Consider the following 487,307-nt stretch of genomic DNA (forward strand, 5'->3'; position numbering starts at 1 on the left):
AATGTGTGTATATGTAAATACAGTTTAGCAAAAATTAATTTTCTGACTAAAGTATTGACATTCTTTAAAATGTATAACACATTGTTCTCTTTTGTCGTCAGGGGAGAACTGTGCACTGGCTTTTTAATCTGAACTTTAGCTAACAAGGGATAGCTGAGGGGTATTCAATGTTCTTACTGTTTATTCTTTTGCCAAATATAGCTACTTTCCACATTCATCTCTTTGATTATTTCCACAGTTCATTGCTTTAAACCTGGCCAGCATGACCCAGACAGATCACAACCTGTGACAGCTGAAATTTTAAACCAGGGTATATTTAAACTAGGCAAGAAACGTTGGCCAAAAAAATAAAAAAGTCATATGTGAGTCAGGTTTCCATGGCCACAAAAGTACTGTCAGAGCCAACATTTGGAGCCAGACACAATCACAGAAAAATCAAGTTTCTATCAGCAAATTCATATGATTCATATGATAAGCACTGAATCATTTTATTAAAAATACAAAAATGACAAAAAAAAACATACTAAAAAAAGTTGAAATGCACCCAAATAAAAAGTTACGGTAAATGTACATTATTGTTCAAGGACTGCAGATGTATATTTAAAGGTACAACAGTTGTGTTCCCTAAAGTTACATTAAATTCTCTTCTCCAAAAGGAGAGATTAATATTTGTAATTGTTCATTATAAAACTGTGTAAAATAAAAAAAGTCCTGGACATCAAAAGGAGTATACGAAGTCAACAAGTTTTAAATCCACAATAATAATAAAATAAATTACAGTTATGTTCACTAATAAGAGATACATAATATTAACCCTTGAGGCGACACAGAATGTATCACCACAGTTTTTCTGACAGTGTTGGTTCATGTACTCTATATAGACTTAATGTCACTGTCCATTTATATTCATGCTTTTATGCTAACCATCAACTGTATGTCTTATGATAAACGTATTCTCAAATGGCAAAGAGAGAATGATGTGTAATATTTTTTCTGCAATTGTCTTCTGTGCGATTTTAGTTTGGAGTTTGTTTAAATCACTGACCTCTATAAGGACACTGCCTTTGAGCACATTCTGCCTCTTAAGCCCAATGGGAAATGTAGTAGTTTATCAAGGTTGTTGGTTGTAATTAATTATTTTACACAGCTTCTCAGTGATGAAACTCATGCATCTGGACTGCATTAAAAGTACTACAGGAAGAATAAGTTTCCCAACACTACAGGCAGCACCTTGGAGGGATTCAAGGTGTGAGCTTTCCCACTGCCTGCCAGCATTTGGAGCTTAGTAAACAGGTTCTTTGTACACTGTCACGGGGCCCAGTGTGTCCAGAGCTTGTTGCTAGCATGCCAAAACTGACAGGATGTTGCTTACACTGCCATGGTGATACCGCCATCAATCATGATGTAGTTTGATTTACCCTCACAGGTTAGTGCTGGCAGGCAACAAGGACTTTTGGAGCTTTTAACTACAATTAAACTTCATTACACTATAAATATATATTGATTATGACAGGACTAAATGCTCATATTCAAGATGAACATACATTTTTATATACTTAAAAATGAGTGCACAGTGTCTTTTATTACTTTTCTGAACTATTTTGTTTGCAAATCTTCTCAAGTTCATTATTGTTTGGCTACTTCTTGAGTTACTGATTCAATGTTACTGGCCTACGTTCATTTCAGTTCCACTTCTATAGTATTCCACTTCCAATATTTGGTTGATTGAAACAAGCAAGTGGAGTGGGTGACTTATTTTTTAGCACAGCAGACAGTAAATTTGGTAGACAGCTATGCAGGTAAGTAGACATAATACCTAATGTAAATATGTTCATTCAACAAAGGTGTTTGCAGATATTTTTATATGATGGCTATGAATTATTGTAGCTAGGTTTTTGACTGGATCAGTAGATATGAATGCACTTGTAAATAAAGCTAGCTAAAATATATATGAGCTTAGCTTCACACCGCTTAATAGTATATAGATATTTATCCGTAAGCGCGATCTATAAATAGCTTTATTATGCTTTGCAGAGCTATACATATTCATTAGCTTAGCTCCGTTTCTAGGTAACCTGGTTTGTAAGCAACACTTTTTTCATATTATTCGCCATAATGTCAGACATGGCTCCACAAATGGCTTTCTCTCAGCTTGCTCAGGTGTGGGATAAGTCTAGATGTTCTTCTGAGTTTATGGCAGCAGTGGGAAATTTAATCTTGACTCACTCTGACTACTTGTTTTGTCCGAGGACAGAGAGGACATGGTAAGTCTGGAATATAATGTGTGCACATAAATTGGGTATGATTTTGTAAATGTCTTTATCTTGAGTTCCCAGCAAATATAAAATTGTCAAAGTCCTGTCTACTTTCTTGCAACTTTGCTATAGCATTATCAAAATAACATTGCTGTTAAAAGTTTTATTTGTTGTATTCAAAGTATGCCATAGACTGACAACTGACAAACTATGACAACTTACTGACTACATAAATCTAAGTATGAATACATTCATTGCCTATAATAATTTATCCAGTTCAGGATTACGGTGGGTCCGTAGCCTACCCGGAATTATTGGGTGCATGACAGGGCGCCAGTCCATCAAGGGGCAACACACTTATGTATTCACTCACACCTTTTGAGTAGCCAATCAACCTACAAATGTGTGTTTTTGACCATGGGAGGAAACCGGATCACTCAGAAGAAACCCACACGGACACTAGGGAAACACACCAAACTCCTCACAGACCTACCATTCATTCATCATTCATTGTCTTTAACCGCTTATCCAATTCAGGGTTGCGGTGGGTCTGGAGTCTACCCGGAATCTCTGGGTGCAAGGCAGGAGCACACCCTGGAAGGGGCGCCAGCCCTTCACAGGGCAACACACACTCACACCTACGGACACTTTTGAGTCACTAATCCATCTACCAACATGCATTTTTGGACCGTGGGAGGAAACCCACGCAGACACGGGGAGAACACACCAAACTCCTCACAGACAGTCACCCGGAGTGGGACATGAACCCACCGACTGCAACACTACCTGCTACACCACCGTGCCGCCACAGACCTACCAGTAATAATTGTATTTATTTTATTAAAAGCATATGTTGCTGTGCAATGAAAAGCATGTATCTCCATTTGTTTTAGTTCACTACATCATTTGAACACAGCAGGGGTCCTTCATATTTTGTGAAAATGTCACAATGAATGGATTGATAGAAATGCGCCAATATTAAGTGGACTGAAATCTTTTACATTGACTTCCACAGGAAGTTATGTATTTTTTTTGTCTTCTCCTCTAAAGTTGCAGTTTTAGAGATAAATTTTTCAGTGGACAGCAACAATAAATTAATTTTGTTATTTATATTAATAGTCAGCAGCAGGTAGTGTCACAGTCACACAGCTCCAGGGACCTGGAGGTTGTGGGTTCAAGTCCCTCTCCGGGTGACTGTCTGTGAGGAGTTGGTGTGTTCTCCCCGTGTCCGCATGGGTTTCCTCCGGGTGCTCCGGTTTCCTCCCACAGTCCAAAAACACACGTTGGTAGGTGGATTGGTGACCCAAAAGTGTCCGTAGGTGTGAGTGTGTGAGAGAATGTATGTGTGAAGGACTGGCGCCGTCTCCAGGGTGTATTCCCACCTTGTGCCCAATGATTCCAGGTAGGCTCTGGACCCACTGCGACCCTGAACTGGCTAAGCGGTTACAGAAAATGAATGAATGAATATTAATAGTCCTATATCAAAGACTATTATCGATCTATATATCTTTCCCCCATTTTATTTTAGAACAATGGCACAATTATTCAATGTATTCAAATCCAGAGTGGAGACCAGAGCAATGGATTACATGTGTAAGTATTCTTTTTTATTGCAATTATGGTTTGTTTTATGCAAGAAGCAATGTTATGCAAGGTACACAGAAGCTCAGTTTTAACTCTGTTGTCTCCAGATCCCCCCAGTTTTGGGGATCTGCACATAATTTGAGCATGCAATGAAAACATGTGTTTTTCATAATATGTCCCCTTTAATTTGAGTTTGAGGATATATGATCAAGTTAAATATAATATATTTGGGGAAGTAATATTTCTGATTAATATATGTTCAGAAATAGAAATTCCAGCTATTGTGTTCAAGACCTCCGGGCATTATCTTCAACAAACATTTAACTGTGTTTTGTTGGAACACTCCTGACCCATTTCTGGCACAGCGTTGTCATGACTGAAGACATCAAATTAAGTTCATAGAACTTGTTTACTTAAATCTTCTTTTACAGGAACAGCTGTCAGATATGTTTAAGCTTGGCTTAGAGAGTATTGGAAGCAGTGACCTTAAGGTTTGCTTATGGCATTATGTCAGTTTAAATTGTGTTTAATTCAGTGTATAGGTTGCCCAATGTTTACAGCACAGGATTTAGCAAGGCAGGGGGACATCCAACAACAATGGTATATTTGTTTTGTATGTATCCTTTTTTACTTTGTACTCTGTGTCATATGCTACAGGTTGTGGGTGCCTTTACAGTTCAGTTTTTTTTTTTTTGCTTGTTTGTTTTGTTTTATTTTCTATTTTTAGAATGAGTGTAGTTGTGTGATAACAATAATAATAATAATAAAAACGACTATAAATTATGGGTTGTATAACTTGAGTTCAATCATTCATTCATTGTCTGTAACCACTTATTCAGTTCAGGGTCGCGGTGTCTCCAGAGCCTATCCGAAATCATATGGCGCAAGACAGGTACACACCCTGGAGGGTGCGGCAGTCCTTCACAGGGCAACACACACTTATAGACACTTTTGAGTCGCCAATCCACCTACCAACGTGTGTTTTTGGACTGTGGGAGGAAACCGGAGAACATGGAGGAAACCCATGCAGACACGGGGAGAACACACCAAACTCCTCACAGACAGTCACCCCACAGCCTCCAGGTCCCTGGAGTTGTGTGATTGCGACACTATCTGCTGCACCACCATGCCGCCCTATAACTTTAGTGTTTGTACTATATTTTTCCTTAATGGACATGAGCCAAATGAAAGACTTTTCCTGAACAAACAGTAAATTTGCTACAATCCAGACATCAAGTTTTATTTGGAAAATGCTGATGTGGGGAATAACACCCACACACACACACACACACATATGTATTTGCTGACTGATTCTATGCACTTTTCTTTTGTGAGATCAGATAACACGAAGGGGATGGAGAGAAAAAGGTGCCGAGAGTTCCAGTTAGAGCTCCAGGTAGGTAAAAGCTGCATAGGATTGGGTGAAAGTATCACAGTGGTGCGACTGGTAGTTATATTATTTTAGACCAGTTAAATGCTGTTAATATATGTATATATATATATATATATCCTAAACCTTTAACCTATGGCTGGGTTACATATGTTACTTTGCCCAACTGTTGCCTTGTCCTTGTTGCTGAACAGCACCTAGATGAACATCCAGTGAAAATAATATCATTCAAATAATGTAATTGTGTTCGTGCGCCATCTAGTGCACAAAAGCGGTAGCACTAACGAGGCCTTGTCCCAAGACTGGTTCCAAGCCCTAAAGGTCCTTGACAAAGAAAAAGAGAGAATGTCAACTGGACATGTTTAGTTCGTTGACATTTATCAGTCCAGTAGTGACACAGATGGCTTTAAAAACTCTAGCAGCCCTGCTTTGTCTGATCCAATCTTAACAGCGCAACACACACTGTCACTGGTCACATCTATGGTCAGTGGAGATGATGGACAATTTATGAAGGATTTTTATGAAGCACAATGGGTGTAGATAAAAGGTAGGTGTTCCTAATCCAGTGATGTTTCAGTGTAGTTCTGAACATCTCTGAGTTGAGGGGGAAAAAAAAAACCCTCATGAGAGCATGTGTCAAATCAAAACGTATGACCTGTAAATCTCACTCTAAAAAAGCAATGCAGAATATGTTCATTTGTCATCCATAAAGTCATCTGTTCTTAATAGCCTTTAAATTTACAATTTATTTTAAACCTGTTTTTTATTATTTATTTATTTTTTACTTATTTTTTTCACACACTAATAGTGACTTCTATTTGCGACCCATTCTTTGTTTTGCTTCCATCCTTCAACAGTTTCCAATCCAAATTAAAGTAATTATTGGATATTGAATAGCGATATATTACACAAGAAAATATACTATGGATTTCTCAAGTCAGATGAAAATAGGAAAGACCTCGTAACTGTTTACACATCCTAGACTGAATACTCCAGCCAAAGTTATGGCATCTGTGTTAAAGTCCCAATCTGGTCATTAATTAAACCCTTCATCAGAAAGACATACTTAAATAAAATTTTGAAGAAAGAACACACACCTGGAACACTGCAGTTTCAATGCAGAATTGTTCAGCCAGTTGATTAGCATACAAAAGCACCACACCGTCATGTTAACAAGTTTAAAAACATGATTTCCACTGTAGGGGCGTGGTAGTTAACATTTATCACATATGGTCACTGTGTTTCTAACACGGCCACAAGAGGGAGGCATTCAATTGACCATGTCATAATGTGGCTTCATACAGTGCAGAACATGTTATGTAACTACATCAAACAGATAAACTAAACTTAAGCTGATCCTAGAACCTAGAATCCAGTCCCTAATGGTATAAATCTGGGTTTGTAAACGTTGGTATTACGGGGACAATGCGCATGCGCAGTGGTCAATTAAGAGTTGCCCCTCTCTGAAGTTCAGCTCACTCTCACCCCTCTACAGTCAACTACAGAAGCATGAAGGACACACGGGGAAATGGAGAGGATTTGAAGAGGCGAGCCGGTTAAAATAAAGGGATTTGTACCGATTCAGACGGATTTACAGCTTCTTTCAGTCGAGAAAAAGAGCGGTAAGTCATTTCCTGTGACTGAAAAGGGCTAAAAGGACTCATGAAGTTGTAATAAACTCTGGTATAACGGCAACAAAACAACTTTTCAGTGTTTGGGACAACTAAAGTCATTCATTTAGCTGCATAGAAATTGAAGTAATGGACATATAGCTAGCTGTAATATTATTTATGTATGGAATAACGCTGTAATTTTCAACATTTTTTTTCAGTCGACCCCTTAACCTTGCTCTGGGGGATATTTCACAAAATTGGCAAGATGATTTAACTTAAGCCCAGAATAAAGCAACTTCCATTTGAGTAATTATAGATTTGAGCTTTGTTGCTGAAAATATCCAGTTAACAAATCCTGCTCTCTGAAATTCCCCACACCTGTCCGTCGTTAGTCGTAAACCGCTGTTTCAGGCGGAGTCTGTTTATCTATCGCTAAGTTTGTTGGCGTTTAGCAGCGCTACGCTCGTCCAGTCCCGCAAACGTCTCTATATTTATACGAGCGCGGGCTTTAACTGTGTAATGTACAGTTTGCCTAAACTATCGTTTAAGCCGTGTCATCCACAACAACTCGTTCATATTTCAGTTAAAAAAAATCAGAGAATATAAAGTTATGTCAGTGTGGATATTTGCTCGAAGACGTAGCGATAATATGCGTGAAATAACCCCTCATTGCCAAGGTTGAGTATTTACACTTTAAAACTGCAGTGTCCCATAGTGATGTGTCGGTCGCGAACGAACCGGTTCAAAGAGCCGGCTCTTGTAAGTGAACGATGAGAGCCGGTTCCAGTCTAAGACCGAGCCATTTTTTTTCTAAGGCTTGTCATTCAACCAATCAGAGAACAACAAGCAAGTTCCAACCCTCCAACCCTCCGAGCTGAGACACTTGGTTTTCCTGAATGCCAATCTGCCTTCCAAAAAATAGTTGAAGAAAATCTTAAATCAGTTAAATATTTGTTTACAGTTGTGGTTGTTTTAATCACTACCGTTGAATGCTGCTGTTTTGCACTTTGCAGAGTATTTGTTTATTTTATTACCCAGAAATGGATGATTATTTAATTTAATAATGTATTTTGTAATACCTACCTTTTGGGTTCCATTGGCTGTATTTCAGAGTTTACAAGTGATTTTTATTAAGGTGTTTAAATAAAAATCCAGTTATTTATACAATTGAATGTGTGAGTGCAATCAGTGAGTTATTACAAGACAGCCATAAATTGGCCATTGGAACACTATTTATTATTTTTAATATTGAACAATAATATTTTGCGCATATAGTCATGTAAAATGTAGGTAATATTGTTCTGTACCAGTGGAAATAAGTGGTAAAACAAAGAGCCATTTAGGAGCCGAAAGAGCCGGCTCTTTATGAAGAGCCGAGCCAAAAGAGCCGGCTCCCCAAAAAGAGCCGAAATTCCCATCACTAGTGTCCCAAAGACTGTCCCAGACCTGCAAATTCAGCCTGCCAAGTTTTCTGACGTCATAAATTAGGATGCAATCTCTAACTTGTGCTTTTAAGCTTTAAGCATACTTTTGGGGTTAAGTGAATAAGCAGGTGTGGCTTAATTGTATATTCATATATTTAAGTAAACTGAATGAAAGCAAAACTGCCAGAGTAGTATTTAACTATTTAAAACGTTAGAGGATATATTTTGGGGCTAAACATCTAAACATGCATTTGGATGAAAAGAGAGAGGTTTTTAGTGGTTCAGTTTCTTTTGTTGTTATGTTTGATACTGATGTAGACTGATGGTCATTTACCAAGTTTAGGCTTATAGACAGAGTAGTATCACTTCAGTCATTCAAGAGCCCATATATTTTAATACATTTTTAGAACGTTCAAAGTACCATGCTATTAATTTGGACACTACTTAATCACGTTTTCCTAATTTGCAAAATTTTGCTTATAACTCTAAACTGAAAACTACTAAATCCACTTTCAAAAAAGGATATAAATGTTAAAAAATATCCTGAGATTGTTAAAAACACAGAATTGTTAAATTTCTTGTTGAGAATTATAAGGACTAAATTATACTAAACCAGAATCATGCTTCTGTTGTTGTTTGCAGAGTTTGTATCTATTTATCTATGTGTCTGTGGGACAAACAAATCAAATTGATCATGAGAACACTTGGGTCCATTAGAGCTAGCTTGAGGTTTAAGTAGGCCACAACATGGGCAAACAAGCCTCAATTTATAGGTAACAAGTTTTCCATCTTCAGCCTTTGAAGAAGTGAATAAAGGTTTTCCCTTCTAAACTTTTCATATTTTCATGTCATACACAATGTATTTAAGTCATCAGAAACTTTCCGCAAAATTCTAAGGGGAAATTAAATCTCCCAAGTCCACATGCATTGGTTATAGTGCCCTCCAGCAACATTTTTTTTTTTTTTTTTAATGAAGATTCAGATGCTTACATTGAAGTTTGTTTTGGTGTCCCACCGTGCATGAGAAAGAACTTCTATTTTTCATCTCACATTCCTTATCCAAAAGGAACAAAGTTCACATGACTTGGAGATTCACTCCCTAGACAGTGCAGTCAATGAAGCTCACTGTTGTTCCCAGATATGAGGCTAATTTGCCAGTCTCCAGCGCAACAGAGCAGCATGTTAGCCTTATGAGCAGTGATTGCATGTTTCACATAAATAGCTTGAGCAGTGCTTGAAGATGAATCAAGTTAATATCAGAATCACAATTTGAAGGGGAATTTGCAATGTTGTTATTGAGAAAATTGTGACCTAATTACACTGCGTTTGTGTTTTTTTTTTTTTTTTTTTTTTTTTTGTTTTTTTTTTAATCACAATTTAAGGAGGGCACTAAAACGAAAGGTGTGTTGTTATAAAAAGACACATATAGATTAAATGATGGCAGAAGAAATAAACATATCACTGGGGGGGGGGGGGGCAGTAACTTGAAAACATTAAATCCAGTAAAACAATAGGATTTAATTTATTCACTTAATCCACATAAACAAACCTGGTTCAGGGAAATATAGGAACATGAAAATCAAACATAAAAACAAACTGGGACACGGACAGTGACCAACAGAAGAACAAACCACAAGGCTCTCAACATTTAAACACTAGAATATAATATGAAGCACATATGAGTTAAGTTTCTAGTCAATGACAGAACATGACCCCTTGTGATAAGTTAGATCAGAAACAAGAATACCCCCACAACTTTGTACACGGTCGACAAAACAGCTAAAAATAGAGATTTTTTTTCTTGCCTCCAACAGCATAGGGGTGTCTCCTGAATGCACTTTGTAAATCAGGAATGAAGGGAAATACGGATGCCAGTGACACTGAGTTACTGTAACCTAGTGTCATTTTCTGTCACATCCTCCAAATACTTCTGAGAGTTCAGTATAGCCCATACTAAGATGTTCTGTAACAGAATATTTTGTGGCTTAACTGTTAGCATCTTGACCAATCTTTCATGTTACAAACAGGTGATCTGTGTTTATTGTGATTGTTTTCATCATTAATTAATATTGGCCTTTTAAGAGTGTTTTCTAATATGTTAACATGAATATGAAAAGTCAAACACAGTCATTGCAGATTATTTCTGCCTCATCTTGTGAATGGGTGTATATGGTTTGTCATTTATGAATTGTGTAGAATCACATGTAAAGTGCAGTCAGACAAAAGACCATTGTAAGACCTATACAGTGACTTGCATTTTAATGTTCATGGCACACTTGGCATAGCAAATGAAGAGTGTAGTACAACCATAATAGGAAATACAGAGATGTGAACAGTGACTTGAATATCTTGGTTGGCCAGATTTGGCCAGTCTTGTCCCATTTGACCACTGTGTCTGTTCAGGCTCATCAGTCTTCTAAGATGTTTGTTGTTCTTCTGCTGGTCTTCTGGGAAAGGATGTATGCAGCTTGTTCTTTCTACATGTGACTGGAGAACAAAGGAGAGGCTGTGCTCTGTGTTGTGTTGGGTGCAGTCTGAAGTGTGTCTGTGTTGAGGTGGATGTTTCATGCCATTTGCTTTCTCATGTTTCTCAGCTACCACCTTTGAACTGGAGTGTGTTTCCAAAATGATGAAGGCAAGCTGCTTTTAGGTGCCCACATTTTGAACAGTTTGTTTAACCTCCTATGAAAAACATGAAACAAAATGGCAGGCTTAGAGTAGGCTACACTTTTGTGTGTGTTTTTAAAGTACAAGAGCATGTTGAGTTTGTTACAGTTTGCCTGCTCAGCTTCTTTTTTGCACTAAGCCACATGTCCACATTTTTTGAAATATTGATTCTGGTGTTAGATCTTCAGAGGTCTTCTTTACAGAAACATCATGTAAAATTTTGAAATTTAAAGTTGTGGTGATTTACTGACCTTTAATAGGGAGAATAGAGCCTCTGTCATTGCTATCATGAGACCAATCCACTATGTAGTATTTGTAGAATGTGAAGAAAAGTGTCTTTTTTTATTATTATTATTATTATTGTTTGGTTGGTTGGTTTTATTTGAATTGTATTTTGTGTAATGTTTAATTCAGTATTCAAACATTCTCCCCATTCTCCCACCCTTTTTAATGGTAAATGCTGTATAGGATTAAAAATGACAATTATTTTATAAAAAGAAAGATAAGTTAAGTTTTTATACACATAGGTTAATACCTATGTTATGCTAGCATTGAAATCACCAACTAAAATTCAAACATTGTGTATGATATTGTTTTCAAGAACAGAATAAAATTTTGAAACTGTTTCATTTTTAAGGTTATTTTATTGTTGAGTAAAATGACAATTGTCATTCCCCTGCGCTTTTGTAATTATGGTAATGTTTGTTATGTAGACACACCAAAAAAAAAGTACATTTTATTTTAACATGCTAATTTAAAAGTAACTCTTCCTTGGGCTTTGTATCTTTTTTTTTTTTGTGCATTTCCTTTTCTCAGTATTTCCCCCTTGTAATTTCTGTGAAACCACAAGATCAACACATCCAGACACCGTGGCAGCTGGAATTCCAAACTAGGAATCTCCCATACAGTGCTGATGATTAGCGGAGATGGAAACTCAAGTTTGGGCTATTTCCGTACAGTAGATCATGTGTGGCACAGCTGCAGCTTTGTGTAACGTATAGATCAGGAACGTGCACGTATGGGCTGCATATGTATGTGTAAATTTGGAATGAGATGCAGGCTGTGTAATGGCAGGGGCAGTGGATTGTTTTCCTTTTAAAACCACTCTCCCTCCCCCTCTATCTCCACATCTGGCCAACGTCAGTCTATGTAAATAAACTGAAATGACTTCTACCTTTGTGCTCTAGGCACTGAGCCAAATGTGGCAGCTCATCCATTTCTCTTTGAGTTAGAAATCCTTTGAGGAGGTGCTGCGGTATTGTTATTTTACTTCTATTGAGTTTAAAATGAATGGATTTTTGGAGTGGAATAAAAAAACGAAGGCTGGGTCATTGAGGACTGAGTGCTATCTATGTTTAGATAAAGTGCAGGGGCCTAATGGTGGAGTATGTGTGATTGTAAGGTATGTGAGCAGGAGTACATCTGGAGGAGGTTTTCAAGAATCTCAGGGGGAGGGGGGAACTCTTACTATTAGCAGAGCAGGTCAAATGGGTCATGGAGTAACTGGTGCATGGTACTGACCTCAGTCAGGCTGATCACATCTGTGTGGAAATCCGTCTGCAATGTCAAATCCTGGGTCTTTTAAATTGTGAAACTACAGTGGCCTTTAACATGGAACCAAAAGATTAAATGAGAATCAGAATTTGAGAATGGAATATTCAATTAAAACAAGAAAAAAATAAGGTTGGGGGGGGGTGTCTGGTTTTCCTGCAAAACCACTTTTTTTATCAGCATTTTCAATCCTGCTGTGACAGTTGGTTCTACTGTTGTTGATGGGCATTTTGTTTTTAAACTGCTGTATTCCTGAATTTTTTAAAGCTGCAGCATGGTTTTGTGTATTGTGTTTTTTAAGTTGCTAATAGTAAATCATTTTTGTGGTTTCTCCCTGTAGTAGAATCTGATGAATTTCAAGACAGAAGCTTTCTGTCTTGATCCAGCCACTTGAATTCTTTCTTTCTTTTGCCTTCCCTTTCTGATTAGTAATGTTTAGTCATCAATATCTGGTTCCTTTGTCTGTCGCTGGCAGTTAAGTCATAGTTTAATAACCCAGCCATCGTTTAACATAATACTTAGTCTTGATAATATCAATAAAATATGGTTAAATGTCACATTTTAGTTTTTTGGGACTCTAAACAGGTTCTGGGTTTTGAGTGAGGCTTAAAAGAAGTTATTTTGCTTAGGGTGGTGGTTATCCAACTGATCTTTAGTGCCCCATCATGCTCTGCATTTCATGGCCAGAATGTGAAATATTGTGACCATAGGCACAGGGCAGTAATCAGTGTTGCTTCTCACCTTTTAACCGCTTTATCACTGATTCAGTAATGTATTTTTGATATATTGAAATGTGCATAAATGTAATACTAGATTTCTGTCCCTTTCGTGCAGCTCCCCCCTCACACACACACCCTCTGGAAAGGTGCTTGTAGGAATGTGATTAATGTCCTGCACTTTCATCACTGGAAAGTTTTGTTCAAGTCTTTGTTGAGAGCCAGAAATCACTCAACACACTTGGGAAGCTTTTCTTTCTTTTGAATAATTTTCCATCCTAGTTTTTCTTGGCCAGCCAAAAGGCTTCTTGGACAGCTGAAAAGTTACTAATAGCATTCCACTGTCCCATTTCAGAGTATCCTACAGCATGAATGCCTTAAATAACAAAGTTGAATAGGTATCTCATTGAACTTTCAGATAAAAAATAAATAAATAAAATAAGTAGAGTAAAATGGCACTGCTCTAAACCACTCCCTGCTAGGCGTTTTCATTCGACTTGATGTTGTCAAAACAGAATGAGGCTACTCAGTTTCAAAAATGTGCTTGTACTAGTTGGAAAAAAGTGCCAAGTTCAGGGTTTCCCTCAAGGATGTGCTGCTGCAGGCAGCTGACCAAATAAAACTTGGCCCCAGGGAACGTGAGAAATGAAGGCAAGCCACAGTGTTTGGTGCAGGAGGGCTCTCCACCCAAACCAGCTTTTCAGCAGGTAGTTTTTAGCCTAGATGTTGAGCAACAGGGCACAGATTATAAATGCCAGTTATATTTATTTAGTGAGATGTGTTATTAGTGCTTTTTTAATGTGCAGTGTATAGAGGTCATATTTGGACCACCCAGTATGTTGAATGGTTTTTCTTGGGGTCGAACTGCCAAAATAGACCCAGCCAGGGCTTTGTTAGTGAATTCTAATTTTCAAATTTTATTATAAATCTTTTCAATATTTTTTTTTACTGTCATTAGAGCTTTTGTGATTCTGTAGGGCAAATTTTGCTTTCAAACTTTTTTTACACTCATTGTACCGTACTAGTTTTCCACAATTAATTTTAAAATACATTTTTGGACGGCAGTTTCATTTTATCCTTCTTATAATTTAAAGACTCTCAAACACTTTACTGATGGATCATTATTTTTTTAGTGTTCCCACCATCACTGCTATGATTACATCAGTATACCTAAGCCTAACAACGGTCTTGTGTAGTGGTATGGCAACTTTTTATTTATAATAGTTCGACCAGAGGCAGATGCATGGATCCCCCGTGAGTCTTGGTCCTGTGTCTTTTATTACTGGATTTCTGTAGACTTTCTTTGCAACAGCACAAGGTTTATAAAGTACTGTATAAATACATTTGATTTGATGTTGAGGTCTGCTCTTGGGTGGCCAGTTTATTTATCAGATAGCTGTAGCAGCTCTCAAGAGTGAAGAGTAAAGCATGAGTTGTTTCTATGTTATAGTACATTGTAAATTACTAGGCACTCTTGGTAATCTGCAGTGAAGTCTAGTTTTCTCTATATATTGGGTAAGCTCCTGTTTTTACTCTTAATTTTCCTTGACTGATTGTACCTGCTAATGGACATTTTATAAATGATAAAATGTCGCCTGCACAGTACAGTGTGTTTTGTATTTTAATTTATAAACAAATGCATGGAAATGTCTATAATAAATGATTTATTGTAAGATAGACAAGTATAAGAATACAATATCTGCATTTTTTTTTTGTTTTTTTAATGAATTATATAATCATTTGAGTACTTGAGAAAGCTCCTAACGTACTCTAGTCTCTTAGATACTGTCTGTTGATCAGTGGAGTCGCATGAGTGGCTGTATTTTGGAGAGAAAATGAAGCGTGTCACAGTGCTTGCCCCCAGCATTTGCTGGGGAGCAGACACACAAAGCACTGTGTGTTAGATGTTGAGATTGTCTTTAGCTTTCCCGCTCAGTCTGTGAAGTCAAATGCTTTAATTCAGAACCTTCTACCTTTAGCATTTCAGTGCATAATTGAGGCCATGAAGAATGCCGGAAGTGACATTCACCAATGCTCTCTGCATGACCCGCACCATTGTAATCAGTTTTCACAGTAAAGCCTGGCATTGAATTTCATCAACAGTGAAGAAGAGGGGTGGCGGTGGACTGTGCAGGCAGACCGTGTTATTGCCATTTTAAAAATTATGTTAGAAAACCAATAAATACAAACACTGAACCTCTTCGGATTGTGTGATGTGTTTAATAACAAATTTGTTATTTTTGCACACCAATTCTTTTTGGTTTCCAAACTTCTTAAACAAGAATATTCTTAAACAAGAATATTTCTTCAAAAATCACAAGAAAATGCATTGTAGTCTTATGTCTAAGGCTAGCATATAGGGAAGGATTTATAGAGGGGATGCTATAAGACTGGTCTAGTAACTTTTTTTTGTTAACCATTTTAAATGCTTTATGAACTGGAAAATATAAACAGAAATAGTCCTGATTATAATTTAAGTATTGTGAATGTCTTCAGATATTGTCACTTTGCCATATCACACACCCCTGCCTTAAAATAAAAACAAACAACCAAAAAAATTGGCTTTGAATGAATAGTGGGAATTCTTAAAATAGCATTATAGCTTATCAGGCTTAATTCAGCTAGTCATAATGGGTTCCTCTTTTACTTCAAAAATGAGCAAACCCAGTTAGCAAACAAATCCCTCATCTCTTGCCACAAGTCTAAAGCCACATTGGCAATGTATTTGATTGCTGTTGCATTATCTCGAAATTGATTTCTTACATACTTGTTTTTCTTTTTATGAGTGAGCTGTATTTATGCAGCTTGTGTCCCACAGTGCAGGTTTAGAATAATAATTACAGGATGTTTGGATATCTGATCCGTCAGACTGGGTTAGGAAGCAGCAGGCTTCCGTGGAGTAACAAGCCTGTGGGGTTAGGAGGCCAGGAATCCCACCTCCAAGTTTTTTTTTTTGTTTTTTTTTTTGGGAGGTCTGAATTCCAATCATTCCAGCAAACAGGCAGGACTGTCCTGGGAGAGGAGTCCCATTCCACAGACGAGTCCTATCTCATTTTGTGATGTGTGATTGAAGTTCCTCAGTTTAGGTCAAATGTTAAGTTTTTGGAGGAGCAGAAATATTTGGTTGGTTTATTATTTGTTGTCGTTTACTCCTTCTCATATTAATGGACCATGTTAGGACATCTGTGATGTAGCACAAAATATATAATCCAGAGAGTATGATATATATTTTTAGTTAAAAAAAAAAAAGCCTAATAACTAAATCAGAAAAATATTTTTATTATGTCTGGAATACTCCACACATTCATGATGTAATCTCTACTCAGTGCTAATGTCTTTGCCATACGCAGGTTTCAAGATGATGTCTGACGCCAGTGAGATGTTGGCTGCAGCCTTGGAGCAGATGGATGGAATCATTGCAGGTAGGTTATACTGCTAAAGTAATAACAAAGACATTGTTACAGTTTTTACTGTCATAAATACACTATACCCTTATTAGTGAATTCTTCTGTTTAAACTGCACTCATTGTGTATACATAGATTTAATTTGTGCACAAACAGCTTGGAAAATATTTGTAGAAATGCATGGAATTAAGTAGGTTGCTCTGGGGAATTTAGTTGTTCATGAATTTATGCTCAGAGGCAAGCATAGTGCATCGAGAGTCATGTAAAGATCTGGTATTGGAATGTGGAGCAGTGGAACTGCAGTGTATGGAATTATGAGACCTTGGGATAAGTTGGAGTGTACCTTCCTTCCTTTGCTCTTATTCAGAGTAGGCTTTAGATATTGGATAATGGCTGTGGGGATTTGATTGCATTCAGCCACTAGATAATTAGTGAGGTCAGGTAATGCTGCTGGATGGTTAGTTTTTAATCAATCCAACTTATCCCAAATGTATTGAATGGAGTTCTGTCATTCCAAAGAACACCATTTTACTTCTCCATCCCCCCCTTGCTGAGTGGCCTTTATATTGCTCTAATCTGACCACTTTAGACTTGTAGTTTAATAGCTGGTGTACCGATTACTTCCAAGGCCTCGGGTGAATAAAACCAAGCACCTAACCATGCGGACTGCTTCTACAAATATTTTTGCGAAAGAACGGTTAGCTCTAAAGCTCTCTGTGAATTCCAGTGTGTTACTGATATAGGATGCCACCTGTGCAACCAGTCCAGTTGTGAAGTTTCCTCACTACTAAATATTCCACAGTCAACTGCCAGTGGCATTATACCAAAATTGGAAGTGATTGGGAACAACAGCAACTCGGCCAGGAAGTGGTAGGCCATGTACTATAACAGTGCACTGTCAGTGGTGTGCAGAGGTCACCAAGTGTGCAAAGGAAGTCGCCAACTTTCTGCAGAGTCAATCAACTTCAGACCTCCAAACTTCATGTGGACTTCAGATTAGTTCAAGAACAGTGCGTAGAGAGCCTCATGGAATGGGTGTCCACGACTGAGCCGCTGCATCTAAGCCTTACAACACCAAGTGCAATTCAAAGTGTTGCATGCAGTGGTGAAAAACACACTGCCACTGGACCCTAGAGCAATGAATACGTGTTCTCTGGAGTGATGAATCATGATTCTTGCAGTCCATTGTGAGTTTGATGGGGGAATTATGGTGTGGCGTTGTTTTTCAGGAGCTGGATACTTAGTTCCAGTAAAAGGAACTTAATACTTCAGCATAAGAAGAGATTTTGCACAATTTCATGTGCAACTGCACAATTTCAAACAATTTTACACAATTTCAACTTTGTGGGAACAGTTTGGGGATGACCCCTACTTGTTTGAACATGTCTGCGCATCAGTGCACAAAGCAGCATCCATAATGACATGGATGAGCGAATTTGGTGTGGAAGAACTTGACTGGCCGGCACTTAGTCCTTACCTCAACCCTATAGAAAACCTTTGGGATGAATTAGAGCGGAAATTGCAGGCCAGGCCTACTCCTTCAATATCAATGTCCGACTTCACAAATGCACTTCTGGAAGAATTGTCAAAAATTCCCATTAACACACTCCTCTCTTAAACCATATGGATTAAGAATGGGATGTCACTCAATTTCATGTGTGTGATACTTTTGGCAATATAGTATGTCCATTAAGAATTATTGATATGAATTTTATCATGACAGACCATTCGGGGATTTGAATAAAAGTAATTGATTAGAGTACAAAGTATTGTAGTGTTATGCAAAGTAAACATTCTTCATCCAGCTGTCTCACTGAGTACTTCGTGTGCTGTAAAGAACAGCTTCAGATCAGAGGAAAGCCTTTCAAATCACATCTCGCTTCGAAGGCAACTGAGACGACACACTCCCCCCAGTGGTTTCGTATGAAAGACTACTTGCCCAGGTTTTATGGTCGACTCTGAGACATTATGTAGATTTTTCCACTGGCTCAGCACTGAAGGAGTATAATGCTTATTCGCTCTGCCTCCACAATACTGTCCATCTCTGGGAACATCACTGAGAATGCAGCAAGATTTAAAAAAAAAAGTAGTATTTGCTGCATGAGTTAGAGCTTTGCAGAGCTTATGCTTTTCCACTGACTCCTGTAATTGCAGAGCTGAATGTGCCAATGTGTAAATCATCTGACCTTAATGGCCATAGTGGTCATAGAAGTGCTCCGTCCTGCTTTTTGGAATATTGGCTTGATTTGTGTCAGCATCTACTTCTATGTCTTTTTAAAACTAATATATATATATATATATATATATATATATATAAGCAATTGTCAATCAATAAAAGTAGCAAAAAAATAGCCATGGATGAAGGTAACCTGACATATTTATTGGTAATGTGCTCCAGGTATATGACTGACACACACACACAAAGTATTTTCCACTGCTAGTTTGTTTGTTTGTTTACATTTAATAGTTCATATTAGAGTATGAATTCTAATATATGGTATTAGAGTATTGTGAATGTGTCTGTGTTGCCCTGTGAAGGACTGGCGTCCCCTCCAGGGTGTATTCCCGCCTTGCGCCCAATGATTCCAGGTAGGCTCTGGACCCCCCGCGACCCTAAATTGGATAAGCGGTTACAGATAATGGATGGATGGATGGTATTAGAGTATTTTAGTTTTATGTACTTTTACTGGGGTTTCTATGGTTGTATGAAATTCACATTACATGCCGAGTTGTAGGTTTTGTTTCTAAATTTCTATTGAAGTTGTACCTGTTTTTGTTTAACCTGCTAGGCTCAAAGGCCATGGATTTCTCCAATGGGCTGTTTGGCTGTCAGTCACCGACTTCTCCGTTCCTGGGAAGCCTGAGGGCCTTGCACCTGCTCGAAGACCTTCGGGGGGCACTGGACCTGATGGACACAGAGGAGCGTGACAGTCTACGCAGCCAAATGCCAGAAACCACTGCTGTGGCATTAGTGGACTGGCTGCAGGGCAGGCTAGTGAGTGTCAGCAAGAGTTTTAATCTGTGTCAAACCTAAACTGAAGGGTATAGTGTTTCACATGGTCATAGTCATACATCAAGCAAATTGTTATTATCCTGAAGGAAACATTAAAGATAGCCTAAACAGCTTGGTTAATTTAATTTCAGTAATAAAGCTGACAGTTTGGTGTAAGGGCTCTGTATGGTATTAAGTCTGCCTCTCCTTTTGGTGTGACACATACTTTACTACAACTTGGTCTGTCCATAGCTGCCACATATTAAGGAGAGAATACCTTACAGAGACCAATAACAGCAATACAGAAAATAGAGAAACCTTTTACAGCAAATATCTTTCTCTTTACCAGATGTTTACTTTTTTTTGGAAATTTTAAGGTTTTTGTATCGCAGTTTCTATTCCCAAACCCTTTAAGTGTTAGTGTTAATCAAATACAGTCTGATTAACACAGCCACATGCATGTTCATTTAAGTTTCCCCTGAACTGTCTTTTGCTGCTATGGTACATGTAAATAGTGATTTTTTGGGAGGAATTATGTTTAGTTATCTTAGCTATATATCTTATATTGTAGCAATTATATTGCATATGGTACCATCACATTTGCAGTGTATCCACTGGAAACCACTGTGTGGTTAACCACATGTGCTTAACACAAAGGATTTACGTTTTTGTATGCCCTTTACATTCACTAGTTGCTATTTATATTGTGTCAGTTTAAAATATTAGAGTTTGTGATTGTTCTTCAGATTTACACATAAACACACATTCAGAAAGCTCTTATACTTTAAGGCATGAGCTCCAAAGTCCCTCAAGGTGTTCTGTGGTATGTGGCACCATGACGTTAAAAGCAGATTCTTTAAGCTCTATGAGGTGGGGCCTCCATCCATCTTTGTCAGCAATTTGTGCTATAGTAGCTCTTCTGTGGGGTGGGACAAGCGGGGCTTCCTTTGACCAGTTTTGCTAGGTACAAACCATGGCATATGGGAACACACTACAAAACCTTTATGTTAAACATGCTTAAACCAAAACAATACGACATGTCGACTTGCTCTTGTCAAAGTTGTTCAGACCCTTGTTGCTTCCAACACCTCACCTTCAAGAACTAACTATACAGATGCTGCCTAATATGTCCCACCACTTGACAGGTGGCATTAACTTCACCTGTCAGTGATTTTAATCTTGTGGCCGATCAAATGAACACCTTCACAGTTCTATTGTTGGGGTGAAATGCTTGCATGTATAAAATGGTCTTGCTCCTTCACAGGGCTAACCCTAACACAATTTTTTAGAAGCCTACAAGAACATCAGACTACTTGTACAAGGTTTACAGGTTTACCCTCTTAGCTTCCAATTTCTTTTACATTTGCAGTTTCTGCACACTCTGTTCCTCTTTTGCCCTTTTGGCTAATCTAGTCCCTGATTACTCAGACCCAGACAGAAAATGTTGGTTTAGAACTTGTAATTCTAAGTGTATGTTATGGTGTGTTGTATTTTTTAAATTAGAATGTTCACTGTTTACACGTCTGTCATGACTTGCACAAAACATCACAGATTTTACTTCAGAGATCAGCCTTATATTTTTATTTTTATTTTTAATTTAGTTGTTTATTTATTTCTAAATTATCCATTGTTTGTAAGCTTGCAGCATTTACAGTTTTCTTTATCTTTCTGCACTTGAGAAAGATGGAAGTCTTTTATATATATTCAGCTGGTTTCCCAGACAAGGATTAAGATCAATCCTGGACTATGTCCCCTCTTCAGTGGAAAATCACAATTCAAAATGATATTTAGTCCAGGACTAGGCTTAAACCCTGCCTGGGAAACCACCTGTAATTTTTCCTAATAATTTCAATTTGATAACTTGGTATGGCAAAAACGTTAGTATGTTAAGACATCATCTTAATATTGCATCAAAAGCTTTTTGGAATTTTTTCTTAAGTAATCTAAATGCTGTACTTTTTAAGCATGTATGATAATGACTGTGCTCAAATCTTGACATGTTTTCTAAATGTGATCACCGTTGTCCATTTGCTGAGCATTCAATCATTTTGACCCATGTTTAGACTTAAACAATGTCTGGGCTGCTTTCAGTGCATTTGTTGACACATAGCATAATTTGAGTTCAGTGTATTTTTGGAAAAACATTCTCTTAGTCTCATGCTGCATGTGGTAAAGAATTATGGTCTTATTAAGGAATGTGTGTCTTGGCCTGCTCCATCCACTTTCAAGCATAATTTGATTTAGGTCAGGAACACTTTTACACATCCTGACCTGTGTGTGACCTGGCAGCGATGCTGCTGTAGCCAAACCAGTGCTGATGTGTCAGTTAACTGTTAAATATTGGAGGGATGGCGGGGGTGCATCACTTTCATGTGGCTAAAAACAACTTGACAGTCTTTTCCTTTTGCATCGCATTGGAATACTGCATTCTATCACACAGCCAGCTTTAAATCTTACTACTTTCCAGAAGAGCTTAGAATATACACTCGTTTTCCTGAGGTACCTATTCTTTTATTGCTTGCATTCCTGATGCTTCATATAATGGCAACATCAGCATATAAATTTCAACATGACATATAAACTAGGAATGCATGTACAGTACCAGTAAAAAGTTTGGATGAGTCATTGTTGAAATTGGGCTATTAACTGTATTGAACAGTGTACCAACCGAATTTATGGTCTCAAACACATTAAGAAGGTGAGTAGTTCTACAAATTAACTCTTGACCACAGCTGTTCACTGAAAACCATTCCAGGTGACGACCTCATGAAGCTGATTGAGAGAAAGCCAAGAGTGTGCAAAGCTGTCATCAAAGCAAAAGATGGCTACTTTGAAGAATTTAGGGTATAAAACATATTCTGATTTGTTTAACACCTTTTTTTGTTTACTACATAATTCCATATGTGTTCCTTCATAGATTTAACTTCTTCCATATTCATTTACAATTTAGAAAATAATAAAATACAAAGAAAATGAGAAGATGGGTCCAAACCTTTGAATGATAAGTGTACATTCACAATGTGTGGAAAAAAGCCCAAAACAAAGGAGACCCTCCTTAAGGGGGCGTGTCCAAACATTTGATTGGTACTTTGTGACACCTTATACCTGACAAAATTGCTTATAAATAGTTATACATGCACAACACTTTATAATATGTGCTTGTGTTTATTAGACAAGATAGGTCCCAGAGCACATTTGTAAACCAGAATCTTATGACTTGTAAAATGTGGTGGTGTTATGAACTAATTTTAAATTCTGATGTTATGAAGTCAAATGCTCATAATACTTGGCATCGTTCATTGTATCTATAAGCATGATGAATACATGCTTTATAGGAAAAGTTTTTGTCACTTTTTATTTTAACTTTGCATTTGACTGGTTGCTTGCCTTGATAAAGTACTGCATGTTTGTAACTAGATTAAGGTCATTCCTCCATTAATTTTCCAACATAACTGGAAATTTAAATCTGTGGTTTTTTTTTTGTATAAATTTTTTCCTTGTGGGGGGGAAAAATGAAAAGATTGACTCTGTATTCTGCTCATTTGTTTGGAAGGCCTTGTGACTCCACGTTCTGAGGCATGTGATTTCTCTCTCAGCCTTGTTTTAACTTGCCTGTTTGTGGGGGGTTGGACCTCAATGTTTACCACTGACTATTGAAAACTAAAGATGAAGACAGTGGAGAGTTAATCACATTTGCATGGACATTTATGGCATTTAGCAAACATTATGCAAAGCAGGTTCTAAATGTTTGTTATTAATAAAAGTGGCTGTGTGGTACATAAGTAAGCAATTAGCTTATGCCAAAATGAATTGGTTATTCTCAGAGTAATTGCCATTGCCATCTCAGAGTAATTGACATTTTGTTTGCTTGTACTGTTAAAACATCTGATTATTTTGTGTATTAATGAACCATAGATTTATGGTTGCCAGGACCATTTTTTTTCTCTCCTGTGGGTTGTCAAAGTGTAACTTTCCATCTAAGGACAATTCTACACATTTTCTTCTAGCTTAAGTGTCCTTATGGTATTACCATATATTACTGAAGTTCCATTTTTGAATTTTATGTCTGCTTCTATTCAGTATATAGCACAGATTGCAATTATAAGGAGCACTCTAGCTGTCACTATCACTTTTTCCTCTTGTTCCTCTTATCCGAAATGTCTCTTCCAAAAGTGCAATTACTGTGCTGTCAGTTCAGTGGACTGTAAAATTGCTTTGTTTGTGTTTCTAGACCAATGGCCACGGATCTGCAGCAGGGGATTTGGTGTATCAGGAGCGTCTCTCTCGGCTAGAGAGTGACAAGGAATGTCTAGTGCTTCAGGTGAGTTTTGGATAATGGTGTGATGGGTTCATTTGATTAGCTGTCTGCAGATGAAGTGTTATTTTTCACACTGTGTTATGGTTCCCTGCATTGGCTCACATTTATTTCAGGTTACAGCACCAAAATTAATGTCCAATTTTATTTATTTTTTTCCTCCTTGCAGGTGAGTGTTCTGACAGACCAGGTGGAAGTCCAGGGAGAAAAGATAAGAGACCTAGATATGTGTCTTGAGGAACACAGAATGAAGCTTAATGCTACTGAAGAGTTACTACAGCAGGTGTGTATGCCATTACCTATAGCGCTTCCTTCATTAATACTCTTCGATACAGTACATTTACAATATGTTTATTAGAAATGTTCAACTTGAATACATCTTAAATAATTAGATAAAAGTAAATACTAAGTGTGTGAAATAAAACAAATGTCTCCTAAATTTTGTGAACTGTGAATGCTTCGCTAGAATACTTTCAGTCTAAAGGCATTCAGTTACCAAACTTGTGCAGGATCCATTTCCTCATTTGAAAAGGACTATTTTAAATTGGTGGGGTATTTCCATGTGAAATACATATTGGAATGTAAAAATGAATTTAATTGGAAATAATTCGCCATGTTAGCGGTAAAATGTAATATTGCCTTTTTTCCCCAAATTTAAAAATCTTGCACTAAAATATGCAGAATAGTTGTTCAGTGTAGGAGTATAACTTTGATAAATCAAGTTAAACTTGGTTAATGGCTGCTTGTTTAATACATTTTATGAACATATTTTAAACTGAACAGTTTAATTTTTAAGGCAATTTTTTTAATGAGCACATCCAGTGAATAACCATGAACATTTACAATGTTTAGTAGTAATGTTTACTTGTCCACTCTTAGCAGTGGAGAGCAATTTCTCTGTGTGAAAATGTTTCATATGTTGCAATTAAGAAAAAAGAAGAAAATCTTTTATGGCTGATTTATTTTTAAAAAAGGGCATCAGACAATGTAACTTCATGCTCAAGAGATTATTACAAAAACATTCACATGTGGTGGTTCTTTGCAAAGGCTCAGTTATGTAAACATTAACACCTCAGGAAGGTATGTTCAGTATATTGTTTCATTGTGTTATGTAGGAGTTGCTCAGTAGGAGTGCATTAGAGACCCAGAAGCTGGAGCTGTTGACTGAGGTATCCAGTCTTAAACTGAAGCTTGCGACAGTAGACGGCGAGAACAGGGAAAGTGAGGTAAAATGCTTTTTCACAACATGAAGTCTTTAGATATTATAATCTATCAACATGAAATTACACTTCTGTCCATGTGAAACAACTATGGTTACAGTAATTTCTTTGCCAATTAATTATACATTAAATATTCACTTTTTTGAATAAATTAAGGGGTATCTCACAATTATTACTTAGAAATGTAAAATAATACAATAACACTTTTAAGGCTTCATGAACCCTACAAAAGCCATTCTCAACAGCTGATGTAAGCCTGCATATCCATTTGTAAATACTTATTACAATAAGCACTTTCTAGGGAGAAGTGGATTAAAGCAAACCTGTCAGTTTATGTACGCTAGCTTGAAGTCATGTGTTATGAAGTCTTTATCAATATGTCGACCTACTGCAAAGTGTTACATTATGCATTACAAAAATATAATTGTTCCACAGTTTATATGTCAAATTACCTGTGTGTGTGTGTGTGTGTGTGTGTGTAATAAATCAAACCATTTATGAACTAATTAGACACTGGGTAGTTTGCCATCCAGCAGTATAAACCGTAAATTCCAACCTCTAAAGCTATTTACAGGATATAAAAAGCTTAGCTTTCACTATATACATTAAAAAAACACAGCTGGGCAGCATGCTGCTGTTTCTGTGGTGGCATGTGTAGCCACTTAAGCCCATAACTCAATCCAAGCAAGGGTAAGAGCAAAACGTTGAGCTCTTGAGCCATTTCCTGTCATAAAGCCATTTCACTCACCAAGACTGCAAATACACTAGCACAATTCAGCCTTCTGTTGTTCATTCAGATGAGGGGACATTTGGGGATTTCAGCTCAAGAGTGTGGATTTCAGAAAGCATAAATCCACCGAGAACTGGAGGGATGGTGTCAGTGTTCAAATCCCAGACACAGGCAAATGTGGATTTCATTTTAGCCACACTAAAGAAACCATTATGCTGAGAGATCTTCCAGCATTTCATCTTTAAGTGTTCTTAGAATAAGTCTCTCAGAGCTCATAAGTGCACTTAAATACTGATGTGTAAAGCTGTGCTTTTCTGCGTGTTAAGCATCAGGATACACTGTTTAAAATAAAGATCGGAAGGTAAGGAAGTTTTTTAATTTTTTTGCCCCCCTTTTATTGCAGGGTCTCTATGAAGAGCTAAATGAAATGCGTCTCAGGATGACTACTGTGGAGGCTGAGAAACTCCAGCAGGAAAGGAGCTTGAAATCAACCAAAGTAAGGTCCTTGGTGGACTTGTGCCAGTATACACAATACATACGCACACACGGGCACCATTTTTAATGAGTACTTCATAAAATTTTATAGTATGTGTTACAAATATCTCATATATTCAGAATGCCAGTGTTTCAAGAGAAAATTATATAAATCTTTGTAAAAATGTTTCCAGTAGTTTTGAACCCTATCCCTTTAAGTTTCGATGACAACATTAATAAAAACAAATCAGAGAAAATTAAATTTAAAAAGGCATTTGTTTAGTCAGTAAGCATTCATTTGCTCAGAAAAAAAAAAATCTGATATTATAATTACAAGTGACATTAATACCATAAATATCTATTTTTATGTACATTACTCTTCAGCTGTTTCCACATGTCTCCTAAAGGACATTTATTAATAATTGTAATTAACTATTAATCCTGCATCTGCTGATGGAATTTACCAAATAAATGTGTTAAATGGGGATCTGGAAGAGAAATCTGGAATTTGTTCTTTTAACATATTTTAAAGTTCACTGAATTTTATTAGCTATTAATACAATTTTGTTTAATGGCTTGGTTATGTACATTAGTAAATCGACTACTAAATACCGAATAGGCTTTAAAGCTTATCCTCTCCTTGCATTTTTATTACAGCCCCATTTGTATTTTTTTTAATTTTTTTTATTTATTTATTTTTTATTTTTTTTTATTTATTTATTTTTTTAATCTGAAGGGTTATTCTTGTATACCTTCAAAATTCTGTCTTTGAAAAGATTTTTTTATTCATTAATTAGCTGTTAAAGATGAATGAGTCATGTATTTAAGCAGAGACTTGATGTGAAATAGACTTCATCAATTTGACCAAAATTGTGTCGTCTCATGGGTGATGTCATCTCGAACACTCTCAAACTCATTTACTCAGAGGCATCTATGATTATTCAAGATGTATCAGTACAAATTAAACATACTTGGTGATTAGTTGGATACCATGTTTGCATATTGCAGCTTTGTTTGGTAATATAATTTCAAAAGCCAATATTGTGTAAGTGTTTTTTATTTTTTTTGCCACTCTGTGTGACCCTAATCTATCACTGCTTGCAATGATATGTGTGTATTTGTTTTTTTTTTTTTTAAACTCACTATCTGCTTTCTGGTTCTTGTGCTTCTTTCTTACATCTCTCTTTCATCACAGCCTCTGTATTCTGGTGACTGTAAACACTGGACCTCCACTCTTCAGACTCTCGCTCTGTGAAATGAGGTGTAGCAGTGTCTATTAGTTCTGGTATTTCTGGGCTTCACCTTTTTCTCTTTTGTATTTCATCAGTCTGTACACCACTTTTTGACTTTAAATACTTGCATACGTTTTCTGCTCCTTCTTATCTTCATCTCCTACTTCATCTCCTTTCTTCCAGTAATGTGATTTATTTAACATTTAAGAAGTTGTCCTTCTAAAACCTAATTTGCTCAGGCACATTCTAAGCTCCCGTACAAATGCTATTTGATTTTGATCTAATTGTTTGTTTTTTTCTTGTCTCTCCGTCTAAGGATTAAGTTAAATGTTCGCATACATTTAAACAATGTCTGTATTAATGAGAGCTCTTACTATTAATTTGTTGTTGAATAACATTTGATCATTTCATTGCTGGGCTATAAGAATTTTTCTTTGCATTTGGTATATATTTGCGTAACAAAAATGGCCTTTTATGGTAATGCACTATAGGTTACTGCATGGGAAATGACTGAGTTTTTAATTTTGATTTACTTTTAGGCTATTTGTCTAGTTCCATTTTCACTGAGCACAATCATGTCATACAGGCATGACTGAGTAATTTTACTGTTGCTTTTAAATTTTATTTATCTTTCATCATTCAACTTTTTATTGATTAGGAAGAGCTAATGTTGGTACAGAAGCAGCTTGATGAGACAGAGCGGGAGCTGCGGAGAGTAAAGGAGAAGCCTGACGTCATGACCGCAGATAGAACACAGAGCAGAGGTACGCTAACATTTGTAGCCTAAATAATATTTGCATTTTCTTTTTTAAAAGACAACTCAAAATTTAGTCAAGTGTGGTAACTGGTTATTTAGCCTGATTTACAGAAATCTTTGCTTAAGTATACTTAACTAACTCCATAAAAATGGTTACGAATAGTTCAATTGAAATCACAATTTTGATGATGCTAATTGACCTCTAGGGCGATACAGTGGCACAGTCACACAGCTCCAGGGCCCTGGAGGCTGTGGATTCAAGTCCTGCTCCAGTGTCTGTGAAGAATTTAGTGTGTTCTCCCTGTGTTCGTGTGGGTTTCCTCCGGGTGCCCTGTTTTCCTCCCATGGTCCAAAATCACACGTTGGCAGGTGAATTGGCAACTCAAGTGTCCGTAGGTGTGAGTGAAGGTGTGTTGCCCTGTAAAGGACTGGCGCCCCCTCTGGGGTGTTTTCCTGCCTTGCGCCCAGTGATTCTGGGTAGGCTCTGGACCCACCGCGACCCTGAACTGGATAAGTGGTTACAGATAATGGATGAATAATTGACCTCTAATTTATATACTCACATACTCAATATTCATATTTAATGAGTGATTAAATGTTTAGTGAAACATTTAGCACAAACAAATGTTTGGCTCTTGCTGCATGAGCACATTGTGCAGAGCTACAGTTTAAGTAGATGTCAATGAACGCAAAACCTTATCAGCCAAGCATACATATCCTGCGTGTCCAGACAAGAACTGTAAAGCTTGTCAGATTTTTGCACTGCAGACATCATTACTTTGCTCAGAGTAATAAGTAAAAATGCATAAATAAAGTGAATTATGTTATGTGACAAGACCAACACATTGTTTCTGAGACTTTAAACCTAAAGCTAATGTGTCACAACTGATTTGTGAAATGATAAATGGAATGTAGATGATTGGGTGTAGAGCCTCATGATTAAATTGAATGGTTTACCCCACAGTTATATTGGGACTGATAATATTTTGTATCTTTTTAAAGCTGTAAGTCATGCATATTTCTTTAATTTTAGTTATGTAATCAGTGTGTAACCTGCTGCTTCAACAGATGTGGATGTCCGGAGAATGAAGCAGGCTATGGAGTCTTTAATGGTGGCTAATGAGGAGAAGGTGATTTGTCAGTTAATTGTGAACAATGTAATTAAGTTATTTATAACTTTGTTAATGCCTCACTGAAATAATTTGGACTTAGGATTTATATGTAAATATAAATTGTTGTACACTTTTAATAAAATCTTGGTAAAGAGGGATAATGAATGATTATGTATTTTATATTTTCTTTAGGATCAAAAGATTGAAGAGTTACAGCAGTTGCTCTTACACTACAGGAAAGTTCAAGACATGATGTCAGCACAGGGACCGAAAGGTTAGAGCTTTAACACAGGTTTTGTTTTTAAAACTTCTTAAAATAAGGCCTTTTTCCTTTTGCAACATGTACAGTACTGTACAAGAGTTTTAGACACCTGAGAAAATTGGATTTATAAAGATTTATCTGAGCAGTATCTCAATATTACAGTAAAACAAAACATTATTACGGTAGGTGGTGATATTCTGTATGTTAATATGTTGGTTTAGCTCTTTCCTCATCTTTCCAGTATTTGAGGTTAACATCCAATCCCAAGTTATGCAGAAGTTAATAAATAAGTCATTATGTTCAAGCAAGAATGTGTTTGATTTTAACAAATCCTTACGATCAAGGAGAAAATATGGAAAAACCTTTATTTATAAATGTATTTGTTTTTGTTTTGTTTTTAAACTAGCTCTATTTTTGTATTGTTTTTGAATATATTTTTATTGTATATTATTTCAAACAAGCACCATGCTTAATGAGAATACAGATAATAATGATCTTAGTTCAGACACTTCCTGTGGCAGTGTACATGTCATAGTTCTGACGTCATGTGATTCTATAGTCTGTGTTGTCAGATGTAAACAGTTTTTTTTTTATTCAATGAATTTGGAAAAATGGCATTAATATTACCACTGCTATCTTGTCCTGTGGTTAATACAAAAATGCTGCCTGAAGTGACTGTTTTTTTTTTTTTTTTTTTTTTTTTTTTTTTTTTTAAAGTAAATAGTTCCCTTAATGCAGGGGTGATTTTTGACAATTTACATTTACTTTGACATTTCACTGCATTGTTGTTTCTTTATAACAAGGACTAGGCCAAGTTGATTATTTATGTTATTATTTTATTTTGATTTTTTTAATTCTAGAGTATATTTTATAAAGCAGGATTTGGCACCACATATGTGCATTGGTCACTACAATTTGTGCATGTGCACTGAGCAATAGGTCTTGCCTGAAACCTTGAGGTCCAGTCATAAGGCAGGATAAAGCACAATTCCCGACTCATAGACTGTTTTCATGAAATACCTAATGGAATGGATTTTCTGTTTAACGTCTAGTGTCTGGACATAATGTAATGGGGGAAATTAAAATGAACGAGAAATCTATTTTAATTATGCCTACATTTTTCTCATAACAACCAGTGGCTTTGTCCAGGCTCACTTGTGTTCCTGTGCTCCCCTCTCAGACAGAGCTAAGGAAGAGGAAAACAGGGTGGGTCTGTGTGAAGGGTCAGCTGTAGTCTCCACCATTACGGTTACTGAGAGTGTTTCCCTGGGAGGCGCAGAGGAGACTGATGAGGTACAACCTCCACACAAATGCTGCTGTATACACAGGATGTTCTTCTGACTTCCTTTAGGACATTACTGTCCAGCTCCTTTTGTCTTAGTTTCTTGGGAGTTTTTCATTGTTTTAAACTGGCATTAAAGTCAAATGGACTTTAGCTGAACAACAGCAGTGTTTAGTTGTCACTTATTTCCTTATGGATGTGCTCTATCCTTATTTCTGGCACTGCTGATACACATAAGTGCCCATATCATGAATTAGGACAGGCAGAACAGGGGTAAAAGACTATAATCGTAAAATGGCCATAAAAATTGAGGCAAATGTTTAATTCTAAAATGATTTTTTTCCCCTATTTTGCCAAATACACACTGGGTACTTTTTTTTTTCCCCTTCTGAAATATTTGACATTTTTAAAGAACAGTTTAGACAGCGCCCTGTGTATATTCAGCAATTTATTCCCCCTTCCCCCAAATGAATGCATTTTCTCTCATTCTCTTTCTTTCAGCCTCAACTGATTCCATGTGCTGAGCTTATCTCAGAGTTTGACATCCACAGCACATCAGAATCCTCCAGAACAGACCTAGGCCATTCACCCAGGTCTGATATTTAAATTATTTATTTATACTTCTCCTTTAAATGTTGTGTTTGAATTTACACCTAGGAGAGTCTGGCTTTTATACTGATTACACACAATGCAAATACTGAGCTGAATGAGGGTTCTTTTTTAACAACCCATTCTGATTCAAGCACATGAAATGATGTTTACCATTTTCCCTGATTACAGTGCCTCTGAAGATCTTGGTTTAGAAAACTCTTCACCTCTTGCAGGAAGAAAGGAGGTACTGACTCGAAATATACCTTTCCCTTTGAATGTGATTAGAATATAGGAGCTTTATTTTGTAAAATAAATGTAAGCCTTGAGCACCCCCTAATGCTTAAAGCTATAGTTACAAGTAAATATTTATTGTCACCAGATTGTTTGGACGTCTCACCAACTACAACCATGCTACTAGCTCTGGAATTTTCAAGAGCTTTATAAATTCCTCAATACTAATGTTTACTAATTTCAACGCTAGTAAAATGTTAAGTATGGTTGTCTTCTGTAAAACCATTGTTGGAGAATATTATTAAAATTAAAGTATGAACAGTCCCCCCCAATTCCTCTCTCTGCAGACATGACCCTTTTTGTGCGGGAACTCTTCTGTGGTTTTATTTGCTAATCTGGAGGAGAATTCCGAGTAGAAGGATATAGTACACAAAGTTAGGGTTGTTCACTAAGAATATTCTTCTCCCATTCAGCAGTGCTATCTTTACCTGGTCTGAGAGATCTTAATTTGTATCCACTCTGGAGTATTTCACACAACGTTCCCCTGGGTAACTGGAGCTTTGTAAGGACGGCCCTATAGTAAAAAAAAATAAAAACAAGTTTATTTCTTATGGAAGTTTAGTTTATTTTGATACAAACAAGCATTCTGGACTACATTTCTGTTAATATTCCCCAAATCAGGAAAAAATGCTGACTTTGAGTGTAATCACTGATGTAGAAACTAATTAATACAAACAGTTTTAATACAATACTATCTCTTACTTTTGCAGTTTTTAAAGTTCCTCTCACATATGATGTGCATCATCATAAGAGGTTTTCCTGGACTTATAAGTGGAAAATATCACTAAAGACCTCCCCCTGGGCCCATGTAGAGTGGTACTAAGCATATTTACAACAGATGTAGTAATGGGCACATTTTATTTTTGGGAGTTAGCCTTTCTAACATATGTTTTGTGTCTGGTTAATGATATCTTTTTGTTTTCCAGGGTGAAGCTGAGGATGGAGATGGTAAAAAGAGCTCTCCGTTTGCCTCCCCCACTCAGGCCAGCCTTGGGGAAGGTGATAGTTTCGGCACCAAAAAAACTCGTTCCTCATTTGGACGTGGCTTTTTTAAGATCCGAAGTGGAAAGAGAACATCCAGCGCTCCAAACCTTGGTGAGTTGCCACTCATTCTGTGGGATTGCACTTGGTGTCTGTGTGGTTCATGTTCAGCTTTGTGATTCTGTTCGTCCTTATTTTGAATGATGTATGTGACAGAATAGGAAGTGAATGTAGTTTCTATAGCATGGGTATACACTGCAATAAAGGTTGTCTTGGCAAGTAATAAGATACAAAATTATCTTAATTTTAATTTGTGTATCTAATAATACATTTATAATGATTCATAATAATCATAAGATTACCTTACTACCAGCATAAGAATAAATGTATAAAGTGAAATTATCTCTTTATATTTGCAGAGAATTTCAGTCATTTTTAGACAATCAGAACATAGATCATTTCTTGAGTTGTGGGATCAAACCCCACCTCGGATCACTGCATGGAGTTTAGTGTGTTCTCCCCATGTATGTGTGGGTTTCCTCCAGGTGTTCATAGTTCTCTCACAGTCCTGTGACTCACAAGCTGGTAGGTGGATTGGCTGTTTCACTGTGTCCGTAGGAGTGTGGGAGAAAATTAATATATTAGACACATTACTAAAAAAAAGTTAGCCATATTTAGAATATAGCAAAATCCTTATTTTTCTTACAACAATCTCAAAATAGAAAATATTTGGTATGTCATTTAATTTGCCAAGACCTTATATTTTGCAGTGTATTTCCGTGTATGTCTGTGTCTGTCCTGGTTGTGTGTTTACTTCATGTGTATATCTTGTTTCCTTTGTGATGTAAAGACCGCAGCCGGAGTGCGAGCTCACCCATGTTAGGTACAGTACATTGTATAGCTTGCCTGCAGATCTGGGCCATGGTCCAGTTTGCTTTCAGTGGTTTAGTAATTACAGGAATATTCTAGCTTTTTTATTTTTCCTCTCCCAAAATAATGTCTATCTGCTACATCATAACATTCAGTACATCAAACAGTAACAAAACCAACAAAGGAATTCTCTGACTCGCTTGTTATGAATATCATTCGACTTATGGTTGAACTTGAATAAACATTAAAAATTTGAGAAATTGGCCTACCAGTGTTTTTCATTCATTCTCTCTAACCTCTTCATCCTGATCTAAGTTGAGAGACTATCCAGAATCATTGGACGCAAGACAGGGACACAACCTCGACATGTTACCAGTCCATCACAGGGCACCACAAACTCGCCATTCAGTCACAGAGTTGGGTATGTTGCATAGCGAATCAATCCACAATGTGTTTCATTAGTTGAGAGGAAATTGGAGCCCCGCAGGGAGAACACACCAAACTCCTCACAGTCAGTAACCCAGAGGTTCTTGGTTCAGTACCTGAGATCCTGAAGCTGTGTGGTAGCGACAGTTTTTATTTATATATAGTTTTAAGCTTTATATTCTTAAATATCAGGGGAAACACAAAAAATGTTGATCACCCTCAACACAATAATTACACTGGTTTACTGCTTTAACAGAATTATTATTTTATAACTTTTTGGGATAATTTTTTATGAAACCACCTATCACTTCCATAGCATGATTATTGACTTCATGTACTTCATGTATTGCTATTTTTGTCCATATTTATTGTATGTAACAGATGCAGCAGATAGAAATTAAGAGGAAATATTTATGGAATATTCCTAGAAGAAAAGAACCTATAGTGACAATAACCAATTTTTTTTCCCTATCCTTCCACCCCTTTTTTCTTCCATTCCTGGCTGAATCTGACCCCATCTGCAAAGATGTCAATGAGTAAATTGCATAGATGGGAAATGAGTTTAGGACCCATTTCATCTTAAACCAGAGAGATGAAATGTTGAGAACTGTGTGTTTTAAACATTTAATGATACAATGACATTAAATGATACAGCGTTTTCTTTTTGCATGTTTATATTAGGGTTATATGGGGTCTTGACCTTTCAAAGACTCTTAAATCATTTTTGTGCTTTATCTGCTTCACACTTTTCATATTCCTCCACTTTTTTTAAATCTTGCAGAATATAAATTCACACACTGCATTGATGTTGGTTTTTAAAATGGGGTACTCGGTTAAAGAATGTTAATGCTTTTGTTTTTTGTTTTTTTTACTAAACTAATAAATGAGTCAAGGAAATCTGCAATATTTTGCAGTTCTGTAAGTTTCGGTAAACTTATTATTTTTTTTTTTTTATCTGTCTACTTCACTTGTATTTAAAAGTTAATTAATGTGGACAACAATTTTGAAAACCCCATTAATATTTGTGATATTATTTCATAGTGCACCCATTGTGAAAACAGATTTAAAGTTGTGCCAACACAGTCTATGATCTTCATAGTATAAAAAGAATTGGGTCACACAGTGACATGTTCAGCTGTAACAGTGTTCACCATGTTCAAGTGCCCAGTGTCCGCTAGAGGGGTATAAATCTGGCCAGTACGAGGCCATTCAGGTGTATTGGGATGGGTTTGAGTGGCTGTTCTGATCAAAACTAATTAGCATATTTAGCAGTTTACTTCACTAATGTTCCCCATAACTGATTTTCACAGCAATTGTTCAAATTCAGAAATGTCTATAGTAATCAACTCTATAGATACAGCATTTCAAGAGTAGGCTAATGAACACTGGAGTATTCCTTTTAAATTAATGATTCAATGCAGAGGTAATATGTCTATCAAGCAGTCCTGCCTTAATTCAGCCTCTGTTGTGTTTCTTTTCCTATCCCAGTTGGCCCATGTAGACAGCATTTCCACAGACATTAACCACTATGTACAAATGCTAAGAATCGGCTTGTTTCAGTTGTTGGCATTTATTTTCCAATTGAGGTATTCTCCAAAGCTGTGAACTTTCACTCATATATTTCTATAAAAGAAACAATGTGCATTGGTTATTTGAATTCACTCTTTAAAGGCAAGTGCACATGAACCATGTTATGGATTGTACAAACAATAACTTAAATTCTGATGTTAGCACGTGTGTTATTTATCTGAGCCTTGAACATTGTATTCAGTTGGGTGCTACATAGTCATGTCAATGTATGGCAAGTTGATCTCATGATCAGAGCAGGCCTCGTTGGGAGCTGGGATTGGACCAAAACATGACCAGATGGCTGAATTAGTTGTGGATCCTATTTGCTTTGCATGAATGATTTTAGAGGAGTAAACGTATTTGTGGATATTTGGTAATGTAGCCTTAAGTAGCCATGAAGCTCATTTTGTGATACTTTAGCAGCTGAGGCTGAGCGGAAAAGGACTGAGCACCTGGACTTGGCTGGAGCTCCGTCTCCCAAAACAAAGGAGGGGGATACGTTCTCACCAGAGGGCAAGAAGAAAGTGAAGGGCATCCGCAAGTTTTTGGGAATGTAAGCTGCTTTCACGGGCTCTGCTTATTTCTTAAAGTTTTTTTTTTTTTTTTTCCTATATTTTAAAACATCAAAGGCCCTTTTTGATGAATGCAAACTTCATGCTAAATAACTGAACAATATTTTAAAAATTTAATTTTGTATTTATTTTACATTAATGGATGCAACATTTTTGTGCATTTAATATTTATACTTTCTTTTAGGATGAGGAGGAGTCAGTCCACCTCTTATAACTTGGATGATGTTCCTGAGTCTGAGTTCCGAAGGGGTGGAGTTAGAGCCACTGCTGGACCAAGACTGGGTTGGTCATGTGACTTGCAGCGTGGGAACAACAAGTAAGTGTATCTGGAGAATTTTGTTCTTTATTTATAGAATTTGTCTGTGCCAAATGCCTACTTTCTGGTCTAAAGAAATGTATTCAGGCTGATTTGATGTGAAATAATACATTGTAGGGAAACTTGGGCAGGATATTTTTATCGAAATCATATGTATGTAGTTATGTATGTGCTAGCTGATGTCTGAGACCTTTTTTTTTTAATGATGGTTTTAAGAGACTTTGGCCTTTTGGTTAACTAATTTCATAGTTTTTTTTTGTGTTTATAGATAATTTCTAGTGCAACAAAAATATTTTGTCAAAGGAAACTTTGAATAAAATAACTATATTAAACACTTGTTGCTTGTTGATCATTTTGACTTAAATAAAATGGCTGCATTCATAGACATCAGAAACACTGATTCATATCATGATCTACATTTGATCATTACAATGATCTGTTTGACATATTACTATGAATGAATTATAGAGAAATTTTCTTCTATGACTTATATTTTAAATGACCTTTCATGTGTAAAACCGTGAAAGCTTAAACAGTTCAGTGTTTTTGCATTTATACTTTCTCTGTCTTTCTCTTTCACTCTGTGCAGTGAGCAGGACACTCCATTTGGACGCTGGAATAAGGAGCAGGTTTGTGCATGGCTGCAGGAGCAGGGTTTGGGGCTCTATCTCAATCAGGCGCAGCAGTGGTTACGCTCAGGACAGACACTGCTCAATGCCTCGCAACACGACTTGGAAAAGGTTGGAATTCAAATCCCAGTTTTCCAAACTATTCTATTAGAGTAGTATGTATTCGTAAATGAGGGGATTATTTTCTGTTCAAGATTTAAGGCCTTTGTGTGTGCCCTATAGGAGCTGGGCATCAGGCATCCTCTCCACAGAAAGAAACTGCAGCTGGCTCTTCAGGCTCTAGGCTCGGAGGATGACAATGCCAGGGGCAAACTGGACTGTAACTGGGTTACTCGTGAGTAATGATCACTGAATATAATGATGCTGATAATTAATGGGTACAAAGACTGGTTTTCTATACCATCATTATGCTTTCATTAATTAAGTGAATTACTGCGAAACAGTTTCATAGATTTACAAATTTACTCTTTGTTTTTAAATCTTCTCTAAGAAAGCAGTGTCTTTAATGCACACTAAAACACTCATGGGGAAATACATTAAGAATCAACAAGTTTACAATGTATATGAGAAAATTCAACAATGGAAATAAGAGTGAAAATGAATCATTAAAAAGAGTAGCAGACAGTAATAACAGCAATAATTAGAATTACTTTTTGACCTTTTATCATGCCTCTCTGCTGTGTAGCCCTACATATTTTCGCAAATTAAAGTTAAGTCTCCTATGAATAATTCCAATCATCGGGGCATGTTTGAGCAGTTGTAAAGCAAGGAAGGGTTTTTTTCCATTATTTATTTTAATTAAAACTAATTTTCCACATGCCAGAGTGGCTGGATGACATTGGGCTGCCTCAATACAAATCCCAGTTTGAAGATGGTCGAGTTGATGGACGTATGCTTCACTATATGACTGTGGTAGGTATTTTTTTTCCTTTAAATAACGTCTCCAGCCGGAATTCACCTAAAATATTATGGCATTTGCGCCTTCGCTGTAGTGTGCTTCTCTCTGTACAGGATGATTTGCTGGGTCTCAAGGTTGCCAGTGTCCTTCACCATCTCAGCATCAAGAGAGCAATTCAAGTGCTGAGGATCAACCACTATGAGCCCAACTGCCTCCGTCGGCGGCCTTCCAACGAGGTGCCTGTCCCTCTGGCGCGCACAGCACATTTCATGTAGGAATTTTTTTACCTCCCAAGGCTTTGTTTTTATTGAGGGTTAAGGTTGTCTCTTCTGTGTTTACAGAACAATATTTCACCAGCTGAAGTGTGTGAGTGGACCAATCACAGAGTGATGGAGTGGCTGCGCTCTGTAGATTTGGCAGAGTATGCACCCAACCTCAGAGGAAGTGGAGTGCACGGCGGCCTAATGGTAGGAACATTATAGAGGACAAAAGGAAGTGCATTCAGACTTAATTTATCCTATGTGCTTACTCTCTATAAAAATCTCAAAATTGAAATAGAGTAAACCTCACATGCAGAGGTGGCAGTATTCATTCTTCTTTTTTTTTCCCCTCCCCCTCCCTCTCTATCAGGTTTTGGAGCCTCGGTTCAATGTGGAAACTATGGCTCTCCTCTTAAACATCCCACCAAACAAAACTCTACTGAGGCGTCACCTGGCAACCCACTTTCACCTGTTGATTGGTGCGGAAGCACAGAGACTGAAGCAGGAGTGTTTGGAGAACCCTGACTACACACTGCTCACTGCCACAGCTAAAGTAAAGGTAAAAAAAAATGAAAAGTAACTTCTCAAAATCAGCTTGAGCAGAATACATGAATATCAACTCAAACTACTTAGGTACTGTGGAACATCTTAGTACACTCAGCATCTATCCCCAATGGAACTAAAGTATTGTTAGATTCTGTTCTTGTTTCTCTTGGTACTTTTGCTCCTGGGCTCCCCCTACAGTTGCAGAGTGCACTGCCCTCATATCAAGGAGGAATGTGGAGGACTGGTTTCCTACCCTTTTCCAAAAGTTACATAGTGCAGTTTCTGCAGTGCTGAACACAGCAGCAACAAAATAAATCCTATTCTCCCTTTTACCCAGCAGTGAAGCGTCACATTGATCCTGAAGCTGTAATTAAGTGAAAATACTACCTAGTGTTGCTTTAAAATAAAATGCTAAAGCTCCATTGCTGAGACACTGAAAAAGCAATTAAATTGAATTATATAAAAAGTAGAAATATGCTTTGAAAATATTCAGAGAAGTAAAAATCACTACATTTTGTTAAAGGTTTTCTTGAGTAAATCTTAATTTGCAGCAGAAGTGCAGGAGAAGTACAGGATTATCACTTGTACTATTCAGATTTCAAACAAAGTGAAGCTCTTGGCTCTGTTTGTACTTTGAGTAGTTCCAAAATTAATGTGTGGATGTAATTGGGAGGAAAAACAAGCTGTAATTACATAGAATTAAACTCCTAATAGAGGAGAGGCCTCCTACATCAGGAACTGGAAAAGTGGTGGTTTCTTTCTGGCTTGATTTTTGGACTTGGGAATATATATATATATATATATATATTTTTTTTTTTTTTTTTTTTTTTTTCTATCTCTAATAACCATAATCTCCATGTCCTCGTGCCTTAGCCGAGGCGTCCATCATTTGGTGGTTTCGGGACGTTGCGGAGGAAGCGGCAAGCTGACAGCGAGGAGTATGTGTGCCCCATGGATGTGCAGATGCCCCAGAGCAGCAGCTTCCACAGAGGCCTGCGCATGTATGAGGATGAACTGGACCAGCTGGAGCAGGTGCTAAAGCTTCTTTCTGCTGAACACAAACTCAAAGTTTGCCTGACATTAATAACATATGAGCTTTTATACAACGGCAGTTTTCACACTTGCCATTAAAATGGAATCTTCATTAATCATTTTGAGTTATCAAAGCACAGTGAATATGATCACATCTATTAAGCATGCTGTGTGTTTAGAACCCTATAGTTAGACAGTGACATTGTGCCTTTTATATCATCTGATTTCTCCCTCATTTTTCATGCTAAGATGAAAGTCTGAGGTCTTTCTATAAAGTTCAGTGGATTTGCTATGACTCTTCACATGAATTGTTCTTTTGGAATTAATGGCTGTATTGAAGTGTGATGGTTATACTGAATGTCACTTTGCAAATGTTATCTCTCAAAATGCTGCTCTTTCTCTTTGTAGATGGATGACTCTGAGGGCACCGTGAGACAAATAGGAGCTTTCTCTGAGGGGATCAATAACCTGACTGTAAGATGCCATGCTGAATGCACACAATTTCAAACTGATTGGTGTTAAATGGTTCATATATTAGATGTAGCATTTTTTTTTCTTTTCTAAAGAGGATTCAAAATATGAGAATGAGGAGGGGTTTTATTTATTTTTATTTTTTTTTAAACCAGCAGCTTGAGTTGAAAATACCAGTTTTAATACTCATCTGTTTTTCTAAATTACATAAAGATAGGTTGCAAGTGCTTTTTCAAGTCTTCCAGAAATAAACGTTCAGTAGGAGCCTTGTTTGTTGGCTTGTTTTGCTATGGATGCAGAGCAGTTGCCACAGCACAAGACAAAGCTTTCATTTAATGTTGTAACAGACAGGCCTTACACAAGCATATCTTGACCACTGAATAACTTGCAGCTGTTTGACCAAATTTAACTTTCAAACTATCAAAAGGGGAATGGAACTGTTAACAGAGCATACGTTGTTTTTTATGTTTTAAAGTAGCAAACAGTATTTATAAAATCTTTTGTTACTACATTTCCCTATAATTTTTTCCTTAGCGCCCCCCACCCCTTCTAATGATTCTTGTTTAAATTTTGAAACGGGTATTATGGCCAAAGACTCTGTTACTAGTAAAACACTAATCTATGTAAATTAAGCAGCAGGGTGGCATAATAGTGATGATATTTACACAAGTTCAGGGTATTTACAATGCCTCTGATCAATCTGTCCACAATTTAATAAACACACCAAAAAAAAAAAGGTGCTATCTCGAAACCAGTCGAATTTGATTCAAGGTTTTTAGACTACAAATAGATCTCCAAAGGTTGAAAAGCACAAACCGAGATGAGGATTTTGTTCTGTTTCGCTCCGTAGGTGGGTAATATTGACTTATTTTTGCTGTGGTAATTAAGGTGGAACTGCATGAAAGAAAACACAGACCAAAAGTTCTGCTAAGCTAAATTTAAAAAACAAGCTTCTGTGGTAATTAAAACTGAATTTTTCAGTCACGTAAACATTTTCCTCACACATACTGTTCCACCTTAAGACACGGAGCTTCTAAACATGAACAAACAAGAGAACAGCAGTTCCACACAAGCGTCAAAAAGTTGCTTTTAAGGTGTTCGTCCCTTTCAGCCACTGAGGTTTATGCTGTTCAGTGCACACCTATTATTGGTTTTAAGCCATGGAATTGGTTGCATTGGTTGCAAAATTGTGAACAATTAATTTATAAAAATATGAATGTCTCCTGTCTGTAGGTATTCTCACAGTTTGCTGGGGGTTTTTTTCCTTTGTATTTTCAGAGCATGCTAAAAGATGAACTATTCGTGGAGATATCTACTTGCTCACCCAACGGCAGTGCTGCGGATAATGAGTCCAGCGCATGAGGAGTTGGCCACATTTTGGGCAGGTTAATCAAACATTCTGAAACTGGCTTCACTGCCAAGTACTGTGATATTATATCGTCAGATAGTGAGTGTGCTATGTAAATATGTTGGCACCTTCATTAAAAATCCAGTCAGTGTTGATTTTGTAATTTTATAATACAGACACATCCTCTACCAGGAAATTATTTGTGCACATTTAAATTCACACTTATTTTGTGCATTTACAATATTGAGGGGGGAAAAAATAACACTCACAAAGAAAATATTGTACACTGAAATGCAGTTTTCCCCTGAATGTGTTCATTTTTGCTTTGGAAAAAAAAAGAAAAAAAAAACCTGTGGTGCTATGTAACTTTATAATGCCAATATGTCAACAATTACCAAAAATGTCACAGTAATAGTATTATTTATTTGCCTGTTACCATCAGCACTATGAAGTGTTTCAGTATTTATTAGGGATGTTTCCAAACTAAAACCAAAGACTGCAAACAATAACCAAAGACTTATTTTTGATCATGTTGTAGCAAGTCATTTCCCTTTTGTACACTTTTACTGTAAATTTTGACTCCTGCATATAGTTGCATGTGTTAACGTCTGTAATAAATTAGGACACTTGGTACATGGCAAGTTTTTTGGGAGGATGAATATTCTTATTGGAAACATTTAGCTTGCAAATCAGTGATGGTTATTGCTTGACTATAGTAGTAAATGCCCCTGTACTCACTTTATGAATTTATAAAATCAATAAAATTGTGTGAATGTTCTTAATCAGTAGTGTTTTTGGGGGGTTTTCTACTCTGACCCGTAGTGAAACGCAGCTCATAGCAAAACAATTAAGAAAACAAATGTTATAGTAATTAAACAATCAGGTAGGGTAAGGTTTAAGAGACTACTATTTAAATCACCAGTTACCAGGTTTAAAACTGGTCTATTATTGGACAAATTCAATAGACTAGTGATAAAGCAATTAGTCAATTGTTCAACCGCCAGTATGAATTTTTATTTTATGATAATGAATTAAACAACTGAGGGACAATATTGAGAAAGTTTATACATTTCTTTCTACCTTAAAACTGTAGTAGGGGCTCTAATGTCATTTTCACGGTAACAGCTTCTTGACAACTAAATATGGTGATAACACCAAACTAGGCATTTCCAAAAACACAGTATATAATAATGCTGTATACTCCTTCACAGATCCAGCAGGATCCAGATGCAGTCAAGTCAAAAAAATAAATAAAAAACAATCGCCCTCCAGAAGCACCCTGTTTTCTCTTGACAAGTGAATTAAGTTTCTCAATAGAAACTAGAATTGACCCTGAAACACATTAGGGGGGGAAATGATCAAATCATATTTATATTTTTATTTGATGAACTTAAAGCAGTGCACAATGAAACAATACAGAATATCACTTCATGCTTGGCATGTGATGCCTTTTAAAGCTTAAATGTTAAAGCTTTTCACTCAAAGGACTGATTGCTGCAGTCTTTAGTTTTAAACTAAACATATGGCCCATGGGATACATCATAAAAAAAGTGTCCTGGAATGGCTTGACAGTTTCCTGTGCATCCGCATACCAATACATTTTATTATTATTTTTAATCCCACTGTGGAATAGGAATGCCGTGTCATGAGGTGGTAAGGCACTAACAGATGGACAAATTTGTTGAGTGAGTAAATGCTGGATAAAACCAAACTAAGTGCATTTCAGTTATAATCTACAAACACTTCCAAATAAATATCAGAACACAAAGCACATTACTTATAATTCAACTCAGCCACCAATTGGGGTGGGGGGTGGTAAATGCAATACATTAAAAAAAAAAAACCTGCGTATAAAGCTGATGTTGCATTGGCAAGAATGTCAGCTTAACTGTAAATAAAATGTTTTTGTAACGTGTCAACACAATATATTTTCACCCACTACACCAAGTGAACTCGCCTCTCTTTTACCCTTGGTTCAGAGGTTTCTTGATTGCTTATACAGTTAGGTGGCAGCGCTATCATGACAGTGGACAAACAGATATTATCACCACAGCCTCTTAAGGGGGTTGCAGAATTCATGCATTTTCTAAAAAATGAAGCGTCTGCTGAGAGAGTGGCCCACTTTGTCCAGGTTGGGGTTGCAAGCGAACTGGATCATGGGAGGGGGTCCACACATGAGGATTAGCGTGTCGTCGCCAGGGAGAGGAAGATGATCCCGCACCATTTGCTCATTGATGAATCCCTGGCTGAATTCCCAATCTGTCATATGCAGATCAATTACAAAATCAGTAATGTGGGTAAATTAGCACTGAACTGTTGTTTAATAATTGGCTATTAAGTGTTTGATGGTAATTGGTAAAGCTATTAAAAGGATCAGTAATTCTTACCACTTAAATAGCAACAAAATATTTCTGTAAAAAGCAACTCATATTTGAAGATTCAAATAGTTTAATGATCCATGAATTAACCAGTTTTTGATGAAGAGTGGGACCCAAACAGAGTTAGATACAGAATCTTTTAAATAGCAAAGTATATTTTAAAGTTTAGCAAAGTGTCTGACAATTTAAGTGTAGTTAAAATTGTTGCCCAAGAGAACCCTGCAAACTCCTTTACCTTCACCACAATTGCTGCATTTATGAAATCTGAATGGTAAAATATTTTGACAACCACTGGTGCAATTTACATGAAAGCTTTATCATGTAGCAGAAATAGCATGAGTGTTTTTCCTTGTTAATCTTTAACAATGAAAGCTTAAATCAGAAGATGGTGTGTATTGTGTAGATATATGGGCTTGAAATATATAAATAAGAAAAGTCTAAACACCTCCCCCACACACTTTTTAGGATGTTTTTGCACAGATGTTCAGCATCACAAGAATTCAAGTGAAAGAAAACCTTGACCCGAATGTTCTACTTACCGTCAGGGACTTTGTCAAGGGTGTACCACAGTTTGAAACGGTCTGAATGATTGGCCTGTATTTCCTCCAGCTCTGGGCGCAGAAGAATGTCTTTTTCTGACTGTTTGAGAGTTGGCAGGAGAAATAGTTTACTAGGAATGATTATAGGGTTAAATTCAGCAGCTGTATATTTCAATGTGGTCATAAATTCTGTCTACAGATATCAAAACATTTTCACTCTGTACTGATATGAAATTCTAAAACACAAAGCCATTGGCTTACCTGGTTAGCAAAAAGCAAGTAACAGATTGTCTGGTCTTTTGGATCCTTCATTATTGCACGAATGATCTGCAGCATGGGTGTAATTCCTGAAGAGGGTAAAGATGTTACCACAATGCACAGAATGCCATTGAGACAGGACATGCCATTCTAATGATAGATACAATATTTTTAACATAAAATATAAAGTGTGCTATGTAGAACAACAAAAGTATGCCATGCTACTTTTCTAGATCCAAAGCATAAAAAAACAACGAACAAAAATAGTATATAAATTACCTGTCCCTCCTGCAATCATACCAACATGTTTTGCCGTCTTAATCACCGGCGGTAACTTTTTCTCGGGTTTGATGGCGAAAACTCCTGGGAAGTGATATAAAACATTAAATTTTAAGTGACTCCATAGTTCTCTGGAGGGTTTCCCCATTCAGGCATTAAGCCTAATTCTGGCTATGCAGAATTTCTCAGTTATCAAGATAACTTAGGCCTCAAGTCAAATGCAAGAACTGAGGGACATTCCTACTTCACAATGCATACATCGGGGATTAAATTACCTGCCTAATAAATCCTAAAAAATGTTGTGGCTGATAATTGTGATAAAGTGGTTACCAGAAGGCATAAATAAAAACCGGCTAAATGTGAAATCCTGCTTTGTGAGGTTACAAAGTATTCTGTGGACTAAATTGAGACAGTGCCCAGAAAGGCAAAGGAAAGATATTTTGATTTGAGTAACTATTCACCTTTGCCCTGATACACCAGCAGACCACTTGGCCCTCTGAAGTCAATTGTGTCACCAATTCTTAGACTGTCCAAGTACTGAGACATCTTGCCACCCTCTGGGAACTTTGGATGGGTATTTTTGTAGTATATCTTTTCATAGGAAGAAAAAAAGCAAGAATGAGAAATTACAAAAAGAAAAATATACACACACACACACGCAGTCAAGCCTTGAGTGAATCAACTTACAAATTGTCAGAGATATGAAAATGTGATACGAATATGAAAAAGAGAGTCTTAAAACTGTTGTTTTTGGGGGTCTGGAACAGATTAATAGCATTTCAGTTCATTTAAAGTGGGAAATTTTATTTGATATGAAGTTGGGACACTGTAAAACATAAAAACAAAATAGGATGATTTGCAAATCTTTTTCAACCTATATTCAATTGAATACACTACAAAAACAAGATATTTACTGTTCAAACTGACAGACTTTTTTTTTTATTATTTATTTATTTATTTTTTGCAAAAATTCACTCATTTTGAATTTGAGGCCTGCAACACGTTCCAAGATTTGGGACAGGGGCATGTTTACCACTGTGTTACATCACCTTTCCTTTTAACAACACTCAGCATTTGGGAACTGAGGACACTAATTGTTGAAGCTTTGTAGGTGGAATTCTTTCCCATTCTTGCATGATGTACAACTTCAGTTGCTCAACAGTCCGGGGTCTCCGTTGTCGTATTTTGCACTTCATAACACGCCACACATTTTCAAATGGTATACAGGTCTGTAGTACCTGCACTCTTTTACTACGAAGCCACACTGTTGTAACACGTGAACATTGTCTTGCTGAAATAAACAGGGACGTCCCTGAAAAAGATGTTGCTTGGATGGTGCTCCAAAACCTGTATGTACCTTTCCGCATTAATGCTGCCTTCACAGATGTACAAGTTACCCATGCCATGGACACTAACACACCCCCAAACAATTGGAGATGCTAGCTTTTGAACTTTGCTGATAACAATCCAGACAGTCCTTTTCCTCTTTGGCCCAGAGGACACGACGTCCATGATTTCCAAAAACAATTTGAAATACAGACTTGTCAGACCACAGGACACTTTTCCTCTTTGCATCAGTCCATCTCAGATGAGCTCGACCCAGAGAAGCCGGCTGCGTTTCTGGGTGTTGTTGATATATTGCTTTCACTTTGCATGGTAGAGTTTTAACTTGCACTTGTAGATGGAGCAATGAACTGTGTTCACTGACAATGGTTTTCTGAAGTGTTCCTGAGACCATGTGGTAATATCCGTTACAGAATGATGTCAGTTTTTAATGCAGTGCCGCCTGAGGGATCGACAGTCACAGGCATTTAGTGTTGATTTTTGGTCTTGCCGCTTATTTGCAGAGATGTCTCCAGATTCTCTGAATCTTTTGATGATATTATGGACTGTAGATGATGAATCACCATATTCTGTTTTTATTTATGTTTTACACAACATCCCAACTGGGGTTGTACAAGCAAATTGAGTTATGAGCTTGGTCACAGAGCAAAGTAAACTCGTAAGTCAAGGTATTACACTCATATATATATATATTGATTACATGAGGTAAATTTGACAATTGTCTCAAACCTGCTTCACTAATATTTAGTTCAGGAAATCATGAGTCAGGTCCACTTCATTTTAAAAGCATTCCAATATCCAAGCTAATAAACTATAAAAACAGATGCCTATGTGAGGAATGGAATATTAGTACTAGTTTCTGATTGTGCCACTGACTTTAGGATGATAACGGATGAACATGTATCCTGTTGCCACTTAAGAAATGCCTACCTTCACTACCAGATCCACAAAGCCCTTATCATCATCACTGGACACTGGAGTATAGGGCCTCACCACTAGGTTACCGTCTATTTTAGCAGACAGGTAAATGTGTTGACCTGCAACAATATAACAAAAAAAGATAAATAGATGTAGTCATATGGACTAAAATAAAAATAACACCAGGGCAACTGTCAACTTAAAAAAATAAATAGATATCCAACTTACCCACCGGAAGCCCCAAAACATGATCTGGCTTCAGGGCAAAGCGGAATTTCCTAGTATCATGGCTAATAATCTAAATATAAAAATAAAAGGAGAACTTTTACAAATATTGGTCTCTACAAAAATATAAATTAAAGAAAAAAAAAACATTTCTCTTCACAACAGAACATACCCACCTCTTTATCTACTAGGCGCAGAGCATACTTGACATTGGGATCCTCAAGGGTTATGGCAGGGGGTCTTTTGAAGCCAAAAAGTCTCCTGATTAGGTCAATGATTCCATAAATGGAATCCCAGACGAACTGCAGACATTAGAAACAAATAGAGGGTATTTGAAAGATCAGATTCACAAACTCAACACATTTCCTTTTGAGTCTGTGTTCAGAATGCTGTGTAGTCCAAGACAAGGTTTAATGCCTTACCCAGTAATCTTATCCCTTGTAAATAAAAAAATATTAGGTTGTTTGTTCCTTTTGCTTATGTAACATAATTTCTTTTTCTGAGACATTGCTGTGAGGAATTGATTGCATTCAGTCATATAAACATTAATAAGTTCACAAAATGATGTTCTCCAGAGAACACATATCCACTGCTCCACAACTTAATACTGGGAAGGACGTGTAAATATAGCTAGTTGTTCGTTGTCCAAAACATGTTGAGAACTTACCAGGTGACTTTTCAAGTTTTAGGTGTAACATTAGTAATGATAAAAACAAACATACCTGGCAGGTACTTCTGTGTTATTCATGGATTTTAAGTTTTTTTTATGGGCTTAGACTACATGTATAGATTCTTATATGTATGTAAGGACTTGTATATATGTCGTTATGATGAACAGAGCTGTGTTTTAGGGGTTTAATCCATGACCATAGGGAGTTTTAAAATAGTTGAATTTTTGGGGATATTTCTAGCAGCAAGGAAAACAGCTGAATATTGGAGCTACAAAACATCATCAAATTGTCATTTCCTGCACTTAAGCCGTTTTCAAAATAGCTGCTTAAATCTGACGTTAATGGCAGATATTGATACTCAAAGTAAATTACATGAATGTGGCCTCGAGGGTTGGAAATCTATGTTCTGGTTACTGTACAAATGCCACCTGTAGGTGAACTAAACTTAAAACAACAACATGGCTAAGAACGAAAGCTGTAGCTACATTTTTTACTTCTGCTGCTAACGCCCTTACTTTAGCTAAACAAATAACATTTATGTGTCAATAATATACCCGAGGGTACATGTTTACTCGGTAACGATGTGTAACTAAAGGTTAATAAGTTAAATGACAGAATAGAACGTTATTGAGCCCTGTCGTTGGGTACAATAAAGTATTGACTTTATTTTAATCTCAAACTCATAACACGGGCTCTATTTCTCCCGATTCTTACTCGAATGAAACGTTCCACCTTAAAACGTGCAGCTGCTACTTTGCAGAGCCTTAGAAGAAACCAGAAAGTAACAGGCAGTTGCAGAACTTAAGGTGGGAAAGAAAAGTTAATCAGGTCACTGGAAAATAAAACACAGCATGACATCAAACTTATAAGATAAACATACTACCTTTAAAACGGTGGCCATCCTCTTGCCTGAGCGATATGAGCTATTTGCAGTCGAAGACTCAGCTGTGTTTCTGAGTTTATTTGGTGACTAACAGCTCTTGGCACTATGTACTACATAAAACTTTCCAGACCAACCCATCCACTGGCAGAGTTGGAGCTTAGCAAGCTAACGTTTCCTGGTTCATTAGCTAGTATTAGACGAGGAGCCGATTCCTAAAATGAATCTATATGGTTAATGAACAGAGAATCAATTCAACATTTTTAACTATTACGGGCCGAGGATCTGCATTTTTTAAAACAAATACGGTATATAGAGTATATATACATTTTGTTGTTTGGAAACCCAGTCAAATTCAGATATATTTAGAACTGAGACTAATGCCTGAGATTAAATCATAGTTCCGACTCCATAGATTCCAATCTCTTTGAATCAGACTTATGCCATGCGATTCGTGAACAATTGATATTCTTTTGAATCGTTTCTTAAAATGAACCGTCTAACCGATTCAAAAGGCAGTGGAATTGAATGCATCTACATAATGTCTATAAACAATCAATTTATGAGTTCGCAGCACCCGAAAATAAATCGATTGGACGTTCAATTAACAGCAACCACAGGCTGCAAAAAACTGTTTAAAAGAATCGGTTCTATGAAATGAATCGAAGGTGCAGACCCACGCCATCTGCTGGTTGAATATATAAAATTTTTTTAATTGTCATTGCACCAAAACGAAATAAAATTTACAGCTTCTTTACTAGATACTATGATAATTAGAAATACAATAATAAATACAATTGATTATAATACCTACATGTGTAAATACAGCAGTTAGTTATAGTTTTATAAAATATCTGGCAGTAAACAGTGAGGTAGAATGGGCATAGTAGCAGCATAATAATATGGAATGTAGCTACAATCTAAACTAATCGAACACAGGGATGAATATATTAATCCCTGAGAACTGAAGATGAGATCATCGAAGTTGCCAGGTGCATTGAACAATGCTCTGAAAAAGTCAGTTGAGGCAGTCAGAGCCCTCAGTGAAAAATAAACATTGCTGTGTTCTTCACTAGTGCAGTAGTGTTAGTGGACCATGTGAGATCCTCTGAGATGTGAATGCCCTGGAGTCTGGAGTTGGGCACTCTGTCCACTCTGAGCACCAGCTCACCAGGTTTTGCTCACCCTTTCGGTACACTGATTCAAAATAGCCAAAGATCTTCAACCTTGTAAATGGTGTTGATTTTGAAAGCAGGAACAATCCCGTCAGATACACTCTCTGATAACTAAATAAAAACTGTAATTAATGAAACATTTATTTTGAAACTATACAAGTGCAGTAGCTTACACAGGTAAAGTGTCTTATCAATTATGCTCATGTTAATGAAGTTATTAAAAAAGCACAACTTCAAGGTATTTATATGTTGCAAATCTGAATATTTTATTAAAAATTAACAGGTCTCAGATATTGTCATACACACAGATTGGGTTTGACATTATATAAGTTCTGAATTGACTGTGTTTCATTTAGCATTCTCCAACTGAATCAATCAACTGAGTAAACGGTGTATCAGTGTAAAGGCATCATCTTCAGGTGTTCTCCACTGTGTAACTCTGGTTCAGCTAGGTTATAAAAGCATATTTTACACCACTGGGTTTATTTAGCTTACCCCAAACATTTTAAACGTTTAATAACAATGTATAAACGTCTCTGACAGTTGGTTCAGTTAATGTTGTGGGAGGTTTTAATGATAACATCACAACGTGCCCAATCTGAAGACTCAAATCCTCAAGCTTGCTGCCCCCTTTATCAGAATTCAGATGAGTACATCTGGAAAAAAATGAGGAAAAAAATGTTTACAAAACATTTATCCATTTATATTACTGTGGACTCCCTTACATTTGAGCATTGTAGAAGCACTGTAATATAGATACATTCAAGATCATTTCAAAAGGATTTCCGATAGAAAAAGATTAGCCTATTAGAGCAGCAGTTGTGTTTTAGAGGCCTCATGACATTTACACAGAGGTGTGTATAAGTTTCTATGTAATGAATGACAGACACATTACAATATTTCCTGAATGTTAGTCCCATACTTTGTTTGTTTAAGTAATATGTTAGAAAACCTACCTTGTACACCACGTTCATAAAGCCCTTAACATAAATTACGGATAGTGGGATGTAGACTCCCATCTTCCTTTGGCAAGTGACCTATATGTAAAACATTATATAATATTAATATAAATCATACAAACTATATATTATTGTTATTATCTTTGTAGTTATTTTATAAAATCACATCAATACAATTCTGAACCAAATACAACCTGAGAACTGTGACCCAGTAGAAAATGTGAGTGTGGGAAAAGGTCTCTTTAAACTGGAAAAGAAAAAAAAGATTGAAATATTACTTCACAGACCACTTAATGCAGTTAATATCAGTTTACTGGTAGAAGTGGTACATTAGTTTAGTGTAATGAGGGTGTCACTGGATATTCAGTGGAATAGTTGACTTTCAAATAACATGTCATTTTTAGATCTTAGTCATATGAGTGTTATACTATATTTATTTATTAATAAAATACTTGCAGATTGTCTATGTGTCACAGTGAATTATGTACAACTAGTTTTGGTTAAGTCTTTTATATATTCATTTTTACCCACACATGACCTGTAAAAGTATCAATACGTTTAAATAAAGGTTTAAACCTATGATAGAGGTTTACCAATTTATTGATAACAATTTTTAAAAAGAGTACATTGTACCCAGTAAACAATTAGCCGTTGATTCAACGTTGAAATAACGTAATGGCTGCCGTCTAACCAACGTTCTCTTAAGGTTGAAAATGAAAGTTGAAAAGACGTCCAAACACAGACATTGAAAAGACGACTATTAGACGTATTTTAGACGTCCATTGACGTTATTAATTGGTCCCGAAATAAATTACTTGTATAAAACGCGTTTTGGACGTCCACTGACGTTATCGATTGGTCATCACTTAACTAACTTATTAAGATGGATTTTGGACGTCCATTGACTTTTAAAATATGTCCTTGACGGACAGACTACTTTTAGACCTATTTTGAACGTCCAGGGACGTTCCTTGTTTAATGCGTAGGGTTGTCTGCAGGTCCCCTATGTGCACATTTAGGCTGCTAAACATAAACATCTGTTAAAGTTGAAGATGTGTTAATGTAAGTTATTTACTTTCACTTGTACTGTTTATTTATTTATTTATTACTTTATTAGCAGATATCAATTCACCACCACACGCCTAATCTCCTAAATATTTCACGTTTAAAAACAATATCCACACTTTACTAACGGTCCCTTACCTCTCTATTGAATTGAATCCAGCTATTTTACTCACATGCGCTCGCGACGAGGAAACGTCTGGTACACTTTGATAACAAATCTGTGATTGTAACATTTTCTCTGTTTTATTACGATATAGAATTTGTTATTTTAAAAAGTTCAGGATGCAGTCTGGGAGCAAAAAGAGGGGGTAAACCCTGAGTTAAACTTAACTTGACAAATGTTCATGTTTCCAAATTGACACCACAGATTACTTCACCTTGTGAAAAGCCGTCCAAACGCACAGAGATCGGTTTGAGCAACTACTACTTCATCTGTTCAACTCCCATTATTTAAGTTACATAATTAATCACTGCTTACAATTCTCTAGTGGGGAAACTAAACGTGTTTAACCGGAACACAGTTACACCGTTAATCAGTTTCATCATCTTAGATTATAAAAGTTACTGTAAAACTCATACATACCCCAACAACATAAGCCATCCTTACAACGTAGTGGTTCTTTCACTGACGTTCACTGACTGTGAAAACGACCCAAACAGCACTAATATTGCAACTTCACGGAAAATGAAATCTGGACCAATCATATCGAAACTGAATCACATAATTTCACTTTCGCTTTTTCCACAAAGAGAGAGAGAGAGAGAGAGAGAGAGAGAGAGAGAGAGAGAGAGAGAGAGAGAGAGAGAGAATATATCGGTCCAATAGCCTAAAAAGTCTGTCACACCACTGACTGTAGACCACTGCTGGTCCACCATCGGACCACTCAGATTACTTCCTGTACAAGATGTAACTCATTATTAATCTCCTTAAACAGATATTAAAATTCACAGAGACTTTTATTCTGGAAAACAAACTAATACAAATATTTCCAACAACTATGAGAGATATAATAATGAGTATAAGCCTGATATAAAATGATTATGCTGAAAATGTTGACACTGCTGGAATAAAATTATTTTCTAATCTTATTTATGAAGAATAACAGGATAAAAAAGGATAAAAGAAGCTAATGAAGGAAAAAAATGTAAATGGGACTGTGAATGGAAAAGTGCCAAAATGTGGCATTTTGTCTAAAATTCTGTTTAATCACCAGTGGTCCGCCCAGAAAACGCTGTGCACACTAGTGGACCTCCAACTTTGCCCTCAGTGGGTCTACAGTGGTCCGCCATCTCCTCGCTCTCAGGGGAGAGATATGACTCGCGTGGGGAAGCTTCTGCAGTCAGGGTGTTTTTTCCCTTCCATGCAGAGACTGAAGTATATATACATTTTGTTTTTGGAAAATCAGTCAAATTCAAATATCTTTAGAATTGAGACTTATATCTGAGATTAAATTGTAGTTTCGACTCCATAGATTCCCATCTCTTTGAATCAGACTTATGCCATACGATTCGTGAACAATACATTTTCTTTTTAATCTTTTCTTCAAGTGAACGGGTCTAACCGATCCAAAAGGCAGTCGAATTGAATGCATCTACATAATGTCAATAAACAATCAATTCATGAGTTCGCAGCACTCAAAATTAAATCGACTGGACGTTCAATTAACCACAGGCAGCAACAAACTGTTTAAAAGAATCGGCTCTATGAAATGAATCGAATGTCTCTGCTGAGGATCCGCTCCTATCCGACACGCCCACCAGTGTCACAGAAGGTGCAGACCCAACGCCACCTGCTGGTTGAATACATAAAATGTTTTTAATTGTCATTGGGCCAAGACGAAATAAAATATAAAGCTTCTTTACTAGATGCTGTAATAATTAGAAATACAATTGATTATAAACATACATGTGTAAAAACAGCAGTTAGTTATACAAACCGGATTCCAAAAAAGTTGGGACACTAAACAAATTGTGAATAAAAACTGAATGCAATGATGTGGAGATGGCAAATGTCAATATGTTATTCATAATAGAACATAGATGACAGATCAAAAGTTTAATCTGAGTAAATGTAACATTTTAAAGGAAAAATATGTTTATTCAAAATTTCACAGTGTCAACAAATCCCAAAAAAGTTGGGACAAGTAGCAATAAGTGGCTGGAAAAAGGAAACTGAGCATATAACAAAGAGCTGGAAGACCAATTAACACTAATTAGGTCAATTGACAACATGACTGGGTGTAAAAAGAGCTTCTCAGAGTGTCAGTGTCTCTCTGAAGCCAAGATGGTAAGAGGATCACCAATTCCTATTTCTAAACTTGAGAAACTGGTCTCCTCTGTCCCCAGACGTCTGTTGAGTGTTGTAAGAAGAAGGGGGGATGCCACACAGTGGTAAAAAATGCCGTTGTTCCAACTTTTTTGGGATTTGTTGATGCCATGAAATTTTGAATCAACATATTTTTCCTTTAAAATGTTACATTTACTCAGATTAAACTTTTGATCTGTCATCTATGTTCTATTCTGAATAAAATATTTACATTTGCCATCTCCACATCATTGCATTCAGTTTTTATTCACAATTTGTTTGGAGTCCCAACTTTTTTGGAATCCGGTTTGTAGTTTTATAAAATTTCTCGCAGCAACTGAAGTAGAATGTGCATAGTAGCAGCATAAAAGTATGGAATATACACACAGTCTAAACTAATCAAACACAGGGATGAATATATTAATCCCTGAGAACTGAACATGAGATCATAGAAGTTGCCAGGTGCATTGAACAATGCTCTGAAAAAGTCAGTTGAGGCAGTCAGAGCCCTCAGTGAAAAATAAACATTGCTGTGTTCTTCTCTAGTGCAGTAGTGTTAGTGGACCATGTGAGATCCTCTGAGATGTGAATGCCCTGGAGTCTGGAGTTGGGCACTCTGTCCACTCTGAGCACCAGCTCACCAGGTTTTGCTCACCCTTTCGGTACACTGATTCAAAATAGCCAAAGATCTTCAACCTTGTAAATGGTGTTGATTTTGAAAGCAGGAACAATCCCGTCAGATACACTCTCTGATAACTAAATAAAAACTGTAATTAATGAAACATTTATTTTGAAACTATACAAGTGCAGTAGCTTACACAGGTAAAGTGTCTTATCAATTATGCTCATGTTAATGAAGTTATTAAAAAAGCACAACTTCAAGGTATTTATATGTTGCAAATCTGAATATTTTATTAAAAATTAACAGGTCTCAGATATTGTCATACACACAGATTGGGTTTGACATTATATAAGTTCTGAATTGACTGTGTTTCATTTAGCATTCTCCAACTGAATCAATCAACTGAGTAAACGGTGTATCAGTGTAAAGGCATCATCTTCAGGTGTTCTCCACTGTGTAACTCTGGTTCAGCTAGGTTATAAAAGCATATTTTACACCACTGGGTTTATTTAGCTTACCCCAAACATTTTAAACGTTTAATAACAATGTATAAACGTCTCTGACAGTTGGTTCAGTTAATGTTGTGGGAGGTTTTAATGATAACATCACAACGTGCCCAATCTGAAGACTCAAATCCTCAAGCTTGCTGCCCCCTTTATCAGAATTCAGATGAGTACATCTGGAAAAAAATGAGGAAAAAAATGTTTACAAAACATTTATCCATTTATATTACTGTGGACTCCCTTACATTTGAGCATTGTAGAAGCACTGTAATATAGATACATTCAAGATCATTTCAAAAGGATTTCCGATAGAAAAAGATTAGCCTATTAGAGCAGCAGTTGTGTTTTAGAGGCCTCATGACATTTACACAGAGGTGTGTATAAGTTTCTATGTAATGAATGACAGACACATTACAATATTTCCTGAATGTTAGTCCCATACTTTGTTTGTTTAAGTAATATGTTAGAAAACCTACCTTGTACACCACGTTCATAAAGCCCTTAACATAAATTACGGATAGTGGGATGTAGACTCCCATCTTCCTTTGGCAAGTGACCTATATGTAAAACATTATATAATATTAATATAAATCATACAAACTATATATTATTGTTATTATCTTTGTAGTTATTTTATAAAATCACATCAATACAATTCTGAACCAAATACAACCTGAGAACTGTGACCCAGTAGAAAATGTGAGTGTGGGAAAAGCTCTCTTTAATCTGGAAAAGAAATAAATATTCAAATATTACTTGAAAGACCACTTATTGCAAATATCAGTTTACTGGTAGAAGCGGTACATTAGTGTCATGAGGGTGTCACTGGATATTAAGTGGAATTTTGCTCACAACTCCAACCCTCCCGAAATTCCCTAAAGTACATTTAGTATATCCTGGTAAAAACCGAAAATGAACTACAAATACTGTGTTACACAAAAATGTCAGATCGTTTGTCATTGCGAAGCATTATTAATCAAAATAGCGGGGTTCACTACAGCAGGCACCCGACGGCACGGGAAGGTCTGGGTACACTTTAAGAAACTTGAATCATTTACAGAAGTAAGGAGCATGTTCGTGAACCCTGCAGAAAAACACAGATGATGTGAAAATTAGTCACTTGTTTAAGTTCTAAGTTTAAATTCTAAGACATGTTTGTTGTTTTAAGCTTATTTCACCTCCTACAGGTGGCATTTGTACAGTAAACAGAACATAGACTTCCCCTGAGGCCACATTCATGTAATTTACATTGAGTATCAATATCTGCCTTTAACGTCAAATTTAAGCAGTTTCAAATTCACATGACGTAAAAGATCAATTTCATTGTAGTGTGTGTGGAATTATCTTATTATGTTTATGATAGGCCCTGTGAAGGACTGGCGCCCCCTACAGGGTGTGTTCCCACCTTGCACTCAGTGATTCTGGGTAGGCTCCGGACCCACAGCGACCCTGAACTGGATAAGGGTTACAGATAATGAATGGATGTCTTATTTTAAGAGCATTACGTGCTATAATTTATCATTCTTTTCTAAATATGCTTTGTATTTGATCTGATTTTAAAGTATTTTGGTGAACAATTTTGTGGTTTCTGTTCTTTTTTTTCTTTTTTTTTTAAGTAAAATTATTATAAACTTGAAATAATTCCTCTGTGTTAGATAGTTATTTTTAGCAGTCTACATGTGCATGTAAAGGACCTGCAGACCACCCTACAACATATTCTAGTTTAAACATTGTAACCAACATTACTTGTTGTCATGTTTTTAAGCCTTTATTAATATGTACTGATACTTCTACTAAGTTTTGTTATAAAAGAACAGACTTACAAGTAAACGAGTTTAGTTTAAACTAAGATGTGCCTTAGTTTTTTTTTCATTCATTCATTCATTCGTTCATTCATTCATTCATTCATTCATTCATTCATTCTCTGTAAGCGCTTATCCAGTTCAGGGTTGCGGCGTGTCCAGAGCCTACCTGGAATCATTGGGTGCAAGGCTGATATACACCCTGGAGGGTGCACCAGTCTTTCACAGGGCAACACAGACACAGTGACTCACACTTACGGACACCTTTGAGTGAAACCGGAGCAGCTTATTTTTAATTTCTTTTATAATAATAATTTGTTTTGGTGGTGCATCATGTGACGTACAGATCTAAAATCACTTTTATTGTACAGAGACCTTCCTTCATTCACCTACAATGTCCCTAGCCTCAGGATGGTGGACATGTACTTTCGCCAAGAACTATGATGCCAGCCAATTAATATTTTCTAAACTAACACAACACCACTGAACAGCTTTCTGCACCCGAGAACACAAACTGCACAGATCTGTCACATCACCTAACAGACACCCATTCTAACTAACACTCTATAGAGTAATGAAGGGAGAAGTGAGGCCATTCAACTCATGCAGAAAATAACTCACATCTTTACTCCAAACTTCATGAGAGTTTTTGCAAACATTTCTAAAAGAATTTTGGCATTTGTATATTTGAAAAGTATTTGTCATTCTCCATCAACTTAAATAATACATAATATTGTGAAAAGACATATGAGGAACCATCATGCTACTGTCATAAATATTGCCACAGCAGCTCGGGAGTATTTTGGAAAAATGTTGCACGAGGAAAAGGTCATATATCAATTCTATGCAGACACATTGGGGCCAAGACCATCTCAGTGGAAACGTGGACAATTGCATATAAAATTAATTCACATTCATCTAAGGCAAATCTGACAAAAGTAAAGGTTGTATATGTGTATCGTGGATGCTACTTTGTACACCATGAGAGATTTTAACTCTATGTTTTGAAGACTATTTACACTAGCAATTCATTTACAATAAAAATTAATTAAACGAAATTAAGCATATCTTAGCAAACTAAAGCTAGTAGTTGACTTTCAAATAACATGTCATTTTAGATCTTAGTCATATGAGTCATCATCATCATCATCATTTTCTTCTCCGCTTCTCCATTTCAGGGTCGCGGTGGTAGTCATATGAGTGTTATACTATATTTATTTATTAATAAAGTAGTTGCAGATTGTCTATGTGTCACAGTGAAATTATGTACAACTAGTTTTGGTTAAGTCTTTTATATATTCATTTTTACCCACACATGACTTGTAAAAGTATCAGTACATTTAAATAAAGGTTTAAACACATGATAGAAGTTTACCAATTTATTGGTAACAATTTTTAAAATGAGTACATTGTAGGGTTGTCTGCAGGTCCCCTATGTGCAAATTCAGGCTGCTAAACATAAACATCTGTTAACGTTGAAGATTTGTTGAAGTTGGTTTCATATTCGCATATTCAGATTTCTTTCTTCAATAGCTCTCAAACGGTGCATGCAAATGACTTAATACTTGCAAAGTATTGTTTTTGGGATGCAAGACAAGCAACTACAACTCAGTTTATGTCAGAAATGTTTGCCATTTAAAAAACACGAAATATATTGTTTTCTATGGGCTGCCGCCATCTCCGCGAGAGCTAAGGGACCGTTTACAAACTACACTACACAGTAAAAACGAAGGTGACGAACCTCACACATGATGTATGCTACATCTCCTACCTTGATAAATTTAACCATTACTGGCCCGTGGTGATACATTTTTCATTATACATTTCAATAGATTTTGAACCTTTGATGATATTGTTTTTAAACAAATTGTATGTGATCAAGTGCCACCCACATGACGTACTACACCTGTTATTTTGGTAAATTTAACCCTTACTGGCCTGTGGTGATACATTTTTCATTATAAATTTCAATAGCTTTTGAACCTTTGATGATATGGTTTCAAAACAAACTGTATTTGATCAAGTGCCACCCACATGATGTACTACACCTGTTATTTTGGTAAATTTAACTATTTCTGGCCCGTGGTGATACATTTTTCATTACAAATTTCAATAGATTTTGAACCTTTGATGATATTGTTTCAAAACAAGTTGTATTTGATCAAGTGCCACCCACATGACGTACTACACTTGTTATTTTGGTAAATTTAACTATTTCTGGCCCGTGGTGATACATTTTTCATTACAAATTTCAATAGCTTTTGAACCTTTTATGATATTGTTTCAAAACAAGTTGTATTTGATAAAATGCCACCCACATGACATACTACACCTGTTATTTTGGTAAATTTAACCCTTACTGGCCCGTGGTGATACATTTTTCATTATAAATTTCAATAGCTTTTGAACCTTTGATGATATGGTTTCTAAACAAATTGTATTTGATCAAGTGCAACCCACATGACATACTACACCTGTTATTTTGGTAAATTTAACCATTACTGGCCCGTGGTGATACATTTTTCATTATAAATTTCAATAGCTTTTGAACCTTTGATGATATGGTTTCAAAACAAATTTTATTTGATCAAGTGCCACCCACATGACATACTACACGTCTTATTTTGGCAAATTTAACTATTTCTGGCCCGTGGTGATACATTTATCATTACAAATTTCAATAGCTTTTGAACCTTTTATGAAATTGTTTCAAAACAAGTTGTATTTGATAAAGTGCAACCCACATGACATACTACACCTTTTATTTTGGTCAATTTAACCATTGCTGGGCAGTGGTGATGGGTTTTTGAAAATAAATTTCAATAGCTTTTGAACCTTTTATGATATTGTTTCTAAACAAGTTTTATTTGAACAAGTGCCACCCACATGACATACTACACCTCTTATTTTGGTCAATTTAACAATTAATGGCCCATGATGATGCATTTTTGAGAATACATTTCAATAGCTTTTGAATGTTTATTGAAATTGCTCAGAAAGAACATGTAGCTGTTTGAATGAAGTAATGGTGGGGTAGGCAATAATTTGAGCAGCTTTTTTAACAGGTTTTAAAATATTTTTATTGACCAACTGTCAATATTTTGCAGAATGTAAGTATATACACACAAAACAACAGCAATAGTTATAATCCAAAAAAATTACTTTCAATGTAAAAATTAAGTTGTCTGACTCATGAGAGACATAACTTTTGCCAGAGGTGTACATACAGTAGGTGTATGCAAAATGTTGGTGTTTCCACAGGATTCATTTAAAGAAAGCTGGAGCAGACATTCCCAGAAACAGAGACTGTTTGTCTGTAAAGGGCCATTGTGGATCTAGGACATTGTCCAAGACAAGTAGCAACACATCTCATGTTATGCATTACATAAGGTAGTCTCTGTTTCTCTGTTTGACAATTTTACATTCTAGGAACATTGTCTTTGATTTGTTCTGATTATGTGCAACATAAAAACATTTGCTTAACATTCAATTATGGTTGTGGAAACTCTGCTTTGGAAATGTTCCCTGAAAGTGAAAAAAAGTCAATTTTTCTTGATATTTCAAGATTCATCTTTCCCCTGAATGCTACCTTAACATGATAGTTCTCTTTTTCTTCCTTATTCACTAATTGCAAGTTAGTAGAATGTATACACTATAACATCTATTGTGCACTGCAGTGGAGCATTTATTTTGTTGTGTTGGTTTTTTTTACACCTTGTGTCAGATAAGAGGAACAGTCACCAGTGCAGTGTCAGAAGTTGAAATTTTATTTCAAATAATGTTCCTATTAACATTCCATTATTTTTTCTCAGTATAGTTATGTGAATCCCCTTAACAGGCCTCAAACATTCCCATTTGTAAAAAAAATAAAAAAACCTTTCTCCAAATCACTCAGATTTGCTATGGTGGTTTATTTCAATAATGAAACTAAGCAGCTATGATAAAAATATACTGAGGCAAAATCAGTGTAAGCTTAATGAATTTTAAAATGTTTATTATTATCATCAACATCAAAAAACAAAACTTTTTAGGGGGTCTCCGTATGCTCCACCTGCAAAGTAAACAAACATATTTATTAAGTATTTCTTTGTATATATCAGTTCATATAAAGCATTGTTCCAATCTACCCAAGCCAATTGGTGCAACTAAAACACAGCATTCTTGAAGTTATGTTGAGCTGCTGGGTAAGAGTTTGTGAAGGTGTAACTGTTAAGCTGTACTTGTGGGAGAGGAAACAAATATCTACAGGTTTGCAACTCCTTAAGTGGTTTTCTCTGTGACTTCAAATTACTGATACACATGTGTGACTATTTTCTACAACTACAAATCTCACTGTCACAGGTGCCCAGGGGTTTTGCACAAAATAAACCTCCATAAGTGTTGGGGGGTTGTGGGTGCCTGCCACAGCTACTGAAAAAAATTCTAGAGGAAAAACTGAAATTGTTTTGTACATTTGTGTTTTTCATATTTTGTATACACAGTTATAAATACTTTATGAATAATATATATGAAAAGACACTGGCCCTTAAGAATTTGATATGATCCAGATTGGCCCCCTTTGAAAAAAGTTTGGACACCCCTTCCTTGGAATATGACATGTTTCTTTAAACAAATAAAAAGAAAAAAAAGCCTATTGATGACCAATTATGTGACTTACCCTTGTTCCCCTGTTCGGTGCATATTTTAAGGTGTCCCCAATACACTCTTCAAAGACCTCAGATGCCCCCTTGGGGTGCATGACCCGGCAAGCCTTTAAAACACAAAAAACTAATTGTACAAAGCTGTGCTTTTCATAGAACCTTCTCTATTTTTCATTGTTTTGCTACCAATGTATATGTACTTGTGCCATCATACATGTTGCAGCTATGAAGCACTATGTTTTGTACAAATTGTTTATTACTATCAGGAATATTATTATTATTATTATTATTATTATCACATTCTGTCTTTTAAGTTCTAAGTTACATAAGTGTTCCTCAAATATATCTGTGCCTTTATATGTACTTAATAAAGAGAACTAGAATGTTCACTCTTCTCTGTTAAGTTATCCTACTTAAAACAAATAAAAACACAAAACAAGTTAAATGACAAAGTTGAGTGGTTTTGCTTTGTGCAAAAGAATGTTCTTAGCCTGCAGTGTGAAGACAGCTGGGAAAAATACATGTTCAATCTCAAAAGCCTTCCTATTCCCTATGTGTTTTCCACTGTATGAAAATGTTTACATTTATATAAATGTTTATATTCAAGCATAGCTGCACATACCTGGCTCAACGATGTGAGAGATTAATAGATTTATATGGTTATTTTAATCATTATAAAATAAATTACTTAATTTTTCACCAAAATAAGCCTTGTAATGTGTAAAGAATAAATATCTGTACTTTTGTAAGTTGTTTTGAAATCATTAGGTCCAACGACGCGGGAGAATAATAGATTTATATGGTTATTTTAATCATTATAAAATAAAGGACTGAATTTTTCACCAAAACAAGCCTTGTAATGTGTAAAGAATAAATATCTGTATTGTTTTGTGTTGGTCTGACACCATTAGGTCCAATAATGTGATAGATTAATAGATTTATATGGTTACTTTAATCATTATAAAATAAATTACTTAATTTTTCACCAAAACAAGCCTTGTAATGTGTAAAGAATAAATATCTGTACTTTTCTAAATTGTTTTGATATCATTTGGTCCCATAACTTTTAATATTTATTTGGTTATTGAATTCATTCAAACAAACATTCAAACAAACAATCAAATAATAATAATAATAATAATAATAATAATAATAATAATAATTTTCCACCAAAATTAGCCTTAATATGTAAGGAATAAAACTGTGTACATTTGCAAGTTGATGTGACATCATTAGGTACAATAAGGAAAGATTAAAATTTGGATATTAACATTAAACACTATACATCTATTCTAGTAATTGTTCGACGGTCCCGAAAAAAAAAGCGGAATTCCGAATGTCAAACGAATGTCGAATATGAAACCAACTTTACCACAGTTCAGGAGATATCCGCACATGAGGAATAGACATGTTAAACTTTCTATTTGGCAAATATGATATAAACCGATCTAAGGCAGTCTCACCATTTGATGTAACCTATAAATATATCATGATCAACAGTGTTAAAAAATTGAATTAATATCCTATAATTCCACATTAAACAAATCTCCAGCATCCAGCAAAAACAAAACAAAACAAAAAAACAAGATTCCGAGATTTTTTCCGGAATTCTGACTTTAATCTCGGAATCTTGTTTTTTTTTGTTTGTTTGTTTTTTTAACGCTGTGGCCCTAAAACTCCGTCGTATGATCATGCCTTAAACGTCCATTAACCAGGTTGTTCAACATTAACCAAGAAATTAGAATTATAATTGAAGAAAAATAAAATAATCTTAGATCATTCATACTTGCATTTATTAAATGTTTAAAACAGAGATAGCAGTGATGAAATACTAAGACAGAAGCAGTCATTATTATGAGAAATTCGTTGATGTCACGGGACTGGAAGGGACCTCCCCACCGAAGATCAAAGATACATATTGAAGTGCTCTGAAGACGAACTGCATGAGAAACGACTTAAAAACTCTGCCTCTTTTCCTACAGTGGGCGGCGCCGAATACAGGATTAACAGGTGAAGTTTACTCCACTGGGGTTAGGCTATTACTGAACTTAGTTCTAAGGAAATCTGAATCCACGCGAAAGAGAACTTGTGAGAATGGCTAAAAGGTGAGAGGTTTACCGAGACTCAAATCTATTTCATTCACTAATAAGTACCTGGGGGTTGTTTATATTCTAGACTGTTCTCTTGGTTGGGATAAATACACAAGTGTCTTCTACTTCCGTGTGCACTCGTGAAACACAAATACAACGTTACAAAATAGTCACTGTAAACAGTTCATCCGTCTAAACTGAAACCTACGACTTTCAGGCAAAGCGTTGTGCAACATTCTGCTTAAAGAGGAACGCTGAGTCTGAATTAACTGAACTATCATGAGGTTTATTCGTGTTTCTCTGATAAGAGGAAGTTCCTGCAGGGCGCGGTGTTTTTTAGCGTGTTCGGAGAACAAAACAAAAACAGGCGGTTTGCACTGCATCACACACACACACACACACACACACACACACACATATATATATATATATAATGTGTATATATGTGTGTGTGTGTGTGTGTGTGTGTGTCATACATTGTCTTTAAAAGGAGATTATAGCAAGTTTATTAAGTTCATATGTTAATGGTTATTCATTTATTAATATTCTAGGATGCCTTTAGTATATTTAATGGTGACCTATTTATTATGTTTACTGTGGTGTTTAACCTTACAATTAAACTGGACAGTTTTGGCTACGGAATGAGCAAAATGTGCAGTCTGTATGCTACATCAATTTAACATAAAAGTGAGGGTAACATACACACACACACACATATATGAAAATATAGACATACATTTTTAATATCTCATGCTTCATGCTTATAGATTACGGTTCTCTTAAGCCCCGAAGCAGTAGTAGGAAACTGTCTAAAGAGAGCAGTTAAGGGGGTGTCTTTGTGTAACTAAGACGTCTTCAGTGCTAGGATAATGAACATCTTGTGACACTTTAAAATTTATTTCATTCCATTTGTCATTGCAAATACTTATTCGAAATAGATCAACCAGCTCTGTGTGTGTGACGTTGAACACATATCATCAGCAGAGGCACCTGAAAGTAGATGATTTCACTAATTAGATCGGGGAGATTAATACATTTGTACATATTGTGTGTTTAGTATCTGTACTTTGTTCTAGTGTCTCAATATAGGTTCATTTGAACTTTTTCCCTACTTCAGTTAACTTGCATATGCATCATATGCTAAAGATCTAATGTTAAAGCAGGATTCCACAGATTCTGTTTACAAAATTTTACATTAGTTTTATTAATAACATTTATGCCTAAACAAATTTTACATTACCTTAAGGGACAGAATAGTACATGCAGGTGTTTTTAAATAGTCACCAAAGAAAATAAATGTGTATGTTATGGTTATTAGTGATTTTATGAATGTTGAATGTTAAATAAAAAGACCCTTCCTTTGCCACCCCTGGTTCCTATCAACAATACTGTAATAAATTAATATAAATGTATTTGTCTAAATAAGATGCCCCATTTTACGTTATGCTACACTGTACACTTTGACATCTAATGACTGTAGATTATTGGAATACCAATAGTATTTCCATTTAATCAGTGCATGTCTTAAGCAACACTAGATAATGCCAAAATAATGTTGTAAATCTCTTGTTTGTTTATTGATTCCAACCATATCTAATGGTTAGTTCTGTTTGAATCATTGCAGTGCTGCAGTTGATCAGGAGCTGTCAGCAATCCTGAATGAATTGTGGAAGCTGGATGTGAACCGCTTGAAGCCTGGCACAGACTATATTATTAATCTACAGGTAAAGTTAAGGAGAGGGCATATAGGTTTGGAACATTTTAAATGTATCTCAGCTGAAACTCCACACAGATAGGTCTTAAACCCAAGATCCCAGCGATGGGAGGCGAACTTGCTAACGACCAAGCCATTTGTCAAAATGTCCCAATCAGTGTCAGAATGCAAGCTACAACATATTCCTTGATAAATACATCATTTGTTTTATTATTATTATTTTGTGGTAATGTTATCTGATATGAACTGAACATGTCACTGAGAAGTGTCATAATTTAATATATTTTTTCAGGACAAAGCTGATTATGTGGCCAAAGGCAGTAACAGTGCCAAAGACAAAGCAAACACTCCTCTATTCTCTTATGTCAATGAAGAAAAGCTCAGAAGTATTGAGACTTTTGCACGTAAGTGTTGTATACCTCCATACAATGAAATGCAGCACAGACTAGGGCTGTTGCAATCACTACAGTACAATGCTAATATTGTGCTATTGACCAGCCAACCGCAAGGAAAGGCACAAAACTTGCAAGGCTTTCATGGTTTATATTTTAGTGCGTGTGTAATTAACGTTAAACAATAATAAAAAATAGTACGAGTAAAAAGAGTAAATTTTCCCAACTGTTGGCATTTTAACTGCTGCTGCTGAATGGCTGGGTGGTAGTCTTTGTGTTATTAACTGGACACTGGCAGCAAACCTAGTAACAAAAGCAAATGCAACTTTGCCAGTTTGGTAGCATTTCAGCTTTCAACCAAATTTAAAGGGGGAGCAAGCTAATTTAGACAAGGCAATATACAAATTCTGTGACAGACAGGTGAAACGAGGAAATGCGAGTTTGAGATCACATTTCACTACCATCCAGCTATCGAAACCCAACCGCCTCCACCAGCACCAAGTTATGGAACAGCCTATAAGGAACAGTTCAGGCCGATTCCAGGTGACAGTATGGAGTGTAGTACTATAATCAGAATAAATTAATTAATTTGGGGTGGTAATAGCACATGACTCAGTGTTGAGCCCCTTTTAAACATTGCACTGAAAATGTTTCAGTGCAACACTCTAGTTTATACAAAATAAAAAAGGGCTTTGTGGTCTTTGAATAAACTGTTTAAGGGGGTCTTCCACATTCTTAAAAATAGGTTTACTACAGAATCACTAACACATCAAGGGAAGACTATTAAGCATTTACTGTCCATTTCAAAATAAATTTGTTTTGCTGTTTTATTTGAATAGTTATGCATTTTAAGTGTGTGTTCCACTGTCATTTACCAGGCTTCATAAACCTCCTGGACAACTATGAGATGTCCACAGGTGTGGCTGAGACTGTGACAAGGGATGAGCTAGAGGAGAATGACCTGTTCCTTGATGCCCTCCTTAAGACAGAGGTCATGAAGGTACCCATGCAGATAGTGGTGTTTATGTTCTTGTGTTTCTTTCTGATTTTGGTTTAGAAGCCTCTCTGATATTTAGATTCTGCATTAGTTTGTTTAAAAATGAGTAAAATGGTTAACACCATCCTTTTCTCTTTCAGCGTGCTCACAAGTATTTAGTCAGTAAAGGCCAAGCTAAATCAGACATCGCTCAGTTTAAAAAACAGCTGTTTGACATCTGGTTCAAGCTGTATCACAGAGGCAAAAGTGGAGGGTAAGTCCACACAGTATACAATTTAGTGAAACAAATACAGGGAGGTGTGGAGGTGTAAAATGTAGTGTCGCTGTCACACAGCTCAAGGGTCCAGGGGTTGTGGGTTCAAGCCTGGCTCTGGATGACTGTCTGTGAGAAGTTTGGTGTGTTTTCCCCATGTCTGCATGGGTTTCCTCCGGGTGCTCTGGTTTGGATTGGCTACTCAAGTGTCCTTATGTGTGACTGTGTTTTGATGTTTTGGCGCCCAGTGATGAATTGGTGCCCTGTTGTGGATGTGTTCCTGCTTTGCGCCGAGTGACTCCGGGTAGGCTCCTGACACACTGCGACCCTAAACTGGATAAGCGGTTACAGAGAGTGAATCCATGAAACAATTGCTTTATTTTGTTGGTCTGCAAATTAGCATTGACAAATTGAACAAAATAACATGAATACTGGAAGTGTTGTTAAATATTAGTTTCAGAAATATCATAAGCAGCTGATGCAAACTTTCTTGGGTATAATAGAATCAAGGAAGATGTAGTTAATAACACTACAGGTTAAGAACTAACAATTTTAGAATGACACTTCAATGGAAATAGATAGGTCTTCTGGTGCTACTGCTGTATGTTCCCTTCTTATCTTAAGTAACTCTGTACCAGTGGCCAACAGGTCAGGTATTGATTAAATGATCAAAAAAGCTCTTAAGTGGGTACTGTTTACTTTGTACTTACTAGTAGTACATTTACACTTTTCATTTATTTATTTAACCAACGTTTTTCTTAAAGGTACAATAGTGGTTTTAAAGTTCAGTTGTGTTCCCTAAAGGTACATTACTTTCTCTTCTCCAGAAGTGGAGGTGAATATGTGTATTGAGTGTTTTAATTAAAGAATTGTGTAAAAAAAAAAATCATATACAAGTCCTGGAGATAAATGGGGTTTTTGGGGAAAAAAAAATAGTCTTTACTGTACAAATCTACAATATGGTACAGTTATGTTCCCTAACTAAACATACTGGATATTGAGGGTATTACCACAGTGACAATTTTCTGAGAGTGTACAATGTCATCTATTTGTGATTACGTTTCTCTTTTGGATTTCTCCCCCAATATAGAGAAGACTCATGTGGATTTGAGCATGTGTTTGTCGGTGAGGCCAAGTATGGTAAAGAGCTCATGGGACTTCACAACTGGGTCCAGTTTTACCTGCAGGAGAAACTGAACTTTGTGGACTATAAGGGCTACAAGTCTTCAGACAAAGACAAGGTAATAGACAGCAGTGCTAACCATATCATTTGGACTAGGCCTTTAGCCCTCATCCTGTCATGTCTGTTTTCCTGGCCATGTGCTCTCTCAGCACATGGCTCTGTTTGTTGTTGCCCTAGTCCCGCCTTTGTTCCGCCTCCTCGTCTGTGTCTCATTTGTTACCCTGCCCCCTTGTTATCTGTCTCAGGTGCGTCTCAACTGTGTTTAGTATTTAAGTCCCCTTGTATCACTTCCTCCTGTCGGACATTTCACCTTTGTTTTGCTCTTTCCAAGTCAAGTCATGTCGTTTCGTCTTGTGTTGTTACCTTCCTAGTCAAGTCATTTCATTTACTTTCCCAGTCGTGTTGTTTCTTCCTTTTTCCTTGTCATGTCGTGTTGTTTCCTTCCTTCTCCGTGTCAAGTCGTGTTGTTTCCTAGTCGTTTCGTTTTGGTTTCCTATTCATGTCGTGTTGTTTCTTTGTTTTGTTATATTAAAGTCATTGTGTTCTAGCAAGCGTCCGCCTCTGTCAGTCCGCCCCCGTGATACATGACAATTTGCTCTGTTTTGTATGTCTTTGAATGTGTTCTATGTATTAACTATTGTAAGCATCTTTGAGTTCTTGAAAAAATCTATATAAACATAATCTGTTATTATTATTGTTATATAATGAGTGTAATTGAAAAGTTTTAGCTTAATTGCACATAATTAAAAGCATAGAATCTATGCAAGAGCGAATGAAGAATGTATAGTCATTTAATAGGCTGCTAATATCTAATTCTGTCATTGTGTTTGATATCTTCAGCCAACTCCGAATGACCATGTTGTGAATCTGCAGTTCAGCTGGAAAGGTCTGGTGAAGCCGCTAGGTAGCTCCTTCATTGGGGTCAGCCCTGAGTTTGAGGTGGCACTCTTCACCATCATCTTCCTCATGAGTAATGAACAGATTACCAAGGCTGTGGTGAAGGTGGATAAGTTCATGCTGGAGATTGTGGTGTGCCGCCATGGACTCGCCATTGGAACGTCCTACCCCAAAATGCTCAGCAGAAGCTAGAAGGATCTGTAAATCCATAAAGGTCATGATTAGCAAAAAAAGGGAATTATATTTCTCAGTGGAGCTGTTAAAAAAATCATTTTAACTAGCATTATTTTAATATCTCCTAGGTACGGGATTTTAATGTTCAAAAACAGGTCAAAATACGTCTGGTGTTTACATGGCAATTACAGACATTTACTGCTGTAGCTTGTTGTGTTCCTATTGGAACTCAGCTGTGCATAACTCTACTGCTGTCTTGTTAAATATGCTACTAATATAATTTGATATAAAAATTAATTTTCAGGTTAAGGTACATGTATAAAATTATTACACTATTACAAAAATGCAATGTAACCTTCAGTAAATGCCTTTGCAAGTAACTTGCTGACAACAATTTGTTTTTATTTTGTTCCAAGAAGTATTGTTGCTACTAGGTCATTCCTGTTTTCATTAATGTAATGTAACCTGACAAGTATTGCTTTAAGAATCATGTCCATTCACATTTCATTTGAGCAAACAAAGAAATAAATAAACGAACTTTACAGCAATGGCTTTCTTGTCAGTTCATTTCCTGAGTCACCTATTATCTCATAAATGTTATGCGGTCTTTCCTTTGAGTAAAATCCAAATGAGTACTTTATAACCCACACTTGTTGAGTCTGAGAAATTCCCAGGTGCAGTGAGAAAATGTGACACAGTGACACTTGTCCACAGGTTTCATAGCTTCAAAGCTGATGATTAATTTCTGAAGTCCACTTTAGTAGTTATGGTATTGCCTACATACATTTGCTGCCTGATTAAACCTTGTATCTCTCAAAATATTAATTGGTTCATTCACTTAAAATAGACAAAAATGGAGATACATGTTTTAACTGAACAGAGACGATATGCTGAGCAAATTAGATTTTTATTTCAATTATTTTTCTGAAGTTATTCTCATAGTAACAGCACACTGACATGACCATTTCAGTAGCACTTTTGTATGTGGGTAATAATATTGTAACATTTCTGGTGACAAGTTACCCATAAACTAAATGTCAGTTCCCTAGATTCCACAAAAATATCCCTTATCGGAATAACTTTGTGTATGTACATATATTTTAAACATTAATTTATGATCACTTTGAGTTACCAATTTTATCAATATCTCCATCACAGACTCAGAAAATAATCAGACTGCACACTGTGGTTCTTGTAAAAATCTAATGTGCACTATTTTCCCTAATGCAAATTAAATCAGATTTAAGCATTCTCAAATAAACGTCTGCCTGTGTCAGTGTTTTACCTATATTGCCCTTTATTAAATTGTATTATACTATAACATTCTGTACCATATTAATCTTGCATACTGTCTTGCATTGCTTAAAAATATTGGGGTAGGCTAAATATTAGCATGTACCCCAGTTATATCAAAAAATATTTATACTCCAAATACAACAAATTAAATTCACACACAAGGCAAATATTCATTGAAGTGTTTGGTTTAGTATTTTAACAATATTGATATATTTTATATACATACTCCCATGAAGTGAAAAGTCATTTTTTTTGTAGTCCCTGGCTGAATTATTATTATTGTACTCCACATAGCAAGGTTTTTAAAAAATGCCCATGATCATTTTTTTATCCAAAAAACTAAGTTCCAGAAAAATTACTATTTTTATTCAAGAAGAAGAATCACTGGTGAAAATGATTAATTGCATAAGTAAGCTCAACAAATAAACTGAAATTGTGCACTGATTGTGAATTATGAGCTAAATTATTTTTTTTTGCACACATGTAAAACACAATTGTATGGCTTTGCATATGACTGAATTTGTAATTCAAAAAAGAGAGATTGCCTGTCTTTTCTATTTATATCTTTATATTAGTAGTTCTATTTTGTCCCACTGTCAATTTGTGTGTGTGTGGTATTGTTATTTAATATAAACCAAACTAGTCATTGAGAGATAACAAAGACAAGATGCTGCAACACAGTGGTAAGCATGCTCCTGTCCTAATTTTTTTGGAAAATGTTGCTGACATTAAAATAAAAATGGACAAATATTTTTCATTAAACAATAGCATTTCTCAGTTTCAGCTTTTGAATTGTTGTCTTTGTACTATTTTAAATTAAATATAGAATTTATATGATTTGCACATCACTGCATTTTTATTTTTTGAATTTACATTTTGAACAGTGTCCCAACTTTTATTCAAATTAGGTTTGTACTTTGTATTTAAAAGAATTATATATTGGCCTGTTTAGGCTTCAATATGTTTCCGCATTACAGCAAGGACTCATGCATTTAAGCAAGTTTGTTGACAGGACCAAGAACACTAACGAGGTCATGGGACTTCACCTGGATTCAGTTTTTTTCAGAGGAGAAGCTGAACTTTATAAGGGCAATGAAGTTGGGGGAAAAAGACAAGGTACTTTATAAAAAGCCATTAATTATTAACATTGAGAAAGGAGAGCCTTACTTTTTATGGTTTGTATGGGCAGGGATAAATTGTGATGCACGGTTTATACTATAACTCACTAGAGAAACAGTTGACATATATATGATTTTATTATGTGTAATAGTTGTGGCTGCTGGTCAGATGGCGTGACAATGAAAAAAATTCAAGAGAGGAGCACTTCTTCATAATTTTAATGTTGTTCATTTGTGAGTTATAGCACATTTAAAAGCTCAATCAATCATTTTACCAAAGGTAATTGACTTCTTTTGTCAGTTACTGAATCCACTCTTTTATTTAATGACTGATTTTTCTCATTTAGTTCTCTGTGTAACTGCAAATGCAGTTGTACCTAGACTGATAATACAGGGTCAATGTACACATTCTAAATCCATTCATTCATTCATTCATTGTCTGTACCTGCTTATTCAGTTCAGGGTCACGGTGAGTCTGGAGCCTACCCGGAATCACTGGGTGCAGGGCGGGAACACACCCTGGAACACACTCACACCTATGGAAACTTCAGAGTCACCAATCCACCAACCAACATGTGTTTTTGGACTGTGGGAGGAGACCGGAGCCCCGAGAAGAAACCCACACGGACACAGGGGAGAACACACCACACACAGACAGTCAGCCAGAGCAGGACTTGAACCCACAATTTTCAGGTTGCGCCATTGTGCCGCCCCACATTTTAAATTGCAATTTGCTGTTGACTTCTCAGTCTAGATTTGAGTTTTTATCCCTGAATTAATCAAAATTTTATTACTGAATTATCAAAATACTAATCAGAATAATAGTAAATGGAAATCTGAGGATCCTACCAAAATTCTTAGATTCTTTCAAAAAGTCATGGTCAAACACAGCAATTTTAAACATTTAAACATGAATTTAGGCAAAAATAGCCTGCAGAATGTGAGATGCATCTTTTTATTAGAGTAAGGTGTTGGTTAAAGCATTTTTAAAAAGTGGTCCAAGCTTGCACATATCAACATTCAATTAGAAACAAGCTGTCGTATACACTGAGTCAACACTGTGTCTGTGCAGGCACTCCTCACATTCCACCGTAAATATATGTGAAATACATAACTGAAATGTGTAGTGGATAAAATCACTTTTGCTGTAAATCATTCATTTACTGTGACTTCAGAAAGTAATATAAACACAAATAAACCACAACACATAATGAGTCCATTACAGTATAATATACAGTGAAACAAAAGGAAGGAAATGAGAGATAACAATGATGTTTAACTATCTGAGGTTGGTAAATGAATAGAATTCCCATTTAAATCCAGTCCCAGGATCAGAGGGATTTTCTAAACATATGGCGAGTTCCTTCAGGGATAGACATGATTGACAATGCACAATGGTACTTACAGCAGTCTATGCCCATTCATTTTAAATATATGTAGTGTTGCATTCCAATGTACTCTATACTGTGTTCATGAGATTATTGTATAGAACAGTTGATGTATAATGAAAAATTATATTTAAAAAAACTGTAATGAAGGTTGCATTGATTAAAAGATTGTGATACAGAGCCCCATAAGATGTTGAAGTACAAATATATATATCAGACTTGTTTTTCTACCTTCTTAGGGGCTCTGTACACTTATCACACTTGTATCACCAGTAGCATACATCATGGAAAAGAAGGCCATTTTAGAACATGGTCTGTATTGGGTTTCGGAACATAACTTAACATTACCCTTCATATTTGCTTCCCCCTTTACTTCCAATTTTTCCGGGTGGCCTTGTTGGTTTTGGAGTATCTCTGGTGATCACTGACACGGTTGTGCAGGACATTGATGTCATACTTCTGCCTCTTCAGTTTCTCTCCAAGGTCAAACTTCTCAGAGTGAAGCTCGTAAAGCCACTGCCAAAGGTCCCGAGCCTTCTCCGTCAGCTTTTCCTGGTTCAGGTGGTCGATGTTGAGGGGCTTGCGACGCTCCATCAGGATCTTGGTCTTCTTTTCGCGCTCTGTCATCTTCTTGCCCTTTTTCTGGTCCACCTTTTGCAGGTACCCTCCATAGGACTTGTTGTTGAGGAGCTTCTTCTTCTTGGCGTCCTCCTCAGCCCTCAGCTTGGCTGCCTCTTCCTCTCGACGTGCTCTTTCCTCTGCAAGTCGTGACTGTCGCTCCCTCTCCTGCTCGGCACGGATCCTCTGTTGTTCGGCGCGGTCAGCACGACGACGCTCGATACGCGTTTTCAGGGCAACAAGGTCATCCTCCTCTTTCTGCCGGTTGGTGAAGTGCAGCTGGATGAGGCTCTGCAGCTCGTTGTAGTCCTTCTCCACACGCTTGCGATGGAGGTCGTCAAAGTCCACCTTCTCGCCGTCAGGCAGCTTGGGAGGCGCCATATTCGGAACATACAACTTGGGCTTGGGCTTGAAATCTTCCGCTTCTTCAGTTTCTTTTTTCTCAATCTCCTCTTCCTCCTCCTCCTCCTCTTGAGGAGCATCCTCTACATCCTCCTCTTCCTCTTCCACCTCTTCCTCTTCATACTCCTCTATGATCTCCTCATTGTCTGACATGGTGCTGCTGATGGAGCTGTGGCTGGTCTTTGAGAAAGAGATGGAATACTTCTCTGGCTACTTCCCCACTCGCAGCCCACTTGGAGATCTGGAGACTGCTAGTTGTGGAAGCTGTGGGCTTTTATAATGTCCACTTAGACCATGTGACTGACCACTGATGTGTGAAATTGCTCAGTCTTTGGACTGTGGAGGGAGGCTTTTGGACAGATGCACCAAGATCTATTTTCTTCCCTGGGCCTTTTTCAGTGCCTCTAGGATCTAGACCCAGACCCTGACCCCCCTGGTGCTCCCATCCCCCAGTATCTTTGTAGGGATTCCAAGAGTGCCTTATTTCAGGCGCAGAAAACAGATGCACACCCTTGTGCTAAGACAGAGGTTAAATCTTGCTTATTATTGGTCACTATCTAATTGTGAGATGCAAAGCTCATCCAGAGTCAGTAAGTAGTTCCTTCACTTCTAATGGCATGTGGATTAACACATTGAAAATATAACCACAGTTAAATATAAAACGACAGGAACCACACCAGAAAATTGGGATCATTTTAGAAGGCCATTATTAATATTCTTGTTTGCTATGCTATTTCATGTAATTACACAACTCATTGATCAGTTACATTGTTGTATAATATTCAGATTCAATTCTGCTTATTATTGTTTAATTTGAATTTGAATTCTGATTTCAATGGCAAAAATGTAGAATGGTTTTTCAACATTGTACACACAGCAACAATAACAACAATGAAGACGAAATATGTTGTCTTCTATTTACAAACGCAAATGTGACATAGATTTTTTAAAATGAACACATTAAATAGAATTTCTCTTAGTGTTTTAATGAGCTATGGAGGCTCTAAATGTCTAAGACCACTAGATTTTATATATATATATATATATATATATATATATATATATATATATATATAAACTCAACACATCACACTGCACAACTCAGCATATTTGGAAGTGAACATTAACTACCCAATTATATTATGTTTTCTAATATATGCCTACATATTGTTCTAATATTGTGTTGTATATAATAGTGTTGGGGAGAAAAAGGGCCACACAGAGAGTGAGAGAGACCAATTAGGTCCTAATCGACAAGGGTCCCTAGATGACTGAGGCATTAAAGGGGACAGAACTTGCAATTCCCTGATGACAGAGCCACTGCTGGGACAGTTGCAGGGCACCACTCATGTGAGTCCATAGTTCTACATTTAAATGACAACAGTCCAAGTTTTTCAGTGTGTTCTCAATTGTATCTAGGGTGTATAATGCTGCATACTACTGTATCCACTGATAATGATTCCAACTGAATCTGATCTACAGTAGCCGGGCTTCATAAACCAACCTCGGTAGTGCTATAGGAAAAAATCTTGTCTCCTGTATGTAAAGACAGGCTTGTGTAATGTTTTCCACAACCTGGGGACCACAGTTAAAACATTCCTGTCATCTGAGACAGCACTCTATAAAAGAACAGAATGCACAACATGAACAGAGAACCCAATAGCTACACAACCCTCAAGATGCTGGATGCTTCTTCAAGTTGTTCTGGCAAATGGGAGAGAGAGAGAGAGAGAGAGAGAGAGAGAGAGAGAGAGAGAGAGAGAGAGAGAGAGAGAGACCAAGAGACTGAGAGACTCAGTGACAAAGACAAGCAGGTGTGCCACTTGATATCCAACCAATTCTTGGCTGTGTCCTAAAAATTCCTGCTAGGCTTTCAGCTGTGTCTACCAGCAAGAACTTTCTAAAACACGCAATTGTTCTCTGGAAAAAAAAAACGTGCTGTTAAACAATAAGCAGTGCTACTGTGGCAAAGGTTTTCATTGCAATAATTGCTGTTAATTTATTCGATAAATATTTGTTTGAAATATTGTAGTAACTGGAATGTATTTCTGTAAATTTCAGAAGATACAAAATTTTATAAAAACATAATAAAAAACACAGTTCGCAAAATATTGTGCTGTAATATAAATATTGATAATGTGTTTAAGTTGAAATACATTAGAAATAATAAAAAGAGAAAATATAATTAATTAGATTAGTGTGTGTTTGACAGCAGTGTGAATATATGTGAGAGCGTCAGTGAATCAGTAGTTTGGCTTTGGGGTGAAGCATATATACAGGCAGATGAATGTGCCTCTGATGGTGTGAATATAAGAGAGAATCAGTGAATTGGTAGGATGGTATTGTGGGTGGAGGTATAACTACAGTTAATATAAAGTAAAGTTGGGTCAGTTGTTGAGGTGTCCTGGATCTTAACTCCTGAGAGGTAATTACAGTGTAATAAAGTGAAATAAAAGTGCACTGTGACTTTTAATGATACAAAATTACAATAACAACTGTAAACTTGTGATAAGTCAGTGCTTTGCTGCCAAACATTTTGCAAATGACCAATAAGAATCAGCTTTATTAATCCCCTTATGGAAATAGCTTCTTTGCATTTAACCCATTCGTGGTAGGAAACGTGGAAACACACTAGTGAGCAATTCTTCACACACACTAGGGGCAGTGAACACACACACAACAGGAGGAGCAGGCTACCAACCAACTTGGCACCAGGGGTGGGGGGCAGTTTGGGGGTTAGGTGCTGTGCTGAAAGGCACTTCACATGTCTTTTTTATACCGGTCCTGGGAACTGATCCAGCGACCCTCTGGTCTCAAGTTGGCTACACTAACCTTAAGGCCTTGGCGGCCCAGAGACTTTATTTAAAGCTTTATTGTAGTGCATGATGCAACTCTGATTTGGTTTTATTCATATCAAGTATATAATCATAAGGGAAAACCTGGGCCTTTTTTGGATCAGTTTACACTCTATGGTGAAAAATCATCAGAACAAATCATAACAAATCTTGGAACTGGTAAACCCTGAGCACAAAGCTAATATCAAGCCAGACATAAGTCTGTGGATGTTTACATTTGATATTTAAAAGCAAAGGTTGAGTTGCTGTTTAACGAGCTTGCAGAAAGGCCAGATGTAGAGTGAGGACAGCTCAGTGGTCCCTGAGATCCATGGGAGGAATGTATTTGTGTGGATGAAGAGATTTTGGAGGTTAGCGTTAGCGTAGCTTACGTCATACCCAGATGATTGACCTTTTAGAACACACAGCTTATAATACTGTGTATCTGGTATGAGGATAAGCAATTAACATGAGTGTACTTATATAACAATCTGCAATTAACATTTTAAAGCAGTCCTGACAGTCTCACACATGTGCCAGTGAGAACTGATTTTAATGATATTTAGAGACAATAGGTATGGAATCCAAATTGCTGTGCATATATTTGTAGCAATTTTTGATATAATGTGCAAGTTTGCAAAGAATAAGAGGTTACATCTAATTCAAACAAAGGTAGTATAATTCAAAATATAGTATAAGGATGTCTTGTAGGTGTAAAGACCCTGTATGTTTGTTATGTGTCTATTATGTGTCTTAGAACAAATCCCTTCAAATAAAATACATTTTGCACTCATACACAAATAACCTCTTCTTATCTTGTGTGCTACCCTCAGACTCTCTGTGTGCTGGTTGTAATTTGTGAGTGGCAGGTGGTGGTTGTATTTAAATCCGGCCTCTGATTGGACCCAAACAGCAAGGGACAGCTGCATCTATCAATAGGAACACAGGGTCCCTGCTGAATGACAAGAGCCAAAATTAACCAGTCTGAGCTTCAGTGCTCAGACCTCACTAAATATCAACCTGTAAATCAGTAAAAATACAGTTCCATACACCACTGTTTATGACCATAACCCAAAATAGAGGCGAATACTTTTCACCACAATTAGAGGGTGCTTACCCAGCTTTATTACCTCATTGCTAGGCCTGTCACATTAGCCATTTTTTGATGGTCGATATATTGTCCTAGAAATAATTGCAATAAATTATATTATTGTCATTTAAAAAACAATTAATATCACACATGTAATGAAAATATAATACAATTACAACCATTTAAAGAGTGATAAACTTTTAGCTAAAATATAGTTATTAATAACATTGGAAGAGGAATATAAATATGTTTATATAGCCAAAATAAATAAACAAAATAACAGTAAACACAATGGTTATTATTGGGGTCAACAAAAATTATTATATATGTCAACAAAAATTATTATAAATTATTATATATGTCCATACATTTTTTGATAAATTGATAATGTAATTACTGTGACAGGCTTAATTATAACAAATGAACATTCATTCACTCATACATTGTCTGTAACCGGCTATCCAGTTCAGGGTTGCGGTGGGTCCGGAGCATACCCAGAATCACTGGGTGCAAGGTAGGAATACACCCTAGAGGGGGCGCAAGTCCTTTGCAGGGCAACACACACTCGCACTTGTTGAGTCACCCAATCCACCTACCAATGGGTGTTTTTGGAAGGTGGGAGGAAACCCGAGCACCCGGATAAAACCCCTGAGCACACGGGGAGAATACACCAAACTTCTCACTGACTGTGACATTTCCTGCTGTGCCACCATGCTGCCCTGCAAATGAACATATCACATATAAAACAATTCATTTGGTAGCTAAACATTCTGGCTTTGGGAAACACATTTCAAACAAACGTAATTCTTGAAAGTGTTTTGAAAATATAGCAACAACATATATGTAAATAAGAGAGTTTTTACAGACATTAGCAAGCTGTTGGACTTGGACATTTGAAAGAGCTCAACCCTATAAAGGGATGTAAAATTATCAAACAACTGCTTCATAAAGGCATTTTTGGGGGCAGGTTCTCAAGCCAAAAAAAGGGCAAAAAAGTAAAATAATAAAAAACCACAGTAGGAAATTTTGATTTACACAATTATTAAAAGTCATGTATGTATGAATGTTTTAAGCTGGATTGTTTTTAAAGGAAACTTTGGGCTAACAGCCACGTATTGTTTTTAGCGCCATTATAATGTTAAGTGTTGTGGTTAATTTTGCACTTAACAACATCAGGGACATTGTCATTACCTTTCTGTTTGATGCTGCAGGTCAGAGGAGAAATGTGTAGCAGCGGTTTGTCCTGGTGCTCAGCACTGCATGAGTGCTAACTGGAGGAGTAAGGGGAGGGACAGAATTCTCACAAGAACTCAAATAAATGTCAGTCAGTTATCAAAACATTTTTGGGGGGAATTGATGACAGAGACGGAAATTTGTAGAAAAAGCATTTTCGTTCACTGACTGCTTCCTAGTGTTGTAATGCGCACGTGTGAGTAGGAACTGTTAGTTCAGCCATATTTCACACAGAGAACTTAAGGTGGCACTACTACACCATCTGTTGTTAGTTCAGCCATATTTCACATTCCAGTTCATGAACTAGGTTTGGAACCATTCTGCAAGTCTCCACCGACATAAAGTGGTTCGCGAACCAGAAAAATCTGTTCCCAGCTGGAACCAATAATTGTAGGTTCTTCAGCAAATAACAATAGGTTCTTCGGCAGTTTGTGTGTGTTTCTGGGGCTGTGTTTGGCGCAAGACCCTGTGCATTAACCTGTTACATTGAATAAAAAGGTCATAGTTGTTCTTAAAATCAACAAAATGTTCTTGGTCTTTACTGGTAGATCATCTAGTATTTATTTTTAAATAAAATGCACAAGAAAAACCCTGATGTCTGTGTTATATATTATGAACAAATCTTAGTGTTCCTTTTTTCATTTCTGCATTTATTAGTCCTGCCCTCCATATTTTCTCTACAACACACTCACATAATAAAAACCACATGTAAACAAAGACATTGAAGCACCAAAGCTTCTCCAGAACTTCCAATGACCTTTCAGGGTAAGTATTTTGGGCTTTTATGTGTTTGAAATGCCAGAAACACCTCTGTGACAATGGCTATATCGCTAATGGTGGTCCAGCAAAACTAGTTTCTCTTTGCTCTTGTTTTTAAATATTAATGAATGAACAAAAAATTTGGGCTCTAGCAGAAAGGGCCCTTTTCTCATCCAGGGCAAAAGGGGAGGTGCTTGAGCACCAGTAGGGTGCATCTAGTTAATTTTATAAGTCATTTACATATTTCTGATCATTACTGACAGCTTTCTCTCCAGTGCCAGGCTACTGTCCTCAATTGTTTAGCACCAAATTGCAATAATCAATAGTCCCTGTTACAAGCAGTACATTTCCATTTAAGGATGCAGTGTGATATGTACAAGCTAAAACATGGTGATTTTAATTCCAACTAATGAATGCCACAACAAAATACTTTTATTTAATAAATGTGCTTTATTGCAGGCTATTAGAACATAATATTCAACAAAATAAAATAATGATGTGTTGTTCAGGATGGATTCTGCATTCTGAAAAACATACCAAATTAGCAGCTTAATACACTCATAATCACAGTGTTTTGCTCGTTTACTTCATGTCCTTTAATGCCTATTTTACATTCTTGTGTCCAGTTTCATCATATTCCTTTGTTTCTTTTCAATGCAAGTAATGGCTTAGCTCCAACAGAGAAATTAGGGATGTAACGTTGTACCACCCTACTAGTCCTAGAAAACACTGGATTTCCTTCATGTTCTTTGTGACAGGAAAATCACTGACAGATTGCAATTTATCTGGATTGGAGTGGATTCCATCCCCAGAGACTACATATCCCAGAAAATGGAGTGTATTTTACATTAGGCTGCACTTTTTTAAGCCCTGCTGAGCTTGTGAACTAACCAATGCTAAGAGGCGCGCATGGTGTTGCGCCAAATACAGTCCCAGAAACACACCCAAATGGAGTGTGTTCCTATCTTATTTCCTATTATTCAGCCAGGGTTCGCGCTGAAGAACCTACAGACTTAATTTACATCATTTTATAGTGAGATTTTAGGTAGTGTCATAGTCACACAGCTCCAGGGATCTGGAGGTTGTGGGTTCAAGTCCCGCTCCGGGTGACTGTCTGTGAGGAGTTTGATGTGTTCTCCCCATGTCCGCGTGGGTTTCCTCCAGGTACGTAGGTTTCCTCCCATGGTCCAAAAACACATGTTGGTAGATGGATTGGTGACTCAAAGTGTAAACAGGTGTGAGTGAATATGTGAGTGTATGTCACCCTGAGAAGGACTGGCGCCCTCTCCAGGGTGTGTTCCCGCCTTGCGCCCTGTGATTCTGGGTAGGCTCCGGGCCCATCCTGAACTGGATAAGCAGTTTCAGACAACGAATGAATGAATGAATTAGAAGATAGAATCTTTTTGTAGCTTTTTTGTCATGTATAGACATAAGAAAATACTGTGTTATTTATATAGTCTCTTCAGGTCTAGGATTTTCCTGAATGTTTCTGGGATGTCTTGGCTGATAGAATTCATCATCAACTTCAGCTTCTCTTCTAAATTCTTCATCACTTTGAACGTGACGTAAGCAATGCTGCACCTCACGCTCATTTCTTTCTTCTCTATTGATGTTTCTCAGTGACTGAACTGTAAGAGAGACACAAAAGGAGAAATTATTTTAATAACAAAACATCTTTTCAAGTTATGTAAATGTTACAAGATTATGTGCCAGTCGTAATGACATTTCTGTAACAAGTTGTAAAGGACTAAACATGTACCTAACACTACCAACATAGTAACTTTACAGGAGAAGGAAGAAAAAAACATGAATTTAAATGGATGTTAATGTAAAAAAATTGATTCCAAGTTACCTTTGGAGTATTTATATTGGTTCATTAATTATTAATTTTGACACAATGTAAAGGACAGATGTTGTATTCAAACGATGTAGTAAAGTAAAGAAACACAAAAAATGAGATATTGATAATATATTTCTTACCTCTTTTACAAATGTAAATTTCAATAACCAGCATAATAATTAATAAAATAGCAGGAATTATATAAATATATAATTTAATTTCATGTGATCCATTCTTTTCTGATTGCATTTGGTCCAATGTTAGGCCATCTAAAATAAAATAAAAAAAATCAGTCAGTTACCTGAGTTTGTTAAATTTACTGACAATGTCTGTTTAAGACCTACTAAAGACCTACTAAAAAAAAAAAGCACATGTAATTTGCTATTATGGCTAGATGAAGTTTTGACTTTTTAAATAAAATATTAATGATATACACTGTAATTATATTGCAATTTAATGCATTTTTTTATTCATTCATTATCTGTAACCACTTATCCAGTTCAGGGTCGCAGTGGGTCCAGAGCCTACACAGGGCAACGCAGACACACACACCTAAGGACACTTTTGAGTCACCAATCCAATGTGTGTTTTTGGACTGTGGGAGGAAACCGGAGCACCCGGTGGAAACCCACGCAGAAGAGAACACACCAACTCCTCACAGACAGTCACCCGGAGCAGGAAACAAACCCACAACCTCCAGGCCCCTGGAGCTGTGTGAATGCGACACTACCTGCTGCGCCACTGTGCCGCCCTGCCATTTTTTAGTAAGATTTAAATTCTTACTCCATCCAGTAGAAATGTGAAGATTATTTGTGTCCACTGCACAATGGTAGCGGTCAGGCTCTTTGATGCTGGTCTCAGTCTGAAGTCTAATTTGAAGTGAACCATCCATATTTGGAGCTGGACCAGACACGTTAACATTTTCTTTTAATACCATTCTGTCCAAAGTCAGCTGAACACGAACTCCTTCTAAGTATTTATGACTGACATAACATCGCAGAGATACTGTGTCTTTATCTTGTAAAGTCTTGCCAAATATAAAAATATTTGGACCTGTAAAGAAATAGTATTTGAAAGAACAAGTATTAGCAAAGAATATAATCAGAGCCATTATAACTGATTCATGCTGTTTACATTTCTGGAAGAAAATAATTATTAATGACCATAAAATATTTAAGACAGACTCACTCATGTTTTGTTGCAGATAGTCAGCTTTTTTCTTCATCAGCTTTAGCAGAGTTTGTTTACACTGATATAACTCAAAGTCTTTCAAAGACGGAATCATTGATGTCATCTGGTTCCAGTCTGATTGGACTGTTCTCGCCAGTGAAGTGTCAGATTTTCACTTCAGATTGTTTACATTCAAAGTTAAAAAGTCGTCACCATCTACACCCCATCTGTCACTGATAGTCACTGCTGAACCATCTGTAGTGCAGCTTCTCTCTCTCTGGATTACACCTACATTATATAACAAAATAAAATTATCCTTTGCTTCTACAGCTATTCCCAATTTAATCCACTCCACTATCCACAGATGCCACAGTTTAATTCCAAATAACACCTGTTTTGCAGGCCCGGATTATCCCATTGGTTTTATGGGCACATGCCCAAGGGCCCAGGCTACTTGGGGGCCCACGCAAGCAATTTCACAAAATATGAAAATGTTCCGTTTAATGTTACATGGCCAATTTGCAAACAAGCATGTGTTAATTAAGTAATAATACTAGAGAGGGAGTGCTATAACGTGAGACATCGGCACTTGTGTGTTCTGGTCAAAGGCACGAGGCCAAAGATCAGTACAACAGTGCCAATATTTCACGTTATAGCACAAACCTCGAGTGTATTATTGCAATTATACCATAGTTTGTTATAACCGTTTATCATTAGGTTTTAAGATAAAGAAACAGTAAAAAAATATTTTTTTTCAAACTTCAGTGAGGTAAATAGTTCCATTCAATCACACATTCCTTTTTGCTCTTTTGAACAAACTCTGGATCTTTAACTTTTGCGATGGACCTGTCATGGATTTCTGAACTTTGGTTCTCTTCAGGAGCCGCTCTGTGTTCATACAAGATTTGTTAAGAATCAAGGCTGCATTATTCAGAGCTGCTCTCTGTCTAAATCAGGACTGAAGCAGACATAAATGCATCATGTCAATATAATGTCATGGTTTAGCCATTGTTTACAGCGGATTCAGATCATAGTGATAGGTATCATACATTACACAAGTTCTTTCTTTTTATGTTAAAAGTGAGTAAAAGTTTTATGTTAAAAGTGAGTATTTTATTGGGTTCCAGAGCCATGCTGCTGAGCTGGTGAAGTATGGGAGGTACACACCTGTCACATTTGTTGCATATTGCATTTGAAAATGAAAAGCTAAATACATATTTCATTTTCCTTTTGACTCTTTTTATCCAGTTCATAAAGAAAAAACAAAGCCAAAGTGTTGTTTGAATTTGCTTTCTCATTTAAAATTTGACCATGAAATTCCAGGATAGCTTTGAAAATGAAAGGACAAAAAGCTTTTTTAATTTTAATTTAAATTTTGTCAGTGCTGACACATGCATGAGTGAAAAATGAAATTGCAAATTAAGTCATGTCTGAGAGAAAGTAGAAAGCCTTGCGATCTCAATTAACATGGAATATTCCACAAAAATACCCGCATCACTAAAAACAGCTACTTGGTGGCCAACTACATATCTGTGCCCATGGGCCAATAATTTGATGATCCGGGTCTGCTGTTTTGTGGTGGCTCTGTTAAAGTCCTGACCATTGAACAACAAATTGAAAAGGGACTAAAAATGTATGATAAGCAACAGATGGACTACAGTCTGTAATTGTAGAATTACATAATGTATCTCTATGACAAAATGGACAATGAAAACAAGGGGGTCATGTTTGGACAGGTGTATACTGTGATTACAAATATATTCTACATAGCAGTCACTGTTAGCTTGGATGTTTTTACCCCAATCTTTTTTAACCAATTTAGTCATTGCATATTGCACACTGTAAGCACTCATCATGCTACCAAGCCAGGATGCAGAAGATGAGCACATGCTTCCTTTGAGATGTGAAACCGGCTCAGCATCAGTGGACAGAAGAATGTGTTTGGAGCAACATGCACCCATTGGAACTGGCTTATAGATTACTCACTCACATATGTTTAGTAAATGAACCACAAGGGGTGCTAATATTTACATACTCCATCACGTTTAGGAACCACACCAAATGAGGGTGATATTCTGAGCTTTGTCTTAGAGACATTGTGTCCTTTATGTTACTAGGTCCCAATTTACATTTGCATTTCGTTCTCCTTATTGATCAGGTATAATATTGATTTCTGCTTTATCTACTGCTAGGTCTACTGTGAACAATAGTGTAAATGAAGGCAGCGCAGAAAGACTGCAAGAAGTAGAGTGTAAACATTTTATGTGTAAGAAATTATAAATGATTTAGCTATTTAACAGATAAACCGATGATCTTACAGTTGGTTTTGTTGGTGGCCTGCTGCAACCCCTCCTTAAGGGTTTTATGGAAATAATATTCCGCCTCACAAAACCAGTCTTTGTTCTTCCACTCTTCAGCAGTAAAAGCCTGATTAATCCAGTCGTGTCTGGTATGTTTTCTGAATATGGGGCTTTTACAATGAGAGATGCTGAGGCCGTCAAACACCATTGTGATTTCAAACTCTGGATTACCACCAAATGCTGGATGCATTGTGTACAAATACTGCAGACAATGCTGATCTGTAAACAAACAAACAGCTTATTTTAATCAAGATCATAATATGTAAGAAACTAAATAAATAATTATCAGGTGTTATATACACTAATATACACAGAAAATTGAATGTAATTATGAAAGAACACTAGTTCTACTGGTGTCAAACTTTCTTTTACCACCATCTTACTACTCCTTTTCACAAAACAGTACGATGCTGCTACCTTTATTATTACTACAGGAATTTGTTTAATTTTTTTATGTTAATAATGATGTCTTATAAGGGATATTATTTCCTTAGTTTTTTTTTTTTTTTTAAAGCACTAGGTAGATAAAGCTGTCTGTTACAACATGTTTTAAATAAAAATAATAATAAAAAATACTAGAATCTCAGAAACATTTAATTGATTAAAAGATAACTGATTAATTACACCCCCGTGTCTGCGTGGGTTTCCTCCAGGTGCTCCGGTTTCCTCAGTGCATGTGTGTGTGTGTGTGTGTGTGAGAGAGAGAGAGGGAGAGAGAGAGAGAGAGAGAGAGAGAGAGAGAGAGAGAGAGAGAGAGAGAGAGAGAGAGAGAGAGAGAGAGAGAGAGAGTGTAAATTTGAACTAGTAAATTAAAGAACTTTTGAGTGAGAGATCATATGGAATTCATTCGTCACTTTTCTTGCCTGTTTCATGAATAAACTGAAACACAGAACGCAACCAAAACTGACAACAGTATTACTATGGGAACAAAGCCAGGACTATATCTCTTTGCAAAATCAACTGCTGTTTCAAATGCACTTTGTGAAATTGTTTAAACAAAGGCTTCCTTTTATTTAAAAAAAATTCTGCTGTGTGGATGAATGGTACATGACTATTAAAACTCAGAAGGAGCTTAGAAAACATACTGGTAAATACCAACCTATGTTTTTTTTTATTTTATTTGTGTGTGTGCACAGCATTGATATCAGCTTTCCATGAAATAATCACAGTCCAGATCAAATGCAGTTTACTCACAGCCCACAACTACTGCATTACATTATTTAAAAAAAACTGTATTAATTGAAAATGCAAACCTGATGCTGCTCTGTATAAAATGTTTTACAGATTTGATTCTTTAACTAAAGCGAAAACAGTAATCCATTTGATTACAATTTAAAACTTACCTGCTCTGACCATGTTCACTAAACAGCAGACAACACCCAGGATGAAGCTCATTGTAGAGATCTATATGTAAATACCCATGTTACATTATCAATATAATACATTAAAGAGGAGAAAACACAAACACAAACCAGTACAGCCTCGGTAAAACTGGAGTCTGTACTGTCTGACTGTCAGACTGGTTTGGTCACATTATTCACAGTTGTCACATGGTTAAGTAAATAAGGTAAACTAAACACCCAGTAAACCCAACAGTAAGTTTTGTATTATTAATGTTATTAAAGCAAATACAAGTTACCAGGACCAAAGAATGTTCATCTGGATTCATTTACATCTTTATGGTAATGTTACTGTAAAGTACTGCTATAATATTATAGTTATATTATTAACTAAATAAACATACAGTTACAGACACTCTAAGGACTGCTGCCATGTCACAAATTCCCCGTCAAAACTGAAAGTCTGCTGGGAGTGCATCAACATTTGCTTCAAACTTTTTTTACACCTTTATTTTCAGGGTGTAGCAGCAAAGTTTGCTTTAACTGTCATAAGATCAGTTTTTAAATGCAAATGTAAGCTACTCTGTTTTCTTTAGATGTCATGATAAACACAGTGACACATTATCAGAACTTTGTGAACTGTAAGGAAAGAGGGATCTGTTTAATCTTACCTAAATACATTACTGCTACAATTGCTTTATAAAAATAAATTACACTTATATATTTATAATTAAAGCCAAAACATAAATTCCTAAACACTTGCTTGTAGTTTTCAGTGTTTTGTAAACAAGGCCAAGGAATGTTCAGCTGGAATCATCTTCATCCTAATGGTAATATCATTGTAAATTACTGCTATAATATGTTAACTAAATAAACATAAAGTTACAGACATTCTAAGGACTGCTGCCGTGTCACAAATTCCCCTTCGAATTTGAAAGCCTTCTGGAAGTGCACTTGTTTTATGCTTTTGATACTCGGGCATGTTGTGACCATGAACTTCTGCTGTAGATGGTCCAGAAAGATAAGAGATCTGAGAGAAAACTAGAATTAAAGAGAGAGAGGGACAGACAGAAGCAAGCAGAGTGAGAGAGGCCTCATTACAATGAATTGATCAGAAAAGCATCCTGTAATGGAGCAGGAAAAGGAAAAATGCAGTTTAATTTTACACATATATCTCCTCCTTAAAGCTAGCATGCATGTTGTACTGCTTCCTGTACACAAACAAACAGATACACAAGGAAACCAAGGTTGGTGAATGGGTCAAAATAACAAAGAAATTAGGATCACCAACAGCTTTAAACTTAAGAAAACTTTAAACTCAACACTAAGTAAGCTTTTACAAGTTGAAGCAAATGCAGAGAATGTCAACTGAAGATTTTGCCTAAGTTCACACACACACACACACACACCTATGGACACTTTTGAGTCACCAATCCACCAATTTTTTGGACTGTGGGAGGAAACCAGAGCACTCAGAAGAACAGAGAAAACTGGGATATTGGGTTCAATAGTCCAATCTAGGTGGAGTTTCCATGTTCTCCCTGTGTCTGCGCGGGTTTCCTCCCTCAGTCCAAACATGGAGGTTTTGTGAATTGGCGTTGCTAATAATGGTCCTGGTGTATGCCCAGATATGGATATCACCAGATATCCTGGGTAAAACCCTAGTGCCCTATGCAGTCCCCCAGGTGGACGATCGAGAGTACGCTGTGCACCTTTGGCTGCCGCTTCTTGCCAGTCTGTGTAGGATTTAATGTTGATTGTAGATTGTAAAGTGTCCTTGGGTTTCTAGAAAGGCGCTAGAAAGTGTAACATTAAATAAATAAATAAAACACTCCAAACTCCTCACAAACAGTCACCCAGACCAGGACTTAAATCCACAAGCTCCAGATCCCTGGAGCTGTGTGACTGCAACACTACCTGCTGCACCACCATGCTGTCTGCTGCCTAAATTAATTAGCCATTTAAAATTTTGTGTAAAACATGAAAATGATTTGCTTGTTTTGTTTATAAAAATTACTAAAAATAGAAATGTAGACATCAGTGTATTAAACAGTGCATTAATGACAGTTAGTGTAGTTTTGGAATGGGATATTTTACATTTTATGTAACATATTCTGAATGTGGAAAAATGGAAAATCTTTGACTAATAGAAAAACAGCATATTTAGATTGAAAATGCTGTCTTCCACCTAAGCTCCTCTTGTAAAGAATGTGATGTCAGTTGTGTCTGAATACAGTCCATTTTCAAATACTATTCTAGCTCTAACTACGATGATCTCAGTGGAAATGAGAATGAATGGAGTTCTGTGACCTTCCTCTACAAACTAGATCACATTGTCTGAGATGGTTGTTGATTACTCACCAACAAAATTCCTTTAACCCTAGGAACTGGTCACAGAGTGAGCTGTCATGGCTCTTGCTGCTAAACCTGTTCATATAATGTAAGAAAACTGGTCACCCTGTCTTAGGAGAGATAAACTTGTTTGGACCATTTGCCATGACAATAATGCCTGCTGAGTGCAGCAAGGTAAACCAGTGACATTTGGGTCCATGGTATAATTTCTTACAGTACCCAGTATATAATATGTGTTGACGTTAAATTGATTTTGTTACTCAGAACCAACAGAAGAATGTTTCTGGAAAATCAAAATTCATTTATTTATTCATTGTCTGTAACCAATTATCCAGTTCAGGGTCTTAATGTGTCCAGGGCCTACCTGGAATCATTGGGCGCAAGGCAGGAACACATGCTGGAGAGGGCGCCAGTCCTTCACAGGGTGACACACAGTCACACATTCACTCACACACCTACGGAACTACGAGTCACCGAAACTCAAAATTGTACTGTTAAAATATTAGATTTTAATAAATAAATTTGGGATTTGATAACCACCCATGAGCCCAATCCCAAACTGTCAAAAGCACCCCATGTCAGACCAGTTCATTATTTATAATAATTTCACAACTGTGCAATGAAATTTGACCCCTGCATTTAACCCATCAGTGGCACTGAACACACACTCACTAGTGATATGTCCTTGACTACAAATTTCACCTTGTTTTTGACCACACACACAGATTCTTACCTTCATTGGCTCATGTAACATTTTAAAATGTCCAACTTCTTTCTGTGCACTGAATAATACCAAGAAAAAACAAAACAAGAACAAGCAGTGTACATTTATACTTTATTTATTAAACAAGCACAACATGAGTGGACAAGAAGCACAAAGTGATGCATAACACCTCAATTTATTGTACAATGATGACAACTACGTCAGCAGAAGGTGAGGGAGGAACGATGAGCAGATGGAGAAACATCAAAGAGACTCCAGAGTGATAAAAAAGGAGGAATAGAAAACAGCCATGTGAGACACATGAGAAGAAAGTGCGAGAGAAGGAGAAAACCAGAATTAAAGCAAGTGAGGGGAAGCAGACAGAGAAAAGCCTCACCATTTACTGAATGGACAGACTACAACTGCTCTTTAATGTTAACATTTGCCAAAAAAAAAAATAATTATTACAGTCAATCCACAATGATTATTTATATCAAAAATATATCAATGGGTCTATGACTACATGAAATAAAGCACATACAATATCAAATATGTACAGTTTGTATGTGAGTATTCAACAAATTCTTATATACAGAAAGATTTCTGTCCCAGGAGAAGTCCTAACACTTTACACTTGCTCAAATTTGACAGAATGTTGTGGCAGAGGACCGCGTTTTTTGCAAGGTTTGTTAGGATGCTGGTATCAGCTGGGGTGTCAAAGTGATTACATTGTACAGTCTGATTATTTAAAAATGTGGATGTGCTTACAGAGAGGATCCATGCACTGTTTTATATTAGCCACAACCCTCCAGAGAAAAAACAAAACAAAATACAAACTGAAACATTAATGTGTGTGTGTGTGTAAAGGGTGAACTACGGTTGCTCCAGGTAGACACTCCCACATTTGAGAACTTCAGCCTGTTTAGGTTTTTGAAACACACAACATAAACAAATTACACAAATATACATAGTTTCTCTCAGTAATCATTTAAGAAGCTGGAGGCAAAGACGATTGTTGAGGATAAAGCCTTACAAAGTAGAGCAATCAGTAATTATTTTTTGGTGCACATTATTGTGAAAAAGTTATAGGCACCTGAGAGCATGAGCTTTAAAAAGCTATTTATCTGAGCAATAAGAGGTGTTTATTTTATTACTATGGCTTTGCTATTGATTGAACAAATCCATATGATATCTGGTGAATATCTGGAAACAAATTTTGTTCTTCACACTCACAACTTATTGACCACTTTTTAGAAATCTAAATCCATTTACTTTAACTGTATTTATGCGAATTTATGATTTATATATTATTTATAATCGTATACAACCACCACGTGTATTGTTAAATTGTTTAACATAATAATAATAATGATAAAAATAATAGTAATAACAATAAGAACAGTTATCATTTTAGGTGCCTAAGACTTCAGCACAATACTATTATTAGTGGAATTCATTACAGTTTAAATTCATGTAAACACATCACACTTGCTCTTGATTTAATAAGAATTGTGTTCCGTAGTCTCTTAAAGAAAAGGTTTAATTAAAATACACTCTGTTAATATAAATTCCTGTATATAGATTATCAGTATCAGTCCTCAACTGTACATTATATGCACATATGTGAGGTGCCTCAAACAAGCTGCCTGCATGGACGTGTAAATATATTACAGTGCCAGGCGTGGGAAGCACTATAAATTCAGAGAGCTGTCTTTCCAAGTATCTAATCATTCTGGGGTGAAACTCATAGATAATGATCCCTGTGTTGGAGAAGGGAGAGACACAGCCTCACCTGCACAGACCTGACGACATGTGCATTCAGAAAACAGCTCTAAGTTTCACATATTAGTCCTAAATATACTATTCCTTAATAAATGCTTTTAACAGTTGCTTATCAGTTTTTTTTTCTTTCCCCTCTAGGCATAACCCGTAACAAAAGGCAGTGATAGTGACAGGTTTCTAAATGTATGTTTACTGTGACTGGCTTTGTTTTCTAAATTATTTACTGAAGATCTACTGGGATTTCTCTTGTACTTCCTGTTGAACAATGCCACAGATATAAAGTAATGAGTGTTGAGATTATTATTATTATTATTATTATTATTAGTAGTAGTAGTAGTAGTAGTAGTAGTAAATAATATCAATGACGTTTTGGAATGACTAACACTAGCAAGAACAAAGAGGTCTTTATGATTCTAAAGCAAAATCATGATGATGATAAATTTATATAGATGAAAACTGAACTAGAACCTGCTTAAGGACTGCACTGCCTCTGTACTTTAGAGCTTGTGCTGGGACCAGACTCTTCACTGTGTCGTTTCCCAGAGATCTGAGTGGTGCTGGAGTGGAGCCCTCGCCCTGTGAAACACAAGAAAAGACACTTTGGATGTTTCTGATTTAGACTGATACCTTTCCCTTCATTCAGAGTTTAAAAAAAAAAACATGCACAAGTTTTGCCATTTCACACAGGAAGGCCAATGCCCTACAAAAATAAATATTACATTCAGTGTAAAGAAAAGTTATAAAACATGTAACCTTTCTTTCTTTCTTTCTTTGATACTGCTAACCACCGACTAAAAAATGCCGGTCATTTCAGTTCTTCACTCGTTTCATCTGTTGGACTGAAGTTGAGCAGGACCCACTTACATCCAACACAAACCAAAGCTGAGCTCAAGTGACTTTCAGTTACCAGATCAGTAATTATTACATTTTAGCCATTTACTGTAAAATTACAGGGAGTTGGTGTTATTTCTGTGGCTTTTTAATATTGCCTTGACTGGCGGTAAACCTGGAATACCCATACAATCATGATAAGCTAGCTAGAATGAGGTATTAATGCTGTGTCCACAATCACCAACATTGAATCACCATCTTTAAATTGTCTAAACCAAAACTCACAGGTACGTTTGGATACGATTGTCGCAACATTAATTCATTCATTGTCTGTAAGCGCTTCTCCGGTTCTTGATCCAAGGCTGGTCAATACGGCCAAAATCTGTATCACAATATATTTCTTAATTTTGGTCGATACAATATAATTCCTATATTGATACTGACAGTATAAAATCCATTGAAAAACATACAAAACATGACATCACCATCAAACTTAAACCTATTGGCCTTGTCAATATTAATATCATAAAACTAAATTTTAAATTAGTGCTAAACCCACCACAGTGCCCTGTAATGAACATCAGTCAGTGAAAGATAAGTTATAAATAATGTATATTGAGAAACTGAAAATGTGTTCAAAAATCCTAATGCTATTGAAACATTTAATTTTGCGATATATATTGATATTGAATTATTGTCCAGCTCCAGTGACTGGCGGTTTTTACCTTGCTGAAGCACAGAGCCAGAAATCTGCTGAGCTTCCTGTCTGTAGCACACCACTCCGCTACTGCTGCCTGAAAATCCTGCACACAAACCTGTTCCATCAGGACATGCAGAGAATTCCGATCACAACTACAGAATGAGCTTACAAATAAGATAAACTAGTTTAATAGTTTGCTAGTTTAATTTTGATCAAACATGTTTACATGTGCTGCTAATCTACACTAATAGTTAATATTAGCACTGGTAAGTAGCATTACTGGTGTTATTTTTGTGCATATTATGATCCAACACTCAGTTTCCTGTTTTTTACCAAACTTAATTCCTTGGTTGCATGTTTTGCTAACCAGATTCTTTTTCTAAGAAACGGCAAGACCTTAGTATATCCTGTTTAACTTGTTACTACTTGGAGAGTAGTATGCATGACTGGTTAGAGGAAACCATTCCTTTTACTTTACTTTATCTAGAAGTTTCAGTGAGAGTTAACATCGAACACATTTTGAATTGAAAAAACTGCAGCTTGCAGCTCCCAGCTCAGACAATAAAACACCTCCATATTTCAGCTTTAACAATGTTGTAAGAGATAAATGTGTGGATTAAGCAAGGAAAGAGGGGAGTGGGACATGCCGTGGGAACATCTCCCTGCAGTTTAGTGTGTGTGAGAGAGTAAGACTCCATATTCATACTCAACAATAGTGAGGCTGTGTTAGAAAAATCACCTAATAGAACCACTAATACATAACTACACTTTGTAAAATAAGTGAAATTTGCGTTTTTAAAACAATTACGCGTTCAAAACTCCACATTAATCACATTACTGTTTTTTTTTTATTTGGTAAACAAGAAAAATCATAATGTACTGTAATTTAAGTCTGTGTTTATGTACTTGTGTGAATACCTTGTTTCTGTGGTGTGCTGCTGGGTTGTGTGTCTCCTTGGTGGTAAACCATTATTCCACTGTGCCACTCCGCTTGAGGTTTGGTAGGTGTTTTATACCCTACAATTATGACAGGAAAGCATCATCACAACATAGTTCTTATCTGAAAACTAAACATACCTTATTGTAAGCTGTGCCTTAAGTGTCTGGAGTGACCTTTGATGTAATATTGTAATATCAGTTCTCCAACCATATTCATGACCCCCTCTTACAGGTTATTGCATGTAGTTTGTTTATTTAAGAGGCATTTGGCCATTTAAACATTAAATGTACAAGCAATATGGCTAGACTCCATGTTACTGGCTCCTGTAAGCATATATTTTACCATCAGCCACATTTTTGAGTGAACAATTCCTTAAAGATGACTCCTGAGACTGCGAGATATTACCTGAGGATGCAGCAGCCTCCTGGGTGGTCTCTGCGGATGAGAGACCCATCATACCAGTTGAGTTCTCCCCATTTCCGTTAGGGTTGGATGGCACCGATGCCAGCAGACCTGCAGAGTCAGGTCTCAGATTCAGCAAAATGTCTCAAAGATCATCTCAAAATTATGAGATATCTTAATAGATTAACAAAATAATGAGTAATGGATAATAATGACATTTCTCAATATATTGACTTTGTATCTCAAAATAATAATATAGCAAATTACATATTAATGAAAAAAACAAATATAACTGGCATGTCTGACTTACCCAGGCCACGATAACAGGACAGCTGCTGGTAGATCTGTTTCATGCGTTCAATGTTGAGGCGGCTTGCCTCTGCATGGTGCACCATAGGCTTGGGGTAGTGCACACCGATCACGCACTTGGCTGCTTTCTGCACACTTTCTGGGGCGTTCCAGGGGTCATAGATATACTTGGCAGGAAATCCCCTCAGGACAGGTAAATATCGCCTACAACACAAGATATGTGCGTTTGGTCACTTAGTCAATCCCAGCCTTAAATAATATCATTTAGGGAGATGTAAAAATAACAGTGCATTCATATTGTTCAATTCAGACATATTGGTAGTGCTGACAAGTTCAGAAACGAATTCTCGGTAGCACGTTCCAAGGATGACATTGTGATGATTTTTAACTGATGACTTGGTGAAAATCTTAAAGAAGATCTCTGAATATGCTCAATTAACACATTGCCACCTCCATTTTGGTTATAAATGATAACTTAAATATTATGGCTATATAGAGCTGTGGATTGGCTGAAATATGACCATGATCTGCAGTTGCAGCCCTGGTGGCTGGAGGTGACATAGCAGTTGGGATCTTCAGAATATATAATCTGAGAGAAGCACTTGGACCAATAAATTGTTTGTTGTCCTTGCAGTAATTATTCTGAAGCCTGAAACATGCCTCTAAATTTCAAAACCACCACAAGCACAATGGCCAGAGGAATTATGAGTGTTTCAACAATTTAAGGCATTAATGTTATCCAAAACAATTAAATAACAGTGGTCCAAATAATGAAAGTCAGTCTTTAACCATTTCATTAAAGATTTATATATTTGTTCTAATATAAATGCAAGGCATTTGCAGATGTAGTTCTAGAATCACAAAAGTGGGCAACCTTGCTTTAAGCTGTAATTCATCCGACTCAAATGGGACTATTTCCCATTCCCAGGAAAGTGGAAACTGGTGCAGCACACAGCAATTAAACCCACCGTATGTAGTCGCCGTTGGGGTCTGTACGACGTCCAAAGCCCACTGGGCAATAGCAGTGGAAGAACTGCTGGAAGAAGGAGCTGCAGGAGAGCCACATCCAGCTGCCTGCATTTACACTCCAGTCAGCGTCCAGTAACAGCTCCTCAAACACCTACAATCACAATAATGGGTTTATTAAAGTAATGGTTTATTGTGGCCATGTAATGGAGCTGCAGAGAGACCTATTGGGGAAAATAAGTTACTACTATAAGTCTCTAATCCATTAATGCTTTTACTATCAGTATAAAAGCACTGGAGAAAATGACAGACTGGCTCTAATAAGGTCTACAGTGTTTACCTTCATGCCTTCCTCCCAGCTGATCCACAGGTCTCCTCTGGTGAGGAAGCAGGCCACTGCATGCCTGGCAAGATGATGGATCCAGCCCTCCTGCCTCAGCTGAGTCATGATGGCATCGATCCAGGGAAAGCCCGTCCTGCCTTCGGCCCATTTGGCGAGCGCCTCAGGGTTGCGGTCCCAGGGGATCTGCACACAGATGGGGTTGCCCTCCATCTTGTCAAAGCGTGGGTTGTTGGTGGCAGCGGTGTAGAAGAACTCTCGCCACAGCAGCTGGCCATAAAGAGACAGAGGAGGAGAGCTATTCTTCTTCACCTGAGAGATGAGTGATGCGTGATGAGAAAAGCAGGACAGATTACAAGACAGGACAGAATGTGCAATACTAGTCAAAACAGAAAGCAATGATTCAAAAGGTCTGTTAAATTATGTAAAAAAAACTGCACTGAGCATTCCAGCCTAATATTTTTCTGTTTATTATGCCATACGTTCACAATACTTAACCTGTTGGATTATTCTCATGTGAATTTATGTCAGAGTAGGGAGCTATATCCTATCTTCATTCAGACATGACCATTGCTGGAAGATCAATTTAATAAACTAGCTGCTTATTTCACAATGCCTCTAATATAAAAGTGTCGCAGTCACACAGCTCCAGGGGCCTGGAGGTTGTGGGTTCGATTCCCGCTCCGGGTGACTGTCTGTGAGGAGTTGGTGTGTTCTCCCTGTGTGCGCGTGGGTTTCCTCCGGGTGTTCCGGTTTCCTCCCACAGTCCAAAAACACACGTTGGTAGGTGGATTGGCGACTCGAAAGTGTGAGTGTGTGAGTGAATGTGTCTGTGTTGCCCTGTGAAGGACTGGCGCCCCCTCCAGGGTGTATTCCTGCCTTGCGCCCAATGATTCCAGGTAGGCTCTGGACCCAACGCGACCCTGAATAGGATAAGCGGTTACAGATAATGAATGAATGAATGAATGTCTTTGTATGGTGTTTGTTTCAATACAGATCACTGTGGATTTACAGAAGTTACTCATTTTTTAAAATGCATGTCAGAGTAAAATTCCAACTTCTTGGAATGAGGTTTGTCATTTTCCAGCTAAAGTTTTGCCCTTGAATTCTTGTTTGATTAATGCTGCATAAGTCCTATGGGCACCAAAATGTGTCATATTTATAAATCTTGATTTGAAGGTATATTTTAGTGTATAAAAAGTTATGTGAGTAACTTTGGGGTCTTGGTTTATTAATTTAGCCTTCATTTTGTATTTTTCATTCTGTCAGAGCAGCTTGTATAAGTTTATGTGCATCTTTTGGCATTTTTTTGCACTGTCCTCAGAATCACAATGTAACATACAATACGTTTGGTTTTAAACACCATGGCTTCCCTTCCACACTGTAAAAATTCATTAAGCTTTAAATACGATAGTATTAATAGTGTTAAGTGTGTGATGAGTGGGACATATGTGCTAAAATCTGTACCTTCCTGTACAGGTCTGTGAGTTTGAAGTAGAAGAGTCGACACGAGAGGCAGCCGAACCTCAGGTATGGGCTGAGACCTGTGGGACTAGCCAACAGGGAGTTGGCATTCATTCTGGGCCGTTCAAAGTTGGCCACCCAGGCCTGGAAAGCAAAGTTTAGGATTAGTGACAGGAACACATGACTCTTTTACCCAGCACATTTGGGTGGTTTCCTCTCTTTGGGTGGTTTCATCTCATTCAATTAATATTTTACTTATTAGATTTCCAGGGTGTGTTAAATCAGACTTAGTGGGTGTTTTAGAAGTAATACAGTTCTAGACACCAGCCCTCCAGGGCCAGATTGGAATTGTCTTCTTTTTTGACTGTTCAATGCTATCAGATAGAACACACACACACACACACACACACACACACACACACACACACACACACACACACACACACACACACACACACACACACACACACACACACACACACACACACACACTCTGGAAATTAGAATTAAATGACTTACTCATTCAAAACACAGACTTACAATATTTTAAAATATTGATGATATATTCTAACAAGTAACAAAGAACAAACAATATATTATATATATATATTATATATATATATATATATATATATATATATATAGATTCACTTCCACTATGTACAAATTCCATTTGCTATTTTAGAAGCTGGTTTACTGCATCCAACAATGAATGGTAGCACTTGAAAATCTTAAAATCCTAATTTCACAGTAAGGTAATAGTTACACATCTAGACATGGCTTTAAGTTGAAGGAAGATACCCAAGTTTCTTAAAGGTTTGGTAGCCCCTACATGTGTCAGTTCAGGTTGAAAGGTTTAATGAGTTAAGCTTTCTGACCTTTCTTTCGAGATGCCTCTCGAGACGTGTGAGAGCCTCTGTCTCTCCTCCGGGCCACACAGCTGACGACAGCCCCTCTGTGTCGAAACCTACAAACACACACGACCAACATGCACTTACACATACTTGTCATGTAGCACCAAAAGTCCAAGTTGTTCTATACATGCAGAAGTACATCTTTGAAAAATTAAGGCAAAATAAAACATCTTTTATTTGAGCAGAAGCTGACAAAAAAATGTACTGAGAAAATATTAACTAAAAGGTCATGTAACTCTGCGCTGCAGTTGTTTGGTTTATAAAATCTTGAATTGTGTTAGTGAATACAATTCAAGCACCTGGACAAAGACTAAATGAGATGAGAATAATGAGTACGAAAATGATGATGCATCATTCTGGGGCATCTGGCAGAAACTATGTGGTTCAGACGCTTTTGTACACTTCAGAATTAATTGACAGCTGGGGTTGCATTGATATTTTCATACATGTGCCAGCTCTTCTTTGCAGTGGCAAAGCCTGAGTTGCATATAATATCTTATGCTGATGTACTTCTTCTGAAATAAAAAGTATTAATAAATATTGTGTGCCCTTTTGCAGCAGGTGCAGTTCTACTCATTCATACCATTTCAAGAGGATTTGATGGCATTTAATCAGAAGAGCACAAGTGAGGTCAGGTACTCGTATAGAATAATTAGCGTTACATATGGCATTAAATTTCACCCCAAAAGGTACTGGATAACACTCTATAGTTTCGCTGTACATTTACAGAAAATTAAGCAACAGGTTCCCATTAGACTAAATGAAATATCTACCAATACATTGTGATGATTTCTATTTGATGATTTGGTGAAAATTACTTTAATAAGATTCAGAAAGCTAGTTAAAGGAGAGCTCTGAATATGCTCAATTAAAATGTCTACCAATATCCTGCAAGATTACAAAAACGTAGGACGAATGTAGACCATAGATATGGTTTGTGGAATTCAAACGTGCAAAACTCACCGAGCTCCTCCAGGGATGGCACCCCGAACTTCTCGTCATGGTCATCAGACAGTGGTGTAATGCAGGAGCCCATGACTTCTGCTGTGATGGCCTCAGCTGGGGTCTCCACTGCCTCCATTCGGCTGATCAGCGTCTGGAAACGCTTGTACGTGAGTGGAGACTGACCACCATTGAGCTCTATGATCCTGAGATGAAACAGAATGAGGAACAAAGAGATGTGAGAGAAAGTGAGAGAATAAGGAAATGGCAAGCTGCATTCATATTTACATGTATGTGTATGTGCGCAAACAAAAGTCTTGGATGTATTTGGAAGTGAAAACAGCATTCTTTACAAGAAACAAATTTTAATGTAGTTTTTTTTGGGTCATTTTTAACATATTACAAAAACACTAGATTAAATTTGTGTCCTATGGTTTGGAAAGGACCCACCCAATTCATTTTATTTTCCCCCAATATAGTAAAATTATTCACTGATCTTCTAAGTGTAAAAATGGCACGTGAATTTGGATGTCCAATATTTCCAAATAGGTTTATATATTCACTAAGGAAGGAAGGGATGACAAAAAAAAAAAAAGGCAGCACATGTTCTGTAATCTTTTGGTAAGGCAATAAAAAAAATTTGAAGTGTGCATACTTGTCCAGATCGTAGAGCGTGTGGGAGATGCGTACTGTCACCTCCACCCCCGCCTCACTGGCCAACTTCTTAATGGCCGCATCTCTCTCTTTCCCAAATGGCTCTGAGTCATACTCGTAAGACAAACGTGTGATATTCCACTCCTAAGTGCGGTTAAAAAAAATGTGCTCATTGTCAATAGAGAAAATTATACAGTGAATTTCAGTAAGCATAAAAAAAGATGTTATTTTCAATAAACAAGACAAAATAAATTATGTTCAGTAAACCAAATAGTGCTATTCCTGTTTTTCTCCTTTTACCCATGTGTATCCCTAAAAACATCTATTAACAAATACGTCATAGTGGACTGTACTGGAACAAATTAAGATGCACAGTGCCATTTTACATGGAGCCCTGCCAGTGTTCATCCCACACTGTAGCTCTGTAAAGCCAAAAATAGAAGCAGATATGTTTTTTAGGCCATGTGGTACATCCAAAGTACCTTAGATAACACAGCATATGAAAAGATAGCACTGGGACCTTTGCGCTAATCTTTGAAGCTGCTTAAAACAATGTCACAATAAAAAAAACTGCTGTGCAAAAAAAGAATAAAAGAAATATCAGGAAAATACAACTTGACTAAAATACAGCAAAGCGACGGTGTCTATAACAATATTATGTATGATGAATATGATGGCATGAGTTATTAGTGAATACTGATTCCAGTCTAGTGAACTGCACATTAAAGATGTAGAAAGTCATTCTTACAACCAAACAGAAAATAGAAGAATATTCATAAAGTGATTATTCATAAAGTGATTTTATATAAACCTATGTGCAAAGAAACAAACATTCTGTAGTACATGAAGGACCCAGTGTACAGTCCATAGAGCAAGTCCCTCACATGGAGAACGACATATTAAAATAGGTTTAGTACAGAATCTCTAATACATTCACTCCACTATGTTTCATTTGCATGTGATACAGCATTTTATTTGCATTTCTACTTATGCTGAGTACCTTGAAGAGCCTTGGGAAGACATCGGTGGGCTGGCCCCGAATTACAAACAAGCGAGAGTTGAGTTTGCGGAGACTGGCGTCCAAGTCCTCCAGACACTGAAGTAAGAACCTGTAGAACACAAAATAATGTGTGAAACTCAAAAATGTGAACTCTGAAATAGCCAGCAGTAAAGGTACTGTGGTTAACTTCATTTAAAGGGTGTGATCTTTAGTGCTGTAAATATACAACGCACAAGAATCAGCTTGGTTTCATTAAAGTAATTGCTCTTAATTGCATGATGAATCTTAACAGCACACAGCAGTGTTGTAACTTAATTTGGGCAACACAACGGTACATACTGCTGTGTTTATTGCACTCAGGAGTGCCATTAGCTGAGAATGCCAGCCTTTACATAAAAGGTGATTTTATAGCAGATAAATGGTGCTCCCTGCTGACTTGCCTCAGTGAAAAGCAATTCAGCAAGTAACTGATCTTGGAACAGCAAGTATGTTTTTTCTTATAAACCCATTTATTAGGAACTATTAAAGAACAAAACTGATCTCAGATCAGGAGCTTGGAGAATTAAACTCAGTAGACACAGCTCCAATTTCATCTGCTGAAGGGCAGTGTGGAATGAGAGAGGATTCATGGTGAAAATGAAACTGTGCTAAGAAGTTTCATTTCTTTCATTTATTCTGTAACCATTTGTATTCCATTTGTGTTGGGTCCAGAGCTGACCCAGATTTATTGGTAGCAAAGTAGAAACACACCTTGGATAGAGCACCAGTCCATCACAGGGCACCATACACTCACACAGTCACTCAGAAACTCACGCATATGGATAATTTTGAATAACCAATACATCTGCCAGGTTTTGGACTGTGGGAGGAAACCCACATACACTGGAAGAACACAAATTCCTCACATTTTCAGTGAGGAAGTTGACAGTGTTTCAAGTTGCTCAGAACGCTTGAGCTGTGTGACACTGACTCTACCTGTTGCGCCACTATGATGCCCAGGTGAAAATGTGAACAACAAAAATAAAACTACACTTAAAAATTAAACACTAACTAAAAGTTTTCAATAAAAACAAACTAAATTACACACACTGTAACAATGAAAATTAATCCAGCAGGGTTTGGGTTATATTTCCAATTTTATCAGCCCACTCTTCATGTAAGATGACAGTCTGGGCTAAAGATCCACTGCGAACTTTGGCAAACATCACGGCTGACCTCTAATCACACTTTAATCATCAGTTTCTTCATTAGTTTTGAGTCTTGCTCTCTGAAACATGCCTTGAAATAAACAGGCAATGAGCCAAAAAAAGAAGCTGAAAGGAACAGATGGTGCCACACTATGGAATACTAAATATCCTCAACAGTGATAGGCTCTCTCCAGAATTTTCTAGTCTTTTTCCCTTAATCCTAAATTAACTCAAGTAGTATTGCAGACCATATATTATTCAGTTATAACATAAGGCCTTGTGACAATTATGTGTCTCATCTAAAAGGCAAGCTTCAATAAAAAGTGTTTATTTTTTAAGACTTGATGCGTTTCTTAATTTTAACACACTATCCCGCATCTTCAAAGAGACTGTGATTTCTTCAGTCCAGAGATGGCAACAAAACATGAATGAGTTTGGAGGTTCACATAAGTTTGGTAAGGCCCCTTACCGAAATGCTGTGCCTTGGTGAAATACTAATTCTAATGGGTTTCTGTATAAATATTCATATACCCACAACAGAGCTTTGTTCCAAATGATATCAAGTGACATAAGTGACATGTTTTATGATCATTGTACAAATGTACAATGAAATGTGACTTTAGCATTTAACTGAGCTGTGGCAGTGAACACACACAACCAAAGCAGTGCGCAGCCATCCTCTGCACCCAAGTAGCATTTGGGGGTGAGGTGTCTTGCTCAAGAGCACTTGGATGTTTGCTTTGCTTCAGGGATTGAGCTGGTATAAGGCCCGGCCCTCTAACCATTAGGCCACAGCTATCAATACATGAAGCTCTATCATTATCCCAGTGTTTCTGCACAACAATTATAATCTCATTAATATAATCTCATGTAATCACAGGCTAGTGCATTGTTAAGTACTGTTCAGCACCGCAAAACAACACATGCACACACACACATAAAGAAATGGACAGAGTAAAGTATATTATTACTCCTGTTGCCCACATTAAAAACAGGATATTTTCAGAATAGTGAGTTGTCCACAGGAATAGAACCCACAGAGTGGTCTCCTTTGCTGTTGCCAGGTAACAGGTGAAGTAGTAGACTGTAGTATGCTGCTAATAATAAAATGGGCACACTGCTATAGTTTGAAAAGATGGGAGAAGAGGCTAAACTACTGAACTGAAAATAAAGGTTTGCGTGATATCATTGCGTGCAATCATCAAACAGTACATTACATAGAGAAGCAAAGTACAACCAACAATCACTTGACCTACTATTGAATAGAAAGGCTGCTAATACATGTGCCCAGAAAAACAAGAATTTCCAGTTAACATTGGACACGAGACCTAAAACAATGCTAGTACTTGTATAATATCATTACTTAATGAGTAACCATGACATTACCTAACAATCTATATGCTTATTACTGCCTTAAATATTATGAATTGCAACCCTCATTGTATAATGTTACCAGATGTATCAAAGTTGCAGATTTTATTAGTAGGTGCACTAATTAATATATGATCTTAGAACAAAGGAGACTGGTAGAGTAAGCATCACACTGAACACTCTCTCTCCCTGTTAATTTGATCTTAACACTAAGTTGTTTTTAGGAAACTATGCCCTGGATGGTACTACTGATGAAATCCTTATGTTAACATTATATCACTCAACATATCTAGCAATTTATTCCGATCTGCTTTGGCAGGAAATGGTGTTAACTGCATGTATCCCCAGCAAATTCAAACTTGAAGATATACAGCTCTTTCCTAAACACATCAGAGATGTTATAAAATGCCATTTACTGTTTCAGACCATATTTGGATCACTGTTCTGAAACTGATCAGCGACAAATTTCAGAACCACTAGATTAATTACGCTTATATTCACAACTAAACTGTGTATTATTGCCTTTACAACCAATGACAGTGATTCACACTGAACAGAATTTAATATAGACTGTTGAATAGATGAAGGAAGAGCAAATTTTTTATTGTGTTTGGCAGCTTTACCTTCAGGGCATCATCTGTGAGATTCATCTTGCTTCTCATCACTTTGCAGCTCTCACTTACTCTAGTACATAAAATTCTGGACTTTCAAATGTACAGTAATGTTCGAACAGTGTTCTAGCCTTCTCCTTGGCAAGGTCAATGTGTTAAGTTATTAAGATGAGACTTTTATAAAGACCTTAAGTACGAGATTATTTTTTGTGACTGACTGACTCTGATACTTCTACAAAACAATACATTTTTGGCATAGGACATTTTTTTTTTGAGACACAATATTATTATTATTATCTATTCCTTTTCCTGAAACAATTATGGATATAAAACATGAAATTTGTTCACAACTCTTCTGTAAGCACATCATCCTGATTAGGACTGGTGTGGTTCCTGAGACATAACATTATGACCACCTCCTTGTTTCTACACTCACTGTCCATTCTCTCATCACCACAGACCACAGAGGAGCAATCTGTGGTGCTGTTTGTGTGGGTCAGTGGACACAGGACCCTGTTGGCATGATATTTTTGGTTGGTGGACTCTCACTGAGGGCTTTAAAAACTCCAGCAGCACTGCTGTGTCTGATCCACTCTACACCAGCACAACAAACACTAACACAGTGGAGATGGTCAGGACATTTGTGGAAGTCCTGACCATTGAAGAGCAAGGTGAAATGGGAATAAGAAAGTATGCAGAGTATACCGTCTGTATGGTAAGATCTGTATGATTAGTGGAGCTGAGAGAATGAAAAGTGAGAGCAGAAACAATGAGGTGGGCATAATGTTATGGCTGACTGGCATGTGTGATATATATAGTTTTATATCACGGTATAAAAGCTGCATAAATCTTCCTTTATTTTTTTTTTTCTGAAAAAAAAAGTGAGCTCATTTAGGTCAGATACAAATAAGCCAACGCTGACCCTCCAGATACAATGTACATCATACACATCTTGCCCTAGAAAATATCCTATCAGTGGTCACCCAACTTCGGGTCTACGTGGAGGTAAATAGGTCACTAGAGGAACAAGTTAGTCATCTCAAAGTTACCATTACAACTCCCCCTTTTGACATGCTGACCCACTTCTATGCATCATACAATTGGGAGCAACTATATTTGATCATAACGATGGATGTGATAAGAGACTCCTTATCACAGGACTTCAGCTACCCCTCTGTGTACACCATCACATGATTTGGGTTAAAAAGTCTAAAAATATAAAGGGAAATATGTGGGTTACAAAGAAATGAGGAAATGTCAGAGCAAATCAAGTTGCTGAGCTATGAATTAGAACCACTTTCTGAAAAAAAATCCATAAGCAAATGGCCTCAGGGAAGTTAAAGTGGAGTTATACAGTGAAAATTCATTTGAATTCCCTGCCTCAAGTTACTGATGGCAGTAACATAAAATATGTAAAAAAATGAGTAACTGAAGATAATCAATTTACAATATATAATAAATACAATATCATAAACCAATGCCTCCACCAAGGAATATAGATCATTTAAAGTTTGCTGTTGGTGCAAAACACCGTATGTTACTGAAAGACATTAAGTCAGCCATTAAACTTATATCACATACTAATTAATATAATAGTTAGTATCCAAAGATTATAATATCAACTGCAATAGCTGTGGCTTCTAAATCTTAAATACTGATAACAGCAGAGGAGACATTTAGAAAGAACAAGAAAAAAAGAAAATAGAAACAGCATGTAATTCAGTTACTTGCAATAAATCAATACTTAAGTTCCAAGAATTAGTGAGAGGACCTAGAAAAATGACTGCTTCAGAGCGAACTTGTCAGAACTGCTGTAAAGAACCCTAACCGTCTGTGCTTTTATCATTCTGCTGGTAACCACAAAGTAACAGAAACGAGGTGGAGACATCAGAATATTCAACAGTCAAAACAGACACATCTATAGGCTACTACATGATGAGAGTACTATCAAAATGTAATATATCAGCTGGCCAACCTAAAGGCACAAAACTGATGGAAAAATAATGGAAATTATGTTCTATGACTAAAAATGTGGAAGTGAACACAACACATTATTTTGTCAAAATTTTCTACACACTACTCATCCAGACTTTATTCCAGAATCAAATGTATCAATGCAGTAACAGCCTCTACTCTCATCAGCTTTAGACCAGACACTGGAACACTGGTGTGAGGATTTGTTTACATGAAAATCCATTCATCCAATTTCTCCTTGTTCAAAGCCCAAAGCTTTGTACTTCTTTGGCCTATGGTTGGCATTGAGCATGATGACCTTAGGCTTGTATGCACCTGCACCAGAGCATCCCATTGTATTGAAAACCCTCTTCGGTTGACATTATGCAAGCTTTGTGCACACAGCTGAATGTGTGTGGGTCAGCAATGGACCTGGGTGTCTACAAACATTTGGACATACTGTGCACATCATTAGACTTAATGCCAAGATAAATATTGCTCAGATTTTAAAAATAAAACCATATCAATATCAACATAAAAGTTCCATTGCCTATTTAATTAAGATTGAAATATACTTAGACAAAAATTAACCAACGTACAGGACAAGACCCGATGTAAATGGAGTATGCACAAATGGAGGCTTCCAAGAAATCCAAAACAGTCTTTTATGTAAACATGTGGCACTCTATGATCTGTCAGATGTAGATGACCGTGTTGAACACTACTAATACCGTAAAAGTAGTACAAGCCCATAATGGGATAGTCACAGTGAAATAACTACCAAACAAACTCTTAAGTGCTACAATAAATGAAATACAGAGAAATCATAGTTGGTAAGTTCATAAAATCTAAGAAATCTTGTTTCACCAATAAACAGACCACGCATTATTCATCCTGGTCCCTGTGTCTAATTTAAAAAGGGCCCATATTATGGAAAAGAATTTACTCTTTATAACATTAAAAGTCCAAACACTGAAACAAAGCTGCACCTGCAACTGTCCTGTGATGTCACAAACCCCAGTGCATTTAGAAACATGAACAAACAGCCTAAAACAGCTTAGCTCCTCTCAGGACGCTCCTCTCAATTCAGCATAAACTATAAGCTCACTTTAGAAGTCCCCCGTGTTGAATTACCTCTCATATATATACACACATCTTTGTCCAACTGGACTCAAGGCTTTAACCCACTCTGGGTTCCACAACCAGATTTAGATCAGACAATGAAAGGGTAAAATCACACAATCGGGGAAATATGTTTTTTTTTTGGACTATTATTTCTATAGATTTCTATTGTTTGGTTAAAAAGTCCCATAATGGAGAATTTCACCCATTTATCATCATTTGTGTGATTTCCTTTGAGATGTCTACAATGCAAAAATAGCAATTTTACTGGCATACAGCATGCAGTCACATGTAGTCTGAAATGTTATTGCAAAACTGTAAAACAGTGAACGATCAGAACTGCTTTCTTTAATTATTATTCTTACAACATCCAACATACGCCACTCAATAACGAAGGTTTTTCAACAAAATTAAATGAACAAATAAATAAGACAGAATTGTATCCAGGAACTACCTAAAAACATTTCTAAACATTTCTTATTCAGCTTTCTGTAATGTACCTTGTCCCATGAGAATGTTTTTGAAATACACTGAGTACAGAGAACACTCCGGACGTCTGGTTCCTATCACTGCCACTCTGACTTTTAGAAAGTAAACATTTAGAAGGTTTCACTTTGTTCTTACTTTGATTTGTTAAAAGCATAATTTAAAAATATAGGTGAAAAGGAACCTTAGTCTATTAAAGTTTATATTTTGCCATACGTTTTGATCATTATTATATATATATTTTTAAAAAATCAGAATTTGCCTCAGTCGTGTTCAGAGACAATAAAAAACAAAAAAAAAACTGTTTAAGGGCCCAGGATAAAATCAGTATTTTGTTGGTCAATGAGAACACTGTATATATGTTTTTATATACGTTTTAATTATAAATAAATTAAATTGTAGTAAGATTAGTAGGGCCCTGTCAGTTAGGACCCTATATTAATGAGTATAAAGACCCTGTGCATGTTGATAAATAAGAATCTTGTACATATGTTAATCAGCAACGTCCCTGTGTATGTGTGTTTGTCAGTAAGGATCCTGTATATGTTTGTGAGTTAGAGGCTGTCTAACCTCCACCTGTTGATCCCCACGTTGGACGAGCCTGCGAACCAGGGGTCGAGGATGTAGACGCAGCGCACAGTGTCCGCTCCCTGGATGGACTCTCTGAGGGAAGGATTGTCGTGGAGCCTCAAGCCCTTCCTGAACCAGTGGATCGTATTCACGACCATTACTTCACTGGACACGGTGCTTTAAGGAGGTAATGCTGCTGCTCTGGAGCCGCTGAAGAGACCTCGTGTACAACCACAACACGCTCTGCTTAGAAGGTGATTCGAAGAGGACAAAAGTCCCTTTAAATGGGTTTAAAGTCAATAATATATCAGTCTTATGATCTGGCAGGTAGTTAAGGGTGTAGAAAGTGGGTAATGTGTGGTAAAACAAAATTATCCTTGCTCTAACAAAACGCTTTCCATCATGTCAAGGGATGTAAACAGTGCCCAGATTTGAACCATTGGGCCGCGGGAACGCTAAGCACTCACGCCTGGAGACGAACAACCGACGGGCTTTAGGACCGGGCTCTCACCGGCGTTTTCCTTCCCCTGTTGTATAACTTGTTATTTGAATGGCGAATAAACAGATAAAAGAACCACACGTCGGCGTGAGCAAATATATCGTCAATAATTGGTTATACTGAGATAATCCACAAGTCTCCAGAAAGTTATGGTGTAAATTTAGCGCAAGGATTCCCTCCGCGCTGTCGTGGCCGCGCGCACACACGATCCAGAACGATCGCGATTATGTAAATATTTCCAGTCGTTAAAAATTACGTTCCCGAACGTCAAAGCTCACAACAAGCAGCTGCCGCGCAGAGATAATGCTCATTTCTCAAACTCCAGCCCGTGTAGTCGTGTCTTCAACTCTTCGTTACTCCACTTCGAATAATATTTTTCCCACGATGACTCTCCCGTGGTCTTTCGGCCATATAACTCCCTCACAGCGCAGAGAAGGAACCGATTCTCCATGTCAATCCATTCGGGACTCAAGAATCGACTCTAAAGTCAATTCCATACTGTGACACAGTTTACAAATATGTATTCATAATTATGTTTACAAAAATACATATTTGTTACATTAAATGTATCTTTCATTGACCATTTTTGGTGGAACAATTTAAGTGTTTAAAGACATTGTCTTGCTGCATGATTGTCGTTTCAGGACCATTAGTTTTGAAATTATCCCTTATAAATAAATGCATAATATTATGATTTAAATTATTTAATTGAGCTATCTTTGTCTATTTTGAGGCTTTTCATATAGGTCATATTTGTGCAGAAATATGTAAACTTTTTAAAGGGTTCGCTACCTTATAAACACCGCTGTATGCCAAGATACTACAGTTTGGAATCGACTCCTATTGATTCCCGTTTCTTGGACTGAATCAGAGTTGATTCGTGTTTCAGCGCCACTCACTCACGCTTTCATTGGCACTGGCCCCGCCCACAGCACTACGCGCATGTGACGGATCTGCCCTGATTGGCTGCTGCTCGCCGTGACGCAACAGACTCCGAGTCACGTTCTTCAAGTGTGATTACTAGCAGTATTGAACTTTTTGATTTTAAACGTCTACAACTCTTCACAGAAACCTCTAAACTGTCACTATACATCAAAACACGAAAAGACGGACATTGACGGAAGATTTTCGATCACGTTCCCAAACTTATACGACATTTACAGTGACGCTCTTCCTCTTTCGACGATGATTGGTTGGAGTTAAAGTCCCCGGATCTGCACGTGATGTCAGGCATGAGAAGAGCGGCTTGAGGCGGACTGTTGTCATTAGCTCTGTTTAGAGGAGAGTGGCGCTGTGGTAAAACAGTACAAATATGAGCCCGGCTTTCTGTAAATGAACTGAAATGAAGTAGATTTGGGGGAAACAAACAAACCCAAAAGACAATGTTTGCCAATTTCATGAGAATGAATAAGCTTTTTCTGCGTATTTACAAAAACACTTTAATGTCAACATAGCTCTCCGGAATCTCACAAATAACGAGTGGTTTTTATTAGTACAGATTTCCCAATCTGAAGATCAGTAATAAACGAATAATGAAACATGAAATTACAGAGGAATTACTCAAGTCTGTTGTTTAAAAAAAAGTGGGATTAGGAAAAAGTAGGTTTGAGGAAACAAAGGAGGAAAATAAAATTAAGGGCAATGGATTGTAGTCTAACAACGGGCTAAACCGTAGCAGGCAGAAAAGCAGCAAGTTAGTCTAAACATTTGCAATAAACAGCAAAAACACAGGTTATGTAATAAGGACTTGTGCCACTTTAATATGTGTAATGTGGGGATTTCTAAGGACCATTTCCTCATAAGATCAGTAATGTGTGGTGAGCTCCTAATAGGCTAGTCAAAGATATGCTTTAAGCCTGTACCTTTTCATTTTTAATTTTATCTATCTATCTATCTATCTATCTATCTATCTATCTATCTATCTATCTATCTATCTATCTATCTATCCATCCATCCATCCATCCATCCATCCATCCATCCATCTATCTGTTTACAAAAGCGAGATCAACTTGTCCTTGTTAGTTTCTTGGCACATGTTTTACATAAAAACCAGAACATGTTTCTCCATAGTTATAAAACACAACACACACACACACACACAGAGAGAGAGAGAGAGAGAGAGAGAGAGAGAGTCACAGACATGACAAACATTTTCCTTGGCACCAAACTTAATTTTTTTCTGTGATGTTGACTAAATCTAAACCTATGAGAAAAATTACCCATTACATAATGTGTGTAACTATCTGCATGGGTGCGCCATAGTCACCACAACCCTTTACGAAAATAACGGACAACACTTGGAGTACTGATGTAGGCCACTAGGGGGAAGTGTACTCACACTAAACCAACACGTCACCACTCCAGTGACCAAAAGCAGCTTCCAAATCTTTGTACATTAGTCATCTCACTAGTCTTTCACTACAGTGCATTTGAATAAAGAGCATTAAAATTAATCCAGGAGTAGGCCAGGAAACCAAACCTTGGTGTTTTAAGTTTTAGCAGCACTTTGGCTTGAAAGCTGGATTAGGCAGTGATACAATGGGTGGCTGGAGTCTTAGACAAATGCACAATGCAAACCATATGAGCTAATACATGATGCAGAAGACAAAACAAGAAACAGTCATGTCTATGTGAAATGTATCATAAAATTAATTGTTATTTACCTTTTTATGTAAATAGCTCAATATTATATTTAATGTAACAGCAGATGGAAGAATTTCAGACTTAAGGTTTTGTTGGATATTTCAAGTTGTTTCTTCCTTTAGCCATCATTAAGCTCTGGACTTGAGATATCTGGTAAAATGTCTGCATTGTTAGACACCATCTAATGTTTGATAATGTACCAAGGTTTTAAACAGAAATGGATAAACATTCATTTTTTTAAAGCATCACCTTTTATTGCAGCAGTGTTGCAAAATGTTCCTGATGGGTCAATGATGGCCAGGCCATTACAGAGCCAGGTCAGCTCCCAGTGGCTGTTGACTGTGTGGGCAGCAGAGAGTGAGAAAGAGAGAATATATTACAATTGCTGCATTGTTGTTTGTAGAACCCTATAGAATAAATGGAGACCACCATTCAGTTCAGCAAATACTGAGACTCGGAAATCTACAAGATACTTGCCCACTCTATTTTCAGTGCATGACAATGAGTGTGATGAAAACACAAGGAAAGACTCTGATTCTTGGACATTACACATTGCAGCAGATAACAGCTAGGCTATAGGGCAGATGAACTTCAGAGCAGGGATGTTTTATCCATTTGGTGACATAATCCTGATTACCACAAGCAAATAAGGAGAATTAGTTTTCTTTATATAAGCATTAAATTTGGTCTAATATTTGTTTTTTTTATACTATACTTAAATTCGTTATCAGGTCATCAATTAATCCCCTAAAAACCCTTCTCTGTTTGTCAAAGGTCATATTCAGAAGATATTGCCAAGACAAGAATCTCCTTAGCAGCTTAGATGTAACTCTACACTTCTGCCTTCATTCAGTACGTGCAGATCAGTGATTATGCAATTACTCCATGCCTCTGTCTCCAGCTCAGTGTAACCGCTTGTCCTCTTCAGGGTCCTGGTGGATCCGAAGCCTACCCAGAATCACTGGGCACAAGGCAGAAACACACCCTGGAGGGGGCGTCTGTCCTTCACAGGGCAACACACACTCACACATTCACTCACACACTCATACCTACCAATACTAATTACGAACGTGTGTTTTTGGACTGTGGGAGCAAACCAGAGCACCCGGAGGAAACCCACTCGGACACTGGGAGAACACACCAAACTCCACACACAGCTTTTTGCACTTTAGACCTTTGTTCCCTCACAAGACCTGGAGACTCAGAATGCACTCAGCCCTTTTTCGAGAGGAAGTTTTTAAATGATATGGGCCCTTTAATGATAGCTCATAGGTATATGGATATACGAGCAGGTGGTCAAGCGTGGGCCTGCCTGCATATAATAGATTTACATAACACTCCCTTGACTGCTCATTTATAGCCATTGCTCCATTATGTAACTTAAATGTGGTTTATTATAATGTCTGGAGTGTTGATTAGCAAGATGCATCAGTACATTTTCATAATGTTTCCTTCACTGACTGGAATGTGGACGGCTCAGCCAAGCCTACATGCTTCAGGATATTTTAATGTATCTAGGCAACCGGCGGTCAAGCAAGAGCAAGCTGCAGAAAGTCAATTAAAATGCAAAAGTTGAGTCGCTGAGTTTGCCACTGATCTTCATGGTCTTCAAACACACTGACACACTCTTTACAACAAAGCCCAATGAAATAGTAGATCACACAGAGGAAGAGCAATCGAAATGAGGTTTTCACCATGTAGCCACCATCCACTCAGTTAATTGAAGCATTTCATTAGATGCAGCTGAAGGTTACAACCTCACATTCTTGCTTGTGTTGGGATGCAAGTGCTAATACACTCTACCGCATAAGTAATAATGAAATAAGGAAAAGGTCACATCATAATATCCAAACAACAACAATAATATTGTCCACAGTGTTCACTTGCATGTTTGATTCCATAAAAATGAACATCACCAATATGATCTAGGGCTGTTAATTTGGTCATTTGTAAATTTGTTTGCAATCACTGGTGTAATTTCATTTATATTTTATTAATTTAGTGTACTGCAGTTTGTGGGTTTGATTGTCTGTGAGGAGTGTGGTGTGTTCTCCCTGTGTCTGCGTGGGTTTCCTCCGGGTGACTGTCTGTGAGGAGTGTGGTGTGTTCTCCCTGTGTCTGCGTGGGTTTCCTCCGGGTGACTGTCTGTGAGGAGTTGGTGTGTTCTCCCTGTGTCTGCGTGGGTTTCCTCCGGGTGACTGTCTGTGAGGAGTGTGGTGTGTTCTCCCTGTGTCTGCGTGGGTTTCCTCCGGGTGACTGTCTGTGAGGAGTTTGGTGTGTTCTCCCTGTGTCTGCGTGGGTTTCCTCTGGGTGACTCAACTGCAAAATATGACAGAACAGACAGTGGCTACTTACCATAACGGTTGAGAGCAGCACAGTGGAGCAACAGTAGTGTCACTGTAACAGCTGCAGGGTCCTGGGGTTGTGGGTGCAATCCCCACCTCAGATCACTGTCTTTGAGGGGTTTGGTGTGTTCTCTCCATGTCTGCGGAGGTTTACTCCAGGTGCTCTGTTTTCTTCCCACACTCCAAAAACACATGCTGGTATGTCAATAGATGTGAGTGTGTGAGTGATGGGGTGAGTTTGTGATGCCCTGTGATGACCCTATATGAGGGGTATATTTGCATTGCATCCAGTAATTACGGGTAGGCTCAGGACCCACCGCAACATAGTACTGGAAAACACTGAATTAGCAGTAATGCTAATTACGGCTAATTTTATTGAATACTATTTAATTACTTTTAAATCTAAGATTTAATATGGACTACTTAGACGTATTACCATACCGTTCATTATTTTTTATATTTTTAAGCATTTTCTTGCTGTAGTTTGTTTATCGTCAGTAATAGTTCTAACAAGTATTTTTTGGATGTTGCTGTTTGGACAGTGATGATATTTTATTATATATAATTTAAATAGGAGCACAGTGAACTGTAGCATGTCCTTTTTTATTAGTATCACAGCACTGCATATAGACTATACTGTTGTCTGTTGTAATTTATCAGAACAGCTTTCCTTAATCTTAATTGATCTTAACTGCTCGAACAGTTTTGCAGTTTTCACTAATGAATAAATTCTCTCCCTCCCACTCTATCTCTCTCTCTCTCTCTCTCTCTCTCTCTCTCTCTCTTTCCCTCCATCTCTCTCTTTCTCTTTCTCTCTCTCTCTCTCTCTCTCTCTCTCTTTCTCTCTCTCTCTCTCTCTTTTTCTCTCTCTCTTTCTCTCTCTCTCTTTCTCTCTCTCTCTCTCTCTCTCTCTCTCTCTCTCTCTCTCTCTCTCTCTCTCTCTCTCAACCCCACAATTCCTTCCTCTCTTTATATCACATCTCTCTATCTCTCTTACTTTCTTTTGTTTTTTTAAAATAAATTCAAATTCATATTTAAAATAATTATACATTTTCAGCTCAGGAAAGTGATCCCTGTGTTGGTATCACGGTCTGGGTTTGTTGTGTTCTCTGTGTGTCTGCATGGGTCTCCTCTGGGTTCTCTGGACTCTTTTCACAGTCCAAGCACACATTGTCCACAGGTGTGGATGTGTGAGTGACTGGGTGAGTGTGTCACCCCCCCCCCCTCCCCTCAACACAGACAGTGCAACTGAAACCAAGGATTATTTCAGAGAAAGGATGCTGAGTTGTTTATGAAGTCATGTTTATATTGTATCTCCAAACTAGTAACTTTATAGGAGAAAGACACAATCTTATAAAGTTTTGATTGAATTCAATGTTAAAAATATTTTGGTCCAATTTCGGTGCACTTCTACATTGTGGGGGTACCCTCAATGGTGTATATATCTTAATTAGGGAAAGCAATTGTACTTTATTCTAATTGTAGATTTTAGAGTTGTGTACATTCTATTCGCTCCATTTCACCCCCAGGAATTATATGTTGCTTAATTTTTACACAGTTCTAGAATGAAATGTTACAAATATTCACATTTTCTTCTGGAGGAGAGAATGTAATGTATCTTTAGGGAACACAACTGGACTTTAACATCACTGTTGTACCTTTAATGTATCTCCCGCATACCTTTTTTTTCTTATAGTGTATTGGTCCATTCATCACAATGTTTTCACACAATGTGAAGGACAGCTGCTGTGTTCAGATCAACACAAAGTGTTTTTCTTTGGACAGCCACAATGTTTCATTTCCTGTCAAAACAGTCAAAATTGTTATTCATTTTTCATGAAATAAAATAAGGGAGATTTTATATAAGCTATAAACTTACCTGTCTACCAAGTCTCGGTGTCCTGTTTTCACTGTCCATTTATTGCCCAGTTTCACCCTTCCCTGTGCCCCCCCACATCCATTGGTGTTTATAGCAGTGGAACTGTGTTCATCTGAGTGATGGAGCACAATCTCCTTTAGATTGCACTGGAGTGCTGCTTGTGATCCAGCACTAATCTTTAAACTTGACCTCATGACCTAACAACGTTGTGACTGGATGCAATCACAAATTCACAGAAATGGTCTGACAGCTAATGCTTTCCCAGAAGAATAGCAAAAGGAGAATTTTATATACATTTGGTTATAGAAAATGTCATGTGACTGTAGATATTAAAAAGTTAAAACGTGCCTTAATGTCCATACGGCTAATAAACATACTGTGAAGGATATAATGATGACGATGAGGATCGCAGTTCTAGTGATTTTTACTGCACCGTCGATTCTCAATAAGGTCCATAGGGGGCGCCAGAATAACGCTTTTCTCTCAAAACAGTTGCTTCATCATTTCACAGAAGAGATTAAATAAGTGTGAGTTTTGCACATTGACTGTAAGTTACGACAATTACTGCCGTTATTACGGTTAAACAGAACGGAAATGAATAAGGCAGAACTACAAATTGAAATCAATCTGTGATAATGGCTTTTGCGTAATCTGTGATTAGTAGCCTGAAGCGAAGGTGCTTTACTGTAATGTAATGTGCTTTAATGAGTGTAATGTTTCACAAGATTTATACAGATGAACACATTCTCTCTCACACACACTGAAATACACGTAGTCTTCTTGAAGGAAACCGACCTGCATCCTCTATGTGATCCAATATATTCTCAGTGTTGGAACAAAAGTCTCTCCATTTTTGATGTCTTTATGATACAGTTTGAAAACAGCAGCTGCTGAACACAGTGTGTTAAAATGCCATAATGAATGGGAACAGAGATGGTCTGGAAACCAGTGTTTTTCCCTATTTGAATAGTATATTCCCTATTCAAGTTAAAGGATTTTTCTCATTCTGTCCGTGAATACCCATTCTGGAAAGACCAGTTTTTGATGCAACAGCATGGATATGAATATGAAAATCAATCTGATCTCCCAGCTGCAATGCGTTTCTTCTTCATCGTGATGTGGGAGGCCCATGCATAACCCATGCAGGTGTAGAAGATGGCAATGGTAGACTGAAGTACAGAGAGCAGCACACAGCCTCCAGACATAAGATAATCTCTGTGACAACTGAAAGGGTATAAAAAAAAGATTCAGAAATTATTGCAATAAAAAAAGACGTAAAAAACACAAGCTTAAATTGCCTCCCACATACATAGTAACTTTCATTAAAACAATACTAAACTAGATGCTAACGCTACTGTAGGGCAGTGTTCTTGAGACAACAAAACAGTTTCATGATCTTTGTTGCTTTAGAAGAACTTCATATCTCCAAAATGGCCAGTTTTCAGGAGGTGGAAACAACATGGTTCACATTCTGAAAGTTAAAGTGAAAAAATGTTTAGTGTCGATTAAAGGAAAACTATGTAGTATTTTTACCTTAAAATTCTTGCTTTAAAATTATTGTGACACTCCACTGATCTGTAATATGGAGAACAGGGCCTTTGTCGTTACTATTTTGGGCTCAGCACTGCAGAAACTGCACTGTGTAACTTTTAGAGGAGGGTAGGAAACCAACTCTATTCACTCTCCACTGGGCAGTGCTGTAAAAGTGAACTTCACTCCCAGGGGCAAAAATACCAAATCTTACCTTTTGCTCCTTTAAATTTTCATACCCCACACTGTAAAAAAATGTCTGTGAAAAAACTGTAAAACCATGACAGTAAATGACTGTAAACTCTAAAAAGGTTGAAAACAGTTTCTGTAACAGTGAAATACCGTAAATACTTTTATCAGCCAAAATACAAATTTTTACATCTCTTTACTGTAAAATATACAGTATTTCACTGTTAAACACACAAACCATTAGGGGGCGGTACAAGTGTCCAAGGACTGGGAGGAGCTGAGACTCAGTAGGGAGCTCCCAGCATACTTTGCTTCTCCATATTTTCTGTGATTTTCAGAGTTTCTTTGTTTTTTTTCTGTCTTTAAGACTTACTGATTTTGGGTTGCAGTGGGGTGATCACTGTGTGTGTTTGTGTTTCTGTGGATATTATGTCGAGACGTGTGTTGGTCAGGAAAGTTCACCATCAGCCTGTGTTCCGCGTGTGGCACCCAGATACCGAACATTTCTTTACTCCTTTCAGCAATATCTCCTTTTAAGGGCTGAATACAGGATGCAGTTTGGCTCTATCTAAATACGGCTATATCTCACTCTTCTTTAATTTGTCACGCAATATACACATTAATTTTATAGCAAGAAACTGTTTCTTTGTTATTTTTATGTAAATACCATGTTTGTTTACAGTGTATATCTGTTTTTTAACAGAAATGTACCGTAAACAAAACAGTCCTTAAATGTAAAATTTATGATTGCCGAAAACGTGACCGTATATTTTACTGTGAAATTCTGGCAACCACAGCTGCCAGTATTTTACCGTAAATTTTACAGATTTTTTTTTACAGTGTAGGGCATGGCTTAAAAACAATGTGAAATAAATGTGAGATTCCTTATTTAACCACACAGCCACACAGCCCACACACACACACACATAGTGGAAGCAGTGGACAGTGGGCTGCCAGGGACAATACAGCTTACTGTATTTCACAGTGATATATGACTGACAATGTGATATAGGTTAAATCTAATATATATTAATGTGAAGCTCACTTTACCTAAGAGCCACTGAAACCCCTCACTTTTGTTCAGCAGCCTGCTATGGAAAGCTATATGTCATATTATCAGCATTCTGTCAGTGTGACATACACTCAGCTATAAAGTCTGTGTCATTTCACCCTAGAAAATGCCATGACAACCAGATGTCAGGAAAACGTCTGTTATGTGCACTTACAAAAACATTCTGTGCCCTCTTACCTACACTAACAGCCTCCACTTATTATTCCAAGGCTTGGAATAATCCTGAAACTTTGCTGTGAGGATTTGATTGAGCGTCAGTGAAGTGTGGTGCTAATGTTGGATTTTATACTCCACTATACTTAACAGCCCAATGTCCAGTGGCTTTATATCATTCTAGCCAACACGTTGCATTGGGCATAATGACCTTAGACTGAAGTGCAGCTGCTTCAATGTGACCTTCTATTGGCAATGTGCCTTGAATGTGGTCTAATTAGAAAATGGACTCAGAAGTCTACAGAAGGTTAGTGAGGCAGGTTAGCTAACAGTGGTGGTGATAGGAACCAAACGTCCCCTTTAAACTAGCTGAATTCACAATTTTTTTTATTCACAATTTAATTAATTCTGAGCAATTAATTAATAATTAATATTAGCCCACACTAGAGGTGGCCACTATCGCACTCTTCATCTTTCCACTGCCTCGTTTGTCCGCCATAAATCCAGCAACAGATACCCGCGGTGAAGTCCTGCCGCTTCTTTCGCGCTACACTCTTCAAGCCTCGTGATTGGTCAACGGCTGCTCCTCATTTACATAGCCCCGCCCTGTTCTCCTCCCAGGTTCCGGAAGCGCTGTGCTATTTCTCGACCGCACCTCCTTAAAAAAATAAAGCTTTTGGTCTGTGGAGACGTTATGGCATCCGACATTACAATTACCTCCGTTTTTTTACATTCACTGTTCTCAGCTCCATTGACCATAAAGGAGCACTGAATAGTAGAAACACCGAATGTATCAAATCTGTTGCTCTGCATACTCTGATACCTCCTTTCACACTGTTCTTCACGTCAGGACCTATGTCTTTAATATTAGCAAAAATGGTTCTTTATGGAACACAAAGTGGCAATGACTTAAAGGACCCTCTGTAGCACTTTCTTTTTAAGAGTGTTGCAGGTATGTGTGGTGCGTTTTCAGTGTTGCATTGAAATGACGTGGTGGTAGGGTGAGTGTCTATGTATTGTGTAAGAGTGGATCAGACACATCCGTACTGCTAGAGTTTTTTAAAGCCCTTAGTGTCACTGCTGTACTGGGAAAAGTCAACTAACGAAAGTCACCCATCCAAAAGGGCCCTGTCGCCACTGATGACAGATTAGAGAACATAAATTATGCAGCAACAGATTTGCTACTACACTACAGCCCAAATAATACATGCCCCGTGGCAGTGATTTGGTGGTCATGACAATTAAAGAACATTAAAGACCATTAAAGACCATTAAAGTGGACTAATATGTATGCAGAGCAACCTTAGAAATACAAAGAGTACCTAATATTGACACTGAGTGTAAACATGGTCAGTTTTAATGTTATGACTGAACTTAATTAATTGAGCAATGCTGTTTACAAAATATGTCCAAACATTTACGCCTAAAAATCTATTTCCAACGTGTATTCTCACGTTTGTGCACTGATTAGTTGCCCAAAAAGCCCAGGGCGATGACGTGTCAGTTTGTCCAATCCCTTCATCGTGGTGGTCCCGCGGTCGCGCGCCTCCTCGGTTTCTCGTCCGCCATAAACGCCGCAACGGATGCGCGCGGCGGTGGAGTCAAGCTCCACGATCGCAGCTTGCTGATTGGTGATCGACTTCATCAATTTACATAGCCCCGCCCCCCTCCTCCCATTCGCTGCCCCTTTGCAGCGAGAGCGCGAGCTCGCCACAGTTCCACGCAGCGAGTTGAAGCTCGAGGACGACGACCCCAAAGCGCTCACACTCTCGTGCTCGACAATAAGATAGTGAACAAGCGAGCGAGTGAGGGGAAGAAAAGAAAAGGAAAAAAAGAGAGGGAAGGCGAGAGGAGGAGGAGCATTGCGTGGCTCGCGCGCGTGGGTTTGTCTGTTCTTCGGTTGTGGGTGGCTCGTGATCGAGGACAGTTTCGCGTTCCGTTGAGCCTCGAGCCGCACGCGCTGCATTATGAGGAGGCGCAGCCATGGCGTGCAAGGGTAAGCCGGGCGCGCGGACGCTGGAGGATCTGACGCTCGACTCCGGTTATGGTGGCGCGGCGGACTCGTTCCGGTCGTCGAGCGCGTCCCTGTGCTGCTCGGAGGCGCACGCGCCGCACGGGTCGCACGCGCACGGCGGCAACTGCTGGCATCTGACCGGCTCCATGCACAGCAGGCACAACAGTTTGGACACGGTGAACACGGTGCTGGCGGAGGACACCGACATCCTCGAGTGCTCGGGCACGTGCGCCAAGCTGCCCGAGCTCGAGGACGTGCCCTGGAGCTTGGCGGAGGTTGAAGGCGCGCTTGGGCTCGCCCCCGCGCCCGTGGACACTCCCGTGCTGGCTGCCGTGGCCGTCCCCCTGCCCGCGCTCGCTCCCGTGCCTGCCGTTTCGCCGGAGGTCTTGGCGCGTCTCTCGGCGCTCGTCAGCCGCGCGCTGGTGCGCGTGGCGCGCGAGGCGCAGCGCCTGAGCCTGCGCTATGCCCGCTGCACACGCCACGAGGTGCAGACCGCAGTCAAAGCCGTGCTCTCGTGGACCATCTCCGTGCACTGCGTGGCAGCGGCGCTCGGCGCGCTATCGCTCTACAGCGTCAGCGCCGGGGACCGCGAGCGCGCGCGACGCGGCAAGTCCGCGCGCTGCGGCCTCGTCTTCTCCGTGGGACGCTTCTTCCGCTGGATGGTGGACAGCCGCGTGGCGCTGCGCGTGCACGACCACGCCGCCATCTACCTGGCCGCGAGCGTGGAGTGCCTCTTTCGCGAGGTGTGGGCACGCGTATTACGAGGCACCAGCAATAGCAACAGCACCGGCACCGGAGACAGCAGCAGCGAGGGTGGAGGTGGAGGAGGTGCAGGAGGAGGAGGAGGTGGAGGAGCAAGCGCTGGAGCAGGAGGAGGTGCAGCCACCCTGACGGTGGAGGCGCTCGAGCAGGCCATCAACAACGACTCGGAGCTGTGGGGGCTGCTGCAGCCGTATCAACACCTCATCTGCGGCAAGAACGCCAGCGGTGAGTGACAGCAACCTTGTGGAGCGCGGGGAGAGCTTAGCTGGCTGGGGGCAATGGGTCATACGGTCATTTTAAGAAACTCTTGGAAATAGAGCTAAAAGCACAAAAGTACAGTTCTGAAGACTACCTAGTAGCTCTCTGCAGTGACTAACCACTTCTCTAGAACCCTCTACCTTACACACTCATCAACATAAACATCAAAATGTCCTCATCTCTACTCTCAGGGGCACTTTGTAGCTCTACAATTACAGACTGTAGTCCATCGGTTGCTATAGCCCCTTTTCACTCTGTTCTTCAATGCTCAAGACCACCACAGAGCAGGTATGATTTGGGTGGTGGATCATTCTCAGCTCTGCAGTAACACTGACCTGGTGGTGGTGTTTTAGTGTGTGCTGTGCTGGTACAAGTGGATCAGACACAGCAGTTGCTGCTGGAGTTTTTAAACACTGCCCACTCACTATCCACTGTTAGACGTACCTACCTTGTTGGTCCATCTTGTAGATGTAAATTCAGAGACAGCTCATCTGTTGCTGCACAGTTTGTTTTGGTTGTCCTCTAGTTCTATCAGTGGACACAGATTGTCTCACTGTTGTCTGGATATTTTTGGTTGTTATAGCAGCATAACAACACCAACACACCACCACCTAATTAATTCCTGCTCTGTGGTGGTCCTGTGGGATCAGAATGACCAGAGCCAGTATAAAAATCAGTATATAAAATCAGATATCAGTCTCTGCTACATATATTCCACTTTTTCCATTATTTAGACCCTTGCTTTTACTAATCCAAATGATCCAAATTAACTGCTACACATCCTTACTGACCCAAAGTTCTGAGTTGTTTTCTCACACTGGAGAAATACCTGTGGCTTTTTTCAGATCTGAAGTGAGTGTGGAGCTTGACTTTCTCTTGCCTGAAATGATGAAATCTCCAATCTATAATTCAGAGAATGTTTCTTCACCATTGGCTAAGTCTTGGTTTGTGCTCTGGTAAAAAGCTCTGCTCTTTATAAGCCGTCCTAGCTCAGTAAAAAAAAACTAAGGATGTTGGTCTGAAATGGCTCAGGTCTTTTCTCTGTGCGTCACCAACTGAGGAAAGAGAAATGGCATCTGGAGGCATTCAGACTGTAGCGAGACCTAATGAAAAGCATGAAAAGAGATGATGATTATTTTTATTTTTAATTTTTTTTGTAGTTATTGGTTAATCACCCTTAATGAATTAATTAATTATTAATTAAGGTAGAACTGACTCCAAATTTTTGAGACTGCTGTCTGAAAGTAAACACAAACTGAACATGCTACAAAATTAAACAGCTTGGTTTACAAAAGAGTTTCTGTAGTAATTCATTCATTCATTCACTGTCTGTAGCTGCTTGTCCAGTTCAGGATCACGGTAGGGGGGGCGCCAGTCCTTCACAGAGCGACACGCGCATACACATTCACTCACACACTCACACCAATGGACACTTTTGAGTCGCCAAACCCCTTACCAAGATGTGTTTTTGGACCGTGGGAGGAAACCGGAGCACCCGGAGGAAACCCACACAGACACAGGGAGAACACACCAAACTTCTCACAGAGAATCACCCGGAGCAGGACTTGAACCCACAACCTCCAGGTCCCTGGAGCTGGGTGACTGTGACACCAGCGTGCCACCCTCTGTGGTAATTCAAACAGTGAATAAAACTTAAGCCATAAACAAGCTAGAGTTAGCTTCTTACTCAAACATACTACTCCACCTTAAAAGATGTGGAGCTTCTGAATTAACTCTAACATTAGGTTGGAGTTTGTTTTGCTGAGAGAAGAGTAGTCCACTAGAATCCTCTACATTGCTTTTAATTGCTGTTTATCTGGTGGGGGTAGTTCAAGCCAAACATGGTTGTTAAAAGTCCCCATTTCCAGGACTCCATTTTCTTCATCCTTATGTAAGCTGAACATTTCATACATAATCTTGGAAATTTAATAAAAGAAGGTTAGGCTGACTCTAGCCCATCTGTTGCTGCAATAATAAATAAAAAATAATGAGCCAGTCTCTACAACAGAACGACAACGGGGAAAAAAAAGACCACCCCAGTACCACCGCTGACTTTGCAGGTGTTATAGACTATATTTTCTGTCTGCAGTTTGTGTTAGTCATGTTCTAGTCCTTCATCAGGGCCACTGTTAGGAGGAATATTTTTGATTGGTGGACTATTCTCAACCCTGCAGTGAAAATGAGATGCTTAAAACCCCAGCAACACCACTGAGCTGTGCTGAGAATCATCCACCACCCACATAAAATCCAGCCAGATTCAGGTATTCTGGACAACCAGCCAAAAAGAGACACTATAAGAAACCATGATTTATTCCACTCTCAGATGATAGTCTAACGGATTGTTGCTAAATAAGCAAAAGGACTAAGCTACAATTTTCAGTCAACACTAAATATAACTAATTTCTAATTTGTTATGTAATAATCTTTGACATTCTGTGTCCTTTCAGAAATGGCAAGAGATGAGTGATGTGCCAATTATTAAATATTAATATTAAATGAAGTTGTTTTACTGCCCACTTTGGATTGCTACATTTACAGACCTGTATACTCTTAACTACAATTCATAATTTGTTAGCCCTTTTTAGTCTGTTTTTCAATGGTCCACCACAGTACCACCACAGGGTTAGTCATCCTCTAGTCTTTCGTCAGTGGACACAGGACGCTGCCCACAGGACACTGTTTGCTGGATATTTTTGGTTGGTGTTTTGATATTGAATTTATTATAAACTCCAGCAGCTCTGCTGTTATAGCAGCATGACACTCCAAAACACCACCACCACCCAGTTAATTCCTGCTCTGTGACTGGACAGTGAGTGGGCACTAGCTAGCACACCACCATCACAACCTCATACCCATTCTGTGGGGGTCCGGACCATTGAAGAAATGAGTAAAAGGGGCCTAGCAAATTATGCAGGGCAAGTCTGTGATTGTAGAACTACAATGTGCTACTGTATGGTCAGCTGAGCTGATAAAATGGACAATGAGTGTTGAATCAATAAGATTATTTTAATGTTTTGGTTGATCAGTTTATATGCCATGATATTTATAATAATCTACTGATATCTGCTAAGTTGGCGAGACAAAAACACCTGTAGTGCCACCTTAAAAACAATACCATTAAAATCTAATACAGCAGTTGTTGTAGAAAAATCTCACTGCACTTATTCCAAATTGTCAAAAGGAATTCTGGCTTCTGCATAATAGACCATGCAGTTGATAAGTATTCTCAAGAGCAGGGGTGAGATCCATTAAAGGCAAAGAAAAGCATATTTTTTTGCATAATTTATCAATGTAACAAGAAATGTCATAAAAGCTCATGTTGCCCAGCTCATATTTGTGTGCACTGATGTCGTATAAGTACCTGAACCTGACCTAAAACCTCTGGAAAACGATGACTTAGTCAGTGTAACTGTAGATTAGTTCTAAAGCCAACAGTCCTGGAGTTCCTGACTGAAACAGAAGATCCTCTATACACATACGGTTGAACTTAGTGAGTCTTGGTGATTCAGTGAGTCACATCAGTGGGCTCAGCTCTTCAGTAAGAGTCAACTCATTTGGCTCAGCCAAGTCAGTAATGATACAACTTAGGATTGATTTTTTTTTGTTTGTTTTTGCATTTTTTTCTTTCATTCATTTGCGGACTACATTTCACGTCACTGAAAACACACCTTTTGTAAAACTCCGGTCAGGGTGGAGGTATAATTGTCATTTCATTGTTGCCATGTAGACGGAACAAAATGCAGATTGTTTTGGCTTGTATTAGTGCCGGGCGATAAAACGATATCGATTTGTTTCATGATTAATTTTTGCTCGATAACAATGATAAGCTTTGGGTAATAGAACTCAATAAACCTTCATTTCTATTCCCAGTTAGAACAGCCAGCTGCACGCTATCAGGTGCGTATACTCGGATGTCCTTTGTCTCAGTGTGCAAAATGATAATATTGTGATAAATATTGAGATCGGCCAATATAGAAAACTTACCGTGATAATATTTTTGGCCATATTGCCCAGCTCTACTTGTAATGTGAAGAGTGTGTGCTGTCATCTTCTTTGGTTAATGTCAGTATCTTTTGTTTACATGAGGTGGTTTTATGCAATGGTAGTCACAGTCAAAACAGCGCTGGTTTAACTTTGCTAAGAGGACTTGCTCCATGTTCCATGAAGAGCAGAGGTGTCAAAATGCCATGCGGAGGAGACTGTTGCATCTAGCACTCCTACCACACAGACCCTTCCACCAACGCAAATGGTTCTGGATGACACCTGGTCAGACTTCTGGTTGGTTGGTGGGACAGCACAGTTTTGGCTGCAGATGAATGGCGAGATAATTTTTGCTGGTCAGGTGCATCTTTATTTATTTATTGTCTTTGAGCCTGCATGTTGAAGGTCAGACAAGCATGGTTTTATGTTTTTATGTGTACAGGATGATTTGTAGGAGGAAAACATTCTTGTACGTGTGGAATAGGACTTTGTGTGTTCATAGTGTATTCATAACTTAAAGGCGCACTAGGTATGTTTTTTTTTTTTTTTTGCCTTAGGGCTCCCCCTAGTTTAATTCATTTTTACAGCACTTTACTGAAATCAACGAGGAGGAAGAGGGAAGGGTTGTTGTTTCATACACTCCTCCCCAATTTACACAGTGCTGTTTCTGCAGTGCTGAGCCCAGAGTCTATATCCTTCATATTACAGGTCAGTGGAGCATCACAGTGATATTGAAGCTGTAATTTTGAGGTAAAATATTACGTAGTGATCTTTTTTTTTTTTTTCACAATGAAGACACTAAAATGATATAACTTGTTGTTTGCTATAAGAACCAATATGCCTTATGAGCACATTAGTAGAATTTAAAACATGTAAATTCTGTCAGCATAGAATGAGTTTGGCCCTGTTCTTCACTTAAAGGCAACGTTTACGATTTTGGGGAAATGCTGTTCTCTCGTACCTTTACATTCAGAAACTCCATGTATCTTAAGGTGAAACGGCCTGTCTGTGTTTACTTTTTGGAACCGAGGGAAGAGCAGACGTGGATGAATCATGTGAGAATACAGAGAAGATCACAAGTCCATCAGAATATTACGCTAAACTGAGTAAATGGAATGACTAGTTTCCCGCCTCTGCTTTTCATTGTTGTCATTAGGGTATATGAGTACTGAGCATTAGCTTTGTCCTCTGTGTGGCACACATCACTCTATTATGATTTATTTACGCAGTTCTCATCACTACTGACCTCAGTGTCAGACTCATTTGAGGTGAGTCAACACTAACTTGGCGGAGGAGAGTATGCAGCAGGATTCTCTCAAGAGACAGCTGAAGAATCTGGGAACAGAATTTCTGCACGTTTCCTTACTGTGGTAATACATTGTCTCAGAAATACAAGTCGATTGCAGAGGCTTTTAGATTGGAAAATCTCCTCACATTGCTCCATTTAGAACAGAAAAGAATTTGCTGTAACCTTCTACTGGAGTGAGAGTCTTCTCATCTAGCATGGCATTGAGCTAGATAATGGAACATTGCTTTGAGGATTTGAGGCTGGGGAGATTTTCACACTTCTAGGTGATGATTGGCATTGGGAATGGTGCATGTGCACAAGGCTCATGTGCAGCTGCTCCAGCATGTAGATTTGGACACACTTAAGGCAGCTACAACACCAATTACACATAGTGTATCTGATGCAAATGCTAAAATAAATAAAAAAATAAATAAATGCATAAATGCAAATTTGGGGACAAAACAGTCCAGTCATTTTTTTCAGGGCGACAGGTAGTATAGCTGTCACACCGCTGCAGGGTCCTCGGGTTGTGGGCTCTAGTCCTGCTCTGGGTGACTGTGCATAAGGAATTTGGTGTGCTCTTCCCATGTCCAAGTGGGTTTCTTCCGAGTTCTATGTTTCCTCCCACTATGTTAACTAATAGAAAACGGAGTATAATACGTCCTCTTTGAAATGAGATGGACATGAGAGAGCCTATATAAAGTTGTTTATAGAAAGTTGTGTTTCTGACACTTTTTAGACACTGGAGCAACACAAACAACAAGTTTGTTATTTTCACTTGTGTCTGGATATTTGTTGTTTTTGCCTGAAGCCTGTGAAATCTCCACACACAGCACTCATAAATCTTTTGTCAGTCAGCCTAATGTGTGAACAGTCAACTTTGTTTATACATCTCGAGCATATATTACTGAAACCAAGAAAAGTAAGGTAATACTTCAGATAAATAAAAACATTCTTCAGTGTAAATCTCTAACTTGTTTCTAACTTTTCATATAAAAACAGTGGGTATGTTTCAAGCAAAGCAATGCATTAATGTGGTAACTAGTGATTAAATTGGGTGACATTTCCGTGGTGGGAATAAATCCTCGCTGTTGTGCTTGTGGTGAGGCCAGTGACTCTAGCTGCGTGATGTTTGTTTTGAGCCTCTTTATTCATTTGGACAGTTGAACAGATGTGAACTCCACAGTGGGCAGGGCAGCATGTGGAGATTTAGAGGTTCTCCACACACCTGTAGGAACAGCCAGTTCTTACTGTAGTGGGGGCACATGTCATTTGGGCAATTAGTAGAGATGGAGATATGATGGGATGCTATCAGAGTTGATTATTTTTTCAAGAACCACTATGCTTTTCTGGGCATATTATGTATGACATTAATAATTAAAGCCTATGGAAGAGCTGCGTAAATCATTAGAAAACATATTATAAATTCTGTCTGTTAGATAGATTTACTGCTGAAAATGTTATTCACTCATTTGTTGGTTGTTTGTAAATGTTTCAATGTTTAAATGTTGTAAATGGGTTAGTGCATGGTGTCAATTAAAGGGGGCATTATGCTATTGTGATATATTCTGAGCACATCATCAGATTACATCCTTAAAGAATATTAATCAAATTGTTGTGTCATACCTTGCACCTAAACATACAGGGTAGGCTCCAGACTCACAGATCCCCCGCACGAAATAAAGCAGTTACAGATGAATGAATGAATGTTTCTAGATATATATTATAGCCAGAGCATATCATGAATAATATGAAGAATGGAGAATATTTAACAGCTGCATGTGTCATTAACAAGAGTATAATTAGTCTTGTTTCTTTAGATTTTATGTTCACATACTGAGTATAAATCAGTATTTATAGTTTAAATGGCTGTTTTTGAATGTGTCTCTATTGGTATGTTGTGTATAATAATGGTATCAGTATCCACCTGGTAGAGGTGGGTAATACAATGATGTTTAATTGGTATCAGTGACGTGACTAGAGACTAGGTGCTTTAACTGTTCAGCAGACGGTTTCTTCGAATCTGGAACACCTGTTCACCTTGTCTTGGGGAGTTCCCCTTCCTCAAAAAAGGAAAACGAGAGTGGGTGCTACTGGAACTAACTATGTGCATTTTACGAGTTAGTTGAGTAACATGAAATCCCTGTGTTTTCAGCTTGCTCTTTTTTTTTCTAACTAGCTTTCAGTAGTACAGCATATTTACTGATTGGGCCACTTAAAACTCTCTTTCTTAAAACTCATACTTTCTGAGAGAAACATGTCAGAAGTTGTCTCTCTTTCTCTCTCTCTCTCGCTCGCTCTCTCTCACTATCTATCTCTCCCTCTCTCTCTCTCTCTCTCTCTCTCTCTCTCTCTATTTCTCTCTTTCACTTGCTCTCTCTCACTCTCTCTCACTATCTATCTCTCCCTCTCTATCTCTCTCTCTCTATTTCTCTCTTTCACTTGCTCTCTCTCTCTTCTCTCTCTCTATCTCTCTCTCTCTCTATCTCTCTCTCTCTCCCCCTCTCTCTCTCTCTCTCTCTCTCTCTCTCTCTCTCTCTCTCTCTCTCTGTGGAGGGGGTTCTGTCTCATATATTAAACAAACCACTGTGTTGGTTAAATACGGAACACGTCTTTTATGTCCAAATACAGGACGAATGTAAATTTTATGGGATTGCATATTTGGGGAGGCTAAATAACCCCTTAAAACTGGTCCAACGACACAACTTATTGGTATATTGATACATACTCTGTATTATGAAAATATTTTGGGTATCATCATATGGTATTTTTTTTTAACAATATCACCCATCCCTAACTCTTGGCATCTAATGTTGTCGCACACTTCTTGCATTTCTCAGGTCTAATCATCCTTCACTGATTACTGTTTCGGAGAAGCCTTGTTTTTCTGTGAAGTGCACCATGGAAGACGTTTCGTCAGTTTTCAACTGAAGCACTCTTATGCAATGCTGCTAGTGCAACGCCTTGTAAGCCTAAACTGCCCACATTGCTATTCCTGACACTGTCTCATGTGTTGACACAATCATCTCCTCGTTAGCAAGGCGGCATTTCAGTGCTTCAAAACAAACAGGCGGCCACATTAGCACTGATTACACCAATGATTTGTTCTGAACTCCTGACTGCACAGGATCTAAATGGCATTCATCTAGATCCATAAACATGGTAATAATCATTGCATTATGTTGCAGCCGCAGATACGGGTCACTGACGGTAATATTAAGGTGAGGTCTCCCTAGTGACTTTTACAAGTGACTGTTGAGTCAGCTGTTAATGTGGACTTAACTCTTAAAAAAAGATTTTGCACACATCTTGTATTTATATTTATAACTTCTACAGTGGGATTGCATGAATGGGCAAATAATGCAAGTAAATTCAAACATACAACCGTAACATCATTAAAAAGCCAGTCCATACATCAGAATATAAACTGGTAAATATTTTGGAATTTTTATTTATTATTATTATTTTATTCTATTTTTTTTAGAATGATTACTTTGTAAAGAATTTACTGGGTTGACATAAACTAGTCAGGAAACTAGTGATAGCAGGAATCCGCAGTATTTTGTCAGCAGAAAGCTATTTGAAGCCATATTTTGAAGAGATTTGCCTTTAATCATAGATATTTAAATTCATTATCTTGTAGTGGTAACAGACATTTTGGTGGGTAAAATGTTGATCAAAGGTCAAGGGAGTATTTATAAAAAATGGATAAATTCAGCCTCTCTTAATTTTTACTATGTCCTCATTCAATTTAGGCAGCCTTACCTGGGTGCCTCCACAGCACGCTCTAGCAGACTATTCAAACAAATAAGAACAAATTTTAAAAAGTATTTCATCATGGAAAAAGACCTGACTTTACATGGTGGAGCTACACATAAAAAAGAACATTTTTCAAATCCATTCATTGCAAAGAATATACATTTTTCACTAAATTCTGTACATAATATTGAGAAATATCTATTATTGGGAACAGAAACAAATGCTGAATGTGCTTGACCTTTGAACCCTCAGATGGCATTGCATGAGAAAACATTGTTGTACTGTGAGAAATATAGAATAGAGAGTACTTTATAAAACAGCACAAAAAAGAACAAATATGAAACTAAGGACACAAATTCTTTGATGTAAAAGACTGAATAGCAACCTTTTGTGGAGAAGTTTCTAATCAAGTGTGAGTGGTGCCTCCTTCTGGATGATTTTAGGCTGGATGAGAAAGTATGTGGGTGAAATATAAGCCAATTCACATTTAACACTATATAGCTCTATGAAAATAGCGGAAAACTTTAGTTACTTTGTGCCAAAGTGGTACATTTTTATAAGTTTCAGGCATGGGGAAAAGGAAAGAAGGAATGGGGAGAAAAAGGGAAAAGTAACTTTATTCCACGTTATTTTTTATTTAGTAATTCTACATGAAAAATTTAACACAATACAGGGAAAGGCTTGTGTTCAAATAGAAAAAGAGAAAAACGAAACTGAAAGAAAATACTCTTATTTTGGTCTGTGGCTTTATGATTAATATTACAACAATGCAATGCTCTCTGTCAGTGAACAATAAGGCTGTTTTTTTTATAGGTCTTACCTTGGTGTCTGTTGCCCATTATGCGCTTTAATCATGTTTTCAAGCACTGTTCAAACTGAGCTGATGTAATAGTAGTGACATAATTAATACTAATGTCTAGGCGTTTATATCATTTGTTTTGTGGAGGCGTTGTGGTTTATCCAGTACTTGCACCTGCCATAGAGCATGTTTATGTTATTTGAGCCTGGGATGTATAATTGCATGAAGCTGGCAACCATTTCTTTTTTTTTTTTTCTTTGTGCTTGTGTTACATATGAGGATTTGAAACTGTTAGGCATGACATTTGGGCAACAAAGTATAGTGAAATCATGATACAAATGCCTTTACACAGCTCAGTTTGCAGAGTTGTGTCCCTGGTGCATTATGAGCTTTAAAGGAACAATCACTAATTTTCTGCATTGATTCGTCCTCATGTAATGAAATGGCTATAATATTGACAGTTAGCTGCCTGTGATTATTAGGGATTCTGTACTAAACCAATGTTAGGCCACATTAATGTGTATGGGAGATGCATTTTCTATGATAATAATAATAATAATAATAATAATAAATGAGCATTTTAATAAATATTTGTTGCCACTTTTGATGGTAAAAATGACACTGCTAATCATTGGTCATAATCTGATGCATAAAAATATACTGTTGGTGGCATATTATGAGCTTAAGTAATGTGTACATACAGTTAAAACCTGAGGTGATGTAACAGCAGTGACATGATTGATACTAACTTCAAATAATTTTCTCTGTGGAGGTGTTATGTTTGTCCAGGCACTGCACCTGCTGCAGATATTATGTGTGTTTTCTGAGAATTGTATTAATAATTGGACAATGCTGGCAACAGCAGGACCTTTCTTGCTGTTATTATTTTTGCCTGCCCTGCCCCCCTGGAGTATTCACAGATGACTCGACAGATTGCCTTCTTTCCAAAGCTAAGACGTGAGCTCCATTTTTGCCAAGCCTACTCTCCTGGTGCATTTCTATGTCACCACGACTTTTGAGAGGCTAAAATAAAAATCCCAAAGCCATTTCACTGCTATCAGGAGCTTGCAAAACACAGAAAGTTACGTTCTGACCGCTGATTCACTCTTGCTCTTTGCAAATGTAATGTTTTTCCCCACTTTTTGAAAATGCACTGAAAGGTAGAAAGTCCTGGCCGTGGCATTTTAGCTTTAGTTTTTTTTTCTTTTCAGAATCATACCACTTTGCTGTTGAAGCTGGAGAAGATTTAAGGAACATAAGCAAAAACAAATGTCCACCCAGCTTTTATTTTGTATTCTCAGCACATAAAAATCAAATATATAAAATAAACTAAATAAATTATTTAATAGATGAACATTTTGGCTTATGGAAATTTACCTTAAAGAAATTGAACCTCTGTATCAAATAGGGGAAAATACAGATTCACTCACTTTTTTGGAAACAATTATGAATTTGACAATAATATGAATTTTTAAAACAAAGAGTGACACAACTTGAAAAAATGCTAATTAGCTTGCAGCTGAACAGGAATTTTTAAGCACGTGTTTTAGAATTTTGCTAATTGAAAATACAAAATACAACATAGCCCCAACAAGGTAGTTGTCAAATGAAGCAATGGATATTATCATGTTTCCTGCTACAGCCCACTTCTGTTTAAAATTTGGCACAAGTCTAATCAAAAACATGGAAGGTTATTAAAGGGAAACATACGGGTAGGCCAAGGAAGATTTCAAATGGCACAGACAAAGCACAGACACATTTTAGGAAACAGGTGTGAATGTTAGTGACAGAAATGGACTAAATAAAATGAGATTTACATCCAGAAAAGTCAAAGGAAAACAGCACCTAAACAGAAATAAACAAGGTTAGAGTGGGCTAAACAGAAGCAGTCATAGAGTGTGGATAATTGGATGAAGGTGATATTAGAGATGAATCACAAATCTGCACTGGCCAAGAAATGAGGCAGGAATTTTGTCTGCTACAGTCTAATGAAACATGAAAAGGAGTACCTGAGAAAATAATCAAATTTCCCCACTCCCTTATGTTATATGGCAAGTAAAGAATCAGAAGTATAACCATATACTGGAAACTATTATCATTCTATCTATAGTCATTTGTTTTGGTGATGATGTCACTAAACCACTTGCTCCGGATCAGAGTGTCTGCTAAATGCCATGAATGTAAATCAACTCAACACGTGGCCAGCATGTGTTGATCTCAAAATGTCAAGGCCTCATCCTGAAAAAGCTGATCTGTGAACCACTCTTAGACAAAGTTGGAACTACTTTGATGCAGAGTATTTATTTAGTTCAGGGATTAAGTTGATTGTTTTCATCTTTTCCCCTCCTCAAATTTGAGTCATTTCACATTGATCTGAACTCATAATTCCATTAATTCACATAATTTAATTTCTTTGAAGTATATTTCACAAAGCAAGGCGATTTAGGAACTACATCACCAGATTGTGAAAGTACCCCAAACAATGTATCCCTGAGTGACACTGATAGTTGTCTCAAGCTCAACTGAGAATGTGAAAATACTATGGTACAGCAAAGGTTTAGACCTTAACTGTAAATCTCTTAGCCGTCCAAATTCGCAAAAATATTTAAATGATCATTTATACAATTTACATTTTATATTCGGTTTATATTCCAACATTCTGTTATAAGTCGAATAGGAGTTAAAGTTTAGGTACAATTCCATAAAGCTTGTCCAACCTCACAGCACAAAGATACAAGTTATCATTTGAAAAATCCCATATTCAGTATTTGTCAGATTTTCATTTCAGGTTGCAGTGTAGCATCCACAGCACTTGTGCTAACTCTCAGTAACACATCCCACAGTCACTGATGTGAAGAAGTGCTCTTATGAAATCCAGAAACTGCTCAAGTTCTAATAACACCTGCTTTTGGAGACATTTTGCCTGCTAAATATGAGTGAGTGAGTTTCTCTGTTTATTTGTCCACTCATTCATTAAATATGTCATTTAAATATTATAAAGTATGGTGAATAAACTAGTTATATGTTATTTTTGTCAATCTTCTAATAAACTGAAGTATATTTCTCTGACCTGTCCACCTGAGCACTATAAACATTTTAAAATTGTGCTAGAATTATAAATAAAATAAAAAAATTATAAAATAAAATAGTCACTAATCCAAATAAACAAACAAACCGCCCATGTCAAAACAGTCACTAATAAAACCTAAGCAGTAACATAATATATGCCAATATACAGTATTACAAATGACAACAGTTGTAAAATATACTTTTTTTTCTTTACAGGATATTCTGTGGAGACAACAGAACAAGTCTATAGCTCAATATAAAAGCATTGTAGAAATCATGTTTACAGTCATAAACGCAGGGAAATCATTAAAGCAGATTTCCCTAATTTGTCTAATGAAGAGGTTTTACTGAGACAGGCTGCCTATTCAAATGAGTTAATGCTAAAGCTAATGCTGTAGAACATTGTTATTTTGCTAACAGACATTTTTAATTAGTGTTATTCCAAGTTATATGTCATTATCCTGCTTTCTTTGCTTGTCCGATATTCCCAAGTGTCCTGATGCTTCTCCCTCTGCCTTTGGCCAATGTTCCATCTTCTGAAATCCAGAGAGAAATACTGACAGAACCCATTTGCATATTTATTTTTCCAAAGTAGAATCATTATGATATTACGACTGTACGTCTGTGAGAGATGGAACATGGAAGATAAAAGGAAGGGCAGGGGGAACAGACTGGAAAGACAAAAAAGGATGGGAGATGAATGATTTGGCTGGGATAAAGAGCAGAGAGAGATGTAGAGATGAGGAATGAGGAGGTGAAGAGAGAAGAAAAGGCTGGCAGAGAGGAGAAAGGATGAGGGAGAACTGCTTTATGTCTGAAATTGAAAAAGAGATAGCAGAATTTTTTTTTATATTTTTTTTCTATCTGTCCTGGGAGTTTTCCATGAGCAACAGTTTTTCTGTTTGGTGAAACATGTGGTATGAATTCTGCATTTTTTCATGCTGTGATGTTGAATTTCTTCAGGCATTATCTATGAGTTGTGATGTTTGGAATACACTGACAAAATACAGAAATGTGTTTTTACAGAGGACTGCGTGATTGTACTATTCTTCAAACATAGTAACTTGGGGCAACACGATGGTGCAGCACGCGTAGCTGTCACATCTCCAGGGTCCTGGGGTTGTGTGAAGTCTATTGAGTTGGACTACTCCAGTGTTACACATGTATGCTGTTACCTAGCACCTAGCTCCTTAGAATGTTTTCCCTTATTGCAATGAAGCCATGAGGGGTAACTGAAAGAAAACATATGCTGGTCAAAACCGGTATAACATGCTAAGGTTTAGAAATGTAGAAAAGATTTTTTTTACCCTTCTGACTCACTAGTAGAAAATTAAATTGAGTTTTATTGATGTCAAATATTGTACAAGTGATGCTCGAAATATTTTTTCAACTATTTCTGTTGTGTATTGCAGGCAGAAAAAAATAATAATGTGGAGGGAAATCTCAGGAACATACTTTCAATGTTTTATTTCTTCATGGCCTTCAGGGCTTTTGTACTATGCTTTTTCCGCAGTGCTCTCCTCTTTTGTAGATGTGAATATTTTCAAGCCCCCTCACATCGATACACACATATAAATCTTTGTCTTCAAGACTCTTTTATTTTTAAACATTAGAATTCATACAAAACTGCAATTTCTTATTGAACAAAACAAAGGGTATCTCATTTATTTGCCTTGCCGCATCCCCTCCCCATGAATCATGCCACACCCCCCACACTGTGAGATCATCAAAATCACATATTTAGAAAATATTACAAAGAAAATATTGTAATATTTGTGAATGTCTGAGTGTGTGTCTGTGTTGCCCTGTGAAGGACTGGCGTCCCCTCCAGGGTGTATTCCCGCCTTGCGCCCAATGATTCCAGGTAGGCTCTGGATCCCCCGCGACCCTAAATTGGATAAGCGGTTACAGATAATGGATGGATGGATGGACATAAGAAACCCAGAGTGTTTGAATCCATGTTATTGAGACTGTCTTTGGAGCACTGTGGTTTCAAAGTAAAAGCGCTCAGCCATGGGTGAACTGCATGCCTCTGCACTTAATTTACATTCTGTTTTGAAAAGTTTAAACTATGGGCATGACTTCTAATGATTAGTCTTACCTTCAGCTCCACCGAGGCTCTTTAGGGAGCAAAATTAATTTTAATGTGATGTCTCTCCAAAGCTCCAAAACTTAGTGAAATATGTAGTATATTATTTTCATGCACATGTTAGGATTTCTGCTGTTTAGCTTTGTTCCAGTTTGATGTCCTCCTCCCACTCACAGAGATGGCACTGACACAAAACTTTCTCTGGTTTCCCTTGATATCTGCTATAATTTATTCATAAACATAAACTAAAACATTCTGCAACATCCAGTCACGCAAAGCAGCAGCTTTATCTTGAATGCTGTTTGTAGGAGGGTGTGCTTGGGGGGTGGGGGGTGGGAGTTGGGAGGAGGGCAGCTGGGGGTGACAGTGGTTTGTGTGTGTGTGGGGGGGGGCTTTTATGAGTGACAGATTTAGGGTTGAGGGTGCTTTTAAAAAGAGTGTGTGGCTGGAGCACTAGGTTTCTGTGATTTAAAGTCACTGGACCATAAAACTCTGGTGTCAGCTTTAGTTGCTTTCCCACTGGAATAGATTTAAAGGAGTAATCCTCCTTCAAATAGTTTATGAACCCTTTTAACTTTCGTCATGTAGTTTACCTGCACTGATATTTTACTGTATGTTTAGCTTTGGCTCAAAAATAAAGACTATGTACACTCAGCTGCTTTGTTATTTATTTATTTATTTATTACAAAGTGTCAAATAATATTCCATAACAAAAAAAAGCAAATAAAGAGTTTTTAGCTGATTACTATTTAATGATTATTCATATGTCAAAAGCCAATGTAAAATATGATGAATATTAATATCGTCATGTGCAGCAGATGTATGTATGAGTTGCCAAAAAAGGTGAAGGTGTACAATTAAATCTACATCACTTTTAATACCACTTCCTGCAAACGTTTTTTTGGAAATATGTGTCATTTTAATGATCAGAGATGGGGTTTTTAAGAGTTGTTAAGATGTTTCCTCTCTATTTGCTAACTCCCCAGTCTGTTTGTACACTTGAAACTCTTTTTTAAAAAAATTGTTAAAAAAACAAAATGTCTTGGTCTGGTATGCTAGGCTTCCTCTCACTCTCTGCTCAGGACAGAGGCATTTGGAGTTTGTAAGACAACAGAGAGAACTCCAACTGTTGAAAAGCATGAACCGAGATGAGGATTTTACTCTATTCCTGCTCCATAGGTGGGTAATAAGGACTTATTATTGCTGTTTCAGATCACTTAAGTTGGAACAGTCTTCAAATTCAAGTGAAATCTAAGTGTATTACCGAAAGTGCAAAACAAAACAACTTGAGTTACACATGAGTCATTCATTCATTCATTCATTATCTGTAAGCGCTTATCCAATTCAGGGTCGCGGTGGGTCCAGAGCCTACCTGGAATCATTGGGCGCAAGGCGGGAACACACCCTGGAGCAACACAGAGAGGCAACACAGACATACACACACATTCACTCACACACTCACACCTACGGACACTTTTGAGTCGCCAACCCACCTGCAACGTGTGTTTTTGGACTGTGGGAGGAAACCGGAGCACCCGGAGGAAACCCACGCGGACACGGAGAGAACACACCACACTCCTCACAGACAGTCACCCGGAGCGGGAATCGACCCCACAACCTCCAGGTCCCTGGAGCTGGTTACACATGAGTGTCTGTATTAATTCAAACAGTGAATAAAAACTTACAGCCATGTGCAAACAGTTGCTTTTTTCCATTAAACACACCATTTCCACAAAAGACACAGAGCTTCAGAATGTAAACAAAACAGAGAGAACTGTGTTTCCACAATCGTAGACAATTATAATAAATGGTAGGCTCACTGGTCTAAACTGGCTAATGTGCATTATCGTTTTTTAATGCAATGGTAACACTATATATATTTTTTATATATATTTGTGCATGTGCGTGTGTTTGTATTGTTGTGTACAATGTGTTTTTTTCCCTCCTGTATTGTCATAAATGCTCTGAATTGGATATAACTGAACAAATATTTTGGCTTTTTTAATCTGTTACTAATGTGTTGCTGGCTCAGTTGCTCTATAAAAATTAAACACTGTAAAATCTATGTGACGTCCCCTTTTTGCCATATTGCTCACTCTTAGTCATCATCCACAGGAAAAGTCTGGTATTCTCATTCACATTCACACAATGTTAAAATAAAATCTTCTTTGCTACTGTGCAGAGAAATGAACTGCACAAACCAGAACAGGAAATGAACCTAGGTTCCCCATGGCATATCTTCCTTGGATTATTTCTAAAACTTTCTAATATAAATCAAATGTAACTCTTTTGTGTAACTGTATAATAACATTGTAGTAAGGAAACATAACTGCAATAATAAATGTAGACTTCTAAACGTTAACCGAAAGGATGCATTGTTAACACTGAAGCTTTTAGTATTAGGCCCTTTAAAAAACAAAAACAAAAAAAAACACAGAATTTAGCTTGTTGCAGATGAGCATGAACATGGTTCCCGCTATAATATTAACCCTTTAAATTACAGATAAAATATATATAATTGTAAGATCAATGGTTGTAAGGCACTGTAATACAGTGTGTATAATATATTCATTAACATGTTTAAAATGTTATGATACAGTTCCGTAATATTTTGTCTATTACATATTTTGTTATTATGAGGTATATTTATAATATGTATAGTATATAATGTAATTGAAATGTATTGCTATTACACATATGATTTTGTTATAATGTAGTTGTAACCTATAAATAATGTAGTAATTAAATACTAGCGGTACCTTTCAGTAAGACTCTGATGTTGCATCAGAGTGTGTGGTAAAACAGTGTGAACATTTCTCCAGCAGGTGGGTGATGACTGTGAAGTGAGCCTACGCCAAGTCCACACTGAGCCCACCCTTAGCCCACACTAAGCCCACCCTTAGCCCACACTGAGTACAAGAAAGCCGGCATGACACAGCTTTCCACTGCTCTATGTGGCCCACAAAGGGACAGCTCACTGCTTCAGCCGCCAGCTAGCTCCCACTCCACTCTACTGGGCTTTGTGGAGCCGCTGATATGCTAATTCAATGTAGGTTTGTAAACCACATACTCCAAATGATGCTGTTGATTTCAAATGTTTCAAATGTGAACTCTTTTGCATATGAATATTATGCATCATGATTGAGCCAATCATGTTTATTAATATTATGAATATTTGGGTTTGTTAGACATGTTCATTAGGTCAGTTCAGTGCATCAGTTTGTCCAATGTCCTATGTCCATTCTTCACCATTCTTTTAATGTTAATGCCTTTGGAGAGTAATGGGAGGCATTGGTATTCATCACCTATATTCATATATGCTCATGTTTGTGGGCCCCAAAATTTCCAGCATTTTGTCAGAATCCACTTGCTCCCCCTTTTGCTGAAAGGTCTCTACTCCTATGGGAAGTCATTACATTACAAATTGACTGCATTAGCAAGGTCATATACTGTTGATGGATGATGGGTTCTGAATTTTAACACTGCTCCAACTCATTGCAGAAGTATTGTATGGTGCACCATCACAGTTCCGCTCCTCCACAGCTTTATATCCCTGTAGTCTGCATTGGTCTCATATGCAGCTACAGCAGAGCCTCATTTCTACTGAGATTTACAAGCTTTGTGTACACAATTGAACACATATTGGCAATTGCTACATCTTAAAGTATGGGAAGTTGCTCACTGGAAGGGATGTAGAAATATTTATTAATACAGTGTATGGTAGAGGGGGCGGCACGGTGGCGCAGCAGGTAGTGTCACACAGCTCCAGGGGCCTGGAGGTTGTGGGTTCGATTCCCGCTCCGGGTGACTGTCTGTGAGGAGTTGGTGTGTTCTCCCCGTGTCCGCGTGGGTTTCCTCCGGGTGCTCACGTCGCAGGTGGATTGGCGACTCGAAAGTGTCCGTAGGTGTGAGTGTGTGAGTGAATGTGTGTGTGTCTGTGTTGCCCTGTGAAGGACTGGCGCCCCCTCCAGGGTGTATTCCTGCCTTGTGCCCAATGATTCCAGGTGGGCTCTGGACCCCCCGCGACCCTAAATTGGATAAGCGGTTACAGATAATGGATGGATGGATGGATGTATGGTAGAGTGATATCATCATACACTGCTTGATTTAGTATATTATTTCTCATGTCAACATTTTGGAAACAAGTGGAAATATTCTGTCAAACATACAGATTTCTGGCCGTCCAGTCTGTCCGACATCTATTTCCAAAGAGTTCCAGGTCATTGCCCAGAACAGAGAATCTGTCCTTCATTAAATTTGAAGGTTGTCAGGCGAAAAGGAGAGTGGATGTTGCAGTTCATGATTTCACGTGGCCTTCCTCATGTTTCAGCCCTGTCTCAGCCTCAGTCTGTTTACTGTGCCACAGGCCATATACTGGCAATAAACCAGCTCATGTAAAATTTTTTTTCCTAATCCAGCAATCCAGATTATCATCTAAAGCTGGTAGTTTGAAGATCTTGATCACATGTCTACAGACTTTATTAGCAGGATATCACTTGAATGTAAGATTGTTCAGTCACATGATATATTGCCTTTAATATCACATAGTTATTGCCATGTGGTCATTGTTCAGAAAGCATATGTATATATATATATATATATATATTAAGTGCTACTGACCTTACAAGAGCAAAGTGTAGTTCTACAATTACAGACTGTATAGTCCACCTCTTTCTCTGCATACTTTCTCATCCATATTTCACCCTGCTCTTTAATGGTTAGGACCACCACAGAGCAGGTATGATTTGGGTGGTGGTCATTCTCAGCGCTGCAGTGACATTGACGTGGTGGTCATGTGATAGTGTGTGCTGTGCTGGTACGAGTGGATCAGACACAGCAGTGCTGCTGGAGATTTTGAACGCAGTGGCCATTCACTGTACACATTGTTAAACACACCTACCACCAATAACTTACAAGTTATTATTCACTGATATAGTTACCACAGAAACTCATTTGTAACTTGAGTTGTTTAGTTTTAGTTTTTAGTTTAGCTTTCAGGAATGCCATAAGCCGTCTTCTGAATTTGGAGACATTTTCACCTTCAGTGTTACCCACCTATGGAGCAAGAATAGCGCAATAGAGCATCTTCATTCATTCATTCATTATCTGTAACCACTTATCCAAGTCAGGGTCGCGGTGGGTGGAATCATTGAGCGCAAGGCGGGAATACACCCTGGAGGGGGCGCCAGTCCTTCACAGGGCAACACAGACACACACACACATTCACTCACACCTACTGACACTTTTGAGTCGCCAATCCACCTACCAACGTGTGTTTTTGGACTGTGGGAGGAAACCGGAGCACCCGGAGAAAACCCATGCGGACACGGGGAGAACACACCAACTCCTCACAGACAGTCACCCGGAGCGGGAATCGAATCCACAACCTCCAGGTTCCTGGAGCTGTGTGACTGCGACACCTACCTGCTGCGCCACCGTGCCACCCATAGAGCATCTTCGTTTGTTTTATTGAATTTTGTGAGTTCTCTCTGTTGTCTAAAAAAAAAAAAAAAAACAGATGCCTTTCTCTCACCAATAGAGAGAGAAAGCCTAGCATACCAGACTGAGACATTTTCACTAGTTTACAGACACTGAGGCTTTGTAAACACATTAGACTGGTTTCTAGCTAGCAAATGACAAGGAAACAACTTCTGAATTTTATAATGTATTATTTGATTACAACCATGAACATCGCCTTTAAATTTTGCAGTAGCCACAGGTGCTAGAATGTAATTGATTCGCTCTTATACCTGGTAGACCACTGAAGCTGTCACCATCAGATAAACAGCAGTTATCAGAGAAACAGATTTAATCTCAGATAGACAGGAGAAAATCAAGCTCCACTCTCACTTCAGACCTTAAATGAATGTGTTCCTGTCCATCCATTTGAAAGGATATGGCGCCGTTGGTATGATATAATGTAGAAAAAAATATTTACACTACAATACACATGAGGAGATATGTTGGATTACTTGTCTTTGGCTTTAGTTATTTATACATATTTAACTGAAATATCAGCCCCAGGCTTCATACTCCTAACCCGAACCCTCACCCTAAGCCTAACACTAAGCTCCAGAAGGTCAAAAGCAGCAGGGTTTTCCTCACCCAGCATAACTAAAATAAACTTCTCTCTACAAGTGTAAACATATCTGCAGTGCTCCTTCATATGTATACTTTTTGAGATTCTTTTTGCCTCAAATTGTTTGTGTGCAAAATGTATGAAAATGCAATCAAAAAGTTATTTAGTAATAATAAAAGGGGAAAAATGGGTGGCACGGTGGCGCAGCAGGTAGCGTCACAGTCACACAGCTCCAGGGAGTCAAGTCCTGCTCCGGGTAAATGTCTGTGAGGAGTTTGGTGTGTTCTCCCTGTGTCCGCATTGGTTTCCACCAGTTTCCTCCCACTGTCCAAAAACACATGTTGGCAGGTGGATTGGCGACTCAAAGGTGTCCATAGGTGTGAGTGTATGAGTGAATGTGAGAGTGTGTGTAACCCTGTGAAGGACTGGTGCCCCCTCCAGGATGTGTTCCTGCCTCACACCCAGTGATTCCAGGTAGACTCCGGACACAGCGCAACCTTGAACTGGACAAGCATTTACAGACAATGAATGTATAAATTGGCAAATAATCAAACATTTCCTTCATATGTCAGTGAATAGTGGAACCCCAACACACTGCATTTTTCTATACAGTAACCTTGGCATTTGTCCTTCAAATGAATCATCCCATAATATTTCATAATATTTACACTGAGGCTTACAGAATTCATTTCTGTGAAGTGGGTTGTACAGTGGGCGTTTTTGACTTGAGCATTGCCACACACACACACATACACACATACACACACACACACAGGACAGCAGTGCCCACACTATATACGTGTCTCCTCTGCTTTTGACTGGATGTCCTTATGGCATTCAATCAGATTGACTTTTCAGACAAGATGTGGAAGTTATTCAAGGTCAACAACAAATGCAGCTGACTGAGTCAAACTGCTGTTGAAAAGAATGTCATGTGTGATGGACAAAACAGAAAATCTTTGATGGAAAAAAAACTGGGCAGAAAACTGAAATATAAAAAAAAAAAACTGACAAAAAGTAACATCTCAAAACCATGATGACACCTTTGCTTCTACACAGAACTGTCCACTACGTCTTAAAGGTTGCAGCATTTACATTCTGGTGCACTCTGTTCTTAGGAGAATTTTATGTTCCACCTTAAGTGGAACATACTATCTTCTACACAATATCTTCTACACTTTAAGTGCACTGTGTAAAGTTTCTAATGTATACTACACTGAACAATCATAGGATTAGGAACATCTACCTTGTATCTACACTCATTGTCCATGTTATCAGCTCCACTGACCATATAGGAGCACTTTGTAGTTCTACAGATTTGTAGTCCATCTGTTTCTCCGCATGATTTCTTATCCCCACTTCACCCTGTTGTTCAAGGACCGACACAGAGCAGGTATGATTCGGATGGTGGATAATTCTCAGTGCTGCAGTGACACTGATGTGAGGGTGATGTGTTTAGGGTGTGTTGCACTGGTATGAGTGGATCAGACACAGCAGTGCTCCTCAAGTTTTTAAACACAGTGTCCACTCACTGTCCACTCTGTTAGACACACCTACATTGTTGATCCACATTGTAGATGTAAAGTCATGGCTCATCTGTTGCTGAATATTTTGGTTGGTGTCCAGCAGTGACACTGAGGGCTTTCAAAAGTCCAGCATGGTTACATGATTAGATATGTCCCTGCCGAATATTGGATATTGACATTGGCCCTCAGTTCACGTATCAGTGCATCTCTACTTTTGTGAGCAATATTCCTTTACTTATTTTTTTATTTTTTATTTTTTTGATTAATTTGAAGGCACTATCTACTGGTCATGCTTTAATTGTCACATATGTGAACTTCCTCGTGATTTTTTATAATCCTTAATTATTTAATGGACATCTGGACTAAATTGGGTCAGAATAATAGAGTATGACATTCTGGCACCTTCAGATGGATTACGGTTTCTATATGAACTGGGCCATTTATCTTCTAATTGAATCCAGGCACTATTCTGGCAGATTTCTACTCTCATTTCACGCTAAATTCCCCATATGAGCCTTCAGAGAGCCAAGGTCTTGTGCTTCAAGGTCACAGGACTTCTCCTCAGATGCAAAAGTTGACATACTCTATGTACAGTAAAATGGCATGCAATATCTTAATAGCTGGTGTTGTGATGCAACCTGTTACCATGGGTCAATCCAAGTTTCCTCCTGAATATGAGGGCATTAGTAGATAATTTGCCTCTTTTGCTGTAAACGCTTCTGGTCATATGGAAAGGGTTTAGACATGGAACATTTCTGTGAGGACTTGGTGGCTTTTGGTGCCAAGAGCTTTAGTGAGGTCAAGGAATGTTGGAGCATTAACCCTGGATCACAAACCCCAGTCCAGCTGATTCCACAGGTGTTGAATGGAGTGCCATCATTTCAGAGAATGCAGATCCAATGTTCCACAACACAAAACATTGGGGATGGTGATTTTAGGTGTATGTACTGCTGTTTCAGAATGATGAGTGCTTCTTAAAGTAGCTTAATCATTAGGGAGTGTCTACAAATACAATGGTTAATATTTTTTACATCATATTTTTGCTATTTTAGAGTACACTTCAGTATGTGTGTGTGTGTTTGTGTGACCTATATATTCATTACTTTGTGGGGACAGAAAATCATTTCCCCATGATGCAATTCATTAAATTTAAAAGTGGAAATGTGTTAAGGTCAAGGTAAATCTCCACAAAATGAATAGAAGTCTATGTTATGTCTTTTTAAACCATGGAGGCAAAAATGTTTCTGTCTGTATGTGTGTGCATTTGTGTGTGTGTGTGTGTGTGTGTGTGTGTGTGTGTTCCAGGTGTCCTATTATCTCAGCACTTTTGGCTAATATGTCCTATTTATGCATGTGTTGTGATGCGTGGACATTTTCCACCTCCTGGAGGCGAGTGTGTTTCCACTGATGCTCAGAAACACAGCAAAACAAGCTCTCTCACACGTCGTGCAGCACCCAGAGGAAAATTCTCTTGCTCAAAACTTGCTCGTTGATCAGGCGACATAATGGCGATGCTCCTAAAAACCCAAGAGGAGAAAGTACATTTGACATAAAAGAGACCTAAGGCAATTCTGGACCAAATTAAAATGACTTATTTACAGCATCAAAAAGATGTTTAGTCTTAGATGAGACATGGTTGGGTTGATTTAATTAATACATTTGCACAGTGTGAGGCTTGACTGAGATCTCCATTAAAGCTCAAGAGGAGAGCCATACGTGATTGAGACATAGTTCTAGAAAATGAATTACTTCTGTCAGGTTATGCTCCAGAGAAGACCTCTGAAACCCGTCAGGATATGGGCACAAATCCATCTTGCACTATTAGTCTTACATGAGTTTCTGGATTGGTCAGACTTAATCCACATGTTCAGATGGGGCAGATTAAGCCCTTCAGGTTGCCATATTGAGCTGGAGGTTGTGTCCAAAACATGTACTGATTTTTCCACAGAAAGCGGCCTAAAAGCAGAAGGACATTGATTAGTAGAAAGCTTTTCCACCCTAGATTTGCTGGAAAACCCATTTGCTTGGAAAGACACTTAGTTTGCAGTGCTGATGAGGTGAGTTTGGCTTGAACGCTCCTGCCTGGCTAATGAAGACAGTCAGCTAATATCTTTCTCACAATCCACTTCTATTCTTTTAGATAATATATCTAAATATTGCAAAATATTAATGCCACAATTTGTTGAAGGCCGCACAGTGGCAGGGAGTGTCACAGTCACACAGCTCCAGGGACCTGGAGGTTGTGGGTTCAAGTCCCGCTCCGGGTGACTGTCTGTGAGGAGTTTGGCGTGTTCTCCCCCTGTCTGCGTGGGTTTCCTCCAGGTGCTGGAGGTTCCAAAAACACACCTTGGTAAGGGGATAGGTGACTCAAAACTGTCCAGTGTAATTGTGTGTGTGTGTGTGTGTGTATGTGTGTGTGTGTGTGGGGGGGTGTTGCACTGTGAAGGACTGGCGCCCCCTCCAGGGTGTATTCCTGCCTTGCGCCCAATGATTCTGGGTAGGCTTTGGACCCTGAACTCGACAAGCGGTTACAGATAATGAATGAACCAATTAATGAATTTGCTGAAATATTTAATTGTACATTATATTCCCTTACATCAAATGTATTCATTTTCCCACAACAAAGTTTAAAAGCCATTTTTTATATGTATAGAAGTAGGTCATAAATGTCTGCTATTTAACAGTGGTGTGAAAAAAACTCACAATTATTATTAAAAATAGCAGGAAACATATTTTTAATAAAAACTGCACTGTTCAGTTTAACGTCATATATATTTACATGTTGGATATTATATTTTACCTTTGTTATAGCTACCATTCTTGTCAGGATTTCCACACTTTTAAAGTTCAGTCCCAGAAGTTACATTCTCAGATTTTTGTTTCTTTTCTCTGTACCAATGTAGAATAAGGCTTCATTTATCAATGTTTATGAATGCTTTACAATCTGTTCTTTTATGGTTATTTATTATGTTGTACACACATCACATTAAAAGTCAGTAAAATCATTTATGACATGTAAATAGTAAGGGTAACAGTGACCTGTTGTTTGCTAATCACCACATCCATCTAAACTGTTTCACCTTGGATCTTGCAGAATACTGACCTCACTTTTTCTTCTCCATCAGTCAGCATTACGTCTGTCAGCTTCAGCTGTTATTTAAACATCAAGTTTTAACTATTTAAACATCAAGTTTAATGAATTAAACACTGGTAGAATATATATTTAAAAATTGATGATAATTTGGTGTGCCATATTATTTGAAATGACTAAACTCACATTCTCTGGTCTTAGCCTATTTTTTCAGTAAGTTCTCTAACACTTTCCATATCAGAAATAAAAGTCACTGTGGCCTTTTGAGTCATTGCATTAAAAGTGATTATTAAAGACTATTAAGGTATTTACAATATCATAAATAACCATGTGATAAGGAGATTTTAAACCATTTATAAACTTTTTGTGGTACCCTTTATCAGTTATGGCTTCTTGACAGCTACAAATTCTTTAAAGGTGATGTTGGAGATGTTAATACAAAAACCTTATTTTATAAATAAGATTCAGAGTACGTTTACTCACATTTTGCTAGCTCTCTGGTCAGTTTGCATGTTGGAAAAAAGGGGAAACAACGTGTCTTAGTTTGAAAAGACTCAGGCTTTTTCTCTGTGCAATGCTGGCTGTGCTACGAGAAATGGCATCTGGAAGCATTTGAATGGCAGTGAAGCTCCAGAACATTGTAAAGCGTGAAAACAGATGTGGATGCTGCTCTATTTCTGCTCCATCTTTGGGTAATACTGACTAATGTGAATACATTATTTAAAACTGCTAGCTACATGAAAGTAAACACAAACCATGTGCTATAAACTATCTCAGGTTTCAACTGAGTCTCTGTGGTAATTTAAATAGTGAATAAAAACTTACAGATGAGTTAAACTTCAACCAGAAACAAGCTGCAGTCAACTTCTAACTAAAACATAGCATTCCACCTTAAAAGATGAAGAGCTTCTTAATGAACACAAACATGGTGGGTGTGTGTGTGTGTGTGTGTGTGGGGGGGGGGGGGAGTATGGTCAGGTGGAGTTTTTCATTCTTGTCACAAGCCTGAAGATTGTTTTTCTTATATCTCTCACAGATGAAGGATTTTAGTGCTGCTCATCTAACAGCATTTTTGGTGGTTTGCCAGAGTCTTATTCTCTCTTTATCATTCAGTACATTTTTGTACTACAATGGTTGAAAACCTTTTCCCTACCTCATACAAGTGGATATTTGTTTCTGTGTAATTAATAAAAAAATTAAGGCACTTGAAAAATATCACATGTAAGAGTTTAACTGGAAATTAAATAAATTAAGGCTGGCTTTGAATTTGAATTCTGCACGAAACTATACACTATGCTTTCAGATCCACTGCAAAATTGAAGAAGCAGACTTTAGCATGTCTTGCTGACAAAAGTAATTTGTAATTTGGGTTTGCTAATATATTACTTTAAGTACGTAAAGTTGTAGTTTGCTGTGTCTAAGTAATGAGGTTGAGAATTTGGTGCCTTGAATCGTGTATTGCAGGGTCATGGTTCACTGCAGTGACTGAAGTAATTCACCAATCAGAAAGCCTCGTTTCTGCTGTACTGGACACTCAATAAATTTCAACTAAATTGCAATCAGTTCAGGTACCGACCTATAAAATCTCTCAAGCTATTAAAATTGCCTGTTGACACTAGTTGATGAACAGCTCCAACTGGGCAGAGGCCAATCAATTGCTGAGTTTAATTAAAATGAAAGTATCCTCATTAGATAGCAATAATCAAGTTTGTTGGTTCTTCTGGTCATGTAAACCAACCAATGAATTATGCATTAATTTGGTCAGTGATCAGCACCAGCAGGGATTTTATTTTACCACGATTCACTGCATCATAAAGAACCATCTGTTGTTTTTTGTTTCAGATTTCTTACTTAGACACATTTTCATCCTCCATTGTTTTATATTCTTCCTGTGTAAGGAATTAAGGATTCCCTTCTCCTTTTCATCATCATCTTCTACATATCATCTATACTTTTTGGGAATATATTTTTTTAAATATATAATTTAATGATATTAATATAGTTCCTTTTTATTGTCTTCTGTTTTATTTGACATGGACATAAATAAATATAGTAGGTTTTGCAAATATGGACACAAGTATGGACACATTTCTACTACAGGACTTTTATGATATCCCATTTTAATTCCATAGGCATTAAAATTGAGGGGGTTCCCTCTTTGCAGGTATAATAGCAACTGCACTTTATGGTCTGCCACTTTGTGGCTGAGTTGCTGTGGTTCCTAATACTTCCCCTTTTTTAATAATACCACTCACAGTTTATCATGGAATATTTAGGAGGGAATATATTTTGCAAAATCACTTATTTAGCAATGCTAGCATCATTCTACAATACCGTGCTCAAATTCACTAAGCTTACCCTAATGTTTGTTAAGCCAATAGGCATCACCTGTGGCAATAGGGGTCAATGAAAAATATTAATTTAATAACTGGACTGAAGAAACCATACTACTTTGTGTTCCTTTAATGCCCAGCCAACATAATAAAATCAGCTATAACTCTAAACCTAATTCTAAATTTAAACCTAACTCTAAGTTTCAGAATGTTAGGGATATATAGGAAATAATGTGTTGATTCAGTTGATTATGGAGAAGTGTTTTGCCTTCCCCTTGTTCATGTTTTATTGGGACACTTTGAATCTCTACAAGTGCTTCATAATAGATGTGTGGTAGCCCGGTCTTCATCAAGTTGTAATTAACAGTTTTCAAAAGGCCTCACTATCCTATTCTGGGAGCCCTACTAATTACTGTTTTGCTGGCAGCCTCGGGAGGGAAGAGCAGAGCCCCAGAGGAAGCCACAAATTGAAATGCGTCTTTCGCTTGACAGATGCTGGAGCTGTGCAAACAGGGAGCTTCAATTATGGGGCGAGATGAAGGTTTAGCCAGAGGTCACAACAAACATGCTAATAGCAATTCAATAGCAGGAAATGGGGATTTTGAAAGATGGCTTTTTTAGAAAAGGAGAACTGCAAGAATACACTCGGTGCCTTTGATGTGCGTTGCCTTTTTACAGTTTTAGGTAGAGGAACTTCCTGAATTAAGCTCTTAAAATAAATAAATAGCTGGAATTTGCTGGTCATGACCCTAGCAGAGTTAATGTACTACATCTTATTATCTTAGAATACAATTATATAAAACTGTGCCCTTTTTGCTCACTTTTCCTTTCTTCATGCTGGCTGTGGATTGCAGTCTGTGGTACCAGAAGCATGCAGTCAGAATCAAAATTAAGTGTCTGTAGTGTATGTGTATGTAGTACACAATGCATTCAACAGTATCAAGCCCTATTCAGACAGGAAATGGGGTAAATAAATGATTAACAAAGTATCTCAGTGATTTATGTCCTGTCTGAATTGACAATTTAAATCATTTTTCGAGAGTGCATGCATTTCAGGAACATTTCCAGAGTGAAAATAAGGCCAAGTTATACTAATCCCATTAAAATTAATATGTGCGTAAATGTTCCATCAAATCCCGTGATAAAAGATTTATTTATTTTATTTATTTATTTATTTATTTATTTATTGCTATTATCTTGCCAATTATCTTTTACAAAGGACTAGACGCTAAGGTGGGCTGTTCTCAAAACAGAAATGACAGTCTAAAAACTCCAGTAGCAGTGATGTGTCTGATCATCAATGTGAAAAAAAAAAACATGCACATGCATTTTCAGATGTCTGCTGGGGCAATCGATATCTTGTTACGGTGAGTGGACCCCACATCAAGCAGGGGTACTCACACAGTATGCCTCACAGTTCATGTCTCCCTTGAACTATTGGCTGCACAGGCCCCACAGTCTCCAGTTATACAGTTCTGTTATTGTCAACATCAGTAAATTTGTGGAAACTGTGCATAAATATGGACAAAATGAACACAGTTCCCAGACAGAAATCTCATGTTGTAACTGTAAAAAGGCAACAACACTAGATCAGATTTGGTACTTTTGCTCTGGCCCTCCTCCCTTCAGTTACAGAGTGTAATTCACTTTTACAGCTGGTAGTTTCTGCAGTGCTGAGACCAGATTAGCAACGACAGAGGCTCTATTCTCACTATTACAGCTCAGTGAAGCATCACAGTGATTCTGAATCTGTAATTTTAACATAAAAATACTACCTAGTGTTCCTTTAATACAGAGCTTAAATGAGCATATTTGGCAATTGCGAGTGTTAACATTTCAGCCATAAAGAATAATTATTATTAAATATTACAGACAGTGCATCAGGGGACAGAGCTGTAGTTTTGTTGAAGAGGTTTGCTGTGGCTAGGATAGAACCTGTCTGGGTGTTCTAGGTATCTCTGTTAAAGGTGTGATATTTAACACACATTAAACCCTCCGGCTCCACACATCTAAAACTGTACTAAAGTCTAGAATGTTTAATGGAAAGAGGATTTGCTGCAGGTCTCCACTCATCACATCCTTCATTTATCATCTGAGTGACACACAGACAAGACTGCAAGAGGCTTCATTTTCATGCATTATAGGACGTACCCATTAGAATGTAAAAGTCCCTGTTATAGCATAACTGTGGATAATGTGATATGTGAGCACCCGCATGACCTTTATAGTAAGCCTGAACTTAGCAGAGGAACATTTTGAAGGCAGGAATTATTTAAAAAAATATACTTCTACTAAAAACTAAGAAGAAAATTTTCACTGTCAATCATATTCTAATAAGCCAATCGACAACAGGAGTTGTTTATCATTTTCCACTGCAGTTACTCGCCAAATGAAGGCAGTCTAGTGGGTGAAAAATTAACTTCTAAGGACCATAAGAACAGGGACACTGCAGTATTTTTCTGTCAGTTGTTTGAAATTTAAAATCTCATAACCTCATAACCCCCCCACCCCCCCACTCCCCCCCCAGATGGTGGTCGTGCCCCACAGGTTGAAAACCGTTGCCTTAGAACACATTCATTTTAAATGTAGCTGTGTTAAATTCTCATGCGTAGCACTGTCTACTTAAGTTATATTTCACATTTATTTTCACTTAGAATGTCTACCCATCTAATCTACATTGAAATGTTTTTGCTGATAAGCCGTATTGCGGCCCTTTACAACATGAGCCGCATTTTGCAGTTTGTTCTTTTCTCATTTTTAATTTCCCAGAGGCCAGTGAGCCGTGGCTGAACAAGGACAGTTCATTTCTCCGAGCTTTCTGGGAGCTCATCATTGCCGTGTCATCTCCAGCTTTTCCAAACCCTGCCCTGTCTGAGCGTGGGCTTGAGAGGCTTGTCGTAACCTCATCCTGTCTCCCACAGATTCACACCTTTACCTTCCTCTCAGGAGGGTGAGCTCCTGACCAAACACCAGAGCATTGGAGACATTCTCAGTTCACTCAGTGTCACTGGCCTTAAGAGGATAATTCCATGGCTTCCCCTCGCTCAGGTGTTACCCCTGCTATCTCAACCCTGTGAAATATATTGAAAACCAAGCAATGTCTACAGTGTCATTGCACTATGAAGCAGCTTCCTCCTTACAGAGTCTGCCTCCTTAGAGAGAGCAACCGAGGTTGGGCAGATGATATGATATATTATCATAGTCCTTGAGCTGTGATATGATTCTAATAAGGTTTATAAAGATATATGACATAAACCTAAAGCTATTAAGGTTTCTAAAGTTGTAGCTTGGGCTAGAAAAATAACAAAGCAATACAGCTTGACAAACAACTAAAAGACTGAACACCCCTTTATTACTAGGGATTTCCTCTAATATATGGTGCACCCACTGGGTAAATTAAGAGCTAGCCATCTAGACAGTTGGCACGTGGCGGTGTACAAATTAATCAGGAAACTAACATGACACTGTCATCTAACATTGAAATGTTTTATTTTTCTGGTCAGCTCATATAGCAATACCATCAGTAACCACTGTGGGTTTGTTCGAGATGAACTGCACCTCATCTTGGTGGTCAACAAGAGTAGCTGGTTGCAGTTGTGAGTGGAGGGTAGAAAAGGGCCATAAAGACGGACAATATCCACCTGTACCCCGTGTGAGCTCTGCCACACATGTAAATAAACTCATGCTGAGCATCATTATTGAACATACACAGTCTTTAAGAGAGATAATGGAGATTTACAATTCAGAATGAAAAAAAAAAACAAACATCACAGATGTCAGTGGAGCTTCTATGCAATGATGATTAAGCTCTGTCATCATCATGCTCAAATGTGGCTCAGTGCCATCAAATCCTCACAGGAATATTTCAAAATCAACTTTCAAACCACTGCTACACACTTCTCCTCTGACCTGCAGCATCAGACACACAGGTAATGACTGTTTGTACAATCCCTGACATTGTTTGGTGCATCATTAAGCACAACACTTAACATTATAGCGACGCTGAAAACATTACATGGCTACTGGCCTGACGTTTCTTTTAAAAATAAGTGTGTGTGGGAAGGGGGGGGGGGTGGGGGGGCATTTATGTGTCACACTCACTGCCTTTGGTGATGGGAGCCCTTTTTTGGGCTTGAGCACCTGCACCCAAATATGTCTGTGCATGTTCCTCAGCATGCCTGACCTTTGCGTGTTTTTTTTTGCCTGCCACCAATCCATGGAATGATTTTTGAGCTGCTGTTGTTATCACTACTGTAGCCTGGAGACTTTTTTTGTGCTGGAGGTCTGCATTTTGTGGTTATTAACACTTCTCTTTGGCCATTGACTCTGCAATGTTTACACATTATAGTTTAGTCCCTACTCACCTCGCTTTAAACCAAGCGAGAGCAGGGACTAAAAAGAACCTGGTTCCAAGTACCAGGTACCAGATTTGGCAAGTGGAAAAGCCAAAGGGCTGTGACGCACCAAGTCGAGTAGGGACCATGCAGTGGAAAACAATGCTATGCCACTCGCTATGCCATCTCACTCTCTCCCTGTCTTTGTCTCTAGAAATATTTCGCTCTCTGTCTTTCACACACATACACTTAGTTTTTTGTCTTTTCTCCTTTCTCACCCAGCCTCATGTCTACTGTAAAGTATCCACTTGTTGCCCTCTAACCTTAGTAACACTGTCATTCCGTGATGCATCTTCCTTCATATTTTATATTGCTTGCTGCATTGTAGAGGGAGCACTGAGGAGTGTGTGTGTGTCTGTGTTAGAGAGCAGTAAATGACAGCCCTACGGAAGCGTTTGTCAAGCCTCTGTCTCTCTTTTTCCCTCTTTCTCTCTCTCTCTCATGCTCCTGCCTCTGTTTTTCCACCCCCATGTTCGCTCTGAATGCAAATAATTCCAAAATTCGCCTGACTGCAGAGCAACCAGCAACTTACAAAGTTCACTTAGAGTTCTTATGTTAATACTGAGCCATTTCCTGGCAGTTTCTTCACCTCTGAAATTCAAATGTATTTTAAAGGTATTACGTTTAATGTATTTCATACAGTTTGTGTATATGGTATTATTATGTAATAGATTGCAAATACTGCGCATTTATAGTGGCACCAATACTGTAACTCAGTGAAGCAATGCCTCTGCACATAGCACACTAGTGTTAAGTTGCCCTTCCTCCCCCAGGCCAGAGCCTTACACTTTACTAATAAAATCCTGTCAAAACCTGGGCAATACTCATAACACTGCATTCGCATGTGTGCAAAACCACTATTCAGAATGGTTCCAAAGGCTGCGCTGCCTCTGAGGCATAAGGAATGTGATTGGTTACCAGCCAATAGGCAGGGGTGAATGAGATTGGATAAAACAGATAGGGTGGAGATTTTCAAATACAGCACCATAACCCAGTAAAGCTCCGCCTAGACCTTTGTGTTTGTCTAGACTGTCTTCTTTCTGTCAGAAATGATCCTGTATAAATGTGCAATATAACTTTCTTTTACGTTACTGTAGACTTAGTTCTGTTTCATAATTTGTTGGAAATGCTGCAAAAAACACTATTTTATTTTATTTGATTGTAGTAATGTAGTAATGTAACTGTCTTTGGGGAAGCTGCAGAAATTTCTACTGCTGTACAGCCTCTGAGGCAGATTCTGAAGGATTAACAGTTGACTGCTGCCTTTGAAGGAGCTACAGAAAGTTATAAAATAAGGCTCTGCTGCCTCTGAGGAAGCAGAGAATTGTATGTCATTTTGCATCCTCTTCAGAGGCAGCAATCATAAATCAAGTGTGCAAAAACTCTTTATAGGCAGCTGAATTTTATTGTGTAACATTCTGCAGTTTCCTCTGAGGCAGCAGTTATAAATCAAATGTGAGGTGAAAGTGTGTCTTCAGAATCTGCCTCAGAGGCGGCAGAGCCTTAATAACATTCTACAGCTTCCTCTGATGCACGGAGTTGTATTAGCCTTTAATTCAAGCACTTCCAACAAATTATGAAGCCCAACTAAGTCTACACTAACAACAAAATAAAGTTATATTACACATTTATTTATCAAAATTAATTTCTGACTGTCAGAGCAGGCAAACATGAGCTTCACTGCCGGCTGGCTAGTAACAAATTACATACCTTCAGCCTCCAGAAGCATTATGAGTGATGTTTTTGCACATATTCCCGAAGTCTCATCTCCAACGTGATTTAAAATTCAGTTGCTCTGGATAAGAGTGGTGGTCAAATGTTAAAAATATAAATGCTGCAATCCTATTCAAAATATTGAAGTTTTAACTTGTGTGCACATGAGAAATTTTGGGACATTTTGTTTACCATCAGATGTGGAGGGTTTATATATTTACTTTTTTATTTTTTTAAAATGCTGTTCTGTTTTTTCCCCTAGGCTATAAAACATTAGACTGGAAGCTCTTGTATGGGCAGCTTGACAACTACAAATTGAAGCACAGTCTCAGAGGCCTGAAGTGGGCCTTAACAAGCCATTAAACCTGAGCTGATTGGTGGAGAACTCTAAAGTGTGCTTCCTTAATGTGGGCAAACAAAAGAAGTAGATAGTCTGGTTCATGACATATTTCCCTCTCTCTCTCACTCACTCACTCTTGCTCTCTCTCTCTCTCTCTCTCTCTCTCTCCTCTCTCTCTCTCTCTCTCTCTCTCTCTCTCTCTGTATGCAGTGAAAGGGCAATATTTTGTAACTGTCAGGACTGCCACCTGTGGTGGGCTCTAGTGGGAGCACAAATCTTGCCTCAATTGGCAGTGTGTGTCACAATGTGTCAAGCACACTCCTGTTTGTCAGAAGGGAATGCTCATATATTTCATTGCTGACCATTCCTTTTGGCTGTAATGTGAAAGTAGCGTTATGTATCTAATGATTCAGGTTCTTTCTTATCTTAGGTCTTAGGTGCTTTGAAATAGCTAACAATATATTACTAATATCATCACTGTTTAATACTTTTATATCTCAGCAAACAGCAGCCATATCCCTTCAGGCCCAAAGCAAAATATATCTATAGGGTGATGTTGTTTCTTTTCTGATAATAACAATAACAGGATTTGTACATATCATATAAATCATATATATAATCTTATAAGTCATACCAGTTGTATTTTATTTACAGATTCAAGAAAAGAATAATAAAAGGCAGATAGAATTATAGTACACCCAACACAGATGTGTGCATTACATGAGAAATAGGGGCCACCATCAAATTCTCAGATTGGAGCAGTTGGTAAAATAAAACTTCTTTAAAGTGTAATTACACGCCACAACCATTAGTTCCATTAAAAACTTTTTAATATGTCTTTGTAACAGTAATGAATCATTCTGATTAGCCTCTTCAGTTCCCAAATCTGTGGAACCCAGGAGGTCAGAAAATGACCCATTCAACAGACACTCAACCACTCAGCGAAGTATTCATAAGCCGATTAAAATGATCTGTTAAACTGCAAATCACTAGCAGCTGTTCACACCTGGTGTTTGAATTTGTGATTACTATTTGCACAATGTTTCTCATGAGTATTAGTCATTCTGTTAACCTGAAACAAACTAGACCCTGATATTGGGACATATGTCCAGAGGTGGGTAGAGCCAAGACCTGTTCTTGGGGAAAAGATTCTGGCATTTTCTGGCTCTCTCTCTCTCTCTCTCTCTCTCTCTCTCTCTCTCTATATATATATATATATATATATATATATATATATATATATATGTATCTTGTAAAGAGCATTTTCTGAATGTGGTGTTTGTGTACAGTATCAAGATGAGATTTTATAGATATGTTCCTATTATGAAATGACACATGAACTACATTTACTACTTTATTACTTCAATTAAATATAATAATAACAATAATAATAATAATAATAATAATAATAATACATAAAAACATATATTAAAAATAAAATAAAATTTCAATGAGACAGAATACCAAAACAGGGGCGGCATGGTGGTGCAGCAGGTAGTGTCGCAGTCACACAGCTCCAGGGGCCTGGAGGTTGTGGGTTCGATTCCAGCTCCGGGTGACTGTCTGTGAGGAGTTGGTGTGTTCTCCCCATGTCCACGTGGGTTTCCTCCGGGTGCTCCGGTTTCCTCCCACAGTCCAAAACACACGTTGCAGGTGGATTGGCGACTCGAAAAGTGTCCGTAGGTGTGAGTGTGTGAGTGAATGTGTGTGTGTCTGTGTTGCCCTGTGAAGGACTGGCGTCCCCTCCAGGGTGTATTCCCGCCTTGCGCCCAATGATTCCAGGTAGGCTCTGAACCCCCCGCGACCCTAAATTGGATAAGCGGTTACAGATAATGGATGGATGGAGAATACCAAAACATTAAAGGGTTTTTCAAAATGTCCATACTTCCAGTGACTTGTCGGCTTCAGCCTTATTTACAGAGCGGAAAGCTAAATATTCCAAGCTCTACCTTTTAGATAGGTATGTATTTAAAATTTAAAGCATACATTAGAGCATTGTAACAATATTGTTGCTGTTTTTCCTTTTCCATTGTCAACTGCTGCTAAGTGTGTGGTTGGTAAACAACAGTGGGAATTAGCCACAGCTCAGCTGTCATCTCACCATCAGGAGAAACTGTCGAGGAAGTTAATGCTGTGTTAAAAAAACAAACAAAAAATTGCATAATGGGTGGAACATTGGTGAATGTAAGAGTATGAGAATATTATAAAATACATATTCAGACAGACCAGTTTCTTACATTATAATTCTAAGAAACTAATCACATCAATGGAATATTTCTTTCTCTTTTCAACCATCCTGCTGATCCATAGGCCGGAAATTCCCGTTTTGTTTCATTGCTCCACAGAAGAGAATCCCCACACTTCTGTGGCTTATTTATAGGTTTCTTTTCATTAGTGTTTGGTTCAGGAGGTGTGTAAATCTTGAAATTTGGGCATGGAGACTTTCAGTGTTTAGTATGTGCCTTACAGGGCAAGTTGAAACCTCAGTGCCCGCTGCCATCAAATCTTGCTGTAAGTCTTTTGCCATCACTTGAGTGTTGTTGACCATTTTCACCTTTAGGAATATAATGGCAGAAAGTAATAGCTTCCTTTTTCTTAGTATAGCCAGTGTTTCTTTAACTAGGCTTCCTACTGTAGCTCTAGGAACATTCAGATCCTTTGCTTTATGTGTTGCATAATTTGCCATTATGTGTGCAAGGCAGTAACCTCTTCTCTCAATGTTTTGGACAACTTTTGACTTAGCCGTATTTCTCACATGCAATCAAATGTTGCAGTCACCAAACCCCTGGTCAATTGAGGTATTAAAGTGCTTTGTCTCAAGCACACCTAATGCAACTAATGAAACCCTTAATTAGTTTAATGAGGGTTGCTTGAGAAACCTGATCAGCAAGTGTGTTCTTTATCAGGAATTCTATTAAGGGGTTTGAATAATTCTGAGACTGCAGTAGTCATCATAAGTGGCATTGTGTTCAACTTAGGACAAAAACCCAAATTATTTACATTTGAATAGCTTATTTCTGATTTCTGATTGGTATATTGCAAACAAATAGAAGTTTGTAAATGTTGCTAATAAACATCATTTTTTATAAAGGTTACATAATGTTGATTGCATATATATATATATATATATATATATATAATATTATAAGCCCTTTGGCTTTAATATACTCTTCTGGGTTACTAATATAGGTTATTGTTATAAATATAGAAACATTTTCAATTCAGGGCATTTCAATTACATTTATTTAAATGTAACGTTTTTTTTAATAGGGGCCAATATGAATTTTAAAATACCTATAGTGTATATTTATTTGCATTCCACATGCTGTTCTTTCAAATTCTAGTTTGTATTTTCCAAAACCTGTGTATTGCATAAGAGCCACACTGTTTTTGTTTGAGGGGGTGAGATTTCTGCTCAAGCTTCTATCAGGTCTAACTCACTCCAGCCTTTTTCAGTGCAGATATGATGGAATATGCAATTTCTTTGTAGCCCCATCTTCGAGGCTTTAAATGTCACTAGGCTGAATTGCCGGCAGAGTCATTGCCGGTACTGAGACGCGGAAAGTCAAATGGCAAGGATCTCCTGTATCATATCCCTTTAAAAAGAGCAGAAAGTGCATCAATATCGTTAACTGGCATACACTATAATTTTCATAGGCGGTGGAATAGAGCTCATTTTCACTCTGGGTCGTGCAAATGTAATTTCCCCTTTTACACTTGTGAGTCACCATGGCATCTGTAAATTTCCCATTTTTCCAAATCAATGAAACAATGGCAATCTAATGATCCATTGCTTTGAGGTGGCAACACAAGCCTCTCAGTGTATTGTCCGAACTGTGTTATTAATGGCACTGAATGCACTTGGTGGCTAATAGACTGTGTTATCTTATAGCTTTAGCTCATATGTGCAATTATTAAATGCTACATTGCTTTGCTTAAAAAAAGATTGAATTTCTGGCACTTCACTGCATGCTCTGATTGCTGTCAGGCTTTGGTGATTTATATCTGCAATATCTACTTGATTCTGATTATGTTATTGCTGACTGTGCAACCAAAATTTCCTGTATTGTTAGCTATGAAGGCCTGCTAGGGGTCATATCACAGTACACAGTTCCACACCAGATGTCTGTGGAAACCTGCTCACTAAACATGTGAAATCAAGGGTATTAGTTATTTGTTTCTATTTGTTTTAACTCTAGTGTCTGTGTACCCCTTTAGCTAAGGCAGGACACCTTAAAGGCTATGTTCATGATCTAATACAGTTTTTTTAAGTTTCAGAAAACGTTTCCACAACATTTGCTAGCTCTCTCTTATGTTTGCGTGCTGGAAAAAGTCCCAGTGTTTGTATGCAGCCCTGGCTCAGTAAATGGGAAACAAACCAATGGCTCAGTCCAAAACAGCTCAGGCGTACTCTTTCCACAGCTGAGAAATGGCATCTGGAGATTTTGTCCTGAAAATTGTCCTGCGAGAAAAGCTTCACGGGTCAGTCAAGAGAACCCAGCGACAGACAGCGTGTTGGCGGTTACTAGGAAGCTAACTAAAAAAGCTGTAGCTATGGTAGTATGACAGAGTTAATACAGAACAGTGATAATATGAAAACCAGCTCGAACACTAATAGAGAAGGAGTAACCTGAAAGGGAGTGATTAACCAAAAACTTGTTTGAAAAGGTAGGTTTTAAATCTAGATTTAAAGATTGAGAGTGTGTCTGAGCTCTGAACTGTAACTGGAAGGCTATTCCAGAGTTGAGGAGCTTTGTGAGAAAATGCTCTTCCTCCTGCAGTGTTTTTCTTAATACGCGGAACAAAGAGTAGATGGGCATCCTGTGAACGAAGTGTACGTGACGGGCAATAAGGTATGAGGAGTTCAGTAAGATACTGCGGGCCTAAACCATTTAGAGATTTATAAGCTAAGAGGAGTATTTTATAGTCAATGCGAAATTTTACAGGTAGCCAGTATAGGGACGAGAGTACTGGGGTGATATGGTCAAATTTTCTAGCTCTAGTGAGCACCCTGGCTGCTGCATTTTGAACTAACTGAAGCTTGTGCAGAGGCGATTGCTCCAAGACTGCAAGGGAAGCTCAGCTTCCCCTAAAATGTCAAAAAATAAGTGATCAAATATATACTGTTGGGTGTACATGTCATTGAATAAATATGCACTACAACGCGCTCAACTTTTGTTCAGAATCAGCTTCTTATCACTGGTAAAGACGGGGCTTTCCTCTCAATCACTCCCGCAGTGCTTTAAACAGTGTGGACGCTGAGCATCCACAGAGTTCAATAGCGAAGCAGCGAAATGCAGTGAAAAGAGACGAGCCATTGGATAAATGCTGGGCTTTGTCCCGCCCATCTGACGCTCAGCGTCTCTGGGGGTCTATGGGGCAGTGGGCTGGCCTCGGCTGGCCCCGGACGCTCAGCTTCTGCATGATGATTGGATGATCTGTCTGAGGCTGAATCCCTTTTTGATTGACAGCGAAATGAGTGAATCAGCGATCCTTTGGTGTAAAGATCCGTGGGAGCATTAAATTTTCATTCTGTTCTGAGTTGAACCGGAGACTTTCCGAAACCTCTTAGCAAGATTTTCTTTGTTAAAAACAACTAGCCACAAATCGAGCTTCTATTTCTGGTGGGTTTTGTGTAGCTGATTGTGTTTGGAGACTTCTATCACTCTTTCTGACTTCTATTGCACTTTCTGACTAGCGGGTGCTGCCGAGCCCCTCCACCATCACAAAGCACTAACAGGCGGACACACTTCACATGGACCAAGGCTGTTTAAGCAGCCTAGCTCTGCTGGCCTTTGAGAGGACACTAGTCAAGTCTGAAAAATACGCCTTGTTGGTAAGACAGGGTCACAGATCATTTTCTTGAAAAGGAACAGAGGGTAGAATTTATGTATAAATAAACCGACACATTTTATGATGTAGGCCGAAATTGAGCTTCCCCTCCTTGAAAGACCAGCATCCGCCACTGAGCTTGTGTAACACTTTGCACGAGCTCCCTGCCAGGAGCGCATTGCAGTAGTCTAGACGTGAAGTTATAAAAGCAAGAACTAGTTTCTCTGCATCTTTTAAGGATAAGATATGCCGAATTTTGGCAATATTGCGTATGTGGAAGAAGGCGGTTTTGACTGTATTGGATATGTGTGTATCAAATGTGAGAGTCGAATCAAAGGCTACCCCTGAGTTTTTAATGATGGTATCGTGTCGTACTGTTGAATTATCAAAATCAATAGCAGCATTTCTGAGTGAATGTTTCTGAGTATCTGTACCTAGTAACAAGACCTCAGTTTTATCAGAATTTAACATGAGAAAATTTTGCATCATCCAGTCTTTAATTTCAGTTAGACATTCTGTTATTTTACGTAGACAAGCAACATCATTAGGTTTGGCTAATATATACAGTTGGGTGTCATCAGCATAACAGTGGAATTGAATACCATGCTTACGGATTAGTCTACCCAGTGGCAGCATGTAGAGTGTGAACAATACAGGGCCAAGCACTGATCCTTGTGGAACACCATATTTAACTAAAGTATGATTATAGGGCTTATTATTCAGATAAACAAATTGATAACGGTCAGATAAATAGGATCTGAACCAAGAGAGGGCAGATCCTTTTATTTCTACCAGATTTTCCAGCCTATCAACGAGCATCACATGATCTATGGTATCAAACACTGCACTAAGGTCAAGCAGCACCAGAATATAGATATAGCCCTTATCATGTGAAAGGAGTAAGTCATTAGTTACCCTTGTTAGAGCTGTTTCTGTGCTGTGATTTGGTCTAAATCCAGACTGAAAAATGTCATGAATGTCATTGTTTTGTAGGTAAGAGCACAACTGCTGTGACACGAATTTTTCTAGAATCTTAGCAGTAAAAGGGAGGTTTGATATTGGCCTGTAGTTTGCGAGCACAAGAGGGTCAAGATTGTTTTTTTTTAATAATTGGTTGGATTACCGCTAGTTTCAGAGGTTTAGGTACATATCCAATGTTGAGGGATGAGTTCATTATTGTGAAAAATGGTCTAATGACTTTAGGTAAGATGTGTTTAAATAATTGTGTTGGTACAGGATCTAGTATGCATGAAGTTGATTTAGATGAGCTAATTAAACTAAGCAAGTCATTTTCATTGACAGAATTAGTAGACTAAGTGCACCTCAGAGGGGGTTCATCTACAAAAGCCAATTTTACTTTGGACTGATTTTGGATTTTGAGGTAAATGCAATCAATTTTATCATTAAAAAAACTCATAAAGTCATTACTACAGAAATCAGAGGGAACAGTGGGGTTGATTTCCTTTTTGTTGCCAATTGAATTTGATACCGTGCTAAAAAGGAATCTAGGGTTGTCTTTGTTGTTTTCTATAAAGGAAGAGATGTACTGTGATTTGGCTTTAGATAAGGCATGTTTGTAGTGGGTGAGGCTGTGTTGCCATGCAATTCGGAAACATTCTAGTTTTGTGTGTCTCCATTGACGTTCATGGTTACGAGCAGCCAGTTTTAAGGCACGTGTGCTCTTACTGTACCATGGAGCCAGCCTTTTCTCTCTAAATTGTATGGTCTTGACTGGTGCAACAATATCTAGGTTTGTACACAATAAAGTTTGTAGGTTGTTTGTAATGAGCTCAAGGTCATTAGGGTGAGTTGGAAAAGAAATGGTGGTAAGGTCTGGAAGGTTATTGATAAAATCACTAACTGTTGAGGATGTTATAATGCGCTTTCTAACATAGCATGGCTGTGGACAGATATCAAAGTTTAACGCAATTTCATATATGATTAGATGACGAGCAGAGATGGTCTCATGTAGCGAGAGATTGGATAGATTCTTTATCTCAATGCCCCGTGTTAACACTAGGTTCAATGTGTGTTTGCATTGATGAGTGAACGCTAGCGCATCCAAAATTGATTCAAATGCAATTTTAAGTGGATCATGATCCTTCTCAAAGTGAATATTAAAATCACCAACAATTAAGGCCTTTTCTGAAATAATAACTACACTTGAGAGAAAATCAGCAAATTCACAAAGAAATTCTGTATAAGGTCCAGGGGGACCATAGATTGTGATGAGCATAAAAGAGTGCTGCCTTTTTGATACAGTAACTTTAAGAGTAAGCACTCCAAAGGATTTAATCTCATAACCAGATTTGTGTGTTGTGTCTATGGTAGGGTCATAAATTGTGGCTACACCACCACCACGACCAGATGTTCGTGGGCAACTGTAATAGCTGAAGCCAGGGGGACTGGTCTCATTTAGGGCAATGTATTCAGTGGGTTTAGGCCATGTTTCGCAGAGACATAATGCATAGAGTTTGTTATCAGTAATAATATCACAGACAATGAGTGCTTTAGATGCTAGAGATTGTATATTTAAAAGCCCTAATTTAATGCTGGAAGTGCTGAAATATTGCATCGCTGCAGTGCCTTGGTGTTAATTCTAATTTGGCTGTTAAAATTGATTTTTGGGCGTCTATGATAACAAGCTTTGCGGGGAACAGACACACATTTATTAGTGTTAATCAGAGTGGGTGGTATGGACATGCTACTCATCATACTAACAGCAGAGAGATGGTCAGGTGGAACATTAGGAACTTTAATATTACTTACCTGCTTGCTATCCAGTCCACCTACCTGACTGATGTGACCTGACTGATGATGACCAGTCAGTTCCAGTGCAGAACCATCTCAATGTTCTCAGAGAGAACTATGGATCCTAGACGGCTTGGATGAAGCCCATCCCAATGATACAGGGCTGGACGCTCACAAAAGCACTCCCAGTTGCCGACGTAGTCCACGCCGACAGTGCCGCACCAATCCAGGAGCCAGGAGTGGAGCCTGAAGAGCCTGCTAAACGCCTCGCATCCTCGTCGGTACGTGGGCAGGGTGCCAGAGACTATGATCCTAGCATCTATCTTCTTCCGAGCGGTATCCAGAAGCGAACGATAGTGCTCCTTCAGGACCTCGTTGCGGCGGGCGGAGATGCTGAAGCGCTGAGGGAAGCTGCCTGGCAACGTCCAGGACACGTGCGCCTGGGAGACAAGACACAATTGCATTACTCTTTATGCCCGGCACTTTTAAATGTCTAACTATTGAATCTCCAATATTAAGAACACCGTCCTGCTTAGTCTTCGGTGCTGGAGCAGGTGCAGATGAAGGCCAGGAGCTGAGCACCTCAAACCGGTTGGCAGAAGTGAAGACTGGCTGCGGGGGGATGGCCTCGGTTTCCCACGGCCATGCTGGCGCTCCCTTCCCGGCGTAGGCGTGTAGCTAGGTACCCCCGCGAACCGCCGCGGCAGAGGAGCCGGAGAGGCGACGGCCATGTAGGAGGCGTTGCGGGCTGCCTCGAGTCTCGTCTTCTCCCACTGGAACCCCGTCTGCTTCTCCAGGAGACGCTGAATCCGGCGACCCAGCTGCTCAGGCTCCGTGCCGAGCTCAGAAAAAATGAAGTTAAGAAACACAGTGGATTAAGAATGATGAAGACAGCACACTAGGATAAGCAATGCCCAAAAATATGTAATAGAGATTGTAAATAAACGTCTAAAGGACTAAATAAACAGCGACAAACAGCAAACAATTTTGCATGTGTCCTGACTCCTAGTATTCACTTCTGTGTGTAAATGTGTGTTTTATTGCACAGATTGGGTTAAATGCAGAGAACAAATTCCTCTGTGTGCAAGCACAATGGCCAATAAAGTAATTATACTTGTAATTCAAGATATTAGTAGCAGATCCAGCAAGTTGCAATGAGGTCCTCCAGCACCTTTATTTTTAAGATGTATATGCTCAGTAGAGCTGATAAAATGGACAATGAAAGAAGAATATTAGAATGTAGAACTTTCTCAATTACCAGACCAAAGTGATTTGTGAATGATTCTGTCGAATATGCTCGGGGGAGATTAAGAAACTCCACATGTGGTCAAGGCTCCATTAGTAAAATATAGCAACTGGCCACAATATATAAGGCCTGACTAGAAACACTTTGGGTTATTAGGGTGCCAGCCCTACTTACACCATTTTGTTTTGGTGTTCTTGCAGAAAATAGGCCAGACTGTGCCTGTGAGCAAAAATGCCAAATGATTCAGCAAGCCCCCATTTGACAGCAGCGACTTCAAGGGTCCTTGGGGGCTTCTGAGCAACCGGACTGTCGTTAGGGAAAAAAAAGCTTCTGCTAACTTCTCTTCTTCTTCATTTCTCAGCATGCAGACTCGCTGGGTTGCTGCTAAAACTCCACGTGAGACTGGCAGCTTTGGTAGCGTTTTCTGTTGGGGGTGCTATATTTGTTTGAAATCTGAAGGTAGCTTTTCCCTCATGGCTAAGACCAGACCTCAGAGCAGATCTTGTCGCTTTACTGAGACAGCCATAGCTAAAAATGGACAACCTGCCCTAAATATTCTTCCATCCACAAATAAACAATTGTTTAATAAGTGTCATATTTTGCTTGGGGTAATATTCCCGTGGTTTACTGCTACACTGCACTCAACACGCTGTCTAGACTCAGTCCCAGAGCTCTCTGTACAGGCTGAGAGAAAAGGATAAACAAACATTAGTTTTCGTGCAGTGTCAGGATATGCTTGGCTTGGGCAATAACTTAAATACCAAGAATTTTCATGAAGAAAGAAAATATCAAATTGTTATCCATGTTCATTCATTTATTCATTTATTCATTGTCTATAACCTCTTCACTTATCCAGTTCAGGGTTGCAGAGGGTCCGGATCCTACCCAGAATCATTGGGTACAAGGCAGGAACACACCCTGGAAGGGGCGCCAGTCCTTTGAACATGTCAGCAATGAGTGTGCCTTGTAGAAGAGTAGATGAATATGAAAATCTTAAGGGGTGTCACAATCAGCCATAACCACCTGCCTTATATTATGCCAGAAAAACAGCTCAAAATTATGGATTCAATAAGACCTATGGCAATGTTTGTTTTGTCATATCTGGCACTTGTAATTCCTGGGGGCAGCTGTGGCTTGATGGTTATGGAAATGAACTTGTAACCTGAAGTTTGATGATTTTATCCCCAGAGCCGGCAGGTCATGACTGAAGTGCCCTTGAGCAAGGCACCTAACCCCCAACAGCTCCCTGGGCACTGTGGCTAGTCCTTTGCAGGGTGACACACATTCACTCCTGCACTCACACATAGGGACAATTTTGAGTCGCCTATCCACCTACCAATGTGTTATTGGACCATGGGAGGAAACTGGAGCACCCAGAGGAAACCCACACAGACATGGGGAGAACACACCAAACTTCTCACAGACAGTAACCCAGAGTGGGACTCGAACCCATAACCTCCAGGTCCCTGGAGCTGTGTGACTGCGACACTACCTGCTGCACTATCATGCCGCCCCTATCCATATTCAGCTTAGCACAAAAATATGTTATTTAGAGTTATCTTAATATTTCCATGTAATAACCAGTTCAGCATTTGATATTACTGAAATAAAAATTTAATGAGAACTATAATCCAAGCTTGACATAGGTGACCAAAAATTGACCACTTGCTTAAAACCACTTTAAAAAGTAGTCAACATTTCTTGCTCTAATAGCACTGTTTTGTTTCCCTGTTTCTGGAACTCTTTGTCCTGAAAATGTCCACAAACACAGAAGCACACACTCATGTCCCTCTTGAGGAGTTTAATGTGGAGTGAGGGCTAGTGTGTGTGAAGCAGGTTAATCAGAGATGGGAAATGAGGTGAGTCTCAGGATACACAGCCCCCCCCCCCCCCCCCCCCCACACACACACACACACCCTGCAGGCCCTGCAAAAAAAAAGAGACAAAGAGAGAGAGAGAGAGAGAGAGATGTGGAGGGAAGCCCACACAGGTGCGTCACTGAGGGGCTTCTGCTCACTATGAGGCTGATGGTCTCACAGGGAGAGAAACAGGAAAGAGAGGGGTAGGGAAGATGCGTAAGTCTCACTTCAGTAGTCTTCCTATAGCTCCGAGCTACAATCATTATCTTTCAGTGTTACATATTCAGGATTCAACCTTCAAGTTGCAACAAAGCAAATTTACACTGGAATAACAGCATGATATACATTTGAATTCAAATAACATTTGCCAATATACAGTAAGTGGAGTCAAGGCAAGACACAAAGGGTTGTTTCTGAACAATTGCATAGTTCCAAAACCTTTGGAAAGTCTTAGCATATTAGAGCCTTTATTTAATAGCTTGTGTACACAGCTGAACCATCTCTTCCACCAGAGGGCAGTATAGAGTATGTGCCTTTCATTTGAAACAGAGTTTGGTCTTTAGTAGGAAGAGTAGAAAGTCAAACTACACAAAACAGAAGGTTTAATAAAGTATAGAATTTTTTACTCTGGTCGGCTAATGATTACAGTAGAGAACATAGAAATAAAAGCAAATCATTTATAAAGATTAAACTTCACAAAATTTTATTGGTAATGAGAATTTTAAACTTGACTAAAATTACCACCCCAGTCCTAGCTTGGTTGACTTAATTGAATACAAAGGATTATTATGGTTTCAAAGTACCAGAGAGCTTTGTACCAGATCTTGCTAATTAGCGTATAGTTACTATGTAATAACCAGACTAGCTTTGGATATTATTGAAATAAATGTATAATGATAACTTTTATTACTATAATAATAATAATAATAATAATAATAATAATAATAATTAATGCAAAGTTTTAGGGGCAGGAGAATTTCTAATTTGACTGAAAGTCCCATGTTTCTGAAATTTGGTCTTTAGATTTGCATTTGGAACTATTGGAACACTTGTTGTGGGTGATGGGGCATTTTTATTCAATAGTAATCACGTGACAGCTGCATTTCAAATCCATTGGTCATAAATGTCAGTTATTTCAGTGCACAGGAAAAGTTGTGATTTTTGAGATGACAGAAGCCATATGCTGCAGCTCTGCCTGTCATTTCAGCTGAGCCAATCAGAAAACAGAAGTGTGAGGGTGAGGTCAGATGATGAGGTGAGATCTGGTGTGAGCCTGAGTCTGCTGCACTCAGTCGTGGAGAAACCCATCAGTCGCATTCTCTCCACTCCATTTCACACTGAAATTGTATCAGATCCATATGTCATTATGGAAGTCATGATGGATCAAATCAAGGCTTCATAATATGGTAGAAATGTACAGAACAAGGCAGGCGTGTAAGTTCATATCCTAATGTACACATCCTTTTTGCCTGTGGTAATTTGTTGGGTGTTATAATGCTGCAAACAAAATATATCTTTTCAAAAAAATAAGGTTATGTTGCCCTATTGATTGAACTGCTTGTGTGTTGCACTGTGTCCCTGACGACCAACATTTTGCTCCAAGGTATAGAGGTTATACTGAGGAATAACAATTGAGATCACCTGACTTGCTTTGGCTTAGCTTATAGAGAATTTTCTTACAGCCTTGCATAGCTTGGTGGGCCACTCAAAGGTTTCAAGAAGCTTTCAACTTTTAATTAGAGAAAGTAAAGCTCAATGGATGCCTCACATGGTGTGTAGAAAATATTTATGACACCTACCCAGAGTTAAAAAATGTATTAAATAAATAAATGAATAAATAATCAGCCTTAAATCACCCACCCCAATCTTAACCATAACCACAACACTAAACATAACCCTATACCTAATCCTAACCCCAGTCCTAACTCTAAATTGAAGCCTTATTCTGAGCACCAAAAAGTAAGAAGGAGGGGGATTTCCTTCTCTAATATTCTCCCATAACATATTATAATGTTGTTTCTGTAATTCCTTGTTTGGTACAGAGTGTGTTCGTGGAGTTAGTGAAACTGTGCCACCAGTGGACAGAAGCTTGCTAAGTAATAATTAAATGCCTACAGATCATAAGGTGCCATAACAAAACTATTATTTGTATCTGGGTTCCTCCTTAAGTAGAGCTGTAAGTAATGCAAGAGCCCTATGCTGTGAGCGCTTATACTATATACTTCTGCATTGGTCTCTTTGCAATTGCACGACCACACCACTAGGGCTGAATCTCTAAAATCGTCTTATGTAGTACACAATGTAGTGGTGTAGCAGAATTACTTTATTTTAATTTTACTTTATAAATCTTTAAAGTGCACTATTTAGGGAGTAGGTCATTCTTTGGGACAGAGCACAGTTTGCATGAGGTGCCAGTAAATGAACAAATACAAAACCAGCATATTTTTTCCCACGTGGTCCGTCTCTCATTAAGTTATTTTTTCCCAGAGATGTCCATATTTTTCCTTTGTTCAACATTTTTATTCATTCCTGACATCCACATCATGTCTGAGGAAATGTCTCATTATGAATTTGCAGCTGTCTGCAGTCTCTAAAGTGTGGAGGACAGGAGTTCATGCTCCTGTACTTCTTCGGTTCAATATAAACAATGTCTGTCCGACTACTGACCAATCACAGTTGTTGCGGTCTGCATTGACACAATGCATAGTTACATTTCTGGAGAGGTCCACATTAGACTGCATCATAGGATACAGTGTAGGGCTTGTGTATACGCATTGCCTATGGTGTTGGTTCCATGCAGAAGTATAAATTGGGCTTTAATAGTATATAATTACTAATATTGGAGCTTTTGTTGCTGAGAATGACAGTAGAGTTATCTTTGGACTAACAGCTAGAGTTTATAAGTTGCATGGAAGTTTAACATTTTTTGGAAAACTGAATATTAGTGTCCTTTAAAAAGCAGGCTGTAATGACGGCAAGGATGTCATAATGTTGCTCCATATTGATTTTAGCTATTGCCTGTTGTGGTTGCAACTTCAAATACTATAGTATTTTGTTAAATGATTTATTCTTTGGATATCTTGCCTTGAAATGGAGTAAGTGAAGGTGAACTTTGACTTTTCTATAATATATAACGCTATTGTTATTATATTATAATATATGAATTACATAGTTGTCCCAAAATACAACATAATATACGCCATTTTTCCTAACCCTGGTCCTGGAGGCACCCTGCCCTGCACATTTAGGTGATTTCTCTGCTTTAACACACCCACTGCAACCCAGTAATGGGCTGTTAATGTCCTGATTAGTGGAATCAAATGTTTAGGGAGCAGGGGAAACACTAAATAGTGAAGGGCATGGTGTCTCCAGGACGCTACCAGAACATCTGCTTCCTCACAAGGTTGTAGATGTTTCAGAAAGAGTACTCTTCTCATTAAGAGGCATACATAAGCTGTAAATAGGCCTAGTGTGGGGTGGCAGGGGTTTAGTATTGGCACAATGCCAACAGCTACTTGAGTAGTCGGACACCCTGCTTCAGGGACAGTTTTTCCTTCTGAAGCAGAATGGATTCAGGTTCTGCTCCTTTAGCCTCGGCTCCTGTGTTTACCGTGGGCACTAGGCAATCACTTCACCAGATAGTATCCTCGGTTAGATGGACACTAATTGTTTATAACTTCCTCATAGCTAAGGATTGGCGCATTTCCCAGGAAGAGGTAGATTTGTTATGGACTGGCGGGCACTTCCAAAATGCACAGCCAAGAGAAATAAACAAGGCCATAAACAGTTAGCACTGGGAGCAGCTGCACCACAGAGGCTACTTCTGCTTCCACTAGCTTATAGTGGTGGGGGGCACAGAGCAAAAATATTTCACCAATCGATGCACCTCCACTGAATCATCATAGACCAAGGGCAGAGCTATTTCCCTGTCAGAAGTTGTTTGTCACAGATTTTCGTTTGAGTTTACCGGGATATATTGTGTGTGTGTGGGAAGGAAGGTTCATATTATCCAGCTTCAGAAATACAGTGTTAAGTTTCTGTGGGATGTGTTAAAGGAAGCAATATTTTGTGCTTTAAGAGATTTTCCTGGACTTTAGACAAGTGTGTTTGTATATTACAGAGATATAAATGTCCTTATGTGTTATGAACATGAAGCTTTATAGGCTTCCTATGAAACCTGTATTCATAAGGCCTGATGTGCTATATTTATTGCTTTACAGTGCCTGCAGAATTGCGTATTTATAAAAATACATATTCAGGGAAAAATCTTTGACACTATCATTGGTTGATCACAACAATCTCAGAAAAAAAGGTACTGTACAGGTACATTACTGTCATTAAGGGTACAAACATGTATGTATACCATGTATAACAGTGGTTTTAAAGTCCAATGCTGTGCCCTAAAGCTACATTACATTCTTTTCTCAGAAAAAAAGTAAAACTTAGTAAAACTAAAAAAAATCAGATTTCATCCCACACCTGCCTGCTTCTGCCAAAAAATCTGCAGTATCTGTCCTGCTCCCACCTGCAGTTTAGACATTAATGACTGCTCCCACCCGTGCAGTCCTGCATACCACCACGTCACCCCACCAAAAAAAAAAGGAAAAATCATCCTCTTCTTAAATATTATAGTACAGCTCCCCTAAAAGGACTGGGTCTTGAAAATAAAATATCTCAGACTTTGAATACTATGGATATGTGATACTGTGATGGGACCCACAATCTACTTGAAGGTACCACCACAGTGACAGTTTTTCTGACAGTGTAGACTGCTGGTGATGCCCCAGCCATCTGAGTCTATCTGAAACCTTTAGATACTTTGGACTCAGCACTGCAGAAACACAGCAAACTCCCAACCAGGAACTGTCCACCTGCAGGGCTGCATCGGGTACTAACGGGATCACCCAGAATAGGGTGCCAATCCATATCTGGGCATACAGACATTCATTCAAAAAAAAAAAAAAAAGCCTTGACTTACAGTTAATGAGTAAATGATAAATAATAAACCGTTCAAGAGAAAACAATTTATAAAATGAGAGTAGGTGTTTTTTTTTTAATATTCAAGGGTTCATAGTGTGGTATAACATATGTTGTTGAATATTGTTTATATTATAATACCCAAAAACAAGTTTCTTATTTAGAACATTGTTATTAACTTGTTATTACTGCACTTTTTAAAATCATGTATTCTAGCTTTATAAACTTGTTTTTGTATGCATATAACTAATAAAGGGCAGTAATACAAGATATAAAAGTCAGGCTTTATTGGTAAGGCCATGTTTTTCCATTTGAAAGTCAGCTATAAAGTGGTATGAATGCTGAATTCATACCAGGTGTAAGCAACAACTTATACTTTTTTTCCTTCCTCTACAAATAAACCAGTGCGTTCAGATATTTTTTTTTCCACTCTGAAGGACACTAACACAATCCATCATTCTAAGACTCACCCAAGAAACCCAAGTGTCCAAAAGTTGTTGTGCTCTGTATTATTTATTTATGTTTTTCAGACATTGCGGATCATGGTCTAGGCCAGGCTTGAGAGTGTTGTTCCACTGGATTGTAGGGGGTGTAAATATATAGTCAAGGCCGAAAGTGTTGGCACCCCTGAAATTTATTCTCCCATAAAATAATTGCTATTACACATATTTCTTTATACACATGTTATTTCCTTTCTATGTTTAGGAACAACACAAAAAAGTGATCTCCTTTTTATCCAGTTTCAGGAGTGATTTTTATTTTGCCCACACCTCGAAACAAAGTTATTTACCCACAATTTTAAAATGGTGGCAATATTTTTCCAGCCCATTTTTGGAGTGAAATTATATCAACTTTGTTTTTTGTGTTGTTCCAATACGCACTACTTCATTTTATCATATCAGGGGTGCCAACACTTTCAGGCATAACTGTATACCTTCCATGTCCACGCCCACTCTAGTGTCAGAATTATGTTCACAGTAGATAAGATTTACTGAGATGTAAAGAACTAAATCATTTGATTTGTGTTTACTTCTGATATCTATTAGCCAATTGCAGTTTTGATTTATTTTTTTATTGATGTTGTGTAGAGTAAACCTCTGCTAAATCCCTATTCAAGAAAAGCATACTTTGGTGTAAGTATTACTGCAGATATATAGCAAAATGACTGTGTGTATGACTTATTTGCAATCTGTTTCTTTTGGGGTTAGATGCTGATCTTATTTTCTCATTAGACCTGGCAACACTGTCAGAGGCTACACAATTCAGAATTCAGTGTGTGTGTGTGTGTGTGTGTGTGTGTGTGTGTGTGTGTGAGTTCACTGTCACAGATGGATTTAACGTAGAGGAGGAAGTATTTAATTAAATGCTAGAGGCTACATGTTTATCATGTTTTTTGTTTTTTTTAACTACAAAATAAAAAAAAATAATAATCCATGGGCAAAAAACATACAGCCATTTTAATTTTTCTTTAGTGCAAAATGTTACATTTAAGAAAACACTGCTCTAGACAGTGCAGAACATGCTGTAGAAAACAGCTGTAATGCTGATTGACACATGGAAAGAAAATTTATAAAATAGAGGATGCTTGGGCATTTTTGATTTTTACTACTGAAAACTGAATGGAGCTAGTTTGTGTGTGTGTGTGTGTGTGTGTGTGTGTGTGTGTGTGTGTGTGTGTGTGGGCATTCACACTTCAGCCCCCTGCTTTTCTTTCATCCCTGATTAGAATTGTACCCATAGGACTCAGTGGGTAATGAGCATGTAGTGAACCAGTACCAGGTTCTTAGAACAGCCCGTAATCAAGTGCTGTGGAACATTGATTTTTGGACATTATGTATGAATGCCACCCAATCCACTGCTGTGCAGCTATACATGCAAAGAATTGGAGAAGAAATGAATGTCTTTTTAAATTTTTTTTTGTTCAGTACCCATTTCCCATTACACACATTCACTCAAGGTTAGGGGTTATAAATAAAACAGGGCTAGGGTTACAGATCAATACCTCATATATTGTGCTCAGTACTGTACAGACCACCATTCACCAGATAAAGGTCTAGATTGCCTTTTCAGATGTGACGTCTTTTATCTCAGTTTGGAGGATTCTCTTGTTTCTTTTTGAAGTCTGTCTTTTTGGAGGCTCATTTGTATATAGTGTTATATCAGAGTGAGGTGGGGGATTATTTGGGTGGCAGGATTGGAACATCTGTGTTAACTCGCCTCATCTATATGTTAAGTGTAGGGGGCACCAGTCCTTCACAGGGGGGCCCTACAAGGTGTGTTCCCACTTTGCACCCAGTGATTCTGGGTAGGCTCCGGACCCACCGTGACCCTGAACTGGATAAGCAGTTACAGACAATGAATGAATGAATGAATGTTAGAGATTATTATACTGTGCTTTTTTTATACTACATAATCACAAAAATAAATCAGTAAATTAATAAAGGCACAGTAAATGACAGAAACAATGAAACATTATTTAAAAATATTATTTAGTAAAAATAATCCCATAACACAACCACATCATTCTAATAATAGGTTTATGCATTTAATTTTTTACAGTTGTCTTCATTTGACCACAGTTACATTTGATCAGTATCTTATACTCTTCTGACCCCTGGGTTTGAAATTTGCATCTCATTCTCATACACAATCTGCCCAAATGCATTCAGCCTCAAAGTTCAATGATTTACAATCAGAAGTTTAATATTGGGTGATAGATATTATATTGCCATGACCTGCAGGCTGTTAAGTTGAGGCATGCATTATCCAAGACAGACAAGCTCCATTCTTTTCTGCAGAGGATAGAAAGACGCTGTCCATTTTCCTTTGTGACAATGGGAGTTTTGGATCAAAGTGCCAGGGTGAATAGGGTAGACTTGTGCTTGAAGGTCCAGTTCCAAAGAAAGAATATGTCTTTGGTGCATGGCTTTCAGAGACTTGCACTTCAGTTGGATTTCTGAGAGGCTTTATTCTACATGTCAAACAGTGGAGAACTCTGCACAAATAAACCAATAGATGAGTGGACGTCTCAGACAGCACAGTGCAGCTAATGCTTCATACAGTCTTGAATGGTAGATTTCAGCAGAGTGCTCTTTGTTTACATGCCATGCTCTGCGTTGACACATAACAGGCCCAAGTATAGTACGCATCTTACCGTATAGCAGTCAGAAGACAGATTCAATGAAACTTCCTTCATTTTTACTATTATCAATTTTATAGTTAATAAATAAATAACAAAAAATAGGCTATTAAAACAGATATTCTTTTAAATTATTTTATTATTACATACATATTACATATTGATACAGTTGTTAACACAGAGGCATCATTAGACCTAATTAACCAGGCATGTGCCCCAGTAAAATGTTGATGTGCCCCACTAAAATCACAGTAGTAAAATATAAATTTTATCCTGCATTGCTGAGCATAATAACAGGGCACCCTCTGCAAATTCAGTACAGGAACTACAGTTCCCATAATGCCCCAGCACCATTCAAAATGCTTGAAAATTGGTAATGAACATTAAAAAATATTTAAAAAATAAGTCAGCCACACAATAGATGAGATAATCATAGCTCCTAGTGACATGTTTTGGTTATAGCTGCTTATAACCTACCAAAATACATAATAACAGTCTTTAACACCAACCAACATAATGTCTCATGAGCATGTTCATTTTACAGACTGTAGTTTATGAATCGCTCACTTCTAAACAGTAAAATTAAGCACTACAGACGGTAACTAACCATGCAATTCTCTCGCATTTTTAGTGTATGTCAGAGCATTTTGGAAGCAGTTTTGACAAATAATTCACAACTGAGAAGATTTATACACTTTCTGTTTTTATATTTAATCAAGAAAGTAAACAAGATGAATGCAGTTAATAAAATGTTTATTGGTTATTTTATTCTCATCCATGGCCCATTTAACTGTTAAATCAGTTCAGCTTTTTACTAAATACGAAGTTCTACCCCTGTGAACAGATGGGTACAGCTGTGCCATGTGCCCCTCTAAACTCTGTTAAATATATTAGCACTATTAAAGCTGAAGCCAGTCTGTCTATGTTTTTTCACTGCATCACTTTGTAACAGACTAAGGTCTTCTGTTCATATGAAAAGTGTTCACCAAAAATACAGCTTTTCTATATTAAAAAAAAAAAGTTAATGTGAGTGGGAAAAAGAACACTTTTTGTAAACTCTCACACCATAAACAGGTCTGTTTCTGTTTGTGCACTAAAACTAACGTGGTGAGCCTTGGGGTTACTCAAATATGGAGATTGATTATGTGTTTACAACAGAATTGGGCTTTACTTGCTCGGTACTTTTAAATGGATCTACCTGAAGGTAAAACCATAACATGAATGGCCATGTTGGAATAGGACCAGAGGTCCTCTTTTCCCTGGACAGCTACTCTATTTGGGACCTAAAATTGTGTGTTTAAATGTTCAAGTGTTCAGAGAGTTGAGAGCTGAATTGGAACACACTTGAGCTGTTTCAGTGCTGTAGGTCCTCCATCCACCGCGGTGAGCAGCTCAGTGTTTTATTGGAGCCTCAAACACATATGTGTTGAATGTTGTTGAGGTAATATTTATCATAGTCTCTTCTTTACATTTGGAGAATGTTTCTAACAAACTGAAAGTTATTTTGCCAGTCCCTATAACGACATAAATAGATGGACACATCTCACTGTTACTGACTTTCTGCTGAGTAAATTACATCAAAATCTTAAAGCCAGAACACCAGAGTGAGGTGTTACTCAAAATAAACAAGGCTGTGAATTAGTTACAGCACTGTTCTATCAGTCAGACCCTTATAGAAATGTCAGTAATAAATATCTAGTTCCAGTGATGCCCTGTTCCTTTATCAGGTATTACTTGGTTTTGGTGCTTGGTTTTAGAAATGTTCAAAAACAAGTAATAAACTAATTTTATCATTTATTACTTGTTATTATTGTAAACAAAGACATTGATATGAAGCACCAAAGATTCTCCAGACCTTCCAATGACAAGGGTATGTATTTTGGGCTTCTGTTTTTGAAATGCCAGAAACATCTCTGTGACAATGACTATATGGCTAATGGCGGTCCGGCTAAACTAGGATTGCCTGGTTTCTCTTTGCTCTTGTGTACATTTAATGGGGTTTTTAAATCCTTTTTAATAAATTCCTTGCTTTTTGGTTCTCTTATTTAATTTATTTTTACAAACCGGATTCCAAAAAATTTGGGACACTAAACAAATTGTGAATAAAAACTGAATGCAATGATGTGGAGATGGCAAATGTCAACATTTTATTCGTAATAGAACATAGATGACAGATTAAAAGTTTAATCTGAGAGAATGTAACATTTTAAAGGAAAATTATGTTGATTCAAAATTTCAGTGTCAACAAATCCCCCCTTATTGGGACAAGTAGCAATAAGTGGCTGGAAAAAGGAAATTGAGCATATAACGAACATCTGGAAGACCAATTAACACTAATTAGGTCAATTGACAACATGATTGGGTATAAAAAGAGCTTCTCAGAGTGTCAATGTCTCTCTGAAGCCAAGATGGTAAGAGGATCACCAATTCCACCATTGTTGCGCAGAAAGATAGTGCAGCGATACCAGAATGGTGTTACCCAGCGTAAAATAGCAAAGACTTTTAAGTTATCATCATCAACTGTGCATAACATCATCAAAAGATTCAGAGAATCTGGAACAATTGCTGTGCGTAAGGGTCAAGGCCGTAAAACTCTACTGGATGCTCGTGATCTCCGGGCCCTTAAACGTCACTGCACCTCAAACAGGAATGCCACTGTAAAGGAAATAACAGAATGGGCTCAGGAATACTTCCAGAAAGCACTGTCAGTGAACACAATCCACCGTGCCATCCGCCGTTGCCAGCTGAAACTCTACAGTGCAAAGAGGAAGCCATTTCTAAGCAAGCTCCACAAGTTCAGACGTTTGCACTGGGCCAGGGGTCTTTTAAAATGGAGCGTGGCAAAATGGAAGACTGTTCTGTGGTCAGATGAGTCACGATTTGAAGTTCTTTATGGAACACTGGGACGCCATGTCATCCGGACCAGAGAGGACAAGGATAACCCAAGTTGTTATCGACGCTCCGTTCAGAAGCCTGCATCACTGATGGTATGGGGTTGCATGAGTGCTTGTGGCATGGGCAGCTTGCATGTCTGGAAAGGCACCATTAATGCAGAGAACTATGTTCAGGTTCTAGAACAACATATGCTCCCATCTAGACATCATCTCTTTCAGGGAAGACCCTCCATTTTTCAACAAGATAATGCCAGACCACATTCTGCAGCAATCACAACATCATGGGGACTGAAATGGCAGCCTGCAGTCCAGATCTTTCACCTATAGAGAACATTTGGCGCATCATACAGAGGAAGGTGCGACAAAGAAGGCCCAAGACGATTGAACAGTTAGAGGCCTGTATTAGACATGAATGGGAGAGCATTCCTATTTCTAAACTTGAGAAACTGGTCTCCTCTGTCCCCAGACGTCTGTTGAGTGTTGTAAAAAGAAGGGGGGATGCCACACAGTGGTAAAAATGGCCTTGTCCCAACTTTTTTTGGGATTTGTTGACGCCATGAAATTTTGAAACAACATATTTTTCCTTTAAAATGTTACATTTACTCAGATTAAACTTTTGATCTGTCATCTATGTTCTATTACGAATAAAATATTGACATTTGCCATCTTCACGTCATTACATTCAGTTTTTATTCACAATTTGATTAGTGTCCCAACTTTTTTGGAATCCGGTTTGTATTTATTTTTTATTTATAGAAACCCATTTTCTTTTGTTATGCACTTAAGGTATTCTGATATTATCTCCCTTATATGCTTAAAATAAGGGAGGAAATTCTGTCGACAGTGCAAATTCAGAGCCACTACAGTTGACGTTATCATATCAAAGTGTTTAAGCACTGAGCTGATAGTAGCAGAAAATGCTGGGTTTGAAATCAAAAAGGAGAAAAGGAGGAATCCAAGCCAAGCTTGTAACAAATTCTGCTTGAAATACAGTACACACTTCCGCTGTGAGGTGTTAGCTGGATATATCTTCCTGTGGGGTGGTAGATTGATAGCCTGCTTGAAGATGCTCATCTTAAGTGAAGTCCTTCGGTTTAGACCAGCTCATTTTAAAAGGGTTGCAGATCCTTCAGATGAGGTACACAGGGGCTGTGTCTGAAACAGAAGGCAGCAACGTCAATGCCTTGCTGCCTATACTGTCTCCTTAGTCAGTGCCCTTAGAAGGCAGCGTTTAGACATGAAGGCACACGTAACAGAATTGTGTTTGAGACACGCTTCCAAGGCAGCAGCACGTCACATTTTTTGCTAGGATACTGACAGCCGACTGCCCTCAGGTGTAGCAAAACAACACATACATTAGTGTTTATAGCTAAAATGAAATGTTACAAAGGAAAATGATACAAAGTTTAATATTAACACAATACCTTATGAAGAAGAGGCAGCAATACAAAGGTCTTAATACTTATTTATTTAGAGAAAATATATTGAAAATAATACACTGGATCATTGTAATCTTTAAACCAGTACTGTGCAAATGTTTTAGGCACATGCAAAAAATGTTGTAAAGTAAAGATGACTTATAAAAATAGAATTAATTTTTTATTATTTGAAAGAAAATTACAACAATGTGCAGTAAATATTAATAAATAAAAAAGGTCAGTATTTTGTGACACCAGTTGCTTTTTTAAAATGTTTTAAATTTTATTTATTAATTTTTTTCTTAAATGTTAGGCCTATGTACAGTTTATACAATTTTATAAAGAACTAAGATGGTAGTTTCACTGAGTGTCTTAGAGAATCTGCCACATTTCTTTTAAGAAGTTGGATTGTCACACTTCTTTTTTCATGCAAAAACTCAAGAGCCTTCATTATGCTTTTTTTTATTTTTTATTAATGTACCCTCTTCTTTAATAAGTTGATTTCTTTAAAGGTATAAAATTATATATATTATCTGTAACATTATTATTATTTGTAAAGTAAATCTAAAATATTTTTGTACAGACTCAATAATGCAGAATTCATAAATTAAATATCTATAACAGAATTTGTACTAAAAAAAAAATAGGGTGCCTAATACTTTTATGGACACAGCCAGGCTCTCCTGCTGCCTGCTGCTAAGGAGTTTCTTTCAGGTGGTAACAATGCTTCTTGGATTTTTATGAATTTTAACTTCAATTAAACTGCATTACTGAATAAATATATTTGATATACAATGTTAAATACTTATTATAAACTTATATATTTCAAATTAAAATGATTTTTTATAGTTGTTTTAAAGGCGATGTAATTAACAGGTCACTACCTAATACTTACATTTAAGAATTAAATCAATGTCTAAGGCTTATCTTTAGATGAGACTTCTACTTTAAACTCATGAATATTTAAATAGAATTTTCTCCTGTAACTTTTGGCACTGATCAAGTACTCATTGTAAGGGGCTGTCATGGATTTTAAAGGCCTGGGGTCTTGTCAGCAGAGATAAGCAACAAGTGTTCCTTTGCGCACTTGTCTGGACAGTGATAGGATAATCCCGCCGGCAGTGAGAGGGAAGCTGCAGAAAAGTGAGATATTCTTCTCAGTGACCAGTGTCCTCCTCTCACACAGTCCGGCGAGACATATCAGCCTCCCAGGACTGTCAGGACGTCCTTAGCTCTTCAGTGCTCTGAGACAGAAGGCCATCCCTACAGTGCCATGTAAAATCTCTCACATCTCTGCCAAAAAAAAAAAATATATAAAAAATCATGCACAGAGTGAGATGCCATTTTGGTATTAGAACATAAGACAAAACAAACAAATAAACAAACAAAAAAATATCTCAAAGTTATACAAAGAGGCTTCACTTCAGAGATTCAACATTCATAGGACATTCATAGCTCCCATAGAATGTGACATGTTTTTTTTTTGTGCTTTCCTATGGTGTCTATACAGAGTGCATAAAGATCATCTGTGAATAAAATGGGTGAACTCATTAAAGAGAAGGAATCTCCACAAACAATGATGGAAGTGTCATGTCGCTACAGTGCTACTAAATGTATCCCTGAGTCTAAATCCTAAAGAACAATTTTTGCAGCTTCTGGAGCCTACACTGTAAGAAACATAGACTACAACGTGCCTACATCGTATCCTGACACCTCCCTAGAAATGTGTTGTGTCAACACAGGTCACAACGACTGTGATTGGTCTACAGTCAAATAAAAACTGAGGAAGTCCAGAAATATAAACTCTTCTTCTCCACGTTACAGAGAATACAGACAGCAACACATTCACCGCAAGAGATTTGCTCAGACATTGGTTTTGACATCACGGTAGGAATAAAAATTGGAGCAAGGGAACAATGCTTACGCCTCTGGAAAAAGAAAAAGAAATTGCTAGGAGGAGTGGAACCATCAGAACCACATGAAAACAACTCTCTTCCAATTAGTGCACTACTCTCTAAATAGTGTACTTCCCAGATTATAAAACTACTACTAATTCACCACTACGTTTTGTACTACTTACGGTAGTAGAATATATTCAGACTTACTGGTTTGGTGGTGTAATTGCAGAGGGACACAGACACCAACACACAAGTATAAATGCTTACAACAGTGTACAGCACCTGTGAGGGCTACTTCATTGGTCTTAACACAAAGCCTAAACCGAACCCTAACTTTAACCCTAATCTTAAACACTAGGCATCACCCCAATCTTAACCTTAAGACTACATCAGACAGTCCATTTTAGTAGCAGTGTTAACATTACACCAATGAGTGACAAAAAAACGATGACACTTATGTTCTGTTCCAAGTTGGACAGTGCGCGAATGACATGCTTTAGGTGTGATATTATTTTGCCATTAACATTTGGACGTGTGTAAAATAGGCAGTACTCTAAATGGCAAGTGACTGAGCCCTTATGGAATTTCAGTTCAAGCTGCGTTCAAACTCATTACGGCAAGACTGCCTCAGATATCTTCTCTTGTTCATTTTTTCTCTGAGGCGACCAGGCTGTATGAGTTTAAGCTAATTACGTGTTAGAGTGAAGCAGGGCAGTCTAATCACCTGTCTGAAGAAAATGGAATATTGTCCAAGACTCACCCTCTTCCACCAGCTGGACCTGGCTCACTATAACAGCTTCCTGCACAGAATCTGTTCAAGGCTAAATGAGCTTTTATACTACTTCCACTTACAAGTAGACTCTGCAGGTTAAACAGACACAGTACCAGTAATAAACACTTAAAATGAGTCGGTATAAATTCCATCAGAAGTTACAGTGTATAAGTTACCACTTTGTTTTATTTATGTAATAAATGTGTAATAACTCACTACTTGTGATGTATTTATGTTTAAAGTTGGATTATAGTAGTGATTATCATATGTATATGCACATCTGTATCATCTTCTGTTTTTAATTGCATAATGCAATAAGAGTAATTATATATCAAATGTGAGCCATTAATTAATTGACTATTGCATTATTAATGTGTAGTTACTGTTATTAGACACAGTGAAAGCATTTTGTATTTTTCCATCTATAATGAAATTCTCATTCAACATATTCCCATAAATGAAACCAGTTATATTTATGGAGAGTTGCTAGTGTTATATTGTACAGAAAATATTTAGTCACTGCTGTGAAACTTGCAGCTTTCATTTTTAACTCATTGAACCAGGCTATGCAGTAGTTCCCTAGAAAACCTCAGACACACACACACACACACACACACACACACACACACGGAAAATCATGATGTGAAGTGGGGTGAAATTATCCTCTCTTTCATTAAATTCCACCAAAGATATTTTACGGAATATAAATCTGATGCCTGACATGGCCATTGTAGTATAATCCAGGACTGATTTTGTGACCAAGCTTTGGTGGTCTTGGAAGTGTGCTTGGGAACACAGTCTTGTGGGAAAGTCCAGTTATTACAAAAAGGCCCAGTTAACCACAAAAGGCATAAAATTCTTGAAAGGAATTTCCAGTTCCTGCAGGAGTATAGCTTCCCCATATATTTGTTTTGTCCTGCTGTGGCCTCAGTGGAGTCCGTAGAGATGCTCGATGTCTTGAAAATCTATTTACAACTATTGCAGTTTTGGTGCAATGAAGTTATGTTCTCTCTCTGCTTTATGGACAGCTCCTTAATCTTCACTATGGTTAGAACACACACTGAACACATCCCTGGGTGGTTTTTATAGAGACACAACTGAAACAAATTGAAGTTTATTTTCCCAATGGGTATGTCATGTTTTAATACAACTTTAGGTCATACTACTAGTAATAGTAAGTCTTAAAATCAGCAATAGGCTGATTTACATATTGTGGAACATTGCTCTTAGGAGTTGTTTGCATTCAGCCACATTAATATCATGTTAGATCAAATACTGATGTTGGATGATTAGTTCTGGATGACAAAACCCATTCCAGCTCATTCCAAACGTATTAGATAGTGGTCTTCTACTCCAAAAGACACAGCTCAAAGGGGGCTTTATAACCCTTGGCATTGTTTGGCATTGGGCTTGGTGACATGGCAAATTTACATGTGTGTGGTAGATTTGTCTGAAAGACAAAAGAGCGAGGTTGTGTACAAGTATCAAGGAGAAATCAGGGATCAAGGATTAGTATCAGCAAAGACGTGGCGAGGTCAGAACTGAAAGACACAGGCTTCCAGAGACGGAAAGAAAGTAAGAGAACTGGAGTGAAGATGAAAAGGGAGATTAAGGGATAAAGTAGATTGGGAAGTCTTGGAGTTTATGGCATGGGTCAAGCTTTGATTGCTCGTTTGTTGCTTGTGCTACTGATAAAGACTGATGCAACTTCTCAATTTCTGTGTTCATTTCCTTAATGAAAACTAAGGTTAAAACATTCTTTGACTACCAGTTTTCACAAAGAAAACTAGACAAGAGCTACATAACATATTATATTTGAAGAGGGGAAAGGATAATGTGAAAAACTCATAAATGACCGCTAATTCTGATTTGAATGCAGAAAATCACAAGGACATAAAAACAGGAAAATGCTCTGTTAGGGCAACACTTGAAGAAAATATTCTTTGGCAGTTATCTCCTCTTGGGTATCGCTCATATCCACTGTTGACCAATGATTCATAGAGTCATAACTTGACTCACACTCATTTTGTAAGTGTCTTCTTTAGTGCAACTTGAACTTACAATGTTAAATAATGCAAAATGTAATTGAACAAAATTGAAATGCAAAATGTAATTGAAAAAAATGGGTCATGTTTATTCCATTATTGAGGCTGTTAAAAACTAAATGTAACACAGCTTTTAAACTTTTTTATGAAAGTTAGTGAATAAATAAACAAATATAAAATGATAAATCTTGTAAAAATACATAGCATTAGGCTTTTTTTTTATTTAATGGACTAAAATGTGACTAAAACAAATACTCATTTCAGTGAGTTGACTAAGACTAAAGCTAAGCCAGAATCCACTGCCTTTACATAAAAACCACTTCATTTTTTCTTTTAAGTCCAATGTATTTACTACATTTACCTTTTCTATCAGACCAGACCAAAAATCTTTTGCATTGTCAGAATTGGCGCATATTTATTACTCATGTTTCTATTAATAAACACTGTACATTCAGGTACAATATAGGTCAGAAAAGCCAAATGATGCAGTGCTTTACCTGGCATCTCCACATTGCTCTGCCACGGTCTAGAGTTATAAAAACATGTCCTTATTAGCACATCCTTATGACACCAGCTGTCTGCTAATATTACCAACACTCCAACATCAGAAGCAGCTGACACACTGTACTGAGCTCAAATCAAAGCACTTGCTCATCTCAGTGGTTAAAAGAGCATGGTTTAATGCTCAGAAGCACTAGGGCTGAGGTGTGGATAGTTCTTTAGATGTGTTAAGAAGCTTTGAGTAGAAAAAAAAATGAGGAGTTGTCATTTGATTAGTACTCAGTGTATGAACAGACAAGTATGTTTTCTAATAATTTAATAGGCAGTCTGTATTTATAATTCTTCATAAATGCATGCATATGGCATAATTTACCTTATAATGTATGGAGTGAGCCTGTGCAATTTGTCTTAAGTACTTAAAACTATGCAAAACATGCAAAAACTATATATGTAATGCAGCACTAATGTGCCAGACACTTGCAGATAGATGAATCAAAAGGTTTAAATAAACAAAAGGAGAATTCCAAACCAGAATACAAAACTAGAGCTAGTCAAAAGCAGAGTAGCAGAACTCTGAAGCAAATGGACTCGACACAACACAACACAATAGTAACAAAGGTATTAAACTGCTCAGTATGCATACAAAAGCCAATGGCAATACTTTGCAAAGAGTGGCTGAAAACACAGTCCTATAAATACACAGACAGAGAGGAAACAGGTGAGACCAATTCGAAAGCTGGTGATCATGGGTGGGGAAGCCATTCCTGATTGGTAGACTGAGGGTATGTGATAGGATCTTGAGAGAGAGAGGAATCATGGGAAATGGAGTCCATTTAAAGGTTCAGAGAGTCCATAGAAGGATGAGGAGAACCGATAGGTGTGACCATATAAAGCAAGAGTATATGACTTACTTAAGTCACAGATTCTAATACGCATATGTACATTAAAACACTAGACCTGAATCTCCTCATAAAATGTTTTCTACACCTACAGTAATACAAATATAATAAAGTAAATATTTTTTGAAGGGCATTTTTCAAGTCTCACATTGTAAAGTGCTTAAAGTGCATTTATACAGATATAAGTGTTAATGTGTCATATGTAAGTATAACTAGTAGGATTCTTTTGAACAGCTATCATGCAGTTCTTAAATGTTTCCAGACAGACAGAGAGAGAGAGAGAGAGAGAGAGAGACTGAGAGACTGAGAGACTGAGAGAGAGAGAGAGAGAGAGAGGGGGAATATATTAGAAAAAGCAAGCACATGAAAGTAAATGATAGAGAGGAAAAACGAAATTGTGATGAAGAGAAATGAGAGGTTATGAAAGTGAGGCTACAGAGAAATGAAGAGAAATCATGAGAGAGAGAGAGAGAGAGAGAGAGAGAGAGAGAGAGAGAGAGAGAGAGAGAGAATAGCTCTCTCACAGAGCACCCCCGCAGTTCTTCATAAATGATGGTGTCATAGGGTAAGTATTGGACTTCTTAATAAGGCATTAAAGGGGAGCGAGAGCGGAGGAGAACAGTGGAGCGAATGTGTGAGGGCCTGCTGTTAATTGAGTCATTAATGTGTTTATTGGTTCTCCTCTGAGCTCCTGTGTGGCGGCTGTTGCCTTATGAAGACAGTGGCACTGTGTCAGACAGGATTCGCCGTGTGACAGCGACATTACTCCTTCAGGTGATGAATGGGAGCCCATTAATGGAAAAGGTGCAGATAAATTAGCTTTCCAAACAAGCTTAATTCTGCTCCTTAATCAGGTGTCTCTGGGTCTGGTTCTTAATTTGGGGTTATGTTTATTAAATAATAAAATACAATGAATGAAAATAATTATTTGGCTCCTGTGTAGCACAGAAATCTAAGCACTGTACCTTTATTCAGGAGATCGCCAGTGCCGTCCTGGGTAATCCCTCTGGATTCCAAGGCTGGGAGACAGCACAGCCTCACACTCTTGGTGGGTGGGGCGGATGACCCATTCTCTTTGCACTCATCACAAGCACAGTGCTCCCAGTGCGTGGGGGTGGGGTTGTGGTGGTGTTTCTCCATTTGCCTTATTTCACATGAGCGTGTGTCTTTGTGGTGGGGAGACATTTTGTGGCGTAAGCGTATTTATAAAAATCCATTTAGCTGTGCACAGTCTCCTTAAACTTCATGTGCTTTAACCTGTTACTCTGAATTCATAAGTAATTGTAATTGTAATTCTTAAAATCAACAAAATGGTTGGTCTTATCTGTCCTTTAGATAAGGACTGGTAGATCATCTAGTATTTATTTTTAAATAAAATGAATAAAAAAAAAACGCTAATGCCGGTGTTATACATTATGAACACAGCTTTGTGTTCCTTTTTCATTTCTGCATTTATAAGTCCTGCCCTCCATATTTTCTGGACAACACACTCATAATAGAAACCACATGTCAACAAAGACATTGACATGAAGCACCATAGCTTCTCTAGACCTTCATGGTTTGGGCTTTCGTTTTTGAAATGCCAGAAACACCTCTGTGACATTGACTATATGGCTGATGGTGGACTTGCTGAGTCTCTCTTTGCTCTTGATTTTACAAAATGACAATTTTCATTTATATTATTATGCAACAGTTATCCTCAAAATGATCCTGAGATATGAACATGTGGGGGGTGCTGGAACATCCTGAAAAAGAGTGTGAAAAAATTGAATTACAATATATATATGTTACAAAAATGTAATTGAACATCTCGTATTTACGAAAATTGAGAAATAGAGAAAACTGAGGAATACGAAAAATAAGCACAGAAAAAAAAAAATAAAAAATTTGTTAAAAGTTAATTTGTTACCATTGGTCCAAGCTAATTTTTAGGATAGTGCTGGCTATGCCACACACCAACGTCTCTTATCAATCTTCTTCCAGAGATATGGTGAGAGTAGGAGCCAGACCAATAGCTGTAAAGATGGATGATATCATCAGTTGAGATACCAATGTCCCCACTATGTTACTGTGGAGATATGAACCTGTAGGTGTGCTGAAACATCCTGAAAAATGACTGTTTTATATTTAGTTCATACATTACTTGAGTCAGTGACCACAGATGATTTATACCACTTCTGTCAGATTTCCAGTACAGTTTGAAAATATTACCTTGGCGTTTTTGATTTTCAGGTTTATGGGTCTCTCCTCATTCAGAAAGACAGGAAGCTGGTCTTTTAAAACTGGAAATAACAGCCTGGAGGTGTTGCCAAGGCAGCTGTGGAGTGGACAGACTTGCCTATAAAAACTTTGATATAATGTTATCCGTAACCTGCCATTACTGCGCTCTGGGGTTCATTGCTTATACAGAAAGGTTTGCTTGGAAACAGTTTGATAAAGCTCAGCACCATGGGCTAAATGTCAGAGAAGTTCTTGAAGAACTCTTTACAAGCTTTGAACAGAGCTTCCTTCAAACATGTTTATGAGTCTCTGTGGGGCTTGGGGGGGTTCACACACACACACACACACACACACACACACACACACACACACACACAAACACACAAACACACACACACACACACACACACATATATATATATATATATATATATATATATATATATATATATATATATATATATATATATATATATATATATATACCTGCCTTCGTTTTCCCCCACCGAGCTCTGACAAGTTTTATCTCCGCTTGGCGAGCGGCTCCATCCATCACGGCAGATTTTATCTCCCATAACGATGCCTCGTCTCTCAGCCTGTCTGGGATGTAATGGAGGGGAACGCAGATGGATTGGAGGTGGGATGCCGACGACAGCTCAGGGGCGAAACCCTTCGCCACTGTCCCTCTTTTTAGCAGGAAATTGGTAGATGTTTGCCGGTGGTTAAGCTTTGTTGTTGTCATGCTCCAGTTGGGAAAATTGTTTGCTCAGGATCCAGGGAACACTTGCGCTTCTTCAGGGTTGGCCTAGACTTTCTCCCGCAGAAAATGGCAGAGCACGTTCACTGCTGTGTCAGAGGACAATGTGGAAATGATGGTCAATTATATTCCCTTGCTCGTCCTTAATCGAGCTGATTGACGTCAGAGCACCCCATTAATTGAGCTTATTAATGGCTTGAACTTGTGTTTGTCATTCGTTTTAGACTGGTCAGCAGGCCATGATATCACACACACAAACACACACACACACAACAATATAAAAGACACTACTTGACAAGGTCCAGTCTTGTCATAAGCTGATCTGATATTCTGTTGGTCATAACCTTAATGAAGTCCAGCTTATCATAATGGTCCAGTTTAGCATGGTTAGTTTTATTTAATGTCTTTCTTTGATGTCCACTTTGTTAGAGCTGGTTTTGAGGTTGAGTTTTCAAAGTCTGGTCAGAGTTCCAGTCCATCTTAGCATGGTGTAAGGCTCAGTTTTTCTGTTCTGATAAGAGATGTTCAGAAGTCATTTTCTGTAAGGCTCTAGTCATTGAGCTCGAGCCCAAGTCAAGTACATAATACATGAATACATAAATGCCATCTGGTGCAGCCCACATCACTGCACTGCTATGTCTTATTCATGTTTAATCATGTACAGTTGTGTTATATTGTAGCACACACTACAATACCAAAACTCAGTTGTATGGTCACTTTTAAAATATATTTCAATGCAATGTGTAGAAACACACAAACAAATTTTACTGCTGTATTTTGCAATATTTCAGCTTTTTTTTATTGTTATTATTATATATGTTTGTGTTTAGCATCAGTTATGACTTGTTATTACCTGGCTGTCTAGCCCAGGCATTTCATGCATAACATTTGTCAGTGTTTGAATAAATAAATAAATAAGTAAGTAAGTAAGTAAGTAAGTAAGTACATTTTAAGAGTTCTGTGAGGGACCAATTTGTCTCTCTTTGAGTCAAAATCATTTGAAAGTGAGTCTGAAATCACGGTTTGAGCGACTTCAGTGTGACTCGAGTCCCCAGATCTGGTTCTGATGTTAGAATAGCATGTAACCTCTATGAAAATGTGCATATGGTCATTAACCACCTTAACTGCTTTGTCTTCTCACTTTTCAACTTGACACAGTGGATGCACCAGGGCTTCTGCAACTTTTTATGATTCATTGTAACTTTTGTATCACTCTTCTTTATGGATCATTAATGAGTGAATAATAAAAGGGTAATATTGTAGTAACAATTTAAGTTCCCCATAAATTCATTGTGTTCATTTTCCCTTGGCCCAGACCAAAGAAGGAAATTAGACATTGTTACATTTTAGTCCTGCTTTGGTTCCAGTTCCCACGGATATTTATAACTCAATAATAACAATATAATTAAATATAAATCAATATAACGATATGATTAAATAAATAATATCATTTAAAAAGATTAAACAACATATATGATATTTATTATGTGAGACAGTCGTCAGAATCATCAGCTAGGATTAATGCACTTAACCGTGTTGTGTGTATTTTTCTGGAGATTTTATAAATTGGATACACAGTGAGAGGTGGTCAATAAAGTTGGTGATGAAGTGTTAAAACAGCACTAGAAATTCCTCCACAGCATGAACCAGAGCAGGCCTCTGTTACAGAGAGAAGAAGTTAGGAAGTTTGTGCTTGGCTCATTGTTCAGTCTTTTTTTAACACTGTTTACATCTTGGGACATCATGTCCTGGTTTTGGCTCATTTAGGTGCCTTTTGTTCATACAGAATTCATACTTGAAGTTATCTGCACCACAGTCCATTTAGAAACGAGTCCCATCTCCTCAGATCAGGTCTCGGTTTGAAAGGGTTGGTTTTAATAGAACCAAAACGAATAAATCTCAGCACATTCTAAATGTCATATCTGCTAGCTTATTACCTCATTTTATACCTGCAACAAGTTTTGATTTTTAGATTTATTTCTTCCCAAAATGTAAGCAATTAATAAAATTATACATTATTTTAGCTGCATTTTTAGTTTCGTTATTTATGTACACTATTACCCACTTATTACCAATGTGTTGAATTAAGTTCTACCGTAATCTCTGAGTCAGGAATACGCACTGGAATACTCCACTGAAAACACCACTCAGTGGAGGCTTTGCTCAGTAGGTCAGTATGGGGTTATCCTTCATTGTGCTCAAAGAGCTAAATTACCTTCTTTGAGCTGGTGGTGTTGGATGACTGGAATCACATTATTTATTTATTTATTTATTATTATTATTATTATTATTATTATTATTATTATTATTATTATTATTTTTACTACCTGATTAGACTGCAGTCAGTAAGCTGGATGAAATTGGTAGCTTGAATTTCATTCAAATATGCAGACAAATCTGACCATTGTTCACATACATAATATCACTGTAATAACATCATCTTAAGATCATATCAATGAGGGTACATACTCTCAATGAATGGCCATATTTTGGTGATTTCAGCATCAGTGCGTACAACAGCCTCATGCCTTGTTTGTGTAGTTGATGATGTGTGATGCATGATGTCATTGCCTAAATCCATATACTCCACAAGGTAAACATGAAAAACAACAACAACAACAACAACAACACAAACAAAAATCTGCCCCAAACATTACCCTGTTCACTAAACATGGTCTCACTGAACCTGGTTGCATTGACTCATCTCTCACATGTTCAAAAGGGGTCCAGTTGTCTATGAGTGTGCCCCTAGCGTGTAATCAATGACAGCTTGACTGAAAATTAACATCCCCTCTCAGAGCATTAAATGGATTTCTAATTAAATGAGGCTTTTATCCCACAAACCCATTAAAGCGCATGGAGGAAAGGCGAAGGGGAAATTCCGAGTAACAGTTTCATCCATGCAAAGATGGAAATAAAGTTTGTGTCGGGTTCATCCCGTTGCTGTGGCGACGGCGCTAATTGCGAAATTCCCTGCAGTTTAAAGTGTGAGCCCATTAACCAGAGCCATAAAAGGACTCTTTGATTTCTCTGGCTCCTCATGTATAAAAGAATAATTTCCCCTCAAACCTGATGCTCTTTATCCTCAGAATAAAAATGAACTTTATTTAGTAAAGTATGTATTTTTACCAAACTCCTGCAAACATTTTACTTGTGATAACATCATCAACTGAAATGCTGTTGCCTCACACTGCAGCACTGAGGTGTTACACAGTAGAGATAAAAGCTTTTCTTCACTGTATTAACAGCTTGTTCCCCTGTCAGAAGGCTTTGAACCTTTCATTTCTGTGACGATTTGATTGCATTCAGCCAGGTCGGGTTATTTTATTGACTAGTTCTGGATTCCAAAACTTCTCTGACACGTCTAAAATATATTGGATGGAAATCCATCACCACCAAGAATGCAGTGAAGCTGGTCTGCAACCCATGTTTATACCCCTTTTAGCCAGTGCTTGTTATTGGGCGTGATATAACACTGGTCACATAGGGTTTTTGCCATGTGTTTCGCCTCATGAAATGGAAGTGGCTGTGTGCAGAGCCAGTAATCAGGGCTGTAAACAGTCCTCCATTTGGTTGAGTAGTTTCTGTAGAGCGCTAAAATTGTAACAGCAATGGGGACAATGAGAAATTCTCAGAGAAGAGAAGCTTCATGTTAGCTCTACCTTTACTGTAAGTCTTGCTTGTGTTGTACTTTGTAATCTGTCTGGAGGAGTTATATAATATCTTCAGTCTTCCTCCATGTTGGCCGAGAAAGAGCAGAGACAGTAACGAGGACTTCTCCTTTACATGCATGATCTCCCTTTTCACATTGATTTTATTTGATTTAATTTTTGTCCTTCTTCTGATAATGCTCTTCCAGGTGATCGCCAATACGGTTTAAACAGTTAACAATTAACTGCTTCAGTAACTCTTCCATTTTCATATTGTGTCACTGTTCTGAAAATATTTTCTAGGTGTATCTATGCAAACGCTTGCTCAGAGGATAAATGTGGTGCACTTCAGTATCCAAACGTCTAGTTTATCCAGTGTAAAACAAGATCTTCAATTTGAAATCCAGAAATATGCATCTGAACATGATCAAAATGATCAGATGACCGCTGAGTTCAGTTAAAAACAGTAGGGAATTAAGCCTGTAATTTTCTCTGAGGACTATCTGAGGAGAAAAACAGAGACATGGTTGATTTGAGTGGAAATAAAAGTACAGAGGAGCCCCCATAAAAGAGAGAATTAGCCCAGGACCCCATGGAAATTTTATCTTGTCCAGGTCTAAAGTTAAACTTCACAGATTAAATTTAATATCATGATAAATAATCTTAGAATATATATCATGATAGACTGCACCATGTTATAGTTTCTTGTGCCTGACAATGTATTAAAAATGCAAAACTACAGAGAATGGTACTCTGAAACTGTGCTTGATTAAGATTTTTCACAGCATGTGTTAAAGAGCTCTGGGAGTCGTCATCGGCTCATTGTTTTATGTAAAAGAAAAAAGAAATAAATTAACTTGATGAAGTGTATAAACATAGTTCAGTGTTGAACCACTGACCGCCATAAGCTGTTTTTTAAATGGACCACATTACAGGGTAGAACAGAGGTAATGTATGTACATATTTACTTATTTACATTTAAATGGCACAGTTCTGCAGTATAGACCAATTCTTTACTACTGGCAATTCTCATGCTTTTTCTGTGAAAAAATATCCACAATGATTATGTCATAAATTAACAGAATTCACAGAAACATAAGGCCTTCACAGCACTGATGCAACATCACTGATCCTTTTCGACTGTTGAAGTAGACCATAACCTATCCAGATCTGTAGGCAAAGTATTATATGTACATATATGTACATTATATGCAAATGTAATACTCGTTAACTTGACTCAAAAAAAGTGCAGATATTCGTCTCAATTCTTTTGAGTAAATTCTACACCGTTTTTTTCAGAATGCATTTGTCTTTGTGCTTTTTCTATCATTTACAGTTTTGTGAATCTTATCTTCTTTTAGCAACTTCTTAGAAAAGGCCCGGTAGTCCATTTCATCATCAGCCACCACGTCATGTAATTCTACTGGAACGTCACTTCTTTGATAGTTGCCAAAGTGTAAACATATTTCCCTAATGGATTTCCTTCCCCAATTCATCCTGTAAATGCTGAAAACTGTGCAAAAAGACAAGTGTTATGTAAGTGACATGCTCTTCAGGGAACGTGGCCAATGACAAGATAATCATGAAAACCACGTTGTAATTTCTTGTTTATGGGATGTCACAGAAACTGACCCATTTGCATATTTTGCTTATTCATCCTAGGTAGGTACTTAAGACCCACTCATTCATGTTGAAATTATAACTCCAAATCAAAACAAGGCAACTATTCTAATCTTAGGGTTAGAACCAGCCTAAATCTATTGCTTACTTGTTGATATGTGTGGCCTTTTGCTTAGCTTTATCTAAAATATTATTTTAGCTTTTTAATTGCCATTGAAACAGCACTAACCTCCAGATGCTCAGTATCATGTGAGATTTAATAAAATGTTTCTCTATGAAATTTTAACTTCTTACTCTTAGAATTCAAGCAAGTTTGAATTATTCAATAATTCATTCTAAGAGAGCGGATTTGGAAAATGGTAATGTTAAAATAAATTAATAACAATGCAACAAAATGTAATATTAGAAATTATAATATTTTATGTATTTTAATATATGTTATGATTGATGGCGAGTGAGATAAAGAGCACTTTTGGCTGTTAGGTCTGCAGGTTGGCTGTGTTAAATAAGTTTGTGTGGGCAATATATTTTCCACTCCATTAATATCTGATTTGACGTTATAATACTTCTCATCCTTATTATCCTGTAAATCTGACAGCAGAACATAACTGTCATATGAATAAGTCTTTGCTTAGCTTAGCTTCACAGTTAAATCCGTGGTCTGATATCACATGTGCCTCCAGGGCAAGCCGGTGTGTTTCACTGTTGATAACAGTGCCATGTTAAATGGATGTATTGGAAAGTAGTGGTTAAGGCAATTATTCATCAATTCACCACTCGGCAGGGGAATCATTTACACTGACTGAGCAATTCTGCAGTCATTTTCATTGCCAGTTGTTCTAATCAGTGTAATTCCATTTACAGAACATAGAAGCCAATGCAAAACCGAATGAATTTCCAGTGTTTAATCTGCACAAAGGGTAGTATCAGTGTTGGAATCCTCTTCGCCATCTTTCCTGATGCCTTTCAATGGTCTTTCAGGTTTATTAAACTTCTTTTCAATCTCTTTGGCCCACTCTCAATCAAGCTGCCCATCGGCCAGTCCGCAGAACCATATCTGACACTTGACTGGCAAATGCTCTTAGAAGTCTGGCTTCACTCTGCCATTAGTTTCTCTCCTCCACCTCCTCTGACCCTTTGACTCTCCTTGTGTCTTCCTCCAGACTCTATTTGTCAGTAAAGCTGTCTTTTATGGTTCCCCATATTTTGAGTACGAACCTATTAACTGAAGTACAAACTTCAACCTGCTAGGGCATTGTTGTGGATAAAATGATAGCAAGTACAAAGATGGTCAGTGGTGCACAAGTCCAGGCTTGGAGGGCTGGTGTCCAGCACAGTTAGGAGATTCCCCAGCTTAAACACACCCACTAAACTTGGCAACTAACTAAAGTACACTGCAGTATCTGATAACAGTTAAGCAAATGATGAACACAGCAAATTACTCACAATTTGCAGTTAAAGGAACACAACATAATATGTTTACCTCATATTTACAGCTTTAAATTCCTTGTGATGCTTCTCTGAAATTTAGAGCAGTGATGTGTGAAATCACACGTTTCCCTTCTGATCCAATACCAAGTAAAACCCAGGCTGGCACTGCCAGTTCTGATACTGGTAATAAAATCTGATTAAGAGAGGGCAAATAAGTTTAAATATGCATATGTGGATAAATTTATGTAGTTATTGGATAACTATATCAATTATTTATTTAATTTGTATAAGAATAATGTTGAGTTAATTACAATAGTTATTTGAACTATTTGAATTATACTTTCTTTTTTTTTCAAATAATTACATGAAATGTACGCAAACTGAGTCTGAAAAATCACCCCCATTGCCATATCAGTTATACACAAACTGCTTCTGCCAAAGGATTAAAAGTGGGTGTCTGATACAACAGCAGAGTGTGGGGCAGCAGAGGGAAATGGTGGAAGTAAAGTAGTTCCTATACTGTGTCACTGTATATGGCCTTTTATTACTACTTAATACATTAATCCTGCAAAATTAATGAACAAATTATAGTCATATTTGGAGCCAGGAACAATTCTTAAAAGTAAACCCAAGGACTGGAATTATCAATAAGGTATCGTTCCACCCAGCCTTACTTTAGCGCCTCTATCATTGCTACTCTGCACTTAGAAAGGCAGAAGCTAGGGTTGGACCCCCCATGCCCAATGATTTCAGTACAGAGTTGTATATAAGTATATCTAGACTGTAATTTGGAGTTTATCCTTTTTATACACTTCAGTGCAACTGAATTAAACATATCCTCGTCTTGGCCTTAAATTGGTCTAGATGTGTTCCAGTCTTGGCCTCAGCACAAAACTAATCAGTCTTGACTAATCTAATTTCTCTTTGAAAAGAGATCAGTGAGTGAGTTTTAATGAAATTAGGAATTAAGTCAAAAATAAGGGCCTAGTATTATTATTTTTTTTCCACACACATAGTAACTAATGTAAAGTGTGAAAGAAAGTGTTACCCCTGTATCTTGCAATGTATCTTTCTCCTCAACCTGCTTTAAACGCTGTTACCTCTCCAACCTTTTGGTTCTATATCTGTGCACTTTACCCTCTAACATTCTAGACCATTTTCTGATGTAGACTCATGCTGGGAAAACTGAGGAGTGTATATCTGTCCGTCACTCAGCAGGAAACTAAACCTGGAGATCTCTGTAAGATGATCAGTATTACTGATTTATTCATGCCACCTATAGCACAAAGCATACCAGACAGAGGAAACTGCAGTATGTGTCATAAAGAAGAATTTTGTATCTGAAATGTAAGTGTTTTCTGGCTTATGCATTATTAAAAATGAATATATTACATACATATTATGAAGTAAATTAAATTCTCTACTAAAGACTTGTGATTGACCCTGAAGCTCAAATTTTTTCTCAACCTCATATCCCATTGACTTGTGACTCTATCCAGACTCGCATCACATTGATTTGTGAGTCAACTCATACTTGTGTCCCAATGATTCATGACTTGATTTGGAATCGATTCTTATTGGTTCGAGACTTGAATTAGACTCAATACTCTATTGATTCGTGGCTTGATTCAGAGTTGCATTTTCTTTCAAAACCAGTGTGATAACACCACAAAAGTAATATTAACCAATGTTGTCATGTTTTCCCTTTCCTCTTTCAAGACTATCATGTTATTGAGTGAAAAAGAGCTAGGTAGTTACTAGTATCTAGTATTTTGTTTGTTTGTTTGGTTATGTTAATTTATTTTATTTACATAAAAGTCTGATATGATTTTGGCTGGAAAATATTTTGACCAAACAACTATCATTAAACCTGTTCTGCATATGATATTAACATCCTTAAAAATGTCCTCTGTCTATTCAATGCGCACTGAGATGTCTCTGGGGTTTTTTTGCGCTTCAGATTTGTGACCTTTCAAATGGTGTTTAGCTCCTTTTTACATCCTGAGCAATTGTTATAGTTTGTGTTTGACAGCAAGCAATTTGCTGTAATTATGGACATTTTTCCATTCTAGTTTATAGCAAATAAACAGACGAACAGGCCAGTGAAATAATAATGGTTTGCACTTTTTGTTTTGGCTCTAATAACTGTGTAAATACCCATGAATAGACTACTTATAACAACAGAGTAACTACTGGTTGTTTATTCATTGATGGATTTGTTGTTATAGATAATATTTAATGTACATTTGTTTTTACATACATTGCACCACAGTAATCCTTCTGTTAAATACATAACAGTGTTGTTAATGTGTAATTATGCAGTTATTAAAGACAATATAAATGGGACCAAACAGTGCAAACTGACGGAAATGGCTCAGCTTACTATTGTTTTTCTCATCAGTTGGACTGTATGTTATTAAACTGAGGTCATCTCCTGTCCCCCTGTCTATGAGTCTAGGAGACTGTGTCAGACTGTGACTTCTCTCCGGTGCTCATCTACAGAACTACAGTGTATCAGACTCAAGCCAAGGGACAGGGGACTCAGGCCTGTCCCCTGTCACCTCCTACTCACATGTGACTTGGATTCACATCCCAGTGACTCATGACTTGACTCTTGTGACTCGACTCAGATGATAATCTCTGGAACTGTTGTGTATTGGTCTATGGTCAGGTCCTGTCCCATGTCTGTCCACACTAGTTGACTTGTGACTCAATGTTATTTGCTTCCTAGTGACCCATATCCGAGACCCATGGGTTACTGCCACTGACCAGAGGTGCATGTCTGTCCAACTCACGTCACGTGCATCTGACCAGAACCACCCACATTGTTTTTAGAGGGATTTCCATACAGAGCTTCAACACTCACACAGTCTAAACTAATCACACTTGGCATAGTATCTGACCGACCAGACAGAGTTTACTTATGTAACACTGCTGAATGGCATCACAGTGACCCTGTGGCTTCTCTATGGAATTCTGCAAGTGTTTACTTCATTAGAGTATATCTAGGAAAATCAATAAGGGAGTAGGATCGAATAAAAGGGTCATTGATTTTTTTTTTTTTTCTTTCCTGTTCTGTGGACAACCCTGTTTATTGCTAAGGCCGAATAATCTCTGTGTACAAAGACAGACTATAGAGCAGGGGTGCACAACTCCAGTCCTGGAGGGCTCTTATCCAGCAAATTTTGGTTAAACCTCTGCTCACACACATCTGATTCAACTCATCTGTTAATTGCCAGGTTTAAGGGGCGTGTTTTAGCAGAGCAATCACCAAACTTTGCTGGATATGGGCCCTCCAGGATTGTAGTTGTGCACCACTGCTATTGAGCTTCTGTAGTAGCCTATACAACCCTGGGGTTACATCAAGGATGCCCAATGCATCATTCACGATCGACCACGTGATCCCACTGTGCAATTTGGTCGATTGGGCCTCATTTAAATAATATACATCAGCCTAAACCAAATACAGTACACATTCACTGATGATTACTTGAGGCCTGGGAGCCCCATAGCATCATATTTGGATGAGCAAAGTACACTCACAGAACAACAAAGGTACCATAGAGTTGTTGGTCACTAAAAGTACAAACATTATAAATACAACAGCAGTTTTAAAGTTCAGTAGTGTTCACTAAAGGTACATTACTTTTTGATTTGATCAGGCAGAGAGGTGATTATTTGATTTCATTATAGAACTGTGTAAAATAAAATAATATAATATAAGTCCTGGAGATGAAATGGGGCTTCTGAGATCAGCACAAATTTTCAGAGTAATTATATATATATATTATATGTTCTTAGATGGCAGCCGTAGCCTTAAGATTAGAGAAACATGCTTCAGGTCAGAGGTTCAATTCCCAGAACGGGCAGAAAAAATAAATCTTCCACGGCTGAAGTGCCCTTGGGCAAGGCACCAAACTGCTCCCCGGCTGCTGAGGTGGTTGGCAGCCTGTCACTCCAGGGGTTTGTGTGTGTGTGTGTTCACTGACCCTCGTGTGTGTTTATGAGTGCACTAACATCGATGGGTTAAATACAGAGAAGCAATTTCCCTAATAGATATTGCCAACTTTTTCATTCATTCATTCATTATCTGTAACCGCTTATCCAGTTCAGGGTCTCGGTGGGTCCAGAGCCTACCAATGATAGCCTGGAATCATTGGGCGCAAGGATGGAATTCACCCTGGAGGAGGCGCCAGTCCTTCACAGGACAACAAAAACACACACACACACACATTCACTCACACCTACGGACACTTTTTGTGAGTCGCCAATCCACCTGCAACGTGTGTTTTTGGACTGTGGGAGGAAACCGGAGCACCCGGAGGAAACCCACGCGGACATGGGGAGAACACCTGGAGCGGGGAGGAAACCCGGAGCGGGAAACAAACCCACAACCTCCAGATCCCTGGAGCTGTGTGATTGTGACACTACCTGCTGCGCCACCGTGCTGTCCTGTTGGCAACTTAATGTATGCAATAATGTGTGTGAACTGAAGTCTGCACCTATACTCTATAGTTCATGTTTTTCTATGCACAAATTATCTGCAATGACTCTTCTTCACGGTGGTGCAGCAGGTAGTGTCGGTAGAAGTCAGAAAGAGTGATAGAAGTCAGTCTCCAAACACAAGCAGCTACAAAAAACCCACCAGAAATAGAAGCTCAATTTATCGCTAGTCATTTTTAACGAAGAAAATGCTGCTAAGAGGATTAAGAAAGTCTCCTGTTCAACTCAGAACCGAATGAAAATTTTATGCTCCCATGGATCTTTACACCAAAGGATCGCTGATTCACTCATTTTGCTGTCAATCACAAAGGGATCCAGCCTCAGACAGACCATCCAATCATCATTCAGAAGCTGAGCGTCCAGGCCAGCCGAGGCCTGCCTACTGCCCCATAGACCCCCAGAGACGCTGAGCTTCCGATGGGCGGGACAAAGTCCAGCATTTATCCAATGACTTGTCTCATTTCGCTGCACTTCGCTGCTTCGCTGCACTGTTTAAAGCATTGTGAAGCTGCAGGAATGATTGAGAGGAAAGCCGCGTCTTTACCAGTGAAAAAAAGCTGATTCTGAACAAAGGTTGAGCATGTTATAGTGCATATGACATGTACACACAACAGTATATATTTGATCACTTATGTTTTGACATTTTAGGGGAAGCTGAGCTTCCCTTGCAGTCTTAGAGCAATCGCCTCTGGCTCTGAACCCACCGCTCTGTAATTACACCCACACTGAACTGGATAAGGGTTACAGACAATGAATGAATGACTCTTCTTCATGTTGTGAAAAACCATCATACTGACACCTAGTGGCCTGGGAGTATGAGACTTTGTGTACACATACACACACACATCCTAGTAAAAACGTTGCACAGCCAATTCTCCTGCCAGCATTATTTATTTATTTATTTTTTAACAGTGGGAGGGAACCAGAGCACCCAGAGGAAACCTGTGCTGACACAGAAGATGCTAAACCCCTCATAGACAATGACCTGAGACTCATTAGACCAAAAGATCCCATAACCCTGCAGCTTTGTGACAGTAACCCCAGATTTTAGAGGTTAAAAACATTACACAACACTATTATGTAACTGATGCAATATGTTTGGAGAGCAGTGATGCTGGGACAAAAGATAGTGTTTGATTCCAAAAGCCTAGGGCTTGCTGGTGTGGGGTAAAATAGTGTGGTAGCCACTTGAGAACAGTCACATTGCCAAAGGTGTTGCTGTCATAGTCGGTCTTTCATAAAGTCCAGCTGTTTGTTGAAGTAACAATGTTGGGTAGAGTGGGATGCATTGGGCCATACTTGTGAATAAATATTTCAGTAGGCCATCCTCTTAGATGTGGATTTCACCTGAAGTTTGTATATAGACTAGACCTTTGGACACCAACTATCTTTGAAGTACTGAGGGAAGAAAGCAAACGATTCACACAGAGTATATTTTAAAAGTTAAATTATAGACAAAATAATAATGATGACAATAACAGCAAAACTAATTTCTTGCTTTCCTGGAGTGTAAGGAATACAGTGCTGTATATGTATTAGACTTGACAGCAGCAAATCTTATATTCTGTCTATTTACTGCTTACAGCCCTAGGCGAAAAAAAAAAGAAAAAGAAAATAAAAAAATCATAGCTTATGCTAGTGTTTGCTTATGTTCCCTGCTGTATGTATGCTACAAACAGATAAGTCTGCCTAGAAAAGTTTAGAATTTTGTTGAGTCAATTAATTTGTTTCTTTTAACACTTAATTTAAGCTAATCAGATGCTTATGTCTTAATACAAGTAGAAATGCTTGATTTGATTTAAACTACGCCAACAAGGTCCACAAAAGTAAAAGGGGAACAAACTGAATATCACAGAGAAGCTAAATAGTAATTAGGAACAGAGCGAGAGTTGAGGAACCAAATTTATATGATACTAAGAAATATCCAAACACAAAGGGTAAATCAAAAAAGCAAAACAGGGTGGTGCACATGGAACACACAGAATAGAGAGGCTCAGTATGTGAAGAAAAAGCCTTGGCAATACAGGGAACAAACACAGGGTATATAAATGGAAAGAAAAATACATAAAGGTGAGAACCATGAGTATTCCAGAGTATTCCAGTGCAAACAAGGATGAGAGTCCGGTTGGTGGATTGTGGTGGCAGAACCATGAGAAATGTAGTACTGTAAAGAAGAAATTGACGCTGAGTCAGCTAGAGAAACTAAGTGTGGAGCAGTGTGGACAGCCTGTTCCCACATTCTTCTTTATATTTTTATATTCTGACAAAGGGTTAAGCTTGTTTTAATGCTGATACTCACTCATTGGTTTCAGTTTTACCTCTGATTTGATGGGTCCTGGTCTCAGATTCAGTGTGTCCTGTTTCTGTTTCTTTCTTGACTCAGACTCTAAGTCTTGGTCTTGGTAATCATTGGACTCGACGTGTCCCAGAATAAGCTTCATGAGATGTATTTCACATGTTAAAATGGTTCCTTTTTCAAAAGGAAATTCGTGTAAAGCCTTTTCAAATGACAATTTATCAGCTTTACTTTCAGAGTTTATTAAATGTACTATGTTCAATTCATTCTGACATGACAATAATGTGTATCAGTTGGATATTATTAAATTTTAATCCGTTGTAATACATTTTGTATCCAGATCTCAGTAGCCATAGCAACCCTGAACAATACACATCAAACAGCATTTTAAACCTTCTAAGAAATTTCTCTATTTCACACACAATGCTCAATGCCACCAACCTGAGTCAGGACCCCATGCTTCCTCTGAGACATGTAAAGCCAACTCATTCACTAAAGAGGAGAATGCTAACAGGATTTTGTAAAATCCTCACAATGTTTGTTCTTGATTTTGTTAACAATTAATGATTGATTGTGACATTAAAAAATAGTTTAATAATGCTATTTACTGTCTTTTTAAACCCTTATTGTTACGTTACCAACTGTTTCATGTTTATTGAAGCAGAACATCTACCTTTTATACACTTTAGGATAAATGAACAGGCAAGACACAAAGCACATGCCATAGATGCCAAATAGTGAACTAGACCCTTGTGGACTGTATTCCAAATGTTTTGTTTATTTGTTACAGTGACCAGGGCTACCAGTGTTCTATTAACACGCGAATGATCACAAACCCGAAGCACTGTGGTTGGGTTCTTTAAATACATTACAAAACTTAATAATAGAACAGAAACTAGATACAACTCAAACTCAGATTAAAACTTTTACATTTATCAAAAACCTTTTTTTACATTTTTTTACAACAGACAAAACACAAATAACAAATTAGAGACCTTTTTTAAACCTTTTATTTGGATAAATTATGAATGTATTAACCTTGACTCTCATCATATGATGTTATGTTATCTAGCATGCTATTTGTAATGAAAACATTCTTCCCATTTATTTTACTTCTATTTAAAAAGATCTTAACTGCACACAATTTTCCATAACTGGACTGATATCATGTCTCTCAACAGCTTGTCATGAACCACAGGAAACATGAACCAGTTCAACTCACCCCAGCGACTGTTAGACTGATAAATTCTCTCCTGTTTCCCTATTTATTTATTTTTTAGAGGAAGAAAAAAGTGACAAAGTTGATGGAAGTGTGTCTGCTTTCTGCTTCCTGTCCTCTTTTCCAGCTTCTGTCAATCACTACTTTTCCTTAGAGTGCAGTGATTGAGTTGGCTTCCTTGGGTGCCATATAAAAAAGGGATATGTAAGAACAATTCTAAAGGCCTGTGAGATTCCATAAATAATATATATATATATATATATATATATATATATATATATATATATATATATATATATATATATATATATATATGGTGTTCTGTTGATTTCTTTCACATTTTATTTTAAGGTGAAACACTATGTTAGAGTAGGAAGCTGACTGTAGCTTGTTGGTGGTTAAAGTTTAACTTGTCTGTACATTTTTATTCACTGTTTGAACTACCACAGAAAGCCATCTGTAATTCAAGCGGTGTAATTTTGTAGCATTTTCAGTCTGTGTTTACTTTCATGCTGTTAACACTCTCCTGAATTTGGAGTCAGTTCCACCCTAAGTAATGTAAATATAACTGCACAAATAAGCCAATGTTACCCAACTATTGAGCAGAAATAGAGCAACACCTTCACCCCTTTTTCATATTTTTCAACTTTCTGAGGTCTTTCTGATATTCAATTGCCCCCGGATGCCATTTCTCAGCCATACCTAAGCAGGCAACAGAGGGAGAAAAGTTTGGAGCGAGACATTTAGTTTGTTTCCCATTTACAGGGCCAGGACTTTGTACAAACACTCGACATTTTTCCAACATGTAAACAGACCTGAGAACATGCAAATTGTGAGGAGACACTCTCTGAATTTTTTAAACCATTTATTGGAAATTAAAATTAAAATCATCTAGTACTTAAGGATTGTTTATATTGTACACCTGATTTAATGCTGAATCAATACTAAAGAACATGTACATGTGCTTCTGGAAAAGTTGGAACATCAATGGAGCAACACATCATAGTTCCTAAGGATGGCCTTGGATGCTATAAATGAATACAAATAATAGAAAGACAGGAGAGAGGACGGGAAGGTGGCATAGAACCTGTTAGCTTGATTCATAGTGAAATTGTCTACTTCTGCTCTTCCAAATTTTAACACAGATTTTTTAGTGTTTATGTTGTGCTTGTCTATTAGTTGGGATTTCATTTAATAAGTGCAGGCAAACTTTAAGTCAGCTTTTCATACTAAATCAGTCATCCCTGCCACTGCCTGGTGCCAGGCTCAGCAGAAGCAGCTTCAGGCTCAGAAGTCATGTTTTCTCCACATCTCTACCAATGAATCAGCACTACAACTAAAGCAGGAGCTGAGCAGTACTGTGTTGAATGACATGTCAGTTGGAATTCCATTGTTATTATTATAATTGTAAAAAAGAAAAAAAGTTACTAAATCATTTCAAGTGATAAGAATTCAAACACTAAATATTCAGTGAATATTTATATAGTGAAAATTGTGGCAGGCAAGGCTGTGTGTGTTATATTTTCAGGGTTGGTGTGACCAGTGTTGACGATATATTTTCACAGGGCCCAAAATGCTGCGTTTATGTGTGTGCAGCCACCTCATACATTTTTTGGCTGCAGACTTATGACTGAAAAGTACAAGACAGTATTTTTTCAGTTCATTTTGACATGTCAAGGTCAGTGGAGAGGAGCTTTGGCTCAAGGGAGGGAACTTTCCTAAAGCCAACTACTTTCTCTGTCACCTTCCATCAGCTCTGAGAGACACAGAGTCAGTCTGGCAGCAAGAGTAGGGCTTGGGGCTTTCAAAAATACACTTTGCAATTAGTGTTAGGGCAATACATTTACACCACTATGAAGATATTGACAGTTTTATGATGCTGCTATTGAGATATTAATATTTTTGTGATATTTCTATTGAGATATTGCTCTTAGGAGCTAAGCAAATACCAAGGTGGTATCATGACAGGATGCCACTTGTACAACAAAGTCCAATCATGAGATTTTCTCACTAATAAATATTCCAGTTAGTGGTATTATAACAAAATAGAAGTCATTGGGAACAACAGCAACTCAGCCACAAAGTCGTAGGCCATGTAAAATGGCAGAGTGGAATCAACGGATGCTGGGGTGCATAGTGTGCAGAGGTCACCAACTTTCTACTGAGTCATTCGCCACAAACCTCTAAACTTCATGTGCACAGAGAGCTTCATGGAATCCGAGCAGCTGTGTCCAAGCCTTATATTACCAAGCATAATGCAAAGCATGGGATGCAGTGGTGTAAAGTCCACCACTATACTCTAGAGCAGTGGAGACATGATCTCTGGAGTGACAAATCACGCTTTTCCATCTAGAAATCCAATGGGCGGTTGCCAGGAGAAAGATAATTGTCTGGCTACATTATGCCAACTTTAAAGTTTGGTTGGAGTTGTTTTTCAGGACTTGGGCTCGGCTCCTTAGTTCCAGTGAAAAGAACTCTTAGTTCTTCAGCCTACTTACACATTTTGGACAATTCCATGCTCCCAACTTTGTGGGAACAATTTGGAAATAGTCCTTTCCTGTTCCAACATGACTGTGCACAAGTGCACAAAGCAAGGTCTGTAAAGACATGGATGAGTGTGTTTGGTGTGGAATAACTTGACTGGCCTCCACATAATCCTGGCCTCAACCTGATAGAACACCTTTGGGGTAAATTAGAGAGGAGATTGCAAGCCAGGCCATTTGTCCAAAATCAATGTCTGACCTCACAAATGCTCTTCTAGAAGAATGGTCAAAAATTCCCATAAACACACTCCTAAACCTTGTCGAAATCCTTCCCAGAAGAGTTAAAGCTGCTATAGCTGCGAAGGGTTTGTCAACATAATGTTAAACCCAGTGGATTAGAAATAAATATTAACACATTTATGTTAGGCATCTAATAAAACAATGTAAAGTTATGCCAGTTTGGCTGGAAGCGGTTATGGACACCTGAAGGACGAGAGTGTCCCATTCTGATCTTAACGCTCTGATCCCTTGAACACTTGCACCCCTTTTGCTCACCTTTGGACAACATTATCAAACATCATCAAAGTGCCCAATTCATGGCAGGCCTTAGGACCTAGGGACAGAGGAATGGGTGTAGAAACATAGAGGTCATATTAATGTTATGCCTGATCTGTGTATACATAAATAATTTTTCATCTGTCATTAGAAGTGTTTTATTCTGTGTTGTAGAAATGGGGCAACAACATGCCAATCAGGTATAAAAGCCCAGGTCTTGTGTAGAATTGCATCACCACCTGTACCTCTGGATCTGCGTCCTCATTATTTACAATTCTGGCAGGTGTCTCCCCTTTCAACAACTTCAAAAAAGTCACCAAGAGCAATTGTGCCAGGTTCAGTTAAAGACTTCTGAAAAACAGGTGGTGCACCACCCTAAAAGCAATATTTTACTGTACTGAACAAGCCTGTGAAAACAGATTATATGTTTATGAGCACAACCCCCTTAAATGGTTTATTACACAGTAAAGTATATGCATTAATGGAACACATATAAACTAATGTTTGGCTTGTGTGCTGGACTTATTAATTAGGATGTATTAATTAGCAGTGCGATTCTTAAAGTATAGGAATCTATAAAATTTAAATACATGAATATACAGAAGATATGTTTTATGTGACTAACATAATAATTCCATGTCCTTAGGTGTACAATGCCAGTGAAAATGTTGGTGATTCACCCCAGAAAACTGTATGAGCAAAGCCTGCCTCCAATCAACTGTTTCAGATTTTTTTTGTTTGTTTGTTTGTTTTGTTTTGTTTTGTTATATAAAGTACAAATACATACAAGAAAAACAAACAAACAAAAAAACAGAAGTATGAACAAAAAAAAGGCATAAATCCTCTTATGTTAGATCACCATAGACAGACTGAAATATGTTCACACTGGACTGGACAAACAGGAAGTCACTATATGTAAAGATAGAAAGAATTGATATGTTTCAGTTAATAACTGAATGAATATTTATCATATTTACCTCATTGACTTTTATTCTGCAGAGATGCTAGAGCAACCATTTTATATTTTAAACACAATATTTTTATGTAATGTATCAACCTGGTATTATGTGTAAAACACAAATATACTACTAAAATACCATACCTTCTTACATATTGTGATTTATATGCTGATGGCAATTGGCTTCATCATAATTCAGAATTATGGTACATACAATCATAGCCTCTGTTATGTACCTTAAAAAGAGCTAGCCGCAGATTTTTCTGTTAGCAATAGCAACACACAAACACAAAACACTGCTTTTCAAATTGGTGGAATTTGTGGTTAGGTTTCCAGGTTAAGGTTAAGTTCAGGTTTATGGTTACACTTTGGGAAAGCCTTAAAGTTGATGTTGCCAGAAATCTGAGTCTAAATCATTCACAATTTGCAAATCTTTTATTTTTAGTAAATTTTAGAATTTTAGTAAAACATGTACATTTTCACGTTCCAGTCTGTAATTTAGATAACACAACTTGTTCTAATAAACATCTGCATTAAATTGAAGCTTTCGTATTCAGCGTTGTCTTTCGCAATATACTTCTTGGAAAGATCTGGTCTGAATGGGATGAAAAGACACAAATGCATGTTTTCTTTTAATTTTTTCCAATTTTGTTTTGAAAAAAGTGAATGGAACATGGACTTCATTTGTTGTATTTGGCTATTATTGGGTTTTGCTGTCAGTTTAAGCACACAATAATATGCTACTATAATTCTAATCTGGTCCTCTCTCTGTCTCTCTTTCCATGTTGCTTATTGTATGGCTGCTGACCTTGGTGTTCTCTCACAGGTAAGTCTGTTGGTTTTCTATTTGCAGCAGGCCTGCGGTATACCAATGTGACTCATGGCTCATGTATTGTGGAATGAATGTGTGATGCTTAAAGTTTATCAAATGTGTAGAAATATTTCATTAATATTTAATCTGCTGGACTATGTTTTGACCCCATTTGTCAAGATATACCCAAAACAAACCGGCCCACAGTAGTTACGTTCAGGAAGAGCAGCAGTTAGCATAAAGATGTAGGTCATAGGCCACAAACACAAAGGGTCCTGTTTTCCTGGGTTCAATCCTAGTCTTGGGCCACTGTCTGTTTGGTGTGTTCTCTCTGTGTCTGCGTGGGATTCCGCCAGCTGCTGCGGTTTCCTCCCACAGTCCCAATAATGTTTATAGGTTGATTGTCTACATGTGTGAGTGTGTGAGTTACTGCATGAGTGGGTGATAACCTGCAGTATACTGGAATCCTGTCTGGAGTTCTTCTTAGAAGCTGATGATTCTGAGCAGGCAGTAGACTCACTGCAACCATGTTTAACAGAAGATGAATGAATGAATGAGTGAACAAATGAATGAATTAATGAATGAACGAATGAATAAATGAATGAATTAACTTTAGTAGACTCTAGACAAATGTAAAAATGTTTGTAGACACCTCTTTTGATTAGTGAATTCTGCAAACATAGCTTATGTAATCTCCATAGGAAAGCATTGGGAAGCTGCATATGTGCCTATATCCCCCAAGCAAAATGTCAAAGGTTGGCTAGACGCCTAGAGAGACACTATTGTTTTACCTGTGTTAGAAATGGTATATTTCAGGGACTGGGGATACCTGTACATATACCACACAGGGGTAAAAGAAAAAGGGGGAGCACTCTGCTAGACGGTAGCATGGGACAGTATAGCAGCAACTCAGAATGTTAAATATCAGGACTCATATGACTTTGCATTCATTAGTCCTTTTTGTTCCTTTGCTCATAGAGACTTTAGTTTTTGTTAATTTCATGTTATAATGGTGCGCTCATGTACATATTGTAAATAGCTGTAAAGTCATGTGTGTAAATATAGGTGAAAGGGATTCAAAATCAACATCTTAGGATCCATCTGGTCATCCTTACAGTGCTACAGACCCTTCGCCCGATTCTACTCATAAAGAACATATCTCTCCATCACACTTTGTGTTGGATGACTGGTGGGTTTTATCACTACCAAAAAAAAAAAAAAAAAAAAAAAAAAACAAAGAATATAGCATTTTTCCTATGTTTTTCAAAATGTCAGTAGCAATGCATATAAGGTTCTAAGGAAGCACGGCTTGACCGTGACATTCTAAAATATGGTAAAGACCACATAAGGCACATTAAAGGAGTAATGTGTTTGTCGGTCTCACAGCAGTTGCCTGTGTGGTAAGTCTCTGTGAAATACAGGTGACTATAAAAGCAGAGATAAAAGCCGACCTGTGACCAGGCTGACCATTACTGAAACACAAACCAACTGCCAGCTGTATTGCTTTCTTTACTGAGTTATCTTTAACATCTGTGCCAGGGAGGAACCTTGTGATTTAGAATAAGAAGTGCAAAGAGTAGGCCAGCGTTTTAAGAGGCTGCCTCAGCTATGGTGGAAGAACAATAATGAAAAGACTAATGCACAATATGTCCAAAATATTTTAAATGCACTTTATAATTATTGACCTATGCTAGGCTATTTTGATTATGGACACATACACTGTAAATAGTATGAAACATTTTAGAACAGCTACAAATGGGCCTAAGGTCAGTATACGCAATCCCAAGCAAAGGCTAGAGGGAGTTGGAATGGTGATGTGGATTTGTGATCCAGAACTAATCCCGCACCAGCACCTGACCTCACTATTGCTAAATAGGGCTTTAGTCATGGTTCTTGTCATCAAATTTTTTATTTTCTTAATTTAGTACTCAAAAATGTTTCCCCATAATTTTCATTAATACAATTTACACCACTGATATGGAATAGAAGATGCATAGGATAGGATAAGCATGGAATAGAAGATTCTGTCCTGCATCCAAGGTGGGGACAAAGTGCCTATTAGAGCACTTCCTCAAACTTTTGGTTATATATTTTATCTTGGAGAGTGAATATAGAGAATATATCTGATATGCCTTATTACATAATTATTACAAGATTAGAATCAGGTTATTGAACGTATATCTGTACATTTTTCCCTTCAGCAAGTGGTGACCTAACACCACTGGGAGATAATCTGCTTCTTTAAAGAGATAAGGCTTAAAGGCAGTACAATTATAGTAACTTCATCTGGTAAAATAAGTTGTAAAGAGGAAACGACTCGATATTCCTATTTTCTGGTCTTTCAAATTATTATCGGACCCTGCTAATGTTTGTTTGGCCGGATGCCATCGCAGCCATCTCCCAATATCAACATGTAATATAGTGTATACCATTCGTAGAAAACACTATGACTGTAGAAAAGGCAATACATAATCTATTATCTGATTGTCTCACAGCTCCAGGGTTCCGAGGCTGTGGGTTGGAACCCTGTATTGGGTCACTGTCTTTGAAGCATTTGGTGTGTTCTCTTAGAGCCTGCATGGGTTTCCTCTTGGTGCTCTACTCTACTGTCCAAACACATATGCTGGTGTGTCCATAGGTGTGTGTGTTTTGCCCTGTGGTGGAATAGTTGCCCATACAGAGTGTGTTTTGGCCTTGGACCTAGTGAGAAGCAGTTACAGACAATAAATTAATGAATGAATGAATTTTTAAAACCGATTATTAATTTTTATTTTTACATTGCATAACAGGAGTGCACATCGTCACTGTAAAAAGAAAAACACGTATCTATATTGTTGATGATTCTTAATTATTTATATTTTTATTAGTATATTGCATTTTGAACACAGCCCATTGTAGCACATCCTTCACATTGTATGCAAATTTCATGATGGACTTCCACTGGAAGTTAAGAAGTTTTTTTTTCATTGTGTAAAGTTACTTTTTCAGAGATGCATGATTTTCTTTGGACAGTGATGATATTTTTGAGTTTTTCAAGCCTTAATGTGTACATAGTTCTGATATTTGAGATTATGGACTTAAAAAAGGCAACTGGTTGCATTGTTTTTTTTTTTTTTTGAGTTTGGTATTTGTGTATACTTTTATAGTGTATGCTACCTACAATCAAATTATTTCCACTTGCTAAGGTTTTAGGACTGTTAAGTACGCTCCGGTTGCAGAATTGTATGTGCAATGCTTTTTTGATATCAAAGTTAGAATTTTACTTTGGGCTTTGGGCCGATATCTACTTACTTAATCTGAAGAAGTAGCATTCTACTATAAGCAAAATGCCAATACCCAGTCAGTTTTAACATCTTACCTTGGGCTATGCAGAGTCAATTAGCAAGAAGCTTCAAAACGTCAATATTTCTAAAGACTTAATTTCCTGAACACAAATTGCCTATAGCCTCAAACAAGAACGTCTTGAACAGAGAATCAGCACCAATGTTGTGGTTTAATTGCCATACAATGTTACAAGTATTTATTGCTCAGCTCTTCAGCATGCAGGCATAACTAGCGATTAGCATATGATTAAGGGTTAAGAGACAGAGGAAGAGAGACAGAGAAACATTTATCACACTGACAGGCTTCTGACTACAAGGGAAATTGGCACTTACCAAAGGCCAGTCTTGTCACGACTTCCAAAGGAATGGTAATGCATACATAGCCTAAATGCTGCTTTTAGCCCCCTGTGAGAGGAGATAGCAGCAGTAGGATGTAGAGTGGTGATAAAAGCTAAGTGCTAAAAGGACTATAGATTGCACATTTGTTTTAAGTGAGTTTGTGTGGGGAAAGTATATTGGATAAATTCACTGACCTCTGCAGAGAGACGTGGGTTTGATTCTCAGCTCAGGCAGGCATAACATGCTAAACCAATTAGAATCCTTAGGGATGTCTCCTTATGCAAAACTAGCCCACATGCTTTTTAAACAAAGTTAGATATCTAGAATTTGGTATTGCAAAGTGCCCTCTGCAACATCAGACCAGGGTTCAATTTCCAGCTCAGGTAGGACTCTCTGTTTCTAGCTTAACATTTCATGCCCTCCCCAGGGCTGTCTCAATGTGAATGCTTGCTTAGTGAATAATGATGATGATAATAAATGATAATGTTCAATTATTTGTCACTGTACAACGTATACATTGAACAATCACTGGATTAGAATCATCATTGTTCAGTTTGTCAAGTCCATCCACCGTACAGAAGCACATTGTAGTTCTACAATTACAGACTGTAGTCCACCTGTTTCTCTGCATACTTTCTTATCTCATTTGACCCTGTTCCTCAGCGCTCAGGACCACCACAGAGAAGGTATGATTTGGGTGGTGGATCATTCTTAGCGCTGCAGTGACACTGACCTGGTGGCAGTGTGTTAGCATGTGTTGCGCTAGTATGAGTAATTTTAAACACTGTGTCCACTCACTGTCCACTCTGTTAGATGCACCTACCTCTTTGGTCCACCTTGTAGATGTAAAGTCAGAGACAATAGCTCATCTGTAAATGCACAGATTGGGTTTGTCACCCTCTAGCCCTTCATCATTGATCAGTGACACAAGACCCCACCCACAGGACACTGTTAGTAGGTCAACTAATCCAGCAGTGACACTGGGGACTTTAAAATAATAAGATATATTTGACAAGGGGTGGCACTGTAGTGCAACACGTAGTGTCGCAGTCACACAGCCCCAGGGACCTGCAGGTTCAAGTCCCGCTCCGGGTGACTGTCTGTGAGGAGTTTGGTGTGTTCTCCCTGTGTCCACGTGGGTTTCCTCCCACAGTCCAAAAACACACGTTGGTAGGTGGATTGGCAACTCCAGGGTGTGTTCCCGCCTTGCGCCCAGTGATTCCGGGTAGGCTTCAAACCCTGAATTGGATAAGCAGTTGCAGATAATGAATGAATGTCCACACACTTTTGAGTGTGCTGGGCTGGCTGTGAAAATGGATGTCTGCTCTTTTATTTGTGGGAAGAACTGTTATTTTCTTTCATAAAGTAGATGACAATGCCTGAGCTGACTGTTAAAGGCCAAACTCAAATAACCTATCATTGACTGCTTCATTCTGTCAATAGGAATGGCAAACAAAGCCTGTTAGACATAGTTCATACGGTGAATACAGCAGGTCAAATGTTGCTGTTTTAATGGAAAGCGGAAGTGGTTTAGCATCAGAATCATTCGGCTGAAGTATTGAGTGGAACTTTAAGCGGAAGCATTTTGTGCACTTGCACGTTTTCCATAATGGAGCTCCAGTCCTTATTGCTGGTGTGAAGGCTAGACCTCAAGTGAATGCGGCTGAACTCTACAAGGCTAACGATGCGCTTGTGTTAAGGTCATGTTAGAGGCTTTTAGTGAGTGTTCAGAGTGATACATGCGGTCTTCTGATGATCTTTCTGCTACAGTGCTCATAGGAAAGTCACTATTGTAAAGTTCAAAAGTTCACAAGCACAGCCTCTTCTTTTGTAGAGTAATGCAGAAAGAAAAGTCCTGATTCACAAGTAGAAAAGGCTGCAGTCCAAGTACAATAATGTGTGTGTGTGTGTGTGTGTGTGTGTGTGTGTGAATATTTGTATGCTGAAAAATGAATTAAATCCTATTATTAATCCCATAATCTCTCTCTTTCTCTCTGATGTTAACACTCTCCCTGGAACTTAAATTCAACAAATAGAGAAATTCTAATACAAATGTCATACAAAATACATCATGTTGTATGAAATGTTATAATAAAATAAAGAGAAAAGTTCCTCCTAACCAGTAATGTTGTACTTTACACATTGTTTTTTGATCTCCATTCCAAAAACAAAAGAAAATACTAGCATTTTAATTAAAACAAAATGCGATTAATCACGATTAGTCACAGAATGTCACTGTAATTAATGTGATAAATTTGAGGCTTAATTGATTGACACATTAATATTTATACAAAAAATCCTAGTCCCAGAGGAAACCCATGCAGACACAGGGAGAACACACCAAACTCCTCACAGACAGTCACCCGGAGGAAACCCACGCAGACACAGGGAGAACACACCAAACTCCTTACAGGCAGTCACGCGGAGTGGGACTCGAACCCACAACCTCCATGCCGCCCTTAAAGTCCAGTTGTGTTTTCTAAAGTAACATTACATTCATGTTTCCAGAAGAAGTGGTGGATATTTGTATGCATTCATTTTAGATCTGTGTAATATAAAGTTACATCATATAAGTCCCTGAAATGAATGGCATCAACACGACATAAGTACGTAATATGTAACCTTGAGGGTACCACCACAGTGACAGTTTCTCTGAGAATGTTTTGGTTGAGCACTGTTATACACAGAAATGAAGCTCCATGAAATTCAGCAGATCATTCAACTTTATTGAAGGAAGGTAATGTATCTGTTTCATTCACTACAGCTTGAGTAATAAAGAGACTGTATAAATATAAAAATTACCTGTATGCCTTGTTAAGATTTAAAACAGGCCAATGCAGCATAAGGACAGTCCCGTATATATTGGGAGTGATTTCACAGATGAGTTGGCATCACACGTAAAGAATTCATTGTACCCCACCAGGCTTTCCGTGCCAGAAATACCATTGATTTTTAGTCCACAATTTTATGTCAAGCTCTTACAAAACTATTTCAGGATGAAACTAGAGACTGCGTAAATATGATTGTGAGTCTTACAGGGCTGGACAATCCATCCATCCATTATCTGTAACCGCTTATCCAATTTTAGGGTCGCGGGGGGTCCAGAGCCTACCTGGAATCATCGGGCGCAAGGCAGGAATACACCCTGGAGGGGACGCCAGTCCTTCACAGGGCAACACAGACACACACACACACCTACGGACACTTTCGAGTCGCCAATCCACCTGCAACGTGTGCTTTTGAACTGTGGGAGGAAACCGGAGCACCCGGAGGAAACCCACACGGACACGGGGAGAACACACCAACTCCTCACAGACAGTCACCCGGAGCTGGAATCGAACCCACAACCTCCAGGCCCCTGGAGCTGTGTGACTGCGACACTACCTGCTGCGCCACCGTGCTGCGCCATGAAGTCATACATTAACAATGGCTAACTAATGATAAGGAAACATGTAATGACGGCATTTATTAAAGTTGTTTCATATGAAGTGTTGACTAGTTAACAGTATTAACTATATAACAGTATGATATACATCAAAGGTAGAGTTTTTTACCCTACAATTTTTATGATTCAGTGAGTCATAATAGGGAGAGTACAGCCTCTGTTGTTGCTACTCTGGGCTCACCACTGCAGCAAAAATAACTTACCTATAAATCTTACCTAATGTTCCTTTAAGTTTGTTGGCAGTAAAGATGTTGTTAGCCATACATTAAAACTCACTTTAACCAATTTTATCTCACATTCGCACAGCAGGTAGTGTTGTAGTCACACCAGGGACTGGAGGTTGTGGGTTCGATTCCTGCTGTGGGTGACTGTGTGTGAGGAGTGTGGTGTGTTCTCCCTGTGTCTGCGTGGGTTTCCTCTGGGTGCTCTGGTTTCCTCTCACAGTCCAAAACACATGTTGGCAGGTGGATTGGCGACTCAAAAGTGTCCGTAGGTGTGAATGTGTGAGTGAATGTGTGAGTGGGTGTGTTGCCCTGTGAAGGACTGGTGCCCCCTCCAGGGTGTATTCCTGCCTTGTGCTCAATGATTCCAGGTAGGCTCTGGACCCACCGTGATCCTGAACTGGATAAGCGGTTACAGATAATGAATGATGATGATGATGATATTTGCTGATGTGTTTTAAACACAGACATGGAGAGAACACAACAAACTCACAGACAGTCACCCGGAGCGGGACTTGAACCCACACCCTCCAATTCCCTGGAGCTGTGTGACTGCAACACTAACCTGTTGCCTACACTGTATATTAGCACCTTTTACTTCAGATCGAAACAACACCATCCACCTGATTTTGCACACATTAGCTACAGAACAGGCTCATGTTTTAATGGGATGTAAATTGCTTTGCTTGGAAACAGGCCTTCCTGTAGTGAGGCGTTTTTCTTTCCTGTTAAAATGTCAAACTTGGTAACCTGCTGATGTGGTCACGTTTCAGGAGATTGCTGTTAATATTTGTATGACACAAATAAACCTTTGGAAGGAGAAGCCTTTAATTAGGTAATGGAGAGTGGGTCAGATTTGGGCTGGAGACAAAGATTGTATAAGTGCCTTTAATATTTTCATTTGTTAACTATACAGAGGATAAATAAAGAGGATATAGGGCAGGGGACAAGCAGCAGTCTGAGTCAAGTGCTGATTTGTGGTGTGTCAGTGTAAGTTGCAGTAGAGAAAAAAAAGGTATAACAAAATAAAAGTCTGCCCTTTTGCTTATACATAAAACTCCCATTAGGACGTCTCTTGTCTTCATGCATGCCATTACTTGGCACAGCTTGGTGAGGGCTTTAGGGACTGAAACGCTCTGTGAGGGAGCAGCATTTCAGAACTAATCCTATGTTCAAGGGGACTGTTATTTGGACACTCCGAGGCAATCATATTCTACTTAATGAAGATGAAAGACCTCAGCTACTGTAAACTGAGTCTAATAGAGAAACATTTCCCCCTGTGAGGGTTTGTAGAATACTGCTACACAACACAGAACTGCTCTTCAAAAGCTTTCATAAAAGCCCCCCACCAATCTCTCAGCATGTGGCTAGCTAACAATGACTTCTGTTAGTTATTATGACAAATTTTAAATCATTGCGCTGGAGGCATAATACACATGTTATATTCTGTTGGATTTTAGTTGTAGCTCTAAATTTGGCTTAAGTGCCATCAGGTCTGCACAGAAACCATCAGTGTTAGCTAGGGTGACCATACGTCCTCTATTCCCCAGACATGTCCTCTTTTTGGGGCCTATACATGCATCCAGCATTTCTAAATTGGCAAAAAATATCTGTGATTATACTGTCTGCACCTTTCCCCATGCCAGTTCTGGTCATAAAACCTAAACCCTTCCTTGAGGTGTGCACTCTGATAACGCTTGATAACGTTGTTGAAGAGTGAGCAAAAGGAGCGTGAGAGATCCAGTGAGTTCAAAGAGTTGAGCACCAAACTGGCACACACTTCACCTCATGCCCATTCACATGTGGACTCAATATTACAGTGAACCTCGAAGAGAAATATGTTGAAAGATGTTAAGATAATTTATCATAGTTTCTTGTTCATGTTTGGGAACACTTCTGTGATCCATGTCTATATTTTACATCACCCTGACTACCTTTATAATGCCACAAATAAACTGAACACATCTGAATGCTACAGACATTCTGATCACTTTATCTGCACAGTTTCTGTTTAATTCATCAATAAATGAAAACAGGTAAAATCTCTAGGTTATTAAATCCAGTACTCTAGAGATTGATGACTGAGGCTGTGAATTATACATAGAGCACCATTTTATTAGTCAGATCTTTATAAATATAAACATGTATACATAATTGTCTGGTTCCCAGTAATGCCCTCTTTCTTTATGTAGTACATACTTCTGATTTATAATATGTGGTGCTTGTTTTAGTAATTAAAAAAAAAAAAAAACAACACTCTTTAAATGTAATTTTGTCAGGTCCTGTGATGACCGTTAGTTTTCTGGTGTAAACAAGTTGTTTGAATGTCATTTCAAAACAGCGATTCAGTTTTGTAACATGGTATGAACAGAAAATAACAGGCTTTCCGTGATCATAAACTGTCAGGAAGTGACAAGCTAAACTGTTTATTTTTTTTATTAAGGGCCAAATGTTGAATGGAAAGGAATAAGAATAAATAGTATCTGATTATGTATTAAGGTTTAACCCCTGATATGTTTACATCAGTCACCTGGATAAAAAACACATATTTAGCTGCTAAAGCACTGATGCAATTGGAGTAATTTCTCAGGAGGCAGTCTCTGGTGGACATCTCCTCACAGTAAAATGCATGCAGCCTGACTGTGTTAAAAAAACACTGCAGTCCTGTCAAACTTATCAGTGGTCTGCATTTAAGCCTCTAGAAGTTGTACAAAAGATATTCTGCTGCCCAATGCTGACATGTTTCTTTCAGCTACCAAAGTATCTGGTGCTTTGGAGCAGAACAGGGGTCCTTTGTACAATGTCATGTGGCAAGTTTGGTTGTTTTTTACATATCATAAACTTTTGTGCCACCTTTCAGCCCTCATCCACTGCAGGGGAGTCCAAACCCAGGCTAGTCTCAGGGTTTTGTCCCAGAGTTTCTCACTAATGCTCCATTGCTGTTGCTATGTTGTTTACATTGTCATGGTGATACCACTGTCAATCATGCAGTAATATGAAACACTGGAAGCTGCTCTGAGGATATTTCCAGGGCTTTTAAATCTATTGAATTGCATTGCTATATAAATATATATTTAATACAACATGGGTAAACGTTTTTCCTTTTCATAGTATTTTTTATAATAATATGAATAATTAAATATAGTTACATTTAGTTACATTTATAGAGCCCCTTTTCACAAACCCAAAAACATTTTTACCTTACAATTACAGTTTCAAATTCATTGTGATGCTTTACTTACCTGTAATATATAGAACAGAGCCTCTGTCGTCACTGCTCTGCTCAGTGCCGCAGAAACAGATCTATGTAATTTTGGAGAAGGCTTGATTTCAGGAATGTGCTGTAAAATGAATTACACTCTGAAACTGTAGGAGGAGTAGTGGTGTCCAGAGCCTATGGACACTTTTGAGTCACCCGAGGGAAAAAAAGAAAAAACACCACGGGGAGAACACACCAAACTCCTCATAGACTGTCACCTGGAGTGGGACTTGAACTGGAGACAGTCCCTAGAGCTGTGTGACTCTACCACCATGCCGCCCAGGGGGAGCAGTAGTGAGCAACACTATGAAATTTTACTTAGTGTTCATTTAAGTGAAGATACATTTTTATATTCTTAAAACAAGTGGAGCGTGGTGGTCTTGACACTTATTTTGTAACTAAACCTCTAAGCCAATAACATTTTTAACAGTGGTTTTACTCATGTGACACTAATTGACCACTGGTATTTAGTTTTTGGCAATGTTGACCTTCCTGAATGGATAATATATTTTATTTATTTATTTATATATTAATTAATGTATTTATTTAATCTAAACTTGGAAATCATGGTAAGCCACTGTTTAAGTGAACATGACCTTTACCTGGTCTTCCTAAAGGACATGGGATTGTACAACCCACTACTACAAACCTTTCGCTACCAGCTGTGGTTCAGCAAACAGCTCAAACCCGAACCTTTGCAATGACTTATTCATGATGTTCCATCTGCCCACTGCTGAAGAAGAGCAAAGATCCTGCTCAAGTTTAAGAGGAATTTCTCCACACACAGAATCCACACACTCAACAAACAAAGTTATATAACCGACACCCTCCTCTTTCTGGACTCTGGAGAGGTTTGTTTGTAAGAGCGATACCTGATCCATCCCCAGTTCACTCCAACTCACCATGCTTAATAATTCACCAGTAAATTCTCAGATGAGTAAGGTTATGTAACACACCTCAGTTTTTCTTTCATGGATGTGCAGTACAAGGAGATTTTTTATGCATGATTGATTATGATTTCCAATGGTTCACATCACGGCTCTGGTGAAATTATATCCAGTGCTGTGCCAAAGTCAGAGATCATGCTTTATATTTATTTAGGTTCCAGCTGTTACATGCAACGTTCATGATTAAAAAAACAAAACAGAATTTTATATATATAAAATTCTAAAGATGTTTCCTCTACATTTGCTCACTCACTAATCTGTTTGCGAGCTTGAAACTGATTTCTCTTTCTCTATATTAGGTGGGTAATATTGACTTTTTTTGCTATAAATGGGACTGACTAAATTAGGAAGAGTGCTAACTGCATTAAAAAAATAAGTAAACACAGACCAAAAGTGAAACAAAACTGAACAACTCGAGTTACAAATGACCTTCTGTGGTAAGTCAAACAGAGAAAATACTTACAGACAAGTTAAATATAAGCCATGTATAAATAACAGTCATTTTTGTTTTTCCCTCAAACCTACCATTTCACTTTAAAAGATGTGGAGATTCTGATCATAAACAAACCAGAGAACAACTTTTCCACACAATCGTAAATATCCCTTTTAATAGCTTGGAGAGATTTCTGAGGTGATTAGATGTCAGAATGACAGTATCATGTCTATTAATATCCTGTCACTTAGGGCTATGTAAACAGCTTTTCTAAAATTAATTATGAAAAAAGGAATGTAACTAACTTTTATATAGACTGTAGTCAGGTGAAGAATCACTTGCACACCCCTACACAAGAAGGTCATGCAGGTCAAGGGATAAGACTCTGTGAACTCTTGGTCCTTTTATAGTGGTGATTCAGTGTATTTTAAGGTGCTCCCTAACCCTTTAAGTGCCTGAGGTGAAGCTGATGCGTCACCTCCTGTCACATCAGTGATCAGGGAGATAGAGGTCAGCTGCAGATGCTGTTTCCTCTCCCCCCATGCCACCCTAGACTAGAATTCTCTGGACGTCCAGAGAAAGGTGGAACTGCTGCATGGTGGCTGTCAAAGTGCTTCCACGGATGCATCCACACTGATGCATTTGCCCTCCAGCAAAACTCTATATATTGTGGAAGGCCATGCAAGGACAGCCGAGGCTTTTCCTGGAAACTCCTCATGCTTGAATTAAAGCTACAGTACACTCGTACTTAAACACCCCTGAAAATACACACATTTTTGGTACAGCTGACGTGCACATTTCCTGTATAATCTTAAAAAAAAGGGACACACTCGAGCAGCTGCACCTGAGCCTAATGTTGCAAAATGCAATCACAAATGTTCTTGTAGAACTATGCAGGAATAATTAGGTATAGGACAAAAAAAAAAAAAAAGAAAAAAAAAAAACAAAGTAGATAAAAATACTATTAAAGGTTTTATTGTAAAATATATATATTTATTTCCAAGCAATATATGAAGCATTTTTATTGGTCCATTCCAGTGGCAATTGCTCTAAGACTGCAAGGGAAGCTCAGCTTCCCCTAAAATGTCAAAAAATAAGTGATCAAATATATACTGTTGTGTGTACATGTCATTGAATAAATATGCACTACAACGCGCTCAACTTTTGTTCAGAATCAGCTTCTTCTCACTGGTAAAGACACGGCTTTCCTCTCAATCATTTAAACAGTGTAAGCGCTGAGCGTCCACGGAGTTCAGTAGCGAAGCAGCGAAGTGCAGCGAAACGAGACGAGTGATTGGATAAATGCTGGGCTTTGTCCTGCCCATCGGACGCTCAGCGTCTCTGGGGTTCTATGGGGCAGTGGGCTGGCCTTGGCTGGCCCGGACGCTCAGCTTCTGCATGATGATTGGATGATCTGTCTGTGGCTGAATCCCTTTGTGATTGACAGCGAAATGAGCGAATCAGCGATCCTTTGGTGTAAAGATCCATGGGAGCATTACATTTTCATTCTGTTCTGAGTTGAACCAGACTTTCTTAATCCTTTTAGTGGCATTTTCTTTGTTAAAAACGACTAGTGACAAATTGAGCTTCTATTTCTGGTGGGTTTTTTTTGTAGCTGCTTGTGTTTGGAGACTGACTTCTATCACTCTTACTGACTTCTATCACAGTTTCTGCTGAGCCCCTCCACCGTCACAAAGCACTCACAGGCGGACACACTTCACATGGGCCAAGGCCGTTTAAGCAGCCTAGCTCTGCTAGACATTGAGAGGACACTAGTCAAGTCCCTGGAAAAGACGCCTTGTTGGTACGACAGGGTCACAGATCATTTTCTTGAAAAGGAACGGAGGGTAGAATTTACGTATAAATAAACCCACACATTTTATGATGTAGGCCGAAATTGAGCTTCCCCTCCTTGAAAGACCAGCATCCGCCACTGGTCCATTCATCATAATATATTTCTCACATTGTAAAGTACCTCTCCAGTAATCATTACATTTTTGCAGCACTGTCTCTTTATGTATATATTTCACTAATAGACTACTCCCTGGATTTCACCCTCAGTGGATATGCCTGTTATTTTATGACACCTACCCCTAAACCTAACCCTGTCCCTAACTCTAGCATGAGTTCCACGTGGTTAAAAATGGCAGATTTTTCTTTTGCCACCCCCCTGTGTAACATTCTTCCACAAAATATTAGAGTGATCTTTCTGTAATTATGTTTGAGGTGCATTACAGAGTGTTCATTAAGTGAAACAACACCATCAGATGACAGGAGCTTACTTCCTTGTTCATGTGTTCATTCATTCTTTCAATCATTCATTTTCTAAAATCTCAATAGCCTTTGTTTTTAGCAAAACAGATGTGGCCAAAATGAAACCAGATTAGGTTTTCAAACCTGCAAGGGGCAGAGAGGCAACTCCTGACCCATGTACCTCAGAAAAAAAGTGTCCCAAATAATAAATATGCTGTATTAATATAAGATACCTTGCTAACACGGTGTATATAGAACAAGCTGAAAACTGAAAGCACAAGAACTTCAATCAGTGCAGCAGTCATTTTTGAGTATAACCGACAATGTTTCTGCGGTCATAACCCAACAAAGTTAGCCTCCACCCAGTAACTCCTAAAAGCAGGCGATTAACTGGTGTGTCAGCTCCTTAAAGCAGTTTGGCAAAATTGAATTAAATATACCTCAATAAAATATCATGTAAGTTAGATGTTGCAGTGTTATACCTGGATTAATAGTTAATATCATAAAAAAGCTACATGGATCTATCTGAACTGGTGCAGTCCCAAAAACAAAAAAAACCAACAAAAAGAATACACCACGAGTAAACAATGCTTAACATTACCACCTCTGGTATTGTGATTTCCGTATGCCATTTGGCAATGTCATCTCCTATAATTTTATAATTATAGTTTATAATTATAATTATAATTATAATTTTTATAGGTGGGGGCATTTTATATTAAAAAAAAAACCTCTTTGTGGTTCCTTCAGCGGTGCATATACTGTACTTTCAGTTACATACAAATAACAATTCATTGTTAGTTTTTAAATTGTTTTGATTTCATACTCCCTATTTCATCTTACATGTTCTAATAAATACTCCGTTTTCTTTCTGAAGAAGAGAATGTAATGTACCTTTAGAACTTGTACTATGCCTTTTTTTCTGACATTTTAATGGAAAACAAACCAGGTACCAGGTACTGTACAATAGAGTAGAGTTCAGTAGAACCAAGTATAGTTGAGTTGAGTAGGTACCATGCAGTGGAAAAGTACTAATAATGATTATACAATAACTATGACGCTTAAAATATCATAATACACAAGTGAAAAAAATATCTGGATTGCCAGTATTTAAATGTTTATGTACTAATATCTGAGGATCTTATTCGTTTTTGGACAACAATTAGAGCTCTGCCTTAATGGGTTTTGGTCTTATTTACTGTGAACTGTGATTACTCCTGACACCATTAGAGAGAGATGACTACATTTCATCTCCATTTTTTTATTCCTTTTTTAAGACTGATAAAAGGCTTGCAGGCAGTACAGTGTGGGCTGTAATTCAGCTGCAGATTGATCTCAGTATTGCAGAAGTCAATGTCAGTGGCACAGCTCCTCAATTCTTTTAAACGTTGCCTCTCTTGAAATTGTTTTCCCTCCGCAATCTCTTCATCATCCTCCATTGTCGAGCTTTATCCTGCTTTTCACCCAGACAAGGGATGGACGAGATAAGCAGACGATCGATCTGAATGCCTCAGTGCCATGGGCTAGCGATTTAAATCCTGCCCAAAGGTTCACTTATGACACACACACACACACACACACACACACACACACACACACAATCACACACACACACTTGCGCACACACACACACACACACACACACACACACACACAAACCTCCTCTAATAGAGATAGCCTTTATAAAAGGAGTTGCAGATATTTTTCTGTTCTTTTGTAAATATTAAAGCAAACCTCTCCCTAAAGGACTGAGCCACATTTACTTATGCTAACACAAGCTCACATGAACATTGTTTGCATGATAAACTACTGACTGTACCAGTAACAGCAGACAGTCCTCATCACTTCATGTTTTCCATGGTTATGTGCTGGACTCAAGTGTATTATTTGAACTGGAACAAAGACCATAAAACAGATTTTAAGCTGGAAAGCTTAAGCTTCTTAGAGAAACATTAGGTAAGGTTTGTGTTCACCAATTCATTATTATAGCACTGTATTAAAATCAATTGGAGGGAGAGTGAGGAGGGGTATTTTCCTACTTTTGTCCAAAGCTACATAGTGCATTTTGTGCTGTGCTGAACCCAGTACCTAAAACAGAGGCTGTATTCTCCGTATTACAGGTCAGTGCAGCATCACAATGATTTTGAAGCTGTAATACCAGTAAAAATACTGACACACACACACACACACCCCTCCACATCAGTAATTACACTTGCTAGCACTGTGTTTGTGTGATGGGTCAATTATTAGAACCAATCATATATATATATATATATATATCCAACACAAATATACATACTTTGAAAGAAGCACCTCAGGTATTCATATCAATTCTATATTATGATATATAGCCACTTTATTATCATTGAGGCAGCACCCATGCACTGGTGGCACTGCTTTGCTAAATTATTATAAACTCTATTTAGTTTCTGTTTTACAGAAACAGTGCTGTAAACTGTTTTGGAAGAACATTACACACTAGAAAGTCTTGCCATTTTTAACCTTTTGGACCTCAAACTTAGGGTTATGATTAGGCCTAGATTTAGAGGCACACAGTCGTTGCAATTCAATTCCAGTTTTAACTTGCCCTTGCCCACTTCACTTCACTATTTCCTTTCGGGGGGGGGGGTCCCAGACGCCATCTTACTGTTCACTCCATTTATGTATGAACTCAAATGTACTTTGTTAAATGAGCCCTCAGATGGAATGAGTCAACACTGAAGTCCATTTCAGAAGCATTACTAGCCCAGAAAACCAGCATTGTGATGTGATGCAATTTATAGTAACGGCAAAAAAAAAAAAAAGTGTATTTCCCGTCCTCCCCTTGTACTGTGAGTGGCCAATAATGTGACATGTGTGTGAGGGCAGGTTAAAATTAAAATTGAAACATAGCTAAAACATAGGCATCAGAAATTCAAGTGATCACATAAATATGTACATGTTCACATAGACACCAGGTTGCACCCCACTCACCCAAGAGCAAGGCTAATTCCATAGCTCTTCTGGGTTCCTGGCCTTGGATAAATGCAACATAATTAGGGATCATTAGACCACCTCAACTCAGAAGACACTTTCCTCACATTATTGTACATTATATTTTCAATTTTTATATTATATAAATTTTTATTTATAAGCATCTATTATAATTACTGAGTTCAGCTCCTTTAACCTGACCTCAGTGTAGACACAGATCTCTCCATAGAAAAACACTCTCCATAGAGAAGCCTGAAAATTGGAGTGGAGATGTTCTGGAGTAGCTGCACATGAGCCGAGGTCACCATGCTCGGTTCCAGCTTTGGCCATAGTGCTAAAGTGAATTTAACATGACACCTACCCCTAAACTTAACCCTGTCCCTAACTCTAGCATGAGTTCCACGTGGTTAAAAATGGCAGACTTTTCTTTTGCCACCCCCCTGTGTAACATTCTCCCACACAATATTAGAGTGATCTTTCTGTAATTATGTTTGAGGTGCATTACAGAGTGTTCATTAAGTGAAACAGCACCATCAGATGACAGGAGCTCATTTAACGAATTTAACATGAATAAATGTAATTTAAAACAAATATAAGATTTAAGACCTTTAAACAATAGACCAGAAATCCTAGGGGCTCCTTATCCCTGTGCCATTACTAAAAATAAACTATTAGTTTTTATTTGCATGTGAATTGCTCATAAGATTTTTTTATGCCTCCATTTAGATATTTTCATACATAACACATTATGCTGCAGAGCTAATTAAAAAGCTAGTATGCACTCTTCATGACACATTTGCATTCTTGCAGAATACACATTTCCTCCGGCTGTGGAATGACCCCTAGAAACACTGCTTGCACATGTACACAGTGCCATCTGTAAGTAATTGGACAATGACACGTTTTTTTTTTGTTTTTTTTTGCTGTTTTGGCTTTGGGCTGAAGCAGTGAAAACAAGGCTGGAAAACAACATTTCAGTTTTAAAGGGCCCTTATCATGGACAACTGAATTTTTTTAAACAAGAGGGTGTTGTAGAATGGTCAAACTGTACAACAGACTTCCAGTTCATGGTATGAGTAATGTTTAGACTTTGCTTTTGAGATTCACTCACATTTAACCAGCATATGACTCTCCACAAGGGGGGGGGGGGGGTCTAAAATAAGTAGCTTTTGCTGCTTTATAAGTGTGGTGCATATCTATCTATCTATCTATCTATCTATCTATCTATATATATATATATATATATATATATATATATATATATATATATATATACATTTGTAACAATTCCACAGTAAAATTTGATTGTCACATAAGACGTTGCAGTTTTATATGTATAAATTACCAAAATTTAAATGAATTCCAGTGGAGTCTGGAAGCAAAGGCATGTACGTGTTTGTTGGAGTGTCCATTATGTACTTGAATAAGTATTACAGAATAATTCAGAGCTGTAAACTCTGGTGGGAGAAACATATTTTAGTTCTGCTCAGAATTTTTGGGTCTTAGCTTTAGTAAGCTCATATATGCTCAATGTAAAATACGGATATGGATACACATGAGGCCTTCTGTCTCAACTCTGAGTTTATTTTGTCTGTTTGTGTACATTCTTGGAAAGCTAATGGGTATGGACTGAACAGAGCAGTACCATTTGAAACCACAGGGGGCAGTAGCAAAATATTGAATGGACTCATAGACCACTGCTGTTTTACTCCACTGCCTCTTTCACCTTTTTTGAAGTGAGTTATCATTACATGTAAATGTTGTCATGCTGGTTGCTGTTATTCGAAACTGAAACTCTAAGCTGATTTCTAGTGGATTTACTGCTTATCAGTCATCTGCACCAGTGTAATGGTTGCATAGATGTATGAGGTCAGTGAGAGTTACAGTGTTTTTGATGTATACATTTACAGATGTAAAGAGGTTATTAAAGATCTTTTAGGGTTGAGGGTGATTTTTAATGCTGGCCACAGGGTTGCCACAATAACTGCAATGTAGACATAGTCTTACTTGTTTTACTTACTTACTGTAGTGTAAAAAAAAAAAAAAACAGATTAAAAGTGTTTTTTTCCCCTACTGTTGGCATCTGAACTGCTGCTGAATGGCGTCAGTCTTCCTTTTATAAAATGGAAACAATGGCAGCAAACCTAGCTGCAAAACCAAATGCAACATCACCAGTTTGGGAGCATTTCTGCTTTCAACCAAATTAAAAGGGAGAGCTGGCCAATTCAGATGAGACAATATGCAAAATCTGTGCCAGAAGGTCGCTTTGAAATGGGAAAATACATTGAATATGAGATCTCATCTAGCTCCCTATCATCCAGCTCTCAAAGCCCAACTGCAAGTCGTTGAGCCTCAAAAGGAACAGATCAGGCTGCTTCCAGCCAACAGTTAGGAGTATTGCAGCTAAATCACAGCACAGGAAGTGCTTTAACTGCAACACTTTTTGTGTTGATCATTCATCCCGATTCTTTAACATAATGAAAAATGAGTACAGAATAAAGGGCATTTATCCTGAACCACAGTAGTTTTAATGACCAAAGTGAGGTTGGAAAATTCCACACTCTTTAAACCTCTCACTGCAGTCTTGTAGAACACATAAGCACTACTTGACCCTGTCCCACATCTAAATGTAGCTTATTATATATAATAATATATAATAAGCTACATTTATATATATTAGATCTAAAGTGCTCATAATACATTATAGTCATTTTGGTTTTTTGTCCCTCATGCTGAAACTATAAACAAGGGGCTGAACTTCACAATGTCAGCTTGTGTTTTAAGGTGACGCTGCCCATTTTATAAATACTTGACAAATGGTGCATGGTTGTTTTTTGGCCACCAATGTCACTGCAACATTCATTCATTCACAAGAGTAATAACAAAAGGTCTGGAGATGATTGCAGATATGACATTTGCAGAGTCTGGCTTTTTTCTCTTTAGTGACAACGTAGTTTCAGAAATTAACTGTTGGATGCATTTGGAACTCAACATGTTGGTAAGTGGAAACTTAAAAAATCCACAAAGAAATCCACTAATGTTTCTGTCCATTCTTCCACTGTGATTACACTCTACAGTACAGGTCTGAAAGGATGTGTAGCTGTCAAGAAGGCATTATTGAAAAGAAACAGAAAAAAAAGGATAAATTTTGCACCTCAACATGGAAGCTGAACAAAGAGACGTAGAGTAAGGTTTCAACATTTTTCCCCCAGTGATATCTTCTGTCTTCTGAAAAACAAGGCAAACTGTAACACAGAAAATGGCAAAACGTTTGGTCATATATTCATTCATTCATTCATTGCCTGTAACCGCTCATTCAGTTCAGGGTCGCGCTGGGTCCGGAGCCTACCCGGAATCATTGGGCGCAAGGCAGGAACACACCCTGGAGGGGGCGCCAGTCCTTCACAGTGTAACACACATTCACTCACACCTACGGACACTTTTGAGTCACCACTCCATCTACCAATATGTGTTTTTGGACGATGGGTGGAAACCAGAGTACCCGGAGGAAATCCACGTGGACACAGGGAGAACACACCAAACTACTCACGGAGTGGGAATTGAACCCACAACCTCCAGGTCCACTGCAACACTACCTGCTGTGCCACCGTGCTGCCCCCTTGGTCATATATTATTGTGTAATTTCCAGTCACCAGTTTACTGTCTTTAAAATGAATAAATGAATGTCTGACAGCCAACAGAATTGCAGTTTAATGCAGTTAACCTGTTAGATATTAGACAATGTGGCATATGGCGGCATATTGTTCATAGGCTGCTTTGTTATTTCCTCTGCTTTAATGTGCTGTCAACATCACCTGAGTCATGTATTAGTGATCAGCTCTGGTACAGTTTCCACACCTCATCTTGCTGATGGAAATGCTGCACGGTCTTATTTCTTGGTGCTGTCAGGACGGCTGAGACCTTTGGAGGAGCACATTTACACTAATACCAGAACAAACAGGAGACGGCTAAGAGATCAATAAGCTCAAAGGATGGGGAGCGGGGGCTTTACCTCGATTAAGTCCCGACCTAAACCGAGCCAGTTTTCCACCTGTCATGAAGGGAGCCTTTTCTGGAAGAGCTTAGTGGCTCCTGGCACACTCTCCTGAGTCCCTGCAGCATTGTTAGCCATCAGAGTGAATTACGGCACAGTCTGAGGGCTGCTCCCAGGGGCCTCACCAGCCGCAGCCTCCTCTGTATCAGTAGCAGGTGGCCCTGAAAATACATTTCTAATGGCAGTGCAGTGTGGCTGATTCCTGCCCGGGCCTGGGGGAATGCGTGTGTGATTTGCCATATGCAGCAGGCAAGAGGACAATGAGCTTCATGAGCCAAGAATTAGTAGTTGCACCTGTTTTGAAGTTAATATCTTAAAGGAGCCATATCTCAGAACTTATTATCTGGCTTCTAGGCAATTTATGCCTCCATTTCATATATGAAAGAGCAATCTGTCAGCCTCTACTCTTCCAGGATTGCTTTACACTAGATGATAAAAAATTTCTCTAGAAAAATAACTTCTGATAATCCTGAATATCAGCATAGTTTTAACTCCGGTGCTGATATTCAGTATAACAGCATAACCTTGAGTGTGATGTTGCATTTTGTACAACCATAATAAGCAACAACAGATCATAGCTTATTTGTTTATTGAATGAATGAATGTTTATCTATTTGGCTCCACCCACACAAACAGCTCTACAATTGGACAGGGCCTGGATACAAACCTTTTCGTGCACACTACAGTGCTACTTTTGGTATGTCTGTGTTATTGTAGGCCTGTTGCACTATATCAAACATATTCTGTAAATGTAAACCCACCTAAAGTTTGCCTTTAAAACTCGATCTTGTGTGGTTTTGCTTGGTTAAATGTTAATACAGACTTCTTTAAATCCAACATTCGGATCCAAGTTCCAGGCCTGGGTTTGAAAAATGGCCAGCTGGTATGACACCATAGCTGCAATTGCTAATGAATTTGACTGGCCAGGCACAGTGACATACCGACTGGCCATTGTAAAATCCCAGCCTTGAACCTGGATCAAAAGTCTGTATTTGAAGACCTCTAGGTTAATTGAACAGCCCTGTAAAGCAGAGTGATATTTAAATAGTTATACTTATGGAATCTCTCTTGTTGCAGTTTATTTGGCCAAATTAACTGTAGAATAACAGCATTTGTGGGCGGTACGGTGGCGCAGCAGGTAGTGTCGCAGTCACACAGCTCCAGGGGCCTGGAGGTTGTGGGTTTGATTCCCGCTCCGGGTGACTGTCTGTGAGGAGTTGGTGTGTTCTCCCCGTGTCCGCGTGGGTTTCCTCCGGGTGCTCCGGTTTCTTCCCACAGTCCAAAAACACACGTTGGTGGGTGGATTGGCGATTCTAAAGTGTGTGTGTCTGTGTCTGTGTTGCCCTGTGAAGGACTGGCGCCACCTCCAGGGTGTATTCCCGCCTTGTGCCCAATGATTCCAGGTAGGCTCTGGACCCACCGCGACCCTGAACTGGATAAGCGGTTACAGATAATGAATGAATGAATGAATGAATAACAGCATTTGTAAATTCTGAATTTTTTTTCTTGAGTAAATATTAGTTTATTTACAGTAACTACTGTAAAGTTTTTGTGTTTTTTAGCAGCTCAATAACTTTCTTTCAAAGTTATGTTCTCCTGGTTGCTTGACTATATGATTTTTTGGTTTTTTGTTGGATACTATTACACCAATAATATAAATACACTTTACTAAAAGACACTGAAACATTATGCAAATAAATGTTCTTTAAAAGTTCAGCCTTCTTCTTCAGTCACCTCACACTTCTGTCACAAGCAATTACTGCGCTTTCAAATATGCCCTTATTATAACGTAAGGTGTTAAATGCTTGAAATCTCATATCTGTACCTTTGGTTTAGCTGAATTTTTCCCCTGGTCTTCCGCTGGAATCTAGGGAGCAGATACATCAGAGAGTCGTTCTTGGATCAGCTCCTTTTGCCACAGAACATCCAAATTCTACAAAGGAAAGCTGCTCCTGGAGCGGCAGTGGGCTCAGCTGGTGGAAGAGTGTCCTGTGGGATGCAGCCTCAGCGGCTTAGAGAAACGCTCTAATCTCATGGCTTTTTGGTGAGCCAAGGTAGAGCGTGGGCGAGGTAGGCAGGAAGTAACATAGCTCCTCTCTTGTTCTAGAACATATTTTTTATGTGCTTTAGATTTTAGATTTAGTGCAAAATGAACAAGACACATGAAATATTACCTTTTATGTTCTGTTCTAAGCTTTAAGATTTGTTGATTACTTTTCACAAGTAGTTTTGTAATCACATGCTTATTAGAAAGGTAGTTACACAGTATTAACAAAACAAAAACAACATTTTCTTTCTTCAGATTTGTACTTGTTTATCAAAGTTGTTAAATATTAAGAAATGATTGAAAAGAAAAGTAAATATTTTTTTGGATCACTGTGTGAGCTCAAGTTGTGAATAGGCTGCCAAAAGGCCGCTCAAGAAAATTCTACAAACAGAGGAATAACATTGTTTGAATGTCAGTCAGTATTCTTATTTGTTTCAAATCCAAGGCTAGTCTCTGATTAATTAACAATAAGGGTCAGGGGCACTAGAATATCTGGCCTTGGTTACGAGTGAGAAATCATTATTGAATCTCACCATGCTTTTGTATCACCTGCAATATATTACTTCTAAGGGTTAATGAAACTCAAAGAAGCGTGACTCATTTTTAATGAGTCTTACTGTGAAAAAACATGATACAAAGCTCAGTTTCCCAAGGATGACTCAAAATGCTTTTGACAGCCCACTCAGGGGAAAAAGCATGAGACCATGAGGCTAGATAATAAATCAAGAAGATGGCAAAATATGTGACTCCAGCTCTGAAGACCTGACTTTACACCCATGTCCATGATGAGAGTAAATTATTACTGAGGGAAATAATGGCAGGCTGCTACATGTAGAGTAATGGTACTAACCCCAGTCTGCCACAGGTAGAGAACTGGTACTAACCCCAGTCTGCCACATAGAGAGAACGGGTACTAATCCCAGTCTGCCATATGGAGAGTAGTGGTACTAACCCCCGTCTGGCACATGGAGAGTAGTGGTACTAACCCTGAGTTTGCTACATGTATAGCATTTGTTCTAACCCCAACCTTCTACATGTAGAGTAGTGGTACTAACCCCAGTCTGCCACACGGAGTGTAGTGGTACTAACACCAGTCTGCCATATGTAGGATACTAGTACCAGTATTTGATGTGTACTCAGTGGACCTTAAGAACTCTCATGGTGGGCTTCTTAGGTGCAATGAAGACATTTTCTTACATATAAAAATAAGTATATGATTACATATTGTTCGCAAAAAAAAAATAAAAAATAAAAAATGGGCTAACCACAGCTGCCTGACAGAGCCGGATTTAAGACTGAGAGAAAAGGCATAGATATAATTTAAGGTTTAATTAGACTTGGTAAATTTAGTACGGTCTAGTTAGGACCGTAATTATTTTTTTCAAGAGAAGTTTAATAGCGCCAGCTGACAAACGCTATTGTAAGACTCCCGAGCAGAATAATTGCTAGTCATAGCGCCTCATTCTCAAAGTAAAAACCTCTTTTCTTCTGCCCTTGATAAACGAGGATTGCCAAAGAGTGGTGAAACACTCGTATTAATAATGCGATGCTTCTAGGTGCTTATTGCCGTATTACAGCCAGCGCTGGGGTCTGACTTTTGGAGGTAGAATTTTCACCAGCTGAAGGTCAAAACTCTTAATGCCAAGCTTGGAAATGTCAAAACAATTACTGCCTGGATAATGGACTAGTGCTCTGAATTTTTGCAGGTTGTGTGCGCATGTTTATCTGCACACGTGTATGTGTTTGCAGATCCTGAACAGATGTGCTTGCATTGAGGAGAATCTCAATGCAGCCCTTCATTAGAGCGATCATTCGGTAGATACTCCTCATAATGAGCTTGTATCATCTCAATAGAGGAGCCTGTCATGAAATGGGAGGCTCTGGAGCAGCTGCACATAAGCTTTAAGTCACCACGTCCTGTACCAGGTATCAGCTAGAAAGATATAAGCACCCCATAGCAAAGGGCTGTAGAGCCATGGACCATTATTAGTTTTTATTTTAATATTTATCAGTATTACTATAATTATATGTATTACTATAGTCTCAGATTTAAATAAATGTATTTAAATCCTTCAATGCAAATGAGTTCCAAAACCAGAAATGTTTTTTTCCAGCAAAGAATAGTAGGTTCTTCAGTGGAGCTCAAAAAATATCTCTCAAATATGTAGCTGAATATACCAGCATTCAATGTTTGTTTTCGGCCTTGCCGCTTACTTGCAGAGATTTCTTTTGATGATATTATGGACTGTAGATGATGAAATCCCTAAATTCCTTGCAACTGTATGTTGAGAATTGTTGTTCTCAAACTGTTAGACGATTTGCTCACGCAGTTGTTCACAAAGTGAATCTCTTTGCTTGTGAATGACTGAGCCATTCAGGGATGCTTCATTTATACACAATCATGACACCTGTTCACCTGTGGAATGTTCCAAACAGGTGTTTTCTGAGCATTCCTCAACTTTCCCAATCTTTTTTTGCCTCTGTCCCAACTCTTTTGGAACATGTTGCAGGCCTCAAATTCAAAATAAGTGTATATTTGAAATAATAATAAAAAAAAAACTATAAAGTTTATCCATTTGAACATTAAATATCTTGTCTTTGTAGTGTATTCAATTAAATATAGGTTGGAAAGGATTTGCAAATCATCATATTCTCTTTTTATTTATCTTTTACACAACGTCCCAACTTCATTGGAATTGGGGTTGTAATGGGGAGTGTAGTATGTACGTAATTGGGCAGGGCTTATTTCCAACAGCCAATGGCTGACTAGATCCTACCCTCCTGTCAGAAGTCAGAACAGGGAGAGCACTCAGAAGCGAGAAGCTTTACAAACTGAAACTAAAAGCACCAAGAATGTATTGGAAGTGAAAGCAAGACCCATAATAGTGAAGAAGCACCATGAAAAACTCAAATACTATATAAACGATTAAATACGGAAATATTGTGTTTACCAACATTTTTTTAAGTCTACATATTAAAAACGGCTTTTTGTTTCTCAAAACGTTTGGCCCTATGTTGACACTCTACAAAGGGAGCAAAAAAGCAAAGAGGGAGGGAACATGAGAAAGACAGACAGATAGATAGAGAGAGAGAGAGAGAGAGAGAGAGAGAGAGAGAGAGAGAGAGGAATATGAGTGAGAAAGAGAGCACTTGAGATGAAATATAAGATAAGGCAAAGCATTTAAGGATGAAAGCCACTGTATAATACATCTGAATGGTGGCTTTGATGCAGATTTTGTGCTGTTTAGACCGGCCTCTTTGGAAAAGCTGGTTCGTAGGTTGTATCTTCCTCTGCTGTGCCTCCTCCCCATCAAACTCAGAGCTTTATTGAAGCTGGCAGCTCACTCAGCATTATATAAGACCCTGGAGTGGTTTCAGAGTAAGAGTATAAGACAGTGTGCTAGAGCCCCAGGGCTAATGAACCAAATCCATACCACTGAGAAAAAGAAAAACAAAAAAAGCTGAAACCACACAAATCTTTATCATACGGCATAATGCTGTGCACTGTAGTCAGACTAATGAGGTGACAACATGGTGGAACATGCTTATCATGTCTGTCTGCAGTTTACACCATAAGACACTTAGAAAAACATATGTAACACATAATGACTTGGCCATTTTTCACAGATACAAGACAAATATTCAAGCATATGGATATTGTTTAAAATGTGTGTTTCCTCCTTTTTAAAAAGAAAATAAAAAAGAGCCATCCTGCCCACACATGCCCTGTTAAAAAAAACCATAATAGCATAATCTCAATCTCTGTTCACTTGAAAACATAAAAACACACTTGTCTGCCATTCAGTGTGTGGAGAAGCAACTCATTCAACAACAAAATCAGTCAATTATTTCACCATTCTTCTGCCACAACAACTTTCAAAGTTGCCCCACAGGTAGTGGACTTACAGGGTCTTGTCTAAAACCAGCAGGTTTGGCGACAGGGCCTGTGTCATGGGAACGCTGGACATAGCAGTAGTGTCCGTAGTGCACACTGATAGCTCTGTGATTCATTATAGTGTAAGAGTAATTGTACATTAATGTGTAAATATTGAATGAGTCATGTTAGCAACGTCACAACTCTGCACTATTTTGACTGTTATTCCACCATTGCAGAAAACTACCTCATGTAAACAAAGAAGACGGCACTCACAGTTGTCCAAAAGTTCCGCATTCAGTAATCTAAAGTAATTAATACACTAATAACTAAGCAGGGTTACAGACAACACACAACATGTGAGCAAGAGGACATGACGAAAGCATAGTGTAGCTACTGTTGAGTTCAGAAGGTAGATTCCATTATGTTTATGCTATAAACTATATATATATATATAATTGCTCTTTCTCTTACTCTCTGGTTGTCACACACACATGCAGATGGAGCTCATGTTTCTTTTACCTTGCACAATCTTTTAAAGCTTCTGTGTCTGAAACTTACTCAGCAAATTAAGAGATTCCAGTTTAAAAAAATCATCAGAATCAGATTCATTCATTATCTGTAACTGCTTATCAAATTCAGGGTCGCGGTGGGTCCAGAGTCTCCCTGGAATCATTCGGCGCAAGGCGGGAATACACCCTGGAGGGGGGTGCCAGTCCTTCACAGGGCAACACACACACTCACACCTACGGACACTTTGAGTCTTCAATCCACCTACCAACGTGTGTTTTTTGGACTGTGGGAGGAAACCGGAGCACCCGGAGGAAACCCACACGGACACGGGGAGAACACAGACAGTCACCTGGAGCAGGAATCGAACCCACAACCTCAAGGCCCCTGGAGCTGTGGAACTGCGACACTACCTGCTGCACCACCGTGCCGCCCCAGAACTACACTCTATAATAAAGTTAAATAGAATGGTTTACTCTCGTAATGGTTTACTCTCTGTATGTGTACACTACACATACGGTACTGTGCAAAAGTTTTAGACATGCAAGATTATGAGACTTGAAAAGCTATTAATCTGAACAGTAAGTGTTTATTTGCTAAAACAAACAAACAAACAAACAAACAACAAATAACACCCAACATTAGAATAAAACCAAATAGCATTGTTCCAGTAAGTGTGATATAGTGTGTGTGAATGTGTTGGTTTAACGATTATCATCTAATACCTAATTTTACTGGTTAATAAATAATGATTTTAAATGTGTGCTGTTGATTTAACAAATTCATGCAATCATGGAGAATCTGAACAAAACATTGTTCTTCAATCTCACTCACACCTACTACTTATAAAAAACGTGTATTTATATTTGTTTCATATTATAATTTTTTATACAAGTTTATACAAGCACCACACTTACTGAGAAGGCACAGTATTGTATATCTCCCAGTCAAAAATACAAGGAAGTACCTGCATTTAAGTTTTACTCTAGTGATTATATTTTTAACCGGTGGACACTACTAATATAAATCTAATTCAACACTGTGTTGGTATTGCATTGGTTTTTTAATATTACATTTAAATATCAATTATCAAAACTTTCAGTCTTAAGAAGTGATTGTGATTTGTTGGAGCAAATATTTGAACTATACTGTACGTGGCTTATATGTTGATTCTCTGATGAATGTGAGGTGTGTGTGAGGGGAAGGACAGAGGGACGGAGTTTCTGGGTCTGAGTGACAGCTCATCGCTCCACATCGTGTCAGAAAGCATTAGCCAAGCAGGGGGCTCAAGGGTAATTTCATTAAGCAGAAGAACGCCAGCCGAGGCCAAGAGTTTTACAGCAGAGAGTCTGACAAGGGGAGGACAGGACCTCTGATAAAGAGAATGAAAAAAGAAAAAGAAAAAAAAGGCACTGTTATTCTGCTTTATATTCATTGCAGCTGTGCTTTATCACATGCTGTTTGTCAGAGGGAGAGAATAGGGTGGCACATAAGCAGCTGAATGCAAAGCACCTGACCTGTCAAAAATCAAACACATTTTTGAGGAAAAAAAAAAAACGAGGGCTCGACAAAGGGAGCTCGTCCTCCAGCTGACGACCATAGGCCAGTCACACATAAAACAGATCATCCCATTCAGCTTTATGTAAACAATTCATCACTCGTATAGCAGACTGAGGAAGGCCGGAGGCTGCCAGCACCTGGGTTTTGTTTTGTTGTTGGAAACTGTGTTTGTGTTATGCATCACGCACAAACTGCTCTGGATACTTTCACTATGATGCCGTTGGGTGAAATTATTTACAAAGAATCGTCAAGCTAAACAATTAGCTCAGTTAAATCCTCCAAGCTGAGGTAGTAAAGACTTACCCATATTATGTGTCTAAATAAGTGTCTTTTTTTTTTTTTTTTGTAAAATGTAAAATTGTAGTTCATTCATAAATTAAGTTTCATATCATTTTGTTCACAAACATCAACATCACACATTTTAAATCTTCTACGCCAAAACTCACATGTACATTTGGAAACCGTATTGTCCCCAAGAACAGAAACTGCTGCACATTGTTTGGCTTTTTACTTAATGGAACTCATAATGAATACAGTGACGAATTCAAACTTCTCACTTGCCATTGTCATGGTTTAAGCACCTCCCTATTGTTCTGGTAACGTACATTGATTTGAATGTCTAGAAATAGACTATATATGTAATTATCATTCATTCATTCATGAATTCATTCAGGACAATGCAGAGGCACATACAGGTTTTATAAGGGTGTTACCACACTTATAGCACTGACGAGCACGTGATACAAATAATAGAACACAAATATGAGACAATGAGTTTAAAACAATTGTAAACAAAAACAACTATAAACAAACCAATAACCTATAAATAATTGAGGCTCCATTCACATGTATTTGGATTTTTTCCCTGCATTTTCCAAAAAACAGCTATACATTTAAACATTTTTTTTTCTATGTTATCATCACTGCCTAAAGAAAAACATGCTCCATTTCCATCTTTTTCAATTTTTGTTTGCTACATCAATTAAACTCAACAACGATCCTTTACACTTTGTGGAATTTTCATGATGAATGGAACAATAGAAATGCTCCAAAATATTATATAATATTATAATAATATATAAATTACTTAGAATAAATTCGTTTTACATTGGCTTCAATTTTGGACAGCCATGATATTCTCTCTCTCATGGGTCTCAGGTGCTCTGACAGACTGGAATAAAAGATACTACACAGATATAAACAGAAACAGATATGTGCAGTTTCAGAGTATGATGTCTGTTTTGTTTGTTTGTTTTCTTTTTTAGTTTAATTTTCAATGACCTAACTCACTATTTACTTGTAGATAGGAGGCCAAACTGTTGTTAAAAATAGCTGGACATGTGTGGACTGGACATGAGAGAATTGTTACCAGAACACCTTGGGAGCCACACCAACCAAGTCACTGTAAATGGACCTTGTAGGTGTTGTAAAGTGCAGCACCGGATTATATCCGATTTGTAGGTCACCTTCGTAGGCAAATTTCCACCATAAAATGTAACAGTTCACACAGTTTAGAAGAATATTTCTCTAGCGGAGTTTTTCACTGACGATAGCTGGCTGTCATAGGTTATTTAACTGTTGTAAACGTGCGTCAAGTGAGGGCGGAAATCTGGCCAGTGCTGACCACTATTTGGCTGCATGCCTGGACCAAAACAACTGACTTTTGTTAGATTACATAAATAGCTTGAGTCATTCAAACACACACTGAACATCTCATCTAGAGCTGTGGTGAGGATGTTTACACAGCAAACAAATAACTTTATAATATAATAATAAGTGTCTTATCTAAACAATCCATTGTGATTGTTTATAGGGAACATTTGCATAATGCACCATTATCAGTAACATCATGATAATTTTGATTACTGAAATGAAGAGGTGTTTCAATCTCTCTCTCTCTCTCTCTCTCTCTCTCTCTCTCTCTCTCTCTCTCTCTACTCACTGGACCTTGTGTGTGGGTTATTCGGAGCTCTTGAATACGAACAGTGATTCCAGTAGCATTCCAGATTTTCTGAATGTTTGTTGATAGCTTACCATTAGTATATTGGTCTTCCTTCCACTGGATGGCAACTGCTCCGTTGGCTTATGCACATGGACACGGTTCCGCACACAAAGCTTACAAACCATGCAGAGCCTGGCTTTCTCAGCACAGGTAGCTAACTGTCCTCTGGGCCACAGAACTGTTCCATAGGAGGGTTTAAATGACGTGCAGGTCTGGTGATTGGCTCTTTAAGCTTTTTGTTGCTCTGACATGAGGTTTTTCTGCATCGCAGCTTTTTTATGGTTGAATAAATAGTAGAGTCTCTGGCCTGAAATGTTATTATATACTGTATGTGTTATATATGTTAGTAACTAGCCCCCCTCCAGAGTGTGTATCCGCCTTACGCCCAATGATTCCAGGTAGGCTCTGGACCCACCGCGACCCTGAACTGGATAAGCGGTTACAGATGATGAATGAATGAATGAATGAATAAATGTTAGTAGCTATAACATAGCCACACATCCTGCAAGCCTCCGCAGGTAAGCCCCTTCTTTTTCCCGTCTTCCTTTGATATTTGGGAAGTGAATGAAGTAAGGGAAGTAACCTGACTAATAGGTCCACAACAGTGCAGAATGGTACAGAATGACCTTAAGTACCATCTGGCCTTGCAATGGGAAAAAAGGCCATTGTATGAGAACGCATTTTAAACATTGAAAAAATTTGAAAGCATCAGCAGATCTGTATAAACAAAAACAATAGATAGTGTAGGTGATATTTCCTGTTTAAGTTGGGTAGCTTTACTGATTGGCTGAAAACTGTGAAAACTATGAGGCAATGTTTTGACCATCACAATAAGATGTAGCGTAAGTGTCTCTGCTGCAGCCAAAGCTCTACATCACTAGATTTAAACTAACTTCTCTCAGTGTAAGGTTTAAGATGGGCTTTACTTGTAGTTGGGGTAACGTATGATCAAACTTAAATTCAGCTGGTGTAACTGCTCCAGAATCACTTGAAATATGAGAAGAATATTTTAACAGATGGACATAAGAAATATGTGCCATTAGCTTCTATTATAAGTGAATTTAATTTAGTTATTAATTAGCAATCTCTTATGCATGAAATGCTACATTTTGTAATCCACTGATAATGCATTGTCAGAAATAAATGTACTCTACAGGTACATTATTGTTTACTAAAGGTACAAACAAATGTACCTTAAAAGTACAACTGTATTCCATTCCCCAGATGGGGTTTCATTATTGAACTGTATAAATAAAATAAAATAAAATAATTAATTATGTTCCCTAGCTAAATGAATCAATATGGGTATGGTGCTACCATGAGGGTAGCACCACAGTGACAGCAGAAGGTACGAGACTGTGATATGAAGAATGGATCGTTCTTCTGACCTAATGGGAATGACTTGATTGTGACCAATGATGGCTGCAGGTCAATCTGAGGGGTTTCTATGAAGATAAAGAAGTCCACAAAGTGCATGTGACATGAAACTATCATTCTCCATCCACCAAGGAGCTGTCACTGACCTTATCTGAACTGTTTTTTTTTTTCTTTGCTTTGTTTTTTGACATTTTGCTGCTAAACTGAAATATCTTCTGCTTCTGTCAGACCTTGCCCCATTTATGCTTCCTTAAAATTGAAAGCAGCCCTGATTCAGTGAGGATTCATCAACTTATATTACGTCTCATATTCCGATATTCCAAGTCATGTCTTTCAAAAAGATATTTTTGCAGCAGTATTGAACTTCTCCCTTAGGGTATGCCATTTTATGTGTGTTTTTTTTTTTTGCTGCCTGCACTTTTCACCTGCTTCTTAAGTCATCTGCATTTAATTTACATTCCCACTGCATTTGGCTGAACTGCTCCAGGCTCTGTTTCCTGCAACACTCCACCATTGATTATGATTGCTGAGAGTTTATTGAATTTAACTGAAGTTTAACTTCCACTCTAAATGTTTTTTTTTTGTTTTTTTTTTTTTTGTTTTTTTTTATGAAGCACTGACAAATATGGTAACCCTTACCTTTAGCACTTTGTGTAACCCTTTAGTGCTTCATTTGAACATTTGAAAAATGTTGATTTACTGTATATAAAGTGCCCATGGGTGTGAATGTGTGAGTGAATATATGAGTTTATGTTCCTGCGATAGGCTGTGGATCCACCATGAGCCTGAACTGGATAAGCAGTTAAAGACTGCAATGAATGAATAAATGAATGAATGGATGAATGTTGAAGGACCTAGCCAGGTCCTTTTTTAATTTATAATAAAGGCTGTGTCATCTGTCTGTTGCATGAACAGTCTCTAGTCTTTTGGTTTAGTGCGGCTTTACACCAGATGTCTCAAATTTTTATTTTTTTATTTTTTTATTTTTTATTTATTTATTTTTTTTATTGAGCCGGATATTAGCCGGATTTAGTACTGGTGTTATTTTTCGGTCCCAAAATCCACTCCAGCTCATCCAGGTACTGGATGGATTCCAATCACTCTAGACAACACAGTTCTACATAGGACATGGACATTGTAACCTTAAGGACTATTTAGGCTTCTGCGTTGAACCCTATGCCATAGCCTACACTGTAGCTTGATGCACACTTCCCAAAAATGTAACTACTCATCACGTCGATGCAGGCCACAATGACTGTGATTGGTCTACAATATGGAATGAACATGGATCAAGCTGAGGAGTCCAGAAACATAAACTCTTCTTCTACATCATACAGAGACTGCAAACAGCAATAAATTCTCGGCAAGAGATTTCCTCCTTTGTATGTCATGGAACAAATTAAACGGTGGAACAGTGTGTGTGTGTGTGTGTGGGGGGGGGGGGGGATGCATCCGGGGGAAAAAAGAACCCTTGCTACAAGGAGTGGGAACATGCAGCAAAAAAAGGGCAAGCTTTGTAGCGCATGTAAACTCTGCTATGTTACAATTAGCACCCTACTCCCTTAATAGTGCACTTCACAGATTACAAAACTAATACTACGAATCACTGGACGCAATGCAGAAACACACCCAGAAGGGGGAGCTAGTCCTTCACAGGGTGGTACACATACACACACCTATGGACACTTTTGAGTCACCAATCCACCTACAAACGTGTGGTTTTGGACCGTGGGAGGAAACTGGAGCACCCAGAAGAAACTCACATGGACACAGGGAGAACACACCAAACTCTTCACAGACAGTCACCTGGAGTGGGACTTGAACCCACAACCTCCAGATCCCTGGAGCTGTGTGACCACGACACTACCTGTTGTGCCACTGAGCCGCCCACTAGGCGAAAACATGATTCTTCTGAAAAAAACCTCTTCCATTGCCTTATTTGCACATTTCTGATTTATCAATGTTCTACATTTCTACCTCGTCAGAGTGGAAACACCTTATTGCAATATCTAGGTGTTTTTGTGAATTTCTGACCTTATACATTCAAGGTTTTTTTTTTATGTGCAAAAACACGGACTGAAAACCAGAAGACTGACATCAGCAATGGATGCAGCTAAAAGTTGTGAACATCAAACAGTAGACAAAGTGGCTACCAAATATTGGATGTGCAATATAATGTATTATGGTATATGTAAAACTAAAACAGGACCACTGTGTGGAGCGATGTGTTAACAGCAATGCAGGTGTATTGCTACATATTGCGTTCAGGACACGATTTGCAACAGGGCAAATCTTTGCTGCCCATTCACTATCTCCATTTGACATGGTTAATAGCATAGCCAAAATGGCCTGCGATTGGTCATTGAACTCAAAGTTCGATGGGCATTTCTGTGATTTATTAAAGTGGCCATGTGCTGCGTAGTACTTTCCGTAACTACTAGGTCTGGGTTTTACTGCTGAAGTGAATGCATTAGAGCTGTTCTGCTGTGGTCCATATGGCAGTAACATTACCCCTGCTGTGTCCAAAGTGTAGTGTGTTCAGAGTTGAGCTTATTTTGATTCAAATTAATACTTATGCTGTTATTTGAGGCTGTGTTTTCCTCTGGCTTATGGTTTTAGAATATCACACCGATAAAACAAAACCTAAAGAACATCCAAGAGCTCATTTAAAGTGGACTGCAGTGTGGTTTATAAAGTAGTGGTGGATATTATGCCAGTTATTGCTGCCAAATGTATGTCATAACATCTGTCCACTCACGCCTGTCTGTTTCTCCATATGTTGTTTGCATAATTTGGCTCGATAGTAAATATGTCAATACTAAGTAAACTAGGACTAAAATATAACCATCGCTTTGAAAAAAGTGCTGTGCAAGTCTTGGATCTCTGCCTCATTATTGGTCTCTTGTGATGCTTATTGTGTTTATCCTTTTTAAGTTTTACATAGAGGGAAGGATAATGATAGGGAATTAGAGTAAAGGCTGAGCAACAGTTGTTTGCATTTGAGACTCATTCTGGTAAGAGACCTGTTTACAAATGAAAGACAGGATCCTTATACAATTAACAGGTAAATACAAAGAGAGATGCAGGTAATTACACAAGTGAATCCATAAAAACAACGAATGGAGCCCTTTGTACCTGAACTTTTAGGATGTAATTGAAAAGAATGAGAGTGACTCTATTTCTCTGTGATTTTAAGGTGTCTTGTAAGGTGTAAGCTATGTCCCAATATTATAGTATAATATACTATAGTATTCTTAGAACCAGTCAATTTTTGAGTATGGTAATGATGGACCTTGTTGCCCCACTATCCAACAAGAAACGGAAAGGGAGAAGACTTTAATAGCTAGAAAATATCAGCACTGCCCCAAAAGCTGCCCCACTCCCTACATAGTGCACGTCACAGATTATACTCTGAGCAGTCATTGGATTAGAAACATCTACCTTGCATCTACATTCATTGTCCAATCAGCTCCACTGACCATACATGAGCACTTTGCAGCTCTACAATTATAGACTGTAGTCCACCTGTTTCTCTGCATACATTCTTGCCAACATTTCACCGTTTTTCAATGGTCAGGATCCCCATACAACCACCGCAAAGAAGGTTTGATTTGGGTGGTGGATCATTCTCAATGCTGCAGTGACACAGACCTGGTCATGGTGTGTACTTCATGTTGTGCTGGTACAAGTGGTTCAGACACAGCAGTGTTGCTTCAGTTTTTAAACATTGTCTACTTGTTGTTTACTAAGTTAGACACACCTACCCTGTGAGAGGATGGCCAGCACACCGTGTAGCAACAGATGAGCTACTGTCTCTGACCTTACAGGGTGGATCACTGACGTAGGTGTGTCTAAGACTGGACAGTTAGTGGACATAGTGTTTAAAAACTCCTGCAGCACTGCTGTGTCTGATCCACTCATACCAGCGCAACACACATTTACACATGCACTATGCACTGCATAGTGTAGAGGGATGATATTTTGTATGTTAATATTTTGTGTACTAGCTTGCTGTACTCATTTTAGGTTAGTTCATAGTATACACTGTATAGTATTAGTGTGTTGTACACAATTGGGTTATAAACTGCAAGATTTTTGACTGAGAGAGGACGTGGTCCCTGCAAAAAAGTGGGTTATAGAAGTATAAATAGGTGTAGTACAACAGTGACTAAAATATCTATAAGCATAAATGACAATGTACATGAATAAAGTAGAGCAGCATCATTACTATTGCACTAATGGAGTTCAGAGAAAGTGAAGTAAATGTATTCTTAGCATTAGGAAGTCAGAGACAAGTCTGTCAATCTAGAGAGCAGAATAATATGTGGACTAACAGCAGGTCAGATACGATAGCAATGAGTGCATCATAGTGGTATAAATGACAGTATGGAGTAGTTCAGCACAGTTTAGACAGCAGTAGTGTCCCTGCAGAAAGGAGCCTTTTTGCCGTGGGAATAAACTACCTCAAATGCCACTTCTTAGCACAGCGCAGCTGTATCAGTCTTCCATTGAGCATGCTTCTGTTTATCCACTGTAGTGTGCAGGGGATGAGAAGTATTGTCCATAATGTCCAGCAGCTTATTAAGAGTCAGTTTTCCTGCCACAACTTCTAGAGTGTCCAGTTTGACTCCAACGGCAGAGCCAGCCTTCTTAACTAGTTTGTCCACTTTGTTCAGTGCACTTTTTTTTTGATGCTGTTTCCTCAGCACATCATTAGCGGTGACAAACTGGTAGAATGTCCAAAGGAGTTTAGTGGACAATCCAAAAGACCTCAGTTTCTTCAGAAAGTACAGTCCTTTCTTGAACACTGCATAGGTGGTATCAACTCGAGTCCAGTGTGTCCAAGTGCACACCCAACCACCTCAAATTCCACTCCATCAATGGTGATTGGTGATGGGACAGGTCTAAGTTTCCTGAAGTCCACCACCATCCACTTCATCTTACTGATATTGAGCTGCAGACAATTCGGCTCACAACATATGTTTTTGTGTTTTTCCAGTTAATTGGGACACAGCATCATTTTCGGATTTGGATGAAGGTGATTCCTTTCCTTAGTAGGTTGCTGTGAATGATCAATACCAGACAGTGCCGTGGTCTTTTTCACCAAAACCCCAGTGTTTATCTTTTTTGAAAGAAAGGCTTATTTAACTCCCAATGTAGATGAAGAAGAGGTTCGATGAGAATAATGGAAAGCCCCAGAGGCTCGCTGGCTCCGTTTGATTCAATTATGCTGAGGGAAAAGAACACTGCCACAGTGGATTACAACCACTGCTGGGGATTTCAAACAGCACTGTGGGAAATCCAGTAAGAGGCCAGGCCTTCATCTAGTCTAGTCAGTCTGATCAGGACAAAGCACCTTCTCTGGCAGTGTGCAGGGCCCTAGAGGCCCCTGGGAGCCACAGTGGCCCTGCTGTTTCAAGCTGTCAGGATTGACCCAGTTTAGGCTGTCTTTAGGGGTTCATCTGCCTGGGATGCCTCGCTCTATGTATATTGATTAAGCCATTTCAAATGTAATGTAGATTAGTATTCAATAAAGTATGAACTTGTATCTGCATCCTGTTTCGATCAATCCAGGTAGCTATTGTTAGACAAGAACAAAACACTGTTTTTTTTTAACATTGACAGTTACTGTAACAGCAATTACAACAGCAGTATCATTCATTGTCTGTAACCACTTATCCAATCCAGGGTTGTGGTGGGTCTGGAGCCTACCCGGAATCACTAGGTGCAAGGCAGGAACACACCCTGGATGAGGTGCTTGTCCTTCACAGGGTGACACACACTCACACCTATGGACACTTTCTGAGTTGCAGTTCCACCTGCCAATGCATGTTTTTTGGACTGTGGGAGGAAACTGGAGCACCCGGAGGAAACCCATGCGGACATGGCGGGAACATGCCAACCTCCTCACAGACAGTCACGTAGAGCAGGACTTGAACCCACAACTTCCAGGTCCCTGTAATTGTGTGACTGCGACACTACCTGCTGCACCATCATAGTGCCCAACATCAGTAATTGGATATTAAACAAATCAGTCTTGATTAATATCATATCGCTAATAACTGCAAGTTTACACATTAACAATATACATAACAGCAATGCTGCAGTTGGTTTACAGTAATACAGCTTACATAAATATTTATCAAATATTACATGTCATTACACAAATGTAACTCAATTTTTACTACATAATTACATGTAACTACATTATAATTACATTAATACATTGTTAGTGCATTATGAATCCAACAATAAAATAAAAGCTTATTGTAATTTCCAAAATGTTAGTGTTTTTAAAGTCAATGGTAAATGAAGTGCAAACCTGAACCTGTCAGTGATTGCCTTGCTATAGAGTCTATTGTTGCAGGGGTATTTCGACAAAATCCAGTAAGGTTCAGTTGCTAAAATTATCTCAGAACAATGAGGTCCTCACCCATGTTCCACTTGTTGTCTCTTACCTGGCCAAACAGGGTAAACACTCATTTGGATTGGATGAATTGGTTGGAGCTGTTGTATATTTACAAGAAAAGAAATATATATATATATATATATATATATATATATATATATATATATATATATATATATATATATATATATATATATATATATGAATAATTTCATATAGATAGATAGATAGATAGATAGATAGATAGATAGATAGAATTTGGCTTCATTTACATTATTATATATTCTTATCAATTTATTATAAGTTTGTCATAGATCCAAATAGCACCATCTGCCATTAATTGATACCTGGCCTATAGTGTTAATTTGATCCTTAAAAAGGCAAAACCTCAGAGATTTACACCTCTGTTTAATACACTTTTCATTTCATCTGTCAGTAATATCTTTGCTTCTGCCATCTTAGATTTCATGCTCATTAGTTGCCAGCAGCCATCTAAATGAGTGTTTGTTGCCTCAGGATAGAGTGCCTTTTTAGAGACATTTTCATTAGTCTCTTGGCTAAATATGTGCTAATTTCAAACCATCTTCCTGCCAACAAGTGCTTGTGCTTTTGATTTTACAGTGAGAAAGTGCCTTTGCAGTACACCACCGCAACAATAAACCCTCCAGCTATGAATCACTAAGAGTGAAGAGTTCTAATGGACTGAATTCAGTTATGACCTTGATGAATCATATGCACTGTGAAAGTCTGTTTACAATGACATCTTCTTTTTTAGGTTTGTTACCAAAAACATATAAATGGTAATTTTCCTTTCCATAAAGCCATTTATGCTTGGGTGGTCTCTGATGGGCTAGTTGATCTTAGAATGCTTGTTTTAGTTTTAAACTGTGAAAAAAAACTGCTGCAAATCTGCAGTGATTTAGAATGTATTTTACATTCTATTCTCCTGAATTACATTTTTGAAAATAACAGTTCAGTTAGTGTGTAACACTTGTATGCAATGTCATATCCCTTTGTAAGTAAGTGCAAGTAAGATCCAGTGCTAGAGATGTTTTGGTCATTTTTCACAAGGTTATGTATTCAAATAAGAATTTAGTGGAACATATTATTTTAAAAAATCACTTTTCCACTGCACTTGCACATATATTTTAGTCTTTGGAACGTCTACCAATCCACAAACTCTGAAATAAGACCACCCAATTAGTTTTTGTGCGATATATATACACACACACACACATATTATATAATGAGCTGTTCTGATTTCGCTCAACTTCCTTAGTCAAGTGCCAGCACTTCAGAATAATCCCACCTCCTTATCTGAATCTCAGATAACAGCGTTTATAGACAATGAAAAATCACCAAATGTTGAAAAGCATGAACCAAGATGAGGATATTGTTCTATTTCTGCTCAATAGGTGGGTATTACAGATTTATTTTTGCTGTTAATGATCTTAAGGTAGAAATGTCTCTAAGACTAGGAGACAGCTAACTGCATCACTGCAAAATGTTGCAAAACTAAACATCTCTAAACTAAACAGCCACGTACAAAGCCACATATTTTTTTTCCCTCAAACATACCATTCCACCTTAAAATATGTGGAGCTTCTGGTTGAAAACAAGCCAGAATAATCAGCATTTCTTGTAAAAGTCCCCTTTAAGGTAAAAAGTGGCTTATTAAAAAAGACAGGGATCTAAACTAGTCATTAAGAACTGTGCTGTTTCTTCTAGACAGGGAAAGAGAAGTGCTGTTTTGTTTGATTCTCATGGTATTTCACCAAAGCATATTACAGACCCCAGCTTACAGCTTCAGAATAATTGTGATGTTTCACTGAGCTATAATAGGGAGAATATGGCCTCTGTCTTTGCTCCTCTGGGCTTAGCACTGAAGAAACTGCACTATGAGCTCATTAATTGCATCAGGTGTGTTGGAGGCAGTGGATTCTCTAAAATGTGTAGGGCAGTGGCCCACCAGGAACAGAATAGAAAACTACTGGCTTAGATTTAGGTTTAGTCTTACGCTCTGGGTGATAAGTTAAGGTTAGGGTTAAGGTATTTGTTCTCCACAATGAAAGAACTACACTGTTAAAATAAACATGCTACAAAAGGTTCTTTGAGCAATGTCATTGATAAACCACATTTGGTTCCATAAAGAATCATTTTTGCTAATACTTTTTAATGGGTAAAAAAACTTAAAGGGGACGTCTGTGATTTTGAGGGAATGCTGTTCTCTGGTTTTTTTATGTTCCGAAGTGCTGGGTCTTTTAAGGTGGAATGGTAAAGTTGTAGACACCCCTTAAAGGCAATGTGTACGATTGGGCATTTTTTAAGGTGGAATGGTATGTTTCAGAAGGAAAATGAGTGTTTTTACGTGGCTGAAGTATATATATATATATATATATATATATATATATATATATATATATATATATATATGCATAATATAATATATTAGTTTATATTAGTTTTCATTAAAAATGTGAACGTTGCCTTTACATAATGCGCCTTTACAAAGTTCTTCACACAAACATTTCTTAAACAAATTTGGGTCTTTATGGAATCAAAAGTGGTTCTTCTATGGCATTGCCGAAAGAACCCTTTGTAGCTCCTTTATTTTTAAGAGTGCAGTTCACCCATTATGGATTTACACACATTGTCTTGGGGATGTGCTTTTTTGTCAAATATGTGCAAAATAACTTTGAGACCAGGCTGTGGCCAATCTGGTTTGAATCCCAATACACAGTTCAGAATGTTAAACCATATTTACATAATTTCTCAGAACAGTTTTTCTTTGAATCATAGGAAAGGTGTTGCAAAAACTCTGAGGGAAGATTTCAGAGCTTTCTGAGATACTCATAATTTTGTTACTGCTTCAAAACTAAAATAGTTCAGCTTTTTTTTTCTTTTTTTTTTGGTGGTAGGGGGGGTTTGAAGACGTGTTCGAGTGTTCTTTCAGGATCTTTCAGTTTCTGATGTTCATCGATAATGAAATAATATGTGTGAGGCTCTGGACTGGGGCTTGATGATAATTTTGAAGTTATTCTGAATGTGGACACTGAATGTCTGCATGCAGCACTTGGGAATAAATTTGCTGGTATCTATAGTTTATTTCTGTCAACTGCAGTGTCTATAGCAATTCCTCAAACCTTTACCGTACATTAATTTAATTAAAGAAAAATAAAATGAAAATGAAAATTATCTGTAGGTCTTTTTGTTGTTTGTTTTTCCTTAGACTTCTTTTCTTTTGATTGTTTGCGTCTGTTGACATGAGAAATAATGTCTCATGTCTGAGTAATCTTTGATTGAAATCTCCATTTAGCCTTTGCTTTTGAATGTGTTTTTATTGTTTTTACACAGATGTGCAACGCAATCAATACATCTGTGACAGTGACATAGAACAAACACACACAGGGAGAGAGAGAGAGAGAGAGAGAGAGAGAGAGAGAGAGAGAGAGAGAGAGAGAGAGAGAGAGAGAGAGAGGAGAAATACAGGGAGTGATGAGCAGCCAGCCACAGCACTCAGAGAGCAGAACAGCGCCAGGGAGAGCAAAACAAGATCATCTGCATTCATCTTTCACACTCAGAAACAGCAACTATCAAGATGCTCAGCAAGTGTAGTGTTTGTAGTCACCAGGCACAACCTATGTTTATTTTCCTTTCCCAAAGACTTTTCATCTATTGCAGTTATGACGAGTGATGGACGTAAAGCAGAATCATGAGAAAGCGCTGGGGCTTTTGGGAACTTTTGGGAATACCCCTCCAGCTGTTTTTTAACCTTTAACTTGATGACCTTAAGATCATGTGCAGCTGCTTCAGGCTATCCCATTTCCCTTTGTGCCTTTCTATAGATATAAACAATTGTTGAATGACAGAGCCTGTCTGTAATTGGTGCATCTTAACATATCAGAATCCACTCATATTTAATGACAATAAAAAAAAAAAAAAAAATAAATAAATAAAACACTTCATATATAAGGATCTGAGGACGTTTCCTCACCATTTGTTAGCTCTCCAGTCTGTTTGCATACTGAAAACAAGTCTAATGTGTTTACAAAACCCCAATGTCTCTAAATATATTTATTTATTTATTTATTTATTTATTTATTTTATAAACAAAGTGTCTCAGCCTATGCTAGGTTTTTTCTCTCTGCTCACAGCAGAGAAACATCAATGAGGTCGCCAAACTTTGAAAATCATTAAAAGAGATTAGGATATTGCTCCATTCCTGGGTAATATTGACTTCTTTTTGTTGTTTTGGGTTATTTAGCTTGAAACTGACTCCAAATTCAGGAGACCATAAACACATGAAAGAAAACACGAATCGAAAGTGCTACAAAACTATAATACTGGAGTTATAAATGAGGTTCTGTGGTAGTTCAGACAGTGAATAAAAACTCAAAGACAGGTTAAACTTCAGCTACATTCAAATATTTCTCCCCAAACAAAGCTCTCCACCTTAAAAGATGGCACACAAAAAACCTTAGACCTAACCTCAAAAGTCAGATGAGAGCATTATCCATAAAGGTACCATAATAAATCCAGTCTTTAATCCAATCTTTTTCAAGGTGGAATATCTGAATTACAAGTGAATCATTAGCAAAGCAAATACACTCTACAACAATGCGCCAGTGTCCTGGTCCAAGTCAAAGCTTTAGTAATGCATGCATGTCACAGCCAAAAAACAATCCACTCCAAAACCAGACTCAATGGAATTCAGGCATTATAATAAAACTCTCAACAAGACGCTGGCATGGTCAGTGATGCGAGCAGGGTACTGGCAGGACTGCCCTTTGCTGATTACCAAGACTGTGACCACTGTGCGAGATGGTGTCCCACTCTTTGGTCACTCTGTTAATTGGACCCAGCCATCAGAATATTCCTTGTTTTTCCTGTTCAATAGAAATGACAGAATTGATTCAGAGTTGCTCTCATTAACTATGCTTGCATATATTAATAATAATAATGATGTTATTTGTTAGAGATGCTACTAGTTATTCTGGGAAACATTAGTCTTTTAACTTGAATCATAATGAAGTACCAGAGGACAACCTGCCCCAACTTGTGCTTTGTTCATTGGAGCAATTAGTGCCATCCCTGCTCCATGCACGCCCCCCTTTTCAGGAGTTCAGGATTTCAGGACAGCGCTGTAAACGTTAATTACTCTCTGCAAATGTAGGGGGAGCCCAGGAGCAAAAATACCAAATCGTACCAAGTGTTCCTTTAGTCGGGATATTAGATGCAATAATGCACTTGTCTAAAAAAGGGGAAGGAAAAGTTGCCAAAAAAGGGTTTTCACAACAGACGTTTTAGAAAGAAACTCCTAGCAGTCAGACCAATATTGCTTTGAAGTTGCTGGTTTGATTTCCTAATGGACGTTTATAAAGCTCAAGAATGAGTCCTAAAGATATCATCCCTTTACAAAGAAAAATAACATTTATCTCCATTTTTGTGGATGTTTAGTTTACTACATAATTTGAACCTAGCAGCTGTCCTTCATAGTGTTTAAAAATTTTATGATGAATGGGTCAATAGAAATGCTCCCAAATTACTTGGTATTCATGTGTGGCAATGACGTATTGTTTTTGGTGTGTGTGCCATAATCAATCGTCTGGTTTCAGAGCGCAGCACTAATGTAAGGAGATGGGAAAAATTGATACATTTATCTCATACACTGATAATCTGAGTTTTTCTCTGTTCTTCTGCCTGAATCTGAGTGAGTTATTCATATGCAGATCATATACAAGCTTCTGTAATCATCTTATGTAATAATCCTAACAGGTAAATAATCTGATCCCACTGTTCCCGCGCTCTAAGAGTGAAACAGATTATTTAAGGATAATATTATTGCAACTGTCTGCCTAAATTATTCCTCTGGCTTGGCTTAAAGTTTAATAAAGTAGCTCTCCTTACCCGAAAGTGTGACTGATCATTGAGAGTAGTTTTACCACCACAAAGCTGAGGCTGAATACCATGTCTGTGTACACCCTCCGTACGTCAGAAAATAATGGTTTGTGCACTCACGTTGTGTGTTGTATGTCAAAACTAATTTTTAGTGAGCTATATGGGTCACGTTTTCCCTATGGAATTAGCATCTCATTATGGTCTGTTACATTAGTTAGCTATATAGGTAGTACAGTGCAACATTGGGACATGGCCTGAGCTTCTCTAACTGACACAAATAGAATGGAATTGTTTACAAATACAGACAATCAAAGTCTCCTGGAAGATCCAGGAGTCTTCCACATATTATATGCAGCCTCCCGGAATGTAGAACTTGCGATCAAGAGCGCACACAAACGATACAGCGATTTTTTACCCCAGTCGTGTGGCAAACAGAGGGAGAGGAGAGAAATGACATACTTGCACTGGTAGCCTAACTTTGCGCGGGAGGGTCGAGGTCTGGGTCCGTGGGTACCTCCCTGAAAGGAGTTTTTGCAACTTAGGATGTCTGCAAAGGTGACATTAAAAAATGGGTCAGGGATCCCTACTAATATTTATTTTTTTTTTAACATCTAAATGAGGACTAGAAGTGTTGACAGAAACAATAAAACAATTTAAACAAGTTTGAGTGATGAGTAGGTCCCCAATATGGTTGCTAATCGGCGTTGCGCAGCAGGTAGTGTCGCAGTCACACAGCTCCAGGGACCTGGAGGTTGTGGGTTTGATTCCCGCTCCGGGTGACTGTCTGTGTGGAGTTGGTGTGTTCTTGCCGTGTCCGCGTGGGTTTCCTCCGGTTTCCTCCCATAGTCCAAAAACACACGTTGAAGGTGGATTGGCGACTCAAAAGTGTCCGTAGGTGTGAATGTGTGTGTGTCTATGTTGCCCTGTGAAGGACTGGCGCCCCCTCCAGGGTGTATTCCCTGCCTTGCGCCCAATGATTCCAGGTAGGCTCTGGACCCACCGCGACCCTGAATTGGATAAGCGGTTACAGATAATGAATGAATGAATGAATGTTACTTACCAGAAGTGTCAAAGAACCAATGGTGGAGTGACCCGTTAAGTCAGTCGAGTGCGACTGCAAATGAGTGACACAAATTATTATCAGAAATTATTACACAAATAGAACCCAGCCTGGATCTGAATTGGATCCGCTAACCATAGCTGACTGCTATGCAGATCTACCGGAGGTAAAACGGAACCAGACCGGAGTCGCCTGCTATGTGGGTTGTCAGCTAAGTCAGCTGCAACCCATGAATAAAATACTTTTTTACATTAAATTTCAATGTGTCACATATGGGTAGAGTTAATAAGGGACAAGGAACAGAGATGGAGGTAGTACAAAAGTAACAATAAAGAAATGAAAACAATAGAATGGTGGAATAGAAGAGTGAAAACTAACACTACAACTAAGATCAACCAAACTAGGGGCAAAACACTGGACCATGGAGGCTAAACAATAAACAACAGGGCTAAATGACTAAACACAGGGCTGGAAGACTTTAACATAAAACAAAAGACAACAGAGAGACCATCCTTGAGACAGCACTGACTGAAAACTAATGACAGAGAAATGATCTACAGACACGGGCTATAAAAAGACACCTAAGACAAGAAACACCAGTGAACTAATCAAGACATGTGACACTACAAACACAAGGGAAGGGTATCACATGATCAGAGAGAACACAAGGACAAGCAGATCACATGACAACGAAAGCACAAACAGGAAGCAAACAACACAGAATCAAGCATATGTGACAAACTGAAAGAAGTGATAAGAATGTTTTTTTGGACAGTGACGATATGTTAATGTAGACCAAACTTGTTAACACTGTGTGTGAAGAAGGCTAAGATTGTTAGAACAACTCACTCCAGTGCTACTTAATAGTCCGATTTGACACCAGCTGACAGCCGTATAAGTTAGCATGACTAGTTATTATTATTATTATTTATTTATGTATTATTATTATTATTTTTTTTTTTTTGTTAAATATTTGAGCACCTTAAAACCTGCAGCAGTGACAAAATCCAGCCCTAACACAAACATACAGGACAAATCTATCTCTATATTATAATGATGCTGAGATAAATCTAAGAATAACCTCTATATGAAAGGTCCTCTTGCCTCTTATAGCAGGGCTGATGCAGTTAATCCAGGAGGTGCAGCCACCTGGAAATAGAGCTGACAGTTCTGATTCGAATGACGAAGGCTCTATTTTCAAAATAAGAACGACGATTTGATTTCTCCAGAGCTTATGAATAACACATCACTCATAGGCTTTATGAGATATTACATGAATGCTTCAATAATACTTTTAAAATAGCAGTGTAACCTTTTTGCTGTCAGCCTCACAGCCCCATAAACAGGTCAGTACACTCATTAAAGGATTCAAGCCGCTGGAGAGAAGAAAACCTGGGAACAAGATGCGAGAGAAGCACCTCTTACCCTTCATTTAATTCCTCTTCTCTATTCCTCTCCTTTTTTATGTCCTCTCCAACCTTCTCTGCCTCCCCCCTCTCTCTTTCTCTCTGCTGATTGCCTTGCAACCTCCATTGCCCAATCACTGAGCTCTTTTACTTCATCTTGTTAGGCCCCATTTGAAAGATAAGGAATATTATTATTATTATTTTTACAGCTTCTGGAATCTGTCAGCCAAGGTGAAGATGATGGTGGAGCAGAGGAGTAGGGGTTTAAGTAAGGCCTGTTCTAGAGATCTTTCTGTAGCACTAAGTCAGGGATACAGGAGGATAACTCTTCAATTCTAAGCACTGTTTGACTTCTTAAAGGCGACATTCACAATTTTAACCGTAAAACACTCCTGAGCTGCTGGAATCTAATGATACTTAATGGATTTTCACGTACTGAACAATACGAAAACTTCAGAATATGCGTAGGAGATGGCTCTATCCACTCTCACCTTAGTTTGCCAGTTGTAAAACCTGCTATAAAATAAAAGAGATAGAATGTAGCTTAAAAAGCACAACATAAGATACTAGAAAAATTGTTAGAGCAACGTTGAAGACTCAAAACAAGAACATATAACATACTACCAGTTAAACAGGACTAGTTAGATTTTTAATGTTTTCAGGCTGGCCTCGAGGTAAAATTACCGATTTTGCTATAAGGCTATTGCTGGGATTCATATAATGTGTACAACATATAATTGCCACTGGTTAATTATGTACGAAATATAAATGTGTATGTTTATATGAATGTCTAGCAACACAGCATGAAAAACCAGCCTTAACCCTAACACTAACCATAAACTTAACCCATAACTAAACCCTAAATTTAACCCTAACACTAAATGAAACCATAAGCCAAACTATAATGTTTTGCTCTTGTGTAACACTCTCTCAAACTGCTAAGTGCAGTGATTTTATCCTTCTTTGTTTGCATAACAGAAATTTCTGTGTGGGCTTATTGAAAAACCAGTGGATGGGAACCGATTGCTTATAAAATAAGTACAAATTACTGTATAATTAAGTTAATTACTGAAATAAGTTCCAGGGGCCTGGAGGTTGTGGGTTTGAATCCTGCTCCGGGTGACTGTCTGTGAGGAGTTTGGTGTGTTCTCCCCGTGTCCACGTCAGTTTCCTCCCACAGTCCACACACATGGATTGGCAACTCAAAGTGTCCATGTGAGTGAATGTGTGAATGTGTGTCACCCAGTGAAGGACTGGTGCCCCCTCCAGGGTGTGTTCCTGCCTTGCGCCGAGTGATTCCATGTATGCACCGGACCCACTGCGACTCTGAACTGGATAAGTGGTTTCAGACAATGATTGAATATACTGAGTACTCGTTTTAGTGATGTACTGTTGGAGATTGTATTAGTTCTATTGGAAAATGTTGCTTTTTTGTCTTTTTTTATTAATTGCTTCTTCATGGCCACAAATCCTTTCAGATCCATGACTTTGATTTGTTTTCTTTCAGTAGATAGATAGACAGAATATCTGAAGCTGAATGCTGGAACTGTGAGATGGAGGACAGCTGTGATAGTAAAGAACTCCTTGACTGCTGTTTAAAAGCTGTGCTGACTCTGTATTACATACAGCAGCTTGAATATGTAGCTTCTTCATCCAGTGTGGTTTATGTTGATTGTGTGGATATTTCCTCTGAAATCAAGTGTTTGAATAGGGAGTTTGGCCCTTTTACTGGCCCTTTAGTTCTTTGTAGTTCTACAATTACAGATTGTAGTCCATCTCTTGCTCTGCATACTTTACTTGCTCCCTTTAACCCTGTTCTTCAATGGTCAGGACCACCACTGACTGACTGAGTTTTTAAACAGTGTGTCTGCTCACTGTCCGCTCTGTTAGACACGCCTACCTCGTTGGTCCACCTTGTAGATGTAAAGTCAGAGACAGTAGCTTGTCTGCTGCTGCACAGTTTGTGTTGGTCTTCTTTTAGCCCTTCATCAATGGCCAGAGGACACCACCCACAGAATGCTGTTGGCTGGATATTTTTAGTTGTTTGACTATTTGTGTCTGATCTACTCGTATCAGCACATCACACATTAACACACCACCACCATGTCAGTGTCACTTCATTGCTGAGAAACTTAGAATGGTGCATTAAGCACACAGAATGTGTGTTGTGCTCTTACGAATGGATGGAATACAGTAGTGCAGCTGGAGTTTTAAAGCTCTCAATGTCACTTTTGGACTGAGAATAGTCCACCAAACAAAAATATCCTGCGAACAGCATCCTGTGCCCACTGATGAATTACTAGAGGACAACTAACACAAACTGTGCAAAAACAAATCAGCTGCTGTCTCTGACTTTACATCAACAAGCTGTACTAACAGAGTGGACAGTGAATGGACATAATGTTTTAAAACTCAAAGAGCACTGCTGTGTCTGATCCACACATACCAGTGCAACACACTAACACACCACCACATTATCAGTGTTACTGCAGAGCTTAGAATAAACCATCATCCAAATCATACCTGTTCTGTGGTGGTCCCGAGCATTGAAGAACATGCAGGGTGATAGCAAAAAACAGTATGCAGAGCAAGAGATGGAATACTGTCTATAAATGGATGTAAAAAGTTCTCCTATACAGTGGATCTGAGAGAAAGGACCATGAGTGTAGAAGCAAAGAGGTGGTCATAATATTATTAATATTATGGTTACTCATTTTGTATATATATATTTTGTATATATATATATATATATATATATTGGATATATATATATTGGATATATATATATATATATATATATATATATATATATATATATATATATATATATATATATATATATATATTTACATAACATTTGGATATGAATATATGAATAATAAGTGTTAACTTTGGAGTTTATTATGTAAAGTCACAAGTCAAGCACCTGATAATGTAATAAATAATTTATCATTGTTTTATATAGAATGTGTGATTGCGCTCTGATTTGCATTATCACTGAACACCATAGTTATGCCACTGCTGGAACTTTGAGAGGTGTAAATGACTATTTACTGGCTCGCGAGACAGCTCAATTGAGACATTGCCAATCAATATCATATTTAATTCTAATCTTCAAGCCATCAAAAATAACTTCATTGTTCTGCTGAGAAATGTGAGGCAGGTAGAGCATGCTTCACATCACCGTGACCACAATTACATCCACCACTGATTTTATGCAGCGCTTTTATTAGCAGCATCACTCACATACTGGCTCCACAGCTGTTCAGCTCAGGAAAAAATAACAGCACATAATATACATGATTTTAAACATAGTGCTGCTCCAGTGAAATTACAGTCCTGTTGCTCAAGGTGTATAAGACTCCTGCAGGATTTTTTTTAACGACTGATTTGATGTCTAGAAGAATGTTGAAATTTATTACATTTGCTAATTCTAATTTATAAAGTAATAACTTTACAACTATATTGTAAAGTTACAATATATAAACTGTATTTTACTTATATTACATAAATATATATATAGTAATACATATTACATACATCCATGAGTCTGTGAGTAATGGTTGAGTGGGAGTGAGTCCCTGGGAAAGTTACTGAATGGGTCTGAGTGAGTGAAGAAATGAGAGAATGAGCCCATGACTGAGAAAGTGAGTCTGAGTGAATGAGCCTGAGGATTAGTGTCTGAATGAATCTGTGAGTGAGTGAGTGAATGTGTGTGTGAGTATGTCAGTGGATATGTGAGCTAGTGAGTGAATGAGCCTGTGAGTAATCGTGTGAGTGTATGTGTGTCTGAATGAGTGAATCAGTCTATGTGTGATTATTGAGTGCAAGAGGGTGAATCTATGTGTAGTGAATGAGTGAGTGAGTGAGACTGTCTGTGGGTTAATGAGTCAATGAGTCTCTGAGTGAGTGAATGAGTGAGTGAGTGAGTGAGTGAGTTAGTGAGTTAGTGAGTGAGTGAGTGAGTTAGTGAGTTAGTGAGTGAGTGAGTTAGTGAGTTAGTGAGTGAGTGAGTGAGTGAGTGAGTTAGTGAGTGAGTTAATGAGTTAGTGAGTGAGTGAGTGAGTGAGTGAGTGAAACTGTGGGTTAGTGAGTGAATACATCTCTGAGTGACAAATTGAGTAAGTGAGTAACTGTGAATGATTGTTGAGTGTCTCTGGGTCCATGAGTGAATGGGTCTGAGTGAGTGAGTGATTCAGTGATTGAGTGTTATAAACTGATTCCAAGAGTTGCTTCACATCTGTTTAAATATTAGGTGTCTGTATCAGTCAGTGTAGACTGAATTGTGCTGGTAAAACAAGGTATTTGTGACGCAAGATGGTGCATTAAAACCTCTGAAGTGCACTAAAGACTAGCTCAAGCAAGTGGCTTTGAAGAAACGGATTGATGTCCTTGTTTAATCAGTTACTCTCTTCTTTTGAGTGAGCAGCACTCTGCTCTCAAATGTTGATGTTTTGAAAGCCGTCCAGTGATTAATAAATCCATGGACAAGACAAAGAAAGAAAGAAAGAAAGAAAGAAAGAAAGAAAGAACGCTTATATCCTTTTGCTCATGAATGACGCCTGTTTTTGTCTTAGAGTTTGACACTTAGATGTCAAAAATTCAAACACAAATACATAGACACAGATCAGTCAAAACATTAAAAAAAATTATTTTTGTGTAATTCATTGCTACTGACCACAGAGGCCCATTATGACACTGCAGTAACATTGATGTGATGGTGATGTGTGTGTTGCAATTTATGAGGGGATCAGACACAACAGTGCTCCTGAAGTTTATTATAGTACACACTATGCCCACTCGCAGCAGGTAGTGTCGCAGTCACACAGCTCCAGGGGCCTGGAGGTTGTGGGTTTGATTCCCGCTCCGGGTGACTGTTTGTGAGGAGTTGGTGTGTTCTCCCCGTGTCTGTGTGGGTTTCCTCCGGGTGCTCCGGTTTCCTCCCACAGTCCAAAAACACACGCTGGTAGGTGGATTGGTGACTCAAAAGTGTCCGTAGGTGTGAGTGTGTGAGTGAATGTGTGTATGTGTGTGTCTGTGTTGCCCTGTGAAGGACTGGTGCCCCCTCCAGGGTGTATTCCCGCCTTGCGCCCAATGATTCCAGGTAGGCTCAGGACACACCGCGACCCTGAACTGGATAAGCGGTTACAGATAATGAGTGAATGAACTATGCCCACTCACTGACACATCAAACTCATTTTTCCACCTTGTAGATGTAATGTCAGAAACAGGATCTTATCTGTTACTGCCCAGTTTTTGTTACTCATCCTCTAGTCCTTTATCACAGGATGTGTCTACAAATGATAACGAAAGGAATACGCATAGCCATTTAAGCTTTGGGTACATGGCTGAATATTCTAAGAAAGTGTTTCTCCCTCACCCTCTGTCGCACAGTTCAGCACTGTACATTGTGGGTATATTTTAACTGGATGATTTTAATAATAATAATAATAATAATAATAATAATAATAACAAAAAACACTTGTTATAAAATTCTGAGGATGTTTCCTCAACATTTGCTGCTCTCCAGTCTGTTTTTAAAGCATTGTTTATGGAGCCCCAGTGCCTGTACATGAATATAAAAACAAATGGTCTCAGTCCAGTTTGCTAGGCTTTCTCTCTCTGCTCACGGCAGAGAAACAGAATCTGAAGATCTGAACATATCATTCCAACTTAAAAGACGTGGTACTTCTGAATGTAAACAAACTAGAGACACCAGTGTTTCTCCAAAATTTAAATGCTTAAAAATCTGGCTTTTTGGATTCCATCCCCACTTCAGATCACTGTCTATGTGGAGTTGGATGTGTTCTCCCCATATCCGGGTGGGTTTCCTCCCATAGTCCAAAAACATTTTCTGAGTTCATTGATTATACAAAGGTGTCCATAGGTGTATGTGTGTGTGTGTGTGTATAAAGACATTACTGTGGGGGGAGTGTGCATTCTTGGGCTGCATGAGCCTCATATCTGTGAGCACAAATTTAAGTGAACGGTTTGTGCCCTGTGCAGTTCAGCTCAGCTCAGCTCAGCACAATCTGACATTGCACACTGACATATGTTGACCATGACCTGAAAGAGCAAATTTCAGTGACTGGTGCTGGAGAAACATAAGACCAGCTAATAGGCACTTACGGTTTAGCACATCACAGCAGGTTGTTTTCCAGTGAACTGAGGCTCAAATCACACATACTTAGAGGATAGGTCCTCGCACCTGTGAGCACAAAGTCGAGTGTTTTATTTTGTCTGTTTTCAGCTTCATTATTTCCCCACCCTTTTTTAAAGTGTAACATCACCAGTTGTGGCTCTCTTAAATGCACATGAATGACCCCTTTGGCTTAAAGGCACAGGACAGATATTTGACACACCACATATGCTTTTTAATTCTGAAATAAAATTAAAAGGTGATGTTCGTGGTTTTCATCAAAAAAACACTTTATATACAATTCATAGAATGTTCCCTCACCATTTGCTAGATCCCCACTCTTTTTGCGCCCTGGATAAACCTTGTGTTTGTACACAGCCCTAGCTCAGTAAACGGGGGGAAAAGCAGTGTCTCTGTCTGAAATGGCTCAGTTTTTGTCGCTGACTGAGCCACAGCCGAGTAAGGGCATCTAGAGGTGTTTGGATGGTGAAGACCTCCAAACAATTAAAAGCATGAAAAGAGAAGAGGAAACATAGAAGACAAAGAAAACATGTCAATTTTTTTGAAAGTTGGATAGCCATGGCCACTAATGTTTGAGAAAACTATATAAATGCCTTTTAAAGAGAAGACTCACTTGTCTTGATGGTTTCACCAATTGTCATGTTAATAGAACAGAAACCTTTTTTGAGTTGCTCGTTATTACAGTGGTTAAGTATCCTCAGAATTGGCCCGTGTCTCTGCATCTCATAGTGAGCAGCAGGCCTATTGAGTTTTATAACGATGTTCACTTCATGAATGCTCAGTCTTTGGCCTGGAAGGCTGCAGATTGGGCTTTTTTGGAGCCGCAGCATGATATTTAAAATGACGGCCGTGCTTTTGGTTCATTGTTTGCTAACACTATGCATAATAGCTCCATTGTGGTAGTGAAAGAACAAGTTGTGGGTTTGTTTTTAGACTGTAAACAGCCCCAGATGCCCAAATCTCTTGGCTAAAGTTGTGTTTTCTCTCTCTCTCTTTCTCTCTCTCCCTCTCTCTCTCTATTTCTCTCTGTGTGTGTAAAAAACTTTAAACTTAAAAACTTTCAAATGTTTCAATGTAGCCTTGAAGGTACCACCACAGTGACAGTTTTTCTGACAGTGTACTCTCCTATAAAGGTAACATAGTGCATTTTCTGCAGTGCTGAGTCCAAAGAAGCAATGACATGTGCAATGTTCTGCTTAGGTCAGTGGAACATTTTAAGGTATGAATATTACATAGTATTCCTTTAATGGCAGGTCTCCACAAAAAGAATGGAATATATGTAAAGTACCCACTATTTACAGATACGTGGTCTTGTTTGTGTGTGATTTCTCAGAGAGAGAGAGAGAGAGAGAGAGAGAGAGAGAGAGAGAGAGAGAGAGAGAGAGAGAGAGAGAGAGAGCCATTGAAAGCACATTCACAGCTTCTCCAGTCTTTCTGATAATGAAAAGATGAGCTGAAAAGAAACGGCTAGCAGCCAAAAACCAAAGCCAGCAGATTTCTATTGGTTTTAGTGCGTATCATTATTCTGCACAAAGAGCTACCTCTTCCAGTTAAAAAAAAAAAAAAAAACAAAGAAAAAAAAAAACATAGACCAGGCACCTACACCACATGTTCAACTTACATAACAATAGGAGATAAAGGGCATCATGCTGGCAGTGTTTTGGCAATGCACAGAAAGTGAGGGATTACCCACAAATGCTGCATTTGACTCTCATAAACTCCCAGATTAGCTCTGAAGTCTTGAGCTGACTCCTGTTCTTTGGAGACGATGTAGCAGTACAGCAATCATAAGAGAGAAAGGAAATCATAATCGTCCTGCTTGGTAAAGTAAGTATGCTTTAAGCCCCGCCATCGAGTGAGTGTCACTCTGTTTTTGTGAGGCAGGCCTACGTGCAGCTTTTATTTAATAGTTCCTCACATTTATCTTCAGCAAACTGCATCTCAATTGTCCCCAAAGAGACTGAAGGACGCACAATGCACGTTCAGCAGAGTGTGCAGACGAGAGAGGCGCCAAACATCCACAATGCCCTTATTGTACTATTTTTCTTTCTCCTTTAATTGTTGTCTTCTTCAATCTTCTTTCTTCTCTCTTCTTTCTTCCCTAAATCCCTGTTTACCCTAAAACCAAGCCAAAAGCAAGCTGCTGGTTTACATGTACATTCAGTTCTTCAGCAGGAGGTCTCACCCAGAATGACTCAGAGAATCTGCCGAGCTGATGAATAGTATCTAATTAAAGTCAAGTGGGGCGGCACGGTGGCGCAGCAGGTAGTGTTGCAGTCGCACAGCTCCAGGGACCTGGAGGTTGTGGGTTCGATTCCCCGCTCCGGGTGACTGTCTGTGAGGAGTTGGTGTGTTCTCCCCGTGTCCGTGTGGGTTTCCTCCGAGTGCTCCTGTTTCCTTCCACGGTCCAAAAAGACACAGTGGTAGGTGGATTGGCAACTCAAAAGTGTCCATGTGAGGAAATGTGTGAGTATGTGTTGCCCTGCAAAAGACTGGCGCCCCCCTCCTGGATGTGTTCTCGACTTGCACCCAGTGATTCAGGGTAGGCTCTGGACCCACCGCGACCCTGAGCTGGATAATCTGCAAATAATTTCTTCTCACTTGCTATATTAAAACTTTTTTTTTTTTTTTTTTTTTGCTTTTGTTTGTTTGTCATTTAAAATAAAATAAAACAAAAATTGTCAACAGGTATAATTCAGGATACTACTTCAGGGGTAGAAATGCCCAGAAGCCTTGATGAACTATTCTCTGATAATCACCATGAGTTCTTCTGATTCCTAATCAGGTCTCCGCAGTTTCTAGAATGTTGTTGTGTTGGAGAATGTTATCCTAATGTTAGGATTATGTTATGATCAGTATGATAGTTATGATATTACTCACTTGGGTAATATATTGGGTGAAGATTTTCAAATATTGTGCTGGTGAAGATCCATCTAGACCTATTATGATCCATCTGATTCATCTGATTATGATCCATCTGCCTTGTGGTTTACCTGTTCTGGAAAAATGTGCAATTACTTTTTTTTTTTTCTTGTAGACTTAGATTTGTTTTATAAGTTGTTATATGTGTTGCAGAATCATTAGTGATTTTGCACTGAATATAGCAGTGAATCACTGAATCACTGAATTGATTCAATCCAGTTTGAAAAAACACCAAATTGATCCAAATGGTGGATCAAAGGAACATAATGTAACTCGGTGTTAAACACACTTCTATTACAACTCTTTTGGAACATATTGCAAACATTCATTCATTCATTCATTATCTATAACTGCTTATCCAGTTCAGGGTCGCGGTGGGTCCAGAGCCTACCTGGAATCATTGGGCGGAAGGCTGGAATACACCCAGTCCTTCACAGGGCAACACAGACACACTCACACATACACTCACACCTACACTCACACCTACGGACACTTTTTGAGTCACCAACCCACCTACCAACGTGTGTTTTTGGACTGTGGGAGGAAACCAGAGCACCCGGAGGAAACCCACGTGGACACGGGGAGAACACACCAACTCCTCACAGACAGTCACCTCAGTCACCTGGGGCATGGGAAACAGACAGTGGGAATCGAACCCCCACCATCTAGGCCCCTGGAGCTGTGTGACTGCGACACTACCTGCTGCGCTACCAATATTGGGTAGCCCATTTTGCAAATATCACATTTTTAATTAGTATATATTTACTAACTAACAAACTAAATAAATATATATTTTTTTCTTTGTAAATATTCAAACAGCAGATATGAGGCACCAATAATATCACCAAGAGTTTGTAGCTATGAAATTAAACAGCTATAACTTAACATACGTCTCGGTGCATAATAACTAATACACAGTGACATTGAATAACGAGGTGATATTATTGGTGCCTCATATCTTCTCCATTTGAGCACAAAGACAAACCCAGGTTATGAATCACTGGGCAGAGTGCACAGTCACTTTGGCGGTGAGATACTGCTGCTGAGTCGTGAGCTGGCACTGTTGGAGAGTGTAAGGGAAGCCTGGGCACAGTATATTTGCTGGGTTAGGGACATTTTTAGAGTTTGTAATACTCCCCATCTCTCAGAGTGGCAGAATGTGCCCTGGCTGTGCTACTCTCTGTGTGAATGTGTGAGTGAGTGTGTGTGAGATTTACAGCCCAAAACACCTTTCTTGTCTTGGTCCGGAGTTTTATTTTTAGGCCTGTCCATATTTCTGCTGCTCGTACATTCCTGAGAGAGCCCTCTCATCACAGGCTCTGAGTCATCAGAAAAACAGAGGAATAGAAGCCGGGAGAGCTCCCTGTGCTCTGGAGTGAGAGAGGGAGAGAGAGAGAGAGAGAGAGAGAGAGAGAGAGAGAGAGAGAGAGAGAGAGAGAGAGATATGAAAAAACGCAGCTAGTGAAACAGACTCTCTCCTGTGAGCCGCAGGATGATAACGGGGTGCTTCCCTGTATACATGCGCACACACTGACCCCACAAGTCAGACAAGAGAAAAAGCGAGACAAGGAACAATGAGTAGAATAACAAAAAAAAAAAAAAAAAAAAGACTGCAGGAATCCTGGAGATTGTTTGATGTGTTTGAACAGTAAGCAGTTCTGACTGGAGTACATGTTCTATGCTTTCAGCTCTTGGAGGTTTTCTGAAATGTGCATGCACTGGGTTTCCCAAGATTTGGATAAAGCTCTATTTAGACGGGATTAGTTTTAAATGTGAGTTGTGGTGATGTACACTTACCAACAGATGTCAGTAATGAGTGACTTGATACACACATTGCTGTCAGACGTGGATCAGACACAGCAGAGCAACCTGAGTTTTTAGACTGTCACTACTGTTCTGAGTACAGCCCTCTAACCAAAAATATCCAGCCCTCAATGGCAGTATCTTCTACTCCTTCAAAAATAGACAATTGGATGAGAAGATGGCAAATACATTTTTAAGCCTTAACACAGCTGATATTAGAAACCATTTAATGGTAACTTAATAATTAAGGCAAATATTCATAGCACATTTGGCTGCTAGTGTGCATAAAACTAACCATCAGAAAAGTCTTTCCACTGATCCTTTAGGTCACTTGGTGGATTTAAGTGTGGTGTGTTGTTCAGCAGCTGAGCGCCAACACTGGAAAATGAACTGAAAAGGTCTATTTGGACAGGATTAAAAACCACAGAAATACTTATGTAATTACTTTACCCCACGTCTACAGGTAAAATTAATCCCATCTGAATACACTGTTAGAAAACTTTCACTCGTAGTACCTTTTGCTGTCTCTGTGGCGGTACCCTCAAGGGTACATTTATGAACTTTCAGTTAAGGATCATAATTGTACCATATTTGATATGAATTGTAAATTTAAAAATTCAGTTTATTTCATACACCCCATTTCATCTCTAGGACTTATATTATGTTCTTTTTTTTTTACACAGATCTGTAATGGAATCTTACAGATATCCCCCTCTCCTTCTAGAGAAGAGAATGTAATGCACCTTTAGGGAACACAACTGGATTTTCAGCCACTGCTGTACCTTTAAATGTACAATTTAACTCTTTGTTACTTTAGTGAACTACAATGTACCTCTATAATAATATGTTTTTCTTCTGATAGTGTAGGGCTTGGTTTTCTTTCTGACTTATGGTGTGGGAAAAGTTCAGGCCTCAGTATAATTTCTTATAATCATATATTTCTTATAACTGTCAATGTAAAAGCCTTTCTGAGGTCCTCAGGAATCTTCAAAAGCTTTTATTTTTCATGTTTGTTTCTATTTGTTTTATATTTATTTCCTTTTTTAATAATCATTTTAATTGCAGTTAAAATGTTTACTTTATATAGCATGGTGGTAGTGTCGCAGTCACACAGCTCCAGGGACCTGGAGGTTGTGGGTTCAAGTCCCGCTCCAGGTGACTGTCTGTGAAGAGTTTGGTGTGTTCTCCCCATGTCCGCGTGGGTTTCCCCCGGGTGCTCCGGTTTCTTCCCACGGTTCAAAAACACATGTTGGTAGGTGGATTGGCGACTTGAATGTTTGAGTGTTGACAGCCTGTGGACATTTGCTTATCCAAATCTGAGAAGCCTTTACATTAAACACTTGTTGAGTAAAGGAAAAATAGTTCTTAAAAGAAACAAGTGGTGCAGTTCCTAAAAGTGAGTGAGTATGTAGTATGTGAGTGAGTTACAAGCCAGTTCCATGAGCTTTTTTCATTCCTATCAAATACAGTTGATTGCTTAATACTTTCTATTTTAACTGACATATTCAGTTTGAGATTTTGAGCTTCTAATAGCTGCATGGTTTGCTTTTATCCTAAACCTGTGTGTGTAATAGCCAATACATAGTGACAGTGAACCGCTGTTACTGATATACTTGTTGCCTCATATCAACTCAGTCACATTCAAAGACAAGCATAGGTTATGAATCACTGTGTCCCATGCAAAGATCACTGTCCCCTCTGTGTTAAGTCGTGAGCTGGCACTGTTGGAGAACGTGAGGAAAGCCTTGTTTCAGCTGCAGCCTGATTCCTCCCTCTTCCCATTGCCTTTGTTAGCAGATACAGCATCTTTCCTTACACTGCTTGCACTGTAGCATGGGTAACCAGGCAACAGTGCATTGAAAGCTTGTTAACTGCTTCCAGGACCTCCACAAGCCAAAGAGAAAAGCCCAAGATGAGACATACTGTGTATATATAGCAGAGCTGCTGGGGTTTTAAAAAACCGTGTCCACTCATTGCCCACGCTGTTAGACACACCTACCTTGTTGGTCCACTTTGTATGTAAAGTCAGAGACAGTAGCTCAGGTGCTGCTGCACAGTTTGTGTTGGTCAACCTTTAGTCCTTCATCAGAGGACACAGGATGCTGTTGGCTGGACATTTTTGGTTGGTGGACTATTCTCACTCCAGCAGTGACAATGAGGGCTTTGAAAATTCCAGCAGCACTGCTGTGTCTTTTCCACTCATACTGGCACAACACATATTATACAACAGGGATGCAGTGCTGAGAATCCACCACCCAAAACTTACCTGCTCTGTGGTGGAACAGTTTGAAATGGGGGAAAACAAAGTGTGCAGACCAACAAATGGACTACAGTCTGTAATTGAAGAAGTACAAGGTTCTTTTGTATGGTCAGTGGAGCTGATAAAAAGGACAGTGAATGGTTTGTCTATAATGCACTATCCTGAGTCGGGAATTCAATCCCAATGTTCTACATGGAAAGTGATGTTCTTACCTACAACAATATACCAACCCCACTTACAAACAGCATACACGTTCCTACTGAGCTGGAGGCTGGTACTTCCTCTCACAGATCTGCACTCATGGCCATATGGCCAACGTCACAGGAAAGCACATGACTATATTTAGAGACCTCACCATGTAGGCGTTCTTACACATATGTACATCTATCTACTGTAGCTGGTAGATTGCAAGAATATTGAATCTTTGGTTGTGTAAAACATCTTAACGTATTGACATATGTAGTTAATATTTGTCACTTAGAGATTGCTAAAAACTTATATATATATATATATATATATATATATATATATATATATATATATATAAACTAATGCATTCTCAGTAAGCATGCTTATATAAAGTTATATATAATCACAGTAAATATAAATAAATTATAATATTTCATAATATGGGGGCGGCACGGTGGTGCAGCAGGTAGTGTCGCAGTCACACAGCTCCAGGGGCCTGGAGGTTGTGGGGTCGATTCCCGCTCCGGGTGACTGTCTGTGAGGAGTTGGTGTGTTCTCCCCGTGTCCGCATGGATTTCCTCCGGGTGCTCCGGTTTCCTCCCACAGTCCAAAAACACACGTTGGTAGGTGGATTGGCGACTCCAAAGTGTCCATAGGTGTGAGTGAATGTGTGTGTGTGTGTGTCTGTGTTGCCCTGTGAAGGACTGGTGCCCCCTCCAGGGTGTATTCCCTGCCTTGCGCCCAATGATTCCAGGTAGGCTCTCGACCCACCGCGACCCTGAATTGGATAAGCGGTTACAGATAATGAATGAATGAATGAATATCATAATATGTCCCCTTAAGCTAGATTTTAGAATATAGGTTTTATGGAATTCTGTTGTAGATCAGGATCTGACATAGGAATATTCATTTTTGGATCACACATACAACTCCAAGCCATCTTAATACATCCTCAGTGTTCTCTGAAGGGTGTAGTAGTAGCTTTATAGGAGAAAGAAAAAAAAAACTCTTACATTCCAATAGATGACACTGTAAAGGGGATTTGATTCTAAGTAATCTGTCCATTCATCATGAAAATTTTACACATTGTAAAGGTCTGCTGCTGTGTTCAAATGATGCGGTAAACTAAAAATCAACAAAAATTGATATACATGTTTTTATTTGGACAGCAATAATAAATGCTGAGAATGTAATTTAGATTATTTTTTTTTATATAACTGAACACTTCATGAAGCATCTACCACATTACTGATAATGCTCAGTGAGTCTCATATTTAGTGGCAAAATGATCTCATTGCATCCATATCCACACATAAAAACTTGTAAATAGTGAAAATGTGACACAAACCAATTCTCCATGGTGTGGTCCTCCAGAGCAAATTGTAGTGATTTTAACATGAAAATGATTCACTTTCTTGCACACTGTGAATGTAAAACAAGGAAACGAGTAAATGCTGCAGAATAAATCAGTTCATCAAGTTCAAGATCTCTGCCAGTACCAGTCTCATCTACAATTGCATCTCTGCTGCTTTCCAGGTATTTATTAGAAGCAATTGCGTGCCATACCAAGGTCTTTGAGTACAGATCATATGATGTACTCTTTTCAAGGACTCTCAGAATTTCAAACAGATCTCAAAATTGTACAGAAGCAGTCAGTCCAAAGCATATGATGGTTGGATTCAGTAATTGCCACTTCCAAGTCTCCAGATCTCTTGGCTTGCTTACTTTAAACTGTCCACAAAAATCAGTATTCACATTTAATGTCAGGTAAGTAAAATAAATAAAATAAAAATAAATTAAAAATAGAACAATTGGCTGCTGAGTTTCTTGATTCCAAACAAGATTAATTGGCATATATTGTGTGCTATATATGACTATATATAGTCTGAATGAAGCTTATCACACTTTAAAACCAACCTAACCAAATTTGGCATCTTTCTATACATCAATTATTAATAACATATTTGTGTATTCTTATGTAATCTAATCTAGACTTTCTGAAATCTTTTACAACAGCTCTATCTCACAACTGTGCAAAAATAGTCTCAGATCATTTTAATAATAATTACCTCTATTAACTCTCTGTACTCTTTAATTTTTCATCATAATCTGTTCAATTCAGTTTTAGTTTTAGACAACTTTTTACACCCGGTTTTGTCACAAAGCAGCGTTACAGAATAACAAGTGGAACCATTTCATTCTGTCTTACATTATTGCTGTACATTTCAGTCTTTCTTACAGTGATGAGTGATTAGAGAAATTTGTGTAAAAACATGGCCAATCTAAGCAGTCTTTATATTTCATCTGAAGTAAAGCATAAAATGTGTATGGGAATATATTATAATTAGACATTACTCACAAGATAGTGGCACATAGAGAGCTGAGAAAGACTATTCTGTGTTTTTATTTCAAACATAGCCATTTTATCTTTATTAATATTTTAAAAGAAAAATCAACAGGTTAAGCATAAATAATGTTTTTACAGCTCTTTTTGGGTCATGTTTACCATTTGCCCCAATATTTGTATAAGGCAGTGTATTGCTGGTTCTAAAAAGCTATTAAAAATAAAAGTGCACATCATTCAGTGAAGGATTTTGGAATCATTCAATTGACAGGGTCTGACTATGAAACGAAAGCTGAAAAAGAGCATCAGTGGTTGCTGCCATGGTTTACTGAATGTGCATGCCTCAGTAACATCCACCAGCTACACCCACTAGCAGAAGCTATTTTTTGTGCTATTGTGAATTGTAGGAACACAATATAAGGGAGAATTAATAAATAGACACTGCTGGGGTGCTGAGGATTAAATTCAATCAAATTCAAATAAAAAGAGAATTAACCAGCAGGTCAGTTGAAGGGTAAAAAATAAACTGCAATTAGCTTTAGAATTATTCAAATTGGAATTCTCTTTTGAAAGCATGCACACATGTTTGCAGTCACCAAACTGTGTGCTAAATGTTACAAGTCAAAATAATTCTAAACATCCCCTATTTAAGAACATGTTTTTTTTTAACACGGTGCTGCTCCAGGTGACTGTCTGTGAGGAGTTTGGAGTGATCTCCCCATGTCCGCATGGGTTTCCTCCGGGTGCTCAGGTTTCCTCCCACGGTCCAGAAACACACGTTGGTAGGTGGATTGGTGACCCAAAAGTGTCCGTAGGTGTGAGTGAATGCGTGAGTGTGTGTCACGCTGTGAAGGACTGGTGTCCCCTCTAGGGTGTATTCCCACCTTGCGCCCAGTGATTCCGAGTATGCTCCAGACCCACTGCGACCCTGAACTGGATAAGTGCTTACAGACATCGAATGAATTAATTAATTTATTTATTTATTTATTTTTTAACAACCAGGGAGAGTTTCCTTTGTTTTGGGCCATTCTCCACATTCTGAATGTACAGTACCAGTCAAAAGTTTGGACACATCTTCTCATTCAGTGGATTTTATTTAAAGACCTTAAAACTATGAAGGAACACATTTTGAATTTTGTAGTAAACAAAAAGTGTCAAAGAAACCACAATATGTTTTATACTTTAGATTCTTCAAAGTAGCCACCTTTGCTTTGATGACAGCTTTGCACACTCTTGCCATTCTCTCAATCAGCTTCATGAGGTCGTCGCCTACAATGGTTTTCAGTGAACACCTGTGGTCTTGTCAAGAGTTAATTTGTAGAACTGCTCCCCTTAATGTGTTTGAGACCATAACTTGGTTTTGTGCAGAGGTAGGGCTGGTACAGAGTTCTATACAGTGAATAGCCCTATTCCACATATTTCCATATTGGAAATGCCATAGATGCACTAGCAAGTTTAGGATTATTAGTGTCAGTTGAAAAATTAAGACTACTTAGGGTGTAGCATAGTAGCACTGCAGGTAGTGTTGCTGGTGATCAGCTCCAGGGTCGTGGGGTCCTGTTTCAACTAGGATCACAGTTCTATGACGATTTTGGTTTGTTCTCTCTGTGACTGTAGGTTTCCTTTCCTACCATCCAAATTAAATAGAGAGGTGAATTGCAAATGTATGCAAAGTTGGTTATGAGTGTAGGAGTGACTGAATGTGTAGTGCCCTGTGGTGGACTGATGCTCTGTCCAGGGTGCTTTCCTGCCTTGCAGACAGTGATTCATGTTTTGTTCCAGACCCACTGCGACCCTGAACAGAGTGTAGCAATGACAGAATATTAATAAATAAATTCTCACAAAGTGAAGTTTCTTACTTTATACACTATTTATAATGTTCAGCGTTTAAGCATAGACCATCACAGGAAAACGAATTATATTCATGTTGATTATGAATAACATTTGTGACTTTATGTCAGCTCACGGAACCCATAGTGAATTACAATAACACATTGTATTAAAAAATACCTATGAATATTGAAGTTGGATAATTAAATACTGTAAAATAACAGCAATATATTACAGTATACTTTCACAACTGCAGGAATCTAGCAAGAGCAGTTGGATACCAGAGGGTCAGGGGTGAGTCCCTCTGTGCCATGGACAGAGTTGGACTTCCTGTCCTGTCATCCAGTGTTGCAGTGGGCAGTGAGAGAGTGACAGTGAGTGACAGAGGCTGTCCGTCACTCTGGCTCACAGCAGCTGAATCGGTGACCTGTCTCACACTCCACATCAGCCGACGGTCTCTCCTCAGCAGCCTCCAAACTCCTTCACTGTCCACTCAGCAGCCTGCCACTCATTGACCACTGAAAGAGGAGGGAAGTACCTGGTCTTTATATAATCAGGGGCTTCTGAATACACGCTGTGTCTAATGGAGACAGAAATACGTTTCACCTACACTAAGTAAGGGAATATATATATATCCCTATATGAGAAATACGGTGGGGATAGCAGAGACCACACAAAATGGTATTCTACAAATAATATTACTATATTCTAGAGGCCTGAATCTATGACACCAATTCTCCATGGATGTAAATGAACTAATCAGGAACCTGTTACATGAAGATTTAACTCAATTTTAGATTAAATGTATGTATTAGAACATTTTTTTTAGTTTTTTTTTTCTGTTGTCTATTAAGACAAAAATAAATAAATAAATGTCACGCCCTCGTCTCGTCATGTCTGTTTTCCCCGGCCATGTGCTCCTTAAGCACATGGCTATGTTTGTTGTTGTTTTAGTCCTGCCTTTGTTCCGCCTCCTCGTCTGTGTCATTTGTTACCCTGCCCCCTTGTTATCTGTCTCAGGTGCGTCTCGTCTGTGTTTTGTATTTAAGTCCCCTTCCTGCACTTCCTGTTTGTTGGTCATTCGTTCTTTGTATCATGTCTAGTCGGTAGTGTTCTCAAGTCTGTTTGTCTCCGCTGTTTCTAGTTCATTGTTTTTCACGTCCTTGTTTTGTTTCCATTGTTTTCATTTGGTTTTCAGTCATTGTGTTTCCTTTCTGTTGTAGTCTGTTCTGTAGTATTCTGTTTTGTTTAATTAAAAGTTTGCTGTATTTTAGCAAGTGCGTCCGCCCCAGTGCGTCCACCCCAGTCAGTCCTCCCCGTGATCCCTGACAATAAATAAATAAATAAATAAATAAATAAAGCTGTTAAATTAAATGCAGTGCATGTCCCTTTACGTTTTGTACACTTTACTCACAATTACATTTATATCTTGTGTCTATATTCATAAAAAAAAACAAAAAACTGAAATTGTTGGCAGTTTGGATTGTTGGCATGTTTTCATGGATGTTTGCAACTCCTAAGGGTTAAGGAGTTGATCATTTTCACCACTGGAGAGCGTTGTGGTTCTGAGTAGGGACTGAAGGCTGGTCAATAGTTACTACAGATGCAGACATGGCACAGATTGTCTTTATAATTCATGTTCATATTTTTCCTGTCTCTTCCTGGTCACTGATCAATCCACACCCGAGTGGGGAGTGGCACTGTAACACTGCTTGAAGCTGTTCTTGCCTGCACATTAGAAATGAGGAAAAAAGGAAAGCCCCGTGTAAAAATGCAGAGATCACACATGTTGTCTACACTGTAAATATAGTAAAAAATACTATAAACATATCTATTAAAATGTTCAATGCATCATCAGTTATATGCATATACCCTCATAAAACCGTAAAGATGTCTTCAGTAATTTGCTCACAAGGACAAGGTCTGCTGGTCTTGTGCCATGGCAAGATACAGTCGTTCCAAGGTGTTTAATATATCTGTATATTTATTAGTTCAGTTTATGTATTTTTGTCAATATTTTATTGCAAAATATCCATAAAAGCAGTGAAAACAGTTTGCTTGATCTGAAAGAAGCAGACTCTCCTTGGTCTGATGGCTCCTGCAATGAGCTATGAACAAGCTGCATTTGAGTCACCATGCAAACTGTTTATGTTGTTCTGAATGGTTCAGACACAGCATTGCTGCTGGAGTTTTTCAAAATTGTGTCTACTCATTGACCACACTGTAAGACACACCTACCTCATTAGTCCACCTTGTAGATGTAAACTTAGAGACTGATAAACACACAGGACCCTGCGGAGTGGTCTTGGGGGTTTCTGATCACTGAAGGGCAGGGCGAGATGGGGATAAGAAAGTATGCACACTCTGTGAGTGTAGAACTACAAAGTGCTCCTGTATGGTCAATGGAACTGATAAAATGGACAATGACTGTAGATACAAAATAGGATGACTAACAGATGGGGAGAACATTCAGAGACAGGAAACCACAAATAACGAAAATGTGGGCGAACAAAATTTTTATATGGTCAAAAATATAACAAATATATGTTGTGAGGTCTACCCTGCCAGTGGTGTCATTTTATTCTTTGTTGTGCCACTCTCATCTGCTCAGAGAATGACAGAGCCACTAAAAGGAAGTGGTGCAATATTACTGATTGTTTACTGCCAAAGAATCTGGCTCCTTTCATAAACTACAGAAGCGAGGCATCTGGTGGTTCTTCTGTAGCTTCCTGTCAAATTCATTCTGTTAGAGAGTGCACAAACAAAGTCAGTGACAATGAGATTTGTTCCGGTGCAGAAAAAACTCCTCCTGGAAATAAAGGGATATTCAGTGCAGTGAAAATATAGTGAGTTATCCTTAAGGCGCCGCATTGTCTTAATAATCAAAGACAGGGCTATTTCCTTGTTGCAGTTTGTCGTCAATCATCGTTTTCTGGGCTTCATCCACAGTATCATTTGAACAAGTCTTAGATCTCTGAGTTCCTTTTAAAGGGGATCTACTGTTCTGTCCTTGTGCATAGCTAAATGCTATTAGGGTTTGAAAGTGATAGTCATGTCTAAAGTCCATGCTTCGTAGATCTGTGAGGAACCCTTGAAGAAATGAAACAATAAGGCTAGTAAATAGCGGTGAAGGGGCTCTGACTAAAACCTGAATGGGAGTAATGATGAATAGAAATACTGCTTTAATATATTTGATAACTTTTTATCTAAAAACTGAAATAACCTTATCTGTAAGTAGTTGCAACATTGTACCTATGTGTCTTTGACTGGCATTATTCCTCTCACAATGAAGCAATGGAAGTTTTACAAATGTTTGTGCTCTGTAGCCAGTTTCAGCCTCTATCCACTACAGCACAGTGTGATAGCCTAATATTTTTCATTTGCGTCTGACAGGCATTTACATGGCTGCACATTGGGGCAAGAGTTAGTGTCGCATGGTATCTTTGAGGAGTTTGGTGTGTCCTCACAGTGTCTGCTTAGGTTTCCACTGGTTGCTCTTGCGTCTGTAGGTGTGAGTGTGTATGAGTAACAGGGAGAGAGTGTGACACACTGAGATGGACTGGCGGTCTGTCGCCGTTGTGTTCCTGCCTTGTTTCCGATGATTCTCCAGTGGTAGGCTCCAGACCCAATACAGCCTTGAATAGGATGAAGCGGTTAGCAAAAATGAATGGATAAAAGGATGAAAGAATGAATAAATAAATGAATGGCTCATAGGGTAAAAAAATCCCATTTCACCCTTGAGCCCTACACACTTAAAAATAAAGGTGCTACGAAAGGTTCTTTGAGAAATGTTATAGGAGAACCACTTTTAGTTCCATAAACAGCCATTTGTGCTAATACATTTAAAAGGGCAATGAACCTTAAGATTGAGTGATGGATTTATAAAATTTCCAAAGACTCTTCACATTCACACAAAGAACCCATTGTAGCGGGTATTTTTAAGTGTACCCCTCCATTTTTCTTAGGGGTATAGGTGTCTCAATTCTTGTTGGCAAAGAGTAGTAGGGTCAAGGGGGAATGCTATATACCCCTGGAAACTGAGATTTTTCAGGGGCCCACTGCAAACCAGTACTATGAATGACATGTGAATCAAACTATACTCTTAAAAACGGGTATTCTCTGTATTATCTTAGTTTAATATAATTTAAATGCATTATGTCCCTGTAGATCATAATAAGCATAAAACATTATTAGTATTATGCCACTATCTCTGTATATAGCTAGTAAATTTCCAGTTCTTACCTTAAATGGCAAAGCCTTTGGCTACTGCAACATTGGACTGGAAGGTTTGAACAAAACCTGACAAATAAGCAGCTGAATTCAGCTTCATAGTACATAGAGTTAGGAGTAGGTGATAGTAGAATTGCTGAACATCTTTGAAGGAATAGGATGCCATTAATGTAAATATGTTAAAATCCATCAGTAATTATCTGCGTCAGTGCAGACTTGCAGCAGAGCACTGCTGTAGAGCTACTCTGTTTATGTGTTTTGATGTCCAATCGGGATGTTAATAGGTTGTTCCATTTCATAAAGGAAGATTTTAGGTACCAGTAACTCAGTTCCAGGGGGCAAGATATAACTTGAAAACAAGGGGTAGATGTAAAATTAAGAAATGAGATTGACCCTTACTTTGACTGTTTTTTTTATTTTTAATCCAGAAACTTCCACATGAATTTGCTTACTCTGTATGTCAGAGTAATCAGTGGCGGATGCTGGTCTTTCAAGGACGGGAAGGTCAATTTTGGCCTACATCATAAAATGTGTTGGTTTATTTATACGTAAATTCTACCCTCAGTTTCTTTTCAAGAAAATGATCTGTGACCCTGTCGTACCAACAAGGCGTCTTTTTCAGGGACTTGACTAGTGTCCTCTCAATGGCCAGCAGAGCTAGGCTGCTTAAACGGCCTTGACCTTGTGTCCGCCTGTGAGTGCTTTGTGACGGTGGAGGGGCTGAGCAGCACCCGCTGGTCAGAAACTGCGATAGAAATCTGAAAAAGTGATAGAAGTCAGTCTCCAATAACAAGCAGCTACAAAAAAAAACACCAGAAATGGAAGCTCGATTTGTAGCTAGTCGATTTTAACAAAGAAAATGTCGCTAAGAAGATTAAGAAAGTCTCCGGTTCAACTCAGAACAGAATGAAAATTTAATGCTCCCACGGATCTTTACACCAAAGGATCGCTGATTCACACATTTCGCTGTCAATCAAAAAGGGATTCAGCCTCAGACAGATCATCCAATCATCATGCAGAAGCTGAGCATCTGGGCCAGCCGAGGCCAGCCCACTGCCCCATAGACTCCCAGAGACGCTGAGCGTCCGATGGGCGGGACAAAGCCCAGCATTTGTCCAATGACTCGCTTCGCTATTGAACTCTGTGGACGCTCAGCGTCCTCACTGTTTAAAGCACTGTGAAGCTGCGGGAATGATTGAGAGGAAAGCCGCGTCTTTACCAGTGATTAGAAGCTGATTCTGAACAAAAGTTGAGCACGTCGTAGTGCATATTTATTCAATGACATGTACACACAACAGTATATATTTGATCACTTATTTTTTGACATTTTAGGGGAAGCTGAGCTTCCCTTGCAGTCTTAGAGCAATCACCTCTGGTCATAATAGGTAAGATATATTAGACTTTATGACTTACTGTCACGCCCTCGTCCTGTCATGTCTGTTTTCCCTGCCATGTGCTCTCTTAGCACATGGCTCTGTTTGTTGTTGTCCATGTCTCCGCCCTAGTCCCGCCTTTGTTCCGCCTCCTCATCTGTGTCTCATTTGTTACCCTGCCCTCTCATTATCTGTTCCAGGTGTATCTTGTCTCTGTCTTGTATTTAAGTTCCCTTGTGTCTCTCCCATTGTACTGTTTCGGTCCCTGTTGTTATCGCTGTCATGTTATCAAGTCTGTCTGTCTCTGCAGTTTCTCCGTCATTGTTATCCACGTCGTTGTTTCATGTTGTCGTTTTTATTTCCTCTGTCATTGTTTCGTTTTGTAGTCTGGTTATCTCTTAAGTCTGTCTTTCCTGTTTGCCCTGTTTAGCTCCCTGTGTCCAGTTTAGCTTGCTTAGCTCCCTGTTTGTTGTCTTTCTGTTAAAGTCTCTTTGTTTTGTTATATTTCGTAAATAAAGTATTGTGTTTTAGCGAGTGCGTCCGCCTCCGTCAGTCCACCCTCCACTATCCTGACACTTACTTTAAATTCTGAAGATTTCTAAAGCATTCAGTGGTTGGGAAATGAAATATTGTCACACATTTACTGGCACATACCTTATTGGTTCTTTCCAGTGTGTTTCTTGTCTAGACAATTGTCTACCCTGAAAATCACAAAGGTCTATAGTTAATGGTTTTGGCTGGAATCAGATAGCCTTTCAAAAAATTGCTTTGGACAAAGGGCAAAAATGCCCAGCTTCCAATAAAGGTCCCAAATATTTTTGTTTTGTGTTTTTCTCATGAGGGTTTTGTGTACCTTTAAGAATGTTCCTGCGAACTGCATGCAACACTGAAGAATTGTTTTAAGGACTACAGATTTTTAGTTTAATTCATCAGTTGAGCACAGCAGCTGTTTCATGAAGAAAGGACCAACAGAAATGCTCCAATGCTCCATGCTTCTTGGAATAAAATCTTTTTACATTGAAAGTTAAGAAGGTTTCACTGTTTATTTAGAAGGCAATGATACGTCTTTACCAGTAGTATGAAACTGATAAAGAAAAAGGACAACCCAGGCTTGTAATTCGAAGCTGAGCACATCAAATATTTGAAAAGAAATGTCCAAACCTGACGGGCCTGACCCCTGAGACTTGACACCGGTACCCTCAGGACCAGACCAATATTTCAAGCCCTGCTTGAGATCAGTTCTCTCTCAAATTGAGCCTACATGATCCTCATGGGTCCTTCTGTGCTTGCTGGAGTGTTAGCATTGTGTCACAGAAAGCATGTCTCCCTCAGGTCTAAGGCTTTCAAAACCCTTTTCTTGACCCAAATCAGTCATGTTTTGAGGTTATAATTCTGAGATTTGGGTTCCAAAATGCCATTTGCAGACCTAGTATGAGTAATCTTGATCTCCTATTCACAGCAATGTAATTACCAGCGCTGTGCAATGAGGTGAGCGAGATTGTTTACAGTCAAGAGAATACTGGATCCAAATGATGGAACACTGTCCTGTAATGAATTGGCTGAGAGTCTACTAAAGGCATTGGATGAGGGCCAGTTGCTGATTGGTAAGGTCAGGAATCAGGGACTGTTCTTAAAGGACCAGCAGGAGTTGTGAAGCTGAAGCTGACTGCAGAGTTCCATTGTGTGATGGCTGTCACGGGTGCAGTGTGTTTAGCTTGTAATCAGTTGGGAATGTGCACACACCCTGCTCTCTCTGATCCATCAGTCCAAGGGAAAGTGGGACACTATGCCCCACTGCTTCTAATGAATGCTGTAATGAAGTAAAGAAGTCACTGATGTAGGACGGAGTGGATACTTGCTTATGTCATTTAAAAGAAGTTTAGGGAGCCCTTGAGGGCAGTCCAGAGGCTTGAAGGTGAGGCAGTTCATTCCTGAGAGGCTGATTGGATTTGTCTGAAGAGCAAAATGGCAAGATCATATTTCCTTGTTAAAAGAATCTGAAAAATATCACCAGTGCACAAAGACAGACACATACATGCACTGCAGTACTGAAAATCACATAGTAATTAATATACCACTGAGTGACTCAAGAAATGTTCTAAATAAAAAGGTTCTAAGTGCAAATGTATATGATTTACTGCTGTGGTTGCACTGCAGATTCTTCTCTTTGAATGACGCACACAAAAACTCCAAATCCATGTCAATGTGCGATGCCCTTTTAAGAGAGACCTTTTGTATTTTTGCTGATACACGTGTGAAACCATTAAATATTTTTTTTGTTTTAATTTTAATTTTCATGATATAATTTTAAAGCTTATATAAAGTGTATTTAGAGTATTTTCCATGTCTATGTATGGTTTTCATCGTGTGGTTCCTCCCACAATCCACAAATATGTGTTGGTATGTGGATTGCTTATGAGAAATAGCCCACAGGTTTAAATGAGTGAGTGACTTGGTGAGTGCGTGATGCCTTGCAATGGATTGGTGCCTTGTCCTGAGTGTGTTTCTTGTCTTGTACTGTCACCCCTCTAGCACTTTTGTGCAGATTGCTGCACATTGGTTGTTGTCGAAGCAACTCTTTTATGCTGCAGTGAATTTAAAGCACTCCGGGTGTCTAGAAAAGTGATACATATACATGTTATTGTATATAAAATCAGATGTGTTTGTTTGTTTGTGTAGTAATTCTTCAGCTTTCCTTTACATTTATGGCATTTAACAGATGCTCTTATTCAGAACGACATACAAATGTGCTTTGTATTCTTACAAGTTTATATTCCAGCTAGGTGGAGAATCCAAAATGACCTTGAGCTCAGACACTGCCAGAGCAAAGCCAGTGCTGACACCTGGTAAATAATAATAATAATAATAATAATAATAATAATAAGTAGAGAATTGACATAGCATACTTGCAATAACAAACAATCCCTATGTGTTCTCACATAGAATGAAGAACAAGTGCAAATACATTATACTTATAAGATATTTAAAGCTCATTTAAGTACTTTAAAAAGAGATGAGTCTTCAGTCTGTGTTTAAAAAATGTGGTATGCTGCACTCAAGAAACCCCTCAGACAATGAAAAAATATTCTCTAACCTATAGTCTAACAGTTTATTAAACCTTCGAAACCCCCGTTAAAAAATTCAATATTATTACATACTCTCTATTTATATTTCAGCTCTTGCTCAAAACTAGTGATTATCACTTCTAAAGGTTAATGTTCATTTTTAATCGATACATCCATTTACATGTGCCTTTTGAACTATACCAGACAAGAAAGATGTAAGCTAATCTGACACGTACACTGCTAAAGATCACTCCTTACTAATACAGATAGGATTAAACTTGATATATAGATGTCAAATATCAGAGGGTTGATTCAGGGTGTTTTAAACAATGAGGCATGCTTCTCATCTCCCCTGAGCTCTCTCACAATCTCCCTTTAAGCCCTGCTGCACCTCCTGAAGCTAAGCCTTGCTGCCTCTATGTCCCCTGGAGTGGCAAAACTCCTCTCAAAAAAAAAAAAAAAAAAAAAAAAAATCCTCCTTTTGAGGTTTTTTTGTAAAAATTGTGTTACATTATTTGGAGAAAATAGATTTGCAAATATAACATTTTACTTGAATTGTTTGGTACCACTTTAAAATAAGACTACACTTATAAATATTTTTTAAATATAGACCATTTTTTATATATATATATAAATGTATTACAAGTTTATTGATTAGGTTGTAAACACTTTAAAAGTCATTAATAATCTTTTTAACACAGAGATATAAAAGGTGGAATTGATCTTTTTTGTCTAACACTGAAAGCGTCAAGGTGAAGAATAAGCCGAGAATGTACATTTAGTTATTGCATATATTAAGCTACACATCAAATCATCATTAATGTCTAAAAAGACATTCTATCAGATCAGGTTGATCAGTGATTAAATGTGGTGGTTAAATACTTAAACATATTAACAAATAGGTGCTGAAGCTTACAGGGTAAATGTCGACTGATGGAGAAGACAAAGTAAGGTCAGTATCCATCAAGATCTGGGGTTTAACAGTATAGATCTGTCACTGTTACCCCTTCTATCTATGTGCTATAAATTGTTATTTATGACTCTTAAAATGTTTACAACCTAATCAATAACCATTAATAAACAGTTTCTAAACAATTTATAAACCTTTGTAAGTATAGTATTTTTCTAAAGTGGTACAAAATATTTACCTTAGATAAATAAATAATGTCTGAAGTGTTATGACAATTTCCTTTAAATATATAACAGTTATAATTATATAGTAATAAAAGGTTAATGGGCAAGGACCAAGCTGACTTGGGTTACAAGACACTAGCATGGTGTGATATGCAGATTTCCACACTGGGGTCTCCACCAGCCATGCAATCTGCCATTTTAACACAGTCATATATTTTTATCTTGGTGAAATCCCCACCCCACTCTGATACCTCCCACCAAAGCTCTTTCTGCAGCCTGCTGTTGAAGCACTGTGCCAAGCTGTCTCCCTTCAGAGGGAGCTGAGATGAGGCAGACCCGTCAAACGAACCCTATCCTGGCAAATAATTAACCAGCGAGAGGTCGCCCTCCCACAGGCTCCGCTTCAGCTGCCGCTCAGCCGCCGGAACTTGGGTGATGGTGTGTGATAGTGTGTGATGGCTAAGCTTGCCGGATGCTGTGAAAGAGAAGGGAAGAAGAGTGTGCTGAGGCATTTTGCCATTGCAGAGACTGAAAATGCTTTGGGTTGTATAAATCCCTGTTCCAGTATATATTGTCTTTATTACCGCGTAATGACACATTAACAACAATATAACTACTCCAGATATATGTTTGCTTATACACATTAATGTACTATATCAACTTGAGTATTTCTGGTATAGCGTGTTTTATGTTATGTAATTACACATGTATAATAAGGTGAAGGTAACCTCATTTGTGAGAATGTCCTGGTATTAACAGTAGTACATAGCAAGTTAATACAACACATTTGACTAGATTTCATATGACAATTCACTATATTACATGTGTAATTACATAAGTGCACACATGCTGTTGCAAGTATTCATTTGCACATGTTAAAATGAGATAAATGCATGTGTGCATGTGTGCCTGCTTATTGTATATGACTATAATTAATCAGGAGTGTTAAATACATCACCAGTAATTACATAGAAAAAAGCAGGCACTACAGGTTTATTAGTAAATCAAGAGGACTATGCACTTGACATGTCATTTAGGCCCATTTTTATTGGTCCACTCATGCTGAGGTTATGCACATTATAAAGTCATGAGGTTCCCTTGCAATAAAATGTAACCCATGTACCAACACAAAATGTGATCTCTATCAGCCTCTGAAACACTCTGCAATACTCTCTTCCGCTCAGTCCTTCCTCTTCTCATCTGGACTGAAAGTGACCACTGAGCTACTGTATGCTGTGCACCTGGACTGATACAGAAACAGTGTTACAGGATACTGTCACTGAGCTACTGTGAGGTCTATTTATGTCAGATCAGTAGCTCTAAACAACAGAAAATGTAAGAAGCAGAGTAGATATAATATTATTTAGCGGTAGGGGGTGTGTTATGAGCATGTTGTGCTTCAAATAAGGAAAAATGGAATGTCATCATCAAGCGTTATTCAGACAAACAGTGTGTAGATCTCTATTAAAATGGATTAACTGGGGGTCTGAGGGAAAATGCGAGCAAGGTTGTCCTCCCAGGAGCTGTGTATTAGTATCAGTGCATTTTCCTGCTGGTTTTCTGGGGACATGATGAATCCTGTGCCTCTGACACCCCCACCCAGACACTAATGGCTTCAAGGACTTTAATCCTGGCAGACAAATTGGGCTAAATGTCAGTGTGAAAAACAATAATTGCCATCTCAGGAATGCTCTCATTTGCACATGTAAGAGTGTGCTACTGTGGCATTTCCAGGTGACTTTTGACATAACCTTCAACTTTTTTTTCCCATTCCCTCAGTTTCAGATTTTACGTCAAGGCAAAAGTTAACACTGTGAGGTAAAAGATCATTTTGCAGCATTTCCCGGGATGATGTAGAAGCTGCTGCAAAAGCAAAGCTAAGTATAGTAGAGTAAAGTACATCAGGACAAGTAGAGCTCAGACCTGTAGGGCCAAGGACCAGTCTTGCCTCTCTGTTTGAAAACATCTAATTTAAAGTGCAATGCCAGAAAAAAAAAAAAAAAAAAAAAAAAAAAAAACTAAAACATGATCTGGAGGTTGATCTTGTGTTCTTTTGATTGTTTGTGTCTGTTGAAGCACTGGGCAGCCAGCCACAGCGGCAGGTATCAGAACAGCTTCAGGAAGAGCAAAATGCCTTATTTGGATCACCTTCATTCACACACAAAAACACCAACGCCTTGTGAGTGTATTGTTTTGGACCAGGCACAGTATACATGCCTATTTATCCTCCCAAAGATGTTTACCCAGATCCTTGAAAACAAACGGGGGGCAGCACTGGTCTAGGCGGTCCTAAAACACCAAAAGCATTGAGGTGTGGATCAATGGAACCCCATCCTACAGCTATTGGATAATATTTTATCCAATATTTGCATTTACATTTCCAACATTTAGCAGATGCTTTTATCCAGAGCAACTTAAAAAGTGCTTATGGTTAAGACAGAATGTATGTCCTAGCTAGTACAAATAGATTAGAGTCCAAACTCTGCTTGAGCTTGGATGCTTGTTCATGTTCTTGTGGCCAAATGCAATCCAAATCCTCACAAAATTGTCGCAAATCTCTAAAGTACAGGTGCCACCAATATTTTGGCTGGAGATCAACTTATTCCACCTATCTGCCACTCCTGCTGGTCAAAACTGGTACAGCAGGCTAATTCTTAGTACCAAGCTCCTCTGAATTTTGTTTCCCCTGTTCCACTAAAGCCTGGAGGGGTAAAGGAAAAAGTGTTAGCCAGTTATTCTTAATGTTTATCTTACTGGTCTAGCTCACCACACTAATTAAAAAAAAGAGGAGGGAAAAACATTAACATTGCTAAAATTGTACAAGTGATGCTAGAAATATATTGTGTGTTTAACAGGCAGAAAAAAATGATGTGGAACTTGATGAGTCTCAGAAATATAATTTCAGTTTTTTATTCTCATTGTGTCCTTCAGGCCTTCCATAATACAGAACAGAATTTTTCTACATTGCAAAAAATATAAATATCAGCATTACACAATCCCGTCACAATCTCCCGAGGATCACATGCTCAAGACTGACAGCTCACCATCCAATCAGAGAACAGCGGTACAGTTTACTAATTAATGTTACTAATTAATTTCACCTGTCCTTTATTTAGCCTTTATAAACTGGCTGTTGTCGTCTGTGCTTTTCTGTGTTGTCTTCTTGTGTACCAACCTGTTTTTTTCTCACTGTGTCTCAGCCAGTTCTACTTGTTGGCTTGTTTTTTCTTTGACCTTGGACGGATATTTAAGCCTCATCTTGGTTGCTTATAATATGCAATCATCTGAATATTTTTTGCAGTATTACACAGGACAGTGGCCACATTTTCACATCAGTCAATTATATTTTACAAGTCCACCAGAGGCAGTGAGAAAATGATACAATTTGATAGTCTGTTTAAATGTAACATAAATGTAAGTGGGGCGCAATCTACCAGAGTTCATGGTGTGATTGACTGGTTGATCACTATCGATGCATTGGGAACCCCTGCTTTAAAGTTTTCTCAGAACCTGTTACTGCAATAAAGTGGGCAAAACAAACAAGCCGCAAGCAGTTATTTTGCATTTAGCTGCAGTTCGGTCAGTCACACAAGTAAAAAGAGAGTGCACTTTACCAGAGACATCTAAATGTTCTGCAAATATTAAATATTAAAGGAAGTCTCCAGCAAATTTTTAGTATTCCACAGCACATGTATTTCATTTGCCTGTACCCTCTGAAGGGTTATAATTACCCTGACAACTTTAAAATCACTCCTTTGGAATCAGATAAGGGCATGAATTAGTGCTTAGTGTTTTATTATTATTATTATTTTTTTTTTTTCTTATTGCATGCACATTTTTTTTCATTAAGCTTTTTGGCTGTGGGGCATCAAGGTGATAATTAGAGAGTGTCATGCCTTTTCTCCTACATTTCAAGAAAGAGACATGGAAAGAGAAACTGAAAACCTTTCTACTGTATGTTCAAGAATGTGGGACATTCAAGGATCCAGGAATTCTGTAGTTCATGTTACTTCTTATTGGTGTCTTTGGTTATTTTGCTTGGATATAGTTTATGGCTCTAGAAAAATCAAACAAACAAACAAACAAAAACATGTAATTCCTATGACACTTTTGAGTCGCCAATCCACCTACCAACGTGTGTTTTTGGAGAAATAGTTTAACTCTTCATTTATAAAGTGGCCTCTGAAAACTGATCAAATACTATGTTCCTGAGACCTGTGGAATACACTAATACAAGCTTGAGAGAATCTCTAGGCTACACCGGCAAACACGCACTTTCATTGCAACCCAAGAACAAGCCTGCAGTTTATACATATATATATATATATATATATATATATATATATATATATATATATATATATATATATATTATTTATATTATACATTATAAATATTTTATAATTATAGGTATAGTTCTTTTAAAATACTGATTTCTGTATTCATAATGCTTAATAAATACATGAATAAGACCTTATAAAATGTACATAACATCCTATAATATTTTGCACAAGCTTGTGTAAACAGTCATAAGCAGTTATAATTTTAACAGCATAAAACACAAATATATAAATTATGGGCATTATTAATGTTATGTAGTGATATTGTGATTTATTAAAATGTGTTATGATATATTTCCTCATATACAATAATATACCCTAGTTTTACAATATTTATAGAGGTAATAATTTCATATAAGCATCTAGTCACAGGTTGTATTTATCCTAGCTGTCCAAAAACCTACTTAACTTCCAATGGTAATTTGTAAGCAATTTTGGAGCATTTCTATTGGTCCATTCATCCTGTAATTTTCACACAATATGAAGAACTACTTTGTGTTCTAATGATAAAGTAAATTAAAAAACGGCGAAAAAATTGAGATGCTTTTATTTGGACAATGATATGCCAGTATTTATGAATTCATTTATTTATGAATGCAGGTCTTAACTTCCCCATTTGAACTGTATGTCCAAATGCTAGAATGTTTGTGAAATGTTGTTCCTGGATGAACCCAAATAAAACACGTCCATTTTATGTGAAATGTAGCTTTTCTCTAAGCCAAGATGACGATTGTATAATATATATTTCTACCATTAGTTTAGAAACTCTGAAACATTCTTTTACTGTGAGGCCAGAAAAGAACAAGCGTTAATGCAACATCATTACCACCCAGACACAGCAGAGCTATAGAGGAGGCTTTTACTGTTTACAGCTCTGACAGAAAGTCAATATGTTGGTGCAAGTATATAACATCGGGTACAGCACCAGTACAGTACAGTTGCATACAGTGTATTTAGGACTACAGTGTAAATACAAATAGACACCTGCTACAAAACTAGCATCCATGCAAGATGGAAATCATTTCCACAAACAAACCCTGAATACAATGCAGTGGAGTAAAGTCAAGCGAAGACCCCTGAGCTTTTTTGTTTATTAATCACCCATTCTGAGAAGCTGGTTTTCAATAAGATTATGAAATAATGACATTCATTGAAGACTGTGTCTGTCAGACTAAATAAGATTTAGTAATAAGCACAAAATATATTATTTTACAGTTCATTCTTGGGTTGCAAGGTAACTGCAACATACTATTATCCTTTATTTGTTAAATATCAACATAAAAGGAGCAGCCCAGATATTCATAAGGTTTCTATGTTATGGTTCGTATTTATTTTACAATCAGTATGTGAACTCCTGTCCACTGGTGGTACTGTTTCTAAATCCCTGCAGTCTGCCAGTGTTTTACCCAAATAAATAACTGAGAGAAAAGAATATTCTGCCACGTCTAATGTTTTGGAATTTAGCGTGAAGCTTAGGGTTAGAGCTAGAGATAGGTTTTGAGTTAGGGTTGTGGTCTGGCTTATTGTTTAGGATTAATGTAAAGGGCAGGGTTAAAGATGATTTTAAAGATGATTATTATTTATTTTTGGTAGGCATCAGAAAATACATTATACAATCACAAATGGAAAAAAATATATATTTTGTGCACATTATACAAATCGTGGGAATGGTCTTTTAATCACATAAGTATGGGTTCACTCTGAGATCAGCCTGGAGTTGGAAATAATTATAGAATTATTATTATTGTTGTTGTTGTTGTTGTTGTTTATTTTTTATTATAATTAAATACACAGATTTGAAAATTTGCTTTAGAGCATTTCCACAGCACCTTTCTGTTGATTTTTAGTGACCGTACAGTGACATGTTTCTTGGACAAAAAAGTGAGATTTTAGTCCATCTTCTGTTTTTCTCCCCTCCACGTATTTCTGGCTCTTGGTGTGTGTACTGCAGACATATGGCCACCATCTGCTTGGGCCTGGCCACACTGAGGCATGCTCAGCAGGCCCTAGGCTGAGGCCTACGGGTCACTTTAACCCCTTAGAGCCTCCATCTGACCAGGCAGAGCATAGAGGGATTTAGCCTTTACCCAGAATTTTCCAGTCTTATCCGCAAAAACTCAGTGTGGGCCCATAGAGAGCAATAGAGCTCTCCTTAATTTGCATAAGAGTCCTATCATATAGGGCAGTAAATTCAAGCTTGATAATGTTTGTTTTGTATGAAAATGTTGCATATGAATGGACTCTGCAGAATCCAAAGTAGATGCAAAGAATGTCTACAAATCTCTGAGATGGAGTTTAAAAGCAACAAAGACAGTTCTCCTTTGTAATTCGAGTTTAGTTTAGTTTTGTAACACTTTCAGTCTATGTGGTCTCATGAATATGTAGTAAGTTCCACATTAAGTAACATAACTGTAACAGCACAAATAAGGCAGTGTTACCTACATATGGAGCAGGAATAGTGCAACGTTCTCATCTCTTTTCTTGCTTTACAATGTTTGGAGGTCTCCCCCATCCAAACACCTCCAGATGCTATTTCTTGGCCAAAGCTCATTGGAAGAGCTACTGAGCCATTTTGTTTCCCAGTTACAGAGCTAGGGATGTGTATAAACACTGGACCTTTTTCCGGTGTGTAAACAGATTAAAGATGGTGAGGAAACATTCAAATGGTGAGGAAACATTCTGAGCTTTATAAAAGGTGTATTGGATTAAAATTTTTACATCACTTTTAATGTTATTTTAATAAAATAACAAAGAAAAAAAAGAGGAACGTAATAATGCCCTAGACATCTGAAGCTGGCAGTCTAAGAGATCACAATAGGCTTCACTTTTTGGATGGGGCCCCTCTCACTGGGCTACCCAGTGTAGTTGATGTGACAGATCTGGACAGTTACCATTCTCTTTCAAGCGCTTTGAGCATTGAGGTAGTGGCAGCTCGCCATTAATACAAACCATGTCCAAGAGATGACTCTCGATCTAGCCAACATGGGGATTGTTAGGTAACAGGTTCTCCTCCAAGAGTGTTCAGCAGTAAAGTGATGTTGCATTAGCAGATGGTTCTTGAATGGTTCTTTATTAAAGGAAATGGTCCTTTATAGAAACATGAGCAGTTAAAGAGCCCTGTGCATTCCATTGCATCAATGAGGGGTCTTTTCAGATTGATGGAGGACCTGCTATACATGGTTCTATATGGCACCTTTTCAGAAAAGGCTTTAATATGGCACCAAAAAAAGGTTATTTTATTGTTACGCTGTCAAGGTGCTGTATAGAACCAAAGAGAGCAGATTCTCTTTCATGCAAAAATGTTCCTTGAGTGCTCAGTGTTCTATATAGAAAACTTTCATAACTAAAGAACTTGTAGAACCATAATTTTTGTCATTTGCGATATTGGAGACAATGTGATGACATTAAAAAGGCATGGTGGGATGAACCATTGCAAATGTGTTTATTCTTAATGAGGTAATGTAGCCTAGCATTGATCTGATTATTGAAAATGGAGTGTGTTTATCTTCCCCACAGATGACTTAAGGATATAATTCGATTAATCACATATCCTAATGATAAACAGCTGAGGTCATTTTAAAAAAAATCTTGACCTCATGGTGCTCTGAAGGTTACTGCATTTCTGTCTGCGTCACGTGCTGGACAGGGTCTTTCTCCAATGGCTTTGCAGCACTTTCCATAGACACAGTAGGCTTTCTGTTCCTGCTGCTATTTTTCTTTCACTGTTTTGTGGCCTCAAGACGCTGGTTGTTCTTATTGCTGTGGATATTTCTCAGTGCTCCTCATTCTGTTGTAAGCAGGCTTGGCTAGGACAGTGTATGAATCCTTTCATGGAGAATTAAATCCGAGCCCAGGAGAAAACACACACACACAGATGCAGAGTTGACATCAGGTTGAGAACATATGCACTTTTCTCTTTTTTGGACTTGTCCTATTCCACATTTTTTTCTCTTTTCTCTTACATCCTTCTTTCTTTCTCCCTCCCACTTTCTCTCTCTCTCTCTCTCTCTCTCTCTCTCTCTCTCTCTCTCTGACTTTTCTATCACGTTTGTTTTTATCTAATTCCACTCAGTCTTGGCACCTTCTTCCTTTGTATCTGTCCTTGTCTTTGCTCATTTTTCCTCTTCCCCCTGTGATTCTCTCACTCTATATTTTCATCTCCCATTCTCTTTTTTCATCTTCTATTTATTTATCTCCCACGCTTTCTCCATTTCAGTGTATATAATTGACACTCTTTCACACTTTCTCTCCATCTCTTTCACTCTCTGCCTGTGGGTAGTTATGTACCCTCTCCCAACATCATCTGCCCATTTCAGGGGCCCCAGGGGGCCACAGTGCTTTCTTGCTTTAGTTCTATACTCATCCAGCGCTCATTCTAGAACCTCCCAGCCTCACGCATGCTCTTCTGCATGCATTTGTTTATAAAAAAGCAGCAGCAGTCTGTTTATACTGTGGTTCTATACACAGTCCTAAATAGTATTACACCATATTTGTGAAAGCTGTTAGCTATTGTGCTCTAATGAGTCGGAAGGGCTCTGGTGTGGCAGAAATGAAGGGATTCCATGGCGTGCTGTTGGTGGAGGCGTGTGTTCAGAATGAGGTGAGAAGGAAAGAGAGAGAGAGAGAGAGAGAGAGAGAGAGAGAGAGAGAGAGAGAAAGAAAGAAAGAGTGTGAAACTGTTTCTCACTAGCCTTAGGCTCGGCTGATTCCTCGTCCAGCTTCTGCCCGGCAAGTGTGTTAATAATGACTCAGAGCACACTCACCGAGCACAGATGGAGTGTGAGGCTGAGCCACACAGCAACACTGGACTATTAATTTTCACTTTTAGGAATATAATCATATGCATTCTATTGATGCTATGTAATAACAAAAGTATTACAGTGTTATTACATTTAATAGATCATCTACTTCATTTTATAATGGGTTGTTTGGGTTTGTTAATTCAGGCGATAAAAAAATGCCTGTAATTGAATTAAATTTAATTTAATTTTGACAGGTCCACGTCTGGATTTTCAACTACAATTTGTTTATATTTTAAAAAACCTTAGTGATGATTCATTCATTCATTCATCTTTTATAACCATTTCATCTTCTATAGGTTTGTGTTGTCAGTGTGGAGCCTACCAAGAATCACTGGGAGCAAGGCAGGGCACCACACACACACATCCAGTCAATCACACACTTACATTTCTGGATAATTTCACACAGCCAGTCCACCTACCACATGTGTTTTTGGGCTGTGAGACAAAACCGGAGCACCCAGAAATGAAGTGGGATTGGATGGGCACCCAAAATTCACAACATTGATAATATGCCACTGCAGAATGCTATATTAAGATGACATTGTATTACCAAATTACTTAATAGGGTCACTACATCACCTCAATTAACCTTGCTGGGACTGGGCTACAACTCATTTCTACAGTCCAGTGGTATCCCATTATGAAATGAGCCCTGCTAGCATTCGCACCCACCAAAGCCTCTGATAGATTAATGTGGACATGGAATCGAAGCCCCTCCATGGGGAATGAAATGGAACCGTCTGATTCGCACCAAGAGCATCCATAATGCAGTAATGGAGTGGCCTTTTCCCTCAAAGCAATCTCACTCATCAAACAAGAGCAGTGGCTCTGTTTAAACAGAGCCAGTGTCTGGGTCAGTGGAGTTTTGTCCTAAAACTATCCTGACCCTCATTCGACACAATCTGCCCATAGTGCTTTGTGTGAAAGGATATAAAATACATGTCTATCTGTCTGTTATAGACAAATTGAATTGGATCAGATACGTGGGTCACATTTAGTATCCCAGGGCTTGTGTGACTTGGAAAGCAGATTCAAAGATGACATTCATGAAACAAACAGTGAAAACTGAGATGAGGATATTGCTCTATTCTTGCTCCATAGGTGGGTAATATTTACTTATTTTTACTGTTTTGGATCACTTAAGGTGGAAATGTCCCCAAAGTTGGGAGATGGCTAACTGCATTACCAAATGTGTTACAAAACTATCAATAACTAGAGTTACAAATGAGTTTCTGTGGTAATTTACACTGAATAGAATACATTTCAGCCACATACAAACAATTGTTTTTGCCAGACTGCCTACTAGAGGCATTTTCGCTTTCTGACTGACTGACTCCTAATGTTGAAATGTGTATGTGTGAGTAGCAACTGTAAGTTCAGCCATAATTCACAGAGAGAACTTAAGGTGGTGCTACAACACCGTCTGTTGTTATTTCAGCCATATTTCACATTCCAGTTCATGAACTATATTTGGAACCGTTCGGCACATTTCCACCAATATAAACAGGTTTGCGAACCAGAAAAAAAAATGCAGGAACCAAACAATAGTAGGTTCATCAGTGCAAACCTTGGCTGAATAATAGGAAAAAAAAGACAGGAACGTGCTCCGTTTGTGTGTGTTTCTGGGGCTGTGTTTGGCAGGACACCATGCGCGTTAACCAGAGGCTCGGCTGTTGGTTAATTCACAAGCTCCGCAGGACGGAACTCTGCAACATTTACACACATAAAGGACTTGCTGAATGTGTCTTATTTCATGTGAATGTGTGTCTTTGTGGTGGGGAGACATTTTGTGGCGTTAGTGTGTTTATAAAACTGAATTTAGCTGTGCACAGCCACATTAAACCTCACATACTTTAACCTGTTACATTGAATAAATAAGTAATTGTAATTCTTAAAATCAACAAAATGTCTTCTTTGTTCTTTGCTGGTAGATCATCTAGTATTAAATTTTAAATAAAATTAACAAGAAAAACACAGATGCTGGTGTTATATATTATGAGCAAAACTTTGCGCTTCTTTTTTCATTTGTGAATTTATTAGTCCTGACCTCCATATTTTCTGTACAACACACTCACATAATAAAAACCACATGTCAACAAAGAGATTGATATGAAGCACCAAAGCTTCTCCAGAACTTCCAATGACACAAACATTCCAATGAATGTTTTTGAAATGCCAGAAACACCTCTGTGACAATGACTATTGCTAATGGCGGTCCGGCTAAACTAGGCTTGCCTAGTTTCTCTTTGCTCTCAGACGCTTTGCTGCTTAGCTCTGCTATCTTCTATTTCTTTCCTTTTATTTTTTCAAAACCGACTTGTTTTTCCTGTGATAGAGTATCTGAGCTTTTAAATATACACAAATCAGCAGCACTACGAAGCCAAAACTGGATATTTTCTGCTTTTGATACTTGTTAAAGTAGTGTGATTGCTCTAGGAACCAGGACTGTTCCAACAACCAGGATATTTCATCAGGCTACAGTAGAAGAAACTTGTGAAATGCCTCTTCATTTTGTTCAACACATGTGCTGTCAGAATTGCTACGGACTTCTACAGAGAATGTCAGCTTTGGAAAGGGATTTTCGGAACCTGTTATCAGAGTTTAAGGACTGGCATGTCGGACCTGCGCGAGGAGTAACAGTGAGTGGGAGTACGGGCAGCAGACAGTGGGCTGAGGACCTAACGGAGCAGCGGACAGTGGAGGGACACAGATCTAGACCAGAGGATCGAGTAAATGGCAACACTGCTGTGAGTACAACTAGAGACGGGCAATGGGTGCAGATTGAAGCTAGACCCAAGCGCCGTGCTTTGTATAGCTCTGTAGTCTCGTCCTCTACTCCTGGTACCACAGCTGGTCCAGGGATTTCAGCTGCTAAACCTAACACTGCTGCTGAGAGAGCACAGCACAGACCCAAACCAGAAAACCGGTCTTATTCACTGCAGCTGAAAAACAGGTTTGAACCACTGCATGCCCTTCGTGAGAATCACAAACGCAGTGAACACAGCACAGAAAGTGCCAGAAGTGTCAGTCAGTCTCAAAACTCTAACAAACCTACTGCAGACACCCTGATCTTTGGAGATGACACTGTTAATGGGGTAACAAACCCAAAACTCATAGTGAGATGCGAGCCAAACATCACCGTGCCTGAACTTACTGCAAAGTTTCCAGCTGTACTGGCTGAGTACACCAATGTGAAGAGGATTATTGTACACGTTGGAAAGAATGACACTATCAAGCAGGAGTCTGAAGTTTTAAAAAGAGACTTTAATGACCTCATTAACACACTCAGTAGGTTCAACATACAATTTTTCATCAGTGGACCTCTACCTGCAGGAGGCACCAATATGTTCTCAAGGTTACTGGGATTAAACACATGGCTACAGAACAGCTGCAGGTCAAATGGACTGAACTTCATTGACAATTTTAACTTGTTTTTTGGGAAGAGAGAACTTTTTAGGAGAGACGGACTGCACACAAACAAGAGGGGTGTTAAACTTCTGACAGACAATCTCATTTTCTCAGTGTGCAATCTATCTACTTCTCTTGGGGGTGGCGCATCAGCATCAACATCCAGGAACTCTCCTGTACAAGCTGATGACACCATGTCAGAGCCGGAACATCCTCTCTCCACTGAGGACGACCTGAGGGAGCAGCAGACACTGGACATGAGTGGCAATGACCAACTCTATCAGCTGCCAGAGACACCAAAACCCCAAGAGGAATCCTCCTTGTCCTCTATCTCCCCCCCCACATCACCCCACCTGAACCTCCCAGCAGCCATGGAGAAGCTGGTTTCGGCTGGGACAAGGCTGTCACTTTCCCTGTCAGCCAGCCCTCAAGTGCAAAGAAGAACCACCCCAGCTTCTACTCCACCATCATCTACTGCCACTTCTCCACTGCAGTCCCCCAGACTGTCCCCTAAGAATAATCACACTCCATCACCACCTAGAGCACCTCAACGGAAAAGACAAGCTCCTCAACCCCCGGAAAGGCAGCTTCGCTCACGGCCCCATCGCCAGCAGGAGCTTCACACAGCTTCGTCAGCTGATAAGGGCAACGAAAAGTGATGTTTTTCGGGTCCTGGCTGCTGCAGTGATGATGTCAGCAGTACATGTTTTCAAAACAAGCTTGGACCTTTGATGCCTGTAATCTCTCCCATTCCAGTACTTATCAGAGAGAGAAAGAACAGAGAGTTCAGGTCAGATTCTGTGAATGTAGCCAATCTACAGCAAATAAAATGTGAAACAGAGATTCTGTGGCAAAGTGCACAAGTTACTAAGTTAGCTCTTCTAAATATCAGATCTCTCACAAACAAATCACACTTAATTAATGATTTTATTACAGCACATGGGCTTGATTTTATACTTTTAACTGAGACTTGGCTAAATGAATGTAGTGCTGCAACTGTTTTATTGGAGTCGGCTCCTCCAGATTTTCATTTTTTAAATGCATCTCGTGCCAGCAGAAAAGGTGGAGGTCTAGCTGCTTTGTTCCATGGTTCTTTTCAGTGCAAGCAGTTATCATTTGGAGACTTCACAACATTTGAGAATCTCTGTGTAGTTTTGAAAGGGACACCACAGATATTACTAGTAACTGTCTACAGGCCTCCGAAGTACAGCGCTAATTTTATTGATGAATTTACAGAGATGCTGTCCTTTATTTCTACAGACTTTGACCATTTTGTTATTGCTGGTGACTTTAACATACATATCGACAATCCCAAGGACTGTTTTGCCAAGGAACTACTTGCCATATTGGACTCTTTTGGTCTTTCACAGCATGTTACAGGGAGTACTCATTGTCATGGTCACACGCTGGATATTGTTATCTCAAAGAGTCTCAACATATCAGTGACTGTGAAGGACGTCGCACTGTCAGATCACTACTGTGTGTTCTTTGATATGTGGGCCTCACCAGTCATCAGAGATAGAAGAGTTTGTGTCAAGAAAAGGATTATAAAGGACTGCACAGCTACACTTTTCATGAGTAAATTGTGCACTACACCATGTGAACGATCCAACTCTGTTGATGATTTGCTGAATAGTTTTAATACAAAAATTGTCAGTGTAATGGATGAGATTGCGCCAGTTAAAATGAAGGCCTTGTCTTGCAAACAGAAAGCACCATGGAGAAATGCTTCTGTTGTTCAAATCCAAAAGAGGGAGTGTCGCAAGGCAGAACGCAGATGGCGTAAAACAAGTCTTCATATTCACAAAGAAATCTACAAAGATAGGCTACGTCAATACAACGCGACAATATGCAAAACACGACAATCCTATTTCTCTAGCATCATCAACAATAACACTAACAACAGCAAAATCCTCTTCACCGTGGTCGACAGACTTACTAACTCACCCACACCAATGGCCCCTGAATTAGTATCAACTGAGAGATGTAATGAGTTTGCATTCTTTTTTAACACTAAAATCCAGAATATCAGACAAGCGATTAGTACATCTATATCCAACAATGAGTCTGTACCCTCTCCATCACCTCATAAAAACTCCTTAGTTAAAATGTCAGAGTTCAGTACTGTTGATAGTAATATTTTAACTGACACAGTTAATCATCTCAAATCATCCACTTGCAGTCTTGACACACTACCAACCAATTTTTTAAAGAGTGTGTTTCACACTATAGCACCAGACATACTCCACATTGTAAACACCTCACTCATGTCGGGGGTTTTTCCGAGCTCACTAAAAACTGCAGTTGTAAAGCCTCTTCTAAAAAAGAAAAATTTAGAATCTTCTCTGATAAGTAACTACAGGCCAATTTCTAATCTACCGTTCATGGGCAAAATCATTGAGAAAATAGTTTTCAGGCAAATCACTGGTTTCTTGTCCATAAACAGTAGCCTAGACAAATTCCAGTCCGGGTTCCGGTCTAATCACAGCACTGAGACTGCTCTAATCAAGGTAATTAATGACATCCGCTTAAATACAGAGGCTGGAAAGGTATCTCTTCTATTACTTCTTGACCTTAGTGCTGCCTTTGATACCATTGACCATAAGATTCTTATAGATAGACTCGCAAACTGGGTTGGACTCTCAGGAACAGTCCTGAAGTGGTTCATTTCTTACCTGGAAGGCAGGAACTACTTTGTAGAAATAGAAAATAATATTTCAGAGAACATGCCAGTAACCTGTGGTGTCCCCCAGGGCTCTATTCTTGGTCCACTTTTATTTAATTTATATATGCTTCCTCTTGGCCAGATTCTACAGAACTATGGGCTGTCCTATCACAGCTATGCAGATGATACTCAGATTTACATGGCCCTGTCCCCAAACGACTCTGGCCCAGTTGACTTATTAAGCAAGTGCCTTGAACACATCACAAACTGGATGGGACACAATTTTCTGCAGCTGAATAAAGATAAAACTGAGATTATACTATTTGGGAATAGCACTGAGAGACAAAGATTGGCTACGTATCTGGACTCGAGAGCCCTCAAATCTAAAGAACTGGCTCGCAACCTTGGTGTATCAATGGACTCAGATCTCAGTTTTAGTAGTCATATTAAAGCGGTTACTAGATCAGCATTTTACCATCTTAAGAACATCAGTAAGATTAGAGATTTTCTGACTAAACCAGACCTAGAGAAACTTATCCATGCTTTTATTTCTAGCAGGATTGATTACTGTAATGGTCTCTTAGCTGGACTTCCAAAAAAGACCATTAAACAGCTTCAGCTGATTCAAAATGCAGCTGCCAGAGTTCTCACTCGGAGCAAAAGAAGAGATCATATCACCCCCATCCTCAAATCCTTACACTGGATACCAGTCTGTTATAGAATAGACTTTAAGGTGTTATTACTGGTTTATAAATGTCTCAATGGGGTAGGACCAGCGTATTTATCAGATCTGCTACAGAGATATGAGCCGAGCAGAGATCTCAGATCTTTAGGAACTAGTCAGTTAGTCCTGCCTCGGGTCAAAACTAAACATGGAGAGGCAGCATTTAGCTACTATGCCACTTTTAAATGGAACCAGCTGTCTGAGAATATTAGAAGTGCCCCAACGTTAGACACATTTAAATCAAGACTTAAAACTCTCTTGTTTGAGCAGGCTTACAGCTCAGTTTAAAATATTCTGCACTTTTCTGTAACGGCATTTTATTTCTTTTATTTCTTTTCATCTATTGTCATTTTAAATTGTTTTAATCATTTTAATCATTTTACTCTTTTTATGTAATTGTCTTATTGGAATTTATGATTTTACTCTGGCTTTTAATGTAATTTCTTTTTCTGTAAAGCACTTTGAATTGCTTCTGTATGAAAGGTGCTCTATAAATAAACTTGCCTTGCCTTGCCTTGCCTTGCCTTTGCTCTTGTTCTGCTCTTGCCAATGGATTTTGTGATGTACCCAAAGAAGATTTACAGACACTTAACTGCTTTGAGACAACATCACACAGGAGAAAATAAATAATTGTAGCTTAGACCTAGCCATAAGTTTAAGGTTAGGGTTTCCTGTGTTTTTCTGTGCCACAGATGTGTTACATGCAGAGGTTAAATTTTGTTGTACTATTTTACATTGACCATAGAGCGCAATTTCATTTCATTAAGTCTTTTGGTGCATATGCAGTTTGCCACTACCAATGATGGGCCAATAGTGCTGCATATTTGCTTGCATGTTATGTGGGCTACGTTTAGAATGCTATCTGCAGGAGGCTTCAATTATGTTTTGCTGGAGCCACTGTGGGGGATTCAAAATGGCAACCTATTTATACCATAACTAGGAAAGTGTGACCTTGTTGTCAGGGAGAACTTGAGCAGTTTGAGCCGTGATGTAATGACTTAGCTCTTTCATCCTGGGGGCGTAGCCTGACTGTCTTCTTGGGTGACTGGAGCTGTGGGCTTTCACACATTCATGTGGCAAATGCATCCTGGTTCCATGCCAAATGGAGTTAACACAGTCCAGAAATGTATGCTTGCATTACGGGAAAGCAAAAAAAATAAAATAAAGAAGAAGAAGAAAAGAGTTTTGTCCTTTCTTTTTTTTCTTCCCTCTGCTGGAATTAATTTCTGTGTATATTTTATTTAAGGCAGTATTTCACAATCATGTCCCTGGAGTTCCCCATGCCCTGCCAATTTTAGTGTCTCCCTGCTTAACACACCCATTTTAACCTCATTAAAGGCTGTTTAATTAGCTGATGAGATGATTAGTTGAGTCAGGCATGCTGGGAGCAAGGAAAACACACTTCCATTTGGAAAGTAGTGGGATTCCAGGACTATAATCAAGTAAGCAATCAATATGTAAATAAAGGCAGGGTGCTTTGCCTATAATGTAAATAAATGATTCTGTGGACTGGATGCACTTTTGCATTTGCAGTAAATGTCAATGTGCAGTTACTGAGGCTGTGTATATCCGAAGGACTGTTCTACAGAGTTGAAAAAGTTAGCAACAGTTATCTAAAACAGTGATTAGTGTTTGTAAAGGACAGCTTATGGACCTTTTCAACAGTTTTGACTCAAATTTAAAGGCAGACCACTAAAACAATTGTGATAAAAGTATCTCGCAGAAAAACTAACAGCACCTGGAATGCATGCTGAGTGTTCTCTTTATTGGAAGGGACCTCTTGCTTTATGAAGTACAATTGCAATTAGACTGGGGGTATATGACACTGTAGGATGTTCTGTGGCATTTTCGAAAATGCAGAGGCAAGAACAGGCTATGCATAACCACCAGAGTATAGGCTTTGTACATAAAAAGTGTCACATGACACACTAGGATAAGCATGTAGATGAGCCAAGACCTAATCAGGTTCTTTAACCATTATTGTTACTGCTAGTATTATTGTGGTTTTAGCTGCATACTCAAACTTAAAAAGGCTTGAGCTAATGTATGAAAATAAATATGAATGAGATGTGTACATTACAGGAACAATTTCAGTTTTACATTGTGTGTTTAATAGCTGTATAGTTACATTTTAACAACACATGCTACAACTGTGTAACTACTGCTTGCAATTGTTACAGATGGAACATTTGCTTATATGAACTGTTTTATTTATTTATTTATTTATTTATTTATTTATTTATTTATTTAGTTAGTTAGTTTTTTGCATATATTTACATTTAATTATATTGCAACTATTAAGATACATTCATGTAAATACATGAGTGAAAAATAAAGTTGGTCCATATGTGCATTTACAGAAGCTGTTCTGTGGTAATCCATCGGTAACCGTGGATACATCAGCAGCAGTTATAGAGTGGTTAAATGTGTTGTTAATATTTGATAATACAGTTATTAAAGACATTTAAAATGAAGTGGGACCAACGTTTTTACAGTTTTAATAAGCTTTAAATATGCAAATGTTCCAAGCAGAGCTTTAAAACTGCAATAGATCCTTTAAATTATGTCATTATATGAAGGATCTTTATTATTATTATTCCAGATACAAAAATTACTCTGCGCTTGGTCTGGCCTACATCCTCCTTTTCATGGCCCACTTACCACATGGAAAGGCAGAGCCAAAGTGGACCACTTTTTTGTTCATTTCTGGCTCACCTCCAGTTTGCCACAGTTCTTGGAAGACTTTCCACAGATTTAGGAGTGTGTTTTTTAATTTTTGACCATTCTACCAGAAGTGCATTTTTGAGGTCAGACACTGAAGTTGGAGGAGAAGGCCTGGCTCACAGTCTCTGATCTAATTCATCTTAAAGGCCAGTCAAGTTCATCCACACCAAACTTGTGTGCAGTCATTTTGGAACAGAAAGGGGCCATGCCCAAACTCTTCCCATGAAGTTGTGAAGTTGGGAGCATTAAATTGTCCATAATCTGTTGATAGGCTGAAGCATTAAGAGTTCCTTTCACTGGAACTAAGGGGCCAAGCCCAACCCTGAAAAACGACCCACAATATAATCCCCCTTCCACCAAACATTACACTTGCCACCAGACAAGTACCTCCTAACCCAGACTCATCCATCGGATTGCCAGATGGAGAAGCATGATTTGTCACTCCAGAGAACCCATCTCCACTGCTCTAGAGTCCATTGGCGGCATGCTTTACACCACTACATCCAACACTTTGAATTGTGCTTGGTGATGTAAGGCTCGGATGTAGCTGCTCAGCCAAGAAAATCCATTCCATGAGGCTCTCTACGCAGTGTTCTTGAGCTAATCTGAAGTCCGTATGAAGTTTGGAGGTCTGTAAGCAATTGACTCTGTAAAGCTGGCAACCTCTGCGCATAATGCGCCTCAGCATCCTCTGACCCCACTCTGTTACTGTACATGGCCTACCACTTCGTGGTTGAGTTACTGTCGTCCCCAGTTGCATCTACTTTGCAGAAGCAGTCTGCATGTCTAGATGCATGGTTTTATACCCCTGTGGCCATGGAAGTCATTGGAACACTTTAATTTGATTATTTGAATGGGTGAGTGAATACTGTTGGAAATATAATGTACATTATGTCAGCCACTTTTGGTTCACATACTGCTTGTCAGTACCGAGAGCGACCAGAATTGCAGAATTTTTAGTGGCCTAAGTATGCATGCTATTTGCAGTAGATCCACTCATGAACAGGTAGAGCTGAGAAGTGCCAGACAACCTAAGTCCAGGCTTACTCTGGAGATGGCATGACTTCCAGCTTTAGAATCAAAGGAGCCACCAATGAACTTATAGTGTGTGACCCACTTCCAGTAAGCCTTAGCAAATAATAAGAATGTGCAATATTTACCCAGGATGCTCATTTACGTTTTCCTCTTTCACTCCCAGCTCTGCACTGGGAAAGAAATGAACCGTGTACCCCTCACCCCCACCCCAACCCCACCACCACCACTATTCTCTCCTTTTCCATCTATTCCTTTGATATGGATAGAAGTTCATCCACATAAAAAGGCTTCTTCAGCGAGACCTGCTTACATTGCAAAACGCATAAACCCATAAAAAGTGTATGGATAAAGTCTTTATTTGGTGCTGCTTTATTTATGAGTTCTGGTATTTTCTCTTTGAAAGTGAAGTGATGGGGCTTTGAGTGTGGCACAACAGAGAATTCACTTGGCAAAAAACATGTATGTGAACAAGTATCTGGGGAAGAAAAAAAAAAAAACCACAAAAAATAAACAATCCACTTCAGTAAGTGGCCAGTATTCTGGAGAGTTGGTTTGCTTGTGTGTGTATGTGTGTCAAAAGACTGCACTCTTCCTAAGTTCATAAATGTTTACTAGATTGGATGTTAATTAGGAAGACCTACAGGAGTAGAACTATTGCATAAGGCATGCACATGCTTTAAAATGAATATGTACATTTCCTTTTCTGATACCAGCCCTGAATTATGCTTCTACACTTAAAGGTGACGTTCAGGACTGTAATAAAAAAAAAAAAAACACTTTTTAAAAAATTCACGTTTCCTCACCATTTGTTAGCTTTCAGATCCCTGTGTGTGCTCTAAACTGGTCTAATGTGTTTACAAAGTCCTGGTATATGTAAATTGCTCTATTCCTGCTCCATAGGTGGGTAATATTGACTGTTTTTTGCTGTTTTGAATTAGCTAATGCAGTTAGCTTTTGAACATAAACCTAAGAGAAGTGCATTTCCCCACAACTGCAGATGTTCCCTTTAAAGAAACACTAATTAGTATTTTAACATTAAAATTCCATCCATCCATCCATTATCCACCGCTTATCCGGATCCGGGTCCAGGGGAAGCAGTCGGAGAAAAGAAACCCAAACCTCCTTCTCCCTAGCCACCGCCTCCAGCTCCTCCGGGGGTATACCGAGGCGTTCCTGGGCCAGTCGAGACATGTAGTCTCTCCAGCGTGTTCTTGGTCTGCCCCGGGGCCTCCTCCCCGATCCGCCTGTCAATCTCACGCTCCACATTAAAATTAAAGCTTCAAAATAATTGTGTCACTTAACTGCCCTTTAATATTGAGAATAGAGCCTCTACTGTTGCTACTCCAGACTCAGCACTGAAGACACTGCACTGTGTAACTTTTAGTGGAGTGTAGGAAACCTTCCTCCCACACACCGGTACACACACTCTTTGAAACTTTTGTGTGTGTGTGTGTGTGTGAGTGAGTGGGGTGGGAGGGGCGGGGTTCTTTATGATTGTACAATGTTTATTTTAAAAATAATTCATTTAAAAGTACTTTCAGGAAAACAAACGTGAATTTTTTATGACTTTATCATTTAGTGTGACAATGCCACACAAACCAAACATCATGCGCCACTAAACAATAATAATAAACGAATCAAGATGTATCTACAAGTCAGTCCTGCTGCTCAGGTCTACAATTTAAGCCTCTACATTGATACAACAGGAAGGTCTGCATGCAGTACTTCAGCCTGGCTGTCATTTAGGGATGTACTGTGTGGAAATATAAATCAGCAAACTGTTTTACTAAATGTGTGGACCTTTGGTTATAGCTAAAAACATGAAGAAATAAATATCCCCAGGATTCATACCATGTTTAAACAATGTTGTTCGCCCTTTGGGTTATTCTGTGATGTGTACACAGCATGAAAAATCACTTTTAATCAGCATAAAAAGTCACCCTTGACAAATATATCCCTAACTTAACATTAAAGCAACAATAAGTAGTTATTACACCATAAAATTACAGCCTAAAAATCATTGAGATATTTCCCTGACCTGTGATACAGAGAAAACTACTACTACTCCAGGCTCAGCACTGCAGAAAATGCATGTAAATTTTAGAAGAAACCATGTCTCTACCTCCCCCTTGATTTAAGGACAGTGCTCTAAAAATTAATTACTTTCTCCTCACAAATGTAGGGGAGCCCAGGAGCAAAAATACCAAATAGTACTTATAGTTCCTTTAAACTTAAACTCCAAAAGTCTGAGCAGAGCTCTAATGTTGAGTAAATCAATTCAACTCTCTTGAATGTGTGGTTTCTTTGCACAGATCTGACCTAAATGTATTGCCATATTGTACTTAGCTAATTTCTGACCCATTTCTAGAAAGTATCTTTTTTTAAGAGTATCGTAGCTTAAATGTATAAGCATGTCAGAAATAACCTGAGTTCCCCTATTGTTTTCAAAGCTTTCATCAAGCAAATTCAATGCTCTTCCAATCAGGATTAGTCAGGATGAGATGAACACGAGCTCTTTATAGCGGCATACTTCAAATGACAAAAGACCTAATTTAAAAGCAAACCACCACTGAAAATGCTGTCATAAGTACACTTAAATAAACTCTCCATCCATTTTTTTCTGACACTTAACACCACTACAAGCTCATTCTGTGTAGTAATGCAGGGGACTGTGTGACCACATGGTACGATGAGAGTCAGAGAAAGGTCTCAGAACAAACAGAATCCTACAAACCTAAACAGGTGCATTGTTTGGTCATGAGTACATCATTTTTTTTCTAAATGTCACTGTTGTTGGAAATATCTTGTCAGTTTTCACCAACATCGATGTAGCTATTATTTCTGAAGCCAACCCAGTCCTGTACCTCTGCCCCTAACCCTTGTACCCCTAAGATACAAAATGTACAAAGAAACAAATTCTTCCTTGTGATTGTTTTCATTCAGAAGCTCCACATCTTTTAAGGTGGAATGCTACGTTTTGGTAAGAAGCCGACTGTAGCATGTTTGCTGTTGAAGATTAATTTCTCTCTCAGTTTTTATTCACTGTTTGAATTACCACAGAATCACGAGCTGTTTTGTTTTGTAGCACATTCAGTCTATGTTTACTTTCACAGACAGTCAGTTCCACCTTGAGTAAAACATCTGACACAGCTAAAATGATCAGTATTACAATGGAGCAAGAATACAGCACCATCCTCAACCCTTTTCATCCTTTTCATTATTATGAGGTCTCCACAATGTCCAAACCTCATAATCTCATAATCTCTGGTGCCTAAAACATTTACACAGTACATGATTAAAGATTTTGGACACAGTGAAAGCCTACTTAATATTTGTGGAAAATGTGCTAAAGGGTTCTTAGCACATTAAAGGGCAACAATAGAAGAACTGTTTTTGCTGCCATACAGAATCCGTCTAAATAAACCATCTATAGCACATTCTCAGTCAATCTAAAGAATCCTTTCACTGTGCAAAGAACCCTTTAAGCATAAAGCCATGTTTTTTACTAAAGAAACCTTAAGGGACCAGATGTTATCCTCCAAGTGTGTTGAGCTTTCACCTTGCACACTTATATTCTCTTTATGTGAATGTCCACATCTAAAGACTTGATTCAACAGGGGCTCTCCTGAGGGATCACTCCAAAAAACCTAGTTTAGCGCTTTTATTTTTGGTATTGGTAAGATTGAAGATTGATAGAACCATTGCAAAGCCAGAACACTTATGGTGCTTTTCCACTGCATGGGATCGGATCGACTCCACTCGGCTGGGCTTGCTTTTAGCTGGTTGCTTTTCCACTAGCAAAGCTCCCACACAAAATGGAGCTGGTGAAATCACAAAACTCCATCTCTAACGGGAACCACGGGCTTTGAAAACCACAATAACAGCACAATAACCTTAGGTGCTGGTTACTCATTGTATTTGTGTGCTGCTTTTTTATTTTTGGATTGAACATTGCTCTGTCTTCTCATAGATCAGCTTTCCTTCCAGTTTTCCTTGTTGCATGTCTGGCTTTTGCTGGAGGTTTTCATCGGGCACTGATTCAAGGAGCGTTTGAACCTCTTCAAAACACCACGAGGTAATGCTGAGCTGCTGTTGTGAGTCGAATTAAAAAAAAATATGACTGCTGCTGTAACTTGAGAGATTTTGCTGGAGGGCTGCATTTAGTATGAAAGGTCTCTCTGGCCAATCAGTACTCTGCAAGGTTTACAGGTCACATTTAGCACCTACTTGGCTCGCTTTGCACCAGGCAAAGTACCCAGTTCCAGGGACCATATTTGGCTAGTGGAAAAGCAGAAGAGCCGAGCTGAGTCAAGCAGGTTCCATGCAGTGGGAAAGCTCCACTATTTCTGCCAGATTTCCTGACCCTTATTTTTCTCCTGCTAGGAAGTCTAGCAGGAATGATATGTTTGTGGGGGGAAGCCTGGCCCATAGTGAGATGTACCTGTTCTCACCTCCAATTCCACCTCTACACCACGACCATCCTCTGCACCTTCCGCCAATTGCTCTGCAGCTGGGCAGTTCTTCCCTGTTGCTATGGAGACTCGCCTGTTAATATTCCGAATGAGTTTCGCTCTGACAAGAGCCCGGCCATGCGCCACGGAGAAATCGATGGGACATTCCTCCAGCAAAATAGACAGCGGTGCAGAGAGGCGGGGAAGAAAGGAACCAGTGGGTGGGGGTGGGGGGAGTTGTGAAGGCTTGTGCTGATTAAAAAGGTCCCTAGCAGGATTGTTACTGTACCAGTGCTCATTATACACAGATAATACTACAAAGCCATTATGTAACTGTTTGGTTATGAGAATGCGGCGGCTGGAGTGCTAACAGAAGGTCTAAAAAATGGTACAAGACTACCTCCCCATACAGCCTAATGCAAAAGCTGGAGCCACTGTTCTAATGACATGTTTTGCCCGATGTCCCAAAAGTCAGAGAAATGTGCTTCTGCACCTTTCAATGTATAATTGCTATGTACAGTGAACTATCACCAGATTAGCATCACCTACCTTGCATCATACAGAAGCACTTTGTAGTTCTACAATTACAGACTGTAGTCATCCTGTTTCTCTGCATACTTTCCTATTCCATCTAGCCCTTCAGTTCTTCAATGATCAGGGCCACCACAGGACCACAACAGAGCAGGTATGATTTAGGTGGCGGACTGAGAATAGATCACCAACCAAAAATATCCAGCCAACAGTGTTCTGCGGTCTAGAAGGTGGCAAGGGAGCAAGGCAGGTTTGTCTAACAGAGTGGATGGTGAGTGGACACAGTGTTTAAAAACTTGAGTAGCACTGCTGTGCCTGATCCACTCCACCAATGGAACACACACTAACACACCACCACCATGTCAGTGTCACTGCAGCGCTGAGAATGATCATAGCACTCAGCACTCAGATCATACCTGCTCTGTGGTGGTCGTGAGTATTGAAGGGCAGGGTGAAATGGGGATAAGAAAGTATGCAGAGAAACAGGTGGACTACTGTCTGTAATTGTAGAACAACAAAGTGCTCCTGTATGGTCAGTGGAGCTGATAAATGGTGGTCAGATTCCCTCGATCACATCTGTAAATCAAAGGAGCTCATTTGACTCCAATTTTTTATTCTATTCTATTCTATACCCACCAAGTCTGGGCCCTGTCTTTGAGAGTTCCCAGTTTGATCATCGGGGGTCCTTCAGTTTGTGAAACTGTGGCCAGGAGTCCTAAACAAAATTGGCTTCACACTTTCTGCGTTGATGGGATGACTCTTCCCATCTCTTGGTACCTGAAAACACAGACATTGGTCAGCCATTATTATGGACCTACGTTGTTGATGCATTAGCAGCAATTTAAAAAGAGGCAGTGACTGACATAGGTCTCAGGCCTACCTGCTTGTCCTCAACCTCTGAATGTTGGTGGCATCAGGAGATCAGATAACAGCATGGGGTTAAATTCCACTGATGATTGGGTTAAAAGGTGAGGTATAAAAATATATAATAATAAACAGAAAAAGAAAGTGGAAGTCAACTTTTTCACAGTTATTTTTTTCAAAATACACACACTGTTACAATGCCTAGGTAATTTACGACGTAGCAGCATCTCATTTGTAATGTTATTTACGAACACCACCCACAAATTATTCAGCCAACAGTTGGTGTTGTTCATAAAAGCTTTTTGTTTAGCCGTGCTGATTCTTCTCCATCTGCTTTCTTTTTCTTTCACAGATGCTTATTCCTCCCAAAACGTCCATCAATTTTGACAATTAATTGAAAGACTGCAAAACGTTTTCATTACGCTCCCCCCACTTCATGTGTGCGTGTCTGATAACTAATAATCCGGTCTATTTATTTATTTATATATCCATTTTTTAATTGTTCTCCCCTGTTTATTTATTTATTTTCACTGAAACAGGAGCCTCAGGTGGCACTAAGTGATGACGGAAGGAAAATCCTTATCAAACTTGTTTTTGTACTTGAGTAATCTTCTGCAGTTTCATAGCAGGCTGTTCAGGTACCTTGGTGCCAGGTGAAGAATGGCTCATTACACCAGCAAACAGATGTGTCATCAGCTCAGACAAACTCCAGTGTTCTAACATCTTGGCAAAGTGTTGTTAATTACATGTTGGAATGTGTTTTTCATGCAGGCTTTAGAATGCGGAGAAGGGTAATCAACACTGATGGTAGTTGGAATGATAACATCTGACAGTTTTAAGATGCAGAGCAACTCATGGAGCTGGATGGTAACTCAGATGCATGGTCATTTCCCTTGTGGAACTGCTCCTCAAGGGGGGCTGTTTATTGTGCTGAGTCAAAGGCAGTATGTATCGGTTCTCGTGAGAGAACTTAAGCACATTTTTGTGCTCATATTTTGTTCTCATTTTGTACAGTATCAAAACACTCAACATTAATAAATATACAGCAGCATACAGAATAATTCATTTGTGCTGATCTGTGGGTGTGTGTCCATTTTATCAGCTCCACTGGCCGTACAGGAGCACTTAGTAGTTCTACAATTACAGACTGTAGTCCACATGTTTCTCTAGTTATTTTTAATTGGTGGATTATTCTCAGTCCAGCAGTGACACTGAGGGCTTTAAAAACTCTAGCAACCCTGCTGTGTCTGATTCACTTGTACCAGCACAACACAAACTAACACACTGCAGCCACCACATCAGTAGTGTCACTGCAGCACTGAGAATGATCCACCACCCAAATCACACCTGCTCTGTGGTGGTCCTGAGCACTGATGAGCAGAGTGATATGGGGATATGCAGAGAAACAGGTGGACTACAGTCTGTGATTATAAAACTACAGAAGTACACCGAAGAAAAATGGACAATGTATGTAGATACAAGGTAGGTGTTCCTAATCCAGTGATTTTTCAGTGTATATATCAGGTCTTAAGCCTCTCAGTTAAGCCTCCAAACTCCCCCTCTCAATTTAACTGCACATCTGTGGGTTACGCAGGTAAAAACAAGTCAGATCCACAGGACTGAAAGGATCTGCTGCTTACAACTTGATGCCAAATATCACAAGACCCCTTCAGAGGACTTGTGGAGTCCTTGCTTCAAAGAATCAGAGCAAGGGGGGCTTTAAGACCATTTTAGACTGGTGGTTTTAATGTTATGGCACAACAGAGAGAGAGAGACAGAGAGAGAGAGAGAGAGAGAGAGAGAGAGAGAATATCTGCCAACTAATCCCTGCCTTGTGGTGTATCTATAGAGAACCTGACCACTGTTGAATAAACTAAAGTGTGGCTAGTAAATCTAATATTTTTGTCTTTTTTTCACTGTAAAATCAGCATACCTCAGGTAATATGCTGTTACATGGAAGAGCTTATTTCAAAACATGAACTATAACTGCTTAAACTGGGTAATTGCAACTTTTTGTGCTGATGCTGAGATTTGCTGATGCCAGTTTGAAATTCTGTAGTGAATAAAGCAGAGACATGTTTATTATGTGCTTCAGTTTGTGTGGTCTGCTGCTTTGAGGCTGAACTGCTGCTGCACCTAAATGCTTTTAAATCACAATAACAGCACTTCCAGATGACTGAGGCATATCCAATAAGGAGGAATTTTCACAAACTCAGTGTGGCAGTGTGTTAAAGCAGCGTTTTTCAAAGTGTGGTGTGTGTACATATTGCATGTGTTGCGCAAGGAATCTGAAGAAATGAACATTTCTTTATTAATGAGCCTGTCTTTATTAATGCCCTTCTGTTGCCTATGAAGCTTACTCAGTAAAAAGCACCCAGTCACAATGGATTTATTGATATCCCTTAAACATAATAAAAGAACATTATATAGGAGACCAGAAAAACTTAGCTTGGGTCTTCTTCCACCCTTCGTTAAGGCAGCTGTTTAAATATAAACCTGCTCCAATCATCAGCTTCACTGGCCTCCAATTCACCCTCAGAGTCTGGTTTATAAAGTTAGTTTTAACCAGCTCTGGACTTGACATCAGTAACAAGAGCAAAACAGATAACAAAGCGGAGGATCTGAGAGTTAGTCAGCGTTAATATTAGCTGTGTTCAGGTTGTGAGAAATTGCTCTAAACACGCAGCAAGTAAATGTTAATCTCTGGCCTTGTCCCAAACTGCATACTGCTGCAATTAATAGTATGAGAATATAGCCTCACTCTATAATGTCAATGTTAATCAAATGCTGTTCCACATCATTATAAATGCAGTATTTTACTGCCTTATCTACAGGAAACATATTATAGCTAGCTAGCTAATATTTTGGGAATGGGGTGGGCTTTGACTTAGCAAATATGTCCCCCCATTATCAATCTCACTCCTATGTCCTTGCACCTGCCTTTGCTCATTTTTGCACAGATTGAATAGTGAGAAACTGAAGCACAGTTTAATTACCAGGCAAATTTTCTGTATTTTTGAATGTTTGAACAGTGATGCTAATGTTGTAGCTGGTGTTATCATGTTAAGCTACTGATTTAGAGATAGAAGTTTTTGTTATTTCAATGAATTAGAAAATTGTAAACTTGCCATTTTTTCAGGGGCGATATGGGACAGGTGGGGCATGGAAATTCCCCTCTGAGGTGGGTAATGATAGAAAAAGTTTGAGAACCACTGGTGTAAAGTCTATAAAATCAGTTTTCAGTACAACACATTCTACTGCCATTGTTTTCTAAAGGGATTTAATGGCTATGTTAGTAATGGAGGTGGCTGAAATGCCTGAACTCAGTAACTAGAAGAAATGTTCACATACATTTGGTCGCATGCAGTAAGGCGGGAAGGAAAATTAGGTCTTCTCTCCATCAACAATCACAGGCTTTCCCTTTTATCTGGTTAAAAAGATGGAACAAAATGTTTGAGCTGCTTCTGGAGGACAATAGAAGGGCATTGGCATTCTGTCTCAGTGGCATGTCATAAATGGAGAGCTTCTCTAAAAATACACATAGGTTCTTATTCAAACTGTGGACATATTGTTCCAGCTGCTTTCTGGAGATTCTTCTCTGAGCAGTGAAAATCACACTTCTATTTTTTCGCCCGCATATGAGATGAGGTCACATAAGTGTGGCTTCAAAACCATGGCTGGCCTGCTGACCTCAGAAAGAAAGCTTTCCAGCTGTTCTATTCCTGAAGAGCTCTCTCTCTCTCTCTCTCTCTCTCTCTCTCCTCTCTCGCTCTCTCTCCTCTCTCTCCTCTCTCTCTCCTCTCTCTCTCTCTCTCGCTCTCTCTCCTCTCTCTCTCTCTCTCTCTCTCTCTCTCTCTCTCCTCTCTCGCTCTCTCTCCCCTCTCTCTCTCTCTCTCTCTCTCCTCTCTTTCTCTCTCGCTCTCTCTCGCTCTCTCTCCTCTCTCTCTCTCTCTCTCTCTCTCTCCTCTCTCTCTCTCTCTCTCTCCTCTCTCTCTCTCTTTCCTCTCTCTCTCTCTCTCCTCTCTCTCTCTCTCTCTCTCTCTATCTCTCTCTCTCTCGCTCTCTCTCCTCTCTTTCTCTCTCTCTCTCTCTCTCGCTCTCTTTCCTCTCTCTCTCTCTCCTATCTCTCTCTCTCTCTCTCTCTCTCTCTCTCTCTCTCTATCTCTCTCTCTCTCGCTCTCTCTCCTCTCTTTCTCTCTCTCTCTCTCTCTCTCTCTCTCCTCTCTCTCTCTCTCTCTCTCTCTCTCTTTCTCTCTCTCTCGCTCTCTCTCTCTCATGATTTGTCTGGTCTGGCAGCTCTATTAGGGTCTTCAGACTGGCCAGAAACTCATGTAAAAATCATGTGAAACTGAGTGAGATGGAGACCCCTCCAGAAGGCCATGCTGAACTAACCCAATCTGCACTTTTTTTTAAACTCAACAAACCCTCTGCATCAACAGCTGTGGGTGAGTGATGTAGATATTATGTTCAGTGGCTGTTTGCAGAGCAAGGGGTAGAACGCTCCTCTCATTTACTGAATTTCATCTTCACAGCAGACACAAGAAACATTTTGACAGAGACTCGGGAAGGAGAATATTTTGCAACAATTTACTTAAAGGGTGTGTATATGATGTGTTCATAAGATCTTACATAAGCACTTCAAAACATGTTTATGAAAGTGTCATGAATGTGTTTTGAAGCGCTTATGTAAGATCTTATGAACACATCATATACACACCCTGGAGGGGGCGCCAGTCCTTTCGCAGGGAAATGCACACACTTAAGGACACGTTTGAGTCGCCAGTCCTCCTACCAACGTGTGTTTTTTGGGCCGTGGGAGGAAACCAGAGCACCTGGAGGAAACCCAAGTGGACACTAGGAAGACACACCAAACTCCTCATAGACAGTAACCCGGAGTGGGACTGGAACCCACAACCTCCAGGTCCCTGGAGCTATGTGACTGTGACACTACCTGCTGACACAATAAACTAAAAATGGAGATACATATTATTATTTTTTTGATAACAAATATATGTTTTACATGATATTAAGAATATTAAGATATTAAGACAAGATATGGAGAACGAATAACAAAATGCAAAACACAAATGAAGAAATAAATAACTAATATACGTTTTTAAAATAAGAAGAATATTATATGGAAAAAAGTAGTTTATATTAAATTACTTAGTAGCCCATATTAATATCATGTAAAACATCTATACAAAAGTTGTTTAACCTGTTGATTTATGAACACGTTATGGAGCATTTAGGTAAGATGTTCAGAATGTGTCACCTTAAGATTTTACCAAACATTATAACTTTTTTTATTTCATTAATTTATATTTTTTGGTAAATCTCTGAATGTGATGCCCACCTTCTTGTGTCTTCACTCACTGTCCAGTCTTTGAGCTCAACTGACAATACAGGAGCACTTTGTAGCTCTACAATTACAGACTGTAGTTCAGTTGTTGTTCTACATACGTTGCTTGCCCCCTTTCAACCTGCTCTTTAATGGTCAGGACCCCCATATGACCACCACAGAGTAGGTATGATTTGGGTGATGGATCCTACTTAGCACTGCAGTGACACTGATGTGGTGGTGGCTTGTTAGTGTGTTGGAGTTTTTAAACACTGTTTCCCCTCTCTGCCCACTCTGTTAGACACACCTACCTCTTGGTCCGCCTCGTAGATGTAAAGTCAGAGACAGTAACTCATCTGTTGCTGCACAGTTTGTGTTGGTGGTTTCTAGTCCTTTATCAGTGGACAGGGGATGCAGTCCACTTGATATTTTTGATTGGTGAACTATTCTCAGTCCAGCAGTGACACTGAGGGGTTTAAAAACTCCAGCAGCCCTGCTGTGTCTGATCCACTCTACACCAGCACAACACACACTAACACACCACTTCTACATGATCCACCACCCTAATCATACTTACGCTGTGGAAATCCTGAACATTGCAGAACAAGGTGCAATGGGCTGAAATGTATACAGAGCAGCAGTTGGACTACAGCCTGGTATGTCTTTAAGGCTTGTAGGCTTGGAGTATTGTATATGCACAATTTTTTTAACTGATTTTAGCTCCAGAGCACTGGTATTTGGAGATGATTTCATTTTTCAATTCCCCAGTCAGTTGAGGTCACTGTGCATGTGTGATATTCTACTTGAGGAAAAGCACATATTTCCAGGAGAGTTGTTCGTATTCCCCAGGGTGTCCTCCCACTTTAAGTCGACCTCATCTTTAACACAGAAGAGATTTAGAAAAACAAGCGGGGTGCCCAAGTGTTGGAGGAAGATAAGGTAGAGAGTGTAAGAGGGAAGTGGGGTTATTGAAAATGTGGGGAAGGGGAAGGGACATGGACATATACAAACCTTATTAGTTTTCATGTTGTTATCTGATTGAATGAATAATGCAGGAAAGATTTCACTGGTAGCTAACTGCAGCTGCATTAAAAAATACCACATGCTTTGAGTGCTTTGAGTAATTTGAAATTAAAAGAGATGAACAGTTTGAAAAGTAGGTTAGGAAGTGCTGATATAGAGATGGAGAGCGAAAAAAAAAAGAATATATATAAAAAATGTAAAAATGTTTTCCCAAAGCCACAGGAGTGCTTATTTTGAAGCTAGCAGAAAAGAGTCTTGAGAAAATTTCTGACGGTTAAAAATGTCCATTTGTAATCCAGCTGCATTCTGGGAATTGAAGGAGCAGTGAGACTGAGAGCTTAGCATAAACTCTTGCTATTTACTCTCCCTTGATGTCTGTATGTGTGTGTGTGTGTGTGTACCAGTAATATATCACATAGTGTGAAGCAAAACCTGTGTACATACTCACATTATGGGGAGTTATATTCCTTGTGGTGAGCACCAGCTGGTCCCCACAATGTAAATTATTACACAGGGTTTAGAGTTAAAGTAGTAGTGCTTATGGAAAATTAATGGTGAGTCTCCACACAATGAATGGAAGGCTATGTAATGTCCCCACAATTCAAAGAAACTAGACTGTATGTGTGTGTGAGGAGTGTGTGGGCAGGGTGTGAATATATATGAAGACATATAGGCATGTGTGTGTGTCTGTGTGTGGAGAGTGAGAGAGAAAGCACAAGATAACATTTTTTTCCCCAATGGAAATAAGACTGGGCAATGTCCAGCAACTTGTAGCAGATTCCTTTGATGAACTGCATCTTCTTCACTTATCATTCACAGTGGACAGTGGCAACACCTAATAGTGACCACAGGGGGGAAAAAAATGTCTGCTTGTGTCAAGAAAGAATCAAGCATTTAGCTTGTGTCCCATCTGGCTAATATTGCACATCATATATTATTCATGTTACGCTCCTAGGAAGAATTTTAAGCAACTGAATGTGCATGTGACAGGGTGGTTTAATTGAGTGGTTATGAAATATTGATGAGTGTTCATATTGTTTCTGACAAAATGTAGTCTTATTCTTTCAAAAGTTCTCTCAAAGTATGACAGGACATGTATATATTGCCAAATCTCAGTCAGCGCTAATCTCATTGGTAACTGAAATATGCCACCTTTTTGGTGTATTTGTAGCCTGATAAAGGTGACTGAGGGAGTCAAACTTCAGATTCATGAGGGGGGTAGGTCTAAGTTCCAATGAACCAATGTTCAACCAATGAAATAAAAATTAAATAAAAAAAATACAAAAACAAGCATCAAATTATTAATTAAATGTCGTATATAATTACGAAAATAGGGCAGCACAGTGGCGCAGCAGGTAGTGTCACAATCACACAGCTCCATTGACCTGGAGGTTGTGGGTTTGAGTCCCTGTCTGTGAGGAGTTTAGTGTGTTCTCCCCGTGTCTGCTCCTGTTTCCTACCACGGTCCAAAAACACACGTTGGTAGGTGGATTGGTTACATAAAGGTTTCTGTAGGTGTAGCTTCTGTGTGTGTGTATGTGTCACCCTGTGAAGGACTGGTGCCCCCTCCAGGGTGTGTTCCTGCCTTGTGCCCAGTGATTCACCATGACCCTGAACTGGATAAGCAGTTACAGATAGTGAATGTTAATAATTATGAAAATGTTTAGTTTAATGCTCATTTACATATGGCAGATACCTACTGTGAAATCAGTATTGCAAGACCATTGTCCTGATAATCAGAAGCACTTGCTTCTTAACCGTAGTCTAGTGTTTCTGCAGGTTTGTGTGTGTGGGTCTATATCCGCAGGATAAGTCTGTGTGTCCGTCCAGATTGTCATTGTTTATCTCTCTGTCTGTAATTAATGCCCACACTGCAACGTAAAATTGCTCCTTTGTGTGAGAGCCTTGGGAAGGTGGATGCTCTCTATTCACCTGTGGCTCAGCTCGATATCCCATCTGTCTCTGCCTATTTTCTCTGTCCAAACAAAAATGTCACCTGTGCCTCTGTACTGTGATTTGATTAGGGCTTTTGAAGGAGCAGGGCTCCACATGCAGCAGTATGGCAGGAGAAGTCACCTGCATGTTGCTCGACATCGGCACGAGGGAAAGTGTCCAACCGTGACAGCTGTACTCATTAGCACACTACAGACGCTTCTTAATGGGCTGTTCAAACACTTTTGCTTTTTTCGGCAAGCGCTACAGGAGTATTATGCTGCCTTCATTGCATCTACATCTTAACACCAGATTTTGCATTCTTAAAAAATAAAGGTGGCTAATTGGTTCTTACAAAAATGATACTTTTAACAACCATCCGTCAAGGCACATGACCATATTGTCATAGCACTACTCATTGCCAACAGCACTACTCAAAATGTTTGTGGAGGCAGCACTACCTTAGAGGCAGATAAAATGTAATTCATTACCATCTAGCAGGAGGGGATGAATGTGATTGGTTAAAACACATTGGTTGGCAGTTGTCAAATACAGAGGCACAAACCTGTCCTATTAGAACCTCATGTTTGCCAGCTCTATAAATAAATAAATGTGCAATATATTGGAAGCTGCAGAACGCTCTACTGCCTCCGAGTCAGGTTCTGAGAAAGTACTTTCCTGCACATTTGTGTTATGACTGCTGCCTCTGTGGAAGCTGCAGACTGTTATACAATAAATCCTCTGCTGGATTCAAAAGAGTAATTTTGCGCACTTGATTCAACTTTGCTGCCTCTGAAGTAGCTTCAGAATGACATACAATAATGCTCTGCTTCCTCAGAGGCAGCAATCGTGTGCTAGTGCTGTCTTGGAACCCTCTGCCTCTGAGGAAGTAGAACATTATTGTATAACATTCTGAAGCTACTTCACAGGCAGCAGTCATAACACAAATGTGCAGGAAAGTACTTCTTCAGAGGCAGCAGAATATTACTCAGAGACAGTTACATTATCCTCCATTCAAGCCAAACACAATACTGAGTCTACAAATTTAATTTGAAAAGAAAGTTGTATTGCACATTTATTTCTTCTAAACTCATTACTGACAGTCATAGCAGGCAAACATTCCCCGCGTGTTGTGTTGGTAACCAATTAGGTTCCCCCTGCCTCTAAGGCAGTGTGCCTCCAGAACTGTTTTGAGTAGTCCTTTAGCACATGTGCTTTGCTACATGATTTATCCAGCATACCCAGTACCTTAACCTTATCAAATATGTTCAAATCTGTAGAAACACAACCAGCTCAGGATAATATTAGATTTGATACAAAATACAAAAATGTATTTTGATTAATTGATAAATTAATGGTCTAAATGTTACATGCTGGGCGGCACGGTGGCGCAGCAGGTAGTGTCTCAGTCACACAGCTCCAGGGGCCTGGAGGTTGTGGGTTCGATTCCCACTCCGGGTGACTGTCTGTGAGGAGTTGGTGTGTTCTCCCCGTGTCCGCGTGTGTTTCCTCCAGGTGCTCTGGTTTCCTCCCACAGTCTAAAAACACACGTTACAGGTGGATTGTCGACTCGAAAGTGTCCGTAGGTGTGAGTGTGTGAGTGAATGTCTGTGTTGCCCTGTGAAGGACTGGCGTCCCCTCCAGGGTGTATTCCCGCCTTGCGCCCGATGATTCCAGGTAGGCTCTGGACCCACCGCGACCCTAAATTGGATAAGCGGTTACAGATAATGAATGGATGGATGTTACATGCTACAGCATTAAGTTGAACAGTTTTTTTGCTAAAGCATCTCTAATCAGTTGCCTATTGCAAACATGGCGTTAAACGGTACAAAACAATGAGAATGGACTGACCGAAAACAATACATAAGAAAGAAAACGAAGCTTAAATGGTTAAAAACCAAAGCTTCTTCTCACTCACGTCTCACTGCTTGCATCGGCGTTAACAGTGGCTCATTATCATTTAAAGGGACAGGTGTTGAATTCATTCTGAAAAGGACTGTACAGACAGAGTGAGAACGGTGCTGTGGTGTTAGATCTTTGTGTTAATTTGACCAAAGCATGTTAAAGATGTTTCATTAAACTGGGTCAGCTTTGCTTGTACCTTTTAAATCTTGTAGATAAATAAACCATAAACCATAAAGAGTTTCTGAAAATACCAGTCTGCAAATACACATGCATGGGATTCTGCTTGTGCAGGTTCAAATCAGTTTTAACCTGTGAAAAATGAGTGAGCAAATTACAGACCAGGGGTTTGTGTGTGTGTGTGTGTGTGTGTGTGTGTTATGTGTGTGTGGGAGAGGGGGGAACTATTCTATCTATCTATCTATCTATCTATCTATCTATCTATCTATCTAGTGGCATATATTAAACTAAAATGATCCTTCTTTCAGGACCATGCATGGTCTAATGTCATGGTTCTTTGCCCCCAGGTGTGCTGAGCTTGCCAGACAGTCTGAGCCTGCACCGTGACCAGCAGAGAGCAGGGAAGAGTGGAGAAGGCCATGCCTTTAGCCAGGCTGAGCTCCGGACCATCGAACAATCTCTCCTGGCCACTCGTGTGGGCAGCATCGCTGAGCTCAGTGAGTTTAATCATCAATATGTCAATGTGTGTAAGTTTGTGTGTGAAAAAACCTGTGGCTTGGTCCTAATATCATGAATAACACAAGAGCTATTCACTTTGGCCAAGATTCTTAAGAATCGGTTAGAACACATTAAGAACATGTCATTAATATTAACCAACTGAAAGATAAATCTGTTCGTGATAATTTGGTTTATAATAAATGTAGAAGAAGATGCATGCACTCACATAGCTTTCAAAAAAGATAATGGTTGAAAATAAGCTCAGATTTATAAAGAATTCCTTGTGCAAGCCAAAGGTGACGGAAGTAAGAACAAATTAAGACACAATAGGAAAGAATTTGGCAGATATTCTAAATATGAAAAGTACCTTTTTGTGGGTGAAGCTGAATAGGGTTTAGGCAGGTAAACCTACATGCTATTAATGGCTGGTGACGCATGGTGAGTAACCCCACTATCTACACATTAGACTAGAGTTTAAAGCCCTGCTTTGTAATTGTAGATAGTTAGGGCCACATAGGGCTTTTTACAATGCCTGTACATCTATAGAAAACTGATATTAGGTGTAATGCATTAAGCTGAATCAGGTCTGAGCAGTCTATGTGAAAGATAATAGATTAAGTATCTATAACTATGACAGGTGAATGAGACTAGGGAAATTGTTTGTAAATTAAGATGCAGTCCAGAAATTCAGTTCTGAAGATGTAGTCCCAGCATGATGTGAATGTAGACAAGCTATACTGTATAATCCTATGCAAAAACTTAGATGCCCTGTTCAGATTAAATGCTTAATTTTCTAATTACACCCTCACAGGGAACAAATGGATCTATGAAAGTTTTTTGCCGTTTTATAAATGTGTTGAGTTAAAAATATTAAATGCAAAAGTGTTATGTGGTGTTAAATGTAAACATTCCATAATTATATTCATGTCCACGTAAGTATTTTTTGTCCGGAAATAGTTGTGGACTTTTTTTTATTTTCTTTTTAATTATTTTAAAAATCACCCTCAAAAAAGTAATTTTTTTCCTTGAGAAAACTTCAAATTAGCATGGTTACAAATGGCTCACAGCTTGCTAATACCTAAGAAAGTAGCAAGCTCGATATTTCTCGCAAACAAATGCACTATAGTTGGTAATGCTAAATGGCTAACTAGGTATTACCCATGTTTACTGACAATTTTTAGAGTAAATGACAAATCTTAGTAATGTGTGTTAGTAATTTGGAGCTGGGGTGTTCTCTTTACCCCAGAGAATTATGATACTTGAGTGTAGTATATGAGCCTGAAGTTAATATGTAAAGCTTCTTATGTAGTCTGAACAACTGCTGCCAAATCTGACCCAACAGCTCTGAATTTTAAATGAATTTATCAGACTTTACAGAGTGGCTTGCAGCAACAGAAGGATAATGTATTTTACTTTTTTTATTTATTTATTGTTTGTCTTAACTCAGTTATTTTGGTTTTAACAAATTTGACATAGTATACATGTTGTTTCATTTACTGAAAATAAGTGTGAACTTGCATGAATCTGTATTAACTGGTCTGAGCCCACCTATGAAATTAATTTGGGAGATTTTTTTCAGGAAAATGGGAAAAATTAACATTTTCTTAAAGATTTCTCATAATATGAACAAATATTAGTTAGAAAAAGACATTTAAAGTAAAGGTTTGAGAAAGGTAATCGTTCCTTATGCTAATAAATGTAATGTTATGAATTAACTGAGACAGCCTACTTTGCTTTTGGGTCTAGTTATCACTTTTGTTTTTTGTTTTTTTGTTTTTTTTGGGTTTTTTTTGCATGATATACCTGTAGATTTCAGAGGAATTTAATTTCAGCACGAGAAAACTGAGTAATTCCTTGGGCATAGGGTCACTTAAGTTCACATTTAGACAGAAAATTTGTTACCAGTATAAAGCATGCTTTATTACTATTTTTATGATTGATTATAAATCTTTTGCCAGTGCAAATGATCTATCAGGCCTTAGCACAGCAGGCATCTCCACTTCCCCATTTCCAGCATGAAAGTATCTGGCTCCTCTTTAATGAAATCTTTTACACTGTTAATGACAGTTGCACAGTCTAAGACCTGTGCTTCTGCTAAAATACTTACGTAATAGTCTTTTTATGAATTGCATACAAATACAGTAGAGTGAATAACAGTTTCTCTTTCATTAGAAATATAAATGCTGCCAGTTGTATACAAATTTCTCTTCTATGAGTCAGACAACTTCTCTGAACATTGCATCCTCACTTTTATCCCAAGTTGTTTGACATCTGGTTGATCTGTTGAATTAGCGTCTGTTTTTAGGTCTGTGTGTGGGTGGACGAGGCCAGTGGTCAGCAGCTGGAAGTTCCTACCCTAATCTGAGCTGGGCATGCCTCTGATGGATTGTTTTCCATCTAGTTCAGACCACAGTTGAAAAGTGTAGACAGAACAGGATCTGTATGTGTGTCTTGTTTTTGTGTTCAGGTTATGAGCTATGTTCATCTACAGTTAGATTCTGTAATTGCTGGCTGATATAGCGTAGTGAGTAACAACACTGCCCTCCACAGAGGAAACTGAGATTCCATTTCTAGTTAATGCAGGAATGCCATGACACACCTACAAGTCATTGACCAAGATTTTTAACGTAGATCATTCTGGAGAAATAGAGTTCTCACAACATAACAAACTCCCCCATAATGCTTGTGTACATTCAGAAACTCTACATCTTTTAAGGTGGAATGGCATCTTTGAGTAAGAAGCCCACTCTGTTTTGTTTGTGGCTGAAGTTGAACTTGTCTGTAGGGTTTTATTCACTCTTTGAATTACTACAGAAACTTGTTTGTAAATCGAACTGTTTAGTTTTGTAGCACATTCAGTCTGTATTTACTTTCATGCAGTTAGCACTCTCCCAAATTTGCTGTGAGTTCCTCCTTAAGTAATGTTACTGTAACAGCAAAAAATATGTCAATATTACCCACCTAAGGAGCAGGAATAGAGAAACATCCTCATCTCTTTTCATGCTTTTCAATGTTCTGAGGTCTCTTCACCATCCAAATGCCTCAAGATGCAATTTCATGGCTGAGAGAGAGAGCTCCTGAGCTATTTTGGATTGAGACAATTTGTTTGTTTCCCATTTACCAAGCAAGAGTAAATATGAATATTTTTAGTGCACAAACAGACCAGAGAGTTAATACAAAATATCGAATTGCTGAACATAGCTTTTAACTGCATACCTCTATCTATTGCCAGTCATTCCCTATCAGAGGGTCTTCCAAATTTTTAGATTACTTATATTCTGGATGACTCTATTGTTATTACAACGGTGTCATTTGGAATACAAGAAGGTTCACAGCTGCTATCCCATAGATTCACTGTTAAATTAATCAAGAAATACATAAAAATATAATGTGTCTCAAAATAAGTGGATTTTTCATAACGTCTAAGAGCTGTCTGTGTCTAGTGCGAATGTTCTTTGGAATTCCTGATCTAATACTGTGTAATCTACTTGTATCTGCTTTAAAAGGCAAATTGAATAGTGCTGTTAGTAGCCTTGGAGCACAGCCATGTGCACACTTTCACTACACCCAATAATCAAGACACAAAAGGCAACACTGATTGGCTCAGCACTGGCTTCTTCTTGTGTGTATGAAGCAAATGAATTTATATGTAAATGCAGTCAGGATGCCAAATCCAATCTGTGACGAGGCACACATGCAAATTATGCAGAAGATAGTGATCCTTCTGTGACTGTAATCAACTATGCATTGTGTGCAAGGCAGAAAACCCATCACAAGTATCCCCATGCACTCACACAGTAAGGAAAACACTGGCCAAACAATAGACTTATGTATGTTTACACAGCAGCAAAACCTAGCTTAGTGTAAACAGTACAGCAATAAATGGCCCTGCATATTTACAGCAAAGAGGCAGCTGGATAATATTGTTGCATTGATCCGAAACACTGAACTGGTATTGGCCATACTGACTTTCCATAATGTTTCTTAGACACTGCCATGAAATTATAACGATCCCTTACCCAAAACTTGTCATGCACCTCATATATTTTTCTCTTAATATTTTTAAACATTCATTTACAGTGTCGATTTTGTGCTTGAGCCCCACCTCATGTGACTGTCTACAAGGACAAGGCGTGTTATCTGCATGTCTGGGTTTCCTCCCCAATTCAAAACCACATGCTGGTGGGTGGATTGGCTGTTCAAAAGTGCCCATAAGTGTGAGTGTGTCATGCCCTGAGGTGTTCCTGCCTTATGGTCAGTGATCCCGGGCAGCTCTGGACCCACCATGTTCCTAAACTGGAAAAATGATTTGGGCAATGTATGAATGAAAAATTAGCTGGTCGTTTTCATGAAAGTGATTATTGCTTTTACATTGTTTTTCTTCAAAACACAACTCATATCAGCTGTAGAATCAGGTTTTATTTTTTTTTTATCTTACTCCCTGAATCAACACTGGGTATGCCCTAGTCTCCCAAATGGGTATGGCCATGTTTGAGATAGTAGCACATCACATTAACATTACTGATCCAGGCCTCTAGGTGTCAGTATAATGGCTGTACCATAATGTGATGAAAAGTGATTTGATCAAATTATTTACTTTAACTTCCACATTAAACTAATATTAAGCCCTAAACCTAATCATAACCCTAACTTTAAAAGTTATAACATTATAATAATAAAGTTATACCATTACAATTTGAAATATGTGTTTACACTGGAACTGATAGAACCTGCTGCACAGAGGTACATATATTTAAACACATCAGATGCATGTCAGATCAGAGCAGAACTATTACAGACAGTTATTAAATTCATATTAGGGATGGGCAGTGTAAATATTTAAATAATTTTTTTTATTATCATTTTGCCACATATAGCTGTCAAATTAAAAATCTGTATCTCCCAAAATAGTAATTTTACAGGAGAAGGAAAGACAATCTAAGACAATGTAAATTCTTTTTATTGCATGGAATTTTTGTAGCATTTCTATTGGTCTATTCATCATAATATTTTCACATTATTCAAAATGCTTATTTGTTCAAACGACACAGTAAACTAAACTAAATTCACACACAAAAAAAAAACAGAGATACATGTTTTTAATTGGAAGCGATGACATATTTTCAGTCTAATTGGGCTAAATGGGCTAATTCATTTTTTTTATTTTGAGTACAGTTTTATTTTGACAAAGGTAAAGACTGAAAACACTGCAGTGGTAACAGACATACGGTACCCATCAAAAGTGTGGACACACCCACACCTTTGTTTTGGGCTATTTTCCACATATTGTGAATGTACAGTATCAGTCAAATGTTTGGACATTTTCTCATTCAGTGTTTTTTTTTTTCTTTTTTCTTGTTTTCATTATTATTTTCTACAGTATAAATAAATATAGAAGACGGTAAAACTATGAAGGAACACATATGGAATTATGTAGTAAACAAAAAAGTTTTAAACAAACCAGAATATGTTTTATACTCTAGATTCTTTAAAGTAGCCATCTTTTGCTTTGATGACAGCTTTGCACACTCTTGGCATTCTCTCAGTCAGCTTCATGAGGTCGTCACCTGGAATGGTTTTCAGTGAACAGCTGTGGCCTTGTCAAGAGTTAATTTGTAGAACTGCTTGCCTTCTGTGTTTGAGACCATAACTTTGGTTGTGCAGAGGTAGGTCTGGTACACAGTTCTATACAGTGAATAGCCCTATTCCACCAATGACTAATGAGAAGATGTGCCCAAACTTTTTATAGGTACTGTATGACCTTGTGGTAACATAATATACATATGTGAAATTGCCATTGGAATACAATATAGAACCAAAAGTTTCTGGGCCATTACTCAGTCAGATTTTGAAGTTAATAACTGGTAACTTGTCCCCTTTAGCTGTCCCTTTGCGTTCTTCCAGAAAGATTTTAAATTCGATGCTGAAATATTCCCGTGAGGATTCGATTGCATTTAGTTATGAGAAAATGAACAAAGTCAGGTGCTCAGTGCGGATGAAGAAAAAGACATTTCAACTAATCCGAATACTCCAGTGTTCCATAGCCCAGTGCTTTTTTTTTTTTTTTTTTTGGGGGGGGGGGGGGGGGGGGGTACCCCTCTAGCTACCATTTGGCATCCCGGAGGAAAGAAAATCATAAAAAGAATATCTCCTTAAAATCTCAGACATTTCTCCTAGACATCAGTGAGATCAGATGAAAAGACAAAGGAGACTTTAGCCTAAGCCTCCTGCTGCTCAAAAGTGTCTCCTGAAACAAAGACCTCATTACTCTCACACGTCTCTCCTCCGGACTTTTAGTGGAGATCTCAGAAAAGTCACAAACTGTGCTCAGATTTGCCTGATGAACTTAACCCTACCATCTCCTTTATCTCTATTTTATCTCCTTACTATATCTCTTGTGTGTCATGTCTTTTTGTCCCATTGTTTTTCTCCTAAGGAGTTTTAGGAGAATGACAATGTCTCCTGAGCCTTTACAGAGCAACCTATGAGTAATATATGTTTCCTCTAGGATTGGGCATGGTGAACGTTCCAGAGCTTCCCACTTCATTTGATGATTTTCTGTGCAGATGTGTGCACAGTTGAACATCTGTGGCTATAATAGGCAGAAAGTAGCAGAATTCAGTAATTATATGGGAGTTGACACAATATTAGGACACAGTGTAGATGAAAAATTAATTCACAAAAAAATAAATGAGAAGCTGACTTTTATTGATGGCAGAAATTTGTTTTTCCTCAGGCCACTGAGTCGTCTGTGCTCAGTACTGGAGTGTTGCATGCAGATGAAAAATATCTGGCTTGTCTGTGTGTGTGTGTGTGTGTGTGTGTGTGTGTGTGTGTGTGTGTGCGCACTCAACGTGGCCAACTTTCCTCTAATGAGAGTCCATAGATCTGACATTGCCTTCATGGTCGTGTAGCTGCTGTGGTCAAAGGCACATGCTGCAAATTAAAGTGAAGCACTTAAAGAGTTAGACCTATCTTTTCCAGATGCCAGACATCAGACCACACTACTGTTGCTGTTTAAAAAGGGACAGTCTACTGCTGATGTCCATTTATTTATTTATATTTGGTTGTTTTTTAAATAGCATCTAAATGTGATTTCAGCTGAATAGGATGTTGCTCACACTCAGCGGGCTTTAAAAGGGGCAATGTGTCATGTGTGAATGGTACTGCTGTTGCCATGGTAATAAGGAAAATGAATTTCTCTTTTTTTCAGGGTACTGGCTACCACTGTATATATGTATGTGTGTTTGTGCGTGTGAGTGTGTGTGTGTGTATGTGTACGTGTGTACGTCTGTATATTTGTGTGTGCAGGTCAGAAACACCTAGTCTTTGAGCCCCCTGGTGCAAATCAACCTTGAGTCACCTGGCATTGTGTCCTTTTTATTCCTTTAAGAGGATTAGGCATGAAAATGTCTGAGATCTTTTCAACAAAACAACCTCACATTACATTAAAACCACTCAAGCAGAAGCCCAAATCACTCACAAGATGGCAATGATGCCTTTCCAAGTCAATTTCTCTAGTGGTCACACATAGAGATTAGTTTGATTTAAAAAACTGGCAGAGAAACCCGGCCTCATATGGGCCTTCTTAATTAAGACCCAATAAGATTTAACCTGTCTTTTGGTAAAAACAATCACTCAAATAACAGGAACTCAGTCCATAATGTATGCCAGTGGATTTTCTCTTTGTTTTTCTTCAATGTTCTTTTGAATTGAAAAAAAAAATTAGGTATATTTCCATTGATTTTCCATTGTACAAAACATTTAGACTCCCCTTATAATTATAATTCAGCTTCTTAGGGCAAATGGCATGCTCCAGAGCAACTTTTCAATGCAGCCCATCTGTTAGAGGAATATGAAGTCCCAAGGCTTTAGACTGTGCATTCTGAACAACATTCAGTATCTTTAGTATGAGTTGGAGTGACTATTTCAAACCAATTATGCAACATCAGTACCTGATTTCACCAATGTTCTCATGGCTGCCTGCCATCAAATCTTCACACAAACATTTCAGCATGTAAGTGAGTGCCTACAAATGGTAAAACAATATGCGGGATAGTGTACATGAATGTGGGCTCACTTTATGGCAAGCAACATGTCCTAATGTTTTATACATGTTTATGTAAAGTGTTCATATCCGTATGAATTGCATTCTAAAAGGATGAGATTTGAACCACTTTAAACTGCAATGTGAATGCAGTGCTACAACACTGAACAATTACTGGATTAGGAACCTACCTTGTATCTACACTCATTGTCTATTTTATCAGCTCTGCTGGAGCAGTGGTGTGTTAGTTTGTGTTGTGCTGGTACAAGTGGATCAGACACAGTAGTGCTGCTTGAGTCTTTAAACATTGGGTCCACTCATTGTCAACTCTGTTAGACACACTCATTTGTCCACCTTGTACATGTACAAGTCAGAGACAGATGTTATATTTGTCATCCTCTAGTCTAGGATACTTTTGGTTGGTGAAATATCCTCAGAGGGTTTTAAAAATTCTAGCAGCTCTGCTGTTTCTGATCCACTCATGATAATCTTGCAGCCAAGTCATACCTGACCATGGTGGTCCTGACCATTGAGGAGCATGGGGATAAGAAAGTATTGTATGTAATTGTAGAAATACAAAGTGCTCCTATATGGTCAGTGCAGCTGCTAAATTGGACGATGAGTGTAGATACAAGATAGGCATTCTGAATCCAGTAATTGTTTAGTGTACTCTGTAATACACTAATTTTAAAAAATGCAAATAATTCACTTGGAATAAAAATCCTTTAAAATGTATATTTTTGTCCATCCTTTGTAATCACTTCATCTCGCAGTGTGTCCAGGGCAACAGTACATTGCAGGACTTCACACACTCACTCAGTCAATTACACACCTATTGACAATTTCACACAGCCAATCCACCTACCAACATGTGTGTTTGGATTGTGAGAGGAAATTGAAGCACAGAGAACAGTCCAAATACTCACAGAAAGTGACCCAAAACAATGGTGAAATTCAGAACCCGGAGGCTGTACAGCAGTGCCACCCTTATGTTTTATATTAATAGTGTAATTGTAAAGTAGTGTCATAAGGTTTAAAACAACATTGTTACTAGTGCCTTGCATATTGTGCTGTGATAAAAAAGTGTAGTAGCCAATCCATCTACCAACATGTGTTGTAGGAGGAAACCCACACAGACACAGGGAGAACACATTAAACTCCTCACAGAGAGTCACCTGGAGCGGGACTCGAACCCACAACCCCAGGATTGTGGAGCTGTGTGACAGTTAACAGAATAATAATACTGTATATGAAAGATATATATATATATATATATATATATATATATATATATATATATATATATATATTGTTCCAATTTCATCTTTATTGTCATTATAACAATACAAGGTGATACAGTATAGCAAAACACTGTCAGGCTGTGTCACCAGTGCAGTGAAATAGACAAACACAAAAGCTAAGACAGGGACATAAACGCTAAATACGGAATAAAGAATATGTGCAAGGTCAGGGTAGGAATGAAGTTAAAGTGCAATCTATAGTTTAAAAACATAAAAGAATAAATATGTTAGAAAAATAGATCTGTACTCTGAGTTGATTGCAGTGTAGGTGTCTGTGTGCACAGTATAAACAGTGTAAACAGTGTCCTAGAGTTATATTCATAAAGTGAAATATACAGGTTATGAGCGTAACAGCTAAAAGTTCAAGTATTCACATATATTGTCAATCGGGCAAGTAAGGGTATACAGTAGGTGTGGATAGTATAATCTTCAAATGTAAAATTATAGAGTGTTCCAGTTAAACTGCCGTGTGCGTACAGCCCCAGGAGCTGGTGGAGCTCAGTGTGTAAAGAGCTAGAAGAATAGGTGTAGTGTGAACAGGTAGAAACGCATTAAATCTAACAGTTTCAGTTCTGATTTCAGACACTTTCTTAATGAAATAGTGTATTTCCACAAAAATGGCAGTGCGAAGTCAGTAACCTTAATGTTCATTATATCTTTCAGATGGTTGGAAACAACTCCTTATAGCAAAGACATCAAAATGCATTCCCTTCTTTCATTTTGGGGAATGAACAAGACAGATGCATTGCAGTATAAACAAATAAACACAGAGCTGTGTTACGGAATCAAATGAGCTATTCAATCATTTTTAAGGATATTTTGAGAACAGAAATAAGCAATGGGATTCAAAGATGTTTCACAAAGATGAAGTCTCTTGATCCAGTAACTTAAATCCTGGTACTGAATCAGTTTCCTTTTGCCAGCTCTTCTCTAAAGCTACGTAATGAAAGAAAATGAGCTTCCCCTCTACTTTCACAATTAAAATAATTGCACATTTTTAAAAACTTTTTAAGAAGTGGTTTGCTTTTGGTGCTTGGCATTTGCACTAATGGAAATGTATTAAGTAAATTAGCAGTTTAAAATTAGTGTTTCAATAAAATATAGAGGCTGATGCATAAATGGAAATGTTTTTTTTAATATACACAGAGTAGCCATAATATTCCAATTACCTCTTACAAATTGTTGTTCACCTATTGCTCTGCATATTTTGTTAGCACTGTTTCATCCTGTTTTTCAGTCATCAAGACCCCCAAACTGACCACCACAGAGCAGGCATTATTTTACATCCCCAGCATTGCAATGACACTAACATGGTAGTGTTGTGTTAGTGTGTGTTTTGCTGGTATGGATGGATCAGACACAGCAATTGTTGCAGGAATTTTGAAAGTCCTTAGTGTCACAGAGCAACACACACTAACTCAACACCACCACCACTGAGAATAATACAGTCTATAAGCGAATTACAGTGTGCACCTATATGTTTAATGAATGCAGAAACAAGGATGTCTTTAATTAAGTCAGCACAGGTGGGTTGTTGTTATTTGGTTAAAGCAGTAAGCATATGCACAGACCCTGGAGGAGTTTGAGCCCCTGCACCTTTGTCCTGTGACTAACCTCTTTGGTAGCCATAAGTACATTTATAAATAGTTTTTTATTTGAACATTTTTGTTTCCATAGTTACCAGTTAAGTATGATTAGCTCTTTAGCGATTCCTCTGCTGGAGCATCAAACCCATATAATTTTACTTCAACAAATGTTACTTGTCATTTATACATTCACAGCACACACTACTGAAGGTCTCACCAGTAACACTGATAATGACACTATAAGAAAGTGTAATATAATAAATGTATGATTTTTGATGATTCCCACAGCAGAAACGTTGGGGGCAGTGGGAGTGAAGGAACAGCACTGTCCTCCTCCCTCAATTCATAACTTACAGTTCCATTTAAAAATTTGGAGATCTTTTCATTCAATGGGTTTTCTTTGTACTTTATTATTTTCTACATTGCAAATTAAAAATATGAAGGAAGATATGGAATTATGTAGTAAACAAAAAAGTGTTAAACAAACCAGAATATGTTTTATACTTTAGATTCTTTAAAGTATCCATCTTTTGCTTTGATGACAGATTTGCACACTCTTGGCTTCCAGATTCACGAGGTCGTCACCTGGAATGGTTTTCAGTGAACAGCTGTGGCCTCGTTAAGAGTTAATTTGTAGAACCGCTCGCCTTCTTAATGTGTTTGAGACCATAACTTGAGTTGTGCAGAGGTAGGGCTGGTACAAAGTTCAATACAGTGACTAGCCCTATTCCACCAATGACTAATGAGAAGATGTGTACAAACTTTTGACTGGTGCTGTACACAAATATCATAGTATTGGAAAATAGTACATATAATTAAGTTGAAATTCCACCATAGAAATGTATACAAGAATATTATTACTTGAACTTATATCATGCATAATTCATATACTTTTTTATGCAATGTCTTCTTCTTTTGTTCTTGATATGTTCCATTAACATTAACCAGAGGTATGAATGGCACATGTTTTTCAATATTTTTCCCCTTCATTCCCCTACATACCCAACATTTTTTTCTAAAGTACAGAGACTATTTTTCCTGCAGCTGCTCTGTCATCGGAAGCTGGCATCAGTCATGGTCCTCCCTTTCCAAACCTGAGAGATGAGTGAAGGAAATGGACAAGTTCTCCTATTTCCCCTCTTGGTGATGATTGCTCAATCAGCCTCTCTTTTCCAGCCCCTCGAGACTCAGCCTAGTGGAGCAGGTCATCTTGCCCCAGAATTACCTCCATGTGTGCAGTACACCGAGGTTACACTTAAAGAAAGATTGTAATTAGGCTAATTCACATCAGAGCCGTACATTCCGTATTTCCCCTTTTGTTGGTAGATCAAAGATGAATTAGGTCACCGGATGGGTGGCAGCTGATTATTAATAACCTTCCACTTCACTGTACTGCTCTTGCTTTAAAAAGCCTTGACCACGATTCTAAGGTAAATGGATAAACAATGAAGTTCTTGGCAAAGAGAAATAGACCTTGATTTCCAAGCTGTAGTTGATGGTTTTATGTAATTAAATGGATGCACAGTAATGAATGAAAAATTAAATTGTTCCTGTCTGCCTTTTGTGTCCTCACACCTTTGTATAAAGTTAGAGGTATAAGGCAGCATTCACAGGTTTCCCATATGTTCTATAAGCTCCCTTTCCAATTAACTATACATCTACATCTGCCCCACTAAGCCTCAGACACCATATCCACTCAGGGTTATTTGGTCTGTGTATAGTGCACCCACTCAAACATAAGTGGACTATATTGCCTGAAGCTACATTTTTGCATTACATTGTTTTTAGATTTTAGATGTTATGCACTCCATGAACCTGTAACAACACCCACACACTCCATAAAACCTTGCTAGGTAGAAATAAGCTGTTGTGATATTATTTATTTATCTTTGTATTTAACACTACAGTGCTCACTGATGTGGAAATGTTTTGATTTGCTGATTTTTTTATTTGTATTTTATTTATTTATTTTTTTGACATACCTCATACCCTGTAATAAGGAGAATAGTGCCTCAATTATAAGGGCTCAGCACTGCAGAATCTACACTATGTAACTTTTGAAGGAGGGTAGGAAACGCCACCCCTCCTTTACCTTCTCTCTTTGATAGGGTAGTGCTGTACAAGTGAATTACACACTGCAGGAGCCTAGAAGCAAAAATATCAAATCTTACCTAGTGTTCTTTTAAAAAAAGTCAGAACTAACCCACTCTTTGAGTGTGGTATTAGGAAAAAAAATTATCGAATTAGAAAAGTCTCCTTTTCCATCTCCTGTTGCAGATGTATTTCCATCATCGTTTTGACATATGTCATGGTTATCATCCCTTCATGAACACTTCATAGTTTCTGAAACTGAAACTCTTCCCTCCGTTTGTTGTAATTACCTAAGCTAAACCATCCGTGAAGCAATTAGAAGATTCTCCATTGACACACGTTTCACCAAACTCATTAATCATCTATAGATGATGTACTCCACACAGCAGACTGGGATTCAATTGGCAGAAAAACACATTGCACATATAGGAGTCCCTGAGCAAGTGCTACATTATTTGTTCTGAATATGTCCATCTGGATAAGGGCATCTGTTGTAAGTATAACTGCAAATATCGTTTTTATACATTATTAAACTTTTTATTAAAGTTTTAACTCTTGACCATTTGTTACAGTGATTTCAATTCACTTTGTATATTCATACTTATAGACTCCAAATGACTCCAAATTGTGCCGCTGTCTAGCCTGGCTGTGTTTTCCAAAGCTCAATGGCTGCTATGTAGGAGTGAGTGTCTAGATGATGTTACACAGCTTTTGTTTGCCTTTGAATTAACAGGCAGTATTCCTGTAGAGATCTACACTACAAAATCATGCATGGTGTCTGTGTAATTGGACATTGGAGAGAGGGATTGTTAATAGCAATGGGTATGTTTTAATTAGGTCTCATGTTGTCCTTTAAAGCCACGGAAAAGGGCTTTAGCATGCTTTTAAAACCACTCCCTTGCTTAGAAAGAGGGTTCTCTCTGGATTACGAATAAAGAGTAGCACGGGCATCTGACAAATGTTATAAATTCAGCCATAGCTGAACCCTGATTTAACACTGTGTTCAATTTTCAATCTTTTCAATCTGCCTTCCTTGATGTGATCAGTGCTAACAGTCAAAGCAGTAAAATAGCGTTAACATGGCAACACTGTGGAAGAAGGGCTGACATTTAACATGCTGTTTTTCTTCTGTGATTTACAAGAGAGATAATGCTTTTTTCATTTTACTAGAAAACAATACAGAACCAATTGCACAGACAAAGTTTAGAGGAAAGAAGCCATAATATTCTAATAAAGCAGCCCTTCAGAGCTGAACTCTGTAGGGTACTTTTAGTTTAAACTATGCCTTTAATGACCAGAGACTTAGTGTTCTTTCCATAGCTTGTAACAAGGTCTTTCGGCAGTGTAATTTGACCATATACAGTAATAAAATGCATATATCTGCATATCCCCTGGATTTGAACATTTTGGTGTCCAGTGTAAGCGTAATTAAAGTATCTTTCTTCATATCCTGGCTTTGATTTGAATTATTTTAAAGCATCTGCCTAAAAACCCCAGTGCCACAGTCTTTTCTAAGAGCCTTAAATGGCTTAGAAGACTGGGAGAATCATTTTACTATTGATTAGTCATTAAAAATTTGTGGGAGCATGCTGGAGTCCAAATGGCAGAATGCACAGCTCTCAGATCCCAGGATCAGTGCCTATCCCTTCCTCTCCAGTGATCTTCCTGACCATCATGGGCAATTGAGTCCTCAACTTCGTCCTCTCTCATACCGCAGCTGCTCCTTACATGCCCCACTTACCACAGATTGGCCATGACTAATGGACTTGGTAGAATCCAAGTAGTAAATTGTCAGATGAAGACTGAATTATGCAGCATTCCTCCTTTGATGTGGCTTCAAATCCACACCAGACTATATTTTGTTTATAGCTACTAACATATGATACTACTATAGTGTAGGTCAGAAACACCAGTTTTTTTTATTATATATATATATATATATATATATATATATATATATAATATCAGTGACGATTGCTCTAAGACTGCAAGGGAACCTCAGCTTCCCCTAAAATGTCAAAAAATAAGTCATTGAAAAAATATGCACTACAACGCGCTCAACTTTTGTTCAGAATCAGCTTCTTATCACTGGTAAAGATGCGGCTTTCCTCTCAATCATTCCCGCAGATTCACAGTGCTTTAAACAGTGTGGATGCTGAGCGTCCACAGAGTTCAATAGTGAAGCAGCGAAGTGCAGCGAAATGAGACGAGTCATTGGATAAATGCTGGGCTTTGTCCCGCCCATCGGACGCTCAGCGTCTCTGGGAGTCTATGGGACGCCCAGCTTCTGCATGATGATTGGATGATCTGTCTGAGGCTGAATCCCTTTTTGATTGACAGGGAAATGAGCGAATCAGCGATACTTTGGTGTAAAGATCCGTGGGAGCACAGGCGGACACACTTCACATGGGCCAAGGCCGTTTAAGCAGCCTAGCTCTGCTAGCCATTGAGAGGACACTAGTCAAGTCCCTGGAAAAGACGCCTTGTTGGTACGACAGGGTCAAAGATAATTTTCTTGAAAAGGAACGGAGGGTAGAATTTTTGTATAAATAAATCGACACATTTCATGATGTAGGGCGAAATTGAGCTTCCCCTCCTTGAAAGACCAGCATCTGCCACTGATATATATATATATATATATATATATGCAGTCATAAATGAGTACTACTGACCTCTACATTGTTCATTCAATGTCTGTAACCGCTTGTGCAGTTCAAGGTCATGGTGGGTCTGGAGCCTACTCAGAATCACTGGGAGCAAGGCAGGAACACACCCTGGAGGGGGTGCCAGTCCTTCACAGAGCAACACTCACACATTCACACTTACGAATTTACAGACGGTTTTTGGACCGTGTGAGAAACCCAGAGCACCCAGAGGAAACCCACACGCAGACAGGGAGAATCTTCTCACAGGAGCGGGATTTTAACCCACAACCTCAAGGTCCCTGGAGCTGCGTGATTACGACACTACCTGCTGAGCTACTCTGTCGCCCCACCTCTATGTTACTGTATAGCGTATATGTACCTTCCATGGTACAGTAGTGGTCTTGAAAGGAATGTGGGGAACTACAGCTCGTTCCGGTTTGTTTACATTCCGAATCTCCATGTCGTTTAAGGAATGATATATTTGAGTAGAAAAATGGCTGAATTTGTGAATTGTTTTTTTTTTTTTCTTTTTACTTCTTTACTGACACTGGTGTTTCATAAACTTATTAGACTGGTTAGCTAATAAATAGTGAGGATACTTTTTTATTACAATCAGGGTTGAAATCACTCTCCTATATAAAGTATAAAGTGTAAATTACATTGAAATAGTTTGTTCCTTTAGTGAAACCCAGTCAGGAAGGTATATGTGTATGTTTTCATTACGTAAAAGAAAATGTTTGAATTTCAATGGAATATGTTACAATTAAGTTTCCTGTCTAAAGTGACTTTATATGTAGTTTTGAGGGTTTCCTCGTACTGATAGTTAATGTTACCAGCTTCTCTGCAAGTGTATAAACCTTTCAGGAGAAGTGATCTATACACATATACAACAAATTAATAGTTCCCTTAACCCCCTTGTGTGGCCTCAATTTTTGTAGGAGCTGTCTGTACTAGATGTCACTAGATATAGCATGGTGAGGACTTTAGATAACACTACATTTTGAAAGGGACTAAACTCTCATTGTGGTTGTACCCCTTTTATCAATAGAGGTTCAGTATGTTTGATTAGAGAAGTTGTAATATATTGTTGTTATGCTAACTCCATAATTTTTTACTATACTTCAGGAGTCATATGTTGAAAATGTTAAATGTAGCTGGAATTTAAATTGACTCTAATAGATTTTATTTTGATCTAATGCTAAATATACATCTAATCATAACCTTAACCATAATCTTAACCATGCAACTATTTCTAAACTTGACCCTAAACCAATACCAGTGAGCATGTTATATTTCATCAGAAAGTTTGCAAAAAAGTCTGACTGAATTTCTTCAGCAAAAACATTAATAAACTCTCTGAAATGGGGGTTGTAGTGACATCAAGGTCAAGAATTTTCTGCCAAATTGACCACACTTCCACTGGAAACCACAGAGAAATTCATTTCAGTTGTGCTGCATCTTTTTGCTTTGAGGTGCTGCATGTCTAGCAAATGCTTATAACAGGCTTATAGCAATATTTTGATGCAAAGGAAGGGAAGTTTGCCGTCTTTATTTGTGTTGAGAGCTGAGAATATTGCTCTCGTTTGTACACTGCAGTTGTTTACTCTGTATCTGATTTAAAGATCAGTGTGAGAATCATCAAGCTGTCATAAAAAAAAAGGATTAAATTTGATAAGCCCTGGCACATCACTTGAGCGCTAACAACAGCTATAATAAATGAATGCTCAAATTCAAAGACACTGAGCATGTAGTGATACAGAGTTAAGAGGTGCTCTTCATAAGGCAACAGAGCATATCTGGGTATCAGTAACATAAACAGGCCATTGAATGCCACTTTTTCACTTAAATATTATGATGCATTATACTATTTCAACGTTATACTTGTTTTCCTACAGCTTTAGAAATTAGGGAGCTGTGAATGGGAACTGCAAACACTCACCAAGGTAGGGATAGTGCATCATTAAAAGGAAGCTGTGTAATTAGGACTAGAGATAGTGTGATAAAGCTCACCCCTACACCATCGCAAAGTGAAATGGTGGGAGGTGTTCTCTATGGGTAGAGTCGGGCGAGAGGCCTGAGATGTTATAAGGTCGACTTGAAATGACACCGAGAGGTTCGATTTTTGGTTCCCTTCCACCTTTATTTACACACCAGACTTTAAATTACTATTTACAATATATATACACGCGCGCTCCTTGTGAACAAAAAAATTAACAAAAGAAAATTCTCTATAAGCAGAGACAAAAAGGATAAAGACAACTAAATCAATTGAGTCTTATTATGCCCTTAGGTTATGCTCCTCTCGCTACGGTCTAGCAGAGTCCCTCTCTTTTACCCTTGTGTGGTATATATATAGGTAGCCCCGCCCCTTAGAATATACCATTCCCTTAAGAGGTATAAGTTAAAGTATCTTGGACACAAGTTTCATACACAATAAAAATTAACAATGAACTAACAACTGTACCAAGATTCAGTTACAGCCATGGCATGTTTAACGTTCATTCATAATATCAATATTTATTAGATAATATATTTTCCCTCTTCTAGATGCTAGTTCCCCCTTCCCTCTGTGGAGAATGGATTCAACCAGGTAAGTAAAACTCAGCATCAAGAGATAGTACTCTTTTCCCTCTCACATGACCCGTATGCAGGTGAGTAAGTACAGGTAAGTATACATAATGGTTTCTCTTGGTGATGTGTCACAGGTACTGTACATCATCACACACCCCCCTCCTTAAGCTCAACGCCTTCCCAGCGGCGGGACAGGTAGTCAGCTGTTACATTATGGGTACCTTTTCTATACCTTATAGTAAAACGATAGGGCTGTAATGACAAGTACCATCGTGTGATTCTAGCATTAGAGTCTTTCATTCTTTGGATCCACTGCAAAGCTTTGTGATCTGTCTCTAGAACAAAGTCATGTCCAAGCAAGTAATACTTTAAAGAGTCAAGCGCCCATTTGATAGCGAGAGCCTCCTTCTCGATGGTAGAGTAGTTAGACTCACGTGGAAACAGTTTCCTGCTAATATACAGGATAGGTTTTCTCTCATCGTCCTCCCCCTGTAATAAGACAGCACCCAACCCTGTACCTGATGCATCAGTCTGCACAATAAAAGGTTTCGAAAAATCAGGGCTGGCTAAAACTGGTTCCTGGCATAATGCATTTTTGAGGTCTTTAAAAGCATACTCACAGGTCTCTGTCCATTTAACCCTTTGAGGCATGTCCTTCTTGGTTAAATCCGTCAGTGCTGCTGCTTTAGTTGAAAAATTAGGGATGAACCTGCGGTACCATCCCACAAGACCTAAAAATGAACGTACCCTCCTCTTTGTATTAGGTTGGGGTGTTGCCCTCACGGCCTCAACTTTGTCCACTTGAGGTCTTATTTGACCCCCGCCCAGGATGTAACCTAGATATGAGACCTCCTCGCGAGCGAGATGACATTTGCTGGGGTTTGCTGTCAGACCTGCATCTGCGATCTTCCTCAGGACAATGCCTAGATGTTGTAGATGTTCTTCCCATGATGAACTGTAGATCACCACATCATCTATATAAGCTGCCGCGAAGTCCTCCGTACCTCTGAGAACGTCGTCCATTAACCTCTGGAAGGTTGCAGCCGCACCGTGTAATCCGAATGGCATTGTACGGAAATGGTATAGTCCTGATGGTGTTCTAAATGCTGGTCAGCTCTTTAGCGGACTGGCTGAGTGGAACTTGCCAGTATCCCTTGCATAAATCCACCGTGGACAGAACTTTAGCCTTCCCTAGCCTCTCTATTAGGTCATCTGCTCTTGGCATGGGATATGGGTCAAAAGCAGACACGGCGTTTAGCTTTGAAAAGTCAATGCAAAACCGTAAGCCTCCATCTTTCTTGGGAACCAAGACGACAGGGCTGCACCATTCGCTCTTTGACGGTTCTATTACTCCCATTTTGATCATAGCCTCAACTTCTTTTTTCAACTCAGGGACAAGTCGTGCTGGAACTCTGCAGTTGAACTGCCTAATCGGTTCATCTTTGATGAGTCTGACGTTATGCTGGGTCACGTCTGTTAATCCTGGTTCATCTGAGAAAAGCTTAGGTGGGACCACGTGCAGTAGTTCTTGTTGTTGCTGTGATGTTAAGTGGGGCACCTTTGGAAGAACGAAACCTTCGTTTCTTGTGGGGAAATACTGTTCGGCCACCTCGTCTTCATCATGAACGGCCCTTATCCATAGCTGCTCCGAACTCTTATTCTCAGGCTCCTTCCAGGGTCTCAACATGTTAATGTGGAAGCTCTGAAATTTCTTCCGTCTGTCAGGCAGGTGGAGTTCATATGTAGTTTCTCCGACTTGTCTTTGCACTTTATATGGCCCCTGCCATTTGGCTAAAAGCCCAGTGTCACTGGTGGGTAGTAGAATAAGTACTTTCTGCCCGATTTGCAGAACTCTCTTCCTTGCCACTTTATCATACCAGTGTTTTTGCTGTACTTGAGCTTTCTCCATGTTTTCATGGACAGTACTTGTCAATTGACTCAACTTGTCTCTGATCTTCAAGACATACGTTAAAATGTTCAGTTTCTGTTCACTCTTCTCACCTTCCCAAGCTTCTTTCAGGACATCCATCGGACCTCTCACCTGTCTTCCATAAAGGAGTTCAAACGGGGAAAAGCCGGTGGAAGCTTGAGGTACTTCACGATATGCGAACAGCACATAGGGTAACCACATGTCCCAGTCTGTACCGTTGTTGTTCGTCACCTTCTGTAAAGCTTGTTTCAGAGTCTTATTGAAACAATCTGTTAGCCCATCAGTCTGAGGGTGATATGGTGTGGTGTGAATACTTTTAATGCCTAATAGATCGTACACTTGCTTTATCTGTTTTGAAGTGAAGTTAGTGCCCCTGTCTGTCAATATCTCTTTCGGGATCCCTACTCTTGAAATAAGTTGTATCAGAGCATTGACAATTTGACGAGTTTTAATGTTTTTGAGGGCAAAAGCCTCTGGATATTTTGTCGCATAGTCACATATTACTAAAATGTAACGGTTTCCGTTTTTTGTTCTAGGTAACGGCCCTACTACGTCCATTGCTATGCGAGAGAATGGTATGTCTATTATAGGCATGCTCACCATAGGCACCTTGTCTGACTTTTTTAGAGTTGCAGTGAGTTGACATTCCGGGCAATTATTGCAGTATTTAATCACATCTGCATACTGACCTGGCCAGTAAAATCTGTATGCTATGCGGCTGAATGTTTTAGCTTGCCCGAAGTGGCCTGCCCAGGGATCTGAATGTCCCATTTTAAGCACTTTCTCCCTAAGGCTTACCGGGAGTACTAGTTGCTCACCTTTATCAGTGATTCTATATAGCTTGTTATCTTTAATCGCTAAGTGGCAACCTTTATCAGTGTTGTCACTATATTGTCTGCTTTTTTCAAATAGTGGTTTTAAAGTTTCATCTAAATTTTGGAGTTGTTCAAAGTTAAAGGGTAAACTAATGTTATCTGTATCTGGCAGTTCTATTTTCTCCAGACATTTGGTTCCCATAACTTTAGCTTTCCTTACATCTCTCCTTGTCTTTTTTTTAGTTTCTGCAGCATATGGCAATTCCTTAAAAAGTTCTGTGGTATCTTTGGCTAAATTTTTTTTGCTTTGCCTGGTCACTACCATAGCCTCTGCCGTTTTTACATTTTTATAGTTCAATAAATCAATCAAAATAGGGATGTCTCTGCCTAGTATGATGGGATATGGAGAGTTTTGTACCACTCCTACGCGTACCAGGTAGGATTGCCCTTTAATTGATATATTAATCTCAGTTGTAGGATAAATCTGCTCATCACCATGTATGCATTTGACCTTTAACGTACCTGTAAGGCTATATTGAGAGTTTTCAAGACATGCTTGTGTGACTAAAGTTTGGCTTGCCCCAGTATCTAATAAAGCCCTAAACTGTTTGCCATTCAATTTAACTGTTACTGTGGTTTCATCATTACATTCCTGTGTACTAAAAGGATTTTCTTTTCTAGGGGTGTAGCACAGTTGGTTAGAGCTAGTGGGAGGATATTGACATTCAGAGCTTTTGTGTCCTATTTGGTTACAGCTAAAACATCTTATTTTTGGTTTTTCAGCTGAGCTTTTAATGGACTTATGCCACTGCATTTTAAAGGCTGGCTTTGAACGTTCAACACCACTACCATAGTCACGTCTCTCAAGCTTACTGGTCTGTTTGGTGAAGGTTGACTTTCGGAGCTGGAACTCTCCCTCGGCTTGTCGTGCCGCGATGAAAGCTTCTGCCATTTCAACCGCTTGCTCCGCAGAAGTCGGGCTGCGTTCCAATATCCAGCTCTTCAATTCTGGATTGATTACGCTCAGGAACTGTTCCAGAACGATGGTTTGTCCAATGTCCTCTTTTGTCTTGTCTTTTGGACGTATCCATCTCTCATAAAGTCCCGTGAGCCGCGTGAATAGTTCCCTCGGCGTCTCGTTGTTTAATACGTGCCCTTTACGGAAACGCTGTCTGTAAGTCTCAGGGTTAATCTCAAACTTTCTGAGAATAGCCTCTTTTACTGCTTCAAAGTCATTTATTTTTTCAACGCTCATGGCGACGTAGGCTGCTCTTGCCTTTCCTTCCAGCAAGGGGACCAGATGAAAAGCCCAGTCCGTTTTCGGCCATCTAGCCGCTAGCGCTAACCGCTCAAACATTATGAAGTAATGTTCGATGTCATCATCATCTTTAAGTTGCGGGAGTCTTGGCCACGCTACCTGTGTTGTCCTTAATTGTTCTCCCATCGCGTCGTATGCACTTACTGCCGGAGTCGCGGGTCTGTATATTGTGTGCGATGCTGTTGTGGAATGCTCCGTTTCCCTGTGTTGTTGTACTCCACTTTGGCCCCTCCGTACTTCTTCCTGTAGAAGGCCGAACTGGTGTTGTAGGGAACGCCACCTCTGCTCTTGCTTCGTCGCTTCTCTCCGCAGTTCTTCATCTCTCTGCTGTTGAGAGCTGAAAAAGCTTTCGAGCATCTGCTGTAAGTTAGCGATCTCCGATGTATTCCCTTTGACGGTGGTTGACTCGCATTCCTCTTCTTCGCTCCGTGTCTGGGTGACTGGTGGTTTCTTGGGAGCCATCTTCTCCTAGTGGTAATTGTTGGAGTTACACAACGCTCCTCTGCTTTTCGGCGTCGTACCTCTCTCTCGTTTCTTGTCGTAGACTATAGGTGGTTGCTGTCATCAGGTTCGTAGTCACTGCCACCATTTGTGATAAAGCTCACCCCTACACCATCGCAAAGTGAAATGGTGGGAGGTGTTCTCTATGGGTAGAGTCGGGCGAGAGGCCTGAGATGTTATAAGGTCGACTTGAAATGACACCGAGAGGTTCGATTTTTGGTTCCCTTCCACCTTTATTTACACACCAGACTTTAAATTACTATTTACAATATATATACACGCGCGCTCCTTGTGAACAAAAAAATTAACAAAAGAAAATTCTCTATAAGCAGAGACAAAAAGGATAAAGACAACTAAATCAATTGAGTCTTATTATGCCCTTAGGTTATGCTCCTCTCGCTACGGTCTAGCAGAGTCCCTCTCTTTTACCCTTGTGTGGTATATATATAGGTAGCCCCGCCCCTTAGAATATACCATTCCCTTAAGAGGTATAAGTTAAAGTATCTTGGACACAAGTTTCATACACAATAAAAATTAACAATGAACTAACAACTGTACCAAGATTCAGTTACAGCCATGGCATGTTTAACGTTCATTCATAATATCAATATTTATTAGATAATATATTTTCCCTCTTCTAGATGCTAGTTCCCCCTTCCCTCTGTGGAGAATGGATTCAACCAGGTAAGTAAAACTCAGCATCAAGAGATAGTACTCTTTTCCCTCTCACATGACCCGTATGCAGGTGAGTAAGTACAGGTAAGTATACATAATGGTTTCTCTTGGTGATGTGTCACAGGTACTGTACATCATCACAGATAGAGAGAGTAATTACAAGTGCCGCAATTCTATTTCCTGCTGTTTTGAGTTCAGTGATTAATACTGAGACAATTCTCTCTGCCGCCAAAATAAGGAAAAGTCAGTTCTCAGTTCTGTTTGGCCCCAAGTCTGTGTCTTTATTTTTCACGCAAACTCCCTCCACTGTGTTAGTATCACTTTGACGATTAATTAGTTTATCCAGGTTGGCATTCCGTATTACTCTCTGAAAGGGAACTGCTGAGACATCTGCCAAGACAAGATAATACATCCGAGGCTTCTATTCAGGTATTTCTTAGAGTCTTCAGAGGAGGTATCAGGTGTGTTTGTGTATGCAGAACACTGTGTAGGCTCCCTGGTGGGCCTTCAGGAAAACCTCCAGCCCAGACTCTGATTCACCTCGTGCTTTCCGCTGTCACTACCTCAAAAAGTGCCATCCAACAGTATCTAGTCACCACAAGACTGCAACTCAGAACAACAGCTCTGATTTCATGACTTCTTTCATGAATATACAATACATGTTTTGAATGACAGTCCATTCGTTTGCTACAGGTGAAACATTTCATTCTGCCCCAAATGGAGAAAAGAGATTTCTCAAATCTGTGCCCTAACTCTCTGTCCTATTTTTCCATTCATCCCAACTCAGTGTTTGCGTCACTCTGATGATTAATTACTTCATGCATTTTGGCATCCTGTATTATTGTATCACATCTCTATTACTTTCTGTGTTATTCTATGCATTAAGGGGAACGTACTGGGCTGCAAGCTCTCCCAGTGTTCCAGCCCCTAAGACTCTAAGGAACACTAACACTAAGTTTTGCTAGGAATTGTGACCTGAGTTTGCTCCATTGGTGGAACATTTGTCCACGATCCCATACAAACACAGTTCACTCACTATGTCTGACAAGTAACAATTTTTCCTGTGAAACTGCAGATTCCAGAGTGATGTGTCTTTTCACCTAAAGGCATAGTTCATGATTGTAATCAAAAAACACTTAAAATTAATAAAATTCAAAAAGCCTTTCCTCACCATTCGCCAGCTTACCTGTCTGTTTGTGCGCTCGTAACCAGTCTAATGTGTTTACGAAACCCTGATGTCTGTAAATGAATGAAAGAAAATACTGGCTTGGTCCAGTATGCTAGTCTTTCTCTCTCTCTCTCTCTCTCTCTCTCTCTCTCTCTCTCTCTCTCTCTCTCTCTCTCTCTCTCTCTCTCTCTGAAATGAGGATATTGCTCTAGGCTATTACTGCTCCATAGGTGGGTAATATTGACTTCTTTTTGCTCTTTCAAATCACTTAATTTGGAAATGTCTCCAAACTCGGGAGATGGCTAACTACATTAAAGAACGTGCTACAAAACTTAAAAACTCGAGTTACAAATGGGTTTCTGTGGCAATTCAAACTGTGAATAAAAACTTACAGACAAGTTAAGACAGGTGTTATTTTGTCAACCATCCCGTTCCCCATAATCATGGACATTCCCTTGAAACACATGGTGTCAGATGGCTGCCCTACCGTTTTGTTCCTGTCTAGTTGGTTTGTTTTTCTTCTCTCCATGTGCTCTTTGGTTCCTTTTGCAGTTGGCCACACCCCTGACATGTGTCTCTATAACTGTCAGGTATTTTGCATTTCACAGTTTATAAGCCCTGTCCTCAGTCTCAGTGTTTGTCTGCTATTTTCACTTGCATGTTCTTTTATGCATGCTCTCTCTCTTTAGGTCTCTGTTTAATTAGCTTTCTAGATCTGTGTTTAGGTCTCTGTTTCGTTAGATTACTAGCTCTTTGTTTAGGTCTCTGTGTTCAGTTCATCCTCTAGGTCTAGGTCTTTATCTAGTACTTCTCTACGTCTTTATTTAGGTCTCCTTGTTTAGCGCCTAGGTCTGTAGGTCTCTGCCTGTGTCTTCAGGTTGTCTTGTGTTTTGTCCATGATCTCCTTTGATTAAGTGTTTTGCTTTTCATATCATGTCTCTTTTTTTAGTCTAATGTCTTTTGTGTTGTAGTATGGTTCCCTCCCCCCCCCTCTCTCTCTCTCTCTCTCTCTCTCTCTCTCTCTCTCTCTCTCTCTCTCTCTCTCTCTCTCTCTCTCTCTCTCTCTCTCTCTCTCTCTCTCTCTCTCCCTCTGAAATTCAATGGCAACAACTTAAGTTTATAACAACCATACAACCAACATTTGACCTACAGAAAATAATATAAATGTACCAACTCACACACCTGTACAAACACAAGCATGAGGAAAAGTGAACATATTCCTACCGTCAAACCATGAAGTCTTGTTTTATTTATATATAAATATATATAAATAATATATAATATATATATAAAGGCTTTATTTTACGTTCCACTTAAAAAAAAAAGCACTGCCTTGTTGAAAGAGAAGTAGAGCAGAAAGGGATTGTTATTGTTTTTATGGATGTTCAAGTTTGTTCTTATGAAGCTATGGTCCTCTCAGCCCAGTTATAATGAAAAGTATACTCATAGGATTTATTATGATAACATTTGGACTACATCTGGTGTTCTGACCCATATTGCCCTCTTAAATTTAGCAATGATCAACAGTTGTTTTATTTATTTCAAATTTATATCAAGTGGTTGACTGGTTTATTTAGCACATACTTTCATATTGCAGTCCTCTTTCTGTTGGCTTGCAGAAGGCGTTTGTACGATGATGAACACCTCTGAGAGGCTTAATGGAGTCTCATTATGTAAATGATAATAACAAAGAAGCTTCCTCAGGGATTCTGGAGTAGAGGTTAAGGTCACTGTCTTTCATTATGAGAGCCCTGTCTCCGCTCTATCGAGATTACTGATGTAGGCTCACACATTCTTGTATTCCTGTGCCAGTGTAACAGACAAACAAAAGTCTGACACATTTCATCAGAAAATGAGATTGGAAGGCAGTAAAGTAAGCTAATCCTGGCCTGGCATTGCTGCGGTGAGTGTAAGGGCTCTCCCTGTAGGAGATGGCACAGGCTGGCATGAATAAAACATGAGCTCAGCTAAGACACCAACACCCCTGGCTGCTCCAATCACAGTTATGATACTGACTCACTCTCAAGAGCCATTTAAATGCTCCTCACCGTAATCTGACTCGGCCCTCTGGTTCCCATCATCTGTTTCCTAATGACTTTGTATGGAATGGAATTAGTTTTGTTCTATTTGGGTGTATGTAAAGCAGAAAATGTGAACATTTCCAGAGTGTGGCTAATGGCTCCGGCAGATCTGACTATGACAGCTTTAACTAAAAGAAGAGAACCAAAAGGACACACAGACACGGGAGCATCCTGAAACACTGGCATCCCTCCACTCCACTGTCGACAAACCTGAATGATCGCAGGAAGTGGCAGGATGACAGCACCAGCGTCTCAGATTACTATAATTCCCTGTGTCCATGGACCCCCTGGATCTTCCACCTTTATCTATGGGGGAGTATTAAGTACCAAAGGCTAAACTAAACAAATTAGATTTTAGCCTAGATTTGAAGATTGAGATTGTGTCTGAGTCCCAAACATTTTCTGGAAGTTCATTCCAGAGTTGGGGGTGCTTTGTAAGAAAAAGCTCTTCCCCCTGCTGAGGCCTTCTGGGAACTATTAAAAATCACAGTAATCTGTGATCTGAGTAATCATTTAGGCTCATAACAGGAAATAATATCTTGAAGGTATTCAAGTGCGAGCCCATGTAGGACTTTATACGTTACAGAATTATTAATCAATACGGAATTTAACAGGCAGCCAATGAAGTGATGGTAGAACTGGGCGGATATGTTCAAATTTTCTAATAATAAATAATAATATTTAATATAAATATAATAATACATTTTGAACTATTTGAAGTTTGGCCATTTTCTCGTTCAATTATTTTTCTTTGTTTTTTGTTATTTTCTACACTGTAAATTAATGTGGAAGACAATAAAACTATGAAAACATAAGGAATTATTTAGTAAACAAAAGAGAAAGTGTTAAACAAACCAGAATATGTTATATACTTTAGATTCTTCAAAGTAGCCATGCTTTGATGACAGCTTTGCACATTCTTGGCTTTATCTCAATCAGCTTCAGGTCGTCACCTGGAATGGTTTTCAGTGAACAGCTGTGGCCTCGTCATGATTTAATTTAGAACTGTTTACATTCTTAATGTATTTGAGACCAACACTTTGGTTGTGTAGAGGTAGGGCTGGTACACAGTTCTATACAGTGAATAGCCCTATTCCACCAATGACTAATGAGAAGATGTGTCCAAACTTTTGACTGGTACTATATAATTGTATGCAGCATGTGCTATATCATATAAAGCATTTTAAACAATCGTTTAAATTAATTTATTATTACATTCATCTGGTTCCTGCTTGCATTTTTAAAAGAACCATGTTTAAAAAAATGACTGTTTTTATTTCACACAAGCAAAGCAAGTTAGTTTGTGAAATATTATCAGATTTTATACCCATTTTTAAAGCATTAATGTGTTCTTTGCATTTTAAGCAACAATAAGAGCACTCTTTAAAAAATGAGTTTCCTTCCAGGGTCCTTTACTAGAGGTAATTGTTGTACTTAGAACCACTAGAAAAGGAAAAGCTTACAAAACCATTTTCAAAAAAGATGCTACATAGAACCAGATTAACATTTATTTTTTTAAATCTATCTGAAGAACTAATTCCACAGGGAAAACCCATTTCTGAATGGATATAGTTCTTTGTAGAACATATGGTTCTAACTAGAACCATCACTTTAATTAAAGAACCCTGGAAGAACCCTCTTTGCACATATGAAAAGGAGAACCCCAGATATTTATAATATATCTATAGTACTGTGCATAGTTATTGTACAATTTGTATGGGAAGACATTACATATGAACGTTTCAAAGCTTAGGATTAGGGTTTGGGTTGCTATTAGTGTTATATTCATGGGTAAGGCTGATTCTTCATGCTGGGTAGGGATCACAAAATCATGTGTACATTCATGAAGGGCAAACTTTAATTTGAACATTGCATACATATTCTGGGAATGGTCTGTTAGTCAAATATATATAAATTCATGTCGATGCCAGACTAGACACACAGCTACATACATGTCAATAAATTTGAGGGGTGGGGGTTCAGAAAGGCTAAGTTGTGTTACATCCTTTGGTTAATATCAGACTTGTTTTCAATAAAAAATTATAGTAACAGGTCATTAAATACTTTCAGCTACATCTTCAGGAAGCTTTAGATTTCACACTCTGTGTGCTTTTTCCTACTCACTTTTAGCTCAATATGGCGGTCCTCAGATATTCTCTGACCCCATAAAAATAAATATTTGCCTTAAAGCAGCCAAGAGTGCCAATCAGAACAGAGGTCATTTGCAAAACAGTCAGTCTTATAAAGCCAGAAAATAAGTTGAGAATTTCTGTAGGCCAATCTAAGAGATAAAGAGGTGCTGAAAATGTTCCTGTAGAAATGATTATGAATGATGTCTGTTTTGGCAAAATTGAAGCAAAGATGTATGAGCCCTGTAATCTGTTTGATCTTTTATCAAATGCTGAAATATTCCATCCATGGACAGATTACTTTGGCTGTGACTGATGTTTGCATTGGAGTGTGAGTAATGGCCTTTAGAGTGCCGTAAGAACTTTTTTTAATGAGTGTATGGTGATAAAAATTTCAGACCAGCATTGCAATATGATGGGTCAATTGTAAATGTGTTTCAGGATGATGCACTTGTTGTGCTCTTGCCCTGTGGGTAATATAATTGACAAAGGCAGTGTGGTCATTGGTTAATGGACAGATCATCATTGGAGTGACTCAGCCTGTAGAGATAGTATCAGTGGTTGATTCAAGAATACAGAGCTTCATGTGTAGTAAATGCTTTCCATAGAAGTTTCAATATTGCACACACACACCCATAACTGGAAAGCGATCATCTACTTTAATGACTCGTTTACCAGCTAGTGAGGCATAGCCAATGATTCATTGGCCACAATATCCTCCCTGATGAGCTTCCAGAGTAGTTCACCAAGGCCTGTGTCTTCAGGTTATTGTTTTAATTGTATGCTGGAAACAGCTGTATGTAAGAAAAATTATTAATTTTGATTTTTATTCATTTTGACAGTATCTATTGTTTAATTCTAGAATCTCACATATATTAAATGACTTGCAAGTCAACTTGAACTCGAGAGTAAAGATTTGTAAACAGCACGACTGTAAAATTGGTAAAATTTGCATTGCATTTTAATGTGGTAAATTATGATGGTGTAATACAACTTTTCACTTCCAACCAAGTGATTTATTTTTTTTTTTACTTTTTTCTGGGCTCCTGCAGCATTCAGAATACACAATCATATTCCATACAATTTCAGATAATAAGCCTTTCATAACAGAGAGATCTCTATTCTGATGAACAGGAGCAGTAATTAAACAAAACAACATGAAACTCTCCAACATAGTTTGATGATAACATATGTATCATGTGTTCCAGCTAGCCCAGCAGGCCATTAAGTTTTGATTAATCAATTTAATTAAAAAAAGAATTATATTTACTAAAATGCGGGCAAACTGCATGATACAAAATGAAAATTCTGCTACAAACCAGATGCAATCAGGTGAAAATACAGCTTTAGGTAGCATAGTGTCTATGACAGAACTGAAATGCTACATGCAGGATAAGTAGCTGGATAATTTGCAGTTTAATAATGAGACTACACTAAAGTCTATATTAACAATATGAGTCAAATTCACTTCTAGCTGTCACTGTGGTAGTACTTTAGTTAGGGAACATTATTGTATCATATTCTATCTTTAAAATCAATGTTCTAATGTCCTGTTCAGGGCTGATGTGACTGTACACGACATCCTTGGGCAAAGGAGAGGGACACATCCTGGACAGTGTTTCAGTTCGTCACCGGGCATCACACACAGTCATTCAAACACTCACATTTATGGACACCTTTGAATAGCCAGTCAACCTACTGCTGTGTGTTTTTGGACAGTGGGAGGAAACTGGAGAATCCGGAGGAAACCCATACCGACATGGGGAGAACACCTCACAGACAGTCACCCAAGGTGTTTATTGAACCCACAACCCCAGATACCTGGAGCTGTGTGAAAGTGACACTATGAAATTTTAACATAATTATAACAATGCAATTTTATATTATAAACTCTAAGAACCTTTTGCACGATTATGGGCTTCTTTGCATCATAAATTGGTTCTTCAGATTTCAGATTGGCGGAGAATGTGCTCTAGATGGTTCTATATAGCAGGGGTTCTCAACTGGTCTCAGCCCGGGACCCACATTTTCTCATGGTCATTAAGTCACGACCCACTTTTATAGAATACAAACCAAACAAATTTATTTTTAAAACATAGCCTTCAAAAACACTTCAAAAATATTTAAACATACATATGCATGCTAAATGAGTCTAAGACCAATTTTTTTAAGTAACTGAGGAGGAACATGACAAGTGCACGTATAAAATTACTACAATAAAATTAAATATCCAAACTGCATAAAATAAATAAGGCCACACAATTAGATATTTTACTTCTCTGCATGTCTCTGCATTCAGAGCTCAGACATGGCTTTGGGTATCGAGACCTTTCATTTCATACTCTCTATGGAGATTATACAGACTTGTGCATGCACAATAGAACATCTGTCTACAGTGTGTGCATTTTAAAAAGCCTAATTTTATGTTGAATTTGTACAAACCGGATTCCAAAAAAGTTGGGACACTAAACAAATTGTGAATAAAAACTGAATGCAATGATGTGGAGGTGCCAACATCTTTTTTATATTATATATATATATATTATATTTAGAATAGAACACAAATCACAGATCAAAAGTTTAAACTGAGAGAATGTATCATTGTAAGGGAAAAATATGTTAATTTTAATCTTAATTTTTTTAAGAAACTGAGGAGGAACATGACAAGTGCACGTATAAAATTACTACAATAAAATTAAATATCCAAACTGCATAAAATAAATAAGGACACACAATTAGATATTTCACTTCTCTGCATGTCTCTGCATTCAGAGTACATCACCATCTTGCTTCCGAACATCATCACAAATTTAAAGAGAAGGGTAACCGGCAAACGCATGGTCATCACCATGGCAACAAGAATGCTGCGTGCGTCTGATGCATGCCTCTCTCTGTCTCTTTTTTTTTTTCAGGATAAAAGACAAGTTCAAAATCATTCATTCATTCATTCATTGTCTGTAACCCTTATCCAGTTCAGGGTGGCGGTGGGTCCAGAGCCTACCTGGAATCACTGGGCGCAAGGCAGGAATACACCCTGGAGGGGGCGCCAGTCCTTCACAGGGCAACACATACATTCACTCACACACTCACACCTACAGATACTTTGGAGTCGCCAATCCACGACCAACGTGTGTTTTTGGACTGTGGGAGGAAACTGGAGCACCCGGAGGAAACCCACGCAGACACAGGGAGAACACACCAACTCCTCACAGACAGTCACCCGGAGCGGGAATCGAACCCACAACCCCACTGCTATATAGTACCTTTTAGACAATGGGTTCTATATGGCACCAAACATGGTTCCTCTATTGTAACAAGCTTGACATGCTAACAATACAGAGACCATTTTTGGTGCCAAAAAGAACTCTTTTCTAAAATGTGCTATAAGCACATTTCTATCAATGCACAGAACCCTTTAATCTTGCAAAGGTAACTGTTTAACTGTTCATGGTTTTAGGACCAGTTTCTTTGCTAAAGTGGGAAAAGTTTAAATCAGGTTTGTGCTCCACAAAATATCATACTGACACATCTAAAAAAAAAAAATCTAAAAATTTAGTACATATTTTACTAACTTGTACACCAGTGGGAGAATTGAGTTGCTCAGTGATAATGTTCAATTGTGTTCTTTTTAGTAACAGCTATTAGTGAATGTCTCTTGCTGTAGTTGGCCTTATGACAGTTTGACCTATGAGGCCAGCTGCAGATATCTGCAGTTTAATTTGTGGGCAGAGATGGTGATCTATATGTTGATTTTATTTGTCCCTATTTCTAATTGTCATCAGAGGACACCTCTGATATCATCTTCAAAGAGTCCTGGCCTCCTTCACACCAGAGCTTGGATGAAAGGACATTGAGGAAGGAAAGGGTATTCCTCTGAGGCTCTCTGCTTTTGAGTTTGTCCTTTGGGGCTTCTTTGAAGCTTATGACTACAGAGAACCATGTCGCAGTATCCATTTGGTGTCAGCAATTTTACACTCCTTTGCTGTAGTATGCACCTTGGGTGTGACCATACATTATTCTCACTTTTGAAAAGTTGTTCTTAATATTATATTTGTATATTGCATACCCTGATCTGTCCTTGCAAACATGGGTGGGCAACATTAAAATATGTTTTCATTGTTTGGGATTATGGGTAATATATTTCTATAAGCACAACTTTTTTAAGCATAATATAAAACATAATCATTTATAGACAGCATAAAAAAGATGGGTCATACTTAAATATAATAAACATAATATTATAAAATTTAAAATATATTAAGAAATTTCCTTAAAAGACTGTTTTCCTGCTTTGTGTTTTAAGTGTTGACTCTTTACTCTACCAGAACTATTTATAACCTTTTATAAGTGATTTGAGAAAAGTCAATGTGTATGTTTCATCAGTAAAAGAACATAAAACACTGCGTGCCATGTAGTAAACCTGTAATAATCACATATCACAGACCAATGCCTGGGATTTTATTCCCCCTCTAGCTCACACATGGCTTTGGGTATCGAGACCTTTCATTTCATACTCTCTATGGAGATTATACAGACTTGTGCATGCACAATAGAACATCTGTCTACAGTGTGTGCATTTTAAAAAGCCTAATTTTATGTTGAATTTGTACAAACCGGATTCCAAAAAAGTTGGGACACTAAACAAATTGTGAATAAAAACTGAATGCAATGATGTGGAGGTGCCAACATCTTTTTTATATTATATATATATTATATTTAGAATAGAACACAAATCACAGATCAAAAGTTTAAACTGAGAGAATGTATCATTGTAAGGGAAAAATATGTTGTTTCAAAATTTCATGGCATTAACAAATCCCAAAATTTTTACCACTGTGTGGAATCCCCCTCCTTCTTACAACACTCAACAGACGTCTAGGGACAGAGGAGACCAGTTTCTCAAGTTTAGAAATAGGAATGCTCTCCCATTCATGTCTGATACAGGCCTCTAACTGTTCAATCTTTGTCACACCTTCCTCTTCATGATGCGCCAAATGTTCTCTATAGGTGAAAGATCTGGACTACAGGCTGGCCATTTCAGTCCCTGGATCCTTCTCCCACATAGCCATGATGTTGTGATTGCTGCAGAATGTGGTCTGGCATTATCTTGTTGAAAAATGCAGGATCTTCCCTGAAAGAGATGATGTCTAGATGGGAGCATATGTTGTTCTAGAACCTGAACATAGTTCTCTGCATTAATGGTGCCTTTCCAGACATGCAAGCTGCCCATGCCACAAGCACTCATGCAACCCCATAGCATCAGTGATGCAAGCTTCTGAACGGAGCGTTGATAACAACTTGGGTTATCCTTGTCCTCTCTGGTCCGGATGACATGGCGTCCCAGTGTTCCATAAAGAACTTCAAATCGTGACTCATCTGACCACAGAACAGTTTTCCATTTTGCCACACTCCATTTTAAAAGACCCCTGGCCCAGTGCAAACGTCTGAGCTTGTGGAGCTTGCTTAGAAATGGCTTCCTCTTTGCACTGTAGAGTTTCAGCTGGCAATGGCGGATGGCACGTTCACTGACAATGCTTTCTGGAAGTATTCCTGAGCCCATTCTGTTATTTCCTTGACAGTGGCATTCCTGTTTGAGGTGCAGTGACGTTTAAGGGCCCGGAGATCACGAGCATCCAGTAGAGTTTTACGGCCTTGACCCTTACGCACAGCAATTGTTCCAGATTCTCTGAATCTTTTGATGATGTTGATGATGATAGCTGATGATGATAGTCTTTGCTTTTACGCTGGGTAACACCATTCTGGTATCGCTGCACTATCTTTCTGCACAACAATGGTGGAATTGGTGATCCTCTTACCATCTTGGCTTCAGAGAGACACTGACACTCTGAGAAGCTCTTTTTATACCCAATCATGTGGTCAATTGACCTAATTAGTGTTAATTGGTCTTCCAGCTGTTCGTTATATGCTCAATTTCCTTTTTCCAGCCACTTATTGCTACTTGTCCCAACTTTTTTGGGAATTGTTGACACTGTGAAATTTTGAATCAACATATTGTACAATTTTATAAATATATCTGTACTGTGGCATTGTAAATGTACAAATTCTAAAATGTTGTACACATTTTTTTCAACACATCATATTGATACAGTATTAGGCTTGCCCTTGTGGAAAAGGCATTTGTTGCATATTGCAGTAGAGATGTGTGACGCTATGCATTGGAGGTTCCCACTCTATTTTTTTTTTCTTCCATCACCTGATTACAGACTGCAGTGTTCTGTCTCACCCTGCAGACTCATATTGACTGAGCTCACTGCAGCAAATAAACTACTTATGAAGAGCATACACCTAACCTTATGCTGATCCGTACAAACAGTGCTTTCTGTACCTAACTGATTTATTGCTTCACATTAAAGATTGTCTGCAAAGCTACTAGGAAAGAGGAGAAAAACTATCTGAGCATGAATAGATATGAGAAATAGATCACTGATATGAGAAAATCTGCCAGAAACAGTGTATGCTTTACTCTGAAAATAAATGAATAAATCACCCTCATTCATAATTAATAACATATTGAGTACTTTGTCATTTGATGACAGGTTTCTCTTCTGTTCTCCTCTTTAACAGCAAACCGTGGCTATTAATTATGCTTTACATGTCTTCACTTGATGTAGAGGAATAATGTTCTGCATCTGAAAAAAAAAAGACTGTGCTTAACTTTGGAAGCTCAGTGTTCTGAAGAAGGGAAGAGCAGAAGAAAATGTGCAGTTAACCAAGGAACCGAATACAAAAACAGCTTGCTTCAATTTGCATAGAGCACTTCTGTGGAAATAACCTTCTTATTACACATCCAGCTGTGCTCAGGATCTGTGTGGAAATGGCTCTTTCACACAGAAGAGAGAAGGACGTCGTTGTCATACATCTTACCTAGAGATATCCTGCCTCTTTCAATATGCACAATTTGCAAATTAAGACAGAGTCTAAAGGGACCGGAGAGTCTAGCCAAGTTTAAATTAGACCGAGTGAGGATTGAGACTCTGCATAGAGTTTTCCTCAAAGCCAAGCCTTGTCCAGATTCCTTTGTTGAGTTATACCCTGAAGGATTAACTTAGTAGTAGATTTATTGCTTGGAATTCAGTTCTAGAGCTGTTGCCTCAGTTGCCTTGTGTAATTAAATGAAGTAAATGCATGGTTACATAATAATTAAATGTATAGTAAAAAGTTACAATTCCATTCAATTTACATTCTACAATAATGTGTTCTGTTCCATTTCTGAGGCTTTTCTTTTTTTATTTGACTTCAGGAATTGACTTGGGTAGTAAAAAATCAACCTGATATCATGGCTGAAACGTACCTATGCTACTAAAAGACCACACCAGCTAAAACGTACATTTAACTACGTTTAACTTGATACACGCCCCTTAGCCTCCAAGGCCGCTTGGAAAACTGCATGCTGAACCAAAGCATTCAAGTAGGAGATTATTTAACTTTTTTTAGTGGAAAAATGTGTTTAGAAAATGTTTGCAATCAACTGATATGCCACGTGTATATAAACTAGTGATGTGTCGATCGCGAACGAACCGGTTCAAAGAGCCGGCTCTTGTAAGTGAACGATGAGGGCCGGTTTCCGTCTAAGACCGAGCCATTTTTTCAAAGGCTTGTCATTCAACCAATCAGAGAACAACAAGCAAGCTCCAACCCTCCAACCCTCCGAGCTGAGACACTTGGTTTTCCTGAATGTCAATCTGCCTTCCCAAAAAAAAAAATAGTTGAAGAAAATGATAAATCAGTTAAATATTTGTTGACAGTTATGGTTGTTTTAATCACTACCGTTGAATGCTGCTGTTTTGCACTTTGAAGAGTATTTGTTTATTTAATACCCAGAAATGGATGATTATTTAATTTAATAAGCTATTTTGTAATACCTACCTTTTGGGTTCCATTGGCTGTATTTCAGAGTTTACAAGTGATTTTTATTAAGGTATTAATATATATATATATATATATATATATATATTCATTATCAGTAACTGCTTATCCAATTCAGGGTCGCGGTGGGTCCAGAGCCTACCTGGAATCATTGGGCGCAACTCCTCACAGACAGTCACCCAAAGCGGGAATCAAACTCACAACCTCCAGGTCCCTGGAGCTGTGTGACTGCAACACTAACCTGCTGCGCCACCGTGCCACCCTACATATTTTTCCACTAAAAAAAGTTAAATAATATTCTACTTGAATGCTTTGGTTCAGCATGCAGTTTTCCAAGTGGCCTTAGAGGCTAGGGGGCGCATATCAAGTTAAACGTAGTTAAATGTATGTTTTAGCTGGTGTGGTCTTTTAGTAGCATAGGTACGTTTCATCCATGATATCAGGTTGTAAAAAATAGAGGTTTTGAAATTTGAATCTACACCTGCTTACAAACACAAAGGTGACATCGATTCAAAGCTTGGAATATGGCTCCAGATGACTCAGATTTAGTTGTCCCATGCTTTTTTCAGACTTAGACAGATAAAACAAAGAAAACAATATTTTTTTTTTTCCTTGTAGTTGGCAGAGACTAAAGTTGCCAGTGGCTAAGGACAAGTTCAAGAACAAATAGCTTCAAGTCTAAGCCAGGTGTGGGATGACAGAAAAAAATGTTTCACATATATGGCAGAGTTGGGCTAGTTCTAAAAATATCAGAATGATCTATTATATTACTACCCATGTGACCTACCAGGCAACCAGTCTAAAGCGGTCCCTAATCCCTAGTTTTGTGACCCTGCACATTTTTATGATTTGTCTTGTCCTAACTCAACTGGTTCACTAATTAACAAGTTCCTTGTGACCATAGGGTCACCATAACAGGAACTGGGAACCACTGATCTAATGGCTTATTTAAAGGATACATCTACAATTGTGGAAACGCAGTTCTAAGCTCTGCATTTTTAAGGTGAAAAAATCTGTTTAAAGGGAAAACTATTTGTCTGTATGTTTTTAATCACTGGATAACCACAGAAACTCATTTGGAACTGGAGTTGTTTAATTTTGTAGCACTTTCGGTAATGCAGTTAGTCATATCCATGAGTTTGGAGACGTTTTCACCTAAAGTGATCCAAACCAGCAAAAATAATTCTATATTACTCATCTGTGAGAAATCCTCACTTTGGTTCATGCTTTCCTATGTTTGGAGTTCTCTCCTTTGTATAAAAAAAAATCTCCAGATACCTCTGCCATGCGCACAGAGAGGGAGAAAGAGAGAGAGAAAATCTAGCATACCAGACCAAGACGTTTTTTTACATGTTGATAGACACTGGGGCTTTGATTTAAGGTGAATGTCACATTTAATGTAAATTCAGCCTTTTAACCATTCATTCATTGTCTGTAACCGCTTTTCCAATTCAGGGTCATGGTGCGTCCGGAGCCTACCCGGAATCACTGGGCGCAAGGCAGGAACTCACCCTGGAGGGGGTGCCAGTCCGTCACAGGGTGACACACATTCACACATACAGGGGTTGGACAATGACACTGAAACACCTGGTTTTAGACCACAATAATTTATTAGTATGGGGCCTCCTTTTGCGGCCAATACAGCATCAATTCGTCTTGGGAATGACATATACAAATCCTGCACAGTGGTCAGAGGGATTTTAAGCCATTCTTCTTGCAGGATAGTGGCCAGGTCACTATGTGATGCTGGTGGAGGAAAACGTTTCGCTCCTCCACAACACCCCAAAGGGGTTCAATAATATTTAGATCTGGTGACTGTGCAGGCCATGGGAGATGGTCAACTTCACTTTCATGTTCATCAAACTAGTCTTTCACCAGTCTCGCTGTGTGTATTGGTGCATTGTCGTCCTGATACACGGCACCGCCTTCAGGATACAATGTTTGAACCATTGGATGCACATGGTCCTCCAGAATGGTTCGGTAGTCCTTGGCAGTGACGTGCCCATCTAGCACAAGTATTGGGCCAAGGGAATGCCACGATATGGCAGCCCAAACCATCACTGATCCACCCCCATACTTCACTCTGGGCATGCAACAGTCTGGGTGGTACGCTTCTTTGGGGCTTCTCCACACCGTAACTCTCCCGGATGTGGGGAAAACAGTAAAGGTGGACTCATCAGAGAACAATACATGTTTCACATTGTCCACAGCCCAAGATTTGCGCTCCTTGCTCCATTGAAACCGACGGACAGTTCTGGTGGAAACAGGAGAGTTGAGATGCACATTTAATTCTGCCGTAACTTGGGCAGCCGTGGTTTTATGTTTTTGGATACAAGGGTCAGCACCCGAACATCCCTCTCAGACAGCGTCCTCCTGCGTCCACAGTTAATCCTGTTGGATGTGTTTCGTCCTTCCTGGTGGCTCTTGATACATCACAAACACTTGCTGTCTTGGTCACAGATGCGCCAGCAAGACGTGCACCAACAATTTGTCCTCTTTTGAACTCTGGTATGTCACCCATAATGTTGTGTGCATTGCAATATTTTGAGCAAAACTGTGCTCTTACCCTCTTCTAATTGAACCTTCACACTCTGCTCTTACTGGTGCAATGTGCAATTAATGAAGATTGGCCACCAGGCTGCTCCAATTTAGCCATGAAACCGCCCACACTAAAATGATAGGTGTTTCAGTTTCATTGTCCAACCCCTGTACACTCACACCTATGGACACTTTTGAGTCACCATTCTACATACCAACATGTGTTTTTGGACTGTGGGAGGAAACCGGAGCACCTGGAGCGCTTATCCTATTCAGGGTCATGGTGGGTCCAGAGCCTACCTGGAATCATAAAGCGCAAGGCGGGAACACACCCTGGAGGGGGCACCAGTCCTTCACAGGGCAACACACACACTCACACGGTCACATTTGAGTCGCTAGTCAACCTACCAATGTGTGTTTTTGGAGAGGAAACCGGAGCACCCAGAGGAAACCCACGCGTACACAGGGAGAACACACCAATTCCTCACAGACAGTCACCCGAAGCGGGAATCGAACCCACAACCTCCAGGTCCCTGGAGCTGTGTGACTGCAACACTACCTGCTGCGCCACCGTACCGTCCCCTTAGGAAAACATGTATCTCCAAAAAAGTAATTTTACAGCAGAAGTAAAAAAAGCCATTTTAACTTTCAATAGAATGTTAAAGTAAAATTATTTTATTCCTAGTAATTTCTGAGCATTTCTTTTGATTAATTCATCATGAAATTTTCACAAAATGTGACGGACAACTGCTGTGTCCAAATGTTGTAGTACAGTGCTCAAACTTTTTAGCCCCCGTACCACCCATCATCAAAGCAAAACCTCCAAGTACCACCTATGAGTCTAACCACAGAAACATGTGCACCCCTGGTTCTTCACTCTGTTCTTGCTTGAATTTTTGCATGTTTTTGTTGCTTTGTTTTATGCTTGAAATTTGCATGCTTTAAACAAAATTATCGAAATAATTACAAAAAAAATATAGAGAAAATACAAATAACTAGCAGAGGTCAATTTAATATCAGTTATGTGCTTTAATAAGCTACAGGTGAAAACAGTGCAGCACTTGGGGCATGTGCTCGCAGCGGCTTTCTGCGCTTGTAGCAGTAGCTGAAGGAGAGGCAGTAGCTGAATGATGCGGAGAATGGCCATGTTGTTTTGCTTCAACTGAGTGTTATATTGTTTTCATGTGTACTGAATTCTCGTTTAGTTTTTCTCTATTTTTGCCTCTGGACTTATTCCTCCTGGGTTTCTGAGTATCTCTCTAGCTTAGTCTCTGCTTTTTCTTTCTTGTTTTTGCTTTTCCCTTTTTATAATAAATTCAAATTGCTCACGTCTTTCTCTAGCTTTTTCTTACGTCCAGTAAGAAAGTGGGCTTTTTGATGAAAGTGGGCTTTCTTTACACAGATTTCTCAAAAAACTGGATCACGTTCCCTCCCTGGAAAAAAGTGGGGGAATGTTAATTTCATTGGGGCATAAAAGTAGTATAAATTTTGAGGTCATTTGGCATACCACCTCTTGCTGCTTCACGTACCACTAGTAGTACCACAGTTTGAGAACCACTGATGTAGTAAATTAAAAATTGACAGAAATTGAGACATATGTTTTTCATTAAAGAATGACGATAGCCATCTGAGTGACTGTGCTTTGAAGAGTCAATATTTTAAGGTTTAAAGAGGGAGAAGCACATGGCAAACTTTTTCTACTGTCCTTGGTGACTTCTGCTCTGCACTAGAAGGCGGTACCCACCAAAACTCCAGATGTTAATGGCAGCTGCTGCTGAGCTTTCTGAGGTCCTGGGATTGCATCTTGAGATTTCAACTCCATATTGTTGTGGTGTGCCTGATGATGCTTGGAGAAGCTGAATGTGTATTCTGGGAATTCTTGATGAGATGCAGAGGGAGCTGCACCAATCCTAACAAGTGTCAGGAGAATTTATGTGCCCGGCTACTGAGTTACTGCAGTAGTTAAAAATCAGTGCCTGTCCATTTATGCCCCTGAAGTTCGGGAGTGCGATGATAGGTTATGAGTACCACAGTTTGAAACTTGATGGACTCCAGGGGGGGGAAATGGAATACAGGAGGCCAGAAAATAACAGATCCATGGCATAGAAACCAAACGAGGCTGTGAAACGTTGATGCAAGAAAGATGAAAACCAGCAAATTTGGAAGACCATAAACAGGATCGTATGAAGTCAGACATGTAGTTTCTGTAAGGAATAGTTTGAGATAAATGTGGTGGGCATGGGATGAAGAGGGGATTGCTCTGAGATCATGAGGGGACTGAGATGTTATCACAAGGGGATTGGGATGGGATGAAGGAAAAGCCGTTGTGATTACCATAATAAGTGAGTATCGAAGAGTGTTGGAATGAAGAAGGAAGAGTTAGGATAAGAAGGAAGGGGGATCAGGATGAAGGGGAATGGATTGGGATGAAATGGGAAGGGAGCTAGAATGGAGAGTTTTGGAAGGGTGTGTGTTTTGGAAACTAGATTTGGAAGCAGTGGCAGTGGAAAGTCTGGGCCCAGTTGACATGGAGGAGAAGTAAACATGGGAGAAAGGAAGGAAGAATAATAGATTTAGGGTCAGAAAGCACTTCAGAATAAGGAAAGAGAGGTGACTTCCAGTAGCAGAACCAAAGGAAGAAATATAAAGGCAAGGCAGGCTTGTAACATTGCTGGAGGCGGAATTAGCCCACCAATAGTGTCATCATATATTAGCAAGACTTATAAATAGGGTTTGGCTAAGAGGAGAAGGTGTTTGCTGAATAGTGAAAATGGTCAACAATTTACAAACAGCTGTATACACAGGGGTCCTCAGAAACAACAGTCATTTTGAAAATAATTAATGTTAGGTGTAGTGTTTTGTCATTTTACTGTATTTGTTTCATAATATTGAAAGTAACTTTAGTCGTTTATTAAAAAAAAAGCATTAAGGTGCTATGTTGACATTACATTAGAATGGCCATCTTTAAATCATCTAAATCAGTGGTTCTCAAACTGTGATACGTGTACCACTGGTGGTGCATAAAGCAGTCGTCCATAAAATGACCTAAAATAAATTTACTAGTAAATTAAGGAATTTATTCATTCCTGAAAATCTAAAGCTTTTATCTGTAATTTACATAATGTTTCACAGTTTTCATAATTATGCCCCAATGAAATTCATTTGTGTTGAAAGAAAAAACAATGCGCTATGCATACACCATAGTTGATTACATCTGTAAGGGAATGGCATGTGGCGGGGGTACAACTTCCTCCTTCATTTTTTTCCAGGGAGGGAATGTGATCCCCCAGTTTTTTGAGAAATCCATGTAAAAAAAAAGCCCAGTTTCAGTTGCTTACTGGACGTAAGCAAAGGCTAGAGACAGATGTGAGCAATTTGGATTTTATTATAAAAAGGGAAAAACAAAAATGAGAAAAACAAGCCAAGACCAAGCCCAAGAAATACTCCGAAGCCCAGGAGGTCTAAGTCCAGAGGCAAAAATAGAGAAAAACTAAGCGAGAATTCAGTACACATGAAGACAATATAACACTCAGCTGAAGTAAAACAAAGAGGCCGTTCTCCGCATCATTACAGCCCTAAACCACCGTTTAACACAGCGCTGCCTCTCCTTCACCTACTGCTACATGTGCAGAAAACCATTGTGAGCACCTGCTGTTTTCACATGTAGCCTATTAAAGCACATAACTGATATTGTTTTTATTTCTTTCAAAACACCTATTGCCCATACATTTGATATGTTCTCGTAAAACTGAAAACATTCAGTTTATGCCTAGTTATTTGTATTCTCTCCATTATGTAGTATTTTTGAAGTATACAAACTTCAAGTAATTAAAAAGCAAAAAAAAAAAAAAAAAACATGCAAAAATTCAAGCAGTCAAGTTCGAATGGCATGTCAAGAGGACGAACCAGGGGCGCACATGTTTCTGTTGTAAAATCATAGGTGGTACTTGGAGGTTTAGGTTTAGGTTTCATTGGTACAAGTGCATCAGACATAGCAGCATTAATTAAGCAGATTCTACACTATATTGTATGTGTACATCTGTCTACAAGATGTACAAATAGAGTCATTTCTTTTGCTGCAGTTTGTGTTATCTACTTAAGCTTATGTGTTGTCAGCTGAACTCTGTTGGCAAACACTGTCTAACATAACAATACTGCATTAGTGTCACAGCAATGCTGAAAATAATTCAGCGCTCAAACAATACTTGTAAACCTGATAGTTCCAGTCCTAAAATATGATTTGCTCAGCCACTTTCAAAACCATGTAAAATACACAATATACACCTGTGACCATCCCACCACATCTGAATTCCATATTAATGTGCCACTGTTTTAAAAATGAGGTCGTCCATTTTATTGAACTCTCTCCACAGTTCACTTATGTGAAGATGTTGTGGTTAGAAAACAGTTCTTCTACTGTAACGAACTTGACATTGTAATAATAGAACCCTTTTTTGTGCCATCAAGAAACCCTTTTATAAAAGATGCCATAAAGAAGCATTTATAGCATATTCTCCATCAATTGGAATAACCCTTTTGTTGCCTTTAATAAAGAAAAAAAAACTTTTAAAACCATAGTGTTTAACAATGTCAGCAGAAGACGTGATCAAATAGATGATGCATGTAGGGTATTAGCAGTCAGTGAGTGTATATACAGCTACAAGAAGGACTCTCAAGTGTGGTCTTTCACCTATATGCTACAGTTATATCATATCTCTATTCATACAAAGGGAAACCCCAAGTATCAGGTCTCCTGGCTCACAAGCTGCTGAACAGTTTGGCTCAGAGAGCTGCCCTTCTGGTGTCATATTTGATGGGGGTGTTATCTGTTCCTCATAATTACACCTCCTATTACTGCATCTAGCATGGGAAGACACACACAGAGAGAGAGAGAGAGAGAGAGAGAGAGAGAGAGAGAGAGAGAGAAACAGAGAGGGTGTGGGGGATCCACCGAGTCACTCTGTGTGATTAATGTAGGTATGTAGAGAGAAGGGCCGCTAGGGAATGTTTGGAGCATAATTATTGCAAAGTGTCGAGAGCGAGAATACTTTACACCCCCCCCCCCTCCCCCCAAAAAAGACACCAGCAACAAGAACAATTAAAGTTAGAAAAGGCAGTGTTGGGAATCTATCATTTAGCCCGGTTGGTCCTCTGGTGTGAGGGGAGATGGCAGTGGGGAGGAAGATTTGTGGAACTGTAATTGGAGCAATTTAAAGGATGAATCATTGCCAGAAAAGCTGGCCTGCTTTCAGAAGTCTGAATTCTTCACTGAAAGACTGGGCTCCTGCTAAAAGAAAATAAATGAAATGAAATGATGTGTTTTTCCAATGTGTAATTGTGCATTTGTTGTACCCAGGGCAGTATGGGCTTAATGCACTAAGCCTTTTGTGTTAGTTTCAGGACTGAAATTGGACATGTTTTCCCTATTCCTCATGTGTAATACATAGGTTATGGGTCTTGTATGTTGAAAAAGGCCGAATATCTCTCTCTCCCTTTAACATAGGAGGATTGTACAGACAATCAGTGCAGTGGAAATATTGGGAGTGTAACTGATTACACACTCTGCATGATTTACAAAAGTGTGAGCAAGTAGCAGTGGCTAGATTGTTTCAGCGTTTGGGAGAATACACAGTAATTTCAATGATTCATGATGCAGATATATTAGGGGGTGATATATTTAGGAAGGGAGTGAACAGTCAGGTCTTGAAGGTGTTTTGATGGAAGCAGGAAAAATGGCAAACATAAAAACCCGAGTAACTTTAATAAGAGCCAGTTTCAGTCACAGCATCTCCTAAATGGCAGATATTGTGGGGTGTTCCCAATATGCAATGTTAGTATCTACCAAACTGTTTCAAGGAAGGACTAATAGTGAATTGCCGACAGGGTCATGGGCACCTAAGACTCAGTAATGCATGGGAACAAAAGCAATCTTGTAGGATCATAATGAATAGAAGAGTCCAATAGTTGTGCTTCCTTGGACCACTTGGTATTAACTAATTTTCAGGCAACATCATACAAGTCCTGCCATATTAGAGATTCTTTGACCAAAATATTTGGCTTTTGTTATTGTCACTCAAATCCTTACACATGCCCTTTTTTAATTATTACTATTATTTCATTTTATTTATTTTTTTTCAATATATGATCTTCAACCATAATACTGGGTGAGTCAAATGCCACAGGACACCCTTTTATTTCAGTAACAAAATGGAAAATTACATATCTGAATACCCCAGCAAGTACGTCTTTTTTAGGCTATGGCCACCATCTTGAAAGCCACCATATTTGATCAAGGGCAAGTTTTTCCAATGGGAAGGGAGTCATGTAGCATATCAAACTCCACCAAAATCGTCTCAGAAATCAATTGCCACAATTAGATTCGCAATATCTCTTGTAGGTTAAAAGTTATCAACACAGAAATTTCAAACCTTTTGTTGTTCATTACAGGCTTGTTACAGGCTTGTAACATGCTCAACCAGACCCTAAACACTCAGCACCAGAATGGATGGGAACACTCTTTCCTGTAGCATTGTCAGGTAGCGCTGAGCATTTGTGTCTGGTATAGTCTGTAACAAGCCAGTAATGACGCTGTAACAAACAGCAAAAGTTTTGAAATTTCTATGTCAATTGCTGATTTCTGATCAATTTCTGAGACAATTCTTGTCTTCTTTGACATGCTACGTGAAAACCTTGCCCTTGATCCAATATGGCAGATTTCAAGATGGCAGCTATGTTCCAGACATAAGCCTAAAACATAAAACATAAGCCCCTTCACCCATTACTTGCTGGGGTGTTCAGATACGTCATTTTTTCTTTTGTTTCTGAAATAAAAGTGTCCTGCCACTTTTGACCCACCCTGCATACCATCCACACATAACTCAGAAGCATTTCCAAAATTGCACACTATATGTTTGACTTCACATATCCCACATCATAGGTGACAACGTAATGATATAATCAATATCATTCATGTCACCTGTCAGTGGTTTTAATTTTATGGCGGATCAATGTAATGTGGACATATGGGCCTAGGCTTGACTTGACTTACTTTGATGGCAGATCAGAGGCATGTAGCAATAATCCAGCACACAGTGGTTTGAAGTGCTTTTAAGGGACACTAGTAGTACTCTGTCCTAATGTTTGGGGTGCTTTAATACCAATGGTTCTGAAATGAGATATTTTGCATACACATATGGATGCGATGTGTATTTACATACTTTCAGTTCTGTAGTGTGTACTGTTCCTTTGCGGTTAAGATTTCATGACTTGATATGTGTGCCAGTTTGCTTGACAGTATGGTTAGGGTTGTTTCTAAGGTTACTGCTTTTGTGTCCAGAGGAAAAAGGTCACTAGTTTTCAACTGACCCCTGCTGGAGTAATGAGTTCAAGGTCTGTGGTGCTGTTTTGACACCCAACAAAATAGAGGCTGTTTGCCTGCACTCTGTCAAATGTCCTGTAGGTTCCACACAGCAGTGAACACGTCTAACGCTGGAACAATTCCAGTATGACATTTGAAGAACAAACTGGATTAAGGGGTACAAGCACAATTTGGGCTGGCTGTTGATGAGACTTGGGGATAGAAGGAAAAAGTGATTTTGATTAACCTTCAGACCAGAATTCACAGTTTTATGTGTGTGTGAAAGATATGATAGTGTGTGTGTGTGTGTGTGTGTGTGTGTGTGTTTGTGTGTGTGTGTGTGTGTATCTGTGTGTGTTTGTGTGTGAGAAAGAGAGAGAATGTGTGTGTTTGAGGGCTTGTGTTGGGGCGCTGGAAATGTATATGTGGTTGCGCACTGTGAACAGAATGTGTCCAGCGCAGATGTGATGTTTGAAAGTGGTGCACTGCTGCTAACACTTTTCATTTGTTCTTTCATGTAGTCAATAGCATTTCAGCCGAAAGCACAGTTTACTTCACCAAAATCTTGCCTTTCCATAAGCTTGCAGAGGTAACTTATTCACAAAAATGATATGTAGTATATTGTCACTCTCCAATCAAAAACATTTTTTTTTTAATTTTCCATTTTTAGTTTACTACATCATTTGAATACAGAGACTTTGTTTGACATTTAGTAAAATCTCATGATGAGTGTACCAATAAAAATACTCCAAAATGAATTGGATTAAAATCGTTTTAAGTGTACTTACTTTGAAAGTTAAGGTTTTCTTTCTCCTGTGAAGTTAGTGTCTTTGGACAGCAGCAATATTAAAAATGTCTTGTTGTATTCTACACAGCAAATTCTCCCGTGTTAAATCAACACTATTAGTGTTAACACTGAGATTGTTAAATTATTACACTAACTGTTAATTTAACACTAATAGTGTTGATTTATTACTGCTGAATTTGATGTGTATACATTTTTCAAACAAACAGTTAACATCTCAGATTTGGAAGTTTACACTGAAGTTTACGGTGTCACTGATAAATTGCACAATTTTCATAGAATACTATAAGCTAATTGAATGCTAATGGTGCCCCCTTGTGGAGAATCTGTTGCCTGTTAAATTTGAGTGAGTGAGTGATTAAAGAGCAAATATTTACTTAAAATAAAAACTTTGTTAACATTACATGTATAGTGTATTTTGTATATCCAAAAATTTTACCCCAGTTTTTTGTTTGTTTGTTTTTTTTATGTTTTGTTTTGGTTGTTTACAATTTGTTTTGAATTACACCAATCTGCACAAATCATTAAAATCCCTTTCTTGTTCCTCAGTTTTATCAATGTTGTGCTGGTACGAGTGAATCAGACATCTCTCAGACCCTTTATAGTGTCCCTGCTGGACTGGAATTTTTCACCAGTCAAAAATATCCATCCAACAGTGTCCTGGACTGTGTCCAGTGACCACTAATGAAAAACGCAAACTGTGCAGCAACAGATGAGCTACTGTCCCTGACTTTACACTGACAAGATGAGCCAACAATGTAGGTGTGTCTAATACAGTGACCAATAAGTGGGCACAGATGCCATGTTAATAGTGGATGTTTTTGTGTTAATAATTTGGGATTTGCTCCAGTTTGCTATATCTGTTATATATCTCAGTCCTGTGGGAGGTGGTCCTAAACATTGAAGAACAGGGTGAAAAGGGCATATGAGAGGGAAATTGTAGTGCCAGTTGTCAAGTTTGCATCTGCCAATATCACATCATGAATGTAAGACAAAACCTTGTATCTCCAAAATGGTCATTTTACGGAAGTTAATTATGAACAGATGTCAGTGGAACAGAAATACTTTTGGAAAGTCATCATGGACCATTTTATTTGGCCAAACGCAACAAAATTTTAATTAAAAAAATGTAATATATGTATGAATAAATATGTCAATAAATCTAGCTTGTTTTCAAGAAAAATTTCAAAGGCTAATGAAGAGATGTTTGGAGTTTATAAGTTGTAGTCACATGTTCACAGTCATTAATAAACATCTTTGTAAATGAGGTCATGTGCCTAAACATGAACAGCAGAACAGTATAACTTGATTATTCATCTGTATCCATATATATATATATCCTTAAAAGCAAATGCAATTTAGTCTGAGGTAGATGTTGTTTGAAAACACTTGGCACAGCTTGAAAGATTTGCTTGAGTCCATCTGGACAGGTGCAGAGATCGCGCTCACTCTGCACTGACCACTCTTATCTGCCTGGTGCAGAGATGTGGGGAGTTTAAATGCGTATGAGGCCTTTTTCGAATGCTGTAAATGTGATATGGGTATAAGCCTGGCTTCGGATTATTTAAAAGCTGTTTTCACAAGCCCATGTCATAAACTTTAAGGTTAATGTTCAAAGCAGTGGCTGAAAGGCTTTATGTCCATCGTTAGCGTGTGGAAAAATCTGCATTTATATGGGCACAGGTTCTCTCAAACTGAAATGATAGACACACTCCTGGTAACTCAACATATCAGGTAGCCATAGTTCTAAATATTATGCTATGCCTGTATCTGCTGTTTGCACTGCAAGTCTTTAACTAGCATCTGTCTGTGTGTGTGTGTGGGTTTGTCCTCCCACAGTTCATTTATTTTGCCTCCTTCCATCTTAGTGCAGAGATTTCCCAAATAACTACTTTCACTTTTTTCAGCCTACTCAATACCCCAGCATGGTAAGTAAATAAGTTGGCCAATAGAGTTAATCATTTGTTTTGTGAAATAGCACCACATACTCTGCAGTGGTTTCCCTTCCCTTTAGAACTACACAATCTTCCTCAAATCCATTCAAATAGCCTCATCAATTAGGACTCAGAGGCACTGAATAGCTTCCAGAAAATGCAGGGCAATAGAAAACTACACAAACTACCCAAGCCAAGTATAATAAGCAATATATGAGGTCTATTTTGTGATTGTAATAATTTTTGTGTAAATATATGCTCTTTCCATGCCTCTGAAAGAGTTCAAAAATATTGGCAGAGAGAAAAAACATATTTGCCACTGTATTACTATAATTTTTGCTGTAAATAAACCATGAAATAATTATTTGTGGATTGAAGACACCATTTGATCTAGTTTGAAAGCAGAATATTTTGGCAATTCAATGTAGTCTTTGTTATTGTATTGTAGATAGTTTTCAATAGGAGACAGATTCTTTTGGTGGAAAGACCACATTCAACGTTCTCTAATTACACAAGTATGCTGTTGTAACAAATGTAGAATGTGGCTTGATGCTGCCATGTTGAAATAAGCACGGATGTCCAAAAAATTTAGCTGCCAAAAAGGCAGCTTTTGTTGCTTAAAAATGTAAATTTATCTTTCAGTATCAACAGTGTATTGGACTCTATTACACCCCTGTATTCACTTTGATCAAGGATTTGAAATTGACACTGATAACAATGTGGTTGGTCGTCTTTTTCTTCTTCTTTTTTTTTTTTTTTTTTTTTTGGCTCAACAAGATATTAATTTTCTTCATTAATCATCTGAATTGACACGCCATGGTACATATTACCATAATGCATCAGTCCATTTAAGATAAGCTCTTGCCCAGAATTTGGATGCATTTGCTGACATATGCTGTTGGCATTGTTATAATATGCAAATTAACCTGTCCTAGATGGACCTTTACACAAATACATGATTACATAACTTTTTCAAGATTTTAATAAATAAATAAATGTACAATGTATATATATATATATATATATATATATATATATATATATATATATATATATATATATATATATCTTTTACCAATATAATGTATTGCTGGACAATAAGTTCACATGTGTGAAATAAAACTTTCTCTATAGAGGATGTTACCTTATTATCATTCAGAAAATCAACAAACTGTCTAACTTGATCTGAAAACAGTTTTTATCCTTTTTTTTATGTGTGCTGGTGTGTTAGTGTGAGTGTGACAATACCCTGGCTCCTCAAGCCATGAGTAGTCTTTCTGTTGGTATCTATGAGTATCTCAGTACTTGATATTAGGCATTTTAACACTTTCTCTGATATAAAGCCATCATTTTGTGGTGTGTGTCTGAGTGAACTGTGCCTTGCACTGTGATATTCTTCAATTCATTATTCTGTAAGGAGCATCCATCAAACGACCCAGACAAAAATTATTAGCAAGAACTCTCTGCTTGTTCAGAAGCTAAGCATTTTTTAAGGGAGAACAGTGTGTTTGAAGGGGGGGGGGGGTGACTGTTGATTGTATATAGCTGAAGTTTAAATTGTCTGTAAGGTTATATTCGTTTGAACAACCAGTTTGTAACGTGACCTGAGAGAGAGAGAGAGAGAGAGAGAGAGAGAGAGAGAGAGAGAGAGAGAGAAAGAGGGAGAGAAAGCCTTGTATACTAGACCAAGACAGTTTGTTTTTTACCCATTTACAGACACTGGGATTTCCAGCACACAAAAAGACTTGAAAGCTAGCACAGATGGTGTTGAAACATCCTCAGAATTTTATTAAAATTGTTTTTGATTACAATCTTGAATGTTGCATTTAACTGCTGCTAACACAACCTCATTATATAACTCATCACCTTTGCAGGAGAAGGCCAACTCTGTCATGTTAGCTTACATAAGATTACATTGATTAGCATCATGCTAAGTGCAGGAGAAGGATTTTAGTCTGTAATAAACAACAATCTTGCTAGCTTGTTTTACTGGCTACTTTGGAGACAATCCATTATTAGCTATAACCATGATTCAGTCATGCCATCAGTGTTAGCCATTGTAAACAAGCCACTATACTGCAGCAAGCTGTTTTTGTCATTTTACTCTGGGGTATACAGGTATAACCTCTTAGAAAATCATCATGAATCTTGCTATAAAATTATTACAGTTATCAAATGTCATTGTTTTTACAGGAAATAAAAGTTACACACTGTGAGTAGTTTGGTGTGTTCTCCCTATATATGTGTGGGTTTCCTCTGGACACTCCAGTGTCCTCCCATGATCCAAAAACACATGTTGGTTGGTGAACTGGTTGTGCAAATGTGTCCATAGGTGTGAGTGTGTGAGTGAATGGGTGAGTGTGTGATGTCCTGTGATGGACTGGTGCTCTGTCCAAAGTGTTCAATCAATGGATGTAAAAATGTAATCATTATTTAAGAATGTCTTACCAACTCCTCTAAAGCTACCATTTTGGAGATACCCATTGTTTTTATTTATCTTTGAGCAGTATTTTTTTTTTTTCAAAAGTACAGTCATCGATTTCCTTTTCCCTCTGTACATTCAGACTGGAACAACTGTAGTTGGTGCCAGTGGCCAGTCCATCCCCAAACAGTAGACACATCCTTCACCTGATTGAGTGGTTCAGTGGGATCTTTTAACCATTTGTTTCCACAAGTTGTTTTTTTTTTTTTTTTTGTAGTGTTTTGTGTGTTTTTGTGTAAATATTTTCAACTTTTATGTGTATATTCTAGCGTTGGTCAACTTCTGGACCAATTTGACCTTGACACAGACACATAGTGACCTCTATATTCAGCAAACTATCTTTAAACTACCATTTCACCCCCTGCAGGTGACCTGGTGTCTCGTGCCATGCACCACCTCCAGCCGTTCCACATCAAGAACCCCAGCAACGGGACACCAGTCCACCAGAACCGAAGCGGAGCAATCCACTGGGAACCAGAGGCTCTCTACACACTCTGCTACTTCATGCACTGCCCCCAGATTGAGTGGGAGAACCCCAATGTGGAGCCCCCCAAGGTCACCTTGCACACAGAAAGGTGGGAACAAAAACACTGTAGAGAACACCAACGAGTTGATCCTATTTCTTAAGTGAATCTGGGCTAAAAGGAAGACATCAGCAGTGAATATGTGTTCATAAATTCTAATTTACAATGGATCGAAGTGGCCCCAAATCACATAGTAGCTCAAGGCTGCTTTCGATTGCCCCAAGGCTGTCGTAGGCAGTGATGTGGGCAGCTGGAGGGCACAGAGAAGGCAGAGAGAAGCAGATAATTAAGATGTTATTGTGAGTCAGACTCACAAAAACTTTCCAAAAGACAAATACTAAGAAAGTCCTAATTAAAACAATGAGAATGTTCTTCTTTGTTCAAGAACTGGAGTTTAACAAAAAAGAAGTTCTCAGATATTCCCTTAAAAAAGCATTAATCCCATTGGCTCAATATCTTGATTGCAGTATCTTAGCTGACATTAGATGTTATAGCTTTAGAGGCTTATTTCTCACTTTTTTTAGTCTAAGAAAGGTGGGAGGCTGTTGTAAGATGAAGAAGATATGTTAAGGTTAATCAATATGGTAGTGTGTTGCTGTAATTTTGATAAATTGCATCAGAATCTACTATGAAAAAGATATTTTAGACTGATTTCAAGGAGTCTGACTGATGTATGTTAAGAGCATACATCAATCAATCAATCAAATTTTATTAATATAGCGTTTTGCACAACAGAAAGTTGTCACAAAGCAACTTTACAGAGATCTTGGTCCAAGCCTCCTATGAGCAAGCCAGGGGCAACAGAGGCAAGGAAAAACTCCCTCAGCACACGAAGAAGAAACCTTGGAAGGAACCAAAACTCAAACATAGGAACCCATCCTCCTCGGGTCAACACCGGAGAGCACAACAGATAACAAAACAGAAGTAAAAGTGAACTGATTACAGATAATTGGGTTATAGTAATGTGAAGATAAAATATTAGTGCTATATGAGTCTGAGGAAGGAGGAGGTGGTCAGTGATTCTGTGGGAGGTAAAAGCAGTTGCAGAGCTAATTTGAGATAAAACAGCATCCATGCATGGCCAAGCATGATACTCTAGGTGAGACAAGGCAAGGATCTTGTACAGGACATACAGGGTCAGGGGCTGGATCAGGGCAACACCTGGAGAGCAGCAGGACATCTCAAAGCATGAGAGAGACAGGAAAAAGAAAAACAGACAATGAGGAGAATTAAAAAGTTTAGTAGGTTCATGGTAAAGCAGGGGCAAAATGGTCCTGAAAAAAAAGCTTAATTTTAGTGTTTTGTTTTGGGGAGGAGTCTCATTCTTATTTCTAAAAATGAGTGCTATTCTATAAACAAAGTCCTTTGTTTATTAATGAAATTCATTGGAATCTTATTTTCATTATTTGCCACTTACAACAAATGTAACATATCAACCAAATGGGTTTTGTATTGTAGTACATGATTTGAGATCATAGGAGTTATGAGGCCAGGAGTTTTTTTTTGTTTGTTTGTTTGTTTTTAATAAATAAACTCACTCAACTTCCCTAAAAGTGTGACACGGTGGCACAGTAGGTAGTGTCACTGTTACACAGCTCCAGAGTCCTGGGATTGTGGGTTCAAGTCCCACTCTGGGAGGTTTGGTGTGTTCTCCCTGTGTCCACGTGGGTTTCCTCCAGGAGCTCTGGTTTCCTCCCACGATCCAAAAACACAGGTTGGTAGGTGGATTGATTACTCAAAAGCGTCCATAGGTGTGAGAGTGAATGTGTGAGTGTGTGTCGCCCTGTGAAGGACTGGTGCCCCCTCCAGGGTGTGTTCCCACCTAGTGCCCAGTGACTCCGGGTTGGCTCAGGACCCAACTGGACAAGTGGCTAAGCAGTTACAGACAATGAATGAATGAATTAATTAACAAATGAACTTCTCTAGTCCCCCACAAACATCATACAGGTCTTAATTATGTCTTCATCAATTACTGTATCTATGAAATTCAGTTTATTTTTATAGCTCATATTAAATCACACATACAACTATGAACAGCCTTGAAGCCCCCTCTGGTCATGTATTAGACTCCTAGCATATCTTTTCTGTACATTTAAATGACATATCTAGAAGCTATATTCAAGAAAATATATTGCTTTAAATAGATAGCAACTCTAAATTATCATATTCTTTAACTATGTGAGGATCTATGAATATGCAATTAGACCACACCTCTATCTCCACTTAAAGCCCCAGTCTGCAAGTTGACAGGATTGATTCGCCAATTTAAAACTGTGGAACAGTTCATTTTAAAGGGAAATGTTCAGGCACTGTGTTAACTGCTGATTTTACGCTTGATACATATACTAACACATAAACAACACTGCACAGACATGTTAACAAGGTTAAAAAAATTCATTTTCACTAGACAGGGTTTTTAATGAAGAGCTGGATGTGATTTGAGTGGGATGAGAAAAGTGTTAGGTCTGAATTTATTCCATTTTCTACCTACCCTCTGGGGTAATTGTTGGTGTCCAAACTTAGCCTCATTAGTTTAGTGTAGTCAATAAATCAAAATGAACCTGAATCTTTTCTGTATTTCACACTTAAAAATTCTCTCAATACACTCAGATTACATCCAACTCATCATGAAGGTCAAATAGGCCTTTGAGTGGGACATGGTGCAAACTATAATAACGAACAAAACTTCATAGATTGTGCACACTACCACAGACATAACTTTAACCACAAGCCTAAGATGACAGGACTTTTTTGTCATACTCCTGTCTAACATTCTCCCACAACAGTTTGAAGTGCTATTTCTGAAATTCTATTTGTGTATGTAACAGGCATTTTGCCTGGATTTAGCAAAAGAGTGCCACTAGTGGTCAGAAGCTCAGTGAGTGAAATTAGTGAAATTACTAAACATTATTTATTTATCTATTTACAGTATATTGACAAAAGTATTCACTCACCCATCATACACATTGAATTCCATGGCCACAGGTGTATAAAAGCAAACACCTAGGCATGCAGACTGCTTCTACAACCATTTGTTAATGAATGGGTCACTCTTAGGAGCTCAGTGAATTCCAGAGTGGTAGTGTGGTAGGATGCCACCTGTGCAAGTCCAGTCGTGAAATTTCTTCGTTATTAAATATTGCAAAGTCAAGTGTCAGTGGTGGAGGCAATCGGAAATGACAGCAACTCAGCCATTAAGTGATAGGCCACATAAAATGACAGAGTTGGGTCGTCGGATCCTGAAATGCATAGTGTGCAGAGGTTGCCAACTTTCTGGAGAGTCAGTCGCTACAGACCTTCAAACATAATGTGACCTTCAGATTAGCTCAAGAACAGTGCGAAGAGAGTTTCATGGAATGGGATTCCATGGCTGAGCAGCTGCATCCGAGCCTTACATCACCAAGTGCAATGCAAGCATCAGATGCAGTGGTGTAAAACATGCCACCACTGGACTCTAGAGCAGTGGAGATGACACTTTCTGGAGTGACAAGTCACACTTCTCCAACTGGCAGTCTGATAGACGAGTCTGGGTTTGGTGGTTGCCAGGAGAACGGTACTTGTCTGACCGTATTGTGCCAAGTTTAAGGTTTGCTGGAGGGGGGATTATGGTGTGTTTTTTTTTTTTTTTTTTTTTTGGGCTTGGCCCCTTAATTCCAGTGAAAGGAATTCTTAATTAATTCTTCGGCCTACCAAGAGAAAATTGCGTGTTCCCAAATTTATGGGAAGGGTTTGTGGAAGGCCTCTTCCTGTTCCAACATGGCTGCGCACCAGTGCACAAAGCAAGGTCCATAAAGACATGGATAAGGGTGTTTGGTGTGGAAGAACTTGATTGTCCTGTCCTTAACCTGATAGAACACCTTTGGAATAAATTAGGGCGGAGACTGCAAGCTAGGCCTTCTGTCTGACCTCACAAATGTGGTGAAGAGAATAGACAAAATATTCCCATAAACACATTCCTAAACCTTGTGGAAAGCCTTCCTAAAAGAGTTGAAGCTGTTATAGCTGTAAACATCATATTTGGACCCCTTTGGATTAAAAAAAGGGGATGTCACTCAATTTCATGTGTGTGTGAAGGTTGATGAGTAAATATTTATATATATATATAAAGACAAAATGAATGGGCTGCCTATGTATCCTAATTTTCTATATCTTTTGAATAGTAGAAGATTTAAAAAGCAACAGTTTGCATTAGAATTTTAAAAAGCACATTTCATAACATTTTACTTCTAGAGACGTGTTTGTGAAGACAGCTACAGGTCCCTAATGATGAGGTTTTAACACAGTGAGTGAGCAGCCAAGACTTCAGCCTCCTGCTGCTGAGCACTGAAGAAGAGGAGGTGCTAATGGAAAGTTTGGGGTTAGTTTTCACCCCGGTTTGACAGACTCAGCAGGACCCCTCTGGACGGCTGAATTTCACTCAGACGTGATATTAAAAAAGCACCTTCAAGGACCCCTCCAGAAACCCAGACCCTGCCTGTCAGTAAAGGCCTAGCAGAGAGTTGGCTGAGTCCCCTGGGTTTTAGCTACTCTATTTTCCTCATGGCTCACTTTGGCTGAGGATAACCCATTCCAGAGGGAGAGTAGGCCAGAAGAAAGAAGAGGGGAAAAAAGGAGAAAAAGAGAGAAAAAGAAGTAAGACATAAATGAGAAAGGGCTCACATCTAGGAAAAGCCAAACGTGAGTCAAGTGAGGACAGGAATGGAAATGAGCAGTGAGACTCTGATGAGGAAACAAGGGGCTGAAATGATGACCTACATTTGGCCAAATGGTGGTGAAAGAGGAACAAAACGCAAAAAAGAACAGAAGATTAGAAACAAATAAAGGGAGATGGAAATAGAGAGACGCAGAGAGGTTAGATCCAATGAAAACTATCAGATTGGTTGGTTGAGCCCTTGTTGATGTGCTCAATGACATTTTCTCAACCTATCCCAGAGGTCTACGTCTGCTAGAATACATGGAGGATACACACTCATGCTCACCCTTTTCCTCTTTCATTCCTTCGCCGCTGTCATTTCTCAGGACTCTCTCTATCTCTCTAGGTCTCAGGCTTCTGTCTTGATGAAATCAGCACAAATACCTGTGTGTCGAACTGTAGTTTTATTTCAGAGAGTGAAAGAGTTTGTCAGATGTTTCTGAACCTTTGGAGCAGATCTAAGCTGCATGCACGCAGAGACAGATTACTTGTTGAAAAATAAATTCTATATCTTGCAATATTCCATCATGGAGATACGCTATATGTGTACACAAATACTCATCCAATGTTTCCTACATTATGAAGGGTCTTAAAGGTGATGTTCATGATTTTAATCAAAAACACTTTTTTATGTATAAAACTCTGAGAATATTTACTCAACATTTGCTAGCTCTTCAAAACCATCTAATGACTTTATGAAACGCTAGTGTGAGTAAATGGGTAAAAAACAAACAGCCTTAGTCTGGTATGTTAGTCTTTCCCTCTCTCTCTGCTCATAGGAGAAGTATCTGGATTTTTTATACAATGGAGAGTATCCAAACATTTGAAAGCACAAATTGATATGAAGATAGTGCTCTATTCCTGCTCCATAGTTGGGTAATATTGACTTATTTTTGCTGTTTCGGATGTCTCCAAATTTACAAGACAGCAAACTGCATTTCAGAAAGTGCTACTAAACTACACAACCCAAGTTACAATGAGTTTTTGTGGTAATTCAAACAGTGAATAAATATTTAGAGACAGGCTTTTTCTCCTCAAACATACCATTCTACCTGAAAAGACATGGAGCTTCTGAAAATAAACAAAACACTGAGTACAGCGTTTCCCCGCACTCTTAAACATCCGCTTTAACAAGGAGCTTAGTCCCTTTCACATAAGAAACAACTTCAGTTGTAAAACCTCACTGTTGTGAAGATTTGATCGCATACATCTACAAGAGAATTAGTGAGGTGATATTCAGTTTTTGGATCATTAGTCCTGGATAACGGTACCAATTCATTCCAAATTATCCCAGATGTATTAAATGGTAGAGGTGGGCGGATCGATCCAAATATCGATGATATTGATACCAACGCTGGTATTAGTATTGACCAATACTCGTGGAAAAAGATCGATACTCATGCCTTTTTCCTGTCCCACTGCTCTGCCGTTAAAGTCTGTGTGCGAGGCAGCGCAGAGTACCCTCCCCTTGCGTAGTCACGTTGCAAGGAGAGGAGCCCCCCCCCCCCCCCCCCCCCCTTCGTGAAGTTGCGAGTAACAGCCACCCCCCTGCTCTCGTCTTTTGCTTCTACAGCTGCATATGGCAAAGACTTTCGGTATCGGTATTGATATCGGCGATACTGGCCCTGTATTTACTTTGTATTGGTTCGATACCAAAACTCCCGGTATCGCCCACCTATATTAAATGGTGTTCCATCACTGTGCAGTTCCACTGCTCCACAACCTAATACTAGGAGACTTTAACCATTAGATTTCAGGTATTATGACCTTATTCATTCATTCATTCTTCAGCAATCACATTATCCTCTTTGGTGTTACGGTGGGTCCAAAGCTTACCATGAATAATTGGGCACAAGCAGGAACACGACAAGGTGCCAGTCCATGACACTCTCTCACCCATACACACTCACCCAGTCACTCATAAACTCACACCTGTAGACACCTTTGCATAGGTAATCTACCACCATACCAGCATTTGTTTATGGATTGTTGGATGAAATCTGACCAACCAAAGGAAACCCACACAGACACTATATATATATATATATATATATATATATATATATATATATATATATATATATATATATATATATATATATATATATATATATATATATATATATTATTCTGTTTAACATTCAGCACACACACTGGTGAGAAGTGCCAACCAACTGCGCACAATGTACCCTCAACCAGGAACAACTGTCCATCTGGAAGATTGCACTGGACACTTGAACCCAGTTCATTCAGGATCGAGTGCCAGTCCATATCTAGGCTTACACAAATACAGACATTTATTCACATGCACACAAAAGAGTGTGTAAGCATTTATTTTGTCTTTTAAATCTTTGTTTACAAGCCATTTGGACATGTATTGGACATGCACATTCTTTCAAGTCCCTCATCTCTCAGCAAATTACACAATGATATTCTTCTCTAGACCTATTTTCTTCCCTATGTCTGAAAAAGGGAAACTCCCTTTACTTCCCCTTTAACAGACCAAGTCTGACTGAACTATTTCTTCTCCATCCAGATGGCTCTCTTTCTAACTCCAGAGTTGAAGGGTTAAAGAAACATGTCTCTGGATTCTGCCCTGGCCCAAGTGCACAGACATTGCTGTGTAGGGTGGGGAGCAGAGAGGTATTCACGCAGAGGAGAAGTTGAGGAGGGTTTTTGTGGTTTGTTTTTGGTGGGGCTCAGATTCTTTTGGCGGGCTGTCCTCTGGTGGGTAGGTGTCCTGGGTGGAAAGCTGTTTTGATTGTATGAAAGCTCAGCCATAAAAAACACAGGTCATTGAAAATGCATTGGATTGAAGACAACATTGCAGGTTTGTTTTGAAGCGTTTTGAAGTGATTTATTTTTTCTGTGTTCAGATTACTTTAAGCAGCCCTAGTGTCTCCATCAGTGCTCATTCTGACTGAGGGATTTATATAGCCTTATTGTGTGTGTGTGTGTGTGTGTGCAGCACATTGCATGCTTTTAACCACCACTGGGTGTGTACAGCATGGGGAATTCAATGGATCAACAATCTCATAGTGCATTCTCTGCAATGAGTAGGTGGAGAGTGAGGCCCATCGTGTACAGGGAAAACAAAACGTGAACAACTAGCCCATTAAAGACCCCAACTCACATGCGGATATATATATATATATAGAGAGAGAGAGAGAGAGCAAACTTTCTCATGAATAATATACCTGGGTTTGCAATGTGCATCATAAAATAACCTAACATTTTTTTTCAAAATCTAGTTTTAAACAGTGTCTTGCCTTAATAGTGAGATACACACAGCCAACAAATACTGACTGTTTTCCCAGTTCAGTAGATTAGCTCCATTCTTTCCTTAGTGTTTCACACTCCTTCGCTAACATGGAACAAACAGCTCACAAGACCCACTCTCAATACATTTGACACACTTTTATTGTTGTGTTGTTGCTATGGTTACACTTTAGGACTTTCATTTAGTGACACATGTCTCTGGGTTTTCGATATGAAATCATTCTACATGTCATTTAATGACTTTTACATTTCAAATCTCAAAGTCACTCATTTAAAGTCAGGCCCCACTCTCTGAGGCTTCTTAGTCAAAGAAATGACTCTTGCATTTGAGAGTAGAGCAAGAGAAGTAAGAATGGCCCAACCAGCAAGCATGGTGTAAATAAACATAGGGTTCTGTAGAGAAATCAAATAAATGGCTGTGAAATTGGTGCAAGGGTGAGGTGTCTAGTTTTTACCATATCAAGTCTCTTTATGCAGTGTTTATTACTGTTTTGTTACGGTCACTTTTTTACTATTTTGTCACATTTAAAACACACACAGCTTTATTTTTAAACTTGATCATCTTTCTTAATATCTCCAAGCTTCCGATATGTCTTATATTTTAAAGTGGTAGCTCATTTTGGTTAGACAATAAGGAAAACTACAATTTAGAGAGAAGCATTACAAGAGCTGACCCCTCAATTTTGACATTTAGTGAAAGTACATATATGGAACATATGGACTCTCGGGACATGTCCCTCTCTCTGAAATGGTATTGAGACAAATGTGGGTGTGCAAATGTCTCTGTGTCCTTGGAATGATAGGAGCATGTCACATTTTGTTATATTGCAAGGACATTTTTGGTTGTCATCACAATTTTTAATGCTTATTTACATAGGCCTGTACATCCATGTGAAAAACGGAATGATTATTTTTGGTTACTGGTGTTAAGGTCGGGGTTAGGATTAGGTGTAGGTGTACCATTAATTAGCTACATTAGTCATTATTTCTACAGTGTGTGTGTGTGTGTGTGTGTGTGTGTGTGTGTGTTGTATGCTTGAACATAGTTTTGTTATCAGCACCTGGACACATACTAGCCTCCAACACTCTTTGATAAGAATCTTTGATTCTACAAAATATTTTTTCAAGGATGAGCCCCCAAAGCTATTATTCAAGGAAAATGTTTATTATCATCACAACTTACACTCATTTTCACTTCAATCAAAAGCAAAATCAGCTGGAGTTCTGAACAATGTTTGCATAAATTGTCTAATCAGATACCTCTACAGCAGTGAGGTCAAATAAATGCACTGGAAATTATTTCTCTGTGACTGGAAACAATGGAGCTGAACAGGCCTTATTTGTTCCATCTCCAATCTTTTCTGTGTTGTCACTGCAACAGAGTCATGTGTTAAAATAAGAGCTGCTTATAAACAGCTTGTATCTGCATCTCTCTCATTCTGATGGAAGACCTCTGACACACAGGCAAAGCTGCCTTTCATATTCAGCAGATTCTTAGCTATGCTAATTAGAGGCAGCTTAGTGCTGGTAATTAGTAGCAATAGTAATCCCGCCGGAGTGTTTACTGTTATCTTTCTATGCTGCCAGAGTCAGAACACAGATAACAACATTGTAAGCTTCATTACAAGTAATCAGCATATGTCAGTCGTGGTGGTGTGTGTGTATGGGTGGGGGGGGTGGTGGTTCTAACCACAGAGGAGTTAGAATTTGGCTTACCAACCAAAAAAATATAGAGCCAACAGCATCCCATGGGCAGCATCCAGCAACAGATGATTGCTGATCAACTGCTGTCTTTGGTTCTGCAAAGTGGTCCAACGAGGTGGGTGTAGACAACAGAGTGGACACCATGTTTAAAAATTCCTGCAGAAGCTGCTATGTCTAATCTACTCATATATTTGCAACACACACTAACCCACCCCCACCACATCAGTGTCACTCCAGCACAGAGAATGGTCCAACACCCAAATCATACCTGCTCTATGGTGGTTCTGGGTAGTTGTGACCAGCCCCGATATGGGGCAGAAAGTTTAAATAATTCAGTATTTAATCATTAATTTAAAAAAAGAAGCAAACCTAGTTGTTTATTCTACAGCTTGCAATTTTTTCACATTAAATGGACCAGTAGTTTTGTCCAGGTGCCTTTAACTACTTCACTTTTTATGTTTATGTTTACACTATGTTAGTGTGATTGTGTGAATATAGCGGCAGCATTTAAGGTGAAAATTAAACTGAACTTAGCACTTGGAAATAACTACTTCATTTTATAAGGTGGTAGAAAATAGTGAGCAAATTTTAGACTGTACTGGTGTGTTTGGACAAGTTTCATAGAGAACAAGACAGTATGTGGGCGGCAGGGTGGCGCAGCAGGTAGTGTCGCAGTCACACAGCTCCAGGGGCCTGGAGGTTGTGGGTTCAATTCCAGCTCCGGGTGACTGTCTGTGAGGAGTTGGTGTGTTCTCCCCGTGTCCGCGTGGGTTTCCTCCGGGTGCTCCGGTTTCCTCCCACAGTCCAAAAACACATGTTACAGGTGGATTGGCGACTCGAAAGTGTCCGTAGGTGTGAGTGTGTGAGTGAATGTGTGTGTGTCTGTGTTGCCCTGTGAAGGACTGGCGTCCCCTCCAGGGTGTATTCCAGCCTTGCGCCCGATGATTCCAGGTAGGCTCTGGACCCCCCGTGACCCTAAATTGGATAAGCGGTTACAGATAATGGATGGATGGATGGAAGACAGTATGTAAACATCAGCATATTTTCAGCTTCAAAGTTTAGTTCATGACACTGTGGCACTAAGAGGCTTTTAAGGTCGTGGAGAGCAGCTGCTCAGTGCACGATACCTCTAAATATATTCCCATAGATATGTATGTAGATTATATATTTATTAACAATCCTACCTCGAGAAGAACAGTCACATGTTTACCTAATTGCTGTTCCCGCTGTCTTGTGAAGTCTTTTTTTCCTCTTTTCATTTCCTGAAAGATAGTTTCTCTTCATCTTCTGATTATACACAAACTCTCCCTATCTTGAGATGAGGGGGGTCTTTGTTAATTTGCGGGTCACATGCAATATGCATAGTGAGCGTATAGGGCCTTCACAAATGTCAGGGTGGATGCATGCAAATTTCCCTACTGTGACGTTACATTAAGGGAGCCAACCAAACGGCTCGTAGAAGCATATGATTTCTGACACCAAATTCTTTCAACTGACTCACAGAAAATGGATGGATGTTTTTTTCACACTTGAAATGTTTTTAAGAGCAGCAGAGTCTCAAGTGGAAATACAAAAGCACTCAAAATCTGAGTTTTGAATAATATGTCCCATTTAAAAGATGTACTTTCAGTTTGATTTTCTTTACTGAAAAAAATAGAAACTTTTTCATGCTGCAAAAAACAAGCACAGACCATCATGAGTTTAATGCTGGTCTATGTTGGTTTTTGCTAGTTTACTGTTGGAGTGGTGATGCTTTAGTATGCCAGTGCTCGTTGTTCAGTCTAACAGCCTTCACATGAAACCATGTAGTTCTTGTTTTCATTTGTCTGTTGTTTGTTTGTTTGTCTCTTTACCAGCAAGGCAACTCATTTTCAAAGTATTTCACAAACGTATTGGTATTTTTTTGTTTTTTTGTTTTGTTTTGTTTTGTTTTTTTTTTTGGGGGGGTGGGGTATTTTGAAATATCACACATTGTATCGTTATTGTGATTTTAAATTAATGTGTCCATCATATAAAATTCAAACTGCAGGTATTTTATAAAAATATTAGCATTAGCAGGGCAGGTGATAGTGTCGATATTACATTACACAGCTCCAGGGGCTTGGGGTTGTGGGTTTGAACCCTGCTTTAGGTTTATGAGGAATTTGGTGTTTTCTCCTTATGTCTGTTTGGGTTTCATCCATGTGCTACAGTTTCCTCCAATACATAGTAAGTGAACTGAATAAGGACAAAAGTGTCAAAAAGTGTGAGGGAATGTGTTAGTGTTTGGTGCCCTGTGATATATTGGTGCCCCATCCATTCAGAGTGTGTTCCTGCCTTGTGCACATTGATTCCAGGTATGCTCCGGAATATCCAACTCCTTATCAAATAAAGGCAACATTCATGATCATTGAAAGTGTACAAACTGAGATGAAGATATTGCTCTATTTCTGCCCCATAGCAGAGTAATATTGACTTAATTTTGCTGTTTTTAATTACTTATGGTAGAAATATCTCAGAATTCAGGAGATGGCTAACTTCATTCCCAAACGTGCTACAAAACTAAACAACCGGAGTTACAAATGAGTTTCTGTGGTAATTCAAAAAGTGCATTAAATCATACGGACAAAGTCAAACTTCAGCCATGTACAAACAAGAGTAAATTAATTTCTCAGACATACCATTCCACCTTTATAGACTCAGAGTTTCTGAACGTACACAAACCAGATAACAGAGTCTCCCCACAATCGTATATGTCCCCTTTAAAAAATATTAATAGCAAGGATTAAATATATAGTCAGGGTTGGCATGTCCTGGGGCTGTAGGGTGGTGGGGCTTGGTGTAAAAATTTTTTGTAAAAAAATCTTGGTGCAAATGGTGTGGGGGGACATAATGTGCAGAGCAACATATGGACCACTGTCTGGAATTGTAGAACTACAAAGAGCTCCTGTATGGTCAGTGGAGCTGAGCTGGACAATGAATGTAGAAACAAGGGTGCATTCATAATGTTGTGGCTGATCAGTGTATGTCCAAACATTTGGTCCAAGCACTTTTTCCAATGAGTGCACAGTGCTAGTTTCTGCCCTCATTGATGTTTAGCTTTCATAGACAAGAATCCACCATTGGAATGGGACACTCCCAAGCAGACAAAATGAGGTTAAAGCTACTCTACCAAATTCCAGTAGTGTGTAAGAAGGGTATAAAGCTTCCCAGTAGTTGGCTTTGGAGCAGTGTAACTGTGATGTAAATCCATCTAATTTCCTAATTGCTCCAACAGATGTCCTTATACAACTCTAGCCAAATTTTGCATTGGGCAATAGCTTTTTTTTTCAGCTGCTTAGGCTCATGTACAGCTGTTTCAAAGCATCCCATTTCATGCTTTTCTATAAAGATTCTACAAGCTGTACATGCACAATGGAACATGTGTATCAGCAATGGGTATACCATAATATATATGCAGTCCAGCTGAAGTGTTAAGTAACATTATTTTTTACTGAGTGTGACACAGGTGTATGAGGTGGACATTTTACTTACTGTGTGAGTGTGTGTGTGTGTTCTTCCTGTAGGCCTTTCATCGTGATGCCTCCCCTGATGGAGTGGATTCGAGTAGCTGTAGCACACACAGAGCACAGGCGCAGTTTCTCAGTGGACAGCGATGATGTCAGACAGGCTGCTAGGCTGCTGCTTCCTGGAGTGGACTGTGAGCCGCGCCAGCTCAAGTAAGCCATGAACGCAGTTGCATACCATAGACATGGTTGATGTAGCATTGTATGTAACACCAATGCCTTCCACACAACAGACTGGGGTTCAGTTCAGATACTTTAGTTATTGATATACGTATTATGTGTATTTACAATGAAAGTATTGTGCCAAAGTCAAACATCACCCTTCATTTATTTAATGTCCAGTCAAAATAGTCATTAGTACATCCATTTTTCATTTTTGTCAGAATATTCAGTATTATATGCAGAGTTCAAGAAATGTTTAAAAGATATAGTGAAAGTGGGACAAAACACTCTTAAAAATAAAGGTTCAACAAAGGGTTCTTGAACAATGCCATAATAGAACCACTTTTGGTTCCTTAAAGAGGTGTGAGTGTGAAGAACCTTTTAAATGTAAAAAAAGAAAACTTTACAAACACACACACTGAACAAGAATACCAGATATATATGTGCTATTTAGAATTTGTGGCTTACACTGATAAATTGAGAGACTATGAGGGAATAAAGAACAAAGGTTACTGCCTGTCATTTGTTTAGTGTGGAAGTTAATTTAACTTCCAGTCATAAGGTGTGAAAAAACAGTTATTCTCTATGGTACGTGCAAGACAATAAAAAGCTAAATTAAATACTTTACAAAGCTCCAGTTCTAAAAAAAACTGTGCCAGATCGGTGTGCGACTCGCGGTTGGTCTGCTGTGGTGACGTCGGATGGGAGCAGCCGAATGAATAAGAAGAAGAAGAAGAAGATAAAGCTCCAGTTCTGAATTATAGCAGTGTCTGAAACCGTACTGAATCGTGAATGCCAAGTCTACACCTTCAAAACCTGTATTTCCTTATCAGAGCTTTATGCCTCTGTGATAATCATTTTAGCATATAATTACAAAGCCTAAGAAGCTTAGGAATGTGTAGGTCCAGTTGGTCATCTATGGCCAAACCTGTCCTGTTATACCTGATGAAAAACAAAAGCTATATTCAGAGGTGAGGGCACAAATGTAGGAATAAAGTGTTCCATCCGCTGGTTTCCAGTAGCTGCTTGCATTAGATTTAAACCCACTGTCCTTCCATCGTCACTCTTCTCTTCTAACTATGATCATTATGAAAAATGTGTTCTGAAGTGGCAGGGAGTAAATGATATAGGGCAGAGCTTTTAATTAGGCCAGATTTTTTCAATTGCCATTTGGACTGACACACTAAATGCAGCTGTAAATGCACCTGACTATGTACAGTGTCATACCTGTCAGCCATTTTTAAATCCTGGCCTGAAACCTGGACCAAAGTTCTGAATTGAAGACCTCTGGTGTAGAATTTTATCTGTTGAGAGATGTTTAAATCAGTTTTTCTGCCATTTTCTTCTGCTGAATTTGAGCTGGGTGGGACTAAATGTGGCTTATGTGATGCCAAGTCTAACACAGAGTTTAGCAATTTGTTTAAGTCATTCAACTAAAAAATGACACTGCACATTTGAAAGCTCTATTATATATGAGTTTTTCAGGAGGATGTTTCTAATGATCTGTTTTACACATCTTCTCAGTGATGAAACTAATTAATCTGGACTGCATTAAAATGACTACAGGTGGTCTACAACTAGTTTTTTCTCAAATAAACTACAGCAACAATCAACTCCCCCCTCCGCACACTGCCCACCTCACAGGGATTCAGAGCTCTAGAATGAGCCAGGGTGATCTCCTGAGGCAGAAAATAGTGATTTCTGAAGACTTTTTTTCTATTATTACACTGTATTTCAATGTAAATATATGTTTATATGTTTATAATTTAATATGAGTAAATACATTTACTATAATATTAACATTTGTATATAAATATGTATGTATAAAAGGAACATTAGGTAGTATTTGTAACATAAAATTATAGCTTCAAAATCATTGGGATGCTTCACCCACCAATAATGAATAAAAACTGAGACTATGGTATTGCTTAGAACTGCAGAAATCTCCCATAGTCCAAAAACACTGGTAGATGGTATGGCAACTCAAAAGTGTCCATAGGTGTGAGTGTATGTCTGAATGTGTGAGTGTGTGTCGCCCTGTGAATGACTGGCGTCCCCTCCAGGCTGTCTTCCTGCCTTTTGCCCAGTGATTCCAGGTAGGCTCCGGACCCACCACGACCCTGAACTGGATAAGCGGTTACAGGCAATGAATGAATAAATGAATTAATTAATAATCCTGCATTTATCAAAACATTTTGAACTTTCTTGAAATATCTTAAATTGGTATTACACTTGCACTGTTTATTTTGTATTTCTGTCCTCCAGCACTGACTTCTGTAGCTGTGTGTATTTCAGTGGCATGTATTCTCTGAATAAGAGAACAGTTACTTTAGCACTTCGTCTTTAGCATATTTGCTGTGGTTAAGAGTATCTGATAAGTGCGGCAAATGTAAATTTAACTGGTGAAGGCTCAGTGAAGGTCTACTAGGTATGAAATAGATTGCCTGTTTAAAACTATTCATCTCCAGGCTGAAGCTGAAATATTGCAGGACCATATTCCTGTAGAGTTAGGTACAATGCTGTTGGGCTTTTTTCCCAATAGCTGACACTTAGCATTGGGCATTATAGTCTGAGGCTTCTGTAGCTGTTAGAAAGTCAGCTCCTACCCTTTGTTCACCAAAACTGAAGTACAAAACCTTGTAGTAATATTAGATACTGAGCTGTTTGGGTCTGTATGTAAATGCAGTCATTGAAGCTGTTTATCACTTGAGAAAAACTACTAATGTGAGGCATTTTCTCCAAAGTGCTGCAGAGAAACCTGCTCATGCATTTGTTACTAGCAGGATTGATTAATGCCCTTTTAACTGGGTGTTCTAAGAAAGCTAAATCTTTTACAGCTCTTGCAACACAGTAGACTGAATCCTAACAAAAATCATGAGCTCATATCACTGCCGTTCTGAAAGAAGGCTGTCTGCAACTTTTAGGATTTTAAAGTTTTTTTACTTGTTTTCAAATCTCTTCTTCTAAAAACGTGTAAAAGAATGGCAATGCAACATGTTGGATGCAGTAGTGTAAAGCATGCTGTCACTGGACCTGGAGTGACCAATCACGTTGCTCCTTCTAGCCATCCGAAGGACAAATCTGGGTTTGGTGGTTGCCAGGAGAACCGCACTTGTCTGCATTGTGCATAGTTTAAAGTTTGGTGGAGAAGGGATTATGGTGTGGGGTTATTTTTCAGGAGTCAGACTTGGATAGCGAAAGAAACTCTTAATCTATCAGTATACCAAGAGATTATGAACACTTTCATGCTCCCAACTTTGTGGGAACAGTTTGGGGATGGCCACTACCTGTTCCAAAAAGACTGCACCAGTGCAAAAAGCATGATCCAAAAAGACATAGACGATTGAGTTTGGTGTGGAAGAACTTGACCTCAACCTAATAGAATACCTTTGGGATGAATTAGAGTGGCCTACTCATTCAATGTCAGTGTCAGACATCACAAATGGGCTTCTGGAGGAATGGTCAAAAATTCCCATAAACACCCTCCTAAACCTTGTGGAAAACCGTCCCAGAAAAGTGGAAGCTGTTATAGCTGCAAATGGGGGCTGACATCATATTAAACCCTATTGATTAAGAATGCCATGTCACTCAAGTTCATATGCATGGTAAGGCAGAGGAGCGAATCCTTTTAGGAAAATGTTATCTCACCTCTGCCACCAAATCTGCTTACTTCAGTTTCTTCCTTTCAAAATCTTCATCTACTGCATTCTCAGATGGAATTGTTAACTCTGTTAAACAAACTGTTTACTTTCAGACTACAACACGATGTTTGGTCCCTCTGGGACTGGGGGGTGGGGTTATTTACATCTACTAGAAATTTCCAATCTAGTGTTTCAAAACATCTATGGATATTTATAGCCTGCATTCACTCTCTGGTATGTCCCCCCCCCTCATATAAAAACATACCTGTTATTTCATTAGCACTATTTGGCAAGACATTAACCTCTAAATGTTTACTATCGAAATAAACACGCTAATACCTTAGGCTTACAATACTTGAATATGTCTCCCTGTAGATCCACCCTGTGACAAACTAGCCTGACAAACATGCTGATAAAATATTCTTCAAACCCTGCACATAATTTGCAACTATAGTTTTCACATGCCCACTGTCCAAGGACGAATTGAAAGGATGTCGAATGTGGCACAGATGGAAAAAAATTGCATCCATTGCCCACTACTCTTGCCATGTTCCCAAAGAAGCCATGGGCCTTGTTTTTTGTTTGTTGCTGCTGTTGCGTGCTGTGCTTCCTCTTCCTGCTCACAAATAAAACTGTTCATCATTCACCTTCTATCTCGAGATGTGATGTGGCCTTTTTAAGTTCCATGAATCTGCTTCTTTCCTGATTTTGTGACTGATGCTGCTGTCTTTTTTGCCACATCCTAAGATCCTAACACAATCATCTTGTCACTCACCTTATCATACTTAAATTGTTCAGCTAAACTTGTCAGAGGTGTTTACTTATGAAGATTGTCTGGCTATGTGCTGTATTTTAGGCACATTTTACCAATAGACTGGAGCTGAATTGGTCAAACACATCAATTAAAAGGGTTGTTCACATGTATTGGTCAAGTATTGTATAACAGGCAATACAACAAAGCATAAAACTTTATAAATAAGTAATCTCTTTAAAGAGTTTTAGCTATTTGGTGCAAACTTTTGAGATCTCTGTCAATGCCTTATGCTACTTTTGCATGAATGCTGTTAGGTTGACAAATGTGGGTAATCTAGCCAAACAAAGAATCATTTGCTTTAGGGCAGCTCTTTCCTCTATTGCCATGAAAGCGTAGCTGGCTTGAAATCAGTATTACTGTCTGGAGCACAGCTGCCCTTTAAGTGGGGCTATTATGGTTCATACAGGCCATTAAGTACTAGAGAAAGATTAGAGCTGCTGCTTTTTCTGTTAAATGGGTCTATAGAAAACAAAGCAGGCTGTTTGTAATCTGTATTAATATCTAATTAAAATTGGAGTCCCATTCATAACCATAACTGTCAAGGCCTATATTAAGTAGTTGTAATTTGTGCATGCAAATGAAGTTTTGATTTAGTTATTATGAAACACGTTTAGTTACATTAGCACAGATTATCATGATGTGAAGTATGGAAAAAAATGTTATTATGGAAAACCATTAATCAACATTGTCTTTCCTTGTATTGTGATTTTATTCAGAAAATCATCAATAATACATACATACATACATACTTTTATTGTATTTATTACTGTATATTTTTTTGCATATTCATACTGTTGCTGTTTGGACAAACTTTCATAAATTAAAATTTTGTCCTTTTATCTGCATATTTTGGTGTTCTTTACATTTATATTACATTATATCACTTTTTAATGGTGAGTGGGCTAATAGAAATGCTCCTACTAGTAGGATAAAATCATGCTCCACCTAATCCCATTCAAAGACAAGAAGATTTTACCTCCTACTAATTAAAAAAAAGTGATGACTTTAAAAGGGCATGAAAACGTCGTTATCTCAACATAAAATGCAGGTAAAATTAATGCTGATATATATTTGGTTCATGGTGCAAACAACCCAAGTAGTAAATTTTTTAATGTAGTTGTGCTTGTGTCTTTTCAGAGCAGACGACTGCTTCTGTGCCACACGGAAACTAGACGCAGCCTCCACAGAGGCTAAATTTCTGCAGGACCTGGGCTTCCGTATGCTCAACTGCGGCCGCACTGATCTGGTCAAGCAAGCGGTCAATTTGCTTGGACCGGACGGCATTAACAGCATGAGTGAACAGGTGAGAAGTGTGAAGAACTGCTCAAGTGTGGATCTTTCATGTTTACACTTTATTTCATTTAGCATTAGGTATTTTCAGAATTATGGAACTGACTATATGTTAATCAATAGGGATTTGCATAGCATTTTTTACTTACACCAATAGAGCACTGTAATAATGCAAAGGAAGACATTACAATCATTTATCATATGTTTTTTCATTGCAAAATAGCAGGACCTACAGCTGACTTAGGAAGCTCTAGCAAGGCAGAAATTGGAGAAAATTACATGATTTGTTGGATGCCATTGTATGGCAATTTTAGTCACCGTGTGGAGTGCAAACTTTTTATTAGCTTTCATTCTTTAAATCTCATTACACTTCCTGATTTACTAAACGTTTTATAAGTTAATTATGTCTCGGAGAGGGCTACGTATATCCAAGAAATGTTGTATACATTGTCTGTACCCATTCTGGTATGTAATTTTAACATGATATATCTGAGAATGTGTGCGGTGCTCACGACAATTAAGTGTGCAATTGGAAGAATTTAATCACAATAATGTGAAAGAGATAGCGATGTATGTGTCTGAGGGATATTGCAGTTATAAGAAATTCAAAATTTGCAATTGACCACAACCAAAAACTCTGCTTTAGAGCATACCAAAAAGGAATATGTTAAGGCAGCTATTATATATGCAAAAGCAAAATCATTGAAAATTACCTCATTTGTCTTCATTCTTTGTTCATTTTATCAGTTCCACAGACCATATATGTGCCTTTTGTAGTGTTACAACAACAGATTGTAATTGTAGCTGGATACATTGTTTCCTTCCTATTTCTCCTTGTTTCCCCACGGTCCACCACAGGACAGGTATTACTTAGGTGGTGTATAAGACTAAGCACTGCAGTGACAATGATGTGGTGATGGCATGTTAATATATATTGCACCAGTACAAGTGGATCAGACACATCAGTGCTGCTAGATTTTTTAAAGACTCTGCCTACTCACTGTCCACTATTAGACATACCTACCTTTTTGATCCACCTTGTAGATGTAAAGTCATAGACAGTAGCTGATCAGTTGCTGCACAGTTTGTGTTGGTCATCCTCTAGTCCTTCATCAGTAAACACAGGACACTGTTGGCTGGACATACCTGCTCGGTGGTGGTCTTGTATTGTATAACTTTGAAGTGCTCCAGTATGGTCAGTGGAGCTGATATAATTGACAATGAGTACAAAGAGGTCTTCCTAATTCAGTGGATGTTCAGTGTATATGATATGTGGATCAAATGTGCAATGGCAAGGAGTAAATTTTGATATTTTGACTGGTTTATAATGGCTGCATTAAAACATCATTGTATTGAAGGTGAAAGAGACACCTATATCTGTTCATATACAACATCCCTCCAATTATATTTATTCTTTCCTTTTGTCTTATATCTAATTCATTTTCAGAAATTGGTTTCCCAGTTCTGTGTTGAATCAATGGTAGCATGTTTGCCACCAGAACCCAGAACTTCTAATGAAGATTGTGGCGTACACTAAATATATTTACGCTCTACATTAATATGCAGAGTGGTCTTGGCTATGCAGCTGCACAATTCAAATCTCATTCCTCCTCCTCTGACAGCAGCTCTTCTGAAGTTCAATTAGGGAGCCCTGGAGAGAGGAGCAGAGACTCTAAGAAAATACTGATTCCTCTGAACCTCTCTATGTTGGATATATATATATATTATTTATTATTTTTGTTTTTTTACCACTCATGAGTCTAACAGAGATCTGTAACCCATGCCATCTCTTCGGCTGAACTTCATAAGGTCATAAGGTGCTTTATTTCCATTTTTCTTTGGAATCCTGTCACTCTCTGTGTCCATAGTATATCTTTCGAGTAATATTTGTTTATGGAATCATTAGAGAATCCATTGTGTGTCCAAATCATTGTAACTCATTTTTAATGAACCATATCTTACCAAACCATATTCATGACCTCATATCAATTCATATTATATGGCCAAACTTTTGTAGACATCTCTTCCCCACAGCATTTCTTCTTATATGAAGATAAAGAGTTTCATGTCCTGTGTCCTAAATGGTTCCCTAGTCACTATTCCCTGTATAGTGTACTATTACAGTGAAGTGAATTCAGGAGGGTACACTCTTAGACAAAAAGATATGGTAGACATACATTATTGGCACTAAAGGTACCTATAAAGGTAAAACAATGCAGTGGATTATGGGTAATCTGTTATGTGGCAGTGTGCACTACTTTTTTGCAGTGAATTGTGGGACTGTTTGTGTGCACTAACAATTGTCCACTATGATTTCGGACACTACTTTAAAATGGTAGAACCCAGAATAGTTCACTATATAGTGAATGGGGCACAGTTTTGGACCCAGCAATAGTTTCTCTCCCTGTGCTGCAGTAAAATTCCTTATTCTTCTAGAAAGTTTTTAGCCTAAAAATAGGAACATTGTGAGGATTTAATTGCATTTAGCCACAAGAGCATTAGTTCTCTAATTCCTCCATGTAGACATTGGTGAGGTCATATGCTAATGTTGGATGATTCTGGATTAAATCTTTCTACTGTATAACTGACAGTGTTTTTGCACCATGACAGTTTATAGTAATTTATAGATATAGTGTTTAATTAATTATGTCACAGTATGTTTATGGAATTGTAATAAAGTTTTACTGTGCTTATTCATTTGTTCATTTTAGTAATCACTTCCTCTTGATCAGGGTCATAAACCTGCTCAGATCCTTTGGCTGTGTTCAAAAGCATATTCTGAACAGAGCACCAGTTCATTACAGGGCGTCAGTGTTACTGCACTGTTTATGCCATGAATATGCCATGTGGGTTTCATGTATATGTAGTTATTGTGAAGTGTTACAGGTATTTGAAGTCTGAGACATGCTACACAGCATTGGCATAGTTTGTCAGTTATGGTGCTGAAGCAATCCAGCTCATGATCCATGTTGTTTTCCTGCATGGTGAAGTGTGCAGTAGGTATTCATATTCAAAGTGATTGAGACAGGTTGATACTGAGATACTAGATTATACACAGATGTAAAAATGCCAGACAGTAGACAAGAACAGTTTGTGTGTGCGTGCGTGTGTGCGTGTGTGTAATTGTGTGCATGTTTGTGCGTGTCTGACAGGATAATATTACATTATTGGAACCAAATTCTGTTTACACTGTTACATTGTGACGTCGCACATTGCTGTACAGATCCTCTCATAATAAGGCAGTAAACAGTGAAAACTTCAGTGAAAACTAAAGCAGAATTTTTTAGTGATCTGAGCTTGTCCTTGATAGTGGAATGTTGTCAGCTAGAGATTTGATGTTTCTTGTTGTCGGTTTAGAAGGACCCCCTATTGACTATCTCTTATATTTCAAATCGTCTACCTTGTAAACATGTTTTACATGTCAAGAATATTTTGAATCAATATTTCTCTCTATAACACTTTCAATGAACACTGTAACACCCTGCATTCAAGGAATATACATGTCTACAAGTGAAGGATGTATGTAAGTCTGCCCACGCTATTTTGTGTAAATCAGACACAAAATATTGACAAGTTGCAAGATCAATAAAGTTGTCCACAATATGAGACTTTTAACACTGTAATTACCCTGTTCCATTTGAACTCTGCTAAAGTTTAGTGTCCTTAAAGGTCTTTTAACTTTGGTAAAGTGAAAAGCGCATAATGGAATCTATCTACTAGCAATGAATGGCAATTTGGACATAATTGATATTCACTGCAGATTTAATTCAAGCTGATCAGATCTGTTTTACCTCCCACAGAGAAGCTTAAGTTTCAGAAGCCTGTGTTTAAATATCTACTGTGTTTTAAAAGTAATGGCCCTTGCTGTGCTATCTGCTTTGTGTTCTCAGTCACCAGAGATATGCATTGATTCTTTGTAACTCTGCCTCCTGTGTGTGTGTGTGTGTGTGTAGGGAATGACCCCACTCATGTATGCATGTGTACGTGGAGACGAAGCCATGGTACAGATGCTGCTGGATGCTGGGGCAGATATCAACAGTGAGGTCAGTATTCACCCACAAGGTGTGGTCAGCTGGTCAGTATTAAATAGTTTGCATCATGTCTTTGCCCTGTACATCTTTTAATGTATAAACTAACTCTGTGCTGTGGCAGTATGTCTTTCCGTGCATGCCCTATGCTTTAAGCATGCAGCTGTAGAAAGTGTCAGTAAATGCTGCTACTTTCCAAGTGCGTCTACGTAAAGGAGTATTCAGTCTTTTTTTACACCAATCTTATGTCATGCAACAGCCAATATGTATTAGATTCTCTATATCTATATAAATATGACTCCCCCATGTGGGGGACCCACTATATGGAATACACACTACGGTACAAAAATGAAGATTCTTTAGCTAAATTGAGACTTTGTAAGACAAATAATAATAATAGATAATAACTAAATTCATTTTATGAATATTTCTGTAAGTACTTAGATGTAAATGTGACTGTTTGCTCCTTTAACCCTCAGCATAAGCCAATGAAAGAAGTTTTCTGCTTTTGCAATGTTTTACAGCGATGTTTGAGAATTTGGTTAAACATTACTATCATTATTCATATGGCTGCATGACATCTACACATGCCTTTGGTAAATTAATATAAATATAATGGCTTCTAGCAGGCATCAATTGTCATTGGGCTTTTTTTAGTCAAATTCAGCCTAGAATGTGTTATTATGTATGTTTATGTCTCTTGTGCAGAAAGGTTATTTAGGTAGGTGTCATGTAAAATTATGAATGATGACTTACAGTTAAGCGTTAGCAAAACTGTTCTGTAATGGTTTAAAGTAGATGCACTAAACTTGCTATGTGTTGTTTTGTTCAAAAGCATGAAGTGTGCCCTCTTTGTCTGGATTTAGCTCTGATTAGTGTGGCTTATTCAGAATTGATGTACATCTCTCGAAATATTATTGAAGCACTGGTATAGCACACAATACAGATACCTCCCACACAAACCTTACACTTCAGTGACCCCTTATAAAATGGTCACTTGTCTAAAAGGTTCTTTTAACCATCAATTTAAAGAACCATACCATAAGAAAATAAATACAGTTTTATGGCAGTGGTGTTTATATTTATACATACAATTTTCAATCTCACATTCCACCTGCACTATGTCTACAAATACTTAGACCCACAGTTTCAACAGGTCTGCTGGGTGGCATACAAACAACCATATCTTTCAACTTATTTATTAAGAACTTATATTGTGTTTCCATAGTGAACCTCTGGAATTTCTGTATTGTATAAAATGCACAACAGATTTACTTCTTCATGCACATTCAGAAATGTGTTTTTTGGCCTGGGTTTGTGATGGTTTGTGGTTGTTATAGAGCAAGTGCTACACCAGTGCCTTAAGTATTATATTTTACTTTGTTAAAGTTTGTGTCATTTCATGGAAAGGGTGACTCCTGAACGAAACACCATATGCATGCTCTGTGATGTGAAATTCTGTGTTTTTACAATTTGTGGATTGTCCTAGTGTCAGAATCATTGGACAGTGCATTATCAGACAGTACTCTGACATTGTTGGTGTATGTATTGAGATTATTGTTAAAGGTCAAACGTGTCCTGTCAGAGGTATCTACCTAATATAACGGTACAGGAGTGTGTGGGGGTATGTTGGCCCAGCTCATGGAGGAGGCCTTTTAGGCCGGATGAGTCGATCGCACAGCATTTGGCGCTTCACTCATGAGTCACTGCTCGCTCAGTCCTTGTTCGGCGCTCCTTGCCAATTATCTCTCCTGCAGCCTGTTTGTCGCTGTCTTTAAACTCCAAAAAAGAAGCCGGCAGTAGGAGAGTACGATTCCTCAGATTATAGTCAGATCTTATCTGAAGCTGTGAGATATGTGGGAGTTACCTAAGAGAGTGAGGAAAGGCAAGACTAGCTACCAGCATGGGGTGGCTGCATATAATAAAAAAAAAGCAATAAATAAATAAAAAGCAAGTCATCTGTCTTTTTTCAGCGTCAATGTTTAGCAGAAGGGGCAGTTTGGGAAAGAAGCTGGCTCCAAATTTTTCCACTAAAACATTCACTCATTCCGTTTGTTTTTTTTTTCTTCTTCTTCTCCTTTTGCTTCTCTTTTTCTTCCTCCTCCAATTGAAAGCAGTGTTTACATTAATGGCTAAATGCTATTTCTCTCCCCTTGAACCTCCCCCTATATGACTTCCCAGGTGCCCAGCTCAGTGCACAGGCACCCCTCAGTTTACCCCGACACCAGGCAGGGGACTCCACTCACTTTCGCTGTGTTGCACGGACACGTCCCTGTCGTGCAGGTAGTGATGATGTGAATGATTCAATGCCTTTCCACTTATACACTCTTTCCTTTAATTATTATTATGCTGTAACATAATAATAATGACAACAAAAACAAGCCCCTCCCTTCATAGACTGCTTTGGCCTAGCTGTTCCTAAGGCAGTTCGGGAAAGCTAGGCTCAGTGTAAAGGGTCAGATAGTACGGCTCAGTTTAGAACAATCTAGATATGTTTAAATGTGTTGAATAAGTGACTAAATGCATTAATTATTGTAGCTAAATTAAGTGGTCATTTAAATTAATCAGTTTAGTACCTGATTATTAGTTAACATAGCCTTACTGTTGTAAAGCATACCAGAACCATACCAGCTAATCTGGTAGTAATTTATTACAAATTAGTGGTTCCAAAATAACATAACGTAAGTATACTTTTTTGACAGAGGAAGTGAATAAACACCTTAATTTACTAAAGCTAGGGTAGTCTAAATGTATTAATTAGTGTGAATCAGTTAAAGAAAGCTAGGCTACATGAAATGGATTATTTAACTTTGTTCAGCTTTGAAAATATAAGCTAGATTGCATTGTTATTTAACAATAAAATAATATTTATTTACTAATGCTAAGTTAGATTAAAAGGGTCTATATGTGATTTATCCAGTCAGTCACTTAATAAGTGAATCAACATGGCTTTGTTTAGCTGAGATTGATTGAATGGGCAAGTGTGCTAGCTAGGTTTAGCTAATCCAGACTGAATGGGTCAGCTAATTTAGCATGGTTTAGCTAAGTTAGACTATGGGTCAGTTAGCAAGATCAGTTAGTTCACTTTGATACACTACCTACATTCAGTGTTTTTGTGGAAGGTTTAGATACACAGGGAAGGGGGACTTTATCAATTTTACCACCTGTGAAACAAGTGAGCAAAAACATTTTTATGTGCCAGAGCAGAGAGGCCAGTTATGACTGGAAACATTCGTTACAGCATTAAGCTAAAGCTCTTTCTATATTCTCTCAATTTGAAGAAAGTTCACATACTAAATTGCCCTCAGCAGCTATGAGTGTTTATTGTGATGAACCACTAAGGAGCCATTTAAACCCCCAGACATAATGGAAAGGCATAGCAAGAAATGCTTTCTTCTGAAAGCTCTTGGATCTCTGAAGAACACACACTTGGGAGTGCTTGATCTCCCAAGAAAACAGGAACGCAGGACATGTGTATTGCCATTGAAATGCAATCCTCCTCCTTGGCTTCCCTTGTTTCAGTAATCCCTCAAACCGTATGTGTTTATGAAGCAGGTAATTGCTTTTATAAGTGTTGTATTTTTTTGTTTGTTTGTTTCCTCATTGGCACTCTTGGTTTTCCTCCACCTTTAAGCACTGAGTGACAGAAAGTAAAGTCAGTTCACTTGTATAACTTGTCACATGACATGTCTAGATAGAGGAAAGCATGTTCAAATGCACAGGCCTAGCTACTTAGGTCATCAGTCATCCCCACAGTCAGTTTAGCAAGGGTGTGTTTTTTATTTCATAGCTGCTGCTGGATGCTCGAGCCAATGTGGAGGGAGCACTGCAGGATGGAGCTGAGAACTACACCGAAACACCACTCCAACTTGCCTCTGCCGCAGGTAGTAAAGCAAGCCTCACTAACACGAACCACAGGGTATTTCATCAACACAGTGGAGTCCTGCTTCCATTGCCCATTATGTAACCTGAAGGCTCTCAGTGACAGCTCTCCTGTGGAGTATTAAAGCTGGTGTGATTAATTTCCAAGTCTGTGAGGCCTCCGCAAATAAACCTATTGTTAGCTTGGAATGCTCATTATTGGTTCCTTGGTTAGTCTCACAAAATGAACAAATGAGTGTGTGAATACCGGAGCAAGCTATCACATTTGCCTTGGTCCAAAACATGGTTATCTTATGAAGATTGCAAATCTCTGTTAGATTTTCACCAATTGCAGATTTATATAATTGACAGTATACCACAGGCTTAGGGACACTCCTTTTAGTTAGTAAATTCAGCTACATTAAGGTGCACTCATTGTTGGCACACATATTCAGTTGCATAGACAAGCATAGTCAATGAAGCAGCTGAACATGAGTCATGCCTAATGCAAGCATCTACTAGAGTGGGCCTTATGTTATCAGTTCCACTGTTATCTGACAGTTCCACTGTTATCTGAAGTAATGGGGCGACATCTTATATTTTGGGATGAGATGTGACTGTCAGTTGCAGGTTTTATTCAAAATCAAACAAGTGGAAAGGCAAAAATAGTAAAAAAAAAAAGATCATGCTGAGAAGTGCAGACAGAGGTCAGACAATGCTTTGCAATCCAATAAAACAAACCAGTGAGCTTTAACACACAAATAAATGGATAATGAGATACTAAATAGTGACAAAACTAGACTAATATTCAGGTGAGGGTAACCTCTGGAGGCTTGGAGGAGAACTTAGCTCAGACTGGAGAGAGCAACCTCTGTTGCCATGGTGGAGAACCAGTTTGGCCAGATGTGACAACAAACACCCCTCTACCACAATACAAAGCATAGTTTGTAAAATCTGTGAAGGGTGGAATACAGCTCTTGTATAAAGCACTGATGAACACACACTCTTGTTATGTGCTCATAGCACAGTGACATTTGTTCTAAAATGAAATTCAAAAGTAGCTATAAAATTTTAGTAACATTAGCAATTAAGCAAAAGCAATCAATTTACACCAATCAGCTGTACACTTAAATTACTTCCATGTTTTTACACTCATTGTAGTTCTACAATTACAGACTGTAGTCCATCTGTTGTTCTGCATCAGACCACCACAGATCAGTATTTGGTGGATGGGTCAGTCTCAGCATGGCACTGATATCTTGCAGTGGCGGCATGTTATTATGTGGTGCACTGGCAGGAGTGGATCAGACAAAGCAGTGATTCTGGTGTTGAACACTGTTTCCACTCACTAGCCATTCTACCTTGTTGGTCCACCCTGAGATGTAAGGTAAGAGACAGTAGCTAATCTTTTGCTGCACAGTTTGTGTTGGTCATTCTCCAGTCCTTCATCAGTAGACACAGGAAGCTAATGGCTGGATATTTTTAGGCACTGGATCTTTCTCAGTCTAGCAGTGACAATGCTTCTGTGGAGGTTGTGAAAAATTAACAACAGGGCTACAGAGCTAACAGATGGGTTACATTCTGTAAGTGTAAAAACACAAAGTGGTAAGTGGAGCTTATAAAACTTACAATAAATGTGGAAACATGAAGTTTCCTTTAATCTTTTGGCTTATCAGTGTATTATGTTAAGTATCAAACAAATTCACACAAAACCACTAGAAAACCATTTAAAAGTTTCTCCACCTTAACACAAATACAATCAAAGGGCAGAAAGAAATCCATCCATCCATCCATTATCTGTAACCGCTTATCCAATTTAGGGTCGCGGGGGGTCCAGAGCCTACCTGGAATCATCGGGCGCAAGGCGGGAATACACCCTGGAGGGGACGCCAGTCCTTCACAGGGCAAAACAGACACACACACATTCACTCACACCTATGGACACTTTCGAGTCACCAATCAACCTACAGCGTGTGTTTTTGGACTGTGGGAGGAAACCGGAGCACCCGGAGGAAACCCACGCAGACACGGGGAGAACACGCAGAAAGAAATGAGTTCTTAAAATTTAAATTCTCTTGATTTTACATTTCTATCCATTTCCAAAAGTTACACAGTGCAGTTTCTGCAGGGCTGGGCCCAGAGTAGCAACGACAGAGGCTCTATTCTCCCTGTTACTGGTCAATGGAGCATCACAATGATTCTGAAGTTGCAAATTCAACATAAAAGCATTAACTTGTGTTCCTTTAAGTGAGCTTAAAGGAGCAGTCCTCTATTTTATCTAACGATTCTCCTTTACATCATGAAACAGCCATTACTCTGATTTGTGGCCTGGATTTGTAAAAGATTGTGCACTAAACTATTTGAAATAATATATTACCAACCCTATGCGTGAGACTTGCAGTTATAAGTTTTGTGGTAGTTGTACCTCTTAGAAAACAATTTACAACATAATCAATAACAACTTTCATAAATATTGTCTGCTACTTCTGAGCAGTAAAAATAATTTGTCGTTTCCGTTAAGTGCCTTATGATCTAAGATCCCTGCAAGGGATCACTCTACTGACAAGGGATTACTCTACTGTAAATTTAAGGACTTAAGGACTGTAATGTAAATGTGTCATACTGCAGGAGTATAGTAGACGTTAAACTGTGTGTCTTTTACACCCACCACACCACAGTATGTACACAATCTTCTTAAAAGCCCTGGGAGAAGTGGCTCCATGAATATGAATGCTCCCAAATGATATTCATTACATTTGCCTAAACGTTTTCCCGTACAATTGCGAAAATAACTTAGAGACTTAGCTTGAAGGTCCCTAGTCATATGCTTTGATGCAATATTCAGGAAAATGCTTCTGTTTGCCCACCACTTCTCACTCCCTCCTCACCAGCCCCCTAAAGAGAAGAGAAGCATGAGTGTGCAGAAATGATTGTACGGAAACTTCTGTCTGCATGCTAAAGAGTGAGCTAATGTGGCGGTACAGGAAAAGCTGGGGTTGTTTGAGGCTCATCACATCCAAAGCTCATCAAGGCTCGCTCCTCACGCTCCATTTGCTGTACAGCGGGTCAATTACCCCCTGCGCTCCAATCCACAGGGTTTTTGTATTAACAGGGAAACACTTTTCTCCACGTTGGATGTGCAAGATGCTGTTTTGCATTAACAGAAATACCAGCAGGAAGCCACTCAAGTTTCTGCAGTCACCCTAAACAAACCTCAGGGCACAGTAGACTAGTCTGCATACAAAATCTATAAGCAATGTTTGTGGTCATTTATGGTCAGGAGAGACCATTGCACCAGAGATTGCATCCTTTTTTGCATAAATATAGTTTCTGCACTTTTAGGAGGGTTTGAGGCTAGCTGTTAGAACATTGTTGTGGTGGTTTGATTAAATGGGTACTGAAGTCACCCAAAATGTTGCTGTGCTCCACTAAAATCACAGCATTAAAACAGTGTAATCCTGGAATGCTGAACAGAATTACAGAACACGCCACACTTATCTACAGGCATTTTGTTTCCCATAATGCCCCAGCAACTTTCTAAAAGCTTAAGCAGCTAATGTTTTTAGTCAGAGACAATTCATTCAATGTCTGTAACTGTTTATCTAGTTCAGGTTTGCAGTGGGTCTGGGAGCCTACACTGGATCAAACCCTGAAGGGGGAGCCAATCTTTTGCAGAGCAAAACACACTCACACCTTTGGACATTTATGAGTAGCCAATCCACATACCAACATGTGTTTTTGGACCACGGGAAGAAACCGGAGCGTGGCTCAAACCCACAAACCCAAGACCCTTTAACAACACTACCTATTGCGCCACTGTGCCCCACCAGAGGCAGTTTATGTTTTTTTGTTTGTTTGTTTTGTTTTGTTTTTCAATGAGTAATGGATATTCATAAATATTTAAAAGAATGTCAACCATGCAACAGACAAGGTCATTATTGCTCATAGCGATGTATTTTGGTTATAGCCAATTATAACTGCATATTCTTTAAAAATACATAATACACCTAAAACAAACAGTCCGTCATTCCACAGCATGTAACACCATTCTGTTGAACCTCTAATGTGCATGTTTATTTTAAAAATCCTCATTCATGAATCGTTCAGTTCTAGATTATGTCAGATTTATTTAGGAACTGCAGATGGTAAGTAACACAATTTTCAGTGAACCCCATGTGTATGTCAGAGGAAACAGGGATGCTGTTTTGGCAAATGTTGCAAAACAGGAGATTTATACTGTTTCTGGTTGTATTTTTTTAGGGAAGTACACAAAAACAAAACAAATGCAGTTAATATAAAATATTTAGTGTTAATTTGTCCTTCCTTTCTCATCTACGGTAAAGTGTCACCTACTTTAAACCAAACATTTAAATAATTACTATAAAATAAATATTTACTGTTTAATATCTAACAAGCTAGAGGCACATTTGTGGTCCAGCGACTGAATGGTGAACAGAGCTGTACAGCAGTAATCTAGAAACCCCCTGGTCACCATTAATCTGAAGAATGCTGTTCCACTTCTCCACTATGCCCTATGCCTGAAGTGCTTTATATTCAACTAGTCAACACTTAGCACTGAGCATTACCTCAGATACATTTTAGGTACGTGCTCCTAGTAGTGGTTTTCTATGGAGTTTATACAAACTGTGTATGTGTAACTAAATGCCAATGTGAACATTGAGTGCACCTAAACCTAGTTATTTCATTAATTAGAAGGGATTTCAGGAATGTAGTATACCTGTTTATACCCTATAAGTGCATTTCACCTGAAGGGCCCTGTGAGTAAACTGTATTAGATGTATCAGGGGACAATATGAACTTGACACAAAATGACACAGTAATTTACCTCAAGGACAAGACCCTTCCGTCTGTTGAAAAGCAGCCTACATTGCCATTTGATGGACAATGGTTCTGCAAATGGCCTGCAGCTAACATCTGCTGTTGCAGAAACAAGCCTGTAACATTAGTGATAATGAACTTCTGGCAGCAAGTCAACTATGGACATTTAGCTTTTGATTTTGAAATGATTAAAAACAAAGATCTTGTCCTTATATGGTGATTATTTGTTGGACAAATACACTATATTATGGAATTTTTGTGGGCACCTATTCAATGAAATTGGCACCTACCCTTTTGGACTACAAGCTCCATCAATGGCATAGATTTGCTTTTGACATTGGTGGGGACATATGAATCTACCACCTTGCACAATAATACTCATTTGTCTGGAAAATTTTCCTTCCAGTTTTGGCGCTGCTAACAATCAAACTACAGAGACTCATGTGACAGCAGGGAAAGGCACAGCAATCACACTGTTCATATGTGTTACAGGGAGGTAGGACTATAGTAGAGAATGTGATTTAACCCTTTCTGCACCTCTAGGATAATGACACATTGACAGATCAGGTTTTTTTTTTTCTTTTGAGGGCATCAAATTATTGGTGGAGACATTTTAATAATTGCTGGATATTGGTGGGGACACATCACCTCCGTCCATGCTAATTTACACCCTTGAGCTTCATACTGTTTCCTGGAACATTTCTGTGTGGGTTTCATAGCTTTCCAGTATGTAAACTTTAGTGAGCTCAGACACCAATGTTGGATCACAAATACCACTGAAACTCATCCTGAAAACGGTAAAGGTTCTCTCTCACAGCAGATATCACAGTTCCACTGCTTCACATCCCAGTGCTGGGAGAACATGTGTCCTCCATGCCAATGTTTGAAATTGAGCAGGGTGACTTTAGGCCTATGTGTTGATGCTCTATTAATTCATTCATTATTTGTTTGTAACCACTTATCCAGTTTAGGGTTGCCTTGGTTCGGGAGCCTACCCGGAATCACTGGGCAGGACAATTTTACATACTCTTGAGTGATACAGCACAATTCAGTACCTTTTGAATGATTTAGATTGGTGTGTTTGTAATCCAGAAATAAACATCCAACATCAGTCCCTTATGTTATTTATGCCTTTATAGCTGAATGCCATTAAGAACTCACTGCACGTCTAAAGCCTCTAAAAAGTAAAAGCTGTAGCTAAAGCAAAGGTTGCATTCACAACCTTTCAGCAGTAAAACTGCAGTGTAATCTCTGAAAAGCTCAGTTTTGTGGTTGTTCTTTGTTTTCTTTTCTCCCTATACAGTTTAATGGAATACACTACACTGTGTGCTGAGAAACTGGGGGAAATATGTGGGCAATATGGAAATAAGACATATAAGGGTGATACAGTACCACAGTTATAATGACAATGAGGTAGTAGACTGAATAGTTGTGAAAACTTTTTTGTTGTGGGATGTTTCCAGGTAATTTTGAGCTGGTGAGTCTGCTTTTGGAGAGAGGAGCCGACCCTATGATAGGCACCACATACAGGAATGGCATCACTTCAGCTCCATTAGGAGAGATGAACTCATACTGCCTCGCAGCAGCACATGGACACAGGTACACACACACACACACACACACACACACACACATTTTATATAGTTATTTAATTTAGTGAAAAGGTAAATATATTAGACATTAGGGTTTTTTTTGTTTGTTTGTTTGTTTGTATGTTTTTCATGGTTTGTATTTAAAAAAGAAAATCAGCTAAAATGACTCTCTCTCTCTCTCTCTCTCTCTCTGTCTCTCTCTCTCTCTCTCTCTCTTTCTATATATATATATATATTATATATATACATTTTTTTTAAGGCATTAAATACTTTTCCACTAATGCATACAGGTTTGATGGGTGGTGTGCCAACATTTCTTATCTTATACTATCTATGTCATAATATTCACCAACTCCAGGTTTGGCAGTGTCTAATCTGAGAAAATATTTTACAAGGCACATGAGGTATGTGCGCAGTTGCTTGTGTGCACCTTGGGGGCAGCCATGGCAGTTGCTATGGTGCTCCTAGGAGGTTGCTGTGGCATTCTATGTGGTAAATATGGGGATTGTTATTATAATTCATTGTTGCTATTGTGTTCCACAAGATTGCAATGGCTGTATATTTTGTATGTCACATTGTTGCTAAGGTGTCCCAGGTGGTTGTTATGAAGGTCATACATTGATTGTATGTAACTGCTTATCCAGTTCAGTGTGGCAGTGAGTCCAGAGCCTACTATTATGAAGGTTACTATGGTATTTCAGGTGATTGTTAAGGCTTCCTAGGTGGTTGTTGAGATGTTATGCTGATAGGGTGATTGCTGTTACATTATTTATTATTACTGGTTGTTGTTACATTATTTCAGGTGTTTGCTAAGATGCTACATGTGGTTATTATAGGGTTGCTACATGATTGCTATGGTCCTGGGTGCTGCTTAATTGTTGCCAAGTCATTGCTGTGGTATCCCCTGTGTTTTGTTGAGTGCTATTTTTGTATTTGTAGCTTTGTGATTGCATACAGGCGGCATGGTGGTGCAGCAGGTAGTGTCGCAGTCACACAGCTCCAGGGGCCTGGAGGTTGTGGGTTCGATTCCCGCTCCGGGTGACTGTCTGTGAGGAGTTGCTGACTTCTCCCTGTGTCTGAGTGGGTTTCCTCCGGGTGCTCCGGTTTCCTCCCACAGTCCAAAAAGCACACGTTGGTAGGTGGATTGGCGACTCAAACGTGCCCGTGTGTCTGTGTTGCCCTGTGAAGGACTGGCGCCCCTCCAGGGTGTATTCCCACTTTGCGCCCAATGATTCCAGGTAGGGTCTGGACCCACCGCGACCCTGAATTGGATAAGGGTTACAGATAATGAATGAATATGTTTTTCACACTATTCATGTCTATGGGAAAAATTATTTCTGTAAACAACTGGTTGCTATGCGGAAACCATGCAACCAATCAAAAAGCTGTATAAAACTATGCCTTGCACAAACAGACAAAACAATGTGGCATTGGATTGGTTTTGATATCTCAGAAACAAAAAGAAGGCTTAGTTGCTGAAAATTACAAAAAAAGGAGATGAAGAACTATGGGGAAATAATGATCACATCTGTTAATGAAATAAAGCATATTAAGCATTAATTTTACTATATAAAATTAAGGACAATGTTAGCATTAAATGGATTCTGCTGGTTTTCATAATTGTACATGTCCACTCCATCAACTCTGAACTTGTGACCTGAGGTTTTTGCTTGATGTTGTATGAAGGGCCAGAAATAGATCTCCATATCCTCAGCAGCTTCCAGGGAAACTGTAAAGCCCTAGAGTGGGTGAATACTCATTCCCTCACACCCATTGCAGACGCTGCATAATGAACACTTATTGATATTCACCGTGCATGAGTTTCTCTCTGAGAATCCTCAATGTTAGACAACCAGCTCTCCTCAACGACACAATATTAAGGCAATCCTTTATTTGGGGGGAGGTGGCGCAGCCTGGATTTGCAGGAGTATTGCAGCCTGAGTCAGGGCTTGAAAGAGCTGCTTTCCTCATGCCTCCAGCCCCTGAGACATTCGCCATGTTGCGTCTCGTGGTGATTTGTGGCTCACACAAATCCAACCAGTCATTCTCCCGGCATACTTTCACTGACTTATAATGACTTTACACTAACTCCCTAATACACGCCCAAGAGCGGGAGATGGTAATATATGGAAAAATATGATTTCCACGCTGTGATAAATGAGAGTCATAAACATCGGGGGGACTTTTGGGGTCTTGGAAAAAAAATGGACCTTATATTTGAACAGTTTTAAACTCTTATGACGTATCTATCTGTCAGGAGAAATACAGTCCAAGTGGTACGTTAATCATCTCCAGTTTGAAAGCTAAGCCAAATGCACAAAGCTACGAAATGTTATGAATATACCACTAATGGCATATTGCTGTCACTCTCCTGCCATTAACCAAATGGTTGTCTGACATTAAGGATGGTTCATTAATATTTTCCTCCTATTCCTGTGATTGCATTTCAATATAAACTAACAGAAGGAAACAGGAAGGCCCTTTCAGCCAGGGGCTTATATTGTAGACAGCATATGTGTGACATATGCCATTATATCATTAACAAAGTGCTTATAAGAATGTCAGACTGATCTTGGCACAGTTATTTCCACTCATAAAAGACCTATCTCTGTGAAAGGGCAGAGATATATGAAGCACAATTCTTAACTTGTTCCCATTTAAAACCATTCTCCCCTTTTCTCTACATGGCTTGTTTGTTTTATGTAATTGGTGGTCACAATTTAAATTTATTCCCAGAGTTTACAAAGCAAACCCCACTTTTTATTTATTTTTTTAATTTTTTTATTGAACAAGCAAAACATGGATCGTTGCAGTACTTTGTTGAAATGAATTTAACTAATATGTTTATTGCTTATTCTGTTATAAAAATTATACATTTATTGTGTATTGTATTACAGCATTCTCACTGTGTTTTTTTTTTTTTTTAATGTAGGAACGTGTTCCGGAAACTGCTGTCCCAGGTGGAGAAGGACAAGGGGGATGTCCTGTCTCTGGAGGAGATCCTAGCTGAGGGCTCGGAGGCCAGCGGGGAGAAGAGATTATCCCACTCAGAGGGCACGCTGAGGACAGGCAAGGCCAAACTGAGGGCCCTCCGAGAGGCCATGTACCACAGCGCCGAACACGGCTATGTGGACATTACCATAGACATCCGCAGCCTGGGTTAGTAACCACATTGCACTGCCTGTTAGCACTGACCTCTATAGCTCTCCACAGACTTCCACTGCCTGAGCTACCATAGACACTCACGGCATGGGTCAGTACTGATATAGCACAGCAGCAACCATTGCCATCTGTTGCCTGAGGTCGCCATTGAAGGGGCCATATTGGAATATATTATGGTATATGATATAATATATTATACTATATCATATACATTTCCATGCAAAAAAAAAAATTTAAATAATAATAAATGGACTAAATAAAAAATAACAAAAGAAGAAGTTATTAATTTGCAAAAGATATACTCTGACTTGGATTTCTCTAAATGCTGAAGCCATACAAAGAGGTGTTTTTTTTTTCTTTTTTTTTTTTTTCTTTTTTAACAGAGTGTCAATATTCTTCTAATAGATGAAGAGTTAATAATGTTTTCAAATGATCTTGTTTTATGTGGGACCAAAGCTTTTTAGGGAGCAAATGTTTCTGCGATTTTCTCCTGTATCTCAGGACATAAAACTGTGTTGTTGTTGTTGTTTTTTTCTCCAATTTTCCATGATATGGCCTCTTTAATCTGGATGCATGAATGGGTAAAGTTTTTAAAGGATGTGTAAAGATGTGATGACCTGACTGTGTGTGTAGGTGTGCCATGGACTCTGCACACTTGGCTGGAGACTCTGAAGACTTGTTTTGTCCAGCAGCGAAGACCACTGATCCAGGGACTTCTGAAGGATTTTAGCTGCATTCAGGAGGAGGAGTACACTGAGGAGCTCATCACACATGGCCTGCCACTCATGTTCCAGATCCTCCGAGCCAGCAAGGTTCACCACTCTTTCCTTGCTCTCACACACAGTCATCCGTGTGTCTAGTCCACCATAAATGTGTAGTGCAGCTGTCCCTGCTGGGCCATTTAAAGTGAAACAGCTCATTTGAGAAAAAAGACAACTTTAGCTTCAGGTTTATGATGGAACAACTACGGCCAAGAGACAATAAGTAATAAAATAGGTAATTAAATAAGTGAACATAAAAAAAAAAAAATTTCCAGTTGGGATACATTCTAAAGGCAATAAAAACTGAAATATGTAATTTGTTAATTCATTATTTAATTGAAAAAAGGACAAAAAAAGATTTGACACATTTAAATTGATTTGTTAAAGATGAACAAATTTAGTAAATGATACCTGAATCATACTCAAAAAAGCTGGGACAGATGCGTGTTCTAAACTGGGTCACATCACCTTTTTTTAATTATACTTTTTAATCATTTGAACATTTAAGATGCAAATTGTTGCAGTTTTCCAAGTGGAATTTCTGCTCTATCCTTGCTGTATACACTGTATGTAAGACTTGAGCTGTTCAACAGTCTGTGGTTATTTTCATTAGAACACAGATCTGGAACATAAGCGTGTCTATCAAGCAAACTCACATTATGCCACAAAGTAATGCTGTTGAAACTCATGCAGTAGGAGGCCTGGCATTTTCCTGCTGCAATACATATGGAGTTCCTGGTAAAAGACTTTGCCTTGATGGCAGCATATGTCTCTCCAAAATAACAACATAAGCCTCATCATCAATGGTACCTTACATAATTACGTAAATACATGCGGATCATCCATGCTCTAAACACTGATGCACCGCTGTGCCATCAAAGATGCAGGTTTTTGCACTTTTAGTTAGTAACCGTCTGGATGGCACCGAGCCCACAATCTAAAACTTGGACTTGTCCAACAACCAAATGTTTCTGTTGTCTTTGGGTCCATCTCAGCTAACTTCAGGCCCAGAGAACTCACAGGCATTTTTGTGCAAAATAAATATATGGCTTCTTCTGTGCATAATACAGTTTCAGGTTGCATTTCCTGATGCAGCAGCAGACTGTGTTAACTGGCAGTGATTTTTCAAAGTACTCCTGAGCACATGTGGCTACGTCCATCACGTTAGCATGACGGTTTCATAAACTATATCACCTAAGGGCTCAACTGTCTTACATATTCAGCATAGGTTTCTGCCCTTGGACTTTACACACTGAGATTTACCCTGAATCCCTACATGATGTTATGATCTGAATGGTGAAAGACCCAAATCCTTTGAAATCTTGTGCTGAAAATATTGTCTTTGAACTGACGCAAAAATTTGAAAAACAAAGTTTGACACAAAGTGTTGATCCATCCTTGCTTGCAAGTACTGAGCCTTTGGTGGACGCTCTTTTTATACCTTTTGTATTCATCTACACAGTGGGTAATGCTTCAAAAATTGTGACCTGAATTTTGACACTCTTATTTTGCCTCCATCGCAATTTTGTGTTTCAGGTGACTAACTCCAAATTTGTTTATATTTACAAAACACAATCAAGATTTTTGCTCTGAAAAAGACAATGGAAATATTTTATTTGTATTTTTTATCCATTAAATAAATGTTCAAGCAATTTAACAAAATGTTTGTTTTTAGTCTTTAATGCATCTTTAAGAAGGTATTATTTATGGGTAGTGGCATATGATTCATGATTTACAAATTTACTCTACCTGTTTGCAGTCATCAGTGTAAATCTTTGCCACTGTGTGTGTGTGTGTGTCTGTGTGTGTGTAATCTGCAGAACGAAGTAATCAGCCAGCAGCTATCTGTAATCTTTACCCAGTGCTATGGGCCATTTCCAATCCCCAAGTTGACAGAGATCAAAAAGAAACAGACGTCCCGACTGGGTGAGTACCAGCTCTGCTGCTCCACTTCAGATCTGCCCTGAAAAACACTCCCAAAAACAGCTCTTACTGCACAAAATTACCATAAACCTCCAAATACAGAGCCAGCATTCACTTCAGGTCCTCATAACTCTCACAAAAGACATGTTTGTGTGCATGTGTGTGTGTGTGTGTGTGTGTGTGCGTGTGTAAATATAAACAACACCAATGAGTTGTTGTTTTGTTTTGGTATTTTTTTTTTTTTTTTTACATTGAAATGGAGAACGCCCCAAAACACATTTTCATCATTTGCACAGAGAGAGAGAGAGAGAGAGAGAGAGAGAGAGAGAGAGAGAGATACAATAAAAGGAATGTTCTGCTCACCTCGGTTGAATTAAGGCTGCTGTGGATTTGGAGGCACACTACTGCCATCTATACAGCACTTAAAGTACAGTTTGATGCATCCTGCAGCAGTGAGGCAGGGAAAAGATAAAAAGAAGGTGCTTTTTAAATCCAGGGTAAATACATTTCTTTTAAGGCTGGCATAAGCCATTTTTACACTTTAAAGTTTAAGAACAAAAATGTATATATACCTACTGTGTCAAGTAAAAGCATTTTCAATTAAACTGATGTTAATAAAGAGAGTTGTACTGGTATTAGGTTGTTTCATTAGTAATAATTTTAGTAATTTTAAGTAGAAGTCATTTCTGTTTTTATGAAGTATTAGCTGTCAGATATGGGCTCTACACTACTGTGCAGGGAAGTACAGGATCACTGTGTTACAAAGAGAGTGTTAATTTCCTCTCTGTTCTTCTCTAGATCCACATTTTCTGAACAATAAAGAGATGTCTGATGTGACCTTCCTGGTGGAGGGAAAACCGTTCTACGCTCATAAAGTGCTGCTGTTCACAGCCTCAGCCAGGTAAGGACACTGTGAGACTGAAGGACATCTGAATCAAGCAGATTTTTATAATAACTTTTCTGAATTACAGTCATACCACTGTAACAATGAGGTCTGACTCAAAGAAAATGCTTTCTCTATTTCTCCACATCTTCAGGTTTAAGTCTTTGCTCTGCAACAGACCTGCAGCAGAGAACACTTGCATTGAAATCAGTCATGTCAAGTACAACATTTTCCAGGTGGGAATTTTATTGTATTTTATTTTATTTTATTGTTATTTATTTATTTATTTACTTACTTTTAAACTGATGATTCGGGGGTATTTTGCTTTTCAGAATGTTTTAAAACGTGAGCATTGTTTCTTTGTCAACTTCTTAGATCATACCAATGTTCTGGGGCTTTTTATACAACAGCATCATAAAAATTTGCCCTAGGTTTTATTAAAAAAAAGTTTCAATTTAGATAGACCATGTTGTGGCAGCCAATCAAAATGTGTCTTTATTTGGAATGGCAAGGTTTTCTTCACAATGCAGATGTTAGCTACCTTACTAGATAAACCCAGGATATGCTTTCTTTAGATGGGAACTACCTCATGGCTCTTACTTAAAAACAATCATGTTACATTAAAAACATTAAGGGTTTGCTCCACAGAGTGTCTTTGATTTGTTTGTTTTTTTAAACTCAATTTTTCCAGTTACCCAACTTACCCATTCAAAGAGAACAAGGCCAATTGTGCTCTCTGGGCATCACTTAGGATCAAATCTGATCTCCTGATGATAAGACCACCAGACAATACTAACAGTCACACTCAGATATGCTACAAAATACATATCTCAGATTAACAATACAGCTGATTTATATTAACCAAACATTAGTTGTTCAGTACAAGTTTTGACTGAAGTTAGTTTTGCTATATATTTACCCTCCTTGTTTTTTGAGATCAGTACCTTTAAGAAAATCTTATACACCAAAGCAGTTTTACTAAAAATGTGGGAAATAAATCTTATTTAGAGACACTAGGGAAGGTGTTTTATTGAGCATGAAGCTGAACATTTGTGGGCGCATGCTCTGAAATTAAAAACATGAGTAGGCAGCATGTCCTCTTTGCTGCAATAACAGCTTCAAGTCTTCTGACAAGTCTTTCCACTACATGTCAGAACATTTCTGTGGGGATGTGATTGCATTCAGTCATGACTGCATTTACAAACCCAATTTACAATAAAGTTGAAAAACTGACAAAATGTTAATAAAAAATGAATACAAAGATCAAGCAAATAGGTTAAATCCTATGTTTAATTGAAAACACTATAAAGACAATATATCAATTTTTCAACATATCAAATGTTATAGTTGTGCATTTTTTAAGTACAGCAGGGTATTTAACTGACAATTAATAGGGAAAATCAAGCATTACTGAAAGCGTCCTCGGGTTTTGACAGGGGATTTTGCACAGCAACATGATTAATGAAAGTTATATAAGAATTATTTTCATTGTACTGAATGTGCTCTGTGTTACAGTTGGTGATGCAGTATCTGTACTGTGGAGGCACAGAGACACTACACATCAGAAACACTGAAGTGATGGAGGTATTACACTCTCTCTTTCTTCTTTGGCACTTTTCATTCTCTAGTCCATCCTCTTTCTCTCTCCTTTCTGTCGGCTTTATTAGTTTGCTATTGGGATGTCTCACATGAGACAATGCGAAAGTGGCTGCTATGAGACTGCTCTGATTTTCAGCCAAGGCTGGTCGGAATTGGAGTCTCCCAATTGTTCCACACCCACTGCATGGGTTGGAAAATGACAGACGTGAACTGGAAGGGAATAGAAAAAAGCTTTTGTATGGGATCATCAAAGTCTGACCACTGCTTGACCAGAGATGTTAAAGGTACTGCCAGTTAAAAGGCATGTTGCTAATTGGTGACCCCACCACTGTTAACATTTCTTTTTTCTAATCCTTTCCTACTGGCTTTGTTAGATGAAATCTTTGGATAGTGGGCACTATTTTACAAAATTCAATCATGTCATATTTTTGTAATTTTTTTGTCTTTATGTATTTTCTTTACACACATTTTACATGGTATATGTCCTTTTTACGGGCGGCACGGTGGCGCAGCAGGTAGCTCCAGGGACCTGGAGGTTGTGGGTTCAAATACTGTTCCGAGTAACTGTCTGTGAGGAGGTTGGTGTGTTCTCCCTGTGTCCGCATGGGTTTCCTCTGGGTGCCCACAGTCCAAAAACACACGTTGGTAGGTGGATTGGCGACTCAAAAGTGTGCATATGTGTGTTGCCCTGTGAAGGACTGGTGCCCCCTTCAGGGTGTGTTCCTGCCTTGCGCCCAGAGATTCCGGGTAAGCTCTGGACCATCCGTGACACTGAACTGGACCAGCTGGTACAAAGAATGAATGAATGTCCTTTATATTGGATCAAATTTCTGATCCAATCATAGGAAAAAATCTTGTTACATTTGCTTCTGATACAAGGCAAGTTTTGGAAAGTACTAATGTATTACTCTGTAAATCCTCTGATAATTCAAGGGCTTTATTCTTATTCTCAGCTCCTGTCTGCAGCCAAGTTCTTCCAGCTCGATGCCCTCCAACGACACTGTGAGATCATTTGCTCCAAGAACATCACCATAGACACCTGTGTGGACATTTACAAACATGCCAAGGTAAAAGGGCATGTGGATGCATTGCTCTGCATATCTGAAATAGTATCTATTTATCACTTTTAAATTACCCTTATTTTAAAGTTAAGCTTGTTACATACAAATGTCTGCTTATTATAATTATTATTAAGCTCATTGAATTTCCTTTGGGATAAATAAAAATAAACAAAACTAGGTTTTAGTTTATTAAACTCATAATATACTTATTATAAATTAAGCTTATCGTAAACAAATATATGTTTGTGCTTATTGTTTATAAACACAGACACACACATTAAAATAAGCTTATTATAATTAAGAATATTCTTAATTAGATGCTTTAATTACTGTTTGTTTGTAAAATGAAAAAAATTAATGACTTCTGTTTTAACAAGTTTTAAAGGTCGTTTGCTGGAAGATAAACATGGCCTTGATTGTGTCCGAAAAGGACCCTTTATGTGACCCTTTAATTAATGTAACATTCATTCCCAGTTCCTAGGGGCCAGCGAGCTGTCGGCCTTCATCGAGGGCTTCTTCCTGAAGAACATGGTGCTGCTGATTGAGCTGGAGAACTTTAAGCAGCTGCTGTACGAGGTGCCTGCAGAGAGCCCAGGACCAGGACCTTCCTACGACGTCCTCCACGAGCTGGAGCGGACCCTCGCCATTCGCATCCAGTCCATCCACCTCTCTTCTTCCAAGGGCTCCATCGTCTGACACATGCATTTCTATCATTCAGTGCCATAAATGACCCGCTTTGGCCTGCTGTGACCATGGATTCATCGTGGGTTGTTTGTTTTGCCCTTGGCTGGTAGATTAGCGTTATCTTTTGGGGAGGTCACATGATATTTTGGGACCACCTGTTGTGCTTTTTCTTCACAGACAAACATCGCCATCTCCATGCAACTGCAGAGGCCAGCCTGCTGTTTACCCTGTGCAATGTCAAGGGCTACATTACATGTCACCCTCCAGGACATTTTAAACAGCATCTGGAACAATCCAAATACAGAGGGTTTGATACTCAACAATGTCCACTCATGCTCTTGAGCTCTTATGGACAGTCATATGAACCCTGTAGATTGTCCATGCTCCTGCTTCTCTTTGGAGTATGTTGAAATAGCTCCACCACATTATGATAATTTACCTTTCCATTACTGCTTATATGTGTACAGTAGCCTGGCCATCTGATTTCAATCAGACTAGGATTAAGCATTAGTCCAGACTCATCACTGTCCAAAAAAGAAAACAATATCAAAGTATCTCCCAAATGCCAGTTTTACAGTAGAAGGCAACGACCTTCCTCGTTTAAAATAGTCAGTGTAAAAATATTTTATTCTAAGCAGTGTTGCGGCATTTCTATCAGTTCATTCTTCATGAAACTTGACAAAATTCAGCGGACATCTCCTCTGGTCAAATAATGTAAACAAGAACGTACACACCTTTTTGGACAGAGATGATATGTCTGTGGAACCAGGCTTTCATCAAGTTGCATAGATGTCACAATATCCAAGTTTCCCTTGAACGTGTCTAAAGATAAAATCTCATACTAATTTACTATGTCCAGTCACATTTTGGTACCTTTGTGGTGTTCACTTATGATATTGAAGCTACATAAGGGAATAATTTGGGTGTGGATTTACATTCTTGGGAATGGTGAATACTGATTACAGATAGTTCGCCTGTAAACCTGCAAACTTTGTAAAAGCAATTTTCACAGCTGTTTAGAGTGAATATTTTGTACACTAAAAGATGTCGCATTTGGCAACTGATGTCTCACTTAACAGCAGACCTGATTAAGCGCATACTGCCCTTGCTAACTGCACTCTCCTAGGTAACCTACCATTCGCTGTATTGTCAGTGTCCTGCTCAGTGTCCAGTCCTCGCGCTATAAAGACCCACGAAACAACCACTGTGCTTAGTACACTGAAAACTGAGCAGTTCATCCTTGCCTTGAGGTTGTGTTCAATCAACATTCAATGTCAATAATCTGCATGGGCCCTTTGCAGCCTAGCTTTGACTTTTGTAATAAAATAAAGAAGTAAAAACTAAAGAAGGAAAGTATGAAAAAAAAATTACTTTTCAAATTCACAATTATTTGAATTAAGGACAGAATGATTTTCCTGCATTCCAAACTGTGGACACCATGTAATGCCAGTGTGGAATTCACAGAGATGGAGTCTACTGTGCAAGACACATTTCTATTTTGTTTTTTTTTTTTTGTTTTGTTTTTTTTTTTGTCAATTGCAGATTCGTCTACTAGCGTTTACAAGAACATGCCAACTCCCTGGTCACCAATCACTGTGGCCAAATGTAAATATTCCTCAGTCCTCACCTGCAACTCTGCTTTCGCTATGTGTAATGCCAGCGCAAGTATTACTGTTTTAATTGTGCCGTTTGTTTACCGCCAAGATGCATGTTATTTGTGTGTACATTTTTTCCTGTTTTTAATTTCTCTATGTGTGTCTGTAGCTTTTTGTTACGTATGTCAGTGTGTAAAAAGTGTCCTGGGAGTGTAACACCAGCATGGGTGTGTGTGTGTGTGTCCAGGGCTAAACCCAAAGTTACTGACATTGAAGAAAAATAATAAGGCACTTTCACCCAAAGAAAATGCACAGTTGCTGTAAGCATCTGAAAAAAAAAATCTCAAAAATATTTCTGCTTGTCCATTTTAAAGTTATTTCGACAAATGTCAACATGCAGAAAATACAGTGAGGAGAAACAAACACTCAGACACTTTATGTTCTTACGCTTTGTGCATATATATATTTAAGAGAGCAATCTAATAAGACTTGTCATGTATTTGGAGAAAGATTGCATATAAGATCTCAACAGACATATGAAGGAAATATGGTGGCAGTAGCATTGATATAGAATTGCTTCTCTGTAGAAAATTCTGGGGTATTCAACATCAACAAAGGCAACATGAATGGAATAATGAACTGGGACTTTTAAGAGGAGAATTATATCTTTAAACACAGTTGAAATTATTGAAAGACTTTGAGATTGTGAATTCATCAGGGTGGCTTTTATTATTTTGTGGAGAGTACAAAGGTTGCCTGGAGGAATAGGCTGAACTTTGTTTCTGCTAATTAATTCATACACACCACACACACACACACACACACACACATATATATATATATATATATATATATATATATATATATATATATATATATATATATATATAGTTTTTTTCATAACAAAATCAGACCTGTGAATAAATATGAATAGCATTTATTCACTGAAAATATGTTAAACAACAAGGTGTTTGAATGTTTGTTTCCCTTCACTACATGCTTATCAATCTTCTATTTTGTACATGGTAAACTTGAAACATACAATGAAGGTGATTATTTGTGTCCTGGAATAGTCAGAATTTTTATAGAACTTAGAATGTTTTATGATTAACAATTTATATCTAGAACAAGGAAAGAATGGAATATTTCTATTTAAAAGGCTAAGGAATTGTCCCATTTCTAAAGCATAATAGGAGATTTCAGATTATTCATATGTAGCTAATGATGGAATTATATCACGATGCAAATAATTTTAAACTGTGAAGAGAATTTTATTTGAAATCATAGTATAGTAGCTTTATTTTCTTACTCTCTGTGTTTGGTTGTTTGACTCCACTCAGCTATTTTGTGTAGCTAAGACAAAGATATAGCTTATATTTTTTTCGCTCTGAAAATGTCCTCACTTGTCAGTCAAATGTCAAGTCACCAGGTCCCTCATGTATGTTTTCCAATATGAAATGTTCAACAAATATAAACTCATAAACATTCATGTAGTCCTAATGAATAGATTTGCTTAAGGAGCCCACGGGAAATTCTTCTTTAAAACTGTTTCATGGCCTTCTTATATTGAACATGAATGACCCATTACACTCTTATAAAATAAAGGTTTCTAAATTTTTGATTGGTGTACACTTCTAGGGAAAACCTACAACTGATATGGACCCATTACATTAGCAACTTTATACATAAGCCTCTTTTAATGAGGAGGTTAAAAGTTCTGTAGAGTCCAGGAATTGGCCTTACACTCATTCTGTGGGTGGTGCAGCTGTTAGCTGACTTAATGGAAAATTATTAAATATTGCGCTGTTCTAAGCAGTATCATTTTCTGGTTGCATCTACATCATATTCTTTATACCTTTTTAAAAATAACAAAAATATTTAAGGGTTCAGCAGTAACCTGAGCAAATATTAAGTTAAACAGAGTACAACAATCAAGAATTCTAAAGGCAATAGAACTCACAGGGCCCCTTGGGAGCAGGAAACAGTCTTGGTTAATGTTGCCCTCCGAGGTTGCTGAGGGGTTCAATGTCATGTTAGATGCTGTTTGAAAAGATGTGTTAACTGGCTGTTGAGGAAAAATGAGCTGGCCTTCAATTTGCTCCCTCATTTAGCTCAAACATTCTTGTGATTGAACCCAGATGTTTGATCATGTCTGCCCCCTCTCAGTGTAGTAATACTGGGTGCTTGGGGGTGGATGTCAAGGACAAAATAACAAAGACACTCTTCCCTGTGTTCACTACATAGTGTGTTATTATACGCGAACTGAATTCAGGTGGGGTTTTACCAAAAAAATGTAGTGGATTATGAGTAATATGCAATCGTCTAGTATACCTAGGGTGTACACTAGGTTTTGCAGTGCATTGTGACATTGCTTGAGTGCACAGAAAATGGTCCCCTATGTTTTTTGGACACTACAACAAAATTGGCAGAACCCAAAAAGAGTGCATTAGAAGGAACTGTTCAGATACAGTGAATAGAGCCTCTTGTGGAGTGCTTTGTTAAACATAAGTGATGAGTTACAAGCCAGTTCTGCAAAGCGTTGTGCATTTTAAAAATTGATTAGTGTCTTGTGAACATCTCATTTCCAGAACTACACTTTGAAAAGTGACCTTTCTCTCCTCTAAAGAACACACTTGATCACCTTTATTTTTAAGAGTGTAAAAGCAATATGACACATTTAGGCAACAATGCTTGCACTTTGTTGCATATACTCCATGAGTGACACATTCTGAGAATGGCTATGTGTTTAGGTCTTTGTTAATTAGAGATATAGTCCAATTGTGGATCAGTACAACACTGAATTAGATACTCACTACGTACCAGTGACAGGTAGAAGCCATTTGTACTGTAAGTGGATTCTTTAAGCAAAATTCATCAGATTAAAAATATGACTCGCTCAACGTGTCTTGGCTTTGACCTTTATCTGCTTTGGCTGCTACTAAGACATGCTTACAGAGAAACTCAAGTCCGGGTCGTGATTTTCTTTGGACAAAACCGTGCATGCTTTTGACTAAATTTGCGATTGAGGGAATATTGTTTGCTCTCCTTATTTCACTTGATTGCAACATTGTACATTGTACAAAAGATACATATATAGAAATCTATAAATAAATATATTAAACATAGTGTAAATATAAGGGATGTTATTGACTTTACCAATGGAAAAAAAGAATGTCACACTTGTGCTACAGTGCAGTTGTTCAATGACATGCATTTGTGTACAGCCAATAAAACAATCATGATTTAATCCACCTGTCTTCATCGTTGCAATTCTTTTTGTTGCAATAGTTCAAAAACAGTACTCTGTCCACAAGCATGCAGACAATTTTTATAATAAGTGAATTCAGTTACTTAAATGGTCACCCATTACTGAAACAAATGTTAAGTTGCACAGACAGGGTTTAAATAGTCTCCATAATCTCTATAGGCAACAAGGGGGCCAATTGCACAAAACACATTAAGTTTTCCCCTTAAATATGGCACTTAAGGCTTAATTTCTCCTTTGCTGAGGGATTTACTTAAGAGTGTTACCCAGTATCTCTTAAAAGATTTCCTTACGTAAGGAAATGTGTTAATGGATTTACTACACTATCAGTTTTTATGGGAGTAAAATTCTATTGTCTCCATGGAAACCGTTGTTTTCATGCACTCGCTGTGATACCCATTATCAACTCTCATGTACCAGCTCACAAACTTTTCAGGAAAAAATGGAAGAAAAGAAAACAAGAAAAAATTGTCAGAGGAAAAAATGGGGAATACAATAAAAGCAGACAGGCAAGGGCATTTGAAACTCGATAAGTGATGCGAGACACTTTTGACTTGTGGACATGAAATACCTCGCCTATTGCTGACTGGAAGGAGAGCAATCATTAACTGCATCTCAGCAGGAAGAGCACAGTAGCGTGATCCAACTCAAGATGGTTGGATAAATCATGGACTGACCGCCGATCAAGTCTATTTAAAATCAACTGTTTATCGTTTATGGGGGCGGCATGGCGCAGCAGGTAGTGTTGCAGTCACACAGCTCCAGGGTACTGGAGGTTGTGGGTTCGAGTCCCATGTTGTCTGCGTGGGTTTCCTCCGGGTGCTCCGGTTTCCTCCTACGGTTCACAAACGCACATTGGTAGGTGGATTGGCGACTCAAAAAAAAAAAAGAAAAAAAAGAAGTATTCCTAGGTATGAGTGTGTGTGTGAATGAATGTGTGAGTGTGTGTCACCCTGTGAAGGACTGGTGCCCCCTTCAGGGTGTGTTCCCGTCTTGCACCCAGTGATTCTGGGTGCGGTTGAGACAATATCTGAGGTACCTTAATTTGTTGTTTTGTGCAATGTTTCAACAAAATTTAAGGTATTCCTTAAGGGATAAGACAAATATAAGGAAACAAAAACTTAAATAAGTGAACATTTTAAGGAAACTTTAAGGAAAAGAGTTAGGGTGATTTTATTTTAAGAAAAACACAACTTGGACATTAAGGAAAATCTTACCTTAAGGTGTTTTGCGCAACCAGCCCCAGAGTTTTAAGGTGGAACACTATGTTTGAACTACCGCAAAAAGTCATTTGTAACTCTAGTTTTTTTGTTTTTTAGAACCTTCAATCTGTTTACTTTCATGCAGTAAGCCATCTCCCAAATCAGACATTTCCACCTCAGAATATTATAAAAAGTGTTTTTTTTTTATTAAAATAGTGAACATCACCTTTAAAAATAAAATATCAATATCATTAAAAAACTTACCATAATAATGCGACTATGATGGCTGAAGTTAAACTATGATGTAAAAATAGTGACCAGAAATACATTTGCAGCTGGGACTAAATAATTTTAATATTTAAAATATTTACAAGCAGTGGTGTAGGTAAATGTGGGTGTCCAGTTTAGTTTTTTTGACAGTGGGCATGGGGGTGTTTTACTTTTTGTTGTCCACTTGTGTGCCTCCAACTCCAATCTGACTCACTTGAACTCACATGTGATGAATTAACAGTGGCTGACTGGATGGGCCATTGTCCTATTTCGACATGCCCCTGAGTCTCATACATCCCAGAATAAAGAATATTTCAAGAAATAAGAATGTTTTGAGAATAAATTCAGAATATGTCAAGAAATAATGTAAGAATATTTTTTTTCTAGTACCGATCAAGCCAATAAAGGCTGAAATGGGGAGGTGAACTCAAGATTTATTTTTGGGCAGGAGTTCAGGGTGGATTAATGTATATAAAGCCCAACCCCCCAGTTGGACATTTGAATAGAAATATTGTCATGTAACCTCCCTAGTCATCTTCCTGCCTTTGTGTTCCATTGTCATGTGATCAGCCTGCCCTTGTGTGTCACATGTCTTATTTGGAGTCCTGGTCTTGTTTTGTGTGTCTATTTATAGTCTGTATTGTAGATTTTTAGTTGTCTGCCGTTCAAGTTTGTCTTGTGTTCTTCTAGTCTGGTTTGTCTCTTGTGAAGAGTTGTTCTTTTACAGTCTTATATTAGTCTTTCATGTTTAAGATATTTTCTGGGTCTCTTGTGTTTTAGTGCTTGTATCTTCCTTTGTGTAGCTTAGCTCTGTGTGTTTTTTGTTTGGTCTTCTGAGACAACCTTAATTTTCCCTAGCGTTTAGTTGTTTGTCTCTGTCTTGTTTTTGTAGCGGTTTCTAGGTTCTTAGATTTGTGTCAGACTGTGTCTGACATAATTCCTTTGTATTTAGATTCCCTAGTTCTTTAGTAAAATTCCCTTTTTATTCTGTGTACCCTTTAGTCCTGTCACATCATTTCTAGTTTGTATTCAGTGTATCTCTTTAGCACCTATTGCTTTTGTCTGTCACCTATTTGCAATTTGGCTTGTTTTGTTTCATCTGTAGCCTGTCTCCTGTTGTGTTATGGCCCACGTATATGTTTCTTTGTGAGGTTTATTACTTAGTTAATATTGTCTGGTCTAGGTTATTGTCTTATGTCTGCCTTTGTTGTTGTCTTGGTTTGTTTCTGTGTTTATTAATTTGGCTAGTGGTTTTGTCTTTCCTGATCTATATATTTCTATTAATAATACATACTACATCTCTGTTATTACTTCCATCTCCTTTCTTCCTCACATCACAACCCTTCTGTGACACTAACGCAGAAATGATATTACATATATATATATATATATATATATATATATATATATATATATATATATATATATATATATATATATATAATTTAGATTGGAATAACTTCAATTCTTGGCTTAATGTTTATAAAGTTCCACAATGGAACTGCATTTACTGTGATGGAATTCGATAAATTAGCAAATAGTTTGAGCTGCATTTGTGATTGAAAGTGCAACATCCAAGACAGCAATGATGTTCTTGTGCTTGAATGGCTCAAAATTTGCTGTCAATAATCAATGGCTAACAGGGCTCCCAGTTAATGACAGATTTAGGAAAGAATGTGTCTACAAAAGCAGGTGTTTAATGGAGTTATGAAATAACTTAAAATTGGGAGAAGGACCACGCCCAGACTCCTATAAAACCACTCCTCTCTCCGCCCAGAACTCCAGCCCAAGTCCTTCAGAGTTCCCCTTCCTTGCTCTGCTTACATCAGGCATGGTCCTCACTTTGCAAAAAAGGTTTTGAAGACACTGTGTAAGTGGGAACATTAAAAGGGAGGTAAAACATAATATCATTGGTTAGTGCTATTTTTGCTTAACACTTTAATTAGTAATTAAATTAAATATGATTTTTAGATGGGGAAAAATGATTTCAATTCCAAGAATATTATCGAAAAACTTTAATTTGTTGAAGGAAATTATATGATGAACTGTGTGATGAATCAGGATCATGAAGTAAAACGGGATTGAAAGTTTTGTTTGAAGTTTGACTTTAATTGGGTTATCTCAGGGAACTATTTTATTTTGTGTAAACCCTCCTTTCTTCTGTGAGTTTCATTTAATCAATGGCAAGGGGTGGAAGAAAGTGAGTTATGATCTCACAGTCCAAAAGAAAAGTGGTAGTCCATCACACAGAGGCCAACTTCAGACGTCAGTATTAACACTGCTGCTGCTGATGTGCCAGATTCTGCTGGAGTCTCAAGCTGAGTCAGCTGCTTTTTTTGTCTGTGTTGTTTCCTCTATGTTTTAACTTGTGAGAGATTAGTTTGAGGGTTTCCATATAGTTTTTGTATTGCTCAGAAACCTTTAAATATCATTCTTTATTGACAGCACTCACTGGGCTCACACTATATTCATTCATCTGTAACCGCTTATCCAATTTAGGGTCGCGTGACAACCGAATAATCACCTTGACAACAACAAAAGCAACACGTACAGTAGCATTTGAGAAAGGGAAAATTCATTCCTAACCCTCTAGGCCTAGACAGAAAATATTACCTGCCTGACATCTGCTTGGTAAACATCCAGATGTGTGGTGATATATTATGATTTCTAGCCTTTTCAGAGGTAGGAACGTGGCCAAGCTCTTAGCCTCCTAGAGTTGTGGAATGTCTGTGCCAATATAACAGCAAACAAAGGCTTGAGCAGGAACAATAGGTTGCTTCTAGGTTACAGATAAATCAAGTGTGAACTCTAGCCAAACCCTTTAAACAGATTTAGACTGTGTTTAATGCCTTTTTTTCCCAGCTATATACAAATTACAGAGAAAGGGAGAGACGCGTTTAACTTAAGCTATACTTGCTATAGAAAGTATTCAGAAAGTAGCATGTTACATACGAACAGTTACCTTTATTAACCTATTATCCTTTATTAATTTACAAATTGCCACTGTCATGTACAGAACCTCGTACAGAAGATATCTAAAGACTTGTGGACACTCCTTTAAAGGAACACTATGTAGGATGTGGTATTTTTGCTCCTGGGCTTTGCATACAGTTGCAAAGTTTAATTCACTTTTAAAACAGTGTCATAAGGGAGTGGTTTCCTACTATCCTTCAAAAGTTACATAATGCAGTTTGTGCAGTGCTGAGCCTGGAGCAGCAATGACAAAGGCTTTATTTTTTCCTGCTGCAGGTGGAATCATCATTTTAATAAGCATACATTAACAGTACTTAAAGGTAAAGTCTATGATTGTATTACAATCTCTGGTTTGTTTACATTCAGATGTTCCACATCTTTTAATGTGGAATGGTTTTGAGGGGAAAAAAACGACTGTTTATACGTGGCTTATTTTTAAGATGTCTGTAAGCTTTTATGAAGGACTGGCGCTCCCTCCAGGGTGTGTTCCTGCCTTGCGCCCAATGATTCTGGTAGGCTCTGGACCCACCACAACCCTGAACAGGATAAGTGGTTACAGACAATGAATGAATGAATGAATGAATGTAAGCTTTTATTCATTGTTTGAATTACCACAGAAACGTATTGAGTGAGTTTAGATTTGTAGCACTTTCAGTAACACAGTCAGCTCTCACCCGAATTGTGACATCCCACCTTAAGTGATATGAAATAGCAAAGATAAGTCAATAGTAGCAATATCCTCATCAAGATTTGTGCTTTTCAACATTTGAAATTTTCTCCATTGTCTGAAAATCTCCACATGCCTCTGGGGTGTAACAGTGTAACACATTACACTGTTTTTTAGTGCACCAATAGACTGGAGAGCAGCAAATGCTTTGGAATCATGAACGTCACTTTTAAGACCGTTTTAAGTACTAAGACAGTAATAAGTATTACTAAATGATTAAATAAATGTAATTAGTAAATATAAAATTAATGATTTTATGAAATCTTAAAAAATGCTAGTAAATGCTAGTTCTTGTTTATTATCATTACTTAATGATTAATTTTTACCCTTTTAGTAATGGGTATTTCTGTCTTTAATATCATGAATTATGTTCCCTTATTGTAACGTGTTACCAAAAATACTACCTACTGTTCCTTTAAATGAGAGAATTCAGCTGTTTTAAGAAGCACCCACTACTGACAGAAGTAGTCAAAATTCTGCATAATCTATAATAGAATAATAGAATGGTGTTGCCAATAAAACGACATGTTTTGGGGGGTTACACATAAGCCTTTAAGGTCACTAGAGGAGTCTAAATCCCCCCAGCACTGGACTTTATATGAAGCAGGGAACAACTGAGTTCTCTGGAGTAGCTCAGCTCTGCTTTATACCAAGAGGCATTTGCTGACAAAAATATAGCTACAAACTTTTGGACATATATGCTTGTGTGTGAAAAGTTTAGTAAGTTATTACACTACATAAAGGGTAGGTATCTGAGGGACTTGTCGAGAGATGAAAGATTCCTCTTTTGTATGAAGCTGGGTATGTAGTACACCATGGACTGACTGTTTTCAGTGTGGGCTGTGGTCAGTGGTGGGCAGTACATGGTCCACAATCCTGGGGTGAAGCGGCGGGTCACTGTGTCAGCCAGCCGAAGTCGCAGGTTGCAGCTTGAGCAAATTATGTGGTTGGGGCAGCATGACTGGACAACCAGCTGGCTGTGAGGTTGCACTGGTGTGAGGCTGGTGGAAGTAACCGCAGGCCTGGTTAGAATGGGATGTGATGAAGATCCATGACCTCTGAGGCGGTCCAAGGCCTTTCTGAGCTCCATCTGAGCTCCACAAACTCTGGCCAGCTCTCTCTGATGCTGAACGCCCAGGAACCGCAGCCTTCGGCACAGCTGCACACTCTCCAGCCGGTCAGCATTTGCTACCCTGCGCTCTGACCAATGTATAGGACAGAAATGGATGATTATTTTGCTTTTACGCTGAAATTGCAATTTGTATCAACCTTTTTTATATTCCAAAAGATGCAACTTTTATTCTATCCTACATTTCTGACAACCAGAAACAGGTAAATATTGCTGTTCATGTACTTTGTAGTTCTATAATTGTTTAAAGTGTTTCTTGGCACTTTTTCTTATCCCCATTTCACCCTTTTTTTCAGTGATCAGGATCAGGTATGATTTGGGTAGTGGATCATTCTCAGTGCTGCAGTGACACTCACATGGTGGTGGTGTGTTAGCGTGTGTTGCTCTGGTAAGAGTGGATCAGACCCAGCAGTGCTGCTGGAGTTTTTAAGCACTGTGTTCACTCACTGTCCACTTTGTTAGACGCACATACCTTTTTGGTGCACCTTATAGTTGTAAAGTCAGAGGCACTAGCCCATCTATTGCTGCACAGTTTGTGTTGTTCGTCCATTTTGTCCATCAGTGAAAGCTGTTGACTGGATATGTTTGGTTGGTGGACTACTTGCTGTCCAGTAGTGACAGTGAAGGCTTTACAAACTATAGCAACGTTGTGTCTGATCCATTCCTAACAGCACAACTCACATAAATTACTGATTACTTCTTTAAATAGAAAGTCCACTGTATTTGGTGGGGATGGTATTTTGGGGAGGTAAGATTCTCTTATTCTAATACAGCATTTAGCTACTATGCTATTCTTAAAAGGAACAGGTTGACAGATGAGAATAGAAGAGCTCTTACTGGCTTACAGCTCAGTTTAAAATACTGTTCATTTTATATTCTGTAATGGCATTTTAATACTTATATTTCTTCTGTATTTTATATTGTAAATGGTCCATTATTTTAGTGTAACTATCTCTGCAAAAGCCTTTCTGAGGTGCTAGATCTCAGGAAAATATTAATGCTTTTATTTTTTTATATTTGAATAATTTTAATCATGTCTTTTATTGCACTATTTTAATAGTTTTAAATTACTTTTATGGGTAACACTGTACAATAAGGGTTAAACCAGTAATAAACCTTAATCAATTGTTAGGTAATGCCACAAATAATCAATAAGAAATTATTCTAAACAAGAATTAACATTAATTAGCATTCTTTTAAGAGTTTATAAAATCCTTAAAATCCTTGTATTTGTTATTGTTTCTGTCATTACTTAAAGGAGCAGTCAGTAAGATAAAATGTCCAGGGTGAGTAATCATAGATTTAGTAAACAGTCACAGCTAAAATACTGCTGCCTCTCATAGCATTACTGAAGTAATATATTCTCTTTGAGTAGTGCCCAGTCCACAGCAGAGCCCATGTGATCGGTCCTGCCCTCTGTCCAATCACATTACAGTATGTTGCCAGGTCTACAATCATAGTGTCTTGCAGCCATGAAATTACCAATGGAACAGAGTTAATATTATATTTTACCAGACCCAAAAAGCCCCAATTGCCCTTCTAAAAACCTCCATGACCAGAGACGAAGTAAAATGAGAGGAAATATTGGCCTTGTGTTGGAGGCAGTTTACAAGCAGCAACACTACAGAACAGACTCAGAGCTGGCTAATTTTCTCCTGAACAGGCAACAGCAAATTATTTCTGAAAAAAATACATAGAAGTACAGACGCCTATGTATATATTAAAAGTCATAAACGCCATAGGTTGTGTGTTTTATATAAAGAATGTAAGGCATAGCTCCGTTTGAAAGGTGCTAGGACTGTGTTTTGTGTTTTATTTATACAAAGAAGGAATAACAACATGTTTGAAAGGTGTTTTAAAGAAATTGAGGCAGATTCGTGTGTTTTTCTCCGTGGTGTGTGTATATTTTAAATAAATTAAGGAGTAAGAATTGTTTGAAAAGCCTCACATGTTCACCTATTTAATGTGGAATGGAGAAATCTATCTTGGTAGTAGACAGCAAATAAGCATTTCACTAGTAGGTCAATGTTTTAGTAACACGATGTACACCAGCCTTGCCTAGTGTAAAATTTCAAGGTGGTTTAGATAGTACAGTCCATAAATGTATTGGAATGCAAACATTTAAATAAACAACAACAATAATAATTCATTCATTCATTCATTCATTATCTGTAACTGCTTAAAAAAAAAAAGATTTGCATTTGTAAATCAAATGTCGTGAATGTGTGATTCAGTACCTTCTCAAATGGCTTAAAACGTGCAAGAGCAAACCTTTTTAAGATTCCAAATGTGACAGTGGGAGTTTTTGAATGAGGTGGAAAAAAACCACACATTCGCCTTCTCTGCTTCGTGTGCGAATCTCTTTTTGCAGTTGCAGATTTAAGACCCTGTTTTGACGGCCAATTGGTGGACGAATACGAAAGCTTTAGCTGGACCAATCACGACATTTGTTTTACAAATGCAAATAATTTTTTTTATATTTCATTCATTCATTCATTCATTCATTATCTGTAAGCGCTTATCCAATTCAGGGACGCGTTGGGTCCAGAGCCTACCTGGAATCACTGGGCATACGGCAGGAATACACCCTGGAGGGGGCGCCAGTCCTTCACAGGGCAACACTCACACTCACACATTCACTCACACCTACGGACACTTTTGAGTCACCAATCCACCTACCAACGTGTGTTTTTGGACTGTGGGAGGAAACCGGAGCACCCGGAGGAAACCCATGCAGACATGGGGAGAACACACCAACTCCTCACAGAATTCAAATTATTATTATTGTTGTTGTTTTTTTAATTTGTGTATTCCAATACATTTATGGATTTGAGTTTTACGTGTATTTAGTTGCTCAAATGCAGTTACAAAGTCCGTTACATTTGTGAGTATTGTTTTAGAAACTCAAAATATTTTTGACCCTTTTTTGACTTCATACTTGCTTGTTTATTCGGTTTTCCTCAAACTGGCAACCTGATCGAGCTTCACGTCTGGGGAGGAGGAGGAGGAGGCAGACAACTTTACAGTTTTGATTTTAAACACTTGGTGTCAGTATTACAGATTGCTCTTTTGATGATTGTGACTTAATCATATAGCAATGCTTATTACTGTTTTATTGCTTAATACCGTCTTAGGTAATAATGTACTCTTGTGTTAAAGAGTTACACTTTTATGTTTTTCATTCTTACTCTTAGTTAATTTTATTTACTGTTTAATTAGATTCTGTAAAGCACTTTGAATTGCAATTTGATATGAAAGGTGCTATTTAAATAAACTTTTTCTTGCCTTTTCACACAAGTCATTCCTGGTGGTTTGACGTTAAATAGTTTGCTGTAAAAATATGTACTTGCTTACTGATTTCACATCAGTGGTGGACACAGCAAGCAGGGGTTGTGATATCAGGACAATAGAACATTTCTTTAATACCTGCATATCATTTCTGTTCAAAGAAAGTTGTGTATCTCCAATATAGCAATTTCAGGAATAGGAAAAACCTTAACTTTATGTTGTTGGCTTCTTAAAATCAATAATCTCATCTCAGAACTAATATAAAAATTGTCAGGCATCATTACATTTCCTCAACATTGCTCTTAGATTGTTAAAATTGTGTTATCTTTGGTTCGTATCATCAACACTGAAAATTTTTGATTCACCAAGTTTCCTAGAGCAACTCTGAATGTTTGTTTACATTAATATTATTAAAATTATTTTTTTCAAATACGAGAAATTCAGCTTAGGGTCCTGCGTAATTATTTTGGTTATATGCTATGTCTGTACTAAATGTAAAGCTACATAATTTTATTTAATTCATTATTGTTACAATACCTTTGTTGTTATGTCTCCTGCTTCCTGTACACAATGCTGTAATACCAGACATGCTCAGCTTAAAATGGATGATCCCTAAAATATCTGCAACATCAAGTTATATATGCAATCAGTACAACTTCGTGTTCTACTTTTAATACAGCTCAACATCCAAACTAAAATTTATTATAATATACTTCACAAATATGTCATCTTTGATTATGATACTGAAGTAGATGGTGAGAAAGATGCATTATTTGTCAATGTTTTTACTTACATTAGTTTTATTAAATGTAATGGTACTAATCATATAAAAAATGTATACTCACTGGAAAAAACAATTCCAATATTCTACAATCTGCTGTGACTTACCTCCAGTAAAAACAGCTATCCTATTTTCCATGAAGCCAGCAAAAATAAAATAGCATTCTTTTACAGGAGTCTTGTACATGCACTGCCTTGTAGTTTCTCAAGTCCAAAGGCAGATTCTCTTGCTTTGTCTCTTTACAACAGAGCTGTGTAGTCTTCCAGGATTTGTCACAGTGGGTTGTTAGACTGGTGCAATAAATCCCTGCAGCAGGGATAACAACCCCAGCCTAAAGAAGAGGGGTAACTCAAGATGTAATTTACTACCAACGACTGACATTGTAGGCCACTCTGCACAGTGCACTGCACATGGTGTAGCAGAGAGAATATAAAATAAAACTTTTATCTTTGTTGAAAATGCAAATCCAGTTTTCAGAGATGTTAGTAAATATTCCCACTATGCACTAAAAATACTTAAAAATACTACTGTTAATTGTTCTTTTAGTGTTTTCCTTTACTAAATTGATTGAGGGTTTTTTTTAAAGGAATTTTTGCAGGATTAAAATAAAATAGGTGTTTCACCACCTGGCGGCACAGTGTCACAGCTTCAGGCGCCTGGACGTTGTGGGTTCAAGTCAAGTCAAGTCCCACTCCGGGTGACTGTCTGTGAGGATTTTTATGTGTTCTTCCTGTGTCCACGTGGGTTTCCCCCAGGTGCTCCGGTTTCCTCCCACAGTCCAAAAATAAAAAACACACATGTTGGCATGTTGAAGGACTTGCGCCTCAGGGTCTCCCTGCATTGCGCCCAGTCATTCCGGGCAGGCTCTGGACCCAGTGCGACCCTGAATTACATACAGACAAGAAAAGTTGAAACACGCACTGTGGTCAGATGAGTTCACATTTCAGCTTTTCAGCACGTTTCAGGAAAAATTAATATTGAGTTCTCTATGCCAAATACAAAAGGAACTATTCTTACGTTTTATCAGTGAAAGGTGATAAACAGTGCTTTAACAGTGTAGCTCTGCACATTTGTCTGACCTGTCTGTCTTCCAAATCTGCCTCCAATAGTGCACCATGAAGAGAAGTATCAGAAAAGAGTGACCATGGGCTGAACAACTGAAATGTTTCATTAAGCAAAAATTCCATTTGTTAATGTTCCACTATTAGTATTCTGAGTTCCAAAAATGTTAAAGGAACACTAGGTAAGATGTGGTATTTTTGCTCATGGGCTCCCCCAGCAGTTGCCACCCTCCTCCAAAACTTACATAGTGCAGTTTCTGCAGTGCTGATCTCAGAGTATGACAGAGTTTGTATTATCCTTATTATAGATCAGGGTAGTACCTCTGATTTTGAAGCTGTAAATACAGTATAAGGTAAAATATCTACTTAAAGTTTTTCTTTACATTAATTAAAAAAGTATATTTAAAAGAAAAGGTGATGTAGCACAGTGGTCAACTTGGCTCTGTCCTGATTTCTTTGGAGTGTTTGTTTCTATGTTTCTGTTTAATCTCTGTTAATTGCTAATTGCTTTAGTGTTGTTCCAGGCGACTTGTGTTGTATCCTTTGTTGAATTATCTCCAATAAATAATGTCTTAAACTCTGAAAACAAGGGTAGTTAACTCTAATTCATCACAACCACCATTGTGAAGGATTTACATTTAAAGTATTTAGCTGAAGCTCTTATCCAGAGTAACTTAGAGGTACAGAGGTAGGAGTCTTACCCAAGGAATATTATTTGTACAGCATTATCCTTTCTGTCATGCAGAAGACAGTGTTGTTACTCAATACCTATACTAACAATAGCTAGCCTGTATGTTCCTCTACAATAAACTGTTTCACATCAGAACACTCTGAATTATTTTTGATTACATTTCTGTAATTGGATTCAGCAGAAATGTATTCAATTTCTTGTCTTCAGTTCAGACTGCAACACCACAAGCAAATGTAGCAGAAAAGGGCACAAGCACCACATCTGGCCAGGTGGGCCAGAAACTCAAGAGCAGTGAAAGAACATGATGGGTCTGTCAAAGTGATGAAGAGGAAACATTAACACTGTCCTCCTAGCCTTCTGGCACAGAAATAAGTGGTGGTTTTAAAGCACAACTAGAATGTGTGAGTTTAAAATAAACTGCAGCCCTTTCACACTTAGGAACTGACTGTTTTTTGGCCTGGACCAAATCCAGATTCTTGTGTTTTGGGTGAGTTTTGAGTGTTTGTGTTCTCACTGATTTGAGAACCAGAAAATCTGAAATTGGCATTAATTCATTCGACATATTTACAAGCCAATCTGTTTATTAATCAAGTTGTAAACACCTTAAAAACCATTAATAATCAATTATAACACATAGATAGAAAAGGTAACAGTGATGTTGTTTGCCAAATAATTAACCCACATCCATCTCCACTGTTAAACCTCAGATCTTGCCAAATTCTGACTTTGCTTTTTCTCTCCCCCCCCCCTTGTTGTTCTTGTTTCAGCTAATTATTTACAGTAGCTCTATTAAACATTTTATTTAAGTATTGAAATAGGCTTTTAGTGTCGCAGTCACACAGCTCCAGGGGCCTAGAGGTTGTAGGTTTGATTCCCGCTCCGGGTGACTGTCTGTGAGGTGTGTGGTGTGTTCTCCCCGTGTCCGTGTGGGTTTCCTCCGGGTGCTCCGGTTTCCTCCCACAGTCCAAAAACACATGTTGGTAGGTGGATTGGTGACTCCAAAGTGTCCGTAGGTGTGAGCGTGTGAGTGAATGTGTGTGTGTCTGTGTTGCCCTGTGAAGGACTGGCGCTCCCTCCAGGGTGTATTCCCACCTTGCGCCCAATGATTGCAGGTAGGCTCTGGACCCACCGTGACCCTGAACTGGATAAGGGTTACAGATAATGAATGAATGAATGAATATTCACAGATGTAGGACAAATAAGAGGTAAAGCTACATATTCACTGAGCAATTTGGATACCTGAACATTTCTCTGATAAGGAATTTGTTATGCTGTAAGACTATTTGTACTTTTAAATATTAATAAACAAATGGTCATATTGTTGGTTTACTATAAGCATGGCCTTGTAAGGCTGTTGTAATGAAAAACAGCATCACTAGAAATACGGGAAGACACAGAATGATGCACTGCCATCCTCTGCTGGCAATAATAGAAATTGCATTCCACTTTTAGATCCATAGTGTTGAGTTCTCACAGTGGAAGGACAGACACCTGTGGATTTGTTTTTCATATCTTAAGGTTATTTTCACTTATTATCCTCTGACTACCATGTTGTATGCAAGTTCATCATTTAACATTTAATATTAAAATGTTCCTTGACAAATTTATAAAGTTATTAGATGCTTTCTGAATATTTCTGTTATTGTACAGTACAATACATAATACGATGCACAGTATATTTTAATAGGGAGAGAGATGCTACTTTTTACACAGTGATTCTGAAGGCTACATTTAATTTATACAATTTAATTTAATAAATCTGAGAATGCACTAAGCTTTTTTTATTTATATAATTTTGATTCAGGGCGGCACGGTGGCGCAGCAGGTAATGTCGCAGTCACACAGCTCCAGGGACCTGGAGGTTGTGGGTTCAATTCCTGCTCCGGGTGACTGTCTGTGAGGAGTGTGGCGTGTTCTCCCCGTGTCCGTGTGGATTTCCTCCGGGTGCTCCGGTTTCCTCCCACAGTCCAAAAACACACGTTGGTAGGTGGATTGGTGACTCCAAAGTGTGAGTGTGTGAGTGAATGTGTGTGTCTGTGTTGCCCTGTGAAGGACTGGTGCCCCCTCCAGGGTGTATTCCCGCCTTGTGCCCAATGATTCCAGGTAAGCTCTGGACACCTGCGACCCTGAATTGGATAAGCGGTTACAGAAAATGAATTAATGAATGAATTTTGATTCAGGTTTTGTGTAACTTGAATCAACCATGTACAAACAACCATCCACCTTAAAATATGCACGGCTGCGTTTCCCTCGTTCACTTTAATGTATCACTATGTCACAATGCTGCTTTTTTTCGAATACACAGTGCAGTAGATATCTGTGGGACATGGATTACTCGACAACTGCATGTTTCATTACAAATAAAAAAAATAACTATTTTAATTATAAAAATATTACATTTGAATACATTTGTTAACCAGATTTATTTAAAACCCAATCTTCTCTCCAGTTTAGTTGATCATCAAATCCACCCATTACCTAGAACTTAACCAGTCACACTCCATGCCCCCAGTCTGAAGAGGAGAAACTGAATCTTTCCTCTGAGATATGTAAAGCCAACTAGCCCAAAATACTTGTAGGAGAACAGGAGCGAGGAGCAAAGAGTAGAAAAGCTAGTTATTAGTCATTTTTGGTTTGGTTTGTTTTCTCTACACTCATATTGTTTTGCACAGTTTAACCTTGTCTTTGCACTCTCCCATAAATGCAGGTCAAGTAGTTATACTGATAACTATAAGGACAATTTTGACAGTAAATTACAGTAAACCAACTCAAATAAATACTGAGAATAAAGGAGTGGAACCATTTAAATCTTTAAATAAATCATCTTTCAGGAATTTAATGGCTACATGACATCAAACTGTCCTAGTTTATAAACATTTTTTGTGCAATTTAAGCTGTTTTTATCATCATAATGTTTTTTTTTAAATTAGAATTCTGTATTACCCATTCTGGTGGCAACATCACTTTCTTTTCCACAGAGACGACAAAGATCACTCAAGTCATATACCATATTAATACATATTTTTCTTGCGATAATACATTTACAGTGCCTTTGAAATGACCTGTAGGCAGCATGATGATGGAACCGGTACTGTCAGTGTCACACAGCTCCAGGCTCATGAGGCTCTGTGAGGAGTTTGGAGTTTTCTTCCATGGTTGCTTTGCAAAGTATCCCTACTTGTTTATGTATGTGTATGTGTGTGAGAGAGAGTGTGAGGAATAACCGATATCTATTTTAAATCACTTAATTATTTATTAAGTAATAGATTTTCCATGTATCTGGAAGTACTGTACTAAACAGTTTTTTCCAAATCACATTTCGTGGACTGGTGATTTGATTATTGTAAACAGATCTCAAAAATTGAACAAATATGGTCGGTATCTGGTGACATGTCAGGATTAGCCTTCCCCTCCTGCATCTAGATGAGACAAATGTCTTGCCCTTTTGTTCATTTAGCCACGCCCCTTGTCCTTATTAGTCTTAACCAGGTGTTTCCATTTTCTTTGTCTAGCCTCTTTGGTTGTCAGTCATTTGCATAGTAATTCTGGGTTTAGTTCAGTTCTTTTTTTTCTGTTCCTGTTCAGATTGTTATCTCTGCTTGTTTACTTTCTGGTCTTTTCTCTGTTTGTCTTCAGCCTGTCCCTATTTGTTAAGCCCGTTTATATCCTTTGGGTTTTTATAGTTGTCCTGAATTTGTTTTCATTTCCTGTGTGTATTCTGTGACCATTTAGAGTTTAGTTTCTTTCTTAATTTTCTTTCATGGGTAGATATGTCTAGTCTGTTACATTTTGCTTGGTGCTTACTTTGTGTTTATCTTGATCTTCATGTAGCCCTTTCTTTGTGTCCTATAGTTTGGTATTTAGTTCTTGTATTGTTAATTTTGTCATATAAGTTCCTTGTTTTAATTACTCTTAGTTCTCTAGTGTTCATTTAGTCACAATGTATATATTTTAGACCACAATAATTTATTGGTGTGGTGTAGGGCCTCCTTTTGCAGCCAATACAGCGTCAGTTGGTCTTGGGAATGACATACACAAGTCCTGCACAGTGGTCAGAGGGATTTTAATCCATTCTTTTTGCAGGATAGTGGCCAGGTCTCTACGTGATGCTGGTGGAGGAAAACGTTTCCTGACTCGCTCCTCCAAAACACCCCAAAGTGGCTCAATAATATTTAGATCTGGTGACTGTGCAGGCCATGGGAGATGTTCCACTTCACTTTCATGTTCATCAAACCAGTCTTTCACCAGTCTCGCTGTGTGTATTGGTGCATTGTCGTCCTGATACACAGCACCGCCTTCAGGACACAATGTTTGAACCGTTGGATGCACATGGTCCTCCAGAATGGCTAGGTAGTCCTTGGCAGTGACGCGCCCATCTAGCACAAGTATTGGGCCAAGGGAATGCCACGATATGGCAGCCCAAACCATCACTGATCCACCCCCATACTTCACTCTGGACATGCAACAGTCTGGTTGGTACGCTTCTTTGGGGCTTCTCCACACCGTAACTCTCCCGGATGTGGGGAAAACAGTAAAGGTGGACTCATCAGAGAACAATATATGTTTCACATTGTCCACAGCCCAAGATTTGCGCTCCTTGCACCACTGAAACCGACGTTTGGCATTGGCATGAGTGACCAAAGGTTTGGCTACAACAGCCCGGCCGTGTGTATTGACCCTGTGGAGCTCCCGACGGACAGTTCTGATGGAAACAGGAGAGTTGAGGTGCACATTTAATTCTGCAGTGATTTGGGCAGCCGTGGTTTTATGTTTTTTGAATACAATCCAGGTCAGCACCTGAACATCCCTTTCAGACAGCGTCCTCTTGCGTCCACAGTTAATCCTGTTGGATGTGTTTCGTCCTTCTTGGTGGTACGCTGACGTTACCCTGGATACCGTGGCTCTTGATACATCACAAAGACTTGCTGTCTTGGTCACAGATGCGCCAGCAAGACGTGCACCAACAACTTGTCCTCTTTTGAACTCTGGTATGTCACCCATAATGTTGTGTGCATTGCAATATTTTGAGCAAAACTGTGCTCTTACCCTCTGCTGATTGAACCTTCACACTCTGCTCTTACTGGTGCAATGTGCAATTAATGAAGATTGGTCACCAGGCTGCTCCAATTTAGCCATGAAACCTCCCACACTACAATGACAGGTGTTTCAGTTTCATTGTCCAACCCCTGTATGTACATATATATATATGTATGTATATGAATATGTGTGTGTGTGTGCGTGTGCGCATTGACTATGGGACCTCAACAATGACAGATTTTTTTTTTTTGAGAGTGGAGTGTAGTGTCGGGGACAGTGAGTAAATCCCTATGATACCCCTTTCACACATGCACAGTAATTGAGAAATGTTCTGGAGCTTGCCTGGAGGAGCTGTATGTGTGAATGCTGCAACACCTGCAACATTCATCCCAGACATTACCCAGAGTTTATTATGCTAACACTATATAGTTTTATCAGGAAGTGCAGTAAAAAAAAAATTAAACAAAACATAAAAAGATTTCAGTGGTCAATGCAAGAGAAAATCGGCGCTGTCCAAAATATAAACATGTTTCTTGATTTTTATCGATTTATAATTTACTGCATAGTTTACATTTCATGATGAATGGACCAATAGATATGCTCCAAAATTACTTGCAATAAAGTCTTTTCACATTGACATCCACTTAAGATTCAGAAGGTTTTTTCCTTCTAATATAAATGGATGGAACCCACATTCCCATTACAGCACCTTTAGAGAGTGAAGCAGATTATGTGAACCAAAAATCTTTCCAAAGCATTAATGTACAATTATAACTAATTAAGTGGCAATTATATAATTAAGTGACAATTATAACCTTTAATAAAAATGGGCCTTATATGATGTACACTCAATATGTTGCTCCAAATATCATGTATTTGAATTGAATAGACATTTTTCATTTAACTGAAACAGAATAATAAACAGATTTACAGTATATGTCCATTACACATTCATTATCTGTAAGCGCTTATCCAATTCAGGGTCGCAGTGGGTCCAGAGCCTACCTGGAATCATTGGGCACAAGGCAGGAATACACCCTGGAGGGGGCGCCAGTCCTTCACAGGGCAACACAGACACACACACACACACTTCTGAGTCGCCAATCCACCTACCAACGTGTGTTTCTGGACTGTGGGAGGAAACTGGAGCACCTGGAGGAAACCCACACGGACACAGGGAGAACACACCAACTCCTCACAGACAGTCACCCGGAGCGGGAATCAAACCCACAACCTCCAGGTCCCTGGAGCTGTGTGACTGCGACACTACCTGCTGCACCACCGTGCCACCCTCCATTGCACATTAATGATTTAAATACCTTTTATTTATAACAAATACATTTAATTTTTTGGTTGCATGATGTTTAGTTTCCAAATAATGTGTACTGTATCTCACTGTTCTCTTCCTTCATCAAGGTCATATGTGATGCTACCCACATAATCACAAATATTGAAGCCAAGTGGCCAGGCAGGGTAGGGTGTGGCATTTTCTGAAAGAAGCATTTGACATTCACTGATTATTTTAATGTAATGTTAAATGATCAGTTTATATCATTGCACCATGTGTGATTACAAGACAACATGTTGGCCTTCTCCTGGCAGACAGAGGGTATCCCTGCATGCCCTATCTGATGACTCCATACCCTGACCCACAGCATGGACCACAGTCACACTATAACCTGGCCCACTGCAGAACTAGAGCAAGGGTTGAAATGAACATAGGGGATCCTCAAGGTCAGGTTCAAGTGCCTGCGGGGGCTCAGGGTCACTCCAGAGAGTGCATGTGACATTATAAGGGCATGTCTGATATTGCAATATTGAGGCCGACACCCTGCCGTACTCCAAGTATATGCTCAAGAAGATGAAGATCACCTGCTATAGCTGACAACAGAGATGGTAGATTATCAGAGAGACCATTTGAAATCATCATTTCTCTGATTAACTGCTACATTCCTGCACTTTCACCCATCTGATCTCTATTTAATGAATATAATTTTAAAAAGAATATTTTATTTCCTTTAACCTATATTCTAGGCAACTCAGTCTCTAGCCTTTTCTTTGTGATTTGTAGCTTAATATGATCTATGTGAAGATCACATTTCAATTTGTTTCTCCAGATGAACCTGAGAACCTTAGAAAGGAGCCTTATAACTCCTTTACAGGCAGCTTGGAAGTGACCACAATGGCATTTTATAATCAGATAAGCAGCCATCCGTGTTAAGATATTTGATGAGAAACATCTTACTGCTCCAAGCTGAGCCCTGGAAGTGGATGGTTGCTCATCTGCTTGGGACTTGCCAGTCACATTCTGTTAGAGTATAGTGACACACATATTATGGCACATCAAATTAAATGGCATGCTTCATGTTTAACATGTAGGCCTCCCAATGGTTACTTCATCATTCTGCAACAGTGATTATTCGTGTTACTGAAAGGTATACAAACGCATGAGGCAAGATCTAGAGATATTCATATCACTTACAACTACAGGAGGCTCAGTTAGCACAACAACAATATCAATTACTCAGGAGAAATTACATTACATAAGCATTCACACTATCAATATACTGTATAGGTCATTCCACAGTTTATGCACTAGAAAGGGGATACTGTACATTAAATGTAATGAACCTTCCTTGTGTCCTTTCTGGTTCTGATAAACATCCTCCAGGGATTCCATGACTTATATGCCGGCCACTCTTCTGTGACAATACCATCTCTTCTGCCTGAGTGAAAAAGTGGTGGTGGCACCCCTCCTGCTTTACACGCCTCAGCCTAATTCCTATTAGCTACAGAGCCAGAATCAACTGTAAGCTATGTCTAACTAGACTACAAATAAGTACATTAAGCAGTTATGTAAAAAAAAGTCATACCACTTTGTATAGTGTCCTTATATTTCATTTTTCATTTGCTTCCACGTGCATCTGAACCCACTTGGATTACACCTACACTGTCTTTAAAAAAAAAACTATGACAAATATCAGACATATTAAATGTTATTTTTGGCACATCCTTTTGACAAATTTTGAATTAGTAGCCTATGATTTTAAAAGTCTTTCCTTCCGTTTCTCTCCATTTATTTTGAAGCAATACCAACGGTATCTCCAAACCGTTTCCGATTACGACACAGCCCTGGTTCTCTTCTACAGAGGATGGACTTTCTGTCATTTGATCCACAAGCTTAACAAACCCCTCATAATTTAGAAATTTACAGTTTTCCTCAAAAGACTCCAAGTCCCAGAATCCCCAGTGGTAACCAATGCTGACCTGTAAGACAGGTAAGGCACCATATATATTGACAAAGAAACAGCATTTTACTGTTGCACCTTTGTAGAGGGGTGAACGGTATTAGTGGGTAAAAAAAATTAAATAAAAGAGAGAAGGGGGAAAAAAGAAAGGTAAGAAAAAAGAAAAAGATATCAATTGCAAAGTAAAAAAAAAAAAAGAAAAAGTTATTTTTAGGTATTCCGTTTATTTTTGGTTGGGGTTAATTAAACATTAAGTTTTCTTCTAAGCACACCAAGACTGGCGTTTTTGTTTGACCTTCCTGCTATCATTTTCACACTGTGTGTTGGGCAGTCTTTTTCCCACTCAGTGGCGCACTGGTAAATTGCTGGTCTGCCGATCTTAGGCTTGGAGGTTCGAATCTAGTCCAGATAACAGTAAAATTTCATTAACACAATAAATCCATTTTTCACTTCTCATCACTACACAAAGCAAAATTAACAATAAAAATAATAATAAATAATTATAATAAATTAAACTATAATATAAAAAAAACTCTGCACTTGAGTTCACCTGTCACACACTACACCGTGACAATTTAACGTTAGCTAATATTAGCTAATTTAGCTATCTTGCTAGCTAACTCTGCATTAGTCATGAGGTAAAGCTGGTTGTATAGGCTCTCGCTAATGTTAATGAATAACATTTCCACACAATAAATAAGTATTTTTGGTCTAAATATACCTTGCCAAGAAAGTATAAAAAATATTAGTGAAAGTATAGATATTCAGATCTTTCACTGAGCCAGATTTGAGTCAACGTATTGTTCTAAATAATGTGCAATTATTTGTCTTTGTATAACATACAGCGAAATGTGTCTTCCACATATAACCATCTGTGGCAGTGAAAACACACACACTAGTGCACTAGGAGCTGTGAACACACACCCAGAGCGACAGGCAGTCATCCCCGGTGCCCAGGGAGCGTTTTGGGGTTCAGTGAGTTGCTCAAGGGCACTTCAGCCATGGTTGTTTCTGCTGGTCCTGGGGATTGAACCGGCAACGGTACCAAGCCAGTCCTCTAACCATTATGCCAAGACACATCTCTCAGAAGTGCATTTACATTTACCAGTTGAGTTTGTCAGAAAGCCCAGATCTCTTAAAGAAATAAAAAATGGAGGAGTGACTGAATTCAGAGAGATTCTAGTCTAAGCAGGGCCTGTCATTCTAGCATCTTTTCTTGACATGAGTATTTATGCTGCTCTTCTCTGATATTGGCATTTTAGTAAGCCCAAGACCATGGGTAGGCAACCCACGGCTCCAGAACCGCATGTGGCTCTTTGACCCCTCTGATGCGGCTCAGCTTTTGAAAATAATTAATGAGTATTTAATAAAAATGTATTTTATTTTGGTTCGTTCATTTTGAAAATGTTATTCTATGAAGATTATGGCAATCTTGTAACATCTAAATGATTTTAATATTTATAATATTTTTGTCGCTCTTAATATACCTCACAACGTCCAATGTGCAACACCTGCCCGTGTGCGGTTTCTTGAACCTTTTGACAGCTGACTGCACTGCGCCAGTAAAATAATGACGGCACACAGAGGAAGGACAGCATTTTTGTTTGCTGGCAGTGGATAATTTAAGTTCGGCATTTTTTTTCATTACTACAAGGACTTAAATAGACATTGAGTATTTTACTTAACCGTCAGCCCAACATCTTTTTTTCAGAGTAAAAAATGTTTTGTTGCATGCAGAAATGTTATTTCATTTTCTCTGCAGTCATTTTCATAAATGTAACACAGTGTAGTTTGTTTATACAAAGCACAAAGGCAAAAAACCCTGTTATGCGCAGTGTTATTTCATTTAAAATTCCAAAAGGATTTTGTGGCTCCCAGTGTTTTCTTTACTGTGTGAAATGGGTCCAAATGGCTCTTTGAGTGGTAAAGGTTGCCGACCCCTGCCCTAGACTGTCATGTCATAGCCTGTATGCTCATAGCCTACTGGTATTTGTTGTTAATCATTTTGGTGAGATATATGTGAAAGACCAGTTAGTATAATGTACATGGACTGGTGTATCTGTCACATGATGTATAGCAACATGGCAGCCTTGCCTCTATAGCTGCATTTCCTGTTGAAAAAAGGCTAGTCAGAAAACCAGATTTTACTCTTGCCCAAGTGATTTGTAGATTGTCAGAGGTACGAAAGAGTGATACTCTTTCAAAGCTGCACCCTTTTCCTCAAAAACTTAAGAATAATAATTACAAACCCCATTGAAATGACAGTTTTCATGCACTTCTTTAATATATCAGTTTTCATATTCACAACAAATACATTAAGCTCTTCTTTTATATTATACAGTTTTAAATATTTTTACACAGAAATATTTTTTTTTCCAGAATGTCATCTATCAAAATGTCATTTCTTAACCTTTATTTCTTCATTGGAAACATTTTGAACTCCATGCCTCCTAGCAAACGGACAGTATTTTCTTTGTACAGCTATTTACAGGTGAAAAGAGTCTCCCAAAAGCTTTATGATAGTTCTCAGTTGAATTAACTTATACTAGGGTGGGGTTAAGGTGCAGGCAAGGCAAAAGAATTAAATGTTGGACTGGAAGAGGGTGAGAGGAAGAATTAGCCTACATGAAGTAGACACTAAACAACATCTAGTGAAATTAAAAAGGGGCTTTTAGCAGGAAAAGAAAAGCGTATCAACAAAACAAAATAAAAAGGTAGTCTCCAAGTGTTCCACAGTCAATTGAGCAATCCTTCAAAAGACAAACCTGTAGGTAACATTCCCATATAAAATAAGATCTTGAAAATAAATACAGCACTCTTAAAAGCTCATTACATTTTGAAAGCTTGAGGGCAATGAACTCAGCCATATCCAATAGGATTCATTCCTTCCTTCCTTCCGTAAACAAGCTTCAGGTTTAAATAAGGAATTCAGAGTGCCATCACTGAAAAAAATGAAAACAATAACATCCTTCAAAAAAGTCTTCGCTTATGTAAGAGTGCAAACAAAATGTTCTTTGTGGAGCCTCTAATCAAATTTGTGTAAAGAGCAATTTGTGTGTCTGAAGGTTTAATAACCACACAGAGGCACGTGTAATGTCACACATGAGAAGAAAAAGCAAACTGGAAACACAAATGCAGATCCAAGGAGACAGAGACCTGCAATCAGCAATCTATTTAAATGTGTAACCTGAAACATCTAACAATCTTTGATTCTGGTAAACGCTGTCATAAACTGCTTTGACTTTTCTAGAAGGTGTTATCTAAAGCTTTAGCTGGATTTTCAAATATATATCCCATAGTGAAACCGAGAATGTTTAGTCATGCTTTATTTTCCTTTTTTTAGTCAATAGAAAGTTTTGCATCAACGGTTTCACAAAAGTGCAAAGGGCACACAGCTTAACGTCCATTTTAGTAGGTTTAAAAAAAAAAAAAAACACAACAAACCCAAATAATCCTCTCCTTGAGTGGAGGGAGAAAAAAAGGAATTAAATTAAAGCTTTATAAATAAATCTATTTTTGCAGGCCTGCCTGTCCAAAACAAACAAACAAAAAAAGTAGCTCAAAAAACACACTGGAATGAATGCCCTGAGGGGCAGTGCTATGACACCTGATTAAACCTTTAACATATGGTCCTTAAGAATGGCCTATGCCTATAACTCAAGAGAAAGAAAGAATGAAAGAATGAGACATGCTTACAAGCGCAACAGTTCACACAGCCACAGCAAGTGCGGCAGCAGCAATGAAATAGGTCTCTTAAAGATACTTTGCTAATACAAGGCGACAGCCGAGGAACTGATCATAAGGGCACACAAGCATCTCAGGTAGGTTCCAGAGTTAAGTATTTAGAGAGAGAGAGAGGAAAAAAAAAAAAGAAATGACCAAACTGACCCATACAGTTAAACCCTCAACTTGCGAAAAGAAAAAGGAAGATTTCACCAAAGAATAACAACACGAATTTGTATTTGAGGCTATGAAAAAGGCCACAAATTTCAAGTGTGGTGGGGTAAGACGATCTCCTAACAAGAATACCTGTGGACAATTATGAGAAATTTTGGGGCTAATTAGAAATATAGGTGTGAATGTAAATGTATTTTTGAGTGGGAGTAAACAGTAGATATCAAGCATAAAATTAACTCATAAATAGGACAATAAGTGTATGGAATGTCCCCAAATAAACTTCTCTGAGTGTGAACACATTACATTAGCAAAAAGTAAACATGAGAAAAACAGTAACGGTAGTTTAAGATGTAGCTTATTTTGAGGTTGAAATAGAATAAACTAAATAATTTTGGGATGGGTGTTTTTCTTTTATAGGAGATGTAACATTTAAGCTCCCACTCACAATATTTATAACAATAGATTGCTGGGCATGGGTAGCATGCCGTTACACTTTACTGGTGAACACAGTCCAGTCCAAAGTGAGCTTATTGACTTGGGCCTTTGTGGATCTCTATCATACGGTAGAATATACCCCATTGCTGCTATAAAACCAACTAAATGAGTGATAAAATATTTCTCCTATTGAAACTCACGTAACCTGCCTTGACAAAGGAATGTACTTGATCTACCTACATGTTAAGAAAATGGAAAATTCTGACAACACAAACGAGAAAAATAAATTTAAAAAAAGGGGAGAAAAACATTATCAGCAGCTCTGGCCATAGGCAACATCGAAATGCAACAAACTTATTACAAGAAAAAGAAACGTCTCTTAAAGTCATTCAAGTTATCTCCCGACTTTCTCTCTGAGATCGAGTGAGATCCAACCTCATTCCCTCGGGATATCCACTGAGAAGAGTTCTCTCTAACTGAACCAAGCTGTTGGTTAAGGTGTAAATCCTGTGCTCCATTTGGCTACCACTGCATGCTGACTCTAGCAGGAAAACAGAAGGCAGGACATTCCTAAGCGCTTTCCATCAGTCCTTTCCATCTGATCGTGACTAAAAGTCAGCAAGCCCTCATGGCGAGATCTCAGACACGTCTTCCTCACGTCCTGCATTTGTTCTCCTCTGTCATCCGGTGGTCACTTTCAAGGTTTTGCAACTTCAGTGTCAATTCTATTTTATGTGCATTGTTTCAAGTTTTCTTGTTTTTAGGATGTGATTCTTTTTCTTTAAATTAGCAATGGTGTCCAGCTCAGTTGTTTTAGTTTTTTTTTTTCTCTAAAGTTTAAACTTTATGTCGTTTTATCTGAGAGATTCCATCAACACTGTTGCTCTTCAGGTAAAGAGGAAGAAAAACAGCACATTCTTTGAAACTAGGTGTTTTTTCTGTTTTATGGATGAACCCACTGTAGGAACACAAGACATCTTAAAAAGTGACGAAGGATGAACTTTTGAGATGGTGGTCCTACTTAAATGCTGAAAATTCACCTAGAAAAAAAAAAGAGAGATGTGTTAGCATTTTACATTTACTGCTTTGCTACAGAAGTGAATGTGGTGTTAGAGGTCTTGCACAAGGACTGTTGATATTAAAGCTTGGTGAAGTTACCTGGGCAGGGAATTAGATCATTGCCTTCTTTGAAGCATAGACAATATCCATTACAATACATACAACACCACACAGCTCAGCCTAACCACCAAACAAACAAATTGTAGAACAACTAGTAAAAATGAAGATATCTGATCGTGTGGTTACCATAGCCTCCAGCCTGAATGGGTGTTTTTGGAGATGCGCATGCATACAGACTGAAGTCTTCTGTCTGGAAGCCTGCGCGGTTGAGGGATGGTTCAGAGGCGCTGCGGTGGATCTTGGGTAGTGAGCGTGCCAAAAGCTCAATGGAGGCAAGGATCTGAGACAAAGAACAAACAAACCCAATCACACATTACTAGAGCTTACCTGTGATGCACGGAAATTCAGGCAATTTCATGTTTGTGGCCAAAAGAGGTCAAAATGGCTGTTTTTTGGTTGGAAAAAGGTGACAAAAAATAATGGTAAAATAGTGCTAAATAATTTATAGTTATATTTGTTTATGGAGCAGGCAGAAACGCAATGTACGTCGGTTTCAAGAAATTTTCAATCAGTATCTATATTTAAATGTGAAGACTTTTGCCAATCCAATTTAAATATTTCAGTTTATATATGAAGAATTATGTGCACACTCTACACAACAACCTGATGATAACCACTGCTTATATCAAACTACATGAAATAACATCTAAAATAATATGCCTGCATAGATCACCATTTGGTGTAAACATGACCATAAAAACAAGTTTGGGAATGAAATTATACTGAAGTTTACAGGACTTCTGTTCTTCTATTTAACATATTATTTACTGGATTAACCTCTTTCAACCGAATAGAAACTGTAGTTTGACTTCAAGCAGACTATTCTATTTAGAACTGGTGTTTTTTGATGTAAATGGAGCTAATATTTGTATAATATATGTGGATTATCACAAATTAGAATGAATAAGAAACACCAGTTTATGACATCAGAGCCTGCTCTATACAACATTAAAAGTGTTAAAAAAACAGAGTGTATTTTTTTTAAAGGCTGAATTGTGTCTCAATGACAGTATGCTTTTAATCAAAGGTTGGCATTTTCAAATGCTGATATAGAAACCTTGGATTTTGGTAATTATTCCGATCAATAATGAAACTGATTAAGATCAAATAAAACACAGAATTGCTTTGATTACACAAAGACCTTGATTTTGGATTTGGATAATCTCTGAAGACATCTTGTGGTGATGTTAGCAATTACACCTTTTGAGAGGAAGAAATTTGTGTTTTTAGCATCATATTTTAAAATCTTTTTTTTTATTTATTTTTTTTATTAAATCATATTTTTGTATTTAAGAGCTCGTATAGCTATTATTAAAGCTATTGTGGATGGTCTACAACAGTGGTGGGCAAACTACGGCCCATTAGACTGTTTTATCCGGCCCTCTGAGTATTTACAAAATTGTCCTAAAACTTTTTCCTGCAATAAAGAATAAGAAATCCACCTGCATTCAACTGAGTCCACTAGATGGTGCGCGCCAAACACTACTGACCTCTACTAAAGCTGAGTCTATTAGGTCTACAGCTGTTCATTCGTCACAAGGGTGAATAACAACAATGTTCTCACTAAAACTGTATTTGGTACGTAGGCACTCTTTACCCCTTAGGTTTCACATGTAATATATGTATTAGTTCCCACTCTCCATAACCCCACCTCCCTCAGCCCATGTGTCAATTTTTAAATCCCAGTGTGGCCCTTGAGCTGAAGTTTGCCCATCCTTGGTCTACAGGCACTTTTGCTGAATCAGTTATATCTGATATGACAAAATAAGCATAAAATCTACCAAACATCTCTTTACTTACCTGAGGGAATAGGGGTCGCTCTTCTCTTTTCTTCTTCAAGCAGTCAGCCATGAGTCTTTTCATGGCCTTGGGACAGTTGCTGCGCACTTTGCTCAGGTCGGGGGATAGGTAACCCCGGCCAACCATGAAGATGATCTAGAGGGCAAGCAAACAGCCTTTCTTAGTGGTGAGCTCAGACCCAAATACACTGTTAGTATTAGTATTATTTAAAGGTGCAGGCTGACATTTTCAACAAAAAACAAATCTTCTTCACGTAATGAAACAGTCATTACACACACACCCCTGATTTCCTGGATGTGTTAGGGATTCAGTATGAAACCTACTTTAAAAAATCAACTCCATGTGGGAACTTAAACAGCCTCCTCTAACAATTACAAGGAAATTTGATTCTTCATCGTATGGAGTTGCACATTCGAGAGAACATTTTGTGTGGTACATTTTAGTGGTAAAATTATTTACTGCTCGTTTAATGTACACAGGGTGTAGTACAGTGTAGCTCAGGTCAATGCAGATTCTGAAACCTAAAAATAAGACATCAGGCGCTGCAAAGAAACATTTCATTTAGAATATTCTCTCAAAATTCTTCTGAAGAGAAACTAAGGATACACACATCTTCCAGAGGAGTCTCACCTGGTCTCTGTTGTTGATGTTGGAATAAGGCAGTGCCCCTGACATGAGCTCATACAGCACAATTCCAAAGGCATAGACATCTGACTGAAAGCTGTATGGGTTTTTATCCTGCAACCGGATTACCTCAGGAGCCTGAGCAAAAAGAACACACATACATCTATGTTTCACTGCCAAAAAAACACAAATACAAATAAGTACTATGCTGCTAAATGTACCTCTAGGACTGTATGATTAGTTGTATTTAAATCATTATCGTGACAAGCTGTCACAATAAAAGTGTTGTAAAGGAGTGCAATAACACACCTAAAGCAGTGAAAAACAGCACCACTCAAATTATATTTCCTTGTGATGACCAAAATGGCTGCAATCTATATTTAAGGGGTGCTCATGTAGTGTACACATGTGGCTCTGCTCGCTGAATGGAGAGAGTTTGTGTTACAACAGAATAAAGACCACTGATCTTGATCTTTTATATCATTTTGTTGGCCATGAGATCTGGCTTTGTACTGTGAACACAGCTAATAAATTATGTAGCAGGTATAGTATCAAATACGTTTCCAGATTATAATTTGGCATCTACACCATGTGCTTTGGGTCACTCTGTCCTGTTTATTAAAATTCTGTTTGGGTTAGAGGGTATTTAAAAACAGAAACAAATTTACATGTTATATAACTAGGCTGGAGCAGAAAAGTCCACTCAACCCACAAGCCAACCTAGACAAACATTCCACCGGTTAGTCTGGGGAAAAAATGACTGCTGCTAGGTCAAGTGCTGAAAAAGCTCAGAGGAGTAAAGATCTAGGAGAGGACTTGGTAAAAAACGAGAAGCATATCTGTAGTTTTTAATAATAATTATAATATTAATAAATAAATATTATTCCCAATGTATTAGATTAAAACCTTTATTTTCCTTCTGATTTTAATTATATCATCGTTTTTTTTTTTTTTTTTGTTTTTTTAATTTTACAATCCTTTACTTCAAAATTTGACTTATCTATGCATTTTCTTTCACTTCTTGTCTGACATTTATTTTGATGCTGATAACTATGTTTAATTAATCCATCCAGTCATTCATTCATCCATCTCCTTTACCCTATTCAGGGTTGTGATGGGTCTGAAGTCTAACCAGAATCATTAGGCCCAAGGCAGGATCATATCATGGACAGGACTCTCTGTTTCATTCATTTTTTAAAAATATATAAACGGAATAAACTAAAATTTCCATTTTTCTAATATAAATCATCTGCTGCCCCCTCCAGGGTGTATTCCTGCCTTGCGCCCAATGATTCCAGGTAGGCTCTGGACCCACCGTGACCCTGAACTGGATAAGCGTTTACAGATAATGAATGAATGAATGCTGCACTGCAAACAAGGGCCACTTTCAATGCATTTCCAAGTGAAAATTAAGATTGATTGATTGAAACAAACACATAGAATCTTCATTTGCTTTTTTAATTAAGACTAATACAAAGGTCTCAAATTCTGCAACCACCCATCTTTCCCATGTTTATATTTTATTTCTATTTTAGTCAAAATGAATTGGACTGTACATCAATACCCAGATATGCAACAAAATAACCACATAATGTATAAAAATATTGTACACACGAAAGTAGAGCAGAGGCTGCAGGGAAAAAGCAAGAAGGAGGTCCGTGATGAAAACCAACACAGGCTGCAAAAAGAACAGTGGGAGCTCAGCAGATAGTGGTGTGGACAAAGCCAACCAGTTTTACAACTTTTAGAACATGTTTGATTGTTCTTCTACTGCTGCCCCCTCCTCCTCGTCTTATCACCTCAAATACACCAGCACCCCAAGAAGATCAGCTATTACCCTCACCTCCACCACCACTATTGTCACAATCAGCAGAAATAAACATCCTCTCTCAGTCCTTCCAACTTTACTGCAGACCAGGTCAGGAGAGAGCTGAGGAGACTCCGTCCCAGAAATGCAGGAGGCCAAGACAAGCTGTGCCCTAGAATGCTCAAGGCATGCGCTGACCAACCTGGGGAGCCCCTCTAATACGACTTCAACCTGAGCCTGTGTCATTCCAGTTCCCAAGAAGGCACACCTGAAGGAGCTGAATGACTACAGGCCAGTCGCATTGACATCCCACGTGATGAAGACCATGGAGTGATCGCTGCTGAACCTCCTCAGACCCCAGGTCCGCCATGCTGAAGACCCACTGCAGTTTGCATACTAAGAAAAGGTGTGAGCGGAGGACACCATCTTCTATCTTCTGAACAGGGTCCACTCTCATCTGGACAGGGGGAGAGGTGCTGTGAGGGTCATGTGCTTTGACTTCTCCAGTGGACACACATCTGGTCGCCTGGATCACAGACTACCTCACCGGGACACATGTCTCTTCAGACACAGTGATCAGCAGCAAGGGAGCACCACAGGGGACCGTGCTCTCTCCAGTTCTTTTAACCCTGTACAAACATCTGACTTCAAAGTCAACTCAGAGTCATGCCACATGTAGAAGTTCTCAGATGACACTGCAGTTGTGGGGTGTGTGCATGATGGACAGGAGAGATCGATCAACTTGATTGAGGACTTTGTGGTGTGGTGCAAGTCCAACCACCTGCAGTCGAACAAAGGAGATGCTAGTGGACTTCTAAAGATCCAGGCCTTCTCTGCAGCCGATCTCTATCGAGGGGGTTGATGTGGAGTTGGTTAGGACTTACAAATATCTCAGAGTTCATCTGTATGACAAGCTGGACTGGTCAGCGAATACTGACACCCTCTACAGGAAGGGACATAGCAGGCTCTACTTCCTGAGAAAGCCCTTCAGGATCTGCCAGAAACCCCTGCAGATGTTCGACCAGTCTGTGTCCTCTTCTGTACAGCTTCTGGGGTACAGTATGTACCCCAAAATACTACTGTATGTTGGGGAAGCAGCATTAAGAAGAGGGATGTTGGGCGACTCGACTGACTGGTGAGGAAAGCTGATTCAGAAAGTCTTTTGTCCTTCAGGCCATTAGACTGTTCATCTCATCTCAGCACAGCAAAACAATAATTCTGTGACTCTGCTATACTCCAGACAATTTGAATAGACATAACCCTCTATATGTTTGCATATTTTGCACTGTTGATATTACAACTGCACTACTGTATTGTACTGGTTTACACTGCTTGCATTGTTAAATTGCACTACCTCCACCACACAGATTTTCTCTATTTATATATATATATATATATATATATATATATATTTTGCAGCCCTAAAATGTATTATAAAATGTCTATTACACATTACACTATTCTATGTTAGGTCTTCATGAGCTACACAAAAGGCCTAATATACCATAATTAGAGTTGGACCATGGAATCAACCATTCGGTTTCATGACATTAGTGTCCAGAATAAAAAAAAAAAAAAAAATCAATTTAGGCCTTCTGCAAGTTCAAAATATATCACTGTTACTGTGAATTAAAGCAGAAGTCTAACCACCTGGTTTCAGTCTGTTGTTGGAAATGAAAAAAAAGGGCTCTTTGCTTAAACTGTCCCTGTAAAACTGCAGCATTTCAAGTTAAATATGTACAAATCTGTTACAACATTCAAATGTGTGTGTTTATTCTAAATTGTGCCACTAGAAGACTACTCATACTACAAGAAGATTTATGCTGTGACATAAAGGCCTAACCACAGCAGGCATGGTTTATATATTTGTTTTATTTAATTTTACAGAATGCCATCTACACTTAAAATAAGAGCTATATTTAAATGGAGGTTGTGGCAGTTTTCTTACCATCCATAGGATTGAACCAGAAAGCTGCTCAAACTGGTGTGATCCACTCCAGCGGGATTTCACTGTAGCGAGACCGAAATCACCAATTTTTACCGTCAGGTCCTCATGCAAGAAGATATCTGAAGAGAAGAACTGGTTAAGGTTTGTCTATTAACAAAACACCTGCCCTAATGATATAAAAATTAATAAGACAGTGAATGTTACCATTTAAGTAACAATAATTGTAATGTGCGCCACAAATCTGATCTTCCAGTTCATCGATTTTATTAAGTGACCACACATGACAGAACAATAAAGCATCACAATGCAGAAAGGATACTGTTGCTCTTCAGGTCTCGGTGAATGATAGATTTGGCATGCAGATAGCTGAGGGATAAGAAAACAATAATAATCATAATTTGAAATTATATTATAAAAAAATGAAATGCACATTGCTGATATCAGATGATATATGAGAAAATGTCCATACTGGATTAGTGCAAATATGGACCTCTGAAAGTATGCTTCATGCATTTATTTTAAACTTCTGGTCTAAGAATATTTCCTATGACAAAATGGTATGTATGTTGATTCTCTATCACTATTTATGACAACATAAGTTTTCAAATCTTTGGCTCCTGCCACAATTTGCCTACTAATTTTAATAAAATCAGTTCAGTGCTGCAGTGATTTAGTATTATTTGTATTATGGCATGTTATTATCCTCATAAAGACCAAGTGACATTCGTAATCTATTATGGCTAAACCTTGATTTAGGAACATTTTTCATCACCAAAGGGTGTGAAAGCAATAATTTTCCAAAACTCAGCATTGGACTTTCAAATATGGGCATGATGCCAGCTACACAATTGGCACTTTTCCCCTGCATGAAACCTGCTAGGCTCGGCTCATATTTGCTTTTCCAATAGGCAAATCTCATACCTGGTCCCTGAAAGCCTGTACGCTTTAGTTTCTGCTTACTCTGGATTCAAAGCAACGTCAATTAAGCACTAAACATGATGTGTAAACCTTGCAGAGCCTTGATTGGTCAGAGATACTTGTCAATTACCACGAAATGCAGACATTCAGCACAAAATAGCCATCTGTAAAATCTCCAAGTTATAGCAGCAGTCATTTTTTTTTTTTATCATGATGGTCGCTCGTAAAATTTCACCATGGTCTTATGCTTATTGGATTGGTGGCTGACAAAAATTCCAGTGAAAGCCGGATGTGCAACAATGAAATAATGCTGATCTGTGAGAACTAGGGTGCCGTATTCAGTCCACAAAACTCTGCAAAAAGTAAAAGTAAACAGCACCTAACATTAGTGCTGCCACTGTTGATTTTAAAGCCTGCGGTTTCCATTTGGGACAAGGTTTTGCAATGTGACTGGCTACATTTCACAGGGGAGCTGTGGTAGTGGAAAGCAACCAGGGAAAAACACGTCAAGCTGTGCCGAGCAGAGCCAATTCCAGTCAAGTAAGTACCATGCAGTGGAAACGAGCCTAATGACAACATGACTTCTAGTATTTAGCATTTCAAAAATAAAGTGTTCATTCCATTCCAAGAACTCACTCCATGCCCTGTGCTGTCTGGCGGGCAATGTCAATAAGCTTGATCATCTCAAACTTTGTCTCGATAATGTGCAGATGGTGGTAGAGGCTGGAGCCTTCACACCACTGTGTGACGATAGCCAGCTGGGGCTTGGTGGTGTAACCCATGAAGAGCAAGATGTTGACGTGTCGGGTTTTCCTGAGACAAACAAACAAAAAAAAAAAGTCTAATGAACAGGAATGGACATATCAAATGGACAAATGGTCTTGGGATATGGTTGGATTTGGCCTTACCGGAGGACCCCCACTTCATTCTTGAAGGCCTGTAGTTGTTGAGGGGTAGGTGCGGTGACATTCAACATCTTTACTGCTACATCGCCTGTAAATACAAAATTCTCAAGTTGACCACAATATAATATAGAATAGAATATAAAACTACACCTTCACTAGATCACTGGAATTAACACAGGCCTCCCTTAAATAAGGAGGATAATGTTTACTTAAAAATATGTGTCAAATGGAGGCGGCACAGTGGCGCAGCAGATAGTTTCGTAGTCACACAGCTTCAGGGACCTGGAGGTTGTGGGTTCAAGTCCCGCTCCGGGTGACTGTCTGTGAGCAGTTTGGTGTGTTCTCCCCGCGGCCGTGTGGGTTTCCTCCAGGTGCTCCAGTTTCCTCCCACAATCCAAAAACACATGTTGGTAGGTGGATTGGTGACTCAAAAGTATCCATAGGTGTGAGTGTGTGAGTGAATGTGTGCGTGCGGGGGACTGCTGCCCCCTCCAGGATGTGATCCCGCATTGCGCCCAGTGAGTCTGGGTAGGCTCCGGACCCACAGCAACCCTGAACTGGATAAGTTTTTTGTTTTAGACAATGAATAAATGAATGAATGTGTCAAATGACCAACACTGACACCACCGGCCACTTACCGTGCCATTTCCCCTTGTAGACGGTTCCAAAAGAGCCAGATCCTATCCGCTGGCCCAGAGTGATCTGACCTTCAGGAATCTCCCAGTCATCACTGGAGTCCCGTCGGCCCAGTGTTTTCTACAAGAGAATTATAAGTAAATGTACCTTTTGCAAGTCAAACACACATACATACATACATATATGTAAGAACATAACATGGCAGAAGCCCCTCACCATTTTATTGCGGTCCTCCGATGAGGATGACGATTTGCGCTCCCGCTGTTGGCACGGAGATTTCTGAGGTACCTTCACATTGGTCAGGGAACCAGGTAGGGAGGCAGGAGGTGTGGCTGAGAGTCCAGTAGTGGAGCCTAAAAATATAGATTTATTTATTTTTTTGCAGTGATTTCTGAGGTTAAGAGAAGAAGAGTTTATATTAAGTTAACTATAAACGAGAGAAAGAGAGAGAGAGAGAAATTTGTGGGTAAAGTGGGTGCAGGGAGGGTCAAACCTCACAGCTCATCCAGTGTGATGTTGAGGACAGTGAGAAGTAGATTTTTAAAATTACATACACATGGGAACATTCAGGCACCACATGATTGAATTTGACTGTGATTTAGTGTGCCAAAATGCTAATTTGTATTTTGATGCTTTTCCATTTTTATGATGCTAAGTAGAATTTTAGGAATATTATTTGTTACTGTCCACATGGGGATTTATGAGGTTCTGCTTAATTCCTGGATTATTCTCCATATGTATATGTATAGGCTAATAGCTAGCTCTTCAGGGGTACAGTTCTTTTAAAAAGAAAAAACAGGAACATCTGGAACCCTTGCTTAAACTACCTGTATATATGCCGAGCTACCAATAGACAGTTCACAGCCAGAGCCTCATGTTCAGCCCTTCTCTTTAGGCTTTCTTTGACAGGGATTTTAGCACAATGTTGGGGGATTGTTTTTGATGGTTTGTGGATCAATTCAGAGAGCAATCCGATGCATCTAAAAACCCTTTAATATAACAGATCATTAAAATCAATAACAGGTGGAGTGAATAACATTATCGCATTACATTGGCATATGTTAAAAGAATGCATATATTAAGCAACAAATGAACAGCCAGATCTTTTAAGTCGATGTGTTGGAAGCAGGACGAATGGGCAAGTTTAAGGAACTGATTGAGTTAGACAAGCACAATCTGCGATGCATTGTGTGTTTTCAAACTTTTCTAACATAGCCAACCTTACAATTTCAGCTATTTTTTGCTACATTAGCTCAGTTAAGCTATCCTTCCCTGCCTTTGTGCCTCAATGGGCCTCAGCCCATCCTCAATCAATGTTCCTAAATCAATGTCATTGTAACAAGATTAACATTTGTTTATCACCTGTCAGTGGTATTAAACTTATGACTGATTGATGCATACTAATATATATCTAGGCCTTAAGAACCATTAGAACTCTTTTGTAAGTCGCTTTGGATAAAAGCGTCTGCCAAATGCATAAATGTAAATGTTTAATGAAGCATAAAGATGGCCTCATGTAGGCAAATATTTTGATTTTATATTTCAGGGAAGGTCTCCATTCTTTTAGAAAAAAGTGCTGGTAATGTGAGTGATAGAGGAAAGGCCAAACTTGAGCAAAAGAGTGAAAGACTGGTGACCAAGGTGGGAAGCACATCTACAGACAGACCCACAGACAAGATAAACAGGTGGGGTGTGAAGCACGTTGATCCAAAGGCCTAACTACCTCGAAAAACATGCTCAGGACAAAAATCAAACACAATGTCACTGGGGTAGGAGTATGGGAGGGGAGCAGAGGTCCGTGTTCTGTACTTCCTGAAGCAGAAAGCTGGGAGGGGTGGGGGGGCTGCAAGAGGAAAAGAAAGACACACACGGTCACAGGCCCTAAAGTCCAGGTATGCCCTCTTAATAATAAATTAATCCAAAGTTTACTCTCAGTGGTCACTAATAGCAGAATATTAAAGCTGTTTTTGGGGCACAGATTTGTGCCCTTTTTGTGGGCAGGGACAGGGCTTAAAGTTTTAAACTGAAATTGTAGCCTATTATATTTTCAGCAGCACTGTTTAAGTTTAAAGTCTATAAATGTAGCCTAATATCATGGTGCTTATTATCTGCCTGTTCATCAGTTAAGGTCGATTTACGCTCCTATGCCATAGGCTGTGCAAGAGCCCTATACCGTTGTGAGACTTTATATTTGTGCGTTCTTTAGACTATGTAGTACACAATGTTTCTGGACTTTAATCTGTACTACTTGAAACTTGTTCAATCCCAGTAGTTGCAGTCAGCTTCGAAACACCACACAAGTTACAGTTCTGGAGAGGTGCACGTCAGGCTACAGCATAGGGTTCATGATCATGCCCATCATGATGAACACATCGCTTACGGTGTAGGTTAAAGCATAAATTAGGCTTTAGACCAATCAAACGCTACCCAACACTGACACAACCACAACTAACTGAAATTACAGTTAAAATATTCTGCATAAAAATTGCAGTATATTTACAGCAAGATATTTTCACCAAATAAACCTAGACTGGCAAACTACAGAATATAAATAGCAAAAGCTCTTGTTAAATGCACAGAGAAAGAAAGACTGATATATTTATGAATTTTACTAAAGGAGGAGACCATATATCCTTAATATAGGGAAAAGCCAAACCAGATTTTTTCTAAGGCCAATGACATGGAGATACAACAAAGGAATGGGATGAGGGGATGCTGTTTAGTAGGGGTTATAGCCGGTTGTTTTCACAGGTGAGGAACTCTTACCTCCATCAGACCTCTGTAAACCTTGATCACGAATCAAGTCCTGCAACAGGAGCAAAATGTGAATCACAACAATGTAACAGGAAAAAATATAACCCTGAGAAGAACAGATTTAACACTCACATCAATGTTGACTGGCTCGATTGTGTTGATATGGACATTGGGGGCTGAAGAAGAACGGTCTCTCTGGCCAAATTGGTTACGGTGATCTTCCTCTCCTGGCCGGAAACTCTGTGGGATGGGGATGGATTTGGATGGGGACACACTTGTATGGCACAGGGACCTGAAAGAACAAGAGTTCAAGATTTTGTTTTAGTGACCAATTGCAAGTGTATAACCAAACAAATCTTCCTGAATTTGCCCATCTCTCCCACTCATAACAACCACTTCTTACTCTTTTCTAAATTTTATAGCTGTCAAGTAAATTAAGTATATGATTTCAAATTCAGAAATGAAATAAACAAAAGCAAAATAAAACCTATTAGCCACATGCATTATTTCTTCTGTAAAATGTTCTGTGAAACACACTCCTTTGCCTGAATGTTACATTCTCCTTAGATACGGAGCACAACTTTAGTGGAAGAGTGACAAAATTAACTTGGTTATAAGGCCAAGGGGATGTGTAATTTTGAATGAATGTATGTACGTATGTATGTATGTATGTATGTATGATGCATGTCTGTATTAGGGATGGGCACTATCCACTTTTTCATTACCTCATACCATCTCAAAATATTTACAGAAAAGTTATTAAAAAAGGTTTAGATAAAGGAACCAAACATATACTTATGTTTTGGCAAAGTACAGCACACACCATGTTCCAGGTAACTGAGGCTCAAATTAATTTATAGGACAGGTGAGTAAATGGTCTTTGAAGTTCTGTCTATTTTCAGTTTCTTTTTCTCTGTTTAAAAGCTGCACCCTGTATTAAGCTCCCAAATGTACTTGGCTGTTTTTTTGGGAGGGGTTTTCCCCACCCCTTTTCAGAGCATGACATCACCAGGTCCGTGAGCTCCCACAATGGCCCCTCCCTTTTACTCTTTAATGCACATGAATGCATATGATCATGACAAAACAGAAATGGATACACCAGACACTTCTTAATATAAACATACCATCCACATTTTTAAATAACGCAGTATACCGCATTAATGTTATAACACCCAACCCTTTTATGTATGTATGGACACAGAACAATCACTGGATTAGGATTAGGACTGAATTATATGGTATCTACACACATTTTCAATTTTATCAGCTCCACTGACTATACAGGAGCACTTTTTAGTTCTATAATTAGAGACTGTAGTCCACTTGTTTCGATGCATACTTTCTGATCCCATTTCATTCTGCCCTTCAACTGTCAGGAATTCCACAGGGCCATTCTCTGAATTGCAGTAACACTGATGTCTCTGTGATATGTTAGCATGTGTTGTGTTGGCACAAGTACAACAGACAAAGCGGTGCTGCTCTTGATTTAAAGCACTGTCCACTTGCTCCCCAGTATATTAGACACACCTACCTCATTGGTCCACCTTGTAGATGTAAAGTCAGAGACACTAGCCCATCTAATGCTGCACAGTTTGTGTTGTCTGTACTCTAGTCCTTTATCAATGGAGGCAGGACACCACCCACAGGACACTATGGGCTGGATACATTTGGTTGGTGGGCTATTCTCAGTCCAGCAACAACATTGCTGTCTGATCCAATCATACTAGCACAACAAACACTAACACATCATACCCATTATATCAAAATCATATCTGCTTCATGGCGTTCCTGTGACCAATGAAGAGCAGGATGAAAGTGGGAAAAATATGCAGAGAAACAGGTAGAAAACATTATGTTGGTGTGGCCAGTGGAGCTATTAATTAGACAGTGTGTGCAGATACAAGGTAGGTGTTCCTAATCCAGTGATTGTTCAGTAAATGAATGTATAAACATAAGTAAGCAAGCAAGCCAACAAGCAAACTGACGCTGAGATCCAATAAGCTTTGCATTTGCTTCAACTTTTCAGTTAAGAATGCAATGAATGTCACAGAACCAACATTCAGGCAAATAAACTCTCACTCTGTTTGCATGTTTACATGGAGCATTCACCATATTTGGAGTTGGACTTACAACACAAGCGTGCACAGACAATACAACACTCAATGGAAGTGTATTATGTATAACAGGATGGTGGAAACATACAAATATAAACAAATATATTTGGCTATGTACACAAGCCTATGGAGGACTTTCTCACCACAAACAATTTCAGTGTCTCTCCAAACCGTGCTTGAGGACATACAACCATGGTAACCAGCACAGAATTATCAAGTTTATAATAATATTAATAATAATAAATGCCCAATACATGTGAGATCATTTTTACCCTGAGGAGTCAGATGGTGGAATGGACGGACACATCTCTGACACTGGAGTGGTGCCCTCGGATGACACCTCCTCCTGGGTAATAGGGTGGTGTCCCAAAAATTTGGACGCCAATAATAAACTGCAAGAGAAGAAAAATTATAAACCAAAAATAAATATATACTTGAAATACTAGAGAAATAAAATGCTATTGTCCTATCACAAATGTGAAATTTAGCATTAGTTAGTACCGGTATTCCCAAGTTTATTTCATGGACCTTCATACAAAAATTGTGAATGACCTGCTGGGCTATGAACAAGATATATTTTACATCAGGAGTTGTTAAGTGTGGTCCAGCAAAATCACTAAAGATTAGCATTCATCCTTATTCATATTTTACATTGTTTACTTTTGACATACTTTATACTTATTAACACATGAACAACTAGGAAACCTTCACCCACACCTATGGTAAAGTAAGATATAAAGTAAAATCTTGTTTTTTTTTACCTCAAAGATCAATTTAAATAGATGCATATATTAATAAATAAATAATACATTTTTAAATTCCACTACTAAAGAAATCATGAAATGATTTTAACAATGTTTAACATGAACATCAGGATTTAAATTCAGGCACTGCTCAATGAATGTCATAAGTCAACAGGCATTTCCTGACAAACTGGACTAGTGCTATGCAACTGCTCAGTTCATAATTTGGGAGTCCTATGGATCCAAAAAAAAGCATTACATACAATCTCCAAGGCAACAGGCCTGCAAACATGTAAAAAAAATAAAGTGAGGAGATTTAGCTTGACTCACTTCCAAGGTTCACACTAACACCAAGCTACATGCTACTTAATTGGAAAGATCTTATTTTGATGCCTAGTATCACAGATCAAAAAAATCAATGTCTGCTGTTCCCCAAGTCAACTATTCTGAAATAAACAAAGGCTACAGAGAACAGAATTAGACAGTTCTGCAGCCTTGTGGAATGACCACTGTATTTCTCTGTGTTTACAATTCTGAGAAATGCCACAGATATGGCATTTAACTCACTGCCCCTTGTGTACCCATTTCTCTAGAGCACTTACTCCAGCTGGTCATAGTTGACACACATGAGCGGGACCTCAGTGCTGCAGCGCTGGTGGAACTTATAGCCACATGTCTGGCAGCGGAAACCCTGGAAAAGCAGCTTCCGGCAGAAGTCACAGAAGGCTAATGTGAAAAATGTCTTCCTCACCTGAAAAGAAAAAAAAAAGGTTGGTATTGTGTATGTCACCATTCAACATCCCTGCCTCTAGAACGAGCAATTAATAAACAATTTATTTAATTATTATTATTTCTAATCTTGTCTACATTACATTACACTCATATTCATTCAAAAAGTTCATGTTATACTTACAAAATTGTGGGTTGTTAGTGGCACATTCTCTAAAACCTCCACGTGGAGCTCCTCTCCTGTCAACCAGGAAATATCTGTGTCCCAGCCAATGGGCTTCTTCTCCCTGATGAGGAAAGAGACCACAGAGTAGCCAGGGTTAAAATAGGAATCTCAGATACACCCAGGCCACAAGGTGCCATTAAAATATGCTGTTTTATAACATGAATAAGAATCACTGGAGCAAAATAACAGCATATAAGTGCTACAATAATTAGAAGAAAGAATTTATCTTGCATATCATTGCTGTCCGATTAATAATGAACCAACAGAATGTTCCAAAACTACTTCAAATAAAATCTTTTGACATTGACTTCCACTGAAAGTTAAGAACGTTTTTTCCTTCTACTGTAAAGTTACTATTTTGGCATGTTTTTCATTGGACAGTGATGATAAGTTGTTGGAATTCTCAAGCCCATGTAAGTTAGTGTTACAGTTAGGGTTTTTTCTTCAATAAATCTCTTCAAAACATCGCTTTTCAATGATACTGCAGGTAAATACTTTATTCAGTTTCCCTGGTGGTGCAGTGGGTTCAGGGAAACGAAATAAAGTACTAACCTGCAGTATCTGTCAACACTGGATAGCAATGTTTTCAGAGTCATCCATGCTTTCAGTTACCTCAGGGGACCACGTAACAAAAGCTGCCTGTTGAGTACTCCTGCCCCAAGATGCTAAGCAGGATGATATTTGCATTGGCTGGAGCAGGATAGTGTGTGATGACATGTGTGAAGGGATACAATGTGTTTTTACCCATCCTGAATTCTGTAGACAGCACAGCATTCTGGGATCAAACCTCGCATCATCAGTGCCTTCTTCAAAGAGTCCCGTACGGTCATCCCACAACGAGCTGGGACCTGAGACAAATGTAAAATAAATCTGAGTTTACCACAAGCTTTCTTAGCCACACTTATGTGGTGAATATCGTGCATTTCAGTAGATTTGTTCTAGCATTACAGCCACTTTCAAAGGCTCATCAGCTTAAAAGGGGCTCTCCTACATTTGCTCATTAACTGTGGACTCCTACAGTTACTACTGATTGTAGCTGAAGTGTTCACAAGATCCTTGGATTGACACAATTTTGTATGTCTATTAAAAATAAAAGATGAAATAGTAAACAAGATTAAGAATCAGGTCTTTAAAAGAAACACGATCACTTTCAAAGTCGGATTTTAAAGTTAAGTGCATATATTTTTGATCAGCAGGTCAAGGCCAGCATAACATTGTACAGACTAAGTTAATAACAATAATGTGTGTGAAAAATAGCTGAAAGTATCATATAACAAAATATCAAATAACAGTCTATCACAATAAACAGATAAAACTCTTCTGAAATTTAAGCGTGACACATTTAAAATGAACATGTGTTATAAATTATTTATTTTCACTGAGATATTAAAAAGAATTTTTCATGAATGCAGAGCTGAGCATGTAAATGAAAAAGCCATCAAAAGCCATATTAAACATTCCTCAATATCATGTAAACCATGGGCTAAAAACTATAAGCTGTTTACTATTATAAGACCAAATGTTACAGATGCACATTCATGGAGTACATAAAGATGGGTTAATAAATGGTTACATATTTTAAAGTCACAGTTAAACTAGGCATAAATGCCATAGCTGGAGACTTTGGTTCAGTGTATCTCAAAATCTCTCATGAGTTACTGTCAACCACATTCTTATCTGACAAGATTTTCCCACACCATAGTGAATGGCACGTTCTCTCAGTGAACAAGTATGAAGCAGTATGTCTGGTTCTGAATTTATCATTGCAGGTGTACTAGCTTCTTCTACAAAAGTGATACTAAACAAATATCTTTAATTGAACAAATTAAGTAATAGGCCCCCAGTGTGTAAAATTTATTATAAATAAATAAGTTCCTCAACTTGAATGATAAACCTGCCTATTTGACAAGGATAAAGTGTCATTGACGCACCCCTTGTGGTGCACTTCCTGATTGTGACTTAGTGAGTATAGGTATGAGTGAGTTACAAGCCATGAGGGGTTTTACCTCTAAAAAGGAACTAGTACACACAGGAAATCAAATAAACACAGTAGCAAAATCTGCATAAAATCAAGTGCCAACTGACTGATAAGCTACAAAAAACGGCATAAAACTGGCATGATTTTTGTTAACTACCATACAATTCTCACTTTGGTGCAACATTAAGGTTGGAAAACAATAAACGAGCAGGGTTGGGAACATCCGGATTATTGGAATCTTTTTCAATAACTGAACAAATCCTGAAACTCACCACTGTCCTCTGTTTGTTTGGTAGAAAGACTCTAACAATGGGTTTCTGGGGAGAGCGAGGATTCCCACGGGCAGCATCCGTGGGGGTCTGTAGAACAGCCAGGGTATTTGGGGCAGTGGGGAGACTCTGGGCTGCCCCCAGCTTTACCTCCATTGGACTGGGGGTGGGAGAGGAGCAGAATTCAGTGCCATTTCCAATGGCCTCCAGCAGCTGCTGCTCCCTCTGCTGCAAAGCATCAAGCTTGCTGGTGTACTCCTCATAAGCCTGTGAAGGGAGGAAAAGGAAAAAAAAATAATTTAAAATACAAATAAATAAATAAAATAAAACAATATCATATTTTATAAATTTTATATACAACAGTTAGTTCTGGTCACAGAAAGTTTGAGAAGTATTGTGACTGTGCTGTTATTTCACGATAACAGAACGTTTTTTCACAATCACTGTATCACTCGGCTGAGATGTCGGTTACAAACTTACTTTACGCTGCAACCCCTCTTAAGACGTTTTTACCACAACTAAATAAACTTCAGCTCATGTTTCACACCAATAAACAGTATTCAGTTTACTTAGAGAGTATACACTGATACTAAAAGATAAAAATCATGTACCATTTATGTTTTCATTGTTATAAATATATAAGTTTAAAATCTCTTGTAATAAAGAGAGACTGAAGGCAGTGACTGCCACTAAAGAAAGTTTTATTCAACACAAATAACAAATAAGACATTAATTATTGTATCTTTACATGAAAAACAAATTATGATGAACCAAAGTATTATCCTTAACCTGAAAGAGCATGAAACTAACAAACTAAAACTAAACTAGGAACCTAATGACTGAGCAAAGCCAGGTTAAGAATACAGAACAAACAAACAAACAAAACTGATAATAGTGGAGAGAAAGCCCATCAGAGATGTGGATGCTGTAATGCTCCTTCCTTTAGTGTTCATCAGGAGCTTTCAACTGCACATTCAGGGCGTTTCTCAAATTAAACCTCATTCCCTACGTAGTGCACTAACATTACAAGTAAATCATTACTGTAAGTTTAAAACCAAGTACAACATGTTTAAAAATAAGTCATGCAGCAGTGGTCCAATATAGATAGTGTTATAAATACAATGCACTTTTTGGCTGGTTGAAACCGCTTTGTAACCTCTCTACATATAGTGCACTACATGAGCACACTGGGTTAGATAAAGATTCTTTTGGGCAGACGTCTACAAGTTTATGTAGTTTATTCAGCAGATTAGCTGTGTGGCTAGTTTACGAGGTGTTAGTGAGTTGAGGCTGATCCAGTACTTTAATTTGGCAGAAGGATATACCAATTTTTTAAAAGTATTCTTTCACAGCCCCGTTAAGTCATATCATTCTTTATTTATTACCTGAACGTTTTTAAAGTGTTTATAATATCAATTAAACACTCGAGGCTGTGTGTTATTGTGAAATAACAGCAACGCTGAAATTGACTACAACACTCGCATTTGGCTCGTGCTTGCGCCGCATCCCAGCCGCGTGGTTATTTAACAATAACTCGTTTGTGTTCTATTGCTTAAATATATGATTGTATATATAGTTATGTATTTGGATTCATCATTGCAGGTGCACCAGTGTCTTCTAATATTATCCTTTTTAATAAACCTCTCCAATGGAGCCAACTACTGATTAGGCCCTCATGTATAACTTAAAAAAAATCCCCAACAAGGATAAACCTTCATATTAAATAAGGACACAACGCGAAAAACAGGTCAGTGCTGCTCTGTGAATTTATCATCACTAATAGCCCATATCTTAGAGATGGTAACTTTATTGAAGAAGAAACTTTATTAACAACTATTAAAAGGCATTATTTAAGGATTAACACATATGGGAATTCTTGGATTATTCATTCATTCATTGTCTGTAACCACTTATCCTGTTCAGGGTTTCACTGACATGGATGGGTTAAAAGCAGAAGACATTTAATTTTAGGTTGTACAAATAAATGTACATAGGTAAAAAGCTATTATTTTATCTATAAACAATGTCTTGCTGTACTTTGATTAAACCAATTAATTCCCTGTTCAGAGGAGTATCTGCTAGTCTTTGGCTTGGCACTTGTTGAAACATAAACTAACCCTCTCTCATAAATAAACTCTCTCTCTCTCTCAGGAGTGGCAATTTTTGTATATGTAGCCAACTCACCTCCAGGTATATGGATGGGGGGTTGTGTTCACCACCAAACTTGTCCAGAAGTGCCTCTATGTGCTCCTGAGTCAGCTTAATCATCTGTTTGATGTTCCATATCTGCAAAAGCAAGAAACATGATGTCACTATAAAAAAAACATATATCTAGATTCTAGATATATAAAACTGGATGTGTTTCTTTTGCTTTCCCTTATTTGCCTTCAGTGCACTTTAGGTACAGTGCTAACTTAATGTCTCCCAAACACAAGCAAAAATGTGTGGAATATCTTTGCAAAGGTGCAAAAGCTGACACTGAACTCTCAAATACAGCAGCATAGTGATTAGTCTGATGCTGAGAGATTCCAGGCTTACGCAAAGTGGGAGCTGAGCTCTCAAACTAGAACCATGACAAGACAACAGCAGCTCTTTAGTAGAGTCATATGTAGATGTTGGTCAGTTGCACAAGACAGCAAACTCTAAAATAATTATTTAAAATTTGACTAATAGCCACACAGATAAGTGCATATTGCCAAGTGTTTGTATTCATTCATTCATTGTCTGTAACGGCTTAATGCAGTTCCGCAGTCGGTCCTGAGCCTACCTGGAATAATTTTTGCACAGGGCAGGTACACACCCTGGAGGAGGCGCCACTCTATTACAGGGTAGCATACGCTAACACACCTATGGATATTTTGGAGAATCCATCTACCAAAATGTTTTGGAACATGGGAGTGAACTGGAGTGCACCTGGCGAACACGGGGAGAACACACCAAGTTCCTCACAGATAGTCTCCCAGAGTTGGTTTTGAATCCACAACCCCAGGAGCCTGGAGCTGTATGACAGCCATACATTAACACCAAATGTACTATTAATAAATTCTGTTTGTTAAAGGTTTGTAAACATATAAAACCATTCTCTTTGCCACAATCCCAACTTCTACATTCAAACATCATTCCGTCGTATACTCCAACAAGCATTATGTCGTGTAAGAAAAGGAACACAGGAAAAAAACACTATCAGCATAAATAGCTAGAAGAAACATGTTGAATGTATTTTACATATTTTACAGCATCAAAAGCTTTATTATCACAGTTAAAGTCTAAAAGTAACTGTCAAACACCTCAGCATTCATAAACTATCATCGTGTGCTGCAACACTTTTGATTAAAAGCCAGTTTTATCTTGCATTTCAACAGCTCAAGTTGGCACTTGTTTATTCCTGTTTAGATTCTAGCTGTCAATTTAGGACAAACTCTGCTTTAAATGTGACTTAAAGGGTAACCACTTTAGTGTCCTTCTGTAGTCTTGCCAGTCTAAACATCTGAATGACAAAGATGATCCAATGTTTGTTAAAAGAAAACAGTCCATTTTCAAGCTGCCCTGCGCAATATGCCCTATGTGACAACAGGCCACATGAGTCTAACATGGTCACAAAGCTGCAACAGAGCTATTGCAAAAGTGGTTTTTAATATTCTGTAGAGTAGAACTGCACTCATCTGCTTTATCATTTTGACAGAATTCACCTATTTTATCTTTTTTTGCATCAGTCCTTCCACTCACTACAATACCCAGCATGCATTAAATGAATACCTCATTCAACCACTGGGAATCCCCATACCACAATAAAGAAATTATGATTGCTAGCTTAGCCACAGTTGCACAGGCTACTATGAACACACATGATAGTCAGCTTCCTAACAGTATGGTTAGTTATCTCGCTTCCTTCTGCATTAGCCACCTATGAGGAAAAGAGACATTTCAAACAGCCCATAGTCTGTTTCCATTCGTTCCTCCCACCTTAAAACATACATACAGTAGGAGGTATCCACTGTGTTTCACCTGGGAAACCACAAAATACATCAGTGCGATGCTAAAGGAAGCTACTATATTTATGCTAATGGTTAGTTTATACATTTGTCTCTCTAAGGATCTAACAGAATTCACATGATCTACACCATTGGCATTAAGATCCATCACTGTGTTTATCATAATAGAAAGGTTCACAGTTGAATATACAACAGATTCAGACAAACAAAAGGAAAAGACCACTCAGATGCATTTAAAAATACAAAACTGAAGCTAACTGTTGTGTTATTCATTTACCATGAAACCTGCATCTTGTCCTTATTCTACAGCATCTCTTAACCATGAAATACCTTTGGGTCACAGCAAGTACAGCACAACACTAATGCTTGTAGGACACTATACACATGTTGAAGAAGAAGATGTATGTAGTGAAAAGCATTGTTTATCTGACCTGTATAAGAAATGTCTTGACATGGCTGTAATATTCTAGTGAGCATGTATGACAAACAACTGTCGGCACAACAGTCCTAGCCAAGCAAGAAAGTAGAGTTAAACACAAAAAAACTTTCGCTTTGCTGCTTGATGCACGTCCTCAGAAAACAGGCAAACAGACAAGCTGGTTTGATCCATAAGTTAGTTTTTGCACTGTTTACTGAATCCAACTTTCTGATTCAAACACAGAAAGACTATCCCTCTACTGTCTACACTGGCAAGAAAAATCACAATTGTCATTACTGGTCAGAGTAAGGTTTACTGTCTCTTTTTTTTTGTGTGAAATGTAAAAATTCTGACAGATGCATAAGTGATTTATTGATCTTTGGAATATGTACTTCAAGAGCCTATGTAAGCTAATTAAAATGGAAACGTCCCCCCCCCCCCAAAGTATTTCACTCCTTGTTGCGTTAAAGGGGGTTTTGTAGGATAAATGTAGCCTTGTGATTACCACCATCAAACCAGTCACAGACCAAAACAGGCACCCAAGGTGATGATGCGAATGCAGAGTAACACACGCTAATAGTGACTGTCCTAAATTAGGCATTAACAGTGTCTGGGAACCACCTGGGTTATAAATTGAACTCGCATTACTCCACAACTACTTATTCAGTAATTGAAACTGAATTAAATTTAAATCATGTATACATTCCTGGATGCAATGTTAAACGTTATCTGCTAAATCATGTAGCTATGTATGACACGGTACCGTTAAAGACAATTTTAAGCGTAATAAACTTTAAACAATGACTGATTTTCCGAAAACTATTCAAAGTCAAATCATGTACATCGGTTTAAACGTTAAAACATTTACATGTCAGTGTAACGTTAAAAAGGTACGTCTGTGATGGTAAAGTTAAAACATTAAATCATGCACGAAGCACGGGCAAGATGACAACACTTGAGACTGGACTAAAAAGACGCATGCGTTAGCTGTGGTGCAGGTTACTGCGGTTTTAAATAGAATGAGAAGTGATGAAGGCGAGTAATGTGTATATGTATGTGTTTACAAGACATAAGACGTTAGGTTATGTCAGCAATGGGAGCTAACGCGGATGCTAACTAGCTAGCCGAGCTGTCTCCAGCTGCAGTGGGCTCAGGAAAATAATAAAGCGAAAAGAGAATGAAATACGGGTAGGCCCTGCTATAAACACAGACTCGGAGGAAACATGGAAGAGCTAACGTCAATAACCGCTGTCACTGGACAATGCACCTTGCGGGTGTTAACGTTAAACTGGCGTAACCTTATTTGTCCCCGCACGACACAAAATGTAGTTTTTTTGGCATCATCTCGCCTCCCTCCCCCTCCTTCTCCTCCTCTTTCTCCCCTGCAATGCATCCCCACGATAAAAGCTTAAGTTGGCTCCTTATTCGCCAGCATCTTTCCACATTGTCCGTTCCACGTTAAATGGCGCAGCCGTTGACGTTACATTCAGAGTTTATTGCGCTGTGGTGCTGATGCTAGAACCTGAGGTAAAAATGGTTCTTTAATCGTAAGCTTCTTGTTCGACTTCTGCGTTCCACCTTAAATAGTGCAGCAGTAATATTCAGTGTGGGCGCCTGAATGTTACTGCTGCTGCACCATTTAAGGTGGAACGGAATATTCGAATAAGAAGCTGGCGAACAGGAGCCAACTTCAGCCTCTTATCCCCACGATCCATATTAGAGCCGGTGTTTCCTGAAGATGTCCATCCAGAGACTCTTCTCTAAAGCCCCGTACCTCCTCGGGAATGTCCTGCTGGGGCTCGGAGACCCCCCCGGTGCAGGTAGAGTTAAGCCCCGCGCTGAGAGCCTCAAGGCCGGGTTCTCGCTCCCGCTCCGCGCCGCGCTCCATCGGGTCTCCGTTAAAAACGGGCGGTGGAGACTCGGCGCTGCTCAACGCCGCCATTTTAACACTGCGAGAAACTGAGTGGAAAATAATAGAGGAAAGACACACACAGAGCAACGAGACAGGAGGGGGAGACAGATTCAAGAAATATATATAAATATATAAATAAACCGTGCTCTGCGTGGATATCAAGACGATTCTCAAACCCTATTCGTGTTAATCGCGTCTGTATTAAGAAAATGTAATTTAAATAGAGCATCTAAAGTCATTAAAAAACTATTATTTCATTTTGTTTTAAATGTAACTTTCTGCATCATTTATCCTCTTTTAATAAGGGTAAATTAAAAGAAATGTGATAGACATTTAATATCGTTAGGCTGATTAAAAAAAAATTATAATAAAATGTTGAATTGGGCAGCGTTATTATTTAATTTAGTGTGTTATTTTTTATTGCTGCTTTTTCATGACTGACAATTTACAATTGTGTTGGTAGTTTAAAATTTTACCAAACCTAAAAAAATGTGTTGCACTAGTAGAAGTGGATCAGACACAAAAGTGCTGCTAGAGTTCTTGTTACACTCGACACACCTTTTTGGTCCACTTTGTGTAAATGTAAAGTCAGAGATAGTATCTTGCCTGCAAACCCTGTATTGGTTGTCCTCAGTGGTCAGTTGATGCTGCTGTTTGTGCATTTTTAATGGGTGGACTAATCTCAAACACTACTGTTAAAAAATTCCAGTTTAAGGCACAACACAGATTAATAAACCACTACCACGTCAGTGTCACTGCAGCGCTGAGAATGATCCACCACCCAAATCACCTACTCAGTGGTGGTTCTCTGCAAGTTATGACCATTGAAGTACTGGATGAAATAAGTCAAATGTGCAGAGTAATAGATGGAATACTGTCTAATTATAGAAATAAAAGGTGCACCTCTACGGTGGAGTTGAGATAATGGGCAACGACTGTGTACCCCTAATTATTATAGTATACTTTAAGTACTCTTGACCAAAAACATAATAATAATTTACATATATTAAATATTTCCTCCAGCCAATGATAATGTACACCTACTGAGAGAGAATATATTTTGACACATGCCCTTCTGTACAAAAAAAGTTATTATTATTTTTTGCAACCCATATTGTTCATTTCCAATAGTGCGTATAGTCCAGTTACTGAAAGAAATGACCAGCTCTAAATCACCTTCTGACAGGACTTGGGGTCAGTAAAGCAAGGGACAGAGTGCCAGAATATAATAAGCTGGATAAATGGATCAGATTATTTGCTTTACGTTCCTGTGGTGAGTCCTGCTGAGCTAGTTTCAGATCAGTTCACGTTTTAAAACTGAAATATTGTTATTGCCACTTTGTAATATGGTGAGATCACTAAAGAGCAGAAATCTGGATTGAACCACAGGTTAAAAACAGTACTTTTTTTATGTGGCACTGAGTCCATTCTTGCCAAAGACTGTGGAAATAAACTGCCTAATTTTTTCAATGTCTTTTCTATGCTTTAAAATAATGACAGATCAGGACAACTAAACAATTTATAGATAAAAGCTATATATTATGCATTTCCCATGCTTTTCATGACAGCACTCAGAGGAGAGGAGACCTGGAGTAGACAATGGTGGTGTTACAGAAATCCATTGATAATGTTCACTACATCCTAACAGCAGTTTTGCAAACAAAATCAATCTTATTCTCTTAGTCTTATTACTGGAGGACTCATATCATATTGGGTCCTTATATATTTTTATTCACATCTGTGTTTGTAGGTTGCAAACAATGCCTGAGAAAGGTAGTAATAAATGTCCTCATTTACCCTTCCAAGGAAAAAAATAATGTCTTTGTCTATTACTACTTATTTTCTGTGTATACCCTAGTCTTCAGAGTCAGATACAGCTATTCTGGAACACAATCTTGACATTATAAATAGAGATGGCACCACATTTTCTTTCTCAATACTGAACCCTTGATCAGTAATCATTGGAAACCAATACATTCCTTTCAACAGTGTGAAATTAAAACCTAAGTTGTATGGGTCTATTAGTATTAATGCAAACCCAGGACGGCTATTAGAACCTAGAGGAAGCACAGGAAGTGAAGTTTGAAAAATTGGGGACCTGCTTCCTACTGATTAACTTCAATGAACACTCCAAACAGACCTTTTTTTAAAGTAAATATTTATTCCATAGAGAAATTAATTTTAACACACACACACAAAACAGGGCAATTTTTCCCTCCAAACTGCTTCATTGACAGCTCTCTGGCAGTCACTCAGTTCAAAATGAACATCCTGTGATCATAGTTCCATACAGGAATTTGTCTTCAAGACCCTGAAGTTTGTTCACCCAAATAGGTTCTCGTGTAGACTGCCTTCTTCTTCATTTCTTTTTTGTGGCTCTCTTTCCCTCTCCCTTTTTGGGCTTTCCTTTTCCACGCAGCTTTCTGAGACGACGCATTTCATCCTTAAAGTCCTGGTGCTCATCTCTAAATCAGCAAAAAGACACAACAATATCAGTTTGACAACCATTCACCTACTCAGTGTTAATGTTATCCAACTTTGGTCCTGGGGGACAATTGCACAATAACTTTTAGTGTTTTTCCTTGGTGCCATCACAATCTGTCAAATTCCTTACTTCATTAACAACTTCAAACAGAAGAAAGGTGATAGTGTTCAAAGTGAACTCCACTTGTTTTGCAACATTTGTACATAAGTACATGAATAAGATTTAAATATTTTTCTTAAAGTTATCCCTACTGGTTTGCTGAGAAATGTTAGAGTCAAAATTGTTCGCAGTTGTGATCATACGCACCAGACGTGCAAAGCATTTAATGCTCTATAAAGCTCCCTCGCGGAAGGTAAGGTACATTAAAATGCAATTTCCTGACATCTTGGCTTATAATATTTCTGAGATAGGATTTTTGTCTAAAACATGTCCACAGCAGGCAGGTAGAGTATTGTTAGGAACAACAAATTCTTAAGAAAATATACCTTTTTAAAGATATATAATCTCACTAAAATTCAGACGACAAAAGAAGGTTAACTGGGAATAACAGAAATAAATATATTTTTGTGGAAGAAAAATCCCAGTGGGCAAGTTGTCACTGAAACACACAACTTCACATCAAACCACTCTGAATATGGCAGTTACCAACAATTACCAACTCAGGAAAAAATTACTTTCAAAAAGCAAAGAAAGCACTAAAATGTACAGGACACTGGGCCTCAAGCATCAAGATTGGGAATCACTAATCTACATCAGCACCACGTAGCGCAGCTCTGTGCAAAACCTCTTACCGGAAAAGCCCCATGTATCGCAACCTCTGGGTCAAGGAATAGTAGATATTGTGCTGGGGATACCAGTCATACACTTCTTTCCTCTGGGCCAGTGGAGGGTCTTTAAACAGCTGCACCACTTTCATGGACTTGGAATCTGTGTTGCGCACCACATCTCCAAAGATTCGTGCACTCAGACGTGCCATACGCACTGCGTAATTGGACAAATTGGCCATGTCTGCAGGGGAAAAGAGAAAACTCATTGCATGCATTAATTTGCTAATTTATATACATTTTTTTTTCAATACTTTTTTTTATCCGTAAGAAAGTCATTATTTTAATTCTGATTTATTTACTTGTTGATTTTCGTGAATATTCTAAAGAACTCTGTTACATACAAGAGTGCATTTAACAAACATAACAGAGCTTAAATTATATTGTTCAAAAAATAAAGTCCACACTTCTTTGTGGGTGTCTGCCTTCATCTAGTTTTTCCCATCTAAGCTAATAAAAAAATAATAGCAATAATAAATTTACTCATGTACCAGTACTAGTGCACTAGTGTGTTTGTGTTCACTGCAACAGATGGGTTAAGATTCGGAAGACACATTTCGTTTTACGTTGTTCAATGACAAATAATTGCACACATCAGTACGTTTACATATAGAACTGCTTCCACCACTATATCATATTAAGGGTGAAATAACACGTATAGATGATAATTCACAGCAGCACAGGACACATTTCCCTTCGAACAAGAGCAAACTGTGTCTCTGATATAAAGCAGTGAACGTCACCACTTGAAATATATTTTTGAGAATGTGGGTGAATTATTAAGAACAGGTTAAATTGCGAGAGAGTATTTAAATGAAAACATTAGCTAGTTATTTTGTATGTTTAAGAATATCTGAGCGAGAACAAATATGTGAGTGAATGAATGATTGGATGTGAGTTAGAATGAATGTGTGCATGAATGTGAGTGTGAGCAAGAAGAGTGAATGTGTGATGAGTCAGCAGGTAAGTATGTACATGTAAGTGCATGAATGAGTGAATGTCAGTCACTGAGTTGTGTGTGTGATTAAATGAGCCGATAAGAGTGAATGTGAAATAGCTAATGTGTGAGTGAACGTGTAAATATACGGGCAAGTGGATGATTGAGCAAGCGATGAAGTGAATGTGAGCGAGTGAGTGAAAGAGAAGGAATTAGGCAAGTGAATGCTCTGAGTAACAATTAATGTGTGACTGTGCGAGAGGGAGAAAGTGAAAGACCCGATGAATGAACTCCTGAGTGAATGAACGGATGAGTTAAGGCATTTATAGTGAGGTGTTTAGCATCCAATGTCAAAATTAACTTCAAACAATGCTGTATGTTTAGCGCAGGGCATGAATTAAAAAAAAGGTATCTTAATTAATTCTAGGCTAACGTTACTTTCACAATGTACAGTGAATATTTTGTATCAACTAGCAATCTTTGCACTTCAGTAAATAAGAGCACTTGTGCTTACAGCGGTCACTCAGTCTGATTTACAGAAGACAAAATGGCTCACCGTTCACTGAAGCCCCAAAATAACCCCTCCGCAATGCGAAAATACAGTAGAATAATAAAGACACAGCTTTAGTACCAAGCCATAATATTTAATGAACCCTTCATGCGCACAAAAGGCACTTAGTAACCGCTGTGCTAACGTTAGTCTTATTAGGACGCTATAACCTCCTCGCATGTGAAAATAAGATAAACTGCGCATGCGCCCGTGAGCGCTTCTGGTTGTGAATGTATATCCGTATATTTTTATTTATTATTTAATATATTTATTTCAAGTCTAAAATCCCAACAATTCGCCCCATTACTTTATTTTATAATTATCTTGTTTTAAAATACAAAATAGCAATAAAAACAGATTATTTAAAAAATATATATATATTGACACTTGTGAGCGTTAAGGACCTGGCCAGAGATAAACCAAAGTTTGAGCAAGATGAGCTACTCTCTTCCGATGAAAACCTAAAAACAAAAAATAAGCTTTTGAGTGTTTTTAATTAGTAATTGATAGTCTTTTTCGTTAGAAATATTTTAAAGATTTTGTGTTCTATATTTGTAGGCAATTACACACCTATACATTTTAATTACCAGCCCATATCTTTAACAAAAAATAGTTTAGATTTGACCTCTACATAATTTAAAATATCTTCGCGAACAGGGTCCGTCTTCGCATTGTCTCCGTGGGCTTAAAAATCCATGAAGGTGGTTCCGTATTTAATCTCAGGGGTAATGCGAAAACTCACCAAATAAGTACACGTTAAAAACGAGTTATTCGAGTGCAAACGTGGACACATTTAACATCAAAAATAGAAACAGAATCTGTAAGTATTAAGGTTACCTGCGTGTTTCACATCCCCCAAAGCTATGTATCTGTTCTAAGGAGGAAAATCCACTTTATTTTTCTTAATCCAAACTCTGTGTTCTTCCTTTGGGATACACCAAATATTTTTTATATGCGAGTGAAAATAAAACGTTAAAAAAAAACTTTTAAAACTTGTCAGTGACCCACTGATTAAAAAAATTAATCAAAAACAAAATTATTGACTTTTATAATTTTCCCATATGATTTGCCCAGGGCGGCACAGTGGGTTGTGGGTTCTAGTCCCGCTCAGTGTGGCTGTCTGTGAAGAGTTTGGTGTGTTCTCCATGTGTCTGTGGGTTTCCTCTGGGGGCTCTGGTACCTCCCACAGTCCAAAAACACACATTGGTAGGTAGATTGGTGACTCAAAAAGAGCCTATAAGTGTGAGTGTGAGTGGGTGTCACTCTGTGAAGGACTGGCACCCCCTCCAGAGTGTGTTGCTGCCTTGTGCACAGTTATTCCGTGTAGGCTCTGGACCCAACGCGACCCTGAAGTGGATAAGTGGTTACAGACATGATTCACACACATTTGAAAAAAGTGGTAAATTACATTTTCATTATTGTTTCTTTTCATAGTTAAGTATTTTTCTGAAGAAAAATATAACTGAAGAAAACATACTACTTGCTAATAACAGCTAATACAGATGAAAGAATTACCTTCTTAATTTTCAATGAAAGTATATGGGAGACAATCTCTCTCTCTCTCTCTCTCTCTCTCTCTCTCTCTCTCTCTCTCTCTCTCTTCCCCTAACACTGAAAAATAAGGAACCTGTACTTAATATCCAGCAGTTGAAGTCTGTTTACTCCTGGACAAAACAGTGCTCCAACCATCTTACTGTTTTTACAGAAGGCAAAATGGCTCCCTGATCACTGATCCCAGAAGAATATCTGCATAAGAAAACACAGTTTTATAAATAATGTCATATATCATCATTATATCATACAATAATATCAGCATGCACACAAACTGCACTTAGCCAACGTCTTATTTCCACTCCCGTAGTCCATATTGTAACGTCCACTTACCAGATAGGTGCACTTCGTAGTTCTGTTATTACTGTAGTCCATCTTCCCCTGCATACAGCCTCGTTTCTCTCAGGCCTTCTATGGTCAGTGGGATTCAATGGTCTCACAGGACCACCAGACAGCAGGTATGATTTGTGTGGTGGATTATTCTCAGTGCTACAGTGATGTGGTGGTGTGAATTAAGATTGAATGTATCAGATACAGCAGTGCTGCTGAAGTTTTCTGTCCGCTCACTCTATGGGGACAGTGTTAAATAAACAAATATGTGAATGAATGTCACAAAAAAGTGCATAATTAAAAATACAACACACACGCTAACACCTCACCACAATATCACTGTCACTGCAGCACTGAGAAGGTCCTCCATCTCTTGCTCTGTGGCAGGCCTGACCATTGAAGAAGAGAGTGCAATTCTGTAAATTGTAGGACTACAAAGTGGAGCTTAGAGAATGGACAGTAAGTGAAGAAACAAGGAGGTCATTTTAATGTTTGGCTGATCGGTGTCACAGGGTATAAGAATACAGGGAATATAGGTGTAAATAAAGCCACATTCATTCGTTTGATCTTGAGTTTGAAACACTTTGTCTTGTGTTTGTTTGTCCACTAGATGGAGATCTGCTCAAGAAATCAAAATCAGCCTAAATGTAAAAGATAAATAAATAAAAAAATGATAGACGGCTGTTTGCATTAGTATGTGAATCACGCTTTTCCTGCTCTCGCAGAGGATGTATCTATTAACACATTACTGCGAAGAAAAAAACATCCAAGATAAGGCATCCTCATACAGCGCAAGACAAATTGCTCTGGTCTATCGCCTGCATTTTCAGATTACATTGTACTTTGGCATCTCAAAAGTGCTGCAAAAACTTTTAGCCTTAGCCTGAAATATAATTACAGTCCAGTTGTCAAGCTGTCGTTCACACTGCCATACAGAAAATGACTGTGCCATAGTCAGAATGCAGCTTAAAATGTCTGAAGACAAGGCATCCAGAGTGGAGAGGCCAATTAAACCCATGATTATTCATTCCCACAGGGCAAAAATGCCAATTTTGGATCACATTAAACACAGCACTGCTTTTCCAATCTTCCTGAACAAAGATATTCTATTATGCAAGCTTGTGTGCAGTGTCATTCTGATACTGAGGGTCTTCAGAGAGTGTCCATGAGGTGATGAATATAAAGGCAGTGAATGAGCACTGCTTTAAAGTCAAGTGCAATCAATTTGTCTTCTTATCAGTAAGGGGGAATAGGGACTAACACATGACAGGCTACTGCCAGCTCATTTGTTTTTACACTTTCGGGCTTTTTTCATGAATTTAAAGGACCTAAATTATTTTTGTATAAAATTCTATGACTGTTTCCTCTCCATTTACTAGTTCTCCAGCCTGTCTGTGCGCTCAAAACTAGTCTAATGTGTTATGAAGACCTGGTGTCTGTAAAGGGTGAAAAAAAAACAAAGTGTCTCGGGCCGGTATGCTAGGCATTCTCTCTCTGCTCATGGCAAAAGCATTAGACTAGGGAATCCAAACATTGAAAAGCACGAACCACATGAAAAGCATGAAATGAGGATATTGCTCTATTCCTGCTCCATAGGTGTGTAACACTGATTTATCTTGGCTGTTTTGGATTACTTATGGTGGAAATGTATCTAAATGCGGAAGACTGCTAAGCGCATGAAAGTAAACGCAGACTGAAAATTCTACAAATCTAAACAACTCGAGATACAAATGAGTTTCTGTGGTAATTCCAAGTGAATAAAATCTACATCCAGGTACAAACAATAGTCATTTTTTTCCTCATACATACCATTTCACCTTAAAAGACATGGAGCATCTGAATGTAAACAATCCACAGATAGCTGCATTTCCCCACAATTGTAGATGTCTAAACTGGAGTGTTAACACAATGCTGATTTGCTTTTAACATCCTCTGCAGTCTGAGATTGAGATAGATCTGGATTGAAAAGACCACTTCATGTCATCAAAGGTAATATATAGAACAAAACACCACGGCTCCAAAGCCCAGTGAAGAGGGAGCTTTGGCTGATAATTGACACAGAGGATGGTTGGCTTAAGCTCGTGAGTTGTTTTTCCAGACCATCTTGTGCCATATTATGGGTGCACTTTAAAATATGAATAGATTTCAGATCATGTTTTGTATAATCAATTACATTTACAAACCTCAAATCCTCAAGTTGTAGGGACAGTGTGTGAAATGCTAATGACAAAGCAATAAATGTGTAAGTACATGCAGAAAACATTAATTTGTTTACATCTGCTGTGCCTACTTCATCCTGTTCATGTGGACTCATTGGGTGCAAGGTGGGAACACACCCTGGACAGAAAACCAGTCCATTGCAGGGCTTCACACACTCACCCAGTCAAATTTATGGATTCTTGCACTGCCACTCAACCTACCAACATGTGTTCTTGGATTGTGGGTGGAAAGCAGAGCACCTGGAGGAAACTCACACTGACAGAGGGAGAACACACCAAACTCCTCACAGACAGTGACCTGAGGTCAGGATTGAAATACAACCCCTGGACCCTGGAGCTGTGTTATAGTGACACTACCTCTTGCTCCAGTGTGTCACTCATGTTGAACAGAGCATAAAGAAATTTAACATTTTTACATGTTCCATTGTAGTGGCTGTGTTTACACAGAAAGACCTCTTCCACTGTACAAACCAAAGAAGGTACAGTATACAGAGATTAGACTTTAGGATGTTTGCCTGCTTCACATTTTTAAGTGCACTTTTCCCTCTAAGGTGCGATTATTGTTACATCTTGGGATGTCACATCCTGTGTTTAGTTAGTTTAGATGCCTTTGGTTCATACTGCATTCATACTTGAAATGAACCGCACCACAGTTTGTTTAAAAACAAACTCAGACCCACCTACTCAGGTGGTCTCAATCCGCATGTTCAGTGTGCACTAGAGTTCGAAAGGGAGCGTTCACACTTACACTAATGAACCGCACTAACAAAGCATTGCACCAGGGTTCATTTTAATTGAACTGTCAAGTCTAAACACACCCTTAAAGGCGAAGTTGATGATTCTGGGGAACTGTTCTTCGCTATTTGTTTACATTTAGGAATTCTGCATTTTTTAAGGTGGAATGGTATGTTGGAGGAGAAAAAAAACAACAACTGTTGTTTGAACATGGTTGAAGTTTAACTTTTCTTTGAGTTTTTTATTCATTGTTTAAATTATCACAGAATCTTTTTTAAACTCGGGCTGTTTAGATTTATCCCAGTAAACAAGAAACGTCCCTGGACGTTCAAAATTGGTCTAAAAGTAGTCTGTCCGTCAAGGATATATTTTAAACGTCAATGGACGTCCAAAATGCGTTTTATACAAGTAATTTATTTCGGGACCAATTAATAACGTCAATGGACGTCCAAAATACGTCTAATAGTCGTCTTTTTAATGTCTGTGTTTGGACGTCTTTTCAACTTTCATTTTCAACCTTAAGAGAACGTTGATTAGACGGAAGTCATTAAGTTATTTCAACGTTGAATCAACGGCTAATTGTTTACTGGGATAGCACTTTCAGGCAGTTAGTGATCTTCTGTATAGTGTCAATTCCGCCTTAAGTAATCTATAGCAGCAAAAATAAGTCAATATTACCCACTGTAGCATAAATAGATCAACATTCACATCTCTTTTCATGCTTTCCAAAGTTCTGAGGTTTCTCACTCCCATCCAGACACCTCCAGACATCAATTCTCGTAACTCAACCAGCTACATACGAGCGACGGGAGCCATGTCATATATGGATGGATGTGGCAATACGTTCCCTCGTTTATCGCGGGTGTTACGTTCCAAGACCACCCGCGATCAACGAAAATCCACGAAGTAGGGACGCTATGTTTTTTTTAAGTATTTATACGCTATTCTAAGGCTTTATAAACCTTCTCCCACACTTTTACGCTACATAAACCTTCCCCAAATCCTTAATAACCATTCCTTTCCGAGATTAAATATGTACTGTAATTCGTAATATTTTATGATTTACAACGGTCCTTTATTGTTAGAATTAATATTGTTTATATATTTTTATACATTTTGGGATTTTTTCATGTAAAAATGAAAGAAAAAATTCAAAAAATGAAGTTCCGAAGAAAACCCGCAAAATAGCGAAAATCCGCGATTCATTTTTCCCATTCATGTTTTACAAAAACCCGCGATGCACTAAAGCCGCGAAAGGTGAAGCATGAAGTGGTGAGGGACGACTGTATAATCAGAACTTTATTAAAGAGTTTTTAAATTAAAATCGTGAATATCGCCTATAATATATAAATGTGGATTGTTCCTGCCACATTCTAAACAAGTGTTTTATTCATGCTGGGGTATAATAAGAGCGTCCAGGAAAGGCCTAGTCCTTTAGATGTTTTGCCTCTTTACCCACAAATGCGTGTATAATGCAGCATTTTTAAGAACAGTATTCCTCAGTAAATAACTGGAAGCAATGTAACCTGGGCTTGTAAACAAGAAGGCCAGAAAGCACATTCTGAGTGCCAAATCCATCAGTCAGCACTTCATTAAAATCAGCATGCTCCTGGATATATTCATATGTGCTTGGGTATTCTTTGACAAAGCATTCTCAGGCAAATGCAAATGCGAATGCACATTAAGACTGTGTTGGAAGCCACATGTCAACAACAAAGAGAATCAGCCAGCTATCATTTCCAACACACAGCCTAAAACACCTAACCTGCTGTGTATAATGCCTAACTCATCATTTTACTACATCTTCTCTAACTGCTCCATCCTGATCAGAGTGGCAGTGGGTCTGGAGCCTGCCCAGAATCACTGGGCACTAGGACATGGTGCCAGTGGATCGCGGGGCATTTCACACTCTCACAGTCACACACAAACACCAATGAGCAATTTCCTAAAGTCCATCCATCTATCAGCATGTGTTTTTGGACAGTGAGAGGAGTCCAGAGCACCCGGAGGAGATCCACACAGACACAGGGAGAACACACTCCTTAACACACAGTGACCGGAAATGGTGATCGGACTCAGTTCCCAGGAGTGCTGTATACTGTATTATTTACTGTATATTAGCCTACAGCACTTTAACCCCACCCAGAATGAAGACTGACGCAAGGGCATATAACCAGAAGAGAGTTAATTTGTAGTTTTGAAGACACAGTAATAAAAGTATATTTAGAAGACCCAAAAAATAAATCATAACAAATCATACAAATATTGTAACTCAACCCTTCGGGTGGAAATAAAATGAACACAAAGTGTAGAATGTGGTCCTTTAAGATTGTATACATTAATCTATATGTTTTATGTACATTGCTAGAGTGTTGTTCATTTAATGAGCATTAAAGTCATATACAAGCAAAGCAGCACACATTCAGTCACTTTTTAAATGACTAAGCCTAATGAAATCTGCTTAAAGGAATTGTTGAAGCGACTTGAACACACTGGCCATCTGGAGTTATGACTGACTTACAGCGTTTGGAATAAGATGTGAAATTAGACCAAAAACAAGTACGCTGTTATTCTCAGTCACACACTGCCTGACAGATGTTGCTTAGCTGTCGTAAACTGACTCATGTTACACAACAAGTTACACAATACCCTTCTTTCACTAACCTCTTTTGACAGAACAGAATGAGACCTTCAAGCTACATTACATGAAGTAGGAAAGTAAAACTTTAAGAAATAGTTCTGGTAAGCACTATTAAAAGTTCCTATATGATTTTTGGCTCGATAACAGGATATAAAGCTTAATATATTGTGCTAAAAACTAAACTCTGTGCTACATAAAACACTGTCACATAATATAGTATGTGGCATATTTTTTTTTATTATGGCTTACTTAATTACTCTCCAGTATTATGTAAAAAAAATATTCTAAAATATATAATACCTGACAAATTGCCTGATAATACTTAATATATTGCCCCACTTTTCAGAATACATAATACTCAGCCTCATAATACCTAACAAACATAACACTATCCCATAATTCATCTTCAGTTTATACAAGGCCACTATATTGACACCTAAAAGCCTGGATGATGGAGATTCTCTACTAAACATGGCCACCGCCTATACACTGCCTATACCTCCCAACACTCTGTCCCATAGCAGATAACACATTGCTCATTAAAAGCCTAACAAACTATCTCAATAATACCTAACAATCACAACTAACATGATAACAACATGATAAACTTGAATTTACCTCATTCAAATCCATCCACAAGTTATACCCGAATATAACCACTTTGCTGGCAGATGTCAGATGAAAGACAGTCATCTTATTGGTGTTTCATATTTTATTCATATCATTCAGTAACAAATTTGAATAAGGTCAGTTCAAAGTATCCCATTTCCAAGTTCAACTCTTGTCCTATGAGAACACCTCACCCCATATGACCTGATGTCCCGTAACACCTGAACCTACCCCACTCCTCAGCCCCTGTGACTCACCATTTCATTCTGCTGCTGTTTGACAGACAGTTGCTGATTTCATCAATTATTCAGCAACTCACTGCACACTGCAGGCTGTGGACAGTTCAACGGTTCTTTATGACAGGCTGATTCTACAGAAAGGGATTACTTTAGTCCTGCTGTATCACCACACGATAACCATATGTTGTAACACCAGCTGTGTGGAGAACCGTATCCAAGTATGAGGCTAAGGTTCTCTTTCCTCTGCGACGAGAGATGGGACCAGAAATAAAAACAACTACCAAATAAATAAAAAGAAAAGAAAAATCTCTTTGAAACTGGCCTTTCGTTGAGTTCCCAGACAGGACGCACTGGATATTGGATGAAATCAGCCTTGACTGATGGTTTCTAAGATAAAAACATTATTACAAACAAACAAACTGAAGTCGCTAGGTATTGCTAATAAAATGTGAAATGAAGCCTAATGTATATTGGCAGCACATTCTAGTCAGATAAAACTCACATTAACTTGTTTGGATAAAATGTATTTCTGCATTTTTGGTGAGGTGATAGCAGGGTCTACTGCAATGACTGCATAATGTGAAACATGAGTATGCAATTATAGGGCCAAGGTCTGGGAGAGGTGACTTATACACAGTTTCAAGAAAGTCCGATTTATGTGTGTGTGTGTGTGTGTGTATATTGTGACTGCAATAAAAACAAGAATGCTCTTTTTAGAATTATATTTAAAATGACTTTATTTATTACCAAAACAAATGTACAGGGGGCACGGTGGCGCAGCAGGTAGTGTCGCAGTCACACAGCTCCAGGGACCAGGGTGACTGTCTGTGAGGAGTTGGTGTGTTCTCCCCCTGTCTGCATGGGTTTCCTCCGGGTGCTCTGGTTTCCTCCCACAGTTCAAAAACACATGTTGGTAGGTGGATTGGTGACTCCAAAGTGTCCGTAGGTGTGAGTGTGTGAGTGAATGTGTGTGTGTGTGTGTGTGTGTGTGTGTCTGTGTTGCCCTGTGAAGGACTGGTGCCCCCTCCAGGGTGTATTCCCCGCCTTGCGCCCAATGATTCCAGGTTCCAGGCTATTCCATGCTCTGGACCCACCGCGACCCTGAATTGGATAAGCGGTTACAGATAATGAATGAATGAATGAAAACAAATGTACAAGAAAATACAATCCCAATTCCAATGAAGTTGAGATGCTGTGTAAAGCATAAATAAAAACAGAATATGATGATTTGCAAATACTTTTCAACCTATATTCAATTGAATACACTACAAAGACAAGATATTTAATGTTCAAACTGATCAATTTAATTAATTAATTAATTTATTTATTTTTTTGCAAATATTCATTCATTCAGTTGGGACAGGGACATGTTTACGACGTTGTTACATCACCTTTCCATCACCACTAAGTAAGCGTTTGGGAACTGGGGACACTAATTGTTGAAGCTTTGTAGGTGGAATTCTTTCCCATTCTTGCTTGATGTACGACTTCAGTTGCTCAGCAGTCCGGCGTCTCCATTTCATATTTTGCGCTACATAATGCACCACACATTTTCAATGGGAGACAGGTCTGGACTGCAGGCACTCTTTTACTACGAAGCCATGCTGTTGTAACACATGCAGAATGTGGCTTGGCATTGTCTGTCTGAAATAAGCAGGGTTGTCTCTGAAAAAGACGTTGTTTGGATGGCAGCATATGTTGCTCCAAAACCTGTATGTACCTTTCAGGATCAATGGTACCTTCACAGATGTGCAAGTTACACAAGCCATGGGCACTAACACACCCCCATACCATCAGAGATGCTGGCTTTTGAACGTTGTGCTGATAATAATCCAGACAGTCCTTTTTCTCTTTGGCCTGAAGGGGCCTGTTGGACGATTTGCTCATGCAATCGTTCACAAAGTGATGAACCTGGCCCTATCCTTGCTTGTGAATGACTGAGCCCATTGCGGGTGCTCCTTTTATACCCAATCATGACACTCACTGTTTCCAATTAACCTGTTCATCTGTGGAAGGTTCCAAACAGGCGTTTTCTAAGCATTTCCTCAACTTTCCCAGTCTGTTGCCCCTGTCCCAACTCTTTTGGAACGTGTTGCAGGCCTCCAATTCAAAATGAGTGATTATTTGTATAAAAAACAATACAGTTTATCCATTTGAACATTAAATATCTTGTATTTGTAGTGTGTTCGAATGAATATAGATTGAAAAGGATTTGCAAATCATCATATTCTCTTTTTATTTATGTTTTATACAATGTCCCAACTTCATCGGAATTGGGGTTGTATATTTAGTGTTCTCACAATCCTACATACCTCGATTTTATAAATATAAATAAATTCATTGAATGCTTTCAACACAGTCCAGAATGTTGGGACAGCATATGTCCTAAAGTATTACATCACCCTTCTTTTAAAATTTTTTTTACACTTTTTACTTGTTTGGGAAATGAGGAAACAAACTGTTTAAGTTTTGCAATTATGTGTGCTTTCCTCCTTAATATGAGATTTTAACAATTTGGTGATTTGTGGTTACCGTTGCCTGATTCTCCTTTTCATGATGCATCAGAGGAAACCTGGACTGCAGGCAGATCAGTCAACTGTCAACAATCTGTATCCACAAAATAATACTGAAATAACAATGGGCTTCCTAGTAAGAGACATCACTATGATGTCTGCATATGTCTCTCTAATCCTCTAAAATATGCCTCTGGCAGCCCTGCTGTTTTTGATCCACTTGTACTTGTGCAATGTACAAAAACACGCCTCCCTCACGTCAGTGCCATCCTGTGGGGTTCCTAACAATTGTTGAACAATGGGGGAAATGGGCTACAAATGTATGCAGAACAGATTGTAGAAATTTTAAGTGTATGCATAAGTAAAGAGCTTGGTGTGTTCTCTCTGTGTCTTTGTGGGTTTTCTCTGGGTGCTCCAGTTTCCTTCCACAGTCCAAAAAAAAGACATGCTGGTAGGTGGATTGGCCA

General features: G+C 38.4%; 9 protein-coding genes and 3 long non-coding RNA genes across 16 annotated transcripts; 3 read left to right on the top strand and 9 right to left on the bottom strand.

The window, feature by feature from the left end:
- Positions 1 to 6,699: 6,699 nt before the first annotated feature.
- Positions 6,700 to 43,036, top strand: ppfibp1a (PPFIA binding protein 1a). Of its 2 annotated transcripts, none has more exons than XM_066666926.1 (25): positions 6,700 to 6,851; positions 16,551 to 16,622; positions 19,395 to 19,600; positions 23,829 to 23,918; positions 24,082 to 24,195; positions 25,028 to 25,138; positions 26,266 to 26,358; positions 28,227 to 28,332; positions 29,394 to 29,455; positions 29,630 to 29,711; positions 30,880 to 30,992; positions 31,483 to 31,574; positions 31,762 to 31,816; positions 32,790 to 32,958; positions 36,130 to 36,262; positions 36,466 to 36,597; positions 37,187 to 37,337; positions 37,449 to 37,560; positions 38,050 to 38,138; positions 38,238 to 38,360; positions 38,466 to 38,591; positions 38,755 to 38,943; positions 39,804 to 39,962; positions 40,371 to 40,436; positions 41,712 to 43,036. In XM_066666926.1, exons 2-25 carry the CDS (start codon positions 16,559 to 16,561, stop codon positions 41,793 to 41,795), a joined length of 2,721 nt encoding a protein of 906 aa, XP_066523023.1. In that variant the 5' UTR covers positions 6,700 to 6,851; positions 16,551 to 16,558; the 3' UTR covers positions 41,796 to 43,036. The 2 variants fall into 2 exon arrangements, with proteins under 2 accessions (XP_066523023.1, XP_066523024.1); XM_066666927.1 differs by having other exon boundaries at positions 36,133 to 36,262.
- A 352-nt stretch (positions 43,037 to 43,388) lies between these two features.
- cyb5r3 (cytochrome b5 reductase 3) lies at positions 43,389 to 49,633 on the bottom strand. The gene is made up of 9 exons (XM_066666928.1): positions 49,277 to 49,633; positions 47,899 to 48,024; positions 47,726 to 47,795; positions 47,510 to 47,616; positions 45,697 to 45,826; positions 45,236 to 45,319; positions 44,960 to 45,045; positions 44,699 to 44,798; positions 43,389 to 44,040 (listed from the first exon to the last, which is right to left on the bottom strand). The coding sequence occupies exons 1-9, from the start codon at positions 49,292 to 49,294 to the stop codon at positions 43,868 to 43,870; spliced, it is 894 nt and encodes a 297-aa protein (XP_066523025.1). The 5' UTR covers positions 49,295 to 49,633; the 3' UTR covers positions 43,389 to 43,867.
- Positions 49,634 to 50,702: 1,069 nt separating this feature from the next.
- Positions 50,703 to 53,282, bottom strand: LOC136695750 (uncharacterized). Its single transcript, XR_010802350.1, has 4 exons — positions 53,056 to 53,282; positions 51,602 to 51,654; positions 51,405 to 51,485; positions 50,703 to 51,104 (listed from the first exon to the last, which is right to left on the bottom strand). It is a non-coding gene; the product is annotated as an uncharacterized lncRNA (long non-coding RNA).
- Positions 53,283 to 55,676: 2,394 nt separating this feature from the next.
- On the bottom strand, positions 55,677 to 56,617 carry LOC136693759 (uncharacterized). Its single transcript, XR_010802105.1, has 3 exons — positions 56,576 to 56,617; positions 56,379 to 56,459; positions 55,677 to 56,078 (listed from the first exon to the last, which is right to left on the bottom strand). It is a non-coding gene; the product is annotated as an uncharacterized lncRNA (long non-coding RNA).
- Positions 56,618 to 64,273: 7,656 nt separating this feature from the next.
- Positions 64,274 to 70,585, top strand: si:dkey-222f8.3 (Poly(U)-specific endoribonuclease-C-like). Its single transcript, XM_066668968.1, has 7 exons — positions 64,274 to 64,449; positions 66,059 to 66,158; positions 66,441 to 66,552; positions 67,419 to 67,540; positions 67,678 to 67,790; positions 68,881 to 69,031; positions 69,814 to 70,585. The coding sequence occupies exons 1-7, from the start codon at positions 64,439 to 64,441 to the stop codon at positions 70,060 to 70,062; spliced, it is 858 nt and encodes a 285-aa protein (XP_066525065.1). The 5' UTR covers positions 64,274 to 64,438; the 3' UTR covers positions 70,063 to 70,585.
- A 3,630-nt stretch (positions 70,586 to 74,215) lies between these two features.
- tnnt2c (troponin T2c, cardiac) lies at positions 74,216 to 75,019 on the bottom strand. The gene has a single exon (XM_066668485.1). The coding sequence runs from the start codon at positions 75,017 to 75,019 to the stop codon at positions 74,216 to 74,218; it is 804 nt and encodes a 267-aa protein (XP_066524582.1).
- Positions 75,020 to 81,255: 6,236 nt separating this feature from the next.
- LOC136695645 (uncharacterized) lies at positions 81,256 to 87,643 on the bottom strand. The gene is made up of 6 exons (XM_066669854.1): positions 87,496 to 87,643; positions 86,111 to 86,371; positions 83,811 to 84,080; positions 83,406 to 83,675; positions 82,763 to 82,891; positions 81,256 to 82,410 (listed from the first exon to the last, which is right to left on the bottom strand). The coding sequence occupies exons 3-6, from the start codon at positions 83,914 to 83,916 to the stop codon at positions 82,232 to 82,234; spliced, it is 684 nt and encodes a 227-aa protein (XP_066525951.1). The 5' UTR covers positions 83,917 to 84,080; positions 86,111 to 86,371; positions 87,496 to 87,643; the 3' UTR covers positions 81,256 to 82,231.
- Positions 87,644 to 90,670: 3,027 nt separating this feature from the next.
- Positions 90,671 to 110,007, bottom strand: cry1a (cryptochrome circadian regulator 1a). Of its 2 annotated transcripts, none has more exons than XM_066666845.1 (14): positions 109,092 to 110,007; positions 101,792 to 101,900; positions 100,793 to 100,935; positions 100,159 to 100,343; positions 99,160 to 99,248; positions 98,285 to 98,425; positions 96,818 to 97,129; positions 96,480 to 96,631; positions 95,513 to 95,715; positions 95,206 to 95,313; positions 94,779 to 94,877; positions 93,886 to 93,963; positions 92,798 to 92,905; positions 90,671 to 91,465 (listed from the first exon to the last, which is right to left on the bottom strand). In XM_066666845.1, exons 1-13 carry the CDS (start codon positions 109,247 to 109,249, stop codon positions 92,802 to 92,804), a joined length of 1,881 nt encoding a protein of 626 aa, XP_066522942.1. In that variant the 5' UTR covers positions 109,250 to 110,007; the 3' UTR covers positions 90,671 to 91,465; positions 92,798 to 92,801. The 2 variants fall into 2 exon arrangements, with proteins under 2 accessions (XP_066522942.1, XP_066522941.1); XM_066666844.1 differs by having other exon boundaries at positions 93,886 to 93,975.
- An 11,142-nt stretch (positions 110,008 to 121,149) lies between these two features.
- On the top strand, positions 121,150 to 419,015 carry btbd11a (BTB (POZ) domain containing 11a). 2 transcript variants are annotated; one of them, XM_066668357.1, is made up of 17 exons: positions 121,150 to 122,402; positions 320,600 to 320,749; positions 372,979 to 373,186; positions 386,357 to 386,509; positions 392,111 to 392,276; positions 396,217 to 396,306; positions 398,473 to 398,574; positions 400,082 to 400,175; positions 406,455 to 406,590; positions 409,516 to 409,742; positions 410,379 to 410,557; positions 412,327 to 412,432; positions 413,228 to 413,330; positions 413,467 to 413,548; positions 414,828 to 414,896; positions 415,865 to 415,978; positions 416,447 to 419,015. In XM_066668357.1, exons 1-17 carry the CDS (start codon positions 121,385 to 121,387, stop codon positions 416,666 to 416,668), a joined length of 3,219 nt encoding a protein of 1,072 aa, XP_066524454.1. In that variant the 5' UTR covers positions 121,150 to 121,384; the 3' UTR covers positions 416,669 to 419,015. The 2 variants fall into 2 exon arrangements, with proteins under 2 accessions (XP_066524454.1, XP_066524453.1); XM_066668356.1 differs by lacking the exon at positions 398,473 to 398,574.
- Positions 253,375 to 255,755, bottom strand: LOC136694639 (uncharacterized). Its single transcript, XR_010802229.1, has 3 exons — positions 255,615 to 255,755; positions 255,014 to 255,101; positions 253,375 to 253,542 (listed from the first exon to the last, which is right to left on the bottom strand). It is a non-coding gene; the product is annotated as an uncharacterized lncRNA (long non-coding RNA).
- Positions 419,016 to 444,200: 25,185 nt separating the features above from the next.
- braf (B-Raf proto-oncogene, serine/threonine kinase) lies at positions 444,201 to 471,243 on the bottom strand. Of its 2 annotated transcripts, XM_066667246.1 has the most exons (20): positions 471,070 to 471,243; positions 467,070 to 467,171; positions 464,889 to 465,152; positions 463,383 to 463,486; positions 462,597 to 462,699; positions 462,286 to 462,434; positions 461,213 to 461,332; positions 458,959 to 459,118; positions 458,839 to 458,878; positions 457,796 to 457,915; positions 456,289 to 456,425; positions 456,075 to 456,192; positions 455,440 to 455,524; positions 455,168 to 455,344; positions 453,933 to 453,979; positions 453,614 to 453,732; positions 449,865 to 449,996; positions 449,235 to 449,369; positions 447,561 to 447,714; positions 444,201 to 447,295 (listed from the first exon to the last, which is right to left on the bottom strand). In XM_066667246.1, the coding sequence occupies exons 1-20, from the start codon at positions 471,235 to 471,237 to the stop codon at positions 447,273 to 447,275; spliced, it is 2,457 nt and encodes an 818-aa protein (XP_066523343.1). In that variant the 5' UTR covers positions 471,238 to 471,243; the 3' UTR covers positions 444,201 to 447,272. The 2 variants fall into 2 exon arrangements, with proteins under 2 accessions (XP_066523343.1, XP_066523345.1); XM_066667248.1 differs by lacking the exon at positions 457,796 to 457,915.
- A 2,133-nt stretch (positions 471,244 to 473,376) lies between these two features.
- Positions 473,377 to 476,194, bottom strand: mrps33 (mitochondrial ribosomal protein S33). Its single transcript, XM_066669566.1, has 3 exons — positions 476,010 to 476,194; positions 474,484 to 474,700; positions 473,377 to 473,672 (listed from the first exon to the last, which is right to left on the bottom strand). Exons 2-3 carry the CDS (start codon positions 474,696 to 474,698, stop codon positions 473,567 to 473,569), a joined length of 321 nt encoding a protein of 106 aa, XP_066525663.1. The 5' UTR covers positions 474,699 to 474,700; positions 476,010 to 476,194; the 3' UTR covers positions 473,377 to 473,566.
- Positions 476,195 to 487,307: the final 11,113 nt, after the last annotated feature.

Source organism: Hoplias malabaricus, chromosome 4 (assembly GCF_029633855.1).
Source record: "Hoplias malabaricus isolate fHopMal1 chromosome 4, fHopMal1.hap1, whole genome shotgun sequence".
Taxonomy (NCBI): Eukaryota; Metazoa; Chordata; class Actinopteri; order Characiformes; family Erythrinidae; genus Hoplias; species Hoplias malabaricus.

Excerpts from the sequence above, each read along its gene's own strand:
- ppfibp1a (XM_066666926.1), top strand. The coding sequence starts at position 16,559 with ATGATGTCTGACGCCAGTGAGATGTTGGCTGCAGCCTTGGAGCAGATG. Across the intron at positions 36,263-36,465 it reads ATCCGCAAGTTTTTGGGAAT|GATGAGGAGGAGTCAGTCCA; the intron begins GTAAGCTGCTTT and ends ACTTTCTTTTAG. Across the intron at positions 37,561-38,049 it reads GGACTGTAACTGGGTTACTC|AGTGGCTGGATGACATTGGG; the intron begins GTGAGTAATGAT and ends TCCACATGCCAG.
- cyb5r3 (XM_066666928.1), bottom strand. Across the intron at positions 45,320-45,696 it reads GCTGGTGTATCAGGGCAAAG|GAGTTTTCGCCATCAAACCC; the intron begins GTGAATAGTTAC and ends ATCACTTCCCAG. Across the intron at positions 45,046-45,235 it reads TATGATTGCAGGAGGGACAG|GAATTACACCCATGCTGCAG; the intron begins GTAATTTATATA and ends TACCCTCTTCAG.
- si:dkey-222f8.3 (XM_066668968.1), top strand. Across the intron at positions 66,553-67,418 it reads AAGTATTGAGACTTTTGCAC|GCTTCATAAACCTCCTGGAC; the intron begins GTAAGTGTTGTA and ends GTCATTTACCAG. Across the intron at positions 67,541-67,677 it reads TTAAGACAGAGGTCATGAAG|CGTGCTCACAAGTATTTAGT; the intron begins GTACCCATGCAG and ends TTTCTCTTTCAG.
- tnnt2c (XM_066668485.1), bottom strand. The coding sequence starts at position 75,019 with ATGTCAGACAATGAGGAGATCATAGAGGAGTATGAAGAGGAAGAGGTG.
- LOC136695645 (XM_066669854.1), bottom strand. The coding sequence starts at position 83,916 with ATGACATCAATGATTCCGTCTTTGAAAGACTTTGAGTTATATCAGTGT. Across the intron at positions 83,676-83,810 it reads CTATCTGCAACAAAACATGA|GTCCAAATATTTTTATATTT; the intron begins GTGAGTCTGTCT and ends ATTTCTTTACAG. Across the intron at positions 82,411-82,762 it reads AATTTACATTTGTAAAAGAG|TTCAGTCACTGAGAAACATC; the intron begins GTAAGAAATATA and ends TCTCTCTTACAG.
- cry1a (XM_066666844.1), bottom strand. The coding sequence starts at position 109,249 with ATGGTCGTGAATACGATCCACTGGTTCAGGAAGGGCTTGAGGCTCCAC. Across the intron at positions 96,632-96,817 it reads GCTGGGAGGAAGGCATGAAG|GTGTTTGAGGAGCTGTTACT; the intron begins GTAAACACTGTA and ends TTGTGATTGTAG. Across the intron at positions 95,314-95,512 it reads GTCCTGTTATCGTGGCCTGG|GTCTGCTGGCATCGGTGCCA; the intron begins GTAAGTCAGACA and ends CTGACTCTGCAG.
- btbd11a (XM_066668357.1), top strand. The coding sequence starts at position 121,385 with ATGGCGTGCAAGGGTAAGCCGGGCGCGCGGACGCTGGAGGATCTGACG. Across the intron at positions 413,549-414,827 it reads TCAAGTACAACATTTTCCAG|TTGGTGATGCAGTATCTGTA; the intron begins GTGGGAATTTTA and ends TCTGTGTTACAG. Across the intron at positions 415,979-416,446 it reads ACATTTACAAACATGCCAAG|TTCCTAGGGGCCAGCGAGCT; the intron begins GTAAAAGGGCAT and ends ATTCATTCCCAG.
- braf (XM_066667246.1), bottom strand. The coding sequence starts at position 471,237 with ATGGCGGCGTTGAGCAGCGCCGAGTCTCCACCGCCCGTTTTTAACGGA. Across the intron at positions 461,333-462,285 it reads GTCAACTATGACCAGCTGGA|TTTATTATTGGCGTCCAAAT; the intron begins GTAAGTGCTCTA and ends CTTCTCTTGCAG. Across the intron at positions 455,525-456,074 it reads CTACAAGGGGAAATGGCACG|GCGATGTAGCAGTAAAGATG; the intron begins GTAAGTGGCCGG and ends TTGTATTTACAG.
- mrps33 (XM_066669566.1), bottom strand. The coding sequence starts at position 474,698 with ATGGCCAATTTGTCCAATTACGCAGTGCGTATGGCACGTCTGAGTGCA. Across the intron at positions 473,673-474,483 it reads CGATACATGGGGCTTTTCCG|AGATGAGCACCAGGACTTTA; the intron begins GTAAGAGGTTTT and ends TTGCTGATTTAG.